Raw genomic sequence first — 576,716 nt, forward strand, 5'->3', positions numbered from 1 at the left:
TGAGTTTCTTTTCAGAGGAGTCTATGGTGGTACCTAATGACAACGTTAATCGGATAGTCCTTGCTGTTTTTATTTGCATTCTTCGTACATGCCCTGCGCTGGTGGGGAGAACTACTGACTTTCATCATTTCTTGCAAGATCGTAAGTCTGGCCCAATCGTGAGGAGATTGCTCCCTGCTATCATAGAGCAAGCTCTTCAACTTCCTGAGTACAGTGGGGAAAACACAAATGCCCCTATCTGATGATAATGTGCATAGACTGGTTAGACTTGTCTTCTACTACCTAAATGAAGAATGCCCGCATCTTGTTGGAAGACAAATGGATGTCCGCACCTTTTTGAGAGACCCAAGAAATAATGCGGCACTTAATGAGATGCTACGAGATATGATGCCACAAGTCAACTTGTACTGTGAAAGAACACTGAGAACAGAATGAGACTTTTCGAGGGCAGGGATCCAAGAATCTACTCATTTGGTCTGGTCTGATTGGGGACCCGCTAAGGACGCCTGGTAAAACCAGGCGTCTCGCAAGGAGACCTCGTAATGAGGCGGTAGGGGGTTAACGGGGCGGGCCGGCAGCTCTACCGGCCCCGTTAACCCTCTACCACCATGGTCGTAATGACCCCTTTGTTTCTTGCTGAAGGAGAATTCACATTTCATCTGGTGAAAGGATGATTCTTTTTTCTTTATTGGGAACTTTGTTGATCGTCTAGCAGCAGTCAGCCGATTGATTGAGGAACTTGTGGAGCAGGTTTGGCAGCATTCAGAGTATTGCATGATGTTGCCCGATTAGAGAATTGGGTTTTCTTTCCTTAAAAAAGAAAATGGGCAGTGTCAGTAGCAACAACGTGATGGCTGACAACGAGCGACGTCCACCTTGTGCAAGAAGTTATTGTTGTAAGAAGCAGGCTTACCTGTAGGGCTTACCTGTATATTATTCATACATCATTTTATTCATAGTGATACTTCTTTCACTTACAGTATGCACTGTTTACTATGTGAATTCAAACAGAGAAAGGATTCCTATGTATCTTCCTATGCAGAAGGAGGGTACAGATGGCACAGAGTCCTGAAATGGATATAGCAAGGCTTCCTATTAAGAGGAGGTCACACATGGAGATTATACGTGATATCTTTATGCCTGCATGTTATGTTAAGCTTTTGGAGCTTTCTCCTACACAGATAGCACATGTAAAAACACCAAATCCATTGACAAATGTTTCTAGGATTGATCCAGTCAGAAGGAATTATGCTGACATACTTCATGAGATGATTATAGAAGCTTAAAGACAAAGAATGAGGTCTAAACAAAGTGCTAAGGAGAATAGTCATGAATTAAATGTTTACTTGGACAGCACATCACATTTGGGTAATAATATATGGTATCAGTATGTGAAGGAAGTGGGAAGGAGACCTCAAAGGAGAAATGCTTTGAATGTGCACTCCTGCCTTATAGCATGGGTATGTCTAAGATATTCATAGCTATCAAAATAGACGTCCAGGCAGCACATTGTTTATCACACATAGCACTCTGCCTGACAAGAGGCCAGTTCATGGGTCGAGATGCCTATCTCAAATGGGCGACTGAATGGACAGATACAGATGAAGATGATTATATCCAAGACACGAAGACAAGAAACAGGGCGCATACCAAGAATCACGTGATCAGATATGAAAAACCTGGGGTAAAGGGAGCTGAAATCAGATGGGAAGTGAACAGAAGACTCGAGAGTGCAGGAAAATCTGCAGAAGAAATTCAGAGATGGAAAAACAGAGGCCAGATGCAGATTCGGGGATCAATGCTTCCTCCAAATGGATGGGAAGAATGAGTCGTCATCTGCAGAGCCTGGGTGGTCATTGGTTGTTATCAGCCAGTCATTGACATAGTGCAGAATGGATACAAGCCTCTGTGGCCAAGACTTGCTAAACTACTGACCTGGGTAGAAGATAGAGGAGGACCTTTGCAGATAGTGCCTCTGGAAAATGCAAAGCTGTGCTTCAGAAACAATGGCACAAGAAAAGTTGGAGAGAACCAAATCTGTGGTTGAATCTTTGATGTACCAGGAATGAAACTTGGAACAGCAGTAATTATGGATCAATATTAGGCATGTGGATCCAGAGCCTATATGAGACTACCCAAGGACTGGGGAGGAAAGTGTTCATTAGTGAATGTTCATGTTCCGGCGTTGGTGATTCTGAAAAGTGACTTAAGCCCTGACAGCTTTCTGAAAGCAGTTGCTCGCCTAAGAAAGAAAAGATCTGCGGGGGTGATGAATCAAATGAAGAGAGAGAACTATTTCTCAGCTAAGTCAATAGAAGTTTTTGACTCCATCCCGTATGAACACAGACTGTTCAGTCAGACTTCATCAGTATTCACGTTGATCTTCATGACGAGTATCCAGGTTGGAGCAAATACCAAATGGCTGCAGATTACTAGATGGGAATTGCTGTAGCAATCAACACTACCATAATGGGATTCAATGCAATCAGAGAAGAGATGAGAGGCATACGACTGATGACTTTTCAGAATAGATACATCCTGGAAATGATTACAGCTATGGATGGAGGTGTTTGTGCAAAAAATGGAGAAACATGTTGCACGTTCATACCTTCTCATGATGACAAAAATGGGACCTTAACAGAGGCCATAGAGATGTTGACAAAGTTACACGTCCAGATGATAGATGAAGTGGAAGACATTGCTGATGATAGCTGATTTGGGACGCTCTTTTCCTAGGTTCCACAGTGGATGGCAGACATATTCAAGTTCCTTGGAGCCCTGATCGTTATGGTGTTGCTTGGATTTTGTGTGATTAGGATAATAATTGCCCAGTGTAAGAAGACAGCAAAGAAAGTCATGGAGATGAAGATCATGATCGATTTTGAATCAGGATGGATGGCCAGAGACCTGACAGATGAAGAAATCAGAGACTTTGTAAAGGCCAGTATCCATGCACCTGATGGAACAAAGATCCTGTATCCCAAGAACCATAAGAAGTATGTTGGAAAATGGATCTATTGCAGTCCAAGTGGACAGTGCATGCTCATGACATGGAACAAAGATGAGCATGTGAAATCAGCTGGATGCCTGAACGGAGCGGTAAAAATATGGGTCCCAAAAAAGCATTTCTTCAGACAAGGATGGTTGGATGTAAAGAATGATGGGAGAGTGGTCGATAAATCACCCATGAGGGGAGTGTAGAGGAGGAGCCAAGTACCCCCACCTCAACCATCTCGCCCACATTACTTATATGTTGGGAACCAGAGTGTGAGACATGTGCAGTACCACTAAAAATACTAATACAGAGGAGAATCCTGGAAGTAAGGGTCCCATTGAGAAAGCCATAACTGCATACAAGACAGTATGATGGCCATTTGAATGCAATCTCAGAAGAAGCAGGACCAATGAATGAAAGAGTAGATTGGTGACATCACACACGAAGGTGAACTGACGTACATGGAAAAGATGCAGAGACAAGAGAATGAAAATATTGTTTAAGACATCAAGAAAGTATAAAAGATAAGTGACATCTTGGGCTCAAGATTAAGAAACCTATGCTACAGAAACAATGAAGATATCAAGTCATTTTACACGTATACATATGCAATGAAACGCAAGCCAATGAAGTATTCTTGAGGCTAGCTACGTAGTGAATAGATTGCAGCATGCCTGAAGCTAGCCCAAAAGAAGAAAGGCATCTTTTCCAGTGTGTCGCAGTTGAAAAAGCAACTGAATTACAGAAACAGGTTTCAGAAAGGGGGTTGGATGGATACCGAGAAGCTGAGGTTTTATCAGACTTGGATGAGCGGAAAGTAGTTACAAATCATGTGAAAGAACAAAACTCCTGTTCAGAAGGCATGGACAAAACAAGGAAGACGTCAGAGGTCTATTAAAAAATAGTATTTAAAATGCACTAGAGCTCAAATTTGTGGTCTTCAGTCACATGGAAGGATGAAGTTGGACAAACATAATGGACCTCACCTACGCATGAAGACAGAGCGTGCCTTCACTCCCCTGAATTCTCCAGAGCAAAGAACATTTTCAAGGACAAGTTCAAAGCCTCAATTGACAGCAGACCACTGAGGTGATGATAGATGATATGCTAATTGGTTGGAAACTATGGTTGTGACCCGCTCACCAGCACCTGGAAGTCTAGCCTGGGTGCTGCTAAACATAGGCGACAAATGTAAGAGTGCCAACCAATTGTAGGGAGCCACATTATTAAGAGCCCTATAGTGTGTATAACCAATGGGACCTCATGTATTTAGTGATGTTCATAGTGACTTGTTTGAGGGGAGGGCTTAGTTGCCCCACCTGGTGTTAAGAAGCCTATCACTTTCTTAGACTGGTATGGAACGTATACCTTGATGTTCCCTCTGAGCCTATCACATTTGCCACTAGGTTTTAGTAGTTTGCCACGTAGGATGACGTTAGTAAATACATAGGTTCACGTAATCCATGACAAGTTTTTGCTATATAACGCATGTTTTTTCTGAAGCAAATTGAGAGATCATGCTGTGAGACGTCTGTTAATGTCCATTGTGCTCCCTGTTTTAGATAATTGATATTAAAGCAGTTGAACCTTTTTGCCAACTACCTGAGTCATTTCTTGATGTTTGAGTAACTACCGCATCCCCGTTCATCTCATTGTATTGCCACCTTGTCTTAAAGGGCTGAAGCGACTCCTTCAGGTCAATGCCAATAACACAAGCAGCCTTTGAAGCAAAATACCCATTGAGGAAGCCATTCTTTATGTATCCACAGAGAGCTGATAGTCTCTTAGGAAAGATCCCTGAAGAAAGTGAGAAAATGAATGAAAGAGCAGACTGGGGACATCACAACACGTAACGTGACACACTGAGAAAAGGTAGTAGTGGAGATTGTAAAGAGAAGAGATGGAATCTGATGAGGAAGTAAAAGAATCGAGTAACGTGTTACATGTGAAATGAAGATTACACGTATGAAGAGCACAGAAGAAAATGCAAGCTGTTTTACAATTGTACAGAGCCAGCACCGTAAGCAGACTAAGTGATCGTAGAAGCTAGCTATATGTAGTATATAGATTGCAGGTGGCGCCGCCAATGTATATATGAAGCATAAGAAACGGCAAGGTATATGTAAAGTATAAGAAATCTGGATGTTCCACATCATGTTTTGAGCAAAATGGGATCGAATGAACGCAAAAGCCTGAAGGTGTGTCGCAGTTGATAAACAATGGCTAACTAGCAAACGAGAATCAAGGAGGCTGGTTTGGCCCCGTGTCAAGAAGGCCAGGGCAGCCAATAACTGGTTGGTTATTCAAAGGATACAATTAATGCAAAGAATGAGCCCAACTCCAGCCAAGGTGCAGCTGAGAGACAATGAGTGCCAAGTTTTATTCATTTTATTACCATCAAATACAGAATTGAAGCTCGAAGCATGGTGTTCAGAAACATGAACAAGATGGAAATAGACTCTAGCAGGTGACATCGAGGCGAACAGATACAAGTATACCCATACTCCCTAATGTTCTCAGGAATTGTGCATCCTACAAGGCTAATTGTCTGACACAGAGGAAGAGTGATGATGGATGTCAGGCTTATTGGGTGGGAAGCGATGGTCAAGACCAGCCCACCAGCACCTGGGTTGCCAGCTTGTGCGCTGCTAGCGAGTGGAATATTCTAGAGGGGTGCAAGTGTGCCAACCAATTATAGAGGGCCACATAGCAAAGAGCCCCATAGTTTGAGAACCAATTGATGGTTGTGTATGTTGTGACGATGTAGATGACTTGCACTAGAGGAGTGCTAAGGTGCCCACCTGACAATAGAGACCCAATCCCAACTTCAACCCCCATAGAAAGTATACGTAGATGTTCCGTGTTACCCTATAACAGCCTCACATAAGTTTAACAAGTTATGACGTCAGTGATGACGAATATTTAGTATATGAGTATGTTTTTTTATGAAATGCATGGAGATTATGCTGTGTGACATCTACTGATGTTCATTGTACTCCCTGTTTTAGATAATTGTTAATAAAACAGCATACACCTTGGCAACTTCTTGAGTCGATCTTATTATTGATGTTTGAGTAATTTCTGCATCCCCATCCTTCCCATAAGAGCACCACCTCATCTTAAAGAACCCTTTATCTGGGTTCAAGTGGTAGCGGGTAGGATGGTTAAAATAAAAGGTCAGTCGATTTAGTAGACTCAAGACTCTCAGATTATCAGACACCCTCTGCCCCTTAGCTGAAAGGACGGAACGTTTCCTGTGTAGAATGGCCAACATAGTCAAGCTTGCAAGTATAGAAGATACAGGTGGGACGGTTCCCTCTTTGACGAAATCCCTCCTGGTTTCCAAACGCGCCAAATGGACTGAAGGCGATAGTGGATGGATTGCGGGCGGGGAAAGGTTACTGAGGGCCTACAGCTAAAAAACGAATGCTGAGTAGACTAAGAGACTGGCAATGGTGTGGGGAAAAAAGGGGATTGTAATTGTGGAAAGTAACGGGGGTTGTTTCAGTGTGTGACGAAGGAACGTCAAAGATATATGATAAAGTGGTATGGCGAGGCATGTTGTTAGACATAATCCTGTGCAGTTCCCTTAGGGAGCACTTCAGAAGATTAAGACTACAGGTATGTGCAATAAATCCCCTTTGGTATCAGTCTGTACCACAAAGATTTAGTTGGTAGCTGTGGCTAAGCAGTCAGACCTATCTCAAGAGGGAGATGAGCAGTATCCAGGGTTTACACAATAGGACTACAATACTATCGCACAAGGAAACACTGACCAAAGCTTTGTATTAAAAAGAATATATACATTTATTTTACACAATTCTAGTTCAACATATCAATCACAATTATTAAAGTAAGTTTAAAATAGTCAGGAAAAGTATACACAACTCCCTATTTAAATTGTAGACAAGTTTGAGCAAGAGTGAAAACTGAGCACAACGGCACAGTGAAAACCAAGCAGAAATGGCACTCTAACAATTTTTCAAAAGGGAGGGAAAGGACAAGTTATACAGGAATATACTCTTAAACACACCAGCAACACTTCCTGATAAGATTGTGAATAAGTTAGGCAAGGTAGTACTTTAGCATGTATAATACTGAGGTGAAAACCGAGCAAAATGGCACTTCACAAGTTTAAAAGGAGGGAAGGAAAAGGTGGTTATAAGAGTTAGGTGCACCAACACATTTCTAGGTGAGAAGCAATCTAGAGAAGGCAGTTGTAACAGATTTAGCCGGAGTCAATAGGCCTGTGCCAGAGTCAGTGGTACAGGGCAAAGGTCCCAGGAGCAAAATGTTCTTGTAGCTGCAGTCAAGTCTTTGTTAAACAATTTGAAAAGGCGGGTGCAGACGGTGAAAGACAACGTTAGATGATAGGGGGCGGTCAACCCAATAGGTAAGTAAAGGATTTAAAACACCTTTAGCAGTACCCAACGAAAAGGGCGGCCTGGCGGAACAATGTACCTTAAAAGTGGAAGAGGCTCCTGCGGTGGTGGTAGTTCCTGGCAGTTCCTGCAGTTCATGAGATCCAGCAGAGGAAGAGAGGCTCTCGTCGTGGAGAAAGGTTTGAGTTACTGCACTGCCCAGGGATGAAACCAGCCGCGGTGCTGCCAAAATGAATAAAAGATACGCTCCTTTAAATCGCGGTCCGTGTGGACGGGTGCCTGGCTTTCCGGTCTCCTAGTGCTTGGCACTGGTGATTCGACCAAGGCAGGTCCGGGAAGACAATGGGTGAACTGGTTGGCCCCACCAGCTCAAGGGAAGAAGACTCTTGCAGGTGAAGATCTTCTCGAGTCGTTGGAGAAAAGTGGTGAGGATCTGCAGCAGGGCTTCACCGGTGGTTCAGTCATTGCAGATGTCTTCAGCTTCTCTCCTCTTCGGCTTCTTAGTTACAGTGGTGATGTCTTGTCCTCCAGTCCTCAGGACCCTGCTTTTATGCAGCAAGACCCCCATTCATACAGCCTAGCTGTCACTCACACAGTGGGGTGGCTCTCCCGGCGGGAGAACCCCCAGGCCTATCAGGGCAGAGTGCGACTTGGGTTGCATAGGCAACCCTGTCCAGGGTGCCTATTCCCGTTCCCACACATCCTGTCTACCCCAGACTCAGTGGTGCCGAGAGGAGGACTTCTGTGCAGAAGCCCACCAAAAGGACGAACAAAGGATCCCCGACCTGGGTTAGGACTATAGAGAAAGACACGAGAAAGAAGTTAAATCAAAGTTCTGGCTATAAAAACCTACCAGAGTAAAGTTAATATAAAAATAAACCAGTGGTATGTTAGAGGCTGTCAGTAAAAGTGGTAGCCTCGAACAATAGGAAAATCCCATAGGAAAATATTTGCGGTTGAATATTTATGGTAGAAACCACTGCCACCATCCAGAAACTTTTGAGAGAGGGACTTTACGGTACCCACTCAAAAACGAACACTAGGGAAAAACTATTAACCCCCTCCAGTACTTCCATATTAAGATGGGTTGTACTGGTTTTGTTCATAAGGATTGACTAGTAAAGTCAATGGGGACTTTACATGCCCTGGAGACAGTAGTCAGTCCCAGGGTATGGAGTCTATGTTTGGGGGTCACCACGACACCTCCGTGGTACGGCACGGAGGGTGCTGTGTACCACACGTGTATAAAGATGGTTCCTATGAGGGTGAGAAAAACCCCATAGACATTAAACACAAAAAATAGCCTAGAACACACATAGCAAACATGCCTAAGAGTGGGAAAAAGAGTCTCACTCTTAGCAGGAGAAAAAAAATAAACCCCTCAAATCCAGCAAAGTTGCTGGGGGACTCTATAGGTAAGGGAAATTAGCCATGAATGAGAATTCTCCCTAACACATATAGCGCCTGAAAGCCCGATAGTCCTCGTTTAAGAAACGTAGAAGAAATAATTTCAAAATCCAAGTGGATAATATAGGCGACGCACAGATATATCTGTGAAAGGACTTGATTTAAACTCCCATTAGAGTATTTTAGGGGATCAGAGAAAGGAGGTCACGACGTTTATGTGAAGACGACTGTTTGTCTGTTTGTGAATTTTATGTTTAAAGAAGTGTTAGGAGAAAATGGTAGAGATAGGCTCTGTGGTAAAGAGACAAAAGGACATTACTCATTTTAGGTAATTGTTGGCGCTGACCAAAGAGTATGTTGATTATATAGTAGATTGAAATTATTGAGACGTAAAGGCTTTGAGCAGCAAGTGTGGAGCATGCTCATGGTGAATTGTTTTTCTGATACATAATTTTGTGTAAACCCTGGTAAGTATAGTTAGTGGATTGAGACTTGTCAAAATAGGAGAGGACACACCACTGATGCACATGTGCAAGACATTGCCCAAACACATGCCCAAGATCAAGCAATATACTGCAGAATGGGTGAAAGGCACGGCAGATAAGATGTTCATGCCGTAGCCACAAGGGGGATCACTGTCAAAAGCAGTTTTGCAAGACATGATCACCTACCTGCATGCAGCATTCACATGGAAGAAATTAGAGAAAATATTAGAGAAAAGAATAGCCATTTTAGAGCTCTGGAAATGTACCAGGAGGAGCGAGAGGATCCGCCCCCTAAAGAATGGATGATTAACCAGACCAAGGAGAATGGTGTTGAGCCTTCTGCTCCACCTAATCTGTTGGAAATAAACAGCAGTGGTACAGAAGATATAGGACTGTATCCATTTAAAGGAACTGAAAGCGGTGACAGGGTATACTAATCCGATATATGAGCCACCTGCTTATAGCAGTGGTGATAGTTCAGAAAGAGTAAGAAAAAGGAAGAAATCTTTAAGGCATTGCAGGACAAGGATGAGAACAGTGAATGATCAAACTTGACCACAGAGATAGAATGAGAGATCAAGCAATTGAAAGGAGAAAAGGATAAAGCTGACGAGATAACGCTCATACAGAACATATGGATGGGTGGACAGATGTTGCTTAAACTTGATGGGAAAAGCATCGAGGAGCTAAGGCAAGGGGAAGATCAAGTCGAACAAGATTAAAAATACAGGGAATGAGAAAGAAGGTTGAGGGAAGATAAGAACAAGAGAATGAACAGCCAATGGTGAGAACAGATGTATCAGGAAGAGCAGCAGAGAAAGAAAGAGAGGGCAGAGGAACAAAAGAAGCATGACAACAGGCAGAGAGCACTTGAACAAGATAGATTGGAAAGAAAGAGAGAAGAGGAAGAAGAACAGAAAGTGCGAGATAAAAGAATGCAAAGACAGAGAGACGAGAAAGCACGTACAGCAAATGAAAGAAAGGAAGAGAAAAGAAGAGGAGGAAAGAGTTAGATGGGAAGTGAAGAAACAAAGAGAACTACATGAATAAATGGAGCAAAAAAGGAGACAGAGGGCTCGCGACATCGATCGCATTCAGAAAGAGCTCACAGAACTGAGTACAGTAATATCGTGGAGCCATATAGAGAAGTTCCTCCCGTCATAGGGAGCAGTGACAGAGACACTTAGAATAAACTTAGAGGAGTTCTTCCATTAAAGAAAGAAATGCCTGCGTCATCTAGAATAGACCTAGAAGAAAACTTTGAGATCAGACGTATCGGAGATAGAATCGATAAGGTTTATCAAGAGATGATGACAAAGGGTGAATTGGGAAGCAGGGGAAAAGAAGATCGATCTATAATTGCCCAATCACGAGGCAAGGAAGAAGGCCTATTCAGTTTCAAGCACAGAACCTTCTCTTTGGACAGGTAAACTTTGGATAAGAATGACAGGGATGAAAGCCATACTAGTTGGGGACTCGATATGCCAGACAAAGAAAGCAAAACCTTCTGAGGGAAAAAGGGAGAAAGTGAATGTGTTCCAGAAGGATGTATGTTGTCAGACAAGGAAGTAAGATGGTCAGATCAATAACAATGTAGAGATAAAATGCCAGAACCTGTGGTATGTCCTGAGCACCCTAAAGGATGAGCGCATAGTGAGAGAGGAGAATCACCAACATATGTGAGCAGACTAAGGTCATTGCCCGGTAGAAGATGATGCAGAACCATTGCCCCTACTATGAAAAGGCAGGTAATGGGAGCCGATGGTGGAGCTGGGTATACGCAGTTCCCCCTATTAGAGAAAGGAGGGGTCAGGCCACAGTATATCCCGTGGCCGAAAATGGATAAATATAATCTAAGGTGTAAACTCCCTAGTTTAACGGCTGGGGCGGTAACATTGATTTATGAGCTAGAAAAAATGACAGGAGGAAATACTCTAGCTATAGGGGACATTAAAGGTCTCCTAGCAGCCATTCTTGGGGAAAGGGCTGATGACATTTGGACACAAGCAGGTTATTCTAGTGTCATGGCACAGAATACAGCTCATGTTGGAGCGTCATTTAACAATTGCAGAGCAGATATTTGGAGAGCTCTGAGAGTACAGTATCCTGATACCTCAGATAAGGGTACAATTATGGCATGTAAAATGCAACCAGACGAAGATCCACTTGCTTACATTCAGTCCATTCAAGAGCAATGGTCTTTGGAAACTCAAGAGCCTTGGGGGAAATCAATGGCAGTATTTTACCATATTTTATGTAAAGGACTGCTGGAGCAAGTGCAGAGGCAGCTCAAGAAATTGGGTATGGAAGCAAAACCGTGGACAGAAATACAGTTGACAATCGTGCATCACTGTCGACTGTTGCAGGAGAAGAATAAAAAACGGGAAGAAGCTAGGAAACTTGAAGAAGCTAAATTAGTGCAGAAAAAAATGTCAAAATACTCTCTAGAAGGGGTGTTTTTGACAAGCAGAGAGGGGCTGGGAACGCAGCAACCTATAGGTGCATCGCAGTTGAATAATCAATGTCAAATGGACCAAGGGGGAAGTGGGTTCATGCAGTGAGGCAGAGGAATGCATTTATCAGGGGGCAGTTATCAGAATAATCAAAACAGTTTTCAGAATGTGCAGAGTGACAATCAGAATATACAAGGAGGGCAAATTAGAAGAGCGCCCCTTGTATGTTGGAAGTGTGGCATGACAGGCCACATTGCACGTATGTGTGGAAACCAAGGCTATGTACAGAATGGGCAATTTTCAAGAGGGGAAAGCCTAACCCCCTGTGTACAGCCCACAAGTTAGAAATGGATTTGCACAAAATCAGACATTATATCAGCAACAAGCGCCGCAAATACAGCAGGCACGGTAAATGCAGCAAGCACCATTGAGTCTGCCGCAAGGGCAGTCACAGCACACACCCATCCTAATACAGCAGAACGCAAACACGGGACCATTAATGACACCTAGAGTGGGGGGGTGTTACTATAATGAATGGGAATCCTTTTACGGGTACTCGGATGAGCATATATCCACAATAGGACAACTCACAGGGTGACTTGATGTGTTCAGCACTATCGGTAACACCAGACCCCCAAGAGGAACCGAGGGTTGATGTATCAATAGGAGGAAAATCCTTTTCGTTTTTACTAGACACGGGTGCAACTTGCTCATGTATATGGGAGGGAACATTTCCGTTATCAGCAAATGCCATGAATGCTCAAGGCATCTCTGGAGCTACAAGTAGAGTTCCTTTTCTAATGAATTGCCAATTTCTGTGGGAGAATGCAACATGTCTGCACCGTTACTGTATTCATGGCAAAGGGCAGTTAATATTTTGGGGCAAGATCTAATGACGTAACTTAACATGACAATTTCATTTACTGATGATGTCATAGTGTGTTCCACTCTTGGGATACACTATTTAAACGTGGATGAATTTATAACGACATTAACAGGGCACATAGCTCTGCGAGGAGTGCCACTTGAACCTGAGGTTTTTCTCTATGGGGTGCACATTTTGTGAACATGGTTGCCTGGCTTAGCGGGAAAGACTATGAGAATACCTGATGAGTTTCTGTTCAGACCACAGATACCGAGCGACGAAGAGAAAGGGAGAATTATTCCTCTAGAATTATTTGCAGCTGTAGTAGAGAAGAATTGTCTATGCTCAAAGGATGGGATGAGGGCAGGCCACGGAGAACAGTCATTGCGATTGGGGAAGGGTATAAACTGACTGATGTCACAGATGAGGATCTGTTTAAAGATGATCCAACAGATGATGACCTAGTATATGAAATGACTATTACATATTGGATTAAGATAGAGAAAAGAGTCCCACAATGAATGATGATAGTACAACAACGTCCAGAATATTTTGACAATTATTTAGACTAAAATTCAACCTCTTTGTGGACTACAGGCCTCTATGACGTAGGTCTATTGAAGGGGGTAGGAGAAGTTCACATTAAGCGGAAACCAGGAGCAATTTTACTTCGAGCAAGGCAGTATCCCATGTCTCAAGGTATTTTTAAGACAATTTGCACATTAAAGGAACAGGGTATTCTAGTGACGTCAGAGTCACCATGCAATACTGCAGTGTATCCAATTAAAAATCAGAAGGGAGGGTCATGGCATTTAATTCAGGACATGAGACCGATTAACCAGATTGTAGAAGCAGAGTTTCCTCTAGTTCCAAAACCTGCGCCTATATTGTGTAATATTCCCATTGAGGCATTATATTTTATGGTGATTGATTTGAAAATGCGTTTTTCTCAATCCCGTTGCATAAAGAGTCTCAAAATCTGATGTCATTTACGTTCCATCATACTAAACTGAAAAGCACACGCTTACCTCAGGGGTACTGTGAATCTCCATCCATTTTTAATAGGGTCCTTCAGATGGACCTAGGCAATGTTGAATTGAAAGAGAAAAGATTTGTACTGTAATACGTAGATAATATTTTAGTTTGGAGCATGACAGAAGATGAACGTAGAGAAGATGCGATACAGTTAATGAGTATTCTAGCAGAAAAAGGATATAAAGTAGACAGAGAGAAGTTGCAGAAGTTGCAGTACTGTCAAAAGGAAGTTTTGTACATAGGCCAGCTAATTTTGCATGAGGGAAAAAAGGTTACACCTGAAAGAGCTAAGGCAATTATGAAAACGGCAAAGCCACACATCATAAAGCAGATGCAGCAGTTTTTAGGATTGTGTAACTATGTTAGAGCATGGGTATTTGATTGTAGTTCATACACAAGAGCACGTTTACAGGCTCTTAAAAAAGGCACAAATGAATACAGATAAAATAGAATGATCTGAGGAAATGGAGGAAGGATTTGATGAGTTAAAAAAGGCAATTTGCACAGCACCACTTTTAGGGATTCCCAATTATTTTGAAGAGTTGTACCTGTTTTTGCACACGAATGGAACAGTTATGACAGCAGTGCTTACATAGAGAAACACTCTGGGGTATAAACCTCTGGCATATTATAGCAGGATTTTAGATCCAGTTATGAAAGGACACTTTCCTTGCGAACAATCACTGGCTGCAGCCGGGTTCGCTATTGAGAAGGCTACGAATAAGTGATGGGATGCTCTATGATGTTATTTGTTGAGCATGCCTTGTTTGGAATTCTGGAAAAACCTAAGGGCACATTGACACACCAGATAGCTTCTGCATATGAAGTAGACATATCAAATCCTGTGATTAAGATAGTCAGATGCAGGATAGTGAATCCTGCCACATTTGTAGCTGAGTCCATGGCAGAAGGAGAGCATGTGCATGATTGTGCTAGTTATGAAGAATCGTATGACGACATACCGCGTGTAAATGAAAACGCGTTGTCGGTAGGGGAGATTCTCTTTATTGACGGTTCGTCAAAAATTGATCAAGATAATGGAGAAGGCGGACTGGGTCAGCTGTAGTGAGGTATGGGGAAAATGGGGAGTTTGAAGCAGTGGCAAGCGTAAGGCTGCCATTGCACTTTTCAGCACATGCAGCAGAATTGTTGACGCTTATTATCGCACTTGAGAAATACGAAGGAGAGGAAGTGACGGTGTACAGTGACTCTGCCTATGTGATGTCAACTGTACACGCAGGACTAGCATGTTGGAAGAGGAGGGGCTACCTGCGAGCGGATGACATTCCAGTGCAGCACGCAGTATTATTGGACAGGCTTATTAAGGCACTACAGCTCCCAGCAGCCATTGCAATAGTTAAATGTACCACACATACTAAGAGGACTGATTTTATTTCACGCAGAAATGAAGCCACAGACCTAGAGGCCAAAAGGGTTGCAGATTCTTCAGATATTTCGAGTTTCGGTACCCTTAGTGTAAAGAGGGGGTGACCATGGCTATGATAATGCAAGAAGGATTAAATCATTTACCGAAAACACAGTTGATAGAAATTCAAGGAAATGCTCCACAGGATGAGAAGGAGTTATGGGAAAGGAGGGGGTGTTCCTTATCCCCCACTGAAGCCTTATGGCGGCCAGAGAGCACTGGAAAGCCAGAAATGCCAGTAGCATTGTTGAGGGTGGCACTTGAACAGCTGCACTACCCTGCTCATGTAACTAGGGAGAATCTGGCTGCATCTATTGTAGAAGACTGCTTTGTACAAAACCTGCTAGAACACATTGCGTTTTATGTAGTAAATTGCATCGTATGTCAAAAATGTACTGCTAGGCATACACTGTGAAAAATCTGGGCAGTGATCCCCAGACCAAATGGTCCTTTTCAGCATTTACATATTGACTATGTTGATATGCTGCAGATATGTAGTGGATATGGGTTTATGATAGTGGTGGTGTGCCCCTTTTTGAGATGGATTGAGGCCGGTCAATGCACACATCCTGACGCCACTTGCGCAGCAAAGTTTTTAGTCCAAGAAGTATTTCCTAGATGGGGAATATGTGAAGTATGGACTTCTGACAATGAACCACATTTTGTAAATGAATTGTTCGAGCAGATGAGTTTGTTATTCAATACTAAACATAAGTTTTCTTATGCTTATCACCTGCAAGTGAACAGACTATGTAAGAGACTCAACGATCTGCTCAAGGAGAGAATAGCTCAATTTAAACTAACACTGAAGGAGGGATGGGTGTATTGCCTAACCTTGGCATTATATGCATTAAGGAACCGGCCTTGGTCGGACCACCACCTCACACCCCACAAACTAGTAACAAGGAGGCAAATGAGAACGCCTCTGACTCCTCCATCGAGGAATAGAAGTGATGCCCAGAAGACAGCAGAAATTTTACAAAATTTGATAAATGACTATTTGACATGTATGACCGCTAGTATTTCTGTCATTTCAGATCAATACAGCAGCAAGGGGTGTTGGTCTCAGGATGCAAACATAGATTGTTGAGCAATCAGACTATCAGAACTACTACCTGTTCTAAGATTGTTTATTGGAGATTCGGTCCTAATCCACAACTTCACAAGGAAGTGGCACGAGCCCCGTTTTGTTGGTCCGTTTGTGATTGAAAATATTACCCAAGTCCAAGAAAGGTGTGCTTGCATTCACTTGGGAGATGTCAAGCCATATGCCGGAGACACCAATCCACCCCACCTGTTGAATCAGAAGCAAGACACCACAAAGTAGTTCAGCACGTGCAGGCTCAATCGATGATGAGGAAGAAGGATGCAGAAAGTGCTGAATAAATAAATTCAAGGTTGCATTTGGACTGTGGCTTCCTTCGAACACTCCTTATAGATATTATAGCAGTCGTGAAAACCTGATTGCTTGAGCCACAGAAATCATTTTAAATATTGGACTTTAGAAAAGCATTGAAGTCCTAAAAAAGGATGCCATATCTTGAATTCCTATTTGATGACTGGAAAAGGGAGCAGTTCCCTGACTCATTTCCCACTGAGTTTTTGTTTGGCCTCCCCAATGGTCCTATCTAATATCAATGCCCATAGATTACTTATTATGGTCTTTGTTTACCTGATTCGAGTTCATCTTTATCTTGTTTATCGAAGAACCAATACTTATGTGTCTCTACAAGATCCTATAAATCGTCCTGCAATCAGTCGGTTACTTGTGGAAATTATTGAGCAAATTATACAACTTCCGGAGCATCTGACAAACTTGCCTGATTGAAGCAATTTTTCTTTCCCTAAAAAGTATTTCACAGGCATGATGTGGAGTCCTAATAGTGATCACATAGCAGACAACGAAAGTGCACAGTGACGTGTGAGGAATCACCGCTGGTGGGGTTTGATGTACTGGTGTATAATATATGCATGCACCACATTATTTGTTGTTATTCTGCTTCACACGATACACACTGTTTATTATGTTCATCCAAAAAGGGCAGCAGTTCCCTTGTTCCTCCACACACAAGAGAAGGCTGTTGCAGACATAACTGTTTCACGAAAGCCAAGTCCCTATGTGCTCATTCCTACACCAGTGGCACTTGTAGAGTTACCTATCCCATTGACAAGTGTTCCTATAGGAAGGATGGCTACTGATATGTTTCATGAGTTGTTAGCATGTACGCTTCTTGCAAGAAAAAGACCTAAGAGCAGTATAAGAGAAAATGATTATAGTACAGCGCATTTGGGGAATAACATGGTATCAGCACAGAAGTGGGCAAAAGAACTTCCTTCTGAGGAGAGTTGCCATGTCTGTGCTTTCCTACCTTGTGTATTGGGCAACTATAAGATATTTATTGCTATTGAAATAGATGTCCAGACAGCCCATTGCCTGACTCACCTTGCACTCTGTCATACACGATGTCAATTCCAGGGTCGAACAGCATCATTAATATGGGTGACAGAATGGTCAGCACAGGATGAAGATGATTATGTTCAAGATTTAAAGACAAGAGCACGAGCACATACAAGAAATCATGTGATAAGATAGGAACAACCTGGGATCAAGGGAGCAGGAATCAGATGGGAAGTAAACAGGAAGCTCAATTGCCAAGGATAAACAGAAGAAGAAATACAAAGTTGCAAAGAAAGAGGCCAGATGCAAGTTTGGGGAACAGTACTTTCACCAGATGGCTGGGAAGAAGGCATGGTTATATGCAGAGCAGTAGCAGTAACTGGACATCGCAAACCAGTTGTAGATCATGTGGAGGCAGGATGCAAACCAATTTTGCCGAAGCTTGGGTGGAAGATAGAGGAGGCCCAGTGCATGTAGTGCCTCTGGCAAGTGGATAACTGTGCTTTAGAAATAATGGCACAAGAAAAGTTAGAGAGAATCAACAGTGTGATCAAATCTTTGACGTGCCAGGAATGAAGGATGGGGCAGGAGTGATAATGGATCACTACTGGGCCTATGGATCCAGAGCATACATGAAGTTGCCCAAGGACATGGGATGGACTGTGTTCCATAGTAATCATTCATGTTCCAGCATAAGTGATTCCAAAAAGTGACCTGAACATTGGGGAGTTTCCGAAAGCTGATGCTCATCTAAGAAGGAAGAGATCACTTGAAACTATCACACAAATGAAGAGGGAGAATTATTTCTCAGCAAAGTCAATAGCAGCATTTGACTCCATTCCATATGAGCACAGGTTGTTCGGCAAGACTTCTTCAACATTTACAATTATCTTCATGCCAGGGATCCAGATGATGGTGAATACTAAATGGTTACAAATAACCAGATGGGAGCTCCTGCATATGATCAACACTACCATAAAAGGATTCAACGCAATCAAAGAAGAGTTGAGAGCTATAAGACTAATGACACTCCATAACAGATATGTTCTAGACATGATCACAGCTATGGATGGAGGTGTTTGTGTCAAAAATCCAGAATCATGTTGCACATTCATACCTTCTCACGCTGGAGAGAATGGGACTTTGACAGAGGCCATAACGATGCTGACAAACATGCACATCAAAATGGAAGATAAAGTAGAAGATGTTGCAGATGATAGTTGCTTTGCTTCAATCTTCTCATGGGTACCCCAGTGGATGGCAAACATTTTCACATTTCTTGGAGCACTCCTAGTAATGATAATGTTTGGATTTTTGGGATCAAGATAATCAGCACACAATACAAAAAGACGACGAAAGTAATAGGAATGAAGATCATGACTGATGTTGAATCTGGAATTGAACGAAAGGAGCTGATGTATGAAGTAATCCGAGACCACATAAAGGCCAGCATCCATGCACCTGAGGGGACAAAGTTCCTGTATCCAAGAGACCATAAGAAATATGTCAGAAGATGGATCTATTGCAGCCCAAGTGGACAGTGCAGTGACATGGTTCGGAGTGTTGATGACCATGTAAAATCAGCAGGATCCTTGAAAGGACTGATGAAGATATGGACTCCAAAGAAGAACTTCTTCAAGAAAGGATGTCTGAATATGGAGACAGGTGAAAGAGTGGTTGATGAATCAACCAGAGTGGTGAGTGTAGAGGAGGAGCCAAGAGCCTCTAACAGACCCACACCTAACCTGCCTATATGTTGGGAGCCAGAGATAGCAACAAGGGCAACACCTGTAATGATGCCAATAACACAAGCAGTCTTTGAAGCAAAATACCCATTGAGGATTCTTCATGTATCCACAGAGAGATGATAGTCTCTTAGGGAAGATCCCCAAAGAACGTGAGAGCACGGAGAAAATGCAAGCTGTTTTACAATTGTAAGAGCCAGTAATGCAAGCAGACTAAGTGATCGTAGAAGCTAGCCATATGTAGTATATAGATTGCAGGCGGTGCTGCCAATGTACATATGAAGCATAAGAAATGCCAAGGTGTATATATAAAGTATATGAAATCTGGATGTTCCACATCATGTTTTGAGCAAAATGGCATCCCATGAATGAAAAAGTCTGAAAGTGTGTTGCAGTTGATAAACCGTGGCTAACGAGCAAAAGAGAAACAAGGAGGCTTGTCTGGCCAAGTGTCAAGAAGGCCAGGGCAGTCGAGAACTTGTTGGTTATTCAAAGGATACAATTAATACAAAGAATGAATCCAACTCCTGCCAAGGTGCAGCTGAGAGACAATGAGTGCCAAGTTTTATTTGTATTATACCATCAAATACAGAATTGAAGCTTGTTACGTGGTCTTCAGACATGTGACCAAGATGGAAATAGACTCTAGCAGGTGACATCGAGGCAAGCAGATACGAGTAAACCCTTCCCTAATATTCTCCAGAGTTGTGAAGCCTACAAGGCCATGTTGAAAGGCTAATTGTGTGACACAGAGTAAGAGTGATAATGGATGTCAGGCTAATTGGGTGGAAAGCTATGGTCAAAGCCAGCCCGCCAGCATCTGGGTTGCCAGCTTGTGTGCTGCTAGTCAGTGGAATATTCTATAAGGGTGCAAGTGTGCCAGCCAATTATAAAGGGCCACATAGCAAAGAGCCATATTATTTGAAAAACAATTGATTGTCGTGTATTTTGTGATGATGTAGATGACTTGCCCTAGAGGAGGGCTTAGGTGTCCACCTTGCAATAGAGACCCAATCACAACTTCAACCCCCATAGAAAGTATACGTAGATGTTCCGTGTTACCCTATCTCAGCCCCACATAGGTTTTACAAGTTGCCACGTAGGATGACTTCAATGATGACGAATATTTAGTATGTAAGTATGTTTTCTTATTAAGTGGCGATTATGCTGTGTGACATCTGCTGATGTCCGTTATACTCCCTGCTTTAGATAATTGTTAATAAAACAGCATACACCTTGCCAACTTCTTGAGTCGACCTTATTATTGAGGTTTGAGTCATTTCTGTATCCCCATCCTTCCCATAAGAGCGCCACCTCATCTTAAAGAGCACTTTATCCGGGTTCACATCGGTACCCATGTCTGAGCAGGCAAGCAGGTTTTACAAACAGTAGTTCACACCAAATGGTTCTCTGGTGGGATGGGAAAGGGAGTGTCTTGCTCCTTCCTTGGATTTCTTTACCTTCCCCTTTATGGTAGAGGATTTTGGGAAGACTGTAACCCAACAGAGCTGCAGGAAAACCCTTCTTCTTCTGGTGCTCAAAGATGATTCAATTAAAGCGGTGGGTTCAAACCCTTAAATAGACAATCTGCTACAGCCGATTGGTTCCCTTCTAGCCTTCAACAAGGGCACCAATCATGCTGCTTTCTTCAGAGTCTTTTGCCTGGTGATGTCATACCCAGAGTGCTTTGTCTGCAGGAAGTGGAATGGTAGCACAGGGAATGTGCTGGCCTAGGAAACACCAAGATGGTTGAACCCCTCTCATGCTGGTCATTTCCCCCTGAGCCACTCTAACCCTGCTGTCTCCTGTGTACACTGCATCAAAAGCTCTCTAGTAAGTCACACGTTAGTGGGAGCTGCACGGTGTACTGGCAGGGCTCGCCTTGAAAACACTGGTTCCCTGGGGAGATTCCCTGTCCCTTGGTGAAGGTTGCATTCTTCCCAGAGGGATCAAAAGAGTGCTTCCTGGGCTAGGACCAAATCGTTTGTTTAGGGTAAACCCAAGTCTAAGGCATGCAAATCCACAGACTTGAATGACTCCAGAAATCAGGCTTCCAATAAAGTGATATCAAATGGTTTTGGCCATTATAACTGTAGCTTTCCACAGTCCACCATATCAAAAACGAATGTCGCATTCTATGTGTTTATATACAACCTGCCGCCAGGTGTAGGGGAGGTACAGTTAATGAGAACAGTTTTTTTGCACTCACAGGTATTCCCATTTTTATTTGAAAAAATATCCAATACAAACATTAGAAGAAAGTGGGTCTGATGCATGCCAGTGATCATTCATTTGAAGGGTGCTTTACTGACTGAAGTAGTCATGAATGTTTCCTCCAGTGTGTACGCAGCTACCACTTTTGCAGTAATTCTGGTAACCAAAAATGTATTTACACTTTTTAAGTGAACAATCGCCTTCAGCACTTTATAAAGGATCACTCCAGTGCTGATAACATTCTGCTGGCATGCCAATTTCAGATTCCCATTAGCAATTAAACAGGGGATAACATATATGGGTGCTCGTAAGTTCTCAACATAAGGTCCTTTGGGTAGCGTTTCATGCAGTGGATGGGAAGCAGAGTAACTTTTACACCAAAAAACGGAAACAACTCAGGAAGATGGCAAGGTTTGTCTGTTTTTATTATCAATTGTCTAAAACAGGGAGGTACAACAGACATCAACGAACGTTGCACAAGCATTCTCGAAGCATTTCATACAAAATCACACTTATATAGTAAAAACCTAGCATACGTGACATCATACTACATGGCAAATATGAGAAACTTACGGGAAGTTGTAATTTGCTCAAGGGGAACATCTAAGTATACTTTCTATAAGGGTTTGGGTTGTGATTGGACATCTCCTGTCAGGTGGATAACTCATGTCCACCCCTAGTGCAAGTCATCTACAACAAGTATTAGATACATGGTATATCATTGGCTCTCAAACTAAAGGCCCTTCATTATATGGCCCTCTATAATTGGTTGGCATGCTCGTGCCAGTCTGGAACATTCAGATCACTAGCAGAACATAAGCTCCTAGCCCAGGCGTCAGGCGGTGGACTTGACTGAACCTCCCCACCCAATTAGCCCAACATCTCTCATCACTCATGCTTGCTGTCTTGAAGATTGTCTTTGAACTTGGCCTTGAAAGTATCCTTGCCTCTGAGAATATAAGGGAGTACAGGCAAGCTTTATCATAGTTCTGGAACTGTATGCCCAACTTCTATTTTCATCCTTGGCTCAGATGACAGGAGACCACAATTTGGCCTATTTTGCAGCATTTAAATGTCTTAACTGAATAAAACTTGGCACCCATGGTGTTATTTCTTTGCACCTTAACAAGGGACGATTCAGCATCTCATGTTCACTGCCTTCAAGAATAGATAACCAGTCTTGGCTGCTTCAGTCTGAACACCGGGCCAGACAGCTTGTCCAAGCTCCTCCACAAACTTGGCTAATTCTTTGCTGCAACACATTCATCTGTCCTTTTTCTCCATGGGTTTGAACTTACTAAAGTTGTGACACGGATGTACAGCTTCTATATAATAGCGGCTTCGCCTGAAGTCTATTCACTACGTATAGCTAGCTTCCATGATCACTTAGTCTATTCGCGTTACTGCATCTGTACAGTTATTGAATGACTAACATTTTCTGCAGTTCATATGTGCAATCTGCTTTTCGCATATCAGAGTTTACTCAATTCTTTACTTCATCATCAGTTTCTATAAAGTCCATATACACTCTTCTTCAGCCAGTCTTCTCCGTGCGTCACGCTCATTTCTTGTGATGTCACCAGCTCCTTTTCTTGCTCTTTTCATATTTCTTCAGGGACTTCCTCCTTGTCATCTCTTCGGGAATGCACGCGATAGGGATTTCTTAACGGATACCTTCTCTCGAAGATTCGCAGCGGAATGGTCACAACCGCTGGTGTCAAGCATGGCACAATTTCAGACTTCCAGCATACAGGAGGCAGGGTGATGGGACTTCCTACAGAGGCATTTGCCTGCTCCTCTACCGTTCATTAATGCACCCAGTGGCCAGCAGGCCCATCTTGGTACAAACCCACCAACACCAGGTTGTAAAACACAGAATGCTATCTGTAAGTGAGACTGTTTAGCAGATCTGATTTTAGTGGCACAACCCCCTTACTAGCGCTCCTTCAATTAAAAAATAATCTGGGAGAGTCCCCCTAGGAAATGGCAATCATCACATAAGATGAAAGGCTGAGTCAACCCAATGGGATATCACATTTTAACCCAGCAGATTTACCTAGCATTGGTTTATGACGAACGGTCACATTGGCGCTGGGTGAGCAATTGATTTCATGCGAGTAAATTGGGATGTAAAGGAATTGACCCTGTCTATTTGTGTTGATTGATACAAGTGATTATTTTCTCCAAGATCCAACCAACACGTATTTTGAACCTTCCTGGTTCTTAATCAAAGCGTATCGTCTTTGGTAGTGTTTCAATAATCAAAGCAATTGCAATTTTGAGAGGTTAGATTCGATTGAATCCCAAAGTTAGCACAAAGCTGTTGAGCCGCGTCAAGCTTGTACTCTGAAGTCTGGAGACAAAACTGCAACTGCACTGACCTTTGCAACACTAATAAAGACCATACACCTTGATAAAGAACCAGGAATGTTCGAAAGACGTGTTGGCTGGATGCTGGAACAAAAATGACTTGCATACATCAATACAACTAGTCAGGGTCAATTCCTGTCTCTCATGAACCCCAACACAGGAAGCAGGGTCACTGCACACATTTTCCTGATCAGTGCATTGATCCACATATTCTATTGCCCTAGCCATGATTTTTAGCTTATTAAACGTATCCCGACACACAGAGAGGCAAACTGGATTTTTCTACACCAGGGGCCGGCAACCAGGAGGTCTCCACATGTTTTGGACTACAACTCCCATCAACCCGGAACATTCCCTATGCTTGTGAGAGCTGATTGAAGTTGTAGTCCAAAGCATGTGGCGAGCTTAAGGTTGTAGAACCTTGCTCTGCACAAAGAACCCTACTCTGAACATGTTCATCACTCTTATCAATGAGTACCTTATGATTTACCTTCACTTTTACATAGCACAATCATATTTACCTACTTTGAATTAGATACATAAGCAAATAATCCATTCCTTTTTAAAACTGCTCTCACAATTACATCAATTGAGTTTTTAATGTAAGTGTACTCTAAAAGGTTTTGTAGATGCAAGTAATAGGCCTTCTCTACTCAACCAAAGGCACTTCGTACACAAAACATACATGACCTACTTGCATCTCAGGAATACAAATGTAGATCGTGTACATGTTCCAAAATGTCCTCTTGCCTTCCTGTTTACCAAACAAAATTGCTGCCTGTGTAAAACCTACCTTCCTTACTGGAGTTAAGCACCAAGGTTTCCATCATAACATTATAAATAGGGAACTTAAATTAAAAGTGAACAAATGTTGAAATAGAGTTTGCTATTTTTCAAACCAGATAAAGCACACATTCATTCTGTGGTCCCTACAATTACAAGTCGAACTATCCAGATATATCTACCAACCATCTAATAAATGCAGACATTCTATAACAGTCATTAGTTCGCCTTGGAAACTCCACGCGGTACACTGGTGGAGGGTTATGCTGGCACAATGGATTAGTCAATGAGAGGGTGCAGGGTGCCTATGTGGTGATAGGGTAGGAGTTGTGTCACATTGAGTTGAGTGACAGGGGGTTACCCAGGTTATGCAACATCCACCCCTTGTCCTAGGGCAGAACGCTGCCTCAAAATGGCACACCCCGCCAGTAAAAAGCAAAAGACGAAGGATCACATCTCGGGGTTGGGTGCTGCACGCAATCAGGCATCTAATGCACCTCTCGGTAACTGTTGCTCAACTTCACACAGGGTAGCATACTCACTGCAGGGGGCCACAGACTGCTCCCCTGAGTTAGGGAGTGGCAGTCACCAGAGCATAGATCTCTCAAGTGATGACCATGGGATGGGGCAACCCACAGGTGCCACTGACAGAAGATAACCTTTGCTTTATCTTTGAATGCTCTACTCCCCTGGGACACAGAGTGACAAGCCCTCACCACACCTCCAGCAACGCCCATCATCAACCCGGCCTCCCAGGACTTCCCCCTCTACACCTTCAAGGACACCTCGCAACCCAAGGTCCTTACCCTCCTGAAACACCTCAAACCATCTAACTTCAAAGGTGATCACTGGCCAGCCATGCTCATAAAGGACTGTGCTGCCTCCCTGCCACCATTCATCACAGCATTTATCAATTCCTCCTTTACCTCGGGTCTGGTCCCCGCTTGCCTCAAGGAAGCATGGGTACGCCCACTCCTGGAAAAAACGAACTTGACCCAGCCTCCCCCAACAATTGCAGACCCATAACAACAGGCCCCTTGCCTTTAAAAACCATAGACAAAGAAGCCCACACTGAAGTCCAACACTACATTGAATCCAATGGCATCCTTGGTCTTCGACAATCCGGCTTTGACCCAGGTCATGGTACACAGTCGGATTTGCTCGAACTGGCTTCCTGTTAAAGAGCGTGTTCTGTTAAAAAAACCCTCTCCATCACACACAAGTGCATCAATCATACAGCCCCCCCTACCTGTACTCGAAAATAGTCAGAGCTGGCTCCTCCCGACCTACCAGAACACCATACCTCCACCGACTCATTGTACCCATAGTTAAACACGCCAGAGCAGGAGGTGCCAGCTTCCCCTTCATCGCTGTGAAATATCTGTGCCACCAACCCTCAGGAATGAACCGTCCCACCTTGCATTCTGTAAAGCCCTCAAAACTTGGCTTTTTGAATAACCCTGCTCACACCCTTTCTCCTTAGCCATGAGTACTCATGCTGCCTGTAACCATACGAGCAACATACTCCTACATGTATATGTATACCACTGTACTATGTGTGAACTACCTCTTCACACACACACGTTTCCATTTCAGTCAAGAACACACATGTTCACTGTAACCATGTAAACTGTGTACACCTGATATGTATTCTTGCAATTTACCTTCTGTAACAGCAGCGCAATGCCCAAAGGCTGATGTGCCTATATATATTAAAAATAAATAATTAAAGGTTTCTTTGTTATTGCTACAAGCACAGGCCCCGATGAAAGATGGTCCTCAGTAGGCTACTTGCATTGACTTCTCAGCAGCTTTTAATCCTCTTCTCTGGGGAAAGCTGGCAAGTTGGGGATTACCCGCAGGTCTCCTGAGTATCTTGATTGCCTTGCGCAGAGACGTCTTTATGGAAGGGCAAAAGGGGCACATGCCCTGGGCCTCCACCTTGGAGGGGTGGGGGCACAAGGATGCCTACTCTAAATAAATCAGTTCACATTATTCAAATTAAATAGCACATGTAAGTATATTTAAAGGCTTGCTGCTGGGACTCCAATCATGTTGCCTGACAGTTGTTGAAAAACACATTCTGCTTTGATCCATTCATCATGTAATGCTTTGTGTTCACTGTGTTATTCATAGTTTGTGTGTTCACTAAGACACAATTATTGTACGATTCTCACCTTTATGTTGTGATCATATTGATTATGTGCAATAGCCAAAGTTCAAAGGTTTATTGATAAATGTGAGCGCTCCAATAGTTCAGAATATAGCTCAACGTGTTAAGCACTCATTGCAGAGGTTTGTGTTCATATGCAGGATTACAGTAACAAATCCCAGCAAGGTCAACTCAGCATTTCCTATGTCTGAGTCTGATAACATCGGTGTATATTTAGTTTGTTTTGTAGCACAACAGGTGCTATTATTAGCAATGTACCTGCACCACATAGTGGTTGCTGTAAAAACAAACAAAGAGGTGAAGGTCTAGAAAATGATTTATTCCCATGGGGTTTTGTAAAACTTGGGCAGCCACCCCAAATGATGAACATAAAGTGTTAGCTTGAGAGGTGATAAGCTATCCATATTCAAAAATGTGGAACCAAAATGTTCATGCGTGTATCCTGGCTATGCAAACAGATGTTAAGTGATCCTGGACAAATCATCTTATATCACTGACATTACTGTGGTATCTTCTGTGAAAAGGATTGCCTTTTCAAATGCCGGTGGCATTGTTTAGCCCATTCCCTGATCATCATTCTTTTATGTGGGCCACTTGTGTGGAAGGACTTCTAAACAGAAAAGAGAGAACCAGCTATTGAAGGCTTCTGGCAAGCATATTTTAAAGTCTGCTTCTTTGACATAAAAACGTTTGGCTTTATTGTACAACTCAAATGTATGTCTGCTCATCTTTGAATAACAATTCCACGAGCCTGTGTTTTGGGTGAATTTAAAGCTTTAAAATAGAAAAGAGAAAAACAGAAAAAGTATTTTAAGATCATATCAATTACTTCCCTTGTTGGTGGAGACAATGAAGTGACACTCATTACCATTTTGCATAGTATGCTTCTATATCATTTTGTTTTTCAAAATTGTCATGTTGGGTTATGCAATTTGTCTACTTTCCAAGTCAGTTCTATACAATGTGATTATTTTAGTTCAGGCGAGGCAGCATATCAATCTATGTGTTGTGATCACGATGTTGGGTGCACGACCAGGTACTCTGCATCCCTTCACTTCTTGAGTTCAGGGAGGGGGGCCCCAAAGGTGTCTGTGCCCAGGGCCCCAAAAGTGCTTAAGATGGCCCTGGCCTTGCATTCTGGTATCAGTTGTCAGGGCTGTTTATATAGTAGAGGAAGTTTCTCTAATCAAATTGGGATGTATCAGTGACTCAGACAGGGATGTATACTTGCCCTCTGTCCGTTCAACCTCTTTATTTCTGACCTAGTAGATACATTGGCATAGGTACGTTCCATCCCCCCGCACTTTGGTCAGTTAATGTAAAATTGGTTGGCCTATGCTGATGATATAGTCCTACTAGAACTGGCCCTACCAGATGTTTCCCCCATTGTCCTACAATGAATCAAAAGTAGACTTCATCAGTTTACATCAGATAATGTACCTTATTATAAGTTGGCCAGTCTGGTATTAAAGGTGTAGGTATTGATGTATACCAGCACTTTACTGGACCAGCCGACTGAAGGATTGCCGGTGGGGCACCTGAGTTACCTCAAGCTAGAAGCTTTAGGTAAAGCAGGTGCCCTATGGGCAAACATCGCTGTTATAACCGGTACAGGTTTTGTCCATGAATGGGGATTTACCACGTCACTCTGGCACTGGTGCTCCGGCAGTAATACTGCCAGACCGAGTGCTGGAGATGGTAATAGCATTTGCCGGTATCCTGGCAGACTTAACACCAGGATACCGGCAACCTCACAATGAGGCCCAATGATCTCTCTATTACCATCGTCAAGTCTAAAATGATTAGCTTCTCACGGGCCACAAAGGGTACTAGTTTTCTTGGAAAACATGTAAAGCTACGGTGGAAGTGGTACAGCAATGGACCTGTTTCGGATTCCAGCTATTCAACTGGAACACACTAGACTGGGACCCAAAGTAATTATGTTCACTGCACAGTTGAAAAGGATCAATTGTAAGTATGGTCGTTTTTCTCTGTTGTCAGTGATCAGTTATAAAAAGGCCATGGTTGTACCCACCATAGTCTATGCATTACAGATCATGGACATAGCTGAGGGATGAATATTAAACACACTGTAAGGTCTGTTATGGAGGCGAGTCCTTACTCTCCCCACCTCTGCACCAATTTCAGTCATTAGATATGAGCTGGGTCTACTGCCATGTCACATATTTGTAAAATGGCGATTGCTCCAGGTATATTTGAAATGTTTAGATTACCCAAGATCTGCATTGCATTTCAATCTCCAGAAGTGATCAGGAGATCCGTGAATTTTATAACTGAATTCATAGCTAAATGGGAAGATCTGCATGAAGCTGTGGGTGTCTCTTCCGATTCTCTCCTTAAGAATCAGGTATCATTAAAAAAAAAAAGCTCTAAATCGGGAGGATAGCTCCAGAGCAGCACAGATTCGATCCCCGGGTCTGCGCTTAGAAACCTTGGGGTATTAGCACGTTATAAATGACCAATTATAAATTATGGGAATATGAGTGGATACTTAGGAGATACTAGGTTGTACTCTATGAATTGTACAGAGATGTGGCCAATGAGAAAAGGGGGTCGAGAATCCTACTCCAAAATGTATTTAAATCCCCAAATGCTCATTGGAGAAATCTATTTCTGGGATTTAAATTGAGTTAATTGCCTGTGCATGGGGTTCTGGGGGCAGGAACTGGAATGGTCCACACTGATTGTCTTTGGCGATGTGGCCTTGATGTTACACAACTTGAAATGTTGCCAATCCGAGGATTGTTTTATCTTGATTGCTTGAATAATTTCACTAAATCCTGGATGAAAACACGCTCGTATTGTGGCTACTTTTATTACAAGACAGGAGTTTTTGTTGTCGTGGTAGCATTGGTGGCAGTAATAGTAGCACTAGCTACTTGTAGTATAATGACTAATAATACTACCATTCTTCCCATTATGAATACTGTGAATGTTAGTACTGGTAATGCTCCCAGTAGTAGTAATAATATTACATGGACACAACTAGTACTCACACTAATAGACAAAGTAGTAGAAACAGTGCTGCTTCTACTAGTGTTTAGAACGAATAGTACTAACCATACTACTGCTGTTTCATTACTACTATTGCTAGTAATGGAACAACATCTATTGCTTCTACTAATATTGATATTACTACTATTGCTTCTGGCAGGGTAAGGTAACTAGACATATCTCTACGAACCCGTGCTTCCTTTGGCTGATAAGCAGTAGGCTTGATATCTCACAATCCCGCTGGCAGATTTGAAAAATCGCGGGGTCAATCATTTTAGTAAAAGTATTGAAAGAATTATTTTTAAGTATAGTTGCCATGGCTCCTCCCTTATGGGTAGGTCGATTTTGAAGAATGGCCGAATAGCTCGGGGGCATTAAATCATTCAGTGTAAAAGCGGCTGTGGCGGATGGCCTTATAAGCTCCCAGGCTCCATGGTGTGGTTCAAGGGTTTTCATTGAAAACAAGATAAGATATTCGGACTTCTAATGAATGAACCTGGGATTGGAGCCTACTAGTGGCCGTCCCTCTCTCATCCTGCCCTGGGCTCCCATCTCCGTAGCACAGGTGTCCCTAATCCCAAGTGTGACAACCAGCAATTGGTAGCCCCTACTGTCTACAGACTGTCTAAGTTGAGGGCAGGAGCATAGCTGCAGACACACGAACAAACACATCAATAATGTGTCTGCCCACCCCTCCCTAACCTGTGTCCCATGCCTGCAACCCTCTGTATCCCCTTGCTCCATAACCTTCCAAGTGTACCCTTTATAGTCTATCCATCTCACTGTTTCCATATGTGTGTACCCTGTCAGTGTACCCCCTTGTTGTATAGTGCTCTGTTGTTTCATACCCAGGTTCATGCTACATAAAACCTAGCACAGCACACAAACTATTGGCACTTGTTCTGCAACAGCTACAATACCGGTATATTTGGGCAGAACTAACATTAGCAGTACAGCCATATATTGGACAAAGATAGCATGAAAATGTCTTCTTGCAGTGGCATAATGGTATGTAGTAGGCAGAATGAGTGTGTTTTTACTGTGTCAACACTTGCATATATTTGCACAGCCAATGCCAGTGTTTTCTTTTTACAGTGGCAATACAGACATATATTCATATTGGGCACAGCCAGCATGAAAATGCCTTCTTACAGTGGAATGCTGGCATATATTGGTATAGCCAGCTGGAGTGAATTCTTACAGTGGAAATACTGGCATATATTCAACAGATCTGGCATGAGCATATCTTGTTGCAGTGGTAATACTGGCACACATTGTTCGGTTCTGGTAGCATGAACAGATGTTCTATAGAGCAATGCTGTCCTATTGGTAAACAAGGCTGGGCTTCATGATTTATCTTTTTGTGTTTTAACAGTGGCAATTGTGGAATATATTGGGCACAGCCAACAACAGTGCATTGCCCTGCTAGCAAATCTACCATACAATGCGTACATTCACCATGAGTGTGTTCTTAAAATGGCGATACTCAGCTGGACCTCTTTGTTCCTGCTGAGGGAGAACATGGATCTTAAGTACAGTGCCCATGAAGCATAGATACAAGCAGTAGTGCGCTGATGATGAGCTTCAAGAATAATTTGTAAAACATGTTCTTGGTGAAAGAAATAGCTCTATTTTGCGAAATGTAGGTTTGTCACTTACTTTCATTTAACACATGCAGGATTTCTTTCTTAAGTGCAGAGTGTTTTTAAATGATCAGCACACATAATCTAAAACGGTATCTCTGTTTGAAACAATTTCTGCAAACGCGTCCTTGTCAAACATTGCTATTGTTGTGTTGCTTAAAGTCTTTTAAGTCTAGTTGCAAAATCCGGAGAATTTTTAAGCTGAAATTACTTTGCATTCCGGTACTTGTAGCTTTCCACTTAAGAGGGGGCAATAAAACTTCAATCATACTCATTGTGCTCAACATAAGAATTTATCTGTGGGCCAGGGCGTTTGACAAGTGGTCTGTTTTCATTTCTATTGCTCTCTATAAGTATGAATGACTATACACCAAAATGGAGGACTGGCAGCAACCATTCCACATGAGAGTTTATTTCACGGCCAGAGAATTGCATTATCGCAAAGAAAGTGTCTGTTGCATGGACACCACCCAAGGGGGCTCACAGAGCTCTATGTTAGTGGCAGGGACTGACTGGGCCCCCATACTGGCCCAACTCTGAAATATACTACCTGAAGATAAAACAACTGAATTTAGTTTACAGGAATGCAAAAGGTTTGGGGGCCCAATTATGAGACACAGATTGAGCACATTATTGAGTGATATGCTGTTATAATTTATAAAGCGTGGCGTTTGCCCAACGAGCATCTTGGCGCTACTCAGCATTACAGCAGGAAGAGAGAGCCTAAAAGTGGTAAGTGGTCACAGCTTGATGAAAAGAGAGGTGATTAGATGTGGCCCACAGAGCACGGGGCAGTGAGTTCCACAATGATGCAGCGACAACATAGAAAGAGACACCAATCCAACTAAACCTAAACCTAGGGATGGGAACAAGGCAAGCATCAGCATAGCGGAGAGATCGGCCAGGAATGTAGGGAGGGAATTGAATCTGTAGATACTCTGCACCCTGGTCGTGAAAGGCCTGAAGCACTAAGCATTGCCCCTTAAAATAAATGTGTTGGGCTAGAGTAAGCCAGTGAAGTTTCCATAGCACAGATGAAACCTGAGCACAATGTGGCGTGGAAGTAGCCACTTGCGCTGCACAGTTGTGTAGAACTTGGAGATGCTGCAATAGGTAAGCATGCTGAGCCAGTAAAAGAGAGTTGCAATAGTCAATTGAAGATGTAACAAGGGCAGAATCCACTGGAGCACAAAGCTGTGCAGGAATGAAAAGGAGAACCCTGCAGAGCATTTTAAGTTGAAAGTAGCCCCGCTGGCAAACTGCACTGACTTGAGGCTCCATAGACAGGAAAGCAGATATTTGTACTCTGAGGTCCTTGACTACATGAACAGGAGAAGGAGAAGGACCTAAAGAAGATGGCCAGAAAGGAGTGGGCCATTAGGAAGAAGCAGACAAAGAGCCCACCACCAGAACATTCGTTTCCTCACCGTTCAACTTGAGCCAGTTGTTACACATCCATTGCCCCACAGCCTCCAGACACCCCTGAAACTGGCTACTGACTCAGAAAGAGAAAGGTCAAGGCAAACAAGGATCTGGGTGTCATCAGTGGTGCAACGTTAATTCATTCATCAACAGTGTTTTATTTAACAGGATTTTTGCCTCATTTTTTTCTCGAAAAAAACTCATTGGAAAAATATAGGAGGTTGTGGGTAAGGGGTGAGGGGGTCGGGAATAGTGAAACATTAATGGGGGTGTGGGAGAACCCCCGAAAAATATCAATAAAAATGTTTAATCATTTTTCCAAAAACAAGTTTTGGCAAAAAAAAATCATAATAAACACTGTCGATGAATGAACATAGAACCGTCGTCAGTATAAGAATAGCAGAGGAAGCCGTGGGAGAAGATGAGTTTGGTAAGAGGTTGAATATAAGCATTGAACAGTATCATTGAGATGGCAGACCCTTGGGGCACACCACAAGTGATAGTCATGCATTTAGAACGAAAAGTGGGGAGAGAAAATGAGACCCATGAGAAAACATGATAACCACAGTAAAATGGTACCAGAGAGGCCGAACCCCAACAGACAATCAGGCAGGATTGCTTGATCGATGATATGAAAGGTGGCGGAAAGCTCAATAATAGGGTGAATGCTGAATTTCTTCAAGAGGCACACTTTGTATTTCTAGAAGCCACAAAGCTCAAGGGGGACAGAGTTGGTATGGGTGAGAGTAAGCAGAAGTTCCGATCTGCATTTTCCTCCAGTAAGAGAGATGGGATGATCATAATTGCCAAGTAGGTCTCATTCCAACATTTCCAAACACTTGCTGATCCAGTGGAAATATGTGTGCCAGTTCCTGGGCACCTATATATCTACTTCTATTTGCATTTGGTAGACCAGACGTACACCATAGTGTGGTTTTAGGAAGCTGTGTCTAGAGGGATTGGTAACAGCGGGAAAGAACAAGATATCAAATGCAGAAAAAAATCCCATTTTTTAGACGGCAGTGGAAAACAAGGAGAGACGGGGAGAGACAAAGAGACTTTGGGCTGGATCTGGATTTCCAGTGACATAAGGCCAAACAGGAAAAGGAGTGCCTCTGCATATGTGCCCGAAAGAACCTCAGGTTGACCAGAATAGCCTGATCTACAGAACAAAGAGAATGGAAAGGGAGATAGCATTTCAGTGTAGTTGCAAAGAAGCCAGGGATACTGATGGACAGGATGCTAAAGGCTAAACAGAGGATCTTAAAAGTAATCCTCTCTTTGCTATGTAGCCAATGAAGGTCCATGAGTTAATGAGGGGAGGAGCCGCTTGAGAAAAAAGATGCATGCCAAATATCCGGTATTGTTGAACCGTGATTATATAGTGCCTCCTTATATTTAATATTGGCCTAAGCCCAATCGTGTTACACGGAAACCGCATTGCAAAAGCTCAGATTTTTGAGTTTTTATTTCACTGCCATTTTAAGCTTCATCCGCCATTTTGATTTTCATTCGTGTTCTATATTCTAAAATGGTGGTCTGTGTTTTCGTCTTGCAAGTCGAGCCCACCGACCTTTGAGTTCTGTTAATGTTTAGGTTGTCTGCGAGCCACCAGTTTAAGCAAAGCAAAGAAACCTTGTGCTTCATATGAACTGCTATTCCAGTGTTGTCTGCGCTCACAAGCCTCATCCTTGTATAAACACTGAAACAATGAAGAGTAAACGATGATCGTATGTTTAAGCTCAACTACTTTGTGAAAGATTCTTGACATAAAGCTTACCGCAGATCCGAGAACCTATATCACCATTGTATTATCATGGAAATGTAAATTCAACGATAGTATAGTATTCAACGATATTTGGCACAGACAAACTAGACATGCTTCCAAATTTCAGTGGCCAGTCAATGGAAGCTTTGAGATTGTCCGAATAGAGTATCTAGAAACTATATTGTTAAAGAGAAAAGCTAGACCTGCAGCATTTGATGTAATTCAGAATTGGAAAAGGGAAGCTATGCAGCAACCTAAGAGTAAAGAGAAGCATACATGTCATGATATTTCAAATTTAGAAAAAGCATTTTTATATGCTCAACAAAAACAGCCAGAGTCTGTTAGAAACATGGATAGGGCTTTTCAACTTGGTATACAGAAAATATATCCGTCTAAACATTTTCATGTCTCAGATGAACTAATTAATAAACTCTTAAATGAACATAGGCCTGGTGCTACTGCACCACCTCCTTATGTACCTATTCCTATTGTCTTACCTCTTCCCGCTGTCGCACCTCCTTCGGTAGCAATTCCTGTTCTTCCTGTTGCTCCTCCGCCGTCAGTTTATTGCTCCTCTTCCTGTTGTTCCTCTGCCTGTACCTCCACCTTTACCGATTGTTACTGTTGCAGTAATTTCGACGTTACCAGCGGTAGTGTCTCCACTTCCTGTTGTACAAGATCCATCTACTCTCTTTCCCAAGCGGTTTGGCTCCGCTTGTAGCTGATGAAGGGGTGAGTATTGAATCAAAAGTAGTGACTGAAAGTACAGTTTTTAAAGATAACAAGAGAGAATTGTATGCGTGGGCTAAATAATGTATAGAGAAAGTTGAAAAATCAACTGTCTTAGCTACACTTCTTAATCTAGTAAGTATTCCCGAACAGAATGTCTTTATTGAGGGGATGGGAATACATTTGGCTGTAATGTGGAATACTTTGACGGACATAGATGTCCCACAAGGGTTGAGGGTTTTGAATGTTTAGCCTATTCAAGGGATTCTGCGGAGCAAGTAAAAGAGCATGTTGTGAGGGTTTTTGAGTTAAGAAGGGAGTTGGAACTGTTACAGGACAGTGAAATAGATGGTGATAGTTTAGATGCTTTGTATATGCAGAAACGGTTCCTTCCTCCTTGTAAATCAAGGAGTAAAGAAACGCATATTTGCACAAGGGATGCACTTAGATGGACTTCGGATGTGTCAAAATCTCCCATAGAAGTATATGATACATATGGTCAGTATACTCCAGAAATGCAGAGGAAAGTATTACAGGTAATGGTAGAATACCTGCAGGATGAGTATATAAAGAAAAAGATTTGTTGTCCCGCAGAATTGATGATTATTTATAAGAGAACCTTTGCACCTGATACTGTTTCTACCACTTTAGCGCTCGATCTGGCTTTATTGCTTAACAAACGTTTGGAGTCGCCTACTACTCAGTTGCCTATGAGGGAGGTTCCTCCGGCATTCGTTCCTAAAGTCGAGATTCCAGCTAATGTCACAACAGGTGCAGCAGCCATCGATATTGAAGCTCACTATGTATCATAATTTGTTCACGTCCCGTTCTCTAGACAGGACGTGAACACTATCAGACAGTCAATTCCGGATATAAGGAAAAATCCAACAGGGTTTTACAAAGAAATAGAATCTGTCTTACATTAATCAGTTTTCACTTTGTGTGATATAGACTTGTTTCCTGTGATCCTACCTGCTGATTTATGGAAACAAATTAGGACTGTAGATGATCAAGCAGGATTGGGTGATATATGGTTTAACTTGGTGAGGATAGATGGAGAAAGAAGAGCTGGTGAGAGACCACCACAAGTGATACTGACTTTGCCAGACAGAATAATAGCAAAATTAAAAACTGTGATCCCCGGGAGAAGGATTGTTTGGGACAAACTCACTGCTTGTACCCAAGGAAAATCTGCAGGTGCTACTGAATTCTTTAATCGGTTCGAACAAGTATTCTCAGATTTTAGCGGACAGGATTTAAGCACCGAGTCAGGGAAAAGATTGTTTGTGGATACGTTTGTGCATGGATTGTTGCCTGATATTCAGTCACAAATCATTCTGAGAGTGCTTGGCAAGCCAAATCGCAGTCTGAAGTATTACATATGGCTCAATATTAGGAAAATCGGGTCAATAATGAAAAAGAGAGGATCGAAAAGAAAAAAGGAGTCCTGAAAACCAAAGTATTATTGCAACAGATAGTTAGAGGGACTAGAGGTGGGAATACACAGTTTCGAGGTCAGTTTGTTCCTCAAAGTAATGCGCAGTTGGGTCCTGTACACGTGAACCAATGTGCTTATTGCAGACAAGAAGGTAATTGGAGAGCACAATGCCGATCCTTCAGCAGAGGTCGAATAACACATATGGTGTCATGGGTAGACAGTCCAGAGGCCGCCCTGGGGTAAGGGGTCCTGGTAGAAGCCAGTTCACTCTAAATCCACAATCATTCTCGCAAGATAATCAACAACCTAGTATAGATAGCAGAAATATTTTCGATAATCCTTCAACTGTCTATTTTTCTGAAGATCTTGTCCTCGATGATATATTGTGTCATAAGGACAACCTGAAGCAGAGTCTGGAACCGACGCCTATTCCCGTTAATCAGAGAGGTCCCTACGTTGAAATGATGGTGGGGAATAGGAAGCATCTATTTTTGATAGATACAGGAGCACAGAAGTGTTCCATTGATCATTCACGGGTTCCAGACATTCCACTGTCAGGGCAGAATAATATTTCTGTAGGGTTTTCTGGTACGCCAGTGGTTAGACCGGTTTCTCTGCCGGTACCAATTTCACTGGGGCCATTTATGGATTACTGTCCATTTCTTCTGACAAACTGTGGAGAGAATTTGTTGGGGTTGAATCTGTTGAAGGAATTAAATGTGGCAATTAATTGTTCTTCGGATGAAGTACGTTTGACGATTTCACCTCAGCAATCTTCTGGCTCACAGTTTTTGACTAGACCTTTGCTGCCTGAATTCAGTAAAGTTCCAACGTGTTTATGGCCAGTTGGTGACAATGATGTTGGTGTTTTGCAAATCGAGCCTGTTAAAATTGTTTTGAAACCAGGGGTTAAGTTGCCACGTATCCCACAATATAAGGTTTCAGTTGATGATGAGCAAGCTTTGAAGAGTATAGTTTCCGATTCTGTACATCGTGGAGTGATTGAAGAAATTGCAGGAAGTTTGTGCAATAGCCCGATTTTACCAGTGTACAAGAAAGGGGATAATGCGATTCCTTTTTGTTTCATTATTGATTTACGTGCTATCAATAAGGTCGTTGCTCCGCAATTTCCAATTGTGCCTGATTTAACTACAATATTAACAATGATTCCAGCTTCTGCTACTTATTTCAGTGTGGTGAATCTTAAGAATGCCTTCTTTAGCAGTCCCATGCACATGGACAGTAGATATTTGTTCACGTTCACCCTAGGGGGACGCTCGTTTACATTTACCCGTGCACCACAAAGGTAGATGGAGAGCCCAAGCATTTATAGTAGGGCTTTGAAAGAGCAGCTCCACACACTTGAGTTGCCTTCCACTTGTACATTGTTGCAGTACGTTGACAACCTTCTCTTAGGTGCAGACTCAGAAAGTGCTTGCAAACATGGTACTGTGCTATTGCTTATTCATCTAGAAGAGCATGGGCATAAGGCCTCATTAAATAAGTTTCAGTATTGTCGACAGGAGGTCGCCTATTTAGGCAATCTCCTGTCAAAGGAGGGAAGAAGATTGACACCTGAATGAATAAAAAGCATTTCTAGCATGCCTGTCCCAAATACACAGAAAGAAGTTAGAGCCTTGATAGGAATGGCTTCTTACTGTAGACAGTAGATTCCCAAACTTTTCACTAGTGATAAAACCAATGTTGGCATTTACAAAGAAGGGCATTTCTTTGCCACTACCATGGAACTTGGAACACCAGAAAGCTTTTGATCTGCTCAAGACTGCACTGTGTTCGGCACCAGTTTTGGTCACACCAAATTATGATAAGGCCTTTGTTTTGTATGTGCCTGAATGTGATGGATGTGCTTTGGTTGTGTTAACTCAGGAACATGGGGGAAGAATAGACCATGCGGTTATTTTTCCTCCATACTTGATCCTGTTGCATGCGCTTTGCCGAGATGTCTGAGAGCTGTCGCTGCTGCTGCTGCGTCTATGAAACAAAGTGAGGATATGGTTTTAAGTCACACTTTAACCGTAATGGTACCTCACTCCGTAGATGTTCTGCTAAACAGAACGCAAACGCAACATCTTACTTCTGCACGATTAATGAGATATGAAATAATCCTATTTGCACCGCATATCCAAATTAAGAGGTGTTGCTTATTGAATCCGGCTGAATTGTTACCTCTTCCGCAAGGTATTGCTTGCAGTGATGAAATATTTCAAGACTGCCTCTATATCACAGAGCAAGAAACCAAAGGCAGGATTGATCTAAATGATACACCTCTGAATGATCCAGAAGGCAAGCTGTTTTGTGATGGCTCCTGCTTCAAACTTCCGGATAGTACATCCACTTCTGCTTATGCCATCACTACACTAACCACGATTGTGGAAACCAAGAGAATTTGCATAACTCTGCACAGGCCGCAGAGATTATTGCACTAACTCGAGCTTGTGAACTTTCCAAAGAGCTTAGAGTAAACATGTTTACAGATAGCCAATATGCCATTGGGGTGGCTCACAACTTCGGTGGACTATGGGCAGAACCAGAACGAAGTTTCTTGACCTCACACCGAACAAAAATCCAACATGGCACCTTGATAGTTCGGCTACTCTCAGCACTTGCACTTCCTACTCAACTAGCAATCAAAAAGTGCGCCGCACATCAAAAGGTAGTAGATGACGTAGGGAGAAGAAACGCTTTTGCTGACAGGATAGCTAAACGGACCGCTACTGATTTATACTCAGAAATATATGTCAGGAAAGAAACTATAAATATCTGTACAGTGGACGAAGGGATTGACTCGATAAAGAATAATCAAGCTGATGCAACTCCAAAAGAACTTAAACACTGGGCTGAGGGTTTAGCAAGTTTGGATGAGGAAGGTCGTTGGGTGGACAACAAAAGGAAAAGATGGATGCTACTCAATGCATATGTCACTGCTATGATCACAATGGCTTATGGTCCTACTCACATATGTGCTAGGAAAATTTGTAAATTGTTAGAACCTATCTGGGTAAACATAAACATTTCAAAGACTGATGAGCGTTTTATTCAAAGTTGTATGGTATGTCTACAGCATAATGTGGGGAAGGGTACAACGAAACTGAGGGGTAGTTTTGGTCCCCCCCCTCTGTGCCTTTTGAGGTGATTCATTTTGACTTCATCGAGATGGAACGCTGCTATAACTACAAATATGTATTGGTAGTGATTTGTACCTTTAGCAAGTGGGTTGAAGCCGTCCCTGTGAAAGATGCCACAGCAATGACAACGGTGAAAACCATGCTTAAGGAATATTTTCCTAGGTATGGGCTGCCGAGGGTCATATGGTCGGATAATGGTCCACATTTTATCGCTGCTGTAATCCTACAAGTATGCCTGGGATTACAGATCGATAAACGGTTCCATTCGGCTACAAACGCTCAAAGTGCTGGACTTGTAGAACACCATAATGGTATCTTGAAGAACAAGCTTGCGAAAGTCTGTGCCAGCAGTAATTTGAAATGGCCAGACGCCTTACCTATAGCTCTACTGTCCATGCGGATGACCCCACAGACTAGAACTGGACTCTCCCCATATGAAATAGTAATGGGGAGACCAGCTAACATTTGGAATCTGCTGAAACCCAGAGCATTGAAAGATGTGGAGCATTTGCTTTTTGCTGAATACTGTGACCAGTTAACTCAAAATTTTTATTTGATTTACCAACAGGTGCGAGAAGCCCTCCCAGTTAAATACGAGGAGCCAGGTCATAGAATTCAACCTGGGGACTGGGTGCTAACAAAGTCGCTTGAAAGAGCATCCAGTCTTGCACCGCGTTGGAGAGGACTGTTCCAGGTCCTATTGGCCATGCAGACTGCTGTACGAGTAGCAGGCAGGAGACACTGGATCCACGTGACACACACCAAGAAAATACCTTTTCCCTTGCCACTTGATGAAGAAGAAAAGATGGAAACCACGTGTTCTGTTTCTGGTGATCAATCTGTCCTGAAGGACATCAAAGGTGTTTTGGAGATACTTCCTAAGCCTGTGGGGCCTGGGGAGACGGCTGCTTTATCTTTGAAATCTTCTTCAGATCTTTCTGCACACTTGAGGAATCTTTCCTCTGTTTCACCACTTCCATCAGGAAGCAACGACACTCTGTTCGCAGATAACGCAGTGCCTGGAGTCTTAAGGTACGATCTGCATCCACGGCACTAAACTTACAGCACAGCACGGCTGTGCCCACGGGAAACGACTGTTGAGCTAGTCCTTTGTCAGTCTCTCGTTAAACATAATTAAGTGGCTGGGACCGGCAAAGCTATCTTCAATCAAGATACATCACGTGGTCAGGAGATCACCAACGAACAAAAGTAAGGAGTACGTCTCAGACACCTTCCAGAACAAACTTTTGAGGAACAATACCTGTCGCTACTCCTACTCGTACGGAGCAACCAATTGATTGTGTGGCTATGAAACACATTGAACATAAAAATTAATGGTCCTTGAGGACTTATTGTTTTCTCTTGATTTTGTTAATTGGTCTAACAGTAATCATCGCTCTAGGGTTTTGGTATATTGAGGGGGTGCGTCCACTTGAAACTTTGATACCCCCTGAGAGTGTCCATACTATGTCTTCTCCTTTCATGCATCTACACACTCTATCTCCTAAGGATTGCCAACACAGACAGAGTTATCACAACAATACACTTCTGTTAATTATGAATGAGACCCATGCAATTTTGAATAAAACTAATTGCTGAATATGTTTGCATTTGCCGCAACACAGGGAAAAAAGGTTTGGGCTGGTATATTCATCCTTTGCCTATAACTACTGCATGCTATGCCTCTCTAATGGCACTATTCTTTGGTTGTTGGAATGATAGCATCTCAGGGAACTTCGATGGGACTAATTTGAATGCATTTGAAAGGCGAGTCCTGATGCCTCTGGCATGTTCTCTTCTTGCAAATAGGAACAAACTTAAGTTGTTTCTATTAGGCCTTCTGATAGACTTTCTAGATGTTTCCAATCGTTAATCTCTTTCAAGATGGGTCCTGTAGGCAACCGGGATGCCACGCCTCCTTCTTACACTATTAATCACAGCCCCCACTCTGTTTCCTTCTGCATACAAAGGAATGGTTCTCAGCCAATGGGTACTTTTGAGGGTTGTACCAATATTGTGAATTTGACGAGTGAGGACAGACCTTTGTATTTAGGCAATCCCGTTTATTTCATATGCAGTAATGAAGCTTATCCTTGGTTACGTAGGGATTGGCAGGGTACTTGTTATTTAGGTATCTTGCTACCAGGGATATTTGTAGCTGGCACCTCTGAGATCTCTAGAGCTCATCCAAGGCGGGACGAGAACGGTGATACTCCTTCACAGGTCATGGGTGATTTAGCAAAATCCTTTGTGCCATTTTGGGGACAGATCATGAATTCCGATGATATTAGGAGACTGGCAAGAGTATTGGAGAAAACCATCAACCGGACCACTGACATACTCTACAATATGACGTTAGAACAGAAAGCGATTAGATTAGTAGCTCTACAGAACCGGATGGTGTTAGACGTCATCCTGGCTGAGCGTGGTGGAGTATGTAAATTAGTGGGATCTGCTTGTTGTGTTTTCGACCTGATTCCTCCCCTACCATATTTAAGGCAATACAAAATCTGCATGTCCTAAGTACAGAAGTACATATTCCCGAGGGAAATTGGGATCTTAGTGCTTGGTTTTGGGACTTTTTACGGTCTTGGGGATGGAAACTCTTCTCGGTTTTAGTGACAGTACTCGTTATTCTATTGCTTTGTTGTTGTTGCATACAATGTCTTCTTGCCATATGTTCGATGTTAGGGGGATGTTGTGCGCAAACCGTAGGCACATTAGGGCCGAAAATACTTGCACCTGAAAAGATGACTAAAGTTTTTGTAATGGAAGATATTACTGTCAAGGATCTAATGGCGATCAATATATCTGATGAATGTGATTCGGGATGTATGGACATTGAAACTTGGAGTTACAAGTAAAGTGAATACATTTAGTAAGCTATTGGCTTAGGCCAAAAGGAGGGTTTGTTAAACCGTAATAATATAGTGCCTCCTTATATTTAATATTGGCCTAAGCCCAATCGTGTTACACGGAAAACCGCGTTGCAGCAGCTCTGATATTTGAGTTTTTATTTCGCTGCCATTTTAAGATTCATCCCCCATTTTGATTTTCATTCGTGTTCCATATTCTAAAATGGTGGTCTGTGTTTCGTCTTGCGAGTCAAGCCGACCGACCTTTGAGTTCTGTTAATGTTTAGGTTGTCTGCGAGCTGACTGTTTAAACTTGTGCTTCATATGCACTGCTATTCAAGTGTGGTCTGCACTCACAAACCTCATCCTTGTATAAACACTGAAACAATGAAGAGTAAACGACGATCGTATGTTTTAGCTGAACAAGATTGTGAAAGATTCTTGACATACAGCTTACCGCTGATCCGAGAACCTATACCACCATTGTATTATCATGTAAATGTAAATTCATGTAATCCTTTGCATAATATTGTAAAAACTGTCATATGAACTAGGCACGAACTGTAGACACAAATTATTAACGTGAAAAGAGGCTGGACAATCTTGTAGGAAATGTATAAAAATGCCAGTGTTTAGATGTCCAGTACCTCACTCTCCTCACTGTGTCGACTGGTACACACAGCGAGGTGTTGGGGCCAGATAGCTATCTGTTTTGCTTTGTAAACTGTGCAGTAATAAACGATACTTGTATCTTTTCAGCCCGTGATTGGTGTATTTCATTTGTGGTACTCAGTCTCGATATTTCTTTGTTCTTTCAGTATGTGGTAGAGTTTTCCAGGCATTTCACATCACCAATAGAGGGGCCGGGATAGGGAGAGTTGGCATAGTTCAACCAAGAATGGGTGAAGCATAGGCAGAAGAAATGTGTGAGAAGATGGTGAGAAACCGAAAGATTTAACAAAGAAGGTGTATTATTTTTTTTAAAATTTAATACAGGTTTTGTTTCGCATGAACAGAGCACACAAATTAATCAGAGCACTGTACAAAATACATACACAATGAACAATAAATATAACATTCATTTATGGTAAGCAGAAATTACAGGAAGAAGAAATCTAGTGAATTCAGGGAACCAAAGTAAGGGCATCATTAAAATGAAGGCCACGTTTCTTGACAACTGTCACAGCGTCGAAGGATTGGTGCCTCTCCACACATTCAGAGGGTCTGGGACAGGGATATGGCAGTGCACTGGCTCCTGCCTGCATAAGCAGAAACCAGGAAGCACTCTTTGCTTCCTGGTTCCTGTTTGTGTGGCGCAGGAGCTCGAGGGCTCAAGGGATTCCGTGTTTCCTGGGACTCCAGCTTGCAGAGAGGAGCAGAGTCTGGACGAGGGCTGAAGTAAGAAAAATGTATTTAATATATATGCGTGTGTGTGTAAATGAGCGACTGAAAGAGCGGGTGAATGTTTCATGGATGTGTGTGGTGGTGTGTGCTTGTGTGTGTGTGCTGAGCCAGCACACTAATAGGAGAAAGCGGACACAAAGATGCCCAGTAAAAAATTATGATGCAACAGCAATATTTTATACTGGGATCTTTCATAAAGTCGGCATGGTGCATTTTACTATTACATGGCTTGGCTGGCATATTGGTGCAGACAGTCTTGCCATTTCTTAGTGTGGCATGACATTTTTATTATGGGGTATCTTTGCTAAAGCAGGCATGATAAGTGGTTTTATGTGGCTAGACTGGCATTTTGGTGCCGTCAGTCTAATTATTTCTTTGGCATAGCTTTCTGTGCTGGGTATCTACAGTAAAGCAAGTATAATAACATGGCTAGGCTGGCAATTTTATGAAGCCAGTCTAGCGATTTATTTGGCATGGCTTTTTTATGGGAGCCAGTCTAGCTATTTCTTACAGTGGCATGCCATTTTTTTACAGGGAGTTTATGATAAAGCAAGCATGATGTGTTATTAAGCAGTTAGACTAGCATTATGGTGCAGACAGTTTCGACATGTTTCATATTTTGACATGGCAATTTCAATGGCAAAGCTAATTGGAGTATGTTCTTAAATGGGAATACTGCCATATATTGGCAGAATTAGTGTTCGACATATTTTCATATAATATTCCTGGTATTATGAGCAAAGCAAACATGAGTATGTTCTTATAAGGCAGTGGTATTCAAACTTTTTTATACTGAGCCTACCCACCGCCCTTGAGTAAAAATATTGTTTTCCGCCCTCTCCTTCTCCCCCCAACCAACAGCTGCTTCTATTTTATTTTCTATTACAAGCAGTCACCATAATCCCCTTTGAAAGGGCCTCATACACCTGGACATCCTTTGGGCCACACTAGGGGGTACAGCCCCAGAGTTGGAAGATCACTGTTATATGGGAATACTGGAATATATTGGCGCAGCAAACATGGAAATGTTTGGGCACAGTCAGCTTGAAAATAATAAAAACATATGTTATACTGGCATATATTGTAGGCAAAGGCATCATATAATTGCATTGGGAAATTCTCCTGTGCACTGTTGGTGACTCATCTACTGGATTCCTATAATGAGTTACCCTACAAAGCAATTTGCAATCTGCCTGTGTTTGCAGAGGCTATAGCTATAGAAGTGAGTGGAGAAGTGTGCTGCCTGGAGAATGGCACAGCAAACCTCAAAGGCTTGGGGTGAGCACTTGACTAAACATGGCTGAAAGGCTTGAAAGAGGTGGCTAGCCAAACTAATTCCAAAGGACTGGAAAGTCATAGTCTGAGGCCTTCCACCATCAACTTTAAAGGAGCGGTGGGAGCAGAGCGAGGAGCCGACCTGTGGCTGGTGGGTTACAATATTGACTGTCTGACAAGGACCCAGACAGGGAGAAATACCCTTTCAGAAGTAGCACGGAATGGGCGGTGGGACGTCCTAGCAAACCATCGAAAGGTAAGGTAAAGAACGGCCAAGGCAGGACACACAGGTAAAGGTCTCCTACGAGGAGCCTTTGAGGAGCCCAAGGAGAAAGACTGTGAGAGCTGAACCGGTGAAAGGCCAAGGGCATTGTGTGAGAGTTTAGCAGTGAGTAATCATTGGAGGGGGCCTTTTTAAGGGGCAGACTTACCAAGGCAGGATTTGTGAACATGTGTTGCCTGTTCTTTAAAGACCCTTTTTGTTTTAGGTGAGGAGAGCCAGGGTGCTAAGCACCTGAGAGGTACAGGTATTGGATTTCCTGTTGGCCACTTGTTTGGAACGTTCCTTTTTACAATAGGGAGTCCCATAAGGGGCAAGCACTTTATAAGAGTAGGTTCAGGGTCGAACTAGGGCATACAATTGTCTCGGGCACCAACGAAAAAGTGCCCCACAGTTGCAAATGGGAATTCATTCCTTTTGTGACGCTGTTTGAATAGTACCCAAGGGGGAGGTTATTGATAAAATGTGATGCAAACTGTACATTTTAAAGAATATTTATTCAGCAACACTGGTCAATAATATTAGCCACATAGTGAAGTAACTTATCAAACTGGCCCACTCTAGCCAAAAAAAGTGGCCCAGTTTGACCCAAAAAACTGCCCCACACAAGCATTTTGCATTTTGGTTCGGCCATGGGCCTATTGTCTTATAAGCCAGTCCGAGCCTGAGCAGGGTGAAGAATCGTTACGTGTGCACAAAAGCCCAGTGAAGTGGCTTATTCTATAGCAAGTTACCCTTCACTTTCTTTTGTGCCAACCTTCTTCGAGTTTATCCGCGAAACTCCTTGTTGTTTTCTAGTTATGCCCATAGTACCTATATGTATTTATCCCACCTTTTTCTTTAAGACTCTAGAAATACAACTGTTTGCCCGAAACATTAGTTGTCGTGTGCATCATTTCTCAACCGTCTTACACATTTCTCTGTGACACAAAAATACATAATTTGCATGAACCAGAAAACAAATAAAGGTTGTGTGTTTCCTGTAGGCCTATATCACAGATTAGCACACACTGCTAACATAATCCTACATTCATCGCAAGCACCGCATTTAGTCCCAATATTCCATACACTAACACATCAAGATCAAATATTTAATGTATGGATAAGGGGAGAAGGCTTGTGATGCTGCTCTCAAAATATAACATAGTTCGATATTGAAATAAGCCATTGACTGTGTCAGATGGAGCTTCACGTTTACACTCTATGGGCCTCATTACAAGGTTGTCGGTCTGGATACAACGGTACCGGTAAGGGTGCCGGTACCGTTGTTACCACACCGGCAAACTCCGAGTTGTGCTCGCGGGTGCCTTTCATTCCGCCAGTCCTCGCGGGTGCCGGATTTTCTTGCTGGTATGGAGGTAAACCGGCAAGGCTACATCCAACCTCGTAATGAGGCCCATGTCCTCAATTATCCAACTGCCTTGTTAGAACATTGGCTGGGTTTAATTAGATGAACTCTCCTACCCTTTGCTATCTGCAGGGAGAATTGGCACTCTCCAAATTAACTCAACGCCTAAACTGTTGTACTTAGCACACATGACCCCAGTGAATATAACCCTGCAGAGTTATGAAAGTGATGAACACATTATTTTGTAAATGTATATGGTGCCTCAAAAGAGCTAGGGTAAGATAAGTTATTCTTAAAATGTCAAAATGGCTGGAGCGGGAGAGCTCCCGACTGTAGAGTTATCACCCGGTGAGCTAGCTTGAGATTAACTAATATGAAGGCCTGATTTACACCAGACTGCAGGTCATGTCTAATCATATTCCAGTGTGCAATTAAATAGAAATGGGCACATATGCACCTGTGGACTTTGCAAATGTGCTAATCCTACCTACCTACAAGATTCCAGGTAGCACTAAAAGAGCACTCAATAATGGGTCATACGTTCAAATACTGGTTCAGGCTCCAGTGACACAGTTGGGTGGTGGTAAAGGAGGTGGCCACCTATCTATCCCTCAAGTACGCGCCTGACCCATTGAATAATAACATGATTAAAACAATTCAAATGTAGCCAGATCTGGGGACTCTAAACGTTAGGGATGTGTTGAATCATGCATGGCCTCTCCCCTTTAAGCACTTGAAAGAAAAACTAGTAGTTCAGTGATTCTTTAGTGGCAAGAATACAGAATGGTCAAGTTACAAGGTGCGTAGGTGGAGCTGGGGCTCTCTAGCAGTCACCCCATTTATCAGCAGAGAACACTTGGGCCCAACAAAGACTCCCCAACACAAGAACGGAAAACTCAGGCAAGGGGCAAAGTTACTGTCTTTTATGAGTAAACAAAATGACGGGGATCACACCAGAAAACAAGTATCCTCTGGAGCTCTCATCTTCTTAGCATGTGTCTCCCGGTTTTATTCCAGTGTGACTTCACAAATACAGGTTCCATCCAGAAACCTATCACACATTTACATTGGCCATTTTGGGTTTGATACACATGGGTGCTATATGGGTTAGTTCTACTATTGGATAGAAATATCTAGTGGCTCCTCCTAGAATCACCTCTACTAGTATCAATCTACAATGTTGCACGGTCACAGAGAGACCATTGGCCCTTGCAACAAATTATATCCCCACATGAAAGGTGAATCTGGATTGGGTAGACTGTGTCCTCTCATCCCTGGTGCTCTTGATGGTTACCAGACTGAGTGTACCTTTTCAAGGCAATGGGAATTAACATGGAAGTGCAAAGTGTTCCCTGATGTTGCCACCTCTGATCACCTGAGCCTGGGAGAGTGCATTCAGTTAGAAGCTTGTGGGCAACAATTGTAGCTTTGTTCCCTTCTGGTTCGATGGGAACAGTCTTCTATGTCTACCTTCAGCCTGGTCACATCTGTGGACACACGCAACTAAGCTGTCCCGCTTGTAATTATGAGGATTTTATCCTGACTTTCTGCAGATAGCTCATTGTCGGATTGGGTCTATTTGACCTAAAATATTGGACCTAATCACATTTGATTGAATTTATTTGACCTTTATTTGGTCTAAAATGCAGAAGGAGACCCGCCGCAACCCCACACATCCCCTTAACTTAATCTATACTCTTACCCACCCTCATATATAAATTGAATTAAATTTGACCAAGAAAGGTCAAAGAAATTCTATTAAATGTTTTAGGTCAAATGTTTTCAGGTCAATTATGGTAATAACTCATTGTCTTGGTAACTGGAACTTTCCATCTCCACTTGTCCTTGGCTGGGTGCCTTGTTTCTGCTCGCCACTGGCTGTGGCGATCATGTCAGTTTTTCAATGTACTTGAAGCCTGTCTCTCCTTTGCCACTCATATCAGAGACATAAAGCTTCCATGTCATTCCCTGTGGCTTTTTTTATGTTAGTAACAGTCAAGCATGTGCAAGCTAAATATATGAACTCTTTGCATCTTACAGTTTCAGCTTTGGCAAAGGATATGAATATATAGAAATATTTATGTGTGTCCGTCCTCTACCTACATGAGTCATAAGCATATGCTTCATGCCTATATGCAATAAACTAGTGCATGTTCGTGTAGCTTCATGAATGGATGAATATGTACTTCATTTATAATGCAGCTACTTTGTAATGTCAGTGATGATGTTATTGTTCGCTGGTTTTGCAGTTAGTCGACTTGCTCAATCAATGTCATTTCCATGTTGTCCAAATCATCGATTGGGTATGGTCTGAACAGTTGTCTGAGAGAATAACATTTCTCACACCTGCCATACATTGAGGATCGCAGTGATGGGCCTAAGAGTGAGGCGCATATGTCGTTTCTCTGCCTTTGTGGTGTGAGTCATGTGGGGGGCATGAGGGCTGGATATGGCCCCATCTACAATCGCCCCTCTGATCGACCTGTCGACCAAACTATCCAAATTATTCTCTTGGTTTGTCTGCAATTTCAGGAGCCAAACCTTTGTTATCACTCCAAGATGTCCATAGTATTTTGCATGATCATCCAGACTCCATTTCACATAGCTGCAGCACCAAACCCATTTTCCCCAATAATCAGATGTGTTGTATGGGTTCTGGAACACCATTCCTGTGGGGAACAGAGGAAACTGTGTCAGTTGTGATTTCAGTGCATTCTCTGCCTTTGTTTCTTTATCTTCTTGGGTCTCTAAATCTATCAGTACTTTCATCCCTAAAGTCTCCTTAGTCGTCTTTATACACTGCATGATGATTATCCTGATGACACAAAATGTCAGCAACACTAGTATTAAAGCTGCTGCCAGTACTTTCAGTCCATTGGCCATCCATGTTGGTATCCATGAGAGTATGTAAGACAGCCAACCTTTGTCCATTCCTACATTTTTTGTTTCTGCCTCCATCTTCATGTGCAGTTCAGAGAGCTGGGTGATGGCCTCTGTCAGTGTCCCATTGCCTTTGTCACTGGCAGGAACGAATGCACAGCAAGAAGACCCAATATTGGTGCAAAAGCCCTCTCCATGGCTGCGAGGCGATCTAAAATGTATCTATTCTGGAGGGCCATTAGCCTAACTCCTCTCAGCTCTTCCTTGATGGCGTTGAACCCCTTGACGGTTGAGTTTATTTTTTGCATCAGCTTCCTACACGTAATCTAGGGCCATTTGGCATTTGTGCTTGTCTGTGGTGCTGGAACTATAGATGCAAAGAACATCTAAGTTCTGCTGACCATCCTGTGCTCTGGTGGTATTGCCTACAATGCCTTTTCCATATCTGATGAGACATAGTTCCCCCTTTTCATTCTGATCAACCCTACACATCTCTTCTTTCTTGTGTTCATATGCATTTTAGGGAACCCTTCTATTTATATGTCTTTCCTAGGTGCTACCAATACTGGGGTGTTCAGATGTACAAGTGAACATATTCCTCCCCAGTTCAATAGCAGCTGCAGGTATGCCTTCGATCTGCAGGCCCAATAGTGGTCCGTGAACACTGCTGTTCCGACCTTCATGCCTGGTATCGTCGAAATCTGGTTATATCTTTCATTTTCCCCAACCTCTACTTCGCTTTCATCCTGGAAACATGAAACTGCTCCCTTGAGCGGTATGATGGGAATGGGCCCAACTTCATTTTCTACCCATGTGAGCAGTTTGGGACTTTATTCCCATTCCCTGAAGTACTTGTCACTTTCTTGCTTTTGAGCATGTGGCCCTTTGAATATCGTGCATGCAATGGATGACGATGCAGAATAACTCCAACACCAAATAATCGAACCAACTCAGGAAGATGGCAAAGGTGCTGGTTTTATTAACAATTATCTAAAAAAGGGAGCTACAACAGACATCATCGGACGTTAGCTCGAACTCTCACTACATTTCTCATAAAAATATCCTTATATGCAAAAAATATATCAGCGGTGATGTCATGCTACATGGCAAATAAGAAAAACCTGCGAGGGATTGTGATACATTCAAGGGAAACATCTAAGCATACTTTCTATAAGGGCTGGGATTGTGAGTGGCTAACTACTGTCAGGTGGACAATTTATGCCTACCTCAAAAACATGTTATCTTCATCACTGCTAAGTACACAGTATATTATTGGCTCTCAAACTATAAGGCCCTTCGTTATACAGCCCTCTATAACTGGTTGGCACGCATGTGCCATGTCTGGAACATTTGGTTCACTTAGCGGCATGTAAGCTCAGATCCAGGTGCCAGGAGGTGGACTTGACTTTACCTCCCTACCCAATTAGCCCAACATCTCTCATCACACATGTCTTCTGCCATGCAGATTGTCTTTGAACTTGGCCTTGCAAAGTATTCTTGTCTCTGGGAATATATGGCAGAGCAAGCACTCACTTTCATTGTTCTGGGCCTCCACACTCAACTCTATTTCCATCCTTGGCTCACCTGACTGGAGACCACGATTTGGTCCATTTTGCAGCATTTAAATGTCTTACATGAATAAAACCTGGCACAGTTGGTGTTCTTTCTTTGCACCCTAAGAAGGGATGATTCAGCTTTGCACGTTTACTGCCTTCAAGAATAGATGACCAACCTTGGCTGCTTCAGCTTTGATACCAGGCCAGACAGCCTCGTCATTCATTTCCATGATCCCATCTTATTCTTGCTGCGACACAGTTCTCGCCTTTTCTCTCCATGGGTCCTGGCTTACTAAATTACTGACACCGGATTCCAGTTTCTACACAATGGTGGCTTCGCCTGCAGTCTATTCACTACATATAGCCTGATTCTATGATTACTTAATCTATTTACCTTACAGCATCTGTACAATTATTGAACGGCTTGCATTTTCTGCAGTGCTTCACACACGTGCAATCTTCTTTTCGCATATGAAAGTTTACTCAATTCCTAACTCCGTTCTCAGTTTCTGTATGATCCATGCATTCTCTTCAGCCAGTATCCTCAGGGCATCACGCTCATCTTTCGTGACGTAACCTGCTCCTCTTTTTGCTCCTTTTCATATTCCATCAGGGAGTTCCTCCCTCAGATTATCGTCTCTTTGTGGATACATTCGATAGGGTTTTCTCAGTGGGTACCTTCTTTCAAAAATCCGCTGCAGTATTGGCACAACTGCTGGTGTCAAACATGGCACAATCTCAGGCGTACAACATATAGGAGGTAGGGGGCAGGATTTTCTGCAGAGGCATGTAACTGCTCCTCTACATTCCCCTATTGTTGAGTCCTCGACCACCTCCTAAATTGTCTCCACATCTTGATATTTTCTCTTGAAAAAATGCTTTTATTTGAAGTCCAGATCTTCATCACCCCCTCAGGATGCTGGCTGATTGGACATGCTCATATACACTCTAGGTCATGTAGTTGCACTGTCCATTCGGATTACAATAGACCCATCATCCCACATACTTCTTATGATTCATTGGATACAGGAACCTCGTTCCTTCAGGTGCTACGATGTTGACCTTTATGTATTTTCTGACATCTTCATCAGTCAATTACTTGGGACCAAACCCAGATTCGACATCGATCATGATCTTCAGTCTTACTGCTTTCTTTGCCATTTTATTGCATTGGGCGATCACTATCCTGATTACACAGAATCCAAACATCACCATCACCAATATTGCTCCAAGAAACTTGTAGATGTTTGCCATCCACTGCGAAATCCATGAGAATATGGAAGCAAACCAACTGTCATCCGTAATGTCCTCTGTCTCGTCTTCCATCTTGTTATTCAAGTTCATTAGCAATGTTATGGCCTCTGTCAAGGTCCCATTCTCGTCATTGTGAGAAGGTATGAATGTGCAACATGATTCCCCAATTTTGGCGCAAACTCCTCCTTCCATCTCTGTGAACAAATCAAGGACATATCGGTTCTGCTGCGTCATTAGTCGTGTGGCCCTCGGCTCTTCTTTGATAGCATTGAATCCCCTTGTGGTGCTGTTGATTGTCTGCAGAAGCTGCCTTCTCATAATCTGCAACCACTTGGCATTGGCCATCGTCTGGATCCCAGGCATGAATATAGTGGGAAATATTGAAGCAGTCTTGCTGAACAACCTGTGTTTATAAGGAATGGAGTCATATGTTTTGATAGACTTGGCTGAGAAGTAATTCTTTCTTCTGGTATGATTGAGAAATTCAAACGATCTTCTTTTTCTCAAATGGCATCTACTTTTTCGAAATTCTCCAATGTTTAGGTCACTCTGAGGAATCATCAATGCTGGAACATGGATGAGAACCAAGGAGCATACTCCACCCCAATCCTTCGGCAGCTTTATGGAGGCCCGAGGCCCACAAGCCCAATATCGATCCACAAGGACAGCTGTCCCTTCTCAAATCCTGGAAACGTCAACTGTAATTTTGCAGTCTTTGTTATCTCCCACACAATTCTTTCCATGTCTTCGGAAGCACAATGCTGCATTCGCCAATGGGATCACAAGCATTGGACCTGATTCTTCTACCCATGTCAGTAGGTTGGCATGTTATTTCCATGACTTCAAACATCCATTGTTCACTCTCTGCAGCTCTTGAACATACTCTGACTTCAGTAGATGAGCTGCACAGGACATCAGTCCTCCTTCCCACCCTTCTGGGACTTCACTGGTCCATAGACTAAGACTTGAGTTTGTTCCCAACATCCAGGTGATCCAGCTATTTCTGTTACATCGGGGCAATCCATTCTCTTCATGTCTTCAATAACTACCTCTTCCTCTCCTGCTGCAGGATACACAAGCATCTTGCTCTCCCATCCAGGTACCCTTTCAATCTGTGTTGTCTTAATATAATCATCCTGGAATGGAAATGACCATTTTGATCTCCATCGTAAAGTGGCCCAACTTCTCTGAAATTGTCCTATGGTCATACATGCTGCAAGATGAATTAGGCACCTGGCATCGTGTTCTCGGACTTCTCTGGAGATAAATGTTTGCACTGTATTCATGGCATTGGGGATGAGAGCGCAGACTTAGCAACTCTCCTTAGATGTTTTCCCCTACTTCCCTCATGTGCTGGTACCACATATTATTACCCAAGTGAGCTGCATTATCTAGATAGGTATTTATCCCCTCATTATCTTCCTCTGCATCTCGCCTGTGTCTTTTAGAAGCCTTGTACCATTTATGAAGTATATCAAAGGAAGTTCCCATAGTAGGAAGAACCATAGGGACCACTACCTCAGTGGAAGTACTAACGTGATAGAGACTGTGAAAAATGAGGAACAGAAAGACAAAGAGAGTAATCGTACAGGAATATATTATGCACAAAAACATAGGCATCCATTTCTCGTGCCATCCTGGTACTTGTTGCACTTGTTCATTCTCTAGATCCATGCCGGCTTCTATATTTCTCATCTTTAATAAAATCATAACATTTCTTTACACTTGCAACTGTAAAATCTGCTCAATTATTGCGATGAGAAGCCTTCTTATCACTGGCCCATTTTTAGGATCCTGTAAAAAAGTATGAATATCAATGACTCTTCTGACAAGAGCAGGATAAGCTTGAAGTATAAACACAAAGACAACAAGTGCAAGCTGATGAACATCACTGTCAGTAGTAGCATATGTTTAACTGCTTAAACCAGGTATTCACCATGAAATTAATCCAGATACTAATCTTGTTTCCAATTTCTGATCAAGAACTGATGCTTCAATGTGCTTCTAAAAGTTCATTTTCAAACTTCCTGAAATTCTCGACAAATCTTTGTACTCCTACTAAAATATCTATAAGGAGTGTCCACTGAATTTCAGTTTAATACAAAATCTGTGTTATCAGCTGGTTGCTTCATCGTCCTTCTTCTTCGTCATCAATCGAGTCTGCACACGCTGAAATTCTTCTTCTTGCCTTGCTTCTGGATCAGCAACGGTGGGAGGGCGATTCTCAACTTTATAGGCTTTTATGTGCCCCAGGTGAACCCAAGCTCGTCTTCCTTGGACCTTTACAGCTGAAGGGGTTATATTCTCAACGCAAAAGGGACCATTGAATCGTGGCTCATGCCTCTTTCTAGTAAAGTTTCTAATGAGAACTAGGTCTCCAACATATAACTTAGTTGCCGATAGCAGTTGAATTGAGTTGGTTGTTGAATTTCTTTCTTCTGTGTTCTATGACCAACCCCCCTTGTGTTTGACTTGATCTGAAATGAGAGAAATTCTAGAGGTCATACATGTCAAATAGTCGTACATCTCATCACCTAAGGTTTCAGCTACACTCTGAGCATCACTTTTACTTCTAGATGGTGGAGTGAGGGGCGTTCTCATTCGATGCCCTGTCACTAGTTCATGTGGGTTGAGGTGGTGATATGATCCTGGCTGATTCTGAAGGACATATAAAGCCTGGGGTAGGCAATATAGCAATCCTTTCTTCAAAGTCAGTTTAATCTTGGCAATCCTTTCTTTAAGGAGGCAGTTGAGTCTCTCACATATCTTGTTTGCTTGCGGGTGATAAGCAGAAGCAAACTTTTGCTTTATATTCAAAAGAAGCCCTATTTGTTCAAATAGCTCATTAACAAAATGTGGCCCATTGTCGAATCTCAGCACGTCACACATACCCCATTTTAGAAAAACTTTGAGCACTAAAAATATTGCTGCGCAAGTGTCATCAGGGTGTGTACAGGGACCTGCCTCGATCCACCTAGAGAAGGGACACACCACCACTAATAGATGCCTATATCCACTGCATAATTGCAGCATAGCATATTGACATAGTCAATATTTAAATGCTGAAATGGACCATTCGTTTGATGTATTACACCTCTAATTGTTCTCATAATAGTGCAACGTGCTCCAGCAAATTTGGAATGAACCAGTCTTCTGCAAATTGTAGCATAAAGACTCTCCCTAGATACATGCACAGGGCAATGCAACTGTTCAAGCGCAACCTTTAATAATGCTACTGGCATTACTGGCTTCCCAGTACTGTCCTGTCGCCATTATAATGCTTCTGTGGGAGATAAATAACACCGCCTTGGTTTCCACAATTCCTGCTCTTCCTGTGGTGCACTCCCTTGAAACTCAATTAGTTGGGTTATTGACAATTTATTAAAACCTTCTTGCACTAACATGGTTGTAACTACTTTTTTCTCAGTAACAAAACTCGAAATATCTGGGGAAAATGCACCCCTTTTGGCTTCTTCATCTGCGGCTTCATTCCTGCAAGAGATAAAATCTGTTTGCTTAGTATGTACTATGCATTTAACAACTGCTATGGCCACTGGGAGTTGTAGTGCCTTAATAAGCCTGTCCAAAAATTATGCATGCTGCACTGGAGTGCCATCCGCACGGAGGAAGCACCTCCTTTTTCCAACATGCTAATTCTGAGTGCATGGTTGATGTCACATAGTCGTAGTCACTGTACACCATTAATTCCTGCTCTTTGTGTTTCTCAAGCGTGACAATAAGTACTACTAATTCTGCTGCTTGCGCTGAAAAGTGAGACAGTAGCCTTGCACTTGCTACAACTTCAGATTCTCCATTTAATCTGTGTCTCACTACCACAGCACCTGAATGCCTTTCCCCAATAGTCTGATCAATTTTTGAAGAACCATCAATAAAGAGAATTTCCCCCCCGCCAAAGCAGTCTCTTCACATGGGGTATATCATCATAAAATTTAACATAATAAGCACAGTTAAGCACATAATCGCCTTCTTCTATTGGCTGAGCTATAAACATGGCAAGATTCACTATTTTACGTTTTACAATCTTAATCATTGGATTAGAAATTATTACCTCATAAACTGAAGCTCTTTGGGATGTCAATGTGCCTTTGGGTTTCTCTAAAATGGCAAATAGAGCATGCTCCATGAAGAGAGTCATGGAGCAGCCCATAACAATAATTGTAGACTTCTCAATTGCGAACACGGCAGTTGCCAAAGATTGTTCATGAAGAAAGAGTCCGCTCATAGCTTGGTCTAAAATCCTACTGTAATACGCTAAAGGCATGTACCCCAATGTAGTTCACTTCATAAGCACTGCTGTCATGACTGTCCCATTTGTGTGTGAAAACAAACAAAATTCCCAAGCATAATTGGGAATTCCTAAAACAGGGGCTGTAAAAATTGCTTTTTTCAGCTCCTCAAACCCTTCCTCCATTTCTTTAATCCATTTTATTTTTACTTTATCCACTTGTGCTTTCTTTAAAGCTTGCAAAAGGGGTCTTGTGTATCTACATAATCAAACACCCACGCTCTAACATAGTGGCATAACTCCAAAAACCTTTGCATCTGTTTTACTGTATTTGGCTTTGAGGTTTTCAGAATTGCCTCAGCTCTCTCAGGTGTCACCTTCTTTCCTTCATGTGAAATCAGCTGCCCTATGTATAACACCTCTTCTTGGCAGTATTGTAACCTCTCCTTGTCTACCTTATATGCATTATCTGCAAGAATAGTCATCAACTGAATAGAATATTGTCTGCATTCATCTTCCGTGGTGCTACAAGTTAAAATGTCATTGACGTATTGTATCACTGCACTCTTAAGATCAATATTGCCTAAATGCATCTTTAGGACTCTGTTAAAGATTGATGGGGCTCACAGTACCCTTGGGGCAGCCTACTATGTTTCAGTCGAGTTTGGCAGAACATAAAGGACATCAAGTCTTGTGAGTCTTTGTGCAATGGGATCGAGAAAAATGCATTTTTTAAATTGATCACTGTGAAATATCTAGCGCCCACTGGGATACTGTATAGTATCATCGCTGGATTAGGAACTAGAGGAAACGCTGCATCTACAATCCGATTAATCGGTCTCATATCTTGTATAAATCTCCATGACCCTCCTTTAGATTTTTTTATATGATACACTGCAATATTACACAATAGTTCAGATGGCACCAGAATCCCTTGTTTCATCAATGCTGAAATGGTCTGAAATATACCTTCATAAGCTTCTCGAGACATGGGGTACTGTTTTGCTTGAGGTATAATAGCTCATGGCTTAAACATTATTTTAACTTCCCCTATTCCCTTTAATAAACCTACGCCATAAGGGCCTGTGGTCCAAGGGACGCTTGTCATCTTCTCCAAGTCTTACTGACAAAATGCTGGACGCTGCCGCATAATCGGCATTTGCTGTGGGACTTCCCTCTTTTCTATACTTATCTAGTATGTGATGCTTATAAAGAACACCACTTCATCATCTGTTCGGTCTTCCTTGAACATGTCGTCATCAGTTATGTCAGTCAATCTGTACGCTTCCTCGAGAGCTATTACTGTTCTCCATGGTCTACCTTCATCGTCTACTCCTTCGAGCATTGCCATTACTCTTTGTACTATGGCTGCTTCTAATTCTATAGGGATAGTCTGTCCCCCCTCTTCGTCCATAGGTATTCGTGGTCTGAACAAAAACTCATCAGTTATCCTCACAATTTCTCCCACTAAGCCAAGTAGTCATGTCAATAGAATGCTCACTCCATATAGGAAAATCTCTGGATCTACTGGAATGACTCGCAGAGACACTTTCCCTGTGAACACCAGTATAAATTCACCCAGGTTTAAGTAGTGAATTCCTGGATTGGAGCACACTATTCCTTGATCAGTAAATGAAATTGTCATGTTTAGCTTTGTCATCAAATCTCTTCCCAAAATGTTAATGGCTGTCTGTCATGAATATAACAAAGGAACAGGCATGTCACACTCACTTTTAGAGAGTGCTTATTCATTAGTAAAAGGGACTCAACTCCTAACTCCAGAGAACCCTTGAGCATTCATGGCAGTTCCCGAAATTTGATATTTTCCCTCTCATATACATGAACAAGTAGCTCCAGTGTCCACTAGAAAAAAAAAAGATTTGCTTCCTATTGTCACATCAACCCTTGGTTCCTCTTGGGGGTCTGGTGTCACAGATAGTAATGAACACATCAAGTCACCCGGTGAGCTGTACTATTGTGGGTACAGGCTCATCCTCGTCCCTGTGAAAGAATTTCCTCCTACCACAGTGACACCTCCTATTCTGGGTGTCAATACTTGTCCTGTGTTTGCATACTGCTCTGTCTGCATAGGGGCTTGTTGTGACTGCCCTTGTGGTGGATTCAGTTGCACTCACTCTTGATGTTGCACCTGCTGTACTCACAGTGCTTGTGTCTGATAAAATATGTGATCTTCGCTGAACCCTTCTCTATTCTGTGTATTATATGGTGGAGGATAAGCTGTCCCCCTCTTGAAAATTTGCCATTTTGTACATTCCCTTGGCTTCCACATACACGTGCAACATGCCTTCATCCCGCAAGTCCAATTTATCATATGGGCTTGCCCGTATGATAAGTCCTCCTTGGTTATATCCTCCCTGGGTACTCTGATTCTCATTCTGTGTATTCTGAAACCAACCTTTATTATTTTGGAAACCACGTCCTCTTCCTCTATAGCCCATACCTCTTCCTCGTGGCACAAACCCATATCCACCTTGATGAATCGGGTGCTGAGTACTCACCTGCGATGCACCCATTGCTTCCTGCATTCCCAGTCCTTCTCCACTTGTCAATATCGCCCTCTCTATGGCAAATTTAGACATTTTCTCAGAACTAACTTGGCTTCCTCGATTTTCCTAGTATCATCTTTCTTCCTATTTTTCTCTTGTAATAACCGACAATGGTGTACTATCGTCAGCTGTATCTCAGCCCATGGTTTTGCTTCATCCCTACTTTCATCTGCCTCTGTACTGGCTCAGGCAACCCCTGGCATAAAATGAGTTTCACGTTGCCATTTTTCATGAATCATAATTCATATCTGATATATTGGGGTACTGTACCCTAAGAGCCCTCCACAAATCTGCTCTACAATTATTAAATGGTGCTGCATCATGTGCTGTGTTTTGTGCTTTCACACCTGAATATCCTACTCTCCTCCATATGTCATCAGCCTTTTCCCCAAGAAGAGCTGCCAGCAGACCTTTTATGTCCCCTATGGCCAGCATGTTTCCTCCTGTCATTTTTTAAAATTCATATACCCATTTCCCAGCACCCAAAGTCAAACCCGGGAGCTTACACCTTAAATTATCCTTATCCATCTGTGGCCATGGGATATTCTGTGGTCTTGCTCCCCCTTTTTCCAAAAAGGGAAACTGTGTGAACCCCAACCCAGAGTCGGCTCCCATCATTAGTCTATCCATGACATGGATGATCGTCTCTGTCTTTCTCCTTAACCTGCTCACATATGGTGGCGATTCTCCCTTCTCACTATATGATCTTCCTCAGGGATGCTCTGGATATGCTATGGGATCTGGTGTTCTATCCTTAGGTTGTCCAGATCGGACCATCTTACTTCTTTATCCATTTGTAGGCTTCCTTCAGGGGCGTAGGCACTCCCTCCTTCTACCCCAAGACTGGATTCTCTTTCCTCGTCTGACATGTCTTGTCCCCAACTAGTGTGACTATTATATTCTTCATCATTGTCTAAGTTCAGTCTACTTAAGGGTAATGCTCTATGTCCGTGACTGAACAGAATTTCTTCTTCACTTCATGAATGAAATACTAGTGATTGATCCCTCTTTCCTCAAATTCCATACTTGCTACCTTCCTTTAATTCTTGATAGGCCTTATCAATCTTTTCTCCGATGATCATAGCATCAAAGCTTTCTTCTTCCAATACTAGTCTAGATGCCGTTGGCATTGCTTCCTTCATCAGAGGAATCTCTTCTATTCTGTCCCATCATATTTCTGGGCTTGGACCTACTGGTTCCTTACGAATGAGACTGATATCAAGACTGCGCCATCTTCTTCTTCATTCTATTTCTTCATCTAGTTCTCTTTGATTTCTCGCATCCCTTCTAATTCTTTCTTCCTCTTGCCTTTGTTCCTCTCTCCTTACTTCTTCCCTTCTTTCCTCTTCTTCCCTTCATCTCTGTAATATTTTGTCTCTTAGTCTTTGCGCTTCCTCCTCTTCTCTCTTCCTTTCTCTTCTATCCCTATCTTCGATCGCTCTATGTCTCTTGTCATAGTTTCTTTGTTCTTCTGCCAGTTCTTTGTTTTTCTCTTGCTCCTCCTGATATATCTGTTCTCGTTGCTCCCTGCTCTTCCTTTTCTGCTCGTCTTCTTTCAATCTATTCTCTTGTTCTTTGTCTGTTCTTTCTTGCTCACCCCTTATCTTCATTTTGCCTAACTTTCTCAATGTTTTTCCCATCTATTTTAATTAACGACAACGCATCTGTCCTCCAATCCATTGGTTCTGCACTAGCGCGATCTCATCATCTTTATCCTTCTCTCCTTTCCATCTCTTATGCTCCCTATCTGTTGACAGATTTCACCGCTCACTCCTTTCTTCTTTGTCTTGTATGATCTTATAGATCTCTTCTTTTCTCTTTTCTCCTCTGGACTATCATCGCTATTGTAAGCTGGGGGTTTGTATATCGGATTACTATACTCTGCTGCCACTTTCAATTCCTTTAGCGAGCACAACCCTATTTCTTCCAGGCTAGCGCCTATTACTTCAGCCGAGGTAAGGGGAGCTGAAGGCTCAACGCCTTCCTGCTTTTGCTGACTACGCATCCACTCCTCAGGTGACAGATCTCCCTTTCTTCTTGGTACATTTTCCAGAGCTCTACAATCGCTAATCTTTTCTCTAATTTCTTCCCCGTGTTTGCAGCGTGCAAGTATGTAGTCATTTGTTGCAATACCTTTTTTGACAATGATCCCCCTTGTGGCCATGGCATGAACATTTTATCTGCCGTGCCTTTCACCCATCTGTTTGAGCTTGGGCATATGCTTTGGTAACGTTTTACATAAATGCATCAGAGAAGTATATCCCATATTGACAAGTCTCAATTGACCGTCAATACTTACCAGACGTATGAAATAACTTTTATACTTTTCTTAAATCACCGCTTTTTCAGTGCCTTTAAAACAACCAATATGAGCATGCACTATCAATCGCTGCTCAAGCCTCTAATTTCTTAACTAGCTCTCTCTACCTTTTGATTGGTACCAATCATTTTGCTATGCTTAATCACTATTGCCCCTCAACATTTTCAATTACTTCACAACTTCTATCACTCTTTCATATTTTTACTCAACAAACACGATACAGACTAGTCAACATTTACACATTAATAAACACTGTGATCACCTTTTTCTCTCTCACCTTTACTTTATACACTCATACAGGGTTTGAGACCTCTCCTTACGTAAACCTGTTTACGTGATCTATGTTTCTGCTATACGCCCGTTGGGATTTTAAATGTCTCCTTCTGAAACTCTCTTCAGCCAGGACGTCTAGGTGCTACCTTTTCTTCACACAATATTTCCCGAAACTTCAAAATGATCACAATCCCATCCCCTTCATTTGCCATTCCCCTTAGTCTACTCACCATTTGTTCGTTAATCAACTTGAGGCCTTCGGTATCGACTCCTCCTCAAATTCGACCACTTCGCCTTTTGCCTGCAGAGCACCCGTGGAAAACGGGCAGGGATTTTGTCAACGTGGGACCTGCCCACCATCTCTGTTTTTCTTGCAAGTTGATTTCTATTGGGCGTTCTCCACAGCAAACCCAGCGATCTTCCGGCTAATGTAGGAGGATGCCCAAACATCCAAAAATCTGGAGACAAACATTTTGGGATCTTTTCCAACCATCCTCTGCTACCGTGTGAGCATATGGCCCTTTGGTTATCGTGCATGCAATGGATGGGGATGCAGAATAACTCTGACACCAAATAATCGAACCAACTCAGGAAGAAGGCAAAGGTGCTGTTTTATTAACAAAGACGTTCGCTCGAGCACTCAGTGCCTTTCTCATAAAAACATCCTCATTTGCAAAAAATAAGTCAGCAGTGATGTCATACTATGTGGCAAATAAGAAAAACCTGCGAGGGATTGTCATACATTCAAGGGGAACATCTAAGTATACTTTCTATAAGGGCTGGGATTGCGATTGGCTATCTACTGTCAGATGGACAACTTATGCTTACCTCTAAAACATGTAATCTTCAACACTGTTAAGTACACAGTATATTATTGGCTCTCTAACTATAAGGTCCTTTGTGATATGGCCTTCTATAATTAGTTGACATGCTTGTGCAATGTCTGGAACATTCGGTTCACTTAGCAGCACGTAAACCCAGACCCAGGTGCCAGGAGGTGGACTTGACTTTACCTCCGTACCCAATAAACCCAACATCTCTCATCACCCATGCCTTCTGCCATGCAGATTGTCTTTGAACTTGGCTTTGCAAAGTATTCTTGTATCTGGGAATATAAGGGGGTGCAAGCACTCACTATTGTTGTTCTAGGACTCCACACTCAACTCTATTTCCATCCTTGGCTCACGTGACAGGAGACCACGACTTGCTCCATTCTGCAGCATTTAAATGTCTTAAATGAATAAACCTTGGCATGCTGAGTGTTCTTTCTTTGCACCTTAAGAAGGGATGATTCAGCTTTACACATTCACTGCCTTCAAGAATAGATAAGTGACCATGACTGTTTCAGCTTTGATACCAGGCCAGACAGCCTCGCCATTTGTTTCCACAATCTCAGCTTATTGTTGCTGCAACACAGTTCACGCCTTTTCTCTCCATGGGTCCCAGCTTACTTCATGACACTGATGTCCAGTTTCTATACAATGGCGGCTTCACCTGCAGTCTATTCACTACATCTAGCCAGCTTCTAAGATTACTTAATCTACTTGAGTTACAGCATCTGTACAATTATTGAATTGCTTGCATTTTCTGCAGTGCTTCTCACACGTGCAATCTTCTTTTCGCATATGAAAGTTTCCTTGATTCTTAACTTTGTCATCAGTTTTTGTACGATCCATGCATTCTCTTAGCCAGTATCCTCAAGGCGTCATGCTCGTCTTTCATGACATCACTAGCTCCTCTTTTTGCTCCTTTTCATATTCCTTCAGGGAGTTCCTCCATCAGATTATCGGCTCTTTGGGGATACATTTGAAAGGGTTTTCTCAGTGGGTACCTTCTTTCAAATATCCACTGCGGTAGTGTCACGCTCACCTGATTCCCACGGAGGCGCAGGTCTGGCTTCGAGTGCTGATGCTTCTTCTATGGTGAAGCGCAGGACTCTGAAAATGGACTCACTGGCTCGCAGGAATATTCCTCTGTGCGTGAAAAGGGAGTATTACCTACTGACGGAATAATGCTCAAGCCTCCCACTCCCTTCCAGCCCTCCACGATACCCTTCCTCGATTCCCCGTGAAGTCTCACCTTAGGGTCTGGAAGGATGAGTTCTCCATCCTGCTTCTGATGCAGGGGCGTGTTGAAACCCAGTTACTTCACTGAATTGAGGTTTGATGGGAGTTCAATAAGCTTGACTATTCAGGTAAGGCGCTGTAAGAGTTCTGTAGCAAGTTCAAAAGTTCAAGCTTAATAATAATGTTCATTGTCTTATTGCAGCAAGTGCTAACGCTTATGTCTTTTTCCCCTTAGGGGCCGGGGTTCGGAATGCCGGAGATATGGCGCCGACCCAAAGTGAAACGTGCAGTTCCAGTAAATGACAGGTAAGTTCTGGATGAGCGTTCGGGTAATGTCTTTGCATTCGCTCATTCAATGTCTTTGTCTTTTTTCCCCATAGGGGCCGGGGTCCGGAATGCCAGGAAGCGGCAGGACCCGAAATGAAATGGGAATGACCCAACAGGTAAGTCTTAGAAGTAAACTGAGCTTTTCCTATTCCCTTCCTTCTCTCACCTTGTGTTCTTGTCTTTTTCTCTCTAGGCTCTGGGAAGTGGCTGCGGATCCGGATAATCGCTGCTGAAGATGGAGGTGCCCAGGAAAGGTGAGTGAAATGCAGCGCTGCAGCGATCGAAGCGAAATGCTTTTAAAATGATGTCTTCCCTTTCAGGATCGTCGGTGTGAAGTCTCTGTGATGCCGCTTTAGCAGGTAAGGTCTTCTTTCTCTCCAATTCTCTCTTAGCAGGTGAGCCAGGATGCTGACAGGCGTGGCTGAAGTCCAGATGCTGGAGCTGACAGGGTGAGCGTCCAGCTGCGAGGAGCAGAACAACGCGAAGCGTGAATTACTGATCGGGTGTGGTTTAAATAGCTTTGGAAGAAGTTCCAGGTATGTATCCTTCCACCGATCAGGTATGTATCCTTCCCCAACCACACCCAGGGAAAAGTAGGTCCACAGGTTAAGTAGTTCCATTCAGGCCTCAAGAGGGCCTGGATGTAGCAGCATGGTCTGCATCAGGTAAGTGCACCTTAAAACACTTGAACACATGTCTAGCTTTATGAGCCTGGCGCCTAAGGCGCCAGGACAGGGGTCCAACATGAGCCTGGCACCTAAGGTGCCAGGACTGTGTCCAAAGGGCCCCAGCTTGGGCCCACTGGCGCTTCCCTGGGGGAAATGATGCCTGCCTCTGGGGTTGCTGAGTCGGACCTGACTCCTTGGAGGCAGGCATCATGACAGGTAGTGGCACAACTGCTGGTGTCAAACATGGCACAATATCAGGCTTACAACATATAGGAGGTAGGGGGTGGGATTTCCTGCAGAGGCATGTAACTGCTCCTCTACATTGTACTACTTCCACTGCAACCACTAGGAGAGCATGTGCTGTTCTCCCAACCACTTCTCTTTCTTTCCATCTGTTGTGTCTACTTATCCATACACCAGTATCTGCGGTCTTTCCCAGCATCTCTGGAACTCCTCCTATTTCTGTGTTTTCTTTCTTGGGACACTGTAACTCCTTGTGTGTCACTGTCTGTACTTCCCCCTTAGGCAGACCTTCTGTGATGTACTCTATGCTTTTATATGTATTCCAGTAATTGTACATGGAGTCTTTATGGAGCTATCTTTGTACGGGAACGTTTCTTGGACATCCACCTTAGTGTGGTGTGCTTCACTTGAAATCACACTCTTGTGGTGCAGAGCGATAAATGCATGAGACATTGTGCTCCTGCCGCTGGAATTTCAGTTGCCATGAACGTTCTGGATGCACTCATGGCATAGGCGATGAGAGAGCAGACATAACAGCTCTCTTTCGTTGTTTTTTTATCCACTATGGCCATTTGGCTATACCACATGTTGTTGATACACAGGCCGAATCAGCTAAATAGGAATTAACCTGGTTTAAATCTACTCCTGCACGGCGCCTAACTCTCTTTACTTCTTAAGTAGTGCTAATTGACGGCCCAGATATGGCCTCCATAACAGCATGGATCTGGATTTCGTTAGTGAGGATCAAAGCTTCTGCTTGGAAAAATAACAATCTTCGTAGAACAAGAAGTGTAAAGAGGTAGAGACAGCAGAAGGCCCAAAACATCATCACAATATTACAAATTACATTTCCCATGTTGTTATTCTTGAGTGTTCCTTTGCTTTGATCCAAAGGTGTGTGCAACTCACCTCAAAACCCTGAGAAATGCGTTGTCGTTTTAGCGTATGTTACATTAAGCTCTATGCCTATAGTATTGTGCGAGTGCTGTAAAGAACAATCGCTCCCCCACTATACAGATTCTCGAATCGCCAAACAGAGGAAGGATAAACGGATTTCCATGGGTCAACTGTGGATATGTCTGAGCTACATAAAGCAGAAAGGCATGAAAAACTGTTATGGAGAAATCATTCATTCAGTTTCTGCCCGTAATACAAAGCGGATAAAGCATTCCTGGAACAAATTGCATCTATTGAAATTCATATGGCTCGGACAGTTCTTACTTTGTCGGCGAATACCTATTGTAAGGAAAAGGTAGTGTGACTAGTCTAGGTGTGTGTATTGTCCTTCCCTAACTCTCTTGCTCTGGACCGTGTTATCCATGGTTGTTCTTCTTCTTTGTCTTTGTCTTCTTGCATAAAATAGTCTTCTTTTAGATGGGAAGAGGTCTCACCTCGGCAGGGCTTAACGTCTCCAATGTAGTTCGACACTTTCTTTCCATGTAATTTGACAGCATGCTCTGTTGCTTGCTCTACTGTATAAGGCCCCTCAAACCTTGGTTTAAACCAGGGGCATACAAAATTCCAGAGTAGGACAGTGTCCTTCAGTTAAAGAAGTGGTTGCTTGAGGAGTCTTTCACCTGCGGCTGGAATGGTATCTTCCTTTTCTTTGACCTCTCCCCCTACGCCTGCAGTTGGTGAGAAATAAAACATGCACTAGCCATCAAAGAAGCCACATATTCATACATTTCATTTCCAAGGATATCAGAGGTTGCATTTGCATCTGTCAATGGCCTAGTGGGAGAAGCCATGGGTAGTTGCATGTGCCGTCCTGTTACCCCCTCATGAGGCGTTAAGTGGTGGTCAGATCCGAACTGATTGCGCAAGTGAATTTTATTTTTGAGAGTTTTTCTTTGAGCAGGCCATTGAGTTGCTCACACACCCCCACTATCTTGCAGGTGATAGCCACAGGAGAATTTGTGCTGTATCCCCAGTAGAGTTGTGTTCAAAAGTCTCATTCACAAAATGAGGCCCATTGTCTGCCTGCAGGCCCTCACACACACCCCACCATGGGAATACCTCTCTACAGGAATTCTTCTTCCCTGAGGGCATCAGGGTGTGAACAGGGACCAACTTCTATCCATCAAGAGAACAGGCATTCAACCACTATCATGTAGCGCTATCATATCGATGTAGTTGATGTGGAGATGTTGGAAAGGCCCGATGGGCAGGGGTATGGCTCCTCTCACTACACGTAAAGTCCTGAAGTGAACTTTTTACATGTGACACAGTTTTCCATGAATGCTGCCATATGCTCCACCATATTAGGACAGTACCAATCATCCCCAATGTGAGCAGCCATTCCCATTTCCTTTTTAGATGCCGTACATCCCACTCTATCAATTCCAATTACTGCAAGGCAGACTTTTTCGAAGTGTCCACAATAAACAACCAAATGTTTTGTGGATTCAAGCTGACTAACATCATTCCAGAATCTACAACCATGGCCAATGTTTGGCGATGTGTACAGCGAGCAACTCTTGGTTCTTACCAATGTTAACATTTGGTTTAGTTTAAACCTTAAGTAGATTTCCCTTGCTTTACTACATGGAAATTGCACTAAATATAATTTATGTGGTACTTCCCAGTACAAAACCTTGCAACTTCTTTATAAGAATTCAATGCCTCAATCTTATTCAAGGTTTTACACCAATCATGAGTAAAAGGACAGTGTTTTACATGTGCCAATCTAAATTCCAAGTCCGAAGGAGTGAGAGCGATTTCAGCTAATAACACCACCATCTTGGCATCATATTTTACAATGGACGGCGGGTTAGCAGCATCTATCATTTGACCCAAATCCTCATATAATGAGTTTTAGGGCGGGAATAGCATTTTTGCTAAATTTGACAATAAGCGCCAATTGTAACGTGCTGACAGTGAAGTGAGGCAGAACTCCTGTCTCAAAACAACATTGGGAATGGACTTAGCTAGGCTCAAAACACCCTTCCATAAACCCCCTTGAAGTTGGTCAAGAAATGTATCGATATCTGCAAGGCACATATCCAAAGCATACAATAAAATTGACTCAACTTTGAGGGTATAGAATTCAAACAATGGAAGTAAAGAAAATGTGCAATATGTGGTGTAAACCATGCGCTTTTGTGGAGCAAGAACTTTTGTCTTTACATTTAGTGCTTCCTTCCACATAGTGATTGAAGTGGAGTCAGAAATTGAGTACCCTAGATACCAAATGGTGGAGGCTTTTGCAATAGGAATGTTTTCAATGGTCCATTTCCAAGTGCAAGGAGTCCTCTTTAGGTTCTTGAATATAAAGATATGGTATTTTTCCTCATTAAAGAGGAGGTTATGCGCACTGCAATCAGAGGCAAACAGGGACAGTTTGGCTTGTAGGCCAAACGGGGTACGATCAAAGATCACAATATCACAATATTGTCTGCGAAGGTGAGCCAATGTATTTTCAAATGAGCTAGCCTTGAGGGATAACTAACTTGCTTTGCCCAGATTTCATTAATTACACATAGATACAAATTAAATAAAGTGGCTGCCAAATTACAGCCCTGCTTAACTCCAACCCCAATAGGGATAGCATTTGTTGTTGCGCCAATATGGTGACCCTGACATAATATGCAGTATTTTCATGTAATATAGCGATTAGGAATATGATGTGAGAAGGAATTCCCATCAGAGTCATTTTTTCTCAAAGCAATCCACGAACCACACAGTCAAATACGGCTTTGAGGTCAATGGATGCCATATATAAGGGCCCAGAGTCGGGAACCTTTGCTTTGGCGAGCTGATGAGCCATTAATGTTGCATTTAATGCTGTCCCCATCTGAGCCCGAAACCCAATTTGAAAACGGGAAAGAATATTGTGTTGCTTCAGAAAGGCTTGTAGGTCCCGAAGAAGTTGAATTGCAAAGACTTTGGCCACTGCGTCTATGAGGACGATTGGCCAACAATTAGATGGTGCAGTTCTTGGACCCTTTTTATGCAACGGAACAATTATAGAGCATAACCAGGAGGGGGGAATGATAAGTGTTAACAAGATGTTATCAAATTGACTCTTTAAAATCCTGGCCCAAAGCAAAGAATTACGCTTGATTACACATGGGGGGATGTCATCCGGCCCAGCAGCTATGGCATATTTCAAAGCGTGAATTGCGCATTCGATGTCCTGAAGGGATCATTGTGGTAATGGTAAATGGGAATGCTCAATTTCTTCATATTGACATTATCAAACATAGGAGGCAAGGAAAATGTAAGCTTAAAGAACTCCAACCAGGTATCGTCAGATATCATAGAGGCCTGATCAGTACTCAGAGTGTTGGAGTCTGCCCTAAGCAAGGCCCATATTGAACCTCTATCGTTGCGACATAGAGTAGCAAACATCTTCTGATTGGTCAAGCTATGTAAATATTGTTTGTAGTTTGTGCACTTATTCCGATAAGCATTACAAATAAACTTTGTTCCCTTGAGAAACTCCTCCATAGGGAGACAAGCTCTCCTGAGTTTGCATAATGCAGCATTTTTGAGACATTTAGCTAATTGAATTGTCTTGCAACCAAAATTGTGATTGCAATTCATAGAATCCTTGTTCACACTGCGCAGGTTGGCCATCACACTTGCAATGACACTCGAGTACCAATTGGCTTCCATTTGAAGAGATGAACAAGGATTGGAAATGCCATCATAATATTCAAGCTGAGCATCAATTGTGGCATTGATCTTGTCACAGAGCTTATTGTTCCAACAGATGGAAATGCCGGGGCAATCACCTTCCAGAAATGACTGGTTTGGATCATTTTTTAATCTCCTAGCAGTGACGTCTAGAAGCAGTTGGATTATAAGGTTGTCACCTAGGCCAGGCTCAATTGTCAAGATTTGACTACACTTGTCCTGTAAATTTGCTGAGGTAGCATAATGATTGTTAAACAATGAATTGTAACCCCGCCTCCATGTATAGCTAGAAACCACAGAATCAAAAGAGATAAATGAGATGTCCCATAACGCTAAATATTCGTGTCATAATTGGCCTCTGAGTAATGCTGGTGGGGAGGACACATCAACTAAACTTCAATCATTCGATTTAGAGCACAGGGCATTGAAGTCACCGCCCAACACTATTCGACATGCTGGGTGCTTGGACAATACTCGAACAGCTCATCAAGCTCCTTAAATGCAATTGCTATCTTCATTTGCACAGGGTTGTGGTACAATGAAATGATAAAATAGGGCTCAAGGAATGCCTCGATGAAAAAGACTAGCAAAGCTAAAAATGCTGTATATTTATAGATGGCCTGTGTGCTAGTGTTTAGATTGGTATTCACACATATGGCCAGTCCACCTTACGGCCGCCCCTTCAGACCACGCTTAGCCATCACTTCATGCACAATAAAACCCAGAGACAGAAGCTTTTGTTCGCACATGGTTTCTTGACATAATAGAATGTCACATTTTACTATAGAGGAAGCATTTTTTAACCCCACGCGTGTAAATTTGTAAACCCACATGAATTCCAAGACAAAATCATCAAGGAAGTGGTTTTACTGCTTGGGTACCTTGTCCATTTAGAGTGATGGCCAGCGATGACAACCAAGACCAATCTTTGCTAATATTTGACATGGAAACAAGCTGTGCAATTACTGTGGTTTTCATCTCTCCCTGAGCATCCAAGCCAGACCTCTTTGGTGAAGGCGGATTGGTGGCTGGTAAGGGAGTTTCATTGAAACAGATCGCTTCATCGATGGAGTCAAAGAGGAGGGGAGACAAACCAATCAATTGAAATTCACGTTTATCCTGGCACACCAAATCAGTAATAATAACCGATTGAATTTTGCACACCAAATCGGTAATAATAACCGATTGAACTTTGCACACCATTCAATGGTTATGAATGGCTGGAAGGGTAACCCATTCTATGTCTGCGGAGCTCAAGGTCCGCAATGCAGCAATTTTACTGAATGCTTGTAGGAGGGCAGAGCGGTTAAGGCGTTTGGCCTCATATAAATGAGGGTCAGTCACCCATCCAATAATGGTGGAGGATTTGCCTAAAGGCTTATCGATTGTTACCAGGCCATCAGACGACGAGCTTGGCAGGCGCAGAGAAAATTGTCCAGGTCTATTTAAAGACCCGGGCGTTTCAACCTTTCCTCTGTGCTTGGATTAGTAGTGGACTCAAAGTGCACAGCCAATTTTGCGCATTAACATGCCCTACCCCTATTGGCGGACCAAGATTATCGAGCATATCAGATTGAATAGGCCCCCCAGCTTGGGGTGCCTCGCTATATCCTTCCCTACTTGTACCACTTTGTTGTCTAACGGTTTGTAAAAGGCTGATAAGTGAGTTTGCAAGGTACTTGGTGCTTTGGCAGCTAAATTCTGTTGAGCGGCGGATGGGGAACCCACAGGATTTTTGCCTGCCCCAAGATGGCACAAGCGTGCAGATGGTTTTGTCCCTTTATTGCCATGCGGGAGGAGACCATTGCCCTCAACATGGCTGGGGTGTTGCAAAGCATTTTTACTCTCTGCAGATAGTTCCTCAAGGTTGATGCCCTGTTCACTGTCAGAGCCGGGCTGCCCAGTAGGAGCGATGTTGCCTATAGGGTGACTTGAGCAATTTTTGGGGGATTTTTTTGTTTTTGCTGTTTGGCACAGCTTCACTCGAAGCCAATAAAGCCGCTTGCCTGTCAGCGTTTCTTTTTAAGGCACGAAAAAAAGAGCCGTTTCTCCTTCCGAGAAGAAAAAAACTGGCCTCACTGACGCCATCATTTTCCTCTGGGAAGGCAGTGACACTTTGTACATCTGTATCAAACAGCTTCTTGAGAGCAGAGGGACTATCCGGATGGGATATTTCGCACAAGTCAGTTTCCTCAGCCAGGGCAGGATGCTCCCCATCCTGCGCATCAGGATTTGCCTGGAGAAAAATAACAGTTGCTCTATTTTTTCAGTGTTGAGGGTGGCCTTCTGACACAATTGGGCATGAGTGAAGATTTGCGTGGCAGTGACATCCTGGGGAGCAGCTACTGTTTGGGCAAAAGATTGTGCAAAAGAGAAAGACGTTGGAAGATCCTCTCGGCATGGGGGTGGCTGCACCATAACTTCTACAGAGTCAGTTTGAGTGGCGGTAGAAGCAGTACCAGAGGTATCCCTCTTCAAGGGGGATTAACAGCCACTTTCACATCTAAAGGTATCTGCAAAAATATATCCTTCAAACTTGTTAATTTTGAGCAGAATTTGGGTAAGTGTGGACTTGCAGTCCCTTATTTCATAATGTGTAGTCATGACCTCTATCTAATAAATTGAGGATCCTTGATAATACAGGGTAGGAGACTTCCAGAGACTGCATATCCTCGGAAGGATCAAGAAGGTCAAATCCTAAAGGGGGAGCAGGAGCCTTTTTAGTGGGAGAGGAGGAAGGACCTAACACCGGGGCTAGAAGAGCTTTATCAATAATCTGGAGTAAGGGCGGGGAGGAATTGGGGGGTGTAGAATCTAACACCTGCTTTTTGCAAGCCTCAAATACAGGTGAGATATTAGAATCATTTGACATAACTTCCTCTTTGCAATGCAGGTGTACATCAGTCCTTCTGCTACTAGGCATGGTAACCGGAGTTGATGGGCCAGCAGAAAGACAAACACGTTTTTCCAAGGCTGCTAGTAAAACGAGAGCAAGAATGGAATTATCAGAGGGAGAGGAGCTAAGCCCGTCACTATTTCCATCCTCAACAATGAATGGTTCATCCATCCTCATGCTAAGAAAACCTTTGCGTCCAGAGGACGTGTGACCATTCGATGCAATGGGCAAAAGAAGATCAGGAGCCATTGATGCTATCAAAGCTGCTTCACTTTGGGCACAAGCGAAAAAAACACCACTTTGTGGCAAATTAAGTCATTAGAGGGCACCGCCATTGGCCTTGCCAGCAGTCTTGAAACACAGCCTGCATATGCCATGGCGGAACTTTCAGTAATCCTGGGCAGAGGGGCACTTACAGCTTTGTCCGATTTGTTTGGGAGAGTACTTTTCGCCACAGGCGTGCAAAGCAGACGGCCACTACGCAGGTTGGAAACCATTTGAAAATAAGCGCACTACAGGAGAAAACAGACACAATATCACCCCATCCATATGCAAGATGCAAAACAATTTAGTCTTTTGTTAAAGGATTACTTGCAATATTGATTAATGTGCACTTTCATACCTGCTACAACCACGCTCCCAACCTAACAGCCCAACAGCCACTTGCAATCCACTTATGGGTGTGCCCGCGGGTGCACGGCCCCAGTGGTATTAGTAGGTGGCCTTGCTGTGGCAGAGTGGGCGGGGTCAGTAAATTAGGCGTGTCAGGGATTTGAATGAAAAAATAATGCTGCGGGTAAAAGAAAGAAACTATTAGCATGCAGCAGCGTGCAGCGAGTCCCAACAATAGAGTCCCAACAATAAGGTGCCAGTAGAGAAGTCACAGCTTGCCCATAAGCACTGTATGTAAATCCAAGTCACCTTGCGTCTACGTTACGAGCGGTGATGAGGCAACAGTCATTCTTCTTGCTGACTTGTGGGAGCTGGGAAGACCAGAGCAACAGCCCAACAGCCACTTGCGATTCACTTACGGGTGCGCGACCCCAGTGGTATTAGTAGGTGGCCTTGCTGTGGCAGAGTGGGCGGGGTCAGTAAAGTAGGTGTGTCAGGGATTTGAATGAAGAAATTACGCTTGCATCTACGTTACAAGTGGTGATGAGGCAACAGTCCTTCTTCTTGCTGACTCGTGGGAGCTGGGAAGACCAGAGCAACAGCCCAACAGCCACTTGCGATCCACTTATGGGTGCCTTCCTTTAGAATCATACGTGTGTTTAATGGAGTGTCAAAGTCTGTAATTCCTGAAAAATATGCTGCGCGCTTTGCTTCCGCATCTGCTACTTTGTCACCCCAGGAGACTGCGTCCTCCCCCTTGTGTTTAGTTTAGTTTAGTTTAGTTTAGTTTATTATTTGATAATGCGCTCCAAACCCAGGGGTAGCCGGGCAGAGCAGTCACAAGAATACTTAAGCTTAGGTTGCATACATACAGAGGATACATACAGAAGATGCCTTATATGTGTTATTAACATATATACAATACAAATATACAAATATACAAGAGATACAAAATGTGGGTCTCTCACATCGGTCCAGTGTCGGAAGAATCAAAGTAGTTATGTGCAATGATTAGTCCGGGTCTAGAACATAGGATCAGTATGTTAGTTGTCATTAATCCAAAGCCAACTTTTCACATTACATCTGAATCTGGAGTAGGGTAGATTAGCTCTCAATGTAGTAGGGAGTTAATTCCATGCACAGGCAGCTCTAACAGCAAAGCTTGCTCCACCCGCTTAAGTTAGTCTAAATCTGGGAGTTTCAAGTAGGGAGTGGTTAGAGGCTCTAGTGTGGCGAGTAGAGGATTTTCTGGTCAGTCTAGCCGAGATGTAAGGGGGCGCAGTGTTGTTCAGTCCTTTATGTGTGAGAGATAGCGTTTTAAGGAGAACTCTGTCACTCATTTTTAACCAATGATAGTCTTTCCTAATGTTGGAGATATGTGCTCTGTGGGGTATGTCCAAGGCTGCTCTAAGAGCATTATTCTGCATTATTTGCAGTTTGTTTATGACGGTTTTATTAGCGCCCACATATAGGGTGTTACATTACTAAGGCATTGGCTAGTGTAATACAATTGGTTTTGGACAGGTAGGGTCTGCAGGCCCTGATTAATCTGCAGGTGTAGGCTGTGGAGGAAGCCAGGGAATTGACTTGTTTTTTTGAGAGATAAGGTGGAATCGAGGTAGAAACCTAGTGTTTTTACCTCGGTTGCCACTTTGATTATATTGCTGTATATATTGAAGGCGAGATAATTAGGGCTGAGTTTTTTAAGGTTAAAGTCGGAACCCAGGATCAGTATCTCTGTTTTGTCGTCATTCAGGCAGAGGCCGTGAGAGGCCATCCATGCCTGAATGATGAGGTAAATCTTGTTTACTAGAGCTGTGTCTTCAGCAAAGTTGCCAGATAGTGGTTTGAGGATCTGCGTATCGTCCGCACAATTAGCATAGGTTACCCCCAATCTGTCAAGTTTGTCGAAGAGTGGCTTAGTAAAGATGTTGTACATTGTGGGGAGACACATGAAGCTTGTGGGACGCCACAGGTGATATGTATTGGGTCCTCTGAAGCTAATGGGGAGAACACTCTCTTCGTACGGTTGGCCAGGAAGGATTGTACCCAGGCTATAGCTTCACTTGAGAAATGGGTGGCAGACGCTAGATGGTTGCAAAACACTGCGTGGTCCACTAGGTCGAAGGCCGCCGATAAGTCAAGGAGGAGGAGCATAGCTGTTTTACCTTTATCCTTCAACTCGTCGATTTGTGTCTTAAGGTCAATTAGGGCCGTTTCAGTACCATGTAATGGTCTGAAGCCATATTGGTGTGATCCTAGTAATTGGTTTGTCTCCAGATAATTTTGGATCTGGAGATAGGCTACTCTGTCGATGATTTTGAGGAGAAATGGGACCCTGGTAATAGGTCTATAATTGGTCGGGATAGCTGGGTCGAGCGTCTGTTTTTTAAGGAGAGGCAGTACCCAAGATTCTTTGAGGTTGGTGGGTACAGTGCTGGATCTGAAGGAGGCATTTATTAATTTAGAAATGAAGGGCGCTAAGTCTCTAGCTGCATCCTTAATAACTTGTGCTGGGCGGCTGTCCCCTTGGCAGTTGGATGGTTTCAGGGATAATATCACCTTTTCAGTTTCCAATATGGATATGTTGGTAAATCTGAATGGTTTACAGTTGCTTGGAGTGACTGTTCTAGGTGTATTTGTCATGTGGGAAGTATGGGTTCCAGTGGAGTTCAGGGATGCTTTCTTCTTAGCAATTTTGGATTGTAGGATTGTGATTTTATTAGCTAAGGCATTTTGGATGCTGGTGCACCATTGTTTGTCCTTGGGGACAAACAATTATCTGTGGGAGCGACCGGGTTTTCCATTTCCCGGAGGATGGAAAAAAGTTCTTTGGAGTTAGAGTTGGCTTTACTAATTCTCTCATTGAATGTGTTCTTTTTGGTTTGGATTATTTCCTTCTTATATTTTTTAGCAAGGTTGTCAAGTAGGGTTTTATTCTTGACTGAAGGTGTATGCCTCCAAATAGCTTGGAGTTTATGTTTTTGGATCCGCAATTCTTTGAGGTGAGGGGTGAACCAAGAGTTGAGAGGAGATTCTCGTTTACTTGTACGCAGTTTGATAGGGCAATTGTGTCCAAGGCTTTGGACATAGTGTTGTTGAATGTCTCAACTAGCATATTAGGGTCCAAATTAATAGCGCTATCAGTGAGGGCTGGTAGGAGGAGTGGGAGTAGTTTTTCAGCTGTGATTTCTTTTTTGCTTCTGGTAGGCGTAGGTGGTGCTGTTTCTAGCTTGTCTAATTTTGGAGGCTGTACGGTGGATGAGAAGCAGATGAGGTGGTGGTCGGTCCATGTTTGTGGTAAAATATTAGAGATGGTAGTGGCACAGTTTTGGTTAGCTATCCAATCTAATATACATCCTTTTATATGTGTAGGGGCTAAAACTTTTTGTGTAAGCCCATGATCGAGTAAGATTGATTGGATGGAGTGGGCCTGTTTGTCCTCATCGTCATTGAAACCCAGGTTAAAGTCACCTAGTAGGAGGAGTTGGGTGGAATCTTTGATAATGTTTGTGAGGAGGCTGGATAGGTCTTCCTCAAAGTTGCCTAGTGGGCCTGGTGGTCTGTACACCAGAAGGACAGTTAGAGTACTGTTATTAAAGATAGGTATTTTAGCTGAAAGAAGTTCACAGGATGTGATTGCTGGGTGTGGGGTTAGTCTTACAGCTAACTTAATTTTGTGTGGCCCTGGAACTTTACGGCCCCTATTGCTGCTGGGAGTTGAAGGGAGTTGAAGCACGTCTATGAGCCTGCCCATTAGGGGCACGTCCTGAACCGGTGTCGTCAGCACCTCGGAAGCCCCTCCTCTGCCATCGTGACATCACAGAGTGTACTGTAGATGTCACGTAGGCCGAATCTGAATACACTGTAATTTCCTGGTCCCTGCATGCTTCTAATGCCATTTTGCCCTACAGTATTCTTCTGCGTGAGTACCGCAGTCATCACTTCTCCATTGTAGTGTGAGAACAAATACAATTTGTTGTGATAGTCTGGGATCCCTATTACTGGAGCTGTGCATATTGCTTTCTTCAGTTCCTAAAATACTTCAGTCATATTATGTGTCCACACCAACTTACCATTCCCTCTCTGGTCCTCAACAAGGGTCTCGTATATGCGCTATAGTCAAACACCCAGGATCTGCAATAATTGCAAAGGCCCAAGAACTGCTGCATTTCTCTCACTGTCTTTGGCATCAGCATTCTACTAATCGTCTCAGCCCTTTCTGGAGTCACCTTTTCGCCCTTCTTGTGATATCAACTACACTATATATAGTTCTTCCCTTTGGCAATATTGTAACTTTTCCTTGTCCACTTTGTAACCTTTTTTCTGCCAATACTGTTAGCAAGTATACCGAGTCATTTCCACACTGCTCCTCTGACTTGCTACAGATTAAAATGTCATCCATGTATGTTATGACTGTGATCACTATCTGTATGTTGCATAGATCCGTCTGAAGGACCCTATTAAAGATTAAAGATGGAAGGTGACTCACAGTACGCATGTGGGAGTCGTGTGTTTCCACTTCGAGAGGATTGTCCTGTGACTCTTCGTGAAATGCAATAGAAAAGAAGGCGTTCTTCAAGTCTATTACTGTGAAGTGCATAGCTTCTGTTGGGATGTTGCACAATATTGTCACTGGAATTTGAACAAATGGAAATTATGCTTCAACAATTTGGTTCAGAAGGCAACAATCCTGAATGAAACACCATGATCCCCCTGTTACCTTTTTCACCGGTTACACTGCAGTGTTACACTGTGATTCTGAAGGCACCAGAATGCCTTCCTTCACTAATGCAGTGATGGTTTCATAAATACCCTTCTCTGCTTCCCTTGATAGGGGATACTGTCTTGCCGTTTGTGAAATAGCCCCTGGTTTAAGCTTTATCTTGACCGGTCCTATCCCTTTTAACAGCCCCACATCATAGGGACTATTAGTCCATAAAACACTGGGTACCCGCCCTAAGTCTTCTTCGAGGAATTGTGGTGGAGGATTTCGCAACACACCCATTCTCTGCGGCACTTCCCTGTAATGTATTTCCACCCGCTGTATAATGCTTATGTTGTTGGGAGGAACCACCAGGCATGCCAGAGGGACATTTGAAGTTTGCAAACTTGGAGGGCCCAACACCCTCCACCAAGATACACGAAGGACTCAGTCAATGGCAAGTTCAAACTGTGGTTTATTATAGACAAAACCAACAGGGATTAGAACAGGAACAGAAAATATTCATGCACATCTTGCTCTTCCTCAGCTCGCAGGCTGGTTTTACTCCCAAATGGCGTGAGCACTTCGTGACAACCTGGGCCTCTCTCCAGAAAACCAAGTGATTGGGTATTGAGTATGTTATAACCTATACAAGACACTATAGATGTTATTCTACTGACCCTCGCATGTCAGGTGGCTGGCCTGTTCCATCCCCAACTCACCAACTAACACATTGTTGCAGTGTTGTGGACTTACCATTGGTTCTTGCCCATTGCTACCCAACCCAAGGGTATTAAACTGTGATTGGCTAGAGCTTACGACCCTAGACCTCGTACCCGAAAGGGTTTTCAGCTCACTGTGTACCTCTTCAAGGTGATGAGAATGATTATGTGTCTGTATTGTAAATTGAGTGTACCACCTTTGCCTTATGAGAGTGCTCTCCTGTCCGGCGCAACACTTGTTGCATACTGTTGCATACTTGTTGCAGTCTGTGTCTGGCAGCCTGTGACCAGCTCTCCTTTCCCACCACCGATCACTGTCCATTGTTTGCTTTTGGCCGCATCACGTGTTCAGAGAACACGAATTTGAGCTTTGGAGCTCTGAATTATGAGGATTATTAGTATTTTCTGCAGCCGGTCCCTTTAACGTCTGGGGATTGGAATGTCATTCATATCTCTTGACCTTGGCTGCGGTTCCTGTCTCACACGTCTTGCTCTCTGTCCAGCCTGAATCAGCTTAGCTCCTCTCTTACTCAGAGGCCTGAGGCCTGCTGTAATTTTCCTGAACTTTATAATGTGGTTTCTACAGTGTCCATTCTATACTATATTCACCATAGGTTAGTCATACTTGTCTCTGTCAGGTGCTCCTGCAGTTCCAAGCTCTTTGTGTAGTCAGAGCAAAGAGGGCGTGTTACATGTAAAGAGTGGTGGTGCACTCCATGGTTATTGCTGCTGACTTCTCCACTGCAAATGCGGCAGCTGCCAAAGTTTGTTCGCACTCATAGTGTCCTCTCATTACTGGGCCGAGTTTCCAACTGTAGTAAGCTATCGGCTTGTGTCCCATGCTTGTCTTTTGTGTCAGTACTGCCTTCATCACTACACTGTCAGCGTGAGAAAACAGGAAATATTCCTTTTTGTACTCTGGCATCCCTAGCACTGGTGCTGTGCATATTGCCTCTTTCAGCATGTCAAATACCTCAGCCATCTCTGTGGTCCATGTCAGTGTTTTGTTTCCTCTCTGTGCATCCTTCAGGGTGCCCAGTAGGGGCCTCGTGTATGTGCTGTAGTCAAAGACCCATGCTCTGCAGTAGTTGCACAACCTTAAGAACTGTTGCATTTCCCTCACTGCCGTGGGCTTTGTTTTTTGCGTATTGTCTCTGCTCTCTCTGGGGTGATCTGTCAGCCATTTTATTATTTTGTCTGGCCAATGTATAGCATCTTCTTCTGACAGTACTGTAACTTGTCCTTGTCCACCTTGTATCCTTTGTCAGCTAACACAGTCAGCATGTGTACTGAGTCCTTCCTAAACTGATCTACTGTCATGCTGCAAATCAAAATGTCCTCTACGTACTGCAAAACTGTGCTCTCCATCTGTATATTGCTCAAGTCCATCTGTATCACTCTGTTAAAGATAGATGGTGACTTGCAGTACCCTTGAGGAAGTTTTGTATGTTTCTACTTCTGGTTTCTATATATAAAGCTGATCAAGTCTTGTGAGTCTGGGTGTAGTGGTACTGAGAAGGCAGGTTCCGCTGGAATGCTGCACAGAATTGATACTGGATTTGCAACTAAAGGATAGTCTGCTTCTACAATGTGGTTAAGAGGCCTTAAATCCTGTATGAAACGCCATGACCCCCCCTTTTCCTTCCTCACTGGGTATACTGTGGTGCTGCATGGGGACTCTGATGGTACAAGAATGCTTCTCTCAATCAGGGCTGTGATTGCCTCATAAATACATAATCTCTTCTTTAGTTAGGGGGTACTGTTTCACTCTTGGTAAAATTGCCCCTGGCTTCAGCTTGATTTTCACTCCCCCTATGCTCTTTATGTGAACCACGTCATAGGGACTTGTTGTAACGCCCACCTGGTTCCCACGGGGGCGCAGATCTAGTCTGGATTACTGCGGCCTCTTCTAGCGTGATGCGGTGGACCCGGAATACCGATTGAACAGGACCTCCAAATCGTGCTTCCTTGGCCCGTAGGAATATCCTTCTGCAGATGAGAAAGGGGATTAACAGTCTGCAGAATGGTGTGCTAGCTCCCCCCCTCCCCCCTCCGTTCCTCTCTATTCCTCCAAACCCGGTTTAAGCTCACCTTATGGTTTGGAAGGTTGAACTCTCCATCCTGCTTCTGGTGCAGGGGCGCGCGTTCGTCCAGTTACTTCACTGGATTTCAGAATGGCGCTGGCAAAATCCACTTGACTTTCCTGAGCGATGGGCCGTAAGTATGAAAGTTCAAAGTTCAAGTGAGGCCCCCTTTATGCAGTCTTTCTCACCTGTGATCTGTCCTTTATTTCAGGTGCAGAATGAAGGCGATGCGTCGAGGGGTTAACCTGCCGAGGTGAGTAGTAATGATGTCCTTATCATTCCTCTGAAATATCTCTAGTCCTTTCCCCATAGGGGCCGGGGTACGGTACCTGCCAACGGGGCGGTGCCGACCCGAAATGTGGAAGAAAAGCCGGTAAGTATTATGGCTGTTAATCAGGCTTTCCTTCTGTTTGTCCTTCTGCTCACCTTTTGTTTCTTCCTCTCTCCCCTAGGTGCAGAGATGTGGCGACCGATGCTGACAGCCGCGATGGAGCCGGGAGATGTCTCGAGGACAGGACAGGTGAGTGAAGCGTGGCGCTGCAGCGAGCAACGCGATGCTTTTAAATTGAAGTCTTTCTTCAGGGATGCTGGCGAGAAGATTCCGGATGCAGGCAAGAAGCTTGAAATAATCCTTGGTTTTCACCTTTCTCTTCTCTTCCTTCCTTGCAGGTCTTCCAGGTTCAAGACGGGCGTGGCGGTAGTCCAGGAGCAGGAGCAGACACGGTGAGCGTTAAGCTGCAGGAAGCAGAACAACGCGAAGCATGAGCTGCTGTCTGGGCGTGGCTTAAATAGCTTCCAAAGAAGTCCCAGGTATGTATCCTTCCCCAACTAGGTATGTATCCTTCCCTGGCCACGCCCGAGTGAAAAAATAGTCCCTATGAAAAAAGAGTCCCTTTCAGGTCTCAGGGAGGCCTGAAGCATGCAGCATGGTCTGCATCAGGTAAGTGCACAAAACACCTCCCGAAATGAGCCTGGCGCCTATGGCGCCAGGACTGATGCCCAACATGAGCCTGGCGCCAAAGGCGCCAGGACTGAGTCCAAAGAGTCCCTATAAGGGGCCGCTGGGCTTTTACCCGAGGGCATGATGCCTGCTTCCGGGGGTGCTGGGCCTGGCCTGATGCTCCGGGGGTAGGCATCGACACTTGTGGTTCATAGGGTGCTGGGTACCTTGGCCACATCCTCCTCCCAGAATGAGTGTGGTGCCTCCAGCACCATTGCCATTCCCTGTGGTACTTCCCTGTAATATATTTGTAACCAATAAGTCACACTCATTTCAAACACCAACTCTATTTCTAGCCTTTCTTCCCTGAAAAGGTAATTGTCTATCACTGTGGTCAACCTGCACCCTTCTGATGCTGCAATCACTGCTCTCCATGCTCACCCTGTGTCATCCATCCTGTGCAATCCAATCCTCTCTTGCGACCACTGTCTCTATTTCTCTTGGCACTATGGTTCCCTCTTCCTCGTCCATTAGTAGGAGAGGCCTGAGTAGGTATTCGTTTGGAACTCACCACACCTTCCCTGCAATCCCTGGAAGCCATACTGGAACATTTCTGCATCCACTGTCACCCCCCTCTGTACCGTTTGTCCACAATATGCTTGAACAATCTGTCTTACATTCAGCATGTGTATTCCTGGTGTAGAGCACACTATTCCCTTGTCTGTGAATGAAATGGTCATGTTCAGTCTGCGTACAATGTCTCATCCCAGTATGTTTACAGGTGTCTGTCGAGAGTAAAGTAAAGGCAGAGATAGATCATGATCTCCTATAGAAAGTGAGACATTGTCTGTATAAGGAACCACTTCCCTAGCCCCAGAGAACCCTTGAGTGTTCATGGCATTAGCTGACAATGTAAATGCTCCTTCCGTAATGCAGGACCTAGCCGCCCCTGTGTCAACAAGAAAGGAAAAGGTTTTGTCACCTATCGCCACCCCTATGTGAGGTTCCTTTGCAGGGTTGGGTGTGATCAACAGGATAGGACACATCAAGTTTGTCTGTAGGCTGTCCTATTAAGGGTATAAAGACATTCCATTCCCTGTAAAGGGGTTTTTCCCTACCATGGTAACTCCTCCCAGTTGTCTAACCGGAACTGTCACCATTGAGTTCACGTGTGCTGCTGCATCATTGCTCTGTATCTGTGCTAATTGCTGTGTTTTCCCTCAAATCTGTGGTGCTTGTAAGTATTGCGGTATTGGTGCTGGCATCTGTGGTACCTATATTTGTGTTTGTGGGGCTTGTACTTGTACTTCTGCTTGTGGCATCTGCTGATGTGTGCCCTGCATCTGTCCTTGCTGTTGTTGGTCCTGTGCATAGTAATCGTCCGGGTCCCCTTGATAGCTTTGCGCCCCCCAGTTTTGTTGCATCCCCTTTACCTACACACTCTTGAAATGTGTCCTAACTGCCCACACGTCCAGCACTGTGATGGCTCACTCCTTTGCCCTTGGAAACCCCCTGAAAAATCCCGTTTTCTGCTGCACCCATTGCCCATATCCTCAAAACCTTCCTGGAAATCCCCCTTGGTTGTGATGCATCTGAGGTCCGAATCCATGCCCTCTCTTTTGACCCCCCTTCCTCAGAACCCTTGCTGTTGACTACTCTGCTCGATGAACCCTCAACCCATGGGTGGTGCAAACTGCTGTGGTTGTTGCTGCTGTTGCAGCTGCTGTGCCTGTGGGATTGGGCTGGTTAAGGCCGCCCCCTGCATCGTGTACTTTGATTGTTTTTTTCTGTACTAGTTTTGCTTCGTCTTTCTTCCTGTCCTCTGCTGTTTTCTTAATCTTCTCCTGCCATAGCCTGCTATGGTGTACTATCGTGAGTTGTATCTCTGGCCACCCCTTTGCTTCCATTCCAACCAATTTCCTTAAACTTTTCTGGACAGGCTCTGGTAGCCCCTGTACTAATATCCGATAGAATATTGCTACTGTTTTGTCCCAAGGCTCTCGAGTTTCAAGGCACTGCAGCTCTTGAATCTCCTGAATGTACTACAAAGGGTCTTTGTATTCCCTCATTTTCCAGGATGTAATCACCGCAGTATCTGATGTGTCTGTGTATTGTGTCCTTAGTGCTTACCATACTACTGCCCTGCAGTTTGCAAACAGCAAACCATCATGTGCTGTGTTTTGTGTCATCACCCCCGGGAACCACACCCTTTTCCGTATATCATCCGCTGAATCCCCTAAGATCGACAATAGCAGTCCTTTTATGCTTCTCACAGTTGTCCTATTTCCCGCTGTCATCCTCTCTATTTCATGAATCCATTTCCCAGCTCCTGCACTCAACAAGGGCAGCCTACAGTTCACCTTCTCCTTATCTGCATGATTCCATTGTATATACTGGGGTCGTACTCCTCCTCTCTCTAATAAGGACATTTGTGTGAAACCCTCCTCCTCCTCATGTGTTCTTCTGGTCAGTCTGAACTGCCTGTCCCCTCTCTCACTCTCAATGCCTGTTCATAAATCCAATGGCTCTAGTATGGGTACCCGGATACTATCATCATATCTCCTTGTCAGCCTTCCTCTTGAACAGCCCACTGCTGTCTCCCCTTTCCTTCATCAACATATGTAGTGGTATCATGTAGGGTGTGTGAGTCATTTGTCAGTCATACCTGCTCATTCGAGCTGCCCACTCCTTCTCCGCCTGTGTGCGTCCTAACCTCCCATGACACCCACTTGTCTGTTCCCATACCCATTGACTGGGGTCGGAACTGTTCCCTCCTCTCATCCCCACTGGTCCTGTCTTAATTGTCGGACGCGGTGTCCATGTTGCTACAAAAGTTGTCTGCGAAACTCGGCCTCCTCGATGTCAAGTCTGTGTTAGGTTTCGTGCTGAGGTCAGTGTCCCTTAGGTCGTACCTGCTTCCTCCCCCCTTTACCCGTAGGCCTGCACTCTATCTCTCTGCTGTGCTCCTGCGTAGTGAGCTTGTACTATCTGGTTCTGTCCGTCTGTCCTCTTCCAGTCTGTCGCCTCCCTTTTACAGAGCTCCTTGTGTCTTTACCGCCCATATAGCTCACTCAGCCGCCTCCCTGCACGCTTGTTCCCTTACCAGTCTATCCAACTGCAACTTCCTCTGTTCTCTCTCAGCCAACTTGTGTTTTTCCTGCTATGCTACTTCCCTTCGCCTCTCAATCTCTTCCACTTCCTTCATTTTTCTATCCGCTGCTCCTGCTCTGCTCTCTTCCTTTCCTTGAGGTCTCTTCTGATCCTCTCCTCTTGCTCCCTCTCCATGCGCTCCTTCGCCTCCTCCTTCCTTCTTTCCCTATCCTCCCTCTCCAATCTCTCTTTTCCTCACCTCTCTCTGTCCTCTCTCTCAAGGTTCTCCTCTCATTCCTTCTCCTTCTTGTCCTCCTCATCATTATCTTTGCCCAGTCTGTTGCTTTGCTGCTTCTCTTCAGACCCTCCATTTCCTTAGTCGCCCCTTCTGCCTCTCCATCTGTTTTCCCTTTCAGCTTCAGGAGTAGCTGTCCTCCTATCCACTTGTTCGTGGCTATGCTCCCGAGCCCCTCCCTCACGCCCCTCTGTGCCTCGTTGCTCACCTCTTGACCAGTAGTTGACTGCCCTGCGCCTTTCGGCCTCTCCTCCTTAGTATGTGGTGGTGGCTTATATGTCAGATTTGAGTACCCCTCTGGTGCCCTTAATTCTCGTATTGGGTGCATCTTTTGCTCCTTATCTGTGTCATCTGATGCTACACTCAGAGGGTCCTGGGGAGGTGCAGAGGGATGAGTGCCTGGCTCTTTCACCTCCTGCTGGCTCAGCATGCACTGATGCCTCGTGGCATCCTCCTCGCCCTCCTGAAACAGGTGCCACAGCTCGAATATGGCAATGCATTTTGTTAACTTCTTCCCCTTATAGTTACACTGTATGTGTGTCAGTAGTGATTGCTGCACGTCTTTGGAGAAAATTCCACAAGGTGGCTATGGTTCAGTTAACCTTCCCTCTGTACCTTTGGACCATTCTATGCTGTATTTACAAATGTTTTCCCTGTAAGGCGGGAGTGTCTTACATAAGTGCTGAAGGGACGTGTCCCACCACATTTCATCTAATACATATTTTCGTGCCTTTACCTGACCTCTTGTCGAGGGTTTAGATAGTCCGCTGTTAAGGGAGAAAGGTACAATATAATGGCAATACTTTTCAGTTTCTACAAGCCTCCCTTGCTCCACACCTTATCCGGTGTGCTCCGTGCACCTCCCTCCTTCACGATCACTGCCTCCTCAGGCACACCCACAATATTGCGCATGCGCCTTCCGCACACCGCCACTTGTTCACCACGTCTGCCAATCTCAATTTTCCAATACTAGCTCCTCTCCGTCTCGTGCTCTCTGTGTCCTATCTGCAAACCTATGGGTGACGTCACCAATCTATTGACCAAGGTAGTGCCGAAAAATCAAGTGCTGCACACACACTGTTATAGCCTGTTTCTAGCAAACCACACAAAAACCCCACAGCTGTCTTCCCGCCTCCAGGCGGAATATACCAATATTCTCTTGTGATCGAAATGTACCTGCTGCATTGCCTACAGTGCAAAACGTCTCACTCCAGGAGACTTAATCAGTCAACTCACCTTCTGAAATCTAGGCGAGCTCCCTTGCTAACCCTTACGGAGATACCGTCATCTATGACCCGAGCTAAAACGGCCAACCCACAGGAAAACCACTTATTTACATATCTTTTGTCATCCCTGTCCTCAAGTCAATAGTTTAGGTTTACCTCTAAAACCGAATGTACCCTAAACATAGAAGAAGGACATCTACCTCCGCTCCTGTCCCTACTAACTTTGACAATACTAGACAATACTCAACAAAATTAAGCAATACTCCACAAAACTCAATACCGTCCCTCACACCCACAGCCACAGTTGCCGTTAGACTGGATATATACTTACACTCTGTGGTCTTCTGGCGCTGCAAGGCTGCCGACTCCTCCATAAGGTGCTAATTTCTCCATCCTGGTCTGCCTGGACTCCTTGCTGACTTCGGGCAGGATGATATCCAACTGGCTCCTGATGGCCTTTCAACAGGCACATGTTTTCCCGTCTTCTCGAAATATGCGACGGTCCTGCAACCTCTCAGGTTCGGCGGCAGAGGAGATGACCTGGTGCCGGGCTGGCGTAGCCAACCATCCACTCTGCTACCAACTTGTTGGGAGGAACCCCCAGGTATGCCAGAGACACTGGAAGTTCATAGACTTGGAGGGCCCAATACCATCCCCCAAGATACGTGGAGGACTTAGTCAACGGCAAGTTCAAACTGGAGTTTATTACAGACAAAACCAACAGGGGTCAGCACAGGAACAGAAAATATTCATGCACATCTCACTCTTCCTCAGCTAGCAGGTTGGTTTTACTCCCAAATAGCGTCAGCACTTCATAGCAACCTGGGCCCCTCTCCAGAAAACATGTTGGGCCAAGTGATTGGGTATTGAGTATGTTATAACCTATACAAGACACTATAGATGTTATTCTACTGGCCCTCACATGTCAGGTGGCTGGCCTGTACCATCCCCAACTCACCAACTATAACATTTTTGCAGTGTTGTGGACTTACCATTGGTTCTTGCCCATTGCTACCCACCCCTATGGTACTAAACTGTGATTAGCTAGAGGTGACGTCCCCAGGCCTGGGACCTAAATGGGTTATCAGCTCACTGTGTACCAATTCAAGGTGATGAGAATAATCATGTGTCTGAATTGTAACTTGTGTGTACCACCTATGCCTTATTAGAGTGCTCTCCTGTCCAGCGCAACACTTGTTGCTTACTGTTGCATACTTGTTGTGGTCTGTGTCTGGAAGCCTGGGACCAGATCTCCTTTCCCACCACCGATCGCTGTCCATTGTCTGCTTCGGCCGTGTCACATGTTCAGAGACCACGAATTTGAGCTGTGCAGCTCTGAATTATGAGGATTTATTTGTATTTTCTGCAGCTGGTCCCTTTGTCATCTGGGTATTGGAATGTAATCTGGATCTCTTGACCTTGGCTGTGGGTCCTGTCTTAAATGACTTGCTCTCTGTCCAGCCTGAATCAGCTTAGCTCGTCTCTTGATCAGAGGCCTGAGGCCTGATGCCTGCTGTAATTGTCCTAAACCTTATAATGTGCTTTCTACAGTGTCCATACTATACTATATTCTCCATAGGTTAGTCACACTTGGCTCTGTCAGGTCCCATAGGTGCTCCTGCAGTTCCATAGGGTTACTTGCATTTAAGCACCTGCAAGCTTTGCTCAGGATCTGTTACGCTTTGCGGTTTCTGCGTTGCTGAATTTCGATAATGGCAAAAATAATAAAAGCAATGATAGTATGTATATGTATCTGTCCTCTAACTATAGAACTGTACGCTCGTGTTCTTCATGTATTCGAGTGTGTGTTTGTGTCCCGAAGAGCTTCATGTCTAACGCTGCTATGTCGTGGTGTCTCTAACGACGTCAGCAGCATGGCTTCTTGGTGTTTAGTCCAAGGTGTCCATGCAGGTGTTTCTGATCATGGCCAGCGGCTCTTCATTCATGCATGGCTAGATCTGTATGTCCCTTGGTCAGTATGGCTGGCTGAGGGGACACCGCTCAATGTATTTGTCAATCATTCGTCCATTAGGAATTCCTCCAAAATTGAATGGATGATTGCAGTGTTTCTTGGCCTTCTTTCTTGTCATGAATTTAGTAGGAGGGGGGTGGTGGCAGGATTCTGAACCCCTCTTTAATGTCAAACACCACCTCACTACAGGATTGATCACCTTGGAATAACTCCTCATCTGTCACGTCAGTCAACCTGCATCCTTCCCCACTGCAATTACAGTTCTCCATGACCGTCATGTATCGTCAGTGCCATGCAATACTATTCTCTAGTCTCTCACTATAACTGCCTCAAGTTCTCTTTGGATCACTTTTTCTTTCTTTTCATCTAAGCGAACCTATGGTCTGAATAGGAACTAAATGGTTAGGCGTAACAGTCTACTCTCTATACCTGGGAGCCATGCAATTAACACCTCTAGCCCATATAAAAACTGTTCAATGTCTACTAGCACTCCTCTCTGTACCATGAGGCCACAATAAGTTTGGATGAGTTCCTTCACATTCATGTAATGAATCCCTGGCGTTGAGCGCACTATCCCTTTGTCAGAGAATTAAATGGTCATGTTGAGTCTTCTCATCATGTCTCTACCCCATTATATTCACTGGTGTCTGTCGGGAATATAACAGTGGCATGATCAAGTCATGTTCTCCCACAGAAAGCGGTAATTCATCAGTAAAAGGAACCAAATTTGTGGCCCCAGAGAATCCCTGCACATTCATGGCAATGCCTGACATTGGGTATCTCCCCTCCCTTATGAAGGACCTAGTCACCCCCGAATCCACGAGAAAGGAAAAAGTCGTGTCACCTATAGTCACCCTTCTACGTGGTTCATCAGCCGGATTGGGTATAACAGATAGGATTGAACACACCAGGTCTGTCTGTGGGCTGTCCTATTGTGGATATAATGACATTCCCATCCCTGTAAATGGATAACCCTCTACAACAGTCGCCCCTCCCAGCTTTCACATGGGAGCCGGCATTGTGGAGCCTGCACGTTTCGTGGTTATTATTTTCTGTTGAACCGATGCCAGCTATGCTTGTGATTGCTGCATGTGTCGCTGCATCTGTAATGCATGTGTCATGTGTCATGGGCTGATACTGCAGTGTTTGCAGGTCTTGGGTATGCGTCTGTTGTGGCGTGTACATCTGCACTTGTGTGTGATCTTGGGAACAATAGTCAGTCTGCTCTGTCTGGTATGTGGGCATTTGCTGCACTACCCCTGTATCTGCATACTCACAATATGTGGCCAATTTGTCTGCACACCCAACATTGTGTGCGTCCACCCATCAGTTTTTGTTGTGCCCATAAAACCCTCCTGCGTTCAGTTGCATTGGGTGTCCGAACTCTCTTCCCTGAGGTATCCCTCCTCGTCCTCTTGGCCACTGATTCATATCCCCTCATCCTGCAAAATCTCTACCTGTCATCTGTGGTCAGTTCTGCCCCTGCTAAGCAACTACTTCTTCTCTGCGCGTCAACATCGCCCCTTTCATTGTATACTTAGATAATTTCTTCTGCACTAACTTTGCTTCTTCTTGTTTCCTCTCCTTATGCTTCTTTCTTGCTTTCTCTTGCATTAGCCTGCAATAGTGCACTATAGTTAGCTGCATTTCTGAGCACCGCCTCCATCCCCACTAGTTTCTTAAGCTGTTTTTGCACTTGCTCGGGTAACCCCTGACATAATATGTGATATAATAACCCCACTGTTTTGTCCCACGGTTCTCTCGTCTTAAGACGCTATTTCCCTTGAATTTTTTGAAAAATGAGTCTTTGCCCTCGAGCATTTTGTGTGCCATGATCACACTTATGTCCGAATTGTCTGGGTATCGTACCCTTAGAGCTTGCCATACGGCCGCTCTGTAGTTATTGAATAGCGCGCCATTGTGTGCTATGTTTTATGCTGTCACTCCAGGATATCCTGCTCTTTTCCATACATCGTCAGTTACCTCCCCAAGAATGGCTGAGAGAAAACTCTTCATGTCCCCTACCGCTAATCTCGTCCCTGCTGTCAGTTTCAATCTCATAATTCCATTTGCTAGCCCCCTCAGACAATGAAGGGAGCCTGCATCTTAAATTATCTTTATCCATTTACTGCCATGGGATATACCGAGGTCTCCCCCCACCATTTTCCAATAATGGGAACTTCATCCATGTTGTCCATCCATCCTGTCTCCCCATGTCTTTAGTGGTGGTGAACGCCCTTGCCATCTCTGTCCTCTTCTGTCCTGGCCGGGCCCCGAGCTTCTGCACATACAGAGTGATATTGTCTGCGGTCCACGACCCACCCTCTGATGTAGTATTCGCCCTTCAATGTCCTCCTCCCTTATACCCATATTTTTTCACCTCCCCATATTGTGTCACTCTCTGTCAGTGGCGTAACACAAAATGTGGGGGCCTCCCTGCGAGCCATGCTGAGGGCCCCCCCCCCCAACTCGGCAACAAATCACTGGTCGTGCCTCACTCTGGGCCGGCATAGATTATCATGCTTGCGCAATACGCGCAAACGTGCTGCTGCAGGGATATGCTGGACACTGCACTAGGAGAAAGATATAAATATATGTTTTATTGTGATATACAGCACACTTTCTGAGAAAAATTGGCTAAAAAGCCAGAGTGTTTGCAATTGTTTTGTAGGGCAACACCAATCCAATAGATGCAAGTCACCAACAGTGGACAGGAACATTAATGCTTTGCTATTAAAAATGCCATGCCACAATGAAAACATGTCCAACTGGCTGCACAATGTAGACCAGTGTAGACATGTTATAACGTTACAGTAAAGCATGCCAGGCCACATTTAGACATACCTAGACTGTTTGCACCAAAATGCCAATCGAAGCAATTACACTCATCAAGAAGAGAACACACATTCAAGCCCATGGCCTCTAACAGCACGGCCAAACTCTTTAAAATCTGCAAGGGATTGGTGAATCCTGTTGCAGTTTTTACCGCTCCTGTTCCCTCCCAGATCCTCTGTATGGCTCTGTCATCTCACTTCTCTGCTTAAACTCAGGACATCCTGTCCTCCATCTCCTCTTCCTCTCCCTCTCCCTCTTCCTCTATCGGACCCCCTTAACCATCTCTACCTCTCTTCCTCCTTTCTCCTCTGACAACACCGAACAAGGTTTCTAGACAACACTGATCTATGAAAGTGTCATCCAAACAGGTGCTCCACTGCTCCTCCAGAACCATCAAAGACCATATTGACACCCTCGCTCCAGCCTTGGCCGATTTCTGTAATCACTATTTCGCCACTGAAATGTTCACCTCTCCACTTAAGCACTCCCTTATGTTATGTTATGTTACCTAAATTTGTAGAGCGCACGGTCGCCCAGGGGCATCATGGCGCTGATGAGGAAACTGTCACACAGGAAGAGCAGTAAAAGTCGGGGGGCTAGAATAAGGTAGTTTTCAGGGCTTTCCTGAAAGCCAAATGGTTGGAGATAGACTTGAGTGGCAGTGGGAGGGCGTTCCACAGCCTTGCCGCAGCAATGGAAAATGCTCTGCCGCCGAGTCTTTCCCGATTGTACTTAGGAACCACCAAAAGGTTGGTATTCAGGGAGCGAAGGTTGCGTTCTGGTATATAACGGACAAATATAACGGTATATAATGCAGCCACTCCTCAAGAAGCCGTCTGCTGATCCTGCCTGCCCGGCAAACTATCGCCCAATCTCCATCACCCCTTTCCTGGGCAAACTGTTGCAAAAGCTGGCCATCACCCAGCTTACTCTCCACACAGAATCTGTTGGTTGTCTCCATGACCTTCAGTCTGGCTTCAGAGCTGACAGAGTCATGGAAACTGCTCTCCTGAACACCTGTAAAGATCTGCTCTCTAACCTTGATTCCAGCATTCCTTCTGTCCTCATCCCCCTTGATCTTTCCTCTGCTTTCGACACGGTCAACCAGACCATCCTGATCCATCCTGATCAATCGACTCCATGAGAACCTGGGCATCACGGATCAGTCCCTTGAGTGGCTGACCTCCTTCCCCTTGGACAGCCCCTCCCAGGTCCAATTTGGTCCCTTTCTCTCCGCTCCATCCTCTCACCATGGTTTTTCAACCTCTACTTGGGCTCTTTGTCCCACCTGATCTCTACCTTCTCCTCTAACCTTCAGTGTTATGCGGATGACACTCCTCTTTCCTTCAGGCTCCCCTCAGACTCCTCTCCTCTCTCGCTCATTGTTGTGCCTCCAACGATCTCTGCCTTAATGTCAGTAAGATGAAGATCCTTCTTATTTGGACTCCTGCACCTGCTTTCCCTCTCTCACTCTGGCTGCCCGCTTTGGGCCCTCTTCCTTCGCATTCCTTCGCCTTCCTGTGAGGCAAACAACCTTGGTGTCATCTTTGACTCCACTCTCTCTTTCTCTCCTCACATCTCTGACGTCGCCAAGAAGTCCCACTAGCAGCTGCACCTCCTCAAAGGGAGTCTTCCCTTTCTCACTTTCCCCCAGAAACTCAATGTCGCCAGAGCCCTGTTTCTCTCTAGGCTGGACTACAGGAACAGCCACTTCATCAATCTGCCTTCCTCTACTGTCCACCCTCTGCAATTAATCCAGAACAGGACTGTGAGACTTATCCTTGGCCTCAAGCCCAGGGATCGTATCTCTCCAGCCCTGAAATCTCTCCACTGGCTCCCACTTGCTGCAAGGATCAAGTTCAAGACCCTTTGCATTGTCCACAAGGCTTCCTGGGTCTGGGGCCCGCACTACATCCAACACTCTTTTCCAAAATATCTTTCTTCTCGAGCCCTTCGCTCAGCTACTTACAACTCTCTAAGGTTTAGATGCTTCTCCAGGCAGAGGGTGGGGGGTAGATTTCTCTCCTCTGCAGGTGCCTCCCTCTGGAATAGCCTCCCTGCCCCTCTCAAACTTGAGCCGGACCACCTGATGGTCTGGAAGCAGCTCAAAAACTTTCCTCTTCTCTGCTTTCTCTCTCTTCCCTCCCCTGCTGGCCTACCTGACCTACCTGTCTGCTGTACCGACTGGTTGCTTGGCTACCCTCAGAGTCTCACTGAGTCCAGACTCTTTCTTGATCAGTCACCCTTGCACTGCCTCTGGGCCTACCACACACCTAGGGGCTGTAACTGTAACCCTACAGTCCCTTGTTCTCCTTGAACTACCCAGAGCCCTGCTGCCCTGGCTGCACTTACTCAGAGCATTGCTGCCCTGTTTTTCCATCCCCTCTCCCTTGCACTTCCCCCCTCCCTTTCCCCCTGCACTTCTCGTTCTCACACTTGCACAATCTGAATGACACAAGGCCTAGTAAGATTGTTTGTCTTGTCCTCCCTCTATCTTCCCTCACTTGTCTTGTCACGCCTAGAAACACCTGTGTACAGGTGCGTTATTAATGACTTATATCATATAATTTGATCACAGATGCCCAGAAAAATATACAATGCTGCAGTAAGAAATGGCTAGACTGGCAGCACACAAATGGCAGTCTAGCCAGGTAATTCACTTAGCAGGACTGCTTTATCAGAAATGCCCAGTTAAAAAAAAAGTCATACCAAACTGAGGAATGACTAGACTGTATGCACCGAAATGCCTCTCAAGCCACTAATACCAAATATCATGCCTGCTTAGTCTGGGCATGGACAGCCATTATGATTTGTTGCACAATCCTGCCCCCCACACATCCCCTCTCCCTCCCAACCATACCCCATCCTCCAAAAGCCGCTCCTGAGCCTAGAATTACCTTCACGTCCCTCTTCCTTGTCCCAGAGGTTACGTATGAGGCTCTTTGCCTCATAGGTAAGTACTGGGATGAGGAAGAGTGGGACTAGGAGTAATGAAGATTACAGGTAGCTAAGTCAGGCATTACCTCCATGTACCTCTACCTCACCCAAGTACTTGTCTATGAGGCAGCATGCCTTATACACAAGTACTGTCTCAAACACACTGGGACGAGGAAGAATAGGGCTAGGAGTAATGAGTAATCAAGGCATTAAACCCACATATTGGTGCAACACCATTGAGTTGACTGGGATTCAGCACTCACCCTGAAATTTTGGGCTATGTTGACTCGACCTGACTGACCTTCAGAGCAGTTGCCAGACAGAACAGGACACAGATGTTAAATGGCACCTGGGTTTCACTGTTAACAAGAGCCCAGCAATTACTAACATAAAGCATTTCACTATTAGTACCTGCATTCAAATGCCACATTTTTTAGGCAATTGAAATCGTGATGTGGGTTTAATACTTGCATGCCAGGGGAGTGATTGGAAGGATAGAGGGGGAACAGGAGACCACTCAATCTCACAGCAGTCCATAAGTGGGTGCTTTCAACCTTAAAGGAGAGAATTAACTGCTTGTACCATTGAAGCTGCACAAGAATAGTCTCATTAAAATGCATAAAGAAATGAGATGCCCCCAAACAAATATGTTTGCCCTTCCCCCATCGCAAATGACGTTAGCGCCTCTGCCAACATTTGATGGGTTAGCCCCTGAAATGTAGTTTTGCTGCGCCTCTGAACGCAAGCACACACACTATTCACCATATACACACACGCACACCCAGCCATCCATACATTTAAGTGTGCATTCTTTCACCATACAGGCACACCTAGGCAGCCATCCGTACATTTAAGTGTGCACCCTTTCACCATACAGGAACACACACCCAGGCACCCACCCATACCTTTAAGTGTGCACCCTTTCACCATACACTCAAACAGTCAGCCACCTATACATTTAAGTGTGCACCCTTTCCCCATACAGGCTCGCTCAGGCAGCCACCCGTACATTAAAGTGTGCACCCTTTTACCATACACTCACACAGGCAGCCACCTATACATTTAAGTGTGCACCCTTTCACCACACACTCACACATGCACATGTCATGGGGTTGAAGGAAGCCATAATACTTCAAAACGAAATTGGGTCTCATTACAACTAAGCCGGTCTGGAAACAACAGTGCCGGTAAGTTTGCCGGCACTGTTGTTTCCGGACCGGCATAATTCAGCTCTGCGGGTGGTTGCCGTCCCACCCGGCAGGTCAGAACTGCTGGGCAGAACGGCACCCACCCACAGAGTTTTCACAGAAGCACCAGCACCAATATTAACATGCCGGTGCTTCTGTGGTCCCCATTCCCATAGAGTCCGTTGGAAATGGGGACTTTGCCTGACTTCCCGGACCGCCGGGGTTGTAATCACCCGGTGTTACCGGGATGTCGGGCACCAGTAAATTATTACGGGTCCGGCGGCAACCTGCTGGTAGCACCGGCACGGTTACAGCCAAACCCATAATGAGGCCCATTGTTTGTTTTTGAAGTCACTCTGACTTCATAAAGAAATTATTTCCGTTAAGGAGCGAACCATAACGGAAATAATTTCTTTGTGAATGCAGAGTGACTTCAAAAATAAACTATTTCTTTTTGAAGTCATAGGGCTCCCCTCACCCCATGACATGGAGACCTCCAGCTTAGGGTCTTCCATGCCATGGGGAGGGCTGTGCCCTCAGGCTTCCTAAAGAACGTTTCTTATTGTAGTCTCTTTGCCTTCATAAAGAAGTGATTTCTGTTACAGTAATCATTTCTTTATGAATGCAGAGTAAATTCAAAAAGAAAAAAAATATATTTTTTTTCCTCCAGTGGGGCCCCCTCCCAGGACATGTGGTGGTGGGGCCCCCCGCACCGCGGGTGCTGCAGGGGCCCCTGTTACGCCAGTGCACTCTGTGCTTGCTTCCCTAGAGTGTCGAGAGTGTCTTCTCTCCTCCTCGTCTTCACTCACCTGTGATTCCTCATCTGAATACATGGTCCCAATACTGCTGTCACTGTCCTCTTCTCTGTCTTCTTCTAAGCTAAGTCTCCTTAATGTTGAGTCTTCCCGCTGCTTTCTCTTTATTCGGTCTGTAACTCCACCCCCCCCTCACCGAGGGAGCAGCGCTCCTGTCTGTCCGTGGGGCAACTGTGCTGCTTATCCTACCCCTATAGAGCTCCACTGTCCTTCTTCGTATACCTTCCCCATCCTCATCATCTAAACGTGGCAAGTCAATCTTAATTTCGACCTTTTTCGAAGAGGGTTTTTCTCTGCTCTCGTCTCTGTGTCTGTTTCGTTCGCTTCTGCACTCCTCTCTTTCCCTTCATCAGCGTTCTTTAACGAGGCGCTCAACTTCTATCCTCCTTTTCTCCTTCTTTATTTTCTGGCGCTTCTGCTTTCCTCCTTGCTATGTCTTCTATTTCTTTTTGTTTTCTTCTCTCCCTTTCCTCTCTCTCTTATGCTTCTGGTTGCCCCCTTTCTTTTTGCAATGTTTCAATTTCTTCCTTCTCTTCCCTTTCCCTTCTATGCACTTCCTCCATTATCCTAGCCCATTCCTTAGCTTCCTCCTCCCCGTCTTTGCTACTCTGTAATTCCTTCCCCACATTTCCCATCTCACGTACTGTTTTCCCATCCCGTTTGAGCAATATCTGTCTGCCTATCCATTCATTCGGGACCACCAATTCTTGGCCTTCACTAAGCCCTGTTTTCCCCAGGTCATTCTCCTTTAGCTTTGCTTGCATCTCGCTGCTCTCCCTACATTCGCTGCTACTGTCTTGTGCTGTTCTACTCGCTTACTTTGCACCATCAGGTGCGCCTTCACCAATATATGATGGAGGTGCAAAAGTGGGATTGGTGTATCCCGCTGTTGTGTTTAATTCCTTCGTAAGATAAAATCCCTTACTTTTTGTTACTGTGTCTACATCAGCTGTTTGGGGACAAGGAGAGAAGGGGGGGGGGTGAGGGCTGTTCATCCCCTGTGTCCTGTTGGCTCAGCATCCAATGCCACTGAACCTCCTTCCTCATCGTGAAACATTTTCCATAATTCTAAAATGGCCAATCGTTTAATCAGTTCAGTCCCCTTATATGCTGCCTACAAATAAGTGGTCATTTTTTTGCTGCACACATTTGGAAAAACTTCAGTTGTTGGGCCATGGCTTTGCCAACTTGTCTTCTGTATCGTGAGTCTATTCCGTGCTATACTTGAGTATTTTGTCTTGATAACACGGGAGGGACTTGCATAAATGTTGAAGAGGTGTATTCCTCTTTTTCATCATCCTATGTAACAGTAGATCCAAAACTTACTTGACCTAAAATCGAGATTTTGATACACCCGATTTTAATCAATATGATATGACAAATCTTTTCTTTAGCCTTTCTGGCTCACCACTGAAAACACAGGCGTGCTCCGCGCAGCGCCCCTTTGCGGCTTTCCACCCTGAACACTCAAATCACAACTCCACTCAGAATCTCTCAAGCTTCGCCTAAATGGCACAACACTGATTTTCAATCACAATCGACAAACTACCCACCTACTTCTACCACGTTCTGTACACTTCGAGTTCTATTAAACGACCTCACCGGTGACATCACAACTATAGAGGAAACATTTTCAATACTCGTTCTTTCAATAGATGTTTCCACTTATGACCTGCCCCAAACACAATGACATAATTCAACATAACATGTATACGGCCACCTACCTGTCTCCTAGAAATGTAGTCCAATAAATCTCGTGGACCCTTTTGTATAGCGTTGCCTTATAGAAATCTACCTCTGCAAGGTAAATCAGGAAACCACATTCTGTGATATAAGGTAGCTTCTTCCGCTAACCAATATACCCAGGTAAGCCATTAAATAATCATCCATCAACCAAGCTAAATTGCCTAACTCACAGGGAAACCATAATCATCCATGAACCAAGCTGAATTGCCTATCTCACAGGGAAGCTGTTATATATTTATAAAGTTAAGCTAAGCACACTGTCTATATTGACCACCCAAACTAACCACCTAACAAACAGGTATCCTTACATCAAACAAAAACTTCAACAAAAACACCAAGCAGACCTTCCCTCCCCACATTTGCTGTATAGCTGATATGATATGATATTATATGATAGTTTACTTATATAGCGCCTATACACAATATGTTTCAAAGCGCTTCACGGCAAGGGAGGGAACAAGGGAAAAATGCAATGACATTCTTACAGGCCATAAACAACAAGAATGTGAAATTAGCTATCGTACTCAGCCTGGTGACATTTCAGATAGAGCAAGTGCAAAGACACGGATAGGAAGGAATGGGAAACAGGCAGGCGACTACCGTACTAGGCCTAATGACATTTTGGGTTGAGCCGGAATTTTACAAGAGAAGAAGGAGAAGGGATAAGAAGGAGGCATAGGAACAAAACAAGCGACTATCGTACTAGGACTGACGACATTTCGAATAGGTCTGGAAGGGGAGAGGAGAAAATTATGGGAGGCGGGAGGAGACAAACATTGTTGCTATCACACCAGGGCAAGAGACAATTCTGATACAATAAGTGCATAGAAAAGAAAGGGACGGAGCGAGGGAGGGATGAGGGAGAAGGGAGAGGAGGAGAGAACAGAGAATAAACAGTGAAAAAGATCAGAGAAGCCGAGGTGAGAGGAAATACAGTTGCAAAGGCCAGTAAAACAAATAATGTTGCAGAGAACAGAGAATGTAGGCAAGGAATCCAGAAGGGCACAGCATGATTCAAGGCCACCCTGACTGCGAGATCCCGGGGAGGTCCAGCATGAGAGTTGAGAAGGTGAAACACCAAGTCAATGGGCCTCATTCCGAGTGCGGCGGTAAGGGGTTAACGGCACCGGTAAGGATGCCGGTGCCGTTAACCCCCTACCACCACATTCTGAGGGCCCTTAGTGGGTCCCACTAGGGCTGGCTGGTTTAACCAGCCGCCCTTAGCAGGACCCGTTAAGGGACCAGGGAGCTAATAACGGGTCCGCTATTTGCGAGCCCGTTATTAGCTCCTTCCCCATTCCCATTGAGCCCTATGGGGGCTCGAATGGGAATGGGGAATGGTTTTTGGATTGGGGATTTACCGGGTCCGCAAAGGTCAGAATGTCCCGGTAAGTCCCCATTCCGACACCACGGACCCGGACACGGGTTTGGAGGCAGCCATGGTGCTATTAGCACCATGGCTAACTCCAAACTCGTAATGACCCCCAATGTGTCGATAAAGTCAAATCCAAGCGTTGGAAGCAGGTCGGTGATGGTGAGATAATAGTGAATTGAGACAACTCCTGTAGTGAAATAGGTATGGGGCAGGTGGCAGAAAGGAGAAGGGAAGAGGGGAAAAAGAGAGCTGGCAAGCAGGGGGGACACATAATGAGGGGGCATGCAGGGGGGAAGGAGAGGCACAAGGACATCACAAGGGGGCGGGGTGGGGGTGGGCCACAGAGCACCTGTCCTCACCCGGCACCGGAGAAGTTGATGTTGCCGTTGCATGATGATGGTGGGGATGGCCTGTGGGGACAGAGGGAGTAAACACATGTTGGTGCATACTTACCTGCTGTCCTAGCAGGGGTTTGGGCCATGGGTCTTCCTTGCCTGAACAGGCCCAAACAGGAATTGTCATTTTCATCTGCCCTTTGCTTCAGACACCCGGGCGAGAGACGCCCTTGATCTAAGAGTTAACAGAAAGGAAGAGGCAGGGCTTAGAAGGTAGGCGGGGCTTAGGCCAGTGACCTAGATCCACTTGCACCTGTGCTCCCATCTGCAAAGGAAAAGAGGCTCGAGGGCTCCTTAAGTAGGGAAAAAAAGCAGCAACCAAGAAGGCACCAGGTGGGAGTGGCTTAGGCCTCCTTAAAGGGGAAAAAGAGTGGCAACCAGGAATGCACCAGGTGGGCAGGGCTTAGGCCTCCGTAAGTGGAGGAAAAGAGCGGCAACCCGGAAGGCACCAGTTGGACGGGGCTTAGGCCAGGTGACCTACATCCACTTGCACCTGTGCTCCCCATCTGCAAAGGAAAAGAGGCTGGAGGGCACCTTAAGTATGGAAAAAGAGTGGCAACCAGGAATGGACTGGGTGGGGTGGCTTAGGCCTCCTTAAGTGGGAAAAAAAGCTGCAACCAGGGCTTAGGCCAGGTGACCGAGCTCCACTTGCACCTGCGCTCCACATCTGCAAAGGAAAAGAGGCTGGAGGGCTCCTTAAGTAGGGAAAAAGAGCGGCAACCAGGAATGCACCAGGTAGGCATGGCTTATGCCTCCTGAAGTGGGGAAAAAGAGCGACAACCCGGTAGGCACCCGTTGGGCAGGGCTTAAGTCTCCTTAAGCGGGGAAAAACAGCAGCAACCAGGAAGGCACCAGGTGGGCGAAGCTTAGGCCTCCTTAAGTGGGGAAAAAGAGTGGCAACCAGGAAGGCACCAGGTGGGTGGGGCTTAGGCCTTCTTATGTGGGGAAAAACAGCAGCAACCAAGAAGGCACCAGGTGGTCAGGGCTTAGGCCGGGTGACCTAGATTCACTTGGACCTGCGCTCCACATGTTCAAAGAAAAAGAGGCTGGAGTGCTCATTAAGTAGGGAAAAAGAGCAGCAACCATGATGGCACTAGGTGGACAGGGCATAAGCCTCTTTAAGTGGGGAAAAAGAGCGGCAACCATGAAGGCACCAGGTGGGCAGGGCTTAGGCCTCCTTAAGTTTGGTAAAAGAGTGGCAACCAGGAAGGCACCAGGTGGGCGGGGCTTAGGCCTCCTTAATTGGGGGAAAAGAGCAGCAACCAGGAAGGCACCAGGTGGGCAGGGCGTAGCCCAGGTGAGCTAGATCCACTTGGACCTGCGCTTCACATCTGCAAAGGAAAAGAGGCTGGAGTCCTACTTAAGTAGGGAAAAAGAGTGGCAATCAAGAATGCACCAGGTGGGCATGGCTAATGCCTCTTAAGTGGGGAAAAAGAGCAACAACAAGGAAGGCAGCATGCAGGCATGGCTTAGGCCTCCTTAAGTGGGGAAAACAACAGCAACCAGGAAGGCACCAGGTGGGTGTGGCTTAGGCCTCCTTAAGTGGGGAAAAAGAGCAGCAACCAGACAGGCACCAGGTGGGCGGGGGCTAGGCCTCCTTAAGTGGGGAAAAAGAGCGGTAACCAGGCAGGCACCAGGTGGGCAGGGCATAAGCGTCCTTAAGTGGGAAAAAAGAGTGGCAACCATGAAGGCACCAGATGGTCGGGGTTTAGGCCTCCTTAAGTGGGGAAAAAGAGCAGCAACCAGGAAGGCACCATTTGGGCGCGGCTTAGGGCTTCTTAAATTGGGAAAAAGAGCGGCAGCCAGGAAGACACCAGTTGGCCGGGGCTTAGGCCAGGTGACCTAGATCCGCTTGCACCTGTGCTCCCCATCTGCAAAGGAAAAGAGGCTGGATGGCTCCTTAAGGATGGAAAAAGAGTGGCAACCAGGTAGGGACTGGGTGGGGGTGGCTTAGGCCCCCTTAAGTGGGGAAAAAGAGCAGCAACCCGGAAAGCACCAGGTGATCGGGGCTTAGGCCTCATTAAGTGGGGAAAAAGAGCGGCAACCAGGCAGGCACCAGGTGGGCGGGGCTTAGGCCAGGTGACCAAGATCCGCTTGCACCTGCACTCCCTATCTGCAAACGAAAAGAGGTTGGAGGGCTCATTAAGTAGGAAAAAGAGCGTCAACCAGGAAGGCACCAGGTGGGCGTTGCTTAGGCCTCCTTGAGTGGGAAAAAATAGCAGCAACCAGGAAGGCAGCAGGTGGGCAGGGCTTAGTTCTCCTTAAGTGGAGAAAAAGAGCAGCAACCAGGAAGGCACCAGGTGGACAGGGCTTAGGCCTCCTTGAGTTGAGAAAAAGAACGGCAACCAGGAAGGCACCAGGTGGGTAGGCTTAGGACTCCTTAGTGGGGAAAAAGAGCTGCAACCAGGAAGGCACCAGGTGGGCAGGGCTTAGGCCAGGTGACCGAGCTCCACTTGCACCTGCGCTCCACATCTACAAAGGAAAAGAGACTGGAGGGCTCCTTAAGTAGGGAAAAAGAGCGGCAACCAGGAATGCACCAGGTGTGCATGGCTTATGCCTCCTTAAGTGGGGAAAAAGAGCTACAACCCGGTAGGCACCCGGTGGGCAGGGCTTAAGTCTTCTTAAAAGGGGAAAAAGAGCAGCAACCAGGAAGGCACCAGGTCGGCGGAGCTTAGGCCTTCTTAAGTGGGGAAAAAGAGTGGCAACCAGGAAGGCACCAGGTGGGCGGGCTTAGGCCTCCTTAAGTTGGGAAAAAGAGCAGCAAGCAGGAAGGCACCAGGTGGGCGGGGCTCATACCTCCTTATGTGGGAAAAAGAGCAGCAACCAGGAAGGCACCAGGTGGGCAGGGCTTAGGCCGGGTGACTTAGATCCACTTGGACCTGCGCTCCACATCTTCAAAGAAAAAGAGGCTGGAGTGCTCATTGAGTAGGGAAAAAGAGCGGCAACCAGGAATGCACCAGGTGGGCATGGCTTATGCCTCATTAAATGGGGAAAAAGAGCGACAACCAGGAAGGCAACAGGTAGGCATGGCTTAGGCCTCCTTAAGTGGGAAAAAGAATGGCAACCAGGAAGAAACCCAGTGGGCGGGGCTTAGGCCTCCTTAAGTGGGGAAAACGAGCAGCAACCAGGACGGGACCAGGTGGGCAGGGTTTAGGCCTTCTTAAGTGGGGAAAAAGTGTGCAACCAGGAAGCCACCAGGTGGGGGTGGCTTTGGCTTCTTTTGGTGGGGAAAAAGAGTGGCAACCATGATGGCACTAGGTGGGCGGGGCATAAGCCTCCTTAAGTGGGGAAAAAGAGCAGCAACCATGAAGGCACCACGTGGGCAGGGTTTAGGCCTCTTTAAGTTGGGTAAAAGAGCGGCAACTAGGAAGGCACCAGGTGGGCGGGGCTTAGGCCTCCTTAAGTGGGGAAAAAGTGCAGCAACCAGGAAGGCACCAGGTGGGCGGGGCTTAGCCCAGGTGACCTAGATCCACTTGGACCTGCGCTCCACATCTGCAAAGGGATAGAGTCTGGAGTCCTACTTAAGTAGGGAAAAAGAGTGGCAATCAAGAATCCACCTTGTGGGCGTAGCTTATGACTCCTTAAGTGGGGAAAAAGAGTGATGTTCTCGAGGAGAGGAAATTGCTGATGGGCCCCTTGGTCAGCACTCACCCTCAAGGACTTGTAAGACAAGATAGCTGCACCATGTGAGGACAGGGGGTGCAGGATTCACTTACTCCAACACAACTCAATAACGAGGACTCAGTAGTTTGGCAAAGGGAAGTCCGTTTAATGATGCATACATCAAACAGGGAAACAAATGGGAATCAGCTGTAGTACAATCACCGGTCTTGTTCCGACTTCCAAGTTCTTCATTCATACAGTAACTTTTATAGCTGATTCTCGTCATCATTGATGTCTACTTTCTACAAAAATCATTGTGCAACATAATTGGTCAGGAAAGGTAACTTGCATATAGGTGCTATATCTGTATATGATAATAGGGTATGCGGATTGGAATACTCTTATTGGGTGGGCGTCTACGCCCATCCCTCTACAACACACGTGATCAACGTCACTATGAGTACGACGTCTCATTGGTTATTGTGTCTATAGTACCCTAGATTACATGGTCCATCGTGATTGGGCAGGTTACACCCCTAGACATAAATCCCCATTTTAATTAGCAGCATGCAGAATGGACACCCAAGGACTATGTGTACCAAGTTTCACCCTTCCTTTCTCTCATCAATCAGTATCTTAAGGCTATGTGTCAATTAGTTGGCTGAGTTTGGCCTCGGAGCTGTAGTCTCTTTTCGGGAAAAGTTATGGCATCCTGGGTTCTGGATGACATCAGGCGGTGGTACCTCTTCACGTCTGGTTGGTCACGTGTCTGTTCACCGTGAATCTGCTTCAGTTTCTAGCTTTTATTGTATTTAATTCTGCTTCAGCTCAGCCACCTGCCTGGGGCCTCTTTTGTCTTGACCTTGCATGTGCAGGCTGGTATGCTCTGAAGATGGTGTCCTGTGAGCTCATGTTCTCCTCCCCTTATCTGGTTGACCTAGATTTCCTAAGCCTGAGCCGCTTTTGCAGAGTTTCGATTCCGCTCCCTCTCCTGCCTTTAGCTGGGTTTCGAAACTCAGTCCGTCAGGCCTCTGGCCGCCTGGGTACATTTCTGCTTTTACAAAATGGAGTCGCACTTGTACAATGTGCTTTGTTGAGGTAAATATGTGGTTGGCGCTTGCCGCTTCTGTCTTCTACTAAGCATTGCAAGCAGTATCAATTTCTTAGCGTCTTGCTTTTCAAGCCTATTTACACACGTTAACACATGCGGTTGCTTCCATCTTGTCTCGTAGCACCTTTTTTCTTACGTTTTAACATTGTCTCTTCTCTGTGTCCATTACAATTATTTTTGTAGCTACTTGCACTGGGGTGTTTGTCTTTAATAGCTTCTTTTGCTCCTCCACGTTTATTCAGGCCCTTGTCATTTCCACTGGCCTTCCATTATGGCTTTTGGGGTCTCTTCGTGGATCGTGTGTAGGTATTCCTCATTTCGTGTCATTGGTTAGTATGGCTGTCTGATAGGGTACTGTGCTGCCCAGGGTTGTCTGGTTATGGGGGCTTCAACAGGTATGGATCGTCTAATATACACTGGGAAGAGTCCCAGTGCAGCTCTCTGTTGGTTCATTTGCTCTTCATACGTCACAAACCTTGGTGCGCACCCTCGTGGCAGTTCGGAATGAGGGGCAGGGGTGCAGGTCGTGTCTGGGACCTCCTTTACACTCCCCCCTCTGGTCGGTTCATCGACCACTTCTGCTTTATTCTTCTCTCCTATTTCGTTTGGTTCTTCTGTGTTTTGTTCATCATCTTCGTGATTGGTACATGAAGGCGTGAACATGTGCGTCTTTGGGGTCCATATTTTTATCACGCCTTTTAAACTCCCTGCAGTCTCGACATGTTCATCTTTGTTCCAAGTCATTAGCTGGCATTGTCCATTTGGATTGCAGTAAATCCATTTACCTTCATACCTTCTTCGTTTCTTGGGATAAGTGAACTTCGTTCCCTCTGGTGCGAATGCACTTGCCTTCACAAAGTCCTTTATTTCTTCATCTGTTAGGTCCCATGGCTTCCAGCCCGGCTCGGAATAGACCATCATTTTCATCCCAATGGCTTTCTTTGCAGTTTTCTGGCACTGTGTGATGATTATCTTGATAACGCAGAATCCTATCAGTACCATGGCCAGCAGGGCTCCCAGAAACTTGAATATATCGGCCATCCATTGTGGGACCCATGAGAATAGGTTCTCAAACCAGCTGTCGTCATTCACTTCATTCGTTTCATCGGTCATCTGACTTTTCAGGGTTGTCAACATGTTGATGGCTTCTATGAGAGTTCCATTTTCTTCGTCGTGTGATGGTGTAAATGTTCAACACGATTCTCCAATCTTTGCGCAAACACCTCCATCCATTGCTGTGATCATGTCAAGCACATATCTGTTCTGGAGGGTCATCAGTCTGACTGCTCTCAGTTCTTCTTTGATCGCGTTGAATCCTTTTATTGTGGTGTTGATGGTCTGCAACAACTCCCATCTGGTTATCGCAACCACTTAGCATTCACTCCAATTTGGATATGTGGCAAGAGCATTGTGGTGAATACTGTTGAGGTGAGGCTGAACAGCCAGTGTTCATATGGGATTGCATAGAATGCCTCTTCGGATTTAGCAGAGAAGTAGTTTTCTCTCTTCATCTGGACACCAGTTCTACTGATCTCCTCTTCCTTAGATGGACATTTGCTTTCGGGAAGCTGTCCAGATTTAGACCATTCTTTGGGATCACTAGTGTAGGAACGTGGACATTCACCAGTGTGCATATGCCTCCCACGTTTCACGGCAGCCTTATGTATGCCTTGGATCCACAGGCCCAGTAGCGATCCATATTTACTGCGGTTCCATGTATCATTCCTGGGGAGTCGAAGACTCATCAATTTTGGGTTTTCCAGTGGTACTATCTGCAGGGGTCCTCCTCTGTCTTCGACCTATGTGAGTAGTCTTGCGAGTTTTGGCCACAGAGGCTTGCATCCGTTCCGCACTATGTTGATGGTAGCAAGTAAGTATGTGGGGCTCAAACAGAACCCCACTCCACTTGAAATCAAGCGCCACAAAATGAAAAGTAAAACAAAAAGTTGTTGGATTTTCATAAAGTGTATTTAGCAGAGAGTTGCCCTATAGAGACACGTGTTTCGGCGAATCACTCGCCTTTTTCAATCAGGGCTAAATTATTTGTACACAGATATGATTAATTACAAAGAGTAACAATCACAGTACAGTGAGCAAGGTCATATATACATACCAGATAGTGCGTAAAGAAAAATTACAAATGATAAAACACAGAGATCCAGCGAAGGGTAAAGGGGGAGGATTATTAGGGACAATGGAGAAAACATCAAAAAGGAAGGAAAAGGGAGAAAAGCATAATGTTAATTGTTATATATGTACAGGTTATGCTTATTTATGAGAAGCGTTTTTTATGGGGGAAATGGTGATGTCATTTGGATAAGGAAAGATGCTTACCCAATTGGTGAGAAATATAGGTCAATTTTCAAGTAAGGTGGTGAGGTTCATGGGATCAATCCCGCCTGTTGGGAATTATACCAAATAATGATCATAATCTTTTTAGATATAAAAATGGAAGCTGGTCTGTTAGTAGCGAGAACTGTGCAACATCAGTTGATTACAAAATATGTATTCTGATGCTTGTGTCTAATATAAACAGCATCGTGGTGCTGGACAAATCGGCCTGAGTTGCAAATTTTAAACTATTTTCGTACATTGTAACATGAGTATTATGGTAACGTTGTGAAAAATAATCTGTTTCCTAATCACTGGACAGAATCAATTCATACATAATTTACCCATCAAGACTATTCTTGTATGTTAATGGTGATTTGTTTACATATCTGCTAATGGTTCATTATTCGTGCGTTGCTGCATGCAAAACGGAAGAAAAAGTCATTTTCATAACAGTGCACAGTTAACACAGATTGAATCTCGTATTGCTCGTAGGGCGCTGTAGTGCTGCCACGAGCGTGAGTGAGGACGAGATTACTGATAAGGTGAGGGGCTTAGGGCTTACCTCGCAAGAGGTGGTCTCCTTCGCAAGCGTCGGGGTCTGGAAGTGAGCGCAGACGCCGCGCTTCGCATCGGTATTGAAACAACCGTCGCCATGGTGACGGTAGTCCTTCTACCCTTTCGGTCAATTGTTGAAAAGCCGGGCGCCATGTTTTAGAGGTAAAAGTGCTGAGTTTTCCTTTTGTATAAAGAGAGTCTACAATTGTACAGTGTTTAAATAAATGATTGTATTTGAAAAGGATTAACCAATGTTAAAGGAAAAATCATTAGTGTTAAATGTCATTCCAAAATCGAATTTACAAGAGTATTTAAATTAGCGATGTCCTAAATATGGTAATGAGACACGAACGTATTTGGAATTACCATAGCTGAAATCCTGTTGCTAATGAGTTTACTTGAAGTAAATGTTATCTTAAAAAAGATTATATATATATATATGTTTGAGTATTGTGTAAGTATGAACTGGTTGGTCTTCACTTGCGTGTTGGTATATGTATTAAGAAAACAATTAGGCAAGGAGTGTTGGTAGTATTGATTGATGGGGGCGAGTCCCAGCATATTCATGTTCAGTATTCACATCATAAGTGACATCTAGACTAAATATCAAATTTAGCATTCAAAGGAGCGAAAGTTTCATTAGTTCAAAGGAAGACTCCCATCTCATTATCTGAGTTCAAACCCACTCTCGTGGCTCTGATGTGGCATATGGTGCGGGCTTCCTGTTGTCTTAAAGTCAGTTCTCGATTGCCCCCTCTTCTTCCTATGCTGATTTTTTTAAGACCAATAAATTGAATACCATTTTTATCATTCATTTGATGATTCAGTTGCCAATGTACTGCAAGTGGAAGTGCAGAGTCCTGACTCCCTATTGATGAGAGGTGTTCTCTTATTCTTATCCTTAATTCACGGATAGTGCTGCCGACATATATCTTGTTGCAAATACAGATGTTTGCGTACACTACAAACTTGGATTTGCAGTTGATGTTGTCTTTGATCATAGTGGAAGTGCCAAAGCTGTCTGTAAATTTCATGGACGGACCATGCGCATATTTACACATTGTGCAGAAACCACACTTCTCGAATCCCAGATTCGCTGTTTGTAACCAGTTGTGTCTTAGAGGTTGATCTTCTTCTGGTAACATGGAGGGACTGATAGTCGATTTGAGTGTTCTGGCTCTTCGATAGATCATTGTTGGGCGATCGTCAATGTATTTACGGATGTGCTCATCCAATTTCAGCAGATGCCAATTTTTGCGTAATATTGTTCGTAAAGTACCATTATTTGCAGACAAGGTGGTAATAAATTTCACAGTATCAGGTCTTTTTTCTGAGCATTGATTTGTTGATTTGAGAGTTGAGTCTCTAGTGATCTTATGAGCTTTATCGGATGCTGCTTTAATGAATCTTGTTCTGTATCCTCGTGCTTTGAATCTATTGTGCAACGTTTGACATTCTTGTTCAAAGATTTGTGAGTCAGTACAGTTGTGTCGAGCTCGGATGAACTCGCCTTTGGGAATGTTGTTTTTCACAGGATCAAAATGCCAGCTTGTAGCAAAGAGGGTTGAATTAACCTCTGTCTGTTTCCAATATGTTTTTGTTAGTAGCTTGTTGTCTTGGACATAAATGGTGAGATCTAGAAAGTTGATATGTGTTCTGCTGGACGTACCAGTAAAGACTATTCCAGAGGAATTGCAGTTTGCTCTCTTCATGAATTCATTCAGTTCTTCGGGTGTTCTTTCCATATTAATAGCATATCATGTATATAGCGTGTCCACATCATAACACTTTCATTGTACATTATATCCATGTAAATATGTGCATCTTCAAAAATTCCCATGAATAGGTTAGCGATAGCTGGAGCAAATTTAACTCCCATTGCTACTCCTCTTTTTTGTCGATAGTACTGGCCATTAAAAAGGAAGATGTTGTTAGTTAGGGTTAGAGATAGCATTTCTTTTAGCATTTCTACAAAATGATAATGGGAGGCAGATTCATCTCTGAACGTATATTGTAGCATTTGTATTGCTGCCTCATGTTCAATCGAAGTGTATAACGCTTTGACGTCCCAAGATGCTAGTAAGTAGTCAGGTTGCCATTCAAATTCACTAATTCTCTTAATTGTGTCTGTAGAGTCTTTCAAGTAGGCCGGAATTTTCGGTACCCTAGGTCTGAGTGCATGGTCTAGATATTCTGCAATTCTTTCAGTGACCCAGCCAATCCCATTGACTATTGGTCTACCTTCCGGTATCGTTTGATAGGGTTTGTGAATATTAGGCAAAAATTAGATTATAGGGGTAATCGGCTGTTTAATCCAAATCCATGCTTTTTCTTGATCAGTTAGTAGTCCTTTCCTGTACCACGATTGGATTTGCTCTTCTACTTCAGTTTGTATATCTTGTCGAGGATTGATTGGTAGTAGTTCATAGCAACCTGGTGTACTGAGATGGTTATTGGCCATTGACAGATAATCAGATCTGTTCATGATTACTACATTTCCGCCTTTGTCGGCTTCCTTAATTACAATATATTAGTTGTTTTTAAAATTCTTCAGAGCCTGTTGTTCCAAAGGGCTCAGGTTGTTTTTCCAAATTCCATTCTGGGTCGGATTGTTTTGTCTCTTCCTATTGGTGAGTTTTGCCTTGTCAAGATCATCTGTCACAGCTTTATAGAAAGCATCAATCGTATTTTCAGGGCTCAATTGGGGAGTGAATTTAGAGTAAGGTTTCATTTCTTCCTTGATAAGGATGATGGGCTTGATGTTTATTTCTTGTAATGTTTGGTGTATTGAATAGGAGGATGGTTCTTGAAAAGGCCTAATTGCAAAGACGTTTTCCAAATTTTGAATAGTGATGTCACTCTCGGTCGTTTGAGGTTCCTGATGTCTTGGTTCTGACACTAGAGTTTCAAAATATTTTTTTAATTTTAATTTACGTACAAATCTGAAAAGATCTATATGTACTTCCGTTGTATCATAGACATGTGTGGGGGCAAAGGGCAGTCCTTTGTTTAGAAGCGAAGTTTCTTCTTCACTTAGATTTAGACGTGACAGGTTTAGTACTAGATTTGTTATTTCTTGCGGCGCGCTGCTTCTATGGTATTTGATCGTGTTTGTCTTCTGTCTTCATTTGATTCGCTTGTGTTGGCTGAGTTTCCCCCGCCTTCCTCTTCACCTGGTTTAAATGTTTTCTTGTTTGGTTGAGCCGGTAGTTGAAAACGGACTTGTTTAGTGAAGTTTGCATTTCGATTTCCTTTCTTGTATCTGCGGATCTGATTAAGGAAGCCTTGTTGTTTGATGGTTGCTTGTTCTGTAGTATTTGCTTCTTGGTCTTTTTCAGGATCCGATTCAACATCAGAACTGCCTGACAAGGTGTTTGGGGTACTACTTTTTGAGAGCGGTTTATTAAATTGATTGTATTTGTCTTGAAACGTGTACACACGATCGTCACGATAGTCTCTTTCATCTCTCAAGTATTTTCTAAGTTTAATTTCTTCTTGGTAGTCACTAAGTATTTCATACATTTTTTCAAAGTTACATTCTTTTGTTGCTTCCAATGCTTGTATGTTCGCTATCTCTTTTTTCAAATTCTCAATTGTTTCAGTGGCTCTCTTGTGTTCGCTTGTGGCGTGTTCCACAAGCAGTTCTATCATAGTTTTTGAGCTGTGGTTCAAGTTTCTTTCCCAAAGATCAGCCAGGTCCTTATCATCATCTTTCGTAAAAGTCCGGAAATATCAAAATCCGTAGTGCTTAAGGGATTTGGTTATTGGTTAGGTAGTTCTGCAATTATATCATTTCCCAATACTTATCAATTTCTTTCCTGGAGGTGCTTTCTAGTTTCACAAATTTAGACCTGAGATCCTCTTTCTTAGGATTGAGTTTCTTAAACCCGTGTAGAGTGCTTCCTCTAGGTGCAAAAAGATTTGTTGCATCTTCTTCACATTTTTTTACGTATTGTGCCATTGTGTGTTAGGCACAATTTCTATGTCTGGTATCAAGCGTAACAGGACTGTTGATATATATTCAAAATGATAAAGTAGTTGTTTTTCTTTTTGTTTATTTTGGAATATCAACCATCCCTGTCCTACACTAAAAGAAACAGTGGCAGCTGAACAGTGGAGTGACGAAGTGGTAGACCCCCTACTCCAGTAAGTGCAAGTAAGTATGTTGGGCTCAAACAGAACCCCACTCCACTTGAAATCAAGCGCCACAAAATGAAAAGAACACAAAAAGTTGTTGGATTTTCATAAAGTGTATTTAGCAGAGAATTGCCCTATAGAGACACGTGTTTCGGCGAATCGCTCGCCTTTTTCAATCAGGGCTAAATTAGTTGTACACAGATATGATTCATTATAAAGAGTAACAATCACAATACAGTGAGCAAGGTCATATATACATACCAGATAGTGCGTGAAGAAAAATTACAAATGATAAAACACAGAGATCCAGGGAAGGGGAAAGGGGGAGGATTATTAGGGACAATGGAGAAAACATCAAAAAGGAAGGAAGAAAAGCATAATGTTAATTGTTATATATGTACAGGTTATGCTTATTTATGAGAAGCGTTTTTTATGGGGGAAATAGTGATGTCCTTAGGATAAGGAAAGATGCTTACCCAATTGGTGAGAAATATAGGTAAATTTTCAAGTAAGGTGGTGAGGTTCATGGGATCGATCCCGCCTGTTGGGAATTATACCAAATAATGATCATAATCTTTTTAGATATTAAGTGGAAGCTGGTCTGTTAGTAGCGAGAACTGTGCAACATCAGTTGGTTACAAAATATGTATTCTGATGCTTGTGTCTAATATAAACAGCATCGTGGTGCTGGACAAATCGGCCTGAGTTCCAAATTTTAAACTATTTTGGTACATTGTAACATGAGTATCATGGTAACGTTGTGAAAAATAATCTGTTTCCTAATCACTGGACAGAATCAACTTATACATTATTTACCCATTAAGACTATTCTTGTATGTTAATGGTGATTTGTTTACATATCTGCTAATGGTTCATTATTCATGCTTTGCTACATGCAAAATGGAAGAAAAAGTCATTTTCATAACAGTGCACAGTTAACACAGATTGAATCTCGTATTGCCCGTAGGGCGCTGTAGAGCTGCCACGAGCGCGAGTGAGGACGAGATTACTGATAAGGTGAGGGGCTTAGGGCTTACCTCGCAAGAGGTGGTCTCCTTCTCAAGCATCGGCGCAGACGCCGCGCTTCGCATCGGTATTGAAACAACCGTCACCATGGTGACGGTAGACCTTCTACCCTTTCTGTCAAATGTTGAAAAGCCGGGCGCCATGTTTTAGAGGTTTAAAAGTGCTGAGTTTTCCTTTTGTATAAAGAGAGTCTACAATTGTACAGTGTTTAAATAAATGATTGTATTTGAAAAGGATTAACCAATGTTAAAGGAAAAATCATTAGTGTTAAATGTCATTCCAAAATCGAATTTACAAGAGTATTTAAATTAGCGAAGTCCTAAATATGGTAATGAGACACAAACGTATTTGGAATTACCATAGCTGAAATCCTATTGCTAATGAGTTTACTTGAAGTAAATGTTATTTTTAAAAAAAAAAAATATATATATATATATATTTATATATATATATATATATGTTTGAGTATTGTGTAAGTATGAAATGGTTGGTCTTCACTTGCGTGTTGGTATATGTATTAAGAAAACAATTAGGCAAGGACTGTTGGTAGTATTGATTGATGGGGCGAGTCGCAGCATATTCATGTTCGGTATTCACATCATAAGTGACATCTAGACTAAATATCAAATTCAGCATTCAAAGGAGCGAAAGTTTCATTAGTTCAAAGGAAGACTCCCATCTCATTATCTTAGTTCAAACCCACTCTTGTGGCTCTGAAGTGGCATATGGTGCGGGCTTCCTGTTGTCTTAAAGTCAGTTCTCGATTGCCCCCTCTTCTTCATATGCTGATTTTTTTAAGACCAATACATTGAATACCATTTTTTTCATCCATTTGATGATTCAGTTGACTTAAGTCAACTGAATCATCAAATTCCTTAAGTGTCTTAAGGCCTCCTTAAGTGGGGAAAAAGAGCGGCAACCAGGCAGGCACCAGGTGGGCGGGGCTTAGGCCAGGTGACCTAGATCCGCTTGCACCTGCACTCCCCATCTGAAAGGAAAAGAGGTTGGAGGGCTCATTAAGTAGGGAAAAAGAGCGTCAACCAGGATGGCACCAGGTGGGCGTTGCTTAGTCCTCCTTAAGTGGGGAAAAATAGCAGCATCCAGGAAGGCACAAGGTGGGTAGGCTTAGGACTCCTTAAGTGGGGAAAAGGCGCTGCAATCAGGAAGGCACCAGGTGGGCAGGGCTTAGGCCAGGTGACCGAGCTCCACTTGCACCTGCGCTCCACATCTGCAAAGGAAAAGAGGCTGGAGGGCTCCTTAACTAGGGAAAAAGAGCGGCAACCAGGATTGCACTAGGTGGGCATGGCTTATGCCTCCTTAAGTGGGGAAAAAGAGCAACAACCCCGTAGGCACCAGGTGGGTGGGGCTTAGGCCTCCTTATGTGGGGAAAAAGAGCAGCAACCAGGAAGGCACCAGGTGGGCATGGCTTAGGCCTCCTTAAGTGGGGTAAAAGAGTGCCAACCAGGAAGGAACCCGGTGGGTGGGGCTTAGGCCTCCTTAAGTGGGGAAAATGAGCAGCAACCTGGAAGGGACCAGGTGGGCGGGATTTAGGCCTTCTTAAGTGGTGAAAAAGAGTGCAACCAGGAAGGCACCAGGTGGGCGGGGCTTAGGCCGCCCTAAGTGAGGAAAAATAGCAGCAACCAGGAAGCCACCAGGTGGCCGTGTCTTAGGCCTCTTTGGGTGGAGAAAAAGAGTGGCAACCATGATGGCACTAGGTGGGCGGGGCATAAGCCTCCTTAAGTGGGGAAAAAGAGTGGCAACCAGGAAGGCACCAGGTAGGCAGGACTTAGGCCTCCTTACGTGGGGAAAAAGAGCTGCAACCAGGAAGGCACCAGGTGGGCGTGGCTTAGGCCTCCTTAAGTGGGGAAAAAGAGCAGCAACCAGGAAGGAACCCGGTGGGTGGGACTTAGGCCTCCTTAAGTGGGGAAAAAGAGCAGCAATCAGGAAGGCACCATTTGGGCGTGGCTTAGGGCTTCTTAAGTAGGGAAAAAGAGCGGCAACCAGGAAGGAACCCAGTGGGTGGGCTTAGTACTCCTTAAGTGGGGAAAAAGAGCGGCAGCCAGGAAGACACCATTTGGGCTGGGCTTAGGCAAGGTGACCTAGATCCACTTGCACCTGCGCTCCCCATCTGCAAAGGAAAAGGGGCTGGAGGGCTCCTTAAGTATGGAAAAAGAGTGGCAACCAGGAAGGAACTGGGTGGGGGTGGCATAGGCCTCCTTAAGTGGGGAAAAAGAGCAGCAACCTGGAAAGCACCAGATGGGCGGGGCTTAGGCCTCCTTAAGTGGGGAAAAAGAGCGGCAACCAGGAAGACACCAGGTGGGCGGGGCTTAGGCCAGGTGACCTAGATCCTCTTGCACCTGCACTCCACATCTGCAAAGGAAAAGAGCCTGGAGGGCTCCTTAAGTAGGGAAAAAGAGCAGCAACCAGGAAGGCACCGGATGGGCATGGCTTAGGCCTCATTAAGTGGGAAAAAAGTGCAGCAACCAGGAAGGCACCCGGTGGGCAGGGCTTAGGCCTCCTTAAGTTGGGAAAAAGAGCAGCAAGCAGGAAGGCACCAGGTGGGTGGGGCTTAGGCCTCCTTATGTGGGGAAAAAGAGCTGCAACCAGGAAGGCACCAGGTGGGCATGGCTTAGGCCTCCTTACATGGGGAAAAAGGGAGGCAGCCAGGAAGCCACTAGGTGGGCGGGGCTTAATCCTCCTTAAGTGGGGAAAATGAGCGGCAAAAAGGAAGGCACAAGGTGGGTGGGGCTTAGGCCTCCTTTATTGGGGAAAAAGAGCAGCAACCAGGAAGGCACCAGGTGGGCGGGGCTAAGGCTAGGTGACCTAGATCCACTTGTACCTGCACTCCCTATCTGCAAAGGATAAGAGGCTCCTTAAGTAGGGAAAAAGAGCGGCAACCCAGAAGGCACCAGGGAGGCATGGCTTAGGCCTCCTTAAGTGGGGAAAAGAGCAGCAACCAGGAAGGCATGAGGTGGGTGGGGCTTAGGCCTCCTTAAGTGGGGAAAAAGAGCAGCAACCAGGAAGGCACCAGGTAGGCGGGGCTTACGCTGAGCCTATACTTACACTCTGTGATCTGCTGAGGTTTTCAGACACCGACTCTCCCACAACCTGCCGCTCTGCCATCCATTCTGATAGGTGTACCACAGGTAGCAGGAAGGAATTTTCCTCCAATAGCAGCTCCTGTCAACCTCTTCTTCATACACGTGTGATTTTAGATATCCGTTACCGCGGGTCGCCACACAGCCCCTCAGGCATGCGGCTGGACAAGACGGTTTCTCGACGAATAATCCTAGTGAGCGTCCTCTGCTACCTATCGGTGTGGCACAACTCAGCCATGGGGCAAAGTTACTGGGCCTCATTACGACCCTTGCGGAATGGGTTTACCGGCACCGGTAATGGTGCTGGAAAACCCATTCCGCCCTATTTCGAGGTTCCCATGCGGGACCCGGAACAGACGTTTGGTAGAACCAGGCGTCCTTTCCGGGTCACGCGAGGGGACCAAGGAGCTAATAACGGGCCTGTTGTTAACGGGCCCGTTATTAGCTCCATCCCCATTCCCATTGAGCCCTATGGGGGCTCAAATGGGAATGGGGAATGGTATTCTGAATGAGGAATTACCGGGTCCTCCAAGGTTGGAATGACCCAGTAATTCCTCATTCACAGACCACAGACCCGGACACGATTTTGGAGGCCCTCCAAATTCGTAATGAGGCCCACTGTCTTTTATTAGCAAACAAAATGACAGGGATCACACCAGAAAGTATCCTCTGGAGCTCTCGTCTTATATGCATATGTTGCATGTGTCATCCGGTTTTATCCCAGTGTGATGTCACAAATCCAGGTTCCACCCCAGAAACCTATCACACGTTAACATTGGTCAGTTTGGGTTGGATACATATGGGAACTATACAGGTTAGTTCTACAATTGGATAGCCATATCTAGTGACTCCTAGTAGGACCACCTCTATGATTATCAATCTACAATGATGCAGGGTCGCCGAGAGATCAATGGCCCATACAACAAATTATATCCCCACGTGAAAGGTGAATCTGGATTTGGCAGAACGTGTCCTCCCATTCCTGGGACCCTAGATGGTTACCAGACTGAGTGTACCTTTTCAAGACAATGGGAATGAACATGGAGGTGTGAAGCTTTGCCTAATGTTGCCATCTCTGATCACCTACGCCTGGGAGAGTACATTCAGTTAGCAGTTAGTAGGCACTTGTAGCTTTTTCCCCTCTGTTTCAATGGGAACAGTCCTCGTCGTCTACCTTGGTTGAATGGGCATTGTCCTGTTCGGCTGGGTCACGTGTGTGGAGACCACGAAATTAAGGTGTCCTGCTTGTAATTATGAGGATTTTAGCCTGATTTTCTGCTGGTGGCTCATTGTCTTGGTAACTGGTACTTTCTGTCTCCACTTGTCCTTGGCTGGGTGCCTTATTTCTGCTTGCCTCTGGCTGCGGCGGTCAGCTTTTCCATGTACTCAAAGCCTGCCTCTCCTTTGCCACTCATTTCAGAAACCTACAGCTTCCATATCATTCCCTATGGCTTCTCCATGTTAGTAGCAGTCAAGCATGTTCAAGCTAAATACATGAACTCTTTGCATCTTGCGGTTTCAGCTTTAGCAAAGTATGTGAATATATAGAAATATGTATGTGTGTCTGTCCACTACCTACATGAGTCAATAGCATGTGCTTTGTGCCTATATGCAATAAACTAGTGCATTTTCATGTAACTTCATGAATGGATGAATATGTACTTCATGTATAATGCGGCTACATCGTGATGTCAGGGTTGATGTCATTAGTTTGGTTTGGTTTGGTTTATTTTATTTATAAAGTGCAACCAGGCCCAGGGGCATACGGGCGCGTAAGTTTTTGCAATGTTACAGAGAATACAGTTACAATATCAAGCAGTCGTCAGCAGTTGCAAATCGTTGTGGTTATAAGTAAATATAAACAAAGCTAGTACAGTAATAAGCAAGCATGTTACAATTGCGGCGGTGGACAGGGGTGAGACAGATAGTAATAATAATTACAGTATGTAAAGCAGTAAATACATGCTCTAGGGAGTTAAGCTGACAATGTGTCCAGGTCATGAAGCCACCGTTTGGTGTTGCGTTTAAATACGTTGAATGAGGTGACAGACCTGATTGGAGCAGGTAGTGTGTTCCCAAGCTTAGAGGCTTGTACAGGGAAACTAACTCCTCCCGAGTTATGGAATTTGAATCTTGGTATAGCCATAGTGTTAATTTGAGCTGCTCTAAGTGGTCTTGTAGATGTGTGTGGGGTAAGTTGGTTTGAGATGTAGGATGGTGCGATGTTAGCCCTAGCTTTGTGGGTAAGGGCGAGCACTTTAAGGGATATTCTAAGCTCTATTGGGAGCCAGTGTAGGTTACATCTGGTCTCAGAGATATGAGACTTCTTAGGGATGTTGAGGGCTGCCCTAATGGCGTTATTTTGAGTTACTTGTAGTTTGTGAATATTTTTGGGGCTAGTGCCTAGGTAGAGGGCATTACAATAATCTACTTTGGACAAGACTAGCGTTCTAGCAAGCATAATGCAGTTGGGAACAGAGATGAACGGCCTACATGAGGTAATAAGTTTACATGTGTAGGCGGCTGAGGACGCTACTGCATTGGTTTGTTTGGTGAAGGATAATGTGGCATCTAGATAGATACCGAGGGTTTTAGTATTATTAGAGACAGGGATGGAGTTGCCATCAATAGAAAATGATTTGAAGGCAATATTTAGTTTTTTTAATTTAGCTTGAGTACCAAGGATAATCAACTCCGTTTTTTTGTCATTGAGACAAAGTCCGTGGTGTGCCATCCATGCTTGTATTACTGCGTATATTTCATTGAGGGTTTTGCTATCAGTTGCGTAGTCACCCGAGATAGGGATGAGTATGTGGGTGTCATCCGCATAATTAGTATACGTGACACCCAGCTAGTCAAGGATATCAAAGAGGGGCTTTGTGAATACATTATAGAGCGTTGGAGACACACAAGAACCTTGCGGGACACCGCAGAGGACTGGTGAGGGTTCAGCTGAGTCAGTAGGAGAAAAAACCCTCATGGTTCCGTTAGCCAAGAAGGAGCTGATCCAAGCAGTGGCTGAGTCAGAAAAGTGATCTGCAGATTTCAGGTGGTGGCAGAGCGTTTGGTGGTTAACCAAGTCAGAAGCTGCTGATAGGTCAAGCAGTAAGAGCAGTGCTAGTTTGCCATTGTCTTTTAGCATTTGAATCTGGGTAGTGAGATCTATTAGTGCATTTTCCGTGCCATGTCTAGGTCGGAAGCCGGATTGCCTTAGTACGAGCAGATTGTTTGTTTCTAGATAAGCCTGTATTTGCAGGTAGGCTGCTCTATCTACTATCTTTAGTAAGAAGGGTACAGTTGTTATCGGCCTATAGTTAGAGGGGTCGGCTGGGTCAAGAGTAGGTTTTTTGATTCGTGGGATGACCCAGGCGTCTTTTAAGTTATCAGGCACTACTCCTGTTTTGAAGGAGGTGTTGATAAGGTTCGTAATGAAAGGTGCCAGTTCGCGAGCTGCTGCTTTGATAATTGGAGCAGGACAGGCGTCGCCTTGGCAGTTTGATGGTTTAAGTTTCCTAATAATATTCTCTACTTCCCAAGTTGAGAGGGGTGAGAAACTGAATGGTTTACAGGTTGGCTCGAAGGTAGGTGACTTGTTAGGAAGTTGTTTGTGATCAGGGTCGGCGAGAAGCAGTTATTTTTTGGCATTGATTTTAGATTGTAAACGGGCTATTTTATCTAGAAGTGCCTTCTGGATGTTGCTGTACCATGCTGCATCTGTGACACATTTATCAACAGGGGCAATTGGAGATTCTAATTCTTTTAGAATCTTAAAAAGTTCTTTTGTGTTAGATTCTGCTTGTTCAATCCTTTTGTTATAGGTGTCTTTTTTGGCGATTATAATAGCTTGTTTATAGTTAGAGGTTGCTAGAATTAGTTCACTTTTGTTATTTACTGAAGGGCACTTTTTCCAGTGTGCTTCTGCAGTTCTCTTAGTTTTATGTAGTTCTCTAAGCTGTGGCGTGAACCAAGTATTCAGGTGACGTTTTGGTTTAGGTTTCCGCAATTTTAGGGGGGCGATGGTATTCAATGCTTTCAGTATTGCCTGATTGTAAATGTCTACTAAGACTTTGGGGTTGGAAGTGGCCGCGTTATCAAGAAGGGGGAGTAATAACGGTAGGAGTTTATCTGGTGTGATGTCTTTCTTATTTCTAGTTCTTATGGCTGGAGCGATGATAGGCGCAGGGTGTTGTGTGGTGGCTTTGATGGAGAAGGTTATTTTGTGATGATCCGACCAAATACAAGGGTCGTTGGATAAGAGATCGATCGAGCAATTAAGGTTGGTGAGCCAGTCCAATGCTCTTCCTTTGATGTGTGTGGGCTCATGAATAGTATGCATGTGACCCAAGTCAGATAAGTCTCTGGTTTTGCAGTTCGTCAACTTGCTCTATCGAAGTCATTTCAATGTTGTCCAAATCATAGATTGGGTATGGTCTGAACAGTTGTCTGAGGGAATAATGTTTCTCACACCTGCCATACATCCGGGATTGCGGTAATGGGCCTATGAATGAGTGACCTATGTAATTTCTCTGCCTTCGTGTTGAGAGTCGTGTGCGGGCATGAGGGTTTGATCTGGCCCCCCATCTACAAAGGGGATAAAAAACAAAGTTACAAATGAGAAGGAATCACTCTTATTTCAAAGCTGCTTTATCACAAAAAAAGGGAGGAAACCTCTATAATTTTCTCGTGAAGTGTTTTATCACTTACACAAATATTGTCCCTCCGAAAGAACAATCCTGTCCCTCATATTCAATGCTATCCCTATACTGCTTTGGTGTGCTTTCTATCTAAAAGGGATATACAAGAGAGAGAATCAATATTGTTACACACTTTATACTCCAAGTACACTTGTGTTGGTTACTGTATGGAACTTCTACTCCAGAGTGACCCATTGTCTGTCAATTTTGGGCTTAGTCTTGCTGTCTCTGCATGATCATAAACAAACTGCAGACATGACAAAACTAAGATGCCACAGAGAGAGGAAGCAATTGGCATGTGTGGAGTCCCTCTCAGACTAAGTAAAGAAATAAACAGAAGAAATAAATAAAAGAAGACCTGAGTTGGATTGGTGATATAATACGCCAAAGAATAAAGTTTGATGCTGACCAAAGTAATGAGCAGCTGGACGAAGAAGATAATATATTGACCTTGAAGTACAACAACCTAGATATTGGGTTGGTCTGATGAAAGTGACATCTATAAGTCACTGAAACCAGTCCACCTTGTTGGTTTGGGATATCCTTTTTGATTGTTTATGTCAATAGACAACAAAACACATATTTAAGAATGGACAAAAATGAGAAGGTTACATATTCAATTAAGGGTTTATTAAATAGACAAATTAAATGAATCCCTGACAGTAGGACTTTTTAGTAAAACAAATGGATTTGTTCACTCCAGGTGATGGGTCCTCTGGAGTAAAGGTTCCATACAGTAACTGACACAAGTGTGTTTTTAGTTTAAAGTGTTTAGTAATAGTGGTTCTCTCTCTTGTGTACCCCTTTGACATAGAGGGCATACCACCATAATATGGGCATGGTATCGCATATGAGGGACAGGATAGTTGTTCTGAAGGGACAATATTTCTCTACGTGAAAAAAAAACTCTGAAAAGTGTAAAGACTAGCCACACTTCCAAATAAAACCTTTCACTATAGGGGGCTGATTAGGCCAATGACGAGCTGAGAGAGAATTCACTATGTGTAGATGATCTGTTCCCAAAGATCAAACCCTTTTATTGTATCCTGATCCCAAATAATTATGTCACCTTAACCTACCTTTTTCTAATGGTTCTAAAAGATTGATAAAATGCTGCTGGGAATGTGGGGGATTTGGGACTCCCACTTATGTGCTGCGGTCAGGCCGTGCCACGTGATTATTCTGGCAATATGTCTTTGAAAAATGGATGGAAGCATTAGCATGCAACACTGAACTTGCTATGTTCAGTAAGGAGACACCTTCTCAAACTATAAAAAATGAAACTGCACTGGTTGGCACCTATTCAATTAAATAATTTCATAGCTGAAGCAACATTATTACTGATAGGTGTGGATTCACACCAATCCGCTTCTGGACAACTGGAAGTGTACAGAATGCTGATTCCTGAAGTCATCAAGATCCCAACTCAAACAGAGCAGGCGCAGGGGTTCAGTCAGTCATTTCCAGAAGACAGAGGTGGCTGGCTCTTCCATTCTGTCGGGAAGTTGGTAGGGCAGCAATTGCTGTGTTTTGCCCAATGGAATACCCCTGCCATGGGCCAGCACTGTGCTGCTGAGGGAGGAAGTGAACTCTCTGTCCCCCACTTCCTCCCTGATGCTAGCACTAGAGTCTCTGAAATCCCCATCTGTGTCTCCCCAGTCCAGCATTCTAGAGTCCCTCTGCTGATCCTAGATAAAATAATATCTCTGCTCTGAAACTGGTACCCACCATCCTTGGGTCAGTGACGTATTCCAGCTCTATGTTTTTTTCCCATTATTTATGAGAGGTAATTTGTAAGCCATCGCTAATGATTGACATTTCAGGATTAACTATGTGCCGATTGTTGCCAAGCCAGATGATTTCCATGTTCTCACTGTGTATACCCGATTCTTGCATGCCACTGCTCAACCAACATTAGAGCCTTCTCCCAATTCCCATATTAACATTTTATTCTAAATATTGCATATTGAAGGATTTAATAAACATGCTCAAGTGGACCAGACTGGTAATTCAGGTCTTAAATATCAGCGATTTTGCCAGGGCTGTAATGTTGTAGACCGAAAATATAAAGTAAACCTCAGGTAGGAACTTAACATATAAACAAAAAATTAACATTAATGGGTCAGTCTTGGCAAACATCTACAATCTAATTAGTTCCAGAATGCGCACAACAAAGGCAACAACCTAGATTTAGTATTCAAATCATCTTCCTGTATCACCTGTACAGACTCTATACCACTTGACTGGTCTAACCACGCCGCCATCCCATTATCAGTCACCCACTCGACTACGGCTCACAAAGGTCAGGCTAAATGCCCCCTCACTCAACGCCACTCATTCAAAACCTTCCCGTTCAATGAGCTAGAAGCAAACCTTTCAGACTTCCCCACTATAGAGAATGCCTTAGGCCTCCTGGAATTATTCAGCAACTCTGCTATGAATCTGGTGGACACTCTGTGGAATCAGAAACAATACAATATTACGGCTGTTACACCGAGCAAAGGAAAATACAGCGACACAGGCTTATAAAGATTCCCAGAATCTTTATTACAAAACTGAACAATATTCAACAAAGTACACAAATAGCTATTTGGCCGTCAATACATCACAGAGACCACCAGCAGGGTTCAATATGAGCAGTGAGGGAATTTCCTAGCTGGACACCGACGCATTTATACAATTTGTAAAATGATGTCCAGCCCCTTTACAGGTTAATCATGCACTGGGCTAGGGTCATGCCAGGTTCACTTTCCTAATTTACATATCCCTTGCTTGTGGTTTACTTTTTCAATACGTTTACTAACACACTCTATTATTCTTCAATTTAACATTTACACTCTTTATATATTGCTTTAATACAGACCAAATAATGTTTCCCATATTATATTCGGATAGCATTACTGTTCTTGTTTACTTGTAGTTTATCATTGCTAATTCAAGTAATCCCCTGCTCTCGAGGTCAACAAAGGACAAGGTCTACATGACCCTAACATGTAGCCTGAGGGCAGGTTGGACATTAACTCCCCTACAGAGGTTGGAGAGGTTAAGGCAAGAACAAGGACACACGAGACGGCCATTTTAGATTACAGGTTGACTTTGTATAAAACCCCAAAATGGCGGTTTCTAACCTAAAATGGAGGTTTGATTCAAGATGGCGGCTTACATCAATTTCTAAGGTCAAGACCTTGCCGCAGAGAGTTATTCGCGTACAATTTTTAAGCAACTTGGCGTAGGCCAATATACATACAAATCGTTTGTAATAAGAGGCATAATTTAATATCCGGTTTGACAAACCCTCCTTTTGGCCTATGCCAAGTGCTAATACTATTTCTGATTTGATTGCAAGTAACTCCATGCGTCATCGTCCAGACACCCCGAATCATTGTCGGACATATCTATTGCCATTAGGTCTGATACCAGAGTTTCCTTCAACACATACTCTTTGGAGAGCTCCTTTGGTGCGTATATTTTATTCCCTAATACACTTGTTGCTTGCGCGCAACATCCCCCTAATACTGAGCATATACCAGGGAGACACTGTATACAACAACAAAGAAACAGAAAACTTCCCAAGATAATCAGTAGGGCCGAGAACAACTTCCATCCCTATGACCGTAGGAGGTCCCAAAACCAAGTTCCCAATTTCCCTCAGGAACATGTACTTCTGAACTAACAACATGTAGATTTTGGATCGCCCTAAAGATCGTTGGAGAGGAGTCTGGAACGTAAACGCAGCAAGCGGACCCCACTAATTTACATACTCCTCCTCGCTCTGCCAGGATGACATCTAATGCCATCCGGTTCTGAAGAGCCACTAATCTTATGGCTCTCAGCTCTAACGTCATATTATAGAGTATGTCAGTGGTCCGATTGATGGTTCTCTCCAATACTCTCGCTAGTCCCCTAATATCTTCTGAATTCGTAATTTGCCCAAAAAATGGTACAAAAGATTTCATAATATCTCCTAAAGTTTGCACTGCAGTATCCCCTTTTACACCTCGTCGTGGACGAGTCTTTGAAATTTCTGTAGTACTGGCAATAAATACCCCAGGTAATAGAATCCCTAAATAACAGGTTCCTTGCCAATCCCTGGGCAACCACGGAAATGCCACATTACCGCAAACAAAATAGACAGGTTCGCCTACGTACAGAGGTCTGTTTTCACTAGTCAAATTCACAACGTTGGCGCACTTTCTAAAATTACCCATTGACCGTGTTCCATTCCTCTGTATGCAGAAGGATACTGAATCGGGGCTGTGATTAACAGAATAAGATGGAGGCGTGGCATCCTTATTGCCTATAGGAGCCATTTTGAAAGAGATTAAAGACTGAAAAGGACAAGACAATCTATCAGAGGGCCTAAAAGAAGCAACGTTTGGATTACTTCTATTTGCAAAAAAGTGAGCCTCCCAGGGGCATCAAAACATTCTTTTCGAAACTATTTAAATTTGTACCATCAAAGTTCCCTGAGATGCTGTCATTCCATCAACCAAAAAATAGTGCTCTAAGAGAAGCGTAACAGGCAGTTGTCAGAGGCAAAGGGTAAATATACCAACCTAGCCCCTTATCCCCATGTTGTGGTAGATGTGTACAGATCCAGCTATTGGTCTTATTAAAAATTGCATGAGTGGCATTCATTATTAAAGGATAGTTCCGGGACTTTTTTTTTATTGTCCCTATGGTTCGGCCATGTGTTTTTAAGCATAAATCGGTAGATCGTAGAAAACTTTCCTATGGACCTTACCCGACTTTTCGTCCATTAACGCACTCGAAATCAGCCGTCATTTTGTGATAATCCTATCATTTCCCCCCATCGACCTGGCTCACCTGCGTTTGCGGCACTAAATCATATCCCCCGCCCCTGAAACAGACTTTATCAAAACATTCATATTCCCCGCCTCTATCCGTGACGTGACTGTGCTGCGTAGGCAAACGCGCCCAGGCGTCTTCTACGCGTCTCCACACAGAACCCGGAAACCAACACAGATCAGCTCACAACACAGCGCGCGGAATATGAAACTGTACTTTTAAATCAAACCGCAAGATTGCAAATTTGGTAAAGTACATTTATTTGACATCAAATGTTTAGAGAATATTCAGCGATTTGCATTTTTCTTTGCTCTCGATCCAAAATAGTTCGTCTTGAGGCAAGCGATGTTCGTGTGCAGTACACAGGGTGTTGGTTTACGATAAAATAAGCTCTTCGGTCGCACTGATATTCGCATGGCTGTTCCAACAACGAGGCACTAGGCCACCACAACGGTATTTATGTTGCATCTAGCCATTAGTACCGCGTAAGGGCATACTTGTACATGGCGATCGTCCCATAAAATGGTCAGGGTGGTAACGTTGTTCACGCGGAGAAGCGACTGGCGGTTGTAAAAGCCATCCGCCGGTGTCTGGTACTCGTGACACATACAATAATGAAGGATGTACCTGTTTTAAAAACATAAAAAATGAAATTAGTCTCACCATCAGATCTTTATTAAAATTATTCATTTTATATATTAGGTCGGGAAATTATTTCATAGCTAGGACAGTGCAACTGGGTATTATACGTCATTTCCAGTAACCCACCCCCTCTCCTCCGCCTTTTTCAGAGCCGCCTGAGCGCCAGTGGACCACTTCGTCACTTATATGATATAATATGGCATTTGCAACGCGCCTATACAGAAGTGTTTCAAGGCGTGGCGAGGCAGGGTGGGGGGGGAACAAGGAGAAGACAGTCAACGATCCTACTAGGCCAGTTGTCATTCAGATCGCGCAAGTGCAGGGGTAGGGGGAAGGTAAAAGTGCAAGGGGAAGGGGAGGGGGGAAGTGGAGTACAAGGTAAGTAGCATAAAATAATAAATACATAGGGCCAGCTGGTGGCGAGTGCAAGGTAAGTGCAGAACAAGTGCTGGGAAGGGGGGGCTGTAGGATACTGAGACAGTCCCCCAGTGCAGGGGTTGACAGGGAGGCAGTGCAGGTGGAGAGTGGAAGGGCCCAGGACCGAGGTTGCAGACAGTGGACCAGTTGTAGCAGGGGAGAGGGAGAGAGAAAGCAGAAGCAAAGAGGAAGGTTTTGAGGTGCTTCCGTAAAAGGAGATGGTTCTCCTCAAGATAGTGCGCGGTACAAAACAATATGCCACATAGAACGAACAAGTACAACTTAACCCGTCTTTAAAGGTACTGTATAGTAATTAAATTGCGGTATAAACTCATCTAAAGAGTTACTTACATTATATTTGCATTTTCCATTGTGTCTGTGCGTAGGGCAGCCCCGAAATACCACTCCTTCTATGCCGACGTTATTTCTTCTAATGAACGAACATTAAATGGCTTTCGTTTCTGAAATTATATTCATTATCGTTTACGTTATTGCACCACACCCCCAAAAAGAAGTCTTTCGGGATGGTCCCGGCCTGTCAAGATCAAATAACAATAGAACCTTATACTGAGTCGTGGGCCATTCCGGCACCCGAGCAAAAAATCAAAGCAGCTGACCTTCACTTTGAACGAGCACACATTCCTAGTTAGCTACATTCAGTGTAAGGCCATCTCACAGGACTTGAAATTTACACTCCATCTTTGCATTTTGTCTGCGTGCATTTGCAGCCCCAGAGAACCATAAATATGGAGACATTCTATATTTTTTGAAAAATGATTTATATTACTGTTTGGTTTAATTTAATGCGCAAATGAACAAGGTTGGATAGACACATTGCATGTACACTGAGCAATCACTTTTATTTACACAATACATAGCTACACATATTCAATGGGCCTGCGACATGAGGAGACTCCAGAGCAAAGTCACAGGTGACACCCGGGTGGTTCGCACAACTGCACGGTGAAGGGAGGGGCAACGGTGGAGAGACACATTGCATGTACACTGAGCAATCACTTTTATTTACACATTACATAGATACACATATTCAATGGGCCTGCAACATGAGGAGACTCGAGAGAACAGACAATCAAATTACAATCATTTAAACCGTGATGTGTATTTCTCAATGAGCTCTGCTTTAGGTGGACATGGAACAGAGGCAATGTTGGGTGGCAATGCAGTTGTCCCCTGCACAGGTTCGTTCACAACTCCATGTATGTGCCTATCTAGGACATCAACAATAAGTCTCTCAATAAACTCATATTGCATATCCTGAAACACTGGTTTGATCACCCATTGTTTACTTCTTTTAGTGAAGGCCTTATTGTAGCGAAGCGTCCCTAAAGTTCCGGTCGTCCTACTTTGTTGACGGCCAACATTATGGTTATGTGCCAAGACCGCTAGAAGAGTCCGATTTATCATGCCCTCCATGCCAAAATGCAATCGTTTTGGCCTGTACTTTAGGCACATATTGTGGAACACCTCCAAATCTCCTGTGTGGCAGAATTCCGTGAGTCCCCTCAAATCTCTTGTTATAGTTTTATCAAATACAATCTTTTCAATGGCTTTGTGAGTGGGTGATGAAGGAATCAACCACTTCTTCTTCCGTGCCTCCTCTGTTGACAAATGGCCATGTTCACAATTGTGGAAATGTTGGTTTGTAGTCCAGCGGTGAACGTTGCTACAGTGTAGCATTACTGACCGCCATTTTTCCAGTAGAATTTCCAACGACCCTCCACATGTTTTTGAGCTCCACCAAAGATGGTTGCTGATTGACTTGGACCACTGTGAAATACCTGGCCGACATTTTTTTATTGATTGTTTTTGCAAGATGCCATACGTCAAATTGGTGATTTATATTTTTGTACTCTTCTCTCATTGTCTTGGCAATTGAAACGTGTCTGTCCGTGGCTATCAGGTCGATCACCATTACCCGCGATTGTAGTTCTTGCAATGATGCTACAAAGCCAACTTTCTCCATGGCCACTGAGGATGTACTTTGTGACACCTGCACGACCACCGATCTCACAATTTTCTTACTTTCCATGTCCTGAAAGTGGTAGGTGCAGTACTTGGCTGAAAATCCTGGGCTGTCGCACTGTCCATCACCGGCTAGCCTGAACCGTTTGCCCGCGAATGTACTATCAATAGACATTTTTTCCATTCTCCAAGCTTCGCTAATGGCTGGAAATAGATAATCGATTTGGTATTTGTAGAATTGAGTTTTTGCAATGAAATGGATTCCCACAAACTGAAAGAAATACTCTAACTTTTTAAAACTTGAACCACTAAAAAGTGCGGCCGCTGCACAAAGTAGATTGCCTGCTGGCAGTTGCCCCAGCATGGGTTGTGCAGACCATGAGAAAGGATGATATTTTGTACAGGTGGCATGTATTTTAAGGTTAGTGCCTCGAATTGCATGAGTCACATTAATCAATGGCTCCCCACATACTTCCCCACCAACCGAATGCCCACATTTCATCCTAATAATAATATCAATCAAACAACTATCGAATACAATGAATTTGGCCTCTTTCTTTATACTGTCACTCTGCATCCCAGCTGGTTCGGCCTGTAACGTTGAGGACATGTCACTCACATGAAAGGTAGAATCTCTGATATCGTCTTCCGCTATGTTCAGTGATATTGATGGTGTTTCATTGTCGTCCACTTCATTCTCTTCCATTGCAACATCTGTTCCTCCTCCGGCGATGGGTGAATAAAACAATTTCTTCAACTTTCTTGCGGTCTTAGTTTTTGCGGGTGTGGATTCTGTGAATTGATCTCCGACTGCATCCGAACTACCAGGAGGACATTCACTATCAATGGCTGGTGGTGGTATAGCTCCGTTGTCAATCACTTCATATTCTTCCCATTGGCACGATGCATCTCCAGTCTCAAGTCCCTGCCAAAAGGTTTGACAAGCAACATCTCTCGTTCGCTTCACTGTCTGTGTAGATCTAGTTCGTACACCCACTCGCAACTAGAGGACAGATTGGAAAAGGGATGTTCAGTTTAAACACAACTTACAGTATTGAACTATTAACAGTGAAAAACAACAGAATATAGTGACCAGGACACTAACCTTCTTTTGCTTTCTTTTCTTTGAAACTTTCTTGCCTCGAACTTCAACATCAGGACGCTGTTGCTCCGACTCGTGTGTGCATGTCTCAACTTCCTCTTGCGCTGCAACGACTATATTTTCATGATAAGCACATCCATCACGCACTGACGCTCCATCGACTCCCTGAAACATAGAACTTTCATTAGTATGTATAATAATATTGAAAACACAAAATGTACTTGGGGACCAATACCCACGTACATCTCAATAGCAAAACACGAATGAACGCATTGTGTAGAACATTCAAACGACAATTATTCACGCATTGTTGATCTAGTTAGATGGAACTGTCAAGATCCATACCTCGGGCTCCGCATAGACTTCCGTTGATGATATTATTGAAGATGACGCTTCAGCAACTCCCTGAAACACAGTAATTGCATTAGTATGGTTTTCTATTTTGTTAAAAAGAACATAAACTTTGTGCAGGCGTCAACGGCTCATCTAAATAGACCTGCACAAATGATCAGTTGTCTAAAATAAGTAATGGATATCTAAATATGATTCGATTTGCTCGATCGTTGGAAGTGTCACCACCCAGAGATCTGCATCAACTACTAGGGGTGATGTTCTTGTAGAACATTGCGCCGACCCGTAACTGCATGCTCCCCCTTCTTCTTGGACTAATGCTCCATCAACTCCCTGAAACATAGGACTTTCATTAGTAATGAACACAATATTGAAAAAAGAAGACACATAGGAGGGCGACGACAGAAGGACATATCAATGGCTAAAAACGAAAGAAACATTGTGTGTAACAATCACGCTACAAGAATGCAATATCTGATGATCTCCATCGATGGAACTGTCCGGAAACGTACCTCGAGCATCTGAGTGACATCAACGGTTGTCGTCAATGCGTTGGACTCCTCAGCATCTCCCTGAAAGACAGTACTTGCATTATTTTGGATAACAATAATTATAACTGAAAACAGAGACTAGAGGACGAGTACTAGGGTGTACCATTAGGTAAAATAATTACACGATAAATTAAAACTATTGATTTACATGCCTAAAACAAGTCAGTGGCAGAATAGCTAAGTAAGATTACCCGATAGGCGCTTGAAGTGGCTGATGACTGCAATAACGACACGGATGGAGAATCTTCCGCCTTCATATTGAGTGGATACATAAATGGGGAAATTATTGTTAGCTAATGCTACACACTACCGCAAGGCCGAGAGCTAAATCCGTAAACTTGACTCACCAGTGGAGGGATGTGGACGGATAGAGTGGGAATAGCGGTTGAGAGCAATTTTTGCTTCGCTCGCGGTGTGTTCTTCTTTATTAGCAATGATAAAGTGCCTGCTGCAGATGCGGTATCGATCACCCCTCTTGTCCGCAAAGACTTCTAGGACTCTACTTTCAAGCTCAGACGGTGGATATCCACAATGTCGGACCCATTCTCTTATCTGATCTATTGTCTTAGGGAAAACATGCATTATAGTACCTTCAGATTTTTTATGGGTCTTCGAAGGGCAACCGCCAATGGAACAGGCAGGCATTGTGGAAAGTTCTGAAAAGTAAAGATCAACAATTCTCTATGAATACCAATGTGTTAAAAAATTAAATGACACATAAAAGGTTCAATGCAAGGTTCGTTTTGGTTCTTGGAACTATACACGTTATTCACATGCGGATAAGTATTTGAATAACTTTAAAAAAATAGAAAAATAATTTGACTAAACTCAGAACATGTGACTAGTTCCTTGCATGTACTGTCTTGAACGAAAAGAAAACATGGATGCAATTTGATGACTACTAGCAAATAGATATAAATTAAAAAATTGGACGCAAAATGATTATGGTACATGGCCTTACCTTGACGAACAAACAGTTAGATGCAGGGATCAGAGTAGTTTCTTGTCGTAGAACAGGGAGCAGTTCACAGGTTGCAAACTGACGAGTTTGCTCGAAGTGGTCACGGAAGTTCACAGAGACGAAGAGCAGATAACCAGCACCTTCACGGGTTGACTAGCAAAGCGCAAAGAAGTTCTCATTAGAAATATGAAGTGGGTTATAAAGAATTCGAAACAGGGGTGTGTTTGTGAATGAATGACGTGAATATGTCGTGGCATTATGCGGTTTGCAGGGGGGCGTCCAGCGTGAGGGTGGATGCTTGGCAGGAGACACGGGGTCTGGAGGTAGACATGGGAACAACAACCCATGCTCCATAGACCACTTTGAAGTGTACATGGTCTTTGGCACCTCTTGGCCTTTATCACTCCCTGACAGCTCCACTTGCCAGCGCAAGTACCCCGGTGCGAACTGCCTTTGATAGGGCGGGGGGTGGATTGGGGCGGTGGTCGTGCAGACAAGGCACAGGAATACTCGTGAATGGAGACACACTTATGTGGATTGCAGGGGGGCGTCCAGCGTGAGGGGGGATGCTTGGCAGGAGACACGGGGTCTGGAGGTAGACATGGGAACAACAACCCATGCTCTATAGACCACTTTGAAGTGTACATGGTCTTTGGCACCTCTTGGCCTTTATCGCTCCCTGACAGCTCCACTTGCCAGCGCAAGTACCCCGGTGCGAACTGCCTTTGATAGGGCGGTGGGTGGATTGGGGCGGTGGTCGTGCATATGGGTTCAACGGTTATGTTGATTGAAGGTGGGCAGCCAGCGTGAGGGAGGATGCTGGCCGGAGACATGTGGTGTGACAAGACAAGGCACAGGAAGACTATTCAATGGAGACACACTAGATTCATTTAAAAAATCAAAACAACCATTGTTAAAATATATGTTGGGTTTTATTTTAGATCTTAATTTCAATTGAACATAAATAATAAACATTACACATTGTAAAGTTCCGGTTGCAGCACATCCAGGGAAAATCCGCGGTATTGTCCACTGTCGCTGGGGAAATGTTGTCTAATGGAAAGTACCGCACAGGTAGGTATTACTCTCCGAACGCGGTGTCCGAGCCTCCCGTGAAGCCACCAAGTGAAGCAACGATAGGCCACCAGCCTGTACCACCTGTGAAAAAGAAAGATGCAAACTGTATTAAAATAACAAAACTTTCTTATCAATGTCGATTCAGGTAAAAAATGTCATTCTGCTTTGAAAAAAATTCTATCTAGCAAATGCACAATATGGAACCAATTTACATGCGTTCGAATGATATGTAGATGTAATTTTATATGTGGGAGACGACCATGAAATAGTAGTGGCATCACTGACATCACAACCAGAGTATACTTACTCGTTACTCGGATTACGCGGACGAACAGTGCCGCGAAGTTCGTGCATAAGCACCATCATCATCCTCAACACGGTCCGTGAGAGGCAGGCTTCCCTGAACTCTGGCAGCTCGGTGATGCATTGCGGACTTGGCTCGCCTTCCGAAATGTAGGCCAAGCACCCGGAATTTTCACGGCAGCAGCAGTTCTCCTCCTCAGTTGGCATTATCTCGCACCGATTGCACGTGCACCAGGTGGAGACGCCGTCCATGCGACATGGTCCAGGCTCTTCATCCGTTGACTGGTCCTCCCAACTGCCGTCCGAATCCCCATCATTTTCGCGTGCTTGCCTTTCAAGTGGCTCCTCCTCGGTGTACTCGGGCTCGTACATATACAGCATTATTGTAGCCATTGTGTGGTAAAGAAAGTAAAATAATTTACAGAGATGGTACAGGTGTTCACAAGGCCTAGAAGCGGCGAAGGTAGCTGACCAGAGCACAGAAACGAGTCACAGAATACTCAAAGTAACACAGAGAGAGTAATGGAATCGAAAATCTGCTGCTGTGTGTTGTGAAACGGTGTGTTTATACTTATTGAGGAAAGAGGCGTCCTGCCATTTCCATGGCGACACTTCATTAGCTGAGGCGCAGCGATTGTTGACACGAAACGTGCTTTGGCGTTGGGAAATGGGCGGTACGCGTCTGCTGATGTCAGGCTCAGGGGCGGGGGATTTGATTTAGTGCCGCAAACGCAGTTAAGCCAGGTCGATGGGGGGAAATGATAGGATTATCACAAAATGGCGGCTGATTTCGAGTGCGTTAATGGACGAAAAGTCAGGTAAGGTCCATAGGAAAGTTTTCTACGATCTACCGATTTATGCTTAAAAACACATGGCCGAACCGTAGGGACAATAAAAAAAAAGTCCCGGAACTATCCTTTAACAAAAGGGTATTATTCTGATAATTCCGTCTATGCAAAGAATCTCTAGGCGACAAAGTATGCAATTGCACAGAAGGAGTGGGAATCACAGATACATTTTCAATAGATAAAAAGTCCTCTAACGGATATGCTTCTTCCAGATACCATAACCCAAACCCAAAAGTCATTACAAATCCAGTAATTAGTATGAGGAGGCAACAATACACTTTGGGGGTCCCCTTACATACTTGATCATTGTCTCTGCTAGTCACATTTTTATCTAAAAGTTCAGTACGAGTGGTAGCGGGTGCAGTCATCGTAGTCTTCAATCGAAAAACACCAATTGTTCGTTTGCTGGCGACTCCAGTCGCGCGTCTTCTTAATGTCTTTCCCACACCCTTAGCCAACAGAATCTTTCCGTAAATTCGGGCCAAAAAGACAAGCCCTCAAATGATTTTTTTCAGTCGCACAGTCAGACCATGCTGTACATTTATTTCCTTGGGCGCAAATTATATTTTGCAGTTTCTGGTGGGAACAAAGTGCCGTCACTTCCTCCTGGAAGTGGCGAACGGACGGAAATGGGATCAAGAAAGGATTGATCCGGAGGTTCCACTGTTGGGGAGTGCGGAGACAAGATGGCCGTTTTGTCCGGCCTTGTGGATTCTGAAGCGGTCTCCGATTCTCCCTCGTCGGTTGTTGCTGTTTCAGGCACGTGAGTTACAGCAGTGGGAAGAGAGTCTGTATCTTCTGTATCGTATGGCACGGGCTGTGGGATCCGTTTGGTGTGCGTCGCATGGATCCAGTGTTTACGACCCGCTACCCGCACGGCAGTCTGGGTGACTAGCAGGACTTGGTAGGGACCCCTCCACCGAGGTGCAAGGCAAGATGACCTCTCAAAAACCTTCGTGAGGATCCAGTCCCCCGGTCGTAGACTGTGACTGGGGCCGTCGTAGTGTACAGGTAATGCCTCTCGCACCTGGTGATAAATTGAAAACAGATTTTTAGTCAACTGATTACAATAGTCTGAAAGAAGCACATTTTCTATATCCCGTAATGAGCGACTTTTTGGCATACCCCAAATATTAGCAGGTCTCCCCATTACCACCTCAAAGGGAGAGAGCCCAGTCTTAGTTTGAGGGGTCGTTCTCATCGATAGTAACACGATCGGTAAGGCGTCTGGCCATTTTAGCTTTGTGCCAGCACAAGTCTTCGCGAGTTTGTTCTTTATAATGCCATGTGCCTTTCCACTAATCCGGCACTCTGGGCATGTCTAGCTGAATGGAACCGCTTGTCAATCTGTAATCCTTTGCAAATTTGCAGGATTACAGTGGCAATAAAGTGTGGCCCATTATCAGACCAGATGACTCTTGGCAGCCCGAACCTAGGAAAAAACTCTTTCAACAGAGTTTTTGCTGTGGTTATGGCCGTTGCATCTTTAACCAGGAAGGCCTCAACCCACTAACTAAAGGCGCAAATAACAACCAATACATATTTAAGATTGTTACACCGTTCCATTTCAATAAAATCAAAGTGAATAACCTCAAACGGGACAGAAGGTGGAGCGAAACTTCCTCTAGGAGTCGAGTTACCTTTCCCTACATTGTGCTGCAAGCAAACCATGCAGTTCTGGACAAAACGCTCCGCAATTTTGAAAATCTTATCATTGGCCCATACACTGTGTAGCATTTTTGTTAACGTCCGCGCACACACATGTGTCGGACCATGAGCCATAATAACCATCATTGTAATGTAGGCGTCAGGGAGTAACCATTTCCCTTCAACATTGTCTACCCAACACCCATCATCATCCAATCTTCCTGCACCCTCGATCCATCTCTTAGTTTCCTCTATGGTAGCATCTGCTTGAATATCTTTTACAACATCGATACTTTCTCCCAAAGTGCAAACATTTACAACTTCTTTTACAGCGTACATTTCTGAACTGAAATCAGTGGCAGTCTGTTTAGCTATCTGATCGGCAAAGGCATTCCCTTTTCCTACATCATCTGTAACTTTTTGATGTGCTGAACATTTTATGATAGCTAACTGAACAGGGAGTGCAAGTGCTGAAAGCAATCGCAGTATTAAAGTTCTGTGCTGGATTTTCGTTCCGTGCGAGGTCAAGAAACCTCGTTCTTTCCAAAGTCTACCGAAATTGTGGGCCACCCCAAAGGTATACTGACTGTCAGTATATATATATTCACTGTACGCCCTTCAGAAAGCTCACAAGCTCGAGTTAACGCTATAATTTCTGCGGCCTGCGCAGAGTTATGCATAATTCTTTTAGTTTCCACAACCGTGCTTAAAGTAGTGACAGCATAAGCAGCCGTGGATGTACCGTCTGGAAGTTTAAAACAAGAGCCATCACAAAATAGCTCTCCTTGAGGGCTATTCAAAGGCGTCTCTTTCAAATCAATTCTGCCTTTAGTCTCTTGTTCTGTCATATAAAGGCAATCGTGTGACGGATCGTCATCATCAACAATATTTTGTGAGACAGGTAAAAGTTCAGCCGGATTTAATACGCAACACCTCTGAATTTGGATGTGGGGAGCAAACAAGATCAGTTCATATCTTGTCAATCGTGCAGACGTGAGGTGTTTTGTTTGAGTTCTATTCAACAGAATATAACTATAGAGTGAGGTACCATTAGGGTTAACGCATGACCCAGGACCATTCCCTCACTCTGTTTTACAGACACAGCAGCAGCAGCAACAGCGCGCAAACATCTTGGCAAAGCGCGTGCTACAGGAACAAGGGCGGAGGAATAGTAGCCGCACGGCCTATTCTTCCCTTCATGTTCCTGCGTTAACACAGACAAAGCACATCCATCACGTTCATGCACAAACAATACAAAGGCCTTATCATAATTCGGAGTTCCTAAAACCGGCGCCGAACACAGCGCAGATTTGAGCAAATCGAATGCTGTCTGGTGTTCCAAGGTCCATGGCAATGGCAAAGAAATGTCCTTCTTTGTCAAAGCCAGCATTGGTTTAATTGTTAACGAAAAATTTGGGATCCACAATCTACAATAAGAAGCCATACCTATCAAGGCTCTAACTTCCTTTTGCGTAATTGGGACAGGCATACCAGAAATGGTCTTTATTCGTTCAGGTGTCAACCGTCTTCCCTCCTTTGACAGGAGATAGCCTAAATAGGCGACCTCCTGGCAACAATATTTGAATTTCTTAAGTGAAGCTTTGTGGCCATGTTTTGCTAGATGACGAAGCAACAACACGGTGCCTTCTTTACAGGCACTCTCAGAATCAGCAGCCAAGAGGAGGTCATCTACGTACTGTAGTAATGTGCGAGGGGTAGGCAACTCAAGGGTATCAAGCTGCTCTTTCAATGCCCTTCTATAAATACTTGGACTCGCAGTGTACCCTTGTGGTGCACGAGTGAATGTAAACGAGCGTCCACCGAGGGAAAACGCAATACCTACTATCCTTGTGTATAGGAATACTGAAAAATGCGTTTTTAAGATCAACAACGCTAAAGTGAGTGGCAGAAGCCGGAATCATGTTTAATATCAGGTACAATAGGAAATTGAGGAGCCACAATTTTGTTAATAGCGCGTAAATCAATTATAAAACGAAAGGGAATCGCATTATTACCTTTTTTGTATGCTGGCAAAATGGGGCTGTTACATATGCTACCCGTAATATCCTCAATTACTCCACGATGTACAAAATCAGAAACTATACATTTCAAAGCCTGTTCGCCTTCAACTGAGATCTTATATTGCGGGATGCGAGGCAATTTTACTCCATGTTTCAAAATAATTTTAACAGGTTCAATTTGGAGAATGCCCACATCATTATCATCAATTGCCCATAAGCATTTTGGAACATTACTAAATTCTGGGGGTAAAGGTCGAGTCAAAAACTGAGAGGCGCGTGATTGCTGAGGTGAAATTGTTAGCCGAATTCCATCCGGAGAACAATGAATTACTGCGTGTAATGCCTTCAACAAATTTAGCCCCAGCAAGTTCTCCCCACAGTTTGTGGTAAGTAAAAATGGACACTGTTCCGTGAAGGGACCCAGTGTTATCGGTACCGGTAAAGAGACCGGACAAACTACAGATGTGCCTGAAAACCCTACGGAAACGTTGGATTGCCCTGACAAGGGAATATTTGGAACCCGTGAATGGTCAATGGAACATTTCTGTGCTCCCGTATCTACTAAAAATAGATGCTTCCTATTTCCCACCGCCATCTCAACGTAGGGGCCTTTCTGATGAACGGGAATAGGCGTAGGTTCCAAATCCTGCTTCGGGCAATCCTAGCGGAACAAAATATTATCAAAAGGAATTTCTTCGCAGAGGTACGCGGCAGAAGGGTGATCAAAAATGTTTCTATCATCCACATTCGAAACTTGCTTATCCTGTGAAGGAGATTGCTGTGATTCTGGTGCAAACTGACCTCTGCCAGGGGTCCCTGCACCTGGGCGACCTCTGGATCGTCTACCCATGTTCCCAAATGACCTTTGCTGTAAGGTTGGACATTGTGCGCGCCAGTGGCCTTCCTGCCGGCAATAGGCACACTGGTTAATGGTTACCGGAGCTAAGGGCGCACTTCCCTGTGGAATGTACTGAGCTCTAAATTGATTACCCCCTCTAGGGTTTCTAACAATCTGCTGCAATAAAACTTTAGTTTTCAAGTCACCCTTTTTTTTCTCAAGTTTCTCTTTTTCAGTGTTTACACGATTTTCATAATACTGAGCCATATGCAATACTTCTGATTGAGACTTCCCCTGCCAAGCGCTTTCAGAGGACATAATCTGTAACTGGATGTCAGGCAGCAATCCACGTACAAATTTGTCGACAAGCAACCTTTTCCCTGACTCTGTGCCCAAGTCTTGTCCACTGAAATCCGAGAATACCTGCTCGAACCGATTGAAAAAATCGGTAGCACCCTCAGACTTTCCTTGGACACAGGCCGTAAGCTTGTCCCATATGATTCTTTCTTCTGGAACCATAGTGTTCAATTTTACAATAATTCTATCAGGCAAGGTTAATATCACTTGAGGTGGTCGTTCGCCAGCTGGTCTTTCTCTGTCCAGCCTAGTCATGTTATCCCATGTATCTCCCAACCCAGGTATGTCATCTATCGTCCTAATCTGCTTCCACAAATCAACTGGCAGGAGTACAGGAAATAATAGGTCAATATCACTTAGAGTGAATACCGATGACTGTAAGACCGACTCTATTTCTTTATACAATCCGGTCAGATTTTTTCGTATATCAGGAATAGATTGCTTTATGGTGTTCACTTCCTGTCTTGAAAACGGGACGTGAACAAACTGTGCAACGTAATGTGCAGGAATTTCTCCGGCTACTATACCTCGTGCAGCATCAGCCGCAATCTCAACTTTTGGGACAAATGTCGGAGGGACCTCTCTCATAGGCAACTGAGAAGTAGGCAGCTCCGAACGCTTACTAAGCAACAGAGCCAAATCAAACGCTAAGGCAGTCGAAGAAGTATCAATCGAAAAAGCTCTCTTATAAACACCCAACAATTCTGCGGGACAACAAATCTTTCTTCTTATACACTCATTCTGCAGGTGCTCTACCATCACCTGTATCACTTTCTTTTGCATTTCTAACGTATATTGACTGTATGTGTCATATACTTCATCTGGAGTTATCGACATATCCGAAATCCATCTTATCGCGTCCTTTGTACAAATTTGTGCTTCCTCACCTTTTAATTCTCGACGAGGAGAAAAACGTTTCTGTAAATACATAGTACCTAAACTATCACCATCTACTTCCTCGTTCTGTAACTCTTCCAACTCCTTCCTATACTAAAAAATCCTCTCAACATGCTCATATACCTTCTCCGCAGTATCTCTGGACAACGCTAAGGCGTTCAAATCCCGTAACCCTTGTGGGAAATCTACATCATTTGGTCTATTCCATATTATACTTAAATGAGTCCCTAATCCTTCGATAAAAACATTTTTCTCAGGAATATCTTTTAAATTTTCGAGTGTGGAAAAAACATCAGCTTGTTCACCCTTCTCCATACAATGTTTAGCCCAAGCAGTCAATTCACTCCTCTTGTCTGGCGACACAGTATTACGAGTCACAACCCTTGGTCTTTCTCCCTGGTCTACTACAAACGATGCAGGATCATTTGGAAGAGGAAGAGTAGGCACATTCTGAATAACAACAGGTGAAGGCAAGGGGGCAGGCAAAGGGAAATGACTTGAAGAACAACAGGAAGAACAACAGGGAGGACCGCAGGAACTATGGGAGGGGGAACTACAACAGGAAGGGGCAAAGCGCCAGGAGGAGGGACATATGGAGGTGGCGCGGAGGCATCAGGTCTTCGTTCATGCAAAAGTTTATTAATCAATTCGTCTGACGTATGAAAATCTTTTGAAGGGTAGATTTTCTGAATGCCTAATTGAAATGCCCTGTCCGTGTTCCTAACTGACTCCAATTGTTTATTTTGATCATATAACCGTGCCTTTTCGACACTCGTCATATGTCGACGCAGATGTTTCTCTCTACTCTTTTGTTGCTGCAACGTTTCTATTTTCCAACTGTGCAACACGTCAAATGCTGCAGGCCTAGCCTTATTCTTTACTAATACAGACTCTAAATATTCTATACCAGGGATTTCAAAACTACCATTGGTTGGCCACCGAAGATTAGAATTATGTCTGGTTTGTCTGTGCCAAATGTCATTAAATGCTATACTACCAAAGCCTTTCTTACAGTACATAGTACATGCCGGCGACTCCTCCTGTGGTGCGGGACGGCTATCTTCCAAAGATTGTCTGTCACTGCGGAAAAATGCCCTAAAGCAGGCAGACAATTTCCCAGGCATATCAAAGTTCTGGTGTTACCTGGTTAAATAATTGCGCTCGCGAGTACAATGCTCCAAATTCAAATTTGTCAGGGTTAAATTAAGAATCGGGACACGATTCACCTGACCAAAGGACTGGGAGGCCCGATCGGGTTACTAAGGACAATGCAAAGGACCCACGTGTCTGGTGATTTTCGGCAAATTTACCCACCTCAAATATATGGACCCTCGTCAAGACGTCGTCTCGGGCTACAGCTCACCGTCCAGGGATCGGATCGTGCAGTTTCGTCGAGGAATTCACTTCTCGTCTTAGAGTGGCCAGTTCTGTTGACACCGTCCGATCCCGGTCCGATAGACGAGCCAACCTTCAATGAGACAAAGTCAATCTTGAGGGTCCCTATTCAGGCGCCATCTGTGGAATCAGAAAAAATACAATATTACGGCTGTTACACCGAGCAAAGGAAAATACACTGACACGGGCTTATAAAGATTCCCAGAATCTTTATTACAAAACTGAACAGTATTCAACAAAGTACACAAATAGCTATTTGGCCATCAATACATCACAGAGACCACCAGCAGGGTTCAATATGAGCAGTGAGGGAATTTCCTAGCTGGACACCGACGCATTTACACAATTTGTAAAATGATGTCCAGCCCCTTTACAGGTTAATCATGCACTGGGCTAGGGTTGTGCCAGGTTCACTTTCTTAATTTACATATCCCGTGCTTTACTTTTTCAATACATTTACTAACACACTCCATTATTCTTCAATTTAACATTTACACTCTTTATATATTGCTTTAATACAGACCAAACAATGTTTCGCATGTTATATTCGGATAGCATTACTGTTCTTGTTTACTTGTAGTTTAACATTGCTAATTCAAGTAATCCCCTGCTCTCGAGGTCAACAAAGGACAAGGTCTACATGACCCTAACATGTAGCCTGAGGGCAGGTTGGACATTAACTCCCCTACAGAGGTTAGAGAGGTTAAGGCAAGAACAAGGACACACGAGACGGCCATTTTAGATTACAGGGTGACTTTGTATAAAACCCCAAAATGGCGGTTTCTAACCTAAAATGGAGGTTTGATTCAAGATGGCGGCTTACATCAATTTCTAAGGTCAAGACCTTGCCCCAGAGAGTTATTTGCGTACAATTTTTAAGCAACTTGGCGTAGGCCAATATACATACAAATCGTTTGTAATAAGAGGCATAATTTAATATCCGGTTTGACAACTCATGTACCCCTAAATTCCATCCAGGCTTCGACTAAACTATCCAACCATGGTACACCCCCAAGCCAGCTTCCAACAAATGGTAAATCAGAGCCCTAAAGAACAGTGGTGCAAAAACCATAACTCGGGGGACCTCACCAACCTCAAATCTCTGTGCACAAACCATAGGATTCTGATTACCAAGGCCAAAGCTGCATACTACTCCACCACCAGAGCATCAGCATCTAACAGGAGCAAAGCCCTCTTTGAAGTAGTAAAACATTGTACCAAACCCTCTGTAATGCTTATCTCTGGTGCCCTGCAGGAGTGCCTGGTCCGGACTGTTCCGAAGTGTTTCCCCCATGGAATAGCTCTGCTAAAATTAATATCCCAGCCACTCCTTTCCCCACCGGTCAGCTGGTGAATCAAACCCCAGGGGACAGTGAAGATGGGAGGGACCCGGATGAACTTGGAGCCTCTGGTAAATTGTGTTAGGGGGTCTGGATGAAGACCTAAACGTAAGTAAATACAGGTAATCAGTATTTGTTCCCTTTTCATTTCTCCCCCGCCTCCCCTTTGCCCCTCTGGGTAGGCTGGCTGGCGTACTGATGTTGCTGCTCACAGTATTAAAATGAAGAATGCAGGCCGGAGAGATTTGGTGAGCATCCGACTCCAGTTACTTCACTGAAGGTAGTGGTCCAGGCCGGCTGCGACACACTGGATGCAGGAAGTATGAAGGTAAGTCTTTGTAGAATGCTTCTCTGGAGCTTTAGCCCCTAAAGATGTGAAGTGTGGCTTATTTTATACTGTTTTCTCTTTCCCAATGATGCAATGCGCTTTAATTAGTCTATTTCTCTCTTTCTTCCCAAATGCGGAATTAGCAGAATGTCTTTGCAGGAATTGCTGCAGCACGCAAGTAGGGTGATGTGGTTGAACTCTGGCGCAGGTAAGTTTGTGAGAAACAGGGAACTTGGAGGGGAATTAACTGGTAATTGAAGTCTTGTACTATTGTCTTTCTCTGCTTTCTCGTTTTCAGGAGATGCGGTTGCTGTGGACTTTAATTAGAGACCAGAAACTCGAAACGGAACTCTTGCGATGAATGAAGTTATCAGGTTGTGCAGCTACAGGTCGATCCAGGTAAGTGTCTTACTATGATGCCTCTGGTATTCAGGTCAGTAAGCAGCAAATAAGTCTGGCCGTTCACCGCACGTGGAGGAACAGGAGCGGTAAGCATTATACTGCTATGGTAGGTAGCAGACATAACGCCAAGCACAGGGTGTGGCCCAGGGCATGGTTTTACAGCCTCGGGTCGCGCCCTGTCAACACTAGACCACCAGGGATGCCAGATCTTTGTACCTGCCAGGGGCCGTCTTAGGTTCCATAGTGGGTTCTTTCTTGGCAGCCATATTGGTGTAGGTCAATGCCATTCTCATCGAATGCCTATGCCAGCCAGCCACCTTGCAAGTCCACCTTCTCCCTACATTGTCATGGGGGATGTACTCCTGGTCCTAACACTCATGCCTTGTGCCCTTACTGGAATCGTGATACTTTCACCCCACCCCGAGGTACCAGCAACTCAGGAAAAATGTGACAGAATCAACACATTTTGTATTGAAATAATAGTCACAATTCGAGAGCCCATTGAATCATCCTCTCACTGCATTAGCATCCTATGCACCCCGGCACGCACCCTGTCCCGCTGGATGGAATCCTCTCCTCTCTTTCCCCTGGATCTCCTAAAAATTATTGCCTCCTTCAAACCTACTTCTTACTCTGACAATATAATTCTGGCCTCCATCGTTAAACAATTGACGGGCCTAGTGCTCAATGCACCCCTTAGCATCATCAATGCCTCCCTCAGAGAAGGATCATTCCCGGACACTCTCAAGACTGGTGTCATACGACCCTCTTTGAAAAACCAACCCTAGATCCAGATGACCTGGCCAACTAGAGGCCCATTACGTACCTCCCGTTTATTGGCAAAATCTTGGAAAATGTAGTTGCTACACAACTACTCGCCACAATCGAACAACTACACCTCCTAAATGACTATCAGTCAGGGTTCTGCCCAAAGAGTAGCAGCGAGACAGCCACCATCAAGGTGGTGGATTATGCTCTCCAAATCATGGATAAGGGCAACTAATGCCTCCTCGTCCTCCTTGACCTCTCGGCTGCATTCACACCGTCGACCACTGCATCCTTTTCTCGATCCTTGCTGACAGGATGGGATTCTCTGTCACTGACCTGAATTGGTTTATTGCCTACCTCTCAGGCAGACACAAAGCTGTCCAGATGAACTAGTTCCGTTCTAACCGACTCCAGGTCTCCTGCGGAGTCCCCCAAGGCTCCATACTCTCAGCAATCCTTTTTAGTCTTTATATGAAGGCTCTGGGCACTCTCCTCAAAGGTCCCAATATAGCCATCCACCAAAACACAGATTATACTCAGTTGTATATGAGAGTAAATAGCACGCAGAACATCATTCATCTCTGCGATTATCTAGCCATCATTCAATCCTGGATGTCGAATGCCTACCTCAAACCAACTTGTCAACAATGGCTCAATGATATGCACCGAGAAGGATTTGATCCACAACTCTCAGGCTCAGCAAAATCCTTAGGCTTCACCATTGACAGCAATCTGTACTTCCAGAAACACATAGCCAAGAAGGCCCAAATGGCGCGCCTCAGAATCTGTACCTTTAGAAAAATCAAACTCTTTGTCCAGCCGCAGGACTTCTGAACTGTAGTGCAGGCCCTTGTGGTCTTGCACATCGATGGGGAAAATGTTCTCTTGAGAGGGCTCCCAGCTGTTCTCTTGGCTCCCCTAAAAGCAATCCACCACGCTGCAGCACGTCTTATTACAAGAGCATGGAAATTTGGCCTAATCACCCCCATCCCATACAAACTACATTGACATCCACTCCAAGTCAGGATACTGTTCAAGACTGCATGTATCATCTACAAAGCAGTAAGGAGTAGCACACCAGCGTACCTGGTGTCTAAGCTCCAAATATCTTGGGCACATGCTCCTCGTACAGCAAATTCACCATGTGACTTCAATCACAACTCGTCCGTAAAGAGAGGACCCGCAAACAATCCTTCTCTTGTCATGCACCCACCCTCTGGAACTCGACCCTGGTGTCGGCTCGGAATGCCCCCACAATTCTCCACTCAAAACATGGCTCCTTCAGCAACACCTGGCCAAGGACTAATTCCAATGGACGCACATACCGACACACAGACCGCACAGTACTGTGCTACTGTTAAAAGATGACAGCCCAAATGCCAGCTACCCACACTCTGTACAGCGCTCTGCTGCTCTCAAGCTTGGTTTGTGCTTTAAACAATAAGACAGAATAAAAATGAATGCTTGTGCTTGAAAGTATCACTTACAGCACTTCATAGACTGGCACCAGGTCCACTGTATGACAAATGCCTTTGGGGTATGTGCCCCCTGCTGAATTGGTTCCTCTTCTAACCACTCTAACAAATGTGGTCATTATTACTCCAATTTATCGTCCACAAAAGGATTAATGGCTATGTCAGGGAGTTGAACTTGTGCCAACAAGTGGGGACCTAGATATCGCAGACATGTGCTTCATTTTTGTTGGGAGACCTTACGACTAAAGGCCCGATTCATGGAATAGGCTAAAAACTGGCTTTGCACTGCTGACACAAACCCTTATTCATGAAACTGTGCAAAGTGTATGTTTGCAGTGCAAAGTCAGTGCATGGTCGTTTTTCCAGTACAAAATGACTTTGCACCGACTTTGCACCGACTTTGCACTGCAAAAATACACTTTTCACAGTTCCATGAATCAGGTTTTGTGTCGGCAGTGCAAAGTCGCTTCAAAACGGGCCCTTAAGCTGTTTGTGAACTCCACCTCACTTCCCACCAGTCCCTTGTGTGGCCAAACCCTTCCAATTCCAACCATACAATGCATGCCCAGACAAGCAGCACAGTGTGCATTGTATCTCACAGTCACACCAGCCAGCGTGGCTCGGTGTTTTCATGGAGTTTTTCTTCAAACACCAGTCACCAACAGTGTGCCTCATGAACTTTTCCGGATTCTTCTCTTCAGAGCACTTGCACTGTAGCCACAGCTCTTGGGTGCCTGACGCATGCAAGGGATATTTCAGCTTCTGCCCCTGAGTAGAGTTCCAGCGGAAGCACGAAATACTCCAGGAATTGTACTTCTTTTTTTGGCTGAAAATGCAGATGCAGCGCGTGAAACCACTGGAAGGCAACGCCCACTGAAGAGTGAGCAAAAGAACGAGTTTGCTGATGGGCTGTGGCAGTATTTCCCAGCAGAGCCCACGACAATCACTCGCGCTTTCCCACTTACGTAACTCTTACCCAAGGGAAGTTCTCAAAGTGCTGAAAACAACATTAAAAGAAGGTAAAATCGGCTCTGATGGCTCCTTTTGTAAATGAAACCCATCAAAAAAATGATTTGCGCACTGCGCACACACTCCCAAAACACTGTATTTTTGGCTTTTGGAACAGCAACGACCTAGTTCAAAAGAAGAGCAGAGCGCTTGAAAGACAGCGCGGCGACAGCAGCATCTCCAAGAGGAGGTGCTGGACATAGAACCGAGCTATGCGTGGAGGCTGCTGAGACCAGATTAAAAACCAGGATGTCAGCTAATACAATGCACTCAACACAGCACCGCCTAGAACCGCTGGAACCTTCAGATCAGAGCCACACAGCAAGATATCATGGGTATGCAAACTAATAGAAAAGCCTGCTGTTTTGCTCCATGCAGAAAAATGGCATTGGCACTCATTACTAGTTTTGCCGGTATTTCGGTGGTAAATCTGCTGAAATACCGCCAAACGGAATTAGCATTACCGCCACTTGGTTCTGCTTATTTACCGCAGGATTACAAGTGTTGGCAGGCCATAATTCTGATTATTTTGTTGATTATTTGGCATTAAGGTGGAGGGTTTACTTCCGGCAAATGCTGGCGGTAAATGATCCAGCTTACCAGCAAAGATGTAATACGGCAGAGCAATAATGCAGGGTTAACTGAATTGCCACTGCATTACTGTTTTTTCTGCTGCGCTGAACTCGTAATGAGGCCCAAGACGGTGCTATTTTATAAATAGCTCTAAGAACTCAAGGATACAACATCCACCCACATGCGCATTTCTCATTTATGGTGAGCATCAGTGTGGCAAAAATTGACATCCTTGTAAATGGAGCTTGGGGCATGTTTACCAAACACTTTCAATATTATTGCTCCCACGGCGCTGAGGTGAGACCTTCCTGCACCCCTGTATAGGTATTTTAAATAGCGCATTTTTTTCTGCATTAAGCTATTCCATCTGCCTGTGCGCACTGCTTGTCTGCCCTTCCGGGTGTCTCTCTCCGCCTCCTATCTCGATTGCCTAACAGTGTTACCAGCCCAAACAGGGACCTAATCCCTTCTTTGACACCTCGAACACGCCACTTTTGGTACCAAGGCGCTGAGGTGAGGCCTTCCTGCACCCCTGTATTGGTATTTTAAATAGCGCTTTTTTTTCTGCATTAAGCACTGCATCTGCGCTGTGCGCACTGCTTGTCTGCCCTTCCAGTTGTCTCTCCCCGCCTCCTATCCCGTCGCATGTCCCAATTGGCTAACAGTGTTTTCAGCCCGAACAGGGACCTACTCCCTTGTTCGCCGCCTCAAGCACACCACTTTTGGTCCCACCCACTGAGGTGAGGCCTTCCTGCACCCATATTTTAATGTGTGCATTTTTTTTCTTCGTAATCTGAGTCGTAATCTATTGCATCCGCGCTGTGCGCGCTGTTTATCTGCCCTTCCAGATGTCTCTCCCCGCCTTCTGTCCCGCCACCAGTCTAAGAAAAAGGGAGTCTCAATTGTGGTGGCCAGCAAACTAAATTGTGTTCTGAGGGCAGTGGTCGAAGTGTACGAAAAGAAGTAGTCGAGCTATGTTCCCTGCTGACCTGCCCCTGTTCCCCACAAACCCCATCGCCACATACCCTCCTACACAGAATACAATCCCCCCAAACACTTGAACCTGCTGTTTAAGGGAACGTTCCGTGCAGTGCACTGAAAGTACAAGTTTCAACTTCTTCCTACACTTTTATTTTAAAACAAAACATTCCAGAACGGTTTCTTTTTAAAATAAAAGTATAGGAGCTGTAAAAGGTAATTAAAGAAAGTAGAGGAGCACCGCTCCCGACCGCTCCCGCTCACTTCGACCACTGCCTGAGGGCGGAGTCTAAGGACCCCAACGGTCATTACCTAATGGTCATGGGGAAGGTGAAAGGTAACATGATTACCCTAGTCTCAATATACTGTCCAAATGACGGGCAAGACCAGTTCGGGGTCGCAATAAAGGGCAAAATCCAATCATTCTTTGAAGGGTCCCTGATTATAGGGGGCGACTTTAACATGGTCCTTGAGCCAGACTCTGACAGAAAAAGGGCAACCACACAGGCAACCACTAGTGGTGGCTTTGGTCTCCCCGACTTTTGGCTGTACTACATAGGTTCCCAACGGCCTAGAGAGGACGGGTCAGCTTTTCCCAGAAGCCCAATTCCTTGATTTCACCCTCTTGTCTGAGTCCCTGGGGGAGAATGGCTGAGCATTTTCTCATACCTTCGCCTCAAAGGTATCCTGTCAGACCCAAGATGGCACTCCAAGATCTCTAGACCCCTCAGCCCCCTTGAGAAATGTATTATTGAAGCTACATCTAGAAAGGGAAAGTTATCTAAAATATATAAAGAAATGAGCACATCTGACTTGGAGGGGAGACAGAATTTTAAGCAATTCTTGGCTGAGCAGTCAGAGCGGGAAATCTCTGAAGAGACCTGGGGCAATATCTATACGCTAATGTTTTCTGGCAACCTCTGCACCTCTGCAATGGAACACAGTTTCAAAATTGTATACTGCTGGCACCTACCTCCCCGGAGACTATCTAAAATGTTCCTGGGGTACTCCCGCACTGCCCCAACCCTGTGGCTAGAGTGGTTCTTGGATTCATATGTGGTGGTCCTGCCCAGAGGTAAAGATCTACTGGTTCCAAAGTCCTCAGTTGGATCAGGGACTCAGTGGAAATAACCCCTGAGCTGGAACCTCTCCAACTCTTCTTGGGCGTCCCAGAGGAGGAAAGTAATGAACCAAGATTCCCAAAACTCATTGAAGGCATGCTGAGAGCAGGAAGAGTGGCCCTATCCCAAAAATGGAAGTGTGTCTCCCCTCTAATAATGACTGGTTGATCAAACTGTGGGACATATTCATGTATGAAAAACAGTCAGATATGGTGAATGACCGCCTGGAGTCCTTTCATATTGAATGGGGGATCTTTATGCTGAAATGTTGTAGTGTCAAACCTACACTCGCCCCCCCTTACACACCTCTCGCTACAGAGTTAACGAGCTGACCCATGATGAGGGAGGGGTCCGGAGTGGTAGTCAGAAGTTTGGCAATAGTTTGGTGCCGCTGTTGGGTTTCCTTATCTGTGTTATGTAACTAGTCCTTCGTTCTAACTGGTAGAACGTCAAATATGTTTAACCCAAATGAAGAGGGAGGGGGGAGGGATGGGGGAAGGATTCCATGAAAGTTTAGGACTGTGCTTTATTCCTGTGAACTGCATTTCCAAAAATGCTAATAAACAGCTAAGTTAAAAAAAACACGGCTTCACATGCTACAAGTACACCGATGATACACAGATCATCTACAAAATACAAGATACACAGGAAGAAAACAACGCTGAAAGACTGCCTACAAGAGCTCTACAACTGGATGAACACAAACAGACTCAAACTCAACCAGAGAAAAACAGAAATAATGATCATAGCTAAAAGCAAGTAAACACCACTACATACCATAACCGACGGAACTGGGAACAGCACCGACTCCATCAACGACAGTAAAGAACCAGGGCGTCTTGATGGACAATGAACTAACACTTGAGCCAGAAGTAAAACACAATAATTAAGAAATGTTTCTTCCTGCTACACACAGTAAAAAGGATCCTACCATTCCTCTCTTTTACCCACAAAACACTCACCATCATCGCACTCCTCATATCCAGAGTAGACTATGCCAACAGCCTATACCTAGGAATGCCAGAACGACTGTTAAAAAAACTCAAGTGCACCCAAAACACTGCGGCAAGACTCCTACTCAGACTACCACGAAGAGGACACACCACCCTAGCGCTGAAAATGCTACACTGGCTGCCAATAAAACAGAGAATAAAATTCAAAACAATGTGCATAACGCACTGAGCAATCCACGGCCAAGGAGCAGAGTACCTAAAAAAAGAAATAACCGTATACTATCCAACAAGATCACTCATATCAAGCAACGACATTCGCTTAGTACCAAAACCATACAATAAAAGAAAATTCGGAGGATCATCTTTCCCTCACCTGGCAGGTATAACCTGGAATGACCTACCAAAACACCTACGCAACACAAGGGATCGTCTGGAGTTCAGAAAACTACTCAAAACTTGCTCTTTGCTCCATAAACAGCAGGAAACTTCTAGGAAACATAGACCCAAAGGGAAACATGAAACCTTTGGTGGAAACCATGACCCCTAACTTAGTCCTGAGTTTTTAAAGACGGGGAGGAGGGTGTGGGCACCCCACATACCACTAATCCTCAAAGGAAACTTAGATAAGTAAGGTCCCCCAACCAGACTGGCAGAGAGGAACTAGAATCATCTAACCAAAACATTTCCAACGGCAGGATGGGGGGATCAGCATAAACCAGCTACATGCACACAACACTAGAGCCACACAGAGGAACACTCCCATTTCTCAACATGCTTGCCAACTAGGTGGAGAAACTGCAATATCAAACACACAGGACAACCATAGATGTTGAGCACAGAAACGCAAAGAGAAAGAGGTAAGAAACCAATCAAAAATTAAAAACCTGCTACCCCAACCCTACAACATCAATTTTCTGCATACACCTCTCATACAGACAATTACACAATCACCTCTCTGCACAGCAATCCGCATGCACTTCACTGCACTGCAACAACAGACTAGCAACACATAGTCTGGCACAACAGCACATTGGAATTTTGGCACCAACCCGAAAACCGCACTTAAACTCAGTGAATGGTGCAAATTGAACAGATGTGGCCAACAGGACAACACAAATCACACTTTCCTATTCCCACTAAACCCTGCTAACCCCCTTTTTTCCTTTCCCTAACCCCCTTTTTTCACAATCTCCTTTTGAGATCCGCCAGAGAGCCTGGGGACCACTGCAGTGGTGACAGTGCGCGATACAAATACCTTTAACATTAACATTAACATTATGGTGGGATTAAGAAAAAGCAAGTCAAAAAATCTTCTACCTGTAGATTGAGAGTAGAACAGGTCATTTGGGATCAAAAGACACACACAACACAGAACCACAGAGTAGCCATCACTGGTAGTTCACTGCCAGATCAGAGCCACTGTGCAATGCATCCTGGGGATTCAAATCAGGTGAAAAGCTTGCCATTTTGTTTCATGCAGAAAATTATCATTGACTCATGTTTTAGCACTATTTTATACATTGCTTTGTCAACCCAAGACTGATAGCTCTCATGGATGTGATGGGTGTGTGTCATTTTTACATTGCATGTATATACAGTTTGTCTAACAGAAGACACAATGATTTGTCCAGGATCACACAATTTGTGGGGTGTCAAAGCAGTGATTTTTAACTGGGTCAGTATTTTAATGACTAGATAATGGGCCGCATCACGAGTGGGTAGTATCCCGGTGGTAAATCTGTCGGGATACCGCCCAATTCAATTAGCGCTACTGCAACTTGCTCCAGCGCTATTAGCGCCGAATCCCATGTTGCGGCGGTGCAATAAATCCCCATTTTTCTCAAATCCATAGGACGCAATGGGGCATTTTCAGCACAATTATTGCAGTGCCATAATTACAGCGAAAATGGGCAGAAAGTCTGCGGATTTAACCCCATTTCAGAGTTGGGGGTGAATCCTCTTTGTCTCCCCAAAAGTTATGATTGGGCGGATAGATAATACCATTACTGTTGCATTGTTACCGCTCCGCCCAACCCCTGATATCTCCTCTACACACAGAAATGTTTACCATTTACAAAAGAGGGATATGTGTTTTCCTGCAAGTTCTTTTCACTCTTCGCGTCACTACCTTTTTAATTTATATTTGAATACCTGTAGTGTAAGCCTACATAACAACAGAGGGAGGCTGTGCGCCCCAAAACCGAGGCATTCAAAGAAAAGAGGGACAGATTGTCGAACGAGAAATCATATTATACCCTCTAGATCGTGTGTGTATATATATATTGGCCTAGGCCAAGTCGCTCTGCGAGGAAATCCACGTTGCAAGGTCCTGACCTTAGATCTGTGTAAGCCACCATTTTAGGTTCATCCGCCATTTTAGATTCTCTCTCTAAAGTCACCCTGTGTTCTAAGATGGTGGACAGTGTCGTTTTGAATGTAACATGGCTGTCTTGACCTCTGTGTACAAGTAAATGTGTAAACTGCCTGCAGGCCAAATGTTAGGGTCATGTACTGAGACCTTGTCCTTCGTTGACCTGTGTATAAAGGATTACCTGTACCAACGAGACTAATCCATGAACATGTATCATGCACAATACTGTTTGAGCATCTTATGTGAACACTTGTTTTACTATATTGTATAAAATTATGTGCAGAGGCTCAACGCGAAATCCAAAGACACACTGTTGTTATTGTAACTTGTTTGCGAATATGTTAAGGATAACCCCTAAATGTATAGCTGCACAAATTAGGGAACAAACTCAGCACGAACTCTAGATCTTAGATTCATTAACCCGCAAGTGGGTTGGACATCATGTTTTGGAGTGTATAAAAGGTGCGACTATTCTGATGTACAGCCCCACTCACTTCCCAAACCGAACGGGCTGGTATTCGCTGTGGTGAACTGAGGGCCTGATAGCTATCCGATACTCTGTTTCTTTTAAAAACTGTTCAGTTACTTTGAATAAAAATCTGTGTATCTTTATAATCTGCTTTTGGTGTATTTCCTTTTGAAGGTACTCAGTCTCAATATTTTCTTTTGCTTTCACAGATGGTGCCCGAATAGGGACCCTCAAGATTGATGCCAGCTTGTTGAAGGTTGACGCGGCTATCGGACCAGGATCGAACAGTGACAAAAGGGGCCCCTTTCTGAATGAGAAGCGACACCTCAGCAGCGCTGGACGGTGAGCACGCGGTCCGAGTCGGCATCTTGACGAGGGTCCACATATCGAGGCAGGCAGATTTGCCGAATCACCAAACACGAGGTAAAATTTGTTAGAAAAACTTTGAAATCCGATCGGACCTCCTTAGGCTTGATCTGGTGAGTCGTGACCCGATTCTTAAGTATCCTGATAATTTTTTTTGGAGTATTGCACTCGCGAGTACAATAACACCAGTATTCTGACATGCCTGGGAAATTGTCCGCCTGCTTTAGAGCATTATTCCGCAGTGACAGACAATCTTTGGAATTTAGCCGTCTGGCGCCACAGGAGGGGTCGCCGGCTTGTACTATGTACTGTAAGCATGGCATTGGTAGTTGTTACTCACCAGTCGGGGGGAGTACGTAAGCCAAGGAGCCAGGACCTTCAAGACGAGAAGAAGTTGATTGAAGAACTCGGTATGGAGCCTCCAACGAGCCTCCTCTCTGTGAGGGAAAATAGACCTTTTCAATGATATGACACCTTGCTGTATAATATAGCAGCCAAGGCGACTGATCACTTAAAAGAGCGGGGAGAACGCACCGCCACGGACCCAGCTGAAAGAATAAAGACAGCAGGTAAGTAACACAGACACCAATATGAACCACCATAAAACCCACACTAGATGAATACCTGAATTAATATATCCAGACTCCCATAGAGTATGCTGGAAGCCACCCTATAATTACAGAAAGGCGATTTTAGGGTTTGGTAATAAAGAGGAAGGAATCTAGGAGGCACAGTTCTATAGAATTCCTAATTCTTACCAGTGATGTAATGAAGAGGTCCAAAGTTGATTAACAAAACAACGAAAGTGTAAAACAAAAAATTGGGAAGGTTAGTAAAGGGTACTATACCCGGGTGGCACGAGGAGCGCACTAGTTACGGGAAGGTGCACCTGCTGCAGAGCGTCCAGAGTGCACTTGTTATCGGGAAGCAGTCCAAAGATTAGCAACAGAAGCAAATAGAGGAAAAGTACAAAGTTATGCAGTGCGTAGCAATGGACTCAATATCTTGCCACTGTGTGAGGAGTGCAGAAAAGGCCGGCAGCAGGCGGAATGCTGGTAAATGGGCAGTCTCCTAATAGGCAAGCGGGTCCAGTACACAGGTGAGCAGCGACGAGTCAGAACAGTAGGCAGGCAATCCAGGAGCAGGCAATGAGGTGGGTTGACGGGCGGACAGTAGCGAAGCAATGGAGGTGCAAATCAGTCCGTTTTCAAAGCAAAGGTCCTGGTACACGGGAACGACAAGTTAAAGAATAACCCAAGAAGGAGTCCATAAACGGGAGCTAGGTTTTGGTACACGGGAAGGCAATAGTCAGGGAATAGCAAGGACTTCAAAATGATGCCGAAGTAACGGTAATCAGAAGCCGCGAGCAACGGGTTACTGCTGCTCATATTCCCAAAAGGGGCGTGCCCGAATGAAAGTGAGGCACCATGTTTTGATTCCGAACTACACTGAAGAGGTAGGTTTCATGGGTAATGTAGTTCACTTTACGAACCGTAGATACTGTTGCAGCAATCTTCCAAGGCAGCTGCCAGCGAGAATAGAAAGGAGCCACAAAGCACCGCACACCCTTAGGGAGAGCTATTATTCTCCTCACAGATCTGGTTGATTGATCCGGCGTAATACCAGGAGCGTGTGGTGGAGCTCTTGGCCGGCCCTTAGGTGTGACAGCATCCACCCCCAAAGGCGGCGTGGACCTACTACGGGCATGGAAGCGACGCAGGAGCACCGGGGAGTGTATATTGCATAGAGGTTCCCAAGATCGATCCTCAGGACCATAGCCCTTCCAATCCACCAGATAGTACGGATGACCCTTGCGGGACTGAAAATCGAGGATATCTGCCACTTCGTATTCATCATCGCCATCCACCCGAACCGGGGAAGGCCGGACGGGCAGACGAGTAGAAGGCGGGCAAGGCTTTAACAGACAAACATGGAACACTGGATGCTGCTTCCAGGAAGAAGGCAACGGGAGATGCATTGCCACATGATTCACAACTTCGGAAATAGCAAAGGGGCCCACGAATCTTGGTAGTAACATTCGCTTTCCGGGAATCCTTAAATTGTGTGTGGAAAGCCAGACCTTCATGCCCACCTTGTAATGGGGTGCAGGGAGCCGATGCCGATCCGCATATTTCTTAGCTCTTGCTTGAGCATGCACCAGGTGAGCATGGACGGACCTGCAAACGGACTTGAGATCCCTTACACATGTCCGAGCTGCAGGGTTGTCAATGGGAAGAGCAGGATCCAAGGGCAAAGACCGTGGATGAAAACCGTATAGAGCAAAAAAAGGTGACACATCCTCAGCAGTATGCAATGAATTGTTATACGCAAACTCGGCGGCCGGAAGCATCGACAACCAGGAGGATTGGAAGCCAAGGCAGAGATAACGAAGGTACTGCTCTAGAGTAGCGTTGACTCTTTCCGTTTCTCCATCAGTTTGAGGATGGCAGGCAGAACTATACCTGTCGTCAATGCAGAGGGCCGCTGTTAATGCTTTCCAAAAGAGAGAGGTGAACTGGGGACCGCGGTCAGAGACCATTATAGAAGGTAAACCAAAAAAACCAAAAACATTTTTGAGGAAGAGTGAAGCCAAGACCGATGCCAAAGGCAGTCCTGCACAAGGCACGAAAACTGTAATTTTGGAGAAATAGTCAATGACTACCCAAATGGTATCAAACCCGCTCACTGGGGGTAGTTCCACAATAAAATCCATGGATACCATATACCACGGTTTCTGAGGCACAGGAAGGGATTGTAATAGGCCCACAGGTTTCGATCTGGAGATCTTGCATTGGGAACAGACAGAACAAGATGCCAAATAATCGATCACGTCTCTGGACATAGAGGGCCACCAAGCCCAACGACGCAATGCCTCCAGCATCTTTTGTTGCCCGGGATGAGCTGCCATCAGAGAGTCGTGAGACCATGCCAAAGCCTGAAGACGCGCCTCCCCTGGCGGGAGAAACAAACGACCCTGAATGTAGGGCAGGCCATGTACCACATCCAGGTTGAGGGACTCACAATCCTCCATATGCGAGGAAACCCAAGTAGAAACCAGGGACCGGAGCGAAGGCTGAGGAGTACAGCTACAGACAATTCTGCCAGGTAACAAGAGGGGGCGTTCTGATGTGGCAGGGCGTTGATCTGTAGGCAGACACGATAAAGCATCCGCACAAGTGTTGAGATGAGCTGGATGGTATGTGATGGAGAAACTGAGTTGAGAAATGAAAAGATGGCGTCGAGCCTATCTGGCCGTAAGGCATTTCATTGATTTAAATGCCAATAAACTTTGGTGATCCGAAAAGACGGTGACCGGATGACGGGCACCTAGCAAATGATGCCGCCATTCGGTAAAAGCTTCTTTTATGGCCAGCAATTCTCTTTCCGTGATGGGATAGTTGCATTCGTACTGAGTCAGTTTCCTTGAAAAGTACGCCACGGGGTGGGTCTCCCCTGAATTGGGGCACTGTTGCAGGAGCACAGCCCCGACAGCCGAACTTGAAGCATCCGCTTCTACAAGAAAAGGTAGGAGGGGGTCGGGATGCTGTAGCACGGGAGCCGTAGAGAAGGCTGTTTTTAGAGATTCAAAGGCATTTTGCGCCTGCGGATTCCATTGAAAGGGAGTCCTGGAACTGGTAAGGGCTGTCAAAGGAGCTGCAATAGAGGAAAACAAATGGATGAAGCGCCTGTAAACATTTGAAAATCCCAGAAAAGATTGTAGGGCCTTCACAGAGGTAGGAACAGGCCAATCCAGAACAGCCTTGACCTTGGAGCGGCTCATCCTGATGCCCTGATTGGTAAGGCCATACCCCAAGAATTCGACAGCAGTTGCATTGAAAACACATTTTTCTGCCTTGACGAATAGACGGTTTTCCCTCAACCTTTGTAAGACAAAACGTACATGTTCCATGTGCTTCTCTTTAGAGGTGGAGTAAAGGAGAATATCGTCTAGATAGACAATCACATATTGATCAAGGAAGTCATGAAAAATGGCATTCATAAAGGCTTGAAACGTGGCAGGGGCGTTACATAACCCGAAGGGCATTACTAAATATTCGAATAACCCGTATCAGGTTTTGAAAGCCGTCTTCCACTCATCCCCTCTTTTTATTCGAACAAGATTATAAGCCCCAGGGAGATCCAGTTTAGTGAAAATGACCGATGAGGCAAGTTGGTCCAAAAGAACGGATATCAACGGAAGGGGATATTGGTTCTTCACAGTGATAGAGTTTAACGCCCGATAGTCCATACAAGGGCGGAGGTCACCCTCCTTCTTGGGAACAAAAAAGAGTGGTGACGCTGCAGGAGATCTTGATGGTCTGATAAAACCAGTAGCCAAGGCTTTGTCGATATACTCTTTTAAGATTTTATCCTCAGGCAGGGTAAGCGAATAGACTCTACCGGCCGGAATCTTGGCCCCGGCAATAAGTCTATAGGACAGTCATAGGGTCTATGTGGCGGTAACTGTTCTGCACCTCCTTTATAGAATACATCTCTAAAGGACGTGTATTCTGGAGGTATAAGGGTTTCTGTGGTGTTAGTCACAGCTCCTACCATAGCTATGGATGCCACCAAACCCTGAGAGGACGAATCTGGGCATTTGCTAGTATTCAGAAATCAGTTTTCGTTACACTCTGGAGAGGGAAACTGCACAGTTTTCTTTGTCCAGTCAATGGCAGAATTATGGTGTTGAAGCCACAGAATACCCAAAATGACCTGGAATTGTGGGGCCTTGATTAAATCAAAAGAGATGGTCTCTGCGTGTCCCTCCGCCGTTTGCATATGGACAAGAGAAGTATTTTGAGTGACTAAGCCTGATATCAAAGAGGTACCGTCCACTGCATGAACGGTCTCGGGCTGTGCCTTAGACAGGAAAGGGACATTGTGGCTTTTTGCGTACTCAATGTCCATGTAATTCCCTGTAGCACCGGAATCAATGATTGCCCGTGAAGGGAATGAAGAGTCAGTAGACATGGTAAAGACCACTGGTAAGGTGACGGGAGCAGAGGACGAACCACATGAGTCCAAAGAAAGTATCCCCGGCGTAGGGACTCCAACTATCGCCGGGTTTTGGCATTTCCCATCTTTTTAGCTGGTTTTTTCGGGCAGTCCTGCAACTGATGTTCGGCTGAACCGCAATACATACATAAATTATGGGACCTTCTGTACTCACGTTGAGCAGGGGTGAGAGGACCCCTGACTGCGCCCACCTGCATAGGTTCAGGGGCAGAAAAATAAGGTCCAGCCACGTCTGTGGGAATAGATACAGCTGCTACTGGTGGTTTACGTTCCCCTTTTCGTTCAGATTTCCTAGCGTCAATCTGTAACACTAAGTCCAGTAACTCTCCGAACGCGGTAGGAACAACCGGGACCGTAGCCAACACATCCTTCAATTCCTCTGATAAACCCTTGTAAAATAGGGCTGATTTCTTTTCCTCTTACCAGTCCGTCTCAGCCGCCAGTTGATTGAATCGAGTAAGATATGTGAACAGAGAAGAGGTCCCCTGCCGTAGGTTCAAAAATTCCAAGTCCATAGCCTCTGATTTGTAGCGGGTATCGAAGACCCTGTTCATGACTGTGATGAGATCATCTCAGTCATACAAGACATAGCTATTGGACTCGAGTAATGGGTTGGCCCAAGCTGCAGCCGTTCCACCAAGATGGGAAAGGACAAACGCAGCTTTTGTAGTTGAATTCGGAAAAGCAGTGGGACGACACAAGAAGTGCAATTTGCACTGATTGATGAATGTCCGGTACTGTTTTGGGTCCCCGGTAAAACGTTCTGGAGGTGTCAACGGGAACTGCGTAGCCATGAGAACAGGACAGCGGTAAACCCCGGAGACGGTGCGGTAGTCGCCTGCGAACCTGATGCAGTGGCCCCAGACTGGTCAATCCCCAGTGTTTGCAGAGCTGGAAAACTGCGCAAGGTTTCGATCCTTTGATGAAGAACATTATGTGCCGCGGTCATGCCTAACCGGAGTTCAGAGACCAACGGAACCAATGCGGCCAAAGGATCTGTTTCTTCCATGGCTTCTGATTTTGTTACTCACCAGTCGGGGGGAGTACGTAAGCCAGGTATCCAGGACCTTCAAGACGAGAAGAAGTTGATTGAAGAACTTGGTATGGAGCCTCCAACTGAGCCTCCTCTCTGTGAGGGAAAATAGACCTTTTCAATGATATGACACCTTGCAGTATAATATAGCAGCCAGGGCGACTGATCACTTAAAAGAGCGGGGAGAACGCACCGCCACGGACCCAGCTGAAAGAATAAAGACAGCAGGTAAGTAACACAGACACCAATATGAACCACCCTAAAACCCACACTAGATGAATACCTGAATTAATATATCCAGACTCCCGTAGGGTATGCTGGAGGCCACCCTGTAATTACAGAAAGGAGATTTTAGGGTTTGGTAATAAAGAGGAAGGAATCTAGGAGGCACAGTTCTATAGAATTCCTAATTCTTACCAGAGATGTAATGAAGAGTGTCCAAAGTTGATTAACAAAACAACGAAAGTGTAAAACAAAAAATTGGGAAGGTTAGTAAAGGGTACTATACCCGGGCGGCACGAGGAGCACACTAGTTACGGGAAGGTGCACCTGCTGCAGAGCGTCCGGAGTGCACTTGTTATCGGGAAGCAGTCCAATGATTAGCAACAGAAGCGAATAGAGGAAAAGTACAAAGTTATGCAGTGCGTAGCAATGGACTCAATATCTTGCCACTGCGTGAGGAGTGCAGAAAAGGCCAGCAGCAGGCGGAATGCTGGTAAATGGGCAGTCTCCTAACAGGCAAGTGGGTCCAGTACACAGGTGAGCAGCGACGAGGCAGAAAAGTAGGCAGGCAATCCAAGAGCAGGCATTGAGGTCGGGTTGACGGGCGGACAGTAGCGAAGCAATGGAGCTCCAAATCAGTCCGTTTTCAAAGCAAAGGGCCTGGTACACGGGAACGACAAGTTAAAGGAATAACCCAAGAAGGAGTCCATAAACGGGAGCTAGGGTCTGGTACACGGGAAGGCAATAGTCAGGGAATAGCAAGGACTTCAAAAAGATGCCGAAGTAACGGTAATCAGAAGCCGCGAGCAACGGGTTACTGCTGCTCATATTCCCAAAAGGGGCGTGCCCGAATGAAAAAGTGAGGCACCATGTTTTGATTCTGAACTACACTGAAGGGGTAGGTTTCATGGGTAATGTAGTTCATTTTACGAACCATAGATACTGTTGCAGCAATCTTCCAAGGCAGCTGCCAGCGAGAATAGAAAGGAGCCACAAAGCGCCGCACACCCTTAGGGAGAGCTATTATTCTCCTCACAGATCTGGTTGATTGATCTGGCGTAATGCCAGGCGCGTGTGGTGGAGCTCTGGGCCGGCCCTTAGGTGTGACAGTATTATAGTGTTTAATGATATTTGGCACAGACAAACTAGACATGCTTCCGAACTTCAGTGGCCAATCAATGGTAGTTTTGAAATTCCTCGTATTGAATACTTAGAATCTATATTATTAAAGAAAAAGGCTAGACCTGCAGCATTTGACGTATTACAGAATTGGAAGAAAGAAGAGTTGCAGCAGCTTAAGAGTACAGAAAAACATGAGCGTCATCATAAGACGAACACCGAAAAAGCATTGTTGTATGATCAGGATAAAGAGTCTGAGTCGGCTAGGAATATGGAGAGGGTTTTCTCACTTGGTTTCCAGAAAATCTATCCTTCTAAAGACTTTCATGTTTCCGACAAACTTATCGATAAATTGTTAAATGAACGAAGGCCTAGTGCCACTGCGCCACCTCCGTATGTTCCTCTTCCTGCTGCTTTGCCTCTTCCTGCTGTCATTCCTCCTCCTGCTCCTATCGCTCCTCCTGTCGTTCCTCTTCCTCCAGTCGTTGTTCCTCCTTTTGTTGCTGCTCCTCCGCCTGCTCATCCACCAGCTCCTCCGCTCTTTCCTGTTGTACCAATGATAACACCTCCGTTGAACATGCCTACTCTCTCTCTTCCAAGTGGTCCTGCACCGCTTGTAGTCGATCAGGGAGCGGGATCGAGGAATGTCACTCGCAATACTGTACCTCCGGAGAAGAAACGTGAATTGATTGCATGGGCTAAGTATTATATGGAGAGGGATGATCAAGCTAATTTTTTTGCCACACTTTCTAATATGGCAAATTTTCCTGAGAAAAATGTTTTTATTGAGGGATTAGGGGTCCATTTGTGTGTAATGTGGGACACATTAAACAATACAGATCTCCCATAAGGGTTGAGGGATCTGAACACCTTAGCGTTCTCTAGAGACACTGTGGAGAAGGTACAAGAGCATGTTTGAAAGATTACAGAATGAGGATGAAGATGGAGATAGTATGTATGTGCAGAAACGGTTCCTTCCTTGCTGCAAATTGATATCTGAGGAAATGCGAATTTGCATGAAGGACGCGATTAGATGGATCTCAGACTTGTCGATAACTCCACTTGAAGTATATGTCACGTATAGTCAGTATACGCCAGAAATGCAGAGTAAAGTGATACAGGTAATGGTAGAGTACCTGCAGGATAAATGTATTAAAAGAAAGATTTGTTGTCCCGCAGAATTATTAAGCATTTACAAGAGAGCTTTTTCATTTGACATTTCTTTGGCTGCTTTAGCGCTCGATTTAGCTCTGTTGCTTAGTAAGCGTTCGGAGTTGCCTATTTCTCAGTTGCCTATGAGAGAGGTTCCTCTGACATTTGTCCCAAAAGTTGAGATTCACGCTGATGCTGCAGCAGGTACACCTGCTCGAGATATTCCTGCACATTATGTGTCACAGTTTGTTCACGTCCCATTCTCAAGACAGGAAGTGAACACCATTAAACAATCTATTCCCGATATTAGGAAAAATCCGACAGGGTTCTACAAAGAGATAGAGTCTGTCTTACAATCATCAGTATTTACCTTAAGTGATATTGATTTGTTGTTTCCCGTATTCCTGCTCGTAGATTTGTGGAAACAGGTTAGGACTGTGGATGACGTACCAGGGCTAGGAGATACATGGGCTAACATAATTAGGCTCGATGGAGAAAGGCCAGCTGGCGAAAGACCGCCTCAGGTGATCCTATTTTTGCCTGACAGAATAATTGCGAAATTGAAAACTATAATTCCTGAGAAGAGAATTATTTGGGACAAGCTTACCGCCTGTGTCCAAGGGAAGTCTGAGGGTGCTACCAAGTTCTTTAATCGGTTCGAACAGATATTCTCAGATTTCAGTGGACAAGATTTAGGCACATAGTCTGGGAAATGATTATTTGTAGACAAATTTGTGCGTAGATTGCTGCCTGACATCCAGTCGCAAAGTATGTCTTCTGAGAGCGCTTGGCAAGCAAAGTCTCAATCAGAAGTACTGCACATGGCTCAGTACTATGAGAATCATGTCAATAATGAAAAAGAAAGAGTTGAAAAGAGAAAAGGCGATTTAAAGACAAAAGTATTATTACAGCAAATCGTTAGAGGCCCTAGAGGGGGTAATTCACAAACTAGAAGTCAGTATGTTCCACAAGGAAATGTGCCCTTGGGTCCTGTAAATATTAACCAGTGTGCCTATTGTAGGCAAGAGGGTCGTTGGCGTGCACAATGCCCGATCCTCCGACAGAGGTCAAATAACACATTTGGGAATATGGATAGACGACCCAGAGGTCGCCTGGATATAGGGGGCCCTAGTAGAGGTCAGTTTTCACAAGATTCACAGCAACCTTTTTCACAGGATAATCAGGCACCAAGTGTGGATACTAGAAACATATTTGACCATCCTTCTGCTGCTTACCTCTCTGAAGAACTTTCTTTTAACGATATTCTGTTTCGTTAGGATTGGCCGAAGCAGGGTTTGGAACCTACGCCTACTCCCGTTAATCAGAAAGGTCCCTACGTTGAAATGTTAGTGGGAAATAGGAAACATCTATTCTTGATAGATACAGGGGCACTAAAGTGTTCCATTGATCATTCTCGGGTTCCAAACATTCCACTGTCAGGGCAAACCAATGTTTCTGTAGGGTTTTCTGGCACACCAGTTGTCTGTCCGGTTTCTTCGCAGGTACCTATTTCTTTGGGTCCATTTACGGACCATTGTCCATTCCTTTTGACTTCGAATTGTGGAGAGAATTTGCTGGGGTTGAATCTGTTGAAGGAGTTAAATGCGGTAATTCATTGTTCCTCTGATGGAGTGCGTTTGACGATTTCACCACAGCAACTTTCTGTCTCTCAATTCTTGACTAGACCTTTGCCGCCGGAATTTAGTGATGTTCCGGAGTGTTTATGGGCAGTGGACGACAATGATGTCGATGTTTTGCAAATTGAGCCTGTTAAAATTGTTTTGAAACATGGAGTGAAGCTGCCGCGCATTCCGCAGTATAAGATTTCAGTTGATGGGGAGCAAGCTTTGAAATGCATCGTCTCCGATTTTGTGCATCGAGGGGTGATTGAGGAAATTGCAGGTAGTTTATGCAATAGTCCGATTTTGCCCGTGTACAAAAAAGGCGATAATGCAATTCCCTTTCGTTTCATAATTGATTTACGTGCCATCAATAAGATCGTCGCTCCACAATTTCCAATTGTGCCTGATGTGACGACGATATTGACTATGATTCCGGCTACAGCTACTCACTGTAGTGTTGTAGATCTAAAGAATGCTTTCTTTAGTATTCCTATACACAAGGACAGTAGATATTTGTTCGCGTTCACCTTAGGGGGACGCTCCTTCACATTTAGTCCTAGCATCTACAGTAGGGCTCTGAAAGAACAACTCGATACCCTTGAGTTGCCCTCTACTTGTACACTGCTTCAATATGTCGATGACTTGCTTTTAGCTGCGGTCTCAGAAAGCGCTTGTAAGGAGGGCACTGTGTTGTTGCTTATTCACCTGGCTAAACATGGACATAAAGTTTCGCTTAAGAAATTTCAATACTGTTGCCAGGAGGTCGCCTATTTAAGCTATCTCCTCTAAAAGGAGGGAAGAAGATTCACGCCTGAACGGATAAAACTCATTTCTAGCATGTCTGTCCCAAATACGCAGAAAGAAGTTAGAACCTTGATAGGAATGGCTTCTTACTGTAGGCAGTGGATCCCCAACTTCTTGTTAACGATTAAGCTGATGTTGGCTCTGACGAAGAAGGGCATTTCTTTGCCATTGCCATGGAACATGGAGCACCAGCGTGCATTTGATTTGCTCAAGACTGCATTGTGCTCGGCACCGATTTTCGGCACACCAAATTATGAAAAGGCCTTTGTGTTGTTTGTGCATGAATGTGATGGATGTGCTTTGGCTGTGTTAACGCAGGAACATGGAGGGAAGAATAGGCTGTGCGGTTACTTTTCTTCCGCCTTTGATTTTGTAGCATGTGCTTTGCCAAGATGTTTGCGAGCTGTCGCTGCTGCTGCTGCTTCTGTAAAACAGAGTGAGGGAATGGTCATAGGACAAGATTTAACCCTGATGGTACCTCACTCTGTAGATGTTCTACTGAACAGAACTCAAACGCAACACCTCACTTCCACACGGTTGACAAGATATGAATTAATCTTGTTTGCACCACACATCCAAATTAAGAGGTGTTGTGTTCTTAATCCGGCTGAACTCTTACCTTTCCCGCAAGGTACTGCTTTCAGTGACGAAGAGTCACATGACTGTCTTTACACTACCGAACAAGAGACAAAGGGTAGAATTGATCTAAAAGATACTCCTTTGAACAGCCCACAAGGGGAGCTGTTTTGCGATGGCTCCTGCTTCAAACCTCCGGATGGTACATCCACAGCTGCTTATGCAATCACTACATTGAGCACGGTTGTGGAAACCAAGAGAATCACACATAACTCTGCGCAGGCCACAGAGATTATAGCATTGACCCTAGCTTGTGAACTTTCCGAAGGGATTACCATGAATATATACACTGACAGTCAGTATGCCTTTGGGGTGGTTCACAACTTTGGGAGACTTTGGTCAGAAAGAGGGTTCTTAACTTCACATGGAACAAAGATCCAGCATGGCTGCCTGATAGTACGGCTATTCTCAGCGCTTGCACTCCCTACTCAGTAAGCTATTGTAAAATGCGCAGCGCATCAAAAGATCGTAGATGGGGGGCGTGGCTAGCGCGCGAGCGATGCGGACGTGAGCCGAGTGAGCTCCCGTAAGCGCCGACACAATCCTGTACTTTTATCCTGATTCCTGGGGACATCGAGCGACATCAACGCCACGATTGTGCCCGTGAAGCTGTGGGCTACGACCGGCTGAAATCCGGGCTGTCGTCTGCCCGTTTGGAGGGCCACAATCTGCAATTTACTGAAGGCCGGGGGCCCCGAACTGCGAAACCAAGATGGCCGCCGGAGCTTGAGGGCAGACCACCTCCTGTCTGATTGGGGCTTGAAGCGGCCTGGTGTGGTGCGGCACACGCAGTGGACACTGACTTTTCTTACAACCGGAGGTCGCCCGAACAAACGGCTCCTGCTCTTGGGCTGTCTCGACCCAGCCCCGAGTGGTGGAGGACGGCAGCGGCCTGGCCCGACAGTGCTAGAGGTAGGTGGGATTAACTCTCCCCCCCCCCTGCTCCATACAGTCGGTGGATTCGTGGAGCTGCGTGTTGGAAGGTGCTTGGAGGACCCCGAGGCCTTCCACCGGGCCTGTTGCGGGGCTGCAACACGATACACCGGAGTAGATCCGGAAGGGCGTAATTAGCACTGTTCGACCTACCGTGCCGGACGCCCCACGCCTCCCCGGAACTATGGGGAAAGAAAGGCAGAAGAAACCCTCCACACAGAGCAGTATGGACCAATTTGCCGTCGCCACCACCCCGGCCCCGGCGGCCCCAGCAACGCGACCGAACTCCCCCAATGGGGAGGGCCCTCTTTCTCTCCATGATGTAATGGCGGCCATTGCTAATTCCCGATCCTCCATGGAGACCAAAATAGATAGCATGGCGGCAGACGTCTCCTTCCTACGCCACGATCTACAGAAGCTAACCTCCAGAACGGGAGAAGTGGAACACCGTATTTCTGAAGTGGAAGACAATATAGGCGGTATTAACCGCCAACTGTCCCAGGCCTTAAACCGCCTTAAGACCCTTGAATCAAGAGTGGAGGATGGTGAGGGGCGATCCCGTCGCAATAATGTCCGTATCCTGGGTCTGCCAGAAGGGGAGGAGGGACAGTGTATGGAGCTGTTCTTGGAGCAGTGGCTTGTAGACATCTTCGAGGCCACATCCTTTTCAAAGTTCTTCTCAGTGGAGAGGGCTCACAGAATGCCGGCGGGTAGACCACCCCCGGGTGCCCCGCCACGTACTATCATCGCCCGCTTATTCAACTACCGAGATAGGGATGCCCTTCTGCAACTGTCGCGGGCACAAGGCTCGATTACCCATAACGGCTCCCGAATCGCCTTTTTCCCGGACTACACCCGAGAAGTGCAGCGGGCACGACAATCGTTTGAGCCACTCAAGAGACAGCTGGCACAACTAAATGTGAAATATGGCCTGCTCTTCCCGGCCCAACTGAAGATATATCATGGTGGAACCACGGTTCATTTCAGCGACCCGCAAGAGGCATGGAAATGGGCGGAGGCCCATATAGAAGGTGATTGGACTGTGAGACCGAGGAGACCGAGAGGTAGACCGAGGCCCAGGCACGCCTCCCCGAGGGGAAACCCGGAGAGGAATGAACAAGGGGTCTTGGACCCCGATGCAGATCAGCGAGAACATTGACTGGACTGTCGCCCCTCTGGCCTAGTAATAGCGCTCTGAAGTATTCTTTCTTTGTACTCTTAAGCCGGACGCATGAGTAGTCCACCATGGAAGATGTTGACACTGGCGCATGGGAGGGGACTCTGGAGGAGCCTCTGAAACCCCCCCCCCCAGCCGAACTTCCTCCTTTCCCTCTCCTTTTCCCATTCCCCCCTCCCCCCTCTTTCTGGTTCATCTAGACCCGGCTCTAGGGTCTGGGTTTTTGAGCTGCTACCTTAAGTTGAAGGTCCAGCTATGTTTGGGCGACAGGTACTTCGTGTTGGGGTGGAGTATAGGGTGGGGGCAAGTTGGGAATGTTTGAAAGTTTGTTTGTTACTTCAAGACTGTCATATGTTTATAACGGACACGAACCACTGTCTTTGGTCGAAGTTACCACTCTACCATCTCTCACTGATTGCTACAATCGTACAGACCCCCATCATGTGTGATAGATATCCTGTGCACAGACTCACGAGACACCCATGCGGCGCACCAAATCCCTGAAGTTCCTCACCTGGAACGTGAATGGGATGGGGTCCGGGATTAAACGGCGCCTGCTTAGGCAATTTCTGAATAGACACTCCCCTGATGTGGCCCTTTTGACAGAAACCCACCTGGCCGGATCACACTGTGCCTTTTTTCAGAGGACTAATTACCACCTTGCCCTTCAGGCGGGGTACACAATGGGCTCCAGGGGCACCCTCATCCTGATACACAAGCGCATTCCATTTACTCAGCAACTGGTTGAGCGTGACCCAAGGGGTCGATACGTGTTCGTCATGGGGACCATCTGGGGTCAGACGATGGCCATTGCCGCAATTTATTCCCCACCCGGGTTGGGACAGGAATTACTGGACGATCTTACTACCCTTATAGGGAAACACCATCCTGATACGTTCATTCTGGGGGGTGATTTTAATGATACCATGAATGATAACTTTGACCGTTCCCATCTCCGAAATCGCAACCCTGACACCTCGACTAGATTGGCCAGTTTTGCATCGGCCCTTGGGCTCCGAGATGTATGGAGAGAGTTACACCCGACTGATAGGGAGTACTCCTTCCACTCCGGCGCTCACGGCTCCATGTCCAGACTGGACTACTTCTTCTTGCCACATACCGACCTCCATAGGGCAGTGTCCGCAGATTTACTCCCCCGGGGCATTTCGGACCACTCCCCCCTCTTAGTTGAATTGCGTATGCAAGGTCCCCTTCCCCCCAGAACGTGGAGACTTAACAATTAGTATCTGGGGTCCCCGGAACTGATAGATCGCCTGGAGGAAGTTTCTGGTGAATATTTCGAAATTAACGAGAAGTCGGTGGACAGCCCCGTGATATTATGGGAGGCTTATAAAACAGTGCTAAGGGGTGAAATCCTTTCTTGGACGACACACAAAAGAAACACCCGGTTCCGGGAAATATTAAAGGCCGAAGAGGAAGTGAGAAACAGGGAGATTGAGCATATATCCGATCCTACGCCCGAGACCCACCGATCCCTCCAGCGCGCCCAGGAGTGCCTCCGTAACAGAACGATGGATGACGCCAAGCAGGCCCATTGGCAGGCTAGGGCGAGGGTGTATGAACTTGGGGATAAGTCGGGTAAACTACTCGCTTGGTTGCAGAGGAGAGACGAGGGGCAGCGCCACGTCCGGGAAATTGTCACGGCACAGGGCGACACCCAACATTCGGACTCTGGGATTGCCGAGGCCTTCACAGAGTTTTACGCAGATTTGTCTCGGGCTCCGACCTCACCGCTAAACCCCTGCCTCCTAGAGGAGGTGACGCTGCCGACCCTTTCGGGGCAACAGAGGGACCAGGTGGACTCTGCTTTATCAGAGGCTGAGATTGCAGAGGCACTGTCTCAGCTCCAGTCGGGAAAGGCACCGGGCCCGAACGGATTCCCAGTTGAAACTTGGCAGAAGCTAGGAGTTGACAAAATGGCCGCTCCTCTACATAGGATGTTTCTTGCTGCCCGGGAACAGGGTACCCTCCCACCAGATCTTTGCAAGGCCACTATTGTGGTCATTCCCAAGCCTGGCAAACCTCCACATGATTGTGCTTCTTATAGACCTATATCGCTGATTAACGGGGAGGCTAAGGTCCTTGCTAAGCTATTAGCGAATCGGTTGCAGTTAGTCACATCCTCCTTGATCCATCCGGATCAATGTGGTTTTATGCCTGGCAAATCGACTCGGATAAATCTGCGCCGCCTCCATTTAGCATTGGAGAGATCCCCGATTATAAACGAACCCTTGGCCTTGTTGGCAATCGATTTTGAAAAGGCGTTCGACTCCATTCGATGGGACTACCTTTGGGAAATGATGCGCCGCATGGGGTTCGGAGAGGCCTATTTAGGCTGGGTGCAGCTACTTTATGCTAACATCAAGGCGGAAGTGAGAGTGAATGGCTGGTCCTCTGGGTCTTTCCCCCTGGGCCGTGGTACGCGACAGGGATGCCCATTGTCCCCTCTATTGTTCGCCCTTGCTATCGAGCCATTAGCTCTTTGGCTTCGCCAAAACACCGCCTGGAGAGGATTCAGATGGCCGGAGGGACACGAGGATCGCACATCCCTGTATGCGGACGACCTCCTTGTGTACCTGGGTGACCCACTAACATCCTCTGCCATTGTAACGCACATGTTAGTCCGCTTTGGGGAACTCAGCGGACTCAGAATCAACTGGGGGAAATCAGTCCTCTTTCCGGTGAAGGGTGGGGAACAGGCAATCCCCCAGGACTGCCCGTACCGGGTGGAACGACAGGGGTTTCGTTACCTGGGAATAAGGATATCCGGGGATTTAACAAGCTATATAAGGAACAATCTCCGACCAATCACAGACCGCTTTATTACTGATGTCCGGCACTGGAAACTCCTCCCCCTGACACTTATGGGAAGAGCGGCACTTTTTAAAATGATGACCCTTCCTAGATTCCTCTATGTCCTTCAAAATGCCCCACTTAAAGTCCCCGACTCGGAGTTCCACCAGGTGGAGACACTTCTCAGAGACCTCATATGGGGGGGAGGCCAGTCACGAATTGCGTTAACTACACTCCAAAGATCTATTTGGGAGGGAGGAATAGGAGTTCCCCGCCTTCAAACGTATTACTGGGCATCACAACTGGTGGTGGTTAATGACCTTCTCCACGGGGACCGAGACTTGCCCCATATACGGGCTGAGATAGCCACTATGCGCAACACTGACCCGCTGCTTCTCCTCTATCAGCCCCTCTCGAGAACCTCTCCGCCCACAACCACTACGCATATGATCACAGTGTGGAGACAGGCACACCGATTCATTGGGTGGGAAAATAAAGCTACTAGAGCACAACCCCTCTGGCGGAACAACAACCTAGCTGAGACCCAGAAGTTGGAGCCGTGGCCTAGGTGGATGAACGCGGGGATTGCCAGGATTGGGGATATGCTTACACAGGGGTGTTTGGCCTCATTTGATGACCTACAATTGCGATTCCAGATTCCGAATATGGAACATTACCACTACATTCGCCTCGCCCATGCTTTGAGACCCTACCTGATAGCAGATACACAGTTACCGGACTATACCCCCATAGAGCGTAACATCCTTCCGGCGCATATCCCTACCAAATGCACTTCCATCCTTTACAATGCTATATCCTCCTTTGCTACCCCCGAATTGAATGAACTAAAGGCAAAATGGGAAGTAGATGTGGGGGTGATAGATCCTGAGGATTGGATACAAGTCCTTATGCATCCCCGGGAAATCGCCATTTCCTCTAGGCTTCGACTAGTGCAGTTGAAAATACTACACCGGGTTTATTACCCTAGGACACGTCTATATGGCTGGAAACGGGCTTCTAACCCAAACTGTTTGCGGTGTGGGGATGGGGAGGGGACCTTTATTCACATTTTGTGGCTGTGTCCCCAGATACAAACTTTTTGGAACGCATGCTGTAGGGAACTCTCCCGAGTTCTGACTCGCACCATACCACTGGACCCAAGGGCTTTGCTTCTGGGCGTGCCCGATAAGATAGAAGCTAATAAGTGGGAAAGATTGCTCCTACACACGGCGATGGGGCTGATTAAGCGCAATATAGCGCAGAAATGGGGTGCCCCTGACTCCCCAACGCTGGAACAATGGAAATTGGATATGGACATATGCGCAATGATGGAGCGTAGGATTTACTCGGCGCGAGGCTGTCCCAACAAAGCGTCGAAAATATGGGACAGGTGGGAGGAGGGTGTGGCCTGAGTGTCCCATGTACAGGCGGGGGAGTGTGCACTGGGGGTTTTGTTTTGTTTTGTGCTTGTACCATACTATACATTATTACATGTGATGAGATGATCGCTCAACTGTTGATGTTCTGGGTACCTTTTCTGATTGTGAACGACTATGACAGTCTGGAGTTGTTTTTGTTTGCTTGTTGCTTTGTTATTATGACCACTGTATTATGTTAATAACAATAAAATACTTTATAAAAAAAAAAAAAGATCGTAGATGATATAGGAAAAGGGAATGCTTTTGCTGACCAGTTAGCTAAACAGACTGCCACTAATCTCTTTTCAGGCATATATACTTCAAGGGAAGCCACAAATGCCTGTACTGTGGATGAGGGTATTGATTCTGTGAGGGATATCCAAGCCGATGCCACATTAGAAGAGTCCAACAAATGGGCTGAGGGCTTGGGGAAATTTGACGATGATGGGTATTGGGTCGACAGAGTCGAAGGGAAATGGCTACTTCCTGACGCGTATATTATGATGATGGTTGTTATGGCTCATGGTCCTACACATATATGTGCTCGCAAGATTACAAAAATGTTGGAAATGTATGGGTGAATGACAAAATCTCTAAGGTAGCTGAACGTTTTGTCCAAAACGGCATGATCTGTTTACAGCATAATGTGGGAAAGGGAACGCCAACTCATAGGGGAAGTTTTGGTCCACCTTCTGTCCCCTTCGAGGTTATACACTTTGATTTTATTGAAATGGAACGGTGTAATAACTTGAAGTACTTGTTAGTTGTCATTTGTGCTTTTAGCAAATGGGTTGAGGCTTTTCCTGTTAAAGACGCTACAGCCATGACTACTGCAAAGACTATGTTAAAAGACTACTTCCCAAGGTTCGGGCTACCTAGAGTCATCTGGTCGGACAATGGTCCACATTTTATCGCTGCTGTAATTCGGCAGATATGTGCGGGATTACAGATCGATAAATGGTTCCATTCGGCCAGACACGCTCAGCGTGCCGGACTAGTAGAAAGACACAACGGCATCATCAAAAACAAGATCGCTAAGAGGTGTGTCGGCACCAAACTAAAATCGCCAGACGCCTTACCGATCATGTTGTTATCCATTCGTACAACCCCTCAAACTAAGACTGGGCTCTTTCCCTTTGAGGTGGTTATCGGGAGGCCTGCTAATATCTGGAACCTTCCGAAAAATCGTTCTCTGCGAAATGTAGAAAATGTACTTCTTTCAGATTACTGTAGCCAGTTGACTAAAAACTTGTATTTGATTTATCAACAGGTGTAAGAGGCTTTACCTGTACGATACGAGAGCCCTGGTCACAGCATAAGGCCAGGTGACTGAGTCCTGATAAAGATATTCGAGCGATCCTCTTGCCTTGCACCTCAGTGGCGGGGCCCCTTCCAAGTCCTGCTGGTCACACAGACGGCGGTGCGGGTGGCTGGCCGGAAAAATTGGATCCATGCAACGCACACCAAGAAGATTCCACACCCAGTGCCATACGATACAGAAGAAACAGAACCCCTCATCAGTACTGCAATCAACGATCCTGAAGCAGTAAACAGCATTGAGAGTGTGTCAGAGACTCTCCCTGAGCCTGTGGGTCCTGGGGAAACAGCCATTTTGCCTCCACACCCTCCAACAGTTTTGTTTCCGGAAGCTGATGTTCCGGATCTTGCATCCTCTCTTGTTCTTGATACGTCGCTTCCAACGGGAAGTGACGACACGTTGTTCTCAGATCACTCAGTACCAGGAAGCATGAGGTACGATCTGCGACCCAGGAAATAGACCTACTGCACGGTTCGGCTGTGCGATCGAGGGAAATCAGCTAGGGCTTGCCTTTTTGGCCCGATCTATTGTCTATACGGGGATTCTTTTGGCTAGGGTTTGTGGAAGGACTAAGAAGACGCTTGACCTGGAGGTCGCCAGCTAAAAACATTGCCGTGTTCGTTTGAAGCTTACAATGCCTGCCACCACTACCGCTCGTACAGGACTGATAAGTGAACATGTGACCAGCTGTGAAAAAGGACAGTGCGTAAAATGGGCCCCAAAAACGTACTGCTGTTTTTTGATAATGCTCATTGGTTTTATAATAGTCATTGTTTTAGGCTTCTGGTATCTAGAAGAAGTGCATCCGCTCGAGAATGTGTTACCGACTGAAAATGTACCTACTGTTCTACTCCTTTCGTGCATCTGCATACTCTATCTCCTAGGGATTCTGAGCATAGATAGAGATATCATTAAACAGCAATACGCTATTACTCATCATGAATGCTACACATGCCATCTTTAATAGGTCCAACTGTTGGGTTTGCTCGCATTTACCGCAACATGGGGATAAGGGGCTAGGTTGGCATATTCATCCTTTACCTTTGACAACTGCATGTTATGCTTCTCTTAGAGCATTATTCTTTGGTCGCTAAAATGATAGCATTTCAGGGAACTTTGATGGGACTAATGTGAATCAGTTTGAGAAACGTGTTCTGACTCCCTTGGGATGCTCGCTTTTTGCAAATAGGAGTAAGCTCAACCTTGCTTCTATTAGGCCTCTGATAGACTGTGTCGTCCTTTCCAATCTTTGATTTCCTTTAAAATGGCTCCTATAGGCAATAGGGATGCCACGCCTCCTTCTTACACTGTTAACCATAGCCCCGATTCAGTTTCTTTCTGCAGACAGAGGAATGGTACTCAGTCAATGGGTGATTTTAAAGGTTGCGCCAACGTTGTGAATTTGACTGGGGAAGACAGACCTTTGTATGTAGGCGAACCTGTCTACTTTGTTTGCGGTAATGTAGCATTTCCATGGTTACCCAGGGATTGACAGGGAACTTGTTATTTAGGGATCCTGTTACCCGGGGTATTCATAGCCATTACTGTAGAGGTTTCAAAGGCTCGTCCATGGCGGGACGAGAATGGTGACACTCCAACACAAGTTCTGGGAGCCGTAGCGAAATCCTTTGTGCCATTTTTGGGACAAATAATGAACTCAGAGGATATCAGGAGACTAGCGAGAGTTCTGGAGAGAACCATCAACCGGACGACTGACATACTCTATAATATGAGTTTAAAACAGAAAGCAATAAGGTTAGTGCACTTCAGAACCGGATGGCATTAGATGTCATCCTGGCTGAACGTGGAGGGGTATGTAAATTAGTGGGGTCCTCTTGCTGTGTTTTCGTGCCAGATTCCTCCCCAAATATCTGCAAGGCAATACAGAATCTGCATGTCCTAAGTTCAGAAGTGCATGTTCCTGAGGGAAACTGGGATCTTAGCGCTTGGTTCTGGGACCTCTTGCGATCTTGGGGTTGGAAGGTACTTTCGGTCTTGCTGATCATTTTGGGAATTCTGTTGTTCCTTTGTTGCTGTATACAGTGTCTTCCTGGTATATGTGCGATGCTAGGGGAATGTTGTGCACAAGCAATGGGTACGTTAGGATGAAGGTATACGCCCCAGACAAAAACTCCAATGAATATGTTCTGAAAGAAATTCTGGTAACCGATCTGATGGCGATTGACATTTCCGATGGTGATTCAGGATGTGAGGACATTGAGACATGGAATTATTCATAAAGTGATTAGAAAAAGTTTAGCGCTTGGCATAGGCCAAAAGGAGGGTTTGTCGAACAAGAAATCATATTATACCCTCTAGATCGTGTGTGTGTGTATATATATATATTGGCCTAGGCCAAGTCGCTCTGCGAGGAAATCTGCGTTGCAAGATCCTGACCTTAGATCTGTGTAAGCCGCCATTTTAGGTTCATCCGCCATTTTAGATTCTCTCTCTAAAGTCACCCTGTGTTCTAAGATGGTGGACAGTGTCGTTTTGAATGTAACATGGCTGTCTTGACCTCTGTGTACAAGTAAATGTGTAAACTGCCTGCAGGCCAAATGTTAGGGTCATGTACTGAGACCTTGTCCTTCGTTGACCTGTGTATAAAGGATTGCCTGTGCCAACAAGACTAATCCATGAACGTGTATCGTGCAAAATACTGTTTGAGTATCTTATAGTGAACACTTGTTTTACTATATTGTATAAAGTTATGTGCAGAGGCTCAACGCGAAATCCAAAGACACACTGTTGTTACTGTAACTTGTTTGCAAATATGTTAAGGATAACCCCTAAATGTATAGCTGCATAAATTAGGGAACGAACTCGGCACGAACCCTAGATCTTAGATTCATTAACCCGCAAGTGGGTTGGACATCATGTTTTGGAGTGTATAAAAGGTGCGACTATTCTGATGTACAGCCCCACTCACTTCCCACACCGAACGGGCTGGTATTCGCTGTGGTGAACTGAGGGCCTGATAGCTATCTGATACTCTGTTTCTTTTGAAAACTGTTCAGTTACTTTGAATAAAGATCTGTGTATCTTTATAACCTGCGTTTGGTGTATTTCCTTTTGAAGGTACTCAGTCTCGATATTTTCTTTTGCTTTCACAAATCTTTTCCATTGAAAGCAAGTAGGGAGCACGGGATATGGGAAGTGGGGGGGGGGCAAAAAAGCACAAAGACACACCAATGAGGCTGAGACATGTCTGCGGATGCTTGTCGTCTTGTGCAGGGAATCGTACAATAATGTCACCCTCATTTGTGCGCCCACGCAGTTACTGCATCTTTGGGGGTGCACAAAATGAGGGCGACATTTACTGCGCCCAAGCAGAGCGGGGGTTGCGAGGGTGTCCCCTGCTCTGCTTGGGTGCCATGACGGGAGTCTGGGGTTGCGGGGGTGTCCCCCACTTACCATTTTGGTAAGCGGGGGGACACTAAAGAAAAAAAAGAAAAAAAAAAGAAAAGCACCCTACGTTAGTGGGAGGAGCTGGTAAGTGTGCCGCCGTGAACGGTAAGTTGGGGGGTGGGAGTTAGGAAGGGAAAATCAGGCCGGGGAGCGGGCACAGTGATCTATATGAGCACTGCGCTGCGCCGTAACTGGCGTCTGCATTTCAGCCATTGCAGTTATGGGTGGCGCGGTGATCACTTGTGCAGAAGGGAAGTGACCTAGCAGTTCCTGCTGGACTGCCCATTTTAGGGTTGGACCAAGCCTGATATGCATATGGCCTTTCCCCTTCTTTCATGGCTTGGCAGGATGAAAAACATTGGTGTGGAGGGTTGCCCAGTGCTGTGCCAGTGTTATGATTGATTCAAAACCTTCCAGCCATCCCCTTTTGATTTTGCCAAGAGAGCACATCTGACAGCCAACTCAGAACCGGAGCTTACATTGGTAGATAATGCATTCGTTCCCAGCAAGTCAATTGTCTGAGACAGCTAGAGAGCTGGGTAAGATGGGGGAAAGCTTGAATATTTACCTTTAATGGCTTTGCGTGTGATGCATAGAGAGGGCTTCCCCACACAGTAGATTAGGGTGTGAATTCCACAGTGTTGATAACTGAACAGAGAATGGTCTACCTCCAAATATGGCATCTGGCAGGAGAAAGCAGGAGGGTTCCATGTAGTAATGTCCCCGTATAAATGTCTCCTGACAAAAAAGTTGCTGTTTTTTGCTGAGACATTATTACATTGAACATGCGGGGGACAGCCCCGCAGCTCCCAATTTTAGTTTTTTTTACAAGGGGAGCAGGAGACATCCCCGCAACCCGTCCCCATACATAATGCCACCATATATAATATCGTCAATCGCTTTTCCCAGCGACATTATGCATGGGGACATAATGTATGGGGACATTATTACCTGATACCAGCAGGGGTTCCATGTAGTAATGTCCCCGCAAAAATGTCTCCTGAAATGCAGGCATTCCATCGGTAGTTCCATCCAAAATGGATGAGGGACGGGACCGCTATGGATAAAGACTGTGTGGGTCAAGGAAAGAGACTTGAAGTGTACACAGTTGACCTATTTAGTCAATCCTTATCAAAGTGCATTCTTTGGAGGTCACCAGCAGATTCTTGGGCAGGCCCTGGTGTATGCTATGACAGTAGTGGATACAGGAAGTGACGAATGCATTGACTGAAGCCTGATGAGGGAACATAATTACTGTGGGAACTACACCGAAGTGGCTTGATTTGAAAAGAAACACGAGGCAGAGTAGTGCTGATCTGCTTGTCCAAGCTAAGATCAGAATTGATGACAATGTCCAGATTTCTTACAACTGGAGTAAGACCAGAGCAGAACCCCAACAATTCGGCCAGAATCACTTATCCCTACTTTATATGAGTGATCAGAAATACACAATATTGTTTTGGAAGATTTTCATTTGAATATGTCTTTGAAACACAGCAGTCCATTACAGAGAGTTAAAGATGTTGTCAAGACGTGATTTGTTCTCCTGAGTTGGTGAACAAAAACGTGATCCCATAACAAGGAAACCAAAAATTGCGTTTATGGAGAAGAAAAGATGGATGAAAATATGAAATAACAGAGGGGAGTGAGAAGGGCCCTTGTGCATTCTCTCAGGTCTTCCGGCCAGAACATCATCTCAAAGATGGAAAGAACATTGATGTAGCCCTCATCAAGAAGGTAGGAGCAGAGCCTGCGTATTTATGGCACCCACGACACGACAGTAAGAAATATGTAGGAGCAGGGGATGGTTGACAGCTCCTCCATAGCGCCATCATTTGCCTACATTCCCAGCTCGTCAAGGCCAGCTGCCACCAGAGATTCTGAGCCTCTTTCTGGTCTAAAGCCTACCTGACAAACACTTGCAGCTGCTGGGTGATTGCCCGTTTTCACAGTTTTGGGGTGAACACAGAGTTGTGATATTGGATGAAACAGGACCATAGGATCTGAAGCATAAGCTTGTTTTTAACACATGGGCCGCAGCCTAATAATTAAGGGTTAACGATGCATTTGATAAAGAAGGGTCAAGTTGGAAAAATACCCGGTAGATCAGGACCCATCAGTGAGTGCAATTCTTTGAGCAGATGGTGCAAGAGGCATGGGTCAAGTGGAGAAAGTGAGCACTGGCTACTGCAAAACCTTAAGCCTCCTATATTTGTTGCAAATCCCCAAATAGGGAGACAGCTTTACAGATGTTAAAAATGTTTTACAATACATAAATCAAGCATTGGCAAAGCCAACCGTTTGGGCTTTTGTGTAATGATTTGCTAGGCAAAGGCACAATGGTACTACTTGGTCATAAAACGGCAACATATGGAAAGAAAGAGTGATTACCTGGGCATATGGTGGCAATATCTGACAAATGCTATCTAATACCACAAGCCCAAACTATTGTCTTTGTCATTACTTTCTTTAAACAGGACTTCAGTGCATGGAAGAGACATACATCAAGTGGCTGAAGGCACACTTAGTTAAGACATTTGTATTACTCCAGTAGCCATTTGCAGCTATAATTAAATCATTAACTCTCAACAGACTGTGTATAAACACCACGGGCATGCTAAAGTTTGATTTCATCTTTTGATCGAACAAGCTCAAAGAGATCCCAGGAGAATGTATTTTGGGCGGACTGGAGCCGGTAGTGAGACGTGATACCTATAGGGATTAGCATGGCCATGGGCAGTCAATGGGTGTGTACATCACCAAGCAACACCCACAAATTGTGGGTCCCTCCTGACATGCCATCTACCTCTTAACTGTACTGCAATGCCACAGTTTCAGCGTATATGTGGCGCTTAAGCACCACCTAATAGCCCAAACTAAAAAGGCCACCAAGTGGGAAAAGCCAAGAGGAATAAAAACAGATCTTACAAGAAGATCAGACCAGAGACATCGACAGTGTGCATCTTAGCCCCCGAGTGGGCAGAGTAGTCTACGCCTCTGGAGGTGTAATTGGGTAGGCCTTGCCTCCCAGCGTTAAGTGGAATCCCCTGTCAGGAGCCAGAGTGTACAGTCTGTGCCTTTGCTAGTACTCCCTCCTCATCTGTCTTTCTCTACCCCAGGAACGTAGTATTATGTGGATGTTGTAATGAGCATTGCCAATGATAATGACACTGCTCTTCCAGGACCCATTGCGGATGAATCACTACACCTCAGGCATGAGGGACTATATTTCCCATAAACACCTACAAGTGGTCACCTTTGGAGGTCATGCACCGATTCAGTGTTGCTTGACCGTGAAGACTCTCTACTTGTCAACAGCTGTTGCATCTTGATGTAACATGTCTTTTACATCCTGGAACTGCAGACTGGATGCATTGCTAGCATTACCGCCTTGCACTGCAGCATCATAGACACGTGACTGAACATGCATGGTGGTAAGGCATGTCCTCCTCAAGGCTTGAGGACGTTCATGCAGGGCTGTTGAGGGTAAGATCCTTCTTCGAGCCCACAGTGGAATCGTATGATGGTTGTGGATTAGACCACCATTGAGACTGTGCTATTGGAATCATCGGGTTAGACACTCCATGGGCTTGCCATCATGGGCTGCCGAGGGTTAGATACACCTTCCAGACTTCACCCTGTACACAATGGATTCCTGGGCAAGTGTGCGGCGATTTTAGAAGCACAGGTCGCCTAGCCTGGCCAGTAGCTTCTTGGCTGTCAGGAATTGGTTGGCATAGCACCTGTATCGGGAGACTCATCTAGAGTCTGTGTGCGTTAGAACAGCACTGCACACTCTGGTGATGCAACTACAAGAGGTATATTTTTTCCCAAGGCAACATTGTCTCCGGGGATTAGCCAGGGTCGTAGATCTGAATGTATGTATATCCTCAGTTACAGCTTTGTTTTATGAGTACATGTTTCTGACAGCCTGTTCTCTGTTCTTCTCACCAACGCAAGTCCACTTTCCCCCCAACTCGAATTGTAGCCGCATGCCCCATTCAGTGGCGTCGCCAGAAATCAAATTTAGGAGGGGCACAGAGGGGGCCAAAGACAAAAGTAGGGGGCCACAGACAAAAATAAGGGGAGAACATGGTCACTGCTCGTCTTAGGTGGGGGAGGGGCACATGGGGGGGCACAGGCCCCCCAGATCCCCCCCTTAGCGACGCCACTGGCCCCATTCTATTCCTGCGGTTCCCTGGTTCCAGTATCCAGGCGGCTGCTAGTGTTTTGTGGGATTTGGGTGCCATGCTCCCCTTGTGACAGTGACCCAAGCCAACACTCCCTCTTAAATTGTATATGCAAGTTAAGACTAAGGTAAACAGGTGGCACAGGGTTTGCACTTGGGTGACAGGTGGGGCTAGCATGCCATTCATGTATGGCTGCTTGCATTCCCCCTGAATCTACCTCGGGCGTGTTTCAGAACAGGGTTATTTTGCCTTTGCAAACATACATTGGAATAAGGCACAAATCTGTGTGCCCCTCCATAATGATGGCACTGCAGGCCGCGTGATGATATTACCCAACATCCTAACATGCGTGAGCAATAAAGGGGCAAGAACACATTCCTGTGGTCCTGTTGGATCAGGTTCAGTGCCACCACATAGGATCCATGCCCCCCAATGGGGACTCATCCTTCAGGAAAGTGAAGATCTATTCCATTATGAGGCCCATCAGTAAGTCATCCATCGCACAGCCCAGCGCGGAGACTGTTCCATGATTGGCTCAAAGAAACCCTCTTCTCCCGGGCATGTTTCTAGCTGGGTCAAGACTACTGTCTTCAACATCTTCCCGGAGAAGAGCTTGATGTTAGGTTGCTAGGACACCAGCACCTAGCACTCTTTCTCTAAAGATGCTCTTGCAGCACAGAGCTTTCTAGTGACGGGCACTACAGCCACCAAAGGTGACCTGTTGATGATTGCAGTCAGTCGTTATCCCACTAGTCCAAAGTGCTGCCTCTGCAGTGCTTATGGGAAACTCTCCATATCACCCGAGAGAAGATGGAACCACATTTATCTGGCCTGAAGCAATTGGTCTAAGATCTGATAGTGTTGTTAGAATGCCTTCGCCCGGCCGTGCAGTTCCAGCCAACCTTCTTACTTGAGAAGTCCGCGCTCCCTTCTGCGGTTTATGGTCTGGCAGTCAGATGAGGAGGCTGCTTTCTCAATCAATTGCATCCATGTCTCACTGTAATATATTCATTATGAAAACATTGCTTTATTCTGCAGTCAAAGATGCTGCCCTCATACTCCTGATGTTTAATATAAAAAGTATCAAAGAATGGAAGGACCTTGGGATTCCTTCAATTTAATTACAATTCTGCAAATTAACAGTGCATGTGATAATACTGGTATTAAGTGTGTTTATTTTTCCAAATGTACTTTCGTGTGTGTTCCAGGCTGCCAAATTGCCTTTTATCGCTCATGTCTCAGAATAATCTTTTGAAGTTCAGGTGACTTCCTGCTTATTTCAGCCCAAATGGCAATCTCCTATAAAAAGTTACATAGTTCTGTGTACATTTTTACCACGGATGAGGCTTTTAAGAGCTCTTTCGCCTTGAAGTGGGCCTACAGGTGTTCAACACAGCTTCCCGCGGCAGCCTAAGACGTCCTATAGATCTCAATAGAGCATGCTGCTGGGTCGCCAGCCAATCAGGAACCGTGTAATGTGCTTTAACCACTACTGCAAGGGCGCATTTTAAGCTTACCCTTTTTCATGGCCACAGCTGCCATTCCTATAGCCAAGTCAGCCAGTCACTGATCGCGGGGCTGGAAGGAGCCTGGACAGTGGCTCAGTGCATGGAGAAGGCCTGAGGCCCGAAGATTGTGTCTTTCTGTGTCATCCATTATTTATGCTACACCCAACGGGGTCACTAGGTACTCCTGAAGCTGTCCAGTCTTCCCTGACCTTCCTGGACATGTTGCCGACTCCACAACAATGTGCTGACCTGTAACAGATGTCCCCCTGAGAATGAGACATGACAAGGCTCCCTTACTGGAAGCCCATGTGGGAGAAACATGTTGTACCCCTTACCCCTGCACATGCTCTAATTCTGTTAGAGCCATCCACAACTGGCCCTATTGGGTGCTAAGTGATCTTTGCCCTCGGTGCAGGCCCTCGCCATTGGCTCTGGATCACTAATTGTGGGTGCTGATCACCTACCACAGAATATAACCCACTTGTGTGGGCTCTAAGACTTCTGTAAAATAGATTCCTCTTCTGGACTGTCTGGAGTGATCTTTCCACGGGGTTGATCTTTCTTCTTTCACTTGATGATCATAAACATATATCAGGAATCTTTATATAACTACCCATCCGCCATAGCACAACTAATCAGTTTCCTCAGAAAACAACCAGTAACCTTCGATATTGCGCCGCACTTCTAAACCACGTAGCCAATGACCTTCACCATTCTGTTTATTTTCTCTTATTAAACTACCTGTCCTCTGGCTATGCCCCATCCTTCTTCTGCCCCTTCCTTCCATGGCTTTTTCCTAATGAAATTGGCCTCTTTCTAGTTAGAAGGAACCCCCTTCCCCTCTCTGTGCTAATCAATACTGTAGTGCTTTGCTCTGACGGAGAATGTTCCTACTCTCAGATGTTACATCAGGAGCAAAACGTTTCCCTCAGAGAAATACTAGCGCATGGATGGTTTTCCCTGGTGCTAACAGGCAAGGATTGTAGCTGCACACTAAACCTGTTACCCATAGTTAACTACCCTTGCTTAGCTTGGGCTGTAAGCCCTGGTTTCTGGGCTACAACTTGCATAGCCTTCAGATGCAGGCTAAATAGTTGTATTACTGTCCTTCTTCTATTTCACGTAAATTGCTTTTGCTCGTTGAATTTCTGAACAGTTGGCAATTTCTCAAGATATTAGTTTTATGTGTTTGCTTGATTTGAGTAAAAGCGTTACTTCAAACGCCAACGTTCTGCTGCCTAACTTTGCGCTCGAGTAGCACTGCGAGCCTCCTGCTCTTGCTACATTGGTGCCTGCTTCCTGGAGGAGGCGGGGCGCTGCAGCCTCACGTGACAAATCACGTGACATCCACCGGGCACTAAAACCAGCCCTAATCCAGCCGAGGGGTGTGTGCTGCTTGATTTGAGTAAAAGCGTTACTTCAAACGCCAACGTTCTGCTGCCTAACTTTGCGCTCGAGTAGCACTGCGAGCCTCCTGCTCTTGCTACATTGGTGCCTGCTTCCTGGAGGAGGCGGGGCGCTGCAGCCTCATGTGACGAATCACGTAACATCCACCGGGCACTAAAACCAGCCCTAATCCAGCCGAGGGGTGTGTGCTGCTTGATTTGAGTAAAAGCGTTACTTCAAACGCCAACGTTCTGCTGCCTAACTTTGCGTTCGAGTAGCACTGCGAGCCTTCTGCTCTTGCTACATTGGTGCCTGCTTCCTGGAGGAGGCGGGGCGCTGCAGCCTCACGTGACGAATCACGTGACATCCACCGGGCACTAAAACCAGCCCTAATCCACCCTTGCGGCGTAAAGCCCTGTGGAGTTAAGCCCTCTGGCTGTTATACGGCTGTTGTGCGTGTTGTGCTGAAGTTGCCGAAGGAAGATTAATCTGCAGGATCCTAAGTAAGCTAACCAGCTATCTCAGTGTAATATTCACTGTTACCACCTGGCTGGGGGGGGGGAGAGTCGGACTAAGGCCGCTCCTCAAGCTGTCGGGCGTTCCCTTTCCGGGTGGTTTGTTCGGATTGACACTCTGATATTACATTCATTGACATTTTAACTATATTTTCCAACCATTGACTATTATATGATTTGTGATGATAATTTTAACCTAACAAATGAATTATTCTTCTTACGAATTTGTATTACATTGATTTTTATTCGCTCCCATTTTAATTGATGGTATTGGCTGCTCATTTTTATAGTATTAGTACCTGCTGATCCCTGATATTAGCTTAATTTATCTGAGGGGCTGCGAAGGTTTCTTCTCCCCGGCTATTTCTGAAAAATGGAGTGTATATTAACTACTGAATTGTTTAGGTCCTAGGTACATCTATTATAGTCTTTTTTGTGATAGAACTGTTTTGATTTCTGGGTGATTTGCCTCCCTAGGGATTAATAGGCAAACCTAAGCACTAATCCTCCATATTTTATTAATATATATCCCCCTTAACATTTTATTACCATGGCCCAAAGTCCATGCTCACACAATCTGAGATCTAAAAAGGGGAAGAAAAGTGTATCTACATCTAATATTAAATTAGGAACCGAGAAGCCTGGTAAAGGGAAAAAACAAAAAAAGGGAAGTAAGAGTTAGCCTATATGTGAGACTAAAGGAGTATTGGAACAACCTAAGATACCCAGCTATTTTACTACAAAAGAAAAAGTATTGGCAACAGATAATGCACTCCCCCTCCCTCCCCCCCTTAATAGCTCGAAGATTGACAATTTACTACCTTCCCCTCTCCTCGCTAATAGCTCTATGATTGATAATAATTCGCTTTTGACATTAGTACATAAATTCAGACGTCAATCTCTGGGAACAGGAACTAATCTGGAAATATCTGTAGTTGAGGATACCGATATGAATAACATTATCGGTACAAATTTGTCAGCTTCTCCAGATTTGGATAAATTTGCCGAGAGAGAAGTGGAACTAAATTCGAGCGATGAGTTTTATAATTCTATGGGTAACCTCTCTGAAATTTCTGTTAATAGCGATAGAAGTAGGGTAATTGAATATTCACTTAAATCCGGTGAGAAATTGGATGCCCTTACTACCATGATGGATGTCGTCTTGACCATTTGCACTAAATTGCTTAAAGAACAGAGTGACACTAAATCATTGGTATTGCAGAATATTGATAATACAAGATCTCTTGGGATTATGATAGAAGATTGCTGTGGAAATGTTCTTAAAAAGGGAGAAAGGCATACTATGGGGTCTAATGAGGTGTTAGGAGATTTGAGTGAGTTGGTTTTGGTGGTTGAAAAAGAAAAAGAGAATACCACTGTACAAACTAATATCTCCCCCATGGAACAACTTAATCCAAGGGAAAACTCGGCTGATAAGACTATTATTAGTGTGAGGGAGGTAGAAATAAGGGCAACTCAAGGCTATAGGAGGCGCACTAGGCGAAATAGAAAAAATAAAAAATCCACCCGTAAGAGGATGGCGATTGACAAGACCAAAACTACTAAGACTATTAAAAAAAACTCCCTGGCCCTAGCAAATACAGCACCTTTAGACTCTGAATGCGTAGAAGTGGGGAACCACTACGAAATTATTGAACACCAGCGGAAGTCGGATGGTGGGAAAAAAGTGGTAATTAAAAATAAGGGATTAGAAAACTGGCTAAAGGGTAAGGATAATACATTAGAGGAAAGGGAAAGTGAGGATATGGTATCCATAGAAAATAATTTTAAATATGTTGAAATTCCATATAATAACAATATTATGCCCCTCACTAAAAGGGAGAGGGAAATATATATCAAAGAGATGGAGCGATTGGCCATGCATAGTAACCAAAAAACAAGCATGGCAAAATCTGTGGGAATAATTGAAGAACCCCAACTTATAGTGGGGAAAAGTATTAAAATCATAGAAAAATCCACTTCGGATGAAAGCCCTTTTTTAAATCGGACTTGGCTACTGAATAAACTGTCACATATTCCACAGCTACAGAACATTAACACAGGGGATATTGAATCTATTATCCTGCCGGAATATGGTAGCTGGGATAATTGGGTCATTGTCCAATTTAGATCCGCAGTTTTTGTGGACCTCATTAGGGAATACTCAAATGGAATATGGGGCAATAAATATGAAATTGTGATATGCCACTCCGCTACTCATAATGCTTTGAAACACAAAAACACGAATTTGGTGGGAGCTTCACCTACTACTATGGAAGTAAGAAATAAAAATGCAGAAGTAAATTCTTTGGAAGGTAATACTACTATTCAAAATTGAGATGAGGTATGTACTAATGAATTCAATCTCCTCTCTTGGAATAGTAGAGGCTTTAATTCCCTATTACACAAGGATGGTATCCAATTGCTGATGGAGAGTGATGTTTTTGCCTTACAAGAAACTTGGGTAACTGGGGAAATTTTACTTGATGGATACAATATTTGGAGTAAAGCTGCTTCCAAAGGTTAAAAGGGACGGCCGTATGGAGGGCTTTGTATTGGGGTAAAAAACCATCTTTCATTTAAACCTTATGAGAAACATGGGAGCCTACCTAATGTTATGTGTGCAATCATAGATAGGGGAAGATTATCAGGGAACCTCCTTCTTATTAACATCTACTCTCAATCAGGGGGGGATAATGTCTATGAGATTGGGGAGTTTATAAACCATACCATTGAAAGCTGGACTCTGGACTCCCCTCAGTCCGAAATCTGTATAGTGGGAGATTTTAACGCCCACTGTGACTCTGCTGTAAGGGAGATGAATAGGTGCAATGAATTGTGGGATGAAACGTTCATTACCGCATCATTGGTAACACAGGAGGGTAACCTGGTTGATGGACTAAATACCCAGTCAGGGCAGGGATGTTGGTGGATGAACCTTATGTCTAGCTGGGGGTTAGAATATTTGGAACCTAATATAGGACCAGGCACCGGGGCAACCTGGACTAATGGGAAGGTAGGCTATAGGCTAGACTATATGTTTGTAAATAAAAAACTAAGCCAATCTATGATCCATTTTGAACATATAGATATCTCCTTGAGTGACCACACACCCATCAGGGGCAAATTCTACAATGGCCCGATAAAGCAAAGCTGGGACGTGGGCAAAGTGATGGATATCCAATTTACTGCAGGTGGAAACAGGATCACTTGGTCGGATAAAAATTTAATTATCTTTAATGAGCTGTTCGATCGCCTGATCATTGATGACCTAGATATTGCGCGACACGGCCTAAATTTGATAACAAATTTGTTGGGAACAATACGGAGGACAAACAGTAACCTTATAGTGAAAAATAAAAAGGGAAAAAATCATTCCCACAAATTTGATCAAGTGATCTATGACAGGAAAAAAGAAATGATGGGTGAGATCCGTAAATTAAAACAGACATGTGACTCAGGTGATGAAGAAAGAAATAAGAGAATCAGTAATATAAAGACACAATATAAAAACTGGCTAAAGGATTATAAGTACAGCACTAATAATGTCAATTGGAGGTGCTCATTTAAGATATGCAAAACCCATGACTCAAAAAAATTCTGGTACTTATACCGACAATTCCTGATGGAGGAAGATTGCAGGGAAAATACTAATGTTAGCCAGGAGATTTGGAAACAGTATATTACTGATCTCTACTTCAAGATTAGTTATATGTCTGCTATCGCTACTGGTATAAATCCATATAGCTATAGTACATTTCCCTTTGGTATTCGAGATATAATTAAAATGATCTCTAAAATGAAAGCATCACGTGCCCCCGGCCCAGACGGGTTAGCTAATGCTGTCATAAAACAAAATCCCATGAAATGGGCAGCGATTCTGCACAAGCTATTTTCCGCTATATGGGAAACAGGCCGTATACCGGATAGCTGGAGGAAAGCTATAGTAGTCCCTATCTTTAAAAAAGGGGACAGAAAACTGCCCGATAATTATAGATTACTTGCTATGGCAGATAGCAGCTGTAAGATCTTCTGCTCATTGTTAGTTGACAGCTTAAATAACTGGATAGAGGAAAAGGGGCTTCTATCTGCTCTACAAACTGGCTTCCGCAAAGGATACAGCACCCTCGATAATATATTAATGTTGAAACACATTATAGCTGGGGCTAAGGATAAGGGGGAAAAACTATATGTGTGCTTCGTTGATTACTCGAAAGCCTTTGACAGTATTAATAGGGGGCTGTTGTGGAAGAAATTAAGAGAGAAAAAGATCTGTCCCAAAATTCTGCATTTCTTGGAAGAAATGTATAGGGAAACTACTGTCTCCATATGCCTGGGTAAAGGAGGGATGTTATCACCTGAGATTGCTACGAATACTGGACTGAAGCAGGGATGTGTTACATCGCCTATATTGTATAACTTATATGTTTCAGATATGTGGGAAAGCTTTACCACCATAAATAACTTTCCACCAATAGTGGCGGGGAAACCCATATGTGGCCTTTTGTATGCAGATGACACCGTCCTCCTGGATAAGACTCCGATAGGGTTACAAAGAATGTTGAATGGCCTACTAGCTTACTCTGAAGCGAATAACCTTAGTATTAATATTGATAAAACTAAGGTAATGGTATTCGGAGCCACAAAGTTAGAAAAGAAAAAACTTTCCTCAAGATGGCAGATAAACTCTATTAAATTGGAGGTTGTTGATGCCTATCCATATTTGGGGATGCCCATTCTGAGCAATCCCTGTATAAATTTCTTCCAGGAGGCGGTTAATCTTAAAGTACTAAAGAAATGGAAAGTCATAAGGAAATATATGACTAGTAAAGGTGGCCACTCAATTGAAGGTTTACTTGAGATATACAAAAGCTGTATTATACCTGGTATTCTGTATGCACTAGAAACAGTAGAAAGTAAATATCTGAGTAAGCTACACTTACTTGAAGGGAAGATCTGGAGACCAGCCCTAGGACTCCCCAACTCAGTACCAATACAAGCTATAAGGTGTGAACTGGGTCTCATATCCCTCTCGACTTTGTGGAAAATCGAATGCTGCAAACTCTATTTTAGAATTATCTCAGGGGATGGGGATGAAGGAAGCCTGCTTAATCTTATAAGACAAAATAAAAGTGAAGGCAGATTTAAGAATTCCTATATGCTTAGCCTTCAAAAAACAGTTCTGTCTTTTTTAGAAGCCCTTGGCTATAAAGAATGTATGGAAAAAGATAACAGAATGTGTACTAAGAAAAGTTTTAAAGATAAGGCTTTTATTTGGGATCTATGTGAAAATCAATCTTATCTCTATAATAAGTCTAGATACTCTGTTTATGCTCTACAAGGCCTCAAACCTGCCATCCCAAGACAATATCTGCTAAACACGGGAAGCAGAGCTCTGAGAAGATTTATCTTGCAGCTACGTCTGAACACTCTCCCGTGTAATGATATTATCGGGGCAAGAACAAATATTCCCTGTGCAGAAAGATTGTGCAGGCATTGTAATATAGAGGTGGAGACAGTAAGACATATTTTAACTTCATGTACTAAACTAAGGGAATGTTATTTTAAAGGGTATGCACAATTTGTAGATGACATGCAAAGGATTGAAACTGACCAATTCTGGTCAGCTATTTATGATGGAGAGATTAAGGTCTATATTGGGGCAGCCTTTTATATTTGGAAGCGAGTAATATGATGTATGCTTTTTGTATGTATAATATATGTATTTGTGTTTGGTTGATATAATATTTTTTGTAGTGTATAAGGTTTTAATTAACCAATAAACACTTTAATTAAATAAAAATAAAAAAATAAAAATTACTGTTCGATTATACCGTGTGTACTCTTTCTCTCTACAATAACAACATATTTGTATACAGTGCTTAACCTTGGATTCCAGAAAAATAACAGAGGCGATGGCTGGAATGTTTAGAATTAGTCTTAAACCTCTGGCAATTGCTCTGGGCAACCCTCCAGACCATCATTCTTCAGCCTGACAAGCCATTACAGAAAGAGGTAAGGCCATATGTAAATCAGGGTTGATCCCACATCAAAAGGGGTGGTCCAGCCTGAACTGCTAGGTCACAACCCTTCTGCACAAGACCACAAGCATCCCCAGACATGTTTCAGCCGTACACTTCCAAGCAATGTAATTATAGTTAGTATTACCCAATTGGATGGCACTCAATTTCTTGACCTCAAAAAGATGAAAGGATGAGTCAATCCTGCTAGAATTTAAACTTGCCATATGTGTGAGGCATACACTTAACTCGTGAGCAATATATCCTTAGGACACTAGTCTGCTTGCACTGTCTTTTCTTTCATTTTTACTCTGTGCTGGTGTCGCAGAGCCAATGGCTAGACCAACTGTGGTATAGCAGGAAAGGTTTCCCCACAGAAGGAGAACATAAACATCTGTTTGTACTCTTAGCCATTGGAAATACAACATTCTTTACTAGTTTACAAAGTGGCTCTGAGCTGGAGCCTTAAATGCACATCAGGCAATGGATTTCATCCTGGAATACGCAATCCTGTCTAATGTGAACATAAATAGCAGACTATATGCAGATCAGAGCGGCCATATTATGTAAGGATTGTCCTATTCCTCTCAATGATGCAGAAACGTTACTGTTCCCTAGACAGGGAACTAAATGACCACTCACATAGATAGGCATATGATGCATAATTGTTGTTTTTACACATGTTTAACTTAAAACGTGATTGTAGGTTTATTATGCAAGATAATATACCCTAAAATATGGCCATACCTGAGCACTCAATTGGAGAATTCAAGTAACAGCAGAAGCAGATATTATATACAAATTTAAGAAAAATGTTGACAATACTGATGTATACCAGGAGGTCCTTGAAAGAGATTGACTAAAGTCCACTGACTTTTATAGCATATAAGGGCATACTTGACAATTCAGATAATAATGCTTTTGTATACATCAACTCCTGTTATGGCGGCCGGCCCTCAGTCTTATAATAAACAATAATGATCCCAACAACAGTCTTACGCATGTGTATGTTGCCTCTGTCTTTTTCAATAAATTCACACATGTCTTCATCAACATTGTGCCCATGGGGCTCCACAGTGCCTACCTCAATAATGTACCCAGACATTGGGCCTCATTATAACTCCGGCAGGAGCCGTGCCAGTAAAAATGGCAGGCTACCGCCGGAGTTGTGCATTTTTTCCGGCTCCTGGCAATGGGGAATCCTCAGGGTTTTACAGCCCTGGCCGTCCCTTCGGCAAGGCGTGGGAAAAAGAAACTCCCCATTCCCATTCGAGTCCCGTAGGACTCAATGGGAATGGGGAAGATGGTAGCACCGGCACCACTCATAATGGTGCCGGCGCTACCGGCAAGCTCTGCAGGCGGGTGCCATTCCACCCACCAGGTCAGACCCGATGGGCGGGACGGCACCCGCCCGCAGAACTCAGAGTGTGCCGGTCTGTAACAACAGTGTCAGTAGTTTACCGGCACCGTTGTTACCGGACCAGCACACTCATAATAAGGCCCATTGTTTGTCTGAGTTTTCTCACTTCATCAATTTCTCTTAATGCCTTCAGAACATTAACTTTTCTGGAGAAGGACAACATGTCCATGATATTCTGAAATTTCCAATAAGTGTTTCAATACAAGATAGCTCAGGTCAGGTTCTTCTTCCCAAAGGTATGTTTGAATGCCTTGCTTGTATTGCATTTTACAAAGCTGCTTCTTTCCTTCTCCAACATGCTGACAATCCACTGATTTCTGTAGACCGGGTGGCATATTATCATGTAGTGAAGGTGACTGTTCGAAAGTGACTAGTGTGTTCATCCGCACTAACATCTGAATGTCATCATCCAGACTCTAGCCAGCATCTCTGGAAAAAGGTCCTCCTAATACATGATGCTTGTCTATTGTATGTGATAAAGATCTAAATTGATGAATTACGTCCAATTTTGCATCTAGGCAACAATGTTGTTATGATTTATCAAAGTCTTCCTCAATCGCTCCCTTGAGTTAGTTCTGGGTGAGAAGGTGTTATGCCATGTTCTGGGTTTCCATCAGAAAGAGAGTTCTGAGCCATTTCTCTTGATTAATTGGAATTCCCCAAAGGGAATGCTCCACCTGAGCAACGTTGGGGAGCAGGGGGTACTCTTTGCCTGCTGAATTCTATTGGTATTTGTTAATTGTCAAAAGAGACTAGAGGTTCCCATCCAAAACTTGTAGTTTGACATCAAGTACATTCAATCTTTTTTCCTGTACATGTGAATCAAAGATGATAGGTTTTATTGTTGACGACCTCCACATAGTCCAGCATCCATTTCCTGTATCATTTCCAACTCATCACACATTAATAAATGTAGTGTGTCCACATAATCACTTTTTAAGTTTATTTCTGCTTCCCTTCCTAGGCCATACTGCCATGCATTCCACCAACACATCACCATGATGGTGTACAGATAAGCAAGGCTGTTGCTCACGGCACTTCCACGCATATGCATACAGTGTTCCTGATTGGAATTTCAAAAGCTGTGGGGTAGGCCAAATTATAGCACCTCTAGTTATAGTTATGCCTGATGCATACAATTTACAGAATGCAATTAATTGATGAAACTATAGTCCTTCCCAGTGGGCTGTGTAGTATTCAATAACTCCTTGTCTCTCAGGAAGCACATAATGCGAATCACCCAACCTTATAAACAGCTGTTTTTATAGCATTCCAGTAGCCTGCTTTGCCTCTTAGAAGTTCATCAAATGGATTGTTCACCCCTATTGGTGGGTCCATGATTGGTAGGCCACAGCATGCCTGCTCTATGAACTGTTCACAGACTTTAAGAATGAAGTCTTCTCTGTCCATGACTAACTCTCCTTTGTAAGAGGGTTTTTAAATAATGCTGGGTCTTCCTTTAGAGATTGTAAAGCCTTCCCTTTTTCTCACTAAGGTTGTTCCCTTTGTTATCGGGATTATGATTTGTTAATTGTGCAACATCGCAGGTGGCAATGCTTTGTAAAGTATCTATCGGCCCTTGTTAGGGAGATTTGTTTGCAGGGATATGAAACCATCTGACCCAGGGCGGCACAACTGGTTTTGCTCGAGGGCTGAATGTATCACACAAGATTCATACAGTGGGCCACATAATCCATGGGAATGAGCGGGTGGTAGGGGCATGGCTTTTTGAGATGGACTTTTTATTTATTACTTATTTACTATAACGCATGTTGCATAGTCTTTTAATGTCATTCCCATGTCCACGTATCTGTATTATGTGACTGAAATCATGCTTTGAAAAGTAAAACGAAGTAACACTGCACATATCATGGTGCAGAGGCAAACAATGGACCACAAGGGTTTCCCACACCCGAAATGACAGACTTAGTGACTGACTGCCTTTATTGCAGGCAACACTTCATCATTCCACTCATCTGACTTGGAGGGCCATAAATAATGTCCTGAAGGGCCGCATCTGCTCCACGGGCTGCATGTTGTGCACCCCTGGTCTAATCTAATGGTAAAACAGGGTTCCAACCGAAAGGTAGTCCAGACCTCTCTATAGTGTTTGCAGTGGTAAAGGAGTCAGGCTTGACTCAAGGGAGGGAGGAAAGCTGATAGTGATGTGCAGCTAATCCCCACACCTGGCCCCAAAAAATACAATACACTGGAAAATTGAAAAATATACACTTTTATCAAATCAGCCATTAAGTCACTATTAGTTCAAATAAGTACTTATTTTAAGCATAAAACATAGAATCAACACAGTGGGTCTCATTATAATGTAGGCGGATACGGTATGAACGGTGCCAGTAAGGCACGAGCACCGTTCATACCATACCACCGAATTACGAGTTCTGCTCGCGGGTGCCTGTCAGCCCACCAGGTCTGACCTAGCGGGCTGTGCAGCACCCGCAAGCCTAACTCGTAATTGCACCGGCACCGTTATTAACGGTGCCGGTGCAACCATGCTCCCCACCCCCATTCTGCCCTAGGGGGCAGAATGGGGATCGGGAGCCCGGCAATACCGCCAACCGCGAATGGGCAATTACCGGCCCACTCAACTCGTAACGGGCCGGTTATTGCCCAATCGCTGGTTGTGGGGCCGGTAGTAAGTTTGGCGGTAGCCGTGCCTGTAAAACAGGCACGGCTACTGCCAAACTCGTAATGAGGCCAAGTGTATAGTTCAAAACAGTAAACCACTTGTAAACGTAATGTGTTGCCCACAACCTAGTGGCAAGCAAAGTGCAAGGGCTAGGAAGAAAAGGGAACCCTGCAAAATAAAAACAGATATTCATAAAGTCACTAAAAGGACATAAAATGCCAGATAGTAACATACATGACACAAATGCACACCATGGGCCTCATTACGACCCTGGCGGAAAGGGTTAAATGGCGCCGTAAAAGGTGACAGCGCCGTTGAACCCGTTCCGCCACATTACGATGTCCCCTCGCGGGACACGTTAAGCACGCCTGGGAAAACCAGGCGTGCTTACCGGGTCCCGCAAGGGGAAGAGGGAGCAAACAACGGGCCATCTTGTTATGGCCCGTTGTTTGCTCCCTCTCCCATTCCCATTCAGCCCTATGGGAGCTGAAATGGGAATGGGGAAGGACCGTGTCCGGGTCCTTGAGGGAGGAATTACCGGGCCATCCGAACTCGGAATGGTCCGGTAAGTTCTCATTCCGAGGACCCAGACACGGATGCGATTTCAGCGGCAGCCATGCCGCCAATACCGGGATGGCTAACGGCCAAACTCGTAATGAGGGCCCATATATTTACTATAGCACCTAGAGAGAGGAAAACATGTAATACTTTAGCACCCAAGCCCATAGGGTCAAAAAAAGTTACGATTAGATTCAACTCATAGTACAAGACGACCAATATGGTGCAATTAAACTCCTATAGTAACCAATAAATAAAGCACTTTCCACAGACAGGGGGTGTAATGGCGAGACAGATAAAATCAGAAGTACGTGGCCAAATTCCAATTCTTTGGTCTAATGCTCCAAGGACCCAAGGGAGACATAGGAAACATGTACAGGTAAGTACCTTCAAACTCACATTTATAGAGTTTTAGGTAAATTCAAATATTCCTAATAGGAATAAACAGGACAAAATCTGTAGGAGCAGCCATGGTGAAGGAGTAATGCCACGTAAGTTTGACTTCTACCCCTCAGGTCCTGCGAAGGGAGTAACCTACCTAAGGGTACACTATAGGGGACCCCAAAGAAAGGTTACAGTCCCTTGTTCAAAAGCCAGGAGTCAAAGGAAGAAAGGACGCACTGCAGCATCCATCACAGTGGAAGGCTATCGTAAAGTGCAGTGGAGGGTGACCTGCAGAAACTCATGACCAGAGACGACATAGACACCATGAGATGAGGGTACGTATATAAAATAACACACCAGCCCAGTGGTAGGTACTCATGGTGGCAGTTCTTGAAAACACAGTCCAGGAATGGCAAAAGAACCTGTTGAGTGAGAATCTTCTCCTGTAGGTTGGATTACAAGATTCGGTCACCCAGGGACATGAACCCCTGCCCAACAATTACCCATGCGACCCCCAAAAAAACAATCAGTCTTCACTGTAATTGTACCCACCATCCAGGAGTGAAAACAACAGTGAAGATGGCTCCGGGGTATATGGGGTCACGCAACCAAATGTATCCTAAAGAGCTCAAAGGGCAAAGAAGGGCAGACAGCCAGCAAAAAATAGTTCTGCAGAGGGACAAATGTTAAACATCAAAGGTTGGTAGTGGCGCCTGACCACCCTTCTGGACGGCGTCAGCGTCCAACTCCAAGACACATGACCAAGGAAGTAATTCCAGAAGACAGAAGTAAAATGACCCAGAACTAGTTCTATCCTATGAGATGAGCTGCCAAACCAGTGGGGAAAACCAGGGAGAAGATGAGGACAGTTCAGGAAGTCTATCCAGGAGCCAAAAAAAAAAACAGAACTAAGGGAAAGGGCACTGGATCTAGCAAGTATGGCCAGGCCTCGTCTTAAGACTGCAGCAACATGACTTCAAGCTAAAATCCCCCAACAATCAGTAAAAGGAGTAGTCTGGTTAGAAATGTTACTGGCCCAATCGATCGGACATGTATTTTAGAGCATGCATCAATCGTTCATTAAAAGAATTCCAGTGCAACTTTCCAGAGTTTCTCTCACTTTAACACATATGAAAACGACGGGTCAGGTACCGCCATTTTGTGGTAAATGATGTGTTTCCATGGAAATGCCAAGACGCCTCGTTCCATAACAAGTGTAAATAAGCCCTTTCTGATCACACACCATTGGAGGTTTTGTTCCTTCGTATCAGTGTATTTCATATCGAGCTTCCCTAACTTCTTTCTGCTCTGTTCAGCTATCTGCCAAGTACGGCACACTGAGCACCTGCACTTATAAGTCCAAAAATGAATTATATTATGGACAAATGTGTTTACCAAACCATATTTAAACATATGTCCTTGCAAACTTTTAATGTTTGAGCCTATGAATCTTGTCTTTTCACAATGTGTTTTTATAACATGGTTGTTTCTTTGCTTGTCTTTCTTTAATATTCAATGTTAATGGGAAACCTCTTTTCTTTACTTGATACAAACAAATTTTTTTTATTTACCTCACTTTTGAGTCTGTGTTTCTTCACTATTCAGGAACTATGGCAACAATTCAGCCGTTTCTGTAGAAGCCTGTATATTCAGAAGAGGAAATCCTTGAAAGAGAAAAAAACTCCAGATAATGTGGAATCAGATGAAAGTCATGAGGATCAATGACCGGAGCCTGAACCCAGTCGCATGGAACATGTTTCCAACTGGTGTACCTGCCATCACTGCGAGCCTCTGCCTACTCTGGTGGAGAACTGCTGTTGCAGAGAAAACTCTGGCTGCTTCTGCTACATTCCCGAACAAGACACACCACAGCTATGCGTTACCGAGCTGCATGACTTCAGGGAGGCCTGCCTTACAAGATCTGTGTTGTGAATGATGATGGTCTTTATGCATGAACAGTTCTTCCTCGTAATCCAAGTAATGAGTACGTTCACTCTATATATGTTGTGTTTTTGACGACTGAGACCGCTAACCTAATATGTTGATCCCCTACATTAATATAACTTTGATGGATCGCTGCCGAAAGAATCTTTCTGTAAATTGAATAAATTACCCATTCTAATCTGAAAGATTTGTAATTGATCCCTACTTGAAATCACAAGCAGTGTCAGTACTTTGCTTGAAGGGTACTTTCTAAAGCATAAGAATGCCTGACATTTTGCGAGGTAGTGCAACAAAAAAAATGCAATTATTGGGTTTATTCAAGTAAACTATTTATGTATCTCTTACACAGGTGGTACAGACGTGTGCCTTTATATGGTGGATTCATGTAAGACTGCGATTTCAATGACCACGAACAATACCCTGGATTTATACAGACAGTACCTCAACCGCAGCAGTATAATTTGTGGTGTCATTGCCATCCACTTTACCAAACTAAATAACAAAATAAAAAAATTAGTTAATCTGAACAGTTGTTAGACATTTATTGTAAGTCCACAACACGTCTAAAGATCTAAGAGTATTTTAAACAAGTTTACTGGCCTATCGCACTCCCGTCATCCACATCCATCCCCCCTCTGATATCGATGACTGTTCGCACCTGTGGGTGGGCGCTCGCAATGGGACTGGGAGGATGGGAACACTCAAGGTGCTGACTACACTATACACCAAAAAGGGTTCTTTCGCCTGGGGACCCTTATCCACATGGCCACCCCAGACCCAGTGTCTCCAAAGTCCCTTTTGAAGATTTGAAGACCCCTTCCCTGCAATCAACATATGTCTGTGTCCTTTGACTTTGTTCTGCACCTATCACACTCCCCTCATCCACATCCATCAACACCCTCCGCTATCAATGACAGTTTGCACCTGTGGACGTGCGCTCGCAAAATCGGTTGGGAGGATGGGAACGCTCAAGGTGCAGAATACCATGTACACCACAAAGGGTTCTTCCACATGGGGACCCTTATCCACATGGCCACATCAGACCCGGTGTCTCCAGACCCCCCTCTAAAGACCCTGTTCCTGCAATTAACATTTGCTGTGCCTATTGTGCTCACCTCATTCACATCCATCCCACTCCACTATCAATGACAGTTTGCAGCTGTGGGCATGCACTCGTAAGGGGGCTGGGAGGATGGGCATGCTCAAGGTGCTGAATTCCATGTATACCACAAAGGGTTATTTTGCATGGGGGCCTTATCCATATGTCTACCCCAGACCCGGTGTCTCCAGACTCCTCTTTGAAGACCCTGTCCCTGTAATCTACATATGTCTTTGTCCTTTCACTGTGTTCCCGGGCCTATTGCGCTCGCCTCATCCACATCCATCCTCCTCCGCTATCAATGACAGTTTGCACCTGTGGGCATGCGATCGCAAGGGGGCTTGCCTGGCAGGATTGAGGAGATGAAACATTGTCATAGAGGCCTGGGGGATATGAACGAACATGTCAGACATTAACATACACACCCACTTCTGTAATCCTTTATAAACACTGTGGGAGTTAGCAAGAAAACATCTGTAAGATCAACAATGAATATCGCCAGCTCTCCAATTTCTACCTCACTTGCTGACTCGGCTCATCTGTTCTTCTAAGTAACAGTTAATCAACTTTTACCATTGTTTTCTGTAGTGTCAACGTTCTCTGCTAGGCCACTTTCTATTGCTTTATATTCAATGGATACCCTATTCTCTTTTTATTTTATTCAAAAAGTCAACTGTCCTATGTATTTTTATCTCTGTAATTAGCTCATAACATAAGAGAGGGGCTCATTACGGGGTTGCCAGTAAAACCCACCGGTAGGCAGCGGGTTACCGACAACCCGTAACACCCTTGCCGCTGCCTGATATCCCGGCGCCAACAGGATATCACAAGTGGCGGGAGTAATGGTTACTCCCCATTTCCATGGAGTCTGGTAAGACTCCATGGAAATTGGGTCACTGAAGCACCAGCACCGTTGCTAAAGGTGCCGGTACTTCAGTGAGAGACATGACAGAAGGGGCCTGAAAACCCGGCAGGTCAGGCCTGCCGGTGGATCCCTGGCACCTACCGGCATTCTCATAGTATGGTGGTCCAGAAAGGGTGTCTGTCTTTAGGTAGACCTCATTTATGGAATTACAGACCATTACCATGGAAGAAACCACAGACACATCCAACATTCTAATGGTGTGGCCAAGCAACTTGCACACACATTTCTTTTATCGTTTTTGATGTGGTCTAAATTATAATACTAATATCCATTTTCTATTGATCAATGGTATGAATGTATACATCGATCATAGGACTGTGATGCTACATCGACCACTATTCCAGGGTCCACATCAAACTCACTTGACTTTCAAGTAATTTTTTAGAATATTCCTTCAGATGTGACTATGCAAAATATCTATTTGTTCAAGTTCAACTTAAAACATATTAAAATGTGTTATGTATAATATTAGCTTTTGATACAAACTGGCTTGTAGGCTTCTTTGTCAATATCGACCATCTTTTACATGTCACTTCCTTTTCATGTTACATCTTAATTATTACAATTACTGTTATATAGGCGAGCCTGCTACTTCAACAACATAGTATTGTTCTACTGCAACCTGCCTGGAGGATGAGGTGTGAGAAGTGATAATGTATTGATTTATACTAATAGTTATTGATTAACAGTATCTTTTTTACATTTAAGATGAATATTGTCAGCAAATCGCAAAGCATTTGATCAAAAACATTGATGTATTTATCACAGAAACACATTCAACAATGAAATTAAACCTTCAGAAAATTGTACTTTGCCACTGAATAACATAGACCCTTTCACTATATGAATGGTGTATGTTTTTGTTTATAAACTGTAGCTACTTAGGGAAAAATTGATTGTTGAAACAAAATAACATTACAACACTTTAAAGGGAACACAATGTAATCAATATGTTTTGCAGGATTATCTCACACCAACTCCCTGCGACATCTCTGAAGGTTAGCAGGTATAGTTTTCAAATATATCTTTTTAAAATGTTACATGTACACAGTGTTCAACTTTATGTAAATACTAATTTAAACATTTTAATCAGACGATTAACCGTATCTTTTTACTTAGTTTAACTCATATTGTAAGGTTGACAAACATTAAATCATCCTTATCAAGATGTTCTTTGTGAGATCAAAGATTTTAACATTAAATTGTTAACAATGTAATCAATGTTCTTTGAATTTGTTATGTACAAGGAATGTACTATTGAAGCAGTCGAAATTGAAGAGACACATGCATAAGTGGTATACATAAGATATTGTAAAATATCAGTTATCATCCATTTCAACTGTGATGTAATATTTAATATGTTCTAATGGTTTCCATAGTTGCATTTTGTTATATATGTATAGATGATTCTTTAAGTGTAAGAGCACATTTCACGGTTTATACTATTTAAAAATGCTTGTTTTTCAGCTTCATCTGGTGGTCGAAAATCCAATTTGACTGTTTCAAGGAAAATTCAGAAGAAAACGGTACATAACAGTAAGGTTTTTTTAAAAAAAGTTGTTTATCAGTTATTTTATTGATATTACACTTTCATGTTGTTATTCATATATTTTGTATGTGTGCTATAAATTAAGCCTTTTTATCTCTGCGATTAGAGGCCTAGGAAGAAGAGGAGCATAAAAACTCAGACAACTACACAAACTAAGGATGTTGCTTGCCAAACCATCGTCACTTGGGAGCAGCTACATTTTGAAGCTCAGCATGGTCCTCGCAAGATTCAGTGTCGAGATGCAGATGTCTAGAAATTTTAATTGTATGTCAGCAGTGACCATGGAAACTAACCCTGGATCATTGTTACAGCACACAGCGTCACCCAGAAGAAACAGACAACAAAGAAGAAGTTTCAGATTTGCTTGCAGAAACGCTACACAATCCATACCCTCGAAAAAAATGCTATCTAAGAAACAGGCAATGTTCCCTGTTTCCCCAATACATGTGGACAAATTGGAAATATCACACACGGAAATAACCGCATCATCTTTGCTAATGATTGATGATTGTGCAGGTGATGTGGTCTTCACTCTTCCTAGTGTTGTGGACCATGGAATCGCAAAGCAGTATACGTCTTACTGATTGTCTGTCAAAGGTACCAAAATACATTGTATTCGACTGCTACTTAATCGAGATTATGAAAATGATTACATGTGATCATGAATTGCATAGGAGGATTTATGGGGAGCCATTGGGAAGTTTACTCATGTAGTCAAAGGCACAAACCTGAAGATCAAGGGTAGCTGTGTACACCACCATAACTAATTTTCATGATCTGCTCAACCTATACTTGGAAAAGTGTGTGCTGGAAATGTACTTTGTTGATCTGCTTTGTTGTTTAGCGTATCAACGTACAGTACAATTTCAAGTTTTTCTAACTTGGTGGGACTCAAATTCCTTTAAAAAAACCCAGTACTACAAATAGAAGGATTTCTTGTACCCCGCTATTAGCCAGGCATGGACACTCGGACCGATGTCAATGGACAATGCGCTCACTGGCAAAAGGCTCTGGCTTGCTGGTGATAGACAATGTGACAGTTCAGCTTTTTCTGCTAAATATTGCACTTACCACTTCCAAGTCACGGAAACCAAAAAAATAGTGAGTTTAGTCTTTGTGCAAGTGTCTGAAAGTACATCTTCTGTTGCCATGGAAAAATATGGTTTCATTAAATCCATTCAACTTCTGCAATCCAGAGGAATGCAACTAGACATGATAGCCACTGACACGCACGTTTCAATAGTCAAGAACTTGTGAGAGCAGTTCCCAGACATAAAGCATCAATATGATGTATGGCACGTTGCAAAATCAATTTTAAAATAAATGACAGCTGCTCGAACATTTTACATTGGTCACAGTCTATCAGCAACCATCTTTGGTAGAGTTCTAAACAATCTGTGATGGACCTGTAGATATTGTGCTTGAAAAATGGCGTTCATTGATGTACCCTTGTTCTAACATACACTTCCAACAAACGAACATTTCCACTCATGTGCACATGGACCATTGAGTAAGGAGCAGGAATTTAAGAAAAGGTGGTCGGTTCTGGACTCCCTTCCTCACACAGCACTTGAGAAGATTGTTTATGACAAAATGCTTTCAAGAGACATGAGGGGACTCTCCTAGTTCTGCCACACTGGAGATTTGGAGGTGTTCCATGTTATGTGCCTGAAGTACATGCCTAAAAGGTTGCATTTTTGCATGGACGGTATGAAGGCCAGAACAAGACCAGCTGTATTTCCACACAATGAAAATGTTTGAAGGTAACAAGCAAAAACTGCAGGAATTTTCAGGATGCCTCATTACAACAAGGAGTTGACCAAAAGAAGCAAAAAGCAAGTAGCAAATCCAATCTTCCAGCAGATGGATTTTGAATTTGTGAAAGATCGGACATTGAATGTGCTGACTATGCAAACACATGCAATTGGTCCAGATTTTGTTTCTAGGGCCCAGTCTATGCCACGGAACATTGCAAAAGAGGTTTGCCCTCTCAAACTTGAATTTGTTGAAAGATTGACTTCAAGATTCAAATGATGTGTGGCTCTCTTCACAATGTTTAACAAAGCCAGTTTCAAGCTTTTGTACAGTGTTTGGAAACTCTTTTCATTGTGCAATAAATGGAATATTATGTCACTTGAGATGTAATTGTTAAATAATTTATTTTGAATTCATTACTGTTTGTGAAGTAATGTCACTAGATAAGCCTTAACATTTCTATTTTTCTTTGATTTTTGTATTTATTACCGTCAATATAATTGATTTGTATCACAATAAATGTCAGTCTGATTATTTCAAGGATCTGACTAGAATCAAATCAAATGTAGAAGAGGCTTGTGAGCTTAAAACCAACAGTTACCAGGAGCAACCTTTGGCTCCCCAGGCCAACTAATGTAACGCTATAAACTAGCTCCTTCTTTCCTAGTGATAGCTCCTGGTGACAGGTTACTGCTGGATCCCCAGACACTGCTTGTAATTCCTGTTTATCCAATCCTAATTAGGAGCCCTGTTTGTAATGAACTCACAATAAGCAGATGATTGGATCGGCAGACATACAGAAACTCAATGTCGCCAGGGCTCTGGTCCTCTCCAGGCTGGACTACTACAGTAGCCTCTTCTTCAATCTGCTTAAATCCTCCCTTCGCCCCCTTCAACTGATCCAGAATAGGACTGCAAGGCGTATCCTTGGTATCAAGCCCAAAAATATCTCCACTGGCTCCCGGTGAATGTGAGGATCAAGTTCAAGACCCATGGCATCATCCACAAGGCATTCTGGGGCCAGGGACCCCACTACACCCGACTCTTTCCCTAAATACCTCCCTCTTAGAGACCTTCAGTCATCAAACTTCAATTCTATACAGATCAGACGTTATTCCAAGCAGAGAGTGTGGGGTAGATCTCTTTCCTCTGCAGGAGCATCCCTCTCTAATGGCCTTCCTGTCCCTCTCAGGCCCCTGCCTGGTTTCCTTAAGTTCTGAAAGATTCTCATTCCCCCCAGCTAATTTCCCCCTCTATCACAATGACTGGCTGCCTGGTCGCTTCTGAGATCCACAGGGCACCAGGCCCTCCATGCCCAGTGCACCCCAGCACCCTGTCTTCCTGCCCATCCACAACCTGCTTCCTCTGGCACTTGCCCACCTGGCATTGCCTTAACACTTGCCTAGCCCCATTGGCCCTCGTATTCTCCTCCTCCGCCCCTGCACTTGTATACCTCCTGTTTTTCAAAGTGGTTGGTCATCCATCACGTAGGGAGAATGGAAACACAAGACACAATGTAAGCAAAGTTTTAATATAATATTTAAGCAACTGAAGGTGGCAAGTGTGCTGTATGCTACGTGATGAATGAATGTTCAATTTGACGGAAATAATATACATCATACATGTTCATTGTAACTTAAATTGATAGTCAACATAAATATGTACTGTGTATATACTAAAAGACCAGAAGACATATCGAGGATTAGTACCATAAAAAATGAAATACGCGCCAGCCACGAGTTCAGAAGTACATGTACAATTTTTATGGCAGATAGCTATCTGACTCTCAGCGCCTCGCAGTGTGTACCAGCAGCCACCGTGAGGGGAGAGAGTGCTGGACATTACAAACACATCAACTTACAAACTTTCTTCCCCAATCGCGGTTACATCGTCCAACCCCTCTTCAAGTTAACAATTTGCTAGGGTTCATACCCAGTTCACATTGCTAATACAGAATCAATGTTTTCCTCAAACACTAGATTTATTTTCCTACACACATAGCACAATGGTAACATCTGTTTTTCGAGCTTAAAGTAAGTCTAGTTTCAAGAAATGAACACAATGGGTTTCTGCAAAGGCACACGCTTTTAGCTATTCACCATTCTGTTCACTGTTTGCACGAGGATGATGCTATTGGAACAGACAACATCTAAATTGAGGTTCAGTTCAGCTCCAAGGTTTCTTAGTTCAGGAGAAACAATCCACTCTCAGTAACCACAACAAGTTTATCTGTATTGACACAGTGCAAAGTTCATCTTTCCCTGCTACAGCTGAAAACACAAAGTTTTAACATGAGGCAAAACAGGAGTTAAACAAAATGGCAGATGATTCTAAAATGGAGGTGTAGTCAGCCTTATTCAGGTTCATTTGAATGCAATTTTCAGTGCAATGTGAATGTGCTTAGGCCAATGTTCATTATCAAGCGGTATTATGCGAAATATTTACAAACCCTCCTTTTGGCCTAAGCCAAGAGCATTAAACATTTGTACTATTCAAAGACCACGTATCATCTTCTGAGCAACCTGAATCACTGTTTTCAAAGACATTGAGCCTCATTACGAGGCTTGCACTCCCGTAATGAAGGGGGTATGTACGGGAAGTACAGGCGTGCTTTCCGGGTCCTGCAAGAGGAAGAGGGAGGCAATAATGGGCCAGATGTTATCTGCCCGTTATTACCTCCCTCCCCATTCCCATTGAGCCCTATGGGGGCTCAAATGGGAATGGGGGTGGGTTCCTGCAAGGAGGACTTACCGGGTCCTCCTATGTTGGAGTAACCCGGTAACTCCTCATTGCAGGAACCCGGTAATGGAGCCCGGAACGGAGGCAGCCATGGAGGTAACAGCTCCATGGCTACCTCTATTCTCGTAATGAGGCCCATTAATTCCTTGGTGGTAATATCCTGCATTACTAAGCCATTAGTAGCTTTTTCAGGCACATTTATCTTAGGTCCTAGTGTACCTATTGCCTGTGCACAACTTCCTCCTATCATAGAACAATTGACAGGCAGACATTGTATGCAACAACAGCAGAACAGAAAAATGCCAAGGATTACCATTAAGACTGCAAAGATTTTCCAACCCCAGGATCGCAACAAGTCCCAAAACCATGTGCTAATATCCTAGTTTCCCTCTGGAACGTGTACTTCAGTATTTAAGACTTGTAAATTCTTAATTGCCTTAAATATGGTGGCGGAAGAGTCGGGTACAAAAACACAACATGCAGATCCCACCATTTTGCACACCCCACCATGCTCAGCTAGAATGATGTCTAACACCATCCTATTTTGGAGAGCCACTAATCTAATTGCCTTCTGTTCTAACGTCATGTTAAACAAAATGCCAGTGATCCTATTGATGGTTTTCTCCAGTAACCTTGCCAATTTCCTAATATCTTCAGAATTAATTAACTGTCCCCAGAATGGCACAAAAGATTTAGCAACATCACCCAAGACTTATGAAGGAGTATTGCCATCCGCATCCCGCTTGGGGCGGGTTTTAGAAATTTCAGCGGTGGTGGCAACATATACTCCTGGTAACAATATACCCAAATAACAAGTATCTTCCCAGTCCCTTGGTAACCACAGATATGCCGCAAACAAAGTAAACAGGGTCTCCTACATACAAAGGTCTATCCCTATGTTCCGGCAATTGTGAACAGATCCAGCAGTTCATCTTATTTAGAATGGCATGAGTTGCATTCATTATTATCAAAAGAGTGTTACTATGATAACCCTCTGTATGTTGGAGGTCTCGAGACGGAAGAGTGCGCAAATGCACATAAGGTGGAGACACAGTGGAGATACTTGAAGTTGATAACAAAACACCAAGTGGATGTGCTTTTTCAAGATACCAAAACCCAATTGTCAATACAATTATAATAAATACTGATTTTATAACCAGTAACCATTTGGTCTTCGGGGACCATGACCCTTGATGGGCAGATTCATCATCAGACAAGTGACCAACATCCTTTTTAGTATGCGTGGCTTTCAAAATGGGCATTGTTTCTCAGCATCCGTTAAGAAGCCTCACTGTTAGGCTTTTTTAGTTCATCCGTCGGTGTCACCTGACCACGTGGCCTATGTTGATTGAAGGTAACTTTGCCGGTCCATGTCTCTTATTTGATGAAGCAGAGAAATGACAAGGGACTGACTCAACAGTGGTTTCGTGTGGGTTTTTTTGTGGGCACAGCCTAGGCTGCACTTTCCTAACCTATTTACATTAATGTAAATGTCAGAAACTCTAAACCTAAATCCGATTCTGTGGTCGCAGATCGTACCTTGAGACTCCGGGTACAGTATGGTCGGAGAACAAAGTGTCATCATTTCCTGAAGACAATGAAGAAACAGAAGCAGGATCGAGCAACAGTGAAGAAGAAATTGAAGATGGAACAATCTCGCCAGGCCCCACGGACTCAGGAAGGATTTTTGAAGAAGAAACAGCAGTCTGCCCAGGCCCTACGGGCTCAGGAAGAATTTCCGTGACACCCTCGGTGTCGATTAGAGCAGGCTCCTTGTGAGCATCAAGATCACCAATTCCCTTCTCTTCCCCTTTGTCGTAGGGCAGAGGAAAAGGAATTCTCTTCACATGCATCGCATGGATCCAGTTCTTCTTGCCTGCTACTCGTACAGCGGTCTGCATGGCCAAAATGATTTGGTGCAGTCCCTTCCAATGAGGTGCAAGACAGAGAGCCCCTTTAAAAAATTCGAGAGTAGGACCCACTGGCCAGGTCGGAGTTGATGACCCAGACCCTCGTATTTTACTGGGAGGGCTGCTTGCACCTGTTGATTAATCAAATACAAGTTTTAAGTTAACTGGTCACAGTAGTCAGACAGAAGTGGATATTCAACATTCTTCAAATGTTTGGGTTTTGGAACATTCCATATATTGGCTGGTCTTCCCATTATAATTTTATAGGGGGAGAGCTCTGTCTTTGACTGTGCGGTCGTCCGCATTGATAATAAGGCTATTGGCAAAGTGTCAGGCCATTTCAAATTGCTATGTGCACACACCTTTGCTATTTTGATCTTCAAAATTCCGTTATGGCGTTCCACAAGACCGGCACTCTGAAAGTGTCTGGCCGAGTGGAACCGTTTGTCAATCTGCAACCCAGCACAAACTTGCAGTATGACAGCAGCAATAAAATGTGGACCATTATCAGACCAAATGACGCTCGGCAAACCAAGCCTAGGAAAATATTCCTTCAGCATGGTTTTCGCCATTGACATTGCTATGGAATCTTTTAGTGGAAAAGCTTCAAACCATTTACTGAAAGCACAGATGACAACTAAAACATACTTATAGTTCTGACAACGCTCCATTTCAATAAAATCAAAGTGAATAACCTCAAAATGCATGGAGGGGGGACCAAAATTACCCTTTGGTGTTGGTGTTCCTTTCCCAATATTATGCTGCAAGCATATCTTGCAACTTTGGACAAATCAATCAGCAGTTTTCTGAATATTAGTATTGTACCAGATAGGATCTAATAGTTTGCAAATCTTTTTGTTACATATGTGTATTGGACCATGAGCCATTGTCACCATAGCGGTAACATAGTCATTGGGTAGCATCCATCTTTGCTTTTCATTATCTACCCAACCCTCATTATCCAAACCCGTTGAACCCTCAGCCCACTGTTTAATTTCATCTGGAATAGCATCAGCCTGAATTTCTTTTATACAACCAATTCCTTCATCTATCATACAGGTATCAGTGACCCATTTTGTTGGATCTAACACATACATTCTTTAGTGTAAATCAATGGCAGTCTGTTTCGTTATTCTGTCAGCAAAAGCATTTGCTTTTCCCTTGTCGTCCATCACCTTCTGATGTGTGGTACACTTCATTATTGCTAACAGTGTAGGAAGCGCAAGTGCTGAAAGTAACCAAACTACAAAGGTGCCATGCTGAATCTTTGTGCCATGCGAGGTCAAGAAACCTCTCTCAGCCCACAGTCGACCAAAGTTGTGCACTACTCTGGACACATATTGGCTGTCTGTGAATATATTTACACTAAGCCCTTCAGATATTTCACAATCTCTAGTCAACGCAATAATCTCTGCGGCCTGAGCAGAGTTATGCAGAATTCGTTTGGTTTCCACAATAGTGCTTAATGTGGTGATTGCGTAAGCAGCAGTGGATGTACCATCCGGGAGCTTAAAGCAGGAGCCATCACAAAACAGCTCCTCTTGCGGATTCTTTAGAGGTGTATCACTTAGATCAATTCTGCCCTTATTTTCTTGTTCTGTGGTATAGAAGCAGTCATGCGACTTCTTGTCACTACAATCAGTTCCTTGTGGAAGAGGCAATAGTATGTCCAGATTTAATGAGCAACATCTCTTAATTTGGATATGCGGAGCAAATAGAATCAGCTCGTATCTTGATAATCATGCTGGTGTGAGATGTTGCGTCTGCGTTCTGTTTAATAGAACGTCTACAGAGTGGGGTACCATCACGGTTAAAAAACAACCTAAAACCATACCCTTACTTTGTTTCATGGATGCAGCGGCAGCAGCTACAGCTCTCAAACATCTCAGCAAAGCGCATGCAACAGGGTCTAACGTGGAGGAAAAATAACTGCACGGTCTATTCTTGCCCCCATGTTCCTGTGTCAAAACAGCTAAAGTGCATCCATAACATTCATGCACATACAACACAAAGATCTTTTCGTAATTTGGTGTGCCCAAAACTGGTGCTGAACACAACGCAGCCTTGAGCAGATCAAAATCATTCTGGCAATCCATGTTCCATGGTAAAGGCAAAGAAATGGCCTTCTTCGTCAGTGCCAACATGGGTTTTATCATTAATGAAAAATGTGGGATCCACTGTCTACAGTATGAAGCCATGCCTATTAAAGCTCTGACCTCTTTCTGCGTATTTGGGACAGACATGCTAGAGATGCTTGGTATCCGTTCAGGTGTCAGTCTTCTTCCCTCCTTCGACAGGAGATAGCCTAAATAGGCGACCTCTTGTTGACAATATTGAAACTTCTTCAATGAAACCTTATGCCCATGTTCCGCTAAATGAATAAGCAGCAACACAATGCCATCTTTGCAAGCAACTTCAGAATCAGCAGCTAAGATATAATTGTCGACATATTGCAACAACGTGCAAGTAGACGGTAACTCAAGTGTATCAAGCTGTTCTTTCAACGCTCTACTACAGATGCTTGGACTCTCATTGTACCCTTGAAGCACATGAGTGAATGTAAACAAGCGTCCCCCTAGGGTGAATGCGAACAAATATCTACTTTCAACATGTACAGGAATACTGAAAAAAGCGTTTTTCAAATCTACAACACTAAAATGTGTTGCCGTAGCTGGAATCATGATCAATATTCTAGTAACATCAGGTACAATCAGAAACTGTGAAGCAACAACCTTATTAATGGTGCGCAAGTGAATAATGAAACGAAAAGGAATCGCTTGATCTCCTTTTTTATAAACTGGTAGGATCGGACTATTACACACGCTCCCTGCAATTTCATCAAACACACCAATGTGTACAAAATCAGAAATAATGCTCTTCAAAGCCTGCTCACCTTCAACTGAAATCTTATATTGCAGAATACGTAGAAATGTAACACCTGGTTTCAACACAATTTTAATTGGTTCAATTTGTAAAATGCTGACATCATTATCATTAACTGTCCATAGACATGTCGGAACCTTATTCAATTCAGTTGGTAAAGGTCCAGACAAAAATTGTGCAACAGAAGTTTGTTGAGGCGAAATCGTTAAATGCACTCCATCCGGGGAACAGTACATTACAGCATTCAATTATTTTAATAAATTTAATCTCAAATTTTACAAAAATCCCCCATCGGTGGTATCAAATAACAAAATATATCACAATCTAATTACGCAATCACTATGCTTGTATTTAACACAGAGATAATCAACTATATAACAAGAGCAGCCTTCTTTGTGGTCATTAATACCAGCTTTCCGCAGACAGAATCTATCATCAAATAATCAAAGATGGACCACATTTAGTATACCTTACAAACTGTCATTAAAAAATCAAACACTTTACACTTCAATGCATTATTAGTACCATGCATCATTTCAAACCACATGCACTCCCTGGAAACATTTGCAGTATCGTACAAGAATTTAGAAAAAAAAGCAAATCTTTTGCTTATCAACATAGGGCAAACTTATAACAAGTGTGCCAATGTTTCCGCCTCTTCATGCTGTTCACAGAATCTGCATGCTTTTGTATTCACAATATTTAATTTTCTTAAGTGGCTAATTCCATTAGTATTTAAAACATTGAACCTCAATCGCATCACACTATTACGAAATTTCCTTGACGGATATTTAGTCAAATAAGGTTCAAGTGTAGGGAACCACTTCCACACAGAGACAACTTGATTATATAGTTTAGAATTCATGATCGCAGCATTATTGGTTGCCCAATCAAATGCCTTTATCAATATTTTAATTTTGGCTGGTTTCTCAAATAAACACTTCTTCGAAACACCAATCTTTACCAAAGTGCTTTCCACATCAGATTGTAAATCAGTCATATACTTGATGGTATCACCTTCCCTTAATATTTTGTACAACGAATTCGACCCAGCCAACATGCATTTTTATACAGCATGACTCTTTTGCATTCCAGAATGCTTTAAAGCTAACATAGGCCAAATTCGTACCTTATAATTTCTACTGGAACGCATTTTGGTATGAAGTACAATACTTTTTTCCAAATAAGTGCTTCAAGTCTTTTTAAAAACGGAATCATTTTTAATGGGTAAAATTCTAAACCATAGGTTAGCCTTGGGATAACCTTAAGAAGGTAAAAATCTCTGCATCCTGACATAGTGAATTTTGCAAATTTAATTTCCAGTGCCTTCAGCTGATTGCCCGCCACTTTCGCTTTGGATTCTAAACATTTTTTTGAAAAATTTAGTGTCATACTACTAGCGAAGGAATACCCTAGGTATTTAAAAGCTTGCTGAGGCCTGATCTTAGTCCCTTCAACAAACCATACTGGAGTAGGGTTTGCTTTGTTGTTTTGACCCAAATTAATAACAACTGTTTTTGTGGGACTGATTTTTAATTTTAATTCTTTAACGAAAACTGCAAACACATCAATCAATGTTTGTAAACCCGTCTTTGTCCGATCTAACAACAAGAAATCATCAGCATATGCGACCCAGTTCACTACAAATCCACCAATTTTTGGAGATATTAAACCAGAAGACGCAATTTTAGCGTTTGCGCCAGAAACATAAAGATTAAATAAAATGGCCGCCAAGGCACAGCCTTGCTTTAGTCCATTGCTCGCTTTAATTCCTCTGGACATCAGCCCTTCATTGTTCAACCTTACCTTTAGAATTGTATTCGAGTAAAGGTGGATAATCATGGGTCTAAGTCAGAATCCCCCCTAAAACGTAACAATACTGCAGCGCTGTGGAGCCTCGGTTGGCCTAGGATAGCCGGCCTCTGGGCCGGTGCGTAGAGCCGCTCACCTCGGGACTCGAGTGTGGACAGAAGGGGGCCACCTCTCTCGCCCGTAGTGCACCGCATGTTCGTGGGGAAACTCTGTTTTTAAATATAGAGCTATCTTGTTAGATGTTGCATGTCTTACTAACCCTTCACATAAGGCCCTGAAGAATTTCTCGGTATTCAATACGAGACACCAAGTGCGGGAAGAAACATGTTGGGCACAGTTTGTGGTGGTGAAATGAAATTGGATAGCGAATGAAGATAGAATGAATGGAATGTGATTGAGTGAGTTGTGTTTTTATGAGGTATGCCCCAGTGCAACTAATAGCACAACACAAGACACTTTGATGGACAAGTATCTATACTAATTTACTTACCTGTTGAAGGGCGCTAACACATGCAGACAGAATAAGATAGATGTCTTCTACACTGTGTTGGTAGAAGAAGGTTTATGCACTTTAGCCTTGTGAATTTTTTTAAAAAGGTAAAAAAATCTTTTTTGTAAATGATAAATAAAACATTTTTATTTTTCTATATACTTGTTGTCATGCAATGTTTTTAGGAGGACCATAAATGAATGTGGTGAAGTAAGAGAATCTACCACTATTAGGTTGCAACCTTAGATCACAAGCTTTGTGTTTTGATTTATTAAGGGTTGATCCCTTCGGTTTAAGGGGATGCTTGTGGTCGAGACCCCTTAATCTCTTTTTGTTGGATTAGGATAATCATGGCTAACAACCCTCTATCGATTTTCAATACATCAAGCCTTTGCCATAGTGTTGGTCTGTCGACCATATCAAATGCTGCGGATAAATCCATAGAAGCAGCGTAAATAGGGCCATAGTTGGATTTCTTAGCTTGACTTTACAGAATCGATACAAAAAGACCACCCGCATCGGTCCCCAATCCTTTTCGAAACCCGAAATGCCTCACGTCAAGGATTTCATTCTCCTCTATCCATAACAACAGATTTTCCAATATTATCGAGGCAAAGATCTTAGCCTCTATATTTATTATAGATATCGGTCTTTAATTATTAGGACATAGACGATTACCTTTTTTGAATATAAGTATCACATAAGATACTTTCCAGGAATCAGGTATGCTTTGTGTCTGGAGTACATCACTAAAAATTAAATGCAGTATCCTGGCCCATAACTCGTCACTCTGCTTCAATATGGAGCTAGTCAAGTTATTTGGAGCTGGGGTGGCAGAGGGTTTTAGCTTTTGGATCACTGATCTTAATTTTACCACTGAGACATCAAGACACCATTTGTAATCTTTATAATCCACTACTAATGTGGCATTGGTGGATGGCGCATATAAATTCTCAAAAATATTGCACCATACTAGTTCCCCAATCGGATTTGCGGTTAGCTGCGCCTGTGATGCTTCAGTGCTATTGATAAGAGACCAATAATTTCTGGAATTGGTCTCCTTCATAGCACCAAGAAAAGCTTCTGCGTCTTTCTGTTTGGGATTAGCTCAGTGTTGAATCATCCAATTTTTGTAAACTTGGTGACATGTCCTCACTAGTTTTTTATACTCATCCATTGACAGATCAAATTTCTTTATGACACGTAATTGCTTGTGCAGGAGGGCTCTCTGTTCTTTAACCTCTAAGTCAAAAACATCCTTATGTGTCTTGTTTTTATAGGCCGCTCCGTTACTTACATTCCGAAAAAAGGAACCAGCCTGGAGGCAAGAAGATCATCAAATGCTACTATCGAGTATGTTACTTTTTTTTGTTCTGGGGATTTTTTCTCATAATCATGCCACATCATTTTGTTAAATTTTATAGACTTCATGGTATTCCATTTAACCCGGGTACCCTTCACATTTACAATTATAGGTCCCCAGTTCACATTATAGTTGTGGGCTTTCTTCTTTAGAACCAAATTGATTGATATCATAGCATGATCACTTGCATCCATAGGTTGGACAAGCATCTTTTCGGAATCCTTAACCAGGTTATCGCTTACAAATATATAATCAATGATTGTCGACCCACCTCGTGCAGACCATGTGCATTTATCGTTAAACAAATAATATTTTAAAGCGCAATAGGCAGAGGTGATGGAAGACTTTCTTGAAAGTAACAGCTTTAAAGTTTTACTGCATTTGTTCAAGTACATTCTTCTGAGCTTACCACAGTAAAACTTTAACACCGCCAGTTTGGGGGAAAGACTTCCCTCACCTCCCTGCCTATCAAAATGCAAGTGCGCACATCCAGGGGTGCACCTAGGCTAAAATGTAGGCTGGGGCTAACCCTTCAAATGTTGGGAGAGGCACTAACTTCAGAGACTGTGCGGGAATGGCAAACTTACTTGTGTAGGGGCATCTAACTTCACTACTCATTGTAATAAGAATATTCCAGTGCAGCTTCAATGTTACAATCAGTTAACTGCTCTCTCCTTTGAGTTTGAAACACCCACTTCTTGCAGAACCTGAAGGTCCTAGAAAGTGTGAAAATGGCAGATGGTGTGCAATGAAAGACTCAATATCCTAGCATAACGGGGCATCGCAGAGTGTGGGGCAGTACTCTGGACAGCCCAAGCACCTTCAGTGGCTGGGAACAACAGGGGAGAAAATGTAATGTTGGTTCTACCACAGTCCGCTATACTAGAATCTCTGGTGCACTGACTGGCTGGTGGCACTATGTCTGCCTGTCAAATCCAGTGTTACAAGAATGGGGGAGGGCCAGTGTGGCAATAATGCAATTCTATGCAGCAGTATTGGAGCCACTAGCAGAGGAGCACCAGTATACACCAATGTGTCCCTACACTTATTAAAACTGTCCTTTTGTAAGGGGGTAAATTTATATGCACTCCAATTTTTGCAATTGAAGTCAGGGTGAGATTACATTATTTGCCCAGCATCACACACTTACGCTAAACAGCAAAGCTGGGATTTTAACCCGCTCTTTCAATTTGGGCATGGCCACCTTCTTCCACGCTTTACTTTGAACAAAACTTTTAGTTTTGGGTGTCAAGACCTACAATAATAATGTCTTATAGAGTTTACCTGCATAGTAAAGCATCATAACATGTAAATCCTTATAGCAGCATTTGTGCCAAAATAATATCACTGTACCTTTATTTTCCACATCCTGCATGGGAAACTAGAAGATGCAAAAGGCAAAACATCCTGGATTTACCCACTTCATTTTCAGCGCTTTAAAAAACGCCCCAAAAAAGAAGTTGTGCCATAAACTCAATTAGGTTTGGAGATTCGTCACAAACTTCCAGCGTGTTATGTATGGTTATTACAGAATATTCAACTTAGGACATCAAAGCAAACTTTACTTTTTAGCATATCAAGCTATTAGATGTTATGGGTATGAACACAAAAAGGGTTCATGCTTTATTGTGTTGCTCGCTTAGCTGTCACAGATTTGAGGGGTAATTCATGGAATATTTGCGCCGAAAAAAACAGGATTTGTGCGCCATTCTGCCCGCAAATCCCTGTTTAACAAATGGGGATTTGCGAGCAGAATGGCGCACAAATCCTGTTTTTTTCAGCGCAAATATTCCATGAATTTCCCCGTTGGTCTTTCAGTTGGAAATTCACCATCATGTGTAAGAAAGGCTATGCTGCTGACAAAAGAAATGCTACAGTGCCATCTGGTGGTGGAAAGTATGTTTTTTTTAATAATGAATAAATCAAAGTGTACACGGTACGCAGTAGAAAATGAAATCATGTGTGTTTGTCATAATTTCATACATAAAAAGGCTCGATGCACATGTTATCTGCAGGGCTGCCTGTATCTATCAAGAATAGATGCTCCCTATTGCCCACCTTCATTTCAACGTAGGCCCCTTTCTGATCGACGGTAATAGGTACCGGTACCAGACTCTGCTTCGGGCTGTCCTAACAGAACAGTATATCGTCAAATGTAAGATCCTCAGAAAAATAGACAGTTGAAGGATTATCAAAAATGTTCCCACTATTAACACTTTGTTGCTGATTATCTTGTGAAGGTGTCTGTTGATACTGAGTAAACTGACTTCTACCAGGACCCCCTATCCTCTGGATCGTCTACCCATGGCACCATATGTGCTATTTGATCTCTGCTGAAGGATCGGGCATTGTGCTCGCCAATGACCTTCCTATCGACAATATGCACATGTGTACAGGACCCAGTTGTGCATTAACCTGTAGTGTAAATTGGCCTCTAAACGGTGTATTCCCACCTCTGGCTCCTCTAGCTATTTGCTGTAATAATACTCTTGTTTTCAAGTCTCCCTTTTTCTTTTCTGCCTTCTCCTTCTCTGTATTGACCCTATTTTCATAGTACTGGGCCATATGTAATACTTCTGATTGTGATTTCGCTTGCCAAGCATTCTCAGAAGTCGTAAACTGTGATTGGATTTCAGGCAATAATCCACGCACAAACTTGTCTACAAATAGCCTTCTCCCTGACTCTGTACTTAACTCTTGACCACTACAATCTGAAAATACTTGCTCAAATCTGTTAAAATAAAAAAAATACTCTGTTGCACCCTCGGACTTCAATTGTATGCAAGCCGTAAATTTATCCCATATGATTCTTTTCTCAGGAACCAAAGTCTTCAATTTAGCTACTATTCTGTCTGGCAACATCAGTATCACTTGTGTCGGTTTCTTACCAGCATTCTTTTCCCCATCTATTCGAACTAAGTTATCCCATGTATCACCCATCCCTGCCTGATCGTCTACAGTTCCAATCTGCTTCCATAAATCAGCAGGAAGGATCACGGGAAACAGCAAATCTATGTCACCCAGCGTGAAAACTGACGAATGCAAAACAGATTCAATTTCTTTATAAAATCCTGTTGGATTCTTCCTAATATCTGGAATTGTTTGTCTAATGGTATTCACTTCCTGTCTAGAAAACAGAACATGAACAAACTGACAGACATAATGTGCTTCAATATTAGTAGCAGGTGTCCCTGCTACGGCATCAGCTGGAATTTCTACTTTCGGAACAAATGTCGGAGGAACCTCCCTCATCGGCAATTGTAAAGCAGGCAAATCTGAACCCTTATTAACCAATAAGGCTAAATCAAGTGACAAAGTAGTCAAGGCAGTACCGGGCAAAAATGCTCTCTTAGAAATGACCATCAAATCCTCGGGACAACAAACCTTTTTCTTCCTTTTTTCTTCATAAACTCATCTTGTAGAAACTCTACCATCACCTGTAACACTTTCCTTTGCATTGCCAGAGTATAATGACTAAATGTGTCATGCACTTCAATGGGAGAAATTGAAACATCCGAAATCCATCGAAGAGCGTCTCTTCTGCAAATGCACATTTCCTAACTCATTGGTTTCAATGGAGGAAGAAATTGCTTCTGCACATATGAGGCTTCCCGTCCATTACCATCCATGTCATCTGTAACCAATCTAGCTCCCTCTGAAACTGAAATACCTTCACTACATGCTCATATACTTTCTCCGCAGTGTCCCTCGAGAGAGCAAGGACATTCAAATCGCTCAACCCCTGTGGGACATTCATGTCCTACAAATCACTCCATATATCAGTTAAATGCGTTCTCATCTGTTCTATCAAAATAGTCTGTTCAGGAATACTTCCTTGTACAGAAACTGCAACTAAAACAGCTGATTCATCGCCCTCTTCTATGTATTTTTTAACCAACGTATGCAATTCTCTTTTTCTAGTTTTGGATAATGCACCACGAGTCACTATTCTTGGATCAACTCTTGCCCCTTCAACCACTACAGGTGAAGCAGAACCACCTGGTAAACAGTCAATAGGTAGAGGAGGCAATGCCGCTGGTGGTGCAGACGGAATTATGGGGACGGCAACTGTCGGTAAGGGTGCAGAAGGAGGAACAACAACAACAGGAAGAGGAACAACAACGGGAAGAGGAGGAACTGCAACGGGAGGAGGCACAACGTGGGAGGCACATAGGCAGGAGGTGCAGTGGAAACATTTCTATGTTCATTTAACAATTTATTAATCAACTCTTCTGAGATATGAAAATCCTGAGATGGGTATATTTTTTGCACATCAAGTCGAAAAGCCCTATCTATCCTTCTAATAGATTCTGACTGTTTCTGCTGATCATGCAATAGTGCTTTCTCAGCATTTGTCATGTGTCTACGTGCATGCTTTTCTTTTTCTTCTAAGTTGTTGCATAGCTTTCTTTCTCCAACATTTAACTGCATCAAATGCTGCAGGCCTAGTCTTTTTTTTCAACAATATAGATTCTAAATATTCTAGGTGGGCAATTTCAAAACTGCCATAGACTGGCCACTGAAGTTCGGAAACATGTCTAGTTTGTCTGTGCCAAATATCATTAAATACGATAACTACTAGGCCGCACTTAAAGTACATTAAACAAGCCAACAACCCCTCAGGTGGCACCATTTGACCTCATCCAAAAGATTGTCTATCTCTGCGGAATAATAATTTCCCAGGCATATCATATTACTGGTGTTACCTCGTGTCGTTTGTATTGGCGAATTCAAATCTGCAACCAATATCAGTATTCTTAGGAATCGAGGCACGACTCACCTGATTTCAAATGCAAAGGGGTCCGATCGGATTTCAAAGGATCGCCGTGGCTGGTGATTTCAGAAAAAAATGGCCTCGATATGGGACCCTCGTCAAGATGTCTTCCTGAACCGCTTGCTTGCCGTCCAAGGATCGGATCATGCAGTACTGCTGAGGAGTCACGTCTCGTTTTGCAGGGGCCCCTTTACTCTCCGATCCCAGTCCCGTAGCTGCGTTTCTCCATTCGGGGATGTGACATCAATCTTGAGGGTCACTATTCGGGTGCCATCAGAAAGACCAAAAGAAATATTGAGGCTTAGTACCACCAAAAATTAAATACGCCAGTCACAAGTTCAGAAGTACATGTACAATTATTATGGCAGATAGCTATCTGGTTCTCAGCGCCTTGCATTGTGTACCAGTAGACACCGCGAGGGGAGAAAGTGCTGGACATTACAAAGACATCAACTTATATACTTTCTTCCTCAATCCCAGTTACATCATCCAGCCCCTCTTCAAATTAACAATTTGCTAGGGTTCCTACCCAGTTCACATTGCTAATACATAAACAATGTTTTCCTCAAACACTAGATATGTTTTCCTACACATAGCACAATGGTAACATCTGTTTTTCGAGCTTAAAGTAAGTCCAGTTTCAAGAAACAAACACAAAGGGTTTCTGCCAAGGCACATGGTTTTAGCTATTCACCATTCTGTTCACTGTTTGCACAAGGATGATGCTATTGGAACAGACATCTAAATTGAGGTTCAGTTCAGCTCCAAGGTTTCTTAGTTCAGGAGAAGCAATCCACTCTCAGCAACCACAACATGTTTATCTGCATTGACACAGTGCAAAGTTGATCTTTCCCTGCTACAGCTGAAAACACAAAGTTTTAACATGAGGCAAAAACAGGAGTTAAACAAAATGGCAGATGATTCTAAAGTGGCAACATAGTCAGCCTTATTCAGGTTCATTTGAATGCAATTTTCAGTGTGATGTGAATGTGCTTAGGCCAATGTTCATTATCAAGCGGTATTATGCGAAATATGGTTTTACAAAACAATTATAAATTGGGTACTGAAATGTACTTTTGCATTCTCGATTTTACATAGTTATATTATACCGATGTGCACCTGTCATGGGTACAGTTTACCAGTCGACGGCTTCTTCAATCAAAATTGGGCAATAATCATCAACAACGCATCTGTGATTATCATTATCTGGGACAATCGCCAGACACCAATCTGTTATTTTGTGTTGCGGGAATGAGGAGCAAGATGGCATCCTATAGGTTCTGAAAACGTGTGGATGTGAAAGTGTTGCATTTGAACTTTAAACCACTAATTTCTTCTCTGTAATGGAATGCCATGTGCATCGATCAGAAATCAGTTATGGAAAATAATAACTTTCTGTGAAGAATACAAAGACTGGGATTAATTGATCGAGGATCGGAATCAGCATTATAAGGTCACCATTCACAGTTGCACAAATAATGAGAACCATGCAATGTTCGCTAGATATAACCTCTATAGAAAAATGTACCCATGCTTTCGTGGACTTAATTATCTCTTTTCAGCGTTATGTCAAAATTAAAAAGTACTTTTTACACTTCAGACTATTGCTGATTTCTTCAGAATAAACTGCTTTTATCATTTTACGTCTGTTGTGGATGTGTGTTTTATGTTCCTGGTTCTGCATTAGATAATGGTATAATGTTGGTAATGATGGGGTATGTTTGGCTATGCTGCCCACTAACGTCATTAAAATAGATGGAGCTCATCGTGAGCGTCTAGTGAAGTCAGCGCTGGGGGCGGGTGATCTGAAGTAGTGCCGCAAGGGCACTTGAACTTAGGGCGATCAATCAACAGATAAGATTAGCACAAGGTGGCAGTACTGGACCCATCTTTTTCGCATGTGTTAAAGTGCAAAAACTCAGGTAAGTTGTATTAGACATTTTTTAAAGAACGATCGATGTATGCTCTAAAATACATGCCGATCTATTGAGCCAATAACATTTCTGGCCGAACTACCTCTTTAAACAACCTGCCAAAATCCCAGAAAAGTTCAGACCTCAGATATAGCTAGGTACATTGGCCTACTAAAGAGGTAAGTTAGGCTGAAGCCTGTTAAAGCCCAAACTAAATTGCAGCCTCCTGCAATTAAGTTTTCAGCCTACTCCCTAAAACCAATCTTTGAAGATTACATCTTCTGACTTCTACTCTGCAGGAGTATAAGGATGAGTAGTGGCTACACCATCTGCTCAGCCCCCACACTTCTACAAACCAACAGTGACCTAATCATAAAGGTAAAACAGGCACAGTTAAGAGAAATACCTCCTTCAGCTTTATGTTAACATGGGCAGAGGGAAGGCTATATCCTTATAAGTGGTGTGAATATGATCCAGTAGTGACCTAAAGAGCAAAGTACACTAGTCCAAAATAACAGAATATCCAATAAAGGTTCTATAAAATACATATATTTTAATTAAACACACCAATCTACAAATAACTAATATACACCTTATAAAAACCCACCCCTGTAAGAGAGAACGCAGAAAATGCAAAGATAGAAATATTCAGCAGTTTGGTTAATGAAAACGGAGTGAAAAGGCAATAAGTAACCACCATAGATGATTAAAAAAAGAAAAAGCCTTTCAGTGAACACTGCAAAAATGACTGAATGAGTCTCTACAGCTTAAAGATGGACCAGAGGGGCCAATGTTGGATCAATGGAATCTTTCTGCTGTTCTTATAATTATAATTATATTTGTTCTTTTATAACGTGCTTAATACCAGAGATTGGTTTCTAAGCGTGGGATCGGGATTCAAACCTGTTTGTTTGTTTATTTATATTGCGCGCCAGACCCGAGGGTATCAGGGCGCAGAGGATACAAGAACACTTTCAGCTTAGGTTACACATGGCATATATACAAATCACGAAATCAAGAAATACAGATACATAGTATCAACTAGAGAGATAGCAGATGCAACATGAACAATGTACAGACAAGAAGATACCGGCACTCTAGAATCTATATACAGTACGAGCTGGGAAATGGCAGGGCCTTAGTGGCCATGGACTTTAAGGCAATTGATGAAATTCTGTCTGATGTTTGTGTATGATTGATCCTCTTGTAAGGATGGAGGCAAGGAGTTCCAGAGCTGAGCTGCTTTAACAGGAAAGCTGCTGCTCCCGATCTTGGAAAGCTTAAATCTTGGGACTGTGAGCCAGTTAGAATTAGCTGTTCTAATAGGTCTAGTCGAGGATTTTCTACAGAATCTCTCAGTAACGTAGTAGGGTGTAGCATTGTTCAGACATTTGTAGGTAAGAGAGGCTGTTTTCAGCTTGATTTTGTTGCAGGTAGATAGCCAGTTGTTTTGTCTCCTAATCTCCTCAGAGATGTGCTCTTTCCTTGCTATGCCTAGGGCCGCTCTGAGGGCATTATTTTGGAGTGCTTGAATTCTTCTGATTATGTAATTATTAGATCTGATGTAAAGGGAGTTGCAATAGTCCAATTTGGACAAGATGAGAGCTCTGGCAAGGATAATGCAACTATTCTTAGATAAAAATGGTTTACCCGCTCTGATAAGTTTGCAAGTATATGCAGTGGCAGGTGTCATGGAGTTTACTTGTTTGGTGAATGTAAGAGTGGAGTCGAGGTAAAAGCCTAAGGTTTTAACCTCTTTGGCAACTTTAATAGAGTTGCTGTCAATGTTAAAGGAAGTGTATTCATGGGCTAGTTTTTTGAGGTTAGAGGCAGTACCCAGAATGATGAGTTCAGTTTTGGTATCATTCAGGCATAGACTGTGTGTAGTCATCCATGTCTGGATGATGAGGTAAACTCTGTTCACCAAGGCCAAATCCTTATCATAATCCCCAGTAAGAGAATCTGGGTATCATCTGCATAATTAGTGTAGGTGATACCAAGATGGTCCAGATCATCGAAAAGGGGCTTAGTGAATATATAATACAAGGTAGGTGATACACAAGATCATTGGGGTACTCCGCAAGTGATAGGGATAGAGTCTGCTGCTGCTGCTGAGGGTGAGAAAACGCTTATAGTCCTGTTACTTAGGAATGATTCTATCCAGACTATGGCCTCCTTGGAGAAATGCGCAGCTGAATCCAGGTAGTTGCATAGTACCTTGTGGTCTACAAGGTCAAATGCAGCCGAGAGATAGAGGAGGAGGAGTAGGGCTGATTTTCCTCTGTCCCGGAGCTCGTCGATTTGTGCCTTGAGGTCAGTTAGTACTATTTTGGTTCCATGTTGTGGACGGAAACCTGATTGGCGAGCTCCTAGAAGGTTGTTGAGTTCCAGATACTTCTGAATTTGTAGGTATGCAACCTTATCTATTATTTTAAGCAGAACTGGCACTGTGGTGATGGGCCGGTAGTTAGTCCATATGGTTGGGTCCATGGTCTGTTTTTTGAGGAGTAGGAGTACCCATGACTCTTTGAGGTTACTAGGGATGGTGCCCGAATCAAATGAAGCATTGATAAGTTTCGGTATGAAAGTTGCCAGATCCCTCGCCACGTCCTTAATGAGTTGGACTGGGCATTGGTCACCCTGGCAGTTTGAAGGTTTGAGTGATAATATTACTTTTTCATCTTCAAGAATAGAAATTTTAGTGAAAATGAAGCAGCTTGAAGGGTTATGAGAGGAAACAGGGGTGTTGTTAGGTGAGGTCAAGGTAGTTAAGGATGCTTTGTTTTGCAATTTTATCCTGAAGGGTGGTGACTTTGTTGGCTAGGGCATGCTGTATATTATTACACCAAGTTTTGTCCTTGGTATAGGGATCTTGCAGTGGGATTCTTTTAAAATTACGAATAGTTCCTTCATGCTAGAGTTAGCTTGTGAGATTCTGTTGTTGTAAGATTCACGATTAGCCAGAAGTATCTCTTTCTTATAATGAGATGAAATATTGCTGAGGTTGGTCCTGTTTTCCGCAGAGGGTTTTAGTCTCCAGGAAGCCTCACGTCTTCTTTTTTCCATATGTATGGTTTTCAGATTGAGGTGAACCAGGAATGGGGTGAGCTTTAGGTTTGCTTTGTTTAATTTTAAGAGGGGCAATGGAATCAAGTGTTGCTGTCATGATTTTATTGTACTCGTCGATTAGCATGTTAGGGTTCATGCTGTCTGGTAGGGAATTGAGGGTAGTAAGAATAAGGGGAATATCCGCCGTAATATTCTTTTCATTTCTTAAAGTAGGGGAAGCGGTTGGAAAAGATTTGGATGTTGGCTTTATAGTGGCTAGCGTAAATGACAGGAGTTGGTGGCCTGTCCAAGATTGTGGGGTTATGGTAGTGATGACGGCGTTACAGTTATAGTCTGCCACTCAGTCGAGTGTTCTACCTTTATTGTGTGTAGGTAAATTGACTCTGTGGGTGAGGCCTAATTCTGACATGGCAAGAATATTAGCTTGTTTATCTTTTGGGTCATTAAAACCCAAGTTAAGGTCCCCTAACAGTAGCACTTGTGAGGTACTTTTTAAGTTGTCTGAGAGAATAGCGGAGATATCCTCCTCAAAAGACCCGATGGGGCATGGAGGTCTGTATATGAGGTGAATGAAGAATGTCTGGGAGTTAGCAAAAGGGAGTTTAGCAGTGAGGGCTTCACAGGATTGAGGCCCTCATTACGACCCTGGCGTTAAGGGATTACCGCTACCGGTAATCCCTTAACGCCTGATTACGAGGTCCCGTTGCGGGTCCCGACCTTAACGGCTGGTCTGTACCAGCCGTTAAGGTAAGAACCCGCAAAGGGACGTTGAAGGTGATTACAGTACCGCATTTTGCAGTACCGTAATTACTGCCTTCCCCATTCCTATTGAGCCCAATGGGGCAAAAATGGGAATGGGCAAGGGCCAATGGTAAATGGGGAATTACTGCCCCGCCAACCTTGGAATGGGGCGGTAATTCCCCATGTCATCATGGTGGATCCGGTAAATTACCGGCGTTAACCATGGCGCTAATAGCGCTAATAGCGCCATTGGTTAACGCCAGGGTCGTAATGAGGGCCTAAGTGTCTAAAGAAGGGGCAAGTCTCAATGATAAACTAGATTTGGCTATGAGAGCAATGCCTCCTCCTCACGCCTCGCATCTGTCTGCTCTCAGAACCTTGTAGCCGTCAGGAACTGCTTGCATGAGAGCAGGGTCTGCAGCAGCGTGTAACCAGGATTCGGTGATGGCGAGAAAGTCATAATTTTCTGCCTGAATCAAGTCAGATATCTCTGAAGCATGTGCGACTAGAGATCTGGCATTTATTAGGGCCCCCCATGAGATCTGGTGTACGGGTGTCTGGTAGTGGCGGGGATGGGGTGCTAGTGGTCACTTCAATGGATTGTGCGGTGCAGAGGCACTTGGTATGTTTGAGGATTTTGTCGGATTGGTTGTGTGTAACCTGAGATAATGCAATGTTAAAGACAGACTTTTCTTTGATAGTGGTTAGACTGTTTGATGACTTTTTTCTTTCGAGGTCTAGATGGGACATGGACCTGGCAAGGGGTTGAAATAATTTGACCAATCTAGAACGAAGGCTTGAATTCCTTGAGACTGTATTGCACGGTCTATAGGGATAGGATGGACTCTGGGGAGGGTTTAAATTACTTATCCAATGTGCATAGGCTGGGTTGATAGGATGGGATGAGGTAGGCATAGCACCCAGAGTCATTACCATGTTGGCTGTGAGCATATGATCTGGTGTTCGGGAGGTAGAGCGTCTTGTGAAGCTCACTAATAGACCTAGTACTAGTAGGGTGCCTAGGGCGACAAGGTTCAAAACAGTGGCAAATATATTGCTTCAGGTCCAATTTAGAATGGTATAGCGCAGGGGCTATGGGAGGACACAATGGACTAGACAAAATAGTAACAACAGGTTACGGACATCAGTTTAAATTTCCAAAGCTAGACGTGTACTTTGTTGCAGTGAGTTAGGCAATAATAGAGAATATTTGTATCAAAGACAATAGGGTGCTAAAATTGGATGTTATAGACTACTGGTGTCTCAGATAGGGTACTACATCAATTTAAGCGGCTTGCAATATATTCGAAATGCTAGGGTTTTAGCAGTTGCAATCGGGTCGCGAAAATTCAGCTGGTTGTAAGTACTCATTAGGATTACTGGAGCAGGCTGGCATATTGTTATAGGCTGGCATATTGTTATACTGAAGCTAGATGGTATTCATTGGGATATGTAAAAGCCGACAATTAATGCAATGTAGATGTTTGAATGTGAAACAGCCACCTTCCGGTGACACAAGTAGGGCAGAGCAACAGTTTAAACAGCTATATAAAATATGCAACTTGGAGGAAATATGGTGGCTGTACGAAGGGTCAAGTTACGATCATTGCAATAATCAGACTAGTACTAGCAGTTATAAACGGTCAGCAGACTCGATAACTAAGGGAATCAACCTGCGCAGGTGCCGAAATGGCTATAGCTATGCGAATGGGGCTTAATTGGATTGCAAGCAGATGCGCCATAAGAGGCTAATAGTGAGCAGACAGCAGAGTGTGGTGCACAGCAGATTAATAGAAAATCGTGAAAGAGTCAATCTTGAGATGGCAGCCCTGGTGCTTGTCTGAGTTCAAGTGGGCGGAAGGCAGGCTTTAGTGACATGTGCAATAGCCTGTTCTCGTCCACTATGGTGTAGGGCAGTAGCAAAATGCAATGAAGGTGGGTAATGCTAATTGTATTCAGGCTAATGCTATTAGCTATCTATTAGGTGTGTGAATTACCTGATAGATGATGCTATTGCCGATTGGGATGCATGGCATTACCTGCGTTCTGTCGAGTAGCTGGACGAGGGTGCAGGGTCTCATGTGAGATGGAATGTGGGCAAACCCCTTGCGCCCTGTGGTGAACAGGGGCAAACAGGGCCTTGGCTCTAGTGGGCCTTCGTGCGAGAGGGCCGGCGTCCGCCTGCCGGCGGGAACACGCAGATTCAAACGCTGGGCGTTGCTAGGCAACAAGTAACGAAGCGTGGGGTGGCCATTTCATATAAGGCAGCTTCTTGTGATTAAATACAGCGGCCTTGTGGATAGCAAATATGGCAAAAAGGTGGCAAAGGGATACAATGAGCCTGGGGGCCTAGGGCAACGCACAAGGAGCGTGCTCATCTACAGGATGAAGGTGTGCAGCAGGGTTGTGGAGGTACAGTTACTCCCGGTCATATGCACGGTCGTCGGCGCTTCACTTCCTGGATTATCGAAGTGATGAGGGGAGGGCTCCAGCACATTTGGCTGGTCAGCCTGCATTGTCTTGCTTCCAAGACAAACGCCTTGCCCCAGAGCAGGGTTCAGGCTATGCTGCAGTGGGGATCAACCGAAGTTCAGGTGTAGCGAGTCATGCTGAATGAACCGACAAGCTGGCGTCTAGCCGGTTCAAATCAGGAGATAGATGTGGCTTGAATGCGGCATTTGGGTAGTGCGGTTTTGAAGGCTCACTATGGTCGAATCAGGAATTGTGGTGGTTCTAGACATTGGTAACCACTGGTTGGGTTGGTAAGCAATGAATTGCTCAAGAGGTTCAAGTCAATGTTCATCGGATCAATGCAGTGGCCTTGGTGCTTCGATGCAGGGATGAAGATGCATCGGTTTTAGTTTGGTCTGCTGCGGCAAGCAAGTTGTTCAAGCCAAAAGGTGAGAGACTCGTCCTGCCACGATGTGGCGGCCAGCTGGTGCAATAGGTGTGATGCAGCATTAGCTAAAGTTCCAGGCGTGCCCAAAGCAGCACCGACAGAGGCCTCTGGTTCAAATGCAGTGACACAGTTTGAATCCAGTTCAACCAGATCGATGCAGCAGAACAGGGAGCTCAAAATGCTTAAGACCCACTCCTGGGGTTGTATGACAGGTTGAGTCAGTTCGGGGTCTGCTCTACAGGCCATGGGAAGGTTGGTACAGAGTGGCAGATTCTGGTCCTTAGCAAGAGTCATCAACAATGTGCACTGGGAGCGGGTAAGGAGCAAAAGTTACCTCTGCCTTGGACTGCCCCTTCTTTACAACAGCGGTTGAGGGCTTTGGAAAGATCAACTCTCCCAAAAGAAATCCAAATTCATTCTTCTTCAGGTGTTTGTTCAAGAGTGAATCAAAGGAGTTGTAGACCATTTATTGTAAAGGCAAACCTGTACAGGTGGTTGGACTAAAGGAGCTATAGGTGTGCAGAACGCCAGTTGTTCAAAGGAGTGCAGCCGAAGAGCTGGGGCTCCATGGGACTGAGGGAACTCTGAAAGGGGAGCCGTACCTGGAGGTTGCCCCTTTTCGTGGAGTTCCCAGTGCTTGTTCTCCTGGTGTCAAAAGCCGACCCAGAAGTGCCTGAGGGGCAGAAGACAGAGAATAAAAGGCAGAGCGATCTGTGTTGCAGGAACGCCAAAATATCCAACTAGTGAGTTTCTATATGAAAGCAAGTGATTAAACATTACGTGGAGGATTACTTTGTATTGGAGTGCACATTTTCTAAGGTCTCCGAGGTGGAATCCTTGTTCTCATTTGCAGACGTGAGAATACCTTGTAGTGGAGTGGTTGCGTGTACATAAAGACACATATTCGAAAGTCTCTGAGTGCTGGGCACGTTACAAAGGCATTCTACAAAGGCTTATAACAACGGAATGAAATCTTTTTCAATTGTTCCGAAAGTCTCAGAGTGCAGGGAATTTTACAAAGATAATCTACAAAGACTTGTAACAACGAAATGAAATGAATGAAAACTTTTACAATTGTTACGAGAGATTGTGAGTGCAAGGCATGTTATTAAAGGCATTCCACAACAATATATAACAACGAGGTAAATCGAAGGGAGATCTGTAACACGCATTGAATTCCGAACCAAATGAAAAGCGTACCAAGCTTATTAAATACCGAACTGAAAGAAGACTGTTACCTATGAAGATCATAAATGAAGGAGGCGTTCAAATTCTAATGAATCCATCTTGTACCAAGCTCAAAAGTGAACGCAACTTTAATTACAAGTCAAATTTATATAAGTTGAATCTACAAGTAAACAAAGCTTTGAACCCAAGAAATGAATACATATTGAACCTTAAAGTGAACAGAACTTCAGCAATAGAAGTGAGCTAAATATATATGGGACTCCAGAGTGAATGGAACTTTGGAGATTAACTTTAACAAGAAAATAAACTGCAAAGAAATGTTTGTACCAACCATATCCAGGGGGTGCAAGTGTGATGCAGTCCTTTAAGAAAGCTGTAAAACATTCTTATGAAGTGAAAGTGAATCTTGCGGAAGGGTAGGAAACTGAGATTTAACCTGCTTATTGACTTGAGGATGGATTCTCGAGATATTTTGTGTTTTGAAATATGTTTTGATACGTGAGGAAGGGAACCCCGAGTGTTGGTTAACTCTATATCATTTTGAACTTAAGGCAATCCTGAGACTGTCATTTGAACTGCTTTATCCTTGGGGAAGGGAGCAAGCTGCGAGCTGGACAGAGCTCTGAACATTATGTTGAATACTTTTTTGTTGCTTGCTGACTTCCCTACACATTGCATAAGATTAGTTGTGAGGGCAAGTATAGGTTTTGGACAAAGACAGATTCCTAAACTGAACTTTTGGACTTTGACTTTCCTTAGTCTTGGTTTGGTAGGGAAATCGCACCATAGTATAGGGCAACATAGGCGTTGCTCCCTCCTGTCTTTTAAGGTAATAAAGTGCTTTTTAATTCTGAATCTGTTGGCTGTGTCTTACTCCAAGATGCCTTCACAGAATGTAATAGCAGTGCCTGGTAAAGGCCTAATACCTATACACAAGTCATAACTGCTGTCTTTGCCAATGCTGATTTTTAACAACACTTCAGTGAAGGACACGCAGAGTGCTTATAAATCAAGTGATTGAAGGCATACTTGGTTTAGTAACCAATGTAAAAATGTTGACATTTTCATTACACCAGTAGCGAATTTACAATTCAATTAAGACGTTAACTCTAAAAAGACTCCTTTGAAAATACATTGGAATATACTTCGAACACAACGTTTGATGTTACTGCTTGATAAATGTAGCACAAAGAGAACCCAGTAGGCAGTGTTTTGGGCGGGGAGGGGCAGAAACTGGGTGGGAATAGCCATAGTTATTAGCAATGCCTCAGGGAGTCAATGGGTGGGTAAATAGCCAAACAACACCTACACACTTTGTATCCCTCATCATGTCCCGTCTTTCTCCTAGTTGTACTCCAATACAACAGTGTTGGCTAACAGCTGCCACGTTAGCACCACCTAATAGACACAACTAAAAAGAAGATTCTGCCAAACCAGTGGCACAGGGTCTATGTGGAAAGAAAAAGGGATGCATGTTGCCACTGGTCTGAAAATGCACGGCAACAAGATCATTATATTGGTAGTTTCACGTGTTCACAATTTACATATGAGTTGTGGAGGAAAACGAAACATTACACTGCATATTCCTAATTTCAATTGATAACATTTTGCATGCAGTGTGTCCAATTGATTCTCAGAAATGCAAATTGTTTGGCGTGTTTCAGACTGAATTGGCAAATTTGGCACCTGCCATAGCACAAATTATTCGTTGTTGCTCACAAAGTTATCACCACAGTTTGTTTCTCTCTGGAGAAAGGTTTTTGCCACCATGTTGCCAATGTTGACTGGTCTGTTGTGTCAAATGTTTTGTCTGGTATAATGCAAATGTGCCCCCTAAATTCCCCTGACGTTTAAGCAAGGGGCTATGCCTTTAAAGTATTTCAAAGATTGGATAGCTTTGTGTTCCATGTGTCATTATGAATGGGGCCAAGCCTTCAACTCGCTTTTCTCCTCACGGGCTTAATGTCATGTTTTTCAAGCTTCTCCTTTTGTCACATTAACCTGTTTGTGCGAAAAGCCTTGTTTCTGAAGGAGATTTAGGGCCCGATTAAATTTTAGCGCGGTGCAAAGTGACTTTGAAATGCCAACAAACAGCCTCATTCACAGAGCGATGCAAAGTGTATTTTTGCAGGGCAGAGACTTTGCACTGGTGCAAAAGTGGTGCAAAGTCACTCTATGCTGCAGAAAATACAATTTGCACTGCTCCGTGAATCAGGGTGCTAGAGTAGGTCATTTGCAAAATCTTTAGTAGATGAGCAGTTTCCACACGGGCAGTACATGTGTCCATGAATAATACTTTTGGTCACAGAAGCATGTTCTGAACAGTTCACTTGTACGACTGAATAAGGCCTTGTCACTTTCCAGAACCTACATTTTTCTAGTGTTTCCTGCACTGTCGTAATTCAGAACCCCAGAAAATCAATCACTTATCTTTGTTAGATGCACGCAATCTGCGATTCAAGTTGTTGAGATGAAGGCTATTCAAAAACATAAAATGATTCATCAGGCAATCCCATAACAGAGAAATGATAGATGTGCGCCCCTCGATTTATTGGAATCAACCATATGTGATTATCATTCACGGATCCATCACCGATACACACATGGTTTCTACCATCCTTCTGGCGGACCTCTAGATATACAACTGCGCTCTCTCGTCACGGCATGTTAAACTGTGTGCCTGCTACAATCTACTCTCAAAGAAAAAATACAAAGGTTGGAGCTTGAGTGCAAAGATCTCCAGAGTTTGCATGCTATAGCATGTGTCTGAGAAGAAAGATATATCATAGCAAAGGAAATTGCGTTAGATCTGGCAATATTTGAGCCTGCGTTAAGAAACTCAATGGCCTGTCCCCCACAGAATAATTGAGAGCTATGAGATTGCTCTGGTGTTTGATAGAAGTATATAATCCTGTAACCTCTAGCATCAGTAGAACATCATGGCATTGCCCAGGGGTACAATTACGTCTTTTTGATACAGATCACTTATCTTTAACAGAATGTAGAGATAGGGAGAAATGCAGTGATTAATGGAAGTCTATGTCAGCTTGACAAGTGAACCAATGGACAAAAGAATACGTTTGCCTGGGGCTTTTCTTCTCAGATGTGCCCAGCGTTTCTAGTAAATAATGGTTAGTAGTAGGACAAGTGTTGCATCGAAACTTAAGCTCTTCTTGGTCAAAGGACTATCAGGTTCACAGACCATAAGCCTTTTTCTAGCCTACCAAGTCATTTAACATACAGCGACACAGATTTACAGAAAAAGCGCTAACAGCGTGCAAAAGTGTTAGCGCGAGCGCAAACATTGTGCGTGTAAATGTATAGCACTGTGAGCCGATTCACAGAAGGAATGCTTGCAGAAACCTGCAGCGCAAAGAAAAAGTAGCAGCGTCTGGCAAGCCCACAACACACCCCATTTCCTAAAGAACATAGCTCCTGAAAAGTACTTTGTGCCGCAATGTCAACAGTGACATTGTCAGGAGTGGCACTCTATTAAGAGTGGCACAGAACACCCAGAAAGGGTTTGGGTGGTTGTGCCAAATAAAGTGGACAGATAAGAACACACACAGCGGAAAGGAAAGAGAACGAAGAGTAAGCAAGAGTAGCAAGGGAAAAGATACAGAATGAATACCCTCTTGGGGTGTATGCAGATATAGGAAAAGAGTATTCCACGAACCTTGGAAATACTCTAGCCTTCAGTTTGCTATAACAGAGGCCCAGGCTGTTTGCTCATGACTTGGAACAGCAGCTCTGGGTGTCTGTAATGTAGAAATAGGACAAGGGAAGGGGCAGAGGTTGACTGATGGGAACCAACAGACAAGCTCTGTACAAAAGGGTCTACAAACAGTACAAGAGAAGATACTACAGACAAATCCAGGAAAGGAGGTGATAGCAAACTAGCAGAAGGAAATGAAAGGAAAGTCGTGTAACAGGATAGGATAGCAGAGGACAGTAAGGAACAAGGTTGAGAGCTCAGAGGAGCAGGAAAGCAATGAGTAAGCCCACAGGAGTAGGACTGTAAGGTAGAAAGCGCAGAGGAAAAGGACTTAGGGCAGCAGAGTAAAGCAGACTGCACGGCAAGGATCCCAAAAGGGCCGGGCAGTAAGGAGTGAACCCTGAGGGACAGGGCCGCTGAACGTAGAAGGTAGCAGAGGACTGTAGAGGGCTGCTAGGCCGAGCACCCAGCGGAAAAGGTAGGTAGTAGGCAGCGGAGCGTAATAAGCTGCAAAGTAGGAAGGCCCAGAGGACAAGGGCTGTAGGTAGTCAGAGTGAGGTAGGCTGTAGAGCAGGGAGCCCAGAGGACAAGGGCTAAGGCAGCCGGAGTGAGGCAGGCTGCAGAGCAGGGAGCCCAGAAGACAAGGGCTGAAGGCTGGAAGGCAGCAGAGCGTGATCGGCTGCAATGTGGAGAGCCCGGCAGGGCAAGGGCGGAGGCTGGAAGGCAGCAGAGCGTGATCGACTGCAATGTGGAGAGCCCGGCAGGGCAAGGGCGGAGGCTGGAAGGCAGCAGAGCGTAATCGGCTGCAATGTGGAGAGCCCGGCAGGGCAAGGGCGGAGGCTGGAAGGCAGCAGAGCGTGATCGGCTGCAATGTGGAGAGCCCGGCAGGGCAAGGGCGGAGGCTGGAAGGCAGCAGAGCGTGATCGGCTGCAATGCAGGAAGCCCAGAGGAGCTGGACTGAGGCAGGGAGCCCAGAAGGCTATGGCTGTAGGCAGCGAAGTGTAACAGGCTGCAAGGAAGGAAGCCCAGAGGAGCTGGACTGAGGCAGGGAGCCCAGAATGCTAGGGCTGTAGGCAGCAGGGTGTAGCAAGCAACAAGGCAGGGTCCAAGTAGGAGTGAAGGTAAACAGCATACAGGATCCGTAGGAAGACGCGAAAGGTGGAGGAAGGACTCTCAGATGCAAGAGGCTGAGCCACTGCAGGCAGCAGCCTTTATACTGCCTAGCCTAGCACAGGGGCAGGCTAATTGGTTGCACCTGGCGAAGCACACCTGCAGGCAATCGGCCACCTCCCTTTCTGTTCCGGGGCTGGTGGAAGCAGGGCAAGTCCCTAGGGCTTCTGGGGGGTGTAGTTCCTTTGATAACCAATAGGAACAGCCAGGAATCAATGCTTGTAGCCAGGTGCATTATGGTATGCATAGTTTGTTGGAAATAATAATAATAAAGCACCAAAGTCTCGCAAATGGGAAATAAAGTTCCCAAAGTAAATATAGATGGATCCAAGAGTCTGTTGTCAATAAATGATAAACATATAGTCCAAATTGAGCGTAAATGGATGCGCCCATGGCGCAGGCATGACAGACATTGCCCGGGCAAATGTGAAAGAGGTAATCTAGGATTATTAATCAGCAATCAGCATTACACCCACTGATATACATCTGCGCTGCAATGAAATGTGTAATATCTGAGTGAATTCCTTCAGAACTAGCATGATGAACCTCAGACCACCTTTATAGGCTGTAGAGGAGCAGGTGGATATGTCATCTCTAGCTCCCGCCCCCTCATCTCCATCATATTGGAATAGCAGGAGAAGAACCCAATGTGGGACACCAGGTATTGTCCCAATACTGCATCGAGTGCATGAGAGACGATATGCACTCAGACAAGCGTATTGAATGTACCCTCACACTGAAAGGCTGGAAGGATGTCTGCACACACCATTGGGCATTAAAGAGCTATAAGTGAAATCTGACGAGAGTAGAGTGACCTCATGAGAGAAAGACACAAAGATGCACAGAAATATTAAAATATTTAAAGGATAAGATGTAACTGGAAGTGATAAGAGAAACATGTTAGCGAAGACAAAGAAATCTGATGCACCAAAGAAATATGTAAGAAGAGATTAAGTGAATGTACATACGCAGAAACGCAAGGTAGCTGAGACTTATAGAAGCTTGCTGCAGAAGAAAACATAACATGGCTAAGGCGGCCATGATAAAAAAGATGGACTTCAGACTTGTGTTCAAACCAATCAAGCTACCTGAGACACAGACCAGGGCTGCAGAGTTAGGAGACGCTGGAAAAAGGCTTTGTGTGAGGAATGAAGAGGAGTCTATTGACCTGGGATCAAGGATGCCACTTCAAGGAATAATTGCAAAGCACAAAGTGAGTCAAGAGGATAGGTCATGTACGTAAGGCATTTTTATCCTAGAACAAGTGAAAAAGAAAACATCTACAAGAGCCAAGTATTGGACAAAGATGTGAAAAGCCTATGCAAGGTGAATTGAGCAAGTATCCAGAGGCCAAGAGGAGTAATTACACCCAGCCTAATTAAATCCAATAGCAATAAATAAAAGGGCAAAATGGACAACATTGTGGTCTCCTCACATGTGACTCAGAAGTTGAAAAAAAAGGCTATTCATTAAAATGAAGATAATGGTGTACCTACACTCCCTTGAAAGTCCCAGACAGAGAATAGGCTGCAAGGTCAACTATAAAGAAGAAGCCTTGGCTTGGGACCTGACCGATGTGAGATGATGGACTAATTGGGCAAGTGGGTAGTAGTCTGATGTTGCTCTCTACCCCTGAGTTTTGTTTTGCTTATGTGCTGCTAACGAGCTGAAAGTCCAAGGTTGGCAGAGAATGCCAACCAATCAGAGGGCCTATGTAGCAACATGCTATACAATGTTGCACAGGCCAACCCATTGCTGTTATTCTGCTATAATCTGTATTAAATGTATTTAGAGGTTGTTCAAGGGGTGCCTATTAGATAAGGGTCATCCAATGATATTACTAATACTTATATGATATATATGTGCGTATGTTCCCATAACCAATCCCTCCCTTCAATAGGTTGTGCAGTTTGCCACATATAATGACATCATAGCTGACATGCATTGAGGTATAATGTCTTTGTGTAATGAAAATTGAAGTGTGAGCGCGTGGACTACAGTTTGCTGTCCACCAGATTGCCCTACTTTATGTTGATAATAAAGTATTGATTTGCCATATTCTTTGAGTCTGTCCCATTATTTGGGTCTGATATCATTATTGGTAATTCCATCTAGTACATGAGATGTGTCAAGGTGCTAGAGCACATTTTGGTAGCGGTACGGGTGGTTCTGGTCCAGTTGCCCTGTGCCTGGATCTAGAATCTCTGATTATTGACTGCTTCTGCCATTAGCCAGAAGATTGTGGAGCTTCCTGCGGAGAGCAGTGCACAATACACATGTGTGGAAAAGTGTAATTGGCTGGTGCCCCTTTGAAAAGAATCCTGGCCCGTCCCCGCAGGTGCCCGTGAAGTCAAGACGAACTGGACAATTAGGGAAGAGTTGATACCGAGGGACTCGAGCTGAGCCACGGATGTAAGAAGAGCATTGAAAGTGGCAAATATAGGGTGACGGACTGTATTGTAAATATTGGTATATAAGTAACAGGATTTTTTGGGAATTAGAAAAGAAGAAAAATACATACCTTGATTCCCGGTTCCAAGAGGGTCAGAAGGGTATGCACTAAAACTCCAAATAGGGGGATTATTTAAGAATTCTTAAGGCAAAGACAAAAAAGAAGAGTGCGTATCAAACTCCAAAATGGGGTAAAGAGTGAGATGAGATACATTTACTAAAGATAGTAAAGGAAGGCGTACGCAAAAAGTTAAAAGTGCACATGGGTATGGGGTTATAAATATATCATTATAAAACATTTGCTGTGTTTTGATTAGGACGATAGCAAAACATTAGGGGTGATCGTCAGATTTTTAAATCAAGAGATTGATGTCAATCAAGAGGAGAAAAATCAAAAGAGAATAATTAATAAATAAAGAAGAGATTCTTAAAGTGTTAATAATAAAACAATGAGACAGTAAGAATTGATAGAAATTGTAAACAAAGGAATTAAAAGAACATCATTTGCATGCTACATATAAGGGAAGAAGTTACAGAAAAGGTTGGATATTTTAGAGTTATGGAAGATGTACCAGAGCAAGAAATAAGATCCACTTGAGAAAGAGTGGATGCTTAATCCGCATGAAGGGGAGGAGGTAACGCCTTCGGCTCCTCTTTCCCTGTCTGAAAACAAGAGCACAGACACTGAGAAGCAAGGATTTTATCCTTTAAAGGAATTGAAAACAGCAGCGGGGTATATTAATCTGACATACAAACCCCTCGCATATAACAGTGAGGATAATATGGAAGAGCGCAAAAGCACAGAACGCAAATATCTGTCAACACACAATGAAAGCAAACAGCGTGATGAGATAAAGGACAGGCAGATAGAGATAGAGGAAGAAGCAAAGAGACAAACTGAAGTGTAGGACAAGGCTAAGCGAGTGACGATAGTACAGAACTAATGAATGGGAGGACAGATAGTACTAAAGCTAGATGACAAGGGCGTTGATGGCGTTAGAGAAAGAAACGAAAGAGAAGAGCGGGAAAGGAAAGAAAAAGAAAAAGAGAAAGCATAAAAGGAAGAGAAGGAAAAAGAGAGAAAGTGAAATGAAGAACGAAGAAGGTATGAGGAAAGGAAAGAAAAAGAGAGACAAGAAGAGATAGAAACAGAGATTGAAAGTATGTAGGTTGCAAAGAAGGCAAGAGGAAGAAGAGATGAAAGAGATGAGGAGAAGGGAAGAAGAGATTAACAAAAGTAGGGGACTAAGGAATTATGAAATATATCATCTATTCAACAGAAGCATGGTGCAAATTGAAGCATGAGAATGATCTGAAGAAGAGAGTGGGCCACAACAGCCCCACAGGGAGCTCAGAGGGATACTGAGAATACAAACAGGGGCTGACGACCATGAAACAGAAAACATATGGAAAAGGATTGGGGATTTATATAGGAAAATAAGAGATAAAGATGGGTATAAAACCAAAGAGAATGTTGAAGGGTCTTTATTGAAGGAAACAGGAGGAAGGTCAGATGACGTATTTACAGATGAACAGACAGCTGTCCTCAAGTACACTAGATCTTGATGATGTGGAAAGGGATGAAAGCCATACAAGCTGGGGCATAATGATGTCCAACAAAGAAAGGGAGGAATGAAAGAAAGCATGAAGAGAGGCCACATGTGGTTCTTCAAAAGATTCAAGTGTAGAAAAAGTGGTAAACGGGTCAGACTTAGAGGACCGTGAAGAAAAAACCCCATAGCCAACCCCATAGATTGAGCAACCACAAGCATGGTTGTGCCGTACAGGGATATATCCCTGACTTATGTAAGGAGATTAAGGTCACTGCCAGGACAGAGACAAACAGGTGAGACTAGCCCCACCTGGAAAACAAGAAGTGTAGGTGGGCATGATTATGGATCAGGATATTCACAATTCCCATTATTAGAGAAAGGGGAGGACGACCACAATATATACCATGGCCACAAATGGATAAGGATAATTTGCAATGTAAATTACCTAGTTTGACTTCCGGTGTGGGAAAATGGATTCATGAGTTACAGAGGATGACATCAGGAATGATGTTAGCAATAGGTGACATAAAAGACCTGTGGGAGCCATTCTAGGGGAGAGGGCTGAAGACATTTGGAAACCTGCAGGGTATGAGGGTGTGACTGCACAAAACACGGCATACGATGGAGCACCATTTAACAATTTATTGATTTATTTGTATTTATTTATTGTTCGCTTGTTAGGCACTTATACAGCAAGTAAATTCTGTTTCAAAGCACCCACAGGGCAACAGGGAGGGGACATGGGAATGAGACACGTTAACAAAGAGGTATTAAATACAGTGGTGGGGAAAAAAGGACAAACTTACTACGCATTGTGAGTATTCAGAACGTGCAATTCGCAAAGGTGGGTGTATTGGGGGTAAGTGCCGGGATGCCCGTGATTGTGGGTGAGCAACAGAGCAGGTGTAAGGCAGGCACTCAGAGTACAATATCCCGATGCATCAGACATGGTTGACATGATGATAGGAAAATGGGTGAGGATGAAGCCCATGTCTTTATTTAAGATACGCAAGAGTGATGGTGTCTTGAGCCGAGAGAACCATGGGATAAAACAGTGGCATTATTTTACCACATTTTATGTCAGGGACTGTTGACGCAAGTGCAACAGCAGATGAAGAAGCAGGTAGGGATGGAAGCAAAGCAATGGCCAGAAATACAGTTGACTATCATACATCATTGTCGATTGTTACAGGAAAAGAATAAGAAAAAAGCTAAGAGTAGAAAGCAAGAGGAAGCAATGTTCGGACAGAAAGAATTGTCAAAACCAGCCATAGAGGGAGCAGTATTGACAAGTGGTGAAGGTGTGATGACTGTGATGCTGGAAATGCATTGGAGGGACAGGGCCTCCCTGCCCTTGTCCTGTAGTCCTTTTTCATTTGTGTTCTGTATTGTTTTCTGCCCAGGATTCCATATAGGACTCCTGGCAGTGCAGCTCTTCCTGTTTTTGGTTTGGTGTACAGACCCATTGGATACCCTTATGGCACCCATGGGTGGGGGTGCAACCCTGTGCCCCCCTAGTGTATGTTTTAGATAAGAAGCCAGGGTGATATCCAATGAACAATCGTGCACACAAGTCAATAGATTTGAACCCAACTCACACACTTGGGGTACAGAAATTTCTGTGATGACAACACATATAGAAATGTTTTCGCCCGTGAGAATTATTCAATAGTTCAAGGATAACATACTGGAGAATGTGAGCATGTTCTGTTTGGAGTAATAAGTACATGGATGGTCAATATCACTCCCCCCATGGGACTCGCACATACACAACGCCAAACGCCTAACTCTGCTATTTCTAGACAGATCCAGGTGTTTTTTAACACCTACCTCTAGAAATCAATATGATATATCATACATTGGGCTTAGTTGGTGATGAGTTGATTTATCAACTCACGAATACTTACATTTAATCAGTACGCGCATCAACAGACCATTTTTACTTACGTAGGCATGACGATTTTCACGTCACACGTTGACGGTGTAAAAACAATGAACTCACCACGTTCGTACGTGATAACATCACTACATAAACAGCATCCATTTTTGAGTGTTACTCGCGAAGAGCTACGCGACAAGCAGCACCTAATCCTGGAACGTCCATTCGTAGAGTAGGGTAAGACAGATGCCTCGAGCATACATACTATGTCTACATATAACAGCAGATAGACACCATGTGAATATTAGCTATTCTATCGACCAACCCGTTTAACATGAGATGTGATCGTGCTAGACAACATAGACCCACTGCCTCTATAGAAGCAGTTGTTTACAATCAAAGCCCATAAGTTCCATAAACCATTTTTTGACCATCTACTACAACACATGTACATGTGTTTTACAGGTACATCTTGGAAAATCATCCAACCAAATTACTTCTCCCCCACGGGAATTTCCTTCACGGTCCAACAGTGACACTAAACAACTTACTGTGTGGTACCACAGATGAAGATACGGCAGGTACATTTTGATGCACATATTGCATGATATGAACTTTTTAAACTAGAATTCAGGACTCATTCTCCGATTTTTAATTTGGCTTTTCTCCACTGTTTTTCTATTATTTCTACAGGTTGCATATCAACCATGCTCTAAATACAACTATTTGGTTATTTTTTAAAAGACCCCCCATCATTATCAAGATAAGAGATTTGACATTGAACATCCAGATGATTATTATTATAGAAATGGTCAACAAAAAGAACATGACAGAGACTAATTAATATGAAAACTGAATGTTGTACTGAATATTGAATTATATATTATAGGTGAAGAACAAAAGGAGGAATAGAAAGAGGGCAAACAACTCTTGAAGAAGGGGACAAAATCAACCCCGAAACGCGTCGAGTAATATATGTTAACGCTCTCTATGATTAAATAGAAAATGTGTTAAACATACTCTGTGCCCACGAAGAATATTACGCCTTAATTGAGTGTGACAGATAAATGTGTATGTCCACGCTTAATAAGTAAAGTTGAAATCGCATCAGTATAGATGATAAACATGAAATGAATCAATATGCAAATGTGTAGCTTGTATTTGATAGCAACATTAAACTGATGGTTATTTTTTAACATAATCATTGTCTTAAATTGTTTTCCACAAATATTTTTCAAAAACAAATTGTTACAATTGTTAAATTATTGATTGTTTTCACAATTGATTGGGTGTGCAGGGGATGGGAGAGTTCCACAAGAGTGTGGACATCTGTTGGTTTTACATGCAATAAGGGGGTAGCCATGGTGCTATTAGCACCATGGCTACCTCCAACCTCGTAATGAGGCCCAATATCTTTTACTGATGAAGGGATAGTGTGCTCTCCTCCAGGGATGCATTATACGAATGTGAAAGCGTTTATATTAGCCTTTACAGGAACAAAGGACATTACGAGGAGTCCCTTTAGATCCAGACGTCTTTTCTTTATGGAGCGACTGTTTTATTAACATGGTTACCCAGGTTGGTAGGTAAGATGTTGAGAATACCTGAAGAGTTTTTGTTTAGACGAGAAATACCTATGAATGATGAAGAAGGACAGGTTATCCCCTTAGAGTTAAAAGCAGCAGTAGTTAGAGAAGAAAGGGTGGTGTCTATGGGAAAGATGATGAGGGTAGAGGATGGGGAGCAGTGATAGCCCTCTTGAAGGATTTAGGTTGACAGACTTGACAGATGAGTAACTTTTCAGAGATGATTACTCAAATGATGAGTCTCACTTATTGGATTACAGTAGAGAATAAAGAAATACAGCAGAGAATGGCAATGGTAAAAAAGAAACTGTGCCAAATACTTTATGGACTACCAGTCCATATGACGAGGATCTTTTGGAAGGAGTAAGAGCCGATAAAATCAAGCTGAAACAAGGAGCAACCTTGCCACAAGCATGGCAATACCCTATGTCTAGAGAAGCAGATGAGGGTTTATTTGAGACTATTTCTGCTTTAATGAAACAGAGAATATTGTTGGCATCTGAGTCTCCATGTAACACGACTCTGCATCCAGTGAAGAAATCAACTGGGGGGTCATGGAGATTTATTCAGGATCTCCGTCTCCTAAACAATATTGTTGAAGCAGAGTTCCCTTTAGTTCCAAATACTGCTACAATATTATGCAATATGCCTACTAAGGCCAAATATTTTACAGTTATAGATTTAAAAAACACATTCTTCTCAATTCCCCTTCATGAGGACTCACAAGATTGTACCTAATTTTCCTATAGGAACACCCACCTGAAACATATTAATTTTAATTTGCCTCAGGGGTACTGTGAGTCCCACACAATCTTCAACAGGTTGGATATAGGTAATGTACAGCTTGAGAGTGCAATAATTCAGCAGGTAGATGACATATTAGTGTGCATTGAGACAGAAGAAACATTCATAGTGCGCACTTTCACCCGAAGGCATCTTAGCGCGAGGATTGTCCAGGTCACAGCACGGATTATCAGCTAAAAAAAAGAGTTTTCACAGCACGCTTAAACAAGAAATGGTTCTCCATCCCCCTCAAACATGGGGGGAGGCCATCCCATAGTTTGGTGGCTGCGAATGAAAAGGCTTGACCCCCCACTCGGGAAAGATGAACTCTAAGGGTGACCAACAAATTGGCCACACTCGAGCAGAGCATACAAGCCAGAACACAGCGCCGGAATTTTTCCCTCAGATATTGAGCTCCATGTCCTGATACTGCCCTGTGAACCAGGCAAAGAGATTTAAACTTGATTCTCTGGGCAACCAGAAGCCAGTGGAGATCACGCAGCACTGGATTAATGTAGGCTCCATACGGGGAGTTGGTTGCCACACATGCAGCAAAATCTTGAAGCAGTTCAAGTCGGTGGATTGACCCCAAAGGTTGGGCCAGATAGAGTGCATTGCAGCAGTCTATCCGACTTGTGATCAATGACACTACCACCAGTGGTCTTAAGTGGGCCGGCAGGAACAGAAGTACCCTGCGCAGAGTTCTAAGCATAAGGTGACCCACCTAACAAACCACACTTATTTGGGGGGACATAGACTGGGAAGAAGAAAGAAGGGCCCCAAGATTTTTGACAGTTGACACTAGTGTGGGGATATCAGCCAGTGTGGAAGGCCAGAGTAAAAAAGACCAGCACCAAAATTCAGAGGGCGAGCCAACCACCAGAACCTCTGTCTTATCCCCATTAAGTTTCAACCAGTTCGCACTCATCAACTCCCCTACTGAAAAAAGACACTCCCGAAGGCCAGATGACTGCCCCGCCTAGTCCAACTGGAGCAGGTTCTGGGTGTCATCAGCATGCGAGTAGCAGCGAAACCATAGATGCGGATGAAGCAGACCAGTGCTTGCACATAGATATTGAAAATCATAAGGGGCAAGGCGGAGCCCTCGGGGACACCACATGTGAGATCATGTGTCAAAGACAGAAAAGGTGAGAGGAGAAGTAACTGACTCCTTTCAGAAAAGAAGGATGTAAATCATACCAGGGAAGCCCTAGAGAGGCCTGCCGTGGCGAGCCATTAGACCAGGATGGAGAGGTATATGGTGTAAAAGGTCGCTGACAGATCTAACACAATTAGGGCCCCCACACCACCCTGGTCCACCAGCATGGTCAAATCATCCACCACGGAGACCAGGACACACTCCGTACCCCGCCCCAGACGGAAACCTGACTGAAAGGAGTCAAAGAAAGAGGATGATTCTGGAAAGGAGGAAAGAAGAGGTGATCAAGTGACTCAAGCGGCTTCATAAAAAAAGGAAGGAGAGAGATAGGCCGAAAGTTAGGCAACACCGTGGGGTCTAGTGACGGCTTCTTTAAGAGTGGAATTACTGTTGTTAGCTTTAGCTCCATGGGAATCGAACCTGACTGACAAGCCTGGTTCAAGGCATTTGTTATTAACGGCAACAGATCCAGCAGAATTGCTTTGATTGTCACCAGAGGAATGGGATCCGATGGAGCAGCTGACTTAAGCCGACCAACAGCCAGAGCAACCTCCTCTTGTGAGAAAATAGAAAACTCCACCCAAGTTTTGAGAGGGCTCTGTGTCAGCAGAAAGTAGAATGATCCACACAGTAGGATCTCATGGTAGCAATTCTTTCCTGAATTGTTTCTATTTTAGTTATAAAAAAATCAGAAAGGGAGTCACATAGGACCTGTGAGGGCTGGACCCCGGAAGAAAGGTGGGAAGGCGACGAAAAGGATCTCACCAATGAAAAAGGTTCCCTGGATTGGTTTACCACAGCCTCCACTTTCTGCGTGAAGAACCGCTGTTTGGCTATTTGAATATCACAGTGATAGCTTTAAATAGCTGATTTTGGTCGCGCCTTCTCAGTGGAACCATAGGAAAGTTGACATTTATGCTCAGCTTGCCTGACCAGCAGACAAGCAGCTTTCAGCTGTTCAGTGAACCAGGGTTCAGAAGGAACCCTCCATGCATGGACCAATTTCACAGGGGCGACTATGTCAGCTACCTCTGTAAAGATGGAAGAGAGGGATGACAGATCACGCTTATCCAAGAGCCTGCACTTCTCTAATATCAAGGATGCCAGGGTGGGCAAAGCTGCAGGCCGCAGTCCCACCTTTTTCGAGGGCACCGGAGGCATCTTAGTAGATACTGCTAGGCGCCCTACTTTGAAGGAAACAAGACTATGGTCAGACCAGATTATTTTTTGGACCACAGGGCAGGTGACACTGTCTGCCATGGCAAAAAGCAAATCCGGTATCTCACCATTATAATGGGTGGGCTCTATGACATGTTGGAAGAGCCCCAGGTCCAGTAGAGCTTCAGAGTACTGCGCAAAAGCGGGAGTGCAAGGGAGATTAAGTCTCAAATTGAAGTCACCCAAAATCACTAGGTTAGAGTATTTGACTTGAAGAGCAGCCGCCAGGTCTAGAAAAGGATTGAGGAACAAGGCATAGGGTCCCGGAGGCCGATATACCAGTAGGAAGTGAAGGGCTAATGATGCTGAGACCGAATGTCGGACTAGCAGTGCTTCCATTTCCAGCGTATGGTCCAGCTGAATCGCCAGAAACTGGAGCGTGTTTCTAAAAATGACTGCAACCCCACAGCCCGGATGGCAGGAAGCACAGTCGAAGCAAATAATGTTATAGTCAACTGGAAGGGCCTGCGCAAGCACAGGAGTCAAGGACTCTGATAGCTATGTCTCCATAATAAATCCAATATACCACTTGTCCGCTCGGAAGCGATCATGAATAGACAGCGCATGAGCCGGGATAGAACGTGTATTCAAAAGGAAATAATACAGCAAATTTTCACCCTTATCCTGAAGGAGTACTAAGCACTGGAGGAGTGACAACAAAACTGGGAGGTAGGATGGTATTCGAGAGCTGAAGAGCAAGTAAAGAATTTTTAGAGTAACACCTCGCCATTGGAGCCCACATCCAGTCTTTATCCTGGACAGGTCCAGACGGGCCTAACTTTGGCACAACTTCAGCCCAGGGGTTCTTTCCTGCTGCGTTTGACTGCTGTGCTGTCTACCATGGTGAGACATAAATAGGAAGTTGTTTTACCAGAGCCAATCCGCTACCACTGCCACTTAGTGAAGACAGACTGCCCCCACTGGTTTGCATGTAGGTGAGAAATATAAAAACAGACCGACGCACCCGAGCCTCAGTGCAGGGATGAGGCCAGGCACCCTCTGCCTGTAGCATACAAGGAAAAGAAAATCAAATCAGTGGTAGGTAGAAAATAAAAATAATTTCATACTAGCCACTACGAAGTAGCGTGAATGTAAATGGGTGGCGCCCAGTCACATGCTGCACCCCGGACATCCAGTGCTGTTAAAGGAAAATAAAACAAACATGTCTTAATAAAGTTAAAAGCCAAAGAATCAGCCAAGGACGTACCTTGTAATCCGCAGCGTTCCAGCACTGAGGGGCTTATGAGCTCCACAAGTGCCAATCTGCTCTCACTGACACTTAGACGGTGAAGACGGACTGCACCCACTGGTTTGCATGTAGGAGAGAAATGAAAAACAGACCTACACACCCAAGCCAAGCCTCGGTGTAGGGATGAGGCCAGGCACCCTCTTCCTGTAACATACAAAGAAAGGAAATACAAATCAGAGGTCGGTAGAAAATAAAAATAATTTAAAACTAGCCGCTAGGAAGTAGCGTGAATATAAATGGGTGGCGCCCAGTCCCACACCACATCCCGGAGATCCGGCACTGTAAGAGGAAAATAGAACAAATGTGCTTAAATAAATGAAGACTCTGTTCGACTCATGGCCATACTAGCAGAGAATGGATACAAAGTAGACAAAGAAAAATTGCAATATTGTCAGGAAGAGGCCCTGTATATAGGACAATTAATCCCCCAAGAAAGGAGAACCGTGACACAAGAAAGAGCTATAGCAATTGTGAAGATTTCAGAACCTAAAACAGTGAGGGAAATGCAGCAATCAATTATTAGGCCTATATAACAATTGCAGGGCATGGGATTCTGATTACAGGACATATGTTCCACCACTTTTAAAAGGACTTAAAGAAGCATAGGTAGACAAAAGTAAGATAACATGAACAGCTGAAATGACTGAAGGATTTTAAGAATTTAAAAAGGCAATCAGTACAGCTCCTGTGCTAGGAATTCCAGATTATCATGAAGAATTGTATCTATTTTCTTATTCAAATGGAAAAGTTATGACAGGAGTTCTTACACACAAAATGACATTAGGACATGGACACAAAACATTGGCTTATTATAGTGGGATTTTACCCATTAATGAAAGGGCATTACCCTTGCGAACAAGCAGTGCTTCTGCCATATCTGGTATTGAAAAAGCTTCAAGTATTACAATGGGGTGTCCAGTGATATTATTTGTGAAGCATGCATTATTTGTTATTCTGTAGAATCCCAAAAGTACATTGACTACACAAAATGCATCAGGTTATGAGGTAATTATTTCAAACCCTCCAATTAAAATGGTTAGATGTGGAATAATGAACCCAGCAACATTCATAGCAGAACAAGAAGAAAAGGACATGACTGCACAATGTATCCTGATTTTTATGATGACATTCCTTGTGTTAGGGAAAATGCTCTCTGGGGGAAATTCTCTTTATTGATGGTTCCTCAAAAGTTGACCAAACAACTGACGAAAGGCATACTGGATCAGCAATAGTAAAGCTGAACCGTTAGGGTGAATTTGAGGTAGTAACAAGTGTGAGATTGCCTTTGCATTGTTCAGCACGGCTGCAGAATTTGTGGCACTTATTGCCGCACTTCCAAGATATGAGGACGAGGAAGTGACAGTGTTCTCTGACACCGCCTATGTGATGTCAACTGTACACACAGGTTTTTTATGCTGGAAAAGGAGGGGCTTCCACCATGCAGACGGAAAACCAGTGCAACATGTGTCCCGATTGGATAAGCTTATTGAAGCACTGAGACTCCCACTAGCTATGGCAGTCATGAAATGCACAGATCACACTAAAAGAACAGACATGATTTCTTTCGGTAACAAAGACGCAGATTTAGAAGCCAAAGAGGCAGCATATTTCCCAAATATTTCTGATTTTGAAGTACAAAGTCTTAAAGCGATGTCAGGGTGATGTCTGATAGTAAAGGAGGGTTTTAACATGTTGTCTATTGTTCAGTTAATTGAGTTACAAGGAAGAGCCCCACAAGAAGAGCAAGATGTATGGACAAAGCAGGGGTGTTCTTAATCCCCAACTGAGGCAATATGGAGGCAGGATAGCACTGGAAAGTCAATTATGCCTCTAGCATTATTGAGGGAGGCGATGGAGCAGCTTCAGTACCCTGCGCATATGACTCAAAGTCTTGCTGATACAATTGCAGAAGATTGGCTTACACCAAATTTGCTACAACATGTGGCACAGTTTATGGTAAATTGCATTGTGTGCTAGAAAAATAGAGCAGGGCATACTTTCCGAACAGTGAGAGGAGCAATCCCTAGACCCAATGGCCCATTTCAGCAGACATGCAGCGGTTATAGGTCCATGCTGGTGGTGTCCATTTTCCAGATGGATTGAGGCAGGTCCATGAACACACCTGATGCCACATGGGCTGCCAAGTCCATGATGCGTGAGATGTTCCCAAGATGGGGTGTGTGCACTGTTCTGTGGTCTGACAATGGACCAAATTTTGTAAATGAACTATTTGAGCAGGTTACTCTTTTATTCGATATAACACACAAGTTCTCTGCCTTTCACCCACAGGCGAATGAGAGATTTGTGAACATTTAAACAGACTCCTTAAAGAGAGTTTAGCACAAATAAAGATCACTTTAAAGAAGGGGTGGTTACATTGCCAGATTTCTTCATTAACATAATACATAAGCAACGTATTTATTTTTAATGTATTCACTTCTAAGACCTCTGTGGCATATTTAAGCCCATGACTCAGGCCCACAGGAGGGAGCACTAGGATGATGGTGTCATCAACATAGAGTAAGCACTGAATTCCTTGTCCCCTAGTTTGGGTGAGTACACCATGCTATTGTACTTCACAGGGCAAAATCCACCATAAAAAAGAAAAAAAAGCAGCGGCGCCAAAGGACAGCCTTGATTTACCCCCACGTTTGAATCAAATAATTCAGTGTTATGCCTCTTCTCCCCATATCTGACTGAGATTGTGGTTTGATCGTAACATAATTGCACAGGTCTAAGCAGATTTGTCTGAATCCCCAGTGCTATCAGTTTCTTCCACATTGTGACCCTTTCAATCCTGTCAAATGCCTTTTCCGGGTCTAAAAAGGCAGCATAAACTGCCCCTCCCTGGAGCTTTCTGTATTTGTCAATAATTAGTGACAGGATGAAACAGTGATCCATCGTGGAGAATCGACTCCTGAATCCCGCCCTCGGGTGTTATTCTCTGCTACCCAGTCTTCTAGTCTGTTTGGTGTTCAGGACAGCTGGTGGTTTTTGGTGTTTTTTGCCTGGGCAAGTAAGTCCCATTGTTTCGTATTAGCCTTTCTTTCTGTTTGTTTAAGAAACTTCTTATATTCCCTTTTAGCCTGTATCTTGCTCCTGAAGTTGTGGAGCCATCCCTGAGTGCCGAAAATAGTTGGTATTAAAACAGACATTTCTTAAATCTAATAAGGAATGAATGGACTTGCAGCTATCCTGAAATTATTTTATATAGGCACAAGAGACAATGTGTTGACGTACCAGATCCAAAGGAAAAGAGCACACTTCATCTTCCATGATGCCGATCATAATAACATTGTACACATTATTGTATGCTGTTTTTTCCTATATATTGCAGTTTTACCCAGCTTTGATAAGACAACACATGGATATTGTGACATTTCTTGGCAATCCTGAAAACATTCATATTATTTTTAGAAACGTTGTGGCTATTATTCTGCAGTTTTTGATATAAAAGTGTGATTAATAAAGAATAACAACATTGCACATTGAATTAAAACAAGATGAGAAGGTTCCAAAATATAACAGATTCACTACCATCAAAAAAGCTAATGGATTTTTCTGAAATTATAATTGTGACTTATTTTTGCCTTATGATTTGTCTTTCCTTCCTTATTATTTTGGCATTTAGACACATAATGACTAGAAATGCAGATACAGTGGTTGACAATGAAACATTTCTTATAATCCCTAACAAAAGCACAAGCAGCATCTTCCCTGATTTTATTAAACAAATTCATTGACTTAAATGAGATGCTGGTGAAGATAATGAAAATATAAATACATATCTTGATAATTCAGCCCATTTAATGAATAACATGTCGTATCAGCACAAGAAGGAGGTGGGAGAGAGAACGTCAGATGAAAGCTGCTACGTATGTTCTGTCATCCACTATGCCATGAACACAGCCAGAACATTAATTGCAAGACAAATACCTGCACACGATGCATAGCACCTCAGGCATCTAGTGGCTTGCACAACCAGAGGACAATTTGAAGGAAGATGGGCAACCCTACAATGGCGATCAAGGAGAATATTTCCATATCAAGATGCTGTTGTGAGAACACAAAAGATGGAAAAGGAGAAAGGCTGGACATGCAAGATGCTTACATATGCATCCCTGGCTGGAGAACAGATGAAGGTTGTTGAAATGAAGAGGATGGAATGTTTAGATGTACTGGAAACATCAGGAGTACCGGGATGCTGGGAGAGACCTCAGCTATTGGTATATGGACAAGTTGCCAGCAGTACAGGATAAGTAGAAGGAATGTTATCTTGTAACGCACACTTATTGAAGAAGGAAACAGTAAGCATAGTGCAAATAGTAAATGACATATGCTTAAAGTCATAGGCCAAGTATTCTAAACTACTGAAATGGGTTGGCAATAAAGCAGGACCAGTGTCCATAATACCAGTAAATAATGCAATAATATGCTACAGGAACAAGGGCCTTGTTCTAGGTGGGGAAAATAAAGGATGCAGGCAGCTACTGTGCTGATGGACCGCTATTGGGTTGTGTATCTATTGTATGAAGCTGTCCCAAAATTGGGGAGGAATATGTTCTATCGTGGTCATACATGTTCCTACACTAGTGATTCCGCAAAGTGATCTTCATATTGATGAGTTCCCAAAAATTAATGAATACCAGAGAAAGAAGAGGTCGCTCAACCTCAGTCGGCTGAAAAGGGAGAACTATTTCTCATCAAAGTCAATAGCAGCCTATGATGATATTCCAGTGGAGCACAGATTATTCAGCAAGACAGTAATTTTATTTACATCATTATTTATGCTAGGACTCCAGACTGCAGTAAATGCCAAGTGGTTACAAATCACCAGATGGGAGCTGTTACAAATGATCGACAGGATGATAAAGGGATTTAATGGTATTAAGGAAGAACTGAGAGCCATCAGGCCTATGACCCTCCATAAGAGCTATGTCTTGGACTTTATTACAGCAATGGGAGGTGGCGTGTGCGCCAAGATCAGGCCTTCTTGCTGTACATTCCTACCTGCCCATGATAGAGAAAATGGAACCCTGACAGAAGAAATATCTATGCTGACAAATCTGCACATGAAGATGGAGGATGAAGCTGAGGAGCCGGAAGATGATGATTGGTTTATGTCTCTATTTTCATGGATTACAACTTGGCTGGTGAATTCCTTCAAATTATCTGGTGCAATACTACTTTTAGTATTGCTAGGATTCTGTTTTATAAGGATAATTTTAGGACAATGTAAGAAGACAGCCAAGAATGCTATTGGGATGAAGATAATGATCGATATAAATGCTGAAACTGATGAAACACATGCAAAAAGAGAGCAGCACCCGTGAGAACATAAAAAGAAGTCTGATGGCACCACAGGAACAAAGTTCTACTACCCTAAGTATCACAAGAAATATGTAGGATGTTGTGTATTTTGTCCACCATCCGGAGAGTGCTGTCATATGACTTGGATTGTAGATGAAAATATAACAAATGCAGGTCACCTAATAGGGGTAACAAAGATATGGATTCAAAAGAAGCCACAGTGTGAAGAGAAAATAAAGAAGATTGAAGGTGGTCGAGGTCTCAACCAGAGGGGGGGGATTGTAGAGGAGCAGGTGTATCCGTCATCCCTAGATCCCACCCCCTCATCTCGATCATATTGGAATAGCAGGAGAAGAGCCCTATGTGGGACTCAAGGTATACTCTCAATACCATATCAAGTTTATGAGAGACGATATGCACTCAGACAACCATATCAAATGTGTGCTCTCAATGAAAGGGTGGGAGGATGTCTACACACAAAATTGAACATCGAAGATCTGTAAGTGATATCTGATGAGAGCAGAGTGATGTCATGAGGGAACGGCACAAAGACGCACTGAAATTATATGAAAATACTTAAAGGATAAGATGTAACTGGAAGTGATAAGAGAAACAAGTAATTGAAGACAAAGAAATCAGATTCACCAAAGAAATAAGTAAGAAGAGAAGAAGTGAATGTACATATTTAGAAATGCAAGGTAGCTGGGACATACAGAAACTTACTGCAGAAGAAAACATAACATGGCTAAGGCGGCCATGATAGAAAATTCATGCCGGACTCGTGTTGAAACCAATTAAGCTACTTCAGAGACAGACCAGGTCTGCAGAGTCAGAAGATTCTGGAAAAAGGCTTTGTGTGAGGAATAAGGGGGAGTCTATTGGCCTGTGATCACGGATGCCACTTCAAGTAATGACTGCAAGGCACAAAGGGAGTCAACCAGATAGGTCATGAATGTAAGACATATTTCTCTTAGATTAAGCGAAGAAGAAAACATCTGCAAGATGTGAAAAGCCTATGCAAGGTGGATTGAGCAAGTCTCCAGAAGCTACGAGGAGTAAAGGGACCCAGCTTAATTAAATCAAAAGCAGTAACTAAAAGGACGAAATGGACAGAATCGTGGTCACCTTACGGGTGACCGAGAATTTAAAAACAAGGGCTATTCATTAAGGTCCAGACGAAGATAATGGTGGACCTACACTCCCTTGAAAGTCCCAGAACAGAGAACAGGCTACAAGGTCAACTATAAAGAAGCCTTGTCTTAGGGCCTGACCGATGAGAGATGATGGACTAATTGGCAGGTGGGTAGTAGTCTGATTTGCTCTCTGCACTTGAGTTTCATTTGGCTTACCTGCTGCTAACAAGCCCAAAGTCCAAGGTTGGGAGAGAATGCCAACCAATCAGAGGGTCTATGTAGCAACATGCTATACAATGTTGCACAGGCCAACCCGTTGGTGTTATTCTGCTATAATCGGTATTAAACAGATTTAGAGGTGGTTCAAGGTGTGCCTATTTGATAAGATTCATCCAATGATATTACTAATACTTATATGATACATAGGTACATATGTTCTCTTAACCAATCCCTCCCTTCAATAGGTTTTGCAGTTTGCCATGTAGGATGATGTCATATATGATGTGCATTGAGGTATAAAGCCTTTGTGTAATCAAATTTGAAGTGTGAGTGCATGAACTACAGTTCATTGTCCACCAGATTGCCCTACTTTATTTGATGGTGCTAATAAAGTAGTACTTTGCCATATTCTGTGAATAAGAGATATACGCTGTTAATACAACCTTGGAGCAACAGTTCTGCTCCACCTATGATAATAAAATAAATACAGACAGAGAAGACGTATGTGCTCACATAAGAAAAGCATGCACAAGTGTGCTCTAAAAATAAAAAACAAATAAAAAAGATGTGCAAATGTTACTGTTGCTACATGTGTGCTTTGTCTTTGTTGCAGCTCTGCTCATCTGTGCCTACTTATCTACAAAACTGGAAAACCTCTATGTTTTGTATTTTAGCGTTTATATTTCCCTGTGCAGCACCCTGCTCCCTGACGTGTGACACACTAGGTGTAATGTGCATGCATCATGATGTCACCCTCCAAGTTACTTTTTGGCATTACTGTGTTACTTCTTTAGCTTTTACATAAGGAACCCTCCCCACCGCCGGCACGGTTGAAACTACCCCTTCCTTCACAATGAAATTATCACTCCCTAATGAAGCAATCCATAGAGGAGGTGTGTATGATTGTATACTACATGGCCCGAAAACCCCAATCTTAGTTGTCTCACTGTCTGTGGCCTTGCCTTTAGCATCTCACATTGCAAGCAAACAAGTCTTCTTTGCCACCCAAAGCTGCCTGTCTTGACCTCTACACTTGGCTGCTTCACCGATGTGTGCCATGACATACTTCTAGTGTGTGCATGAGGCTGCATGCCAGTCACCACCTTTGCAACATGCATGCTTCAATGACTCCATGCATACTCATCATGGACATTACAATTGCTGGTACTGCACACCCTGTGAGAATTTACTAGCAGCTTGCATAAAGGCCTGCAAAGGACCTGGACATGAAACACTGGTTTGACCCTCTCCATGATCCGGAGGTGAAGTGGTGTCACTCAAAGGTGGCCTGCAGAGTACATCTATACGGAAGCCTCTCAATGGCCACCCTCACCTTTGTCTGGCTCCGGATTCTCAGGTCCAGCCAGAGCTTCTTGGTGTTGACCACAGTACAGGCTGCAACCCCTTCCACAAGCCCCAAGCTGCTTCTGCGTATTAGAAAGGGAATAAGTTGTAAGGGATCATGACCTGTTCACCTAGGATGCCAACTTTAGCAGCAGAGAGGTTGACAGCCCTCATCCTCACCACCTTGGCAGTGCTGTTGGAAGTTGCAGACATGGCATGCCTGAGGCTGGTGGGATGAACCTGGGCCCTGACTGTACCTGACCTGTGGAGCCATGATTGTAGTAGGGTGGTGTTGAAGTCCATATAAGGCAGATGAGGTGGTCACAGAGCCTGCCAGGGGAACCCGCAGAAGAACAGGCAATGAAAGAAAAATCAGGCACTCCAAGGCAGTGCATGTGGTCAGCAACCAGTGACACAATGCCAGACAGCAGGAGATGTTGTTCTAATGAGGCAAAATATTCCAGGAAGAAGTGCAAAATGGCAGAAGGCAGAAGGAAAAGCAATGCACAGGTGTTTCCAGTAGATCCATGGGGCAGCAGAGTGGCTAAATCAGAAAAATGGCCCTATAAGCATAAGTTGTGCGCTGCATATAGCACACATCATGCATGCACGTATATGCTATGTGATGCTGTAAATAGTGTGCGCTTCCCACCTGCATAGAGTTTTTCTAGCATGCACAATCGTGGAGATCTTTGGGAGTAGGCAGCAGAAACGCAGCTTACTTTGGTTTAGCAAGAACATTTTCCATTTATTGCACCATGAGTAAGAGGGGATCACGGAGAGGACATGGACTAGGGCAGAAGGGGCCACCGGCAAACGCTGATGGTAAGGCCACAGGACCCCCAGTACCACCAACAGGGGCCAGCATGCAGGAACAGTCACACAGAGTATGTTGACAAACACCATGTCGACCTGTACACTTGGTCTGGCAGTACCCTTCCTGTGTTACAGTGGTGGAGGCTGCAGGTTTCAGATTTGATTAATGCCTGTGGGGTGAGGAGGTGCACTGTGGAAGAGGTGCATAAACAGATGGGTGACCTCACTAGGCGTATCAAGGAGAAGCTCAGTAAGAATGTGGCCTCAACCCAGGCTACTGGTGGTGGATCACCACATGATGAAGAGCTGACTCCAATTGAAGAGGTCACCAGTGGCCTCAACACGAGTGAGCAGGTGGTTGGCACCGGAGGCATGGACACCTATGCTGCCACATTAGATGAGTGCCATGTGAGCATGAAAAATATGCTTTGTGTTGTGTTCTTAGCTTGCGCCACATTTGCTTAGGAATGTAGGGCTCGTGTCATGGTGTCTGTTGGTTGAAGGCTACTCAGCTGGGAGCAGCTTCCTCCATCTCCACAGGCCTGTCAATAAACGTACTTACTTGCAGTAGGACAGCTTTTCTCCTTAATATTGGCGATTAGGTGCAGCATCCATGTTGGGGACGGCCAGGGCCCGTCCAGCCCCTGAGGCAGCAGAGCGGGTGATAGTGTTATGAAGCGCCACTCCAGACAGGGTAGGCATGCTGGGTGGTTTAAGCGCCCGTTTTCTTTACTACATAAGTGGCAATTGCCTTTGCGCCTGCGCCAGCTCCATGAACACGGACCCATCAGGTCTGTGGCTTGTTACTCGTGTCGAGTAACGCTTCCATTACCATGGTTAACCCGAGGCGAGAAGGCGTTGCCATGAGGACGAATTTCCGTTTTCCATAAAAGCACTCCCCTTCTGGGGGTGTGTTGCTTCTGATGGAAATTGTTTTCAACTTTTCACTGCTTGTTTCTTGTGAAACACCCTCGAAGTACCTTTCGCATTAGCACGCGGATTCCTATCCCTCCTTGCCTCCTCCTTTGTGCTTACCTGATCGCTGCTGCCTTGCCATCCCGCATTCAGTGAATTCCTGCCTGCATGCGAAGTTTACATGGCACCCGCAAGTTCCCCGCCTTCACGTGGCAGTGTACTTGCTCCCAGTAGACTTGCCATTCCGCACTCAGTGAAGCCCTGGCTGCACGCGGAAGCGAGCAGAACATCCACAAATTCAGCACCTGGTCTTTCCCTTGGCTTCCGACACTGGAACGTGAGAAGGCTACCCCTTCAGTTACAATCATCCTGGTAATTTAACCAGCACCTGACTCCTTGAACTGATCCCAGACCGCTAGACGGATTGGATTGGATTTCCTTTGGATTTGGTGAAAGTCTATTGTTCTTTTTTTCCTTTCTTGCGGACATTAGCGGTGGACATTCCTAAGAAGCATCTTCCGAGGACCAGACACTTTGCTGATATTGGTGCCTACAATAGAGCCGCTAGAGCGTCCCCGTTCTGCCCGGGTAGGTCCTTACTAACCTTCCTGTTTCTTATTTTATCCTCCATGTTCTTGGATGCTTATTGTTCGGTTTCATTGACATTTCTTTGGATTTTGGCTACAAGCAGGAGGGACACCAATAGAGCAACACCTTAACAACATACTGGCTTGGCTTCCATTCCCTACAGGGTTGTAGAGAATCACGGTTGTAATATTTACCTTACCTACTTAAGAGATACTAAAACTGTCTTATTCTTCTTTTCAGCCTGGTGCACACCAAGGCGGTGTGAATTTCTCTTTTGCTCTAACTACAACTCTGACTGTACTTTTGAACAACCAGAGGGGTATTTAGGGAAAAAAGTCACCCTGTTTCAGGAGACCCCATCTGCGGAGTTCACCGCACAAGACCATTTAAACATCTCCCTCGGAACTCTCATGAGTACCTGCTTCAATAGTAGTGATCACAACAGATAGAGAGGGTGCCGCTTCCATGTGTTGGGCCCTCCCGCGCCTCCTCAGGTGGGGGTGCTGTGGGGCCCCGGTGGCATCGCTGCTTCCTGCAGTGTCTTGGTGGGAGAGCTGTTCTCCATTCTTCGGAACAGAGAGAGGGCTGCAGGAGCATCCTGCTCGGCCTTGATGCTGTTTGCTCAAGAAAAGGACCCACATGCGTGTGTGCGTATGTTTTGTCTCTGGATTTTGGATCGGGCTGCCAAGCCTGCTGCCAAAGCCTGGTGGGCTGTTTGTGAGCGAGCAATCTGAACTGCTCACAGCAGCTAAGGCATGTTACCTGGCCAGACAACTTCAGTGGACATGGCAGCTGCAGGGATTCTGATGCCTCCTCCTTTCCTCACCGAACCTGGGAAGCCATCTATCCGGTGGGAAAGGTGGAGAAAAAATGTTGACACCTTCCAGATAGCGATGGGAGGGGACAAATTCTCTCCTGCAAGGGAGCAGGCCATTTTATTACACAATTTTGGTGCGGAGGGGCGCAGTGTATATGATGATGCTCCAGGATCATTTTGAGCCTAAGATGAATGTAGCCTTCGAGAGGCACACGTTCTTTAAGAGACATCAAGAGTTTCATGAACCAGTGAAGACCTATTTGGCTGCCTTGAAGACGCTGAGCCACACCTGTGAATTTAGGTTCCTAACTAACCCATTTATCAGGGACCAATTGGTATGGGGCACCAATAACCCCAAGGTTCAGGAAAAGCTCTTCGACAAGGATCTACCTCTTGATCAGGCCAAAGAGATGATCAGCAGTATGGAACAGATGGCACATTACGTGAAGAATATGAAGCTTGAGAAGCAGGGCCAAGAGATGTGTAGAGGAGCAGCCTAATGCCTCTGCAGGAAGTCCCACCCCCCTCCTACCGATATGCTGGAACCCAGAAATCGTGCCATGCATGACACCAGTGGTTGTGTCTATTCTGCGGAGAGTCTTTGAGAAAAGGTATTTACTAAGAAAACCCTATCTGATGTATCCCCGTAGAGATGACAATCTCTTGGAGGAGGTCCCTGAAGGAATATGCAGATGAAAGAAAGAGAAGTTGGTGATGTCACAAGAGATGAGCATGACAAACTGAGAAGGATGGCTGAAGAAGGGGATGTATAGACCTTATGGAATCTAAAGTAAAGAATCGAGTAAACTTTCATATGCAAAGTGAAGATTGCACGTGTGAAGAGCACTGCAGAAGATGCAAGTTTTATAACTGTACAGATTCAGCAATGCAAGTAGACTAAGTGATCATAGAAGCTAGCTATATGTAGTGAATAGACTGCAGGCGGTTGCGCCATTTTATAGAATCTGGACATTGGTGTCACAACTTTAGTAAGCTCAAGCCCATGGAGTCGATGGCTGAAAAGTTGTGTCACAGCAAGAAAGCAGCTGGATTTGAAGAAGGACAGAGAAAGGCTGTCTGGCCTGATGTCAAAGGCTGGAGCTGCCAAGAACTGGTTATCTATCCTTGAAGAACAGTGAACGTGAAAGGCTGAGTCATCTCTTGTTAATGTGCAAAGGAATAACACCATGAGTGCCAGATTTTATTCATTTAATACAATTAAATGCTAGAAAATTAGCCGAATTGCGGTCTCCTGTCACGTGGGCTATGGTTGGAAATAGAAGTTGGGTATGCAGCTCTAGACTTAAGATGCTCACACCCATGTATATTCCCAGGAGCAAGGATATTTTGCAGGGCCAAGTTCAAAGACAATCTGCATGGCATAAGGCCTGGGTGATGAGAGATGATGGGCTAATTGGGTGGTGAGACACGGTCAAAGTACACCCACTGACACCTGGGGTACTAGCTTACTTGCTGCTAGTGAGCCGAATATGCCAGAAGAGCACAAGCGTGCCAACCAATAGTCGAAGGCCATATAACAGAGAGCCTTATAGTTTGATAGCCAATGATGAACTGTGTGTCAAATAACTGTTGAAGATGACTTGCACTAGGTGTGGGCATACGTTGTCTGCCTAACTGTAGAGACCCAATCACAACCCGATCCCTTAAAGAAAGTATACTTAGATGTTGTCCTTGAGCCTATCACAACCCCCCGTAGGTTTTTCTTATGTGCCACATGGTATGACGTCACGTATGATGAGTTTTTACTATATAACTGAGATTTTCTATGAAATGCTTTGAGAGATATGCTGTGTGACATCCGTTGATGTGCATTGTAACTCCCTGTTTTAGATAATTGATATTAAAACAGTAAAACGACTTTGCCTTCTTCCTGAGTTGGTTTGATTATTTGGTGTAAGAGTTACTCTGCATCCCATCCACTGCACGATACGCTACTTATTAAGGGCCATAAGCTCACGTGGTAGCAGTGGTAGGATGGTTAAACCCATCGATTAAGTTAACTCCAGGATCTTGGACAATCAGACATCTTCAGCCATCAAGCCAGAAGATCACAGGGTTTCCTTTGGAGAGCGGCAGAATAGAACTCTTGCCGGAAGAATCGAGACAATGGGCAGGGTCCCTCTTTGATGAAATCCCTATCTGGTTTCCACAGGTGCTTTGCGGACGGAAGGCAAAAGTGGTAGCTTGGAGGAGGAGATGATACCGAGGGCCTTGAGTGAAACGAGTGAATGTTGAGTAGACTGCGAGGAAGAGCAAACTAAGGGGATGGGGTTGTGATAATTATAAAGTAACACGAGTAACAGGAAATATTGTGTAGCGATAGAGAGAAAGATAGCGCCTGAGAATCTTGACCCAAGGGGGCCAAGAAGAGGTGATCTCACACCCCAGTGGTGGTCACTAGGCTACGCATGGAAAGGTTCACATAAGGAGAGGAGTTGAACTCTGTGATCAGAGTATTGATTAGGGACAGGGAGAAAAAGGGGAATCATTGTGGTTTTTATGTGCAAAGTTGACTAGTCTGTCTGTGTATTTGTGTGAAGGAAAGGTGTCTAAAAGTGAAATATGTTATGAAAGAATTGAGATAAAGTCAAGGAGTTCTACTATCTACCTGTGGAAGTGGTTGGTACCAATCCAGAGATAGACAGAGAATATTGAAAAATAGAGGTTTGAGCAGCGATTGTTGGAGCGCGCTCACATTTGTTGATTTAAAATTGTTGAAGGTCATTTATAAAGTCTGGTAAGTATTGACAGTCAATTGAGACTCGTCACAATAGGAGACACTCCTCTGATGCATTTATGTAAGACACTACCAAAGCACATGCCCTAGCTCAAACAGTATAGTGCGGAATGGGTGAAAGGCACGGCAGATAAGATGTTCATGCCATGGCCACATGGGGGATCATTGGCAAAAGCAGTACTCCAACACATGACCACATACTTGCATGCTACGTATTCGGGGAAGAGACTGGAGAAAAGGCTAGCTATTTTAATGCTTTAAAAAATGTACTAGGAAGATAGGGAAGATCTGCCACCCGAAGAGTAGATATGCTTAAACAGTGTAAGGAAGTAAAAGATGTGAGTGCGGAAGAAGTAGGGTGTTGTATCCTTTAAAGGAACTGAAAGCGGTGACGGGGTATAGTAATCCAATATACAAACCGCCCGATTAGAGCAGTGATGATAGTCCAGTGAAGCATAAGTGAAAAGAGGAGATCTTTAAGATCATACAAAACAAGGAGGAAAATGAGCGATGAAATGTATCGACAAAAATAGAACAAGAAATTAAGAGATGGAAAGGAGAGAAAGATAAAGCTGATGAGGTAACACTCGTACAGAATGAATGGATGGGAGGACAGATATTACTCAGGCTAAATGGGAAAAGCATCGAGGAAGTAAGGTAAAGAGAAGATCAGGACGAACAGGATAGAAAAGACACGGAATGAGAAAAAAGGTTAAAGGAAGACGAGCATAAAAGAAAGAGCAAAGAGTGATGAGAACAGATGTAGTAGGCGGAGCAAGAGAAAAAACAAGAATGAGCAGAGGAGTAAAGAAGACAAACGAGAAAGGAAGAGAGAAGAGGAGGAAGTGCAGAAATTGAGGGAAAAAAGAATACAGAGATGAAGAGAAGTGGAAGAAATGAGAGCAGAAGCAAGGAGAGAAGAACAAAGACAAGTCGAGGAGAGAATTAGTTGGGAGGCGAGAAAGCAAAGAGAATTAGATGAAGGGTTAGAACATAAGAGGAGACAGCAGGAGCTTGACAGTAAGCTTGTTCAAAAGAAGCTAATGGGGCCAAGCCCAGCAATACGATGGGACAGAATGGAAGAATTCCTTCCATTAAAGGGAACAAGGTCAAGGGCATCTAGAGTAGCACTAGATGAAGAGAAGTTTGATATAGGAAGTATCAGAGACAGGATCGATAAGGACTATCAAGGATTAAAGGAAAGTAGCAAATCGGGCAGTCGAGCGAGGGGAGATCAATCCTTAGTATTTCAGTTATGAGACAAAGGAGAAAATGTGTTCAGCCTCGAACACAAAGCCTTATCCTTAAGTAGACTGAACTTAAATAAGTGTGAAGGGGACGAGAGTCACACTAGTTGGCGACTAGACATGTCGGATGAGGAAATAGAATCCTTCTGTGGGGAAGATTGAAGAGGCTGAAGGAAGTCTGCAGGCAGACAAAGAAGTAAGATGGTCTGATCTATAGCAAGGATGCCAGATCCCATAGCATAGCCAGAGTGTCCAGAGCATCCCAGAGGATGCTCATATAGTGAGAAAGGAGAATCACTGCCATATGTGAGCAGGTTAAGATCGTTGCCAGGGAGGAGATGGTCAGGGACCATTGTTCCTGCCATGGATAGGCAGACAATGGGAGCCAATTGCGGGTTAGGGTTCATGCAATTTCCCTTATTGGAAAAAGGGGGAGCAAGTCTGCAATGTATTCTATGGCCACAGATGGATAAGGATAATTTAAGATGCAAACTCCTGAGTTTGACGTTGGTGCGGGAAAATGGATTTATGAATTGGAAAAAATGACAGGGGGAAATACATTGGCCATAGGGAACATTAAGGGTCTCTTGGCAGCCATTCTTGGGGAAAGAGCTGATGACATGTGGAGGAGAGCAGGCCATTCAAGTGTGACAGTAATAATTGCAGAGCAGATGTTTGGAGAGCTCTCAGGGTGCAGTATCCTGACACATCATATATGGGTGCAATCATGACATGTAAAATGAAGGAAGATAAAGACCCTATTGCTTACTTTCAGGACATTCAAGAGTGTTGGACTCTTGAAAAGAGGGAGCCATAGAAAAAATGGTGGCATTATTTTACCACATTTTATGTCAGGGATTGCTCGAGCAAGTACAGAGGCAAATGAAGAAGCAAGTGAGGATGGAAGCAAAGCTATGGGCTGAAATACAGTTGACAATAGTGCATGACTGTCAGCTTTTGCAGGAGAAAAACAAGAAGATAAGGTGAGGACAATTGAGGAAGCTATATTAGTTCCGCAGAAATTGTCAAAGTATGCCATAGAAGGGACAGAATTGACAAGCGGAGAAGGGTTGGGAATGCAGCAAGCAGTGGGTACATCGCAGGTGAATAATCAGCGCCCGAAGGACCAAGGAGGGATTTAGTTCATGCCACGAGGCAGAGGCATGGGCTATAGAGGAAGGGGTGAATTCCAAAGCAATCAAGGTGGCTTTCAAAATGCACAGAATGAAAATCAGATTGCGCAAGGAGAATTCAACCAAAGGTGACTAGTCAGACGGGATCCTTCTGTATGTTGGACTTGTGAGATGACAGGACACATTGCACGCATATGTGGGAGCCAAGGGAATGTACAGAATTAGCCAATTCTTATACTCCACCATATAGCACACTAGCTAGGGAAGGGTTTGCCCAAGATCAGACATTGTATCAGACATAAGCGCCGTGAATTCAACAGACACAGTAAACACAGCAAGTGCAAATGAATCCACTGCAAGGGCAATCACAGCACGCCCCCATTCAGACACAACAGTATGCAAACACAGGACAATTACTGACATCCAGAATAGGAGGTGCACCTGTAGCAGGAGGAAATCCTTTCACAGGTACAGGGGTAGGCATATACCCACAATAGGACAGCTCACAGGGCGACTTGATGTGGTGAGTACTATCAGTAACACCAGACCCCCAAGAGGAACCAAATGTTGATGTGACGATAGGAGGCAATCTTTTTCTTTTCTAGTAGACACTGGGGCTACTTGTTCATGAATACAAGAGGGAAAATAGCCAATGCCGGGAATTGCCATTAATGCTCAAGGGTTCTCTGGAGCTACAAGTCAAGTTCCTTTACTGACGAATTACCAGTCTCTATAGGAGAGTGTGACATGTGTGTTGCATTATTGTATTCACGACAGACACCAGTTAACATTTTGGGAAGAGATTTGATGACAAAACTTAACATGACAATTTCATTTACTGACAAAGGTACAGTGTGTTCCAATCCCGGAATACACTATTTGCATATGTGTGAATTTATACTGGCATTCACAGGGCAAGTGGCTCTGCAAGGTGTACCAGTAGAGCCAGAGGTTTTTCTTCATGGGATGAGCATTCTATTGGCATGGCTACCTGGCTTGGTGGGAAGAACTATGAAGATACCTGACAAATTCTTGTTTAGACCACAGATACCTATGGACAAAGAGGGGGGACAGACTATCCCTCTAGAATTAGAAGCAGCCATAGTACGAAGGGAAATGGCAAAGCTTGAAGGAACATATGATGAGGGTAGGCCATGGCGAACAGTAATAGCTCTCGAAGAAGGGTGCAGGTTGACTGACATTACTGGTGATGATATGTTTAGAGATGAAGTAGTTTTTTTGGGGGGGATTTGTTCTGGTTCTTTTGTCGGCAACCAAAATAAAACACCTATGTGAAGTGTCGCATTAGAGTGGTAGTTTTAGGAGGAACCAAAACCCCCCTCCTCCTTGGTTTGTGCAAAAAATCAATGAACCACACATTGACTGCGCCACACAAGATCCAATTGGTTTCAAAGTGATTTCTCTTTGTAAAAGTGGTTTCATCAAAATAAATTTTATTAAATTGTTCAGCCCATTGATTGTTAACACATGTTTTGGCCTCTCAAGGGCCTTTATTAAAACAATATGATATGGCTAATTAAATCATATCCATATTCTAAAAATGATTTCAATCATACCAATATATAATTTTAATTGATTAAAAGTAAAAAATAATAAAATGAAATAATATATGTACGGTATTGTAGAGGAGAAAGAGAAAACATGATGGTTTGTAGTCACCATTAAATACCAAGCAAACAATGTACAAATGACAATAAAAGAAACAAAAAAGAGACAAAACAGAGAGAAAAATAAATATATGTACAGATTAATTAACGTGACCACTGAATATTCATTGATTTCATCTATATACATTATTCAATCCAATATAATCCTTGGTGTTCTGAATCTACAGTCTTGCATATTAAATCATGATAATAATACCTTAAGTCTCAATATGTATATACTGTTACACTTCTCAGAAAATGTGACCGATGAACACGCTGCAGCTGGTACAGTTAATTAAATATTGTCTATCAAATGCATTTCTCATTCATATAAGCAATAGATCCTGCTTACCATATTGGATTCAAAGTAAGGGTCACGGGATAATCAATGTAATGGCAAAACACATTTTTCTAGAAACTGTACTTTGTATTAGTTTATTCACAGAAAGTTCCAATTTTAAGTATTATATACTTAAAAAATGCATTGTCCTGCCCGCCCGGCTTGTTTACAAAAACATAGTCGCCAGTTCCTGCGCTATGTTTTCATTTTTACTAGTGATTCTTCAATGTCTCCTGAGGCCAGCTTGTTTAAAGCAGCAATTCATGTAATGGTTGTCAAACTTGAACGTATCCAAAATCATGTTCACTTTATACGGGATCGTGGACATAAATTATCGTCCATCCTTGTTACCATGAGCGTAACACAGCACCGTTAATTACGACTGTTTCGTTTATGAATTCGTGTTTCTTGGCCCACAGACATAAATTAACATCCCCTTGACCCTCCTACTTTTCTAGGCTTTAAACATCATTTCTCGCGTCAGCACTGCTACTGAAAGCACTATCCCAACAGTGGAATTCATTAGAGCTAGACGAAATTGTGACCGCTCTAATGATTTCCAAGCAGAATGCAACTTATTCCATGAACGTTTTCAGAAAAGGGGTTACTCAAAAGCAAGTGTCAAAGCGGTGGGATTTTGGATCTAGTTATGAAAGACACTTTCCTTGCAAACAGCCATTGGCAGCCGTCATGTTCACAATTGAGAAGTTTACAAGTATTGTAGTGGGCTGCTCTATGACGCTCTTCATTTTTGCCATTTTAGAGAAACCCAAGGGTACATTCACATCCCAGAGAGCTTCTGCTTATGAAGTAATGATTTTGAATCCTACGATCAAAATTGTCAGATGTAAAATAGTGAATCCGGCCATATTTGTAGCTGAGCCAGTGGCAGAGAGTGATCATGTGCATGACTGTTTAAATTATGTTGAATTTTATGATGATATACGGCGTATAAAAGAAAATGCTCTGTCGGGTGGGGAATCCCTTTATTGATGGTTCTTTGAGAATTGATCAGACAAGGGGAGAAAGAAATTCTGGCGCAGCTGTAGTGAGGCATAAATCCTATGGGCAATATGAGGTTTTAGTGAGTATAAGGCTACCATCTCACTTTTCAGCACAAGCAGCAGAATTAGTGGCATTTATTGTTGCACTCGAGAAACATGAAGGACAGCAAGTGATGGTGTACAGTGACTCTGCCGATGTGGCATCAACCGTATACGCAGGGCTAGCATGTTGGAAAAGGAGGGGCTACCTCTGAGCAGACAGCACTCTAGTGAAGCATGCATCTTTATTGAACAGACCTATTAAGGCATTACAGTTCCCAGCAGCCATATCGATAGTTAAATGCGCAGGGCATACTAAGCTAACAGATTTTATCTCTTATGGGAATTAAGCCACAGATACAGAAGCCAAAAGCATTGCATGCTCTTCAGATATATCGAGTTTTGATACTCCAAGTATAAGAAAGGGAGTACCACGACTATGGTAATACGAGAAGGGTTTAATCATTTACCAAAGACCCAATTAATGGAGATTCAGGGAAGTGCACCGCAGGAACTATGGAAACGAACGGGGTGTTCTTTATCCCCCACAGAAGCATTATGGTCACAGGACAGCACTGGAAAGCCGATGATGCCAGTAGCATTGTTAACGGTAGCGCTTGAACAGCTGCACTACCCCGCGCATGTAACTAGGGAATGTCTTGCTGCAATAATTGTGGAAGACTTGTTTGTTCCAAATTTGTTAGAACATGTTGCATTATTTGTAGTGAATTGTATTGTGTGTCAAACGTTTACAGCAGGGCATATACTGAGAACGATTAGAGGAGTAATACCTCAACCGAATGGTCCTTTTCAGCATTTACATATTGATTATGTTGACATGCTGCAGGTGTGTAATGGATACATGTATCTGATAGTGGTGATGTGTCACTTCTCTAGGTGGATTGAGGCAGGTCTGTGTACACACCCTGACGCCACTCGTGCAGTGAAATCTTTAGTATGTGAAGTATTTCCAAGATATGTGTGTGTGTGTCAAGTGCTGAGATCTGATAATGGGCCACATTTTGTTAATGAAGTGTTCGAGCAGATAGGATTGTTATTGAGTGTTAAGCATACGTTTTCTTCTGCTTACCACCCGCAAGCAAACAGAATATGTGAGAGACTCAATGGCCTCCTTAAAGAAAGGATTGCCAAACTCAAGCTACCGTTGAAGAAGAGATGGCTATATTGCCTACCCTTAGCTTTATATTCCCTAAGGAATCAGCCTGGGTCGGTCTACCACCTCACACCCCACAAACCAGTAAAAGGAAGGCAAATGAAAATGCCTCTTACACCTCCATCGAGGAGTAGAAGTGATGCCCAGAGTACTGAGAAATTGGTGAGTAATGAACTGCACAATTATTTTACATTTTTAAATCTAGCTGTGCCCAGTGGCTGTATTATGTTTCCATCTGTCTTGAGGATGATTAAATCTAGCTGTGCCCAGTGGCTGTACTGTGCTTTTATCTGCCCTGAGGATTTTTAAATGTAGCTGTGCCCAGTGGCTGTACTGTGTTTTCATCTGACCTGCTGTTCCTTTTCCTTGCTCCTTCTCTTTCACTTGCACCCCTCCCTCTGTGTTCTCCCCTTGTGCCCCTCCCTTCCTTTGTTCCTTCATTCCCATCCACCCTCTCCTCTCTTCCCTCTCCCACTTCTTTCATGGTACTCTCCATTTCTCTTATCTTCTCCAACTGCTTCTCTATCGACTATCCTAACTTTCTCACTAAGTCTGGTAGGATGAAGTTCAAACAGGATATCCTGGTCTCCAACCCAGGCCTCCGGATAGCTGATACCTACACTAGTACTTCCTCCAGACAGACCCTCACTGACATCCTCTTTGTTGTTCCTTCCCCTGACCTATGGACACATCAGATGGTCTCTGTGCTCTTTCCCTACTCTTCCTCTTCCATTAATGGTGGCACCCGGTGGGAGGTCCTCTTGGCTTCTTTCCTCTCATCTAAGGTCATCATCAATGTTTGCCACAATGGCACTGTCCTGGTCCAAGACCCTCAAGCCAACTTCCTCCCCTTTGATCGGTGCTTCCCACGCCATATCAATTTCCTCTCCTCTCCTGCTGTCCCTTCGCTGCTGTCTTCGGCTCCCCTGCCTCCTGCCTCCACCAGTACCTTGGCACACTCTTCCTCCTCCTCAACTACCTTGCCCTCTCCTCTTACACCCTCTGCCCTCCCTCATGCTCCTTCTACACCTCCAGAGGGAGTACCTCTGGTTTGTACCCCTGGCCAGAAGTCTTTCAAGGATGGCAACCTTCTCGACACTCTTAGCTCTCGCTCAGCTTTCAAACATCCTCTTATATCTGCCATCTCCTGGAAGAACTTGACCTTGATGTACTTGGTCTCACTGAGACTTGGTTCACGGTGAGCTCTGTCACAAGCTTTGACACTCTCCTTCCTGATGACTACAAGATCCTCTGCACACCCAGACCCAACCATTCCAGTGAGGGTGTAGCCCTGAACTTCCCAGAGTGGATCCCTGCCTCAATCATCCCTACACAGGCCTACTCCTCCTTTGAATGCCTGGTTGCAGGCCCTCTCTCCTGGCCATTCTCTCACTGTGGCTACTATCTACCAGCCACCTGGTCTGATCACCTCCTTCCTCTCTGAGTGGGAGGACCTCTCTTCCTCCCTCTTGGCCTCAAGCACTCAACTCCTCCGCCTTGAAGACTTCAACATCAACATCCAACTGGATGCCTCTTGTCCCACCACGGATCTCTTCCGTGACCTCTCTGACTCGCTCTCTCTCTCTCTCTCTCTCTCTATTCTCTATGCCCGACTCACCCTGCTGGGCACATCATGGATGCTCTGATCTCCTCCGACCTCCCCTGTCCAATTCTCTCACCACTCCCCTCTCCTGGAGTGACCACTTACTCCTCTCCTGTCAACTCTCTCTCTCTACCTCTCAGGCCAAGCCTACCCCCACACTGCCACCCACCTCCTCAGTCATTTGACCCATGAAGCATGTCTGCTGAGGCCTTCGCCGCATCTTTCTCTTCCTCTCCTGCTCTGCTGGCTGACTCACACCCTGACACAGCCCTTTCCATGCTCCACTCTACTATCTCTGATACTCTTGATGTACTTGCCCCTGTTATGAGGCACTGCATTAAGTCAAAAATATCAAGCGCAACTCCTGGTTTGACTCAGACCTCGTCACACTTAAATGCAAGTGCAGGTTGGCTGAGAGGAAATGGTTGGCTTCCTGTACACCCTCTGACAAACTGGCCTGTCACCTGCTCCAAGGGCAATACCGACGCTCTGTCCTCACTAAGAAGGGAGCCCACATCAAAGCCTGCGTTTCTGCAGCATCTAACAACTCGGCCGAACTCATTAAAATCTGCAAGGAGCTGTCCAATCCTGCCACAGTCTCTACTTCACCTGTCCCTTGCTAGGCCCTATGCACGGCCTTGACTTCTCATTTCATCTCCAAAACCCAGGACATCCTGTCCACCCTCTCGACCTCTCCTGCTTCTCCCCCCACACTCTCTTCCCACTTTAGCCCCCCCCTGCAGCAACCCCCACCCAGTCTCTGCCTTTCCACTCTTCTCCCCTGATAAGGTCTCCAGACAAGTCCGATCTATGAAAACCTCATCTAAACAGGTTCTTCCCTGTTCGTCCAAAACCATCAACGTCCACATTGACACCCTTGCCCCAGCCCTAGCTGATTTCTGCAACCACTCCTTTGCCTCTGGTACCTTCCCCTCCCCCTGAAACACTCTCGTGTGCACCCTTTCTCAAGAAGCCCACAGCCGACCGGTCCCTCCGGGCTAACTATCGCCCAATCACTATCACTCCTTTCATGGGCAAACTCTTGGAAAAGCTGGCCATCTCCCAGCTTAAACTTCATACTGAATCTGTTGGCTCATGTTGGCCTTCACGTATTGGACTGTAGTGGGTTGGCCGGAGAAGAGCATTTTGGATAAGAAGTTTGAACCATTTTTTGAGATGACGGTTGAGTTCTCCTTGGGAGGAGGTAAGCTTAGGAGGGGAGATAAGCTAATGCCGCTAGAGGATGTTAGAGGGAAATTAGTTGACTTGGTGCATTAGAGACACCTGGGGGCCAATGGTACGAAGAGGAGATTGCGACAGAGCTACTGGTGGCTGATAATGGATAAGTATGTGGGGCACAAAGTGAGGGATTGTGGTGCATTCCTGGTCAGTGATAAGAGCAAGGTGGTCCAGGAAAACCTGGTATTGCCTGTAATGGTACATGATCAACCCTGGAACATGGCTGTGGACGTAATGGGTGGTTTTAAGATCATTTTATTTTATTATTAATGTGTTACAGTTTATAAATAAACTTTTCACATAATTACATATTATATATACATAATCCAATAGTAAGAAAAGAAGAAACCAAATTTCATATTCATAATTAATACTCATAAAAACATTATAAGAACCATATCAAAATACCTAAAATTCAATACAATCAATAAAATCTATTCTAAAACATTCTCATACGTACATACATAAATATCCAGTCTACATTTCATTCCCTCTACCTCTAGGTATACATAGAGGTTGTTCCATTACATTACATTACGCTTGACTCTGATAGACATACCCAGTCTTCTCTCAATCTCTAACCAGACATTCTACATTGCTATTAAACCTTTCAGTTTTGTAGAATTCCAGATACGCCACCAGAAGATGTCCTCCTTTATCTGTTCAATCTTATGCACAAAATTCCCATAATGTCTGTACTAAATGTTTACCATTCTCGAGCAGCAAGTCAGGACATGTAGCCCTGTCTCAATAGTTTCTTTATCCTCACATAGTCTACAGCATCGCTCCTCATTCCTTAATTTATTTATTACCCCAGTATTTTCAAGTACTGGTAAATAATAAATCCTAACCAATAATATAAATCTTCGGAATCTGATGCTTGGACATAAATTTAAATAATGTTGTGGTTTTTTATATGTATATAGAATATACTTCACAAAATGGTATTTTTTCAGATGTTCTAAGTGAGTGTAATTGTCTATCCAGTCAGCCAAGTCAATTTTCCTTGACAAAGCAGATTTAGCTGCTGGGGAGAATATCTCCTGGCTACAGTTCCAGTTTATAATGTGCATATCATTTTCGATACTGGTTTTTAAAATCGATCTCTTCGATTCCATACGCAGTTCTTGCCACAGAGAAACCAACAACTGATTACTAGAGGTGCTATTGAGCTTCAGATAAAATTCAGTCCTTTTCTTAAGTATCATTGATTTCAGGGATAACAACCCCAGCTCAAGTCTGATGATGGTCATAGGGACACAGGTTGGGAGGCCCAGCACTTTTCTCCAAAATGTACCCTCCACCGCCAGTAGCCACTTTAGATCCATTTTTTGAAGGGCCTCAAGGCCATATATCATCATAGGGGTAAAGACCTACTGGAACAAGAGCCGCGCAGCCCAAATGCTAAATCCCCCATGGGTCAAAGTAAAACGATAGACTAAGGCTGTAATTTGAGCTGCCCTCATTTTGCGTACTTGAATACAGTGCAGATAGTCATTAGTCATTTCAAACTCAATGCCTAGATATCTATAGGAAGGGGTATAGCATATAACCGATTCCAGGACTTCAAGTCTTACACATGCAATCTTTTTATTTGCGAAGACCATAACTTGAGTCTTTTTCAAGTTAATTTCCAGCTCGTTCTTTTTACTATATACCCAGAGTGCTTCCGCAGACTGTTGCAGACCACTAAATATGTGGTCAAGAATGACAAGATCGTCTGCGTAAGCCAGTACCGGGCATCTATCCGCACCTATTCGTGGGGCACAATTATGTACCTTATCAAAAGCTAAAGGGAGATCATACACAAATAAATTGTATAGCGTTGGTGCAGTGACACACCCCTGTTTAACCCCTCGATTCTGTTCAACTTGTGCTGTTATGTTACCCTGTGAATCAAGTTTTAAGCAGACCGTATTGTTGTCATGAAGAAGTCGAAGATAGTACCGAAGTCCTTGAGGGCATTCAAGCATTTCTAATTTAGCCCAAAGTAGCTCTCTGCGTACTCTGTCAAAAGCCGCTTTAAAATCCACAAATAAGGCATGTATAGGGGGATTCCCCTTTTTTCTAGCATTCATGCCAAGGTCTCTAGAATAAATAAATTGTGCGTAGTGGAGTAGCCCTGCCTAAAACCACTCTGGAAACAATAAAGAAGACCTTTCTGATCAATCCAACGCTGAAGTTCTTTTAATAGGAAACTGGCAAAAATGTTGCCAGTGCAGTCTAACATAGACATAGTCTATAATTTGTTGGCTCTAGAGTATCTCCATTTTAATGTATGGGGATCAATATTGCCCTACGCCATGAGTCAGGGATTTTCCCTTCACGGAAGACTTTGTCAAACAAGATCTTTAAAAGCTCTGCCCAGAACCTCGGCTTGTTTTTATAGGTGATATTAGCCAAGCCGTTCGGCCCCGGTGCTCGAGATGATTTTAATTCTTTTATTTTATTGGTAAATTGGTTAATCGAAATCAAGAAAGGGGGCACAGGAGGAATAATCTTCCTTATAGGGTTGCTTTTCTCTCCCATCTCAATGTTACGTTCTACCAAATATCTTTCCCATTTCTGGGCACTAATAGGATTAATCATAGGGATTACTCTATTGCCCCGAGCATCCCCAAGTATTGCCCATATGTTACGTGTGTTCTTAGTACATAATACCCACACCGTGTCCTGACATTGCTTGAGTTTATTTAAGTATCTTTTTTGTTTAATCCACATTTTATACTTATTCTTAAGCGATCTGCTCAATATATGGAAGGACTGCATATTAGGGCAAGACACCTGAGCTTTGCGAATTTCTGTTCTAAGTAATCTTTTGGCGTCCCTAATTTCTGAGTCGTACCTGTTTACCTTCACTTGCTCAGACCAAGCAAATCCCATACCTACCGAAGCACGTTTAGTAGAGAAGGCAGATATCCAGGTCTCAATATTATCTATTGTCATTTCCTGGAAAATGTCAATCTCTGGCTGACTAGTCTCGGTTATATAGAGGGCTGTTTTAGCTATATTTTTCTCAGACCAGCTTATACGTGTGGCCGCATGATTTACCCTCAGAGTGCCCAGAGATTTGCATGCATGTTTACTTATGTAAGGGGCAATTGTTAGTGAGAGTGAAACATGGTCACTCCAATTATTCTCTGACACCATAAAGTCTCTAACTAAGACAGCCAGTTCCGGAGTAACAAAAATATAATCAAGAGTGCTCCTACTTTTACCATTTCCCAAGGTTTCTTTGCCCGATTGTCACCCATCGATCTTCCATTAATCATTTCCATGTCCCAGAATTTGAAAATTCTCAACCACTGTAATCCCACTGCATCAGTTCTCATCTGGCGCATATTACTCTCAGCCCTTATAAAAGGATTACTAGAGAACAATTTCCCTCCCCCCATGTGACAGTTAAAGTCCCCCATAATTGCAATCAGTTTGTTTCCCTGCTTTATAGACCATTTAATCATAAACACATGCATAGATTCTTGGATTGCTTCAGTATGGGCCGCACCAGGCGGGGAGTACAGAGTAATTATTAAGATGTTTACTATGTGATCCACAGACCATAATTCAAATTCCACAGCAATAAGAAATTCGCCTAAATTAGTCTCAATCTGGCGGGATTTAATATTATGCTTAATTCTCACAATCAGACCCCCATAAGGTCTTACCCGCAGTCCCTTATTTGCCATGGATTGATATACTGTATATCCATTTATCACAACTTGAGAGGTTAACCATGTTTCCTGTAAACAAAAGCAGGGGGATTTAGTCACTATAGTTAATGAGCCTCCTGCTTGGAAAAGATCGTTAAAACCCCTACAATTCCAGGACATAATAGCAAATTTCAATCTTTATTTAGGACCGCCGGTAGTGCTTCCACCAGCCACTTCAAAGCTTTCTGAATGTCCTCTATCTGGGGAGATCTCTCTTTAGTTACCATGGGAATTGGAGTGTTATTCTTGGTCTCCAGTATCTTCTTCCTAGGGCAAATATGGTCTTCCTTTCCAGGACCTGCATCCAATTGTACATCCACCTCTACTAAATTGTCTTTGTATGATCTCAATTATTGTATGGTAGAATGGAATTTACAGTGGATAGCAGAAACGTTAGTGTTCACACAAGTCAGAGGTTCAATAAATTCAAAGTCCTCAGATCTTAAGACTCTCAATTGAGGAATTGTATATAATCTAGTGAGTAATTCGGTTCTTGTGAGCCAGACAGATTCATTCTTTTGATAGAGGTTCTTGATGATACATACATTCCTCTTGCTTCCCGCCTGGCTCATCTCTACCTCCTTCGTAGTAAAAATGTCATTCTCTCTTCTCGGGGAGGTCATAATTCTGCTACGAGGAGTAGAAGAGATCTTGTCAGGGTCTTCTTCCATAAATGAATCTGGTAGCACTATAGAGTTTTCTGCAGCACTATTAACTTCATTGGGCTTCTCCGTGATCAACCAGCTGGTTAAGCGCCCCTCTGTTACCAGCTTACATTTCTTTGCCCGTGTCACTTTTGTGATCTTAATAGGTGCAGCAGTTGATGGAGATATTGAGGCCACGACACGGTCTCTTCCCCATAGCTGCTCTTCTAGCCATTCTCCTCTGTTTACGAGAGAAAAAAATCTCTGAGTTTGTCGGCTCCTCGATATCTTGCACCGAGTTCGCATTATTCTCTGGCTCTGCTTCCACCATAGCCGCAGCCACTGACAGATTGTTCTCCACATCATCAATCTCATTGTGGTTCGTCTCATTTGCCGCAGTGATATTAATGGTATTTTCCAAAATATGCCCACACATTTTTAATAATATTTTAAGGGCAAATTGCAGTGACGCCACTGAGGCTTGTAACTCTTTAAAACCACCCATCGAAGTGTATGAGTCATTAGAAGGATCCACTTCAGATTGATCCACCAGTGACGCAGATAACCTAGCTGCCCCATTCGGTGATTGCGTCAAGTTCGAAGACTGGGTATTCGCAACATACACTTCCGGAATTTTCATTACTGCTGGAGTCATCTGTCTTTGAATTGAGAGGCACATATCCAGTAGGGAATTATTGTCTATCTCTTCATTTATAGTCTGCTCCAGAGAATGATTATCCAGATCAAACTGAGGTATCACACACTGTTCTTGTGGAAGGTTTCCCTCAGCTGGGGGGTTGGGTTGACAAAAGGAAATAATCGCTCCCATTGTTACTGGGTGAGGTTTTTTGCTTTTACCCATTTTATTATCAATTCCTAATAAAGGTCCTATCTCTTTGGCCTTACGCAAATTGTATCCGGGCCCCACACCGCAGGTACTCATTATCTCTCAAGAAGTTTCTTAACACAATCCCCCAAAGGATGGTAGAGATCTCTTCTACCTATGAAGTACCATTAATTTCGACTGTTAAGTGTATAGAATTAACTGGCTGTGCACCGTGCTAAGATTAACCTCGTATGCAAGGTCGGTGGTCAGAGACAGGCAGCGTCTCCAGCTGCACTGCTTAGCCCAGGGGATCAAAGGATTGTCTCCCACAGTCTCCCCGTAATATCGCAGGCTTTATCTCATGTACCTCAATTTACATTTACGTACAGCAGCTTCTACCAACTTATCTTAGCAGTGGCATAGTAAAAAATAGGCAATAAGTATACTATCCAATCAGATCACACACCCTCATGGATAATATCATGCCTTAATAGATTATATCCCTAAATAATCTTATAACTGGACCAGGTCAGTCTACTATGGCCAGTAGTGGGAGCCAATATTGCCTACTATTCTACCGGCAATTTGCTATATGTACACACCACCTTCACTTTGCCATCTTTACCTGTTGTGTTAACATGCCATAATGCCAGACTGTATCAGGCTCCAATTCGAGAGGCCCGCTTTTGTGGCTCGAGGTACTCACTTATCCCCGTCTGCCACCGCTTGCCACCGCTTGCCACCACTGTAGTCAGTCATTGACTCCGCCGCCGCCGTCACAATAGGTCACAGCACGGTACCACAGAAGCAACAGCACAGTCAAGGGTTCTCCCTCAATCAATTGCTCGCTTGCTCGCTCGCACGCACACACAGTCTGCAGTCTGCCGGCGGTTAGAAAAGCGGACCCAAAGCACTCCTGTGAGCGAGCCGGAAGCAAGCGGAAATCGCGTCCCGCGGATCTTCCCACGTAACGAAGAAGGAGTGTCAAGCCGCACCTCTCTGGTTCCGTGATTCAATCAATCAACAGAGCAAAACAGAGGCTGCCTCCGACACCGTTCTCACTCCATCATCCTGCAGGTCATTTGTGATAATTTTGTAATGGTGGACTATCATACCAAGTGGATGGAGTTGTGTCCTGCAAGAGATGCAACTACTGTGGAATTTATTACGTTTTTTTGAAGGTGTGTTATTTCGGAAGGGACTCCCAAAAGAGATTGTAGCATAGAACAGGGTTCAGCTTTGCTCCGAGAATATGAAGAAATTCTTGGGTGAATACTCCATCAGGCATGTGTGCAGAGCCTTGTACCATCCCAGGGCCAATGGTCTGGTTGAGACTCAACAGGATTATAAAAGGATGAATTCAGTTGGCTTTGTGGGCAGGTTTGCCGTGGCAGGTAGTACTTTGACAAATGATGTGAAATTACTGCACCACCCCACGCTCTGTGACTAAGTTTTCCCCTTTTGTGTCGTTGAAGGGGTGTGAGCCTGGCACCCAATTGTGTCCTGGTTGGAAGGGGATGGTGGGTGCCATACGAGTGGAACAGGAGGCAATAATGAGGGTGACACAGGAAAGTCAGAGACACTATAGAGTGGTTTTTGATGGGGCAACAGGGTGAAGTCACAAGACAGGGCGGTTTGAGATTTGGTCCTGATGAAGAACCCCAGGATTGGTCTCCTGTGTCTTGAAAGCAAATGTTTGGGTCCGTGAAGGATCACTGCAGTGAGGAATGGAGTGGAAGGTGGGGAGATGTGGTCAAAATGAAGTTTCACGCCATTACAAGGGGCTTCCTGATTTGGGTGCAAGTGATACTGAGGGGGAGAGGTTGGGTGGTACTGGGCCCAGTGTTACCAGGCACAGACTGAGTGGTAGAGAGAAGAAGGCACCTCAAGGATTTGTTTGTTATGATCCGTGAATCTTGTTGTAATAAATTAGACAGCTTGAATTGCATCTCAGTTCTTGTAAAACGGTAATCTGCTTGCATTGCATGTCAGTTGTTATGACTTTTGATTATGGTTGCCTTTGTTTCTGACATCCTTGTTTTCTCCTTTTCCCCTGTCCTCTGTCTTTTCACTGCTGCTCCTATCTCACCTGCACTCCTGTGCCTATGTTGGAAATTGGGGGAGGGGGAATGTGTTGTGTTCTTAGCTTGAGGCGTGTTCACCTAGGAATGCAGGGTGGGTGTTATGGTGTCTGTTGGTAGAAAGCTACTCAGCTGGGAGCATCCTCCTCTGTCTCTGCAGGCCTATCAATAAGCGTACTTGCTTGCAGCAGCACAGCTCTTCTCCTTAATACTTTCCTCACCACATAATATGCAATTAAATGTTTTTGTAATGTTGGCCAAGGTCCTGCTCTCCCATCCATCATCATTACAGTAATGCATCCAAGGTCACTTCCATTACATGTTGTGCATCATAGAAGGTGGATGCTTGATGTATGTTTCCGGTTGAAATTGATCTTACACCACACATTACTGTGTACTGAAATATTTAGTAAGGATGATGTCAGAGCAATCCATTCATTGGCCCTGGTTGGCAGTGGACATGGATGTGCTACAATGTCAGTGACAAGTTGCATGAGGGGGTTTTCTTGATAGAGGTTGTAGTGGTTGGCTAAAATATATTTGATATGTAATGGTGATTCCACATTTGGACAGTCAATAATTCTGTGATCATGCAAGTGCAGACTTCTCATGTCCATGTTGTAGTCTCCTCACACATGGTCAAGATGCATGTGAGCATGGGCAACTACAAATCTGCTCATGGGCAATCAGGCGAAGGGGGTGATGGGGATGCTGGGAAGACAAATTCTAGCATGGATGTTTTATTAGTAGGAGAAGGCATGATACTTTCATATGTTGCAAGTATGTATGGTTGAAGTAGAGAATAGGCTCAGAAATGAAGTACAGAACTCCATTTGGCTACTTTTACATCTTCCACTTTCATATAAGTATGTATGTATGTACGTATATATGGTCACCTACTCCTCGGATCTGTGGCTTGATGGAGGACCTAATGTGTACTGACAGTATAGAATGTTAAGCACCTGTGTATTCCACATGCACAGCTCACATTTGTGTGTGTATTTTAAGATGGCCAGGACTTGCACACACACATCCATCCTGTGTCGTACGCTGTGTATGTGAAGTTCTGGACAATGCACAATCATGAGCTTCCTGTAGTGAACTTGAGTGGCCAATGCACACTGTACCACACACCTACTTAGATGTGCAGAAGGAACTGGCAGGCCATGTTAGGTAGAAGGCACCAGGGAAAAGTATGTGGCATCCAAAAACGTTTCTAGAGCCTTTCCCAACATGTTCAAAAGCAATTAGTGCCTAATTACAAGGACAGGAGGAATACATGTCCATCAGGAATGTGACATGTAGTGTGTTTAGGCTGCCATTGTGCTTGTGGTACTGGTGAGATTGATGTCAGACATTACTGAATGCCCAGATACAATGTTTGATGCTTGTGTAGCAGGCTCTTTTGTGTCTGTATGCATTTCATTTTAAATATGCATGTTCAGCTGGGTAGGCCTCTGAATATTGTTGTCTGACTTTGTGCAGGTGAGGATGCAGTGGATGAGGAGGAGGCGCAACTATCCACCAGTGCAGCCCGGTGTGCTGTGTCTGGTGAGAATACCCTCCTGTGCAGGTCAGAATGTTTGTTGAAGAACATTACACGGATGCAGAAAAGTCTGTGATTTCACCAGTGTGATGCTCCTCGATTTCAAGTATGAAAAGAAAATCCCTTTGAATTAGGAACATGTTCTGTGTATTGAAAAATACATTTGCATTTTAAATATTTGTATTCAATGACCATCTTTACCATGTGTTTTAGAGGACAAAGGGCCTCATTACAAGTTTGGTGGTATTTCAGTGATAAATCTGCTGAAATACCACCAAATATGTCTACATCCACCTGGTCCTGTGGAGCTACAACAGGATTAAAAGTAGTGATAATTTCCCATTTTTGGAGTCCATGGGACTCCATGTGGACTTTTGGCCGATTTACTGCTGAAAGTATTACCTCTGGTAATTCCACTGATTCTCAGCAGTAAAGTGAAGGGTTTACCTCCAGCAACAAGCTGGAGGTGAATCCTTCACTTTTCTTCCAGAATTCGGTGGATTTACCATGCTGTAATACTATCAGCAGTAAATCCACCAAAAAATATAATTTGGTGGTGTGAGAAAAGTGGCAGTAATGGAATTACCACCAATTTATTTCCTCACCACCATCCATGTAATAAGGTCCACCCTTATGTACAAAGTAAGGACTATTGCAGCCTTCTTTAAGGAAAGTATCACTGTATATAATTTCAGCAACTAGATTTGCATTAGTTTAATTTTACATATAGAAATTTACATTGAAACATCTATTTTATTCTGCGATGCCTGTAACTCATTTGGCAGCACTCTGTATTTATAACTTGATGTTGGCATAGCCCAAATATATTTCCATTACTAAGGGGAGCTTGAAGATGTTAAAAAGGTGAACTCAAAATAGTTTGCAAATTCATTTTCCCAGGCCTAACCCAGCTCAGGAATTCACAATAACAAACACTTGAAGAGCACACATAAAGGAATTTGGTCTAGTACAAGCCAGTTCCGAGGGCGATCGTGGGAAAAATAAAAGATGGCTAGTCATGGGCTTTCTGCTTCAAAGAAATTTGTCATAACCCATCAAACTCCAGGCCTTTCATAAGAGAAAATAGTAAAGGTCAAGAGAGAGGTCACTGTTTTTCACGTGAACTCAGAAGAAACCTTGCATTGACAGGTTATTCATATTGGAAAGATGAAGCAGGTACGGTTTCTAAACAGTGACCTGTAGTCACCAAGGTCATCAACTATTCATTTGCAAAAATGAATCGAGACATGGGTGCAATTATTAAATCAGAAATGGAATCTTTATAAATTTGATGAGTCAAGGTGCAATCTACGATCAACATGAAACCAATCATACTTTGTAGCTAGAATGAATAGCTACTAAGCTATTTAAAAGGACCATGATCATTCAAGTGTCTTAATGTGAGCACTACTTTACAGCATCTGATAATGTTTGTTTTATTAATCTCACATATTCTGAAACAAAAACAAAATTGCCATTTTCCCAAAAGGAGTGGTTTTTGCCCCCTCCTTTTCTGAATCATGGGATTGGGAAAACCACACCTCTGTAAGGATTGAGCAGAGTTAAATTATATATATATATATATATATATATATATATATATATATATATATATATATATATATATATATATATATATATATATATATATATATATATATATATATATATATATTCCAGCTCATAGGATAACATTTTTATTATGGAATATGGAGAAATTAATATTGAGCCTTTTTGGAACCGACTGGAGATGGGAGAGTAAAGGTAATATTATTTGAAGGATTGGCCCCATGCAGATTGTAGACTAGTCCGTGGATAGAAGGATGATCAGTCTATATTTGGAAACTGGTTTCCAGAAGCTATCTAAAAAGAGGGTTTGCTGAAGGAATGAACTCAGGCTGACTGACGCCAATAAACCCCAAACTGTCCACACAGACTTGAAAAACAGCAGAATGCAAAATGAGAACAGAAACAGAGATATTGTGTTTTTAAATGTCCTGTGTTCCCCCATCTACATTGAACACAAAGTGAGATGTTATTTCTTTAAATCCCAATTAGCTTTGCATTTAGAAACACAATTTAAAACGGACTGCACTTTGGTGCCACTTTAATGCATAATTGCCTTTGTAAAATTAACTATCAGTTAAAATATGAGTATTTTGTGCTACAGCATTGTCACAAAATGTTGTTGCCTATTGTCAGGGCTTTAAGTGGGTTGGGGCCTGCCGGGGCCGGGCCCCCGATGCCCACCAAGCCACGGCGGGTGCATCTCCCGTCACAGACGCAACGGGAGATGATCCCGACGGTTGGCGGTCGGTCGCCCATGAAGAGGTCAGGCCACAGGCGCCGCACAGAGTCAGGCAAGGCAAAGCTGTGACTGGTACACGTCGTTGGAAATGGTGATGTGACTTCTTCATTGCCAGAGGAAGTCACGTCACCGAAGCGAGAGGAGTTGAAGTGCGCCATAGGTTTGGGACGGTCGGTCCTTAACTGCTTGCCTTTGGCACACAGCGGCACACTGGATCCTGCGATGACCCGACGAGAGAAGGAGAAAATCACGAGGTAAGTTTCCCCTTCCTTGTTCATCTTCTCCAATGTCCTACCATTCCACTCTGTCCCTCTTTCTCCTCTCCCTCACTCTCGTTCTCTCTCGGTCCACCTCTTCCCCCTCACTCATGCTCTCGTTATCTCTGTCTTTTTTCCCTCCCGATACGTAGGGTGACCAGATGTCCCGGTTTATCACCTTCAGGGGTTTTTGCATTTTAGAAACCCTTTCCGGGGTTTGCAGGGTTGGGTGGCTACGGTCATTATAATTGCAATTTATTTTCACAAAACTTTCAGAATTTTGAAGTTGGAGGGTTGGCTCGAACCCCCAACCTTTCAGGTACAAGTCAAAACACTTACTGACTGTACAACAGAGACTGGCTTGGAAATGAATGTACAGCAAGCCATGTAATATCAATCAGAGCTAACGCCTGTTATGAATTAAAATGCCAAGACTCACAGACAAAACTGCACAAATGAGATAATATACAGTTTATAGAAAGGAGAAGTGCTGGAAATAGGATTGGGTGGTGGTTGTGGGGGCGTGTTGGGGTAGTGGCAGTAATTGGTGGGCAGCGATAGGGTAGTCCCTGTTTTATGTTGTTGGTCATTTTGGAAATCTGGTCAACCTACCCATACCCCTCTCTAAATTGCAATAAATCATAAGCGACGTGGGAGTCTGGGGTATAATTTAAGCTTTATTTTTCCCATGCTAGTGTGCAAGTTAATGGAATTCTTAACCAATCTGCGCTGGGTTTTGCAGCTTTTTTATGGAGACTCAAATGGCAGTCAAGAAATATTAATGACAAGGTTGCCTGTATGTAGGCATTGTTTTCCACAGCATGGGGCTTATGATGCATTCTTTATTTCAATGTAATTGTAATTGTTTTTTTATAACGTGCTTAATACTCAGAGGTTTCTAAGCGCAGACCCGGGGTTCGAACCTGTGTTGCTCCCCATCATTTTGCATACAAGGTGAGCGCGTTTCCCCTGAACTATCCTCCAACAGCTATAATTACCCAATATTTGCACTTATTTAGGGACTGCCCTGTCCCTCCCAATTACCTACCCTCTGCTGTCTCTTTTGTGATCTACCACTGATCACTTAGTTTTTAATGCTCTGTTGAGGAGAAAAATATGTATCAACTGCCCCATTTCCTTATTGTATGTGAATGCAAAGTGGGGAAAAAAGCAGGAACAGAGCTGGTACATCAATCTCAGAGGGCTGGGTAGGAGAGCTAATCCAGCACCCTATAAAATACTTCACCCAGGCTGCCACCTTATTTGCCACTCCCAAGAAACTGCCTTGGCTGGTGCCTGGTGGTCTATGTTGTCAGGCCACCACCTCATAGAGCTTCCTTCCTTTTGCCACAGCAATTGGCACGAGAAAGTGTAAAACAAGTAGTTTTGTACATCATGTCACTAACCAGGACTAAGGTAGACTCGTGCAGCCATCAGTATGTGACTCAAATCCATGAGAATAAAGGCTGCTGGTGCTGGACTATAATATTTAAGATTAGCTGGCAGCGCTTTGTGAGACCGGGATTGGAAATGTAAGGGTTTCTTTCAAAAGGGGTCTTTGCTGGTTTGGTGAACCCAAAAAGGGACAGTTCCTGTGTCAGTCCACACCTTCCTCCACCAAAGAGATGCTCGAGAGCACCGTGGCCACTTCTTTGGGCTAAAATCTTGGAATATGAAGCCAGTTAAAACATGTTGTTGTTTATTTGTGCATCTGAACTTGATGAAAAAGGACAGTTAACAGAGACACTTTGCTAATACAAATACAAATAACTTAAATGATGCAATTCATGTGTCTGTATGTCATGTTTGGTAATGTTTTTATTTAGGTGATGTTGGACGAGTCTGTTTATTTATGGGATAAGTTGATTTCTCATACATTTGGCCCCGCTCCATGTATTGTTGTCTATCTGCATGCGTGTACTTCCTTAAGTTCCTTTCCTTTCTTTGATAGGCGTCTCTGTGCCACTGTGCTCGCCCGTCTCCCCATCCTATAGTGTCCCACCCACGTCCTTGTCTTTCCTACTCTCCACTCTGCCCTTCATGCATCCTCTGCCTCCCCGGTATTTCTCTTCCCGACGCCTCTTCTTTCCCCTTCCTTTGTGCACTCTCTCCCACCGCCCCAGCATGGGGTCATGGATTGGGATGGTCAGATTTTTTGGCTGGGATGGTTAAGGTTTTGGGGTTTACTGGATGGCAACCTACATGGACAGAATTTGGGGAGATATTTAATGCAATGTTTAGATGTGGGATACATGGGAAACGTGATTCGGGTTGGGTACGTCATTATTTAATAATGTGTTGTGTAACTTGGGGTACGTTCCTTTGTGTGGGTTCAGCCCTTTGTTGCGGTCTGAGTTGGTTTGGGAGAGGACTGCGACTGTCCTATTGGATGGGTGATGTTGGTGCCTGGGACCCTCGCATGCATTTTCTTCAGTTTCTTTTCCGTTTTCCCCATTGCAAATGTTTCTCGTTTCTTTTCCCTATCCAAACTTTCTGCTGTTAGTTTGGATGGGGAAAAGAAACAAGAAACATTTCTATTGGGGAAAACGGAAAAGAAACTAAAGAAAATACATGAGAGGGAACATCCTGTTCCCTCGCATGCATTTTCTTTCATGTATTATTTCCAGTTCCAACCGTTCTGCTGTTTGTTCCTTTGCATTGTGAGGGAACAAACAGCAGAACGGTAGGAGGAGGATATCACATTGCATGCTATGGGAAGGCTCTCATGTCTGGAATGGGAAGGAGTGAGATTTCACATCTCAGGCTATGGGAAGGGTCTTAGGTTTGGTATTAGGAGTTGGATATCACATTCATGTTATAGGAAGGGTCTTAGGTTTGGTATTAGGAGTTGGATATCACATTCATGTTATAGGAAGGGTCTCAGGTTTGGTATTAGAAGGTGTTGGATATCACATCTTATGTTATTGGAAGGGTCTCAAGTTTGGTATTAGAAGGAGTTGGATATCAAATCTTATGTTATTGGAAGGGTCTCAGGTTTGCTATTTGAAGCATTGAGATATCACATCTCATGTTACAGGATGGATCTCAGGTTAGGAATGGCATGGTGTCGGATATCACATCTTATGCTACAGGAAGGCTTTGAATCCATCTTAGTGGTTGTTAGGTTTATTTACCACCCAAATTAGAATACTGCCTTTGTCACTGCAATAATATATAGTAATTTATATATAAGCTAGGTTCAGTGCAGTAAACCACATTTTCTTTTTTTTAAAGATAGGAAGCCGAGAGTTTCGGCCGTGCACTGGTTAGAAACAGATCCGCTAGTGATACACCCAAGATTTTCTGCAGCCATTAACGATGTCTGCGGTACTTCCCAAGCGCAAGTCGGTGCAGACTTCGCTGCTTGACTACTTGCCATCAGCGAAAAGATGTAAGGTGGAGGAGGCTGCCACCATTCTGAGTGGGGATGAGGAAGCTAGCCCAGTCAATTCGAGAAGTGAGGCACCAGAAATATGTCAGGATTCTTGTGCTAAGGAGGCCAGTAGCTCCAGTGCATCTCCCGCTACAATCTAGCCTGTGCCAGAAGAACCTCTTCTAACCCCTGATTGCTGGAGTGACCAGCAGTGGTGCTATTTTAAGGGGGAATATGAATGGATTTTTCTGGCTTCAGGTCACATTGGATTCTCTGTGTGTAGGGAAGTGAAAGCAACAGGTGGCTTATCCGTGCACTCCTGTGGGCACAGTTTGCGCATAAACCTGGAATGGGCCGATGGAAAGGTGGGTCCTTCAGGTTTTGGCAAACATGCTAGGCAGAAGCAGCTCCGAAAGAAGATTATGGAGCACAAGTCAAGTAGTGCTCATAAGGCATCACAAGACATTGTAACAGCGCGAAAAAAGAACCACTTGACAGCAGCCATGCAGCAAAGCAGTGGCAAACATTTGGAAAGCACATGCAGAGTGTTTCACACTGTTTTCTACCTGACCAAAAAGAATCGGCCATTGACAGATCACCCTGATTTGGGTGACCTCCAGGAGGTGAATGGTGTTGAAATGGGTCGTGTGTTGCGCAGTAATGTTACTACAACAGAGATATTGAGACATGTAGCATCAGAAATGCAAAAGAAGTTAGTGTGTTATATCAGAGAACACAAGCCAATGATTTCTGTGTTTGTGGACGAGAGCACCACTGTTAGCAACAAATCAACTTTGATTATTTATCTGTGGGGTCTTTTTGGGGCTCATTGTAAACCAGTCACCATTTTCTTTGGTCTAATGGAGCGCCAAGAGACAAATGCCTTGGCCATAAAGGAAGCTCTGCTGGGGTATTTTGAGAATGTTGGCAGCACAAAGACCCTGTTGCATGAGATCTGGATTGCTATTTTTTCGGATGGTGCAGCTGTAATGTTTGATAGCAAAGGGGGGTGATAACATTATTGCGAGCGGAATTCCCAAATCTTGTGTTATCGTGGCATTGTCTAGCTCACCGCCTTGAACTGGCCGTTGGAGACACTATTGATGAGGTCGGTGGGGCCAATAATTTTAAAATGTTCATGGACTCTTTATATGCCAGATACAGCATGTCACCAAAAAACACAAGACAGCTACAAATGGCTGCCAGTGATCTCGGTTTGCAGCTGCAGAAGATAGGGAAGATGCTGGACACACGATTGGTTGCATCAAGTTATAGGACGGTTCAAGCTGTTTGGAACTGCTTCCCTGCTTTGTGTAAGCATTTCGGAGAAGATGCTGAGGGTCTCTCAAGACCCACAAGGGACAGAAGCAAATATGATGGTCTGTTTAAGAAGCTTACCTCCAACTCTTTCGTAAAAGATTTAGGGCTTATGCGTGATGCCCTTCAAGAACTGCAAGACTTGTCTCTGGCTCTTCAGAGCCGGGATATCACAATTGTGAATGCACACAGACCCTTGGTGGGGCAAGTCCGGAGATTCTTTGCGATGAAAGAATCTCCGGGGGAGTTTGCTTCTACTGCTCAGAGTGCAGTTGATTGTGGACACTTCAAGGGCGTTCATATTTCCCAGGGAAGGGCAAACTCTGTGTCTCTGAATGAAAGGCAATTTTATCAAAGCCTTTCAGTTAACCTTGCCAAAAGGTGTGCTCCAGACTTGGATAAAGAACTTGTAGCCAGTTTCAGTGGCTTGGATGCAAAGAATTTACCGAATGATGAAGACATTGTACTTTATGGTGAAAATGAGATTCAGAGACAATGTATGAAATTTCAACTCCCAATCAGAGGCACCATCCATGCCTTCAGGGATTTTAAGGACTTTGGTGGCAAAAGGTGCCCTGAAGCATTTAGGGCTTTGTTTGCTTGCATGGAAACGTTGCCCGCAAGTAATGCAGATTGCGAAAGGGACTTCAGCGCCATGAATGTAATTGCTTCGCCAAGCCGAGCATCCCTCCATGTGGCCACTATTTCCTCATGTTTATGGCTGTAACTTAATGGCCCTCCAGTAAAAGCATTTAAGCCATTGTCCTTTGTGAAAAGCTGGCTGGCAAAAGGGAGACGAACAGCTGAGGAAACACACTGGAAGCAAGCTCATGCAAAGAAGGACTCCCTTGAAGATTATTATGTGGGGTTCTGGGAAATTGTCAATTAATTGTTTAAACATTTGAATGCACCTGTTAATGTACTTCAACACCTATCCTTTTGTCAATGGCCCAGTTAAGGGTCCAATAAATAATCACCTTGAGCTTTGATTTGTTATACTTTAAGCCATGTAGCAAGCAGTCTGCTACACAATATGTACTTAGTAATGTAGGCCCGACCAGTTTTACCATGTCGCATTTAGGCCCCCCCCACCAATTGGGCCACGCCCATCATGTCTTGGGCCACGCCCCAAAATGAGGGCCCCCCCCTCAGTTTCTTACCCCACTTAAAGCACTGCCTATTGTGATATCATCCATTAAAGCAGCCGGGAGGCCATAGTCATAGGTTAGATGTTTACACAACAAAAATGAGTTTAAGGAATTACTTCTACTCAATACGAATTGCGCAAAGTGTTAAATCCCTGAAGTCCATTATCTGTAAATGCACAAATAGGCTCATGTGTAAGGTGGAAGGGCCAGGGGGGTTCTGACATTGTACATGCTACTGCAGAAGGTTACAGCTCCAGCCCAAAAGCATATCAAGGTTGAAAACTACACATAGACGCACTAAAAGCTGTACATGTATACACAGATTGGCAGTGGCACATGCAAATATATGTAAAACAGTGTATACACACAAGCAACTAAAAAGCTTCATACATGGCTGTATTCCACATCACACACTCACACTGATCTAGTCGGAAAGTAACAAACTCATATTTAGTGAAAATCGCACATACATATTCAGAGAAAGTTGTACATTCATATTCTGAGAAGATTCCACATTTATGTATTCAGAATAAGAGTAGACAGATCCCAGAGAGCATTACTTCAAATTCAAAATTACAGGATACAAATGCAAGATGGACATTGTCTACATTGAAATGATGTGCACACATTCACTACCCCACCTGCATAGGGGAGTCAAGTTGATTGTAAGTGTACTCTAAATGTTAATTGTTCAAGAAGTAACTTTTCCCTAGGGCTACCAGACGTGGACTCCCTGCTCACTGTGCTCAGAGAGGCACAGCTTCACCTCACTGATGAGGCCCAACAAGGCTGAAACACGTGTATGGGGTTGCTGTTGGTACTCTTGTTCAGAAGGGAATTGTCATAGTATTTTGTTGCTGGACTGCCCATGTGAGCGGGACAAAGACTGATATGCAAATGAATATTTCCCATCTGTGAAAGGTACAGTGAGCAAAAAGCAGATGGCTGCAAACTCTCAAAGTGGTTAAAAACCACTGAACAGGTTATCATGCCATGTTCTTTTGAGAGAGGGGCGTCTGCTAACTTTTTTGAACTTTCTCCGATACCCTATTAGTTTTGATAATGGAGGAAATCGAATGCTTTAAATACACTTGCATCATGTTGGAATATTATATTTGAAGAAACTGTTATTTACATCGAAGCAAATGTAGAACAGAAATGTTAATATTTTTAGACTACATTATATCTATATATATATAGACTATTAGAATACATGCTTGTGTTCTTACTGATTATTGTTTTTTGCTGTACATCACATTGTAGTGATCTCCACAGTGAAAATCATCAGGAAGCCACCTTACTTGGAGTTACTTAATTCTTTTGAATACATTTCGAATTTTGAGAAAAACATTGTCTGTTCATTGCCCAGAATGGTGGCACTAAGCCATACAGGGCATTACATCGGAGATTTTGCACTAACAGAATTGATAGATAAATTCACCAAATGTCAAACCCTACATACAGTTCTACTAAATATTATATTTTTCGAGGTCCTAGAAGTGGCCGTTCCTGTGGAAGTAGGAAGGACATGGAGGCTGTGTTAAGCCATAAAGAGTGGGGGAGCAACTAAGGGTTAAAAAAGGGGTAAGAGCAAATCTTACCTTAAGGAGGCCTGTCACCGCGCAAATTATGTAAAAAACTTCTGTGATGCTAAAAAGGGATTAATTACAACCTTAAAAACCCAGGCGGCGAATTAGCGGGAGCACCGCCAAGCACCGGTCCTTCATGTATTTAAACCTCTACCTGTGCTAGATACCCACAAATGTGCCCACTCCTATAACATCTCGTCTGTTTATCTCAACAGACCTCACAAGATACTTCCCGCTTTGGAATATCTCGTCCTGATGAAGGCCACACCATCAGAGCTCATCCCAGCTCACCTTCTGGCCGAAACACTGTTGTGTTGACTGTTATATTGTCTGTGTTGTCCCTGTTCAACCCTACATTGTTTTGATGTATATGTGCTGATTATTACATGCTATCACCTCACTAAATCCACTGGTCTCCTTCACAAGGACCCCTCAGTGGATGTGTAAGCATTGGAAAGACGTTACAAATATTTGGAATTTGTCACTTACAAACTGGTTACTATACCTGAAAAATGTGTAAATACTGTTGTATCTTGTGTAACTCCTAGTTAAGTGTATCTACAAACACGTAAACTGCAGTTTTATTAAAAATCTGACTGCTCTACTCAGAATTGTCCTGATACATTTTTGTCAGAATTAATTCACAGTAACGTGGACACACTTACCAAGGTGTAACCCCCATAGGTGTGTGTTCACTCTTCGTTCACCAGCCAGGTATCCCGTGACCTTGCTCATTTTTGCTTTTTAATATGTGACTACCCACCTGGGTAGAGCAAGGCATCAACCAGGTGCCCTTTTTGATAAACATTCCAGAATATGGTTTAGAGACAGACGTGATTTTTCATACTTATTGAAAAGCCAAGTTTGCACACGTTTTTTGAATACATGATATGATTGCTCATTTCTGATGTGCATTGGGAGAGTGTTCCAGAGGGGAGGTGTGGCGACCCTAAAACATCTACCACCTGCCCTTTTGGGTCTGAAGCGGGGGTGACCAAGGAGATACTGGTGTTTGATATGTCTACTCTACCTCTGTGTTTTATGGTAAGTGAATCATTGAGGTAGGTGGGTGCTGCTTTGTTGACCCAAGTTCCCTGTAGACACAAGTTGCTTTTTTCAATGTAATCCAGACACTGAAAACTAACCATATGTTGTGAATTTTTGCCAGAAAGTCCATTGAGAGTTGTATGTAATGGTAATAATATGCTACATATTTCATTGATCCTTCGAGTACACAGATGGTCTCATATTTGTAACCTATTGTCAAGTTCCTTGAAGCAACAGTGTGTAGAGTTCTTGCTCAGGATTATTTCTCTCTGAAGTATGTGTTGACTGATTTATTTTGAACACAGACATTGATATCATTTCGCCGGCGTAATCAGCTAAGAAAATCCAGCAATACATTAGAAGACAATAGAAAGAAATCAAAGAAATGTTTACGCCCCTCTGTATGTTTCATGTTCGGTTTTCACACTCCTTGTCCGTCGCGCATCAGTGCAGCGGAGACGGCCACCTCTTCTTCCTCGAGCAAATTATTGAACCCTATTGCTCCTAGGCCCTTCCAGATTATATCCCCAAAGACGGGAAGCTATACCTTTAAAAGAGTGTTGGCACTTACAAGGAATTTAACATGTCACCAAATGATGATGTGTCGGTGACCAGATTGGTTTCCATTTTAGATGCACAATCATGTCGAGATGTCCATTAAACGAAAGTACATACTATTTATAAGAGCTAAATAAAAAAAAGTACATGACAGATTGGCACAAAATTGTAATTTAAAACACCAGAGAAGCCGTGTAAATGGGTCTTTAGGTGGGACTCTGATGCAAAGACTCTTGAGCAGATATGGCAAACATGTTGGCTTGTCAGGTGAAGTTAAGCATTGGAAACACATGTTCTTGGTCCTAACTAATATGCTGGGGCACCCTTTATCAGGATCCACTGGATTCGTTTTGCTGGGGGTTCTCAATAGATCCGGCGATGGGATGGATGGAGGGGTGCTTTCTTCTCTAATGGCAACTGCTCACCTTATGCTGGATAGGCTACGCACAAAGGCTGGGCCACTAACACTTTCCTCATAAAAGAAACTTCTCGAATGCTATTTGGAGGAGATTTCTTCATATGGTGAACTGAAAAAAAGAGATACCCCCTTTCAAGTAACCAAACAACTGTCCCAGCTAGGTTTCTCAGCGGTTTCACGCCCCCAAACATGAAAAAGATGAAAGCATGCAGAGGAAAAGCATCGGACTAACCATTTTGCTACTCCTTTTCTATGCTCTAATCCCTCCTGCCCTCCTTCTGACACCTTCTGCCCAGATTCTGGGATAGAGTGTCCATTTCGGTGCAGTCCAATGTAGTTCTGTTCTCTTCAGTGGGATTGGGCAGTTTGGACAAGAGGTGATTGAGGATGAAATTGGGTCCTGCAAAGTGATGGAAATATGTTGGTGTCAAAACAAGAGAGAAAGATCAAGGGACGAGTTAGTTGCTATATTCATGGCTGGGACATACTCAGCACAGCTGGGCACCTGCGTCAGCAAGCTCCTAATGAGAGAGAGCTTCATTGAGTGGAACCGCAAGCAGTGTAGCTTATCCTCTTCAACACCACCATTAATCTCCACTGAACATTATTCTGTTCCCCTAGGACATGCAGGGCCAGTCCGACAATTAGTTGCTTATACAAATGCTTGTAGTTGAGTCAGGTGGTCAAGCTGCTGATCAATGAATTGTCACACTAGGTCTGATCCCCAATTGTGTGCAAAGGTAGGGTAGCTTGTGTGGTCCTGTCTTGTTTATACCTTGAACATGTACTAAATGCAAATTATCTGTCACCAAAGATTTCTCTGGATAAAATGTCATGTCCAATTCAAACGTGTTAGCATAGATCTCTTTGTTTGGCGCATGCAAGCCCTTTCCCTGGCACTGAAGATATCATTGTCCTCTCTCTCTGTTTCCTAAACTCCCTGGTCTCATCCTTGTGGCATTACCATGATGCTATGCCTCCTATTCTATGCTCTCATCTGAAGACGTCTCCCCTTCCTAATGGTATCCCTCTAGTGCTAATGATATCCCTTTAGTCCTTTTTTGTCCCAAGCCAAATGGATCCTTCTTAAAGTCAAGGGAACCTCTGTACCTAGTACTCATAAAAAAATACATTCTTTAGTATCAGAAAGAATGTAGTAATGATATGATATTTATAACGCACTTAATACAGAGAGGTTTCTATGCACGGACTTTCTATGCACGGACCCGGGGATCGAACCTGTGCTGCTCCATGTGGTCTCGCTTCCAAGGCGAGCACGTTGCCCCTGAGCTATCCTCCTGAGAAGTACCAATGTTGTTCTGTGTAGGCTGATCTACTTTCAGCTATTATCAATATCCCTCCTCGAGCAATTCTGACCTTCCACCCTTGGTTGTTTGCCTTCAACCCGGAGAGAGATGATCTGAAAGGTACACTTTCTTTGGTGCCAAAACCATAAAAAGCTCAGTCTCCTTAGGATTAAAATCCTGACTGCATGCATAATATCCTTCATACTGTACATCTCCCTGAATACATAATATATGCCCATCAACACTAAACCGATAAGAACTTTATTCAATCCCACACTACATTTGTCCAGGGAAATCGGATTGTATTCAGTTGCATATATGATTACCCCCGAGTATAATAAACTTACTTACCCTACAACAATCACTTGGGAAAGACAGCATTTCAAGTTAAATAGACCAATAACACGAGAAACCCTCTATTTGGCCTGTCCATTGTTGTTTTGTTTTTGCTAAAGTCCATACGCATTGGATTAATAAAACACCATCCATACCAAGGCAGGAAATGACAGGAGCATTTACCATTCAAGGAAGAGTGTTACAGCTGTAACAAAGGTAAAGCAAGTCTGGCATGAATTGCAATCTGAAAGTTTAACATAAGAGTATAGCTTAGCCCAGACATGAGGGGGAACCCAAGACTAGCAACTGGTGTTTATCAGTTTGAGTGCTGACCACCTAAAATAAGAACTTAACCAGAGAGTCTTCTTCTCTTTTGCATAGTTTATGTATCCCTCTAAGCTTTGGGGTGTTTTGGGTTCACTTGTGATGGGTGCTATTCTTATGTCTAGACTAAGCTATACTGCTCTAGTGTGCTTCTATGAGAAGAATGCACCTGCCAGGAGTAGTTATACATCTATCTACAACTCTCTTTCAGGTACAACTAGCTATTATTTTACCAACACTAATACTGGAATTGTAAGCGCTCATTTCATTCTCTGGCACGGCATGGATGGAATTTGACTAATCTAATGCAAAACCACATGACTGTGAAAGGCACGGCCGCCCCCAACCTGTGTAAGCCCTATTAATTGCACAGGCCGTGGGTGGCCATGTCCTCATGGCACCTGCTATAATTGGTGCCACTACAGCTTTTTTGGGTTAGGCACATTGTTTGGGTGCAAAGCACCACCCTAATGCCAAAACAATGCAACAGATAAGAGAGAAGAAGGGATGCTAGGAAGCGGAGATACTAAAGCAGGTATACTGGATGGAATGGAAACATTCCGAAAAAGAGATCAAATGGCAGAAGTTATCGAAGGTAAGTTATTGCGCTCTACCCTTTGTTTAGGCAAAGGAATCCCGATAGAAGCTATCAGACTGGCATTGGATTTGACTTCCTTACTAACCCACTTTAGGATCAAACGCAGTCTACTATTAATTAAAATGACACTTGGCATTGATAAATCAATACTGTCGCAATTACGATCAAATATTGCACTGCGTCGTTTCTACGTATCACAAACCCTAAAAGAACTTGTTAACAAATGTTCTAACTCTCATGAAACTATTGAATGGACACTAATTCCAGAAATTCACTAGTAGGCTATAAAAAGAAGGTCTTAAGGGACGGCTTCCCTTTGGGATCGTATAAGTGACATAAAACATCTCGCAGCAGGGGCAGACTGGGGCATAAAATTGTCTCGGGCACCAATGAAAAAGTGTCCCACAGTTGCAAATGGCTATTTATTCCGTGTCTGACAGACTGTTTGAGTAGTGCTCAAGCGGTAGGTTTTTGATAAAAATGTGATGCAAATTATGCATTTTAAAAAACATTCATTCACTAACACTGATCAAAACTACTAGCCGCATGGTGAAGTAACCACTCCATTTAACCACATTGCATCCCACCATACCCTAGATAAATCCTCACCACTCTACCTCACCCCTGGCCAACACCACCCCACTCCACCCTACTCCATCCAATAACTCTACTCACCCCACAAAACCCTGATTCCACTTTACACGCCTCCACCACACTTCACCCCAACACCTGTCCACTCTGCACCATACCACTCTATCCCACACCACCCGACATCGCTCTATGACGCCCCACCCACCCAAATTCAAAACACACGGCTCCAATCTACCTCACTGCACCCAATTCTACACCACTCAACCTCACACCACCCACCACCGTCTCACTTCGTGACACTCCATCCCGCAGCACTCTACAGCACTTCCCACACCACTCTACACCACTTCCACAACACGCTAGAGGATTTCAACACAGCACCTTACCACACCACACCACCCCTCTGTCTGCCCCCAACAACTCACCCACCCTAGCACCCTTCATCCTGATACTTTTTAACCTATCTCACCTCTTCTCCCGTCCACTCTAACTCACCCTTAGAATCACCATACTTACCTTAAACGTTTCAAACATGTCTCCAGTTAAGTGTTTACCGACACGTAACTTTGTGAAGAGAAGTCTGTCTACTACGACTATTACTAATCTTATAACTAATGTTATTTGTCTGCAATCACTACGTTGCAGACGTGTTTGGAATTACTGGTGGGGCCCAAGCACGAACTGCTTTCTTACCTAGAAGTGTAAAATACAATAAACTACAACATAGAGTAACTCTACTGGCTATGCCAGGGGTTGTTTTTACATTTTGGAAGGCAAAACAAGTGTGTTGCGGATACAGTTGTCGTGCATCATCGCCTCAAATGGAAATAAACCAAGAGTTCCTCGCGTGTTTTTCATAATATTTGTGTCACTTAAAACTTCTAAGCATCTTGGTTTCATCGGCTGTGGAAACACGGCTGATATGTGAACATATGTGTCTGTAAAATGCAGGTGTCAGTATTTGGCTATCTTGAAGGTATTCCCATGTTCAGAACTGTGGAGTCGCCTTGTTCTCAGCCCCATGGTGCCCCTTAATGTACCCACCTGGAGGTGGGTATGGCTAGACTAGTTGAACTGCAGGCATCACTTGTTTGATCCCCCTCGCTGTAAAATCGTGCATTCTTACTCTCTCTGGGGGGTCTCTCTCCTCCCTTCACACCCTGGATCTTAAACCTATTTAGACTCACATTCGCCCACCTTGCCTACCCAGCGTGGGGTCAACGAGGAAAGTCACTTCACATATATATGAATATATTAGAGTCTCTAAGAGTGGCTTTACCTTTCAGTACAATACTTGCATTTATGTCAGTGGCTTAGAGCATGGCATTTACCTCACGACTACATACAACCAGGGAAACAAATCATCTCAGGGCATCACTCGGATCATTGCGAGTACCTGTGCAAGTAGGAATAGAATAGTTGGACAGGAATGGTCTCTCTACCGCCCTACCCCCTTTTAGTTTGCTTTAAACAACTTGTAATACTGAAAATCAACCACCTGGTGGCAGACTATGCCTTTTATATTTGTGTGGCTTTTTCCCTCTGTTGTCCAATGTTTTGGTGTGTGTCTCCCCCTTGAGTTTTGTTCTTTGTTGATGCTGCACCGTTTGCCTTTTCAATGTATGTATGGTCTGCTTAGTGTGCTGTCAAGTTTGTTTCTTCAGGTTAGTATTTATTTGAGTTTTGTTTTTTTCTTTGAGCAGTCATAATCTCATTTCAGACCAATGGCGGGGCTGCTTCCTGTGACAGGCGCCTACATATTGCAAAAAGAGAGGAACTGGGACCCTTGGGCTTATCATCGGGAGTACAGCAGCTGCTCAGATCAGTGAGTACCACTTCCTGTAAACAAGAGGAGGGGTGCCCCATCAGGAAGGAAAGAGGGGCACTGGCATTATGTGCATGTGTCAGCCCCATTTCTCCCAAGAGGAAACCCCAGGAAAACCCACCCTGAGGGAACTTTAACGTATATGACATAGAAGCAAGTGATTTGAGAAACTCTGCAGTCCCACCAGTGGCGTCACTAGGTGGGGGATGAGGGGTGCCCCGCCCGAGACCCTCCTCTGAAATCCTGGGCCCCCACTCTCCCACCACCTCAGCTGGGCTTCTTTCTCTGCACTGTCTGCAGTGCTGTGTTTGCCAGCACAGCACAGACACAGGGTCACAATTAATGCTGCTGCACAACAATGAGGAGCTTTTAAGTCAACCTGCAGCCAAGAGCAGCCCTTCCAATCAGAATGTAGAGCACGAAACCGCTAATGATGGGTCATTAGTGACTTAATGGTTTAATGCCTACTTTCTGATGGAAGGGGAGGTGAATAAAAGGGGTGTGGTAGTTTGTGTGCTCAAGATTCTCTGCAGGAGTGCTTCTGATGTCACACATTGCCCTTTTATAGGTGGCCCCCTACTTTTGTCTGTGGCCCCCTCTGTGTCTCTCCTAAATTTGATTCCTGACAACGCCACTGGGTCCCACGTGCACAGTTTCAAGCGCAGCGTGGGTATGCAGGTACAGTGGAATACAGGTGTCAAACCCCAGCGTGGAATGCAAACCGGAGCAAAATTAAAATCCTATGGCAACAAGGACAAAAGCATGGAGAAGACACCTATGCTCAGGCTAAGGAGGCTACAAATAGGTCACGAAACTTGTGAACAAAGGACCAGAAAGCAGTCATGACACTACTACCTGATCCAAATATTGCAGAATGCACTTTCATAATCTTGGACTTTGGGGTCAGTGGCATGGGTCGAATCCAGAATTGGACTGGCTTATAGGGCAATAGGGGAATGCCCAAACACACAATGTATAATGCTAGTAAGGGCCAGTTTTTTGGGCCAAAGTGGGACACTTTTTTGGCCAATGTGGGCCAGTTTGATGAGTGAGTTCATTATACGGCTAGTAGTTTTTAACACAGTGTTGCTGAATAAATATTCTTTAAATTGCACAATTTGCATCACATTTTATCAAAAAACTTCCCCTTGGGTACTATTCAAACAGTCTGTCAGAAAAGGAATGAATTGCTATTTGCAACTGTGGCCCACTTTTTCATGGTGCCCAATGCAATTTTATGCCCCAGTACAACCCTGGTTGAATCGCGTTTATGGAAAGCACACACTTGATTTCAATTTAAATGAAAGGCCAGACTCAAGGAGAGGAGGTATAACCATTAGAGAGCAACCAATCATGAACAAAGTGACTAAGATGGGAACACACACCAACCAGAGCACTCATTGTGGTAATTACACCTAGAGCGCACCAATACAAAGAGGAACAAGCCTCTTCCCATTGAGGGTGTTAGGGCAGCGTGCAAGTGTGTGACTTGCACTTCAGAGAGAGGTGGCAGCGTGCCAGAGTGTGACTTGCACTTCAGAGAGAGGTGGCAGCGTGCCAAAGTGTGACTTGCACTTCAGAGAGAGGTGGCAGCATGCCAGAGTGTGATTTGCACTTCAGAGAGAGGTGGCAGCATGCCAGAGTGTGATTTGCATTTCAGTGAGAGGTGGCGGAAGAAAAGCGTTAGAGAGCCAAAACTTGAGTGGTCAAGCGCAATAGGCGAGTTGGTAGGAAAAATAAACAGCACCAAGTGGATTAGCTAAGTGAGCCTCATTGTAGAAGAAGCCCAGTTGAAAGAACATTCTGGACTAAAGAACCTACTAGGAGTCTGGGCCCAGTGGCTGACAGAAGCCAGGCCTTGAGATAGGAAATTTGAGAACATCCTACGGGGGGCTCTGACCCAGATACCGGTGGCAGCATTGAGGCCTCCAGCCTAACCGTTCGTCTCAACAGCCAACTGAACTTTGGTAAGAGCCCTAGCCTTATCAAGATTAGATTATTGCAATGCACTACTAGGCGGAGCAAACAAATACTGTATCAAGAAATTACAGCTCTTGCAAAGTGATGCTGTACGGATAGTAAAGGGTGCAGCCAAGCATCAGCACATCTGGTCGGGTTTATTATATCATCTCTTTAGATAGATCCTTAGGAGAAGACTGTTCCCTCCCTCTTGGAAGATTGCATTAGTAATACCTTTTTTCAAGGGGGGCGATCGCTTAAATCCGATAAACTACAGGCCTATCGCCCTCCTTGACATAGACAGTAAGGTATTCATGAAGCTCCTCCTAAATGAACTGGTTCTATGGGTGGAAAGGGCTCAGATCTTATCTCGCCACCAGACTTCAGGAAGGTCCTTTCCACCATCGTGAACAGAGTTGTTAGAAATTTGACACCATGGAGAAAGACCAGGCTTCTATTGTACTCATGTTGTTGTATGTGAAGCGCTTTGGATTAAGGCGCTATATAAACTTTTATAAATACAAATACAAATTATATGGGGCCTGGATTGATCTCTCCAAGGCGTTTGACCAGGTAGACAGACATTACCCTGGAACAAGCTGAGGAGATGGGGGATTCCAAAAACACAGTTGTCAATGTTGGTAGAGCTACACAAGGATGCCTCCCTAAGGGTTCGCCTTGACAACCAGAGACACCTGTTGGGACTGGTTAGAGTGGAAAGAGGAGTAAGGCAGGTTTGTTTGGGGGCACCCCTTTTCATTAACTTGTTCCTATCAGACATGGGTGAGTTTTTGAAGTCGTCCTCACTGGTCAGCTGAATGGAGTGAAGATCCATTGGACAAGACCGCAATAAGTTTACAGCATCTGCTGAGCAGACTACGTGAGTATGTGAAAGCAATTGAGCTATCAATAAATCCTGCAAAATCAAGGATAGTAGTAATTAGGCACCCACAAAAAAAGATCAGTTTTGCAAACTGGGTACTGGAAGGTCAAACAATCCCAAGAGTGGAGGCTCTAACCTATCTAGGTTATAAAGTTAATGGCTCACCTGCCCTTTATAAAGTTCAGTCTGATGTAGATGAGAAAATCACACAACTTATACCTCAGATGAAAAAACTAAACAATAAATACTGCAAATATTCTATTTTGCCATTGATAAAATTCTATATGGCAAAAGCGTTCCTGTCATCTTATATGGTTTGGAGGCTAAGCCAAAGCTCTGGGAATTATGTTGGTGCCCGCTGGAGGGACGGTTTTGGAAAGCAGCTCTCTGCCTTCCAATAAGCACCCCATTTTGGTACTTGCGCTTCGAGCTAGTACTCAAGTCACTCAACTGCATTGCTAACTGGAAACTGATTTCACTCTACTGAAATATTATCCTGGGACAAGAAGACACATTTTTTAGGAATATTAAAATCCATCTGGAAAATCTTAGGTCAACATTTTTGACCATTCTTGAAAATGGAGTGAATGAAGCCTTATCACGGGTTGAATTAAGCCTAGAAACTCTGGTGTCAAACGCCTTAAAAGTTAAGCGTGAGCTAGAAATCTTGGATTGGATTACACTCTAGTCAAAGTCAGGCAATCAACCCCAACCATTGTTATCGATCAAAAAAATACTGGGCTTTCTTTCACGCTACTTGGTTCAGTTTCCCGATAGGCTAGTGAGGCACAATGCTTTGAAGAAAAGATTAAATCTCGTTCACACTGGGGGAATGCCAGCCAAATGGAAACAAGAGAACAAAGCACTTAAGCTCTGTAAAATTTGTGACATCCCCTCGAAACAATGACTAAAAATCCTCCTTATGGAGTGCGAAGGAACCTGGAAAGTGAGATTGGCTCTCTTTAGGGGTTTTGTCATTAAAGAGGAAGGGATCATCGCTGACTACTTCTGGGATAGAATTATTTCGGGGAATGAAGTGGGGCTAATGACAACTGTAGTGCAAGTATTAGAAAGTTGTAATTTCATCGCTCGAGTATAGATAATATATAAGAGTTTTGGTTCCATTCAGACTAATTATCGATGAGTAAAGTCCACTGGCAGACTAATTTCCACTTAGCCTCCTGTTGAATGGGTGGTAATAATTGGATAATGGCTGCTAATTTTGTCTTGGGGAATGGTTTCTGCTCCTTATTTTAAAGTGGATTTTTTTTTAATGTGGCATCTTTGTAACTATGTAAATAATGTTTTACTCTATGTATTTTTCCTTCTCCCTTTTGTGTTTTTTACACTCTTTAACTGAGTTTCTTTTCTACATGTAATATGTTTCTGTTTATTCTTCTTTCTATCTACAATTTTCTTTTAAAATGTTCTAAATTTGTAAAGGTTTTGTTGAACCATAAACATATAAAAAATAAAATAAAAAAGAGCACATCCCACAACATTGGAGAGCCATACATTGGCTTCCTGTGGAAACTCGAATTGAATACAAAATCAATGCTCTGACCCATAAATGTTTGTTTGGTGATGCACCCATTTACCTTAAAACACACATTTCCGTACAGTCCTCTGTCAGAAATACCAGGTCTACAAACACCATGCACCTGCAATGACCAAATGCATGTCGTGTGAAGGGGAAAGAAAGTTCTTACCCAGTCAAAGCGGCAATAGCTTGGAACAAGTTGCCTACAGACCTACGATGGGAGACACATCTATTGGCCTTTAAAAAAGCTATGAAAACCAACCTTTTCTGCTAATCTAGTACGTCATGTATTCCTTTGGATATCACTGTTGCACCACTCAAGCCTTGTATTCTGCACCTTGATGCCTACGGGCTTTGGCGCGTTATAAACGGATAAATACAAATAAATACAAATACAAATAACTAAAGGTGCTTACAGGTAGGGGAGAAAATCCTGCCCTAAAGTACCCATGCCGAGAATTTAGACACCAAAGTACCCAGATCAAAGAACCCCTAGGACAAGAGGGACATGATACAGGATTTGCCCCTGTGGCTGTTCCAAAGCTGCAGACTGCCAGACACTGGAGCCGTCTGAAGGCCAAGAAAAATGAAAGCTAAAGAAATGTGCTAGGGCCCTTAAAACATCCCTGCGATTGTGAGGGATTCAAAGGATACTTCCCGGGCGGCAGAGGGCTCAGGAATTTGGGATATTACTTACAAAATGAACAGTGAACTCAGGACGCTAGGTCTTTCTTAGAATAGGCCTATGTTTGATGTTTCTTTTCCCCTCCTTAATCCCATGCTTGCTTTGGACACTCCTCTTTGAGTTGATTCCCTACATCACGTGGCATTCCCCAAACCCCCCACCCTGAGAGTGGAACATCCTTCTGTGCTGCCTGTTCTGTGGGATCCAACCCACGATACATCTCTACTACACTGCCAGACCACCAGTCTTCCAATTCAGCAGGAACGATAGGGGCAGTCTGGCATGGCTGCCTAGCCCCAATTCTGCAAGGCCCTGTGAGCTGGCAAGAGGGGATCGGGTGGCACCTGTTCCTGTGTATCTCTTGGTTTCTTTGTCCTCTAGCTGCAGCTCATGCACCAGGAAAATGGTGGGGTAGACAGAGGGGTTGTGGCCATGTATCATTTAAGGACAAGGCTGTAGATGCCTGAAAGCAGAGTAGGTCCAGCAAGCAACCCCACCCCGCATCCCACGAAAGGCTGGGGAAAGGTTGTTGAAGCTGCAAGGACAAGTAAATATATACAGGTGGACAGTAAAATAATAGAAATGTGTTTCTCTCCAGCCTTGAACACACCAGGGATCAGAGGGGGCCAGCCCACTCATTAATATGCCTGTAGCAATTGACTAGGATGGGGGAGCATGGGGTTACTCCTCCAGTGGAAGGGAGGATGAAGGCACCTATGGAATCAAGATGCACCTCATAGACGAGGCGCAGAAAGACTGAACATGGGCTGTGGTTGCTTGTGTTCCAGTGCAGAGGAGAGCAAGGCCCACAGTTCTGGTACCATTGATCCCAATGGTGGCAGGACCACGGCTGATTATGATATGGCTGGTCCCTTTCTGTAATGGCATAAACGGGATACAAATGAATTGCATGGGTGAATACGCAGAGCATTCCCAGTGGTTATGATGAACTTCCATCAATCAATTCTTGCTTTTAGGCTGCCTCTCTAAGTGTGATAGACACTGCTCAGATTTGCAACCCGTGCTTGCTTCATACAGGGCATGGTTAGGCAACATGGGTCTCTCCAAATAATTTGCACAACTTCTCACACTAGCCCTGTCATTATAGTCAATTGTGAGGGATCCTGGGTGTCATCAGCGAAAACATCGTGAATCAAACTGTACCTCACTGATGAGGCTCAACCAGACTAGAAAATGTGTGGGGTTGTCTATGTTCCTGTACAAAGAGAAACTGGTCTGGCACTTCAAGATGGAAATCTCCAATTGGTGCCAAGCACAACACTGGTTTGCATATGGCTGGCTCTCTGTAGCAATGGTGCAGATTTGGTAAAGACAGTGGTATAAAAGGTCATGCCGAGCAATGCCCATGGATATGATCAATTAAAATCCTTCCTTACATCACCTATAGTTTTATTTTTTCTACATAAGAGAGACTATTCCCTAAAGGTGGTCCCTTGTTCACTGTGCCTTTGGAATGCAGCTGAAAACACCAATGAGATCCAACAAGGCTAATAATACCTGGGTTTCCTTGTTTCACATGCCAATGGGTCATGGGCTAGCAACTTGGCTGGACAGTGGCAGGACTAAGACTGGTTTTCACACGAGTGGATCCCTTCTCCCATGGCTTAGACAGGCTGAAATAAAATGCCATGGAAGGCTTCCCAGAGCCCTGTAAGTGGTTAAGATCATTTCAAAGCCTACCACCCATCACCTTTTGGGGTTTTGGGTTTAACGAATTCAACCCCGGGGCTCAGGAGGCAGGAAGGCAGAGGCCCCATGAGATCACAAGGACAGCTCATGAAGCTAGAAAGTGGTCTAGGCTTGGACTGGTTTTTCACCAGAGTCAGATCTTGTAGCTGCACCAATGTGACATCACCCTTTTCCCTTTCTCTAATGGGTTGGTCACCCTGTCACGACAGAAGGGAAGGAGGGATCATTCTGACAAGATGTAATGAAGTGACTCAGAGGGAGCACAGCGTGGGCTTGAGGCTCACTTAGCTTTCTCATAAGCCTCGTCCTACTCTACGGTAAGTTGCTTAGTGGATGGAGGTGCTAGACAGATGAGGAAAATGACCCCTTCTGGCGATGTAACCTTCTGGCCCTCTTCTCTGCTCCAGCAGAAATGTCAGTTACCACTGCCTGTTTGGATCAGCCTGAGCTGCCAGTACAAGTTACTCAGTTGCACTGTGTGCCTGCTTCATGAATCCGGTATCAAGATCAGTTTCCTGAAAACAATATTCCACTCCCTGATCCCTGTTCCCATTGTGAGGGCTCAATAAAGGGATCCACTTCCAGTTCATCAAGGGAGGAGCACCAGCCGTTGATGGAGTGAGCTTAGCCCATCTACTGGGAGTAAGGCAGCAGCTGGATAGATTGTAATAGGGCAAGCTCTGGTTCCCTTGTGAAAGGCTTGCTGCCAGAAGCTGTTCCACACCCAAGCTAATGCCCAGTTTGACGGAATGTATCTTTTGATCGACCTTTGAGTTGAGGCTTTACCATCCAAGTGGTGTCTATGACCTTTGAGACTTATAGAACAAAAGACAGATAGGAGGTGCTGTGCTCACCATGTGGTCCATTATCAATACTAATAAGCCTAACATCCAGTTGGTAGTTAGATTTATGGTTCTGACTACAATCAGGAGACATGTTAAAGATTTTAACCATTCTCTATTGAAAGAAAAATATTAATTGTCATTCACTATACACCCTTGTCCTTCCGGCTCCATGTGGATTACATGCCTGGTTGACACCAATCTCCTGGCAGTGGAACACCCAAACTTCCCCACTGCTGATTGCCAGTGCATCATGCCATAAGAACCTAGCACACCAAACCTTCATGCTGCTATCCTAGGTACAACATCAGTGATCTAGGCATATTCTACTGTGGGGATTGTATATAAATACATGTAAACACCCCATGCACACCAGTGTTGCAACGTTATGCTGCAGGGAAACCAGTGCATGCAGGCTTACCAGTCAAAAGGCCTTTCTCATGTAAAAGAAACATTGTTTAAGCAGGTTCTAAATGAATACATGAAATATGTTAAGAGTTATTCATTGGACAGATCTGTGTGCTTACTCGAATGCACTGTTGAACTGTTTAACCCTTCTATGCACCTCCTGCAACTTGACTATGAATGTAATGCAACCGATTTCTTAAGTCTAAGCGTCCAGATACCTGCGGCATTGTAACCCATTTCTTAAGTACAAGCGCATAGATGCCTGAGGGTTAAGTGCGCTTTATAAATGTAAAAATAAATAAATAAACAAAAACAGCCTTTGTTTTCCTGTAAATTCCGCCGCTCTCATGCCTTTTTTGACTTCTCCTGAACCTTTAAGGGAAGTCATCAGTTCATTTAGCCTTTTACAAGCAAGGCCTGACAGGCTGTCCTTAACTATTATATAACAGACCTGTATCTTCTTTAACAGAATTCACTTTAATACATTAAAATAAGCAGAATGTGGTTGTTACAGGCAGATATTAATCAATTCTAGGCATGCAAAGGTGAATTATCCCTGAGCGCTGTCATTTATTATTTTATATATCTTATGATTCAGAGAGAAAGGTTAAGTGGTGTTTTCCAAAACATGTCTTTCCCAGTAAGAAACATACGAGGCTGAGTTCTTGACCTTGCACCTGTCACATAAGGCAAACCATTAAAGAGAATGAATATCTCTCTGTGCAGCTGCAACCTGACTTGTGACCTCCACGCTATGGGAACCCACATTGCACCTGTCACTGGAAGAGACATTAGGTAGTCTAATTAGCACTCTACTGCCAACTGCTGAAAAGTGTCCGATGACTTGATGAAGCATTATACATTGGTAGGCTATAAACCAAGAACATTTCATGAGCCATCACTCAGTGTTAGCGAAATAGAGAAGCAGGCATACGTGGACCCGCGCAGCATAAAAGTGCGCGCAAACAACAAACAAGCTCAGAGCTAAGATGAATATACCGTTCCTCGCAGCAGTGGTCGTGGGATACCACAGGAGGAGGAGGAGGACAGTCAGGGCCAGAATTTTTACACCCAGAACCAACCTTTTTGGGATGCCTGATGACCAGGTGTATGGGAGGTACAGGTTTCCTCCTCACATAATACTCGACCTGGTGAATGAGTGGGAGGATGACCTCACATCACCCACCCTGTGCTCCCAAGCACTGAGCCCTTGGAAAAGTTGCTCAATGTACTGCACTTCTTGGCCACTGGTTTATTTCAGCAGACAAGTGCCATAGTGGGGGGGTGTCACAGGCCACTCAGTCACGCTGCCTGCACCAGGTGTTGGCCATCATGATTGCACGCCCATCAGTCCGTAGGCACATATACCTGCCCAGAACACCTGCAGAAAGGCAGGCTGTCATCCAGGATTTTTACGGGGTGGCACACTTCCCCAAAGTGCTAGGTGCCATTGACTGCACCCATGTGGCTCTACGTCCTCCCAGGGCAACTGAGCACATCTACAGAAACGCGCACTGGCATTCCATCAACGTGCAGGTAGTATGTGATGCCAAGGGAATCATCACCTCAGTATATGCCAACTATCCAGGGTCCACCCCATGACAGTTTCATTTCCAGAATGTCAACCCTAAACCGGGACCTAGAAGCTGGGCGGCATGGCGATACATGGCTGCTTGGTGAGTATAAATGCCCCTGCACATGCATGCATGTCAGATACTGAGTAATGTCACAACCCCACTAATGATACCCATTATCACCTCCCCAGGGGGCAGTGCCACATGATGACGCCAATTCGGAACCCCACCACACCACCCGAGGTAAAATACAACACAGCCCATATTGCAACCAGGGGCATACTGGAGAGCACATTCGGAGTGCTCAAGTCACGCTTTCGCTCCCTTGACCGCTCTGGTGGGCAGCTGCTATACGCGCCCCCAGTAGTGTGCAGGATCATAGTGGCAGCATGTGTCCTGCACAACGTTGCAACACGCCGGGGCCTGCCGGTGGACATGGATGTGCCCCCACATCCCCAACCACAAGCACGGCCGCTGCGCATGGGAGGGGAAAGGGCACGTGGTGAGGCAGCCCGTACGCAGCTGGTGGCTAATTACTTCACCTAAAATCACACCCCTGTGGAGTGCACACAGCCCTGGCACATACCAGCTGACAATCAATGATGATGACATAAGGTACAGTCAACTGTCACAACCATACCAGCCTGAGATTGGTCACCTGGAAGTGTTACATTGTGTGCATCCCTACGTACCGAAAGACAACCAATGCTGTGTCACAAAAAGACACACATTTATGCTGCATGAATGACTACCCCCTTGCAAAATACAACATGAAAAAAGCACCATTCACCCAACCCCTCCCCATCGCCGCCACCCAACACACCATGGCATGTCCTGAAATGTGAAAGCAAACAAAGGAATGCACAACACATGACAAAAGTGTCACAAAGTGCACTATCCCAAATGGAAACAGGCCACAGAAAATATGCTCCCAGTAATCAATAACAAACAGCACACACGACCAAATACTTACCAGCAACACAATACAGCAACACAGCATGAAACATTGCCAAAATATGACAGTACAAACTCAAAGTAATGTAAGTCATACAACCTCAATAAGCCAGTACATCGACCCCTTCCATCTCCAGAGTGTTGCTCTCAGGCAAATGTGTCAGTGAACTGCATACAACATGAACTGCATCTGCAAAGGAGACGGTCTTGTGAAGACATGAAGAAGGTACCTGCTAATAAGGAGGAAGACATGGATGCACAAGCACATATCAATACACCATGCAGTGTTCAATACAAAAACAAACCCCACTAGGGATGTCCACATAGTTATGACTACAGACTGCCCACACAGCTCATGGGAGCCCAATGTCACTGTGTAAGTCACTGTCACTTGGTCACACCCTTTGCAAGCCCATGGAAACGGGAAGCAGGAGGGGTGTGTGTGTCAGGAACCCAAGCATCTAACCCAACACAGGACAAGCCTGCATGTGCCCAGCCGGAATACACAGTGGATGCCCACGGGAGCCACACGAGGCAACACACTGTGTAAAAAAAATTAAAACAATAAAAATAAAAAAAAATGGCCATGTGGGGGCCAGGAGGGTAGGCCATCCAGGAGGTCCGAGGACAGGGTGCACACCAACACCCACCTGTGTGGATGTTGCAAAAAGAAAAACCCTCCATGGGATCATGGCCTGCACGGCTACGCTAATGTGGGAGAAGTGCTGCTGTCGCTCTCATCACCCTCTGCTGCTGCATCAGGAGGTGGTGGTGCTATGGGAGGCAGCCCACGCAAAGCCCTGGTATGGTCCTCCATGGCAGCAAGCAAGCGGGTGTGGAAGTTCTCGTTCTGGAGCATGATAGTACGGAGATCCCCATGCAGCACCTGACGGGTTGCCTGCATTTCTGCACGCATGGCCTCCCGTGATGCCCGGATCTCCTCCCGAGTTGCCTGCAGCTCAGCTGAGAGCGAACGTGTGAGCCGCTCCAGCTGCTGTTCTGTCCTCAAATTTGTGGAAGCCTCAAGTTCAACAAGAGTCTCCCTGAGGTTATGGAGTTCTACCCTCAGGGCTTCCCTGTGGCCCTGTGACTCTATAGGAATGGCTTCCCGCAGAGTCTTCAGTGCCGCCCGTCGGTCCCTGTTGAACGCCAACATGTCTTCCCTGTGTGATTGGCAAATGGAGTCTGTTGCCTGCTGTTGTTGCTCCATCTGCCTTTCAGGGGGGATAATGGAAGTGGCCACCCTCTCCAATGCCAGAGCCATCATTTCAATTGATGCTGCCTGTTGGGTTGCCATACCGTACATGGAGTTCTCCCATACAGTATTGCCTGGTGGCGTACGGCCACCGCGTCAGCAGGGACCACACCTGTTTGAAAAAAGGCGAACTGCACCTTGCTGTGCTGGCACTGCCTGAGGCTGCAGGACTGCATTCCCCTCTGATCTGCTGGCCCAGGAACAGGATTAGATGTTGTGGAGTGTGACCCTGCATCCGTAACCGCCAAAGGCGGAGTAACCAACACTGACATCCCCATAGAGGGTTCTACCGCTGGTGCAGGTGGGTTGGACAGAACAGAATCCCTGACAGAAACACTCACCTGCGACAGCACATAAGTCTCATCATCCGATTCAGCACCGGAATAGAGGTCTGGGGAGGTGCACCCAGAGACACCCCTGGACAGTATGGTCTGCAGTAACAAAGGGATTTCACCCACCACCACACCACGTCCCCCACTGGTGCCCGGTCGTGCCTGAGATTCCACCTGGGTCTGCACCATCTCCTCCACCTCAACAGCATCAAGTGTGTCATCACCTGCAAAAACATGAAAGACAACAAATGGAAACAGGCATGAGCACCATAGCACACACATAGGCCTGACAAGGCAGAGATCCAGTACATGAATTACACATGTCCCACATGACTATAACCCTGGCATGCATGCACTGTCAATGAGTTGGAAGGGGAGGCAAAAAGCACACACTGATGACACCAAGATGGAAAAGCAAGACATTTGCTGCATGCTGGGTAGCACTGGCATCCCACATTAGCCTGTGAGTGGCATGTCCAATACACATACATGACACATGCCATCACACAGATGGCATGTAGCATAGCCATGGTACATTCCACAAGTACAGCCATATGTCAGTGAATGAGTACTGTCAGCCATCCATGTGAGATGTACATAATGAGATGAAAAATGCTACATAGTGTGACAAAATACGCATGTGCCACTCACTGCAACACATCCAGTGTACAAGAATACAGTGATTGCAGGCAGATGTACACATCAATGGTTGGTCACTTAAACTTGACAGGAAACAACTATCATGTACCACATACAAACAGGCACCAAAAATCAATGTGAGCAGGCCAATACTCAATCAGCCTGAATGGTCTAATCATTCACATAACAAGGTAACAAATGTGGGCAAATCTGGGGTGTAATCAATGACAGAAGCATGTCACATGTGTGACAATAGGGCTGAAAAATGTGTTGCAAAAGTGGGAGAATTGAAACAATCAGCCTGAATGAACACGGAAAAATTCTGAACAATGTTGTTGCAAGATGACAGTTCAAGGGCAACTGCAGTAATGTGGCGCTAAATGGGTACTGTGGCCAGAAGGGATACTGTCATACCCAAATCCAAGGCCAGTGAATGTTTTGGAGGAAGCACATGGGTGACCCATACCACTCAGGTGCACACACCCTCACCTGGCACTCAATCAGAACCCGTCACCCACACAACATAGACATGGATTACACACACATGCATGGGCACTCACCAGACAATGCGTCGTAATCTGGTAGGTCTCCCACGCCTTGGATCTGTTCCTCTGTGACGAAGGTTCCAGCAACAGACTCATGTTCAGTGAGTTGGTTGTCATGATTTGAGGCCAGCTTGTTCTTTGCTCTGCGTTTCAGGTCATTCCACCGCTTGTAGCAATCATCAGCTGTGCGCCTCACAAATCCAAGGGCACTAATGATGTCCGCGATGGTCTGCCAGTGTGCCTTACGTTGACCAGGTGTGGTCTTGCACCCTGCAGTCACCAACATTTCGCGGCTATGTGCCAACACATAGGCCACAAGTGCATCAAGTTCGGCATCATTAAAGCTAGGCTTCCTTGACGTGCCGGAGTGTGTAGCCGTGTCTGGGGTCTCAGCCTGTAGTGCCAAAGCACCCTTCTTCCTCTTTTTCAAAGGTGGTGTGGATCCTGAGTGGCTTACGCCGCTCTGGTCAGTAGGGGCAGAAGTGCCGGTGGACTGGGTACTAGGAGTGTGCGAATGCACAATGACCATAGGTCTTGGTGCAGGCATTGGCTGCAGGGGGATGTTGGCAGGGGCAACGTCGGTTTGATGGACCGGGATCGACACTGTCCCGGCTAGGAGACTCAGAGCTGGGGTGGATCGAGCTGCAGCTGCCCCTGCAGCCTCCCCACCCTGCCAACTTGGGGCAGCAGATGACATAGATGCCCCAGATCCACGTGGCCTGGTGACACCAACTTGCATCGGCACACGTGGCTTAGACTTGCTGACCTGGAAGTCAGCCTGGGAGTCATCCTGTGCCAGTTCAGGTGCCACAATGGGCTGGTCCAACAAGGGCTGAGCTGGGATGGTGTCAGCTACGTTTCCCACAACCATGGGGGGGGCATGAATGTCCCTGATTGCTCCTCCACACATGGGGGTCTAGGGACACCTTGCAAATCCTGGCCACGTCCCCTACCACGCCCATCACGCCCACCTTTTGGAGGTCAGCCACCTTTGCCTCCCTTACCGCTTGGTCGCCTCCCAACCATGGCACTGATGTTGTTGTGCGTATGGGAGTAGCAGTAAATGATTGTCCTGGGCAATTGGGGGTAAAAGGGGTAGGGTACTAGATGGAATTTGCACCCTAGTGCTCTAGCAAGGCTGTCTGTGACCCCTGGGGGAAGATGACGGGTCACGCAACGCACAGGCACCCCGAAAACAAAAAATAACGTACACGCAACCCCTCGTAGACCACGTGCGTGGAAAAATGAACCCGCACTACGCTGTGGCACCCAGAAACACAAAATTAAGCGTACGCGTAATACACGCAGCCTACAATGACCTCTGAAGGGGTACGAGACACATGGGGCAAGCACAGTTGGTAAATACATGCGCGACTCACCGTCTGCCTGGAAAAATAATGTGAAAAAGACGCGCGTGTGCACGTTGGCAACACCCCCGCCAAAAGAAGAATTGTACGCTGTCTGAGGAGACAGGACAAAAGAAGAAGTGAACGCTGTTTGAGGAAACAGGCCCAACAAAAAAATTGAATGCTGTCAGAGGTAACAGGGAGTACGAACTTGAAACGCTGTGAAGTAATCGCGTGTGAACCGACAAGAAGTACAGAATTCACCCACTCGCTCTCCACGAAAAGCACGTACAAGGAAATGGCGTCCTACACGTACCTTTTAAACCGGCCCACACGTACAACGTCACTTACGCATGTACGCGCTAAGGCCCTTTCCTCCAATTACATGAGCTGACACTCGGACGTGCAGTTTTTGTACATGTACGATGAACATGCACCTGTGTTGAGGGAAACGCCCTTGCGCGTCACGTCACAGACGCGTAGGCCCTTTCCTCGGATTAAACGCATTCACACGCGGACGTGCAGTTTTTTCACGCGCCCTGAACCACTATGCCCACGTCATGAGGGAAACGCCCGCGCGCGTAACGTCATAGATGCGCTTACACGCTAAGTGCCTTTCCTCGAGTAAACGCAGACGTGCAAGATTTTCACGTGCCAAATCACTCCGTATCAAGCTGGCCACGCAACAACACACGGAAGACAACGCTCCTGCCCAGAAGGCCAAATTACTGCCCCCCAGATCCCCAAGCACACTCCCACCTGCCATCTGCTGCTGCCTGCCTGCCTGCTGCCACGTGCCCTGCTATTTGGTGCCTGCACGTCAGCCAGGGTTCCAGTTGCTGTGTCCACCCCTACTGGAACAGAAGACTCCCGACTGGGATACCATCGTTCCACAGCCCAGCCCCAGGACCCAGTTGCCCACCCACGCCTGCCTCGGAGGTCGCCATGTTGGGGCAAACACCATATGGGACCACTGGCGACCCCCAGCCAGAGAGGCAGAGGGCCACCAGCTTCAGTGTGAAGGAAGTTGGTGTCCTGGTCGAGCATGTCCTGGGGCATTTTGATGCCCTCTTCGGAACATCACGCGCCAACAAGGAAGGAGAGGAGAGGATCTAGGACGACATAGTGGTTGACATCAACGCAGAGGGGGTGGCAACCCGTGACATCAAGCACGTCAAGAAGCGCTGGAAGGACTTCAGGTCCAGGACCCTCTACAAAGCCTGGCGCCTCACGGAGGGGGGACGGGTCAGCATGAGTGACATCCAGGTGAGGGTCCTGGAACGCGTATTCCCAGTGCTCCACGCCCAGATCCTTCAGAGGAAGACCCGTCTGGAGTTGAGCGGTAAGTGGCCAAGCATTGGTGTGTGAGACAGGGCATGTTGCAGTGTACTGGTAGTCTGATACTGCCTGTATGTGTGACATAGGCCATGTATGGATGTGTGTGTGCAGGAACATCATGGTCATGCATGTGAGACCAGTAATGTGTGAACCACATGGTTGGTGCATGTGTTACAATGAAACATGGGGAGCTGTATGCCAAATGCACACATGAAAGCATGCCAGTCTCTGTTCTTGGACATGGAGGGGGTGTTAGGGATGGGTGCTGCTGTCATGTACATGTATGGTGCACGTGTGTGTGTGTGTCTGAGAAGTGTGTGTGTGACTTTGAAACGCCATGGATGCATGACACATGTCCGTGATGATGTGTACATTCACTCATGCAGTGCGGTCACTGTTGTATGCACTGTGTCTATCCACTGTGTCTGTGGTGTACAAGCCATGATGCATGACCCTCCGGTGATGTGTGTGCATGGGATCAGTGTGAGCCATGATGCATGTGAGTTTGAAGGCAACAAATTGGTAAAAAAAGGCCCTTGTACATGGATGCTGATGTTGATTGCAGGCGCCGTGCCTGTTTCTGCATGTGTGTTGCGTGCATTCACCCATGTGTTGTGGAGGGACAGGATGGAAGTGATGTTTGACACTGCCACTCATGTGTTATTGCTTCCTGTCTAGGGGAATATTGTACTGTACCCTGATGCTTGTGTTCTATGTCTCCCTCTACGCAGCGTCAAGTGAAGAAGAGGGCGGAGACGGCGCTGTGGAGCCAAGCGGCGGGGATGCCTCCAACGGGCGGAGACGCAAGGCCCAGCCACCCTCCCAGGACTTGCCAGCATCCGGGAGCGAGGGGGCTGGTGCCGCGTCTGCCACTACGGCTGTGGCGGAAGGGTCGGGTGAGCCCCCACAGGGGCTTGCAGTGGCGGAAGACGGTGTGGAGACATCCAGGTTGGTGGTCTCCACAGAGGAGGAGGAGCCCGCTACTGAGCCGCACATGGGGCCTGGTGGGGGTAGTACCACTGGTGCAAGTAGTGCAGTCCAGGGCCAGGGTCAGGAGGCAGCACAGGTCACCATAGAGGGGCCTGTGCATGTCGCTGTCCTTGACGCTGTGACTGCACCACCATGCACCAGCAGGGATGCCCCGTCCCAGGCCCGTCCGCAGGTAGGGGAGAGTGCCATTTCATCTGCCTCTCCACTACCTGCGGACGAGGGGTCCCATGAACGTATGGGCTCTGTCCTGATTGGTGTCGCGTTGCGCACGCGTGACATTCGTGATGACGTGCGTTCTTCCTGTGCAGAGAACGCGCGCCATCACGAACAGCAGCGTTGTGACGTGGCACTGTTGGGAGGGGCCCTGGTCGGTGGGTGCCTACATGTGACGCGCACTCTGGCGGACCTCTCCTCCTCTGTGGAGACTATGCGCCAGTCGTTCTCCCTGCCGTCTTCCGGCCCAGATTCCACCAGGGCCCCCTGTGGACCTGGCCTGACCAACACAGCCAGCTTGGTGGAGATCCCATCCCTGCCACAGTCGGGAGTCTGCGGTCCAGCAGGGGTGGACACCACAACTGGAGACCAGCTGATGGAGGATGTGCAGGCATCATCGGACAGGGCACATGGAGAGCAGCAGCAGCAGCAGGAGCATGCTCTAGGTGGGAGCAATGATGGCTCGGGGCCATCGACATCAGGGGGGCAGGCATCGGCCAGAGGGCAGGAGGACCCTGGGATGGGTGTGTCTTCCGTGTGGCTGCGGTTGGGCCAGCGTATAGGTGCGGAGCGGCAGCGGGTGAAAGAGGCGCGGCTCACCATGGTCAGGGCGGAGTTCTCCATGCGTCGGCCGTTGAGGCGGGCAGAGTTCCTCGAGGCGACTCGCAGGGAGTTGGAACAGGCCATGAGTGCCTCCCTGCGAGACCTCGGGGCCAGGACAGAGGCCCGCCTCCAGCAAATAGACATGGAGTTCGATGATGCCCAGGCTGAAAACATCACTGAGTGAGCCGCAGGACTTGCCCGCCGCCATTGTAAATAGTTCATAGTGTTAGGTTTCCTTTTTTTTTATTTTGGGGCTTTTGGACTATGCCCCACACTTTTGTACATCGTTCGTTGGGCTCATGGACCCTTGAAAATTGGATTGTACATAGTTGGACGTTGGATTTATTTGGACATGTTAATTTCATTTCACCATGGATCAATGGATTTACCTTTTTGTGTTTCATTGGTATTTGGATTGGTGAACAGAGAGTTTTGGACATTTTTCTTTTGGATTACTTGGTTTTTTTTAGGATTATTTTTTTTTATTTGGACATGCATTTCATTTCATGTTTGCCATTATTTTATGCTTTAATTACTTTAAATTGATTTTCATGTTAATACATTTTGATGTTTTACTTCAATGTGTGGGATTCGCTTATTGGGTTCATGCATGTCGACATGTGGGTTTACTCAATCAATGGCAACCTGTGTGTGTCTGTGTGTGACGGACATGTGTTGATGTACATAGTTGACTTTTGGTTTGTGTCATGAGATGGGCATGTCACTGCTGGGTGGTTAAGTGGGTGGGGGGACATGAGTGGGGGCCTGCTGGCAGGTGCCCCTCACTGCTGGGGGGTGGGGTGCAGGGGGACATGAGTGGGACATGAGTGGGGACATGCTGGCAGGTGCCCCTCACTGCTGGGGGGTGGGGGTGCAGGGGACATGAGTTGGACATCTGTGGGGGCCTGCTGGCAGGTGACCCTCACTGCTGGGGGTGGGGATGCAGGGGGACATGTGTGGGGGCCTGCTGGCAGGTGCCCCTCACTGCTGGGGGGTGGGGGTGCAGGAGGACATGAGTGGGGGCCTGCTGGCAGGTAACCCTCACTGCTGGGGGGTGGGGGTGCAGGTGGACATGAGTGGGGGCCTGCTGGCAGGTAACCCTCACTGCTGGGGGGTGGAGGTGCAGGGGGACATGAGTGGGGGCCTGCTGGCAGGTGCCCCTCACTGCTGGGGGGTGGGGTTGCTGGGGGACATGAGTTGGTGATCACTAGTGCAAGGTGACATGTGGCCTGGCTGGGGGCATGCCCATGGTGGATAGACTGCCTGTGGGACATGACCAGGGGTGCTGGGTAGTCCCCTGTGGTGTGGGTTGCCTGCAGGGTCCGTGGAGGGTGCAGAGGGCACACCTGTGAGAACCCACACTGCCAATTGACGTGTGGGACTCCCCGCGCACCCCCCTGGATACACGTACCCCGCTCTGACAGCGAAAGCACGTGTGGAACTTCCCTCGTACCGCGTTATACACGTACCCCAATCGCGCAGGCCCAATCGCGTGTGAAACTTCCCGCGCACCCCCCAAATCCACGTACCCCGCACGCACAGGGCCAATCGCGTGTGAAACTTCCTGCACACCTCAGTAAACCACGTACCCCGCTTGCACAGGCCCAATCGCGTGTGAAACTTACCGCGCACCCCAGAAATCCACATAGCCTGCACGCACAGGGCCAATCGCGTGTGAAACTTCCCACGCACCCCAGTTATCCACGTAGCCCGCACGCACAGGGCCTGCCACGTGTGAAACTTCCCATGCACTCCCCAAACCACGTACCCCGCATGCACAGGGCCAATCGCATGTGAAACTTCCCGCGCACCCCAGTAATCCACGTACCCCGCTCACACAGGCCCAATCACATGTGATACTTCCCGCGCACCCCAGTAATCACGTAGCCCGCACGCACAGGGCCTGCCGCTTGTGAAACTTCCTGTGCACCCCCCAAATCCACATACCCCGCACGCACAGGGCCAATCGCGTGTGACACTTCCCGTGGACCCCAGTAATACACGTACCCCGCTCGCACTGGGCTAATCGCGTGTGAAATTTCACGCAAACCCCAGTAATCCACGTACCCCGCTCGCACAGGCCCAATCGCGTGTGAGACTACCCGTGCAGCGGGGTACGTGTATTCGGAGGGGTGCGTGGGGAGTTTTACAGGCGTTTTCATCGTTGTGAGCCTGTGCGCCATGTACGGGATTTGTGCGCTGTACATGGCGCTCAGGGAGAGGTTGGGGGTGTAACTGGGGCTGCTGCAGGGTCGCTGCTCCACTCTGCGCCACGGCTGGTTTTGGATGTTGAAATCCATGAATACGCTGTGCGCGGAAATGGATTTTAGTGCACACGGCTGGCGCAGAAAGTCACACGCGCACACTGTGCGCCAGCCGCGTGCGCCACTTGTGCGCAGAATTCTATGAATGACCCCATTAGTGTAATAAATATGTCTAACACGTATCTCGATGGATAGCCCACAAAGACTGGAGAGAGCCTTCTGTAGGAAATATAATAGATCCAAGATACTTGTGGTCTGAATCAGGCATACCCTTTCACTTGTCCACAATGAATTTACATGTCATTTTAATCCCCACTTTTAACTGTTCTGAATTTTAAAGCATCAAAGAAATTAAGGTGCTCTGACCATAAATCATTACAACAACAATAACAACAAACAAACAAACGTTATTTGGCTAGAATGCCATAAAAGTCACCGAGATAAAAACATACATGAATAAAAAGGGCTAATACATAATCAAATGCATTGCAAGTGAAAAAATATAGTACATATGGTGAAAATGCAAAGTGCCCACTAAAATAAATAGAAAAGATAAAACAGGCCTGGTGCTAAAATGGGTGACTATGAAACATTGTCCGTTAAAGAGATAATAGCCACATTTCATGTTTCAATGAAATCAAAATCACATATCCTCTGCCACAGGGCCCATTCTTTTTAATTTTAACAGCCAAGCTCTATGGACATATTCGGCAACACAACTTATTATAAGTGGGTTTACATAGTTCCAATGCCTCAATTGTTGATGTCAGCTGCCCGGAGAAAGGGGCGTCGATATCTCACCCTCCATGGTTTTGTGGCCATGCATATAAATAGGAAGTGGGACACTGTCTCAGGCCACACACAGGGCAAACCTTTGAGCCACCCCCCTGGCCAGGGGTTGATCAAAGTGGCAATTGAACTACTCACCCCGAATACGATTTAAGATTGTGCAGCATCAAACCTTAAAGGTATCATGTAATAATGTCCCCATACATAATGTCGCCGGGAAAAGCCATTGGCGACATTATATGTGGTGACATTATGTATGGAGACGGGTTGCAGGGATGTCCCCAGCTCCCCTCTAAAAAAAGAAAATCGGGGGTTGCGGAGTGTCCGCATGTTGAATGTAATAATGTCTCAGCTAAAAACTGCCACTTTTTCGTCAGGAGACATTTTTGAGGGGACTTTATTACATGGAACCACTTTAAAGAGACCACATGAACAATACTTAAGATGGTGCAGCATCAAACCTTAAAGAGACCACAAGTGAATCAGGACTATTGGGTCTGACAGCAACAGTCTCTGAGATCACCACAAACAAACAGAGACAAACAACTATTTGTTTTAGCCCAACAATCTAGTGACACGCGGTCTCTTGAATGTTTGATGCTGCACAATCTAAAGTCTTATTCAGGGTGAGTAATTCAGTCGAGGATTAACTGTTCTGCTTACATTGTGAGTAATGCAATATGCGGAATGAGTTCCTCTGAACGTTTTTAATGTTGATGTAATTCGATGTGTTAATTTTCCTGGTGAAGTCGGGTAAGATGTGGACCAGTCAGATGGAATACAAGTGAATTGAATAACGTATGACTGGGAATAGGAACATTTTCTAGCAATGCGGTACATTTATAAGTGCCATAAAAAACATATTTTATTGTATATCCTTTGCAATAACATCAATTAGCATGCTGCCATCTGTATGCAAGTTTGGCGAGGTCTGAAACTCTATGGTCCAACGAGCTGCCAAGAACCTTACTATCTGCATCGTGATGTCTCTTGGATATACTGGAATCAGTTATGACACTCGCCCCCAATATCACATACCTTGGTGGGGACCCCTTTGGAAGGCACCATAGCACACTCTTTTTTACCAGGCAGACCTCAGGTCACCCAATTCTCTGTTGCCCATCAGCCACGAGAGGGCAACAAGGGGGCTCCACAGTGACATCATTTCACCAAAATGCCAGGGTTAGCGGAAGTGACATCACACAACCCTTGACCTCTGATGACATCACAGGAAGCAATGTCATGTGACCCGAATCCGAAGCGATATCACGGGAAGCGATTGAACACAACCTTTCACCCCTTGACAAAATAGGAAGTGGCATCACATAGCATTGTTCCTAAGTACACTGAGAACAATTTTACAATATCACTATAATGTGATAAACATTTCATACAAGAATTGATCACCATATGTATCGTTAATAACATTGTGTATAGGCCCATATTAACAAATCACTGTGAATGCAAGCAGACGTCAAAGGCCAAATGATAACTATGTGTTATTTTATATTGCACTTACGCGTAAGCGCTTTATATAGAACAAATATGCATACATTATCATCCAACCTGTGTTGGTACTCATTTATCGACCTCAGAAGAATGAAAGGCTGAGTTGAGATGTTTGAGAACAGACTAAATCAGTGACTCATCCCTGAAGTGTGCCTGAAAGAAACTAATGAGTCCAGCAATTATTTTAATGAATTCCAGAAAGACAAATGATTTGCTATTCGTATTCTTTCTTGGGGTCACTGCCAAAAGTTTTTTTTAAGAGGCCTGGCCACTCTAGAAGCAAAGAGCCACATGGAACTGATCACAGCACAGGACCATGCATTAAAAAAAAACGTTTAAAACTTTTTTTTGAAAGCTTTTTTTTTAGGGGCAGCAAGGGAGACATCAGGGGTCGCAGTTGCGACCCATGGCGACCCCGAAATTACGTCCCTGGGGCTCCAGTCTACACCTAGAAAGCACTTTGAAACAAAGGCCCTCATTACGAGATATGCCGGTAAGGGAAAAACAATGCCAGTATGTAAATACCGGCATCATTTACCGTTCCCTAGCATTCCGACCCGCAAACCCGGTGTTAGCGGCATACCAAACAACGGTGCCGCTAATAGCGGCATAGGCGCGTACACGCGCCCCTTCAGGGAGCAAATACCGGCATGCCGATAATAGGGGGTAATTCCAACCCGCGCATACATGCAAATACCGGCATCGCGAAGCCAGTAATCACGGCCTGCACGATGCCGGCCATACAGGCATCTCAGACCACCCGCAAACAGCAAGACTGATACAAGGCAGCTGCCACAGGTGCACACAATCCCCACAGGTGGAGTCAACGGAGGCTGTGCCAGTATAAACTGAGCATACCCACACACCACAACCCCCCCCACAGGTTTAGGCAATGTAGAGTGGCCCAGTACAAAAGGAGTACACCTGCACATCACACCCCTTCCTAGACCAAAATGCTAACACTAGCAGTTGCAATCATGGCCTATACTGCTACATCTACAGCAACAACAGCAACAACAACAACAACTCCAGCAGCAACAACAACTACAGAAGCAACAACAGGCAGCATAGAGGAGACGCAGGAGGAGAAGGAGGGTGAGACAGGCCCAGCAATTACCACAAGCGCAGCCACCAATCCCTCGCACCAGACCCAGGCCATTCAACCTAACCCCTGAGCAGATCCACACCCTGTACCGGTTGGACCATGACACCATCACCACCATAGTGGACATGATACAGAAGGACATTGCCAGCCACATAGGAATATGCACTGCCATCCCCCACTACTAAAGGTGGTGTCTGTGCTACACTTCCTGGCCACAGGCACCTACCAACACACAGTGGGCCAGCTGCATTGTATTTCACAACCACTATTTTCACGCATGTTGAACCAAGCGCTGGATGCCCTCCTGAAGCACGCAAGCACCCACATATCCCTACCACGGACTGCCCAGGAGATAGCCGAAACCAAAGTAGGCTTCCATGCACTGGCAGGCATGCCCAATTGTGTCGGTGCCATCGACTGCACCCATGTGGAATTGGTAGTCCCCCATGCCATAGAGGCGGTGTACCGCAATCGCCAGCAATACCACTCCATCAATATGCAAATGGTATGTGACTTCAGGAAGATCATCACCCATTGCTGCGCCCGATTTCCTGGATCAACACATGATGCCATGTTACTGGGTAATTCCATGCTACCCCATCACATGGAGCGACATGCCGGACCACGTGCCTGGCTGCTTGGTGAGTTGCACAACCGTCCCATGGCAGTGCTTTGGGGTACTGATGTGTGGGGATGAATAAGGGGAGGGGGGAATACTGCAACTGGGTGGGAATAGCCGGTGATTGGAGAATGCATGCAGAGCCAAACACTCCTGACCTGAACCAGTCAAATGGTACATGACACTTCACTGGGCCACATATCACAAATAATGCATATCGATGAGAACAAGTAAGAGGCACAACCAGGCCACCATGGTGATGGCAAGCAATGCATGACTGAACAGGATTGCAACTGTGCCAATGTGGCTAGTGTGACCATGCACAGTGTAGAATACACAGCATGAATGGAAGGCTAAACATTGTCGTACTACCACAGTACATCCGCCTCAGCATGCATTATTACACCCTGCATCATCTATTGAACGCCATTCAGACTACCACACCTCATGGGAGTATAGTATGCATCTAGGTAAACAATTTTGCATACGTACAGGGACATGTGCATTGCCACACCAAATAGCTGCCGCCATGACTGTGCTCCCTGAATGTGGCAGTTCAGAGTGACACACACCTATTTGAACCTACTTGCAGGTGATGGAGGATATCCCTTGAGGCCGTGGCTACTCACACCTGTGCGTAACCCGCAGAACAGCCATGAGGAGGAGTACAATCGTGTGCACACCCGTACCTGTGTTGTGATTGAACAGACCTTTAGCCTGTTGAAGGGGCGGTTCCGCTGCCTCAGCAGCTCTGGTGGGGCACTCCTATATAGGCCTGAGAAGGTGGCAAAGATCACCATGGCCTGTGTCATGCTGAACAACATGTGTGTCCGGTGAAATGTACCACTGCCACCTGACATTGACATGCATGGTCCGGGTGAGGATGATGAGGATGGAGACGGAGGTGAAGTAGCCCCCCTGCCAGTACGTGATGCACGGGACGGCCATGATGTACGCCAAGCACTAATTCACAAATACTTCTGAAACACAGGGACTATGAAAGACTTGTGTCAGTCAGACACTGGGCCAATGTGGACATGCACACAGGGACTGTTGGGAGTTGGGCACTGAACACCGTACGACATTAAATGGATGCACACAAAAATAACAATGTCCAGCCATGGATTTTTCTTATCACAACGTGTGTATTATTTACAACAGCAAAAATGTGCCCACTTCCCCCTCCCCCAACAAACTCCCTGACCCCCTCAACAAACTCCCTGTCCCCCCAACAAACTCCCTGACCCCCCCAACAAACTCCCTGCCCCCTCAACAAACACCAACACCCCCAATAGACTCCACAAGATGCACCCCTTCACCCCCAACCTTGTGTCCCACTACCATTGTCCCCCCACACTACTTCCGGGACTTCTTCCTGTCCAGAGGCGGCATTTCAGTGTGCCTTGCACTCCTACGTGTGTGGCGCATTGGGCTGGTGGGGACAGATGAAGCTGGTGTGGAGGTAGTAGATGATTCGCTGGCAGGTTCCACACCTCCTGCAAGCCGTGGCCGCTGCATATGAAGCAGCATTGAGGTCAGCACCTGTGTCACTGCCCCCAGGCAGTCCCTAATTAGCCGAGACGATGCATTGACAGCGGCTGTGTTTGCTTCGATGGCCGCTGTGGTCCCTGCAATTGCTGTGGCAATACCCCGCCTGGTTTCCTCCCCGTCCGCTATGTACTGGCAGAGTAGGTCTAACATGGCCTCCTGTTGGGCCTCCACCATCGACAATCGTGTCTCCAGGGTTCTGGAGGGGGCTGGAGTGGTGGGTTGTGCAGTCACTTGGATGGCATTTTCGGGACTGGACTCCTCAGAGGTGGGTAGGTCACAGTCACGGAGGCAGGGATCAACTTCACTGCAGGTGGGTGACTGCAGGTGTTGGGGCGAGGGGGTGGGCACGGGGCTCGGGGTGGACGGGCATGTCACCTCGGTGTCTCCCTCAGGCTTCACACTGGCATCAAGTTCTTAAATGGAGGCGGGTGCTTCCAGGGACTCCCCTTGGACAGGTGTGGGTGTGGCCTGCTTGTCTCCAGCGGAGGTGGTGGTGGTGGTTGCCCTCTTCTTACGGTGTGAGGTGGATGTCCTTGCAGTTGTCTCCTGGGTTGCTTCTTCCTCATCAGTGCCTGGGGGGGTAGAAGAGATACAGGGCATCAGTGATGGTGTGCCATGGCAGTGGCGGTGCTGTTCATTACTCATTTGATCATGCTTTCATATCTTACAGGTGTGTCACGCAGGGTATTCAGAGGGGGCATGTAAGCATTCACTGCATGGCAGGTGGCATGCTGTTGATTTTGGGTTTGTGTGAAGTATCACATGGGCAAGCTCCAGGTGTGTTGGCTGTGTGTTGGTTAAGGGATGGGCACTCAGCATGCATTTCAGTGTGGCAGCGTTTGGCCTGCCATCTGTATTTGGGTATGGTCATGTGGGTGTTGGGACATGCATTACCTTGCCTAGATTCTCTACCACTTCACTTGTGCTACTTCATGGTCTCCCCTACAGGGATCTGCAGGGTCACTCACCTCCTGCGGTTGATGCCGCACCCGTCTCCATCTAGCATAATCCCTCGATGGACTCAGGACTGATGAATCTGCTGGCCGTCTCCTCCCAGGGCATCAATTTGGCAGGGGGGTGGGCATCCCCGCCTGTGGCCATGGCCTCCCTCCGATTGGGGGCCATGATATTGCGTACCCTCAACCGGAGGTCATCCCACCGCTTCCTGCAGTCCCTCACACTGCGTGGGGTGGGACCTACCGCTGATACCCTGCGGGCTACCTCCGGACAGATTTGCCTCTTTTGTTGCTGCACCTCCCGCTTCTTGTCGTGGGATTGTATTGTGTCTGCATGTGCAGCTAGAGTGTCCGCTAATATGGTGAGCTCTGCGTCTGAGTAACGCTGTTTACGCATCCGGGGGGTGGTCTTCCTGGTAGCCTGTGACATCCTCTATGGATTTCCCCTGTGCTCTCAAGTATCGGCTGGTGGTTATGGAGGATGGCAATAGATTGTGTTTTTAAAGATGGCCGCTGGCCCATTTCCCGTTCCTGCGCGATGACGTAATTTCCGGGTCCGTTTTTTGACGGCTGGAGTGGTGGGTTGTGCAGTCACTTGGATGGCATTTTCGGGACTGGACTCCTCAGAGGTGGGTAGGTCACAGTCACGGAGGCAGGGATCAACTTCACTGCAGGTGGGTGACTGCAGGTGTTGGGGCGAGGGGGTGGGCACGGGGCTCGGGGTGGACGGGCATGTCACCTCGGTGTCTCCCTCAGGCTTCACACTGGCATCAAGTTCTTAAATGGAGGCGGGTGCTTCCAGGGACTCCCCTTGGACAGGTGTGGGTGTGGCCTGCTTGTCTCCAGCGGAGGTGGTGGTGGTGGTTGCCCTCTTCTTACGGTGTGAGGTGGATGTCCTTGCAGTTGTCTCCTGGGTTGCTTCTTCCTCATCAGTGCCTGGGGGGGTAGAAGAGATACAGGGCATCAGTGATGGTGTGCCATGGCAGTGGCGGTGCTGTTCATTACTCATTTGATCATGCTTTCATATCTTACAGGTGTGTCACGCAGGGTATTCAGAGGGGGCATGTAAGCATTCACTGCATGGCAGGTGGCATGCTGTTGATTTTGGGTTTGTGTGAAGTATCACATGGGCAAGCTCCAGGTGTGTTGGCTGTGTGTTGGTTAAGGGATGGGCACTCAGCATGCATTTCAGTGTGGCAGCGTTTGGCCTGCCATCTGTATTTGGGTATGGTCATGTGGGTGTTGGGACATGCATTACCTTGCCTAGATTCTCTACCACTTCACTTGTGCTACTTCATGGTCTCCCCTACAGGGATCTGCAGGGTCACTCACCTCCTGCGGTTGATGCCGCACCCGTCTCCATCTAGCATAATCCCTCGATGGACTCAGGACTGATGAATCTGCTGGCCGTCTCCTCCCAGGGCATCAATTTGGCAGGGGGGTGGGCATCCCCGCCTGTGGCCATGGCCTCCCTCCGATTGGGGGCCATGATATTGCGTACCCTCAACCGGAGGTCATCCCACCGCTTCCTGCAGTCCCTCACACTGCGTGGGGTGGGACCTACCGCTGATACCCTGCGGGCTACCTCCGGACAGATTTGCCTCTTTTGTTGCTGCACCTCCCGCTTCTTGTCGTGGGATTGTATTGTGTCTGCATGTGCAGCTAGAGTGTCCGCTAATATGGTGAGCTCTGCGTCTGAGTAACGCTGTTTACGCATCCGGGGGGTGGTCTTCCTGGTAGCCTGTGACATCCTCTATGGATTTCCCCTGTGCTCTCAAGTATCGGCTGGTGGTTATGGAGGATGGCAATAGATTGTGTTTTTAAAGATGGCCGCTGGCCCATTTCCCGTTCCTGCGCGATGACGTAATTTCCGGGTCCGTTTTTTGACGAACACGGTATTACCATGCAGGTATTACCATGCCGGTATTTAGGGGTTGGCATGAGGCGGTACCGCTATGGGCAGGTCCCGCGATGCCGGTATAGGGGAGTTGGAGGCCCTTTAGCGGTATTGCCACTACCGGCATGAGGGGACGCGCGTGCTTGCGCACTCGTAATCACCCGCTATTAGCGGGTTCATACAAGCACGGACCCGCTCATTCCGGCATGCCGGTAATGAACCCGGTTTTACCGGGCAACTCGTAATGAGGCCCAAAGCAGTCAATGATGACTGTTTGACACATTTAAGCTACAAGAAAACCAGTATAAAGTCTATTAGGTAAGGGAAGGTTTTTGTCGGGGCCCTTCGAAAAAAATGTCCCAGGAATCACCTGACCACACAAGATCTGCTTCACTCCTATGGTAAGAAGTGAGCAAATTGTTGTAGAACTGGCTGCAGGCGTCATACGCAAGTTGAGGGCACTGGACAGTTATGGTACATTATGCAGCTTCGATACTGTACCAAATCACCACACCATAGTCATCTAAGTGCCTATCGCTTGTCTGGAAAAAATGTGGCATAAACAGCCATGACTCAGGGAATACTGACTTTAGTCTGTGGAACGAAAAAGGAAGGGGGCAAGCTAAGAGAATGCTTTAGAGGGGGAAGAATGAGGTGATAGTCGAGGCGCGTGGGGAATGGGCTCGTGTTTTTGTAATTATACGGCTGCATGTGAACCCCTTGTCTAGTTGTCTCGACCTCAGTTATCTTTATGAGGCTGTTTCATTGGATATTTATGTAATATGCCCAATAAAAAGGAAAAGTGGCATTACATGAACATTCTTTTAAAGCAATTGTGCATGAGTAACCTACAAAGACGCGTGGGCACAGCTAAAAAGGCCGGAACGCTTCAAATGGCACTCAATAAAGTACTCTTCCCCTTCGCCCAATTGTTTCTTTCGCGTTAGTGAAATGGTAGGCTGGCGCGTAAAGAGAGTCACGCAGCCTGACGACGTCACCTCCGCAGCCACTCTCGCTTCCTCAAAGAAGGCAAACAAGCTCTTAACGTTTAAAAGCCGTTAATAGGTGCAAGTTATTCCCCGCGTTTTTCACCGTAGCAAAACTAACCGACAGAAATAAGCAGAAGTGACAAGTGTTCGCTCAGTAAACACTGCTGAACACAAGTGGGGGTTGCCACGCACCAGACCCTTAATGCTACCCGCTTTCTTCGGCTTCGGAAAGGCTCCAGGAAACGTAGCTGCAGCCATTTTACATGCAAGCTCAACAGAAACACGAAGGCCTCAGAACAGCCCCGGCTCCCCAGGGTAACGCTCGTTAATTGGATAAAAAGTGCTCATTATCACTTTACCCCCACTTGGGACTTTTTCAAACCATTCCTCTTTCCCGTTTCCCATTTATGCGAAATATCAAAAGTGCTTATCAGGCCTGTGCTTGGTTTGACTAACAGGAAGGAAATTGCTTTTTATGACAAGAACGCATTTGAATCATTTTACATCACTAAGCAATTCCCACTTCCATCACATGCTAATGCACAGAAAGGGGTAATTCTAGACACTTCTATTGAAGACCAAAGCCAAGTCCCAGACTTCAAGGCTAATCATGTAATAACGAATTATGTAATAGACATTGTGATAACTTTTTTAATATAAAATGCTTGCTATCATAATTTTATCATTTCACAGCATTGTCAGTAACAGGTCTTACTTTAAAGGTACTCGAGGTGTTGACCGCGAAGGATGAAAGCCTTCTTGCCTTAGATGCCTCAACGCATGAGCAATGTGCCCACCCACCCCCGCAAATCAGGGGCACCCACTTTGCTCATTAAGCACAGTCTGTCCATGGTGTCTTCCAATTGCCGAAGCCTTCAAGAAAAGTCTTTTCACAGGCCTCTGGCGTTTCCCCATGCCATGAGTGAGAAAGTCATCCAGTCCTGTTTATTTCTATGAATTCTGGGAGGGGCGGGGTTCACTTTTGCATATCTATGCTGACCCCCAGTTTATACCAATTTTGTGATTGCTAAAAAAAAAACAGCAAAATCGACTGCTTTTAAAACAAAATGCGAAATCGGCCGTTTTTGAAAAGAAAGGAACTTTTAAAAAAAACTCAAAATCAGAATTTTTAAAACATAAAATACTAGCCTCAAGATAAGGGGGAAGAAGGAGAAATAGAGGGAGCGGTGGGACGGAAGGGAAGCAACTGGACAGAGGGGCGGGGCGGGGGGGGGCAGAAGGGGAGCAGCAGGCCAAAAGGGGAGCAGCGGGCTAGAGGGGAGAGTGGGCCACAGGGATAGTGGAGTGCCAGAAAGCAGAAACTCAGTGGGGAGATAGAAATCAGACTGGGAACCGTGGGATAAGATGGCAGATGGGGAGCGGTGGGCCAGGGGGTTAATGGTGGGCCAGATAAGTGGTGGGCTAGAGGAACAGGGTTGAAGAAAGCTGAGTGGGAGTGGTGAGCCAGACGGGAAACGGTGGTCCAGAAAGGGAGAGCGAGCTGCGAATACAAAGAAAGGGTGGAGGAAGAGTGCCTTAGACTGGACGAAAAGATGCAAGATGCAGAAGTCGCCAAAAAGAATTAATGGCTTTAGACTGTAGGAAGAACTCGAGAGCGTAAGGTGAAAGTTGGGAACGGTGGTGAGTGTGGCAGGGACTGGGAATGTGAGTTGCACCTTGGCAGTTTGACAGAGCCTTTGAGCATGCACATGACTGGCAGAGTGAAAGGTGTTGGAGTGTAAGTGGTAATGTAGAATTGGTGAGTTTGAGGGAGTGTGGGTGTTTGTTGCAGGGTGTTGGAGAAACTAGAAGGGGAATATGTGAACCATTACAATGGATAACAATGAGAAAAGTTGATAATATAACATAGGCACTCACATTAAACCAAAAAAGTTGAGCAAACCAAACAGAGTTCTGTCAAGAGGGGGATATTTGGTTCCCTTTCTATTAACTTGATAGCAGAGACCGCATACAAAAGGTGCAAATAATAACAACCTGGCTATCTTGCAGCCTCACACACACTCAATGATACCAATCTGGCTCGATTATACCCTGGCTGTCTAGCACCCTCCAGTCAATAACATATTAGCCACAAAAATGGTGCAATAAATACACTTTTGTGCTGAAACAAGTGTTTTTTAATGCCAAAAATGTTTCAACTTCATACCGCAACATCCTGGAGTGTCTGTCTATGTTTAAGGGATTTAGGTTAGTTTGTAAGGCTAAAGAGCAAGGTTAGCAGTTGAATTTAGGTATGGGCCTGTCACCTTGTAGAGGAGCAAGTGGATATGTCATCCCCAGCTCCCAACTCCTCACCTCTGTCAAATTGGAATAGCAGGAGAAGAGCTTTATGTGGGACATAAGGTATCATCCCAAAACCACATTGAGTGTATGACAGACAATATGCACTCAGACAACGTATCAAAAGTACCCTTGCACTGAAAGGGTGGAAGGATGTCGGCACACATCATTGGACATCATAGAGCTCTAAGTGAAATCTGATGAGGGAAGAGTGATGTAAAGGAAAGACACAAAAATGCACTGACACAACATAAAAATAATGAAGAATAAAGATGTAACTGAAGCAACAAGAGAACAAATCCAAAGAAATCATGGTATCCAGGCATTGTTTCGAAAACATAGTTTTGATTGACAAAAGTTTCAAAAAAAATGCATTTTTTTGTAGGTAAAGCTTTTTTTTAAAACTAAAATGGGTATTAAGGGGTAAAAAAACAGGGGTTGGGGGACCCCCCATTAATTTTTTTTTTTAAAAGTGCATTTTTTCGATACATTTTTATTCAAAACTTTGCCATTCGAAACTATGGCATTCGAAACTATCACTAGGAACCGAAATCATATATGCAAAGAAGATAAAGTAACCTGCTAACTAATAAGTGCACATTTGCAGAAAGGCAATGTAGACGAAACATATAGAAGCTTGCTGCGTAGAAAAACCTAACGTGGCTAGAGCAGCCATGGTGGAAAGATGGGCGTCAGACTCGTGTTAAAACCAATCAAGCTACCTCAGAGACAGACCAGGGCTGCAGAGTCGGGAGACGCTGGAAAAACAGCTTTGTGTGAGGAATAAGTAGGAGTTAATTGGCCTTGATTATACTTCAAGGAATAATTGCAAGGTACAAGGGGATTAAAAAGGATAAGCCATGTACGTAGTAGATAGACATATTTCTTTTAGATTCAGTAAAGGGGTAAACATCTGCAAAAGCCAAGTATTGGACAATTACAATTGTGGAAAGCCTATGCAAGGTGGAGTGAGCAAGTCTCTAAAGGCCGAGAGGAGTAATGACACCCAGAATAAATTAATCAAATAGTAGTAAATAGAAGGTCAAAATGGATGAATTCATGGTCTCCTCACATGTGATTCAGAAGTCCAAAACAAGGGCTATTCGTTAAACTCCAGATGAATATAATGGTGTAACTACACTCCCTTAAAAGTCCCAGAATAAAGAACAGGCTGCAACGTCAACTACAAAGGAGAAGCCTTGGTTTAGGGCCAGACTGATGAGAGATGATGGTCTAATTGGGAAAGTGGGGAGTAGTCTGACTTTACTCTAGGCACCTGCGCCCCGTTCTGCTTGCGTGCTGCTAACAAGCCGAAAGTCCAATGTTGGGAAGGTATGCCAAACAATCAGAGGGTCTATGTGGCAATATGCTATACAATGTTACAAAGGCTGACCCGCTGCCATTTTTCCACTATAATAAGTATTATACATATTTAGAGGTGTTTTAAAGCGTGCCTAATAGATAGGGGGCAGCCAATGGTGTTAATAACATTTACATATTCTATAGGTACATACGTTCCCATAACCAATCCCTCCCGTTAATAGGTTTTACAGTTTACCATGTAGGATGACGTAATAGCTGACGTACATTGGGGTATAAAACATTTGTATGAACAGGTTTGGGTGTGAGTGTGTGGACTACAGCCCTTTGTTTGCCAGATTGCCCTACTTTATTCCATGTTGATAATAAAGTAGTACATTGTCATATTCTTTGAGTCTGTCCGTTTATTTGGGTCTGAGATCTTAATTGGTAATTCCAACTAGCACATGAGACCCTTCAAGGTGCTAAAGCACAACATTAAAGCAACATTTTCCAGGTTAAGTGAATCTGGGGTGTTTTTGTACTGTATACCCCAAGGTAGGCCCCGGGAGGAACAAGGGTCACCCTCCCAGGAATGTTTGGGTGCAGTACTTCCGGACCAGCAAGCTGGTCGGAGGGCAGAGTGTCCCTGGTATTTATTTAGTGGCCAAAGGTTCGAGAACTTCCAACAACATCTTGCCATCAATGCATTTCCCTCTGCCCACCAGAGTATTGGATCAGATTTTTGGGTGGGGCTGGGCAAGGAGGGTTTTCGTACAATTTATTGGGGAATGCATGGGTTAGGTTGATGTGACATACCTACGGTTCAGACGGTTCTTATTGTAATGTCAGTTGCTGGTGTGACAGGTCAGCCTGGTTTCGGTGTCAGTAGAGTGGCAGAAGGGAGCATTTTTCTAGTCTTGGGGGATTTCATTAGGTGGCATCAGGGAGGGGGATTCCGGGTGCACTGCAAGTTCAGTTAGTAGTTGGTTTAAGGTGTGGGAATTATACTATGTTTAAGAAAGGTTTTAATAATTCTATTCAGATGGACAGGCTAGCCCTGGAAACAAGGAAAGGAGGAAGGAACCGGCAGGAGGAGAACAGAGTGACAGCACAGAGAGAGTGATCACAGCAAAGTTATTAAGCTGCTGGGGAGGGAAAGGAAGAAGGTGTGCAAGAGGGACAAATTGGGGGAGGATGGGCCTTAGTTTTGCTTGTATATAATTAAGGTGAGTCTGAGACACATAGGAACCCCTCAAAATTAATTCTTTTGTTAATAACTTTTGATTCGAGCAACGGATTTGGCCGAAATTCTGAAAGTGATCAAATGTCTGCCCCCCCCTGAAACCCCTACCAGACTGCAAAGTTCCGTAAAGATTCATTCAAAAATCCAAAAGTTATTAAGCATCAACATTTATTTTTTCTCCAAAAGTGCAGCCTACTTCCCATTCATTTTCCCATAGACAAAAAGGTCAATTTTTGCCAAAGTGCACAGCAAAAACTGCTGGACTGATTTGGACCAGGTCCAAAACAACTTGGGCACGAAGCGTTTAAAGGCACGCCATGCGTGGTTTGGGATTATTCCATGCTGTGGTTATTTTCAAATTTGACGGAGAAGGAAGTGCCACCTTCTCCAAAAAGTATAGTTATATCTCCCATGATGCATTTCAGGAGCATGGTTTTAAGAGATGAAACGACCGCCATCTTGTTTTTCTCTCGATGTGAGAGATATCCAAGGCTATAGCCGAGGTTATGGCAAAAGGAAACGCAGTAAAAAGCTATTTGCAGGTCAAACAACATGCACATGCCATCAGGGTTGAGGTGCAGAGATGGCTAGAAAGCACTGAGTGAAATGTGAGAGTTATATTGGGTCCAAGGACCGAGTTTGCAACACAAAGCTTTCTGTAGCCTCGGCTAGAGCCGACATCTGAAAGCGAACTGCGTCATAGAAGCAGCGTGTGCTCTGGAGTGAAAGGGTGAAGGCAGGGGAGGGGCCATCTGAGGATTAGGGGGAGCTGGCGCTGATGAGAGGGGCACTTGGTGATGAGGGAAGCATTTTTCATTTTCCTGCTGTTTTGCTGATATTCGCTGCTATATCCGAGGTTACAAAGGACTAGAGATAACCAAGGGTATGTGTAGTTCAGTACCCGCGCTTACATTTTTTAAAAGATATTTTTATAACTATAGTGACGTAGGGGGTGAAAAATCACTGGCCATGGCCAGCGACTCAATTGCCATCAAGGTCTCCAATTAATGCAGTAACCAGGACAGACTCTGCTTAGCTTTAAATTGAGGAAGGGGCCAGCCTCCTCAGGCCATGTTGCCTGATAAATAAGCCAGACTTACAAGACCACTTAGAGGAATGGGCTGGCCCTTTTCTTGCTTTGAAGCTAAGCAGGGTTGGTGCTGGTTACTGTATCAAAGGGCATCTGAATTATTAACTTTTTTTTTAAAACCGTGCTACTGTCAGTCCTTGAAGGTTTTGCACTCAAGACAATTTTTTTGCCTTTTGCTGAATTGCATTCTGGTATTTGTAGTCTCCCACTCAATAATAAAAACAGGAATTGTTTACAGCAACAGTGGATTTCCCATCCCTGCAGCAACTGGGATGAACCCTGTTTAGCTTCAAAGTGAGGAAGGGGTCAGCCCACTACGGTCATGTTGCCTTAGGGGGCCTCCCTTAGAAGAAAATGTAGAGAAACATGGCCAAAGGGGGCTGGCTCCTTCCTCGATTTGAAACTAAACCGGGTCATTCCTGGTTATTGCATGGACGGCAGACAGTCCACAGTCCTAAATGCTGTGTGTTTTCTTAGTTTTAAATACCTCATGAAACACAGCATCCACATTTTTATAAAACAGTAAAAATGTAATTGAAAAATTTACATTTATGCTGAACACTGCTATCAGAGAACCCTGGCCTTAAGGAATTCGAGACACAGCACTTAGCAATTATGCTACAATGATGATATTGTTTGGAATTTCACAAGTTTCATATCTAGCCTTTTATCATTGTCTCCGCAGGATAGGTCAGGGGCAATGTGCTTGCCTTGAAAGCAAGCCAACACAGAGCAACACAGGTTCGATCTCCGGGTGCGTGCTTAGGAACCTCTGGGTATTAAGCATGTTATAAATAACCTATCATGTCATGTATCATTGAGCATATTAAATTATAGGCTAAGTATGAAATGTATGCCCCATGAAGCAGCAAGTGGTTAAATGCTGTGCCTCGAACTCTAGCACACCAAGGCTGTATGTATTTTTTTTATATTTAACTAATGTAATTAAATTAAAAGAAAAGCAACTCAAGTGGGAGCTGGCAAAGGTTTGTTTCAGTGCAGTCATGTGATCTTATTTAGCATAAGGGCATTTAGACGTGGCTGCAAAGTCAGCCATGTCCAAACATCCTTTAGCCCAAAATAACGGCACCGGAATGGCTTTCGTGCCGAAAAGGGCGGGCCTGAAATGGACGCTGCAGTGGAATTCCTGTGCCAAATCAGCCTGCGCCAAAAGAGTGGCACCGAAAAGGGGTGTACCGCTTGGAGAACGCTGCTTAACCAACGGGTGTGTTCCATGGCAAATCATTTAATCTCACTGCACATTGCCTAAAAACATTGTGAGTTCTCAAAGTTTTAAATATCTCCTAACACACGACATCTACTTTATTTCTTCTTAAACCTTGCTATTGTCAGCCCTTGAAAGTTTTGCACTCAAAGACAATGATTTTGCTTTTTGCTGAATGGCATTCTGGTATTTGTAGTCTCACGGTCAAAATGGGGAGAATAATGCCACAATTCTACACTTTTGTCTAAAATAGTTCTATAAGGATTTATATATTTGAGTGACACTATGGTATGTGTACTTTTGAAGTTAGCTTTATAATGCAGAGTATTGTTGAAAGACAGACATGGGGTGAGGAGGGGAAATGATGAGAGGGCAAGTAAGTCATGAGTATTTGCCCACAAAGCGGAAATAGTGTTTGCGATCCTGGACACTGGTGCAGTTATTTTCCCCCAATTGTGTTTGCTTTTCAGGGCACAAGTAAAGAACACATGTGGGTGGACAGCATAACATTTTTTCAGAGGGCGGATGCAACCCCTTGGGTTCTTGTGAGATTGGTAAGGTTGCTCAAGTGTTTGGATACCAGGATTTTACTCAGATTGTCATGTTCCCAGTGCAGACGCTTATCCACAAGACCACAAGCACTTGTTTCATAGTGGGATTTTGTTTTCCATTAAATATTTCATTACAGATTTCTGGGCTTAAATGTGAGCACCTTTTATACTTTGCCAGCATATTTATTGAAATATTTCCTCTCTCATGTTATTTTCTGGTGTTCATTACTTTTTTTAAACATCCAATGCTATTTTGTCTTGTGCCCTTTCTTCTAAGGAGAAGGTCAATTGAACTACATTTGTTTATTTCACTTTAAAATATGTGGCCACTTACTGTGCGTATATTCATGGGTGCCAGCTTTTGATTTTCGCTATGGGGACAAAAGTACCTGGGCATATGTTATGTTTGCAGTCGATAATTTTTTACCCTTTTCTGTGCTGCTAAATGCAGATAGTTGGGGTGGTGCGATGTATCACAACAGCCACCAAGAGATCGGCCATAAAACAAGGGACTTGTAGCACGCTGCTTAACCGAAGTGTGTGATCCTCGGCAAATAATGTAAGCACACAGGGCGTTAACTAAAAACATTGGGAGTTCCCAAAGCCTGCAATGTTTTATAAATAATAAGAAAATACATCTTTTTATAGCTACAGTGACATTGAGGGTGGAAAATCACTGGTGACCCAGGTCTCCCATCCATGCAGTAACCAGGACTGACCCTGCTTAGCTTCAAAATAAGGAAAAAGACAGGCCCCTCATTCCATGGTACTTAACAAAGAACAACAATTGCAAGACCACTCAGAACAACATGCCTGAGGGGGCTGGCCCCTTCCTCACTTTGAAGCTAAGCAGTACTGTGAGTATATTCATGTGTACCAGCTTTTGATTTTCGCTATGGGTGCAGAAAGTACCTGGGAATATGTTATTGTTGCAGCCGGTCAATTTTCCCCCGTTTCCATGCTGCTTAAATGTGATTAGTTGGGATTGTGTGATGTATCACAACAGTAGCCAAGAGACTTGCCATAAAATATGCTTGGAGCACGGTACAGGACATTTCGGCATAGCCAGTTAGTTGGACGCCATTATGGCATGACCCTTTTGCTGCAGTTTCTGTTTGGGCGTGCCCAGTTAGATGCAGCCATTTGGGGCAGGGACCTCTCGGCGCAAGAATGTTTTGGCATGAGAGTTTGCAAATGGCGCAGCATGAACCTGCATGCACTTTGCATGTTGTACCTCTCAGCGCAAGGATGTTTTGGCGCGAGATGTGAAAAAGATGTATTTACTTCAGGTTGGTACATGTATTACACCGTTGTTGCAGAATTGAACACGTATTAAACATGAAACACATTTATTTACTGCAACACTATAAACTGCATGCAACTATCCCTCACAAACAACTTTACACCATGCACACACACTCAGGCTCACATCAAACGCACACACATTGCATGCACACCCTCAGATCACACATTGCCCTTAACTGCACATTTATTCAAAAGAGGCCAACACCATCTCTGGGCAACATTATAAAACAGAAAAAATGAAATAAATAAAATCACTTTTATGCTGGAAGCTGCTATCAGAGAAACCTGGCCTTAAGGAGTTTGAGACGCAGCACTGTACCGTTATGCTACAATTATGTTTTTGTTTGAATTTTCACAAATTTCATACCTGGCCTTTTTATTGTTGAACATATTAAATTATAGGCTAAGTATGAAATGTATGCCACATGAAACACAAAGCCATTGCGGTCCAGTGTTTAAATGCTGGACCTCGAAATCTGGCAGACCAGGGTTCAAGGCTGTATGTTTTTTTTAATTAAACAGAAAGCAATGTGAGTGGGAGGTGGCAAGGTTTGTTGCAGTGTCAGCCACGTCCAAACATTCGTTGCACCAAAATAACGGCACCGGAATGGCTGTCGCACCGAAAGCCGCGGGCTGAAATAGGCACTGTGGCAAAATGGGCATGTTAAATCGGTCCGCGCCAAAACGATGGCACTGAAATAACAAAATCCTTCAAATTGAAGGAAATTCAAGGAAAAAACGTTAGTTGCAGGGACATTAAGGTGAGCAATACTTGGTAACAAAACCTTTGAAATTCAAGGAAAAAATTTTAGTTGCAGGGAATACATTGTAACAAAACATTGTAACTTCAGTAATGTGTTTGGTAATGTCATCACTGTTCTCATACAGCATGTAATTAGTGATGTCATTAGTAATGTGATCTGTGATGTCATCATTGTGGTCATTAGATGAATTTCAGGAGTTTTGTTACATTAAGTTCTCACCTTAACATCCATGCAACTAAAGTGTTTTCCTTGAATATATATATATAGGAGGAGGGGGCAGAGGGGCAACCAATACGGCCAGCAATATCCCGGACAGATTGCTGCGCTCTGGGAAATAGATGATATGCCCAAAGACGAAGGTCTGAAAATCATCAATCTATCTACCCATATTCTCACTGAACATCAAGAGAAGGTTTTGAGCCTTGGTTTGAACTTTTGCCCGACTGCCCACTTCAATTATGTAGAAACTCGCATTGACTTTGACCACTTTGTGCGTAAGCTACGCCTAAAAAAGTTTTTTGCCACCACTGAATGTGCAAATAGGCGCACACCTAAAGAAAGCGGAAAAACAATAATAACCATCAGGGATCTAGAAGCTCTAACAGATCTAGCAGAACTAGAGAAGGGGACTCACTCAGACGCCATGGATTTGACCAATGCAGTGGATCTTGAAGACTACGATATTAGAACTGATTGGACAGCGAAAAGCAAACTCAAACTTAAGTCCAAATTCAACCCTATTAGCAATTTAGGAAATAACATCGAAGCCTTCCAGACATTGGTCATCGAAGATCTTAAGCAGTATCGCAAGAAAAAGAGAGCTAGATACAAAGATAATCTAACAATGTGGGAAAGAACGGCAATAAAAGAATTACAGACTCTCAGCAATTGCATAATAAAGCCCTCGGACAAAGGTCGGAACATCGTCCTGATGAACAGAGAAGACTACATCAAGAGTGCCTATAAACAACTACATGACAAAAAATGTTATGAAAAAATCGTGGGCAACCCTACCAAAATCCTAGAAAACAAATTAAGAGACTTCCTCGGAATATGGGAAAAAAGAGGGATCCTTACTGAGGATAACTGTAAGTTCCTCAGAACAACAAACTCAGTGATTCCGACGATATATTTTCTTCCGAAAATCCATAAGGACATTAAGAAACCTCCAGGCAGACCGATAGTTTCCTCAATGGGCTCTGCCCTCGAAAACATGTCAAAATTCATAGATGAGACACTTTTTCCTTTTGTGTCCTCTCTTCCATCTTATATCAAGGACACAACAGATTTCCTGACACACATTGAAAACATGCCCTGGCAGACCAATTACATCATGGCCACTATGGATGTTGTTTCCCTGTACACATCCATAGGGCATGAATATGGGAAAAAGGCCTGCGAAAGCTTTTTGAACACCAGATCTCTAAACTTCTTGGAACATACTAAGATGATTCTTCAGATGATCGATTTGTGTCTGACGAACAATGTTTTCATATTTAACAACGAGTACTATAGACAAGTGCAAGGCACAGCAATGGGCACAACGTTTGCCCCATCCTATGCGAATCTGACCATGGGAGCATGGGAGGCTTCAGATGTATGGACAGAAGAAAATCATTCAACTACTGATAACATCGTTTTGTGGCTCAGGTACATTGACGACCTTTTTATAATATGGAAAGGATCGGAGAAAGCATGGATAACATTTGTAAAGTTTTTAAACAACAACGACCACAATCTAAGGTTCACAGAAACACATAGTAAAACCTTTCTAACTTTCTTGGATGTGAATCTCCGAATTGTGGATGAAACCTTGACCACGGAACTACACAGGAAACCAACTGGTACAAATACACCCTTGCATGCAACGAGTGGCCACTCCAAAAATCTAATATGGAGTATTCCATATGGTGAGTTTATAAGGATTCGGAGGAACTGCTCGACCCTGAAGGCCTACGACAATGAGAGTAAAATGGCAGCAAAGGGTTTCCTGAGTCAATGTTATCCAAAGAAGGTCATTGCCAAAGCATACATAAAAGCAAGGAAGAAAGAAAGATCTGACCTGCTAACAGGAACTCGCTCTATAAATGAGTCCAATAAAGACAATGATGCTACAAGATTAATTCTGACGTATAACAATGAAACATCTGAAATAAAACGCATATTACAAAGACATTGGAAGGTTTTACGAGCAGATAAAGACCTTGCACCCATTTTGAAAACTTTTCCAGAAATTAGTCTCAGACGCAATTGCTCGCTTAAAGATTCTCTGGTCCAGAGTTTCCTACCACAAGAGATAAAATCCACAAAAGAGACATGGTTGTCCAAACAGAAGCAAGGTTTCCACAAATGTACTAAATGCAACATCTGCAAATATGCCAAGAGTTGTTCAAATTATATACACCCGATTTTAGGTGATTCAATCAAGATTGCAGATAGAATCACATGCGAGACTGAATATGTGGTGTATATACTTTCATGTACCTGTCAAAAATGGTACATAGGAAGCACCAAATGTAAACTTAAAATAAGAATTCAGCAACATGTGAGGGCCATTTTACACCAAGATCCGAATTATCCAATGGCCAAACATTTTTATGACTATCATCATAGCAATCTTGAGGATTTTCATTTCTTTGGCATTCACAGAATTGAGCAGAATGTGAGAGGCGGAGATAGAGAAAAGACACTCCATCAGAAAGAGACATGTTGCATTATAGACTTTGAGACCAAGTGTCCCAAAGGACATAACATAGATGAAGAGATGTATACCTTTTTAGGCGGACACACCTATTGAAAATAATTTTGGTTAAGGATTTACTCCAATGAGAAAATGATCTGTTTCCCTTCACTTTTAAAATTATACATTTCTATTGGCTACTTCTCCTAAGGGTGTGACCTGGTCTAAGCTTCTCTGGTTGCAGTTAGGATAACAAAATATGGTGCTAATCTTGGTATTTTGGTGTTTTTTACCCCAGTTGGGGTTTTAAATTTTAGAGCAGTACACTTTGGTGATTTTTTCTTTTAACAAATTTTGGTGAGTTTATACATATGCATGGTGAAGATAGGCTATAAAGAGGAGAAGCGTGGATATATATTTTTAGCAAACTCTTTTTCACTCTTTTTACTGGAATGGCCAGGCCTCTAAACTATGAAAACTCTGTTTTTTTAAAAAATAGGCTTTTATAATAAAAAAAGTTGTATTGCAGGCCTTTTATTAGTATCTAAACTATAGGAACAACTGATGTTTTACGTAAATGATATGTCTAAGTATAAGTGTGCCCTATGGCAGCTAGCACAAGGCACTTTAATTCATGGACATAGGAACATTTAAAGCACTATGCACTTTAATGTTTACATAGGAATGTCTAATGGTAGATTATAATGTGGCACTTTATAGGCACTATGCACTTTAATGGAATTGCACTATGCACTTTACTTTATAAATAAAGTTAAAAGCATACTAACTGCATAAATATAAGGGTCACAGACGATACAATTGAAAAAATAAAAAGCATGAAGCAATGTGAACAACAACATATTGCTTTTATGTACTTCTGCATATTGTATTTCCCTACGTAATAACTTTATAGGCACTGTGCTATTACTATGTATGCTGGGGAAACCAATATTAATTATAACTATTTTCAGAGGTTCCACTAAAGTAGATAAGGGATGATTGTACAAAGAGTTGGAATTACGGCCAATTAGTCCCTTTTTTATGTCTATGTTTGGGACATGACTATGTAAAGATGGCCGAAAATTAACGACCACACGCTAAAGTGAGTCCTCTTTCTTTGCCTAAAACCATGCCACATGAGCTATTTTAAAGTACTGGTAACATGGATCACTTGTTGTGAACAAGCGGTGAGGTAACCGCGAAACGCGTCATTCTGCTATGCAAGGGCCATACATTTTGGGAGGACCACAATGTTAGTGGGTTTCTTTATGAGCCATATGCTGCGCAATTTTAATTAATAAAGAACATTTGTTTGGACACAGAACACCGGTTTCCTGGAGTAACATTTTTCTAATGGGGAAGTGCTTTCCACGGACTGCAGAGAAAACAGTCTTTTCTGACATATATATATATATATATATATATATATATATATATATATATATATATATATATATATATATATATATATATATATATATATGTTTTTGTAATTTAGGTTGGTCTGTAGGGCCAATGAGCCAGATAATCAGTTTTGTGTAATCTTGGACCTGTCACATTAAAGCAAACTTTTCCACTTTAAGCGAGCCTGGGATATTTTTGCACCAGTTAACCCAAGGGGTAATTATAGGCACTTCGATTTAAGAGGAAATCCAGCACCAGTTTTCAAGGCTAATCATGTAATAAAGAATTATGTAATAGACATAGGATGACTTGTTTTTATTTAGTGCTTGCTATCTCAGTTTTACCATTCCACAGAGTTCACAATAATAGGTCTCACTATTACCCAATTTAAAGGTATTTGTGTTATAGATGATCGTAGATGAGGAAAGGCTTAGTCGGCCCAGAAGACAAACATGAACAAAAGGGGCATTTGCCTGAACGACGTTCGCAAATTGGGGATGCCCAGTTGGCTCATTAAGTGCTGGCTGGATGCAGCCCCTTCCAATTGCTGAAGCCTTCCCAAAATGTCTTTATGCAAATCTCTAAAGTTTACCATTACATGATTGAGAAAGCCACCGAATCCTGTTTTTCTATGAATTCTGGGAGTTGTAGTTTTTGTAAATTTAAAATGGGAAAGGAAAAAACGACAATTCCCATAATTGACTGGGAACACTTGGCCTGTTTGACCTTCTCATGGCACTGGTAAATTCTAGTGTTCTGCCTTTATGGAGTAATGCGAACAGTGGCCCCATCTTTATGGACACGTGCCCGGTGTTTCAGTATATTTTTGCTTACTTTATGTGGGCTCATTTCAGTGTTATGTGTGAAGTCCTTTTCAAGTGGCCATTACCTTTGAGTAAGGTTTCCTTACCAGTTGAATCCAGCAGGATACAAGAAATATGCTTATGATTATTGAGCAACTTTCAATGTTTTAAATGATCAAATAAGTATAATATTTAGGCAGGATTCGAAGATGAGAGAGAGAGAATGCATCTATGTGTAGGTGCGTGCGTGTGTGTCATGTGCGTGTGTAAGTGCGTGCGTGAGTAATTGTGTGTGTGCATGCTTATCATATCAACCTTTTAAAATTGTAATGAAGGTCTTCTGATTTTAAATAGTTCATCAACTTAAAATTTGTATGGAAAGTCATTGCCTGAAGAGGTCTGTGGGATGGTCACAGTGGAAAAAAGGTATGTTTTGGACAGAATGTAAAAGGCTATGTAACGGTTTATTGAGACGTCCCCCTCAACACGGGGAGTTGCTTCCCTCCCCAATTAACAGGCCGATTCATGGAACAAACGTACGCCGAAAATCCCAGCGCAAAGTGGCGCAAGCGTGAGGAAGCAAGCGCACGCGCACGCCTGCGATTCAAGGAAGGCGCTGTGCGTGTTTTCCACTGGTTGTGCGCCAAATCCATGCGTGGCGCATGCAGGCGCACGCAGGCGCACACATCATCAAACGGCGTGCGCTACGCGCACAGCGAAAGCGCACATAGTGCGGCGCACACAACAAAAGTGGGCGGAACAGTGGACGTAACACGCGGAATGGGGAACACCGCGTGAAAAGAAGGCGTAACTGGGGAAGTACTGCAGGGAACTACACGGAATGCCCACACGCATGCAAACAACCTGTATTCATGGATTTGAATACGGGAAAACAGCGCACAGCAAAAGACGCGCATAGGCGTCAACACGTCCGCCACACGAAGGCAGGCAGAAGCGTCCCCGCGCACAGTATAAAAGTGCGCGCAAACAACAAACACGTATATACAGCTACGATGAATGCCCCATTTGTCGCAGCACTGATCGTGGGACACCGCAGGAGGAGGAGAATAGCCAAAGCACGCATTTTTTCACCCAAGATAAGCCTTTTTGGGATGCCTGACGACCAGGTCTAAAGCAGGTATAGGTTTCCACCTTGTATCATCCTAGACCTGGTCAGGAAGTGGGAAGATGACCTTACATCCCCCACCCTCTGCTCCCAAGCATTGAGCCTTTTGGCCACTGGGTCATTTTCGCGCACTACTGCCATAGTGGGGGGCGGGGGGTCTCACAGGCCACGCAGTCACGCTGCCTACACCAGGTTTTGGCAATCATGACAGCGCGCCCCTCAGTTCGCAGGCACTTATACATGCCCAGAACACCCTCAGAAAGGCAGGCCCTTTACAGGGTGGCACAATTCCCCAAAGTGCTCGGTGCCATAGATTGCACCCATGTGGCCCTACGTCCACCTAGGGCCACTAGCACATCTACGAAAACGGAAGTACTGGCATTCCATCAACGTGCAGGTGGTATGCGATGCAAAGGGAATCATCACTTCTGTCTATGCAAACTACCCTGGCTCCACCCATGACAGTTTCATATACAGAATGTCTGCCCTGAGCCGGGCCCTGAAAGCTGGGCAGCATGGTGACACATGGCTCCTAGGTGAGTACAAATGCCTGTGCACATGCATGCATGTCACACACACATACAAATACACAAACCCCAATAATCACAACCATCATCACCTCTCCAGGGGACAGTGCCTACCCTCTGAGCAACCACATGATGACGCCAATCCGGAACCCCACCATACCACCCCAGGTAAGATACAACGTGGCCCATATTGCAACCAGGGCCATAGTGGAGCGCACATTCAGAGTGCTCAAGTCACGCATCCACTCCCTTGACCGCTCTGGCGGGCAGCTACTATATGCACCCCCAGTAGTGTGCAGGATCATTGTGGCAGCATGTGTCCTGCACAATGTTGCAACACGGCAGGGCGTATCGGTGGACATGATGGTACCCCCACATCCCCAACCACAGGCACAAGCGCTGCTCATGGTAGGGGACAGGGCACGTGGCAAGGAAGCCCGGACCCAGCTTGTGGTCACATTTTTCAACTAAATTCCCACCCCTGCGGAGTGCACACAAGCCTGGCACATACCAGGTGACAATCAATGTTGACAAAGAGACAGTCAACTGTCACAACATTACCACCCTGAGAATGTTGCCATGGAAGTGCCACATTGTGTGCATCCTTAGCTACTTAAACATAAGAAATCCTGTGTGACCAAAAGGCACACATGCAATGTGTGAATCACAAAGACCTGAAAAACAGACCATGACTATCACTGGTACGTCATCCAAACCCTCCCAAACCACAACATGACATGGCAAGCAATAGCTATACACCAACACAGTACCAATAAGGTACACATTGACATGTGAAAAATGTAAAGTGGCATCAGACAATGATGCCTGACATGGAATCAGATGAAATGACTGACCAACAACCTCCCACCCAAAAGAAGTCATACCCAAATGCATTCCAACAGTTGTAGTTGTAACATAACAATGAATGCCTGTCTACATGCACATTGTGCATTGCAAAATCAACACTCCAGCTTCTATGTGACATGTCCACCTCCTGCAACTCACTGCTCAGCGCACAGCATACTAAACAGCCATTGTGTGTGATGCACACCCTGAGCATCACATCTAAGTGACAAACTACATCAAAAAGCAAATTACGCATGTACAGGATCCACAATTGGTCATAGATCATGTGCTGCAGGGACACAGTGGGCACCAGAAGGCAAACAGAGTGTACATGTGGACATGGAAGGGTGGTTGTACATGTAGTGGATCATAGTGCGAGTGTGTGGGTCAGTAGGGACATGCACTCAATGTATGCATGTGCAATCAAGTGACCATCAGTTTCCTCTACACATCACATGTGAACATTCACCATGGGTACACCCCAGCATGTCAAGCCACAACTATTCCCTCACACCTGAAAGGTAAACACAGCACATGAACAGGCATTGATCAACAGAATACATCATGTACATAGGATTACCGCAATTACAATGTCAGGGTGCGCATCACACTGTAGGGCAAGGCAACTGTCAACGACAAAACACCCCCCTCCCTCACAAATCACCATGACCCACTGAACAACTGCACCTGGGTTATGTAGCCTTCATCCTTGAATTTCACCTGGCCACAGGATCACCCTTCCCCTTTGTCACCATCTCCCACCTTGTGTGCAAAAAGCATCCAGCACCCTCAGAGGCCACCTTGACTTGCAAAAACACAGCATCAAAGAGAACTCAAGGCAGGCCAACACAGAAGCCAAGCAAAAAGCCTACAGGCAGCAAAACAAACCAGAAGAGCCTCCAGTAGATGACTTGAAGTAGCAGTACGTCACAAAGCCCAAGTATTACCACAATGACATAACAACCAAGGTAGCACAGTAAAACAATGTCACAACAGGATGTGTACCATGTGTGGTACATAACACAGAATGATGCACCCCGAACTGATGTGTACTGTCACAGCTCCCGTGTACAGGCGCAGGAGTGGCACGAACCAACCACCCCCACCGTGGTCTGGGTGCCTGCAAGGTCAAACTCACACAGGCCTCTGAGACCCTGGTGGGGAAGGAGTGTCAGGGATATGCAGTCGGGACAGGCATTGCGATACTGGATAACCGGAATGCGGGGCAGGAGAGGGGAGTATGATTGACACGGGAAAGTAGGAAATGCAGAAAACTGTACTACTCACATTAACACATACACAAGTACACCAAACCTGATCATCATGCACATAGTAACAAATTGCTCAAATGGAAGGCAACGAGAAACTTATCTCTGGGGTGAGTGCTGGCCTCCTGCCTGCACACTCTCAGGTCCGGTAACAGGAGCAGTTCAATGCTGCAAAGAGAGCCACAGTTACTAATCTGTGCGTGCCCATAACACACAAACACACCACCATATATGCCTCAAACTACTCTACAAACAAACAATCTGGTGTGGATGCTTTGTACCCATAAGTAACATTACCCCTGTGATGGTTCATACACAGTCAATGCAGTAAGTTAGGCACTGGTGGGTGCGTGGCAAATGGAAGACCAATGTGTCACGATTCACACAACATGCAATGCTCCCTGGTTAAACAGCCCGACGCATACAGCAAGGTATGACTTCAGAACAAGTCGTGTTCCACCATGACCGAAATAAAGTAGGTAGTGCATGTGTCAAATTCTACATCGAAATGAAATGCACTGCAAACGAGTCTGTCCCTTGCTGTCTGTCCCTGTGAGCTGCTTCTTTCCATGTCTCGGAACGCTACATGGCTAATACAAGTGCCTCAATGAACCATGGTGGACCTGAGGGTATGTGCCCCTGCAGGTGCCCCAGACAACTTTCCCATCAACTAGCCATTAGTCCACCAACACATCTCAGCTGTGTTGTGCACTTCAACACCAATATTTGTCCAAGCTCACCGTCAGTGCTGCTACTAAGCATGCATGTGCAACTGGCCTGGTGGAAGGTTTGCTGTGTTGTGGCCCCCCTGTGCTGCTCACCTTGCCTGGAGTCCCTTGAAACACGTCAGCTGTTTTCGGATGTATGAGCGCAATCCCTGTGCCTCTGCTTGCGCACACATGCGCATGTCGGCACCACCGAACGTGTCCAGCTTCCAGACGTCCAATGGCCCATGTCTGCTGGCAAAGGTGGTCTGGAGGCTCATCCCCCTGCAGAAAGGGCATGAAACACATGATTAATGCTTTAAATTCATCTGTGTGTATCTCTTCAGGCATTTCATGACTGGACCATGTCAGAGACGTACATCAGAAATCACACCATCAGTCCGTCTTTCACAGGCAAAGTATGGAACACATGAATTGCAACAAGCACATGTGCAGTAAAGATAAGAAACATACTACACAATGCATAGCAATGAATGTACACATGAATCATGAAACCCCCCATCTAGCGAAAGAAGAACACCCCTATCATCACCACTGGGGGTGTTAACACAAGTTGGACAGCAGCAGACATGCCACAGATATGACAGTCCAAAGCCCTTGTGTAATAGTCTGTTACACCGAACCATCCTTGCGAGCCCATGGATAAGGGAAGCAGGAGTGGCATATGTGAGTCAAGGACCCCAAGCTGCAAACACATACACAAGACAAGCTTGAAGGGCCCAGCTGGAACAGACAGTGGATGCTTTCAAAAGCCACAAAGCATCACACTGTCACATGAAAGCACAATAGACAAGCAATTTTAAACTATAGTAACTAATTACACTAACTATGAAAAACCTACATTACCTAATTAAACTAACTATCAACTAGAAACTTAACTAACTAAACTAAAAGAAAAAACAAAAATGGCCACATACGACCCGGGAGTGGGGGGAGGCACCCAGGAGGGGGGAGGTACAGGGTGCTGCTCAACACCCATATGCGATGATGTTGTGGAAAAAAAAAAACCTCCATGGGCTCAACGCCTGCACAGCCTGACCTATGTGGGAGATAGATTGTCGTCTGAGAGTCATTGGCCATTAAACAGGCTGAGGCCTGTGGCCCACACAGACTGTCACACCCTAAACATGTGTGCGACGCAGGACTGAGCCACAGTGGACATGGGAAGGCTGATGAAATGCCATGCAATATAGGTCCCCCTGGACTCGTACTACAATGATCATCCAGTCAAGGACACATAGGGGCATGAGTGGAATACACATGGAGCATGAATTGGCACTCATGTCCCTGCGGGGCATCTGACCTCTGCACAGTCCAAGTGAGATACCCTGCATCAAGTACAAAGGATGTACCACACAGAATATGTCTGGCAGATTGGCTGCTGGAAGTTAGCATGTACACAGGACGCATGAACAGGGAAGTACTCAACGGCAAAATTGAAGCATACCAGTGCTAAAGTGGAATTGGGGTGCAGAGGGGGGTGGAGGGGCAAGGGAGCATGCCTACATGGAGTACCAGCATGCAGGCAGAGGACACATGCATGTCAGTCATGCTATGACATAGTCCCTGGGTTGAGAGGAAGGTCACCCCACGCTACATGCAGAAGGGCCAGTGAGCTGGAACATGGACTGGAGGGGCATCCTGGTGACCAGCATGTGAGTAGGGTGCAATAGTGGTGATGCGGACAGTCCCCGTCCGCTCCACATGTCCACCATCCAGCAGAACAGACATGCATCAGGGTAGCATTGCATTACTTGCACATCAGAACCATGTACGTGTGACATGTAGTGGCAGTCATGCACAACACATCACACAAGTAAAACACACATGTCCTCAACAAACACACAGCAACACTCACTGGACTGGGCATCAAAGTCCGGCATCCCTCCCACTCCTTCGACCGATTCAGATGGTATGAACTCAGCAACGAGTGACTCATGCGGAGTGACGTCTTCCTCCTCAAGTGCAGGCCCACTGCCAGTCACCAGAGTCAAGTTGTAATTTGAGGCACGCTTAGCCTTAGCGCTGTGTTTGAGGTCATTCCAATGCTTTTTGCACTCTTGCACCGTGCGCACCTCATGGCCGAATGCACTCACATGTTCCGCAACTTGCTTCCAGTGGGTATCACGGTGGGCAGCTGTAGTCTGACAATTAGGACCCACTAGCATGTCACGGCTGTGGTCCCACACGTAGTCCAACAGGAAGTCCAGTTCCTGGTTGCAGAAAGGCTTCTTCCTTGACATGCAGGAGGTCGTGGCTGTGTGTGGTGTCCCAGCCTGTGCTGCAGGTGCAACCTTCCTCCTCTTGGATTCTGGCACAGACCCTGGCTGGCCAATGCCGCCCTGATCACTATGGCCAGTAGCACCGGTGAATTGAGTAAAGGGAGTGGCAGGTGGAGGGACGACCAAAGGCCTGACTTGCGTCAGTGGCAGCTGGGTGCCCTCTAATGGACCCTGTGCAGCAACATCCGCTGTGGCAGAGTCATTGACCGCAACTGTCCTGGTTGGCAGACTCACAACCGGGGTGTTGTTGCCTGCATCTGCCCCTGCACTTGCCAACATCCAGCTGTTCGGGGCAGCAGATGACATTACTGCCCCAGGGACACATGTCTTGGTCAGGGCAGCCCTGCGTGCACCTATGGTTTCCCTCCTGGCCTGTTGGAAATCTTCCAAGGCACTTCAAGTGCCAACGCAGCCTGCGCTGGCAGGCCCTGAGCCTGGATGGTGGTGTCCACAGCTGCACCTGCAGCTACCACTACCCTTGGGCCCGTGGCAGTCGATGAAACAGACTGCCAGGTCACATGGGCGCTAGTGCCAGATGCAGAAGCTGCATCTCCCGGAACCACAGGGGGTGGTGGCATGACTGCACCGACACATGGCACAACATCGTGCTCAAGTGGCGCACCCCTGCCTCTTCCCCCTCTGCGGCTACCCTGGACACACTGGAGTCCCCCTACTCCCTGGTCACCCCGGCCACGTCCCTGACCATGCCCACCACGAGGAGGACGCCCAGCTGAGGTGCCCCTCACCTTTGGTGGCCTCCCAACCATGGCACAGATGGAGTAGTGCCGGCACAGATGGAGGAGTGCCAATGGGAGGTGTACACCACAATTGTCCTGGGCAATTGGGGTGAAGGAGGTGGGATGCAAGATGTTAACAGCCCCCCTGCACCTGCAAGGCTGTATGTGACCCTGGTGATGTAGTGACGGGTCACGCAACGCTCAGGCACCCCAAAACTGCAGTAAAACCGTGCATGCAACCCTGCAGCCTATGTGCGTGGAATCAACCTCCCGCAGTACGCGGTGGCACCCAGTAACACGAAAAACGCGTACGTGTGGGACACGCAGGCTACTATGACCTCAAAAACGGGTGCGATACACAGGGGCACCCGCAGTGGGAAAAATAGCGTGTGCGACTCACTGTCTGACTAGCGTGATAATGAAAAACACGCGTAGCCAATACCCCTGCCAAAAGAAGAGATACGTCCTTGATCCGCTGTGAAGTTGTGATGGCGCGCGAAACAACACGAAGTAGCAGCACATGTTGGTCTCCACGAAAGGCACGTACAGTGAACTGCTGGCCCCGCTCATCTTTAACCCGTGCTGAGGGAAACACCAGCGTGCATCGCGCGTAGCCCCTTTCCTCGGATTACACGCATTCACACGCAGACGTGCAGTTATTTCATGCGCGCGCTGAACCACTATGCCCATGTCACGAGGGATACGCCCTTGCATGCTACGTCACAGACGCGCTAACGTGCTAAGGGCCTTTCCTCGAATTACACGCTGATGTGCAATTTTTTCACGTGCCAAATCACTCCGTATCAAGCTGGCCACACGAAAACACACGGAAGGCCATGCTCCTGCCCAAAAGGCCATTTTCCTTCCCCCAAGAACCCTGAGCACGCTCCCACCAGCCGTCTGCTGCTGCCTGACTGCCTGCTGCCCACGTGCCCTGCTATTTGGTGCCTGCACATCAGCCATCTGCAGGGGTCCAGTTGCTGTGTCCACCCCTGCTGGAACAGAAGACTTCCGACTGGGATACCATCGCTCCACAGCCCGGCCCCAGGACCCAGATGCCCACCCACGCCTGCCTCGGGGGTCTCCATGTCAGGGCAAACACCATCTGAGACCACTGGTGACCCCCAGCCAGAGAGGCAGAGGGCCACCAGCTTCAGTGAGAAGGAAGTTGGTGTCCTGGTGGGGCATGTCCTGGGGCATTATGATGCCCTCTTCGGAACATCACGCGCCTATAAGGAAGGACGGGAGAGGATCTGGGAGGACGTAGTGGTTGCCATCAACGCGGAGGGGGTGGCAACCCGTGACATCAAGTACGTCCGGAGAGCGGCCGGGTCAGCATGAGCGACATCCAGATGAGGGTCCTGGAACACGCAGGACCAGCGCTCCACGGCCAGATCCTTCGGAGGCAGACCCGTCTGGACTGGAGCGGTGAGTGGCCAAGCATTGCTGTGTGAGACAGGGCATGTTGCAGTGTGCTGGTAGTCTGATACTTGCCTGTATGTGTGACATAGGCCATGTATGAATGTGTGTGTGCAGGGACATCATGGTCATGCATGTGAGACCAGTAATGTGTGAACCACATGGATGGTGCATGTGTTCTAATGCGACATGAGGAGCTGTATGCGGAATGCACACATGAAAGCATGCCAGTCTCTGTTCTTGGACATGGAGGGGGTGGGAGGGATGGTAGCTGCTGTCAAGTACATGTATGGTGCACATGTGTGTGTGTGTATGAGAAGTGTGTGTGTGACTTTGAAATGCCATGGATGCATGACACATGTCCATGATGATGTGTAGATTCACTCATGCAGTGCCGTCACCGTTGTATCCACTGTGTCTATCCACTGTGTCTGTGGTGTACAAGCCATGATGCATGACCCTCCGGTGATCTGTGTGCATGGGATCAGTGTGAGCCATGATGCATGTGAGTTTGAAGGCAACATTTTGGTTAACAGAGGCCCTTGTACATGGATGCTGATGTTGACTGCAGGCGCCGGGACTGTTTCTGCATGTGTGTTGCGTGCATTCACCCATGTGTTGTGGAGGGACAGGATGGAAGTAACATTTGACAGTGCCACTCATGTGTTATTGCTTCCTGTCTAGGGGAATATTGTACTGTACCCTGATGCTTGTGTTCTATGTCTCCCTCTACGCAGCGTCAAGTGAAGAAGAGGGCAGAGACGGCGCTGTGGAGCCAAGCGGCGGGGATGCCTCCACCAGGCGGCGACGCAAGGCCCAGCCACCCTCCCAGGAATTGCCATCATCCGGGAGCGAGGGGGCTGGTGCCACGTCTGCCACTACGGCTGTAGCAGAAGGGCTGGGTGAGCCCCCACAGGGGCTTCCAATGGCAGAAGACGGTGTGGAGACATTAAGGTTGGTGGTCTCCACAGAGGAGGAGGAGCTCGCTACATGGGGCCTGGTGGGGGTAGTACCACTGGTGCAAGTGGTGCAGTCCAGGGCCAGTGTCAGGAGGCAGCACAGGTCACCGCGGAGTGGCCTGTGCATGTCGCTGCCCTTGATCCTGTGACTGCACCACCATGCACCAGCAGGGATGCCCCATCCCAGGCCCGTCCGCAGGTAGGGGGGAGTGCCACGTCATCTGCCTCTCCACTACCTGCGGACGAGGGGTCCCACGACCGTATGGGCTCCGTCCTGGTTGGTGTCGCGTTGCGCATGCGTGACATTCGTGATGACGTGTGTGCTTCCTGGGCGGAGCACGCACGCCATCACGAACAGCAGCGTTGTGACGTGCCACTGTTGGGAGGGGCCCTGGTCGGTGGGTTCCTACATGTGTCGCGCACTCTGGCGTACCTCTCCTCCTCTGTGGAGACTATGCGCCAGTCATTCTCCCTGCCGTCTTCTGGCCCAGATTCCACCAGGGCCCCCTGTGGACCTGGCCTGACCAACACAGCCAGCTTGGTGGAGATCCCATCCCTGCCACAGTCGGGAGTCGGCGGTCCAGCAGGGGTGGACACCCCAACAACTGGAGACCAGCAGATGGAGGATGTGCAGGCATCGGACAGGGCACATGGACAGCAGCAACAGCAGCAGGCTCTAGGTGGGAGCAATGATGGCTCGGGGCCATCGATATCAGAGGGGCAGGCATCGGCCAGAGGGCAGGAGGACCCTGGAATGGCTGTGTCTTCCGTGTGGCTGCGGTTGGGCCAGCATATAGATGTGGAGCGGCGGCAAGTGGAAGAGGCGTAGCTCACCATGGTCAGGGCGGAGTTCTCCATGCGTCGGGCGTTGAGGTGGGCAGAGTGCCTCGAGGCAACTCGCAGGGAGTTGGAACAGGCCATGGGTGCATCCCTGCGAGACCTCAGGGCCAGGGCAGAGTTCCGCCTCCGGGACATCGACATGGAGTTCGATGATCCCCTGGCCCGGGACATCACAGAGTGAGCCGCAAGACTTGCCCGCCGCCATTGTATATAGTTAGATAGTGTTAGGTTTCCTTTGTTTTTCTTTTAATTTGGAGTTAATGGACATTGCTCCACTTCGTGTGTGTATATAGTTTTTTCTTCATAGGACTTTTTTGTAGGTTTCCTTTTGTTTGTGGATCATGGACCATTTGGACTTACATTGTATATAGTTGCAGACTTGTACATACTTTCTTTTTCTATATTCCCATGGATCAATGGTTATTTTTTATTTGGATTATGTTTTTATTATGGACATTGGCAATGGACCACTTTTTTATTGTACATGATTTTTCTTTTTTTTTTACTTCATTGGATTTACAATATTTTTTTTCTAAATCGGTCATTGTACATTAATTTTCATTTTACTATTCCTCCAAGTCAGTTCATTATGTTTTTAATACAATTTTTATAACTTCTGAATTGGTGTTGTGTTCTGTCATTGGTTTTGTGCATGTCTCATTGAACATTTCCTCAGTCACGTGTTGCCACTGTGTGGCTACATTGTGTATTCCTGCATGGGCATGGTGGTTCATTTAGACTATCATGGCATGGGTAATTTGGGAGTGGGTTCTGTGGATGGTTGCATGCTTGGATTGGGGGGCAAGGGGGATTAGGGTTGGCTTTAGGGACATGGGTCTGTTTTGTTAGGACATGTTGTTTGTTGGGACATGAGTCGGGGCCTGCTGACAGGTGCCTCTCACTTCTGAGGGGTGTGGGTGCTGGGGGACATGAGTCGGGGCATGCTGGCAGGTGCTCCTCACTGCTGGGGGGTGGGGGTGCTGGGGGACATGAGTCGGGGCCTGCTGGCAGGTGCCCGTCAATGCTGGGTGGGTGGGGGTGCTGGGGGACATGAGTTGGGGCCTCCTGGCAGGTGCCCCTCACTGCTGGGGGATGGGGGTCCTGCGGGACATGAGTCGGGGCCTGCTGGCAGGTGCCCGTCAATGCTGGGTGGGTGGGGGTGCTGGGGGACATCAGTTGGGGTCTGCTGGCAGGTGCCCCTCACTGCTGGGGGGTGGAGGTGCTGGGAGACTTGAGTTGGGGCCTGCTGGCAGGTGCCCGTCAATGCTGGGTGGGTGGGGGTGCTGGGGGACATGAATCGAGGCCTGCTGGCAGGTACCCCTCACTGCTGGGGGGTGGGGGTGCTGGGGGACATGAGTCGGGGCCTGCTGGCAGGTGCCCCTCACTGCTGGGGGGTGGGGGTGCTGGGGGACATGAGTCGGAGCCTGCTGGCAGGTGCCCGTAAATGCTGGGTGGGTGGGGGTGCTGGGGGACATGAGTCGGGGCCTGCTGGCAGGTGCCCCTCACTGCTGGGGTGTGGGGGTGCTGTGGGACATGAGTCGGGGCCTGCTTGCAGGTGCCCCTCACTGCTGGGTGGGTGGGGGTGCTGGGGGACATGAGTCGAGGCCTGCTGGCAGCTACCCCTCACTGCTGGGGGTGGGGGTGCTGGGGGACATGAGTCGGGGCCTGCTGGCAGGTGCCCCTCACTGCTGGGGGGTGGGGGTGCTGGGGGACATGAGTCGGGGCCTGCTGGCAGGTGCCCGTCAATGCTGGGTGGGTGGGGGTGCTGGGGGACATGAGTCGGGGCCTGCTGGCAGGTGCCCCTCACTGCTGGGGTGTGGGGGTGCTGGGGGACATGAGTCAGGGCCTGCTGGCAGGTGCCCCTCACTGCTGGGGGGTGGGGGTGCTGGGGGACATGAGTCGGGGCATGCTGGCAGGTGCCCCTCACTGCTGGGGGGTGGGGGTGCTGGGGGACATGAGTCGGGGCCTGCTGGCAGGTGCCCGTCAATGCTGGGTGGGTGGGGGTGCTGGGGGACATGAGTCGGGGCCTGTTGGCAGGTGCCCGTCAATGCAGGGTGGGTGGTGGTGCTGGGGGACATAAGTCGGGGCCTGCTGGCAGGTGCCCCTCACTGCTGGGAGGGTGGGGGTGCTGGGGGACATGAGTCGGGGCCTGCTGGCAGGTGCCCCTCACTGCTGGAGGTGGGGGTGCTGGGGGACATGAGTCAGGGCCTGCTGGCAGGTGCCCGTCAAATCTGGGTGGGTGGGGGTGCTGGGGGACATGAGGCGAGGCCTGCTGGCAGGTGCCCCTCACTGCTGGGGGGTGGGGGTGCTGGGGGACATGAGTCGGGCCTGCTGGCAGGTGCCCCTCACTGCTGGGGGGTGGGGGTGATGGGGGACATGAGTCAGGCCTGCTGACAGTTGTCCGTCAATGCTGGGTGGGTGGGGGTGCAGGGGGACATGAGTTGGTGATCACTAGTGGAAGGTGACATGTGGACTGGCTGGGGGGCATGTCCATGGTGGATGGGCTGCCTGCGGGACATGACCAGGGGTGCAGGGTAGTCCCCTGTGGTGTGGGTTGCCTGCAGGGGCTTTGGAGGGGGTAGAGGGCACACCTGGGAGGACCCACACTGCCAATTCACATGTGTGACTTCCCGAGCACCCCACTGGACACACGTACCCTGCTCTGACAGTGAAATCGCGTGTGAAACTTCCCGCGCACCCCAGTAATACACGTACCCCGCTCGCACAGGGCCAATTGCGTGTGGAACTCTCCGTGTACCCCAGTAATACACGTACCCCGCTCGCACAGGGACAATCGCGTGTTAAACTTTCCGTGTACCCCAGTAATACATGTACCCCGCTCACATAGGGACAATCGCGTGTGGAACTCCCCATGCACCCCAGTAATACACGTACCCCACTCGCACATTGCCAATCACGTGTGAAATTTCCCGCGTACCCTCGGAATACACATACCCTGCTTGCACAGGGCCAATCGCGTGTGAAACTTCCCGCGCACCCCAGTAATACACGTACCCTGCTCGCACAGGGCCAATCGCGTGTCAAACTTAATGGATCTTTGTTCAGCTCTATTTCAGACTCATATCATGCCCCTTGGATTTCTCCCGCTGTGCCACCAATGAGCCAAGAACCAGGCCGGTGTAGAGGAAATATATTTCTTTAAATTACAGATAATTGATAACGAAGATCGCACTAAAACTAAACAGGCCACCTTTTCTGTGGCTCACGATTAAACTTCTTTTCACATAAATAAATCACACAAATTTATTGGGAAAGCTCAAATTTCAATTCAAGGAATACTCAACGCTGGTCAATGAACAAAATCACTTTGCATATACAGTGCTGTGCAATTTCGATTTTTCGGCGTGCTTAAGAAGGCTAGCAGTTTGGTTTACAATGTTAGATACATGAACTCTCACTTTTGCAAGCACTTCTCCCCCCAGCACCAAAAACCCAAGCATCAATTGCACGCATCACCCTTCTATTCAAGGGCCAGGTCTAGGGAGTGGCGACAGTTTTAGAAGTTTGTTTTCAGACCCCTCTCACTTAAAGGTCTGTGTTGGGGAAGTTGGACAGAAAAATGGGGATGATTAGGAATTTTCAGACCACCCCCCCTCCACTTAAAGGACTGGGTTGGGGAAGCTGGACAGTAAAATGGGGATGATTAAAGAATGTTGGATTTTCAGACCACACTCGACTAAAAGGCCTGTGTTGGGGAAGTTGGACAGTAAAATGGGGATGCTGTAAGAATTTTGGATTTTCAGAACCCCTCCGCCTAAAGGCCTGTGTTGGTGAAGTTGGCAGTTCATGGATTTTTCTAGTTTAGGGACAAGGACAGCCCTTTTCCGAACAGAAGTCGGGGTCAATAGGGCAAACAGGATTACCCCCTTACCCTACAGGCTATAGTTTTCAGCGTAGGAATTAGCCAACTCGATCGAAAAAAATCGATCAAATGGTAAATTTGACTGATTTTGGTCAGTACCATTTGATCGATTTTTCAAAATACCGAACACAGAGAACAGGGGGATGCAGGGGTGTCCCCGTTCCCCATGTCCAGTATTTGGGGTTTTTGAGGTGCGGCAGTGTCACCTGATTCCTCGATATTGGAGGTGGTGGACGGGGGAATAAAAAAGAAAAATGTAAAAGGGAACCAGCGACATCGGATCAAACCCAGGTTAGAGAGACAGAATGGATGCTGCAGGGTACAGGAGAGGTGGCGGATGAAGAAAAGGTAAGTAGGGGGTTGAGGGGTTGTACTGGCGGTTTGGGGAACATTGATTTGGTTTGTTTGGTCACAGTAAAATCATATTTAAAGAATTAGAGAAGCAAAGAAACATCTCTGTAATGCAATTAGAATGATAGTGAAGAAAACTGTTCCATCACTATCTGTCCAGGATGTTGCATGTCACATTAAAACACTCAAAGCGGATTTTAAAAAGTGGTTTAAGCTACATAAAAGGGAAACTGAAATACAATTATGGAAAAAAATCGCAACAATGGTTATGTCTAATAACAACCAAGGCATTTGGCATCTCCTTAGAAAATATAAAAAACGTTATTTGTCCATTAATTGCATTTGTGAGGATACATGGGCCCTATACATCGAAGATACACTGGGTAAAACTGAACTCTCTGACAACATCCTCCCGTTGCCAGAAGCCACATGGGACTGTAATGCATCTGTATCCGATATCATTAAGATCATTGACAAACTGAAAAATTCTCGGGCAGCAGGCCCTGACGGAGTTTGTAATTTAGTAATTAAAAAACAACCTGCTTTATGGGGTGCAGCATTACTATTGTTATTCAAAAAAGTTGGTAGGTTGAGTGTGATTCCCCCATCGTGGCAAACTGGCCATATTCTAACGGTACACAAAAAAGGAACTTGGGACAATCCGGCTAACTTTAAAATGCTAGCCATGCTTGATGTATCTTCTAAAATCTTTACTAAAGTTTTGCTCCAAGAACTGAATGAATGGATTGCCGCCTCCAATATATCACCACCAAATCAAATAGGTTTTCGCGATAAATCCAGTACCACTCACAACCTCTTGTTACTTACATCTGCTATCGAGCATGCTTGGGCCAAACGACATCTAGACATATATTGTGCTTATATTGATTTCTCTGCCGCATTTGATACCATCTTACGGAATAAATTGTGGCAAAAACTTAACTCTTGGGGAATTCCAAAAGGTCTTTTGAGGATGTTGATGCTGTTTCATACCGATACCTCAGTGAGAATTAGACTCAATGCTGCTAGCCGGTTATCAAAAAATATGGCAACCTGTTGTGGGATGAAACAAGGGTGCATGATAGCGGCAATTCTCTTCAATCTTGTCCGATATGATGAATGCTTTTAATCTAACTAATGCTAATCCTGTGAAAGTAAATGGTGTGATTGTTGGTTGGCTTGCTCATGCGGACGACCTGGTGATACTAGACTATACACCAGCAGGACTCCAGCATATGCTCAATGCCCTGGTGGCTTACTCTGCTGCCAATGGCCTAACTATCAATATCGATAAAAGTAAAATTATGGTCTTTCCTAAAAAACGAAGACCTAAGAGATATTTGTGGTATCTAGACTAAAAAAAAACTGGAACAAGTAACGTCAAGCAAGTATCTTGGTATTATTGTTGACGAGAAGTTCACTTGTTAATCCCAATGGTCAGCACTCCAGAATCGGTGTATTGTGTCCACAAATGCCTTTAGTACCTTTATTGGCCGAAATAGCGGCTATTCTGCCACATCGGTTATAAACATTTATTTGGACAAAATACAGTCAATGATTTTATATGCTGCTGAGATATGGGGTCACTCTTTTGCCAAAAGCATGGTAGTATTTGAGGCTAAATTGTTGAGGAGGCTACTACGGCTACCACACAATCTCAGTGTAGAATACCTGTATTTGGAATTTGCAATCAAAGGTATCTGGTGTGCCTATACATGCCAATGTGTACTGGTTTATGAAAAGGTGGTCACCCTAGCAAATGACACAATTATTGTGCCGAATATGCAAGCGTTCCTCCGTTTGGAAGGCAATATGCTTGTTGGTACTCTTGGCACTTGGCAAAGATCTTATAGAAAGTGGTTGCCTGGGAGTACTCCAGGTTTGTTAACAATTGCTGCCCAAAAGAGAGACATAAAAAAGAAAGTGTTTGAGCTCTAGAATGAGCAAAATATAACCAATGTTGCCTCCAAGTCAAAAAGTGGTCCATATCTAGAAGAGTATTTAACCAGAATTACGCCTCCAAAATGTATTGTGGCATATCCAAGCACTAGCACTTTCCGCACCTATCTATTAATGAAATTTAATATGACAAATGCGTTGGCAACCAAAGGTGATATACTTGGTATCCCACAGGAAATTAGGAAATGTTGTTTATGTGGTAACGATGTTTATGAGTCACTACCACCTAATAATGAATTGTGAAAGCTTGACGACGATCAGAACCAAATCTTTTAAATCTTTTAATAATGCAATCGATATGATGGACACAACTGAACTATGGATGTCTTTTATGCGTGGTAACGACACCAATCTAATATACTACTTTGTCATATTTTATGTAAAGATTGTGGCGATTTTAAAATGTATTGAATGATGAATTTTAATGTGTATTGGATGATACATTTTGGAATTGTGTTGTTTTAGCTGTTGTATTGATCACCTGCATATGTTGTATTGTCTTTGTGTTATACAAAGCCTTTTGGCTAAAAGTATATCTAACCAATCAATAAATAAATAAAATCATATTTGCAGCAAAATTGACTACGGTCAATTTCGCCACAAAGATTTATACCACAGTCAAACAATCCCAATCCTTCATCATACACTGGGAATGAGCTTTGTTAATTTCGAATGTTAACACAAATCACCCCAGAGTGTTTTGCTAAGTGGGAATTAATTAAATGTATATTCAGTCAAATAGGCTAAGGATCTACACTAACGGAAAAGAACTCACCAATGAAAGGGAATAGGTCAATTAAATAGATTGTCGCTCTGACCTTTTGTTGGGCAATCTACTTATTTTTGGAAATCTCAGGGCTGGGCACTCAGGGACTGAGCAGCTCTGCTTGTAGGGGAAAACAGTATTCTAGCCAGCACTTCAATCAATGGCATCCCACAGCACTTCTCTCTCTCTGGCTCCAGTCAATAATCACAGCCTCTTCTGTTCTGGTCTCCCCAGCAATATTTCCACCCAGGTGAAATTTTCAGTAGATCTCCTTTGGTGATTTGTTTGGCAGCTGTCTCCCGTGGTAATATTTTTGCAGTTCTTTCTGTTGGTCATTTTTAGCAGCTCTCTCTGTTGGTAATTTTTTACAGCTCCCCCCTTCAATCATAGTGCATCCACTTAATACACCAGTGATGACACCATCAAGATTTCAATATGGGCAGTGCCCTACAAAAATTTCGCACCTTTGATTGGTCCTCCTGTTTCTCCCCAACGCCAAGCCTGTTCCCTGTCTAAGGCTTGGTTTAGGAGTCTAGAAAAGAAATATGGAAACTCCTGTTTGAAATTCCTCTTTTTTCTTATGTCAACTTTATCCAGAAAGTAGCCACATGGCAACACTTCATAATTTACTAGTAACTGCCATAATGTATATTTTTACTCCACTTCAGTTAATCATGGGGAATTAAATAAAATGACAGCCGGGGTCTGCACCATGTTGCACAGGCGTGTGCAATTTTACGCTGTTTATACAAAAAGCATAATAGTTATGAACATGCAATTTAATCTCCAAATACCTAATTTTACCATTCACCAGCACGCCAACTCTTACATTCAGGACATTTTCAGAGCAGCCAGAAACACATTTTAGCTTGCCATTATAATTCCCTAGGTCACATGTGGACACATTTTATGTCAACTAAATCGCCTTGAAAGTGTCTTAAAAATGACACATAAATTGATGCAGTGCAACTTGTGGTTGCTGAAAACATGCATCTGTCATGATAATCCATTTAAATTCATGTTAAATCTTCATATGTATGCACATCTTAGCTGCAGGTCATAAATAGTTGGGATGCATCGGCCACACAGAGATATCCCACTGTAGATAATGAACCAGTCTGGACCTATGATGTCATGAGGCCCTGCAGACATCTGGCATCCTTTAATGTTATCTGCAGTTGACAGCCATTTCGATCTGAAAACCTTCTATTTTCTTGGATTTTTTCAGAGTTCGGCTTCTCTTCATTGCAGCCCCTGATTTCACAGCTCTTACATTCCAGTCAGGTACTTGCAAGGCCATTTGCAATTATGTTGTTTTAAGTTGGTGGGCTGCAGTGGAGAAGTCTTTTGTGAAGTCTGCCCAACAACAATACCAAAGGGTGTACCTTGGGCCGAATAGAAATTTACATGTGACCCATGGAAACAAAGTGGCATTTTATTTTGAATCTTTGCCGGTATTTTGCATGTGAAGCATAATATATCTTAAAGTACATTACATCTTGTCAACACACACCAAGTCTTTTCCCTGATATCTTTATGTTAGCAGGGCAAAATCTTGCTCATGTCTTACTTTAAAAGTGCAAAAGCACATGCAAAGCCATTTTAGTGGCAATTTTTGAAAATCCTGCTTTTCATGTAAAAGGGGCCTTTGAATTTCTTCTGCCACTGTAAATTAAAAGGCTGCTTTTGAATTTGACCTTTCCTTTTGTAATGACAGATAGGCCTTTTCACATTTGTGTTACTTTCAGAAACCCCCACAGTCTGCCTTAATAGGCCCATTTTCAGTGTGAATAGTTATAGCTGGCAGGTAGTTTTTCCAGTAGACCCTTCAGTACAGTTTGTTTGGGGTCTTTGATTAAACCCCACATGTCCCCCCACGTCCCGTCCCCTGGTTCTTCCACGATTATTTTGTCGGGAAGAGCAGGGCAGAGTGGGGTTTTCATCTGAAGTCCTTTTTTAAAATATATTTGTTCTTTCTGTTGGAGCCCATCAGGCTCAATTTCCTTCCTTAGGGAGTGGGCACTCCGGCCTCCACTTCCATCTATCTGGTTGGGGGTTGCAGAACAAAACCCTCCCCTTCTTTTCCTTAGGGAGTGGGTACTCTGGCCTACATCTCCATCTTTGGGTTTGGGGGTCTAGCACACCCACCCTTTTCTTCCTTCTTCTCAGAGTCCCTGCACTCCACCCGGCCTCCCTTCTTGCCCCCAGGCTGGAATTGAAGGAAGTTAATTATCTAGCAATAGAAAGAAAAGAAAGGTTCAGTACTTTTTACACAACAAATTTCCACGGGAGATGGACATTGCATTCGAGAGAAAATAAAACCATTACATAGAAACAGACATAACATTTCAGAATATCAATTTGAGAGAAAAAAACATTATGTAAAAATAGACATAACATTTCAAAACATCAGCATAACATATTTTATTCTTTCGCATTTCCAAATAAAATGTGATATAACTACTCACCCGTTATAAGTCTCCATTCAGGGTTTTCACCCTTTCCTTTCACTCCTTGGATGGTTCCTCTGCTTGATTTTCATTTGGCTCCTCAATCAGTCATAAAGCTTGTCTGGGATGAAAGCTTTTCAACTGATTGACGTGGACCCATTTTTCTTCTCTCTTTTTTCCTTTTGGGATGCAGATCTTGTAGGTAATAGGTGATATTATATCTAAAATTTCAAAGGCACCACACCAAGAAGGAAGACATTTCCGCTCCTTGGTCTGATTCCTTTGAAAATTGTACAGATAACCCTTGTCACCTACTTCATACTCTTTCTTGGTGGTCTTTAGATCATAATAGGTCTTCATTCCTTCAGCCAACCTTTCTAAACTGCGCTGAGCATAAGCAAAAGCGGGCTGGAGGTGCTTCCTTAAAGTTTCAATGTACTCATGAGTAGTGGATGCATTTATCAGTGTCTGCTCCTGAGTTCGATAGAGCAGATGCTGAGGTAACACCATTTTTCATCCGGTCATAAGCTCAAATGGAGACATCTTTGTTGCAGATGATGGTGTAGACATAATAGCCATCAGGACAAGCAGTAATCGGATGTCCCAACTGGGTCCAGAGTCTGCCACAAACTTCTTTAAGATACAATTGTCTTGTTGTGTCTCTCTACACCCCACCCTCCTACTTGAGGCCAGGTGGTAGGCAATGTGGAGTTTTCTTTTTGCCCCTAGAATCTCCCATATCTTCGCCATCACCTAACTGGTAAAATGATTACCTCGATCCAACGCAATTCTTTGCGGGAGGCCGAAACAAGAGAAGATGTGGTTAATCATTAGTGCAGCAGCTGTCTAACCCTTACAATTTGGGACTGGAAGACACTCTACTCACTTTGTGAAGAAGCATGTCACAGTCAACATATACTTGTTTCCTCTAGAGGAGCGAATCACTGGGCCGATGAAATCATCTTGCACATCTGCCCCTGAATGTAGGGAGGTTTTTAATATGCCCCCCCTGGGATGAAGCTTTGAATGTTCTTCTCCAGCGAAGCGAGCTAGGTTGTCTGTCTGCAATCTCATTTGTTTTAAATCCAACTCCCTTGTTTTCTCATCAAGGGAGTTTTTATGGTCTGAAGTACTCACAGGAATCTTCTTGACTTCCCAGGACACGCTGGCCGGCCACCTTCCCTGTGTGGTAGAGGAGAGTACTCATCAATCTCAGATGGGACTGGCCTTCTTGGCCTTCTGGATCTGTTTGGCTCGGCCTAGCTAAGTCTGGGTGCCTCATGTTTCCTTGTGCTTTGTAGGTGGAAGGCATGAGGTCAGTCGCAGTCAGCCCATAGGAAGTTGTGGTTAACTTGCATGAGGTTCCTAATGGGGAGGGCATCACCCCTGGATCAAAGGGCCATTTCGCATACCCTGACTGGTCAGGGTGCCTCAATGCCTGTTTGTATTTTTCAATTGATTTGTCAAACTCTCACACCTGCTTCACTCTATCCTTATTTCCTGGTGGTGTTCAGAGGGCTGGCTTTTTAACTCTGACACCAGGGCATGATTGGCCTTGAGCACATTACTCTGGACCATTAATCAATCTTTCCATTCCTTGATTTCAATCCTAATTGACTCATTTTTGTTTTGTGCAGCCGGCATTGTGTGCATATTCAAAGCGGTTTACTTTCAAAAGACCAATCTCTTTCTCCTGCACTCAGTTCTTCTTGAGCATTTCGGGTCATATGCAATGCTTCTAATGCTTCGTGCCATATCCCACCTTCACACCGCTTGTCAATTCCTTCTGATGTAACATCTTGCATCAGTTTAGCGTGCCAGTGTTAAGCAGTTGTTGGTCGTGCAGAGTATGGGCTATCCCTCTGTCCCCAAGTATCAGACTGACAACCACGGTAATACCGCCAGAGTGATGTTTAGGGCCAAAGGTGGTAGTCCGTAGAGTCAGGACGCGGGAACAACCGGAAGAACCCCTGGAGCGCTGCAAGGTAAGGTATATGGTTATGTAATAGTACAGAGTGCAGTAATCTAAGTGTAAACATCCAAAGCACTGAAATACCTGTGAGTGCTGGAGTGTTGTTCCAGGGAGACTGACGTAGGCGTCAGACAGTGGTTTGAAAGTGGCAGCAGGTCCGGGCAGATGTGGCAGCAGGTCCGGGCAGGTGACCACCTAAGGCAGGACCGAAGTCCCGATGTAACACGTGATCCGTAGAGTATACCAGAGCAGTTCGAGGTCAAAAACAGGAGATCCAAGGTAGAAGAAGGGCTAAACACAAGGCAGTCCGTAGGGCAGAGCGTAGGTCGGCAACAGTGGATCCAAATTCCAAGGCAAGTAAAGGGCCAAGACACGAAGCAATCCGTTAGGGCAAAGTAGTTCGGCAGCAAAATATCCAAGGTTCCAAAGCAGGCAAGGGTTAGGCACTGAGCGGTCCGTAGAACAAAGCCGTGGTCCGACAAAGGAAAGAATCCTGAAACGAAGCGTGAGCAACACGTGATCCGGAAGAGAACAGCTGTGAAGCAACGCTTTCCGTAACCGGACTCCTTTTATCCATCGAAAGGAAACACGTGACAACTGTCACGTGACGCATGTAACCAAAGCGTTGCAGTATTGCTAGGCATCGAGTCACGTGCTCCGCGCGCGCTGTGTCGTGCAGTTCTCCGTGAATGGTGTGTGTTCCTGTGATGAAGGAGCCTCCAGTTCGCTTGCCACAAACGTGAAGGGCGATACACTCCAGCCTTGCCAAGCATGCCCTGCCGTGCCCTATAGCGTGAAACATGATGAGGCAATAAGGTACCCCTGTCGGGACGTGCGTGTTTGGGTGCTGGTTGGGAAGAGGCTGTGGACGTGGAGGGGCGTGTCTTCATAGGAAGAGTAGTAGCCTGTGCCGGGAGCGGTGTGACAGAATCCCCCCACAAGGGCCCACGACCCCGTGGGCTAGCCGGGTTATCCCTATGAAACCGCGACACCAGAAGTGGGGCCTGGACGTCACGGGAGGGAACCCAGGAGCGGTCCTCGGGACCATAACCCAGCCAGTCCACCAGGTACTGGAGGCGACCCCTATGGAAGCGAGATCCAAGGATGGCACTGACCTCAAAAACGTCCTGGGAAGACACAGAGACGGGGGCGGGAGGAACAAGGACACGAGTGGAAGCAAGGTATGGCTTAAGGAGGGAGACATGGAAAACCGGGTGGATCCGCCAAGCACGCGGAACAGACAGTCGCAGGGCCACAGGATTCAGAATGCCGATGATCCGATAGGGGCCCACAAAGCGGGGCAACGGCTTGCGACAACCAGGGATTCGCAAGTGTCTGGTCGATAGCCACACCCGATCGCCCACATGATACACCGGCGCCTCAGCCCGCTTACGGTCCGCCTTAACCTTCATCACTGACTGAGCCTCGCGGAGGTGGACCAGAGTTTGTGCATGAACACCGGCTAGATCACGCACGCAGGCGTTAGCAGCAGGAGTGGCAGAGGAGAAATCAGGGAGCGGTAGGGCGCGCGGATGTTGCCCATACAGAGAATAGAAGGGAGAGAACCCAGTGGCCGATGACGGGAATTGTTGTATGCGAACTCAGCAAGGTAGAGCAGCTTGGACCAGGAGTCCTGGTATTGAAGGGACAGACAAAGCAGGTACTGTTCTAGGGCTTGGTTAACCCTCTCCGTCTGCCCATCGCTTTCGGGGTGGTATGCCGAAGAGAAGCGAGCATCGATACCCAGGAGCTTGGTAAGAGCACGCCAGAAGCAGGACGTGAACTGGGATCCCCGGTCCGATATAATGACTTGTGGTAGACCGAAAAGACAAAAAACCGTCTTGAAGAACAGGCGAGCCAGTGTTGGGGCCGATGGTATGCCTGTGCAGGGAACGAAACGGGCCATTTTGGTGTATGAATCGACGATAACCCATATGGTATCGTAACCCTGTCTGCGGGGTAGATCAGTGATGAGGTCCATAGAGATGGTGTGCCAAGGCATGGGAGGTATGGGTAACGGCAGAAGCAACCCCAACGGCCGTCCTCTGCGTGTTTTGCATTGTGCACATATAGAACATGTGTTTACATAGTGTTCTATGTCCTTTCTCATGGATGGCCACCAGCACCAGCGATGTAACAATTCAAGGGTGCGTTGTTGCCCGGGAACGCCATTTATGGCAGCATCATGTGACCAGGCAAGCGCCTGGTTGCGTACATCGCATGTAGGAAGGAATAGTTTGCCCTGGACGAACGGCAGCCCGTCCTGGAGTATAATGTCCCATTCAGTGAGTGCATGAGGATGTTGAAAAACCCATTGTCTGATGGCAGTGAGCATGGGTGGCGAGGGTGTACACATGCAAACAACATGGCCTTTCCCTAATAGTGTGTCTGGAAATGAAACCAATGATTCTCCACCGGGAGATCGGGACAAAGCGTCAGCCTTGCCATGGATGAGGCCTGGTCTGTGTTTTACAACAAAATCGAAGGCAGCAAAAAACAAGTGCCAGCGTACTTGCCGGCTGTTTACACACTTCAGGGAGGCCAGATCTTGCAGGTTTTTGTGGTCTGTATAAACCACCGTTTGATGCTTTGCCCCCATGAGATGATGTTGCCATGTTTGGAGGGCGTCCTTGATGGCCAGCAGCTCTTTCTCGGTTACAGTGTAGTGAGTTTCGGCTGCCGAGAATTTCCGAGAATGATAGGCCACCGGATGCAAACTACCCGTGGTTGGACAAGGCTGGGACAACACCGCACCTAGTGCAAACGAAGAGGCATCTGCCTCCAGGACGTAGGGGAGGTCGGGATCGGGGTGTTGCAGGACAGGGGCAGAAACAAACCTGGACTTGAGTGCCTCAAATGCCTTTTGATGCGTAGGGGTCCAAGAGTAAGGGACAAGAGGACTGGTCAAAGCGGTCAGGGGGGAAACGATAGAAGAGAAGCTGGCGATGAACCGTCGGTAGAAATTAGCGAAACCAAGAAAGGACTGGAGTTGTTTAATGTTAGCCGGAGTTGGCCACTCCATGACAGCACGAACCTTGGACTGGTTCATGGACAAGCCCCCGAGGGGAGAAAGGGAAAACCTAGGAACTCCACTTCGTTCGAATGGAACGTACATTTCTCAGGCTTGGCGAACAAGGCGTTCGCCTTAAGGCGAGAGAGGATCTCTCTGACATGACAGATGTGTTCCTCTAACGAGGATGAGAAAACCAATATATCATCCAGATATACCACCACGAACATATCCAAGATGTCAGAGAATACGTCGTTGATAAATCGCTGGAAAGTTGCGGGAGCGTTACAAAGCCCAAAGGGCATTACGGTGTATTCAAATAACCCCTGCCGGGAGCAGAAGGCCGTCTTCCACTCGTCCCCAAGTCGCATACGGATCAGGTTGTATGCCCCTCTTAGGTCCAACTTGGTGAAAATGGAAGCCCTTGTCAACCTGTCCAGCAGTGTGGAGATGAGCGGTCGAGGGTACCTGTTTTTTACGGTAATGGCATTCAACCTCCTATAGTCCACACATGGACGCAAATCGCCTTCCCTTTTTGGCACAAAAAATATTGGGCTGGCAGCCGGGGAACACGATGGACGGATATGACCTAATTGTAAAGCCTGATGGATGTATTCTTTGAGGGCCCGCTCCTCTGATTGTGACAATGAATAGATCCTACCCCTGGGTATAGGAGCATCCGGAACCAGATCAATCGGACAATCGTATGGTCTATGTGGGGGTAGACCCTCCGCAGTGGCTTTATCAAACACCATGTGGAATTCATGATACTCGATGGGAATATTAGCCAGGATGGCCCCCACGGTATGCGAAGGCCCAGTGCCTGACGTTACGTCATCAATGCGAGTAGAGGCCATGGCGCCAAGGATCGTGGCAGGAGAGGAGAGCGATTCGTCTTCTACAAGACAAAACTGCTGACACACCTCCGACTCGAACGTGACTTGTCCTGTCCCCCAATTAATCAACGGGTTGTGTTGCCGTAACCAAGGTATTCCCATTATAATACCGAATTGCGGTGTAGTGATAAGGTCGAATGACATGATTTCCCTATGGGTGCTCTGAATCAATACTTCCAAGGGGGCGGTCTGGAACTGGATGGGGCCGGAAGACAAGGACGTGCCGTCAACCGCATGTACGGGTTCCGGGTTTTCTTTTCTGACCAGGGGCAGATTGAGACGATGGGCCAAGGCTATATCGATAAAACAACCTGTGGCCCCAGAGTCGATTACAATATGAACCACATGTGTGACCTCCCTAGTGGGTTTCATAAGGGCATGGACTACCACTGGTCTGACAGGGCCGAAGGCGGGTTCAGAGGGGTTTGTAGACAGGCTCGCCGGTGTCCCCTGAATCATGGGCGAGCCCTCTGAAAACCCGGGGTTTTGTTCTTAGGGCGTCGGGGGCATTCCCTTACATAGTGCCCGTTTAACCCGCAATAAAAGCAGGCGTTATCCGCCCTCCGGCGTTCTCGCTCGGATGGTGTTATCGGGCTTCGGATACCACCTATTTGCATGGGTCCGGAAGGGGTGGTAGAAGAGGTTTGGCCGGACTGGCTAGTGAACATGGTTTCTGTCCTTCTCTCGGATCTCCTTGCGTCGATCTGTAAAGCGAGATCCACCAGATCCGAAAACACTGAGGGAAGGGCAGGAACCACTGAAAGCGCATCCTTCATGGTGTTACACAAGCCACGGTAGAACACAATCGCCTTTTTCTCCTTTGGCCAGGAAGTCTCACCGGCGAGTTGGTTATACCGAGCGATGTATTCTATCAATGATAGTTTACCCTGTGTTAGGTCCAGGAGTTCCAAATCCCTTGATTGAGCCTTATAGCGTGTATCAAAGACTTTGGCCATTTCTGTAATGAGAAGATCAAAATCATACAAAGCGGGATGATCGTTTTCCAACATTGGATTTGCCCAGGTGGCCGCCACCCCAGATAAATGCGACAGAAGAAATGCGGCCTTTGTGACTGAATCGGGGAAAGCCAAGGGTCTGCACAAGAAGTGAAGCTTGCATTGATTAATGAAAGTACGATACTTCCGAGGGTCCCCCTGGTAGCGTTCTGGGGGGGCAAGAGGAACGGGTGTTGGAAGTAACACAGGAGTGGGTACAGAGGCCAGAACAGGTGCTGGCTCATCCGGGGGGGGCTGAGTCCCCGAATTCGTCGTCTGGGGGCAATGGGTAACGCGTGCTCTGTAAGGCGTCAAGACGGTCATGTATGGCGGTCGTGGCGGCGGCCATGTCGGTCCTGAGGGCCGCCACTGCTTGCATCAAAGCGGTCACTGGGTCCCCGGTGGAGGGAGTCATACTCTGGATGACCAAAAAAAGGCTTCACAGTCTGTTACGCAGTTGTTGGTCGTGCAGAGTATGGGCTATCCCTCTGTCCCCAAGTATCAGACTGACAACCACGGTAATACCACCAGAGTGATGTTTAGGGCCAAAGGTGGTAGTCCGTAGAGTCAGGACGCGGGAACAACCGGAAGAACCCCTGGAGCGCTGCAAGGTAAGGTATATGGTTATGTAATAGTACAGAGTGCAGTAATCTAAGTGTAAACATCCAAAGCACTGAAATACTTGTGAGTGCTGGAGCGTTGTTCCAGGGAGACTGACGTAGGCGTCAGACAGTGGTTTGAAAGTGGCAGCAGGTCCGGGCAGATGTGGCAGCAGGTCCGGGCAGGTGACCACCTAAGGCAGGACCGAAGTCCCGATGTAACACGTGATCCGTAGAGTATACCAGAGCAGTCCGAGGTCAAAAACAGGAGATCCAAGGTAGAAGAAGGGCTAAACACAAGGCAGTCCGTAGGGCAGAGCGTAGGTCGGCAACAGTGGATCCAAATTCCAAGGCAAGTAAAGGGCCAAGACACGAAGCAATCCGTTAGGGCAAAGTAGTTCGGCAGCAAAATATCCAAGGTTCCAAAGCAGGCAAGGGTTAGGCACTGAGCGGTCCGTAGAACAAAGCCGTGGTCCGACAAAGGAAAGAGTCCTGAAACGAAGCATGACCGACACGTGATCCGGAAGAGAACAGCTGTGAAGCAACGCTTTCCGTAACCGGACTCCTTTTATCCATCGAAAGGAAACACGTGACAACTGTCACGTGACGCATGTACCCAAAGCGTTGCAGTATTGCTAGGCAACGAGTCACGTGCTCCGCACCGCGCTGTGTCGCGCAGTTCTCCGTGAATGGTGTGTGTTCCTGTGATGAAGGAGCCTCCAGTTCGCTTGCCACAAACGTGAAGGGCGATACACTCAAGCCTTGCCAAGCATGCCCTGCCGTGCCCTATAGCGTGAAACATGATGAGGCAATAAGGTACCCCTGTCGGGACGTGTGTGTTTGGGTGCTGGTTGGGAAGAGGCTGTGGACGTGGAGGGGCGTGTCTTCATAGGAAGAGTAGTAGCCTGTGCGGGGAGCGGTGTGACAGCCAGCTCCCTTCATCCGCCTCTGTCCACTCACCATAAATTAATTACTTCATGAGGAGATGTTTCCTGGCATCACACACATCTTTGGTAGTCATTTTTAAATGGCTTTTTGCAACGTTTTGTAAAACATCCTCTCCATGGGGGAAAAAATTACCCAGTTCCCGTTTAATTTCCATTCACTATGCCAAAACAAAGATCTATTCTTACTGTTCATTTTTCACTTACAGACATGCATGGAACTCAGGGGTCAAGTCCTTGCAGCACTTTAACAAAGCAAAGATGGTTTTCCCTCTACCTTAATGCAAGTGTTTAATGGACCCCTCCACCCCACCCTATGCCACCAATGAGCCAAGAACCAGGCTGGTGTACAGAAAGTATATTTATATTTATTTGAATTGCAGATAATGGAGATTGCACTAAAACTAAACATGTTAGCTTCTCTGTGGCCCACAATTAAACTTCTTTTTACATAAAATAAACCAAACACATTTGTTGGGAAAACTCAAATCACAATACTTTACTTCAAACACATATCATTTCAAGGAATACTCAACACTGGTCAATGAACAAAATCACTTTACATTTACATTGCTGTGCAATTTTGATTTTCCTGAACGCTTAAAAAGGCTAGCAGTTTTGTTTACAATGTTGGATACATGAGGTCTCACTTTTTCAAGCACTCTCCTCTCAGCCACAAAAACCCAAGATTCAATTGCATGCAGCACCCTTCTATTCAAGGGCCAGGTCTAGGGAGTGGGGGCCGTATTAGAAGTTTGTTTTCAGACCCCCATCACTTAAAGGTCTGTGTTGTGGAAGTTGGACAGAAAAACTGGGGATGATTAGGAATTTTGGATTTTCTGACCACCCTCCACTTAAAGACCTGTGTTGGGGAACCTGGACAGTAAAATGGGGGATCATTTAAGAATTTTGGATTTTCAGACCCAGTCACTTAAAGGCCTGTGTTGGGCAAGCTGGATAGTAAGATGGGGATGATTTAAGAATGTTTTGATTTTTAGCCCCCCTCCACTTAAAGGCCTGTGTTAGGGAATATGCAGTTTATAGATGTTTCTAGTTTAGGGACAAGGGCACCCCTCTTTCTTACAGAAGTTGGGGTTAACGGGACAAATAGGATTACCCACTTATATTACAGGCTGTAGTTTTCAGCAAACACTGGGAATGAACTTTGCTAATTTTGAATATTAACAAAATTCACCCCAAGAAGTTTTGCTAAATGGGAATAAATACATTTGTATTCAGTCAAATAGGCTAAGGATCTGCACCATTTGCCCCCACCAACCAATGGAAAAGAACTCACTAATGAAAGGGAATGGGTCAATTAAATAGATCCCCCCACTGACCTTTTGTTGGGCAATCTACTTACTTTTGGAAATCTCTGGGCCGGGCACTCAGGGACTGAGCAGCTTTCCTTGTAGGGGAAAAACAGGATTCCAGTCAGCACATCAATCAATTGGATCCCACAGCACTTTTCTCTCTTTGGCTGCAGTGAAGAATTTGCTTTTCTGATCTCCCCAGCAATATTTCCACCCAGGTTAAATTTTCAGTAGATCTACTTTGGTGATTTGTTTGGCAGTTGTCTCCTCTGTAAATCTTTTTGCAGCTTTTTCTGTTGGTTATTTTGTGCAGCTCCCCTGTTGGTAATATTTAGCAGCTCTCTCTGTTGGTAATCCCTCATAGTGCATCCACTTTATATACCAGTGATGACACCATCAAGATTTCAATATGGGCAGTGCCCTGCAAAAATGCTCGCACCTCTGATTGGTTCTTCCTGTTTCTCCCCAAGCCCATCCCCTGTCTAAGGATTGGTTCAGGAGCCTAGAAGAAAAATATGGTAACTCACATTTGAAATTCTCCTTTTTTCTTATGTCACATTTAGCCAGAAAGTAGCTATATGGCAAAATGTTGTAATTTACTAGTAACTGCCATAATGTATATATATTCCACTTAAGCTAATCATGGGGAATTAAATAAAGAGACAGCCGGGTTTGCGCCATGTTGCACGAGCGTGTGGCAATTTTCAGTCATTTTTACGAAAAGCATAATAGTTATGAACATGCACTTTACACGTCAAATGCCTAATTTTACCCTCCACCAGCATGCCAATTCTTACTTTCGGGACAATTCTCAGAGCAGTCAGAAACCCATTGACACATAAATTGATGCAGTGCAACTTGTGGTTGTTGAAAAAATGCATTAGTCATGATAGGATAGTCTATTTAAACGTATGGGAAATCTTCATATGTATGCAAATATTAGCTCTCGTTTCTTCCGGCGATTTGCCATTCTGCTGTTTCAAGTTGCTGGGCTGCAGGTCGTAAATAGTTGGATGCATCGGCTACACAGAGAACTCCCACTACAGATAATGAGCCATGCTGATCCTATGATGTCATGAGGCCCTGCAGACATCTGACATTCTGTCCTGTTATCTGAAATTGACCACCATTTTGATCTGAAAACATTCTATTTTCTTGCATTTTTTTTCAGAGTTCTTCTTCCCTTGATTGCAGCCACTGTTTTCACAGCTCCTCCCTACATTTCAGTCAAGCACTGGCTAGGTCATTTGCCTTTCTATTGTTTGAAGTTGGTCGGCTGCAGGTCATAAATAGTTGGGATGCATTCGCCTCAAAGGGATCCCCTTTCCAGATCAGAAGGCCAACAGGCCTGCAGTGGGGGAGTCCTTTGTGAAGTCTTCCCAACAAAAAGCAAAAAGGGTCTGCCTCGGGCCTTAATGAAATTGACTTGTGACCCAGGGAAACAAAGCGGCCTTTTCTTTTTAATTGTTGCCGGTATTTTGCATGTGAAGCATAACTTATCTTGGAGTACATTATATCTTGTCAACACACTCCAAGTCTTTTCCCTGATATCATTATGTTAGCAGGGGAACATGTGTCTTGCTTTAAAACTGTGAAACGCACATGCACAGCCATTTTAGTGTCAGTGGGCCTCATTACGACCCCGGCGCTAAACCATGGTGCTATTAGCACCATGGTCCATGCCGGGGTCCGCCATGGTGAATGGCGGAATTACCGCCCCATTCCAAGCTTGGCGGGCTGGTAATTCCCCATTCACCATGGGCCCTTCCCCATTCCCATTTTTGCCCCATAGGGCTCAATGGGAATGGGGAAGGCGCTAAGTACGGTGCCGCAAATTGCGGCACCGTACTTAGCACCAAGGTCCCTTTGCGGCACCCTACTTTAACGCCTGCTAAAAAAGCAGGCGTTAAGGTCGGGTCCCGCAAAGGGAACTCGTAATCAGGCGTTAAGGGTTTAACGGCGCCGACACCTTTTACGGTGCCGTTAAACCCTTAACGCCAGGGTTGTAATGAGGCCCAGTGTTTGAAAATCCTGCTTTTCATGTAAAAGCGACATTTGAATTTCTTCTGCCACTGTGAATTAAAAGGCTGCTTTTCAAATCAACCTCTTCTTTTGTAATGACAGATAGGCCTTTTCACATAACACTTCCTCGTGTTACCTTAATAGGCCCATTTTCAGTATGAATGTTTATTTTTATTTTTAAGGCTGACAGGTCATTGTTCTAGTGGGCCCTTCAGTTCTGTTTGTTTGGGGCCTTTGGTTAAACCCCACAACTGGTTGGTCCCTCCAAATAAAGGCTTCTTTGAATATATGGAAAATGCAAATTAGCATGCCATACTTGTACTGTGGTTATCAGATGCATACATTAGTCATGATGGAGTTGTGCATGCTGCAAGTTAGGGTCTGCCTTATCATCATAATAGAGTCACCTTTTAAGTTGCCAAATCAAGTCATTTTCATACCTGCCCAAAGTTGTCATCTGTCAAGGGTGACTTTTGCAGCAGGACTTAAACAAGTCTACTTCATGTTGGACACCACTGCTGTGAAACTGAGGGGGGCTTTCTTTAGTACTGAGTAAAATGCACCACACACAGAAGGGAATCCCCCTCTGCAGTACTGAGATGCAACCATTACTGTAGAACTGAGAACTCAGGGATGACAGGACTCCATCAACGCAATACTGAAAGATGAGCATCACTGAAGCAATGAGACGTGCACCTCAAACAAGACAAAACACTATCCTTGTAAAACTGAAAGATATCCCTTACTGCAGCAATGAGACACATGCACCTCAAAGAGGACAAGGCACTATACCTGCAATACTGAGAGGTCACCCTCGCTGTAGCATTAAGATGAGTGTACCCCAAACAGGACAAGACACCATCCCTGCAATACTGAAATATCACTCTCACTACAGCAATGAGACAAGCACACCTCAAATAGGGCAAGTGCAAAACGGAAAGCTCCCCCCTACTGCAGCAATGAGACAATCATACCTCAAATAGGACAATACACTATACATGAAAGACTGAAAGGTCACCATCACTGGAGCAAAGATAACAGTGTACCACAAATAGGACAAGACATCAACTTTGCAATACGGAAAGGCCCCCCTCACTGCAGCAATGAGACAAGTGTACCTCCAACAGGACAAGATTCCATCGATGAAAGACTGAAATGTCACACTCACTGGAGCAAAGATAAAAGTGCACCTCAAATAGGACAAGATACCACCCGTACAATATGGAAAGGTCCCCCTCACTGCAGAAATGAGAAAAATGTACTTCAAATAGGACAAGGAACCACCCCTGCATTACGGAAAGGTCCCACTCACTGCAGCAATGAGACACGTGTATCTGAAATCTGAAACAGGAAAGACACCATCGATGAAAGACTGAAAGGCCACCCTCTTGTAAGCATTGAGAAAAGTGAACCTTAAATATGACAATAAACCAAACCTGCAATATTGAAAGACCTCTCTCAATGCAGCAAAGAGAAACGTGTACCTCAAATAGGACAATACGCCATCCCTGGAATATTGAAAGATCACACTCGCCAAAGCAAGGAGACAAGTGTGCCTCAAAAGACAAATAGTACCTCTGCAACAATGAACAGTCACCCTCACTGAAGCATGGAACACGTGCATCTGGAACAGGATAAGACACCATCCCTGCAATAACGAAAAGTCACCTTCACTTCAGCAATGAGACAAGTGTACCACAGGTAGGGCAAGCACCCCTTCAATATTCAAATGTCACTCTTACTGAAGCAATCAGACAAGAGTGCCTCAAACAGGACAAAGCACCACCAATGCAATACTGAAAGGCCACTGTCGCTTCACCAATGAGACGAGTGCATGTAAACAGGACAAGACACCATGCATTAAAGACAGAAAGATCAAGCTCAATGGACCAATGAGAAAGATGTAACTGAAATACGACAAGACACAGCCACGGCAATACTAAAAGGTCACTATTACTGAAGCTATCGGACGAGTGTGCCTCAACCAGAAAAAGACACCATTGATAAGAGACTGCAAAGTCTCCCTCACTGCAGCAATGTGAAAAGTGTACCTCAAATAGGGCAAGACAGCAGCCCTGCAATAATTAAACAATAGAACCTGAGCGTGGGGGAATTACCATTTATGTAATTACCCAGTGCATAAGTTAGAAGCCCGAGCAAAACGAAGGCTTTAACGTTAGCCCCTGGGCATTACCTGACTGGTAATACACCCCCCTGCTCAGGTTATATTTGTCATGACCTACAGAACACGCCCCTTTTGGACTTCCTGGTCCTTGTCTCAACGGGGCTTCCACTCCCTTGTACTCCCAACATGGCCGTCCACTGTGAAACACCTTCCTCGCTCTACACGTTGGACGTAGCGTGTTCTATTAACAGACCACGCCTCCCACGTCTCCGCGCATCTCAATGCTATTGCGAAGTAGCGACCAGACGTGTGCTCCATAGCATGCGGTATTGTTTTCCTTGCTTCTTTCCAGCCAACCCCATTCCTAGTCCCTTTCCTTCCTTTCTTGATTCCTGGACTCGTGTGCTAGTAGCGCACTCTGTAAATTTCCCGGATTCCTGGATCCTTGCATCCCGGAACTTTGAATGCACGCTGGAGTCGGAAGAGACTCGTGCAGCCTTATTCAAGACCCGATTTGTCCGCAAGAAGGCATCGACCAAGAAATCCAGCAAAGATCGAACTCAGGTGAGAAGGGGGGAACTTCCTGACAATATTGCTATTAGTAACCTGGAACATTCCACTAGAGTACTAATAGTGTTGTTTCTCAAATTGAGAAATTGCATTTTTTCCGTTTCTCAACTTGAGAAAAAACTGCAAAACAAGATGGCCACCATGGATCGGGTAGAAGAACAAGTGTTCCTGGCGCCGGTGAGGAATGAAGGAGCGCAAGGTAAGTGGAGAGGATGTGGAGACGGGTTGGGGTGTGGAAATTGGGGTTGGGGTGTAGGGGAAGGAGAGGCTAGGGGCACGCGGGCACACTTACCTGATTCCTGGAGAGAGAAGATGGTGGCCTCCCACTCCAAGGAGGATCGGAGCGGGGGCTTTACTGAGTGGTAAAGGACCCCATACTGAGCGGCCTGGTTGGCTGAGAGGTTGTCACACACCCCTTGCTGGGTACTAATGAAAGGTAACCTTCACTGGAACAATGATACAACTGTGCCTCAAACAGAACAAACTACCACCCTTGCAAAACTGAAAGCCACCCTTGCTGCAGCAATGAGACACGTCTAGCTCAAACAAGACACCATCCATGAAAGACTGAAAGGTCACTCTCACTGCAGCAATAAGAAGGTGCACCTCATATAAGACAAGAAACTAAACCTGAAATACTGAAAGACCACCCTCACTGCAGCAAAGAGACAAGCGTACCTCAATTATGTCAAGACACCACCCCTGGAATATTGAAAGATCACCTACACTGAAGCAATGAGACACGTGCACCTGGAGCAGGAACATAACGCCCACTGTGAAATGCTGCAAAGTCACCCTCAAAGCAGCAATGAGGCAAGTGTACCTCAATAAGACAAAATCCTCCCTGTGCAATACTGAAATGTCACTCTTACTGGAACAATGAGGCTAGAGTGCCTCAAACAGAACAATATGCCTCAAACAGGAAAATACACCACTCCTGCAATACTGAAAGGTCACTGTCACTTCACAAATGATACAAGTATACCTCAAACAGTGCAAAACACCATCACGGTCACCCTCTCTGCAGCAGTGAGACAAGCATACTTCAAACGGGACAAGACACCATCCATTAAATACGTCATTCCAGGAACGAAAAAATGGACCTTATTCAGGACACCACCCCAGAATATTGAAAGGCTATCACCGTGATACAGAAAGGTGACCATCACTGCAGGTCTTCTACAAGTACAAATCACACACTACAGTACACAACTAATACAATAATGAAACGGGACACTCACTATGATAGCGAACAAGCAATGCTGCAGTTTACACATTGGGAGAGGTAGTCAGAATCCTTCCATGCTTATAACTTAAGACGCGAATGACTTGCATGGCACCATGAATGCAAGATAGCTGTGGTGGGAGAAGACAGGTAGAACTCTCCTAGCTTCTCTTTTTCAAGTCTGAGAACAAAGTAGCAATTAGATGTGTTATCATCTCTGTGTAGCCACAGAGAGTCCAGGGAAGGAGATGTTCAAGGAAGATAAAAACATACATTAAGTATGTTTAAGAATACATCACAGACTCCACAACTCATATGTTGACAACTCATATGTTTGACTTTCTTGCTCCTATATTGTGTTTTTGACTATTTGTGGACTGAAACATATCCAAATAGTGCTTAGGTGAGGCATTAGAAACAAGTGTACTCTCTTGGGAAGTGTTTCTGACACCTCAGGTAAAGAGATTTGCATTCATCCTAAAGTGCCCCTTCTCCCTCACCCCTCACTCCCTGATGATAGTGCTAGATTATACCTGATTTCCTCTGAGGGCACTCTATTTACCAGGTGTGTATGATGAGTGGCACTAAGCCTAGCTCCCATCCCAAGGCTTCTGCAATTGTCTATGGGTCACCTGCCCATAGAACCGCATGAAAGACTTCATGACATCCAAGATTGCCACATCCTTCACAGGTCCAGTGGCCTACCTCTTGACCATCCAATCAAATCATTCAAGTAGATCTGTTACACTTGCCCTCCCTGGTGCATCATTCCAGCCTTCCCTTTATGTGCAATGCCAATGTCTTTCTTACCTTGTAGATCGACCAACAGCCTTTTATTGTCAGCCATTTATCTCCTTTTAGTTTGGTGTAAGATTCCTACATTTCAAAGATGTCTTTAAATAATGGGTATACTTAATAGGGGGTTATTCTATAATCGTCTAATGCTTAGAAGCAAGTCGTAAAATTGAGGTATAAATGATTTATGCCTCAGGTTTATGATCCGGCTAATACTCGTGATCGTGTGCATTTTACGGCCAAAAATTATTCATTACATCAACCATGTGTTTACTCCAAATATTTTGCTTTGGAATGACACTTAAAAAAAACCCTCATCAAATAATGGAACACCCAAACACTTCAGTTACCACCCACCTACTTTCCTACAAATAGCACCTGCTCCACAACAACTGCTCCACAACAGGTGCTGTTTCAATGTTCCAAAGTGGATGTTAAGTCAGTGGCCCTAGTGAGCTCAACAAGCCCTCACAACACCTACTACACACAATAAGGAGTATAAGTAGCAAATAAGAGACGAAACAAATCTTTTCCAAAAGCATGGAAAGAGTAGGACCTGTTTTGGTACTCTTCCGCATGCTACACAGACTCCTGTTACTGACACAGAGGGGGTGGCAGCAACAACAGTAGGCAGCCCAGCAGCCTGTGCTTCTGCCCCCCACCTCTGCATAAACTGCACTCCAATTTATCAGCTTGCACCATGTGTGAAAGGCATATCCCTGTCATGGGTATCCATCCGATCTCCACAAACACTCGAAATTCAAGCTGCCGAGAAACCAACCTCATTTGTCTTGTGGAGCAGGAAGGTTGCCTGACCAAATAGGTGCCATCTCATGCAAGCAGGAAACCCCTGCTACAGGCAGGCCAATGGCATGGGACTCTATTGGTCAATTCAATCTGCACGGTCTCATTTGCAGGTGGCATGTATGTTGATATATGATGACATGGTGGAGAGTAACATTGAAGAGTAACAGCATGTTTGCCTGGTTTTACTCTTCACCTTTGCGCCCTACCTTGAGAATTTAAAATTGCACACCTGTGGACCCACAGCATGTAGGTGCTAATGTTAGCAGTCCCCGGCATTGCAATAATTTTGTACAAAACGACTGTTGTTCACGAGGAGAGGAATTCGCTGACGGGCCCATTGGTCAGCACTCACCCTCTAGTACTTGTAAGACAAGATAGCTGCACTTTGTGAGGACATGGGGTGCAGGATTCACTTACTCTGACACGACTCAATAACGAGGACTCAGTAGTTTGGCAAAGGGAAGACCATTTAATGATACATACATCCAACAGGGAAACAAATGGGAATCAGCTGTAGTGCGATCACCAGTCTCGCTCCGACTTCCTCGAACTTCAATTGAACAGAGGTTCTTATAGGCAATGTTTGTCATCATCGACGTCTAACTTTACAAAACTCGACATGCAATAAAATTGGTTAGGAAAGGTAACTTAAGTATAGGTGTTATATCTGTATATGATAATAGGGCATACGGATTGGATAACTCTTATCGGGTGGGCATCTACACCCATCCCTCTACATCACGCGTGATAGACATCACTACAATTACGACGTCCTATTGATTACAATATCTATAGGACTTAAGATAACTTGGTCCATTGTGATTGGGCAGGTTACACCCCTAGACATAGATTTCCACTTTTAATTAGCAGCATGCAGAATGGACACCCCTGTGCCTGGTGTCCCAAGTTTAACCCTGCCTCCCTTCCATCAATCAGTGTTTTAGGGCGATGTGTCAATTAGTTGGCTAAGGATGGCTTCGAAACTGTAGTCTCTTATCGGGAAAAGTTATGGCATCCTCGGGTCCTGGATGACATCAGGCAATGGTACTTCTTAGCGCCTGGCTGGTCACATGTCAGTTCACCATGAATCTGCTTCAGTTTCCAGCATTTAATGCATTTAATTCTGTGTCGGCCTAGCCACCTGCATGGGCCCCCCTTGTCTTGACCTTCATGAGGCAGGCTGGTATGCTCTGAAGTTGGAGTCTTGTGAGCTGACGCTCTCCTCCCCTTCTCTGGTTGACCTCGGTTTCCTAGGCATGAGCCGCTCTTTGTTGAGTTTCGATTCGGCTCCTTCTCTTGCCTTTGGCTGGGTTTTGAAACTTGGCCTGGCAGGCCTCTGGCCGCCTGGGTACCTTTCTGCTTTTACAAAATGGAGTTGCACTTGTATAATGTGCCTTATTGAGGTAGATATACGGTTGGCGCTTGCCGCTCTATCTTCTACTAAGCATTGCAATCAATATCAATTTCTTAGCATCTTGCGTTTCAAGCCTATTTACACACGTTTAAAAGGATGGTTGTTTCCATCTTGTCTCGTAACACTGGTTCCTCATGCTGTAACATTGTCTCCTCTCTGTGTCTATTCCATTCAATTTCGTAGTTACTCGCACTGGCGTGTTATCTTCGATAGCTGCTCTTGTTCATTCTCTAATCTGTTCAGGCCCTTGTGTCATTTCCACTGGCCTTCCATGAAGGCTTTTGGGGTCTCTTCATGGAGCGTGTGTAGGTACTCCTCATTTCGTATCAGCGGCTGTAATGGCTGTCTGATAGGGTACTGGGCTGCCCAGGGTTGTCTGGTTATGGGTGCTTCAACCGGTATGGATCTTCTGATGTATACTGGGCATAGTCCCACTGCAGCTCTTTGTAGGTTAATTTGCTCTTCATACGTCACATACCTTGGCGAGCGCGTTCCTGGTACCTCGAAATGAGGGGAAGGGGTGCAGGCCATGTCTGGGACCTCCTTTACACTCCCCCTCTGGTCGGTTCTTCGACCACTTCTGCAACCTCCTTTGCATTCATTTCTTTTGCTTCTTCAGTGTCATGCTCATCGTCCACTGCGTTGGTACATGATGGTGTGAATGTATGAGCCTTTGGAGTCCATATTTTTATCACTCCTTTCAAACTCCCTGCTGTCTTCACATGTTCGTCTTTGTTCCACGTCATTAGCTGACATTGCCCATTTGGGCTGCAGTAGATCCATTTCCCTTCATACCTTCTTCGTTTCTTAGGTTATGTGAACTTTGTTCCCTCTGGCGCAAATTGGCTGGCCTTCACAAAGTCTCTTATTTCTTCATCAGTCAGGTCTCTGGGCTTCCATCCTGGTTCGACATCAACCATTATTTTCATCCCTATGGCTTTCTTCGCAGTTTTCTGGCACTGTGTCATGATTATCTTGATAACACAGAATCCTAGCAATACTATTGCTGGTAGAGCTCCCAGAAACTTGAATATATCTGCCATCCATTGTGGGGCCCATGAGAATAGGTCTCCAAACCAGCTGTCATCGTCTACTTCGTCACTTTCATCGATCATCTGGTTTTTCAGGCTTGTCAGCATGCTTACAACCTCTGTTAGGGTTCCGTTTTCTTCATCGTGTGATGGTACGAATGTGCAACATGATTCTCCATCCATTGCTGTGATCATGTCAAGCACATATCTGTTTTGGAGGGTCATCAGTCTGATTGCTCTCAGCTCTTCTTTGATCGCGTTGAATCCTTTTATAGTGGTATTGATGGTCTGTAATAACTCCCATCTGGTTATCTGTAACCATTTAGAATTCACTCCAATTTGGATGTGGGGCAGGAGTAGTGTTGTGAATACTGTTGAGCTGAGGCTGAACAGCCTATGTTCATACGGGATTGCATGGAATGCCTCTTCTGATTTGGGAGAAAAGTATTTTTCCCTCTTCATCCTGGATATCAGTTCCACAGATCTTCTTCTTCTTAGATGAGCATCTGCTTTCGGGACACTGTCCAACTTCAGTTCATTCTTAGGGATCACTAGTGCGGGAACGTGGACGTTCACTAGTGTGCATATGCCTCCCCAGTTTTTCGGCAGCCTTATGTATGCCTTGGATCCACACGCCCAGTAATGGTCCATAATAACTGCGGTTCCTTGTGTCATTCCCGGAGCTTCAAAGATCGTCCGCAGCTTTGATTCTCTCCCATCTTCCTTGTGCCATTGTTTCTGAAGCATAGTTTCGGGCTCTCCAGTGGCAATATCTGTAGGGGTCCCCCTCTATCTTCGACCCATGTTAGCAACTTTACTAGCTTTGGCCACAGAGGTTTGCATAACCTCTGCAAATTCTCTATTGCTTCCTTGCATGCTCCAAGGACCATCCACACTCGGCAGATTACTACTCCGTCCTCCCATCCATCTGGGGGGACCACTGTCCCCCAGATCTGCATTTGGCTTCTGTTATTCCAGATGTGAGCTTCCTCTGCAGTTTTTCCTTGAACGTTCAGTCTTGGGTTTATTTCCCATCTTATCCCAGATCCTTTGACACCAGGGTTCTCGTACCTGATCACATGATTTCTGGTGTGTGCTCGGTTTCTTGTTTTAATGTCCTGGGCGTAGCCATCTTTATCCAGGAAATCCTTTTCATTGGCCCATATCAACGAGGCGTCTCTTCCCATAAATTGTCCTCTGGTGTTGCACATTGCTACATGCGACATACAGTGTGCTGTAGGGACATCAATTTCAATAAGTTCATTGTTATCTTCATGCAGGCTTCTCTTGATTCTTAGCGTTTTTCAGTGGTTTGCTATGACTACGTCCCTGAATGCTTCTGTGCTACTTTTCCACTTCGGGTATCCCGATGGAGCAGGCTGCCTCGACTGCATCGCTGCGGTGGGGGCAGGATTTGTGCTTCCTTTGCTTCCCTTTTGCAGTCTGCCATAAACTTCCCGTAACCACCATGGGTTCATCAACCTCCCAACTTGTGGCTGTGTTGTAGGCCTGCAGCTTGTTCCTTGCTTTGGAGCAGGTGTGCTTGCAGTTATAGTTTCTATAGTTCTGTTTTTCAGCTCCCCGTGTAGTTTCTTTGCTTGTACTATGAATGGTAACAAATACTCTATTAGCATGTGTGTCTTCTCTATGAGTTCTTTCGTGGCCACTTCTGTTTTTTCGAGGGATTTTGCTATTTCCTCCTTTGGCATTTCATTTGACTTTCCTTGTTTATCTCCACTATTCTCTGAAATTGAGTGTTCAGCAGGCAGTTTCTCCTTCTCTGCTGCCATCGTTGGAGGCCTTGTAGCCATTGACACTTGCCCTTGTTTGTGTGCATTCTGTGTGTGGGTGCGTGCCGTGGCCAGTGCTACATTATCATTCATTCCTTGCTGACCCTGTCTCCAGCCTTTTCTCACATTCATCACCTCATTCATCACCTCATGTGTATACGTATCGCTGCTAATTACATTCAAATTTAAGCCATTTGCTTCATCATTAGCTTTTCTTGGAACTGGAATCACTATATAGGGTCTGGGTGCTCTTGTAGGCCCCTGACGTTCGTTATCCAATGGGTGTACTGATAGGGGACACTCTGTGCACCAAAAAAGAAAGCATTTCTGATTGTTAATACTAGAAAAACAATTATGATCACTGTACATATACACATAATCGTTCTGAGTGAAAGTTTGCAGCATTTTCTTCCAGGAAAGCGGGGGCGCCCTTCTGTTGGGGGTAAAACCAAGTTACTGTTCTGGGCCCCCATGTCGATCAAGTCCATAGTCAATAGTTTATTTGTTTCTTTATTCTGATCTCGTTGCTCTAAAGTTCAGTAACTACTAAAGTGATGAGTGCTATTCAAATGTCCCTTCTCACGAGTGAAGACAGTAGTCTCTGGATATGCAGTACAGTTCCCTTTTGCTAATCTATGGAGCAGGGTTAGACTACCGTTTTAGCACATCACATTCATCCTGCATTTCTATAGTAAACACCATCTCAGGGCACAACTCCAATTTGCCTCGGCTGTGAGGATATATAGGAATCTGTTCACTGTGAAAGGTTGAAAAGATGGAACTACTAAAAATCACACAAAAATAAAATGTCGTAAAAACAAAAATAAAAATAAAAGTGAACATATGAAAAAATAGGCAAAAATAAGAAAAATGAAGAAAAAGGAGAATAGGATGGCAAAGTCCTCGGGTCTGCTCCTTTCTCTCGGTCTCTCGGTGACAAGTTGAAGAACAGTGTCTCTTTTCTCTATCTGCTCCACAGTGAAATGATGACGACAAAATTCTATTTTGGATTTCCTCCCCCTAAGGCTCTCCTCAGCAGTGAATGTCCATAGTTGCTTCTTAGTTGCGCTGCAATAGCCATCAGGAGCCTGTTTAGTTGCATGTTTTTTGCTGGATCACTGAGAAAAGTGGGCACATCAATGTTGTTTGGTCTGCCCACTAGTTCTGGAAAGTTTCAATGAGGTGAAAGAAAACACGATATGCGTATTGGCTGTCTTCTGGTGTAAATGACATTTGCTCTGGTTCTCTAGCCTCTAGATCACAGGCCTTTCTTGCAGCGTGAACAGTCTTGCACTTTCCTCGATCTGTCTCTCGGCCAACAGTCTCACTGGAAACTCCTTAGGAATTCTCGCTAGAAATTGGACAGCTCCACTTGGAGCATGATACCATGGAGAAGGGTCCTCATGTGTAGGAAATTGACTGGATCTCTTAGGAAGGTGACAACATCAACATCAGCAGGCCTTTCCACCATTTCTGGATAGTCCATGCCTAGTCTGTGCATAACATTGTATGCAAGCTGCGTATCCGCGGGAGACAGAGTCATCTGCCTTGTTTTTCTGGGACCGGATCACAGGCCCTTCTTTTGACGCAAACAAGTTTTACGCCTTCCTGCTGCGTGGGTTGCAACCAAGTAATTTAATTTGTACCATACTTGGTTGAGAAATTCATTGTTTCTTGGATCTCGGCCAACAGTCTCACTGGAAACTCCTTAGGAATTCTCGCTAGAAATTGGACAGCTCCACTTGGAGCATGATACCATGGAGAAGGGTCCTCATGTGTAGGAAATTGACTGGATCTCTTAGGAAGGTGACAACATCAACATCAGCAGGCCTTTCCACCATTTCTGGATAGTCCATGCCTAGTCTGTGCATAACATTGTATGCAAGCTGCGTATCCGCGGGAGACAGAGTCATCTGCCTTGTTTTTCTGGGACCCGATCACAGGCCCTTCTTTTGACGCAAACAAGTTTTACGCCTTCCTGCTGCGTGGGTTGCAACCAAGTAATTTAATTTGTACCATACTTGGTTGAGAAATTCATTGTTTCTTGGATCTCTGATAAAGGTTAGTGTATCTGTGGGTCTTCAGACAAGTCCTGGGCACTCCTCTATGATTCAGCAAAATATGGTATAGGTCAGTTCATCGACGATCACTTGAGGTGGGAGCATTTGTGCCCTTTTCACTGTATTCAGGCAGCTCAGTGAAAGCCTCTGTGATGACAGTCAGCAGTTGCCAGATTACCTTCTTGTTATCTGGATCTGGAATGAATTCTGTGACACTTGTTTCTCTTCCTATGAGTGACGGATATGATAGCACCACCAATTAAAAGTACGTGAGCACATCCCACTTGAGGCTTCTGCTGGGGGGTACCATTAGGTATGTAAAGAAAGTCTTGATACTGGTTGCTTCAGGATACTGTGTTACGCTCTCATAGAATATTTTATTGACAGTGTATCAGAGTCTTGATTCCCTGTACTACTTGGGCGTGACATGACTTAAAACGTTCATTTTACCACTGTTGTTGTGGCTTTGGATGTGCTTCTCTTTACCTTGCAACTAGGATGCACAGAGTGTCTGTTTTTTGGCCTTTATCTGTTTCTCTGGTTTTGAGGAAATGTCTTGTTTTAAAAGCCACAATTCACCCAGCGTTCTTTTGCCCTCATTTTGCTGCTCATGTGTCCTTCTTCCTCGTCATGGATCTTGTCTGCATGTGCTGAGGTTCTTCTCCTTTGTCTGTAGATTCTTCTGAGTTAGGTGCAGCAGAAGGGCCCTCTCCTACAAAAGGCTTAATGTCATTTAGGAAGATCCAGGCTCTCCTGCCCTTGAGCTTGACAGCAGACGGGGTGCAGTCCTCTACGATAAAAGGGCCATTAAACATTGGCTCGTCCCACCTTTTTCTGGTAAAGTTTCTTACGAGGACGCTGTCTCCAGGGAAGACGAGGGGCGCACAAAGGCTGTGAGCTGCACCTGCATCAGCACTATCTGTTGTGGTTTGTGCTGTGCTGTCCCCCTTCCGCCGTCGCTGCAGCTGGCCTGAAATGACAAAGGTGCTGGAGGTCAAACAGTCCAGATAGGCTTTCATCTCTTCTCCTAGTACCTCCCTAGTTGGCTGGGCATCACATCTAGCTCTGTCTCGGGGAGCAAGAGGGGTCCTCATCCTTCTACCAGTAACTATTTCGTGCAGCTTGAGATGATGGTCAGAGCCTGGCTGGTTCTGAAGAGCATACAATGCCAGTGGTAGACAGTGCAACCATCCCTTCCTTAATCTGAGCTTCAACTTGGTTATCCTTTCCTTAAGCAAGCCGTTGATTCGTTCACATATCCCATCCCCTCAGGATGATACACCGACGAGAACTTGTGGTTTATACCAAGCAACAAGCTAATCTGTTCGAAAACTGAATTTACAAAGTGGGCCCCATTATCTGATATCATTACCTCGCAAACCCCACATCTAGGGAACACTTCCCTCACCAGGAACTTAGTAGCACAGGCAGCGTCAGGGTGTGTACAGAGGCCTGCTTCTATCCATCTAGAGAAGGGAACACCACCACAATTAAATACCTGTACCCATTGCACACTTGAATCATGTTGACGTAGTCGATATATAAGTGCTGGAATGGTCCATTTGACCTGGGAATGATTCCTCTCACTACTTTTAATGTGTGCCCAGCGGTGAATTGCTGGCAGATAATTCAGTTCACCTAAAAAATGCAACATGCTCCGCTAAATTCGGCGTGAACCAGTCTTCTGTGAGCGTTGCAGCAAGATTTTCTTTTGTCATGTGGATGGGGTAGTTGTTACGCTCACCTGGTTCCCACGGGGGCGTCGACCGGAACTGGGCCGTTGTTACTTCCACCAGCATGACATGTAGCGCCGAGATGACTGACTGGACTGGCCCGATCAGCCTAGTTTGTCTGGCTCGCAAGAATATTCTTCTGCAAAGGAGAAGAGGAATTAACCACCCATGGAATTGAGTGTCAACCCACCTTCCCCACTCCCGTTGTCTTCCCACTGATCACTCTTGATGTCCCTTCCTTAGTCTCACCTGATGGTTTGGAAGGATGAGCTCTCCATCCTGCGTCGACCGCAGGGGCGCGTTGATGACCAGTTACTTCACTGGCGTAGAGGAATTGGTGAGTTCCAGTATTGACTCTAAAGTCTAATTGTTCATAAGAGTTCAAATGTCTGCTCTTCACTCTGTCCGATTCCTTGCAAGTTGCCGATTAATCCACTCGAAGATTTCCAAATGGCACTCGGTAAGATTCAGTTAAGTCTATTGTGTTTTTCCCCTTAGGGGCCGGGGTACGGCGATGAAGCAGAGTTGACTGTGCCGACCCGAGATGAGGTGAGACCCCCGTGGTAAATCAGGTAAGTTGTGTGGGGGGTAACTGGTATCGTCCTTGCTTTCTCCCCTTAGGGGCCGGGGTACGGCGATGAAGCAGAGTTGACTGCGCCGACCCGAGATGAGGTGAGACCCCCGTGGTAAATCAGGTAAGTTTTGTGGGGGGTAACTGGTATTGTCCTTGCTTTCTCCCCTTAGGGGCCGGGGTACGGCGATGAAGCAGAGTTGACTGCGCCGACCCGAAATGAGGTGAGTACCTCCCGTGGTAAATCAGGTAAGTCCTTGGGGGTAGCTTGTATGGCCTTAGAGAGTCCCCTTGCTCACCTTGCTGTCTTTGTCTCCTTAGGTGTCGGAGGGCGGCCGCGAGATGGAGAGAGCGTGATGGAATGTTGAAGTACCGCCAAGCAGGTGAGTTCAGCGCGGCGCCGTAGGAATGCGGAGCGATGCTTCAAAGACTTCTGTCTTTCAGTTCCGTGGCAAAATGGATCAGGATCCAGGTAAGGATTAAAGTTAAAACTCCTGTTCTAACCTTTATCCTTTTTGTCTTCTTATTTCAGGAGTCCCAGGACTGAAGCGGGCGTGGCTGAAGACTGGAGCTGCTGAAAACACAGTGAGCGTTACGCTGCAGCAAGCAGAATAACGCGAAGCACGTGTGGCTGTCCGGGCGTGGTTTAAATAGCCTTGGAAGAAGATCCAGGTAAGTATTCTTCCACAGCCCCACCCAAGTAACAAAATAGTCCCTTCAGTATAATAGTCCCTCCTAAGCCTCATTTGGCTTGAGTCTTCAAGCAGCATGGTCTGCCTCAGGTGAGTATGCAGCATGGTCTGCTTCAGGTAAGTTATCAATAATGAGCCTGGCGCCCATGGCGCCAGGACTGACTTTATCTTTATGAGCCTGGCGCCATAGGCGCCAGGACTGTACCCAAACAGCCCCTAACTGGGGCATTTGGGCATGCTCCAAGTGGCATGATGCCTGCTTCTGGGGCTGCTGGGCCTGGTCTGGTCTTCCGGGGACAGGCATCATGACAGCACTCCCCCTCAAGGCCCCTCATAAAGTCGTTCTCCCCCTTGACCGTGGTTTGTCTGGAAATTCCCGATGGAACCTCTTCACTAAACGAGGTGCATGCACGTGGTCACTAGGTTCCCAAGACCTTTCCTGTGGACCATAACCTTCCCAGTCAATTAGGTAAAAGAGTTTTGATCTCACTCTTTTGGAGTCCAAAATATTCTTGACTTCGTACTCGGGCTCCCCGTCTATGAGGATAGGTTCAGGTGGAGTGGTTAGCCTTGTTCCTGGTTGCACTGGCTTCAAAAGAGAAACATGGAAAACTGGATGGATTTGCATATGAGCAGGTAGGTCCAACTTGACGGCCACTGGGTTAATAATTGCCTTAACAGAAAAAGGTCCCAAATACCTGGGGTTAAAGGTCCGAGTCCCCTTGAGTGGTAAGTGCTTAGTGGCTAACCATACTTGGTCCCCTATTTGGTATTGAGGAGCTTCACTTCTGTGCTGATCCGCATCCTTTTTGTATTTTTCCTTAGCCTTTTGCAAATGGATGGTTGCTTCTTTAAAGGCTTGTGTAATAACAGCGTGGAGATGGTCCACTGCGGGCATCTCTAAATGCTGGGGTGAGTCCAAATCCGAGGTTCGAGGATGGTGCCCATAATTGATGAAAAAAGGACTTTGTCCAGTTCCTGAGTGTACGGAATTATTGTACGCATACTCTGCGATCCACAGAATGTCTTTCCAATTCCCCTCAGACTGATGTAGCATGCAAGGGAGGTACTGTTCAAGAGTCTGGTTGGTCCTCTTCGTTTGACCGTCGGTCTGAGGGTGGTGACTGGTCGAAAGCCTAACATCAATTTGTGCCAGTTGGCAGCATTTCCTCCAAAAATGTGAAATGAATTGACTGCCCCGATCTGAAATTAACACTGAAGATAAGCCATGCAGGCGGACAACATTTTCAAGGAATTCCTTGCCCAGGATTGAAGCTGAAGGTGTCCCTTTTAAAGGAATGAAGTGGGCCATTTTAGAAAAAAGATCTACAATAACTAGAATGGTATTGTAACCTTGGTACGGGGGTAAATCCGTGATGAAGTCTAATGACAAGGTCTGCCAAGGGGTAGGTGGTATGTCTAATGGTTGCAATAATCCAGCAGGTTTTTTCTTTTGCCCTTTATTTTGTGCGCAAATGCCACAAGACATGACAAATGACTTGACATCCTTTCGCCAGGTAGGCCACCAAAATTGCTTCCTAATTTTAGCTTCGGTTTTTGCAATACCCGGATGCCCTTCTATTAAGGTGTCATGGTAATGGGAAATGACAAGTTCCTGTAGTTCCTTTTGCGGTAAAAATAGCCGGCCTTGGTAATAAGGTAAATCATCGATGACAGAGTACTTTGGACCTTTCTTTGCCCAGTCCTGTAGGGCAACGGAATCAAAGAGTTGGTGGATCTTGTTTTGAATGTTCTCTAGTGTATGTATGGAAGTCAGGCCAAGGATTCTCTGTTCTGGAATTATGGGTACGGGTTCTAAAGTTATTTCTGCTTCTCCCATTCCAATCCGGGACAAGGCGTCTGCTTTACCATTCTTACAACCTGGTCGATAGGTTATTACAAAATCAAACTCGGCGAAGAACAATGCCCAACGGAGTTGGCGTGAAGATTGGGCTTTGGCTGTCTTTAGGTATTGTAAGTTGCGGTGATCGGTGATGACCGTGATGGTATGTCTGGCACCCAGTAGATAGTGCCGCCAAGCCTTGAAGGCGGACTTGATGGCCAGCAGCTCCTTGTCGGTTATGGCATAGTTTAATTCGGGGGCTGAACATTTTCTTGACCAAAACGCCACTGGGTGAAGCTGGTTAGTTTCGGGATCCTTTTGGGAAAGGACTGCTCCCATGGCTGAACTGGATGCATCTGTTTCCACTATGTAGGGAAGCTCGGGGCGCGGGTGTCTTAATATGGGAGCATATGTGAATTTAGCTTTTAACTCTTGGAAGGCGTTCTCGGCTTCCTCTGTCCACACAAAGCGTTTGTTTTTTCGCAATAGTGTTGTGATGGGATGTACAATGTGCGAGAAGTCCGGGATAAACCTGCAGTAGAAATTTGCAAAGCCAAGCATGCTTTGAACTCCTTTGATTGAACTTGGCGAAGGCCAATTAAGAATGGCATCCACTTTTCGTGTATCCATCCGGATTCCTCTCGGGGTCAGAATAAATCCAAGGAATTCCACTTCTGTAGTGTGGAAGATGCATTTTTCCAGTTTAGCATATAATGTATGCTGGCGTAACTTCTCTAGGACTGCTTGGACGTGTTTTACATGCTCAGATTCTGATAAAGAGTATACTAAGATGTTGTCGATGTAAACGACCACACAAACGTCGATAAGCTCTCGGAGGACATCGTTCATGAAGAACTGGAAGGCTGCTGGTGCATTGCATAGTCCGAAGGGCATCACCTGGTACTCAAATAGTCCGTACTTGGTGCGAAAAGCAGTTTTCTATTCGTCACCCTCTTTGACTCGTACCAGAAGATATGCCCCCCGAAGGTCTAGTTTCGTGTATATACAAGCGTCTTTCACCTGGTCTAGTAGTTCTGGGATCAAAGGCAGTGGGTATCGATTCTTGATGGTTATCTGATTCAGTGCGCGGTAGTCTATACATGTTCTAAGGTCACCTTCCTTTTTCGGTACGAAGAACAAAGCTGAAGATGCGGGGGATTTGGACGGGCGAATGAAGCCATTAGCAAGGTACTGGTCTAGGTACTGGCGCAAATGAAGGTTTTCGGGTTCCGTAAGGGCATAGATTCTGCTGCAAGGTGGTTGTGCTCCAGGTACAAGATCTATTTGACAATCATACGATCTGTTAGGTGGTAAGGTGTTTGCCTGTTCCTTTTGGAAGACATCCTGAAAGTCTTGGGGCCTCATTACAACTCAGGCGGTAAGGGTTTTACGGCGGCGTAAACAGCGCCGACCCTTACCGCCTGAGTACGAGGTCCCTTAGCGCCATGGCGGACTTAACACCTGCTTTTATCAGGTGTTAAAATCCATGGCGCTAAGGGACCATGGAGTTAATTACGCCACCGTAATTTACGGTGGCGTAATTAACGCCTTCCCCACTCCCATTATGCCCTATGGGGCAAAATGGGAATGGGGAAGGGTAAATGGGAAAATGGGGATTTACCGCCCCGCCAAGGTTGGAATGGGGCGGTAAATCCGCCAACCAACATGGCGTAAACGTAGTTTACGCCATGGTGGTAAAGTCACGGCCCATGCGGTAACTTACCGCCTGGGTCGTAATGAGGCCCTTGGTATTCAACAGGCAATTGCATGGCTACTGGAATTACTGGGGCCAGGACTGAGTTTTGAGTTTTCCTTGGGTAGGCGATGTGACACATTCTGGGAAGGTTAGTCTCTTCTCTCGCCAATCAATACAGGGATTATGTTTTTCCAACCAAGGTATCCCCAGTATCAGCTGAAACTGTGGGGCCTTGATAAGTCAAACATCATAGCCTCTCGATGCCCATCTTGACTCAGCAATGTCATCTCTGCAGTGGAATGAGTTACGGGTCCAGAGGCGATTTCCGTTCCATCTACAGTGGTGACAACATCGGCCGTGGTCTTGCGGGTGAGAGATAGATTCATCCTGGTAGCCAATTCCCAGTCCAAGTAATTTCCTATGGCTCCACTGTCTACGTACGCCTTTACCGCGTGCATGCGTGATGGCTGCTCTGGATCTACAAGGACCATGGGTATGGTGAAATGCGAGGTCAGAGTGTCCTTCTTTAAGCTCGGCAAGCGGACCTCTATGCTTGCCGGGCGTAGTCGTTTCCCGAGTCAGATTTCACATGGTTTTCGTCTGCTGCTCCTATAACTTTCTTGAGTGGTTTTACAGGGCAGTTCCAAAGAAAATGACCAGCAGTTCCGCAATATAAACATAATTGCAGTTGCCGTCTTCTATCTTTCTCCTTTTGGGTTAGGGGTCCTTTAACCCCTCCGATTTGCATTGGTTCTGAGACATCTACTCCCTTGGAGCTTACGTGGGTTTTAACCAACACCCTGTTTTCAAACTTGGTTCGGTCAGCCTTCCTGGTTTGAAGTCTGTGATCGAGCTGGACCACTAGATCTATATATTCAGCACAGTCTTGAGGCGGGTTCACGATTTGGGCCAAAACATCTTTGAGTTCTCTTCGAAGTCCTCGATGAAATAATGTGATTCGCTTGGCTTCAGGCCATTCGGTTTCCACTACTAATCTATTGAAAGTTGCAATGTAAGATAAAAGATCCTGGTTACCTTGACGTAGGGATAAAAGTTCGTTGTCCAAAGCCTGTCCTCGGGAGTGCCGGGCGAATAGTCTTTCCATGCTTGTTCGAAAACCCTGGAAACTCGAAGAATCGGGTCATCCTGGTTAACTAGTGGAATGGACCAATCCGCCGCACTGCCGCTGAGATATGACAGTACAAAGGCTACCTTGGCCTGATCGTTTGGGAAAGCTCCAGGTCTACATAAAAAATGCTAGCGGCATTGATTCATGAATGTTGCAAACCCTTTTGGGTCTCCGGCAAAGCGTTCAGGCGGAGCCAAAGGAACGCCTCCAGGTAAATTTATCTGCACCGGGTTACTCGATGGTACAGGAGCTGGACTTGCCCCAAGTCCTGGTAGAGGTGTTTGTCCAGCCTGGCTCTGTAATAGTTGTCTGGCCAACTCATGAGTTCGTTCTTTTGACACTATCAGTTCCCTCCTGAGGGCATTGGTTTCTTGGTGGGCGGAATGCACTTCGGCCCTTAATTCCCCTAATAATTGGGCCAACTGATCAGTTTCCGAGGTCTCCATGACGCCCAGGTTGGTATTTGTGGGAAGTCTTCGCGTTCTGTTACGCTCACCTGGTTCCCACAGGGGCGTCGACCGGAACTGGGCCGCTGTTACTTCCACCAGAGTGACATGTAGCGCCGAGATGACTGACTGGACTGGCCCGCTCAGCCTAGTTTGTCTGGCTCGCAAGAATATTCTTCTGCAAAGGAGAAGAGGAATGAACCACCCGTGGAATTGAGTGTCAACCCACCTTCCCACTCCCGTTGTCTTCCCACTGATCACTCTTGATGTCCCCTCCTTAGTCTCAACTGATGGTTTGGAAGGATGAGCTCTCCATCCTGCGTCGACCGCAGTGGCGCGTTGATGACCAGTTACTTCACTGGCGTAGAGGAATTGGTGAGTTGCAGTATTGACTCTAAAGTCCAATTGTTCATAAGAGTTCAAATGTCTGCTCTTCACTCTGTCCGATTCCTTGCAAGTTGCCGATTAATCCACTCGAAGATTTCCAAATGGGGTACGGCGATGAAGCAGAGTTGACTGTGCCGACCCGAGATGAGGTGAGACCCCTGTGGTAAATCAGGTAAGTTTTGTGGGGGTAACTGGTATTGTCCTTGCTTTCTCCCCTTAGGGGCCGGGGTACGGCGATGAAGCAGAGTTGACTGCGCCGACCCAAAATGAGGTGAGTACCTCCCGTGGTAAATCAGGTAAGTCCTTGGGGGTAGCTTGTATGGCCTTAGAGAGTCCCCTTGCTCACCTTGCTGTCTTTGTCTCCTTAGGTGTCGGAGGGCGGCCGCAAGATGGAGAGAGCGTGATGGAATGCTGAAGTACCGCCAAGCAGGTGAGTTCAGCACGGCGCCGTAGGAATGCGGAGCGATGCTTCAAAGACTTATGTCTTTCAGTTCCGTGGCGAAATGGATCAGGATCCAGGTAAGGATTAAAGTTAAAACTCCTGTTCTAACCTTTATCCTTTTTGTCTTCTTGTTTCAGGAGTCCCAGGACTGAAGCGGGCGTGGCTGAAGACTGGAGCTGCTGAAAACACGGTGAGCGTTACGCTGCAGCAAGCAGAATAACGCGAAGCACGTGTGGCTGTCCGGGTGTGGTTTAAATAGCCTTGGAAGAAGATCCAGGTAAGTATTCTTCCACAGCCCCACCCAAGTAACAAAATAGTCCCTTCAGTAAAATAGTCCCTCCTAAGCCTCATTTAGCTTGAGTCTTCAAGCAGCATGGTCTGCCTCAGGTGAGTATGCAGCATGGTCTGCTTCAGGTAAGTTATCAATAATGAGCATCATGACAGCACTCCCCCTCAAGGCCCCTCCTTGTATCAGCCTGTCCAATAAGGCTGCGTGTTGCACTGGTGTGCCATCTGCTCGGAGGTAGCCCCTCCTTTTCCAGCGTGCTAAGCCTGCGTGCACTGTGGAGGTCACATAGGCGGAGTCACTGTACACCGTCACTTCCTGGTCTGCATGAGTCTCAATGGCGAGTATCAATGCCAACAGCTCAGCAGCTTGTGCCGAATAATGAGATGGTATTCGTACACTAACGAGTACTCGAAACTCCACATTCGCTAGGTGTTTTATCACGGCAATGCCTGTATACCTTTGTCCATCTTCTTGGTTGATTCTTGAAGACCCGTCAATAAAGACGATCTCCCCACTCGCCAGGGCATTCTCTTTTTTTACCCTGGGGATCTCATCATAGAATTCCTCATAGTTCGCAGAGTCGCGTACAGGTTCTCCCTCTGTGACTGGTTCAGATATGAATGTAGCAGGGTTCACAGTTTTACATCGCACTATTTTGATCGATGGGTTGGAGATAATCACCTCATAGGCTAATGCTCTTTGCGATGTCAGTGTGCCCTGTGGCTTCTCTAGTATGGCAAACAGTGAGTGCTCACCATACAATGTCATGGAGCATCCCATCACAATGGACGATGCCTTTTCGATAGCGAATGCAGCAGCAGCTAGGTTTTGTTCGCATGGGAATTGTCCCTTCATGACTGGGTCCAGATTCCCGCTGTAATATGCTAGGGGCTTGTACCCCAGTGAGGTTCGCTGTGCGAGCACTGCCGTCATAAAACTGCCATCGGTATGTGAGAACAAGTAGAATTCCTCTGCGTAATTAGGAATCCCGAGAACTGGGGCCTTACAAATTGCCCCTTTGAGTTCTGTAAACCCTTTCTCCATTGCTTCATTCCACTCGATATCTTCCCTTGTTGTCTGGGGCGTTTTTAGGGCCTGAAGCAAGGGCTTGGTATAAGAGCTGTAGTGAAAGACCCACGCTCTGACATAATTGCGCAGGCCTAAAAAGCTTTGCATCTGTTTTATTGTACGCGGCTTGGCCGTGTTCATGATAGCTTCAGCCCTTTCTGGGGTTACCTTTTTCCATTCACTAGAGATCAGTTGGCCTATGTATAACACTTCTGGCTGACAGTACTGCAACCTCTCCTTATAAACCTTGTATCCCTTCTCAGCCAGTATAGTCAATAGCTGCACAGAGTCATGCCTGCATTGCTCTTCAGTGGTGCTGCAGATCAGAATGTCATCTACATACTGCAAAACAACACTGTCCACCGCAATATTGCTTAGGTCCATCTGCAGGACTCTATTGAAAATAGACGGAGACTCACAGTACCCCTGTGGCAACCTCGTACTTTTCAGGCGCATTTGTCTGAAAATAAATGACGTCAGGTCTTGAGACTCACGGTGCAACGGGATTGAGAAGAATGCATTTTTAAAATCGATCACCGTGAAATATTTTTCCTCAGTGGGTATGTTGCACAGAATTGTGGATGGATTAGGGACTAGAGGGAATTTGGCTTCAACTGTATCGTTTAATGCTCGTAAATCTTGGATTAAACGCCAAGACCCTCCCTTTGATTTTTTGACAGGGTAAATCACAGTGTTGCAAGGTGATTCTGACGTCACTAGGATACCCTGCTGCATCATGGCAGAGATTGTCTTCGCTATTCCTTCATCTGCCTCTCTGGACATGGGATATCGTCGCGCTCGTGGTAAAATTGCTCCTGGTTTCAATTTGATTTTCACTTCACCCGCCCTTTTCAGGAGACCTACATCATAGGGCCCTATAGTCCATACTGCAGCAGTTCACTAGGGCCATGTCATCCTCAAAGTATTCTGGGCGTACCAGTGCCAACATCATTCTCTGTGGCACCTCTCGTTTGATCATTTTGACCCAAAATATGAGACTCACCTCCACCCTTGTCTCTTCTAGGTCAGGATGTTCTTCGAACAGATCGTCATTGGTGACGTCAGATACTCGATACCCTTCTTCAATGGCAATAATCGCACACCATTGTCTGCCTTCATCGTCATATCCTTCAACCAATACCACTTTTCCTCGCACTGCGGCAGATTGTATCATCAAGGGAAATACTTATCCCTCCTCTTCGTGCATGGGTATTCTTGGCCTGTATAGAAACTCATCAGGTGTCCTCATAGATTTATCTGCGAGGCCTGGCAGTCCCGCCATAAGTACCCGCACGCCATATGCAAAGACTTCTGGTTCTAACGGTATAGCTCTCATAGCTATACGTCCTGAGTATGCTCTGATCATTTCACACACGTTTGAATAATGCATTCCTGGAGTGGAGCATACTATACCATCCTCGGTAAACGAGATGTTCATGTTTAGTTTAGTCATCAGGTCCCGACCCAGAATATTTACTGGGGTCTGGCGTGAATATAATAGAGCTACATTCATTTTGCGCTCTCCCACTGAGACTGGGAGTGCATCTGTAAAGGGAACTCTACTATGAGCTCCAGTGAAACTCTGGGTATCTATGGCCTCGCCGGACAAGGAAAATTTGCCTTCTCGTATGCACGAACGCATTGCACCCGTGTCAATTAGGAAGGAATATTCTTTACCCCTTATGGTGACATTCACCTTAGGTTCCCTATTAGGGTCTGGTGTCACTGATAGGATAGAACACATCAGGGTCTCCCGTGAGCTGTCCTATTTTATATATGGATTCGGTCCACTGTGCACTTGTGGGTTTCCCCCATTTCCAGGGTTAATTCCCCTTCTGGAATTAATGCCCTGAGCCATCTGCGGCGCTGCCTGTTGGGGTTGTCCTTGTGGCATATTCCCCATGTTCGGTGATTGAACCACTTCCTGTGCACCTTGCTACAAGCCTGCCGCCTGCTGCTGCACTGTGTAATTTTGGGCACTGCCCTGTTGCGGGACGGCAGGTTGATTCGCCATGCCTGCCCCCATCCCTTGGTTGTTTTGCCACATGCCATGACTTCTGCACATGCGCGCCACGTGTCCAGTCATTCCACACAGCCAACATACTGGCGGTAGTCGTGCCGTCTGTCCATCTGGCATAGTTGGATTGCCCATCTGTGTGTTCTGGAAGCCACCTTGAACATTCTGAAACCCTCCTTGGTTACCTCGAAACCCTCCCTGATTACTCTGCCATCCTCTATTTCCAAACCCTCGTCCCCTCAGGTAAAATCCTGTGCTACCTTGATTATTCTGCGAGGGGTTAGTCGCTTGCTGTATGCTTGGTTCAGCCGTGCTGGTGAGCATTGCTCCCTCGAGAGCATACTTCGATAGCTTCCTTTGCACCAGCTTTGCCTCCTCCCCCTTACGCGTTGCCTCCTTTTTCCGATTCTTTTCCTGTAGCAATCTACAATAGTGCGCAATTGTCAATTGTATTTCGGCCCATGGTTTAGCTTCTATTCCCACCAATTTCTTGAGCTGTTTTTGCACCGGTTCTGGTAACCCTTGGCACAATATATGATAGAATACAGGGATGGATTTCGTCCAAAATTCATGCGCTTCGAGCACCCATGCGTCTTGAAAATTCTGGATATAAAGCAACGGATCCTCTGACTCTTTCATTTTTCGAGTCATTATAGCTCCCATATCAGACATGTCTGGATATAGCGTACGCAGCGCTTTCCACATTGCTGCTCTACAGTTATTAAATGGCGCTCCGTCATGGGAGGTGTCAGTTATGGTTACTCTAGGGTATCCCGCCCTTTTCCACACGTCGTCTGCTCTTTCACCAAGTATAGCAATTAGGAGCCCCTTAATGTCCCCTATGGCTAGGGTGACACCCCCCCGTCATTTTCTCTAACTCGTGTACCAACTTCCCAGCTCCCGATGTCAGCATTGGAAGCTTATTTTTCAGGTTTTCTCGGTCCATATACGGCCATGTGATATATTGTGGTCTTGCTCCCCCCTTTTATAACAGTAGGAATTGGAATGCGCAATTCTCCTTTTCCTTCCCCGTACCTCTGCGGTCTTTCGCCGGGGTGGCGTGCCCACCTTACCGTCTACCTGGCAATGCCCTCAACCTGTCCGCATAGGCTGGTGCTGACGTCCCCCTCTGACCGTGGGGTGCTTCTTTATGTCAGCTAGACTGTCCAGCGGACTTCGGTGTCCTACCTGTGGACCCACTAGCATCTGACCATCGTTCCTCACAGTCCTTTGGGAGCCGTTTTTTGCACCGTCTGCCTTCGTCATGTGCCACTTCCTCCATTTCCCCACCAGAGTCAGACTCTGAATACTCCCAGTTTACACAACTCCTTGCATCATCTTCGTTCTGCCCAATCTCCAGCCTGTCTATGGACAGTCCCCTGCTCCCACTACTTCAGGTGGCATCCTCGGTGTCATATAGCTGAGTGCTCTCTAAGCGCTCATCTTCCCTTCCCCCTTGGGAAATTAGTTCCAGCCCCATCTCATCATATATTATATCAATCGTTTCCCTGATGCTTCTGGTGTCGAAGTCATCGTCAAGAATTGTCCCGCTTGTACCTGGTACCGCATCGCTTGCAGGAAAGAACTTTTCTATGTCTTCCCAGTCTACAACAGGATTGGGTTTAATGACTTCCCGCTCCAAATACTCAAGATCTCGTGCCCTCTGTCTACGCTTGCGTTCTGCTTCCTCATTTATTTCTTTTTGCTTCTTCTCTAGCCATATCTACTTCTCTCATTCGTTCATTTCTACGTTCCTTTGCCCTTCTAATCTCCTCATCTTCTCACTTCTTCACTTTCTTTTCGTGCACTCTCCTTTCTTCCTCCAACTTTAGCATGTTCTGCCTGTACCTTTCGTAGGCTGCGTATTGTGTGCGACTGAGCGGTATTCCTTGCTCTTCGCGATATAGTTGTTCTCGCCTCAACCTATCCTTCTTTCTTACCCTCTCGTCTCTCATGTCCTTTCCTTTCTCTTTTTCCCTTCTCTGCGCCTCATCGGACCGTTCACTCGGCCTTACGTCATCACTTCCTTTTCTATCTAATTTCAATAGTATCTGTCCTCCCATCCATTCGTCCTTTGCCAATGTTAATTCATCGTCCCGTTTCCGCTTTTTTCCCTCTCTCTCTTTCTCGAGAGATGTTCTGTTCTGTATTTGATCCTTTCCTTCATCGCTGCGTCTCTCCTTGTCCCTTGAGACTACGGAGGCAAGATTACTTTCCTGCTCCTTTTCTCTGATGTTGTCACTACTGTATCTAGGCGACTCATATGCCGGGTTGCTGTACCCGATGGCTGCCTTGAGTTCTCTTAGCGGGTAAAGACCCTCTGACTTACTCCCTTCGATCACTGGCTCAGGCAGGGCAGGTGGCACGGTAGGCATCTCACCCCCCTCTGTACATACATTGAATATCCAATCTGCGGGTGGTTCTTCCTCTTTCGTCTGCTCGAACACTTTCCAAAGTTCGAGGATGGCAAGGCGTTTCTCTAGCTTTTTGCTGGTATATGTGGCATGTAGGAAGGTGGTCATGTGCTGTAAAACAGCCTTAGAGAGTGACCCGTTCTGGGGCCACGGCATAAACATCTTAACTGCGGTGCCCTTAACCCACTGCTGGCTATATTTCTTCAGCTTTGTTGCATGCTTGGGCAGTTGCTTGCATAAATGCCCAAGCGGGGTAACTTCCTCCATTCTTAATTCTGTCACCAACAATAATTATACAGCTCTTTCAATCTTTCAATAGTATGAGCGAGCACCAAATACACAAGCTCCAATCCAATCTTTTCTTGCCAAAATTTTATACCAACATTTTACTCAAAACTCATCAATTCAGTGGCGATTGCCTCTCCGTTACAGAATCGCGTAAATCCAACATGCATTTGAAACAATTACTGATACAATTATTTTACATTCGACATAAAACAGAACATATATGACAGACATTTGACAGACTAGACAGACACCAGCTGGTCATATGTACACCTGCCTTCTAATTAATAACACTCTTTAAAGCGCAGGAACAAGGCAAATCTTTATGTTTTTGCTCAGGTGCCCCGCTGGTATTCCTTACGTTTCATTCTTCTCGGGTGCCCCCCCTTGTATTCCTCACGTTTTTACTTCAGGTGCCCCCCTGATATTCTTTTACATTTCTACTTCAGGTGCCCCCCAGAAATTCTTTACGTTTTTACTTCAGGTGCCCCCCTGATATTCTTTACGGTTTTTTTTATTTCAGGTGCCCCCCTGATAATCTTTACGATTTTACTTCAGGTGCCCCCCTGTCATGATTCCTGCCCCTCTTGTCCCCAGCCCTCCAGAATGTCAGGCTGGAGCCAGGCCATGATCACCTACATGGTCCTCAAGGGCCTCTCCATCCCTCCAAAGACCCACTTGGAGTCAAACTTGGCGCTTGTGGCACCAGACTCACTCACTCCCATAGGATAACATTGGGGATTAGCTCACAATCCTCGAATCGATTGGCGAGCAAAAGAATTGGCCTTTCCCGAGACTTGTGCCCACACATGTAATCGCCAAGAGAAACAACCAATAGACACCAGAACCTCCACGCTTGCGACTGTGGCAATCAGCACCCTACTAAGTGAATACCAGGACTTTCAAGATGTCTTTCAGAAAGAACAGGCTAATACCCTGCCACCGCATAGCCCATACGATTGCCAAATCGACCTGATACCCGGCGCACAAATCCCTTGTGGCCGAATTTACGCACTCAAGGAACCAGAAAACCAGCACCTGAAGGCCTATCTTGACCAATACCTGGCCAATGGGTTAATCCGTCCCTCGAAGTCTCCAGCAGCCAGTCCTCTATTCTTCATACCGAAAAAGGAGGGGGACTTGAGAACGTGCATCCACTATCGCGCACTGAACCATATTACTGTAAGAAAATGCTACCCCCTGCCACTGATCCCTGAATTGTTTGATCAAATCAAGGATGCCCAAATCTACACAAAACTAGACCTGAGGGGGGCATATCACCTTGTTCGCGTAAAACAGGGGATGAATGGAAAACCGCTTTTCGCACCAAATACGGCTTGTACGAATATCAAGTAATGCCCTTTGGCCTTTCCAACGCGCCTGCAGCATTTCAATACTTCATGAACGATGTCCTACAGGAATTGATTGATGTCTGTGCTCTAGTGTACGTCGACGATATTCTAGTATATTCCGCATCAAAGCAGGACCACGTTAAACACGTCCGATCCGTATTGGAGAAACTCTGTCAACACCAGCTCTACGCTAAGCTCGAAAAGTGCTCATTCCACATCTCCGAGGTGGAATTACTGGGCTTTATTCTCAGCCCAAATGGAATCCGAATGGATGTACACAAGGTAGATGCTATCCTGAACTGGCCATCACCAAATTCATTCAAGGGGGTTCAAAGTATGCTGGGTTTTGCAAACTTCTACCGCCGGTCCATCCCAGGATTTTTGCAAATCGTGCATCCCATCACGTCATTGCTAAGGAAAAGCAACAAAAGGTTCCAGTGGACAACAGAAGCCGAGGAAGCTTTCCAGGAACTCAAAGCAAGATTCATATCTGCCCCAATCTTACGCCACCCTCGCCCTGATCTCCCATACCTGGTGGAAACAGACGCCTCAAGCATGGCTATGGGAGCTGTCCTCTCACAAAAGGACCCCAAAACGGGCCAGTTACCCTGTTGCCTTCTGGTCACGTAAATTCACACCCCCTGAACTCAATTACGCTATCAAAGACAAAGAACTCCTGGCCATTAAGTCAGCCTTTAAGGCATGGCGGCACTACCTCTTGGGCGGCAGACACACAATCACCATAATAACTGACCACCGGAACCTCCAGTACCTAAAAACGGCAAAGGCCCAATCCTCACAACTACGTTGGGCTCTTTTTTTTGCTGAATATGACTGCGTGATTACATTTCGACCAGGGGTGAAAAACGGGAAGGCCGATGCCCTTTCCCGTATGGGGGTGGAAGAGCAAGGGTATCAGACCCCTGACCCAATAGCAATCATCCCGCATGACGAGCTCCTAGGAATCACAGCAACCATAACTCAGAATTAATTACATGAAGAAATCCAAAACCTGATTCTGGAGCAATTACAAGCGTGGAGTGCACAAGGAGAACATTACATGATAATGGATCAGTTGCCCTACTTCAGGAATCGTTTATTCTTACCAAACCAAGAACTACGAGAACAAGTCATGTCCGGTTATCATGATTCCTTGATCGAGGGCCACCCCGGAATCGCTAAGACCCTAGCCAAGGTAAAATGAAATTATTGGTGGCCCACGTGGCGTAAAGACATTATAATTCATCCTATCTTGTGGAGTGTGTGCTCAAAACAAGTCATCCAAGCAGAAACCGGCTGGGCTATTACAACCATTGGAAATCCCACCAGCACCCTGGCACACTTTGTCCCTCGATTTTATTACTGACTTACCACCCAGTCAAGGGTTTAACACTATTGTTGTGGTCGTGGACCTATTTTCAAAAATGGCACATTTCATTCCTCTTAAGGGGCTCCCAAATGCTTTCACTCTGGCAAAGCTATTTCTTGAAGGCATCGTACGGCTCCATGGGTTTCATTCAGTTTTAGTCTCAGACCGAGGTACTCAATTCGTAATCTAACTTCTGGAGAAAATGCTGCTCTATGGCCCAGATCGACATCTGGCTATTCACCAGTCACCATCCCCAAATGGATGGTCAAACTGAGAGGACAAATCAGACGCACGAGCAGTATCTGTGTTGCATGTACACCAAGCTGAAGGAAGCTGGTTCGACCTATTATGGATAGCTGAATATGCTTATAATAATTCCCTACACACCAGCACTGGGCAGACACCCTTTTATACCATGTATGGCAGGCACCCACTGTCATCCGCCGCCGCCCCGATTGGCGGAATCTTTCCGCGTTACATGGGCGGCACAAGGGTGGTGTGTTTTAGTCCTCTTTCTATGGTCATCATTCTCGGCCATTCTTGTGGGCGGTGCCTGACGGGAGTTTAAATAACTCCTCTTTCCAGCAGACACCATGTTGCAACCCGCTTCGGAAGACTCTCTTCCGGGTTTATGCGCTCCCAAGGCTTGGCACTCCTTGTTTTGCTGCAGCCTTTCCTCGCACCTCTGTCCACCACTTCGCTCTTCCGCAAAGTGTTTTTCTGGCGCTTTCCTTTGAGCGTTCTTCAGTGTTTTTTCATTAGGTTCGGTTCTTTATTTTCTCCGGACCTACCTTTCTCCTTCTTACCTGTTTCTTCCTCCCTTCTCTCTGCCTCCTGGCTGTACTTCCCGGATTTCTCTCTGCCCTTTCTTCCTTTCTTACCAGATTCGTCTCCCTCTTGCGGAGCTACTGGGCGGACTCACCTGTTTCTGGCTTGCCTTCTGGAGGTCCGTTCTGAAAGTGTTGTTTCCTTCATTGCCTCCTTCAGAGGTGCTGCCCGATCTTCAAGCCATCCTGCTCGTTCACTTCCTGCTCAGCCTTCACCGACACCTACGGAGAGGAAAAATAAGTGAACTCAAGTGCTACGAAGGGTTTTTTCTTCCCGATTGGGTTTTTCCCTTCCTCCGGCTTGATTCCGGAAAAGGGGCCACGGAACTGCTGTTTCCTAGCGGTAACTGTGGCTTCCTTCCGTGACAAGCACTTTCATCCAAGAAAGAAGAAGGATTACCTGGCCAGGCGGAACCTACAATCTACGAACAACAATTCCGGCAGCTCAGGTGAGGAGAGTGCAGAAGGAGGGAAGGAGGAGGGAACGAAGGGAGCTAAGGGAATCAAATTAGCACACCCACGTACTTCTGAGTTGGGCGTTCCTACAACCCTGGAAATGCCAGCAGTCAAAACCTATCACACAACCATTTCTAAAACCTTTAAAAGGGCAGCTGAACAACTACTTCAAGCTATGAATCACCAAAAGAAGTTTGCTGATCAACACCAAGCAAAGGCCCCCAACTACTAAGTGGGAGACAAAGTCTGGCTGGCGTCTAAACACGTGTCCATTAAAGGAACCCGAACTTTCCATCCAAGATACCTGGGTCCATTCACCATCACCTCTGTGATAAATCGTGTGGCGGTCAGACTAGCTTTGCCGTCAAACATGCAGATTCATCCTGTGTTCCACGTGTCTCTCCTTAAACCTGTTCGACCTGGGACCCGGGTAGCAACGCCACCGCAGCCAGTAGTAGTCGCCGGGGAGCCAGAATTCGAAGTCAAGGACATCCAGGATTCAAAGTACATCATATCCAAATTATACTACTTAGTAGACTTATGGTCCATAAAACAGGACATGGGAGCCTTGTGAGTACATCCATGCACCTCGCTTGCTTAGACGATTTCATCAAAACCATCCAAACAAACCAAGACCAGACAGAAGAGCCACCTTGAGCGGGGCCTTGGGGGGGAGAGCTGTCATGATTCCTGTCCCTCTTGTCCCCAGCCCTCCAAGATGTCAGGCTGGAGCCAGGTCACGATCAACTACATGGCCCTCAAGGGCCTCTCCATCCCTCCAAAGACCCACTTGCAGTTACACTTGGCGCTTGTGTCACCAGACTCACTCACTCCCATAGGATAACATTGGGGATTGGACTTGTAGTGCATCGATGGGGACAAGAAGGATGCCCCTACATATTTCGGTTCCCAGAACTGCATGTGTAGTCTAGTCTTTTGGATGTGGTTCAGCCCAGAGACACCTGGGATACTGGATATCCCAGACACCTGGGATATCCAGAGACTATTTAAGCCACGCCTAGGCTGAGAAACATGCTTTGTGTTTGTGCCCATGCAGCGTGACACTCACTGTGTTCTGATTGGTCTCCAGTAGGCCTGCGTCTTTCTTCTGCGCTCAGCTCCTGCAAGAACAAGAACACTGTTAGGAACAGCCTTACCTTGTGGCGCTTCTGCCCATCATTCATCGCTTCTTCTGTTCTGCGGGCATCTTCGGCGGAGTCATTCCCATCCCGGCACGCCGTTTCCTAAGGAAAAGGGAAAAGAACAGAAAAAAGGCATTAGTAAGCATTCAGCAAATCTTTGCTTATTTTTAAAGACTGTACGAGCTTCAAACGCTTACCTGAATCCCAGCTGCTCTGCGGGGAACTCTGTCTCCAGAACTTCTCATCCATCTGCAAGAGGGAAAAGACACTCCAGGCCAGCGTGGAAACATCTAGAGGCGCCTCATACCGCGCTTACTCACCGCATTTCTTCTTCATAAACCGCATCCACGCTGAAAACGTCGTGGCACCTAAAAGACACAGAAAAAAAACTCAGTTCAATACAAATACAAAAGAGTTGCATCGCGCTCTCACTCACCTTCAGCGCTACTCATCTCAGCAGCACTTCGCCATCCCCGAACGCCGGCCATCATCTAAGGAAGGAAAGGAACGAAGTTAGAGAACTGTTCAAAAGACTCATTATACTTACCTGTCAGACTCTTGCTAGTGAAGTAACTAGGCAGCAACGAGCCCGCATCAATCAACGCGCCCCTGCGCTGAAAGCAGGACGGAGAGCACACTTTTCAAGAAAACAAGGTGAGCTGTGGATCAAAGGGAAGGGTTGGACCCTGGGGAAGAAGGGGTTCAAGCACACAGAGACAATAGGGAGTTAAACTCTACCAATCCTGTGTTTCAGGCCCAGTCTCCAGTCAAGTAGACTCCAGGGAAGGGTTCAAGGTCGTAAGAGGTCAGAACAGGCTGAGTGACGTCCCCGTGGATACCAGGTAAGCGTTACACCCCCTGATATTCTCTATGTTTTTGCTTCAGGTGCCCCCCTGATATTCTTTATGTTTTATTTCTTATGCTCAAGTCATTACCCCCTATATATATATATATATACAGTCTTCTCTACTTCTACCTATTTTATTGTTTCCCCACCACCCTCCGTTACCTTTCCTTTACTGGCTCTAATGCCTACACGACATTTGCCAAAGCACCCTGGCACACTTTGTCCCTCGATTTTATTACTGACTTACCACCCAGTCAAGGGTTTAACACTATTGTTGTGGTCGTGGACCTATTTTCAAAAATGGCACATTTCATTCCTCTTAAGGGGCTCCCAAATGCTTTCACTCTGGCAAAGCTATTTCTTGAAGGCATCGTACGGCTCCATGGGTTTCATTCAGTTTTAGTCTCAGACCGAGGTACTCAATTCGTAATCTAACTTCTGGAGAAAATGCTGCTCTATGGCCCAGATCGACATCTGGCTATTCACCAGTCACCATCCCCAAATGGATGGTCAAACTGAGAGGACAAATCAGACGCACGAGCAGTATCTGTGTTGCATGTACACCAAGCTGAAGGAAGCTGGTTCGACCTATTATGGATAGCTGAATATGCTTATAATAATTCCCTACACACCAGCACTGGGCAGACACCCTTTTATACCATGTATGGCAGGCACCCACTGTCATCCGCCGCCGCCCCGATTGGCGGAATCTTTCCGCGTTACATGGGCGGCACAAGGGTGGTGTGTTTTAGTCCTCTTTCTATGGTCATCATTCTCGGCCATTCTTGTGGGCGGTGCCTGACGGGAGTTTAAATAACTCCTCTTTCCAGCAGACACCATGTTGCAACCCGCTTCGGAAGACTCTCTTCCGGGTTTATGCGCTCCCAAGGCTTGGCACTCCTTGTTTTGCTGCAGCCTTTCCTCGCACCTCTGTCCACCACTTCGCTCTTCCGCAAAGTGTTTTTCTGGCGCTTTCCTTTGAGCGTTCTTCAGTGTTTTTTCATTAGGTTCGGTTCTTTATTTTCTCCGGACCTACCTTTCTCCTTCTTACCTGTTTCTTCCTCCCTTCTCTCTGCCTCCTGGCTGTACTTCCCGGATTTCTCTCTGCCCTCTCTTCCTTTCTTACCAGATTCGTCTCCCTCTTGCGGAGCTACTGGGCGGACTCACCTGTTTCTGGCTTGCCTTCTGGAGGTCCGTTCTGAAAGTGTTGTTCCCTTCATTGCCTCCTTCAGAGGTGCTGCCCGATCTTCAAGCCATCCTGCTCGTTCACTTCCTGCTCAGCCTTCACCGACACCTACGGAGAGGAAAAATAAGTGAACTCAAGTGCTACGAAGGGTTTTTTCTTCCCGATTGGGTTTTTCCCTTCCTCCAGCTTGATTCCGGAAAAGGGGCCACGGAACTGCTGTTTCCTAGCGGTAACTGTGGCTTCCTTCCGTGACAAGCACTTTCATCCAAGAAAGAAGAAGGATTACCTGGCCAGGCGGAACCTACAATCTACGAACAACAATTCCAGCAGCTCAGGTGAGGAGAGTGCAGAAGGAGGGAAGGAGGAGGGAACGAAGGGAGCTAAGGGAATCAAATTAGCACACCCACGTACTTCTGAGTTGGGCGTTCCTACAACCCTGGAAATGCCAGCAGTCAAAACCTATCACACAACCATTTCTAAAACCTTTAAAAGGGCAGCTGAACAACTACTTCAAGCTATGAATCACCAAAAGAAGTTTGCTGATCAACACCAAGCAAAGGCCCCCAACTACTAAGTGGGAGACAAAGTCTGGCTGGCGTCTAAACACGTGTCCATTAAAGGAACCCGAACTTTCCATCCAAGATACCTGGGTCCATTCACCATCACCTCTGTGATAAATCGTGTGGCGGTCAGACTAGCTTTGCCGTCAAACATGCAGATTCATCCTGTGTTCCACGTGTCTCTCCTTAAACCTGTTCGACCTGGGACCCGGGTAGCAACGCCACCGCAGCCAGTAGTAGTCGCCGGGGAGCCAGAATTTGAAGTCAAGGACATCCAGGATTCAAAGTACATCATATCCAAACTATACTACTTAGTAGACTTATGGTCCATAAAACAGGACATGGGAGCCTTGTGAGTACATCCATGCACCTCGCTTGCTTAGACGATTTCATCAAAACCATCCAAACAAACCAAGACCAGACAGAAGAGCCACCTTGAGCGGGGCCTTGGGGGGGAGAGCTGTCATGATTCCTGTCCCTCTTGTCCCCAGCCCTCCAAGATGTCAGGCTGGAGCCAGGTCACGATCAACTACATGGCCCTCAAGGGCCTCTCCATCCCTCCAAAGACCCACTTGCAGTTACACTTGGCGCTTGTGTCACCAGACTCACTCACTCCCATAGGATAACATTGGGGATTGGACTTGTAGTGCATTGATGGGGACAATAAGGATGCCCCTACATATTTCGGTTCCCAGAACTGCATGTGTAGTCTAGTCTTTTGGATGTGGTTCAGCCCAGAGACACCTGGGATACTGGATATCCCAGACACCTGGGATATCCAGAGACTATTTAAGCCACGCCTAGGCTGAGAAACATGCTTTGTGTTTGTGCCCATGCAGCGTGACACTCACTGTGTTCTGATTGGTCTCCAGTAGGCCTGCGTCTTTCTTCTGCGCTCAGCTCCTGCAAGAACAAGAACACTGTTAGGAACAGCCTTACCTTGTGGCGCTTCTGCCCATCATTCATCGCTTCTTCTGTTCTGCGGGCATCTTCGGCGGAGTCATTCCCATCCCGGCACGCCGTTTCCTAAGGAAAAGGGAAAAGAACAGAAAAAAGGCATTAGTAAGCATTCAGCAAATCTTTGCTTATTTTTAAAGACTGTACGAGCTTCAAACGCTTACCTGAATCCCAGCCGCTCTGGGGAAACTCTGTCTCCAGAACTTCTCATCCATCTGCAAGAGGGAAAAGACACTCCAGGCCAGCGTGGAAACATCTAGAGGCGCCTCATACCGCGCTTACTCACCGCATTTCTTCTTCATAAACCGCATCCACGCTGAAAACGTCGTGGCACCTAAAAGACACAGAAAAAAAACTCAGTTCAATACAAATACAAAAGAGTTGCATCGCGCTCTCACTCACCTTCAGCGCTACTCATCTCAGCAGCACTTCGCCATCCCCGAACGCCGGCCATCATCTAAGGAAGGAAAGGAACGAAGTTAGAGAACTGTTCAAAAGACTCATTATACTTACCTGTCAGACTCTTGCTAGTGAAGTAACTAGGCAGCAACGAGCCCGCATCAATCAACGCGCCCCTGCGCTGAAAGCAGGACGGAGAGCACACTTTTCAAGAAAACAAGGTGAGCTGTGGATCAAAGGGAAGGGTTGGACCCTGGGGAAGAAGGGGTTCAAGCACACAGAGACAATAGGGAGTTAAACTCTACCAATCCTGTGTTTCAGGCCCAGTCTCCAGTCAAGTAGACTCCAGGGAAGGGTTCAAGGTCGTAAGAGGTCAGAACAGGCTGAGTGACGTCCCCGTGGATACCAGGTAAGCGTTACACCCCCTGATATTCTCTATGTTTTTGCTTCAGGTGCCCCCCTGATATTCTTTATGTTTTATTTCTTATGCTCAAGTCATTACCCCCTATATATATATATATATACAGTCTTCTCTACTTCTACCTATTTTATTGTTTCCCCACCACCCTCCGTTACCTTTCCTTTACTGGCTCTAATGCCTACACGACATTTGCCAAAGTAACGAGTTTTATTGCTTTACTCACAGATCGCATTGTTTCCTCTCTGGAACTTCGGGATCGCCGCCCCTTCCTCTTCCTGCTATTAAGGTTTTCGTCCGATCCGCTGCCCGTGGGAATGAGAACGGTTATGCTTGGAAAGGCGGGTTCCTTCAGACCCACTGCAGATTTTTTGAAATTTTGTACTCTATCATTGTCCACGGGAAGCTTCTCAGTCTACTCAGCCGGAATGGCGAAAGGACTCATGATCTTACCGAAGGAGCAGAGTTACTTTGTGCCTTTGGTCTAATGGTGTCTTACACTATATCAATTGATAATCTGTAATCGATGACCGGAACCATCCTCACGCTACCAAGTGTTCACGAGGAGAGGAATTCGCTGACAGGCCTATTGGTCAGCACTCACCCTCTAGAAATTGTAAGACAAGATAGCTGCACCATGTGGGAACAGGGGGTGCAGGATTCACTTACTACGACACGACTCAATAACGAGGACTCAGTAGTTTGGCAGAGGGAAGTCTGTTTAATGATACATACATCAAACAGGGAAATGGGAATCAGCTGTAGTGGGATCACCAGTCTCGCTCCGACTTCCTCGAACTTCAATTGAACAGAGGTTCTTATAGGCAATGTTCGTCATCATCGACGTCTAACTTTACAAAACTCGAGATGCAATATAATTGGTTAGGATAGGTAACTTAAGTAGAGGTGTTATATCTGTATATGATAATAGGGCATACGGATTGGATAACTCTTATCGGGTGGGCGTCTACACCCATCCCTCTACATCACACATGATAGACGTCACTACAACTACAACGTCCTATTGGTTACAATATCTGTAGGACTTAAGATAACTTGGTCCATTGTGATTGGGCAGATTACACCCCTAGACATACATTTCCACGTTTAATTAGCAGCATGCAGAATGGACACCCCTGTGCCTGGTGTCCCAAGCTTTACCCTGCCTTCCTTCCATCAATCAGTTTTTTAGTGCGATGTGTCAATTATTTGGCTAAGGATGGCCTCGAAACTGTAGTCTCTTATCGGGAAAAGTTATGGCATCCTCGGGTCCTGGGTGATATCAGGCGATGGTACTTCTTTGCGCCTGGCTGGTCATGTGTTAGTTCACCATGAATCTGCTTCAGTTTCCAGCTTTTAGTGCATTTAATTCTGTGTCGGCCTAGCCACCTGCATGGGCCCCCCTTATCTTGACCTTCATGAGGCAGGCTGGTATGCTCTGAAGTTGGAGTCTTGTGAGCTGATGCTCTCCTCCCCTTCTCTGGTTGACCTCGATTTCCTAGGCATGAGCCGCTCTTTGTTGAGTTTCGATCGGCTCCTTCTCTTGCCTTTGGCTGGGTTTCGAAACTTGGCCTGGCAGGCCTCTGGCCGCCTGGCTACCTTTCTGCTTTTAAAAAATGGAGTCGCACTTGTATAATGTGCCTTATTGAGGTAGATATACGGTTGGCGCTTGCCGCTCTATCTTCTACTAAGCATTGCAAGCAATATCAATTTCTTAGCATCTTGTGTTTCAAGCCTATTTACACACGTTTAACAGGACGGTTGCTTCCATCTTGTCTCGTAACACTGTTTCCTCACATTGTAACATTGTCTCCTCTCTGTGTCTATTCCATTCAATTTCATAGTTACTTGCACTGGCGTGTTATCTTCGATAGCTGCTCTTGTTCATTCTCAAATCTGTTCAGGCCCTTGTGTCATTTCCACTGGCCTTCCATTAAGGCTTTTGGGGTCTCTTCATGGACCATGTGTATGTACTCCTCATTTCGTATCAGTGGCTGGAATGGCTGTCTGATAGGGTACCGGGCTTCCCAGGATTGTCTGGTTATGGGTGCTTCAACCGGTATGGATCTTCTGATGTATGCTGGGCAGAGTCCCACTGCAGCTCTTTGTAAGTTCATTTGCTCTTCATACATCACATACCTTGGCGAGCGCGTTCCTGTTACCTCAAAATGAGGGGAAGGGTTGCCGGCCATGTCTGGGACCTCCTTTACACTGTGAGAAATGCCAATTCACAAAAGGAAAACATACTCCACAGACCGGTAAGAGTGACGTTAACCACATTAAGTGCCCATACAGACACCTCCAAACGGGAATTTGATTGCATTGTCCATCTGCACCATACTCGCTGCTCCACAGGTGACGTGGGATACCCTGTGAGTCCGTGGCTGATGACATCATTGCGGAACCCCGTTACCCCAGACAGCAAAGCTACATCACCCGCAATGCCAGTGAGCAGTCATTTGGGGTTCTAAAGAACAGCTTCAGGTGCCTCCACAGGGCACGTGGTGAATTGAATGAATCTCTGCCTCTTCATAGCCATGTGTTGCATGCTGCACAACATCACCATCCAACAGAATGTGCCCATTGCCTACTGAGGGAGATGATGATCCTGACTAGGATGATTGGGGCATTGGCCACGACAGGGAGGCACGGGGCCTCAGCACCAAGAGGGACACGTTGATGGACTGGTTATACAGGAGGACATCATACAGGCCTCAGAATGAGATAGATGCCTCTCTGCCCATTGGAACGTGTCCCTCCTCCCAACTACCCCCTTCCTGCATACTGTGAGCAGGGCCGGCCTTAGGGGCAGCAGCACCCTGGGCGAATTGGCGTCCACCCTCGGCCCTGGTGAACAGCGGGTGGGGCAAAGGGGGGCGGAGCCAGGATGTACCACATTTTTTTTTTAACCTCCTCGCTCCGGCAAGGAGGTAATAATATTAATAGGGCGCATCAGCACCCTATTGTTATTAGATGCGCTCCGCCGCCGCGGGTGCATTTAATAACAGCGAGGGGCCTGCCACGCCTTCTGCCACTATGCCAGCTTGGGGTAACCCTTGAAAGACTCCCTCGAGCTGGTGTGGTGGCGGTAATGGCACCTTTTACAATTAAAAGCGCCCGCGGCGGAGGGCGCATTTAATGACAATAAGGTGCTAAAAGCCACATACTGCATTTTGAACCCCAGACCTTGCACTCAGGTTTCTATTGACATTCCCTGTACTTCCTTCTCATCCACATGACCTAGGAGTTCTCTTTGAATGCACCCTAAAAGCACTCTATTGTCATTAAATGCAAACCCCGACGCGGGCGCATTTAATCGCAACAGACAGCCGGCTGTGCCTTCTCCTACTGCTCCAGCTCGCGGGAGCCCTTGAAACACTCCCCCAAGCTGGCGTGGCGAGGGCTAATGGCACCCTATATCAAATCCTATATCAAATCCACAAAGGAGCGGATCACGACAACTGTACTTGTTTACCATTAAACAGGGGAGGGATGTAAGTCTGCTGCTACCCCACTGGATCAGAGTGGAATGCTGCAAAACAAAATGTCTGTTGCATTGTTCAGCAGATGAAGTGTCCAAGGAGAGTCCATTCAAAGAGAACTCCTAGGTCATGTGGATGAGGAGGAAGTACAGGGAATGTTAATAGAAACCTGAGTGCAAGGTCTGGGGTTTTAAATGCAGCATGTGGTCAAATGCAAATTAAATAATTTGGCTAGAAGAGTGGGATGGGATGGTTTAAATAATGTCACCAGACGAGATGCTTGGGAAAAGGGCCCTGTTTTGTTGTCGCTAGTGGTTGCACAATTGACACAAGGTACGATCAGCGTGGCTATCTGGGATGGGTGGAGAATGCTGTGCAGATGTAGGAGCACAGGAGTGGATGTTTGATGTAGAGGTGGGAAAAGTTTCACTCCACACACACTCCTGCACCTCCTTATTGAGTCAGCAGTCCAGTCAATGTGATTTTGGGCTGAGCATAGTGCAGGGTGGCCTTTACCATCGTACGGTGTGGCCGGGTAGATGGGGGGGTCATTGCTGTGGGCCAATAGGCAGATGGTGGCAGAGAAGGCATGGGCAGAATGGCAAGCGGCATGGATGTGCCTTGTGGCCTGCTCTCATGCCACTGACGCATCCTCAATGGCCAGAGCAAAGTCTCCTGCAGACGCAGATACTGCTGCATCAGCAGAACCCTGATCCTGGGCCAGCAAGGCTTCTTTCCTGGCCTCTTGCCTAGCTGCCGTAAGGCAGAAAGCTAGGTAATAAAACCCAGCTATTCAGTCGCTCTCTCTTAGTACCCCAGACAAAAGGGTTTCAAATGGTATATTTCCTTAAAAAATATAAGTTCGAATATACTTAGCACTATTCATTAAAGGAAATCAATCAAAGTCATCATTTTTCAAGTTATCTGTATTTAATTGTATTCACTAATTGCTTCTTAGTGAGGCAGACATCCACACATATACATCCATAGGCCCCTTTGCCAATGCATTTCGGAAAATCATTCCTTCATCAGGGCGACCCTTATTGTCTACAATTAAAAATTAGTATGTGAAAATAATAATATAAAACACATACCAAACGTTCCATATTTCACATTGTTTTCGGCTATGTACATAAACAGAGATCTGTGGGGAACTTGGTTGCATATGCTCAAATTCTGGCAGGGGGTTTTCAACCTTTCAATACTGGGTTGAAATGGTGACAATTATGAGCACTGTTTGTGCTAACAAATGGGCAAAACACTATACTATTTTAAGTAATTCTCTAACACATGGAAAATTCCAATAGATGCTGGTCAATAACAGTATGCAGGAAATGCCGGCACAACCACAGTAAAACACATGTTGATGCCATTGCAGACAATATGTCATAATTGTCATTTTAAACAATGTGTGTGATGCTCGAGCCCTCATTATGTCTGAGAGAGCTGTACGTGCAAGCCAGGCATGGTCCATTGGTCATGCACCGGAGTGACCTGTATAATTCCCACAGGGTGGGGCAGCACTCGTGGGTGCTGTTCTGTGATACTGCCCGCTTCAAAAACAGAAGACCCATTATAAATAAGTCATCCCTTGCTAAAGCCACTCTCTGTTTGCTCTAAATGATAATGGAACGGTTCATACATTGTCTGGTTGGGTTGTTGTTTGATTTTTGCAAGTTCCAAGTCATCACTATAATATGAATGTTAATTTAGTCCTGTGATTTACACTTTTCGTGCATATAACTTGTTCACACGGTTTCCACATGTTCATTTTTTCAATCTTGTCAATTATTTTGACATAAAAACTTTTAAGGGTAGTCAACAAAGTACGTTTTGGCTTACATTTCGTTGGCTGAATTCTGTGACTTGGCATGTGAGCAATTTGCACAAATTGGGGATATGATAGACTGGCAGTGGATTTTAGTTTTTGGCAATGCATAGCGTCGTATATGCTAAAAAATAATTAAACCGTATTGCACGCTCATTTAAATGCTCCCCAGATTGTTATCTTTGCACATGCATCCCCAAAAGAAACAAATACACCACACTAGTTGAAATCCTGAATGCAGATGCATCATCCAACAAAAAGCAATGTACCATTTCCATCAAGAGTGGGAACAGATTTTATTTAATCCAGCATAAAAGAAAATGTGCATCTTTAATATACGATGCCCAACTTATAGTGGGGGGGGGGCGAGAAGAGTAATGTTGAGAGGCATTTTGCAATAATAAACACAAATGATGAAAATAGTTTTCCCAAAGGAAGCTTTTGACGATCTGAGCAAGTAGGTAAATTTAGCGCTGCAATGCAAATGTTGTTACAGAGGCGTCCTTGAAAGTTGCTAATTATTTGATGAACATGGTTCAATTGTGAAGAAAGCAGGCATTCCTGTGGCAGAGTCTGTTGCAAGAGATTTTGAAAACTGTCCTGAATGTATGCCTGCCATGTCAGTTGTGCAGTTAGGTGCAAATACTATGGCAGAGAGGGTGTCATGCACTATCATCCAAAGTGATTGCCTGTCTCTACAAATCTGCTTATTTCATACATGAACTTCCTGAAATCAAAACTTTGATGCTGTCTGACAGCATCTGAGTGCGGTTGCTGTTTCAAGCCACACACCAGATCACTGAGCACTGGGGAGAGCATGCCGTGTCAGCCTTAATATTGAATGTTTCAATTGGTTTCCTACAATTTTCAGGAGACAATTACTAATGAAACCTAATGAAATAAAGATGTTTTTGAAGTTATTACTATCATGGTAAATGCATATGTTATCTCTTTGTCATATAAAGAGCAAATACATTGCTAAAATAAAATCTTTGGCTACATTCTCATACACATGACATCACCATCCCAGTAGGTCTCCTCAGTAGTTCCTGCCTATTGTCCATTAACTACAACTAGCTCTTGCTAGTGTAAAGGTTGGTGACCCCTGATCTAAAGCTAGCTTGCTTTAGGGGACCAATCCCTGCTCCTGGCTGGAGTGGACTTTTTACCTGTTGATCTTGCACCTAAAGTGCTTTGCTCCAGAGTAAGTGGAGGAGACTGGAAAGGGAAAGAGAGACATTGAGAAACAAGATGGTGGAAGGCTTCTTCCAGTGTCCAGAGCACTCCTGCCTATACTACTCCTGCCCCCTTTCTTCCTATTGACAACAAATAGCTTTGGATATGCTGCACCCTGGTGTGAGGCTACTCCTCCTGAATGGGTGTGCTGATTTGATACCCGGGCCCAGGACAGCTGCCTGCTGTGAGACTGTCTCTGGAGGAGGGGGTTACTGGCCGTCCCAAAAGGAATCAAAGAGAGTCTGGGTCCTCTTGGTTTCGGTCCTGCCGTGTGGCAGTATTGACCCGTCTGGCCCGAATACACATTCCCTTACACAGCAGAGCTGACTCACAGGAGCTGACACATGTGCAATATCAATTGGGATGTGGCGGCCATGATCATAAGTATCCCCATGCACTATGCCTAAACTCAGGCATAGCTTATTCTTAGAGATTACCCTGCCACCAGCATGGGGTACACATGATCATCATAGTTTCGGTACAGAGGGAATATCTTAAATGTCTGTGCTGCAGTGACTTTACTGTATCTGCAGCAGTCGAGTGGGCATTTTGTGACCTTTAGACCTACTCTCTGCCATGAGCAGAGCGGGTGCTGCGGATCAGGCTACTGATGCAGCAGGGCACAAGTGCACTATGGATGCAGTTACAACAAAGGGGGTCTGGTTAGCAGACTACCCCATTGGTGAAGGAATCACTTGCATCATTTCATGTACTAAAAATAAAAAAGCCAGGGCTTTGCACCCTTGCCAGATGGAACTTGCTCACCAATCTTGTTTACTGCCTCCAATTCCCCCCGCCCCTTCTTAAAGGGCAGATTCCCATCAGCCATAATTGCCCCCAATGAGAAACCAGCATCCACCAGTTCCATCTCATACCCCACCACCTGTGCCTGGGCAGTCTCTGCGCCTGACACTCTCTTAATTAGATCAGCCAAACAAGTTTCAGCCACAGGGACTGGTACTACACGTTGACAAAAAGGTAGGGGGAAGCCAATGTCTGTTCCTGGCTAAGGATTGATCTCACTGTCCCTTGAGGAGGTTGGGCGAGGCCTGTCCTTGCCTTAAGTAAAGATGGCTTCATGGGAGCACTGGTGTACTCCACCACCAACAGAATGCTGCCAGCCCACAGCAGCTGTGGCGGTGGGTGAGCCACAGTAACATTTTCAGTTGTTGGTATAACTCTTCGGTTGCTGTCCTGATCACTGTGGCCAGTGCTCCAGATAAGATTTGGAAGTGGGAGACATTTACTCACTCTTTTTTAAAGTTGGCAGTAAAATGATTTTTAGCGAGTAAAAATGTTAGTCCAATTCCCCATGGGAGCATTTTATATGCAGAGATAAATATGTTTTCACAGGAAAATGGAAACGTTTTTGTAATAATTATTTCTTTGCACTTAGTTATTCCTGCACACAAAAAGATACAGGTTTACCTCTTCCTATCAGGCAGTAAAAATAGTAGTTTCTTCCTGTGGTACTATGTGCACTACTGTTTCAAACATATCCATGCAGAGTTTTGGATGAATTCTATTTTTTGTTGGTAGTATTTTTACTCCCTATTATTATTTTGTGCCTATTTTTAGGGAGTAAAAGTGGCTGATACATCCCTTATCCGTAGAGCTGACTGTGGCTGCCCAGTCGCTGTCTCTAGTTTCAGATGAGTTGGGGCGCAATGTGGGTGGCTCATGGTGGAATTGTGTCCTATAAAGCTTCAGAGTGTTTAGCCAAGTACAACTTTAGCTCACTTGCTTTCTCCATGAGTCTGCCATCATCATCACCACCACCATCATCCTCATCATCAAGTCCTTCCTCTGGAATGCGCTCACCAGCCTGTCGGTGAAAGCACACATTTAGTGTGCAGAGTACTTTGGGCTCATGCTACACGCAATACCTCAATGTTCAATTCTTAATGCTGTGTTTTATGCACAGGAAGGTTCCTTTCTGGAGTAACATTCATCCACAGGAATGGTAATGTCAATATGTGTGCGATGGGATGGATAGGCTGCATTGATGTTTGGCTGTGCACAAGTGTCATCACTTCCAACCATTACTCCTGTGTGGCCTTGCCACTTACTGGCAGGAGTGCATTAATGGAAATGCCATGGATGGGCCATGTCCCCACCAAATGATGTAAACTTCAAATTGATTTGAGGAAATATTTGTGAGGGGTCAGTAATGCGAGGTGGACAACTGCTTGTAGATCTCTCAAAATAGGCCATTCAGGGGGCACCAGAGGGCCAATCAAGATGGTGGCTCCTCTATGAGCTCCCAAGAGACTCTTAATTAATCCTGGACAATCGCCGCAATCCTGACACGTAGTCAGTGTTCCTGCTTCAAAAAGAACACAGCAAAGACTATAGCATCTGCTACTGCCAAAATCGCTGAGGAAACCACTCTGGGTGATCCAAAACGCTGTGTGGGCTGTGTCGTGGGAGGCGTCCTCGCGGCAGGCCGTGCCCACGAGGCCTGGACAAGCTCCCTCTGGGGCGCAGAACGCCACCGGCATAGACCCCGACCCGCTAGCGGAGACCGAGGGGCGGGCGCGCACTCACCGCATCAAAGGAGCTTGCCGGCGCTGCTGGATTGCGGCCGCTGTGAGGCCATGGAAGAGGGAGTGCCGGCTCCGGTCATGAGGGCTGGCCACATCTCGGGCTGAAACGAGGAGGTGAGGAGTGCGGCGGCGGGGCGGGGAATGGCGCGGCCCACAAGGAGCGGGCGGGAGGAACGTGCTGGCCCCGTGCGGCAGACCCGCGGGTGGAGGTAGGGGGCGAGTGGCCTCCCCGCGCTGTCATCTGTCCCCGCATCAAAGCGTCCCAACGAGACAGCAGGCGATCCCCCCCAACAAAGGGGTGCGGGGTGCCGCAGAGTGGGGCCCCCCCCTAGTGCCCGAGTGCAGAGCCGGGTGTAACATCTTGCCTGGAGGCAGGAGGCAGCAAGGCACAAGCCTGAGGATCAGTGCCGGCTGCCGTGGCAAGCAAAGCACAAGCAGAACAACTGCCCGTCCCCGCCACACCCGTGCACTCCGTATGCATTGACTCCCTGCCCGTAAAGACACACACTGCCCTCCTCGCCCTTTCTAAGCACTGCCTTGATCTCAGAGTGGCAGAAAGCACCATAAAGAGGGAGATGCATGCAATAAAAAGAAACAGTGCAGTGCCAGCACCAAGTAAACAACCACAAGTTTCAGCCAAATAAACCTCAATACAGCAAGGACTATCACTATCAAAGACCATCACACTCTCCAGTAGCTTGCATAACACTGGCGCAGCTCAGCCAGCTCCTGCCTTGTACATCACCAGCATACATGCTGAGAAACCCTAGAAATGTCCCACTTGGAACTCACTGGCCCCACGAAACACTGAGTCTGCGCTCTAACTTATGCCAAGACCAGTTCCCATTGCCACACGGAAGCCAACCTCTAAACATATTAGAATCCACAACGATCCGGGGTCTGCAACTACTGAATAGCCACAGAGCTGGCAGGCACCTCCACCCCGCTGGAACGAGAATGCAGTGGGGAGCGACCCCCCCATGCTGCCCTAAACAAGAAGCTGCTCTCAGAGATCCAGAGGACAACATCAGCCACAACAGCAGCGTGGGCCCCTGTGCCTGCGGGACCGTCGGCAGTGGTGTGCGACACAGACTTCCCCCCCATCGGAACGGCGCTGCCAACCAGCACTGCCTCAAACACAGCATAATAACAAGAGGCCCACCTGTGTGCCCGTTTGACTCGCTCGTACGCGGAGACCGCCTGCCAACACCAGGATGGGCAAATTGGACAAATCACAACGGAAGCTCAACTTCGACGCTGGACCCTCTTCCAAAACCCCAAGACAAGAAAACCACCCGGGCTTCCCACAAAACCCTGAAGGCCTGGAAGAAGACCACCCACAGCAGCTAGATATCCATGAGATCCTATTAGATCTAAAAACAGGAATCAGGAACCTGGATAGCAAAATCGACTCGCGGTCGTCCAAAGTAGACTTACTTCAACATTGCTTGGACAAGCAAAAAGACAGATTAGACAACGCCGAACAGAGAATCTCAGATCTGGATGATGGCGCAACATCACTAACGCTGAGGGTGTCATCATTGGAAAGTCAAATGTAGACAGTCATGGCCAAAAACAAAGATTTCGAAGGTCGCTCCCACCGAAACAATATAAGAGTGGTCGGAATCAGAGAACAACCATCACGCAACAAAATGGAGGATCATGTAGAAAAAATATGCAGAGACCATTTTGGAGACACGGCCCTTTCCCAACTATTCGCAATTGAGAGGGCACATAGGATCCCGACCACAAAATCTATTCCCGGAGCACCGCCCCACCTAGTAATAGCCAAACTGTTAAATTACAAAGACTGTGACACCATTTTGAGGCTAGCAAGGGAGAAAGGCAACCTTCATTATGACGGAGATGCAATACAAATTTTCCCCAATTTTTCCCCAGCGGTCCAAGCCCAAAGAAGATCCATTACAGCGGTCAAGCGCCGGCTACCCGACAACCAAATCACATACTCAGTGCTTTTCACTGCAAAACTCTGTGTCCAGCTCGAGGGGAAAGTCCATTTCTTCACTTCACCAGAAGATGCCTCCCTATTCCTTGACAGGCACGGATGCGGGACCCCAAGTGGCAACCAGGCAGCTTCACAAAGGGAGCGCGCAGAGAGAAACCCACCATGAACCACAAAGAAGTAGCGAACCGTAACCATGACCAAACGATATCAAATGTCAGGACATCAGATTCAAATGGTAACAGGAGCACCCACCCCTGGGAGGTCGCTAGTGCCCCACGCACAGCAACACTAACTTTTTTTGGGGGGGAAACCGAACTGATGAGTTGGAGGTTATCTGTGTAAAGTTCTGTTCACAAATGTTATTCTGGTTAAGCACTGTCGGCCCCACTCCCGCACTGCCTCACCCCCCCACCCGCAGAGTCTAAGCCAAACAGAAATAACCATGCCCCCCGATGGTCCTCAGTACCAATTCAGTTCGCCGAAAGCCGACACACAGCTCGAATGGTGAACATGGAACACGCCATCACAATTCAAGGTAGCAACGTGGAATATTAGAGGAGGTAACATCCCTTCCAAAACTAGGAAAATCCTGCAGTTCCTTAAGCGCCACAAGGTCGACATGGCCATGATACAAGAAACTCATCTGATCCCAAATAAAGAACACGCTTGGGCTCGCAACTGGGGCTGCCATCGCTATTTTTCCTCCTTCTCCTCCTACGCCAGAGGGGTGGCCACCCTCATTAATCCTAAAGCCGGCTTCTGCTTGATGAAAGTAGAAAAAGACACTGATGGCAGAGCCTTCCTGGTCCTAGGAATTATGGAGGGGAAAGAAATCGTGTTCGTGAACTCATACGGCCCCAACGTGGATGGAGCAAATAACTTCGATTGGGTCCTTTCCCATCTCACACAGACTGGGGCGGCGACCTCAACACCCACTTAAACCTGCAAAAAGACAAGTCGCAGACCAACACAGTCACCACGTCCATGGCCAGCCTTCAAGTCCATATGTGGAGCATACAATTTGGTAGACATATGGAGGCACAGCAACTGGGAGAGTCGCGAGTACAACTTCCACTCTGAGGTCCACAATACAAGCTCGCGAATAAACTATCTTCTTGTTTCTGCACAAAGTGCATTTCAGTGGGGCGAGTGCAAGATCCTGCCGAGAACCTTTTCTGACCACGCAACCGTGACTCAGGAGTGCATACTCCCCAAAGGAAAATCAGGAACTCTGCACTGGCGCTTCAAACCCAGAGCCCTAACAGACCAGGTCTTCGCAACAGAGCTGCGAGAATAAATCACATCCTTCTTAAATATAAATCAAGACTCAGTCTCATCAGCAGGAACACTATGGGAAACACTGAAGTGTTATATAAGAGGTGTATGCATCGCCAAGGAAAATGAAATTCTAAAAACAATCAGACTTGAATTAGCTGCGAATGAAGAACGCCTGAAAACCTTGGAATTGCAGCTCACCGCTACCGATCAAAAGCATATCCAAGCAGAGTTTAAGGAAGAACTACTTAAATTTAGAAACACAGCAGAACTAGAGGTGAAATTCCTACGTCGTGGTCACCTGATCCGTCAGTATGGCAAATGGCAGAGACCCTGTAGCGCTCCTGGCCCGCCTAATCGCTGCTGAAAGAAAACCCACCCTGGTGGAGAGAATTCGATCCCCACAAGGCACACTAGTCCACACAGAGACAGAAATAGTCGAGGTTTTCCGGGCCTTTTACCAAGACCTGTACAGTGCAAAACACCCCAGCGACCCTGAGCTACTACGCAATTACCTAGCAGACACAGAGCTGTACTGGGTGGAAAGGGAACTCTGCAAACCCCTGAACGACCCCATTACTTTAGAAGAGATAGTGGAAGTAATAAAGTGCCTACCCAACACCAAAGCCCCTGGACCCGACGGCTTAATAGGTGAATTTTACAAAGCATTCGTGCCCCTCATAGCTCCACTACTCCTGAAGGTGTACCAAGAGGCATTGGAGGTAGGCATTCTCCCGCAGACCTTAAGAGAAGCCAATGTAATTCTCCTACATAAAAAGGGCAAACCACCTGAGGAATGTGGTTCTTACAGACCAATTTCACTAATAAACCTTGATAACAAAATTTTAGCCAAAATACTGTGCAATAAACTGATCCCCCTCATGCCGGCACTGGTACTTGCCGACCAGGCAGGCTTTATACCTGGCCGCAATACAACGTTCGGCATAAGAAGAATGTTTGGAGTCATGGGGGCGATTGACCCCACACATCAGGCAGTCGCAGTCCTTCTTGATGCTGAGAAGGCTTTTGACTCCGTTGAGTGGCCCTTCATGTTCGCAGTGCTCAGTCAACTTGGACTGGGGAACCAATTCATCAAAATTATAGCACTACTCTATAACAAACCCCAATCAACCATCATTCTTGGCTCAACAAAATCCACAAATGTAAACATCAAACACAGGAACAGACAAGGATGTCCACTATCAGCGCTGATTTTTGCACTGGTGATGGAACCGCTGGCCTCCGGCCTACGATCACGACACATCCAAAGAGGACTGAACATAGGACCCTACAGACTGATTATCTCGCTTTATGCAGATGATGTTGTGTTATTCATCCAGAACCCCGACGAAAACCTAACCCCCATAATGAATGAGATAAATAAATTCAGCGCACTCTCTGGCCTGAAGTCAATTATTTTCCCCCTAGCCCCCAGCACCCAGAAATTTGCCGATGAATATAACTTTAAGTGGGAAAACTCCCATGTACGATACCTCTGGATTCTTTTGTCCCTGGGTCACAAAGACATTTTTCAAGATAACTATGAAACCACACTGAGATCACTTCAGGAGAAAGTGAGCAGATGGAAAGCGTTACCATTGACGATCTGGGGTAGATCGTCACTTGTTAAGATGATAATTCTGCCTAAACGTCTATACCTGTTTACCAATATCCCAATTTTACTCTCACGTCTCTATCTAGGGACATTAAAGAGGCTCACGCTAGATCTTATCTGGGCCGGGAGGCCAGCAAGAGTGGCCTACTCAACTCTCACACTACCAACGACAAGAGGTGGGTTAGGGGTCCCTGACCTCGAACGGTACTATTGGGCAGCGCAGGTGCATTTTCTGAGTTACTGGTACTCTACCCATTTCATTAGACCACATGTTCAGATAGAACGGGCCCTTGCATTACCTAATCTTCTAAGAGCGGTTATCATCAGCCAACAGTCAGTACCACACACCACACTAAATGTGATACAAGCCACTTATGCTATTTGGAAAAGAATTGCTCACAAGTTTGGGTTAACAATCAGATACTCTCCCCTCCTACCTATAAAATTCCTACCAGGAATTCCCCTCACAAATGAAAATGTGTTCCTCCAATGGGCTGATAAAATACACATTCACTCATTTAGCGATCTGTTCCTTGAAAACACATTCATGACACCACAACAAGCTAAGGAAAGAGGAAGTACCTCCCCGCTAGACATCTTCATATATTTCAGACTGCGCTATGCTATCCAGGCTCTTGTTCCATTATTTCCACGTCAGCCTCCAACCTGGCAGTTGCTCCATGGCGTGATCCAGGCGCAGAGGGGGGGCCGATTAGTGTTGTTGATATATAAATCGCTCCTAGCAGACACGGCACATGGAAATCCACGCACGAAAGAGCGGTGGGAAAGGGCCATGCAGACTTCCATCCCTGACGAAGAGTGGGTATACATATTCAATCAGACACAGAAGGTTGCTCTGAAATCCAGGTTTATACTTATCCACTTCCAGTATCTACACCAAACGTACTACACCCCAGCTAAAAGATTCCTACACAAACCCGAGTCAGCAGCGAAATTTGAGCGATGAGGAGAACTTGCGGCCGACTTCCTTCACCTTGCCTGGAGCTGCCCGGCACTAACTACCTTCTGGTCGCAAGTCCTCCAAGAGACCGAGGCAATAATCGGAGAAGAGCTAAAACCCGTTACCACAATAGCACTTCTTGGAATGACAAAACAACTGACACGCTCCCTAAGGAGACTGGCAAGTATATTGCTGGTCCTAGCACTTAGGAGAGTAGCCATGTGCTGGGGGCGGGGTCCAGTGCCCACATTTACAAAATGGCAGAAGGTCGTACTCTACTTTCAGGACGTGGAGACAGAGTTTTTAAAAACATTATCCCTACACGCAGGCCCCCCGGACATCTGGGGGTCCCTACGTCACACACCTGATGAACGGCAAGGGAGACTCCTCGGCCCCCACATCCCTGAGTCAATCAGCAAGTTAAGGGACACCAACAAACTGGTACAGAGAGAGAAGCAACCAAGCAAATGGCTCAAGGCATGGGGTAAAAAACGCAATAAACAAAGACGGACAAGGGTGGGTGGGGAGGATTAGAGGCTGGGGCGAGACGGTGAGGGATGAACTGGGGCAAGTCGTTAGTCCCATAGTTGGGTGGAACAAGTGCTGATTTGTTTTTGTTTTCTCCTTCCTTTTTTTTTTCCTTTCTTCTTTTGTTGTTTGACCTTTGTCTTGAAAATCATAAATAAAGTTTTTTTAAAAAAAAGGCCATTTTATTAAAGAAAATATAATGAAATAATACCTCGCTTGGGCTACTCTACAGAGAAATGTCTTACCTAGTCTAAAGACTAAGGGAACATTCTGTAGTATGGGTAAACTGGCCCTCACTCTAAACAAGCAATATACAAACAAAATGATATAGCAACACAATAGAATAACCAATATAAACACAGTATATTTATAGCCTTCTCTTGTCCTGGGTAAACTCCCTTTCCCAGGCTTCAAAGTCACTTCCAAATGTTCAACAAAGGAACAGAAAGGTTTCAAAACAGTTCTTCAAAGTTCAGTTAAAACAAAGATCACCAATCAAAAATCCACCAGAAGCCACTCTTTAAAAGATTCCCTTTAAACTTCCAGGAAGAAAAACAGCATCGCTACTAGATAAATTGTCACAGTTCGAAAAAAGTGCGATATTTTTCAATTGTCCATAATATACACTTCTTGACAACTTCTTCTGTTACAACAGTTGGTATATTTATGAGGATGTTCTGCTGCTTCTACTTCCAACAACCATACTTTTACTGTTGGCACCATGACAAGAGTCAGTTTTTCCTCATATCACAATACTGCTTCAACCACTTTGGTGTGATATCTACTGTCAATTGTAAACAGCACCTCAGTTCATGTGTAACTGCTACTGCTTCAGTATGTATGACTTAGTAGGTAGACTTTAAAAAGACACTCAACCTCTTCAGGTAAGCAAGGCACTCTTCCTTTTAAGGGCTTTCATAAAAGGGTAGCCTCTTTGCCTCTTAAATCGGTCTAACTACCACCAGAACAACCTGCTTCTGCTCACAGGACTCTTTCGCTTCTATCTTCTGCAATCTGTTGCACCACAGTTGGTTTCTACGTCAGGGTATTCTTCACAAGCATTTGCTTCTCATTCCTCAGCTTTGCACAAAAGTCTCCGTGCCACTTTCTTAGCTTCAGGTAATAATGTGGTACTTGCTTCGTATGCCACTTAACTGTTAACAACCTCACAAAGCTGTGACTTAGTTCTGCAATGCTTGTTATTCCCCCGGGCTCTATCCTTTCACCCTGGCTTTTCAACCTCTACTTGGCCCCTTTGTCTCACCTGATCTCTACCTTCTCCTCTAACTTTCAGTGTTATGCGCATGACACTTAAGATTTCCTTCAGGCTCCCCTCATCCCCCTCTCCTCTCTCGCTCATTCCCGACTGTCTATCCATGATTGGTGTGCCTCCAACGATCTCTGCCTTAATGCCAGTAAGATAGGGTTCCCTCTCATTGGGACCCCTGTCCCTGCTTTCCACCTCTCGCTCTGGCCACCTGCTTTGGGCCCTCTTCCTTCCCCTTCCTGCCAGGCAAAAAATCTTGATGTCATCTTCAACTCCACTCTCTCTTTCTCTCCTCACATCTCGAACGTCGCCAAGAAATCCCACTACCAGTTGCACCTCCTCAAAGGGACTCTTCCCTTTCTCATTTTCCCCTAGAAGCTCACTGTCTCAAGAGCCATGGTTTTCTATAGGCTGGACTACTGTAACAGCCTCTTTCTCAATCTGCCTTCCTCTACTCTCTGCTCTGTGCAACTAATGCAGAACAGCACTGCAAGGCTTACCTTTCGCCTAAAGCCCAGGGATCATATCTCTCCAGCCCTGAAATCTCTCCACTGGCTCTCATGGCTGCAAGGATCAAGTTCAAGACCCTTTGTATTGTCCACAAGGCTTTCTGAGGCCGGGTCCCACACTACATCCAATGCTCTCATCCAAAATACCTTACTTCTCGAGCCCTTCGCTCAGCTACCACCAACTCTTTAAGGGTTAGACGCTTCTCCAGGCAGAGAGTGGGGGGTAGATCTCTCTTCTCTGCAGGTGACTCCCTCTTGAATGGCCTCCCTGTCCCTCTCAAATTTGAGCCGGACCACCTGAAGTTCTGGAAGCAGTTCCAAACTTTCCTTTTCTACTCTGCTTTCTCCCTCTCCCCCTGCTGACCTACCTGACCTACCTGTCTGCTGTACCGAGTGGTTGCTTGGGTACCCTAAGAGTCTCACTGGGTACCAGGCTCTTTCTTGATCAGTCACCTTGCACTGGCTCTGGGCCTACCACGCATGTAGGGGCTGTAACTGTAACACTACAGTCCCTTGTTCTCCTTGCACAACCCAGAGCCTTGCTGCCCTGACTGCACTTACTCAGAGCATTGCTGCCCTGTTTTCCCCTTCCCTCTTCCTTGCACTTCCCCCTCCCTTTCCCTTTGCACTTCTTGTTCTCGCACTTGCACGACCTAAATTTCACAAGGCCTAGTAAGATTGTTTGTCTTGTCCTCCCTCTGTCTTCCCTCCCTGTCTTGTCAGGCCTAGAAATTCTTGTGTAAAGGCGCGTCATAAATGACTTATCATATCATATCTAAGTTTCACCCTGACAATGGGAGGTCTACTGGCTTGGGCGATGCTTGTTCTTCTCCTTAAAGCTTTTAGTCTCTTTACTTCTTAAAATGGCTTCAATGTCAATTCTGGATACAATACAGAGTTTAGGCTTCATAATAAGGCCCGTGCAACTTTTCTTTCAGGCAGTTTCCAAGGTTTAAAGTTGACACAAAACCTTGTGTTCCCGTGTAATAGCAAAAGAATGAAGTTCAGGCTTCCTTTGGGAATAATAATTAGGCACACACGTTTTCCCTTTGTTAAGGTTTTCACTCTGCTACTTGTAACTCGTGCAATAGACAAAGTTTGGTATTTGGTAAAATTTAGGAAGTGTGCTCTCAACTTAATTAGAGACACACCACGGCTTCATTGTACAGCAAACAGTGTTGGATACATCAACAATGGGGTTCAAGTGTTTTAGCTTCTCGTGCAAACAAGGATCTTCAACATTATACGCCAGTGCTACACCTTCATTGATAGGAAGACTTTGAATACAACGAACAAGCTTTTCTCGCATTAACTCTATACAAGTCAATTAGGTGCTGGTTACAGTTACCAGCCAGGCTCGTGCAGTGCACCTGAACGCTGTGCTTCATTCACCGGCTTCAATGACACTGGTTATGCAGGTCACACTACTGCTACGGCTTTCTCCACTTCTTCTGCTACTTCTGGTCTGCTGGAGACCCACACTCTCTCCAGGCAGGTTTCTCTGGTCCGGCCACTTACCGTGGGAGTTTCCTATTCTCCCGAGACCCTCGGCTTTCCTTCTGCTTCTGGCCAAAGTCTCCTTCAGCATTTCCATGGCTCTGCAATCACTGCAACTCGGCTCACATGGGGAAAACTCAGCCTCCTGCACTTCTTCCGCTGCACAGCCTCTGCAATTGAGAGTTTGACAGAAAATAACTTTCTCTGAGCGTGCAGGTGAAATCTGCTATCTCCACGCTCCGGTATCCCCTCCATTCTGCCACTTTCTCGTGATGTGCCAGCCTCATGCTTTTTCTACTACTCCTTTCTGGCTGGGCCCTTTCATGCCTCCCAGCTTGGTTAACAGGCTTCAGGTGTGAACCATTTGGTTCAATTGCCTGATTTCTACAGTGGCTGCTAGTCATAATTGCTTGACTAGTACATCTGCATGCCTCTTCAGCCCTCTTCTTCGTCTCAGTCCCTCCAGGATTCTGGAACTTGTCGCTTTTCCTATAAAAGTTAGGTTTTTCAAATTCAACAGTCTTTTTAAAGGTAGATGTTATTTCCTTAATATTTTTAACAGAGGGACTGTGAGATTTAACTTTATCAGAGGAAGATGGGGTTTCCATAATCCTTTCCTTTGCACCTTTAGCATTGAGGAGGGTATTTACTTTGGGACACCAATAACAGTCTTGCTTTTGAAATAATGTGTTCTGAATTTATAAGTTTAGCTTTCACAACCGTAGATCTCATATCATCTTGAGAGACATTACAATGACAATAAGCCATGACCTCCTTTGGTACAGTGGTAAGAGTCTTTCTGTCGGAGGAAAAATACTGTGGGCCACATTCCGAGGTGGGCGCAAAGGGCTACCTTGCACCATTAAGGACATCGGTGCCGGTAATCCCTTTGCGCCCTACTACGAGATCCCTTAGCGGGTCCCTTCCTTAACGCCTGGTTTTACCAGGCGTTAAGGACGTGACCCGCTAAGGGAAATCAGAGCCAATAATGGTACCGCAAATTGCGGTACCGTTATTAGCTCCTTCCCCCTTTCCATTGAGCCCTATGGGGGCTCAAATGGGAATGTGGAATGGTTTGATGAATGGGGACTTACCGGTCCCGCCAAGGTCGGACTGGACCGGTAAGTACCCATCTCACCAAACCGGACACGGTACCGGTATGGGAGTTAGCCATGGCGCAAATAGCGCCATGACTACCTCCACACTCGGAATGAGGCCCTGTGTCTCATCTCATGGAATTCCCTCACCATCCTGGGCCCTTTCTCCTCCCAGGTGATCATCCCGCAGTACACCAGCGCCAGGGTTGGGATCAGGAAGCATCTGCCTTCCCCCCGCCCACCTGGAAGGAGACTTTAGGCAGGGTTGCAGTGAGGGGCCCATAGAATTGTTCACATATTGCTGCAGCTAACATTGCTCCAGCAGTTTCCACTACGAATTAACCACAGAAAGGCTGTATGGAAAATTCAACTTTTCTGTACATTGTTCCTGTCCCACCCCTATGCAGGCGCATCCTTCCTTTGTGTAGATGCGGACATGTTGCTTTTCAAGCATCAGGGTTTTGTGAGGTAATGACATGTGTGGCACATTATGCTGTTACATGGGCCCTCCAGCATTGCTCCCCATATCTCAGAGATGGGCCCTTAATGGTCTGCTTTTAGCCATATGTTGGTAGGTCCCAGGTTGATGTGTATGTGTCCTGCCAGTGTGGGCATGTTGCAAACTGCACTTGATAAATGGCATCAGCTTACCATTGCTTGCCCAGTTAGTGTGGTCTCTATGCATATCACATCTTGCCATTCTGCCACAGGGCAGAGGTTTCTCCTGTGGATTTCTCCCATGTGTTTATGCAGGCAGATTGGTGATATGTTGATGGGCTACTTTTACCTTTCCCTCTTCCCCCCTGGTCACAGCTCCTTGACATCACCCAGGATGTTGGTTTGGTAGAGGCAATAGAGTTAAGAGGGTTCTGAGGGAATACCCACTGACATGTTGATGGGTGGACAATGGAGAGAAGCTGCTTGCTGAAGGCACATCAGCCATCCAAGATGCTGCAAGGCCATGTATTAGTCAAGTAAGTGATTGCATGTTACTGCACACATTTAAATACCCTTTCCAAGTTTCATTTTTTACCAAACATTGCATGCAAGCACAAGTGTTGTGTACTGTGGCACCGGACATCTCATTCCTTGCATTTACACATGGATGTTTTACTGGATAGACAACTGTGGTGTAGTTACCTTTTACCATCACTATTTGGAGCCACAGGATTATCTTTCAATTGTCATCATTCATTCATTGCCTGCATGTTCTACCCTTTCATTTCAGCTACCACATTCGCCTGGTTTTCCATCAGACCGGATGCGCATGTTGGGGAGTGCCCCGCTGTAAATACCACTTTATCACAGCCGGATTACATGGTGACCCATTACTGTCAACTCCTGCAATTGGTACCTGCGGGACCTCTGTTACAGTATATCGCAACTGTATTCCCTTTTGTGTCACCAACAGCATTACATTTTCGCACACACACACTTCACAAATCACAAGATGTTTTCTGTGCACTCTCCTTCAACTCCAGTTTTGCGTTAAGAGTAGATGCAGACCCTTTAACCAGGTCGAAAACCATGCAGGATAAATGTGAACACTAGCACACTATGTAGGTTTTTCCAAGCTCATCCAACAGAAAATATGCCATCCCATCCACTAGGTACATGCAGACTCAGACAAAATAATGGAGATGTTTAGGGGAATAGAAAATGTGCGGCCACCTACTTCTCGACTGCCCCAGAATTGCAGCGGAAAGACTTAGCGGGAGATTACACTGTGTAACAAGCCCAGAGTTTAATCAGAAGAACACAAGGGGTACACCAAACTGTAATGTGGAGATAGCCCCGGGGTGCAGGAAAGCTCTGGCTGCAGCTAATAATGCAGAGGAATTGGAAGATCAGTGCAACACAGCGAACAGAAGTGTGCTTCGGCGAAACAGAGAGATCGGCCTCTCTGGAGAGAAAAAGGTTCAAAGGAGAAACTCTAGGGAATGTGGACCAATTGCATAGAACTCTGAGCACCTTAATTTAGGTTTAAGCACCTGACCCTTAAAGGTAAGAAGTACAGGAACAGATGTAAGAACAAAAGGTAGAAGATAGCCTTGCTATATACTCAAAAATACCAAATGTTACCCCTTTGATTTTTACTGATCTGGGGACAGATTACAGAAATTTAGCACAGGTGCAAGTGCAAAGTTTGAACAGTATTAGCACGAGAGCAAAGGTTGCCTTATTTTTAAAAACATTGGGGCATATTGTGAAAAGAGAAAAATAATATGAGGCCGGGAAACCCAAAGGAAACACTGGTTACAAAGGAGCATACAAAGTACTTTATTTTAAGGTCAAGCAATGACAAAGTCAATGACAGGTCAGATAGCTATCGGCCCTCAGTACAACACAACAAACTTCAACGGGGTTCGATGTATTCAGTGAGAGACTGTACATTGGGACATTCAGGCTTTTATACTCCAACCCCTTCACGGATTAACCATTCTATGAATGTATTACCGGTCTAGGGTCTCTTCCAGGTCAATCTTCTAATACATACATCAGTATGCGCATAGATCATTTCCGTTGATACAGGTAATCCATTTACATGCAGGTCAACAGAAGGACAAGGTCTCGGTTCACGACCCTAACAAGTGGCTTGCAGGCAAGTTATACATGAGCTGTACGGAGGTCATGTTGACCAGATTCTGTTCGGAATGGCATTGTCCACCATTTTGATGTACAGGGTGACTTTTACACAACAAGAGAACCTAAAATGGCGGTTTGATTCAAGATGGCGGCTTACATCAATTTCTAAGGTCAAGACCTTGCCGTAGAGAGTTATTCACGTACAGTTTTATGCAACTTGGCGTAGGCCAATATACATACAATCGTTTACAATAGGAGGCATAATTTAATATCCAGTTTGACCAACCCTCCTTTTGGCCTATGCCAAGTGCTAAGACTACTTCTGATTTCCTTGCAAGTAACTCCATACGTCATCGTCCATACACCCTGAATCGCCGTCAGAGATATCTATGGCCATCAGGTCTCTTTAACACATACTCCTTGGAAGTTTTATCCGGGGCATATACTTTGTGTCCTATCGTACCTATCGCCTGAGCACACCATCCCCGTAGCATCGAACATATCCTAGGCAGACATTGGATACAACAACAAAGCAATAGCAGAACTCCCAAAATGATCAACAAAATCGAAAGTACCTTCCAACCCCAAGATCGCAAGAAATCCCAAAACCAAACACTAAGATTCCAGTTCCCCTCGGGAACATGCACTTCTGAACTAAGGACGTGCAGATTCTGAATTGCTTTGAAAATGGTTGGGGAGGAGTCTGGTACAAAAACACAGCAAGAGGACCCCACTAATTTACATACACCACCACGTTCAGCCAGAATGACATCTAATGCCATCCGGTTCTGGAGTGCTACTAATCTTATTGCTTTCTGCTCTAATGTCATGTTATAGAGTATATCTGGTGTCCGGTTGATGGTTCTCTCCAGTACTCTCGCTAGTCTCCTGATGTCTTCGGAATTTGCTATCTGCCCCCAAAATGGCACAACTGATTTTGCTATATCTCCCATCACTTGTGCGGGGGTATCACAATTCTCGTCCCGCCGTGGACGAGCCTTTGAAACTTCCAAAGTGCTTGCTATGAATACCCCAGGTAACAGGATCCCTAAATAACAGGTTCCCTGCCAATCCCTGGGCAACCATGGAAATGCTACATTACCGCAAACGAAATAGACAGGTTCGCCCACATACAAAGGTCTGTTTTCCCCAGTCAAATGTGCAACATTGGCACAGCCTTTGAAATCTCCCATTGACCGAGTACCATTCCTCTGTATGCAGAAAGAAACTGAATTGGGGCTATGGTTAACAGAGTAAGGAGGAGGCACGGCATCCTTATTGCCTATCAGAGCCATTTTAAAGGAAACTAAAGATTGGAAAGGACGGGATAATCTATCAGAAGGCCTAATTGAAGCAACGTTGAGTTTGCTCCTATTTGTGAAAAGCGAGCATCCCAGGGGAGTCAGAACACGTTTCTCAAAATCATTCAAATTTGTTCCATCAAAGTTCCCCAAGATGCTATCATTCCATTGGCCAAAGAACAGTGCTCTAAGAGAAGCATAGCAAGCAGTTGTCAAAAGTAAAGGATGAATATACCAACCTAGCCGCTTATCCCCATGCTGCGGTAAATGCGAGCAGACCCAGCAATTGGTTTTGTTAAAAATGGCATGTGTCAAATTCATAATCATCATCATAGTATTATTGTGATACTTCTGTCTATGCTGAGAGTCCCTAGGTGACAGAGTATGCAGGTGTACAAAAGGAGTAAAAACAGTTGGCAAAAGAGGCTCTAGAGTATAAATCTCAACATACCAGAATCCTAAAGCAGTTACTATAAAAACCCCAATTATTATCATCAAAACACAGCAATACGTATTCGGAGCCCAGGCACATTGTTCATTGTCCAAGTTGGTCACCCCCTTATTTACAAGTCTAATACGGGCAGTAGCGGTGACAGGCATCGTAGTCTTCGGATGGAAACCCCAATGTTCGTTGCTGGCGACCCCCCGATCGCGCGGCTTCTTAGTCCTTCCCCAACCCTAGCCGACAGAGCCCTCTTTCTCAAAATTTGGGCAAAAGCAAGCCCTTGATGATCCTTTCCTTCTTTTGAATGCACAGTCGAACCGTGCTGTAGGTCTATTTTCTCCGCCGAAGGTTATATCTGGTGGTTCCTGGTACTGTTTGATCCTGAAATAAGGTAACGTCACTCCCCGAGGGAAGCAACGTATCAGAGGGAACGGAAGTTGCAGAATTCGAAGCAATGGTTTCCGAAAATGACTTTTCCAAAGAGTGTGGAGACAAAATGGACAGTTCCCCAAGCCCCACGGGCTCAGAGAGATTTTCCCACTCACTCACAGTGCTATTTGCTGCTTCAGGATCATCGATTGCAGCGTTAGCGAGGGGTGCTGTTTCTTCTGTAACGTGCGGCGTCGGGTGAGGAAGTTTCTTGACATGCGTCGCATGTATCCAGTTCTTCTTTCCAGCCACCCGCACTGCCGTTTGGGTGACCAACAAGACCTGGAATGGTCCCCGCCAGCGAGGCGCGAGGCAAGAAGACCGCTCATCTGCTCTCACCAGGACCAAGCTTCCAGGCCGGATGTTGTGTCCTGGGCCCTCATAACGTACAGGTAAAGCTGATCGTACCTGATGATAAATGAAATACAGATTTTTAGTCAACTAGTTACAGTAGTCTCAAAGCAATACATTCTCAACATTTCTCAGTGCTTTAGGTTTTGGAAGACCCCAAATATTGGCAGGCCTCCCAATCACCATCTCAAATGGAGAGAGCCCAGTCTTAGTTTGAGGGGTAGTGCACATGGCTAATAACACGATCGATAAGGCGTCCGGCCATTTTAGTTTGGTACCGGCACATGTCTTAGCGAGTTTGTTCTTTAGGATACCATTATGTCTCTCTACCAACCCGGGACTTTGAGAATGTCTAGCCAAATGAAATCGCTTATCAATATGTAGTGCCGTACAGCAGCAACAAAATGTGGACCATTGTCCGACCAGATGACTCTTGGCAACCCAAACCGCGGGAAGTACTCCTTTATCATAATTTTTGCAGTTGTAATGGCTGTAGCATCTTTGACAGGGAAAGCCTCAACCCACTTACTGAAGGCACAAATGACCACAAGGACATATTTTAAACTATTGCACCGCTCCATCTCAATAAAATCAAAATGAATCACTTCAAACGGGACAGAAGGAGGCCAAAAGCTACCGCTTGGAGTTACCGTCCCCTTCCCCACATTGTGCTGTAGGCAAATCATGCAATTTTGGACATAATGCTGAGCAATTTTTGAAATCTTATCATTTACCCAGACTTTCTCTAACATTTTCGTAATCTGTTGAGCACACACATGTGTGGGACCGTGTGCCATAGTAACCATCATGACTATGTAGGCATTAGGCAGTAACCATTTCCCTTCAACTGTGTCCACCCAACACCCGTCATCATCTTATTTCCCCAAGCCTTCAGCCCATTTCTTAGATTCTTCCATTGTGGCATCAGCTTGGATATCCCGCACAGACCCAATATCCTCGTCCATTACATAGACATCCCTAGTTTCTCTTAGAGCATACATTTCTGTGCGAAGATCTGTGGCAGTTTGTCTGCCAATCAGATCAGCGAAAGCATTCCCTTTTCCTACATCGTCTGTGATATTGCGATGCACTGCGCATTTCATGATCACTAACTGACTAGGGAGCGCGAGCGCCGAGAGCAATTGTACTATCAGGGGGCCATGCTGAATCTTGGTCCCATGTAAAGTTAAAAACCCTCTTTCTGACCAAAGTCTCCCAAAATTGTGAGCCACCCCAAAAGCATACTGACTGTCAGTATATATATTCACTGTTAGCCCTTCGGAAAGCTCACAAGCTCGGGTTAATGCTATAATCTCTGCGGCCTGCGTGGAGTTATGTGTAATTCGCTTGGTCTGTACAACCGTGCTCAATGTAGTGACTGCATAAGCAGCTGTGGATGTACCATCCGGAAGTTTGAAACAGGAGCCATCACAAAATAGCTCCCCTTGCGCATTATCCAAAGGAGTGTCCTTAAGATCAATTCTGCCCTTCGTGTCTTGTTCAGTAGCATACAGGCAGTCATGTGACTCATCATCACCGCAAACAGTATTTTGCGGGAAAGGTAGGAGTTCAGCCGGATTAAGAACACAACACCTCCTAATTTGTATGTGGGGAGCAAACAAAATTAATTCATATCTCGTCAATCGTGCGGAAGTGAGGTGTTGCGTTTGGGTTTTGTTCAATAGAACATCTACAGAGTGAGGCACCATCAGGGTTAAATCATGGCCTAGGGCCATTCCCTCACTCTGCTTTACAGACGTGTCAGCAGCAGCGACAGCTCGCAAACATCTTGGCAAAGCGCATGCGACAGGATCAAGGGCGGAAGAGTAGTAACCGCACAACCTACTCTTCCCTCCATGTTCCTGCGTTAATACAGCCAAAGCACCTCCATCATATTCATGCACAAACAACACAAAGGCCTTGTTGTAATTTGGTGTACCCAAAACCGGTGCAGAGCATAATGCAGTCTTGAGAAGCTCAAATGATTGTTGATGTTCCGATTTCCATGGCAATGGCGAAGAAATGCCCTTCTTTGTCAAAGCCAACATTGATTTTATCACTAGTGAAAAGTTCGGGATCCATAACCTACAGTAAGAAGCCATACCTATTAAGGCTCTGACTTCCTTCTCTGTATTTGGGACAGACATGGCAGAAATGTGTTTTATTCTTTCAGGTGTCAACCTTTTTCCCTCCTTTGACAGGAGGTAGCCTAAATAGGCGACCTCCTGGCAACAATATTGAAACTTTTTAAGCAAAGCTTTGTGACCATGCTTAGCTAGATGGATGAGCAACAATACAGTGCCCTTTTTACAAGAGCTCTCAGAATCTGCTTCTAAAAGCAAGTCGTCAACGTACTGAATCAGCGTACAAGTAGGGGGTAATTCAAGAGTATCAAGCTGTTCTTTCAAGGCCCTACTGCAAATGCTAGGACTCTCGGTGTAACCTTGAGGTGCAAGAGTAAATGTGAACGAGCGTCCCCCTAAGGTGAACGCGAACAAATATCTACTGTCCTTGTGTATAGGAATACTGAAGAAAGCATTCTTCAGGTCCACAACACTAAAGTAAGTAGCCGTAGCTGGAATCATAGTTAATATTGTCGTCACATCGGGCACAATTGGAAATTGTGGAGCGACAACTCTATTAATGGCACGCAAATCAATTATAAAACGAAACGGAATAGCAGTATCGCCTTTTTTTGTACACGGGTAGGATCGGACTATTGCACAAACTTCCTGTAATCTCCTCAATCACCCCAAGACTATTCTAACAGGCTCAATCTGTAGAACACCGACATCATTGTCGTCAGCCGCCCACAAACTCTCCGGGACATTACTGAATTCTGGTGGCAAAGGTCTAGTCAAAAATTGTGAAACAGAAAACTGCTGTGGTGAAATCGTCAAACGCACTCCATCAGATGAACAATGAATTACCGCATTTAATTCCTTCAACAGATTCAACCCCAACAAATTCTCTCCACAATTCGAAGTCAAAAGAAAGGGACAATGGTCCATAAAGGGACCCAAAGAAATAGGTACCGGTGAAGAAACCGGACAAATGATTGGTGTGCCCGAAAACCCTACGGAGATATTGGTTTGCCCTGACAGTGGAATGTTTGGAACCCGAGAATGATGAATGGAGCACTTCTGTGCTCCAGTGTCTATCAAGAACTAATGTTTCCTATTTCCCACTACCATTTCAATGTAGGGACCTTTCTGACTAACGGGAATAGGTGTAGGTTCCAAACCCTGCTTCGGGCAATCCTAACAAAACAGAATATCATCAGAAGGAAGCTCCTCAGAGAGTTAAGCAGCAGAAGGGTGATTGAATATGTTTCTTATATCCACACTCGAAGTCTGATTGTCCTGTGAAAAAGGTTGCTGAGGATCCTGTGAAAACTGACCTCTACCAGGGCCCCCCACCCCGGGGAGACCTCTGGGTCGTCTACCCATACTCCCAAATGTGTTATTCGACCTCTGTCGAAGGACGGGGCATTGTGCATGCCAATGACCCTCCTGGCGACAATAGGCACACTGGTTAATGTTCACAGGACCCAAGGGCACATTCCCTTGTGGAACATACTGACCTCTAATCTGCGAACTACTCCCTCTGGGGCCTCTAACAATTTGTTGTAACAATACTTTAGTCTTTAAGTCTCCTTTTCTCTTTTCTACTCTATCTTTTTCGTTATTGACACGGTTCTCGTAGTACTGAGCCATGTGCAGTACTTCTGATTGGGATTTCGCCTGCCAAGCGCTCTTGTAAACATAATCTGTGACTGGATGTCAGGCAGCAGTCCACGCACAAATTTGTCCACAAATAACCTTTTCCCAGATTCTGTGCCTAAATTCTGTCCACTGAAGTCCGAGAATACTTGTTCGAATCTATTAAAGAACTCTGTGGCACCCTCAGATTTTCCTTAGACACAGGCCGTAAGCTTGTCCCAAACAATTCTTTTTTCGGGAATTATAGTTTTTAAATTCACAATGATTCTGTCAGGCAAAGTGAGTATCACCTGAGGCGGTCTCTCACCAGCTGGCCTTTCCCCATCAACCCTAGTTATATTAGCCCACGTATCTCCCAACCCAGGTGCATCATCTATTGTTCTAACCTGCTTCCACAAATCTACAGGCAGGAGTACAGGGAATAACAAAACAATATCGCCTAGGGTGAACGCTGAGGACTGCAAGATGGACTCTATCTCTTTATAGAATCCTGTCGGATTTTTCCTAATGTCGGGAATAAATTGCCTAATAGTGTTCACTTCCTGTCGTGAAAACGGGACATGAACAAACTGTGATACATAATGTGCAGGAATGTCCACAGAAGCTATACCTGCTGCAGCATTACCGGCAATCTCAAATTTTGGGACAAATGTCGGAGGTACCTCTCTCATAGGCAACTGAGATATAGGCAACTCCGAACGCTTACTAAGCAACAGAGCTAAGTCGTGCGCTAAAGCAGTCGAAGAAGTGTCAAGTGAAAAAGCTCTCTTATAAATACCCAGTAACTCTGTGGGACAACTAACCTTCTTCCTCACACATTCATCCTGTAGGTACTCTACCATTACCTGAATCACCTTCCTCTGCATTTCTAGTGTATATTGGCTATATGTGTCATAATCAACCGGAGTTATCGATATATCCGAAATCCATCTAATCGCATCTCTTGTACAAATTTGTGCTTCCGCAGATGCCCATTTACGACACGGAATAAATAGTTTCTGTACATACATATTCTCCTCTTCGTCATCCTCATTCCGTAACTTCTCCAAATCTCTCCTATACTCAAACAACCTCTCGACATGCTCATGTACTTTCTCCACAGTATCTCTTGATAGTGCTAAAGTATTCAGATCCCTCAGCCCTTGTGGGAGATCCACATTATTTAATTTACCCCACATTACGCATAAATGAATCCCTAAACCTTCAATGAAAACATTTTTCTCAGGAAAATTATCCATATTAGACAGTGTGGCAAAAACATTAGCTCGATCATCTCTCTCCATACAATGCTTAGCCTATGCAAACAAATCCTGCTTTTTATCTGTAGGGACAGTATTACGAGTAACAACCTTCGTCCCCGCACCCCGATCAACTATAGTCGGTACAGAACCACTCGGGAGTGGAAGTGCAGGCAGATTCAATGGAGGTGTTATTACTGGTGCAATGGGAAGAGGTAGTAGAGCAGGCGGAGGAACAACAGCCGGAATAATAGGAGCAACAGGTTGAGCAGTGAGAGCAGGAATAACAGCAGGAAGAGGCAAAGCAACAGGAAGAGGATCATACAGAGGTGGTGCAGAGGCACCAGGCCTTCGCTCATTCAACAATTTGTCGAGAAACTCGTCAGAAACATGAAGGTCTTTAGAAGGATAGATTTTCTGAATACCGAGTGAGAAAGCCCTATCCATATTCTTAACTGACTCAGACTGTTTGTCCTGGTCATATAACATCACCTTTTCAGCATTCGTTTTATGACGGCGCGCATGTTTTTCCCTACTCTTAAGCTGCTGCAATGCTTCTTTTTCCCAATTCTGTAGAACATCAAATGCTGCGGGTCTGGCCTTTTTCTTTAACAAGACCGACTCTAAGTATTCAATACAAGGGATCTCAAAACTACCATTGATTGGCCACTGAAGTTCAGAGGCATGTCTGGTTTGTCTGTGCCAAATATCATTAAATACTACACTTCCAATGCCATGTTTACAAAACATAGTAAACGGCGGCGACCTCTCCTGTGGTGCCGGGTGGCTAAATTCCAAAGATTGTCGATCGCTGCGGAATAATGCCCTAAAGCAGCTAGACAATTTCCCAGGCATTTCTCAAAAACTTGGTGTTACCTGGTCAATAATTGTGTCTGCAGATACAATGCGCCAAATTCAAATTGTCAGGGTTAAATTAAGAGTCGGGTCACGACTCAGCTGACCAAACCTAAGGAGGACCGTACGGTTTATCAAAGAACTTACCTAACGAATTTTACCTTGTGTTTGGAGATTTCGGCAAATCTGCCCGCCTCAAAAGTGGACCCTCGTCAAGATGCCGTCTCAGACCGCACGGCTATCGTCCAAGGATCGGATCGTGCAGCGCTGTAGAGGTGTCGCGTCTCGTTCAGTCGGGCCCGCAGTATCACACCGTCCAATCCCGGTCTGATAGCATGCATCAACCATCAATGGTCCGGCATCAATCTTGAGGGTCCCTATTCGGGCGCCAACTGTGAAAAGATAAAAATAATATGAGGCCGGGAAACCCAAAGGAAACACACCAAACACTGGTTACAAAGGAGCATACAAAGTACTTTATTTTAAGGTCAAGCAATGACAAAGTCAATGACAGGTCAGATAGCTATCGGCCCTCAGTACAACACAACGAACTTCAACAGGGTTCGATGTATTCAGTGAGAGACTGTACATTGGGACATTCAGGCTTTTATACATTTCTCCAGCCTGCTGTCCAACCCCTTCGCGGGTTAACCATTCCATGAATGGATTACTGGTCTAGGGTCTCTGCCAGGTCAATCTTCTAATACATACATAAGTATGCGCATAGATCAGTTCCGTTGATACAGGTAATCCATTTACATACAGGTCAACAGAAGGACAAGGTCTCGGTTCACAACCCTAACAAGTGGCTTGCAGGCAAGTTATACATTAGCTGTACGGAGGTCATGTCGACCAGATTCTGTTCGGAATGGCATCGTCCACCATTTTGATGTACAGGGTGACTTTTACACAACAAGAGAACCTAAAATGGTGGTTTGATTCAAGATGGCAGCTTACATCAATTTCTAAGGTCAAGACCTTGCAGTAGAGAGTTATTCGCATGCAGTTTTATGCAACTTGGCGTAGGCCAATATACATGCAATTGTTTACAATAGGAGGCATAATTTAATATCCAGTTTGACAATATTAAAAAACTATTGCACCTCGACAAGTGCAGTTTGGCATAATAAAAGCACCAGGGCTAAAATTTCCCTATTGCTAAAAAGATACATTTTTGCATCAGGACATAGTTTGCACTAGTGTTAATACCATTCCGTAATACCATTCCGTATTAGCACTAGGGCAAACGTTACCCTGATGCGAAAATATAGTGAAAATGCATCTTTTTTGTACTTTGGAAATTTTTGCCCTGGTGCTTTTAATATGCCAAATTAAAAAATACGGCAAACTTTGCCTTAGTGCCAATACCGTGCAAACCTTGCACTTGTACTGGTGGCAATTTTCTGTAATCTGGCCCCTGGAATGCAATCCCAGAAAACAATGGGAATTGTAATATTTGTTAAAAAACCAACATGTTCTTTTTTTAAGGGGAATGTTGTTAAAGTATATTTCACATAATACCGCCTGAAAATGAACATTGGCCTAAGCGCATTCACATCGCATTGAAAATCGCATTTGAATGAACCTGAATAAGGCTGACTATGCCGCCATTTTAGAATCATCCGCCATTTTGATTAACTCATGTTTCTGTCTCATGTTAAACTTTGTGTTTTCAGCTTCAGCAGAGAAAAATCAACTTTGTACTGTGTCAAAGCAGATAAACATGTTGAGGCTGCTGAAAGTGGATTGTTTGTTCTGCACTAAGAAACCTTGGAGCTAAATTAGAGTTTAACTGAACAGTAATTTAGATGTTGTCTGTATTAATAGCGTCATGATTGCCTCCATACCACAGAACAAGAAACTAAGGGCAGAATTAATATTAGTGATACGCCTTAAAGAATCCACAAGGGGAGCTGTTTTGTGATGGCTCCTGCTTTAAACTTCCGGATGGTCCATCCACTGCTGCTTACGCAAGCACCACATTAGGCACTATTGTGGAAACCAAATGAATTCCGCATAATTCTGCGCAGGCAGCAGAAATGATTGCGTTAACCAGAGCCTGTGATCTTTCCGAAGGGCTTAGTGTGAATATATACACAGATAGCCAATATGCCTTCGGAGTAGTTCACAACTTTGGTCGACTATGGGCTGAGAGAGGTTTCTTAACCTCACATGGAACAAAGATTCAGCATGGTACCTTAATAGTTTGGTTACTTTCAGCACCTGCACTTCCTACACAGTTAGCGATAATGAAGTGTGACGGATACCAGAAAGTGACTGACGAAGTAGGAAAAGGAAACGCCTTTGATGACAGAATAGCCAAACAGACAGCCACTGATTTGCATTCAAAGATGTATGTGTTAGATCCAACAAAAGGGGTCACTGACACTTGTATGGTAGACAAATGGATTAGCTGTATGAAAGAAATTCAGGCTGAAGCTACTCCAGAAGAAATCAAACAGTGGGCTGAGGGTCCAGCGGGTCTAGATGATGAGGGTTGTTGGGTGGATAATGAAGGAAACCAAAGATGGATGCTACCCAATGCCTATGTTACTGCTATGGTTACCATGGCCCATGGCCCAACACACATATGTGCCAAAAAGATTTGCAAACAGTTAGATCCTCTCTGGTATAATACTAATATTCAGAAAACTGCTGATCCTTTTGTCCAGAGTTGCATGATATGCTTGAAACGTAAGATTGGGAAACGAACACTGACACCAAAGGGTAGTTTTTGTTCCCCCTCCATGCCTTTTGAGGTGATTCATTTTGATTTTATTGAGATGGAACATTGTCAAAACTATAAATTTATTTTAGTCATCATCTGTGCCTTTAGTAAATGGGTTGAGGCTTTTCCTCTAAAAGATGCCACAGCAATGTCAATGGCAAGGACCATGCTGAAGGAATAATTTCCTAGGTTTGGCTTGCCGAGGGTAATTTGGTCTGATAATAGTCCACATTTTATCCTTGCTGTCATCCTGCAAGTTTGTGTGGTATGACAGATTGATAAACGCTTCTACTCGGCCAGACACGCTCAGAGTGCCGGTTTTATGGAACGTCATAACGGAATCTTAAAGAACAAAATAGCCAAAGTATGCTCACATAGCAATCTGAAATGGCCTGATGCTTTGCCAATAGCCTTATTATCAATGCAGACGACTGCACAATCAAAGACAGGGCTCTCCCCCTATGAGATTGTGATGGGGAGACCAGCCAATATATGGAAATTTCCAAAACCCAAGCAGTTGAAAGAAATCCAGTATTCGCTTTTGTCTGATTATTGTGACCAGTTGACTCAAAACTTGTATTTGATTCCCCAACAGGTGCGAGCAGCCCTCCTTGTAAAATACGAGGGTCCAGGTCATCGACTCCGACCTGGGCAATGGGCCCCACTGAAGAATTTTGAAAGGGGCGCCTATCTTGCACCTTGTTGGAGGGGACCACACCAAATCCGTTTGGCCACGCACACCGTTGTATGAGTAACTGGAAAAAGGCAGTGGATCCACGCGACACATGTGAAGAGGATTCCTTTTCCTCTGCCCTACGACAAAGGGGAGGAGAAGGGAATTGGTGATCTTGATGCTCACAACGAGCCTGCACTGATCGACACAGAGGGTGTCACGAAAGTCCCTCCTGAGCCTGTAGGGCCTGGGGAGATTGTTGCTCCTTCTTCAAATTCTTCACCGTCGATTGATCTTGCTTCTACTTATTCATTTTCTTCAGGAAACAACGATGCTTTGTTCACCGACCATTTCGTACCTGGAGTCTCAAGGTACGATCTGCGACCACGGAATCGGATTTAGAGCTGCTGACATTACATTAATGTAAATAGGATAGTAAAGTGCAGCTAGGCTGTGCCCTCAAGAAACCGACAAGAAACCACTGTTGAGCCAGTCCCTAGTCATTCCTCTACTGCATCAAATAAGAGGCAGTGACCGGCAAAGTTACCTTCAATCAACACAGGCCACATGGTCAGGTGCCACCCATGGATGAACTAATAAAGCGTAACAGTGAGGCTTCTTAACGGATGCTGAGAAACTATGCCTATTTTACAGGCCTCTCGTACAAAAAAGGATGTTGGTCACTTTTCTGGTGATAAGTCTGCTCGTCAAGGATCATGGTCCCCTGGGACCAAATGGACACTGGTCACAATAACAGCTTGTTTTATAATTGCATTAACATTTGGATTCTGGTGTTTGGAAAATGCACATCCACTTGATGTCTTCTTACTGACTGCAAGAATCCCTACATTGTCTCCACCTTACGTGCATTTGCACACTCTCCATCCTCAAGGCCTCCAACATATAGGGGGTTATCATAATAACACTCTTTTGATGATTATGAAGGCACACCAAGCCATTTTGAATAAGGACAACTGCTGCGTGTGTTCGCATTTGCCACAACATGGGGAAAAGGGACTGGGCTGGTATATACATCCTCTTCCTTTAACTGCTGCTTGCTACGCTTCTCTTAGGGCATTATTCTTTGGCTGATGGAACGATAGTGTCACATGGAATTTTGATGAGACTAATCTTAATGAATCTGAAAAGTGAGTTTTAACACCTTTAGGATGTTCTTTGTTTGTGAATAGGAGCAAGCTGAATGTTGCTTCTATTAGACCTTCTGAAAGACTCTCTGGACCTTTTCAATTGTGGATAACCTTTAAAATGCTACCGTAGGTAACATGGATGCCATGCCTCCTTCTAGTCCAAACTCTGTTCCATTCTGCATACAAAGATGGGGTTCCCAACCAATGGGTACATTTGAGGGATGTACGAGTACTGCAGTACTAGCCAGTGAGGTCAGACCTTTGTATGTAGGAGATCCTGTTTACTTGGTTTGTGGTAATGAGGCATATCCGTGGTTACCAAGAGATGGGTAGGATACTTGTTATTGGGTATATTGTTGCCAGGAGTATATGTCGCCACCACTGCTGAAGTCTCTAAAACTCGTCCCAGGTGGGATGAGGATGGAGATACTCCTTCACAAATTCTGGGTGATGTTGCAAAATCCTTCGTTCCATTTTGGGGACAAAAAATAAACTCCCAAGATATTAGAAAATTAGCAAGGGTTTTTGAGAAAACCATCAATGAGACCACTGATATCATGTATAACATGACGCTAGAGCAAAAAGCTATTAGATAAGTGGCTCTCCAAAATAGGTCTGTGCTAGAAATCATTCTAGCTGAGAGTGGTGGGGTATGCAAAATGATGGGATATGCGTGTTGCGTTTTTGAACATGATTCTTTCCCCACCATATTTAAGGCAATTAAGAAATTATATGTCTTAAGTACTTAAATACACATTCCAGAGGGTAACTGGGATATTAGTACATGGTTATGGGACTTCGTGCGATCTCAGGGTTGGAAAATCTTTGCAGTCTTATTGGTAATCCTTGGCGTTATACTGTTCTGCTGTTGTTGCATACAATGTTTGCCTGTCATTTGTGCTATGATAGGAGGAAGTTGTGCATAGGCATTAGGTAGACTAGAACTTAAGACACATATGCCCGGGAAAATTACTAATGTCTTAGTAATGCAGGATATTATCATCAAGGAGTTAATGGTGAGTAATGTGATTAATGTTTTCAAAAACAGCGATTCAGGATGTTCTGACAATGATACATGGCTTTTGGATAATGGTGATGTTTGAATAAATGCTCTTGGCTTAGGCCAAAAAGAGGGTTTGTTAAAGTATATTTCACAGAATACCGCCTGATAACGAACATTGGCCTAAGCGCATTTGCATCACACTAAAAATCGCATTTGAATGAACCTGAATAAGGCTAACTACGCTGCCATTTTAGAATCATCTGCCATTTTGATTAACTCCTGTTTCTGTCTCATATTAAACTTTGTGTTTTCAGCTTCAGCAGAGAAAAATCAACTGTGTACTGTGTCAACGTAGATAAACATGTTGAGGCTGCTGAAACTGGATTGTTTGTCCTGCACTGAGAAACCTTGGAGCTAAACTAGAGTTGAACTGAACAGTAATTTAGATGTTGTCTGTATCAATAATGTCATCCTCGTCCAAACAGTGAACAGAATGTTGAATAGCTGAAACTGTGTGCCTTTGCAGAAATCTGTGGGTATGTTACTTGAAACTGGATTAACTTTTTTTTAACTGCTGTTCTCTGGCCCTATTGCAATATTTAAATCTAGGTGTCCCACAGTGTATGCATTTATGAACTGCTGTTCCCTGGCCCTATTGCAATATTCAAACCTAGGTCGCCAGAGACCCCTGTGCTATTGTGTTGTGCCTTATGGACGCTTAGAGACCACCGTGCCATTGTGTGGTGCCTCATGGTCGCTTAGAGACCACTGCACTATTGTGTTGTGCCTTATGGTCGCTAGAGACCACTGTGCTACTGTGTTGTGCCTCATGGTCACCTAGAGACCACTGTGCTACTGTTTTGTGCCTTATGGTCGCTTAGAGACCACTGTGGTATTGTGTTGTGCCTTATGGTCGCTAGAGACCACTGTGCTACTGTGCTGTGCCTTATGGTCGCCTAGAGACCACTGTGCTATTGTGGTGTCTAACCTATATAGCATCCCAGTTCTCACCGTCCTATCCTAATATGTACACTGCCCACACACTATATATCCTCTAAGGTTTAGTCTACATCTTAATTACTAGTAGTATTGCCTACTTTGTGCCCACAGGGCAACCCAACAGCCATATCATGGAACTAAGGCACTCCACCACACACGCTCCTCCCCCCAAAATGCCAGAGATCCTACTCAGGCAGCACAGACTCAGAACACGCACATTCCCCATAGCAATCCTCTCCACACCATGCAGCTAACACCTTGGAACTCACGCCTAGGTTCGCGCACACATGCTAAGACCTTCTGCCCGCCATACACCATTACCCACAAGCGCCTTAACAAGGCTCCGACGCTCGCTCCTCCTAGACTTCACATGACCAATAAGCCTACTCACACTACCAAAAAGCTCATTCCAACTACCGACCTCAAGCCACCACAATCAAAAAAGCTCCAACACCTTAAATGTGCTCTATTAAATGTTCGTTCCCTCAACGCCCACGCTTTAGAAGTCAATGATATTATTACCAGCCAAGACCTAGATATGTTAGCCTTAAGAGAAACATGGTTGCATTCTGCATCTGGCCCTACTATCAGCCTAGCTGTACCGCCAGGTTACTCAATATTAAGACAGGACAGATCAGCTAAAACAGGAGGTGTGGTCGCACTAATTTTTAAAGATTCCCTAGCCTTAAGACAGACTCCCACCACCGGGAAGACACTACTGACATCCTCTCAGCCAAACTCCCCCTCTCTCCTAAAGATACAGTAAACATTCACGTCATATATAGACCTCCAGGCCCTGTCAATAACTTCACAGGCATAGTCAACCATCTCCTTGGAAAAAACATCAAACAAACTTCCAAAACACTGCTTCTAGGAGACCTAAACCTTGGATACAATGACAAACTTGACAAAGCAGCTACCACTCTCGCCAGAAACCTCACAGATCTAGGATTCACACAGATAGTTACTGCCCTGACCCATAATAAAGGTTGTATCTTAGACTGGGTGGCAGATCACAACTGTGGCTCCACCATCAACTCCAACACAGTGCTCCCATGGTCTGATCACAACTGCCTTCAATTCTGCATCCCCATATCCTTATACTCCAAACCACTTATACCAGCACCAGCCAAGCTAGCCAGAAGTGCCAAAAAACTTAGAGCAGACAATATACGTCCCTTTCTCAACAACCCTTGCCTAGCACCTCCTTTCTCCTCTGATCCCAACATTCTAGCAGATATCTTCAGAGACACTCATGCCATCAACACCGCAGCTCCTCTTGAAAGCAAAAAAAAAATCGTTTCACTCCAACTCATGGTTCACGGAGGACCTATTAAATCTACGCTAATACAAGCGCCAAGCCCTCAAAACATGGCAGGCCAATCCCTGTGATGCCACCAAAGTAGACTTTCTTTGTATTTCTAAAAAATACAAAAGTGCCATATTTCAGGCAAAGTCAGAAACCTACAATAAACGTATCCTGGAAGCCAACTCCCACTCAAAAGATCTTTTCACCATCTTTAAAGAGCTCACCGTCCCCCCAATCTGTACAGATGAGATTGTTAAGGATGAAGCCTGGTGCAATAGCATCCAAACAGCGATATTAAATAAAATAGACCTTCTTCAAAATAAAATAGCAGAACATTTCAAGGCTCTGCACCCCCAACATACCATCGCCGCCAATACCGCTAAAGACCAGCACGCCTCCAAATTCAATTTTTTTCCAATCATCGAAGCAGATGCTCTCCACATCCTCAAATATCTCAAACCATCTCAATGCAAAGGCGATATATGCCCCCCCAACATCATTAAAGAGTGTGCGGCACCCCTCACACCGATCATCACAGCATTCATCAACGCCTCATTCAAGACGGGCATAGTCCCTAACAGCCTTAAAGAGGCATGGGTGCGTCCGCTCTTAAAGAAACCAACACTGGATCCTGCCCAACCTAACAACTACCGACCCATTACAACGGTCCCATTTCTTCTGAAAATCTTATATAAAGCGGCACATATGCAGATAAAGTCCGACCGGGATAATAACTCTGTCCTAGGTAAAAGGCTGTCCGGATTCCGCAAAGGTCATGGCACTGAAACCGCTCTACTAGATCTGAAGAACCAAATCACCCTAATACTAGACAAAGGCAAGCCGGCCCTTCTGCTCCTCCTAGACCTCTCGGCGGCATTTGATTTAGTCGATCATGCCATCCTCACGAACCATCTCACTCAGGCCGCACATTTCTCCAAACAAGCCACAAACTGGATCATCTCCTTCCTCGAAGGAAGAGTAATGAAAGTGTTCTCCAGTATAGCTAATGCAGAGCCTACCACCATCAGGTATGGAGTCCCTCAGGGCTCATGCACGGCGCCTACCCTTTATAACCTGTTTACCAAACCTCTCTTTGATAAACTGGACGCACTTGGGATCACATACACCAACTACGCTGATGATACCCAAGTACTCCTCCCGCTCACAGGACTCTACCATCAGGACGCAGCCACCCTCCAGAACATGTACGCCACCATCCAAGCATGGATGGCCACAAACGGCCTATGTCTTAACGGAGATAAGACCGAAATTCTCATCCTTGGTCAAAAATCCACCCTCACGAACCTCAACCCACTTTACACCAACTTCTGCATAGACAATTGTGTCATCCCAGTTCTACCTTCTGTAAAAACACTAGGAGTCCACATTGATGCCTCACTCTCCATGGACAAACAAGTCAACTCCATTGTTTCTGCCTCCGCCCTGAGCACTAAGCTCATTAATGCCATCAAACCTTTCCTAGCCATAGATAATTGCCTTTCTATTGCCAGAGCCACCATTGGAGCCAAACTAGATTATTGTAATGCGCTACTGGCTGGCACCTCCAACTCCAATCTCAATAAACTCCAAACAACACAGAATAATGCTCTTAGAGCAGCTCTCAATATACCAAAAGGGACCACATTACGCAAACCAGAAAGGCAGCACACTGGCTGCCTGTCAAAGAGCGCATTACATTCAAAATACTTACCACCGCACACAAATGTATCAACCAGTCTGATACGCTAGCCAGATCTCTCTTCACCAGACCAACTAGGCAATGCCACTCCAACCAGCTTAGGGTCCCACCCATCAAACGAGCTAGAGCAGGTGGAATAGGTTTCCCTTACATTGCCCCCAAGCTATGGAACGCACTACCTAGCACGCTCAGAGCAGAAACCTCTCTCACTGCCTTCCGAAAAAAGCTGAAAACCACCTTGTTTAACTAATTCCCCTTCCTTTCATGTCGTTTACGCTCTCCTCATCCTCTCCTCTCTTCCTCTCCTGTAGCTACTTCTCTTCTCTTGCAACTAAGTAATGATTTCAATGTATGTACAACAAATCATTTTCATATCTGTAACAAGCGCCATGATGCCCTTTGGGCTGCCTGTGCGCTAAACAAATGTGAATAAATAAATAAATAAATAATAACTTTAAGCTTGAAAACAAATGTTACCATTGTATCATATGTGCAGAAAAACAGGTCTAGTGTTTGAGGAAAACATTGAACAATGTATAGTTCTTTGAATCTGTATCAGTTATGTGAACTGGCTACAGACCCTTAATGAATAAGTAACACAGAGAGGGGCTGGGCGATGTAACTTGGATCGTGGCAGAAAAGTATAGAACCTGTGTCTTTGTAATGTCCAGCCTTCCCTCCTCCCCCTCCTCATGGTGTCTGCTGGTACACACTGCGAGGCGTTGAGAGCCAGATAGCTCTCTGCCAAATAAACTGTACATGTACTTTTGAACTTGTGACTGGCATATTTATTTTTTTGTGGTATTAAGCCTCGATATTTATTTTGATCTTTCAATGTGGGTGCCACTGTAGAAAAGCACTTCTCTAAACATAACACTGTTTTCCAGGTGAACAGTTGAGCCTTTTTCTTCCTCTGTTTTCTCAAGGGGGGTTATCACGTGGGGTGGACTAGGGTAGCAACTGCAATCATATGCCCTCACATGCAATCTGTATGCTTGCATATGCAACCAGTGAAACCCTCAATGTTCAGTTTAGCAGTTTATCAGTCTCTTGCATCCCCAGTGGATATAGGGGTCAAATGCTTTTCGGCACATGCCCACCCACTGGGCGTATAGCAATACTAATGAGTTGTGTGACAGTATTTATGGGTCTCAGGGTTGTCCAACTCCAGGCCTCGGGAGCTGGATCCATGTTGGATTTTTAGAATACCCCTCATTAATATTCATGCGATAAATTTGCATACAATGATTCTAAATGTATGCACATTTCTGCTAAACATTGAAGCAGCCATGCACCATGATGTTACTGGCAAAGTATTGGAATACTGAGCTGTGTTCTTTGTTCTGGCATCACCCTAACATATATAGCATCACATTGATTTTAATTGTCAGCGCTCTGGGAAGCAAAGACTCATCCTTATATTACGGTCAGCACTGTAAAAAATGAAGTGATACCGTAAACATATTGGTATCACGATAGAATTCTCAAGAGGCACTTGGAAATATACTGGACACACCTTGCCATACAATTGCAGCACCCTGCCATATGGTGTCAGTATTTCTAGTGGTATTTTGTTTTCTGGCATATGAAATCTGTTTAGTGGCACAAAACTCTGCGATGGACCAGGGCCGGCGCTATCATTAGGCAAGGTTAGGCGCTTGCCTATATGTTGGAAATGTTAGAGTGGCAAAATGCTGCTTTCCCACCTCCACACTAATTACTGCCTTGCCTGTAGTGATAACACCGGCCTTGCTGTGGTTGCACTCACTGCAGATGGACATTATATTGTATGGTGCTGCGTGTAAACGTAATCGTTATTTTTGCCTTGCAGACAATGTATATAGGGCATTAACCAACCATTCAGCTCAGCAAGTCAGGCGCTCACCCAGACACACCAATTCATCGAGCAGGGATAACTCAGCCTTTCATCCTTCCAAGGTCCATACGTTGAGTACCATTGCATTGGGTAACAATAACACGTATTATTGCAGTGTTTGGACGCTTGCCCGCCTGCATGCACTGCAATCCTATGTGTAAAGCCGCATAATGCACTAAACAAAAGCATAATATGATCATTATTTTTATAAAAATTAAATTTCGAGTTGTACCGTGAGACATCACCCAGTGTTCATTATTTCTGGAGGCGCACATTTTCTCACTCCCTGCACTGGAGGTAGACCCTATTTTTTGGATGCGATGACTTCAATGGTTTTCAGTGATGCAGTGCTGAGGGTAACTAAATGTCATGCATGTCTCATGTCCATCTTACTGGTTTAAATCTCTCTCATGCCCTTTGGTACAAAAACCTTCAACAAGGAATGAGCGCTTGGACGCTCAAACTGAGACCTCCCGTTCATGATATTGGGAGAGGGGGCTGGTGGCCAGATCAAAGGACTGAGAGTCAGATGACCCCCAAATGGTTAGTATTTACATCATGGGATGTAATATTGGAAGCTCGCGCGCGGGGTCTCCACACATCAGCCCACAGGAAAAATTAAGTGTCAGGATCCGTAGACAAGGCTGGGTGGGACCCAGAACATGTACATTTCAATTATTTTGCTGTTTTGGACGGAAACATGTTTGCACAATAGCTGGCCGTAAAGATTGTGAAAACATAGTGGAGCATTTTGGGGTGTTAAGAGCAATTAGTCGCAATTAGTCAAAACGACCAGTAGAACAGGCATTATGTGATGAGCCTGGACCACAGAACCAGCACACGCAGGCCAGGGGCGTTGCTGGGGGGGGGGGCTAAGGGGGCTATAGCCCCTGGTCTTTTGGACGTAGCCCCAGATAGAATCTCGGGAGCTACATCCAAAAGGCTAGCTAGCCCCCAGTCCCGACATTTCTGACATCAGCGTAGCCCCGGGTCTTTTACAGTCCTAGCAACACCGGCAGACCTGTAGCCTATGGCCTCGTAGACCAGTTTGAGCCAGGAACCAGGTGTAAAATTAGTGCAGTCCATAGACACGGTCCATAGACAAGGCTAAGGGGAACATTTCAACTGGCAAATGATATCACCACAGGTGAACTGTGACAACGGTGTTGCCATTGTTCGCGTACATCACCAACGTAGTCATCATGAGGAGGAAGAGGGTGATACAGTGTCTCCAACTACTTGCCAGCGACAGAGAAATAGGGCCAGTGGCCTTTTAAATACCTTTTAAGAGCACCTGTTTGTTATGGCAACCTCTTAAATTAGACAGCACAAAGAACAGTGACCAGGGAATACACTAATGTCTGTGACTAGCCCCCTCCGCCCGCCCATCCAGTGTGATTATTGGAAGCTAAGAATGGAATAGGTGCATTTGTGTCTTAAAGGCCCCCACGGCTCCAATTAACGACCCACTCTGCGCTTTATTAAAAGACAAACCGAGTCACAAAATAAAATCCCTTTGAGTCTTTCTAGTGTTTTTCCATGATATCACTTGTTTAACATTCATAACAAAGTTGGCTTTTTTTGTGGAACGTCACACTTTCTTCCCACTTTCTTCCCACCACACTTCCTAACAAGCTGATAGGCCATGTCAATGACAACAAGCATGTGATCTTGTGACACCGTTCTTATTCTTGCTGTGTGCCTTCAAGTCTTGAAAGTACAGTTGCAAAACCCTCACGGCTTTGCATTCTAACAATTGCAGTCTTCCATTCAGGTTGGAAAAATAAAGCCACACTTGTGTACATGTTTCTATAAGAATGTATTTGCCAGATTTTCTTTGTATATAATTTGTGTACTTTTCAAATCATCTCTATAAAACAGAATATGTCAATTTTGCCCTTTAAGTCTGGACAAGATAGTGTAGGTGGGCACATTCCTAAATTGCACAATATCTTCCAATTCCAGTTCCCCCATTTAAATAAAGTGCATGATGCTGGGCAAATAATCTTATCTCAATGTGACCTATCTGCCAGAAAGGGAATCCCTGGAGTAATTAAGGGAACAGAGTATGCTTTAAAAAAAAAAACAGCCTCACCTATTGTTCCATATTATCTTAGTACTGCTCCAAATACATTAATACGAGTGACCATTCATATATTGCACAGCACGAAGTTACTTGTATCATCGGTCTCGCCAAAGCCTAAGTTACCTCTCTCACTTTCCTCGGGTTCAGGTTCCTCCTCAAGACGGGGAAATAGCGCTTTCTCAAAAATTCCCTGTGCAATTTTGTCCCAACGACGTATTTCAAAAGGGGTCTCGCCATGGTTCTGTAAAAGAACTTTTATGTCTCCCCGAAGGTCTGGATTCATAACGCCTGCTAGGGGATCTAGACCAAATTACCAGGCTAGGCCAGACTTTGGGACCTGTCTTATTTAATAATCCAAAGGGGGTATTAGAACTAAATCAGTGGGAATCATTCCTTTTTCCCCGGGAGGGATACTGTCATTTCTACTGCTACATATATCAAAGTCTATGGATTCGTTCATGGTGGTGGAGGGGTCTGAGGCTCTGTGGCAAAGTTTCTGAAATGTTGGGGTCCTCCAATTCATCTCAATTGAGTCGTATCCCACTCCTGGATACCCTCTGAACTTGGGCCCAGGCTCCTGCATGTCCAGTTGCCTTGCACTGCCTCCGGGCTCCCCCTGTTAAACGGGAAAACATATTGTGCCTCCTTTTATATATATTGGCCTAAGCCCAGTTGCTCTACGAAGAAAACCGCGTTGCAAAGTTCCGATTTTAGATCGACTTCGCCGGCATTTTAGGTTCATCCACCACTTTGATTTCTGTTTAAAAGTAACTCCGTTTCTAAAATGGTGGACAGTGTTTCCCGCTTGTAACTGAGCCTTCCTGAACTCTGCACTATAGTTAATGATTAGACTGTCCGTTGGCCGAATGTTTGGGTTGAGTAAAGAGACCTTGTCCCATGCCTGACTTGTGGTCCTAGGGCTGTCTGTACCAATAAGTCTGATCCACGGACATACATCGAACACAATGTTAAGCAAATATTGAACGTGGACACTGGCTGAACTGCATTGTGAGGGACATGTGCTAAGGCTTACTGTTAAATCCAAGAATACACGGTTGCCATTGTGACTTGTTTGTATGTAAACCGAGGATGATCCATGTGCATATTGTCGTACAAGTCATAAGTGAACTGGGCACAAACTCTAGACTATGGATTATTAACCTGCAGAGGGGCTGGACATTATTTCTGAAATGTATAAAATGTTATGAATGTCCAGTACCTCTCACTTCTCACACTGAATGGCTGGTATTCGCTGTGATGTACTGAGGGCCAGACAGCTATCTGTTTTGTTTCTTTGTAACTGCGCAGTAATAGAATAAGGATCTGTGAATCTTTATAAACCCGTGTTTGGTGTATTTCCTTTTGTGGTACTCAGCCTCGATATTTCCTTGCTTTTAGGGACCCTCAAGATTGATGCCATCTCGTTGAAGGTTGACGCGGCTATCGGACGGGGATCGGACGGTGAAAAAGGGGGTCCCTTTCTTTGATGAGACGCAATAACTCAACAGTACTGCACGACCCCATCCCTGGACGGTGAGCCTGTGGTCCGAGATGGCATCTTGACGAGGATCCATATATCGAGGCGGGCATATTTGCTGAAATCACTAACCACGTGGGTCCTTTGAGTCCTTAGAAATCCGATCGGACCTCCTTAGTACTTTGATCAGGTGAGTCGTGATAATTTGTTTGGCGTATTGCACTTGCAAGTACAATTGTTGACCAGGTAACACCAGTAATCTGATATGCCTGGGAAATTGTCTGCCTGCTTCAGGGAATTATTCCGCAGTGACAGACAATCTTTGAAATTTGGCCAACTGGCACCAATGGAGGGGTCGCTAGCGTATACTATGTACTGTAAGCACGCCATTGGTTGTATAGTATTTAATGATATTTCGCATAGACAAACTAGACATGCTTCCAACTTCAGTGGCCAATCAATGGTAGTTTTGAAATTCCTCGCATAGAATACTTAGAATCTATATTATTAAAGAAAAAGGCTAGACCTGCAGCATTTGACGTATTACAGAATTGGAAGAAAGAAGCTGTGCAGCAACTTAAAAGTAGAGAAAGACATACGCGCCGTCATATGACCAATGCCGAAAAAGCATTGTTATATGATCAAAATAAACAGTCTGAGTCAGTTAGGAGTATGGATAGGGCTTTTTAACTTGGTATTCAGAAAATGTATCAGTCTAAAGACTTTCATGTGTCTGATGAGCTAATTGATAAACTTCGAAATGAACGAAGGCCTGGTGCCACTGCGCCACCTCCGTATGTACCTATTCCTGCTGTTTTTCCTCCTCCCGTAGTTGTTCCTGCTCCTCCTATCATTCCTCTTTTTGTTCCTCTTCCTCCGGTTGTTGTTCCTCCTCCTATTGTTGCTCCTCTACTTGCTCTTTCACCTTTGCCTACTGTTACGGGTTTGGTAGATTTGGCTTCTGCACCAGTATTAGCACCTTTGTTACCGAATGTACAAGATTTGTCTACTCTTTCTCTTCAAGTGGTTCTGTCCCACTTGTAGTGTATAAGGGAGCGGAATCAAGGATTGTAACTCGTAATACTGTACCGAAAGAGAGAAAGCGCGATTTGACTGCATGGGCTAGACAATGCATGGAGAAGGGTGAACAAGCTGATGTTTTTGCCACACTCTCTAATCTAGCAAGTTTTCCTGAGAAAAACGTTTTTATTGAAGGGTTGGGAATTCATTTATGTATAATGTGGAACAGATTAGATGATATAGATCTCCCACAAGGGTTGAGGGATCTGAATGTTTTAGCATATTCGAGAGATACTGTAGAGAAAGTACATGAGCACGTCGAGAGGGTTTTATAGAAGTGAGTTGGAAAGGTTAAGGAATGAAGAAATTGATGGTGATAGTTTGGATGCTATATTTGTACAGAAACGGTTCCTTCCTTGTCGTAAGTCGATAAATGATCCCGTAGAAGAATATGACACGTATAGTAAGTATACGCCAGAAATTCAGGGGAAAGTGATACAGGAAATGGTAGAATACCTGCAGGATGAATGTATAAAAAGAAAGATTTGTTGTCCCGCAGAATTATTGAATATCTATAAGAGAGCTTTTTCATCTAACACTTCTTCAGGTGCTTTAGCGCTCGATCTAGCTCTGCTGCTCAGTAAGCCTTCGGAGTTGCCTACTTCTCAATTGCCTATGAGAGAGGTTCTGCCGACATTTGTCCCAAAAGTTGAGATTCCAGCTAATGTTGCAGCAGGTACTGCTGCCCAAGAAATCCCTGCACATTATGTATCGCAGTTTGTTCACGTCCCGTTCTCAAGACAGGAAGTGAACACCATTAAACAATCCATTCCTGATATTAGGAAGAATCCGACAGGGTTCTACAAAGAGATAGAATCTGTCTTGCAGTCATCAGTATTTGCCTTGAGCGATATAGATTTGTTATTTCCCTTGCTGTTGATTTATGGAAACAAATTAGGACTGTAGACGATGTACCAGGGTTGGGAGATACATGGGTAAATATAGTTCGATTGGATAGAGAAAGACCAGCTGGCGAGAGACCGCCACAGGTAATACTGACTTTGCCTGATAGGATAGTCACGAAGCTTAAAGCTATAATTCCTGAAAGAAGGATTATTTGGGACAAACTTACTGCTTGTGTCCAAGGGAAATCTGAGGGTGCTACCAAATTCTTTAATCGGTTCGAACAAGTGTTTTCAGATTTCAGTGGACAAGATTTGAGTACAGAGTCTAGGAAATGACTATTTGTGGACAAATTTGTGTGTGGATTGCTGCCTGACATCCAATCGCAAATTATGTCTTCGGAGAGCGCTTGGCAAGCTAAGTCTCAGTCAGAAGTATTGCATATGGCTCAGTACTATGAGAACCGTGTCAATAACGAAAAAGAAAGAATTGAAAAGAGAAAGGGAGACCTAAAAACAAAAGTTCTATTACAACAAATTGTCAGAGGCCCTAGAGGGGGTATTTCACTATTTAGGGGTCAGTTTGCTCCACAGGAAAATGCGCCATTGGGTCCTGTAAACGTGAACCAGTGTGCTTATTGCAGACAAGAGGGTCATTGGCGTGCACAATGCCCGAACCTCCAGCAGAGGTTGAATAACGCATTTGGTACCATGGGTAGACGATCCAGAGGCTGCCCTGGGGCAGGGGGCCCTGGTAGAAGTCAGTTTTCACAACATTTGCAACCTTTTTCACAGGATAATCAGACACTGAGTGTGGATAATAGGAACATTTTTGATCATCCTTCTGCTGCTTACCTCTCTGAAGAGCTTCCGTTTGACGACATTCTGTTTCGTTAGGATTGCCCGACGCAGGGTTTGGAACCAATGCCTATTCCCATTAATCAGAAAGGTCCCTACATTGAGATGATAGTGGGAAATAGGAAACATCTATTCTTGATAGATACAGGAGCACAGAAGTGTTCCATTGATCATTCACGGGTTGCAAACATTACACTGTCAGGGCAAACCAATGTTTCTGTAGGGTTTTCTGGTACACCAGTAGTCTGTCCGGTTTCTTCACCGGTACCGATTACATTGGGTCCATTCTTGGACCACTGTCCATTTCTGTTGACTACGAACTGTGGAGAGAATTTGTTGGGGTTGAATCTGTTGAAGGAATTAAATGTGGTAATTCATTGTTCTTCGGATGGAGTGCGTTTGATGATTTCACCACAGCAACTTTTTGTCTCTCAGTTCCTGACCAGACCTTTGCCGCCAGAATTTAGCAATGTTCCAGAGTGTTTGTGGGCAATTGATGACACTGATGTTGGTGTTCTGCAAATTGAGCCTGTTAAGATCATTTTGAAACATGGAGTAAAGTTGCCAGGTATTCCTCAGTATAAGATTTCGGTCGATGGTGAGCAAGCTTTGAAATGCATACTCTCTGATTTTGTACATCGTGGGGTAATTGAGGAAATTGCAGGTAGTTTGTGCAATAGTCCGATTTTACCTGTGTACAAGAAAGGTGATAATGCAATTCCTTTTCATTTCATTATTTGCGTGCCATCAAAAAGATTGTTGCTCCACAATTTCCTATTGTGCCTGATGTGACGACAATATTAACCATGATTCCGGCTTCTGCTACTCACTTTAGTGTTGTGGATCTTAAGAACGCTTTCTTTAGCATTCCTATACACAAGGATAGCAGATATCTGTTCATGTTCACCTTAGGGGGATGCTCGTTTCCCTTCACCTATGCGCCGCAAGGTTACACGGAAAGTCCTAGCATCTATAGTAGGGCTTTGAAAGAGCAGCTTGATACACTCGAGTTGCCCACCACTTGTACGCTGCTTCAGTATGTAGACAATCTACTTTTAGCTGCTGACTCAGAGAGTGCCTGTAAGGAGGGCACCGTGTTGTTGCTTATGCACCTAGCACAACATGGACACAAAGCTTCACTCAAAAAGTTTCAGTATTGTCGACAGGAGGTCGCCTATTTAGGCTATCTCCTGTCAAAGGAGGGAAGAAGGTTGACGCCTGAGCGGATAAAAACTATTTCTAGCATGTCTGTCCCAAATACACAGAAGGAAGTCAGAGCTTTGATAGGAATGGCTTCTTACTGTAGGCAGTGGATGCCGAACTTCTCGTTAACGATTTAACCAATGTTAGCTTTGACAAAGAAGGGCATTTCTTAGCCATTGCCATGGAACTTGGAACACCAGCAAGCCTTTGATCTGCTCAAGACTGCACTTTGTTCAGCACCAGTTTTGGGCACACCAAATTATGAAAAGGCCTTTGTGTTGTATGTGCATGAACGTGATGGATGTGCTTTGGCTGTATTAACGCAGGAACATGGAGGGAAGCATAGGCCGTGTGGCTACTTTTCTTCCGCCCTTGATCTTGTCGCATGCGCTTTGCCAAGATATTTGAGAGCTGTGGCTGCCGCTGCTGCGTCTGTAAAACAGAGTGAGGGAATGGTCCTAGGCCATGCTTTAACCTGATGGTACCTCACTCTGTAGATGTTCTATTAAACAGAACACAAACGCAACACCTCACCTCCGCACGATTAACGAGATACGAATTGATCTTGTTTGCTCCGCACATTAAAATTCAGAGGTGTTGTGTTCTGAATCCGGCTGAACTTTTACCTTTCCCGCAAGGTACTGAATAGTCACATGACTGCCTTTATACCACAGAGCAAGACACAAAAGGCAGAATCTATCTAAAAGATACTCCTTTGAACAATCCACAGGGGAGCTGTTTTGTGATGGCTCCTGCTTCAAACTTCCGAATGGTACATCCACGGCTGCTTATGCAATCACCACATTGAGCACGGTTGTGGAGACCAAAAGAATCACGCATAACTCTGCGCAGGCTGCAGAGATTAAAGCATTGACTCAAGCTTGTGAACTTTCCGAAGGGCTTACCGTAAATATATATACTGGCAGTCAGTATGCTTTTGGGGTGGTTCACAACTTCGGTAGACTTTGGGCAGAACGAGGTTTCTTGACCTCAAATGCACTAAAATCCAGTATGGCTCCTTGATAGTACGGTTACTCTCAGCGCTTGCACTCCCCACTCAGTTAGCAATCATGAAATGTGCAGCGCATTAGAAGATCATAGATAATGTGGGGAAAGGGAATGCTTTCGCTGACCAGATAGCCAAACAGACTGCCACTGATCTCTCTTCAGAAATGTATACTTCAAGGGAAGCCACAAATGTTTGTACTTTGGATGAGGGTATTGAATTGGTGAAAAGTATTCAAGCTGATGCCACTTTAGAGGAATCTAAACAATGGGCTGAGGGTTTGGCAAGATTGGATGATGACGGGTGTTGGGTGGACAAGGTGGACGGGAAATGGTTGCTGCCAGATGCATACATTACAATGATGGTCGCTATGGCTCATGGTCCCACCCATATCTGTGCACGAAAGTTACCAAAATGTTGCAAAATGTCTGCGTGAACGATAAAATCTCTAAAGTAGCTGAACGTTTCGTTCAGAGTTGCATGATTTGTTTGCAGCATAATATGGGAAAGGGCACATCAACTCCAAGGGGTAGTTTTGGTCCACCTTCTGTCCCCTTGGAGGTGATACATTTTGATTTCATTGAAATGGAGTGTTGCAATAACTACAAGTATGTACTAGTGGTTATCTGCACCTTTAGTAAATGGGTTGAAGCCTTTTCTGTTAGAGATGCCACAGCAATGACAACGGCGAAGACCATGCTGAAGGAATATTTTCCTAGGTTTGGTTTGCCAAAAGTCATCTGGTCAGACGATGGACCACATTTTATCGCTGCTGTAATTCTGCAGATATGCGCGGGATTACAGATCGATAAATGGTTCCATTCAGCTAGATACGCTAAGTGCTGGTTTGGTAGAAAGACACAACAGCATCATCAAGAACAAGCTTGCTAAAACGTGTGCCGGCACCAAACTCAAATGGCCGGACGCCTTAACGATCATGTTATTATCAATGAGAACGACCCCTCAAACTAAGACTGGACTCTCCCCATTTGAGGTGGTCATGGGTAGGCCAGCTAACATTTGGAACCTGCCCAAACCCCGATCTTTGTGTGACATTGAACATATACTTCTTTCCGATTATTGCGGCCAGGTAACAAAAAATCTGTTTTTGATTTATCAACAGGTGCGAGAAGCCCTCCCTGTTAAGTACGAGGGCCCAGGCCACAAAATACGTCCTGGCAGCTGGGTCTTAGTCAAGTCATTTGAAAGAGCATCCTGCCTCGCACCTCGTTGGTGGTGCCACATCAGGTTCTCTTGGTCACACAGACCGCAGTGTGAGTGGCAGGACGGCAGCACTGGATCCACGTGTCACACATCAAGAGGATTCCCTTCCCTTTGCCACACGATACAGAAGATACAGTAATCCCTACCTGCACTGCACCCAACGATCAGGTAGCATCGAGCAGCATCGAGAGTGCTTCAGAGACTCTCCCTGAGCCCGTGGGGCCTGGTTGAAACAGCCACTTTATCTCCACACTCTCCTACAGATCCTTTTTCACCATTGTCGGGGTCTGTCACGGATCCGCCACTTCCATCAGGAAGCAACGACACATTGTTCACAGATCACACAGTACCAGGAGTCACAAGGTACGATCTGCGTCCGAGGAGTTAGACTTACTGAACAGTTTGGCTGTGCCACCAGGAAAAATCATCGGAGGGCTTGTCTTTTTGGTCCGTTCTTTTGCACGTAAGGGAATTCTGTTGGCTTAGGTTTGGGAAGGACTAAGAAAATGCGCGATCTGAAGATTGCCAGCAAACTGACTTTGGAGTATTCATTTGAAGAAACAATGGCCCTCATTATGACCCAGGCGTAGGACCATGGTGCTAATAGCACCATGGTCCATGCCGGTAACTTACTGACTCCGCCATGGCGGAATGGGGAATTACCGCCCCATTCTGAGGTTGGTGGGGCGGTAATTTCCCATGCCCCTTCCCATTTTTGCCCCATAGGGCTCAATGGGACTGGGGAAGGCGCTAATTACGGCACCATAAATTACGGTGCCGTAATTAGCTCCTAGGTCCCTTTGCGGGTTGGTTTTTTAACGCCTGCTAAAAGCAGGCGTTAAAGTGCCACCCGCAAAGGGACCTCGTAATCAGGCGTTAAGGGTTTAACGGCGCCGCCACCTTTTATGGCGCCGTTAACCACTTAACGCCTGGGTTGTAATGAGGGCCAATGCCTGCAACCGCTCCCACTCGTACGGAACGGATAAGAGACTGTGTGAACAACCGTAGTAATGAACAATCGAATGCGTGGGCCCCGAAAACGTATTGTTGTCTTGTGATTATGTTAACTGGTTTCACAATAGTAATTGCCTTAGGGTTTTGGTATTTGGAGGAAATACATCCGCTTGAAATTTTGTTACCCACTGAAAATGTACTTACTGTTTCTACACCTTTCGTGCATCTGCACACTCTCTATCCTAGAGACTCTCAGCACAGACAGAGTTACCATAACAATACTCTATTACTCATCATGAATGCCACACATGCCATTTTTAACAAATCTAATTGTTGGGTCTGCTCGCATTTACCGCAACACGGGGATAAGGGGCTGGGCTGGTATATTCATCCTTTACCTTTGACTACTGCATGTTATGCTTCTTTAAGGGCACTATTCTTTGGCCGATGGAACGATAGCATCTCGGGGAACTTCGATGGAACTAATTTGAATGACTTTGAGAAACGTGTTCTAACACCCCTGGGATGCTCACTCTTTGCGCATAGGAGCAAGCTTAATGTTGCTTCTATTAGGCCTTCTGATAGACTGTCTCGTCCTTTTCAGTCTTTGATCTCTTTCAAGATGGCTCCTATAGGCAATAGGGATGCCACACCACCTTCCTATATTGTTAACCACAGCCCCGATTCAGTTTCTTTCTGCATACAGAGGAATGGTACTCAGTCAATGGGTGATTTCAAGGGCTGTGCCAACGTTGCTAACTTGACTAGTGAGGACAGACCTTTGTATGTAGGCGAACCTGTCTACTTTGTTTGCGGTAATGAAGCTTTCCCATGGTTACCTAGGGATTGACAGGGAACCTGTTATTTAGGGATTCTGTTACCCGGGGTATTTATAGCAAGCACTGTAGAAATCTCAAAGGCTCGTCCAAGGTGGGGCAAGAATGGCGATACTTCAGCACAAGTTCTGGGTGACGTAGCTAAATCCTTTGTACTATTTTGGGGGCAAATATTGAACTCTGAAGATATCAGAAGACTAGCGAGAGTACTGGAGAGGACCATCAACCGGACCACTGACATACTCTATAATATGACTTTAGAACAGAAAGCGATAAGGTTAGTGGCACTTCAGAATCGGATGGCATTAGACGTCATCCTGGCTGAGCGTGGTGGAGTATGTAAATTAGTGGGGTCCGCTTGTTGCGTTTTCATGCCAGATTCCTCCCCAACTATCTTTAAGGCAATACAAAATCTGCATGTCCTTAGTTTAGAAGTGCATGTTCCCGAGGGAAACTGGGATCTTAGCGCTTGATTCTGGGACTTCTTGCGATCTTGGGGATGGAAGCTGCTTTCAGTCTTGCTGACCATTTTGGGTATTCTGTTGTTTTTCTGTTGTTGTATATAGTGCCTTCCTGGCATATGTTCGGTGTTAGGGGGATGTTGTGCACAGGCAATGGTACATTAGGACACAAGGTATGTGCCCCTGAGAAAACGACCAACAAATTTGTGTTGAAAGAAATCTCAGTATCTGTCCTCATGGTGATCGATATTTCTGATAGTGATTCAGGATGTATGGACATTGAGACGTGGAGTTATTCGTAAAGTGACTATAAGTAGTTTAGCACTTGGCTTAGGCCAAAAGGAGGGTTTGTTAAATGCCTCGTGTCTCCTTTTATATATATTGGTCTAAGCCCAGTCACTCTACGAATAAAACCACGTTGCAAAGTTCCGATTTTAGATCGACTTCGCTGCCATTTTAAGTTCATCTGCCATTTTGATTTCTGTTTAAAAGTAACTCTGTTTCTAAAATGGTCGACAGTGTTTCCCACTTGTAACTGAGCCTTCCTGAACTCTGCACTATAGTTAATGATTAGACTGTCCGAATGTTTGGGTTCATTAAAGAGACCTTGTCCCATGCCTGACTTGTGGTCCTAGGGCTGTCTGTACCAATAAGTCTGATCCACTGACATACATCGAACACAATGTTAAGCAAATATCGAACGTGGACACTGGCTGAACTGCATTGTGCGGGACATGTGCTAAGGCTTTCTGTTAGATCCAAGAATACACTGTTGCCATTGTGACTTGTTTGGATGTAGGATGATCCATGTGCATATTGTCGTACAAGTCATAAGTGAACTTGGCACAAGCTCTAGACCATGGACTATTAACCTGCAGAGGGGCTGGACATTATTTCTGAAATGTATAAAATGTACGAATGTCCAGATGTCCAGTACCTCTCACTTCTCACCTGAATGGCTGGTATTCGCTGTGATGTACTGAGGGCAAAATAGCTATCTGTTTTGTTTCTTTGTAACTGCGCAGCAATAGAATAAAGATCTGTGAATCTTTATCAGCCCGTGTTTGGTGTATTTCCTTTTGTGGTACTCAGCCTTCATATTTCCTTGCTTTTACACCCCAGCACTCAAGGGTCTGTTCCTGCAACCCTTCAGTCCCTTCTCTCTGCACTTATGAGACACCTGCTGGCTGCACTTATTGATTTACCTGCACCTCTCTCTTTCCCTCCCCGCCAAGCACTTCTTTCTGTCCCTCTTCCCCGCACTTGTGCGATCTGAATGACACAAGGCCTAGTAAGATTGTTGTTTTTGTCCTCCTTTTGTATCCCCCTCCTTGTCTTGTCGTGCCTAAAACCACTTGTGTACAGGTGCGTTATGAATGCCATATCATAGTATATCATATGTAAGGGAGGCATGATATCACAAGTATGACACTAACACAAGAGCTACCAGTTTCAAAACCTTTTATTCAATTCTTGGGGTTTGGAAAAACTCCTACTTTGCCCTATAGCAATGATGGGAATAGTCTTTACCATTAAATAATAAAGAAAACACAGTCCTAGCCAGTCTATGTCATATCAAAATGGCCTATACTAAAAGAAAACTATCTTTAAAAGTGTGTAAAGAGAAAAGTCAGTATTATAACATAAAGGATCAAGATGCCTGAGTCAGATCTCCTCCCCATGTTGGACAGCACGGAGTAAGGTGACCCCTGTAGACAGGATGACACACTCTGGCTCAGGTTATCAAAAAAAGACAGGCCTGTTTGGCCTTCCATGTTAAAGTCACTTATTTTTAGTTCACCAAAAGTTCTTTCACAGTTCAACAAAAATTCACGCAGGTCTCCCTCTGTCAGACTCGGACCTCTCAAGGCATCAACAGTTCACGCAGATCTCCCCCAGTCAGGCTCGGACATTTCACTAATGTGAAAGACTTTCGAATGTGTGAGGCTTTTTCCATAGACCTCTGCAGGAGCACTTTGACTTTCACTTCAGCTCTCCCTTATAGTATTTGCCCCAGTGTTGGTAGTTCCATAACACAATCAGAAAAGTTCAAAGAAATCTATCTCTTAAAGCAATCACCTTTTAACTAGGAATAAATTAGATTTAAAATTGAGACATATCCAGCAAAAGGTTTTGGGTCGATTATATTGGACTCCATTACGTATGTATGATTTGTGTTTGATGGACAATGATAGATGATGGGGTTGGGGTGTGGAAAGGGGTACTTTATTGCATATGCTATGGAAATGCCCTAGAAAAAGGTCATTTTGGAAGGAGTTATTGGATAGAATAGACACAATATTGGGTATTAACTTTCCGAGAACACCTCTTCAAGTACTTTTACTATCAAACAGTGGAAGATGTATGACTGCTAAAGGGTTTGGTCAATGGATTGACACAGTTTTGATGACAGTGATAAAACAAATCCTGAAGTTGTGGAAGACGAGGAAAAAGCCCTTAGTGGAAGACTGGTTACATGATGTTCAAATTTTATCAGACTTTGAGAAAGTGGTGTTACATAAATGAGATAGGGAAGAGCTTTATTTGCAACTCTATATGGTACACAGGGGAGTAGTTCATTTTTGAGATTTATTGAATCAATAGTTTAAAATCCGAATGGATTGTGTGGTGTGGAATATAAATGTTTGTGTGTGTGCGTAGAGTTATGTGTTTTTTGTCCTTTTCTTGTTTCATGTTTGGGGATTTTATATTTTTCATTGATTTTCATGATTTACTATACTTGTTATTATATCCAACATATGATTGTGTTAATTTCTTTTGTGAATTGACAATATATTCAGTTGATGGTAAAAGAGATTAGGGGTGGAGGGAGATTTTTGCGAAGTATTGGACTTAGTTCACTATTTGATGTTGTAACATGTTCCTTAAATAATATAAATATTTTTTTATTTTTTTTAAAGAAATCAGCTTTTATCTTCCCCTTTCACCAGGGGTTAATCTTGACCATTGTTCAATTCATACTTCATTCACTTTATAGTTATATAACAAAACATCAAACATTTTGCAGAGACTTTCAAGTGGGCTATTTCCTTTTGCTGGACCACTCCGCTACTCTGTATCACTGGCTTCACAGTTGTTGGTGACTTTAAAGCTCACTGAAGGTTTGCTTTCTTTCATATCTCATCAGCACGTGTGCAACCTTCATTTGGGAGATACACTGTTGCAGCTTCAAATGTTCCTTGACACAAACCAGCCTTTCATGTCTTTCGTTAACTCACCGGTTGTGGGCATTCCTTTCTTTTCTATGTTGCTTTTATTCACGAGTCAAGGTTGATACCACAGGCTTGGCCTTGCCTCCCCAACTCTACTGTTCACCAAGGACGTCGCTGTCATCCTTAAAACACACTGCAGGATTTTTCTTGTCTGGGATTTGTCTTTCTCTGCATATCTTTAACGGTTTTGTGGAGGCAACAACCTCTTGCAGGGATCTTCAGGGTTTCCCTACCCCCTACTGTGGTCCCTCGATTAGTCACCCTGCTCCAGTGGGTTCGCCTCCGCCCTGGAAGATCTGCTCCTTCTCGTGTCTCACCTTGCTCAGAGTGTCTCCATGTTCCACCTTTTATCTTTGTGGGGGAGCTAATGGGTATCAGATGTATGTGATTAAGGTCAAGTGCCTGACTTTGCCTCACTTTGCCTGACCTGATTAATGGGGCATGTCGAATGGGATATGCAAGTGTTAGACGCTTTACTCTCAGTCCTCCTCGTCCTCAGCCCAGTGTTTGCGTAGAAAGAGGGGGGAGTTGGAACATCAGAAAATTCTATAAAATAGGATGGGGTTTGACACAGGAATAGGGGTATACTGCGTCTCACCCTCAATAATCTCACCCCCACTCCCTGAAGATCACTCACCCAGGTGATGCTCCGGCACTGGTCCACCCCCAGTGTCTGGATTCAAATGCGATGGCCATGCCCTGGCAACCTGAGAAAAAGATCCCCGGGGACTAGCAAGTGAGACACCCTTTGGTTTCTCACAGTGGTGCAAGTATAGAAGGGGAGGGAGGAAAAGGAACAGGGAAGAAAGCTAAAGGAAGCAGAAGAGAGGGAGACAAAAACATCCGAAGAAGAAAAAGAGAGAGAGAGTTAAAAGTAAGGAGGGAAAAAAGGAAATCAGAGCTATAGAGAATTATCAAAGAACAACAAAACGACGAGAAGGAAGAAAGAAATAAGAAGCAAGAGTGGGAAAGAGAGGACAGCAGGGAGAGATGTGATATTGTATCGAAGCAGAAGGGATAATGCTGCGGCCCTTAAGGCAATCAGAAGGTAATCAGAAGCACAGTGGGACCCCCATCGAGAGATGGAAGTGACTCACTGTGTAGAGAGATGAGGGGACACCAGAGAGAGAATGTACTGAAATGACTGGGCTTCAAAGATGAAGGAAATGAAGAAAGTGATGACAGTATAGGGACAATAGGGAAAGAAGAGGAACAAGGGGATAGCAATGACGAAGATGGGAGAAGGAGTTTGCATGGACTCTTTGAGGAAGGGAGCCCAGAACGGTAGATAATAGGGGACGAAGAGGAGGAAACGGAAAGAGGGAGGCTAGAACTTGAAGGTCGCACCAAGCGCTCAAAAGGCCGATCACATAGCACAGACTAGGTTACCCCGTATGCGCAAAGGTCGAGGGCATTACCAGCATGGAAGAGAGCTACCTTGATGGGAGCATTTACAGTAACGAAGGCCATAAGGATACCCAGAAAGAGTATGGGACTGACACAGTACCCGCTATTAGAAAAGGGAGGTAGACAACTTCAATACATACCATGGCAACAAATGGACATGGTAATTTGAGATGTAAACTGCCATCATTGACTGCTGGGGTGGGAAAATTGATTTATGAGTTAGAAATGCGGACAGCAGGGACACCATTAGCAGTGGGCGACATGAAGAGCTTGATCTCTGCCATTCTTGGGGAAGGAGCTGACGACATCTGGAAGTGAGCAGGGTATCCTGGGATGACGGCACAAAATAGAGCACACAATGAAGCACCTTCCAACAAAAATAGGGCAGCTGAATGCCAGGCCCTGAGAGTAAAATACCCAGACACATCTGACATAAGCACAATTATGGCATGCAGGATGCGTGAGGATGAAGAACCAATTCAAAATATTAAAGAGATCCAAGAATGCTGGACATAACCGTGGGTTTGTTTTACCACATACTCAGTCAGGGACTACCGGAGCAAGAATAGAAGCATTTGAGTAAATTAGTGGGGATGGAGGCAAAGCTGTGGTCGTAAATTCAACGGAATATATAGTGCATTATTCTAGGTTGATGCAAGAGAATGCGAGAAAGAAATGCATGGAAAGGAAACAAGAAGAATGGAAGTTAGTTCCGAAAAAATTATCAAACCATGCAATGGAAGGGGCGGTGTTGGCAATCGGAGAGGGAGTGGTTACACAAAACAGTGCAGTACCAGCAGCAAATGGCAGGGGGAAGTTTCCCAGGAAGAGGCAACGCTAACCATTGGTCACAGGGAAGAGGAGGTGTGCCCAGGGGGAGAGAAGTGGGACATTACATGCAGCAGGGAGGGGAAGGGTTCAGCATGGGACATCCCCAATACTCAGGACGACTGCCTCCATGTTGGTCATATAGAAAGATGGGACACATAGCCCAAGTATGTAGAAGAAAGGGAGGAATGCAACAGCACTGGCAAGACCCTAGGGTGGGTGTACACACATTCACCAGCATACACCACATAGCAATCTGATTTTTATGCCCAAGATCACATGCAAACGCAGACCTATGCACCACAAATGGCACCAGCACAGAATGCACTGACACAGTCACAAAAACCTATATGACACAGACACCTCAAGCACCTGCGTACACGCAGCAACCGCAGACAACACCACAAGCATTGGCACAGCAGCACACTGTAGCCATGAGACATTTCAATACCACAGTAGAGACACCCACACCAAGGCTAGGGAATGTGGCTGTAGTGGGGGGATCCCTTCACAGGGACAGTGATGACCTTGTAGCCACAATAGGACAGCCGACAGACTGACTTGATGTGTTCACTCCTATCTGTTAACCCAACCCAAATGAGGAACCATGCGCGGGGATAACCATAGGTGAGAAGACCTTCTCCTTTCTTTTAGACACAGGAGCCACCAGGTACTGTGTTAGGGAGGGGGTATACCCCATGTCAGGCATTGCCATGAATGCTCAAGGTTTTTCGGGGGCCACATATTTGGTTCCATTCACTGACAAATTGACAATGTTGGTGGGAGAGCATGATCTTACCTTGCCACTGTTATATTCCCACCAGACACGAGTCAACATAATGGGAAGGGATATGATGAGTAAGCTCAACATGACCATCTTGTTCACTGATCAGGAGATTGAGTGTTCTACTCCAGGAATTCACTATATGAATGCACAAGTATGTATTCAAGCATTCTGCGGTCAAACCATATGGAGGGGGTGCCCCTAGATCCTGAGGTATTTCAGTAAGGGGTAGAAATATTGTTAGCATGGCTTCCAGGGATACAGGGTAAACTACTCTGGTTACCATACAAGGATCTGTTTAGAGAAGAAATTCCGCTTGACAAGGAAGGACAAGTATACTCATTAGAATTGTTATAGTAAGGGAAGAGAGAGTAGTGATTCATGGGACTGATGGCAAGGGGAGAGCTTGGAGAGTAGTAAATGCAGTGGGGGAATGACACAGACTGACTGACTTGACAGACGAAGAACTGTTATGGGGTGACTATTCACATATTGAGACAGTGTTTTTCATGAGCATTACTTACTGGGTGAGGATCACATATAGGGAAGTCCCACAGAGGATGGTCCAGATGAAAAAGACACCATTATTTCTTGGGGACAATCTGGCACAGGTGCCAAGTATATTATGGATGAAAAGCCTGCATGACGTTGGCTTGTTGAAAGGCACAGCAGCTGTCAAAATAAAACTGAAACCAGCGGCGATTCTGCCAAGGGCAAAACAATATTCACTATCTAAGGAGGCATTCTTGAAACAATCTCTGTACTAGTGCAACAGGGAATCTTAGTACCATCAGCGTCTCAGTGTAACACAGCTGTGTACCCAGTGTAGATGGCGACAGGAGTGTTGTGGTATTTTATGTAGTATTTGCGCCCTCTGAAAAATATTGTAAAAGCAGAGTTTCCCTTAGTTCCCAATCCAACGACAATATTATGCAGCATCTCACTAGAAGCCACACATTTCATGGTAATAGACTTAAAGAATGCATTCTTCTCAAAACCACAAAACCTGACCTTGTTTCTAAATAGAAATAAAATACAAGACTACTACAAGGGTACTCTGAGTCTCTTTCCATATTCAATAGGGTCCTCCAAATGGACCTGTGTAATGTGCATCTAGACAGCACAGTGATTGTATACGTGGACGATATTCTGGTGTGTAGCAGGACAGAGGCGCAGTGTCGAAAATACTCAATACAGTTGATGACAGTATTGGCAGAGAAGGGATACAAGGTGGACAAAGCAAAATTACAATACTGCCAGGAAGAGGTTCTATACATTGGACAGTTGATCTCATAAGACGGTAGGAACATCACAGTGTTGTTGCAAATGCTTGGTTTTGACTTTGTGGACTCTTATGACTCTTGTATCATGCTGTACCATTTTCATCCTGAATCCTGTCTTGCATTTGCTGTTCCCTGCAACATTATGTGTTATCACTGACTCTGCAACTGCATTAGTCTCTCCCCACTTGCCTCTCCATTCTTTCTCACTGCCCACTCTGTTCTCTCCTCTTCTCCCATTCTTCCTTTTCCCCCTCTCCCTCTTTCCCTTCTTTACTCTATACACTTACTCTATCAGAATTGTCCTCGGAAATAGTATGATAGCTACATTGTTTGTCTCCCACCCCCTTCTTGTTTCTCTTCCTCCCCCTTCCTCTCCAGCACTATCTGAAATGTCTTCAGGGCTAGTATGTTAGACGTCTGTCTGTTCCCTTTCCCTTCCCACCCACCTCCCCCCTCCCTTATCTGTGTCTTAGCTCTTGCACTATCTGAAATGTCGCCAGGCCTTCTAAGAATATTCACTGTTTGTATTTTTCCTGTGTTCCCTCCGTTGCCTTGAAGCACTTTGAATCACATTGTGTATAGGCGCTATACAAATAAACTATCATGTCATGTCATATATCATAAACGTGAAAGGGCAGAGGCGATTATGAAAACACCACAGTTGAAGACTTTGAGGTAGATGCAGCAAAACTTAGGTCTCTGCAATTATTGCAGAGCCTAGGGGTTTGATTACAGCACACATACTACACCCCTTCTAAACAGACTCAAAGAGGCTGAGAGGTTGGATGGCAAGCTATCATGGACAGGCAAAATGACTGAAGCATTTGAAGAGTTGAAAAGGGCAATATGCACAGCACCAGTTTTGGGAATTCCTGATTACAGTGCAGAATTTTACTTATTCTCGCACTCGAATGGAGTAGTGATGACACTGGTACTCACACAGAAAATTTCCTTGGGGCACACACACGATAGCCTACTACAGTTGGCATTTGGATCCAGTAATGAGAAGCTATTATCCTTGCAAACAATCATTGGCTGCAGCTGCCTTTGTAATCGAGAGGTCGGCAATTATCATCATGGACTGTAGTACCACGCTTTACGTGGAGCATGCCCTTTTTGCCATTTTCGAGAAACCCAAAAGCACACTGACTACACAGAGAGCATCTGGATACGAGGTGATCATCTCAAACTCAGCAATAAAAGTGGTGAGATGTAGAGCTGTAAATCCGGCAATATTCATAGCAGAGCCAGTGGAAGGGGGAGACCCTGTACACAACTGCACTAAATACACAGAATACTATGACGACATCCCAAGGGTCAGGGAAAATGCCCTCGGAGGAGGGGAGGTACTCTTTATTGATGGGTCCTCAACGTTTCACTAGACATCGGTGGAACTACATACTGGGACAGCAGTGGTAAAACAAAAACAGAACAGGACATTTGAAGTACTGGCAAGCATGAGGTAGTCCACATACTTTTTAGCACAAGCAGCAGAATTTGTAGCACTCATAATTGCACTAGAAACACATAAGGACGAGGCGATAAGAGTGTACTCTGACTCTGCATAGGTGATGTCAGCAGTAGATATAGGACTGTCACGATGGAAGAGGAGGGGCTTCTGACGTGCTGACGGCACACAAGCGCAGCCCGCGCACCTATTGGACAGACTCATAGATGCACTACAACCCCCATCGACCATTGCTGTGGTGAAGTGCCAAGCCAACACAAGGGGAAGAACATGGTTTCTCGCAACAACAAGCTGCAGATGCAGAAGCAAAAAAGGCAGTCTACTTTCCAGTGATACATTAATTCGATACTCCTCCCAATACAGCCATGTGAGCACATATCATGGTAATGCAAGAGTGGTTTAATTAGCTGCCTATCACCCAAATAATGGAATTACATTACAGGGATGAGAACCCATAGAAGAAAAGGAATTGTGGATAAGAAGGGGGTGTTCAGTATCCCCTACAGATGCAATGTGGTGACAAGAGAGCACTGAAAAGTCCCTTCGCACTTTTGCAGTCATCTTTAACCCACATAAGTAAGGAGTGTCTTGCAGCACAAATAGCGGAAGACTGGTTCTGTCACGATTTGGCAGAGCATGTCACCGCATTCATGTATAATTGTATAGTTTGTCAACGTATCACAGCAGGACACATATTGCAAGTAGTGAAAGGAGCGATACCCAGGCCTAATGGGCCTTTCCAACATCTACATATAGACTATGTGGACATGCCTTAAAATTGCAATGGCTTCAGGTATATGCTAGTGGTTGCATGGCCATTATCTCAATGGATCAAAGGCGGTCCATGCACCCACTGCGATGCTTCTTGTGCTGTGAGATTCCTCATTAGAGAGGTGTTGCCATGATGGGGATGTGTGAAGTCCTCCGGTCTGAGAATGGACCGCACTTCGTAAACAAAATGTTTGAGCACCTCAGAATCCTACTGGGAATAAATCATATATTTTCCTGCGCTTACCACCTGCAGGTGAACGGGATCTGTGAACGCCTCAATGGCCTGCTCAAAGAAAAAATTGTAAAAGTGAAAATGACTTTGAAAAAGGGATGGCCTCATTACCTAGCCATAGCCTTGCTCGCATTGTGCAATCAGCCTGCCTCTGACCACCATTTTTCCTCATAAGTTGGTAACAGGATGATGCATGTGACTCACACTTTCTCCTCCCACTAGAGCACTGACAGATGCCCAGAATGCTGCCACTGTTTTGGGTAATGAGATGTAGAAGTATCTTGCTTCGATAATGGCTAGTGAACCTTTTATCTCTCAACAGCTGAAGGTAAGGCAGGGGAGGTCGAAGAAGAGTGATAAAGTTGGCACATCAGTAAATACGCAAGAACTGCTCAAAGCACCACCCAGTTAGCCAGGAGATCTGATCTTGCTCTGGAACTTTAACAGAAACTGGCAAAAGCTCAGATTTGATGGCCCCTTTACTGTAGAGCAAGCCACTGATAAAGCTGTAAAATTGGTAGGGAAGAAATCTTGGAACTACCTGGGAGATGTGAAGCCCTGCAGAGGTGAGATTCCCCTTGCCCAAGACAAAGATGGTACACATCAAGAAGAATATGAGTGAAAAATTCAGACATGTTCCAGAACCAGAGTGAGACAGGAGCACACAGAAAACTAGTTTAGGCACACTGTTCTTTTTACATTCAGCAACCAGCGGACCTATATGAACTGATCTTTTACAAGTATTATTGTGCCTGCACAATACAGAAAAAAACACTTTTTTGAATTTACAGGGACACAGATCCAATGGTGCCAGAAAAAAACACTGTTTATGCTTTCCTCATTTACATGGCATACAGCTATTCAATTCTTAAAAAGAGTAAAGTGCCTATTATTCCCTTGCTCAATAACCCTAAAGTTCAATTTATTTTCGAGAGACTTTTTGCTGCCATGTTAGTAAAATCTTTCCACAGGAGAGGTTGACCCGATATAACAATGATGATCCCAAAGGTTGTGAATTTTGATAAGCAGCCATTCCAAGCTCATAATCGACGCCAAGGGCGTGCATATGTGCAACATATGGACACAGCTGCAAGAGCTATTGTATTTAATTTCTTTGCATTCTGCTGTCTTTAACTCTGTACGCCCTTCACACTACAGAGAGCTGCTTTATACTACACATACACTCAAGCATATGCCAACAAAACACCTGTTCCCTTAGCAGCCACAGCTGTAACTGACCTTGTCACCAGCGCGGCCCAATAAATAAAAAGGCATAAACGAAGCACTAACACCGATTTTGAACATGTAAATGATTACATGGCAAATTCGGCTGATGTCACGGATAACATGTGTTACCAGCACATGTGGTGAGAGAGACCCCAAGGAGAGCTGTTACATTTGTTCTCTCATCCCCTATGCCATGAGCACTTCCGGGACCTTCATAGCAACAGAAATTCCAGCACCCAGAGCACAATGCCTTATGCACTTTGCGCTTGCACCACAAGAGGCCAGTTTCAAGGGAAAAGGGCCACGCTGTGATGGATGTCACAAGAGAAATTTCCCTATGAAGACAGGTAAATAAAAACTCAAGCAATGATAGAAAACTGTTGGAGCTCCGATAAATTGATACAGTTCATACTGGATGACCCAAACTGAGGAGAGACTAGGCCCAAAGGCAGGGAAAAGGGGAGTAGGGGGAATTCCAGGATGCTGGGAGAGACCCCAACTGTTGGTGTATGGACAAGTGTTCACAGGAAATGAATGGGTAGAAGGCATGATCGGGTGCAAATCACAGGCACTCCTGACAGTTCCAGTAGACGTGGTACAGAAGGAGAATGACGAGTGCCCGAAGGAATTGTCAGTGAGTGCCAAACTGCTCCCATGGGCCAAAAACGAAGCAGGCCCTTAGCCAATAATACCACTCAAGAATGCTTCCCTGTGTTTCCAGAATTATAGTCCAGTAAAGGTTGGAGTAAAGAAAGGATACAAGCGAACATCGAAGATATCTGGTATGAAGGTCGGAACAGCACTACTAATGGGCCACTACTGGGCCTGTGGTTCCGAAGCGTGCATGCAACTACCACTGACCTGGGAAGGGATATGTTCTCTAGTACAGCTGAATACACCTGTGTTGGTAGTACCTCAAAAGGACATAAAGGTGGATGGATTCCCCAAGATGGATGCACAACAGAGGAAAAGAAGATCTGTGGAGCTGATCAGAGTGAAGAGAGGAAATTATATTTCGACCAGGATGGAGGAAGCACCCAATGCGATACAGCAAGAGAATAGACTGCTCAGCAGAATTTAGATGTTCTTTGCCACAGTTGTTCCAGGTGTCCAGGCCTATGCAAAAGCCAAATGGTTTCAGATTACCAGATGGGAGCTGTTTCAGACAATCAATTCAACAGTGAAAGGGTTCCACACTATGTAGGAAGAACTCAGAGCCATAAGACTCATGACCCTTTGGAACAAATACATCCTAGATCTTCTCATAGCTATAGAGGGTGGCATTAGCACAAAGATTGGGACATCCAGCAGAACATTGTACCTTCCCATAATGAACATAATAGGACCCTTGCAGAGGCCATAATGCAGCTGTCAGACCTACATGCCAAGGTTAAAGAAATCACAAGCTCAGCAGGGGAATATGGCCACTGGCTGGCATATATATTTTCTTGGATTTCGTCATGGATGGCCAATGGACTTAAGGTGCTAATAGCAGCCCTAGTGTTAGTACTATTTGCATTCTGTGTCATTAGAGTAGCTATAGCATAGTGCAAGAAGACTATTAAAAGGATGATAGGGATGAAAATATTGTTAGATGCAGAAGCGAAAGCAGTCAGACAGAAGTGCTGCAGTCGGACCTGACGGAGGACTCCCTTTTTCCTCCAGGATCCCTGCAACTAAGTGGAACGATGAGTATGATGCAAACCAGAAGGAGAGTGCTGCTAAATGACCTGGAGTGTAGACAAACATGTGAAGTACCATGGCAGCCTGAGGGGGGTGATGATGGTCTGGACTCCAAAGCAATATGTCTATAGGAAGGACCTTTGCAGAAGTGTGGTCAATATCTCAACCAGAAGGGTGATAAATAGGGACACATGAATGTGGCCCTAGTCGGTCCGATCCCTCCCTCATCCCAAAGATACAAAAAGGACAGGTGTACATTGTTTCTTGCCCACCTCTTCTCCATCGCCAATGTACCACAGATGTGAGAAAATTATTCACTCAGACAAACTTTCAGACCCTATCCTGATGACATGATAGAGGAGATAAACTTGCAGACGATGGAGCAAGTGGACTGACTCAGACCGCGCAGAGAGCCGATGATGTTGCAATTAAGGCCAAGATGTAGATGCATTAGACATGAAGCATATATGCATCCCTCCACAAAGCTACACAGACACTTAGATTAAACTTCTCTTAGACATGAAGAGCATGCTTATGACCCACTTAGATAGAGCACATATACTCTAGAATTAAGCTTGCTCACTGCTGAACGCAGATAACATTGCACAACCTGGAATCAGCAAAAACAGAACGACAAACTGTCCCAGTAAATGGAAACAGTCTGGCAGTTTTTTTCAGAGAGATCCGTTGCAAGGTTGACGCATCTGTGGCTTCGGTTTGCAGGAGGTCTGGGAGGAGATTGGTCTCCTCTTCAGTCTCTCCATCTGTCACTAACGCCATGACCAAGGCATCCTGGCTATAATGGGGTTTTAGCCGGTTGACGTGAAAGACGCTGCATATCTGTATAGCTGCTTTCACGTCAATGAGATATTTACCTCACTGACCTTTTCAAGCACAAAGTAAGGCCCAACCCACTTGTCCAGAAGGACACTGGGTTTGACAGGTTCCATAATCCATAGCCACTCGCATAGAGAATAAACTGTCACTGTGGCCTTCTGGTTGTGCCAGTACTTCATCAGCTCCTGGCTGGCCTTTGGAGTTTTCGTCGACGGTTCCATGTACTGTGTCATTCTAGACTGAAGGCCCAGTACATAGTCCACCACATGTTGCATGGCATATGAGGGGTTGCCCTCCCATCCCTCTCTCACTAGACTGAGGGAGCCACGTACATGGTGTCCCAACAGAAGCTCAAAGGGATAAACACTCCTCCATTCTTTGGCACCTACCTGTAGGCGAACAGCAAACATGGTAGGAGAACATCCCATGTTCTCCTCAGGTGCTCTTCCAAGCCACCTATAATGCCATTCAGGGTTTTGTTGAACCGCTCATCAAGCCAGTATGTTTGTGGGTGGAAGGATGTAGAGAATGGTAGGTGACTTCACACTCTTCCCACATAGCCTTCATGTACACTGATATGACGTGTGTTCCCCTGTCCGAAACGACTTCCTTGGGGAACCAACATGGGAGAATATCCCAATCAGAGCCTTCACACCCACAGGGGCTTTGCTGCTCCTCAAAAGGACAGCCTCATGGTACCTAGTGGGGTGGTCTACCACCACTAAGTTACGTCCGTCCCCTGAGCTAGTTTGAGGATCCAAAAGACCCACAATGTCCATGCCTAATCTCTTGAAAGGCCATCCATCATGGGTAGTTGAATTAATATGATATATGTCATTTATAACACACCTGTACAGAAGTGTTTCTAGTATTTTTGGTGTCCCTATTGTTAAAGGAGGCCTTTGTGGCCCCGTCTGACTTGCCAGAAGCCTGACAAATTGGGCAGGACTGGACAAATTCCTTAACGTTTAAGCCACATTGCGGCCAGTAAAAGTGCACAGACAACCGGTCTGATGTTTTAGTCGCTCCCAATTGACCCACTGAAGGAATCTGGGGAGCCAAATCCAAAAGGAACTTTCTGTGTCATTGGGGAATTACCAACCTTATGGTGCCCTCACCCTCAGAGTTTTTTTGCTCACTGCACAGGAGTCCATCTTGCCAGTACACTTTGAACAGTCCAAGGGCCTCGCCCTTAGCCTGCTCCTCCACCTGCTTTTGCAGGCCTGCCAGAGTGGGGCACTCTTGCTGGGCTTTGAAGAAGTCATTCTGATCTGGACCCCCAGCTGATGCAAACTCATCCGGCTTGGGCAGGCCCTTAAGATCTGAGCTCCCCTGGTCCTCCACCTCAGGTTCCTGCACTGCGTCAGGCAACTCTGAAGTCACTGAGTCCCCTGCTACCAAAGTAGGGACCTCTGTGACTATTGGCCCCTCTCCCACAGGAGTAGGTGACTCAGCAGTCTGTGGAACTGGACCACGGGCTACTGGATACTCTGGTCCCTCCAACACGCCCTCTGGAAGCACTCCAGGCCCTAAGGCACTGAGAGATTTCAATCTGGCAGACTCTTTGGCCCTTGATCTGATAGCTGCCGCGTCTATCTTGCGATCAGGAAGATCATTACCCAACAAACATGGAACAGGGTTGGAGTCTTTCACTGCTACGCAGCGCTGGTTCATTTCACCTTGCCAACTGAACTCTACTATTGCCAAGGGGCACCTACTCTTCCCGTTCACCCACTGATGCTACAATCAGGCCCATCAATATACCAGCCTGGCTGTACCCACTGCTTGGTAACAGCAGTGATGCTAGACACAGAGGGCCTCATTACAAGTGAGGCGGTAAGGGGTTAATGGTGCCGGTAAAGGTGCCGGTGCCGTTAACCCCATACCGCCTCATTACGAGGTCCCCTCACGGGACCCGCTCTGGACGTCTGGTCAGACCAGACGTCCTTTGTGGGTCCCGCGTGGGGACCAGCCTGCTAACAACCGGCCCATCATTAACGGGCCCGTTGTTAGCATGCCCCTCATTTCCATTGAGCCCTATGGGGGTTTCGAATGGGGATTGTCCGGGTCCGGGTTCCCTGAATGGGGAAATACCGGGCCTTCCAAAGTCGGAATGGCCTGCCATTTCCCCATTCAGGGACCACGGACCCGGAACTGAGTTTGGAGGCAGCCATGCCCTTAATAAGGGCATGGCTGCCTCCAAACTCGTAATGAGGCCCAGTGTTTTTTTTTTTACCGCAGGAGTTTTGTGTCCATTGATATACACATGTTCTAAGAACAGTCGAGTATTATTGGGAACAGGCTTCTCTTCTGGAGACCCGGTACCGTTCTCACATAATGTAACCAAGCAACATTCAGCCACTCCATGGACTAATGGAAGTCCTACTCTAGAAGGCCCACACTAATGATGGCTTCCTCCATGAGTTAAAAATTCACCACGGCTTGCTTGGGTAAGCCCTTGTAAGCAGGATCTCCTTTCCTATGGCCCAGCTCCTTACAAACAAAACCTTTGGGATGTGAGAACGTAGGTGTCCCAGTGTTAGGGGTGCCTGTCCTCTTCTTTTCTGTGGGTATGGCTGAACTAGAATTGGGGAATTCCCTTCATTCTTTTGGGGACCTGCCTTCAAAAAGGAGTGGGTTGGACCTTTGTCCTTCCCATCCTTGTTAACTTTCTTGTCCGAAGATTTCTCTTGTGGTGTGGGTGTGCTCGCCTGAGCCTTTTTCTGGATTCAAGTACTTACAAACCTCTCAGCAGCATATGAAAGCTCCATAGGATCTGTAATAGTCTTGTACACAAGATGCTGGTGTAGTTCAACCTCACATTTCTTCAAGACATGCTCAAATGCAATCAAATTGTACTTCCCTTTAAATGTGTCAACTTTGTTACCAGACACGCACCCGCTTAGCTATTTCAATGACAAGTGTGTGAACGCTTCAAATGTCTGCCCACTTTTCTTTTCGAGCTCTCTGAAGCTCTTGAGATACTGTTCAGGAGTTTTACAGAACTTCCTGAGGAGGGCCGCCTTCACACTCTCATAAACAGGGCTTTCCTCTGGAGTTAGCTGAAGAATGGCATCAGTCCATGGAGTCGGTGAGCAACTCATCAGGGCTGCACCACACAGTGCCTCGTCTACCTCCTGTAGCTGAAAACCAAAATGTCTCTAGGGGACAGAATCACAATGAACCTTGTGCTGTAGGTGTTCTTGGTTCTTGACAGGGTCGAGTCAGCTTCAGGGCGCTTTTCAGGCTTCTGTGACAGAGTTTGAGATAGAAGTCAGCTGCGGCATCAGGCGGTAAGACAGTTAGGAGAGCAAAGCTGGACAAACAGCTGCAGGCTGGCCTACATGGCAGCTTTGGGTCAGGAATTGTTGTCGCAGTGCTGATAAGTGGTTCTGAAGCACTGGTCGAGACATCTCGGATGTCTTTAACAACTGTGGCATGACAACGGTCAGCATTGCAGTCGGTTGCAGCTCAAAGAACTCGACTGGCTCGAAAATTGCCCTTTACGGGGGACGTTGGTAGATGATCATCGAGGCACTTCTCCCAGGATCTTTAATGGGCTTGTGTCGCCCTTTAAGGCAGATTACCCACAGCTGTGGAGTGTGTTGCAGGCAGTTGCCTTGTCCTTAGTTGTAGGTTCAGAGACCGCTGGCACTACCAAGGAAACCTGCTGCAGATCCAAGCAGGGCATGCTGTGGGCTGGCTAGGTAACGGTTCTGGAGAGGATGGAGGTTCCTCTGAGTTCCGTTTCTCCCTCTGTTCCCTGAGAGACGTTTAGGGGAGGGATCCTGCTTCCCTCTTTGGATATCCTGGCTTTCGTTCACTGGCAGAAGATGTAAGGCAGACTAAACTTTCATCCAGGATCCAAGGTTGAGTTCTTCTTTGTTGCTTCTGGTGAAGTCGTCAGATGATCTGCTTACAGAGGGGCTCTGCCCTCTTTGAAAGCCAAGTGGCCCACAGTGATTGGTGTAGGCTAAGCCTACCTTAATTAGCCAATTATGGGATCTCTACCAACAATCTCCTGTATGTGTGAGAACATAACCAGAGTGCTTTGCAACAGGAATGGTAAAGGGGTGAAAACAGGAACAAGGTGCACCCATAAACTAGCATTGTGGAACCCTTCTCTTAACAGAAAGATCGTTGGACACACTCCCTTGTTATACTAAGTCACACCCATATTCCTGTCTGTTGTTGATCAAAGGGTCTCTCGGGTTAATATATCTCTCTGTGGTTCCTGATTAAAGTGGCAGGTCTCCCTTGAAGATGCAGCAAGACCAGACTCTCTGGCTCCTGCAAACCACATTCTCGTACTTTATTAATGGGGTCCCCCTAGTGGGGTGGCCTACTGTAAACACAGACTCAGACATGACAGCTCAGTGCCATACTGAGAGTTGGGAGCTGGCTTCAGGTTGACACAGTTGCATATGAAAGGTTATTGTGTTTCCTGCCTCCTCTGCAGGCAGGCCCTGTGTGGGCCTGTTTGAAATACTCTCTGCTGGTATGCTAATCATTGCCACCAGCTGCAGGGCCTAACAAAAGGGCAGCGTGGATCCATGGAGCCTTTGTTAGTTAATCAGGCTGGCTATGGCAGGGGGAAGGTTGGCCTTCCCCCTTCCGGAAGATGGCTTTGTGTATTCCTTGGCTGTCATATTCCAACTAAATATGGCAGGGGTGGACAGTTCTGGTAGGTGTTGTCCAGCCTGGAGTACACAGGTCTATGCTTTGTTGTGGTGAGAGCATAGAAAATGTGTGTGGATTATCCCCACACATTTTCATGAGTTTGGTCTACCATCATTACATTCAACTGAAAATTTCAAAAAAGCCCAGGCGAGCGCTCACCCACCGTGCGGATGGTCGAATTCCTCACAAGCACACATTCTTTTTTTAAGGCAGAGAGGGATGGGGTGCTGTGAGAAACCTAGTGGAATTCTGCCATGTAGACCCCAGGAATCCTCTATTTGGGTGGCCAGGGGAAGGCCATCACTTTTGGATCCCAATCCTGGGGGTGGACAAGCGAGGGAGGATCACCTGGATAAGGGAGATCAGGGTTGCTTACAGGAGACTACGCTAAGGGGTATGCAGTACTCCAACCAGACAGGGGTGAAGGAAGTCGCAGATGCCTTTGTGGGATATTCCGACTCCCATGACCTAAATCTGGGTGGCTGGATCTTTAGATCTTACCCTATCTATCATGGCCCCAGAGTTAGGGGGTAAAGCGCTAATGACCCAAAAGAGAGAGAGAGGGAGGAAGGTGCAGGTGATACAGGATCAGAACAATGAGAGTAAGAATTATTCATACTCTCCAATCCCCATTGGCAAAGTCACCTAACGCCTTCTACCCATAGATCGTCAGCGGACCAGAAGGAAGGGACAATTTCCTCCTGCTGGGGTGAACCCACAGGGAGAACGTCATATATCCCCTGGCAGTATTCAGATAAGGTAACAAGAACTCAACTAAAGCCTGGCGGTGCCTTTAAACAATCTCCCCTAATCTCCAAGAAAGATTTACACACTCACCTCATTTCCCCTTCCAAATTTCAAGAAATACTGATACGAGGAGGAGGCCACTAGGATCAATGAGGATTAGCCATAGGGATAACATGGGGAAAGTAAGGGCAACTGACTTTAGAGACAACTACGGTCCCACTAATAGAGTCCGGCAGAGTCAGACATGGGTAGGTAACCATTCACACCTGACTCCACTTGACTGTGTGTTCAGCTATAAAATCTGTGGTCAGTCACAAAGATTGAAGCGAGCAGGAGATGCAGTACAGCCCAGGGATGCCCAGAAGCAGAGAGAAGCAGGAACTGCAGGCAGGAGGAAGACGGTGCGCAGAAAAGCTGACCCAGTGTGTGTAGGCTGCAGCGTGGCGAGGGAGCCGTGCCTCCAGAGAGCCAGAGAAGTGTTGGCTTCAGTCCGCAGCAGAGGACCAGTAAAGTGCTCATTCCCTTGGGGCCAGTGCCGATCCCAAGGGTAGCTGAGGGACAGGTGGTGAGACACTGACCTCCATCACATATTGACTGAAGGAGCCGCTTCTCTACGCAACGCTGCCCGGTGAGTTTCATGACAGAATGCATGAGAAACCCTGAGAGCGTGCGTTTAGATGTGAGCGGAGCGGGAGAAGGACATGAACAAGAAAGCGGCATAGAATCGGAAAGAAAGAAAAGTGTGTAAGTTAAAAGTGAAAGACAAGTGAAAAGGCTAAAAGTGCAGCAAGGAGACAGAAAGCAAGAGAAAAGCAGTGAGAAAAGCAGATTGGGGCAAAAGGCCAATAAAAGCATGATCAAAGCGGAAGATTGAGAAAAAGTGAAAAAGAAACACTAAATAGCCCGTAAGAAGAGAAGGGCACAAGAAAGATGAAGAAGAGCGACTGGGGCAAGCAAAGGAAGGTGCAAGCAAGCACAGAATCAAAAGAGGGTGCAAGGGTGCACGTAAAGGAGAGCAAATTAGTAAAGAAGGTGCAAGAGTGCGCGGAAGGAAAACAGATCAGAACATTGCCAGAGGCACGTCAAAGAGGGTGCAAGTGTGCACAGAACGGAAAGCAAAAGAAAAGTGATACAAAGGGCATCGGAAAGGAAACAAAGAGGTACCTGAGAGCAAAGAGAGGGAGAAGAGGGTCAGAGTGGTCGCGCCTTGGAAAAGCAAAAGGCCTAGTGTGTTTGAAAGCCTCTAATTCTACCCCATGAAAGAATGGGTTATGAATTCAAGGCAGAACTGTAATAAATCATATGTTGTGTTTGGAAGATGGAAGAGGCCTAGAGCTTGTGGAAGGAAGGAGACCCTGAAAGGACTATATAAAAGATCAAAGTACATCCCAATAAAGAACTGAGTTTTGTGTTTCAAAGTTAAAAGGGGCCTGAGCTTGCAGAAGGGAACCCTGAGAGGCCTAACCAAGTCAGAGACTTGTTAAGTTTTGTTGAACTGGTAAAGATGATTGAAGCGTGGGGAAGGGACCCCAGAAAGCTTGCAAAAGGAACTGTGTTGTTATTTTCTTTTTATGGTGTTTTTAAACTTGATGAAGCCGAAGCTTGAGGAAGGGAACCCCAAAGAACTTAAAGACTTTTGAAGGTAGTTGGAATAACTACAAGGGACCTGTGGAGAAGGTCTTGCAAATAGATCTGTGGAGCGAACCTAAGTGTGTGACATTGACCCAACAGCACCTGGTGAAAGACCACCTGAAAGCAATCCTGGTTTCCATTTTTTTTAAACCACTAATTTTCTTATTTTTGAAAAGACTTCATATCAGATTTTTGTATAGAGTGAGAGCAAGCATAGGTTTTGACACAGACAGGCTTTAAATTTGGACTTCTGGAGAACGACAGCCATTAGAAACATCAGTTGAGGGAATTATCCCTTCAGAGTTAGGGCCAGTCAGGCATTACACCAACCCAGGAACCTTAGTAAATAAAGGTTTTTAAACAACTCTATTTGAGTCTGTGGGCCTCATTATGACTGTCATGATGCCTACCCCCGGAGCACCAGGACAGGCCCAGCACCCCCGGGAGCAGGCATCATGCCCTCGGGTAAAAGCCCAGCGGCCCCTAATAGGGGCTCTTTGGACTTTGTCCTGGCGCCTTTGGGGCCAGGCTCATGTTGGACATCAGTCCTGGCGCCATAGGCGCCAGGCTCATAAAAGAGGGTGTTTGGTGCACTTACCTGACGCAGACCATGCTGCATGAAGCCTCAAGCCAAATGAGGCTTAGGAGGGACTATTTTATCAAAGGAACTATTTTACTTGGGTGCGGACCGTGGACGAATACTTACCTGGAACTTCTTCCAATGCTATTTAAACCACGCCCGGACTGCCACACGTGCTTCGCGTTGCTCTGCATCTAGTAGCTGAACGCTCACCGTGCCTACTCCTGCATTTGCCTCCAGCCACGCCCGCCTCGATCTTGGGATACCTGAAAGGAAGGAAGGGAAGAGAAAAGGTGAAAACCAAGAATTTAATCTAACTTCCTACCTGTGTCCGGAACCATCACGCCAGCGATCCTGAAGATAGACATTCTTTAAAAGCATCGCTCTACTTGTTGCAGCGCCCCGCATCATTCACCTGCTTTGTGGGCTCTTCACTATCCACCGCGACCTTCTGGGCATTCCGCCACATCTCTGCACCTGCAAGGGAAAAGAAGAGACAAAAGGTGAGCAGGAGGAACAAATGAGGAAAGCCTGATTTTCCGTCACAAGACTTACCTGGCCATATTTGACGGAACCACTCATCATTTCGGGTCGGCGCCACTTCTTGGCCTGGTACCGCACCCCGGCCCCTAAGGGGAAAAAAGAGAGACATTACTAGAGGGATTCAAAGACATTTAAAGGGATCATTTTATCACGAACTCACCTGAGTTTATCTCTGGCAATATCCCTCGAAGCATCACTTCCACTCTGCACCTGAAAATAAGGACAGATCGCAGGTTAAGAAAAGCAAACAAAGAGAAGACTCTACTCTGGAACTTTTTAAACTGCATACTTACGGCATTTTGCCTTCCGAAACCAGTGAAGTAACTGGTCAAATACGCGCCCCTGCACCAGAAGCAGGATGGAGAGCTCATCCATTCAAACATTAAGGTGAGCCTTGATTGGGAATTCGGAGGTGGCCAGAGAAGAGCAAAGGGGAGGTGTAAAGCAATCTCAATACTCTGCAGACAGTTAATCCCCTTTCTCCACCTACAGAAAGATTTTTCTACGGGCCAGACAAGCCAGATTTGGGGGTCCAGTTGAGTCGGTGTTTCGAATCCTGCGCATCACGATTGAAGAGGTCACAGCAATCCAGACCAGGTCAACGCCTCCGTGGGAGCCAGGTGAGCGTTACAATGACCCAGGCGGTAGGGGGTTAACAGCGCTGGAGAGCTGCCAGCACCGTTAACCCCCTACCACCTCATTACAAGGTCTGCTTGCAGGTCCCGCTAAGGACGCCTGGTAAAACCAGGCATCCTTAGCGGGTCCCGCGAGCAGACCAGGATGCTAACAACGGGCCCATCATTAACGGGCCCATTGTTAGCATCCTCCCCATTCCCATTGCGTCCCTATAGGGCTCAATGGGAATGAGGATGTACCGAGTCCGGATTCCTTGAATGGGGAAATACCGGGCCCTCCATGGTCGGAATGGCCCGGTATTTCAGCATTCAAGGAACCCGGACCCAGTGTGGGAGTAGCCATGCCGCTAAAAGCTGCATGGCTACCCCCATACTTGCAATGAGGCACTGTGTCTCTCCTGATACCATGCCTCAAGCCACAGTGTCCTACATGTTCCATCATTGTAAAGTATATGGGTGAGGGAGAGAGAGGGAACGTCATTATCGTGATGCAAGGGTTCTGACACTGCTCCCAGAGCATTGAAGGCAGATTTGCCAGCTCCTGGCTGCCCCAACATTTAAACAGAGGGCAAGTGGAGTGACGAAGGGATGAGCTCTCACTCACTTAGACTGCAGCTTTCTGTACCATCCCGAGAGTCAGTTCAATGTTGAGTTCTGAGGAACAGGACTTGAAGTGAAGCAGACTCTGCCTGTCCGCAGCCAGGTAAGGCCTTTTTGTGTCTGCGACAGTTGTGTGAGGGGTGGGCCTAAGCCTGGGATTAGGCAGGCTAAAGGCCCTAAACTTGATTGCTAGAGCCAGGCACATGCGATGAGCTTGCCCGAAACCAGCTGGATCGCCCAGCTCTATGATTCCTCCTCTCCCAACAGTTGGGGCAAAATTACTCCTCTGACCACAGTAGAAAACACCAATGAAATGACAAAGTGTCTGACGTCACTTCACGCCAGATTCCTCATGCTTCTAGGCAAGCACATAACAGGTGTTATTAGTACCCCATGTATTTGTACGCAAACAACAGCGAGTGCCCAAGGCAATAAAATGCATAGCCACATTTTAAAACTTGCACACTAGCACGTGACGTTGTACATAACCTTGGAGCTAAAGACTTGTAGAGAGTTTAAAGATGTGCAGAGGTCTGTATTTGACAGAAGTGTTTTCACTGAGTGTTTGCGACAGATACAACCGTTTCTTCAAGCTCCACTCAAATCACATTGCAATAAAGTGAGCCAAACAGGCAGTCTTTAGTCGATCAAGTGCCACAGTTTGCCTGCTCAGATATTCAATCGAAGCCATCCCCTATCACACGAGTAAAAGGCCTATGCAATTAAGGCAAGGTCAGCTCGTGAAGGTTTGCTCTTGGCAGTGACTCTTCAGAAGTGGAAATCTGCAGTGTACTGGGTCTACAGGTGGAGTTGAGTGATGGTGGCTCCTGGCTATGCAGATGCCGGAAGTCCTTGGACGCAAGGACGGGCTTGAGATTCCAGAAAAGTCAGCAAAAGCAGACGTTCCAGGAACTCCCATCCATTCTGTATTGAATCGGAAATTCAGACATGCATAATGCATGCAGGTAGTTCTTAAAGGCAGGCATAGAGGTAATTGATTCTCCAATTCATATTATCCAGCGCTTGTATCAACTGCTTGTTTAAATTGCCTCTTAAAGCTTCAATTTTCAGGGACTGCACGGCATCATAATCCTAACTGGGGGCCAACTCTGAGGAAGCATTGTATTGGAATTGGACCCTCCAATTATTATAGCAGCTGCGCTGATGCAAGGCGGCACTGTTTAAACATATCTAGCTTGGAGCTTCTCACACAAGCATATGCACGAACTGGCATAAGACTAATTGGGCCTCATTATAAGGGTGGCAGCCACGGTATGAACGGTGCCGGTGAGACACTGGCACCGTTCATACCGGGCCGCCGCATTACAAGTTCTTCTTGCATGTTCCTGACAGGTCTTACCTGGCGGGCTGCGCGGCACCTGCGAGCAGAACTCGTGATTGCACTGGCACCGTTATCAACGGTGCAGGTGCAACCATTCTCCCCACCCCCAGTGTGCCCTATTACGCAGAATGGGGATCGGAAGCACGGCATTACCGCCACCCGCGAATGGGCAATTACCGGCCACTTCATCTCGTAATGGGCCGGTTATTGCCTAATCGCGGGAGGCGGTGCCAGTAGCGAGCATGGCCGTAGCTGTGTCTGCCATACAGGCACGGCTACCGCCATGCTCGTAATGAGGCCCATTGTTATGCACAGAGTTAGTCACTGACAGAAGGGACTGGACCCCTCACCACCTTTCCACACCTCTCCCTGCTTCAAGGAAGCCCTTATTACGGGAGCGGATTTTGCACCTACTCGACCAATCAATTGGATCGCAGGAGTTAGATCTTCCGTGTAGATCTACCTACTATTTACAGATTACTGCACATGTGACCTGAAGCAGCGTTAAAATAGCATTTTTGGCTCCCCATTAAAATAATAAATAAAAAACAATATTGCCCTCCAAAATGAGGAAGTGGTTCAAACCAGCCTTCTTCCTCAATGTGACAGTTTATCCACTTGCTCCAATAAGTTGGTGTGTGAGAAAATGAATGCAATGGTGTCCGGTATCCCCCGCGTACATGCATGCATATAATGACAGGGTCAAGAATATGACCCCGTCAAGGGAGCATGGGGCCCTATTTTAGCCTGGGATAGGAGGCCAACCAGGATGCTTGCCAGAGCCTGTGCACCCCAAATGTGGGATGAGGGAGTTGGGAAACCCTAGATTCTGTTCCGCCCTCATGTACCTGGCTGCAGGTGTAGAGTACCACAGTCAATCACCTCATGCCTACCTTGCACACTACTGGCCCATGTTCTATCTTTTCTCTTTCAGAACTATAGGATCCAGCATCCACAGCGGCAACCGGCGAGATACCCAACCCACGAGAAAGTGAGAAACAGTCAAAGACCAAGAACCGGCGGAACAGCACACAGTCAGCACTAGCAAGGAAGACACTTCCCTGCTGCAGGGTGAGAACACGGTGGGTTATCATATCTCTACCAAGACAAAAGAAGCCAGCAGACCCAGGCAGGAAAAGGGGGCAGGGCCTAAGGGACTCTTTGTAACCTTGTACCTGGGAAAGTGACCCCGAGAAAGAAAGCAGGAAGCGATTGGTCTGTGGAACCAGGTGGACGCCATAGTGAATGGGACGAGTAGGAAGCGACAGAACAGGGCAAAAAGCCCTAAAAAGAGAGTTATCTGGAGAGGGGAGTGTAGGTTGTTTGGGTGAGGTCAAGGGGTGAGGAGGTGGACGAAGAGATCAGACTGTGGAAGGACGATGGAGTAGAGCATGAAGGAGCCTAAGAGGGAGCATGATAAAAGTGAGGCACTGGCTGGTGAGAGAAAGTGGTACTTGTGTGTGAGAGTGTATTTATGGTGAATAAGGAGAGTGGCTGAGAGTAAGTGGAAGAGTAGGCAAGTAAGTGAGAGTGAGTAAGAACGGTGACTGGGAGAGTGCAAGGAAAGGGGGAAAGTTAGAGGGAGAGGAGTGGATAGTAGATGGGAGTTTAGAGTGGAGAGTATTGGAGAGTAGAGGGGAGTGGAGGTTATAGAGCAGAGGGAAGTGAAGAAGGAAGGCCAGAAGGGAGTGGAGAGTAGTGGAGAGGGGAGAGTAGTGGAGAGTAATAGGGAGAGACTATCAGAGGGAGAGAAATAGTAAGAGATAGAAGGAGAGTAACTGAGAGACGTTTGTACATCAGAGGAACCGAAGATGAGAGAGGAGAGAGAGAGTGTAGAGTGGGAGACAGAGGAAGGGAGAGGAAGGAAAATACTTCAGGGTGTGGAAAACTATTGAGTAATACTCCATTTGCTACTACAACACCTACAACTACTACTACTCCAGCTTTGGTACCACTACTATTACTACCATTACCACTACTATTACTACCATTAGTAGTAGTTGTGGAAGTAGCAGCACTGCTAGTGCAGTACTAAAGCTAATACAGCTAATATTCCCCCATGAACTTATGATCACAAATTAATCTTGTTCCCAAGATATAAAATCTCTGCAGTCTACGCCTAAGACTCACAGGTTCTAAGCCCTTAGACCCTGCACTGATGTTACGATAAAGGAGTATATTGTTAAGTTGTGTTATGGTTTTAAAATGCAAAACGTTCACAATCAATTCGAATCATAATTAATACAAACATTAAAGATAAGACCTTTACAATAACGTCTTAAAATGTTTCAATTCTTCTGTCGCAAATCATCCTGAGTACATCTACCATGCTACTTGGCTAATTCATCCGTGTCCTTTGAAATATTCCTCTTTAAGAGTGGTCCAGAAAAGAGGAGAACCTTATACATTCTGACTGTCTGAAGGCCGTGCATCCAACATTGAAAAGGATTAACAACAAATCTTGGCATCGCATGTAGCAATGATCATCTTAACGATGCTTGACATGTTCCAGGGTTAGATTACACGTTGGCCCAAGTGCTTCAGCCAGTTAAAGTGTCAAGTGCATCCGTAGTCCTTTTTTTATCTCTATGCTAGTCAAGGCTTTCCAATTCATTCAATTGCATACAATAAATCCAATGCTAAGATTGACAACTGTCCTTCAACCTCATAAAAACATTGGTCGTTACAAAGTGCTTTAGAGTTTTCAAGGACTCAGCTTTCAGATTGACCCAAATACTTCTGCTGAATAAAGTATCAAATGCATCCATATGCCTTTCAACACTTGGCTATAATAAGGGCTTCAAGTTCATTCAATTGCATACAGTGGGTAGCATTCATTAGGATTGAACGTGGCCACCTAGCAAGCTACTAATGCTTCTTAGAAAGATCAAAATCACAATAACAAACACGAATTGTGACCATATTTCCAGACCAGTCCATCCCTAAACACAGCAAGCCACTGTAAATGCTTGTCATTAGCCATGGGCTACTGTCTATTTCTATTCATCTATCCCAATTTCTCCAACTAAAGTTGTAAACATTTTTCTCCCAAAGGCTCCCAGCACTAAGGTCATAGGAAATTGCCCCCCACTCGTTATTCTCATCCAAAGCGCTTCTGATATTAGTCTAGCTCCCGAATGGATCAATCTCTCAAGGTGTTTCCTTCTATTTTCTACTAATACAGTGTAATATAGAACCAGATAGTGCAAAATTTCTTCTTGCTGTTTTTCACATAACCTTCAAATCCGTAATTCCGGGGAAATGTTGTTCTGAGCGCCACTTCTTCTGACGCATGGAGAAGATTAAATATACATTTCATGTACCAGTTGCTAGTGGAATGGGATGCAGTTTTTTTATATAGGCGATCTAAGTGTGGAGAAAGAGTTGACTTAGCCTTTATATAACTTCTGCTGTGCTAATGTAATTAAGGAGTATGAAAAGTAGCTGATAATTTAGGTATCGTTAATTGTGCATATGTGTTCTTTAAGGCTATCAGTTTTGGCTGCTTTTCAGGGTTAGGTGTGCACTACAAATGCCAAAATAAACAAATTAATGTATCTTGTAAATTGTTTGTGTGCCTGAAATGTATTTTTCACTCTCAGAACACAGTTAGCAAGAGTCGGTTTGTGTACATCATGCAAGGCTCTGAAAGGATACAGAGAACAGAAAGTAATTGTAAGTATCTTCTAGAACAAAAAAGACTTATAGCTAAGATTCAAACACTTGCCTTGCACTTAAACTACATATACTTTCTGGATCAAGTGGGCAATAAATTAATTTATTAGTGGGAATAAGCCTACTTAGCCGCATATAATATTGTTTAAAGTTGCGCAGAGAAGCGCAGGCTGCCCTCACCTTTACTTCGAAAACGCTACATCAGAAGCCCTGTTTTTCGCATGGCAAACTACAACTCCCAAGCGAGTTGTAGTTCTCTGGGCTATTTACTCTGTTTACAGGCACGACAGGACCGGCGCGACAGAGACCAGCCGGTCTGTGTCGGTCCGTGGCAGATGTGGTTCGGTGTGCGCCCATTCTCTTGAAGGTAAGATTCATTAGCCAGGTGTTATTGTCAATCGGGTACCTACTACTGTAGCATTTACTACCATAATCATTTCCTACTCTTCTACTGAGCTTCTGTCTTTTAGTCACACAAGTCATGACGTGTTAGCGCTTCATACTTTAAACAAAATCAGACTACACAATCTTAGCCAATAAACAGCATCCTCATACCCTTATGTCGACGCCCATGAAGGCTGCACTTATTAATGCCCGTTCGGCAGTAAAAAAGGCTACAGCTCTTAAGGGTGCCATTTGTTCCTTGGACCTTGATTTTTGTTTTATCACAGAGACATGGCTCTCAGATAACTGTACAACCCACTTTCATATGTTAGTTCCAGACGACTACCATATAAAATGGCATAACAGAACCATGCAAAAAGGAGGTGGAGTAGCGATTGTGACGAGACCCTCAGTTGGAATTGATAATGTTGAAATGATCGACTAGGATGGTTCATCGTAAATAATGGCCTGTACGTATTATCCATCACCAAATGAAGCCCATCACTTTCTCCTTTGTTATAGACCCCCTGGTTCAGCCACATTGTTCCTGGATGCCCTAGACGTTTATCTAGTTTCTCAAGCGCTCCAACATCACAAACTCATTATTTTGGGGCGACCTTAATATCTGGTGCAATGTTATGGAAGACGGAAACTGTAAATATTTGTACAACATTCTTCAGACACATGGTTTTCAAATGTTACACAATTTGGCCACCCACACTGGTGGGCTTTGTCTCGATCCTGTGATCTTTAGAGGCGCAACTATGGCCGATGGAATCATAACTTCGGATAGCTGGTCCGATCATTCATTGATGAGTTTTCTTTCACAGACCTCATGTCATTCTAAATTACATAATACTGTCCCGAATGTGCAACTGGGTCACCGGAAAAGGGACCTGGACTGCATATCTGATAGGGATCTGGTTCAGAGTCTTCCACCTATACTATCCACTATGGACTGTGTAGACTACTACTCCGACCTGATGCCGGGGCCGCAACAAAACTGTAATTGCATTGTCCCACTATATTAAAGAAAATAGGAAGAAGAAGAATCAATGGTATAACTAGAATCTCAAAATTCTTAAACAACAATATAGGAAAAAATAAAGAATTTGGCACAAAGCCAGAGACGAAACTTCTCATCAGGGAGCCAAGACAGCCTTGGCTACATATAAAAAAGAAATTTGGCTGGCTAAATCGTTTGTTTTGCAAAATCAAATTGAGCAAGCAGAGAACCAATCCAAGGCCTTATTTTTGGTCATTAGAAATGTTTCCATTCCTAAGAATGTGAACCCCCTATCCCTGGCTTCTGTTGCTCTGGCCAATGAATGTAATCATTTTTTCCAGGAGAAAGTTAATACCATTAGAAACAATATGTCTGTATGTTCAGTGTCCACTGAAGCTGACTTAAGTATCTCCCATCCAACATCTTTACCTAACTTCGGTCCTAGTTTCCCCCTTCCCCACCTTTGGGTCAGATGAAATTCTTGGATACCTTGAAAAACTAAAACCCACACATTTTGCCTATGACCCAATCCCGGAATACTTGTCAAAAACAACACGCCTCGGCTCTTAGCAAACCTCTGGCGTCCTTTATAAATGTCTCTCTATCACAAGGCTGTGTTCTCTTGGAGCTAAAAAAATAATTCCTCAAACCATCGTTAAAGAAGCCAACTTTTGGACCACAAAGTTTTTGCTAATTTTCGCCCAATAGCCGGCCTGTTATGGCCTGCAACAATTCTAGAAAAGGTGGTGACAAAACAACTCCAGACATTTATAGATAAACACAAGATTCTCGACTGTTTTCAATCGGGTTTTAGACCGGCCCATGGAACCAAGACTGCCCTGGTGACGGTCTGGGACAACCTGTTGGGGGCCACCGATGAAAGTACAGTTAGCATGCTTATTATGCTGGACCCGTCTTCGGCCTTCGCTACGGTGCACTTCGACATCCTTATCACCAGACTGTCATCAGTGGTACTTGTCTCCCCGGAGGCCGTGAGATGGTTTGTGTCCTTTTTATCAGAACGCACCCAGCAGGTAAAAATGGCCGACTGCCTCTCTGAAACTGTGCTGGTTGAGTTTGGGACACCCCAAGGGTCCTCACTGTTGCCCTTATTACTCAGTATCTATATTTGTTTTTTGTTGAATATTCTATCGGAATTTGGTCTGTCATAGCATTCATATGCAGATGACACCCAGATTTATCTGCGACTAAACCAACCAATATTGTGTAGCATTCTTTACATCTACCTTGCCATCCGGTGTGAAATGGTTGACTGCTACTAACCTTGTCCTCAGTGTGTATTTTCTCTCTGACATCAAATGGCCCTGAGCAGAAATCCTGAACCAAAAGTGAAACGGCAACATGGGCAAGTCCAGGCCAATTGTTTTAGTGACCTGACCTTCCTTTTCCTCTTCTAAAATGTTAATGGTTGGGCAATGTCACACCACATGATCGAGCGAAGCCATGCATGTACACTCCCATACCTTATATACTCTTTCTAACCTATGCTGTCTCTGATTCGCGACAATACAAATCTATTAACTTACAATGGAATTCTCGCTGCTATGGGGATGGTACTGTTATATTTGTTGTGTCAAAAACTTCTTCCAATTCTGCCTCTGGGTAATGGTCCCTGAGCGCGCCTTTTTTCACTTGAACCCGAGTTTTCTCAATATGTTCCATTCTTACCTATCCAGCCATGTTACAAATGACAATATGATACTAGCTTTCCCGTTGTATTCCTTTTTTGTGCATTATATTTAAAAATGGCCATGCTGTGCTATATATTGTTTTTCCATTATTTCGCCTTTTGTGCTTGTGTGAAGTTTCTATGTTGAATCTAGTTATGCAAATATTTCTTTGCTCCCATGGAAGCCTGGGAATTAAGTAATTAACATTATTTCATAGAGCTGAGCACCCTCTGCAGTCAGTCAACTTGGTTCTAAATTGATAGGCAATACATTCGCACTGGGATACTATTATTTAACTTCCTGTTAGTTCAAAACGGTGCAGCGGGGGTAAGTTTAGGTTGAAGGTTTTTTGGGGATCTCCATGAGAATGCCTGCTCCTACCAGTCTGCTATCCTGCTGTATCACGCAAAGCTCTTTCTCTCTCTAGATTATAACACGGGACCTGTGGGGCCATGAAGTAGCTGGGCAAATAAAGAATTGGGCATTGGAATCTTCTCCCACTTTGGGTACTTGATCAGACTCCTGCCAAATTCTTACTTTCTTCAGCTTTCTCTTTTTTCCTTTCTTTCCTTTTTTCTATCTACCCCTTTCTTGCTCGTGGGCCAGAACTTGCATAGCATGATAATTCTGCACAACTAAATGGCTCTCTAACTTGTAATGATTTCAGTGGTCAAATGATATGATATCTTAAAGCTAATAAACGCATCAATTTAAACTGCAATTTGCCATTTACATTTATTTGGTCATATCTTATTATCCCTTTTAGAATGTAAGGACTTAATACACTCCTCCTTTCCTTTGCGGCATATGTGGTTTACCGGTCTATCCCAGGGCTTCTGTCATCAAAAGTCCCTTGAGGATTTGAGTTTAATCTTCTTCTGGTAATTTGCTTAATATGGCGTCCTTTCAATCTGGACAAAACTTTGCTTTTGTATCGTCTTGAAATAATTCACTACTTCTGTAGTTTGGACAGAAATTCTTTGTCATCAGCTACTGCCTGGTAGTATTCGTCGAAAGTATTCACTATTCTGCTGGAATTTCTTATTAGACTGCTTGTGTGTGGATGGGTAATCTGTATTACCTGCTGCGGTTGCTCTACTTCTATTTAGACCACAGGAACCTAGTGCTCTTATTCCCATGCTCATAAAAATTCCTGCCGTGTATTTTAACTTCCTGTCTACGTGCTCAGGAACACATCCATTAGTGTTGCCATTTGGGTTATGTCTATTATCCAGGAAGCAAACGGCTCTGCCTGCCATTCGCAGACTCCAGCGGACCGTGATCACGCAGCACCAACACGCGAGAGATAGGCTAACAAGCCTCTACCTGGAACCATAACCTGGGCTACCAGCCACCAGCTCTAACTCGGTCTGCTGCCACTTGATTTTTGCCTTGATAAAGACTTCGCTTGAAACGCGCGTCGGCTTTTTCTTTGTTTCACCAAATTGGCACCAAAGGCTATTGTCTATGATATTGTGAAAACGCTAATACATTACCACGCACATGACAACAGGACTGGACTATTATTATACTGTCAGATCGCTCGACAATTGGACTATTAAACCCAGCCAGCGCCCACAATTAACAAAGGTTTGTCACCCCACCAAATATGTTTATTGTCTCACATTACAGCTATCATTTGGATTTTTGATTAATTGGGCTTTGCGTTGTCTGTACTCAACTCAGCCACTCTGTCCTTTCCATTTTATTCTTAGCAGCCCCTAAACAGATTATTCTTCCCTACATTATTACTGTTCATGTATTTCAAAGGAGTACCTGATAATTGACTTGTTTCTGCTTACACATTGGGTGTTATAATACATATAAATGTTAACCTTGTCTTTAGAATCTTATCATGCTACCATCCACCAAGACAGGAACATACTTTATTAGCTAGTTTTGACAATTTACACACCTCATGGACCATATGTGACCCTCATATTATGATCATAGGTGGCTTATTTTTGGGATGCCTTACAAAATCCAGGTACTACACAATTCGTTGAAATCATTGATGCTGACAATGTCCCCTTACTGACAAATACACAGTCACATCTTTAGAGGCATTCTCTACATTCCATGTTCTCTATAATGTCAACCATTCTGTTCTGGGAACATGGCTTCTGGTTTCGTTAGACCATGCTCTTCACTTATTTTCACTTGCTCACCACTCTCACCTTTTCCCTTGCTGTTCAAGTTTCACAATGAAATGCTTCTGGGAAAAGAGCAAACTCATTGCAGCTGTCATGTCCAACTTGTTTCTGATCTTGAGCTCCACATCTCAACTGCTCCTTCTTGCTGTTCGTAAGGGTACTGATCACTTTACTCTGATTTCACTCTTTTATACTCCTGATCTTTTTCCTCTTAAGAAAAATTGCTGACGCTTGGAGCGTCTCCTTAGGTATTGTGCTCTAAAGTCATACAAAAAGCTATGTTTACAGCAAAGAGATCATTTCTGGCTGATAAACTCCTGTCCAACTTAAACAAACCAAAGTAGCATAAAGATAATACAAGATTTTGTAGTTCCTTCCTACATTATAGAAGGCCGATTTTGGTGTGAGGAGCCAGGTGTCAGTCAGTCCTGAGCCGGTGAATATTTTCTGTGGCGGGGCTAAATATATCCCCAAATTGGCACAAGCGAGCAAGTGTAGAGAGGGCAGACAAAACAACATAGCAGGGTTTGTGGGGTGGTTCTCCCTCAGAAAACCTTTAAAATAATGTATTGAAATTGTGCATATTACAGCAAATGCCATGGCACCAACAGAAGCAGTTTGAATCAATTGCATGAAACTGTATCCACAATCTATGCCAGTAATGTTCATTGTAAATCACTATTATGAAGCTGCGGCCAAAATCTATGTATGCCAGTGATGAAAGTGATTTACAGTGACTTCAGGAAACTGCAACCAGAATCTACACCCTATGCCAGTAAAGGTCACTGCAAATCACTTGCATGAGGCTTCAGACACAATTTATTCCAATAATAATGGTCACAAAAAATCACTTAGATTGCGCTGCAGGTACAATCTATAGTAATAATAATGGTCACACCAAATCACTTGCATAAGGCTGCAGCCACAATCTATGTATGCCAACAATGGTCACTTTACATCTCTTGAATGAGGCTATGGCCACAATCTATCTATTCTGATCATGAAAGTCATTTACAGTGATCATTACTGCACAGATAGATTGTGAAAACCATCTATCTATGCTTTCAATGTCACTGTAAATCACTTGCATGAGGCTGTGGCCACAATCTATCTATTCTGGTAATGGGCAGTGTGAATCACTTCCAGAAGCAGTGCCCGATACAAACCCTATGCCAGTAATGCTCACTGCAAATGGATTGCATGAGGTTGCAGCCACAGTATTTGTCATTAATGGTCACTGTAAATCACTTGCATTATGCTGCAGCCACAATCTATATATGTCAACAACACTTATTGGAAATTGCTTGCATGGGATTACCATGAAATAACCAAATGGAGAAGTAACTTCATTTGCTAATAATACAGGAGGGAGCACCAACCCTATTCTCCCTCCCACCTTAACTATTACCCTTACCCAAAACCAATATTTTAGTAAAATGTCCCCAAATTTCAAAATACATTGGTAAAACAAATTGCCCATTTCTGCATTTCTTATTTAGATTCTGCTTGCATGAGGCTGCAACCACAATATAACTTTGACAGTCATGAAAGTGATTTACATTGCCCATTACTGGCATAGATAGATTGTGTTTTATACAAAAAATAGATCAGGACTAATTTGTGCAGAACAGGAAAACAAGAACCCATAGATTTGTGTTTAAAAACTCCTCAAACATTGAGAGTAAACTATTAAGTATATATCAATAATTCATTTATTGGTTTCAATTGAATTAATAAATTAACATTTTGCAACACCATATAAGAATATTGACAAAAACATATACATATAAGAAAAAGATGTTGTAGTTTCTTTTATTTCATTTGACTAAATCCATACATATCTCTCATTCATACACATTCATTGCAACTAACTAGACTTCCATATCATATCCACTTTGCTACGTGCTACTCTCTTGGGTTAATCTATGTTAACAAATAGTGGATCTTTCTGTTGATACGTGTTTCAAGCGGTGCTCGTTGGCAAAATATTCATGACAAATCCTGCTCCCGCCGTCATCAGGACCAAAGATGGCCTCTGAATGAATGCCTTCTAAAAATCAGGCGTTCCGAAATGTCTACAAAAAAGACATTACAACACATTAAAAGATCACAACATTATTTAAAAAATGACTTTGTCAAATGGTATAAATTCAAAAACATCAATTGCAGTGCAATGGTACATACCTTGTGGTTGCTGGCATGCACTACTTCCTTTAATTCTAGCCAATGTTGTCTTGGACTGGATGATAGTTTTCTCAAAGTCTCTATGAATAAAGGATAAAAGGGTACGTGAGATGTAAAGCCCCATAGGAGAATAATGGGGGTCATTCCGAGTTGGGCGGTAAGGGTTTACAGGCATGGTAAGGATGCCGGTGCCGGTAAACCCTTATCGCTCTATTCCGAGGTCCCTTAGCGGGTCCCAGCAGGAACGGCTAGTCTGACCAGCCATTCTTTGCTGGACCCGTTAAGAGACCTTGGAGCTAATAACGGGCCCGCAATTTGCGTGCCCGTTATTAGCGCCTTCCCCATTCCCATTGAGCCCTATGGGGGCTCAAATGGGAATGGGGAATGGTTTACTGAATGGGGATTTACCGGGTCCACATAGGTCGGAATGTCCCGGCAAGTCCCCATTCAGTTAGACCGGACCCGGATCCGGACCCGGGTTTGGAGGCAGCCATGGCGCTAACAGCGCCATGGCTACCTCCAAACTCGTAATGACCCCCAATGTGTTTACATCCAAACCGTACTCAATGAGTAGGGTTGGGCTCTAATACCTATCTTGTTTGATTTCTTGGTTTGCTAGGAATGACACTGATCAAACTTCACAAGCAAAAATGATTTCCTTTTGTTTCTCTATCTCAAGGGACTTTCAAATTAAGCTCTCTTCTTAGCTGTGAAGTAAGAAAGGCAATATCTATTCAGCCCATCTGTGGCTAACTGCTGAGTTTGTAATAGACCCAGATAAACCACAGCTTACTCACTTGCACTTAGTTGTAATCCAATGTGTCTTTCGACATGCTGGAAAGTGCCCACTGTGGGTTCAAGTATTCACAGTCTATGTACCTAGAAAGTAGAAACCTGTTATTAGACCATTACTTACACCCCTTCACAATGAAATGTAAATTGAAAATTATAATCTGGGGCCATCACTGATTGGGCGGTATGATATATCACAAATGGATGTCAACCACAACATATTTAGTCTAATTAAGGTGTGTCGGCCAAGAATCATGTGTGCAGGTCCCTATATGGACCGCCTGTGTCCAGAGACCTTCTATTGCTGATGTTTGCCCCACTACGCAATTTCGTGATCTGAACAAAACGGTGAGTCTCATTTACAAGGGCTCAACTCACTCGTGGTTGCATTACCGTGTAAATGGTTTCAACTGTCAATACTGAATCTGCCTCATGGAATAGTTCAGTGCTCAAGTGGAACTTCTCTAATTTATATATCATTAGTACCCGGTGAGGGCGCAATCAGAATGAAACAACCATTCTGATTGGCCCTAGCCAAGGCATTACCCGGCCGGGAATCCCTCGATTCCACAGCCATTGCACCCGGCAGGGGGCGTGGCAGCCCCTCAGCCAATGAGGAGGCTCGAAGCGGGGCCATCCCCGCTCCGAGCCTCCCCACGGCTGAGAGGCTGCCTTCGCCCCCCTCCGGGGACTCAGGTAAGGCTTTTTTTTCCTTTCCTCCCTCCTCCCTGCCCTCTCCACCCCACTTACCTTCTGCCTCCCTTGTTCCCGATGGGGGATGATGGCAGCCTCCAGCCATTTTTTTTTTCTTTTGTTTTTTTCCCCTCCATTCCTTCCTCCTTCCCAACCTCACCTACCTTCTTATCCTTTTTTTTTCAGGAGTGGACGCGCTGGAAACACTTCTGTTTCCAGTGCTTCCGCTCCCGATGGCCACCATGGAAAGGGAAAACGGACTACATTTTCCCTTTCCCGGCGGCCATTTTCTTGGTCGTTTTTTTTTTCTGTCCCAAAAAAACAATGCTTTTAATGCCCCGGTCATGCAAATCTTGCGGGCTGGGGTACTAAAAGCAATATCACCCGAGAGGCAGGGGCATTACCTGAGTCGGTAATGCCCCCGCTGCTCGGGTCATATTGCTTAATTAATACACAGTCACTGCTGCGGATTCGTAACATTCATACCGTGCGAACCGTTCTCAGTCCATGGCGTGCTTGCTTCTATGCATTGCCATCTGTTCAGATCAGTAAAGTTAAGTCTGTTTTTAGTCCGGTTTATTTATGAACAAAGAAAGCAGACTGAGATATACATGCACATCAAAAGATACATGTTTACTTCTTCCAATCAGGTGGTAATAATAGCAGTTTCTTCCTGTGGACCTAAATGCACTACTGGTCCAAACATATCCATTGAGCTGTTTGGATGAAAGCAGGACCACAAAGTTTTATGTGTCTGTTTCCTATTTTTTGTTGGGAGTATTTTTACTCCCTCATTTTATTTTTTGCTTGTATTTGCCCTTTTTTAGGGACTAAAAGTTGCCGATTCACCCCTTATCTATAGGGCAGTGCACAGTGCACAAGGAGGCATGAAGTCCTCTGGAGTCATCACTGATGTGTAAGGGAGAATGCATTCACAGGCATGTAGTTCAATGTGTGATTTTTTACTGTGCAGAGTAATGTGTATTCCTGCACATGTAGTGTTGGTGGCTGCAATGTGGGGCTGGAAGGCCTCCTGTGACGTGGACCCCTGTTGAGGTATCTGTATTGTGGGAGGCTGACATACATGGCACACATGACATGGGGCGAATTCCAAACTCGTTTACCATTACCGCATGCAAAAGCATATAGTAAAAGGAAGGGTCACCAAAATTCAAGTCAAGAAGACCCTTCATTTTCTCCACATTTTGGAGACCCCTACGATTCCATAGGGAAATGCAATATTACTGCATGGAAGATTACCACACGCAGTAACATTGCATCCAGTACTGCTTTTGTGTGGAGGAAATATCCTCCAACAAAAGCAGGAGGTTTGCACGAATTTCAGTTATAAAGCTCCACATTTTGATTTGTGCTAAAACATCTGGCTTTCCAAAATACCAGACGTTTTACCACTAATGCTATCCATCTTTATCAGCTGCACTATGAGAAGCAAAGTGTATTCAGGAACTGCAGCTCTATGGGGACAGATGTACAGTACTAAGGTAAAGTGGATTCTAGATTCTGTGGTCCACTGTGCAGGCTTCTAAACTTGACAAGACAATTTATCGTGGAACATGCAGCCTTGTGTGCACTTTGTGCCGCGTGGAGCAGACGTGATGTGGGGCATACATTCATGTGCGGTAACCAGTGCTGAGTGGGGCAGAGTGAATGCCTGTGGTGATATTAGCAATGATTGGGGTATAATCCATTTGTGGGCATATAGCCCTGCCCAACGCTATCACTCAGTGATAGTGAGGACACATTTGAACCTCTGTATTGAATGAACTTAGGTCATTCTTGTCAATGTAGTCCTGGACTGCCTGTCTAGTTTTAGAAAGAGCAAGCCATCTGGTGTGTGTCTGAGGCATACATGTATTTGAGGGCAAAACCTGCCATGTTGTATGTGTAGCTGGGCTGCTCTCCAGATGCACTAACTGAGGTGGCAGAAAGTTCTCACTAATGGCTCCTAACTTTTGGAACCACTTCCACAGCTACATTTGTCAAGCCACCTCCCTACTGCAATTCAGGAAATGCCTATAAACCTGGCAATTACGTCAAGATTGATGAATTTGTCCACTATACTTGTATCTCTATGCATGGCTATTCTCTCACCCCTCGTCAAAGCCACCTACACAGCCATACTAAAACTAACACACACCCAAAGCAAGTAACACACGCTTACAACAAACAGACCCAGACACTGGACCCTACCCATGCAGATACAACAAGCCAGTGTGCATGACCTCAAATACAAGCCAACCTATGCATAAAACACACCGACACACCCCAACATAACAAACAGTCACATAGAAAACAATCCAGATATTGAACCTTACCCGTACAGATACAAAAAGCCAGTGTACAGAACCTTAAATAACAGGCAATCTACACATAAAACACACAAGTAGTTAATGGGGCCCCTTTTTTTGCAAGGTTACATTTTTGACAGATAGGAACACCCACTGGGTGTCCTTAGTCCTGCCCTCTTATGGCATGGTTTCATATGGACTTGATAAAATGTAATATCAAATAAATATCAAAGATATTTATTTTATATCCATTTCTTTTTTAGAGAAAGTGTTTTTGTACTTTGATATACTATTTAGATGATTTGATAAAAAGTGTATAGAAAGTTTAGTTTAGTTTAGTTTAGTTTGTTTATTTGTAAAGCGCGTCCGAACCCTCAGGTAGCTGGGCGCATAATCATGTGCACAGCATAGTTACAAATCGTTACACAAGCATCAAAATACAACAGACAGAGCATACATTAGTCCAGGCTCTGACTGTTTACATACAAGAGTAGAATAAACCGAGAATAGTATGTACAGAGAATAGGCACAAAAGTAGTTACAGTGGCGAGTGAGGACCGGGTTACAAGTTGGTCCTGAGTAGGCTGTAGATGGAGTAAACATTATGTCATGATCTCTGCTTCCAAAAGGTCAGGGTTTTCCCAACTCCCTTGGAAGCAGATCTATAACCCAGGTTCCGAGTGCCAACCAGTCCCAATTGGGACCTTTTGGACCCAGTCCTGGCGCCAGTGGCACCAGGCTCATAAATATGCCCAGTCCCAGCGCTGGAAGCGCCGGGCTCATAATGCTTGGGTGGACTTACCTGCAGCAGACCATGCTGCTTACTTGCCTGCCAGTTGAGCCTCTGATCCTCTTCTGTTTGGAACTACTTTTCCTGTTGGGTGGGGCAGGAGCCACTCCCTAGATTCAGAACACTGGAACTCTTCTGGAAAGCAGGAACTCTTTTCTTAGGCGTGGCTGTGGAAGGAGGGACCTAAGCACTACAGGAGGCTATTTAAACCACACCCGATGGATGAATCTTGCTTTGCGTTATTCTGCATCCTCTGCAGCAGAACGCTCATCGTGTCTTCTGCATCTGATCCTGGGCCTAAGGAAAAAGGCTTACCATCCTGAATCCAGTCTTTAGCAACACCTATAAAGACAAGAAAGAACAGGTTAGCATTACGGTCTTCAGTGACAGCTCTTCACTTACCTGGTCCATCGGCTGTCACCAACGCCTCGCGCTGCATTCCGGCATCTGAAAGACAAAGGCTTACCTACTCTTCGTGCGCTCCGGAGGTCTTCACACTGCATTCCGGCATCTGAAAGACAAAAGCTTACCAACTCTTCGCACGCTCCGGAGGCCTTCGGCGCTGCATCCCGCATCTGAAAGACAAAACAAGGTGCGTTTAAAGACATTGGGGAACTTTAATACTCACGTGCCATTACTCCTTTCCACATCTAACCCAGTGGGTATTCCGGCACCCTGCAGCCGCTCCGAACTTTTACCTGCAAAATAAAAAGACAGTTAGAGCGCATCATGAAGCAGGCAACAAGCGCTTACTTACGTGCTTCCAGGCGCTTCTATTCATCACACGGGCTCCATCTTCAACTCACTTCAGCCCGTCATCCGCCATCGCCGGAACCCTGCAAAACAAGAGACATCATTACTAAAGACTTTAAAGACATTAGAATTACTCGAAACTTACCGTTCGTGCAGTAAACGACAGACAGCAGTCCTCTGAAGTCAAGAGGCCTGCTCCCCTTATCCAGTGAAGAAACTGGTTACAGACAGCACCCTGCCCCGAGGCAGATGGAGAGCACAGCGTTCACTTACCTAAGGTGAGAGCGTTAACCTTTGGGGTTCTACAGGAGAAGAGAAAGGGAAGAAGAGAGAGACATTCAATAACCCAGTTCCTTAATCCCATATTTTCTATCTGCAGACATCTTACCCTTCAAGTCAGACATACAGTGCACAGAGGTCCAGCCCAAAGAGCCAGCCGTGTGTTACACATCACCTCTGAAGATACGGTATACGCCCAGTCAAGACCGGCGCCTCTACGGGAATCAGGTGAGCGTTACACATTACTGCAGGTAGAGAGCGGAGGCTGGCCGGTCGTGTCGGTGAGAGTCTAGATGTTTAGGCTAGTAGCCATGATTTTACCATGGCTCTGAATGGCCAGAACGCAGTTTTCGATCTAATTGTAGGAGGGAGGGTATTCCAACATTGTGCTGCGAGCACTGGGAAACTGGAGCCTCCTGCTGTTTTTAGGTTATAGTTGGGGATCTTTAGTTGGTGCAGGTAAGGAGTTCTGGTGGGTCTAATGGGGCAGTGTCTAGAGAATTTGTCAGAAAGGTAACGTGGGGCAGTACGTGACAGACACTTGTGGGTGATGGCCAGGGTTCTTAGCGTAATTCTGTCGCGGACCGGGATCCAGTGGACTTCTTTGCTAACCGTGGATATGTGCACCTTGCGCGGGAGGTTGAGGGCACATCTTAGTGCATTATTTTGCTTGATCTGGAACCTGTTTTAATCATTTTATATTATATGTATATAAAGTTTGCATATATTTGATAACTTTTTTTAGATACATGTAAAATAGAGCTAGGCAGAGTGGCTGACAACATAATTCTATATAGATTTAATATAAAAAAGAGGTTGTGTTTTTTAAGGAACGCTGTCATAAGTTTAATGTGTAAAGGAAGGAGATGCTTGAACTATAAATAGGTCTGGGCGGGTTTTGAAATTTTAAAGCAAACAAAAGCTGAATAAAAATGTATAAATGTGAATACAAAAATGTATTTTAAAATGGATTGCGACGGTAGACATTCCCGAGCATGACCAGATACGGAGTGGGCATGAAACTATTGAAAATATAGGATGACAAAGCAGAGCTATAGGAATAAATAAAAACATTTAAGTTGTATAGCGTGATTAAAAATATAAAAGAATGGCAGGCTATAGCTTTTATAACTAGTACTAGGTTTGATTGGATGTTAATTATGGATAGCACGTCGGCACTTTGAGCCTTAAATAGATATGTTTAACTTATTTGTATGTTACTATGTAGAGGATAAGAAAGGATATAGTAAAGTACATTGAAAATAAGCTTTGATCAGAGAGACAACAACAACAACATTAGATGGCTTTTAAAACATTTTGAAAAAAACATGTACAAATCAATACGTGAGCCTGCTGAATGGTGTGAACGTTGTTTCATCCTCAGAGATAACTCTGAAGAAACTGCTATTGAAAGGTATTCACTTTGAAACAGGGATCGACTCAATAGTTGCATTTTTAATAATATGTATTTTATCTTTACCAAAACTCGGTCTTCTCGCAACTAATACAGAGGGTATATTGTTCATGAACCCATTGGCTTACTGTGCTATACTTCTGCTAATTACAATGCTTACTTATTTCTTAATTTGAGGGTGCTGAACAATGTGAAATATTTTGACAGGGATTGTCTAAACATTCAAAGACAAGATCTATCAACTATTTTTACACATATGCCCATTAAATCAAAGCATGAGCCAGTTTTATCACTTAAAATGTTTTGCTCTGCATGAATTGTAAAATGATAAAAGGTGAAATGAAAATTTTCAAGGCTGCTTCATAGTGTCTGTAGGAAAACATGCGGTGCCACAATATGACAGACATTATTTTTAGTACATAGGGGAAAGGTGAAATTTGAAGACCATTGAACAAGGGGTTGTGGAAACACTTGGCCATACATGTGACCCTATTATAAGTATCGCAGTCATCAAAGTTGGCCTTACCTGCGCGCTGTTCAAGTCCCCCGAAGAATTCTGTTCATTGTGAGATACCAGAAAATGGTAGACATCTCTCAGAGCAGGGCAATATTTATGGCTCATACATTGGTGCGTTTGTGAGCAACATAGACGTAATACAATAATGACTGCATTAATTGCCTTGCTGTTCATATATATATATATCACTTGTAACAACAAACAGCATGATTCGTTGTTGTTTCTCCTGCCTGCATTCATAAGCCGGGTCATTTTGAAGACACCTGTTGTGGAGATTCATTAAAGAATCAAAAAGAAACTCCAATGGGTGAAAGCTATAATTCAATCATGATATGATATGATAAGGCATTTGTAATGCGCCTATACACAAGGGTTTCAAGATCATGATCTGTTGATACATCAAAAATCAACTGCAATGGGTGAAAGCTGTAATCCAGGCATGCCCACTGATGAATTTACAAAACAAATCCTGAGCGTTGGGACCCCCAGAAAACTCCATTGGCCCTTGCTGATGCAACTAAAACACTGGACCCTATCCATGGGTTATTAAAACATTCCAGATGTATTGATCCAAAAGAAATAGGCTGCCGCATCCACGTACCCTCGCGACATCCAAGATTTCATGAATCAATCGAAGAAATATTCATAAATGCATTAAGCGCCTCTTGCTGTGCTCTACAATTCAAATCCAGAGAGCCTACCGGATGTGAAATCCAGTTGTTGAGAGACATTTCTATTAAAAAAATGTACAAAATATACAATCAGTATAAAACATATTTAACACATTAAACAGTAGCGTATCTCAATATTCAGCACCTTAAACCCTTATAACAACCAAGCACACCTCGAACCCAAATATAACACAATGATTCTTGCCACCCTGAAAACATTTCAACCACCAGTCTGATCAGTGACACATTGGCAGAATCCTCTTTATTCTATAAAACACTGCGAAAGTTGCAAATATATATTTTAAATTCATGACAGAATTAAGAAAGCACACTGCACATGAATCCTGAGAGCCCGAGGTCTGAATTAATATAATGTTTTTCAAACAAAACATCATACAACAGGGCCAATAAAACAGCTAAGGCCCATTTATTAATTGTGCTTTTCAACCAGGCCCAGAGTCTAAATTACTATAATGTAAATAATACATCCACCTAGAACACTACATTTGTTTTCAAATAAAACCATTGGTCTAACATTATTCATTTCTGCTTCACTTGAAGTGGAAATTAATAATGTTAGACCAATGGTTTTATTTGATAGCAATTTTAGTGTTTATGGAGCAATCTGGATTTGAATATAGGTTGCGCAGAAAATATATTTTATGCAACCTCTACAAATTTGAGGAGGGCTGTGTTTACAGCCAGGATTCTAGGTTGATGTGCTAATTACATTATAGTAATTTAGACTGTGGGCTTGGTTGGGAAGCACCATTTATTAATGGGACCTTAGTTGTTTTATTGGCCCTGTTGTCCGATGTTTTGTTTGAAATACATTTTATTAATTTAGACCTCAGGCTCTTAGGATTCATGTGCAGTGTGTTTTCTTAATTGTGTGTCATGAATTTAAAATATATATTTACAACTTTTAGAGCGTTTCATAGAATAATGAGAGTTCTGCCGATGTGTCACAGATCAGACTGGTGGTTGAAATATTTTAAGGGTGGCAAGAAGCAGTGGGATATATTTGGGTTTGAGGTGTGCTTGGTTGTTATAAGGGTTTAAAATGTTGAATATTGAGACATGCTGGTGTTTAATGGGTAAAATAAGTTTTATACTGATTGTATATTTTCTAGGTTTTTTATGAAAAATGTCTCTCAACAATTGGATGCCACATCTGGTATGCTATGTGGATGTGGATTGTAGAGCCCAGCAAGAACTGCTCAATGCATTTATGAGTATTTCTGCGATTGATTCATCAAATCGTGGATGTCTCGAGGGTACTGTAAGGGAGGCATGGTATCACAAGTATGACACTGACACAAGAGCTGCACATTTCAAAATCTTTATCTTTTTGGGGTTTGGAGAAAGTGCTACTCTCCCCTATAGCTAAGATGAGAGTAGTTTCCACCATCAAATAATAAAGAAAATATAGTCCTAGTCAGTCTATGTCAAATCAAAATGTCCTATTCTAACAAAAACTAATGCCTGCTCTAAATCTTATACAAAAAGTCTGTAAAGGGGAATATGTATGCAAGGGAAAGTCAGTGTTGTAACATAAAGAATCAATGTGGCTGAGTTAGCTCTCCTTCCCACTTTGGACAGCACAGAGGCCCCTATAAATAGGATGACACACTCTGGCTCAGATTCTCAAAACAAAGGCAGTTCAAAACGTGTATCGAGGCACGCTTGCCCTTCCAAGTTAAATTCACTTATCCAAGCTTTCAAAAGTTCTTTCAAAGTTTAACAAACGTTCACGCTGGTCTCCCTCGGTCAGGCTCAGACCTCTCAAAGCAAAAAGTTCACATAGGTCTCCCTCAGTCGGGCTCGGACCTTTCAACCAAAGATTACCTGATTCAACATAGATGTCCCTCAGTCGGGCTTGGACCTCGCAATCAAAGCACTTGCAGGGGTTCCTTTCCCCAAGCTTTATTCACATTCGTTAGGGGTTCCCTTCCCCTAACTTATTACACTTCTGGTCTCCCTTAGTCGTGCTCGAACCTTTCGCTGAAGTCGAACACTTAAGAATGTGCAACGCTTTTACTATAGATCTCCGCAGGACCACTACGACTTTCTCTTCAGATCACACTCTTGAGGTATTTGCCCCAGTGTTCCATGGTCTTGGTAGTTCAGTACCATAAGCACAAATGTTCATAGAAATCTTTTTCTCAAAGTAGTTTGTTCACTTTGCTGCTTTATAACAAGATATCACATATTTCACTGAGACTTTCGAGTGAGCTATTTCCTGTCGCCGGAACACTCCACTACTGTATATCACTGACTTCACAATTATCAGTAATTTAAAGTTCACCCGAGGTCTGCCTTCCTTCGCGTCTCATCAGCATGTATGCAGCCTTCAATTGTGAGATATACTGTTGCAACTGCAATCTTTCCTTAACACATACCGGCCTTTCATGTCATTTGCTAACTCGCCGGCTGTGTGCATTCCTTTCTTGTATTTGTGGCTTAAATTAGCAAGTCAAGGTTAATAGCACAGGCTTGTTGACCTCACTTCCCCAACTCTGTTGTTCACCCGGGTGGGTCGTTGGCATCCTTGTAACCCAATGCATTCTTCTTGTCTGGGATTTGGCCTTCTACATGTATATTTCACAGCTTTTTGGAGGCAATGAGCTCCTGCAGGGATCTCCTGGGTTTCCCTACCCTTTTCTCTCATCCCTCATTCTGTCATTCTTCTCCATTGGGTTCGCCTTTGCCCCAGAAGATCTGCTCCTTCTTGTGTTCCACCTTGCTCAAAGTGTGTCTCTATGTTCCGCTTTTTATCGGTGTGGGGAAAGCTAATGGGTATCAGATGTATGCGGTTAAAGTCAAGAGCCTGACTTTGCCTGACCTGATTAGCAGGACATGTCCAATGAGATATGTAAGGGTTAGTCTCTTTACTCTCAGTCACCCACTTCCTCGGCACAGTGTTTGTGCAGAAAGGGGGGTTTGGAACATTAGAGAATCCTATAAAATAGTAAAAGGGGAATGGGTATGGGAAAGGGGGGAATACTGTATCTCACCATCAGTTGCCTCACCCCCACTCCCCGAGGACCCCTCACCCAAGTGATCCTACCGCAGTGGTCCACCCCCAGGGTCTGGATCCAAAGGTGATGGCCGTGGCCTGGTCACCTGAGCAAGAGATCCCTGGGGTCTAGACAGTGAGACACCCTTTGGTTTTTCACAGTACGTGGATGGGGCAGCCTATTTCTTTTGGATCAACAAATCCAGAAAGTTTTAACGACCCAAGGATGGGGTCCAACATTGCTTTTGCAGCAGCAAGGTCTGTTGGATTCCTGGGGGACCTGACGCCACAGAGTTCTTTTGTAAATTCAACAGTGGACCCCGGTTGGCTCTGTAGTCTTTGGAACACCCTCTGGAATGTCCAGGGGCCTAATGGGTGATACAAAAGTCTCCAAGGGGCAGCCTGTTTCTCTTAGATCAACAAATCTTGAATGTTTTAACAAGCCAAGGATGGGGTCCAATGTTTTTGTTGCATCAACAAGGGCCGATGGGGTTTTCTGGGGGTCCCAATGCACAGGAGTTGTTTTGTAAATTCATCAGTGGGCATGCCTGGATTACAGTTTTCACCCATTGAAGTTGCTTTGATGTATCAACAGATCATGATTGGATTACAGCTTTCACCCATTGGAGTTGCTTTTTGATTCTCTAATGAACCTCCAAAACAGGTGTCTTGAAAATGCCCCGGCTTATGAATGCAGGCCCGAGAAACAGCAACGAATCAGGCTGTTTGTTTTTACAAGGGATATATATATATATATATATATATATATATATATATATGAATAACACTGCTATTAATACATTCATTATTGTATTATGTCTATGTCTGTGATGCTGGAAATGCATCAGAGCGACAGGGCCTCTGAATCTTTGTCCTTTACTGCTTTATCATGTATGTTCTGACTAGTTTTCCTCGCAGGAGTTTATGTGTGACTCCTGGTGGTGCGGCTCTTCCGGTATTTGGTTTGGTGAACAGACCCTTGGGATACCCTTATGGAACCCATGGGTGGGAGTACGACAATGTACTCCTAGTATATGTTTTTGGGCACGTGTGTGTGGCCCACAGAGCAGGGTACGGGCTGGTGGCAGCTCTGTGCTGAATTGACAGTTGCCCTGAGCGTCCTCCATTTTGGGATGCCCAGGCCCTGTCATTGGAATCAGTGGATTCCTGATGGAGACAAGATGGCCCCTGTGGCCTCTTGCTGTCCATTACTTGTTACCTTGGTTTTCCGGAAGTCCTAGGAAGCCATTACTCTGTCCCTTCCCCTGACTGGCTGTTGGATGGAAGTTCCATATATGGTAGTGTGGGGAAGTGCCAGCCAGACTGGCTGGAGCCTTTCCAACGACCGTAGGTTCAGGGTAGGCCCATGGGGTGGGACCTGGGTGATTGGAGTGTGTGACGAATATGCATTCCGTGTAATGGGTGTCTAGTATCTGGTGTTTGACACAATGACTGAGACAGCCCTGCCCAAAACTGGTATGAATGCAGTATGTAGTGCTGAATGGCAGGGTACTTGTCCGAATCCACATTCTGTGTTGTGAGTGCCTGGATGGAGAAGAATGGCCTCAATGCACTGTGCGCCTGATTGGCTGGCTGACTGCCTGAATGCCCTTCTGAGTGATTGGTTGCCTGAGTGTGACCCAGCGGAGTGAATGGGAGATCAACAGTATATCTGGAGCCCTCTCATTGCTAGAAATTGTTCAGAAGCTGAAGTTGATGCTTACTCTCGAAGCTGAGCCGCAAGAAGGTGAACTGTTGGTCCCTTCCATGGAATCTGAAAGCGGCTGTGTCTTCAAGAACTGATCCAAGAGAGGACCTGGTAAGGAGACCTCTCTCCAAGCTACGAGGGACCATCGTGCACCAGCTGATCATTGCCAAAGCTCCCTGATAGACAGATTTACGAAAAGGCTGCTGACCGGAGAAGGGGACCGTAGAGGAGAACGAAGAAAAGCACCGGATAGCCGTCCACCATTGACGACCGCCGTCGCCGACCAGAGTCGCTGTGCTCCCGTTTGCCTAAGAATATTTGATCCAAGTACTTCCTTGTTCATCACCGTCGACCGCTTTCGTCCTGCCGGAGAAAGTCAAAGTCAAAACCACCCATGACCAAGGAGAATCTGCCAGTGGGTTACCCACCACCCGAAGACCTCAGAGATGCTGACAAAGCTACTGAAGCCAGCCGTGGTCCCGTCTGCCGACGCCAGACTCCGACCACCCGACGCACTTGCTGGGCCAAAGTTCTTCGCTAACTCTTTGCGGCAACGAACCATCGTCGTCGAGGTGCACCGCACACCTCCCCTGTTGCAGGACGTTTCCAATCACTCTTCTACAAGCACTGCAAGGACCGAAGCTGCTGCCTCAACAACAACTTTCACGCTTTCTTCATCTCGGAAGTTCGACGACCCGTGGCTCCCGCTTGAAAGGGAGTGCACTCAAGAAGGGTCCGTCGATTCCCCAACGAAGAACTCTACAACGCAAGGTACAATTGGGTCTCAGAACTAGATAAGACTCTAATAGACAATACATGGACTGGGCTTGTACGATATATGTTTATTTACAGGTTGCCCAGGTGGGGCGGTCCTCATATGGAACGGTGCCTAGTGGTAGGGGCCAGTATTCTGCCAATTGTCTAACCAACTTGTCTTCCTCTTAAATCTATGGTTGATATTGTTTTGCTGTGTTGATTTGTTTGCTATTTGAACTGAGTACAGTTGATGCATTTTATTTGAATCAGAGTAATAGTGGTACCACCTAGGACTGTATATATTTACCATTTTAGAATTGTCCGAGCACAAAGTGTATCATTGTGATTGTGTGTATAACCTTGAACCTTATTTATATAAAGACTGTGTTTTAACTAATACAATGTGTGGACATTCCTTTGTGGGTGCTTGGGGACTACACTGTACTTAGGAATCAGCCCACATCACCTCCTGAGAAGCTAGGCCTTGATTGCTCACCACGTTTACCAATAATAGAGAATCTTGGCTGGGGTACTCTGTGCCTCTCCTCTGCCGTATAGAGAGTAGGAGCACAGACACCCCCCTCCAGTGTGTTTCTTTACACTGGTGGCAGCTGTGGGATGCTTTTGGTTTTAAGAATCAGTGTGTAACCTTGCCAGTTACAAAATATCTACACTTTGTTAAATTGAGGTTTAGTTGTGTACAAGATAACTACATTACAAGCAATGGAATCTATTGTGAATGGTAAATTAACACAGATGACCTTAGAGGCTCTCCAGAGTGCTTGTGAAGCCAGGGAGTTAGACTTTGTGGATAAGTCTAGGGCTGAGCTGATACCTGCCCTGGTGGACTACCAGACTGATTGTGAAGCTCTTGAGGGGCAATGCAACCAATGAGGACTCCGCCCCTGGGGTTGTTACTGAATCTGATTCTGGGAACGCCGCCATTCCTGCTGCCTCTGTTCCGACTGCCAGACAATGTGTCTTCAGTTCCTTAAGAACTTGAGTTCTTAAGGATTAAGTTGCCTTCGAATACAAAAAGTTGGAAATAGAAACTGAGCTTAAGAAAGAGCAGTTGGCACAACAAGTGATCCTTAAAGCCAGGGATCTGGAACTAAATGATAGGGATCTTGAACTCAAAGACAAGGACACTGAATGTCAGCAAATCCAGCTAGAGAAAGCTAGAGTGGAGACTTCAGCGAAACCCATTGAGAGTGTCAGGTCCCCAGCCACCAGGTTTATGAAAGATTTGGTGGGTGTGTTTGTGGCGGGTTCTGATATCCTCCAATTGATTGAAGCATTTAAGATGACTTGTGGAATCCATGATGCTGATAAGAGAAATTGGGCTAAGTGTTTGTTAAGCAGAGTGCCTCAGACTGGATATGACTGTATTCTGAAACTGAGTGTGGAATAAAGGAGTCAATATGAGTGCATGAAGTCTGCTTTCATTGCCAAGTTTGGCAATACACTAACCGAATACCTTAAAAGTTTCAGGGAATTTAAGAAACAAGAGAATGTGCCTTGGGTTGACTGGGTGAGTGCTGCGCACATGAACATGATGGGGTGGATTGATGGCTACAAAGTGAAAACGTTTGATGAACTGTCGCACCTTTTGTTTTTTGAGCATTTTTTTGGAAGCCTGTTCACCGGAGCTGCGTCAGTATGTTGCTGACCAGAACATTATAGATCCCTTTAAGCTGGCCAGGCTGGCTGAAAAGTGGGTCTCCCACCGGGTGTCCCCTAAGGACTCCAGTGGGAAGGACAAAGACAAAGAAAAGGGCACCTCTCAGAAGGCTGAGGAGTCCCAAAAGCAGTCACAGTCGAATAAACCAAAACCTTCCTCTCCTAAGACTCAAAAATCTAGTGGGGATAAGTCTTTTGTGGGTGGGAGTAAGAGTAGTGGTCCGCCTGCTGCAAAGCAGGGTCCCAGTGGTTCCAGTACCGTACCCCGCAATCCTGGCACTTGTTGGGACTGTGGGGCTCTGGATCACAAAAGGGGTGACCCCAAGTGTAAGGGTAAGGCACTTGGAGTCCAGGCTGTCAGCCTGACCAAACCCTACTCTGTACCTGAGGTGGAGGCCACTGTCCTCCCCTCCTCTACTGGGTTCAGATTCAGGGCCCCCATAGAGATTTCCCTAGTGTCACTTGGGGCCTGGGACCAGTACGCAGAAGTACTGGTGACAATCCTACAGAACACCCATAGGTGTTTGAGAAGTGTCCTCTTGAATGGCAAGCCTTCTACGGGTTTGAGAGATACTGGTGCAAGCACGACAGTGGTGGACAGTACCCTGCTCAAGCCAGAGGACTATGTAGGTGCTCCTTTGAGAAGTACCAGGTTAATTATCGCCTGTAGCCTTAGTCAACATTACGATTGGAGACAAGACAGCGGAGCTTCCTGTCCTGCTTCAGGACAATATACCTGCTAACATTTTGTTAGGAAATGATTTGGTAGAATTGGGATGATCGCCCATGACTGCTGCGGCAGTCACCCGATCACAGGTCATACCGGGTCCGGCAGTGAGTCCAGTACCCTCGCCGACGGGGAAACCCAAGGCACAACGACGAAGGAAGAGCAAGAAGGTCACCCTCTACGAAAGGGACCCCTTCTCTTCCTGCTGCTCCCGCAGCACCCATTGGGATTCATGCTCCGGCCATACTGGATCCAATGGGGACCCAAGCCTCAACTCCTGTGGGAGAAGAGACAGAAGACTCACCTGTGGGAGAGGGACTCAACCCAGAGGACCACCCCGACCTTCAATGCTTGTTACTGATGGGGGACCCTCCTGGGCGGACTTCTGTAAGGGTCAGAGGAAACAAGCCCTGTCCCAGCACAGGGAGAGGTGCCTAGGACATTCTGGATTTATTGGGAGGCTGAGCTCCTTGTTAGTGAGCCCACTAAGCCTAAACCTGGTGCCGGATGGGAGTAGAAGTGGAGTCCCATTGCAAGACCTGCCCGACATGGCAGTTGTCTGGCAAGACTGGAGGCAGTGTTATTGCCCCACTACATCCGTTGCTAGTGGTTGGCACACCGTTTGAGAGGGTGGGCATCGACATTGTCGGTCCCCTTGACCGTCCCACTTCAGGTGGACATCGGTTCATCCTGGTCTTGGTTGATCATGCCAACAGGTACACTGAGGCTATACCCCTTCGGACGGTTATGGCCAAGGTGGTTGCCAGAGCGCTCCTGGTCATTTTTACCCATGTTGGAATCCCTAAGGAGGTTGCCTCTGAAAGAGGATCCCACTTCATGTCGCGCTACATGAAAACAATGTGGAAAGAGTGCAGAGTTACTTACAATTTCTCCACCTCTTACCATCCCAGACCAACGGTCTGGTTAAGAGATTTAACAAAACGCTCAAGGGTATGCTAGGCGCTTTGGAAAATCTGTTAGGCAAAGTTTGAATGCAGTACCCTCTGGGAACACTACAAGCAACCCTGACTACAGGTATAGGCAACCCAACCTTTGGTGTAAGCTTGTACTACACAGTTTTGGTAGCGTGATGAGCAGGCAGGCTTATCTCAAGAGGGGACATGTGAGCAGTAGTGGAGTTAAACAAAGATTCACGGTTACAGGTATTCAAATAAACTCTTACACTCAAGGTTTCTTGCATAAACAATTATTAATTTATTTATCAGTCAGTTGTAAAGTCTTCTTTAGAAGAGAGCAATATAATAGTGACACACAAATACACTTCAATACTGTACACTCTGAGTTTCTGTGCTGGGGACATTAATATCTTACTGTTGGCATTGGGAACACTATTAAAAGTTGGTAAAAGGCAAAGGTTATTAGAACACAAGAGATCACCAATATTCTTAAGCAGGGCAAATACGTTCAGAACCTCTTAGAAGAGTCATACAATTCAATAGGCTAAGCCAAAGTCAATGGGCAAAAGTCTTGGATAGGATGAAGCACTTCTGTTAAGTAAATGGAAAAGTCTTTGAACAAGTTCTTAGGAGTCTTTGATAAAAAGAAGAATCAAATGTAGGGCCACAAGCTGATTAGACTTGTGAGTTGCAGAAGTTACAAACACTTCCACAGTAAGAGGTAAGTTCTCTTAGACTTGTTTTACAGTACCTTAGCAATGAAGAAAAGATGCAGCTGATGACTTCTGTTCCTGTGCAGCTCTGCAGATCTCACTGTTCCTGGGCCTCAGTCGTGGGGACAAGAGGGAGGACATCGGGAGACTCCTGCAATGCACTGGGACTGTCAAGATCCGCAACCGGCAAACTTCACTTGCAGTGGCTGTTTCGCATTTCAGCTCCTCGCGACTACCGCAAATAGCAACAACATGATTCCTGGCTTTCAAGATGGACTGTCCTTGCTTCTTGGGTCCTGCACTCTGCTGAGGGGGCTCAGGCTTGGTCATTCCTGCTTCCTGGGAGTCCACAGGATCTTCCAAATGTTTTAGGCCAGCTTAAAAGCAACGCACACAATCTAGTGTTCCACTCCCTGGCTCTACTGTTTCCAGCAGCTACTCTGTGGAAATTCAACCAGCTCTGAGATGGATGTCCAGGAGGCTTACTTTAGGGAGTTGATTGGTCCCAGCAACTCAAAGGGAGGTCCTTGCAGGGGCTTCTCTGTCGATGCAAACTTGGCATTTCAGCACTGCAGCAGGGCTTCACCGGGCAAACCAACGGTCCAGGAGTTGCAGCAGGCATCCTCTTCAAGCTCTTCTTCGGTTCCTTCGTCCAGTGGTCGACTCTACCTTCCAAGCCAAAAGACTCACCTTTATTCAGTTCTCTCCCATTCATTCCAGCCTAGCTATCACTCACCCAGCAGGGTGGCTGTCCTTGCCGGGCAGTCAGCCAGCCAATCACCACAGAGTGCATTTGGGTGTCCTGGCAGACTAAGCACAGGGAGTTTTAGGCACCTCCCTCACTTCCTGCCTACCCCCGACACTCTGGAGCCAGTGGCAGGTTTCACTCCTGAGGCCCGCCAAAGGCGGAATGAACAAAGAAACCAAACCTGGTTTGGCGCGCAGAGGAAATCTCTATAACGTCCTTTCCACAAAGACATGGCGAAAAAAGAAGACCGGGGACCATTTTGTCAAAGATGGTTCTGTGCCATTTTGAAAAAGATGGCTCCCGCGGTTGCTTTACCGGACCTGTGAACAGCCGCGGTAAACGCAAACCATGGTAGTTCAAAACGAAACCACTGCCACTAGCCAGTCAGTGAGGAAAGGCTAACATAAACATGTTTACATGTGGATCTAGACAGAGAGGATACTCAGTAACCCCTCCAGCACTCTATTGTAAGATAGGGTCTGCTGGGTCTAGAAAGTTACAATAGTAAGTCAAGTCCCTTTTACTTTACTGCTCTGGGAAAGAGTAGTTTATCCCAGAGAAAGTATTAAAACCTTTGGGAAATCTGAAAGACTTCCCTGTGCCACTGCACTGAAGGTGCTGTGTGACGCAATGTAAAAGATGATGCTTATGGAGTTTGTCAGACTCCATAACCAAAAGAAACACAGAGGTAAAATTCACATTAAAATACATGAGAGAGTGGGAAAAAGGGTCTCACTCTCTACAGGTTAAAAGAAAATCAAGTCCTCAAAATCCAGCAAAGTTGCTGGGGGTCTCTAAGGTGCAGAAAATTAGCAAATTTCGGAGAATTCTCCCTAACAAGAGCCCCTAAGAAGGAAATGGGATCTCCTCCTGCCATGCCTGCTGTTCGCTTACAGAAAGGTACCTCAAGAGGGTGTTGGTTTCAGCCCCTTTGAGTTACTCTTTGGCCATACAGTGAGGGGGCCCCTTGCCTTGATAAGGCAAGGGGCCCCTCCAGGTCCTGCCAAGCAAGTGGGGGACTATGCGTTAGGCCTCAGATGGAGGATGACACAAATGATGGGTTAGGCAACAGCAAATCTCAAGGCCAGCCAGGAATTGAACAAATACTGGCATGACCTTAAATCCTCGCAAGTAGATTGGACTCCAGGACAGGAAATCCTTGTGATGGAGCTGCCAAGCCTCGAGCTTTGGCAGGCAAGTGGACTGGTCCCTTCAGGATAATCTCCAAGATGGGTGAAGTCAATTATCTGGTTGACATAGGAGTCCCTGTGGTAGCCCCTCAGGTATTCCATGTTAACAGGCTCAAGCCTTTCCACAGGCGATCAGAAGTCTCATGTCTCTTGCTGGCTTCAGAGCAAGAAAAGGATGAGAGTGAGCCCCTTCCTGATTTGCTGCATAGCAACCCTCAGGATGGATCAGTGGAGGGAGTGCATCTCTCTCCAGCACTGACGACAGAGCAGCAGAGGGCCTACAGGGCTTTGCACCGGCAGTATGCCCCTCTGTTCTCACTGACACCAGGCCTTACACCGTGGTGTAGGCACGAAATTGACACTGGTGACAGTGTGCCTGTCAAAAGGAGGTGCTACCGTATGTCAGATACAGTTAAGATCCACATCCAGGCTGAGGTCGCCAAGATGTTGGATCTTGGTGTTATTGAACCCTCAACCAGTCCCTGGTCCAGTCCAGTGGTCCTTGTCCCCAAGGCAAGTTCCTAGGAAGGTACCAAGGATTGGCAGTTCTGTGTGGACTACAGAGGAGTCAATGCCGTCACCAAGACTGACGCACACCTATTGCCCAGGGCTGAGGAGCTTGTGGACACCATAGGTGCTGCCAAATTTGTGAGCACCTTCGACCTTACCTCAGGCTATTGGCAAACAGCTCTGACGTGCCATGCCAAGGAAAAGACGGCATTTTCAACACCTGAGGGGCTCTACCAGTTTAGAGTCTTGCCTTCTGGTTTGAAAAATGGACCTGCCACTTTCAAACCTTTGCGTCAATCATGCACTCAGTGGGCTGGATGCCTTTTGTGTGGCCTACTTAGACGACATCGCCGTCTACAGTTCCACTTGGGAGGAGCATTTGACTCACTTGGGTAAAGTGTTGCAGGCCTTGAAAAGGGCTATCCTCACGATGAAGGCCACCAAGCGGCGGATAGCTCAGGGGAATGTCACGTATCTTGGTCATGAGGTAGGAGGGGGTCCAATCCAACCTCTCCCCAGTAAAGTGCAGAATGTACGTGACTGGAAGACTCCCACTACTCAAACCCAGGTGAGAGCCTTTCTGGGCCTCACTTGGTATTATTGCAACTTCATGGCAGACTATGGAGCTATAGCTGCACCCATGATAGCTCTGACTTCGCCCAAACAACCGAGGAAGGTTAATTGGCCTGAAGACTGTCAGAGGGCCTTCAATGGCTTGAAGGAAAGTCTGTGTAGGGTACCTGTGTTGTGTGCGCCTGATCACAGCAAGCCCTTTATCGTTCAAACCGACGCCTGCAACACCTGAATTGGAGCTGTCTTGTCCCAGTTAGATGACAAAGGAAGAGAACATCCGATCATATTCATAATATGATATGATATGGAGCTTATAACGTGCCCATACAAAAGTGTTTCAAGGCACAACGAGGCAAGGGAGGGGGAACAAAGGGAGGATAGACAACGATCCTACTAGGCCAGGTATCATTCAGATCGCACAAGTGCATGGGAAGGGGGAAGGGACAGTGCAGTACATGGGAATAGATAATAACAATAAGTAACAGTAACGGCCATCAGGTGGCAAGTGCAAGGGTAAGTGCAGATATCAGGTGTCAAGTGCTGGTAAGGGGACTGAAGGGACACAGAGACAGTCCCCAAGTGCGGGGGTTGACAGGCAGGCAGTGCAGGTGTGTGTGACTGGCGGGGGAACCTGGGCCCGAGATCAGAGGGTGTCCAGGTAACCAGTGCAGTTCCGGTTACAGCCAGTTGGTCAGAAGGGGAGAGGAGGAGAAAAAGCAGAAGCAAAGAGAAAGGTTTTGAAGTGCTTCCGGAACCGGAGATGGTTCTCCTTAAGTTTAAGGGAGGCAGGGAGGCTGTTCCAGACGGAGGCCCCAGCTGAAGAAAGAGATCTACCACCAACTCGTTGCTTGGAGAAGCGACTGACCCTGAGGGAGTTGGAGGCGGATGAGTGAAGAGCTCGAGAAGGAAGATATTTAGGAAGAGAGAGTTGAAGGTATTGAGACCTTGTGCCCCAGAAGGCCTTGTGAACAATGCATAGAGATTTGAACTTGATCCTCGCAGCCACTAGGAGCCAGTGCAGAGATTTCAGTCCTGGGGCGGAGACAACTCAAGGGTAGGGAACTTAGGTGGGCTACTGTTGAAAAGGAATGTTTTAGTATGGTTTGGAGCCTTAGGCGTTTTAGACCCTCCCTTACGGGGTCTACTTTCAAGATCCAAACAGATCATAGGCCCTTAAAATGGCTTATGCAGATGAAGGGTGAGAACCCGAAACTGCTCCGGTCGTCCATTAGCCTGCAAGGGCTAAACTTCACCTTAGAGCATAGACTAGGGAAGAGTCATAATAATGCAGATGGCCTTTCCAGAAGGTATGTTGACCTTCTGGATGAGGGTGTCTATCTCGTGGGAGATCAGGCACCCTAACCTCAGTCTGGGGGGGGGGCACTGTGATGCTGGAGACGCATCAGAGGGACAGGGCTTCTGAATCCTTATCCTTTATTGCTTTATCATGTATGTTCTGACTTGCTTTCCGTGCAGGAGGCATGTGGGACACCTGGCGTTGCGGCTCTGCCTGTATTTGGTTTGGTGAACAGACCCTTGGGATACCCTTATGGCACCCATGGGTGGGAGTATGACCCTGTACTCCTAGTGTATGTTTTTGGGCACCTGTGTGTGGCCCACAGAAAAGGGTACGGGCTGGTGGCAGCTCTGTGCTGAATTGACAGTTGCCCTGAGCGTCCTCCATTTTGGAATGCCCAGGCCCTGTCATTGGAATCAGGGGATTCCTGAGGGAGACAATATGGCCCCAGTGGTCTCTTGCCGTCCATCGCCTGTTACCTTGGTTTTCCTGAAGTCTGGGGAAGCCCTGACTCTGTCCCTTCCCCCAGGCTGGCTGTTGGGTGGAAGTTACATATATGGTAGTGTGGAGAAGTGCCGACCAGACTGACTGGAGCCTTCCCAACGACTGTATGTTGTGGTTACGCCCATTGGGTGGGACCTGGGTGAATGAAGTGTGTGACGAAATATGCATTCTGTGTTATGGGTGTCTAGTATCTGGTTTTTGACACAATGAGACAGCCCTGCCCGAAACTGGTATGAATGCAGTGTGTAGTGCTGACTGGCAGAGTACTTGTACAAATCCACATTCTGTGTTGTGAGTGTCTGGATGGAGAAGAATGGCCTGAATGCATTGTGCACCCAATAGGCTGACTGACTGTCTGAATGCCCTGCTGAGTGATTGGTTGCCTGATTGTGACCCAGCGGAGTGAATGGGAGATCAACAGTATATCTGGGGCCTCTCACTGCTAGAAATCGTTCAGAAGCTGAAGTTGATACTTGATGCTTACTCTTGAAGCCAAGCCGGAAGAAGAAGGTGAACCGCTGGTACCTTCCGTGTAATCTGAAAGCTGCTGTGTCTTCAAGAACTGATCCAAGAGAGGACCTGGTAAGGAGACCTCTCCCCAAGCTACGAGGGACCATCGTGCACCAGCTGATCATTGCCAAAGCTCCCTGGTAGACAGACCTACGAAAGGCTGCTGACCGGAAAAGGGGACCGCCGAAGAGAACAAAGAAAAGCACCGGACAGCCGTCCACTGTCGATGACCGCCATCGCCGACTGGAGCCGCTGTGCTCCCGTTTGCCTAAGAACATTTGATCCAAGGACTCCCTTGTTCATCACCGTCAACCGCTTCGTCCTGCCGGAGAAAGTCAAGGCTGCCGAAAACCGAAGATAATCCGCCGGTGGGTTTACCGCCACCCGAAGACCTCAGAGACGCCAACAAAGCTACTAAAGCCAGTCGTGGTCCCATCCCGTTCTCCGACACCAGACGCCGATGACCCGACTCCCTTGCTGGCCAAAGTTCTTCACTAACTCTTTGCGGCAACGAACCATCGTTGTCGAGGAGCACCGCACGCCTCCCCTGTTGCAGGACATATTCAATCACCCGTCTACGAGCAATGCAAGGACCAAAGCTGCTGCCTCAACAACAACGTTCACCCTTTCTTCATCTCGGAAGTTTGACGACCCGTGGCTCCCGCTTAAAGGGGGGAGAACACTCAAGAAGGGCACGTTGATTCCCCGACGAAGAACTCTACAATGCAAGGTTCGTTTGGGTTGCAGAACTATAGAAGAAGATAAGACTCTAATAGACAATACATGGACAGGGATTGTACGATATATCTTTATTTACAGGTTGCCCAGGTGGGGGATCCTCATACGGAACAGTGCCTAGTGGTAGGGGCCAGTATTCTGCCAATTGTCTAACCAACTTGTTTTCCTCTTAAATCTATGTTTGATATCATTTTGCTGTGTTGATTCGTATGCTATTTGAACTGAGTACAGTTGATGCATTTTAATGGAATCGGAGTAATAGTGGTACCACCTAGGACTGTATATATTTACCATTTTAGAATTGTCGGACCACAAAGTGTATTATCGTGATTGTGTATATAACCTTGAACCTTATTTATTTAAAGACTGTGTTTTAACTAATACAGTGTGTGAACATTCGTTTGTGGGTGCTTGGGGACTACACTGTACTTAAGAACCAGCCCGCATCGCCTCCTAAGAAGCTAGGCCTTCATTTCTCGCCACGTTTACCAATAATAGAGAATCTTAGCTGGTGTCTTCTGTGCCACTCCTCTGCCGTATAGAGAGCAGGAGCACAGACACCCCCCTCCAGTGCATTTCTTCACAATGTCACCCCCAAATGCACCAATTTATGAGCCATAAATATTGCCCTCGATCAATCAATCATGTATTTATAATGCATGCTATCACCAAAGGCATCACGGCGCAATAAGACACTAGAAGAGAGACATCAATTGAGCAAACAAATTGTTTTTTAGGCTACGTTTAAAAAGCTCAAAATCCATGGTGTGCCATAAATCCATCGCAAGGTGTTCCAAAGTTTGGGGGCGGCGATGGAAATGCTGCCTCCCACTCATTCTTTGCGGTAGCTAATTATCTTAAGTAGTGCTGCATACGTGGATCTGAGCAAACACCCTGGACAATAGCTCTGTAGTTTATCCTGAATGGTCAGACAGCCTTTCCCATTTAGAGCTCGGTGGATAATACATAAAGTTTTAAACTTCATTTGTGCTAATACAGGCAACCAGTGCAAAGATTGCCAGCCATCTTAACATGATGGCCATATGGAATGCTCGTGATTAGATGATCTGCTGCATTTTGCAGAACCTGAAGGCAGTGAATTAGATATGCAGGTTGCGAAAGATAGAAGGTGTTTCAGTAATCAAATCTGCCATTAAGGCAAGCAGCAACTACTGGGGCGTAAAAAACCCCATGGATGAAAGGAAGGACTTTTTTTAAGTTCTTCAATTTAAGCAAGCCAAGGCCACAGTTAGTATTAATCTGGTTCTCCATATCTAGGGTGGAGGATATTTTTATACCAAGACTCCTGACCACACCCATTGGGATCGGCAGCAAGCCCAGTGACACTGGCCAGAAATCGGAAGTGCAGTTAGCGCAGGGCCTGGTCTGATAGATGTCTACCATTCTCTGGTATCTCACAATAAACAGTATTCTTCAGGACCCTTCAACAGCATGCAGGTAAGGCTGCGATACTTATACAAGGGTCACACGTATGGGCAAGTGTTTCCACAACCCCACCTTCAATGGTCTTCAAATTTCATCTTTCCCCCCAAGTGCTAAAAATAATGTCTGTCATATTGTGGCGGAGCATGTTCCTACAGACACTATGAAGCAGTCTTGACCATTTTTATTTTACATTTAGCATTTTACAATTCATGCAGAGCAAAACATTTTAAATAATAAAACTGTCTCATGCTTTGATTTCATGCGCATAAGTGTAAAAATAGTTGATAGATCTTGTCTTTGAATGTTTCCCTTGTCAACATATTTTGCATTGTTTGTTAGGGAGAATTCTCCAGAATGGCTAATTTCCCTTACCTGTTGAGTCCCTCAGCAGCTTTGCTGGATTTCTAGGGTTTAATATTTTTACCTGGTAAGAGTGTGAGCCTTTTTTCCCACTCTTACATGTGTTTTGCTGTGTGTTGTACATTTTAGGCTCATGGGCTATGAAGTCTCACCCACCCCATAGGCATCATCTTTTTACAGTGTGTCACACAGCAGCCTCAGAGCAGTGACACAAGGTTGTCTTTTCAGACTTCCCACTTTAAACTCCATTTTCTGGGACTGACTACTATCTCCCAGAACATGTAAAGTTGCCATTGACGTTACTAGTTTTTTTAAATGTACAGCCCCAGTACAACCTATCTTCCAATAGAGTACTGGAGGGGTTAATAGTTATCCCCTTTTGTCTGATTCTCACGGAACATTAGTATGTTCCCCTTTCTCTAGATTTGGCTGGTGGCAGTGGTATCTACCATTTTTATTCTAACGCGAGCTATGAAAATATCCTCGGTACCGTTAGACTGGACCCCTTTTATTTTTATTTGGTTCCTTTTGGGTTTATTTGCCATTTCTTTTTGTAAAGGTCTTTCTCGTGTTTTACTCTGCATGCCAAACCATGTTTGGTTTCTTTCTTCGCCATCCTTTGGCGGGCTTCTGCACAGAAGCCAACCTTAGGCGCCTGAGTATCTGGGTGGACAGGATGTGAGGGACGGTTTAGAAGCCCCTGCACAGAGTCTCCTTGGAGACCCAAGTCGCACTCTAGTTTGATTGGCTAGGTGGCTCTCCGTGTGATTGACAGCCAGGCTGTGTGAATGGGGGATTTGGTGCATAACAAACCAGTCTCTGGGACTGGAAGGCAGAGTCGCCACTGGATCGACAGAACCAAAGAGAAGCTGAAGGAAGACGACTGCTGCAACTACTGGACATCCCGGTGAAACCCTGCTGCAGGTCCGAATCGCCTGAAACTTTGACAACAGAGTAAATCTGCAAGGGTTCTTCTTCCCTTGAGCTGATGGGACCAACCAGCTCGCCAAACACCAAACGCCGGCCTCCCTCTCCTGGTCGAATTTGCTGTGCATCGCTGCAGTGAACCGGAAAGCCAAGAGGAACGGAACCTGTTTGGGTTTTAAATAGCGCACCTTTTATTCGATGTTTTACTCTGCTGCTGGCTTCTTCCCTGGGCAGTGCAGGACCCTCCAGACATCCTCCTTCTCGTCACCACGACTGAAGCTTCAGGAACCGTGAGCCTACAGGAACTGCCAGGAACAACTGCCTCAGCAACAGCATTCTTCTCCATTTAAGGTACTGTGCAAATTTGGTCATTCCTTCCGTCCGACCGCGGTGGAAGTGCTTGAAATCTTTCGCCTCTCTGAAGGCTTGTCTTTCTCTTCTTCTTTAAATAACTTTTCTTTCGACCAACTTCGTTTTGAACTCTTGGCAAAGACTTAACCGCAAACTACTCTGAACTGTGTGATCCTCTGCAAAGACTCTGAACCATTTACATTGGCCCAGGCCTATTGACTTGCATCCTAGTTGTAGTAGCCTTTTCTAGATTGCCCTGCCTATAACTTGTTGGTGTTCTTGATTTTGAATAACCTTGTCTTTTCTCCCTTTTAAATTGCTGGAGTGCCATTTTGCTCACACTTAATTTTGAGCCTAACTTGTCCAGAATTCTACAGTGAACCAACTGAGTTTATCCCTGGGGACTGCAAAAGACTTGTAGTGCCCCTAGAAAACAGACTACAGTTCCTACAGTTGGCACATGAGATACCTTTGGCTGGTCACTTGAGTTTCAAAAAGACCAAGGAAAGGCTCTCTTTATACTTCTACTGGCCTAAAATGGGCTCAGAAGTTATTATGTAGGAGCTGTCACACTTGCCGAACCTCTGGCAAGAGTGGAGCCAAGAATGTGGCACCATTGGTGCCTCTCCCAGTGGTGGGAGTTCCTTTTGAGAGGGTGGGAATCAACATTGTTGGTCCCCTTGACCCTCCCACATCTTCAGGAAACAGGTTCATCATTGTTGTAGTAGACCATGCTACTAGATATCCTGATACCGATTGAGAACTGTTGCAGCTCAGACTGTGGCTAAGGCTATACTTGGTATTTTTACCAGAGTAGGGTTTCCTAAGGAAGTGATATCCGACAGGGGGTCCAATTTTATGTCCCACTAAATGCAAGCCATGTGGAAAAACTGTGGTGTCACTTACAAGTTCTCTACAGCCTACCATCCCCAAAAAAATAAATGGACTGGTGGAGAGGTTTAATCACACAGCGAAGAGCATGATAGGTGCTTTAGAAGAACCCCTTAAAAAAGTGGGACCTTCTACTGCCATGGCTTCTCTTTGCTTATAGAGAAGTCCCTCAAGAGGGAGTTGGATATAGCCCCTTTGAACTTCTTTATGGCCAGCCAGTCAGAGGTCCTTTGTCCCTGATTAGGGAGGGGTTGGACAGTGCTCCTTCCCCCAAGCCAGTCAGAGTGACTGGCTATGTGCTAAGTCTCTGGAGGAAAATGTCACACATGCATGATGGCAGAAGCTAGTGATTACTTGAAAGCAGGTCAGGCTCTGGTCAAACATTGGCATGACCAGAAGGCCAACATGGTTGAGTTCGCTCAAGACAAGCTTGTGCTGGTTATGGTACCCTCAAGGCAGAGGGTCTTGCAGGACAAGTGGATTGGACCCTTCAAGGTTGTGGGAAAATTTGGCGAGGTGAACTATCTGGTGGACTTAGGCAGACCTAAGGAGGCTCCCAGAGTCTTTCACACCAACCATTTGAAGGCCTATGTCTCAAGACCAGAAGTGGGAGCTTTGCTTCTAGCTTCAGCTCAAGAGGAGGAGGAGAGTGAACCTCTACCTGACCTAATCAGAGGCCAGCTTTTAGATTAGAAAATAGAAGGAGTTAATCTCTCTTCTAATCTGGCATCTGAACAACAGGAGGAGGTCAAGTTTCTGTTAAATCAGTTTGCCTTCCTGTTTTCACTATCACCAGGTTTGACCCCTTGGGGCCAGCATGATATTCTAAGTGGTGATTGTTTAACTGTGAAAAGCAGAGGTTACAGAATGTCAGACCATGTAAGGACCCACATAAAGGAGGAGATCAACTTGATGATGAAGATGCTTGATCCCGGGGTTATAGAGCCATCTACAAATCCATGGTCTAGTCCAGTTGTTCTAGTACCAAAGGCAGGATCCAAGGAGATGAGATTCTGCGTGGACTATAGATCTCTAAATGCAGTCACAAAGACTGACGCCCATCCTTTACCAAGGACAGATGAGCTGGTTGATAGACTTGATGCAGCCAAGTACCTCAGTACATATGATCTTACTTCAGGCTATTGGCAAATAGCCCTGACAGACCATGCCAAGGAGAAAACTATATTGTCGACCCCAGCAGGCCTCTACCAGTTTAAGGTTATGCCTTTTGGATTAAAGAATGCACTTGCTACATTCCAAAGGATGGTTAATCAAGTTCTGAATAGGATGGAGGACCTCTGCATGGCATAATTGGATGACATTGCAGTGTTCAGCCCTACTTGGAAGGAACATGTTGACCACTTAGGATATGTATTGCAGGCTCTCGAACAGGCCCATCTGACCATAAAGGCAAGTAAATGTCAAATTGTTCAGAGCAAAGTGGTCTACCTTGGTCATGGGGTAGGAGGAGGTGAAATAAGGCCATTGCCTAGCAAGGTACAAGCTGTACAAAACTGGGCCACCCCTACTACTCAAACCCAGGTGAGAGCCTTCCTAGGTCTCACTGGGTACTACAGGAACTTCATAGAGAACTATGGGACCATAGCTTCTCCCTTGAATGTGGTCTCCTCTCAAAAATGTCCTAAAAAGGTTAGATGGAATGAGGAGTGCACTCAAGCATTTGAAGGCCTAAAAACAGCCCTTTGTCAAGCTCCAGTCCTAAGAGCTCCTGTTTATCACCAACCCTTCATTGTGCAGACAGATGCCTCCAATACTGGTATAGGTGCAGTCCTTAGTCAACTGGATGAGAAAGGTAGGGAGCACCCCATTTGCTTCATCAGCAGGAAGCTGAAGGAACCAGAAACAAGGTGGGAAACCATTGACCGTGAATGCTTTGCTAATGTGTGGTTTCTGAAGAAGTTTAGACCATACTTGTATGGATCTACTTTTGTGATTCAGGCAGACCACCAACCCTTGAGATGGTTAATGCAAATGAAAGGGGAAAATCCAAAACTACTAAGATGGTCAATCTGCCTGCAAGGGTTTGATTTCACAATTGAGCACAGGTCAGGATGTCACCACCAAAATGCTGATGGTCTCTCTAGGATGTTTGTGACCGACTAGAGTGAAGAGATTCATACAGGAGTGGATTAAATTCTCCTGTCCCTTAGTCTGGGGGCGGGGGTGAGTGTTAGGGAGAATTCTCCAGAATGGCTAATTTCCCTTACCTGTTGAGTCCCTCTGCAGCTTTGCTGGATTTCTAGGCTTTAATCTTTTTTACCTGGTAAGATTGTGAGCCTTTTTCCCACTCTTACATGTGTTTTGCTGTGTGTTGTACATTTTATGCTCATGGGCTATTGAGTCTCACCCACCCCATAGGCATCATCGTTTTACTGTGTGTCACACAGCACCTTCAGTGCATTGACACAGGGTTGTCTTTTCAGACTTCCCACTTTAAACTCCATTTTCTGGGACTGACTACTATCTCCCAGAACATGTAAAGCTGCCATTGACTTTACTAGTCTTTTTAAATGTATAGACCCAGTACAACCTATCTTCCAATAGAGTACTGGAGGGGTTAATAGTTATCCCCCTTTGTCTGATTCTCATGGAACATTAGTATGTTCCCCTTTCTCTAAGATTTGGCTGGTGGCAGTGGTATGTACCATGTTTATTCTACCGCGAGCTATGAAAACAGCCTCGGTACCGTTAGAGGCTATGGTGGTAGCCTCAAACTCTAACCCGCTGGACCCCTTTTATTTTCATTTGGTTCCAGTCGGGTTTATTCGCCATTTCTTTTTGTAAAGGTCTTTCTCATGTTTTACTCTGCGTGCCAAACCAGGTTTGGTTCCTTTGTTCGCCATCCTTTGGCGGGCTTCTGAACAGAAGCCCTCCTTAGGCGCCTGAGTATCTGGGTGGACAGGATGTGAGGGAGGGGTTTGAGGCACCCTGCACAGGGTCTCCTTGGAGACCCAAGTCGCACTCTAGTTTGATTGGCTAGGTGGCTGTCCTGCCACACAGCCACACTGATGTGTGATTGACAGCCAGGCGGTGTGAATTGAGGATTTGGTGCATAAAAAGGCAGTCTCCGGGCTGACCACTTTAGCCCCATGTCCAAGGCTAAAGGTAAAACAGTGTCAGCAGGCCTGAAATGCCTCCCGAAGCGCCCAGAGGGCAGTTTGGCAAAATTGTGGGCCCAGGAAGCTACGGCTCAGATGGAAAAAGTCCCATGCGAGGTTGCCATGCACAGACAGGGGGAAGAAGACACAGGGGAATCTAATATGTCGGTCCGTAAAGAAGATATGTAACAATGGTTCAAAGAGTTTCAGGAACAATGTATGTCCTCTTTTCAAACCCAATTCACCCAATTGAAGGCGGAGATGAAGCAATCCATTCAGGAATGAAAGGCTGATGTAGTGAAGCTTGAAGAGAGTGTAGACACAACTGAGCGAGGAACTGTCAGAAGACACGAAAAAAAACAGAGAAGGTCTAGAATAGGTCACCAGACTAACTCACAACTTAGAACTGCAGTGTGAGGACTTGGAGAACAGGTCCAGGTGATCAAACATTTGGATTAGAACCTGGCGGAATCGGTGGAGGATAAGGATTTGAAAACTACGGCGCATCAGGTATTTATGGACCTTCTGACAAGTGAGGGAGATGGCTTAAGAAGCTTTGATCGCATAGATAGAGTGGGCCCATGGGGCGAAGAACCCAGGGTGAGGATGAGAGACATACTGGTGGCAGTGATTTCCCCTGCACAAAAAGAGAAGATACTTATGGCAGCGCGAACCTCAAGCCCTATAACGATCAATGGCCAGAAAATGCAGTTATTTCAAGATTTGGCACAAAGTACCTTACAAAAAAGGAAGGCAATGGGCCCAGTGGTCAGCTTCCCGGTGCAGAAGCAAGTAACGTATAAATGGACATTCCCGTTTGGTCTACTCTTCACAATGGATGACCAACAACATAAGATAACAACGTACAATGGGGGAATACAAATATTGAACCTTCAGGAGGACTGCGAGGACGATGGTGACAAGAGCAAAAAGATGGCCAGGCCTACTTGCAAGCTGTGGTGTGGAAAACGGTGAGGAGGAGTTCCAGGCAGAAGGGGAATGAGAGACCCTAACCACCTAGTGTTCCCCGATTGTTTGGTCTCTGAAGAAGGTATACGGTTACAAGCGGGGGTATATGGGAATGGAATAGGAACTGTGACTTGGGGTGCATTCCCCGGACAATTGCTTGAAGATTGCTGCAGATTGATAGGAGGAGCGGCGGGTGGGGGACACATTGGGAAGTCGTCTTTGGAATCCTTAGTGGGGTTTAGGACTCCCTGCAGGGTGTCCTGGAGGGCCAAGAGCGACTGGCACTACGCCCTAGCCACCTTAGGGACGTTGGCTCTCTCCAGGGGAGGGGAGTGCATGAGGGGAGGTAAGTAGGAAGAATATGGGAATAAGATAGATAGGGAAGAAGGAGAGAGGGCCAAGGGAGGGGTAGGGGGAGGGAGAACCACCAGAGAGGGTCACATGTGAATGGTCCAGAGGCTGGGTCAGGGATAAAATAACCACTATTGAATTCAGATGGCTAGGTTAACTATTTTGACATACAATATGAGTGGTGTGAATAGCCCGGTTAAGAAAAGAAAGCTAGAGGCATTTTTGCTGGTGTAGAAACCAGATTTAGTGATGTTTCAAGAAACCAACATAAGAAAAAGGGATAAATTGAAGCTGAAAATAAGGGGAAATGGTCGGCTTCATCAGGCAAATTTATTGGGAAGAACTGTTGGGCGTTAATAGCCATTAAAGATGGATGGTCTGACTGTTCTGGTACATGATACTCAGGTAGACCCAGAAGGGAGATTTCTCTTTTTAAATGTCTCCATGGATGCTTGCCCCTACACATTAGCTACAATTAATGCTCCAAACGTAGGTCAAGAGGGTTTCTTGAGGAATATGCTACTACACCTGGAAGGGTTCACAAAGGGGGAGTAGTATTGACAGGGGATTTTAATACGGCGTGGGTGCCCCAGGACAATAGAAGCTTGCGAGCGGCCCACTATGTACAAGGTCCCTCGAAAGCTCTTAAACAATTAATCACAACTTTGGCATTACATGACACATTGAGGGTAACACAGGGCCAAAAGAGAGGATTCACATATTATTCGCATGTCCATTCCTCATTGTCAGGGATAAACTACATTTAGGTCTCCACGTGCCAACTAGGGTGATTAAAAGAGCTTGAGCTGGAGGCCATTGCATTATCAGATCATGCCCCATTGAAGTTAGCTATTGAAGTGGAAGGGAAAGTGGGTGGGCTTTGGAAATGAAGATTTCGAACAGAATTACTGCAGGACCCCCTGGTGGCGGTTTCGATAAAGGAGAAGATTGATTCCTATTTTGTAGAAAATGAGACCCGGGTATGATAACGGCATCAATCACGCATGCCTTTAAAGCAGTGTTATGGGGGCATCTGTAGCGCTCACCTGATTCCCGTAGAGGCGCCGGTCTTGACTGGGCGTATACCGTATCTGCAAAGGTGATGTGTAACACACGGCTGGCTCTTTGGGCTGGACCTCTGTGCACTGTATGTCTGACTTGAAGGGTAAGATGTCTGCAGATAGAAAATATGGGATTAAGGAACTGGGTTATTGAATGTCTCTCTCTTCTTCCCTTTCTCTTCTCCTGTAGAACCTCAAAGGTTAACGCTCTCACCTTAGGTAAGTGAACGCCGTGCTCTCCATCTGCCTTGGGGCAGGGTGCTGTAACCAGTTTCTTCACTGGATAAGGGGAGCAGGCCTCTTGACTTCAGAGGACTGCTGTCCGTCGTTTACTGCACGAACGGTAAGTTTCGAGTAATTCTAATGTCTTTAAAGTCTTTAGTACTGATGTTTCTTGTTTTGCAGGGTTCCGGCGATGGCGGATGACGGGCTGAAGTGAGTTGAAGATGGAGCCCGTGTGATGAATAGAAGCGCCTGGAAGCACGTAAGTAAGCGCTTGTTGCCTGCTTCACGATGCGCTCTAACTGTCTTTTTATTTTGCAGGTACAAGTTCGGAGCGGCTGCAGGGTGCCGGAATACCCACTGGGTTAGATGTGGAAAGGAGTAATGGCACGTGAGTATGAAAGTTCCCCAATGTCTTTAAACGCACCATGTTTTGTCTTTCAGATGCGGGATGCAGCGCCGAAGGCCTCCGGAGCGTGCGAAGAGTTGGTAAGCTTTTGTCTTTCAGATGCCGGAATGCAGTGTGAAGACCTCCGGAGCGCACGAAGAGTAGGTAAGCCTTTGTCTTTCAGATGCCGGAATGCAGCGCGAGGCGTTGGTGACAGCCGATGGACCAGGTAAGTGAAGAGCTGTCACTGAAGACCGTAATGCTAACCTGTTCTTTTTTGTCTTTATAGGTGTTGCTGAAGACTGGATTCAGGATGGTAAGCCTTTTTCCTTAGGCCCAGGATCAGATGCAGAAGACACGATGAGCGTTCTGCTGCAGAGGATGCAGAATAACGCAAAGCAAGATTCATCCATCGGGTGTGGTTTAAATAGCCTCCTGTAGTGCTTAGGTGTCTCCTTCCATAGCCACGCCTAGGTAAGAAAAGAGTTCCTGCTTTCCAGAAGAGTTCCAGTGTTCTGAATCTAGGGAGTGGCTCCTGCCCCACCCAACAGGAAAAGTAGTTCCAAACAGAAGAGGAAAGAGGCTCAACTGGCAGGCAAGTAAGCAGCATGGTCTGCTGCAGGTAAGTCCACCCAAGCATTATGAGCCCGGCGCTTCCAGCGCTGGGACTGGGCATATTTATGAGCCTGGTGCCACTGGCGCCAGGACTGGGTCCAAAAGGTCCCAATTGGGACTGGTTGGCACTCGGAACCTGGGTTATGGATCTGCTTCCAAGGGAGTTGGGAAAACCCTGACCTTTTGGAAGCAGAGATCATGACAGCATCTTATAGCGATGAAAGCAAGGAGGGATAAGCAAAAAGTCCAGCTGAAACAGGAACTTGAGCCCCAGGTGCGGGACATCATGCAGGAACTACAGAAGGGTCCAAATATGAGGTTTCAGAGATCCCTGAGACACGCCCAGGGCCAGCTGGACCTGTTAAGTACTAAAAGCATGGGAAGAGCTCTATTGTTTACAAAACAAAGATTGTACATGCACACAAACAAAGCGGAGTCGATTATGGCAGTATTTGAAGATTTCTATGCAAATCGCTATGCCTCTGAGGGACCCGAGCAGGGCAGGCAAAGAGCTTACCTAGATATGGTTCCATTTACTATAATGTCGCCCTTAGAGAGGCAAGGCCTTGAGGGGGATATTCAGGAAGGAGAAGTGTTAGCAGTGATTAAAGTTCTTCCTGCAAACAAAGCTCCAGGCCCGGATGGCTATATGGCAAACTTTTATAAAAAATGTCAGGGTATGCTGGTGCCGCGGTTTTTGAAGCTTTATAATTCCTTTGAACAAACAGGGAACCTCACGGATTCTATGAACAAGGCTAAGGTGGTGGTGCTTCCTAAGGAGGGTAAAAATCTGACCCTCCCAGGATTCTACAGATCTATTGCACTGATCAATTTAGATTTACAATCAGGTTTTAGCGAATAGGCACCTTTATCTCCTGCCCAAACTTATAGGACGCGACCAGTCCATTTTTATAGCGCTAATACAAACGCATGATAATGTACATAGAGTTTGTCATTTATTTGAAAATACGGAAATAAAACAATGGCCAGCACTCCTCATTGCCTTGGATGCGGAGAAGGCCTTCGACGGTGTCAAATGAACCTTCCTGTTTCACACTTTGGAAAAAATAGGGTTTAGGTCAAAATGTCTTAGGATTGTAGGAGCTAATTATCAGACCACCTCGATTCGTCTGGTGATAAATGGTTGTTTATCTAGTGGAATTAACATACGACAAGGTACCAAACAGAGCTGCCCGCTCTCCTCATTACTATATGCCATAAGCCTAGAGCCCTTGCTGCTTAAATTCTGTTCTCTGGAGGGTATTCAAGGGATTGAAAAGGCAGGGGAAAATCATAAGGTGATAGCTTTTGCCAATGACATGCTGTTAGCAGTGTCAGACCCGGAGAGGTCAATCCCAGCGCTTATGGCGGAGTTGGAAGAATTTGGGGTGATAGCAGGATTAAAAATGAAGACGCAAAAGTCAGAAATCCTAAACCTAACTGCCGACTCTGACATCATAGACTTGGTCAAGAGATCCACTCAGCTAAAGGAAGCGAATTTGGGAATCACTTAACCAGGAGTGGTATTAACTAAGACTATGGGGGCATGTACGAGGCTAACTAACCCCATCTTCTGCAGAAAATACAATTAGATCTACAAAGGAGTCCCTTATCGATCGCGTTGTTGGGAAGAATCACAGTTGTAAAAATTGTGGTTTCGCTGAAAGCTTTATATCATTTTCAAGCGCTCTCCGTCCCTTTCCCAGAGTCCTTTTTTAGGTCTCTTAACAAAATGGTGTCCTCTTATATATGGCAGAAAAAATCTCACCAGTTGGCCATGAATATTTTGACAGCGTCCAGAAATAGAGGTTGTTTGGGGCTTCCCCATTTCCAGACGTATTATGAAGCTGCACAGCTTAAAGTAACGAGAGAATGGTTTTCGGGGATATGCGGAAAAATTGGGTGAGACAGGATGGGGCTGTAGCTGGTACTCCCCTGTCGGGTCTACTTTGGATGCAGAAGGTGCATAGGCCACCAAATCTAGGGAGAAGTGTGACAGTGAGTGTGGCAGTGATGGTATGGGATAACGCTGTCACCAGAGGTATGCTTTCAACCTCCCCTCCCCATTTATGCTGCTGTTCCAGAATTCTCAATTTTCACTGGGAATGGAATGGGGTGCACTTAAGGCCCGGAAAGAGGCAGGGTGCCTGAAGTTAAGGGACATGCTCCAAGGGACGTTTGAATCATGTGAAATAACCCTAGGGTTGACTGAATCCGATACACTCCGATATCTTCAGCTGCACCATTGGTTGGCTGATCTGACCCTTAGGGAAGCAGCAACGCACCAGTTAACTCCCTTTGAGCTTTGGATTTAAACCCAATCGGGGTAAAAAAAAAGTGGGTAGCAGCTCTTTATAGATTCCTCAATGAGCACCCAGCCCAACAAATTGGCAATTCCAGAAGAAGTGGGAGAGTACATTGGGTACTAACATAGGGGAGACATTTGGGATCGGTTGTGGGGAATATACCAAAATTAGCGTGCTCGATTCAGGTATGTGAAATGTGGTACAAGATTATACATCAATGCCATTACACCCAGGCCAGGCTTCATATAATGTACCCCTCGACTCAACCAACCTGCTGGAGGGGCTGTAATTCTAAGGGTGACTGGAGGCATATTTGGTGGGGGTTGCCCAGTCCTCCAGTTCTTTTGGGAAGGGGTAAAAAAGCACTTGAAGGGAATGTTTCCAGGGGTAGACATCTCAGACAGGAAGGTGGGGCTATGTGGCCTCTGGGACCAAAGATGCAAAGGGCTAACTAAGAGTCAATTGAGGGGCTTTATGATACCCCTGGTAGCTTCCTAGCTGATGATAGTGCAGAATTGGAAAAAAAGTCAGCCTTCTTCGAATTTAGACTGGCTGCGGGAAGTATGGCATTTTGTAGCGTTGGAGTGGGCAACCTATACAGCCCAAGGGGATCAGGAGTTTTTCAGATAAGATTGGGACAATGTTCTGTCGTTTCTACAAGGGGACTATATGCAGCAGTGGTGTCCACATAACTTGTGACTTTTGGACCTATTTTGAAGGCTTTGAGACATATGGAAGATTTTTTCTTTTCTGAACATGTTTCTCTCTGGGGGGGGCAGAGGGGTTGGGTTGATGGGGGGATTGTTGCTTTGTTTGAAAATCAATACAAATAAATTTTAAAAAAACACAACCTCCTTTTTATATTAAATCTATATAAAATTATGATATCAGCCACTCTGCCTAGCTCTATATTACAGGTATATAAAAACATATCAAATGTACACCAACTTTATATACAAATAATATAAAATGATTACATTTAAATCCATAAAATGTATATCAAATACTTTAAAGGGCTTATCTATAATATATATAAAGCCAAACCCACCCCCGCATCGTCAACACTTCACCAAGACAAAACCTTAATATTCGCAGCCTCACAACTCACTTCGATCTCCAGCCCACATTTTTATACAAACCTTATATTTACTTTATATCAAATCATCTCAACAGCATATCAAACTACAAAACACTTTGTATAAAAAAATATACCTTTGATATAAAATAGATATCATCTTTGATGTTAATTTTATATTAAATGTATATCAAGTCCATATCAAACCATATCATAAGAGGGTGGGACTAAGGACACCCAGCGGACGTTCCTACCTGTTAAAAATGTAACACTGCAAAAAAGGGGGCCCATTAACTACTCACACAGACACACCTCCAACATAACAAACTGTCACATAGAAAACAACTCAGGCATTGGACCTTACCCGTACGGCTACAGCAGGCCAGTGCAAGCAACCAACCATCTGCAAGCCAACACACACAGACGCCAGTTCCTCCTGGTTCTGGACCTATCCTATCACTCTACCCCAGTGGTCAAAGTGGGTGGGAGCGGTTAGGAGCGATGCTCCTCTACTTCTTTCAATTAGGTTTTACAGTTCCTATACTTTTATTTTAAAAATAAACCGTTCCAGAATGGTTTTGTTTTAAAATAAAACTGTAGGAAGAAGTTAAAACTTGCACTTTCAGTGCACTGCACTAAACGTTCCCTTAAACACTAGGCACGCTTGTTTCGGGGTATGTATTAAGGGTGGGAGCGGGCGTGGTAATGGGGTTTGTGGCGAGCCGGGGCAGACCGGTAGGGAACAAAGTTCTACTAATTCCTTTCGTACACTTCGACCACTGCTCTACCCTCACTAACCGACCCCATCCTCTTTCTAGCAGAGCCACGTGAGCACCTGGAGACTGTCCTTCGGTGGTAGCGGTGCGCAGTATAAATCAACATAACATAACCTACCATCTCCCTGCTGTGCCTTGAAGTTGCTTGATGGTTTCTTTAAGAGCTAGTAACAATTTGCTTTCTGCTGTGCACTAAACAAGCAAACAAACATAACAAACATGGGATGCTGCGCCTAACCATAAAACCCTGTATTTCACTTCACTTATGAGGTGCACCAGGGTATATGAACACTGGATAGAGCTGGTAATAGGCTGACTGCAGATGGGTGTATCCTGCTGCGCCAGGGCAAATGGGGCTCTGCCAACATTTGATAACAGTACCCCACCGTATGAGACTTCACCTAGCAATTGCTGGCAGCAGTGGTGCATGTGAGACCGTCCATTGCTGAGCATAAGAGAGGGGAAGTGGCATCAAATAAAGCCAGGCTTATTGGCTTTGCCAATGCTTACTCTTTTTTGGTACTAGATAGCACTGCTCATTATTGCTTTGTACAAGCAGCTAGTCCTTCCGCACCATACACATGAAATTAAGCTCTTGCCTTACACCTTAGCACAGTATGCTGGTCTCTTACTCCTACTTGGAAGCAGCTATACCCTAGTTTGCAACTATTGTTCTGAATTTATTTTTCTTCAAAAAGGTAATCTAACATTTTTAAAAAAATATTTAGGGGGTTCTCGCCCAAGCCCACTCTCTTATTATGTATTCCCTATTCCCCACCACCCACCCCTTATTTTCCCTTACCCACCCCCCTATATGTTTCAATGAGTTTTTTCATTGAAAATGTTTTGGCAAAAAACTCATCTGAAAATAGATTGGCGATGAAACAGCATAGTACCATTGAGTCCACCTTGGCAAGCTTGTTACCTATCTAAATAGGGGATCCTGTACTCTAATCAGTCTCTGAACTAGCCCTAGGCCCGCTTGTCACTTTTCTCCCAGTCAGCTGCTCTGTAATACTGGCACCCATGAGAACAAGACAGATGGGCTACATACTCCTCGAGTGTACCGGTAGTGTGGAGGAGCCATGCTTGGCTCAGGAACTGGTGGATGGGGACATGCACAAGGAAAGCACCTGAAGAGTTGATTGAAATCCTTGGCAATGAGGCAGGTATCTAAGCATTTGATGGCAATCCTTAATGATAGAGAAAGTAGCCAAGTCAGTTGATGGCAATACTTGGCAAAGCGGCAGATATCTGTGTATTTCATGGTGATCCTTGGTATTTGGACAAGTATATCGGTGGTGGGTGGCAAACTTTGGCATTGATGCACGCTCCTGGTCATCTAATGGCAATCTTGAGCAAAGGGACAGGTAGTTAGGTATTAAATGGCAATCCTTTCCGATGGGGCAAGTACTTGTGCAGTGGCTGGCAACCAAAGCATTTGGTAATTTCCTAGGAAGCGGATGACAATCCGTTGCACTAGCTGGTGTGTCTATATTTCGATTTCTTTTTAAAACACACAAAACATCATTTTTAAAATAACACTCAATTTCAAGATTGAACATAAAACATGAGTAAAGGTAACAGCAAGAAACAAATACCACCTATTTCATAAAGTGCATTTCTCTAGGAGACCAACACCAAGATGTTCCATAAAATAAGCATCCCCGTGAGAGAGCAAGACCTCTGCAAGTCACGTAACTTACGTAATGATTCCATGGCCCTAGATATGTTTCTTCGAACTAACACCTCTGTTATGAATTCCACCACGGAGTAGCAGGTAGATACATAGAGATGCACACGCAAAAACAAAATGGCCTGTCTGCATTGTATAAATCCTTTATTTCTAAGGAGCAAAGCAATGATGTTGGACCTGATGTCCTTGCAGAGAGGGCAAAAGAATGGGAACTGTGTGGTGGTCTCAAATTAATTATTATCACTGCCCCACACCCCACCATTCTTTAGCTTCCCAAGTGTCTTTGGTGGGAGAAACCAAAGTCTGAAACAGGTGATCTCATCTAACTATTGTGACACCAGTCCAGGTAAGGCATGCGGCCGGACAGATAGTTGGGGTTAAATATAATATTGCTGTTATTTTCTTCCCTTCCTGATAGTTGCATCTATCAGATGACGTTTTGAACAATTTGCTCTTCACTATAGTTTTAGCGTTTAAAGGGATAGACCTGGGAGAAGGAAACAATTTGCATAATGAATTTTTTGTACATTTAGCAACACCTGCTTAAGCCAGTTGTCATTTTCTCAATGTGTCACAGGCTGTTTACAATAGACTCAATAAGATCAACCTGCTCATTATGTCAAATGAATGCCCAACATCTCTCGAAGTTCTACAGTGATGACAACACTCAGAAAAGGTATGGTAAGTGCCCCGCGGATTACACAAACTGAGGTAGTCTAAGAGACAACTAGCCGTCTCCTGCAAAATGTGTTTTGAGGTTTCTCTAATGGTTTGGTCTCTGGACCACCCATTTAGCTGGCCCGCAGGTGGCGACAGTTACTGATTTTTCGTAATAGACCTTTAATACAGTCCCTACAATAGCCTTCCTAAATTGGCAGAAAATATCAAGAACCCCATTTGACTTTGCCACTGTTTTTGCAAATTTGGTGACCTTGGCTGCCCAATAACAATTATCCTTAAATCGAATGCCCAAATGATCAACGATTATCCGCTGTCCTCATGGCTCAAACGTCGGTAGCTGTTCAGGACCTCATCACAATGGATACAAATCATTTGGCAAAGAGAGACTTGACTGTAACGCGGCCAAATGTCAAGACACGCCTCTTGGTATGGGTGCAAAGTACTTCAAAACATTCTCACAGGGATTTAACGACGCTGTGTACGGATCTAGGATAGCCCTCCAACCACATTTTCTTGCATTTTTCATAGTATTTTTATGGGGGGCATCCCTTACTCCTCCACCACATAATCAATATTGTCCTACCTCTGACCTCTCACCACCCTTAAAAATACCCCAGAAATGCCCAGTGTCAGAATCCAGTGAAAGGGCTGCATGGAAATGGGGGGAATGCCAAAGTCCATATCATCAATGTGCTGGAGAATGGGCAGCCTGCGCCCCCCTCAATGATGTACATCTGCTGTCACCTCTTTCTGGGGTGTTGGTGAAAGAATTAGTATATAAAGAAAAGAGGTGAAGGGCGAGAACACATCCTTGTCCGACCCGCTTCTCTCAGATGACTGGAGGTTGCAATTTCTTCCAAATATCACCCTGACCATGTTATTATCATGTAGTTTAACTAACACATTTAGAATCATTACTAATATGATATAATATGATGTGGCATTATTAACGGTTCCATGTGATTTCATCGCCAGCAATTTCATCCCCTGTCATTTGAACGTGCACATTCCATCGAAAAATGCTCATCGTTTATTTTTATTTTTTTGGGGGGGGGGAACTCTTATCTGCCCTTTACCACCCCCCTAAAATTGAGCATATTCGTTGTAATATGCACGTTCAAATGCCAGGGGATAAAAAAGCAGGCGATGAAAGGACGTTCTACCATTAATAACGCGCCTGTACACCAGTGTGTCTAGGCGCGACAAGACAAAATAGCGACTTCACTAGGGCTTGTGTCATTCGGATCGCGCAAGTGCAGGAAAGAGGGAAGGAGAGAAGTGCCAGGGGAGAGGGGAAGAGGGAAGTGCAGTTAACTCACAAGTGTAGCTAGCAGGTGACTCATAAGTGCAGAGATAAGGGACTGTAGGGTTGCAGATACAGACCCTTAAGTGCTGGGAAGCCCGGAGGCAGTGCAAGGGTAACTGGACATGCAGGAGCCTGGGCCCGCGTTCAGAGGGTGCCCAGGTGACCAGTGCGAGGAGCAGTCAGGTGCATCCGCAGGGGAGAGGAACAGAGAAAGCGGAAGCAAAAAGGAAGGTCTTGAGTTGCTTCCGGAACCAGTGGTGATTCTGCTCAAGTTTGAGAGAGGCAGGGAGGCTGTTCCAGAGGGAGGCCCCAGCCGAGGATATAGATCTGCCCCCAACTCTCTGCTTGGAGAAGCGTCTGACCCTGAGAAAGTTGGAGGTAGATGAGCGGAGAGCTCGAGGCAGAAGATGTTTTGGAAGAGAAAGCTGGAGGTAGAGCGATCCCAGGCTGCAGAAAGCCTTGCGGACGATGCAAAGGGTCTTGAACTTGATCCTTGCAGCCGCGGGGAGCCAGTGAAGAGATTTCAGAGCTGGAGAGATACGATCCTTGTGCTTGAGGCAAAGGACAAGTTGCGCAGTGCTTTTCTGGATAAGTGGTAAAGGTCGAAGAGTAGAGGCAGGAAGATTTGGAAAGAGGCTGTTGCAGTAGACCAGTCCAGAGAGAATCAGAGCTCCTGAGACAGTGAGCTTCTGGGGGGAAGTAAGAAAAGAAGAATACCTATGAGGAGGTGCAGCTGATAGTTTGGCTTCTTAAAGACATCAAAGATGTGAGGAGAGAAGGAGAGGGTGGAGTGGAAGATGACACCAAGGTTCTTAGCCTCACAAGAAGGAGCAGGAATAGGACCCAGAGTGGGCGGCCTGAGACAGAGAGAGAGAGAGAAAGAGAGAGAGAGAGAGAAAGAGAGAGAGAGAGACAGAGAGAGAGAGAGAGAGATAGAGAGAGAGAGAGAGAGACAGAGAGACAGAGAGAGAGAGAGAGAGAGATAGAGAGAGAGAGAGAGAGAGAGAGAGAGAGATAGGAAAGGAGGGAGTCGGTGACCCATTAAGGAGGATCTCTCAGTCTTACTGGCATTAAGGCAGAGATCCTTAGTGGCACACCATTCCTGAATTGTGGCCAGACAGTCTGGCATGAGAGAAGAAACAGAGGTGGCAGAGGGGAGCCCGAAAGACAGCTGAGTGTCACCCGCATAACATTGAGAATCGGTGCAGAAAGTAGCAATGTGATGGGCAGGAGGTGCCAGGTAGTGGTTGAAGAGCCAGGGAGAAAGGTTAGACCCCTGGGGAACACCACAAGTAGAGAGAGGAAAGACCCCAGTTGGACCTCAGATGGTCGGTTGGTGAGAAAGGAGGTCAACCAGGCCAGGCCCAGATCAATAATACCAAGGTTGTCGCAGAGGCGATTGAGAAGGATGGCATGGTTGACTGTGTCAAAAGCAGAGGATAGATCAAGGAGGATGAGGACAGAGTGGAGATTAGAGTCAAGAGTGAAGAGCAAGTCTTCACGGGTGTTCAGGAGAGCAGTTTCTGTGCTTCTGACAGCTCTGAAGTCAGGCTGGTGGTCATGGAGGCAGCCAATAGATTCAATATGTAGATTAAGCTGGGAGATGGCCACCTTTTCCAAGAGTTTGCCCATGAAAGGAGTGATGGAGATCTGGCGATAGTTAGCCAGAGAGGAAGGATCGGCTGAGGCCTTCTTTAGAAGGGGGTGCACAAGAGAGTGCTTAAGAGGGGAGGGGAAAGTTCCAGTAGCAAAGGAGTGATTGCAGAAATCGGCCAAGGCTGGAGCAAGGGTGTTGATGTGGTCCTTGATGGTTCTGGATGAGCAGGGGAGAACGTGCTTTGCCGAAACTTTCATAGATCGGACTTGTCTAGAAACATTGTCAGGCGTGAACAGGGGAAAGGAGGAGAAAGGGGGAGAGACGGACTCAGACAGACCTGCAGTGGTAGAGGAGGAGGAAGAGGAGGTAGAGGAAGAGAGGGTGGACAGAATGTCCTGAGTTTAAGTAGTGAAATGAGGGGCCAAGGCTGTGCAAAGGGCTTGGGAGGAAATTAATAGGAGAGGTAGAGACTGCAGCAGGATTGGCCAGCTCCTTGCAGATTTTGAAAAGTTCAGCCAAGTTGTTAGATGCTGCAGAGATGTGGGCTTGGATGTAGGCTCTCTTCTTAGATAGGACATAGAGTCTGTACTGCCTTTGGAGCAGGCGGCAGGCCAGTTTGTCAGGGGGCGCACCCGATGCCCTCCACTTCCTCTCCACCGCCCTACACATGCGCGTAAGGGTGGCGAGGTCAGAATCAGAACAAAAGTTGTACTTGGATTTGGGCTTCAAGCGGATCCTCATGACAGGGGCAAGGACATCCAGAGTGTCAGTGATAGAGAGATGAAGATTAGAAAGGGCTGTGTCAGGGTGTGAGTCAGCCAAAGGTGCCTTGAGAAGGAGAGAAAGTAGCAGCGAAAGCCTCCACTGACACACTCTTCATGGATCAGATGACCGAGAAAGTAGGTGGCAGTGCTGGAGTCGGCTTCGCCTCTGGGGAAGAGAGAGAGCGATGGGAAGAAAGGAGAAAGTGATCACTCCAAGAGAGAGGAGTGGTGAGAGGGTTAGGGAAGGGGGGGGTCTGAGGAGATCAGAACATCCAGCGTATGCCCTGCACAATGAGTCAGGTCAGAGGGAAGAATAGTGAATCGCAAAGGTTGCGAAAGAGTCCTGAAGATGGGCGGGTAGCATCCAGGTGGATGTTCAAGTCTCCGAAGAGGAGAAGTTGAGAGGTAGAGCCAAGGAGTGAGGAGGAGAGTTCAGCCCACTCAGAGAGGAAGAGGGCAACCTGTCCAGGCAGCCTGTACATAGTGGCCACAGTGAGAGAGAGGCCAGGAGAGATAGAGAGCCTGCAGACCAGGCATTCAAAGGAGGAGTAGTGTTGCATTGGTATGATAGAAGTAGGGATCCACTCCAGGAAAATCAAGGCTACACCCCAACCGAGACCATTGGTTCTGGGTTCGGAAATCTTTTAGCCATCAGGAAGGAGAGTGTCGAAACTCGTGACAGAGCTGGCCGTGACCCAAGTCTCACTGAGACCGAGTACATCCAAATCAAGCTCTTCCAGGAGACGGAAGATGTCATAGGAGTGTTTGACAGCTGAACGATAGTTAATAGTAATGATCTGGAGCAGGTTGCCACATTTGACGGACTTCCGGGGAGGGGTACAGGCCAGAGGTACACCCTGTGGAAGTGGTGGAGGTGCCCGAGAATGGGCAGAGGAGGAATGAAGAGAAGGCCGGGTAGTGGGGGAGGGAGAAGAGAGTGCCAGAGGGGTGGCAGAGGAGGTAGGCAGCAGGGTGGCCAGAGAAGAGTAAGTATGGATAGCAAGAGAGAAAAGGAAGTTAATAAGGTGCCGGAAGCATCTATCAAAGAGGAGATTGGCCTGAGGACATTTAAGTAGACATTAATGATGGTTTTAGAGGAGTGGAAGGGGGCCCGCAGGACTTCCCACAGGGTGCCACCATTAATGGGAGAAGAGGAAAAAGGAGAGAGAACAGAGGCCATATGGGGGGTCCATAGGCCTGGAGAGGGAACGACAAAGAGTATGCTGGTAAGGGTCTGTCTGGAGGAAGCACTGGTATAGGTATTAGCGATTAGGAGGCCTGGGTTGGAGACCAGGATGTCCCTTTTGAGCTTCTTCCTGCCAGACTTAGTGAGAGGGATAGGATAGTCAATAGAAAAGTAGTTTGAAAAGATAGCTGAGACAGAGAGCACCATTGGTGGTGCGGGGAGGAATGAGGGGGGTAGGGAGAGGGGAGCACAGGCAGGGGAGGGTAGGTCAAACAGGGGGGGACAGAAGGTAGGGAGGAACAGGGAGGACACCAAAGGGAGGGGGGCACACAAAGAACAAGAACAGACCTACTAATCAGATGCAGTACAGAACCATCAGAAAGAAAAGAGCACAACAGGGAACCTAGAGGTAGAGAATGCAGATGTAGTGCAGAACCAGGGCAAAGCACAAAGCACAACAGGGACCCGGGAAGTAAAGAATGCAGATGCAATACAGGACCAAAAGCAAAACACAGAGGTCAGCAGGGAACCTAGAAGTGAAGGATGCAGGCAATTGCAATGTGATGCCACAAACCGTGGATAGCAACACAATATCAAGAACCGTAGAGATCAAACACAAAGCCAATAAGTCAACGAGGCACAGACCACAACAGGAACCTAGAAGAATAACGCAGGCAATGCAAAGTAATGCCAGAAAAACTGTGGAACACGAGACAGTGTCAGAATAGTACAAAATAGATCGAAGAGGGAAGGACTGAGATGCGTGAGGAAGGAAGGGAAACGGAGCAGGGGGGCGGAACAGGATGCAGGGACCCATGATGCGAGGGAGTGCGCGTGGCTAGAGAAGCAAGGGACTGTGCACGCCAAGTTGTGGGATAAGTATTTGTGCACAGCACAATACAACACACACAGATTCGACTTTCCTAGAAGGGGAAAAAGGCTACGTTTTCGAGCACAGCACAATACAAGATGTTCCATTATGACCCAAAATGTATCCCTGTTCACAAAGCCAAAAGAAATACTTCACTCCTCTCCAGCAGCTACTGTTCTTCAGCCCTTGTTTGTAAGGACCTTTGTTGGCAAAAGGCAAAACTGTTGATTTTGTTGACGTTTGTTATTATTTAGCTTTGAGGGCACCCTACCCCATGCAACGACCACTCACCCTGATTAACCTGATTTGAGCATCACATGTAATCCCTCTGGAGGTGAGGGGTCCCTAATCCCTTGATCCTACAAGGCCTTTGCAGTACTGGATTGGCAGATGTGCACTCAAACACATCAGCTTCAGATCCAGGGGAGTGCTGCCCCTAGGGATACCCGGCAGCACCATCCACTTTGGACAAGTAGACATCCTTAGCAAATCAAATGGTGTCATCTACATTGGTCTGGCAATGGGTTTCTTCCCCATGATTTGCTTGCTGTTATCAGTGAGACACGTCAGAAAATTGGATTGTTAATGCATCTGAAACTACGCTGAAATCATCTGCTCACGAACAATGGTATGCCTGCCTCCATTTCCTCAGTATAATCTATGTCTTGTCTTTATTTTAGTAGTAGTGAGAGATTCTATGTAACAGTGTAAATATTTTAGATTTTATTTTAAGGGGGACTACCACTGTGGATCCCCTTTTCTTCTCTCTTTCCATTTAAAATCCGCCTATTCAATCTGCTTGTTTTTCTGATTGTGTTGTTCAATTTAATTAAATGGCATTACATGTGCATCAATAGGTAGAAATAGCGGCATTTAGGCATAGATAAAAAGAAATGTCTCCTTCATATCGGTAGGATTTATGCCACACATACCAAGGTTTACTCCCAAATTATCCAGCCCGATTTATGCTGGAAAACGTTTGCAGGCTGTTGGAGCTAACCACCCTACATCATTCAGAAATCAATGATTGACTAGAAAATGGTGAAACAATGAGAAGGTATGGAGTACTATAACACTGCATATTTTTTGAGTGGGGATGGGCGGGGTGGGGTGGGTAGTGGTTCTCATTATTCTCCTTTAAATATTTCTTGCCCCACATATCATGATACCATTTTGGCAAGTTCATTGGTCTCCGACATAAGGGATAACACAGAGCCTCTGCATTTTGGGTCTTCCAATATTCCTTTATTTCAAGAATAGGGGGGTTACGATTCTTATGGGCGAATGTTATGACGTTTTCTGTCAGGATAGGACTGCATGAGATTGACATAAGTAAACACGACAACAGTGTGCTTTTATAAACATAGCAGACCTCCTATGGTATTCTGGGTAGGAAAATACTGTAAAAGCGATGCCAGGTCACCTACTGGATTCCCCATAATGCATCATTTTCATAAACATATGGTGCTGCTAACTTTCCTTAGAAGCTGGCAGCGCATCTGTTACATTCTTTTTGGATGTATGTAAGCCCCCCAAAAGCCAAACACATCCAAAGAGTAGGAGCCAGGAAGGCAAAGTCTGATTGCAGTGTGTTTAGAATGTCGTGGGGACCTGGGTGAATTGTTGAGGATGCTGAAGGGGTTTTGTATTCCGACATGCACGTCCACCACAGTGCCTCACTGCAATCCCTGTGGCCAGACTGGGACTTTTACAAATAGACTTCATGTTCTGTGTTCCCCTTTTTCTTTTCAAACTTTAAAAACAGAATACAAGATAACTCTGCCTGCCTTCTTACCTAACTATTTGCTTCCATTATTGTCATGTCACTTAGTTACCCCCAAGGTATGGAGCATGGACGCATGTTGACTTCCAAAGTTTTAGGCTTAGACTTTTATGACAACACCTCCCAAAGATGTAATTGAGGCAGTCGATGAAGGATTTAAAAATCTGATAAACGGCAAAACTACTTCCAGAATCAGATAAACATGCGGGTCAAAATCCGAATTTAACATGGCATCAATTCAAGATTTATCCTGGCCCACGACCTATATAACCTTTGTAGAACTGCAGCATGGCAGATTACTTTTCTTTAGTGCTTGATCGTCATATAATTGTAATTCGGTATGTGGATCTGGAGAAATAAACAGTTTACAATTAAATTGCATTATGGCTGTAACCAATTTTTGTGAATCTTCAGAAAGGTATTGTGCTCTTTGGACGTCCAGACATCTTCTCTCCCTGAAGACAGATGGTGATTGTGCATTGAAACATTAATGTGGCGCGTGATGCAGGGTCCAGGTAGGCATGCATATGAGAGTCCTGGTGGGCAAATCATCAGTAAAATCAACATTAGACACTTTTAGAGGTAGCCTTAGAAAGGATGAAGTTACAAGCATAGAAAGGCTACCTTCCTGTGGTGTTATGTCTGCTAGGCATAGCTTTAGATTTCTGACAGAGCTCTAGTATCATTGTGTGGTAGGAATCCTGATGTCCAACAGCTGCTCCGTGATGCATTCCAGGGTGAATGAAGGTGAAGTCTCTCTCGTGGGATTGGCCATTTTATAGTAGTCTGGGCTATTACGTCATTTGGGGAGGGATTGTGGAATGTTACCTGTAAGAGCTCTTTTTGTCTACCCTGCCTGTTGCATTGATTGTATTTTCCACCTATATACCATTTTTAATACTTATTTTTATTTGTGTAAATGGGACAGTCTGCACTATGGCTTCACATTGACATATTTGTTTAAAGAACATGGATCTCAATTTCCATCAGAAATGACTCACAATAACACATGTACAGTGGCGGAGGCATTCCCACAAAGGGTGCCTCTAAAATAGCACAAAGATGAGAACAAGCACTGAGACAGTTTATGAAGGTGTACAAAAGTGGTATATATACCAGGGTCAAAACAAAACGAACGGAAACAAAGGAATATAAAAAACAGGTGACTTTAACCTAAGTTAGCAAGTGCTTCAAACTAAGGAGAAGTACTATATAAGTAAACGAAATTGCATTTGAAGTAACAATGGAAGGAGTGGTGAGGTCACATAGGGAGGATGGTGGAGAGGTCAGGGGAGCCCCCCTCTTTAGCAACTAAGTGAAGTTTAAAATGTGCTTTGAAGAGATCCACAGTAAAGCTTGCTTTGATTGTGTTGGGCAGTTTGTTCAAGTGGAGCAGAATCTTATATGTGAAAATGTTTTTAAAACAAGAGTGAGTAGGGAGAAAGTGCAGAAGCGAGAGGAAACACAAGGAGGGCATGGGGCACTGAGGTTGAGTGCAGAGGAGGATCCGAGCGAATGAGATGGTGAGTAAACAGAGAGACAATCAAACATGTAATGAGGAGCAAGACCATTGATAGATTTGTAAATTAGAAGAAATTTGATAAGGGGAAGTGGTTGAGCATGGACAGCCAACCAGCATGTGGTTGCCAGGTAGATCTGGGGGAGGATCTGGGTAGATTGCATAGAGGGCTGGTAGCAAAGTTGAGGACTTTAGAGGGAGGATGAAGAAGAGAGGAAGGCCACAGAGTAGGCTTAAGCAGTAGTCAAGTTTGCTTAGCATGAGGGTGCAGATTAGAGAGTTTAGTAAGCGAAGGATGAATTTTCCGAATGTTGAGGAAGTTAATACTTGCAGCAGCAGCAGTTGTGATGAATGTTTGCAATCTGATGTTGGTATCAAAGATGACCCCAAGATTGCGAGCCTGGGGTGAGGGAGCAAGGTCAGGACGGAAGTAGATAGGAAAGGGGAGGGATGGCATTGGAAACCAGGTGGAATAGGACTTCTGTTTTTGAAGAGTTCAGCATGAGGAAGTGGAGAGCCATTCCGTGATGAATTGCAATGAGAAAGTCCGTAATCTGTTCTGAAATGGCTGTTGTGAAGAAGGGAAAAGAGAACAGAAATGTGAGTGTCATCAGCAGAAAGATGATAGTGAAAGCAAAGGGTATTATACATCTTTTTAGGGCTGAGGTATGGAATGTGAAGAGCAGTAATAAAAGGACTGATTCTTGGGGTACACTGACAGGGAGAGGGTGGAGCCTGAGGTTTTCGAGTTCCAGGAGATTTTAATGGATGAACCGTTCAGTGATGAGGTGATCCAGATGAGAGCAGATTTACGAATCCCAATGTGCTACATAGTCAAGGGGAGAGGGGAGTGGTTGTCAGTGCCATAAGTGGCAGAGAGGTCCTAAAGGATGAGCATAGAAGAGAGCTTGGAGTGGTGGGAATCAAAAAGAACGTTGGAGACATGATTGCTGCAGTCTTGGTCAAGTGTTTACTACAGAAGACACATTAAAGTGTATCTCCAAGGCCATTATCCTCAAGTAATTTAGCGATCTGGTGGAAGTCTACCCGCTCAAAGACCTTTGAATAATGGGGGAAGTTGAAAATTGGGTGATAGTCTGATGTGATGTTTGGGTCAGCAGAGGGTTTCTTCAATGGGGGTAGGACAATTGCAGATTTTAAGGAGGCAGTGAACAGTCTTGCAGAGAAAGAGCTCAATGAGAAAGGGGCAAGTGATTAAGATAAGTCTTTTACTATTTGGGGAATAAAATGGTTGATAGGAGCGTTACATGGGTCTGCATTGCGAAGGATGGGTGCTAATTCAATAGGAGAGGTAAGGCAAAGTAGTCATGAGTAGAAGAGGAATGGGGAGAAGTGGTGGACAGAAGGAGGGTTGGGGAGGGAGGGAGAGAGAGAGGAGGGATTTTAACGGAAATGTAGTGAGTCGTTAGCAGGAAGGGAGGGGGCAATGGATTGGATATTGGCTTGGCAGGTGTGAGCAAAGATTGGAGGTTAGATGACAGTTTGCCGGGTTGATTGAGAAGGCAGGAGATTAGGTTTGTAAAATAGTAGGATTTGGTGGGGTCCAGTGCAGGGGTTAGGGCAGCAAGGGATTTATGTACGCTAGGTGTAGGGAAGGGGTCCATCATGTGCACCTGTGTCATAGGTCATGGCGTATGCTTGTTTTGCAGGTCTGAGTTCCAGATGTGATCCGAGGATGGGGATGGTATGAATGTACAAGCAGAATAGCAGTGATTAAATGCACTCATAAGTGCATAGTGAAAGTCAGAGAAAGCATGGTCAAGGGATGTGGCATGCATAGGGAAAAGAGGGAGGTCCTCATAACATCAAGGTAATGGGCAAGGGAGTCCTGCCTGAGTTTCCTCTAAGTCATTGAAGAGGGGAGGTGAGGAGTATAAGGTGGAGGGACTGAGATATTAAAGTGAACAATGGAGCGATCAGAGAGAGAGGGGTCAATGGAGAGATCAGAGAAGAAGAGGGAATTAGAGAGAAAGACGAGATACCAGAGTGGGTAGGCTGGTCGTGGGGGTGGAGGGTAGAGAAAGTGGTCAGATAGGTGGAGGTTCATTTCAAGGCAGGTGGCTGCAGAGGGCTTGGGAAGGTTGAAGTTCCCAAGCATGACAAGTGGGATATCAGTAGAAAGTGACACATGCAGTAGGGTCAAATCAGGGAAGAAGGAGTGAGAGAACCAGCAGGTTGATAAAGAGCCAGAACAGTGTGAGGAGGGAGGAGTTGAATAGTGGCATATATTAAAAAGAGGAGGAGTTGATGCCAGGTGGGAGTAGTTGTGCAGTGTTGAGAGACTTATTGATAAGCATCCCCACACCTCCACGCTTATCACAGGTCCGGGAGAGCGGGTGAAGTTGGCAGAGTCTTTGTGGAGAGCTGCTAGTGTAGCAGTCATGAGAGGATATCCAGGTTTCTATGATAGCAAAAAGGTATGGTTGAGGGTGATAAGAATCAAAGTAGTAAGTAATGTACGAAAACCTGCTGCAGAGGGATTGTGCATGCCCGAGGCGAAGTGTAATGATGATAGGAGGTGGGGAAGAGGGGTGGGTGTTGTGTGGTAGTCAAGGGGGACAGATGGGTTGGAGATACTGTGAGAATGAGTGTCTTATTTTTTATGGGTTTGGGAGCAGAGGGGAAGGAGAGAGATGGGGAAGTAGGAGATTGATGCATATGTTTCTATATTTACATATAATGTTTGGCCAAAACAATGATGCAACATTCTGCTACCTTCACCTCAAGCTAGACTATCTACCGATGTTATACGGAGACCTGCAGTACAGAGGGGAATATATCTATCCGACAAATAGCATAATGGCTGCTGAGTGCCTAATAATGAAAGCTCTGTTACAGGATTAGCTATTTCGCAGAAGTCAGGCCTACTATCTAAGTTGGGGGAAAGTTGTAAATGTTGCCTGATAGAGCTACAAGAAATTTAAGTGCTGAGGTTGTATTTTCATTTCCACTAGGGAAAGCTGTGGCACCCTGCCATGTGCAGAGGAGCTCTGGTGTCAATTGGATCCTTTATGAAGCAGAACATGTGTTTTATATTGAAAGTTCTGTGATTGTGTTGCCCATTTTACAGAAGCTAGTTCAGATGTGCCAGTTGAGGTGAGAGTTGTCAGATGCTGCTTTTAAGCATTTTGTTTCGATGCTGCTTGGTACATTTTAGTGTCCTCCACTTTATTGATGCATTTTATTGTTTTTGCTGCTTGGTACATGTTTTTTTTTTGTTTTGTTATTAGAACATGTATTTTATTGGTATATGGCTGCCACCACTGGTGTGGTAAAGTTTACAATAACAAGGATCCAAATACATGATGGTCAGTTGCTCTATGATGCAGAGATTATCATTTATTGTCCCACTGCATCTTAACATTGTTTTCATGGCCGCCCTTTAAGTGTGACTGCTTTGAGCAGCAGCATGTAATGTTACATTACAGTGAACTATTGTCTGCATTATTTCATAGGAGAACATGTTCACTAATAGATAAGGGTTTGATGCAAGATATTGTAATGAAAGGGTTCATGGGGGAGGTGGCTGTGTGTGCATAGGTTTGAAGCGACTTGTGATCTTGTTTGTCAGGAAGAGAGCAATAGTTTCTTATTCACGCAGTGGGTCTTCGTGGAAATGCAAATGTGATCTGGATTATGCATGATAGGTGTTGACAAATACATTGAAACAAGAATAAGGCTGCAGTACAAACAGTGAGCTTGGCAACCTGGAAGGCATTATGAAGTGGATGCCATGGGAATTCTCTTCAAGGAAATGTAAAACAGCAAGTACTTACAAATACAGTATACCTGGATTTGCAAATATAGAGGATAAGTCATTTTTGTCCTGTGAGACCATACCAAAGAATATGTAGCCCTTAACTTTTCAAAGACAGACCTATAGGCCTTGTCAAGGCTTTTTCCTAAAGAGTTTGACATATCCTTATTTACAAACAATCCCAATCTTCCTCTCTGACATCTTTTTCTCTACCTGTGGTGTCCCCCAGGGGTCTAACCTCTCTCCCTGGCTATTCAACCAATACCTGGAACTCCTTGCCCACCGCATCGCTGCTCTCTGTCCCAACTTTCAATGCTATGCGGATGATACCCAGCTCAGTTTCAGGCTACCCTCGGCCTCCTCCTCTCCTTCCCTCATCTCTGACTGTCTGTCTGCCATCCAGGAATACTGTGCTGCCAACGACCTCTGCCTTAATGCCAGTAAGACTGAGATTCTACTCATCGGCACACCCACTCCCTCCTTAAATGCAGCTCTCTGGCCGGCCTCTCTTGGCCCTCCTCCCACTCGCACCTGCAAGGCTAAAAACCTTGGGGTCATCTTTGACTCTGCACTCTCCTTCTCCCCTCACATCTCTGATGTCTCTAAGAAGTCACACTACCAGCTGCACCTCCTTAGAGGTATTCTTCCTTTCCTCTCCTTCCCCCAGAAGCTCACCATCTCCAGAGCCCTGGTCCTCTCCAAGCTGGATTACTGTAACAGCCTCTATCTAAATCTGCCTGCCGCCACTCTCCGCCCTCTGCAACTTATCCAGAATAGGACTGCGAGACTTGTCCTTGGCCTCATGCCCAGGGATCGTATCTCTCCAGGACTGAAATCTCTGCACTAGCTCCCAGTGGCTGTGAGGATTAAGTTCAAAACCCTCTGCATTGTACACAAGGCCCTCTGGGGTCTGGGGCCGCACTCCCTTCAACTCTCCCTTCCTAAATATCTTCCCTCTCGAGCTCTTTACTCATCTGCCTCCAACTCCCTTAGGGTTAGTCGCTTCTCCAAGCAACGAGTTGGTGGCAGATCACTCTCTTTGGCAGGGGCCTCTCTCTGGAACAGCCTTCCTGCTGCCCTTAAACTCGAGGAGAACCATCTCCGGTTCCAGAAACACCTCAAAACCTTCCTCTTTGCTTCTGCTTTCTCTCCTCCCCTCCCTTGCTGAATTCCTGACTGAAATTGCACTGGTTACCTGGCCACCCTTTCTGATCTTTGGCCCAGGCCCTGTCAATTACCCACCTGCACTGCCTCCCTGGCACTCCCTTGCACTTGGGGACGGTTTTTCTATATCCCTTCAGTCCCCCTATCAGCACTTACGTCTGCACTTACTTGCACTTGCCACTAGCTGGCTGTTTTATTTTTCTTTATTCCACTTTCCATGTACTGCACTTTCCCCTCCTCTCCCCTCCCCCTGCACACTTTTCCTTTCCCCCCCCCTTCCCCATGCACTTGTGCAATCTGAATGACACCTGGCCTAGTAGGATCGTTGTCTGTCCTCTCTTTGTTCCCCCCCCTTGCCTCGTCGCGCCTTGAAACACTTGTGTATAGGCGCGTTATAAATGCCATATCATATCATATATCCAAAATCTCTCTTTTTGCATAATGAAAAGCTTGCCTGAACTAGGGAACGTGGACAGAAGTAAACCAATGGAAGGAATATGGGGAGGAGATTACAGGATGGGTGGGATAATAGGCAATGCTACAGGCAGCGCTGCGGGGAGACACAGGAGTGGAGAACAGGTGAACAGAGAAGGGGGACGGACAAGAAGGTGCAAGGGCAGTGCTTATAACATCCCAAATCACAGCACAGCTGGGGAATTCAGGTGTTTAGCAGCCCTGTTGCCCCATTAGGTGACCTGAACACCTCATTTAAGGAACCTCCCCAGGGAAGCCCCTGACCAGGCAGCCAGTCAGCTAAGGGCCCCAAGGCAAAGGGCAGCTCCTGACGAAGCAACTCCAGTCTGTGTTTGCTTGTATTCGCCTGGGAAGCCAGACGCCGTCAACCAGCAGCGACGTATTAGGTAAGTGTGGTCTGGGAGGGGAGTGCAGCAATTACTGTACTCCAGTAAAGCCCTACCACTCTTATTACCTTACATAATATAGCACACTGATGTTAGCCATCCAATAAGTAGTTTTCCAAGTGTGCCATTTGTTGGTGTTTTCTGTTCATTGCTGTGTCTCAAATTTAGGCGTGTTCCCCCACTTCCCAGGTATCTAAAATCTAGGTGTTTTCTATTCACTACTACTGTGCCTCAAATAGAGGCGTTTTCCCCCACTTCCCAGGTACCTCAAATCTAGGTGTTTTCTATTCACTGCTGTGTCTCGAATTTAGGCATTTCCCCCCATTTCCCAGGTATCTCAAATCTAGGTGTTTTCTATTCACTGCTGTGTCTCAATTTTATGCATTTTTCTCCACTTCTATGTATCTCAAATCTAGGCATTTTATATTCACTGCTGTGTCTCAAATTTATGCATTTTCTACACTTCCCAGGTATCTCAAACCTATGTGTTTTTTATTTACTGCTGTGTCTCAAATGTAGGCATTTTCCCCCACTTCCCATGTATCTCAAATTTAGGTGTTTTCTATTCACTGTGGTGTCTCAAAACTAGGCGTTTTTCCCCACTTTCCAGCTGTCTCGGGAATGGGTGTTTTCTATTCGCTGCTGTGTCTCAAAATTTAGGCATTTCCACACTTCCCAGGTATCTCAAATCTAGGTGTTTTCTATTCAGTATTATCTCTCAAATTTAAGTGCTTTTCCCACTTCCTAGGCATCTCAAATCTAGGTATTTTCTATTCACTGCTGTGTCTTAAATGTAGTCGTTTTCCACACTTCCTCGGTATCTCAAATATAGGTGTTTCCTATTCACTGCTGCATCTCAAATCTAGGCATTTTCCCCTTCTTCCATTGTATCTCAAATCTATTTGTTTTCTATTCACTGCTTTGTATCAAAATTAGGCGGTTTCCCCACTTCCCACGGGTCTCGGGTCTGGGTGTTTTCTATTTGCATCTGTGTCTCAAAATGAGGTGTTTTTTCCCCACCAGCATTGTGTGCCAGTTTGTGGGGTCTCTGTACTACTGCTGGGTTTCAAGTCTAGGTGCTTCACCTCTGCTGCCCTGTTCCAAATCTATCTGTTTTTTCCCATTGCTATTTTGTTCCAAGGAGTGTCCCCGATAGCACTGTGTTTCAGTTCTAAGGGTTTCCTTACTACTGCTGTGTTCCAATTCTAGGTGTTTTCCCCTCCAGCCCTGTGTCCCAGTTCTAGGTGTCTCCATACTGCTCCTGTGTTTCAGATCTGGGTGCTCTTCCCTTTGCTGCTTTGTTCCACTTCTGGGTGCTTCTGCCATTGCCGCTTTTCTCCTTTCTAGTTGTTTCCCCTCTAACACTGTGTTATAATTCTAGGTGTTTCCATACTGGATGGATGAATGAATTTGAATTTGTATGGCGCACATCCCGAAGGAACCAAGTGGCAAGCCACATATAGAAATAGAATGTCATACAAGGAAGCAATTCATGTTGCAAGTTTTTCAAATAAGAGTGTTTTAAGCTGTTTTCTAAACAGAGCCAGTGAATCTATTTTCCTCAAATAGAGCGGCAGCTCATTCTAAGCACGAGACTTGGCGTGGAAAACCTTCCGTCACCCCTGGTGGATTTTGAAGATGGAACTACCAAAAGGTCTTGGCTTAATGACCTTAATGTTCTTGGAGGGTTGTAGATGTTGATCTTTCCAGCTAGATATACTGTTGCCAAGCCCGGTAAACACTTAAAAACCAGACATAATGTGTTAAACTTGATACGTTGATGGATAAGCAACCATGGGGGCTTCCTACGAAATTCTGAAAGCGATCTTTTCCAGGGTAATGAGAAGATCAATCCAATTGCAGAGTTTTGTGCCACTGCCAGGCATTGCAGCTGGTATTTTGGGCAACTCGCCAGAAGCCCATTGCAGTACTCAAGCCTGGAATTAACCAGAGTACCAATCACAGTTGATCGATCCCCCTCTGAAATAAGGGGGAAAAGAGGTTTTAGTGTTTTTAGTTGAAAATACACTGATTTTATTATCTGGTTTACGTGGAGATTTAAACCCATATTCGATTGCCAGGCACAACCCAAGTTTTTAACTGAGTCTGAATACTTAGATGCTACTCCAAAGAGAGAAGGAGATGGGGTAATAGGAAAGAATGTTTCCAATTTTTGTTTTGAACCAAACACAATAGTTTCAGTATAGTAGGGTTTAGTTGTAGCTTATTTTCAAGCATTCAAGTTCGGATCTCCTCTGCACACTTCATGATGCGTTCCACTTCCTCCACTGGTTGTCCCAGGCTAACATAAATCTGTGTATCAACCGTAAATGAGTGGAATTTCAGATTAAATCAGAAGAAGATCTCTAACAGGGGGCGAATATACAGATTAAATAGGACCGAGGACAAAGAGGAACCCTGTGGAACTCCACATTATACTTCCTAACTTTTCTGACAGAAAAGAACCCAGTTTGACCATCTGCTTTCTATCAGTCAGAAAGGAATTAAACCATTTCAATGCCTTTTCTGACACCCGCGCCAGTGATCTTTATCTAGCCTTGAGAATGGTAAAATCCACCATAACGAACACTACTGACAAATCTAGCATGATTAACATGCTAATGTCCCCATTGTTGGCATTTTCAAGAATATCGTACCAGACTGTCATGACCGGGCCTGAAGTCAGATTGATCTATATCTAGGATAGTATTAGCTTCTAGGTGGTCTTGAAGCTGCATAGTAACAACCTTCTCTAGTATCTTAGTTGGCCATAGTAACCCTGCAATCAGACGGTAATTCACCAGAATCTTATGGTCCATGGTGGGTTTTTTTAACATTGGCGTAAGGTACGACTTTTTTAGTTCTTCTGGCACGTGGCCATAGTTCAGAGAAGCATTTATGAACCTTTGAATGGGTTCGCTCAAAACCTCTGCATGTTGATTGGCCAAATAGACTGGAATAGGGTCATATATGAGATTCGTTGGTTTAAGTGCAACAAGAAGTTTCTCAATAGGATCCCTATCCACTGGAGTAAAATAGAACGCAGAGTCCTGAGCCTTTTCCTCAGGCACAAGGTCAGCATTAATTGAGCCAAGCATCGTAGTGGACTGGGCATCAATATTTGCTCTAATCAGGTCTGTCTTATTAGCAAAGAAGTCATTAAATTAATTTGCCAATAGTAGGCTGGGATACAGATATGCATTTATACAATCCGGATTTGTGAGTTTCCTGATGCATTTAAACGGTTCTCTAGGTCTGTTTGCTGCCACATTTATATAATTCTGTACAATTCGTGCTTTTGCCTGCATGATCTCGGCTTTATAGTGTTTTCGGGCTATCTTCACCTTCAAACAATCTTCAGCCGTTTAAGATAAGCACTATTTATTTTCAGTTTTGTGCCATGTGGTCACAGTTAATCCGTAATTGTTGCACTAAACTAATATAATCCTCTGCAACACCTGTCATATCCTGTATCATAGGCATACTAAGCATCAAATCCTCATAAGAGATTTGATCCAGATCATCTTTCTACATCGGAATTCTACATTACCTGATCCTTTACTAGTGATTGCATTGACTGTCAAACTCCATATTAACTGGACCATATAATGGTCAGACCAACTAACATGTTGCATTTCTGCCTCCTTAAATTTAAACCCTCTAAACACTATTGGGTCCAAACAATGTGCATTGGTATGAGTTGGAAGATCGGAAAGCAACCGGAAGTCATGGGAATCTATAATGTCCATCAAACGTGCACAGTCTGTGTTTTCCGGCCTATTGCAGGTCTCCCAGAATTAAAGTATTTGTATAATTACTGGCATCAACCCCTAAATAAGTATCCAGCATATTTTAAAAGGCTGTGGCTGCCCCAGGGGGTCTATAACACAAAATAATCCTAAAAGATGAGTTCGATGAGAATTGATATGTATAAATCTGTATTTGTGAAACATTATCCCTATCCAGAGTGCATGTGTTTTGAAACACAATGCCTACCCTACAAATCATAGCAATCCCACCTCCCCTTCTATTCTCTCTATTACACCATTTTATTTGGTAATTATCAGGTACCAAACTATGGAAATGAGATTGGCACGAGTCAGTAACCCATGTCTCTGTGACCATCAAAATGTCAATATCGCAGGCAGTAATGTAATCGTTGATTGCAGCCACATTTTTATAGCTGATCTCGCGTTTATCAGTGCTGCTCTATATGTTAACACATTTAATACCGCAGACGTCAGAATGGCAACCATATCTACTGATTTAAAAAGGAAATTGTCCTTTCTTATCTTGTCCAGAGCACGGTGTGATAGGAAGCCCTGTGCTCCTGTGTTCCACTTCTGGGTGTTTTCCATCCAGCTCCGTGTTGGCGGGCCATGTCTCGCATTTGGCTCTGCTGTGGTGGTGAGCCATGTCTTGCAACTGGCCCATCTGTGTTGATGGGCCATGTCTAGGATCTGGCCCATTTGTGTTGGTGAGCCAGGTCTTGCTTTTGGCCCATCTGGGTTAGGGAACAATATCTTGTACGGTCGGACCGTGGGGCACAGGGAAAACATCACCGTGGAGGAACCCGTGGGGGTGATAGTTGCTACACACCAGAATGTACGACAGGGAACGGGATATTACCCACTGCTAGTCAGAGCAGTGGGGTTAGGAAAGGGAACTGCCACTGACTTACCCTACTAAAAACTCATCCCTCCTGTTACACCTCTCAAACTCTGATCTAAACACAACCATACCGCTACAGCACAACAAACTGCACGCACTTCACAACACCACAGCAACGAAACAAACCACACACAGCCTCGCTCAACAGCACATGGCGGCTACCAACCAAAAAACACACCTACGCTCAGTGAACAGGGTCAACCGAACTAAAGCCGCCAACAGCACATCGCAGCTCTCTTGCTCTTTTCTCCCACTCAGTCCTACTAACCTTCCCGCCTCGTCCCTTGCCTTGCAGAGCCGCCAGAGCGCCAAGAAACCACGCAAGTGGCAACAATGCATGGTATAAGAACCTTTAACATACCATCTGCTTCCTTTTCGCAGGAGCACACTCTGGAGGGTGCCCACCTGAGTTTGCGCATGCTTTGTATTATCAAAGCATGCACTGCACACTAGCCATAACAACAACAGTGTGTGCGCCAGCCAGCAGTTGCACACCGCCAGAGGACACAGTTGAAGGGGGACAGATACCTGCCAACGGTTTAGTCGAAATAGATAACGCCAGTATTGGGGTGCTCCATGCGCTTTCATAAGTGTACTCCAGCTTCCACCTTTCTTAAGGCTCTCGGGGAGGCAGGGGTGCACTGACATCATTAGCGAGGGTCAAAGTCACTCGCAGCACGAGAAACATGCCGTGCAAGTTCTGAGCACTCTGAGTGCATTCTGCAAAGATTATGATTTCAGTGGTAGATGAGATCCCAATGCCACGGCTGTGCCTGGGGCATCGTGTGTACACTGTGCTACGTGCGGTCCGAGGCATGAATGATCAGGCGCATGGTAACAACAGCGAAAAACTATAAGTTGGATCAGTGAAACGGGTTAACTCTGGCAGAATTTAGAACATATCATCTTTTATTTAAATTGTTTTATTACAAAAATATATCATTAATTACATAAGAACTCTAAAAAAACCAACAATTCATCATCTCTTTCATACCTTCATACAATCCCCATTCTGACATATCTATCTAAAAAAACACATCAAGTGATACCCAATGCTTAATTTTTAGTAGAACATCTATTATTGCTGTTTGTTAACATTTTTCAGCAATGACCCAGTCCATAGTTTCAAGTGTCATTGTATAACTGGTATGATGTTTGACCAGATATCGTATTTCTAGAGAAAAGCGTCGACACGTGTTTCGGTCAGAGACCTTATTCAGGACGTTGGGCAGGAGGACACTTCTCCGCCCTATTATATACTTGTATGGGCCAAAGTTCAATCTAAAAACAATAAGAAAAACCAGAATGTCAACCCTATTTCTTTTAAGAGGTGACGCATTAGTGTCACATTTGTGTCAAAATTAAATCGAGACACTCGCCTTACTCACCCCCAAGAAGCAATTCCTAGGATCGTGAGAAAGGACCCACAGGATTAATCCTCCACTGGTCTCGGTATTTATATCGAGCCTGTGGAATCAACACATACCAAAAACACACTTAATATTTATTCCATGAATCAAAACGAGACTTGTAACTATACATCTGTCAAGCTAAGAAAGATATATAAAAAAGGCCACTTACACCTATCTGATGGCACAAGGAGCAACTAGTGCGAAGACTGCACGGTTATGTAGGTCGGACGTGCACTGGTGTATTGCAAGCACTAAATCCTCACTGGACCCATCAACAACTACAATAAAATTAAAAATATACGGATTAGCCCCCGTAAATCACACGGTGTCACTTTGTTTTCTAATATATGATCACCATCGTGCTGGACTCATCTGTTGTCAACATTATACTCGGAGTACCGATACTCTAGCCTTCTTTCACATGCTGCTTACCCCCGTGAGAACATTATACTCGGAGTGCCATCACTGAAAACATCTCAGCCTACTGGTAAACTATACCACACTCATATAAATAACATGAGTTACATGTTGTTTTTTACACTACGTATGCCCTCGCCATACTGCCATCGTTTAAATCATGCCTATTATCGCATATACTTCTTACCTCAGTCCAGTCAATCGGCAACCATAAACAGGAAAAACCACTGCTCCGGACGGCGTTCAATTCGCGCGTAACTGCCGACTCAATCGGGAGCAATGGACATAGAAAAGGGGACCAACTAATATCCTCATGAATAGACACAAAAAAGGGACTCTCTCCGGACAAACCACTAGTGTCACGCAACCAGACTGTGTATCCAAATGTGGGTAATCAATAGGTGCGTATATCCACTCATTTTAGAAAAATGGACGCTCCATGGTTCTGTGTCTCGAACCCCATGCCCGGCTGATCAACAATGGTCGATCACGTCCGGGCGGGCTCTAAAATCGTGGTGAATACACGTGCACGATGCTTGGAATATATTAGCCCTTATCCTACTGTAACACAGCTTGATTTTAGGAACTGGGTGCTTTGTTGAAGTACTGCGTCTAGCAGATAAAGATTGTCATACACACAATTTCTATGACGCATCACAAAACAAATTCATAGGTCATACATAACCGGCTGACTAGAAACCTGACTAAGAGAATTCAATACTATTCATAAATGAACCTGTATTATTCATTATCTGCGGTGTATACATCAATAGCAAAGATGTTAATTGCTTATAACACATGTTAATTGGAAAAAATGGAAAATGTTAATTATTTGTAACAAGAGTGTTCCACTCTACTGAAACATTCAGTCCTTCCTTGACGGTATTCAAAGTGTGAATCCATTTCTGTTCTGTACGATGTAATATTGTACTAATGTCCCCCCCTCTCATATTACTCCTAATATGTTGGAGTACGAACCATCTCATTTCTGTATCTTTATGTTTCATTTTCAAAAAATGGTCGACAAGAGGTTTATCTGCCACACCATTCCTGATACAGCTCCTATGTTCTGATATTCGTTGTCGTACTTCACGTGTGGTCTTACCAACGTATAGGAGTTGACAGGGGTAACAACAGCCACCAAGCTAGCTGGCCCACCAAGATTGTGGGTACTGGCCTATCAAAGATAGGGGGCCTGCCAAGTATGGGTACTGTACTAGCCTATCAAAAGTACAGCAGGCCTGCAGAGTGTGGGTACTACTACTGACCTGTCAAAAGATAGCTGGCCCATCAGGAGTGTGGGCACTGGCCTATCAAAGATAGCTGGCCCGCCAAGTGTGGGTACTGGCCCATCAAAAGTACAGCAGGCCTGCCGAGTGTGGGTATAGCCTATCAAAGATAGGGGGCCTGCCGAATATGGGTACTGGCCTAAGAAAAGTAAAGCAGGCGACTCAGAGAGTGTGTACTGACCTGTCAAAAAATGGCAGGACCACTGAGTGTGGGCACTGGCCTGGCAAAAGATAGCTGGGCCGCTAAGTGTTGGCCCTGGCCTATCAAAAGTACAGCAGGCCAGGCAAGTGTGGGTACTGGCCTGTCAAAAGGTAGCCTGGCCACTGAGCGTTGGTACTGGCCTATCAAAGTATAGCAGGCCTGCCAAGTGTACGTACTGGCCTGCAAATTAGTGGTGCTACTGCCTTATTTAAAATTAAACCATCGCTGCTTAGGTGTGCCAGTGCTTTATCTCATGCACTGTGCATTCAGTCTTGTAAGAAAACTGTGCATCATTAACTGAATGGCCTCCAGCTGTGGCGAATCCAGACCCCTGGCCTGGCCGTCACAACACCTGGAGGTGACCTTTCAGACAACACCTCCAGAGCTGTAGGCCTAGCTGTCTCCACGTTCCAAGCCTTGTTGTCTTCACATGAGTGAGGTAGGTAGCCTCAAGACACAAAGGCACCGCTGCACCATTGCATTTTTGTCAATACCCTCCTAGTGTCTGCATGAATGCTGCGTGAGGTGATTCATATTACAGTAAAAGCAGGGCCTTATGCGACGCTTCTGTCAGGAGAGCTTCGAGTACTCATTTGCCTCAGAGTTCTAGGAATGCCTGGAGTCTAACATTAAGCTTGTCTAATGTGGTGGAACAGGCTCCGATTAAAGACGCTGCAGTTCTGGGAACAAACACTGTGCAATCCCATATGCCAGTGGGGGTCTCTGTGGGGGGAAGGCGGCATTTGGATTGTTAGCCGGTGCTGTAATCAGGAAAAAGAACAAAGGAGACACAATATGCTGCTGCGGGGGTCCAACTTGGAAGTAGGGATCCCTTGCAGCAGTGACGCACTGACCATTTGGCAAATGGGGCTTTAGCCCTCCCCTCCCCGAAATGTTCGTTTGTCTTGACTCACTCACTCACAGGGCCGTCGGCACACAGGTGATAAACGATAACTGAGCTGCACTGTTAACAAAGGCACGCAAATGCAGCAATTACGAATGTGAAGCATTTAATTGTTAGTGACTGCGTTGGTATGCATACACTATTAAACACCCGAAGTGGTGCCATGTTTGCACTTCCATGTCAGGGGAATGATTGGAAGGGTAGCTGGTGACATGAGCTCATTCTTACAGCAGGTCTTAAGTGTGTCATTTCAGACATGAAGGAGAGTGTTAACTTCTTTTTACATTGAAGCTTCATCAGAACAGTCTCTTTAGAATGTGTAATGGAGTTGGATGCCGCCACAAGTCTGCCCCTCACTCCAGTTTCGGTTACACCCCTCCCAACATTTTATTAGCGGAATTCCACGTTCTTCTTGCAAAAGGGATTATCTAACCAAAATCTCCTTAGTTCATACAAGGTGTGAGGAATTCGACCATCCGCACAGGGAGAGTGCGCTCGACTTGGCTTTTTAAAAATGTTGTAAGAAATAGAAAGATGGGAGATCAACCACAGAAAACGTGTGGGGCTAATCTGCACCATTTTCCTGTGAAGAGTCCTGTTCACAGAACTAACAAAGTGCAGGAAAACCCAACACCTTTTTGATATGCAATGTGTCAGCTTGAAACTAGCACCCACCCCTCTGTATGAAGGGCAGTGAATGTCATGTCTGAGACACCTGTTTACAGTAGGCAACCCCTGCAGGGAACCACTTTTCAGAGAGAAGAAGTGTGTGATTTGATGTCGACAGAAAGTCTGTCCTTACTTCAAACTTCAAGGGAGACCTGCGCTTTGATCAGGAGTCACAGAGAGCTCAATTAACAGGAGAGGCACTTTGATCCACAAAAGACAGGAAGATGGGTGGGACTTAGTAGTAGATGTTGTCACCCCTTACGTTTCCTGTTGCAAAGAACTCTGGTTATGACCTCACGCATAACAGAAGATTGTTGGTGGAAACCCAGAATTGGTTTGTTAAGGTAGGCTTAGACTGCACCAATCACTGGGGCCCATTTGACTTTAAAAGAGGGTTGAACCCCTCTTTTGACCGATCATTCGACGACTTTGAAAGTAGTAAGATGAAGGACTCATTTGGACTCTGGCTGAAGGTACAGTCTGTCTCACAGCTTCAGACAGTGAATGAAGGCCAGGATTTCCAAGAGGGAAGCAAGTTCCCTCCCCTAAACATCTCCCAGGGAACAGAGGGAGATACCAACCTCAGAGTACCCGTCCAACAGCTCCAGAACTTGTACCAAGCCAGCACACTGCATGCCCTGCTAGGTTCTGCCAGCAATCTTTCTCGGTGGGAAGTGCCAGAGAGTCTTTGAACAAAGGACAAGGCCGTTGCCTGCAAACACTCTCCTCAGCTTTGGGCCATCCGTCTTAAAGGACGATACCAGCCCTGCGAACAAGCTTGGAGGAGTGTCACAACAAGCCTCAACCAGCGTCCATGTTTTAAGGACATTTTTGAGGCAGTCGAGCCATCGAACCACAACTGGCTGCACCACTGACTGTTGTCATGCTGCAGTCGCTAAAGCCATCTGATTTGCCTCAACCAGCGTCCCAGATCTGTCAACCAGCACAGAGACAACTATTCTTGTCCCAGAGCCGCTGTGTGGCCAGCCTGCATCCGTCTGTCCAGCCTTGCTCACCGAACTACCTGCCGCCTGATACACGCAGCTGTCTCCCGTCTTGAACTCTGTCACAGGAGCTGGAAAGCATCCTGGAACCGACTTGATGATGTTGAGCATCAATATCATCTCAAGCACCAGGTACATTGTGGTTCTGTCCCGCTGATCCTTCTCCGAAGGCCCCAAGTGACATTTACGACCCCTTGCTCCCTTGGTGCTGAAACCAAATAACCTTGAACAGTTAAGACTGATTACTTTTCTGACTATCCTCCTGACATTATCCAGAGAGTATCCCTTTCCTTTGTGAAACTGACTGTCCTCCGTGTTCCTTTATTTTATTTTAGAATTTGTTTATTGGCATTTAGTTAAGGTTACAGTGCGACCCCGTTAGAGGGTGTTTCTTCAATTGTCAAAATAACAGATTTTACACAAATTGTGTAGTATAACAATAAACAGTAACATTTTAACAGCAAATTAACTTTAACTGTCTCCTTGATTGTTGTGAGGGATGAACAACAAGGTTCTGGCGGTGTGGATGTCTGGGTGGGGGGAGGGAGGACAAGACCGTATCTGGAGTTATTTCTGGGTCTGTGTTGGTCTCGCGTCAGGTGATGCGGTTAGCCACATGATTCAAGTGATCGCCCAGGTGGATTGTTCAAGGGGGCTTATCGTCCGAGGAGTGGAATAATTTTGCCATGGTATCCTTCCATGCTGCCAATGCCATGCTGGAGTCCTCGGTGGATGTGGCCACACTATCTTCCCAGGCTCTTGTTTCGGCGTTTGCCCATTTTTCCAACTCTTTGCGCCACACTTTATAGTGCGGTCCTGCTGGCTTTTTCCATGACATAGCAATAGTTCTTTTAGCCATGATACACATTATGTCTATCAGTTTAACTGAGTGCTTGAGTTTAGCCAGTCTAGGGTAAGTTCCCAGGAGGCATTCAGACGGGGTCCAACTATACCTGGTTACTCCAACTTCCTCACACACTTGTTTTATTCCTGCCCAAAGGTTTTGTGCCTTATTACAATTCCATAGCATGTGGATCAAGTTAGCATTATCAGCCCTGCACCAGGTGCAGTTCGAGAGCAAGGATTTGCTGATTGCAGCCAGTTTGCTCGGGGTTAGGTAGGTGCGATATAATACATTTAGTTGGATGAACCGGAACCTGTGGTTTATAGAAACTTCTTTAGGGAATGCCAGTGCTCTCTCCCATTCTCTGTCCGACAGTTCCTGACCCGTATCAGTTTCCCATTTCTTCTTGAGGTCAACACTACGAGGGTTGGGAGTGTCGGCTAGATGGTTATATATCTGGGACACCACTTTCCCACCCTCACCCAGGTTATACAACAGTGTTATGAAGGGATGAAGGGATCTGCGTCCGGTTCCTCAGGCCAGGTATTCCATTTTTCCTGCGCTATCTCTCAAATCTTTTGGTACCAGAGGAATTGGCCGGTATGAATGTCGTCTTCTGCTTGTAACAAAGCAAACTCTCGGAAGGTTCCCTCGGCATATAGATCGCCCCAGGTATACACCCCTTTCTTCTCCCAGATCCTATTACTCAGATCGACTTCTGAGATTATCGGCACTTCTGGAGAATATGCCTGTTTTGATTGTGTAAGCATTTTGGTCCTATGCCACATTTTCCTACCCAGTGTTGCCAGATAGGGTGCATTACGTATCAAGCCTTGGGGGGCACAAATTAATTCTTTCAGTTTTAGCGGTGGAATCATGGACTGCAGCAGGGGGGTCTCTGAGGTGGCCTCATCTGCCAACCACTTGGACACAAATCCCAGCTGGGCTGCCAGATAGTATTTTTCCAGATTGGGGAGTTGGATACTGCCTTGTTTGTGTGGTAAAACTAGTGTGGATAGAGCTATTCGGTGTCTGCCCTTACCCCAAAGGAAATCCCGGATTATCATATCGAGTAGTTGGAAGAAGGGTTTTGTTATGTAGAAGTGCACATTTTGGAATCCGTATAGGAACCTAGGGAGGATTATCATTTTGACGGTTGAGGCTCTGCCCATCACAGATAGGGGTAGCTTTGCCCAGAACCCCACAGATTTACGTAGTGCAGGTAGAGCCGCCTTCATGTTATGTACATGCATTAGTTCTCGAGTGTGCATTATCTGAATCCCTAGGTACCGCACTGAGGTGGTCTGCCATTCTACACCTACCGAAGGAAGTTCTTCTGCGCTCATATTTTTCAAGCCTGCCAGGGGGAACAGACAGGATTTAGTTTTGCTGAATTGTATGCCTGAGACCTTAGCGTAAATGTCAAGGACTTCCAGCATCGTTGGCACATTGAGATGGGGGTTACTGACATATATGAGCACATCATCAGCATATAGTGAGATGTGATCCACTCCACCCAGTCGAATCCCTGCGTCGAAAAAATTGTTGCCTGAAATAGATAGCGATGGGTCCCAAGCCCAGTATATAAAGCATGGGTGAGAGCGGGTAGCCCTGCCTGGTTCCTCTGCAGATGTCCCAAGCTTCCGAGGTGTATTTCCCGGATTTTAGCCGCACCCTCGGTTTATTGTGGAGAATTTTGATCCATCGAACGAACCCCTGGCCAAAGCCGAATCCCTCCAATACCGCCACCAGCCACACCCAATATATGGAGTCGAACGCCTTTACGGGATCTAGGGATAGTAGCGCATAACTCTCCTTTTTCGAGTCCGTCTGGGCTATTATGTGCTGAAGTCTGTGCAAATTCATGGTTGTGTTACGGCCTGGCACAAAGCCATTTTGGTCTGTGCGCACTACGTCTCCTATTACTCTAGACAGTCTCTTTGCCAGGATTGTCGTTAATATTTTTACGTCAAAGTTAAGCATGGCAAGTAGACGGTAGGAGTCACACTTATCTGCAGGTTTGTTGGGCTTGAGCATTGGAACCACCAGGGTCTCTCTCGTACTATCGGGTAGGGTCCCTCTTTCGTAAGCCTCAGAGAAGACTTCGTGCAATAGAGGTGTCAGGGAGGATTCGTATGTCTTGTAAAATTCCGAAGGCAACCCATCGTTGCCTGGAGCCTTACATGTAGCCAAATATCTGATTGCATCCGTTATGTCTTCAGGTGTGATGTCCATATCTAAAGATTTAGACTGTGTTGGGAATAATTCAGGCAGACCAATCTCATCTAGTGTGTCTATTATTTGTTCTTGGGGGATCATCTCTGTATGGGAATATAATTGTGCATAAAAATGCTTGAAAGTGTCGTTGATGCCCTGTTGAGTTCCCTGTATCACCCCTGCCTCATCTTGTAGTGTAGAAGTTATGTGTCTGGGGTGTTCTCTTTTGCAAAGCTAGGCCAGCAACTGACCAGGTTTGTCAGCCTCTGCGTGTGTTCTGTTAGTTCTGGTGACAAAGTCAAATTTAGCCAACATGCTCCATGCCTCACTCTGTGCAGTGCAGTTTTCTCTAAGGATTTTGAGATCTTCCTCCCTCTTCAGGGTGTCTATGGGGGCTGCTTCTAGATTCATGATTTCCCTTTCGTTATGATCCAGCTCACTACGTAGTAATTTCCTGATGCCCCCTGCCTTAGCCATGGCTTCAACCCGTATTACCAGCTTAAGGGCGTCCCATAATGTGCTTGCGTGTTTCACACTTCCTGTGTTTTCAGTTATATAGTTATCTATAGAGCCCTGTAATTCGTCTTTGAAAACCGGGTCCCTCAGAGTCTCCACAGGCATTCTCCACATGAGGATTGGAGGTTTGGGACCGATATAGTTCCATTCTATCAGGAGTGGGGAATGGTCAGAAATGGTCCTTCCTAGGTATTGCACGCCCACAATTTGGGGTAAGTGTTCCGTACTTATGAAGAAATAATCTATTCTCGTGTGGAGATCGTGTGGGGACGAGAAATAAGAGTATCCCCTTTTGTCAGGGTGTAGAGTACGCCATGCATCCGCCAGGTCCAGTTCATCAGTCATGGCGTTCAGGGACGTAGAGGCCGCTGAAGGGCCTTTCAATGGAGGCCAGGACCTATCTAGAGTTGGGTTGTGGACACAATTAAAATCTTCCCCCCATATGAAAAAACAATTCCTGTATTCCAGTATTTTGGTACCCAGCGCTTTCAGGTAAGCCGGATGCTATTGTTGGGGGAGTATGAGTTCACAATACATATTTCCATTTGTTCAAGGGTCCCCCATACCACCACATACCTATCCCCTGGGTCCTTTTCCATCTTAGTTAGGTGGAATGGTGTTTGAGGACTGATCCAAGTGTGAACCCCTCTTGTGTATCTGGAGTAGGAGGCTCCGAAGCTCTGCCCTCCCCCCCCCAGTGTTCTCTAAGTTTTTCCTCTAATTCAGCTGTGCAGTGAGTCTCTCGTAGTAAAACTATTTCCACTTTCTTCCTGTGTAAGTAGGATTTAACTCTATTTCTATGAAGGTATGTACCCAGGCCCCGCATTTTCCATGTCATTAACCTTATTTGCATAGCCATGGCAGTTCAGTAGGGAATATAAGGTCCACCTGCTTTCCGTGAGTGACATCTGTGATTGCAGTTAAGTACCCGCAGGCGCCCATTTGCTGCCAGTCTGCATCCCTCAGGACAACTCCCACCTCCCTCCAGCCGCCTGTCCTCATTTTATCATTTGGACACTTACCAACTTTCTCAACTTCCATTCCAGTGAATGAATTAACCGAAGAAAACAACAGTAAACTGCCCCCAGCAGTTGTTTCGAACTCACAACGCTCGGGGGCTCCCGAGCCTTTTGGGCCTCTTCAGGCCTTCCGGTACGGGTGGTGTGTAGCCATTCTGCCCACACTGTTCCAGATGGGGTGGGCCGTTGACAAATCAGCGTTTGGGCCTTCCTGCTCCTGCCCGGATGCGGCGACTGTTCACTGCGATGCTAGGTAGTATTTCTTGGAGGAATTCTTGCATGTATGACATTACAATTACCTTCTTGTGTAGTACGGAACATCAATTTAATTCTTGCTTCCTTTCACTGTCTCTTCAGCGTCTTCTGCCAGGTTATTGTGTTCAAGCCACATATTTGCTGCCTCCTGAGTTTCTAGGAAGATTGCCTTTCCTTTATAGAGTACTTTAAACCTCGCTGGGTATAGTAGCATGTATTTAAGGTTGAGTTTCCGTAGCCTTGCTTTTATGGGTATGAAGGAGTTTCTTGCACATTGCGCCGTGGGAGTGTAGTCTGGGTACATGACTATTGCTGAGTCATTCTTTTTTATCGCTCCGCCTTCCTTCGAGAACCGCAGTATCGTCTCCATATCACGGAAGTTTAAAATCTTTGCAATTATTGGGCGTGGATACGACCCAGGTGGCGGCCGTTTCTGAAGGGATTGATGGGCTCGCTCTACAGAGAACCCTTAGGTGAGTTTGCCAGCTCCAATTTCTTGTAGCAGCATTGTTTCTATGAACTCAGTGTGGTTCGAGCCTTCCATGTCTTCCGGGATCCTGAGTACTCGAATATTATTTTGGCGGGCGCAACCTTCTGCATCTTCGGAGCGGGATTCAAGTCTAGCCACTGTCGATTCCAATTCTCGAACTTTAGATGTTAGCTCGTGCGTGGCCTCACTGGTTTCTTGTAGGGAAGTTTCCGCTTTAGCCACTCGCTCCGTCGAGTTGCGGGCATCCTGCCTCATCAACTGAATGTCAGATCTTATTTCGCCTATATTGTCTTCCATGGATGTACGTAACGCTGCAATGGCCTGTAGGATTTGAGTGTCCCTGGGGTCCGCCATCAGAGCTGGTGGTGCCACCATGTCAATGGTGCCCTGCTGCGGTCGTGAAAGAGTCCATTGTCGCTGTATTCATTCTGTTTTTGGGAGGTGACATTCTCGGCTCTGGGATGCCGATTCTATGCAGTGGGGTGCGTTCTTTAGGCTTTTCAACCCTGTAGGTACTTTGCAATCCGCTGCGGGTGGCCCCTATTTAGGTATTATACAGTTGTAGAGCAGGTTCTTACACAGATCAGGGTTCAATTTTGCCAGGTCTTATGGTCAGACTTAGGCCGCTATTCTCCCGGCAAGCATTTTTAGCGTACTAGGGCGGTCGTGGCATGGGTTGCACCGCTGGGTTCGTCAGTGTCTGTCCGGCTGTCCCCTCGTAGCGCCAATCTGCCTCCCCTGTAACTGGTCTTCGTGGGGTGTTGTCGTGGACTTTATTGCTCACCACTGAGGGGTGTTATATAGCAACATGGGGAACAGTTGACCACTGCGTTTAAAGCTGCTGCTAAGCTTGAGGTGGCCACAGGGCAATGTGTTATAGTGGTCTGAGATGGGTTGTTCTGGGCTCAGATGGTAGATTCATTGTTCCAACTGGGGAACAGCTGTGTCCAGTGAGCCCAGTCCGTGATCCTGTGTCTGGCACCCCCTACACCTTACAGGTGCACCGTGTTCTTATTGTTGCTCTTATGGCCCGCAGCTAATTAGCGCTTGCCACACGTAATTCAGCCTCCTATGCAACCCGGCTGTGTCCCCCCGCGCACTCAACGCTTGTTCTTCCTGCACCCGCTAATTGTCTAGTTACGAACTGTGTCTCAGGGGGGCACTGAAGGCGAGTCTCCGTCTGTGGTCTTGGTCCCGCTGTTAGAAAGTACCGTAGGAGGCACTTCCCCGCTGCAACGGTTCCAGGTTTCCCGGTTCCGCGGCGCTTGCGCTTCTTTCCGTTGTTCCGTCGGGGATGACAGTGGGCGTCCGACCCGGCTCTGTTCACCCACTTTGCCTGCCGCCCTCAGTGGTTTCTGTTACCCGTCCGTGTCCGCTTTCAGGATCGCTGTCTTTCGTGTAGCTGCCCACGTCCCCACGTAGCAGGATGGTCGCCAAGCTTCAAGCTCCTCCTCTCGGCTGCAGAGATCAGCGCCGGCCCTTCGGTTGGAGGTAATTCTAGCAGGGACGTCTGGCTTCTGCTCTCAGGAGGGACTCTGTCAGTGGTCTTCACCTGCGGGCTTGCCGGCACTCGGTTTAAGCAAACCGTAGTGATGCCTCGGTCTTTGCCGCTGCGGAGGCCGCCATCTTGGGTGTCGTGGGGGGAGTCTCTTCAGATGCTTCGTTTTCCTCGATAACAACTCCGATTTCCGTCGGCTTCCTGGTCGAGTGCAGCAAACCGGTTCCCCCAAGCTTGTATCTATTATTATCACTGCATTTTCATTTAATTCACCGTGATATCTTCTGCTGCAGGATCACGGGCAGGAGCACTATGGATTATCGACTTCACTCAATGAGTGCTGGCCACGCCCGCCCTCCGTGTTCCTTTATACGGGAAAGGTTGTATTTTGTAGTGTGCTAGAACTGTCTGTTGTAATAATAATAAAGTAGATATTTTTACACAACCTTGACTGGACAGTCCCTTTTATCATTGGGTAATAATTGTATTTTTGCTGTGTTGGCACTTACCAATGATCCAAAACCATGTGGAGATAAGCCTGCCGTTCCGTCCACGTTACCAAAACTGGATAAGGAGGTTTATAATTTACTTGTGTTTCCAATCTGTTCGGGTCCCTTCTGGTGTGCTAGAGGTGTGGGGCTAATTGATGGTTTAGAAACCGATATTCATCTCTGGTCCACTGGTGCCCTGGAAGTTGATTTGTCACATTGGTGGCAAGCAGTCAGATCAGTTGGAGCCTTGCTCACAGCTTAGTCACACAACGATAAAAGGACTGTTGCAATCAACGTTTGGTCACTGCTAGGTGTTAGTAATAGTCATGGATCTTGATGGAGACTGTAAAAGGCAGGACCAATGATGTCCTGTGCGTCTTATGTCAAGAGAGGGGTCTTCCTCACAGCACTAAGGTTAATAAACTCGAGTTGCTGACCAGCCTCCAAGCTTGGGTAGAAGTGAGGGCGGTTGGGAAGAAGGCCCCAGGGGACGTGCTAGGCACTGTATACCCGAACGGACAAGACCTTCCGGAGGGGGAAAATGACGAGGACGACTGCATGAGCAGTGTTTCACGCCATATCATCCCACCGGAGCACAAGTGTTATTTCTCAACATTCAAGAGTGTCAGTGAGGACAGCGGCTAGTTCGGTTTCCCGCAGGTCGCAGGCCTCAGCACAGTCTCTAAGTGGGCCAGTACTTGTTCCAGCCGTTAATGAGGTAGCGGCTAGCTCCCTCAAGGAGAGGAGACTAGCTCGAGAGGAACAGAAACAGCAGGACAAAGACACCATAGAGGCAGGGCAGGGCCGTCATAGATATGCCCAAGATGGCACTTGAAGAGAAGAATGAGGCCAACAGATCCACCTCTGGCGAAAGTAGCAGTAAAAATTAAATGAAATTAAATTATATTTTATTTATATCGCACTCATACACAAGTGTTTCAGTAGTGCCTGAAACCATAGTGCCCGTGGGGTACAGCCCTGATGATTGCTTACTGACACCAGGGACTGATGCAATTCTTCAGTTAACTCCTGAGGAAAGGCCAGTTTATGAGAGCATGAAGGCAGCCCGGTATCCGGTCAATGCATTGAATACAAAGCATCGACAGACCATACCATTGAAAAAAATGCATCGAAAAAAAACAATCAAATGCATTCTTTTCCAATGGTAAAGGGTTTAGTTTAGTCAAAAAGTGTTTTAATGGTTTAAAAGGGGGATTAGGGTGAACACCCCCATTAATAAAGAAAAGGGTATGGTTGTCGATGGTTTGGCTGTCTATGCAATCACTAGGAACCAGGCAGTCCTCCTCAGGAAGTTCTGTCAAGCCCCAGAACAGTATCTCAAGAGCTTAAAGAGAGCTCAGAAAGAAAAGTGGGCAGACATTTGAAGCGTTAACACTTTTGTCATTGAAATATCTGAGCGGGTGGGTGACTGGTAACAAAGTTGACACATTTAAAGGGATGTACAATTTGATTGCTTATGAGCATGTATTGAAAAATTGTGAGGTGGACCTACACCATCATCTTGTGGACAAGACTGTCACAGACCCTAGGGAGCTTGCACAGGCTGCTGACAGGTTTGTGAGTTCTCAAGTCCAGAAAAAGTCTCAGGCAAGTACACCCAAACCAGAAGAGAAGTCGGCGGACAAAAAAGTAAACAAGGATGGGAAGGACAAAGGTCCAACCCAATTCTATTCAAAGTCAGGTCCCCAAAAGAACTAAGGGAAATCCCAACACTCTAGATCAGCCGTGTACACCGAAAAGAAGAGCACAGGCACCCCTAACACTGTGCCACCTGCGTTCTGACCACCCAAAGGTAGTTTTATGTGTAAGGAGCTGGGCCATAGGCAAAGGGATCCGGCTTGCAAGAGCTTACCGAAGCAATCCATAGTGAATGTTGGACTTGTTGAAGAGGCCATCATTAGTGTGAGCCTCTTAGACAAGTACTTCCCACTAGGCCAGGGAGTGGCCGAATGTGGATTAGTTACACTGAGTGGGAATGGTACTGGGTCTCCAGAAGAGACCCCAGTTCCCAATAACACTCAACTATATCTAGAACATGTGTATATCAATGGACACAAACCTCCTGCAGTCCGAGACACTGCGGCTAGCGTCACTACTCTTACCTGGCAGTGGGTACAGCTAGGCCAGTATATTGATGGGCTTGATTTGTGCGTCAGTTGGTTTGACGGAAAGAGTAAGTGCCCCTTGGTGATAGTAGAGTTCATCTGGCAAGGTAAATCAACCCAGCACTGTGTAGCAGTGAAAGACTCCATCCCTGTCCCATGTCTGTTATGTAATGATCTTCCTGATCCCGAAATAGTTGCAGCGGTTACACGAAGGAAGGCCAAAGAGATCGCCAGATTGAACACACTCAGAGCCTTTGGGCCTGGAGTGCTTCCAGAGGGCTTGTTGGAAGGACCGGCGTGGCCGGTAGCCCCTAGTCCAGTTGCAAAGACTACTGAGTTGCCTATTCCTGCTGGAGAGGGGCTAGTAGCCACCGAGGACCTTACTTTGGCAGCAGGGGACTCAGTGTCCTCAGAGTTGTCTGGCGCAGCCCAGGAACCTGAGGTGGAGGACCAGGAGGGTGCAGGTTAGACTGACTTCTTCATAGCCCAGAAAGAGTGTCCTACCCTCGTGGGTCTGCGGAAACAGGCAGATGAGCAGGCTAGGGGCGAGTCACCTGGCCTGTTCAAAGTATACTGGGAGGATGGACTCCTGTACAGTGAGCCAAAAAGACTCAGAGGGCGAGGGCACCAGGCGGTTGGTGATTCCCCAATGCCACAGAAAGTTACTTTTGGATCTGGCTCATCAAATTCCTTTAGTGGGTCACTTGTGAGTGACTAAGACATCAGTCCGGTTATTGGCACAGTTCGGCGTAAAGGTTAAGGAATTTGTCCAGTCCTGTCAAGCTTCTGGAAAATCAGGTGGTGCCACAAAGGCCCCCTTAATAGCCCTTCAGAAGGCCCTCCAGAAGACCTAACACAGAAACATTAGTTACCAGTAGGAATCTTAAAAAGATAGACTCCAAGAATCTAACGGCATGTCTTAACCCCATTATGTCAGATACCCTGGACACTGATTCAGCCGAACATCTTGCTCTTTTATATCACAAAAGGCTGATTAGCCTTCTGGACAAAAAAGCACCACTTAAAACCATATTAGTCAGAGACAAGCCCAGTCACCAAAAATGGTTTGACCAAGACCTGACCACATTAAAAAAGAAAATTAGAATCCCTATGGTTAAAACATCAAACTAAGGACAACTAAGAAGCCTGGAAACAGGTGGTTGCAATTAAAAAACATTAAATGATTGATTGTAAAAATGGATTTTACAATCATGAAATATCCAAAGTGGCCAACAGTACTAAGGAACTCTTTGAAACACTCAGACTTCTTGAGAAACCCAGTGCCCTCCAAATATCAGTCCAACCTACCAATATTGATACCATAACAGTACAGGCAACTTTTTAGGAGAAAATCATCAAAGCAAGAGAGAAGATAGAGGTAAAGATGCAGGCCAGAAACATCCCTTCTCAATGTCCACCACATATAGATCTCGAGACGCCTAAATACCTTTTGTTTTCCTTCTGTAAAATTAACAGCCGTGAAATGGAATGTCTTCCTTTCAGCCAAGAAGCCTACTGCCTGCTCAGAAAATACTATTGCTCCCAAAATCATCTTGGAACATGCAGTGCTCTTCGCCCCTTTTCTCCTGAGGTTTGTTAATACCTCATATTCCATGAAGGAAAAGTGCCTAAATCCATCAAAACTGGCATGGTCACACCGTCACCCAAAAAATCCCAACCTCGATCCAAAGGACCCCAATAACCTTAGACCTTTCACTAATTGCAATTTTTTGGACAAAAAGGTCTTGGACAAAGCTGCCTATAAGCAGTTTCAAATCTTTATTGAAGCCAATAGTATTTTACACCGCAGACAATCTGGCTTTAGACCACACTACAGCACAGAGACTGCCCTAGTGGATCTTCAAGCACACATGCTCCACATGTTAGAAGATGGCAGAATAGGCATGCTGGCCTTGCTGTACTTATCCACAGCCTTCGATTTGGTGGACCATGGCACCCTGAAACAGACTCTACGCCACCTTGGGCAATGCTCGGACATGGCAGTCAACTGTTTTTTCATCTTCTTATCAGACCGCGATTCTCGCATTCAGTGGGGCCAGGCAAGCTCACCCACCAAATTTATCTGGTGTGGAGTACCGCAGGGAGCTAGCCTGTCACCTATTCTATTCAATCTGTATATCCAGCCTCTTTGCACCCTTCTAAACAACCTGGGTGCATTTGTTACCAACTACGAAGACAATACCCAGCTGTCCTAGAGGTGACAGGAGACTACCTGGCCGACTCCATAGCCCTGTCTACAATCTATCACCATATTGATGATTGGATGTCATCCAACTGGCTCTGCCTAAATTGTAACAAGACCGAATTACTGATTTGTGGTGCAAAGGCAGCACAGGCCATTTTAAGCCCCGCCTACTCCAGCTTTCAAATTAGTGAAAGTAGCATCCTTGTCCTTAGCAACGTAAACACCTTGCCCATCTGCCTAGAAGCCTCCCTTAATTCTGATGCTCATGTCAACCTCTTCATAAGAAATTGTAACCACTCCCTCCATCTTCTAAAAAACATATGCCCATTCATTTCCAGAGATGACACTGCAACCATTACCCGAGCCACAAATCTCACAAGACTGGACTTCTGTAACGCCTTACTGATAAGGAGCCTCATACAAAAATCTCAGGAAATGCTGCAAAAAGCACTGTGCACACGGTTAATAACCTTACCAGATGGGAGCACATTTCAACTCACAGAAGGGAGCTACACTGGCTACCCATCCATGACCGCTTAACTTCAAAGTGGGTACTATTATTCACAAACGTGTGTATGGAGAATCCCCCTCTTACCTGAAGATGCTGGTCCCCCTGTTTTGCCCGGCCAGAGTACTATGTTCCTCTAACAAAATACAGATTGCTTGTCACAGGTTCAAACAGGAGATGTGCCTAGGCAGATCATTTCAGGTCAAAGCAGAAAATTCTGGAATTCACTCCCTGCAACTATGACCCTAGACCACAATCCTTAGATGTTCAGAAAATCCCTAAAAAGCTTGTTATTTAAGTAAGCCCCACTCAACTGATGAGTGATCCTGTCCCATCTCTTCTGTTAATCCTTTTGTGTCTCTGTCATGCCCAGATGCTTGCAGGCTTTTCGGCGTGTAAGAAATAAATAAATACAATTCCACTACCCATGGTTGGACAGCCTTTCGAGAGAATAGGCATGGATATTGTGGGTCCTTTGGAGCCTTCAACCAGCTCAGGGAACAGATATATGTTGGTGCTGGTAGACAATGCCACAAGATACCCTGAGGCTGTCCCTCTGAGGAGCATTAAAGCCCTCGTGGTTGCAAAGGCACTGATTGGGATATTCACCCGTATTGGATTCCCCAAAGAATTATTTTCTGACAGGGGTTCAAACTTCATATCAGCATATATGAAGGCCATGCAGGAAGAGTGTGAAGTCACCTATAGGTTCTCTACATCATTCGATCCACAAACAAATGGGCTTGTTGAGCTGTTCAACAAGACCCTGAAAGGCATGATAGGTGGCTTGTAAGAGCACCCGAGGAGATAATGTTTGCCGGTCTGTATTCTCTGACTCCCGGTCGTACAGATTGGTGCACCCATGATGTGGACACTGAAAAGGATCTGTGGATTCCAAGATGGCGCCATGATCACACCACCGTAAGGGCCGCGCTCATCCGGGCGGTCCCACAACAAGGTGCAATAAGTGTGTCTAAGAACCCCAAACCAGGGCGCAGAAGAAGTGGGAACCCACCTGAGGGGTGTGCGTCCCCTGACATCCAAATCCGCAGTGATTCGAGGCAGAAATCGCAGGTGCCAAGAAGCATGCAAACCAGCGTCCCAAGTCGCCAGAGTGAGGGACAGAGCCCGGCAGCAGGCGCAGTCCGAATGGGGCGAGCCAACACACTGCAACAGTGCTCAAGGTGGATGTGGGAGGTGCCCCCCAACGGGTGACCTCACCGAGCGAGCAGGGATCCTTGGAGTGGAAAACCCGTGTGGCTGCCCCCACTTCAAGAGGAGCAACGAAATGGGACAACCCGGCCGTGGCAGACCCGGCACATTATAAGCATGGTGTGGGACCCGCCACCCCAGCATCCCCGAAGCAGCGCAAGACCTTCAGATAGGAGGGGGAGCGGGCCGCACTAGGAGGCTAAACCCCGCACTCTGGCACCGATCCGCCGGCAGGGGGAGGCGATAAGTAGCCGGCCCCACAAGGGGAAAGGACTTGCCTTGGTGCGCTCTCCATCCAGGTCAGACTTGGTGGCCAAGCAGGCCCCCGGCTGTGGGGATTCCAGCAGCATAACACTTAAATACAGGTTCTCAGACGTGGGAGACGCCGAAGATAGACCCCAACAGCAGCCTGGGGGAGAACCCCACTGGCCATATAACGAGGAGGAAGCAGGGCACCTGTCAACAGGGCTGGGCCACGAGAGGAGGGTGGCCCTGGGCATGTAAACAGAAGGCCCCCAACGTCTGCCACCCGACTGAGGGGCTCCAGGCGACCCCCAGCAACAAGGCCCCAGAGGATATCCATGAGGGGGGAAGCAGCATGCTGTAGGGTACACGAAACCGGCCTCCCGAATCGTGCTAAACCCTCCCATTTAACAGTCAAGGGCCACAGCCTGCACCAGAAGACGGACCACCACCCGCGACAGACTGTCCCTGGCACCTCCCTTCGAGATGCCCGGGGAGGTGCCCACCAGGTCCGCCTGGGAACACAATAACCAGCAGTCCTCCCTGACCATCACCAGAGCCGGGACCCCACAACAACCCACATAGGGGATGGGAGAGGCAGCACAACAAGCGCAGTTTGACCACAGCCCTGAGGATTGGTGGGGGGCCCCGTGAGCCAAGGCAACGAGGAGTTGGCCATCCCGGTGGAGGAATTGCCCGTAACAGCCCAGGTGCATTCACAGCACAATTACCCTGAGAGACCCAGACATAGAGCCACAGCCTGGCAAGAGGAAGGCAATTGCAGGAATTGAAGCCTCTGGAAGAGGAGGACCCCAGCTACACAGAAACACAATAGTTCACCCTGCCGCATCCCCCACACAGAAGAACTACATCAAGGGTCCCCCTGAGTAATCAGTATTCAACAGCAACCGGATGGGCGGTAGGAGACACCCCCCGCTGGAAGCTAGCAGACAGCCCCTCCAGGGAAAGAAGGACATTCCCATTCTGGCAGGAGAGGGGGCCACGGGCCGGGGACATATCAACCCCACCAAGACAGTGGAATATGTTGCGGAACAAACCTAAAGAGCACAAAGAGGGGACCCCAGCATTGCTGTCTTCAACCACACCTTGGAGGATCACTTATCCCACCTGAAACAAGTGCTTCAGGCGCTGCAGAATGCAGGTCTGACTATCAAGGCCACGAAGTCCCAGATAGTGCAGGACACAGTGACTTACCTAGGCCACCTGGTTGGTGGAGGGAAGACACAACCTCTCAAAGCAAAGGTACAGGCTGTGAAGGATTGGGACTTCCCCACCATACAGATGCAGGTGAGAGCCTTTTAAGGTCTCACCGGGTACTACCAGTTGTTCATTAGAG

This window comes from Ambystoma mexicanum, chromosome 2q (assembly GCF_040938575.1).
Source record: "Ambystoma mexicanum isolate Mex_15411 chromosome 2q, UKY_AmexF1_1, whole genome shotgun sequence".
NCBI lineage: Eukaryota > Metazoa > Chordata > Amphibia > Caudata > Ambystomatidae > Ambystoma > Ambystoma mexicanum.